The sequence below is a fragment of the Macaca thibetana genome, chromosome 4, assembly GCF_024542745.1.
Source record: "Macaca thibetana thibetana isolate TM-01 chromosome 4, ASM2454274v1, whole genome shotgun sequence".
Classification (NCBI taxonomy): domain Eukaryota; kingdom Metazoa; phylum Chordata; class Mammalia; order Primates; family Cercopithecidae; genus Macaca; species Macaca thibetana.
This window is the reverse complement of record NC_065581.1, coordinates 62,304,322-62,784,176: the sequence shown is the minus strand read 5'-3', so window position 1 is coordinate 62,784,176 and position 479,855 is coordinate 62,304,322. Positions and strand designations below refer to the sequence as shown.

Sequence of the window (479,855 nt, the reverse complement as noted above, 5' to 3'; positions counted from 1 at the left end):
AAGGCTAGGACAGAGAATAAGAGAGAAAAACAAAAACAACAACAAAAAAGGGATGTAGTACAGGGAGGTTGGGATGGGGAAGGAATTTGGTATTCTCTTTAGGCATTGGGAGTCTACTTTTCCCACTCTGAGTCAGAACCAGAGTTCTCCCATAACTCTCTAACTCCATCTATGGCCAGTTCTGAAGCATTACGTTCAGGCTATGGATATTTGAGGGGAAAAATTGGTAAATTCACTGGCATTTGGGTCTTTTACCCATTTTATCTGCTACTGTTTGCTTGAGTCAGTCCTCAAACAGCAGCGACAGGCTTTCTATAGCTACATTCACTGGGAAATAGTAGAGTGGAATGTCATTATTCCATCTTCCCTGGAATCAGAGCTGGTCTATTGTTATCTTGACAACAGTGTCTCTATCTTGAGCGTGTATTTCCCACAAATAATTAAATTTCATTTTTTTTTTTTTTGTTTGGAAATCCTAGGAACTTATAGCATCTTCAAAAATATTGAAAGTAAGTTTTTCTCTATAATTACAATTTTTATAGTTTGTAATAAATTGCTCAAAATATACTACTGTTTTATAGTTTATTTTATATATAGTGATCAAACATCAGTAAGATTTTTCTAGTGTAGTTTACTTTTGATACATCTTGTAATTTTATAAGATTGGTGCTATTTATTTACTTATTCATTTTTATTTATTTTTTGTTGGAAGGTCAATTTGGTCTTTTTTTATTTAAATATTCCTAATGATTTCCACTTAATAACACTACGTATATCTGGATTCTCAATGCTATAAAAGTGTACATTTGTCTATTCATAAAAATTTTTTTGTCTGTTTAGATATGTGTTAAAGTCAGAGCTCTCCTGTTTTTTTTTTTTTTTTTTTTTTTTTTTTCCTCCTCCCCTTGTTATTTATATTTTTCTTATCTATTTTCTGGATATTTTTTTCATACCACTTAAAATCATATTAGCCAATCCCCTTTTAAAAAGAATAAACTCAGGCTGGGCGCAGTGGCTCATGTCTGTAATCCCAGCACTGTGGGAGGCCAAAGCCGGCAGATCACAAGGTCAGGAGATTGAGATCATCCTGTGAATGGTGAAACCCCGTCTCTACTAAAAATACAAAAAATCAGCTGGGCATCGTGGCGGGCGCCTGTAGTCCCAGCTACTCAGGAGTCTGAGGTGGGAGAATGGAGTGAACCTGGGAGGCAGAGCTTGCAGTGAGCCGAGATCGCACCACTGCACTCCAGCCTGGGCAACACAGTGAGACTCCATCTCAAAAAAAATAATAATAAAATAAAATTAAAATTAAAAAGAATAAACTCATTGGGATTATAATTTGAATTGCACTAAATTTTACATTAAGGTATGAGGACTACCATTATTGTAGAATTAAATCTTTCCATAGAGAAGCAAATTCTAATTTATGGTAGATTAATTTTTTTGGTTGTTACTGTTTTGGTTTGTTAACTTGCAAAGGGATTTATCTCTTGGACTTAAAATAGCTATCTGTTATTTTGATAATATACATGGGTTTATATTCAAATTTCATCATTTATATTGTTGATGTTCTTCATTATGAGAATATTTTTATTATGTCATTTTATCTCCTTGAGAATTTTTGTTGTTGTTGTTGTTGTTGTTTTAAGGCCAGGTTCTGAATGTCTTTGGAAGTAAGTTGGGATGAAAATAGAACAGAGAGTTAATTTTTAGACTTGATTTAGTGGTGCCCTTGGAAGTCAACTTTATTAAGGTACTGTTAGATTTCTTCTCAGAATTTTTGGTGAACAAAATCTACTCTGCTCACTAGTAACCCCAAGAAGATCCATAAAAGATCAGTGGTTTGTTTTACGGGCGCTGCCTCATAAATGTGGGAGAATATCAACTGATGGTGTCTCTTCCCCTCAGCTAATAAGGGTAGTCACTTAATAGGTATAACCTAGGCTTATTTTTTTAGCCAAATTTACTTAAATAGAAAAATGTATACAGTATGAAAGCATATTTATTTCAACTTAGCTGGATTTTCCAGAACACCCTCCAGACTTCATCATGCATATAATAGAGCATAGTTTTAGTATGTTTGATACTCTTAACTTAAAGCGACTATAGCATCATCATCCATTCAGTTGCACTGGACAAAATTTTAATCTAAGTGTCATCTTCAATTTCAGTATTTTCCACATATTCCACATACTGTCTGCCAGTATATTTTTGAGCCTTGCTTCTCTGATATCTCTGAAAGTTGACATCTTCCATTGACTTTGTTAAATCTGGGCCCAGTGCTTGAACATCTCTTATATGGATTCCTGTATGATCTTCCAGTATAGGGAGTCTCTTCACCAACAATACAAGTATTGAAACCACACATTTCCAGTGATGCTTTCAGTTATCAACCGTTTTGCTGCAGTAGCTTTTTTTTTTTTTAACCTTGCTTATTATTAATGTAGTAAGTGATTTTAAGTTGCACATTATTTCTCCTATCTGCGGGCAATCTTTTATAATTTATCTTCTCCAGTGCATCTTTCATTCAATGGTTTTCTCTATATTATGATAGAAGCAGAATATGTACTTTAAATTCAAGGAAAAAAAGTATTTCACACAATAAATGTGTTTTAATGCTTGCTTTGTAAATTTCTAACAATTTTTATACATTATTTTTGTGTTCACAGACAACGTATTTTTTTTTTCTTGATAATGTTTAAACCACTTTTACCATAGCAAGAAAAAAAAGGATATTTATCTAATTGTTTGTGGATTTAGGTCTTTTTCTATTTAAGTAAGAATTTTTCAAATTCTTAAGAATTTTTCAAATTTCTAACATTTTAGGGTTGTTTGGTGACATTGCATGAAACACTGGACTGGGAGTTGCATGACCTTAGGTGTTTCTCAAAAATGTTGGTTCTCTTCATTGTCAAGATGCTTAATTTTGGAATGTCTTATTTATTTTTATTTTCATGGCTTGATACAGCCATTCACATCTTAAAACACAGTGTCTAAGTTCTGATTTATCATTAATGATACCAGATAAATGTTAATATTTTAAACTTGTGATTTTCAGCTTTTGGGGGTTGGTGTTCATCATATTAGACTATTCTTACTTTATAATGTAGTTATACTCTGAGAAATATCAGTGATTCTATCTTTTTTTATACTTTTGTTCTTATTACTCTTCATTTTATTCCATAGTTTGTTCATGTTGGTTTGAGTTTTTTTGTTTCACTTGTTGATTTTATAAGGACACATTTTACTAAACCCAGACAATATTCTTAAATCAACATAATTGGATATTTTCAACATAACAGTATACTGAAATTAACAGTCTGAGCTCCACAAAGGAGTCTGGTAGCCACTGGCAACCTTGCTTGTTATAGGACCTACTATTCTTCCTCAGGATAACTTGTACACAAGGTATCATGAACATACAAATATCAATCTGAATATTACACACTTTAATGAAAATGAGTCCATGTTTTCTTATGTTTAGATAAATGTGCATATAAATGGAAGTTATATTTTCTTCCTGTACATGCACAACAAATTCATTTTTTTTCTGTATTGAGTATACATCACCCTAATTTGTGGACTGATAGCTAGGAGATATTATTTACAGTTAAATATGATTTCTAGTTTTTTCACATTGTGTTTTTTTCTTTTATTCTAGATGATTTAATTCCTACGGTATTTGATCGCTGTTTTAATTAACTCATTATTACTGTGCTACATAGGGTAACCAAAATCACAACCAGAGACTCTAGGCATACAAAACTTGCACACATTGCTGATCACTGAGCTATCCTCATGTACTCCATCATTTCTCTCTGGGGAAAATATGACATATGTCATTTCTTCTGCATTGAACTGTCTCTCAACAAGCTCACTTCCATGCACCCCCACCTCCTCTTCCTGAGAGGTCTTCCAGAATGTTTGATGACTTATTGTTACTACTACATTTATCCTGCATCGTCAATAAGCAAGTCCTAGGAAGGGAATACAGATTAATTCACTAAGTGATACATTGATACATTCTCAGTGTTATTGCCTATTACTCAAATGTTAATGCAATGGTTATGGCAATCTCAATATAAAATAAAATATCTCTGACTTAATAATAGTAGGCCATTAAATCACATAAATGTTTGAGGGCTCTCTGGGGAATGTTAAAATTGAGCAGTCAAAACCAGCTGAGGGAGAAAACAACCCAACAACAATCTGAATATCTTTTGCTTTTCTTTCTTTTAAATTACCTTTTTTATAGAGTAAATTGCAGGGAAAATTATAAGCAATCTAAAATCATAAATGTATGGTCTTTAATGTATTATACAGGTTTTATAAAAGCCTTTTTTTTTCAAAATAAGCAAAATAAAGAGACTCTCAAACTATTTAATTGTAAAGTCTAAAGATAACCTTGATCAAATTTTATTCTGATATTATTTTTAAATATTTTCTTTCTAATATAGAACAATATTAGTGACTGAACACCCGATTTTAAAGAAAGAATTGTATATAGGCTATGGACAAAAATAATTTGGAGTGATTCTATACAAAATGAGACAGCAAACACAAAGAAATGTAATGTATTCTAATCTTTCTATTTTCTTCTGTGGTTTACAGATTTGCCAAGGTGTCTGATAATTAGGTTAGAATGCGTAGTGAGATCATTAAAAGAGAATCTGTTTTCTCCCCTATTTAGTTTATTCTGTCTTCAAATAATTATGAGTGCTTGTCATGTACTAGGCAATGTTCTCTGTACTGGAGGTGTAACAGAAGATAAAACAATTCCTGTTAAGGTTTCACTCTGCTAGAGCAACAAATAGTAGGCAAAACAATGAATATTTATATATTAGGAATAAAAAGATGTTATTGAGAAAATACAGCAGGGTAAAAGAGATTAGGTATAGGAATGGGTCCTATCTGATATAAACTTATCAAAGGAAACTTCTCAAATAAGTTGACATTGAGAAGCGATCTGAAGGAAGTGAGATATTGAGAAAATTGATATCTGGAAGGAAGGACACATAAATAGTCCCTGAGTCAAGTGAGCATATGTTGTATTCATGAACCTGACAGGGGCTATATGGTTGGACCTGAGTGAGCAAGAGAAAGTGATAAGAAAGATGATTAGATTGTGAATATTTTCTCCCACTCCATGGGTTGGCTAAACTATGAGGATGCAAAGGCATAAGAATGATACAATGCTCTTGGGTGACTCAGGGTAAAGGGTGGGAGGTGGGTGAGGCATAAAAGACTACAAACTGAGTTCAGTGTATACTGCTCAGGTGATGGGTGCACCAAATCTCGGGAATTACCACTAAAGAACTTATGTCACCAAATACTACCTGTTCCCCCAAAACCTATGGGAATTAAAAATAAATAAATAAAAAAAAGATTAGAGGTGGGGGGAACATCTGTAGACCTCTGTAAACCATTGTAAGTACTTCATCCTTTGCTATGAAATGGAAAGCTATTAGGTATGCTTTGATTTGCAGTTTCAAAGACAATGTCTATCTCCAGTAAAATAACAAAATGGCCATAACTAGGTTCTAACATAAACTGAAGTATGTATCTCCCAAGTTTTCTGAAGTCTGAGGAAGTAAAAACAAAACTGTTATTTAAATGCAGCCATCTTTAAAGTATTATCTGGTAATTACTGGATTGGAAACAGAAGTAGAAAATGACCCTTTATATTCAGTTCACCATCACAGAAGGAAAAAGGAGACCAAAACAGAAGATAAAACATTCTGAGGCCTTTGCTTAGTTAATAAAAGTTAACAGAGGGAGGAAGGGCAGTTGCACAAACTCCTTATGTCCAAATTTTTTCATCAGTGAAGTAGAAATACTACTACTGACTGATGGTAATAAGTGATAATAATTGTTGCTGTGGTTTTTATTAGTAGTAATGTAAATGTTATGTTTATTGTGTTAATAAAGATCAGGTTTTTAAGCCTATGTTCTAAGAGCTAGATGTCAAACTGTCATATATAAGTTAACATAATGAACAGACCCACTAGAGTCTTCTATAAATAATCTGTTCTTTACTCTCAATGAAGCAAAATGTATTCTCAATAGCACTCTCAATTATTTGTAAAGTTCATGGAAGCCACCTACACCATGCCTTCACTGAGGTTTGGTAGAGGAACTTGAAAGTAGAATTTTAAGGACAAAGTACATGTTTAAATATGAGACAGTGTCCAAAAATGTTAATATTAACTATGATTAGATAGATTTTAATACCTGTAGAAATTAGACACTGTGAATAAAAAAATTTAGAGTTGATTTATCTAAACAATAAACCTGATATTCAGTGCTGATGGAAGTAAAACTCTTACACAATTCTTTATGCACTATAAAGGCATGAAAAGACCTGCTCTACAGCATGCCTATTAATTGTTTTAATGTCATAATAGAAAATATTTTCATTGACCCTAATGAAGTGATCTTGATTCATCAACAGACTCTGATGATAAATATCAGATTTCAGCTCTTATATTAACGATCATAAGCTGAGTTAATAAACTTATGCGCTTTATTCATTAATACATTGGCCCAGTAAACAGGAAATTTGGTAGTTTGATAGTAAAATTTGGAGTTAAGTCTACTGATAATTAAAAAATGTATATTTTAATATTCAATAAAATTGATGTTTAAAAATTGGTGCTATTTTAATTGCTTTTATCTTTTAAAAATATGTTTAAAAATTACAGATGTGGCCATAAAAAATAACTTGAATTCAGGTTAGCAAGCACATGGATTGTGTATATCTGATTTTTAAATGTTCCAACTTTTAAATACTACATAGAATCTCATTGGTAAGTACCTCATCATTCTAAGAACTTGGTTATAAGAACGTAAGAAAGTGAGAAGGTAATCATTCCTAATGCATTTGTTAGTATAGATATTTCTCTTTTGAAACATGGAAAGTCCATGATACAGCTTATTAATTTGTCCCTGCCTTCAGTTTACTCAGGCCTTAGTTACAACATTAATGAATCTGCGTTGAAATACATACTTTAAAACAAAGTCACCCTATGAACTATTTATGTTGTTTGCTTCATCACCTTATATTGTTCTTCCATGAGACCTGGCATTGAGAGAACAATACCAGAAATAGAAGAGATCTTTTCCATTCTCTTCATTTCTGAGTTTATTCTAGGCTTTTCATTTAGCCTTATGTTTGTTACTTTAGAAATGTATTTGAAAATATGCTTGTCACAAGGACACAGTGAATGAAAAAGCAAAAACTGAACTAATAGTGTTTTAAAGATGACCTGAAAGTGGATTATCTGCTTAGCCATTCTTTGTTGTTTTAAAAGTTTTTGATTGAAGAATGTATGAAAGAGAGAGAATAGCGCAAGAGCGATCACGCACACATGTGTATGTGCATTTCCAATCTGAATACCAGAAGACTGCAGTAAAATATACCATGTTTCAGATGCATTTAGAAAAGGCAATATGAGCAAATGGGAGAATATATTAAAGGTAGGAAAAAGACAGGAGAAAAATATTACTACTGGGGGCTCTTTTCCCAGTGACCACCGAGCTTCTGTTAGGCACATTGAATCCCTGTGGATATACTTGTAATGATAGATAGAAAATTAAACTGAAATCTAAACCAAAATAAAGTTCTCTTAATTTGATTTTGTCCTCTGGCATACCATAAGACATGAATAATTAAATAATGTTACAAATTAACAGCCTTGCCTTGTGTTATTCAACAAACTCATATTAGCATTCTGTCTTCTTGATGTATGTATACTTGTCCCGATACATTTTCATATTCATAATACAGGCTGAAAGGTCTATACTCTCTGTATGTCAGTTTCATCATCTGCAAACTGAGAATGATACTAGTAATTACAATATAAGGTGAATATAGGAATCAGTGCAATAATCTATTCATAGTGCTTAGTACACACCCTGACACATGGTAAACACACTATGTGATAATTATTTCTATGACATAGTACCATTTAGGAACAACCAAAATAAGATTGAATGAGAAATCATTTTGTATATTTTTCACATTGCTGTTTTGCATTTGATTGCCCTTCCCATCTACTGTACTGGGGAGAAATATTAGGAATATAAGGAAAATAGAAAGACAACAATGTTGGTGGGGCAGGTTCCAGTTATGTCAAGGTCAGTATTCCCCAAAGTATATTTTTCAGAAATTAAAAATAAACTAGATTATACTGTTAAATAGATGCTATATTATTTAGCTCTTTGAGAGATCATCTCCCCATGGCCAAAAATAGAGCCCTCAGTGTCACCAAGATGATAACACCAAACAAGCACCAGAAACAATAAAAAAACGTCATGTTTATCCAAGATTTTTTAAATAAAACCAGCTATAAATATCTAAACATCCTACTGCTACCTCAATTTTTTTTTTTTTTTTTTTTTTTTTTTAGTTTTTTAAGGAGAAGGTGCAATTAGATTAAACTGAACACTAGCAAAATGTAATTTAGAAGAAAAACAATAGATTTCGTTATCTTGAAAACCTAGTTCAGGGAAACAGACGTGAGAAAGAACATCAATGTGTAAAGGTCTTGATGTGAGAATAATAAGCTGAGGTGGCAGCCTTTTTTTTAAAGTCGGAGCCATTGTATGATCTTTGTGTTACGGGACTTAATGTAACTTAATAATTATGAATGAAATACAGTTTTAATTTGCCTGAATCCTGAATTGCAATTATCCATCTTAGTGCTATTTTTCGAAGCATAGATAAATAGAAACTGATTACGTATTTGGAAAACTAGGTAATCTGTAGAGAAAATCAGTGTACTTGATGTATCCCTCCTATCGCATATTCCCTTCTCAAACTGAACAGAATCAGAGAATTCCATTCGCTAGTTGCATTTTCTTTATTTACATATTGATCGTGAGCATGTTCTGAGCTGCTATTATAGGTTTAAGTCCACATTTTAGCAACACCATGTGTAATGTGCTGAGATGATTCTAAATATCTGATAAACTTGTATTGAATTGCTAGTACTGTTCAAAATGATAGCAAAATAATCTAATAGTTAAAACATCTAATAATATGAGCAGCAGTATAATTTTCACCATTTTTATGTCATATTTGTTTCAAATATTTAATTTTATGTTAAAATAGTGGAAGTATAATATACTAAATAATACTAAATAATATAATATACTAAAGTATAATAAGCCAAATCTTTCAAATTAGACATTTGTGGGTCTAAAGGTCATAAATGCAGAAATAAAAATAGACATTTCTGGATGGTATTTCGGTATAACTTTGGTAAAAGATGCCACAGTGGAAAGAAGTTTGGATAATTAAGGTGGAAATTAGGGTATAATTATTTTAGAACAACATGATTCTTTTGAATAAGAGACTAATAGGAACAAATACATTAGTTAGGGTGACATTTCTAGTAGGTTTTAAAGAATAGTTTATGTTCTAATTTAATTTGTAGGTAAAGTGAAGTTTAGTTATCCCTAGCCAATCTTCATGGTCAAAATGCATCAACAATTAAACTTTATTAGGGAAAAGAAGATAAAATAATTTGCGTTGAGAGACTAAAAGAAATATTGTACCAATGACCTCTTCTCCTATTAAATATTATTCACAAAAAAGAAAGTTGTGCAATCTGTTCATGTTTCCTTAAAAAGACAAAAACAAGCCTAATTGGAAATTCTCCAAGCCCGTTAGGGAGAGGCCTCAGCCCTCTTATATTTCAACTCTAACCATTGCCATTTATCAGAGTGAGTGTTCAATAGGCCCAGCTCAGATGAAGGGATGGAGACAAGAGGACTATGGCAATGATAAAGGGTGAACTTATCTTTATTGGTTCAAAAACTATTTTATTTGGAATACAACTAGCAAAATGGAAAAAAAAAAAATACAAACTTTAAAAACAAATTACTTTGAAACAGATTCGTAGTCACCTAGGCTGGAGTTCAGTGGCACAATCATAGCTCACAGAAGACTTGAACTCCTGGACTCAAGTGATGCCTCAGCCTACAGAATACCTAGGATTACAGGCCCGTGCCACCATACATGGCTATTATTTTTTCTTATTTTTCTGTAGAAATGGGGATCTCACTATGTTGACTGGGCTAGAAAAGATTTCCAAAATAGTGGAAAGAGTTGCTCAACATGTCCTCTCACCAGAGGAACATAAATTTAACTGCTGAAAGTTATTTATAAAAGAAGTCTTTGATGTTGTCTTAAATGGCATACAACAAAGGGAGAAACACTTATTAGAATCTTATGTTAATCACAGACAGAATCTGTGGGATTTGAGTCTTGATTGTTTCCTTAATTCCTCCCCCATTCCCACCCAACAAAGTGTCACAAAAGCTCAGAAGCTCTAAAGCAAGGAAGTTCCTTCACGCCAATTCCTATTTTAGGACTACAGTTTCATTCTGAGAGGGTCAGGCCTCCAGTAACTCTGATCTCTGCTGCTGTGATGGTTGACAGTCTAGTGTAGCCATATCTTGTATATGTACTGGAAAACCAAAATCTTAATGGCTAACTTTATTGCGACATTTGTTTTTTTGTGATGATCTGAAATAGAATCCACAATATCTTTGAGGTATACCTGTAAAACCAAAAGCACAAATGACAAGATAAACATGCAAAGAAATAAATGAATGAATAAATGAATATACATGAAAATATGCCTGACAAAATTAAGTATATTTTTGTTGCAAATCATATTGTTATATACAATGTAAGAAAACATTTGTTAATCATATATCTGATAAGGTACATTTAGCCAGAACTTATAAAGAACATTTAAAATTCAATAACAATACAGAAATAAACACATTAAAATATGAGCAAAGCATTTAAGTAGTTACCTCTTCAAAGAAGATATCAGTGTTCTGTAAGCACATGAGAATATGAAAATATACTTGACATCATTAGTCATTTAAAAAAATACAAGTCCAAACTTCAAAATGCTACCATTTTAAAACCACTAGATCAAATATAATGAAAATATAGACAATTTTCCATTAAGATGTAGATAAATGGGAACCCTAATATGTTGCTGGTGAAAATGTAAAATCGTCCAGCAATTTTGGAAACTATTTTGGCAAGACCTCACAATGTTAAATATAAATTTATTGTATGACCCATCAATTCCAATTCTTACATGTTCTGAAGAAAACAAACTACGTATCTACAGAAAAAGTGTCCACAAATGTTACAGTGGGATTAATAAAAATTTAAAAATGTAATAATCCAAATGTCTATCAACTGATGAATGGATAAATGAAATGTTAAACCTGTACAATTAAAGATCAGATGGCGATACAAAGGAATGACAAACTGATGCATGCCACTAAATGGACTAACCTTAAAAAATTATGCTAAAAATCAAGACAGTCACAAAGATAACATATTGACCATTATCATTTATAAGAAATGTACAGAGAAGGAAAATGTATAGATACAAAAAGTATATTATTGATCACCTAGAGCTGAGATGGGGAGATGGAAACTGAATGCTAATAGATTATTTTCCCGGTTTAAAAAAAATTATTCTAAAATTACATTTGTGATGATTTTTGCACAAATCTCTAAATATACTAAAAACACTGAATTGCATACTTTGAATGGTAAAGTGTATATCTCAATATAACTTTAAAAAATACATAGAAATTTTACACATAAGGCTATTTTTAATAGTGTAATGAAGTCATTATACAAGTAATCAACTTAAATGTTTATTTAAAAACTTATCTGTAGGAATTTTGCTGGAATTTGCACAATATTTTCTCATTCACTATATTTTTCTAATTTTTAATTGACAAATATAAATTGTGTATATTTATCATGTAATACATTGTTTTGAAATACACACATGCACACATTATGAAATAGTTAAATTGACTCTTTAATAAAAAGTGTTAGGGAAGCAGAAGGAGTTAATATTCTGCCTAAGACAATCCCTAAAGTACAAGCTAACACTCAATTTACTCTTTCTCTGTCCAAGCAAGATTAGCTAATCACATATAGAACTTTAAGAAATACCCTCTAAATGGGTAGGAAAAAATCAATCAAGTGTGAAACCATAAATATGATATATAGGAAGGGAAGAGTTATTTTTGGGACTCCTTTAACTAATGAGCAAAGTACTATATATCGTGGATAGAGACTCGTGATATCAATTCTATCAGAGCTGAAATTGTAGATACAAATTATTATAATTACAAAATGAAATTTTTGTAAAAATTATACCAGAGGGAGAAGAAAATTAAGTGGGTCTTGGTTAAAAAAATAATGTGGGTGTTGGAGTGGATTATGAGTTTGGGTATACATCCATCTCTGAAATATTCATAAACTTCTGTTACTGACTCTCTAGTGCAGAATAGAAACAGAGTAAAAGCCTATACTTAACACAGGGGCACAATGGAAAATGTTGCTATGCGTGTAACTGTAATTCGATCATATATGTAACACACTAGAAAAGAGAAAACTAGCAAGGAGGACTTCCATGAAAACGTCATTTAAAATCAAGTTTTATCAGTATATCTATTTCATGATTTTACTTTTAACATTTTTTAAATCTTTTTTATCTTTATTTTTATTATACTTTATAAAAATGTGCACATGTGCACAACATGCAGGTTAGTTACATATGTATACATGTGCCATGTTGGTGTGCTGCACCCATTAATTCGTCATTTACATTAGGTATATCTCCTAATGCTATCCCTACCCCCTTCCCCCACCCCACAATAGGCCCAGGTGTGTGATGTTCCCCTTCCTGTCTCCAAGTGATCTCATTGTTCAGTTCCCACCTATGAGTGAGAACATGTGGTATTTGGTTTTCTGTTCTTGCGATAGTTTGCTGAGAATGATGGTTTCCTGCTTCATCCATGTCCCTATAAAGGACGCAAACTCATCCTTTTTTATAGCTGCATAGTACTCCATGGTGTATATATGCCACATTTTCTTAATCCAGTCTGTCACTGATGGACATTTGGATTGATTCCAAGTCTTTGCTATTGTGAATAGTGCGGCAATAAACGTACTTGTGCATATGTCTTTATAGCAGTATGATTTATAATCCTTTGGGTATATACCCAGTAATGGGATGGCTGGGTCAAATGGAATTTCTAGTTCTAGATCCTTGAGGAATCCCCACACTGTCTTCCACAATTGTTGAACTAGTTTACAGTCCCACCAACAGTGTAAAAGTGTTCCTATTTCTCCACATCCTCTCCTGCACCTGTTGTTTCCTGACTTTTTAATGATCGCCATTCTAACTGATGTGAGATGGTATCTCATTGTGGTTTTGATTTGCATTTCTCTGATGGCAAGTGATGATGAGCATTTATTCATGTGTCTGTTGGCTGCATAAATGCTTTCTTTTGAGAAGTGTCTGTTCATATCCTTTGCCCACTTTTTGATGGGGTTGCTTGTTTTTTTCTTGTAAATTTGTTTGAGTTCTTTGTAGATTTTGGATATTAGCCCTTTGTCAGATGAGTAGATTGCAAAAGTTTTCTGCCATTCTGTAGGTTGTCTGTTCACTCTGATGGTAATTTCTTCTGCTGTGCAGGAGCTCTTTAGTTTAATTAGTTCCCATTTGTCAATTTCAGCTTTTGTTGCCATTGCTTTTTGTGTTTTAAACATGAAGTCCTTGCTCATGCCTATGTCCTGAATGGTGTTGCCTAGGTTTTCTTCTAGGGTTTTTATGGTTTTAGGTCTAACATTTAAGTGTCTAATCCATCTTGAATTATTTTTTTTTTTAATAATGAGTAAGGAAGGGATCCAGTTTCAGCTTTTTACTTATGGCTAGCCAATTTTCCCAGCACCATTTATTAAATAGGGAATCCTTTCCCCATTTCTTGTTTTTGTCAGGTTTGTCAAAGATCAGATGGTTGTAGATGTGTGGTATTATTTCTGAGGACTCTGTTCTGTTCCATTGGTGTATATCTCTGTTTTGATACCAGTACCAAACATGGTGTTTTGGTTACTGTAGCCTTGTAGTAGAGTTTGAAGTCAGGTATCATGATGCCTCCAGCTTTGTTCTTTTGGCTTAGGATTGTCTCGCAATATGGGCTCTTTTTTGGTTCCATATGAACTTTAAAGTAGTTTTTTACAATTCTGTGAAGAAAGTCATTGGTAGCCTAATGGGGATGGCATTGAATGGACAGTATGGCCATTTTCACGATATTGATTCTTCCTATCCATGAGCATGGAATGTTGTTCCATTTGTTTGTGTCCTCTTTTATTTCACTGAGCAGTGGTTTGTAGGTCTCCTTGAAGAGGTCCTTCACATCCTTGTAAGTTGGATTCCTAGGTATTTTATTCTCTTTGAAGCAATTGTGAATGGGAGTTCACTCATGATCTGACTGTCTGTTACTGGTGTATAAGAATGCTTGTGATTTTTGCACATTGATTTTGTATCCTGAGACTTTGCTGAAGTTGCTTATCAGCTTCAGGAGATTTTGGGCTGAGATTATGGGGTTTTCTAAATATACAATCATGTCATTTGCAAAAGGGACAATTTGATTTCTTCTTGTCCTTATTGAATACCTTTTATTTCTTTCTCCTGCCTGATTTCCCTGGTCAGAACTTCCAACACTCTGTTGAATAGGAGTGGTGAGACAGGGCATCCCTGTCTTTGGCCAGTTTTCAAAGGGAATGCTTCCAGTTTTTGCCCATTCAGTATGATATTGGCTGTGGGTTTGTCATAAATATCTCTTATTATTTTGAGATATGTTCCATCAATACCAAATTTATTGAGAGTTTTTAGCATGAAGGGTTGTTGAATTTTGTCAAAGGCTTTTTCTGCATCTATTGAGATAATTTTATGGTTTTTGTCTTTGGTTCTGTTTATATGCTGGATTATGTTTATTGATTTGCCTGTGTTGAACCAGGCTTACATCCCAGGGATGAAGCTCACTTGATCGTGGTGGATATGCTTTTTGATATGCTGCTGGATTTGGTTTGTCAGTATTTTACTGAGGATTTTTGCATCGATGTTCAACAGGGTATTGGTCTAAAATTCTCTTTTTTTGTTGTGTCTCTGCCAGGCTTCAGTATCAGGATGATGTTGGCCTCATAAAATGAGTTAGAGAGGATTCCCTCTTTTTCTATTGTTTGGAATAGTTTCAGAAGGAATGGTAACAGCTCCTCCTTATACCTCTGGTAGAATTTGGCTGTGAATCCGTTTGGTCCTGGACTTTTTTTGGTTGGTAGGCTATTAATTATTGCCTCAATTTCAGAGCCTGTTATTGGTCTATTCAGGGATTCAACTTCTTCCTGGTTTAGTGTTGGAAGAGTGTATGTGTCCAGGAATTTATCCATTTCTTCTAGGTTTTCTAGTTTATTTTTGTACAGGTGTTTGTAGTATTCTCTGATGGTAATTTGTATTTCTGTAGGGTCGGTGGTGATATGCCTTTTATCATTTTTTATTGTGTGTATTTGATTCTTCTCTCTTTTCTTTATTAGTCTTGCTAGTGGTCTATCAATTTTGTTGATCTTTTCAAAAAACCAACTCCTGGATTCATTGATTTTTTGAGGTTTTTTTTTGTCTCTGTCTCCTTGAAATTAAAAAATATCAAAATATATATGCTACAAATACATGGATTTTTAAAATCAGGTATGTTTTCCTCACAGGTGTTTAATTAATCTTAGTTTCTTAACAGATTTCTTTTTCTGCCTATAGTACAATGTAAAACATTCATCAGTGTACTAATTTGAGGTTTAAAAAGTTACCCATTAGAATTACATATTTGGTATTAGTATTTTGTATTACACAGCTGAGGTAAATATAGCCATGCATTTAATATTATTTGTCCTTTCACAAATAAATATGTATATCTTAATTTCAAAAACCATTTTCTTTAATATCAACTCTTGCTGCACCCAGCTTCTAAACCCACAAAATTGTGAAGATTTTCAAATTTGTTCTTTTAATGAGGTTCTGTTACATTTCTGCTTCTACCTACTTGTTTATCTGGAGTCTATTTGTGAAACAGAAGTTAATAACTTTTATTTGTGAAACAGAAGTTAATAACTTTTCTATTATTTGTGTGTGTCAGAGACAGGGAGAGATAGAACTAAAAGAGTACAAAAGCACTTTTAAAAAGTAATGATCCACCATAATATTATTGCTATTATTACTAATATGATAATTAGTAGGTGAAAAAAATATTGAAGGCAAAAAATTTAAAATAATATTTAAAAACTTAGAGTGGGCATTAGCCAATTGAATAGAATAAAAATATGAAAATTTATATTATGTTTTTAGCTACATTTATACTTTCAGATAATTTTTATATATTAAACTAGCCTTTAGTTAACAAAAATATCCAGATTATAATTTGTACCAAGATATTTTTGTAAACCTTATTGTTCACATGATGTGAAGTGTGATTCTTGTCTATAATTTGTTGATTCATTTATGTCAAAATAATATATAGAAATGCTTTATTAATTTAAAAATTATAGTGATTGTTATTTTTATGCTGTCATTTCAAATGATTAGAAGGTAATGAGTGTCACCCTGTGAAGTCAGGATATGTCTTGTATTGGCCTTTGTCCATGAGTTTTTCATTCTGCAGACTAATTTTTATACATTTTTTTAAAACTAGAAATGTAATGGAGATTAAGGGCAATGGGAGATTACTTGACAAAATATTTTAGCCAAGTTCAATTTTAGTAAGCCGATGGTATTCTCAGCTCTTATTTTTTGAACTATAATGAGAAGAATATGGCAGCTGTTTGTCATCCTATCATTCTTCCAATAACTTGTTAATCTTATTAACATGATCATTGTAATTTTATATTCATTTAATCATGTAACTGACTTCTCATTATAGCATTTGTTCATCTCAGTTATGTTACCACAATTTGGGTGTTTTATTTATTGGTATTTCTAATACTTTAAAATGAAATTTTGTGGAAAAGTACATAAAAATATTTGGCTATTCCTACCTGTTGGCATTGAATAAGATTTAAAACCAGCAATATATGGAAATGTTTTGCTCTGAATTTTAATTTTCTTTTGAGAGGAGTTCAAGGATGTGACCATAAATTATGATTATCATATTAGTAATAATAGCAATAATAACATTATGGTGTATCATTACTTTTTAAAAGTGCTTTTGTACTCTTTTAGTTCTATCTCTCCCTGTCTCTGACACACACAAATAATAGAAAAGTTATTAACTTCTGTTTCACAAATAGAACGTTATGATTAAAGAGGTCTAATAATTTGGGTATGATCGCAAAATTACTAACTATCAGACCTAGGGTTCAAACCCAGCACTTCAGATATCAAAATGCATTAACTTTTCAGTATAATCATGAAGATGCTTTGGATTATTTCTTCTGACAAGTGATAGAGTGAAATAGTAATTGAAAATGGATAAAAAGTGATTCTAGTATTATTGATTCATGTATTGGTGTGCCTATCTTGAATATTACATATTTATATCATATAATATTTTTTATTTTAAAAGGATTATACACCTTGTCTGGCAATTACCTTTACATAATAGTATTTGAGAGTAAAAAATGTAGCAGGAATTAATAGAAAATGAATAAAAGTATAGCAAACTACTTTTGTGTAATATAGTATTCCCACTGTTAATCTTGAAAGTTCTGAGGTTTTAAACTATTAACTTACATACATCAAACTTTGGTAAAAAAGAAAAATGTTTCCGTCTATATAAATATAACTAAAGCCATTAACTATGATCAAATCTTGGTAATTGAAAGAGAGCTGTACTTCATGATTTTACATGACCATTTTGTGATCATTTGAAACACAATTCAGTAGTTTTTACTGTCAATTTTTACCATTTTTCTTTTGCCAAAATGGTCCATGATGCACTGTAATCAGTTAAATGCTCATTATTTTACCAAATACACTGGATGATATCAGTTTCTTGCATACCCATACATCATTCCATCTATAATTAGTTCAAAAAATGAAGAATTTATATAACAGTATTTCAATATTAGCAATGGGTCCTAAACAGCAGATCCTGCTTATGAACCCATTTAAATCTCATAATGAACTTAGATGGACATACCATTATTATCAGTATCACAAATGAGGAACAGACACCAAAAGCATAACTGTTTGCCCATGCAATTATACAAATGTGGTTTATAGCCCTACCATAATCCTTGATTGATTGATTGATTGAGACAGGGTCTTACTCTGTCACCCAGGCTGGAGTATTTCTTTATTTTCAGTTTTTTCCTACTGTGACTTCTTTAATCCCCTTTTGCCTAAATGGCACAAACACCTCTCCTTTTAGATATCTGAGATCAGTGTGAAAGGTCTACTGGAAATCTGCATTCAATTATAATGATATAAACCTATACTATTCAAGTCTCTAGAGAATATTCTAAAATGTAGTGATATTTTAAAAACATTCCTTATACTTTGGAGTTCAAGTAGTGTCCTAAGTGTTCATGATGATAGACTTTATAAGAGGCCACTGACTTATATGCTTGAATAGTATCTGGGTATATGCAAAAAGAGTTAAAGTGAGCAAAGCGCAGAGCTAATTTTTATATAAATCTAGTTGGCTTTCATTTTTTCGCATAAAGGAATATGCTTATTCCTGGAAAATGTACATGTATTACCCAGGTTTATCCAGTTCTCTATTATGTCCTTATATTTTAGATTTTCATTTTGTATTTAATATATATGTAAAAATGTGTTAATATGTTCAAGTGAGAGAAAGAGAGGAGCATAAACACAATTGGATCTTCAGCACATCTACCACCTTATACCCAACTTAATCATTTTCAATATATTCATTTTAATTTACGTTTTTGAATACTCAAGCAGAAAACCACATTCATTGTATTGGCCAAAGAAAAGATAAAGAAAGATTTAATCTACAAATGCTTAGCTTACATCAGGCAAAGATAAAAAATTGTCCCAAGTTGCTGTGACAAAAGTTTCACAGTAGTTAGCTTTGAGGAAAACAGTAAAATATTTGATTTGTAGTCATAGTACATGAAAGTTTCCACCTATTAAAAGTAAAAGAAAGTGTACCACTGAAGTCAGTACCATAAAGGTGTTACAAACATATATTTGGTAGCCACAAACCATCATCTGCCAAAATAATACTGTTATTTATTTATTTATTTTTATTTGAGACAGAATCTCACTCTGTTGCCCAAGGTGGAGTACAGTGGTGTGATCTCGGTGCACCGCGACCTCCGCTTCCCAGGTTCAGGCAATTCTTCTGCCTCAGCCTCCTGAGTAGCTAGGACAACAAGCGTGCGCCACCATGCCCGGCTAATTAGAAATGGGATTTCACCATATTGGGCAGGCTGGTCTCAAACTCCTGAACGCGTGATCCACCTGTCTTGGCCTCCAAAAGTTCTGGAATTACAGGCATGAGCCACCTTGCTAGGCCCATTTCATAGGTTTTATATTTGCTTTGTAATTTTAGGTTATGGTGTAATTGAGTATGTAAGTCTAAGAAATGTATGCCCAAAGTTTTGTACATTTTAAGTAACATAATATAAATTCTGGTAATATTAGGATCCTCAAGATTTTTTTTCCCCTTTAAAGAATAATTAATCATATGTAAGAAATGCTAATATAACCAAACTAACAAATTAATGCTACTACTACTAACACTATTTATTACAAATTACTACTATATATATTTTACTTTGTTACATAAGAGGTGCACATTATTCAAAAATCAAGGAAAATTTTCCTAAATAATCTAAAATGTAAATTAGCAGAATCACATATGTAAGCCTAATACATATATGCCCCAATTTTTGTACATTTTAAGTAACATAATAGAAATTCTGGCAATATTAGGATGCTCAAGATTTTTTTCCCTTTAAAGAGTCATTAATCGTATGTAAGTAATGCTGATATAATTCAAACTAACAAGTTAATGCTACTAATAATAATGATAATATTTATTACAAAGTACTACTATATATATATTTTGCTTCGTTACTTAAGAGGTGCACACATAATTCAAAAATCAAGGAAAATTGTGCTAAATAATCTGTAATGTAAATTACCAGAATTACATAATTTTGCCATCTTAGAATATTGAAGCTCAAACTCTGAAGATTAGCGACTTGTCCAAAGTGACAAAAATTGTAATAAAGAGCTGGAATTAGAATCTACATCTCCTAATTCATGCTTCAGTTTCCTACTGTAGCTGTCAGCTTGTACCTCTTGGCATTATGAACTATATAAAGGAGAAATATGATATGTGAAATAACTATAGCATAAAAATTGCCCAACCCTCATACCAACTACTTTTGTTACAGCTTTTTTCCTTATGGTATCTTATTATGCAGTTTAGCCACATATTTTCATTGCACATTTATACATCCCACTCTTCACAGTATCATACATATTCCATTTATTTCAATTTACTTCCAGTAGATTAAATGTGGCTCAGTCACAGTACGATTAAGGATGACAACCTCTCTGCATATTTAAGAGAAACTTGAACAATGTAAATCAGTTTTACTATTTTCCATGTTAAAGAATGAAATCTTGACATCCTCTGTAATAGTACAACTACAAAATTCTCCACCAATATTTTAAGGCAGAACATCGAGCTTAGGCTCATATACTGAATATTTTCTTGCAATGCTAGCTGATGCATCTTGGTTTCTGTGACAATTTAATGCTGCAAAGATAAAAGTTTAATGAACCTTAAAATATTCTTCACCCACCCCTAATATGGCTTTAGGCATACTGAACTACTTTAGTTATTTTAACACTTCATGCCCCAAATTCCTCTGTGACTTTATTCTATATTCTTACTTGCAGGAATTTTTACCTAACCTACTCCCAATTTACTAGTAAATTCCTGCAGAAATTTTAAGACATCAAATTTCACTAGCTGTGTAGTATCTTTAAATCCTGGAAATTTAATTAATGGGATTGTTTCTTTTTGGCATCAACCTATCTCACAAAGGCATCTCCGTATTATACAAACGTTTTGTACATATTTATCCCGCTAATTGACAATATAAATAGTATAATTTGTGGTTTTTTTATATCTGTTACACTGGATTATAAATACTTTGAATTCTTTGTGTCTTATTCTTCTTGGCATTTCCAGTATCAACTGTAGTGATTGGTAAAAAGGAGATGTTAAATAAAAATAGCACAAATCAATCTGATTCAAATTGGAAATGTGTTTTAATGCTCTAGAAATGATGGTGATCTTCAATTAGAGCTCCAAAGGCTACATCACTTCTCATATATAGAAACTAATGATATCTACATAGACCTCACTGGTAGAGAGGAAGTTTCTCCCGAGGGATAGCAAGCAGAGAAATCTGAGACTTTGATTGCCTGTGGCCCAGGTCCCTTGTAATGTAGGAGTTCCTTGAGAGAAAGAGCAAACCAAAAAGACCAGGAAATAATACCACCACCTCCATCCACTGCTTACTCTTAGTTTAAGAGTTTAAAAAAAAAAAAAAAAATTCCCTCCACCCAGCTCTGATGCTATGGCAGGAGGTTCTGCCCACAGGAGAGGCTGGCCACAGGTCAAAGAGCTCTGCAGATTTGTCTGAGATGACTGGGTTTACTTGTTACAGAAAGCATAGAATTCCATGCCTAAGGACCCTATTAAAAATAATGAAGATCTTGGTGGGCAGTAACTAAGAAGAGACTAGTAGACCCATAATATACACAAAACAGCAGAGCAGCCAGAAATTTGATAGAATCAGGAAGAGAGATAGCCCAGGATGTCCCTGTGGAGATCACAGTCAACTCAGGGCTTCTGGAAGGCTGTGTGCATGTGCTGGGTTGCCCTCAATCGGGAGCAATCCAAGCAGGACAAGGCATGGAAATGAAGTCATTCTCCAAGCTATATGCAGACCCATTAACACAGGGCAGAAACAAACACAAGGAGCTTAAACACAGCTTCTAGCAAAAGAGTGACTGAACAGCAAATTATCCTGACATGGAGTTGACTTCTAGAGAAGTTAAATGTAAAGATAAAATAACACTTATCCTCAGCTTTCTGGAAGACTGTACATGCCCAACGAAGGCTACACCCTCTAAAGTGCAATAAGAGACGGAACCTCCATGCTGGTAGTCCTTGGTTGAATGTGAGACAAACAGACATAAACTCCCTAAATAATGCTTGCAGCCTCCAAGCCACACACACATATCTAACAGTAAAAGGGTAAAACTCCAATTGGCTAAGGAGAGCTTATGCAAAATGTTTCAACAGTAAATAGCTATATTCTTCCTGGGACAACCTCTAGATATTAGACTCAAAGATTAAAAATAAGAGAAAAATGTGATCAGGGAAAACACTGCAAGGAAAATATACTTCACAGTGTTAATTCAGGCAAATCACTATGCAAACAAATGACCAAGTGAACAGCAGCAATAATAACCACTGCCAGATGGAGGGGTGGGTAATGTATTCAGAGGTGCGACAACATATTACCGAAAATATCCAGCTTGCAACAGAAATATATGACACATGCAAAGAAATAAGAAAATATGACCCACACACAGTGAAAAAGCAAACAAGAAAAACTGTCTTTGATGGGGCCTACATGGTAGATTTAGCCAACAAAGACTTCAAAGCAGCTATCAGAAACATGCTCAAAGAATTAAGGGATACTACGATTAAATAAAGGAAGGCATGATGACAATTTCATATCAAATGGAGAATATCAATAAGATACAGATATAAGAAATACAAAGGAAATTATATAATGAACTGAAATGAAAAATTCACAGGAGCAGATTAATAGTACTGACATGTGTGGCAATATTGGTGTATCTTGAAAACATGCTAAGTGAAAAAACAAGTCATAGTATCTGTAATATTCCATTTATATGAAAAGTCTAGGCAGTTTATTAGTAGATTAGTGATTACCTAGGATCTTGAGGGTTATTATGGGTCAAATTATCACTCACCACCCAAATTCATATGTTGAAGTTCTAACTTGCAGTACCTTAGAATATGACCTAATTTGGAAATAGTATAACGTATTCTATATGGGAATGAAAACAGGCATTAGGTAAAAAATGAAGCTAAATAAAGTATGGACTTCAGTTAATGAATCACTATTTTCATTAATTGTGACAAATGCCGGATCTTAAGCTGTTAAGAGGAGAAACTGCGTGTGGTATATATGGGAACTCGGTGCAATCTTTGCAGCTTTTCAGCAAATTTAAAACTACTCAAAAGTTTAAGAATGAGACTGGGGCATACAAAAAGATTTTATCCTGAATATTATAGAGCATGTTAAGAAATTTGGACTTTAAGAATTTTGGAAAATAATTGAAAGATTAATTATAAAAAATTAATCACTTTTGAGGAGTCCATTAATACAGTAGAGCCCAGTGGTTTTAGGCAATATTTGTTCCCTAAAAATACCACATGCTTGATTTGATGGGAAATCAAGTAATACTTTTTTCTTTTCTGTAGTCATGTAGTGAGGAGTTATATTTTATTTTTGGACATTATATCTGCATCCACAGTTCTGGTAGCTCAAACTACACAATGGTGCACAAATATACACAGAGACATAAACATAGACTTATGCAACTTGGACTGATTAGGAATATGTCTCTTGGATCTTCAGAAAAGAGAAGGCTCAAGAAACTGTATATAATATAATATATCATATCTTCTACAGACCTTTTTTACCTACATAGTGTATTTTAAAGATAAATATAGAACATTTTTAAAAGAAATATAAACACCTAAATATGGTCTTGCACACAATAGTGACATTACCTACATTGGCATAGAGATTGCATTCACTAATTGCTATGTGAGTTTTCCAGCTTAATCTCAGGAGAAGCCTTTATACTTTTTCAACCACAAGACTTCGGAACTATTCATATCACTACTTGCTTTCTCCTGATTTAAGAGTGCCTTTTGTTTTTCAATCATACGACTGCGTAGTTGCAGATTCCTTGGTAACTAAGGATTTAAGGAATTATAAATATATCCCATGACTGGAGTCTTTCAAAGGAGATGATATATTTTCACTAAGAAGATATCTATCAATGTTTCATTATTAAATTTAATTATTAAGCAACACTTCAGAAGAAAAACTTGTCTGTACATATAACTTTCTCAAAGCTTGATAGCAAATTTATCCTTTGCTGTTCATCCATTTATATATTTATGGTAAAGACAAAAAAAAATGAAATCTGTGATACAGACTTTATTGGGTTTGAGCCATCATGAAGATTTTCTCTGCCAACAGAAGAATGTATTTCATAATTAGATAAAGAGTCACTCCCCAATCCTCTCTTTTAATAAAAGATCACAGAGAGGGAATTTGAGTGACATAGAACAGTTTTAGAATTTAACTGTTTTAATGATTGGATTTCATTTAAATAAATACATGCATACATTCATACACAATTGTAAGTGTGATTTTTATATATTTTTTCTGATGTAAGAAATAAGCCAAAAATAATCATATGTGGGATATTATAGTTTAAAAAGCAATAGAAATTCATATATATATATATCTGAAAAGATATATATATATACTTTTAAGTTTGGGGTACAAGTGCAGGTTTGTTACATAGGTAAAATTGTATCATGGAGGTTTGTTGTACAGATTATCACTGAGTTATTAAGCCTAGTATGAAATATTTATTCACTTTTTGTTTTTCTTATTGCCAGTAAAGATAAAAAATCACTTAATCTGTACAATTAATTAAAAGTATGCTGTGTAACACAATGAAATACTTTTTTCCCAAAACAGTGATAGGTTTGACATGCATATTACTGTAAATTTTAAAATTTCTACTCATATAAATGAGGGATATTTCAGACAAATTTCAGGCCTTACTCTCTGAAAAAATATATGACTCAAAGAAGAATAATTGTCAATGTTGTAACTCAGGAGTATGTGAAAACTGAGGGGCGGCTCTCCACATGTAAGATGGGCCGATTGCTCAAATACAGACCGTCTAGAAAAAAAAGACATGAAAATAAATTTCTCATTGTTGATAATTTCATTTAACCAAAATAGTAAATTTTTCTCTCTGAAAACAGTTTTAAGGGAGGAGGATTAGCAAGTCATATTAAAGTTAAAAAGAGGTATTAAAATGTATGGCATTGTATAAAAATCTTTTTTTCAGGGAAACTAATTGTATTATACATGAATAATTGCATTATACATGAGTAATTGTGTTAACACATTGACCCCATTAGATGGTTACTAAACCTGGACCGATCATTCTGGATGCTCTGCTATTCACCAATTATTTTTATGTTTTTCTTTATTAGATTTTAAAATCTGTCCAGTTATGGAACAAAAACACAATATAATATAGGAGAAAATCATATGAAAGTTAAAAAAAAAACGGCAAGAAATGTGACTCCTGTTAAGGATTTGATCACTTAATTTATCTTTAGGTTACTTCTATTGTGTTATTAGAAGAAGAGTTGTTTAAACTGCAAGCTGTCTGTGATGCATTCTACCCTTTATTACTCAAGTGGTTATTGTACAAATATTCACTTTTCATAGTTAATTGACCCATATACTTTCTAACAGTCTGTCAGCCTTTCCTTTCTTTTTCATTTCCCCTTATTAAATTAAATGGTTGATTATTTTAGGAACACTCCCCTAAGACCCGTGGATGATTTATATATGTGTCACAGATCTCTGACAAGACCCATGTGCACTTTATTCTACTCCTTCAACTGGGCAATTACACAAAACTGTATTACCTCAAAATAAAGTAGAATTATCTTGCAGTAAATTCATGTTCTCAAATCTAAGTTGAACACAGCAAACTGCCCAGATATTACACTTGAGACTTCTCAGTTTCACTCATTGTCACTTCTTCAACATTAGGTTTTTTCACTTTTCTTCATCCTCCTCTGATTTCTGCAACTTGCCACCCAGCTCCAATCTTACAAATAGTATAAAATCACTATCCATGAATTTCTCCCTCTTCTTTCAATCTAAATCCACACCCATCTGCACTCTTGTCTTCTCTTACATTAGAGAACCTTCTTTCTGTCTAATTTCCCAAAGGGCTCCAGATTCTGCAACTTTTATGTTTTTCTGTAACTTTGTTTATTAATAGTACATGTTATTTTCTATACAATTGACTTTTCTCCACCAATTTGGTCCTAAGAGCTTAAATCATGCTCAATTCTCTACTGTTACATAAGGCAACAACAACATCCTTGCTATGCTATCTCCCTATAAATCTCTTGCTCAAAGAAAAAGTTGTTTTCTAAAAGTTACTGCCTAAAACCTGTTTCCTTTTTTCTTTTTGTTTAGCCCCAACACTAGTAGTTCAAATGGTCCATATCTTGCTAAATACACTGGACATTTTCTAACCTTAATCTTATAAAACATTTCAACAGTATCTAATGAAGTATTCTTTTCTTTTTAAAAATCAATTATCTTTCTTTGGTTTCAGTGAAACTGTGTTGTCTTGGTCTTTCTTCTACCAGTTTCTTTGCTCAATTTTGTCTGCTCTCAAGAATCTTCCTTCCTAATGATTACTTTTAGGTCTATAATCCATTTCGTCTTAATTTTTGTATAGCTTGCAAGGTATGGATCAAGACTGGCTCTTTCTTTTTTTAATACAGGAATCTGATTCTCCCAGCATCATTTGATAAAATGCTCTTTCCCACTGAATTGCCTTTACACAAATGTGCCTTTCTGTCTTACCAATGCCACCACTCTTGTGATTACTACAGCATCATAACAAGTATTGAAGTCAGAGAGTGTTAGAACTCCAATTGTATTACCATTTTTTTTTTTTTGCATTTTCACATGATTTGTAAAACCATCTTGTCCATTTCTATAAAATGCCTGCTAGAATTTTCACTGGGACTATACTTAATCTATAAATCAATTTGCGGAGGATTAATATGTGAAAGTATTCATTCAAATGGTAGGGTTTTCAGCATGATTAAAAGCTGTTTGAAAGGACCAAAATGTTACAGAAAAGCCAATAGTGTAAAAGAGGAAAAGTATTATTAATGATCCATGAACACAATCTATTTGTTGGATATTCTTTAATTTATCTCAACAATCTTTTGAAGTTTTAAATGTATAGGTCTTGCATATTTTTGTCAGATTTACCCAAATTATATATTTTGTTACTGAAATACTATAACCATGTGAAACATAAGTAATAGTTTTAATATTTTTAGTAGATTTAATAGGATTTTCCACATAGACAATTATGTCATTAGTCAATACTTTTATTTTTTTCCTTTTCAGTCTGAGTGCCTTTTCTTTATTTTCCTTGTCTTATTTCACCATTTAAAAACCTTCAGTACAATGTTGCATGGAAATGGAGAAAGTGGATATCCTTGTTTCCATACAAAGCTGTGCTAGCTATAGACTTTTTATAGGTGCAACTATTTTTGAAAAATGTGTTAAAATATATGTAATTTCAAACTTAACATTTTAACCCATTTTAAAACATATAATTCAGTAGTATTAAATATATTCCCATTGTCACGTAACCATTATCCTTATTCCTTACCAGAACTTTTTAGTTATCCCAAACTGAAACTCTCTACCCACTAAACAATAATTACCTATTTCCTCCTTCCCACAGCCTCTGTTAACCACTTTTCTACTTTCTGTCTCTATGAATTTCAATTTATACATCATATAAGTGGAATCAAACAATATTTGTCCTTTTTTGTCTGGCTTATTTCAATTAGCATAATCTTGTCTGAGTTCATTTATGCTGTATCATGTATCAGAATTTCATTCATTTTTAAGATTGAATAATATTCCATTTTATGGATATACCACATTTTGTTTATTCATTAATATATGAATATTTGAGATATTTCAACTTTTGGCTATTAATAATGCTCCAATAACGCTGGTGTTAAGATATCTGTTTGAGTTCCTACTTTCAATTCTTTTATTTATACCTAGAAGTAGTATTGCTTGATCATATGTCAATATGATCATACCTCAATTTTATGTCTAATAGTCTGAGGAACTGCCATATCATTTTCTACAATAGCTTTATCATTTTATACTTTCACAAGCAGTGCAGATAATTATAATTATTTCATCTTCTTATATGTGTATTTTTAAAATAATAGCCCTCATAATGGGTATGAAGTGGTGTCTTCTGTTTTATCACCACACAAAGAAAACTCATACCCAATAAACTGTCACTTCTCAGCCCCCTGTAATCATTAAACTTCTTTCCATCTCTATGAATTTGCCTATTCTGGACATGTCATTTATTCTGGAATATTTCATAAAATATGTCATATTCACATTCAAAATTACTTCATGTTGCAACATTGTCAGTACTTCTTTCCCCTGCCCCCCCGCCTCAGCCTCCCAAGTAGGTGGGATTACGGACATGCCCCACCACGCCTGGCTAATTTTGTATTTTTAGTAGAGAAGGGGTTATCCATGTTGGTCAGGCTGGTCTCTCATTCCCAACCTCAGGCGATCCTCCCGCATAGGCCTCCCAAAGTGCTGGGATTACAGGGATGAGCCACCGTGCTCAGCCACTTCCTTTGCTTTATAGCTGAATGATATTCCATTGTTTGCTGTACCACATTTTGTCTATTTATCAACTGATGGATATTTGGATGACTGCATTTCTACCTTTTGACTACTGTGAAGAGCACCACTAAATTTGTATAAAAGTATTGATTTGAACAACTACTCTTAATTCTTTTGAGTTTATACTGAGGAATAAAATTCCTGGGTCATACGGTAATTCTACTTTTAACTATTTAGGAACTGCCATTCTTTTCCACAGGGGTTGCACTATTTCATATTTCTATAAACAGTATATGAAGGTTGTAATGTTTTCACATCCTCAATGATACTTGTTTTTTCCCAGGTTTTTATTATTATTGTTGTTCTGCTCAGGGTGAAGTGGATCTCACTGTGGCTTTGATCTATATTTCCCCATTGACTAATGATATTGGGTATATTTTTATGTATTTGTTTAATATTTTCTTTAGATAAATGTCTATTCACATCCTTTGTTCATTTTTAAATTGGTTGCTTGTCTTTTTGTTGTTGAGTTATGAGAGTCCATTACATAGTTACATTATGAATACAGGATGTATATTCATTTATTTAGTTTTTTAAATTTGTTTTCAGTAATATTCTGTAGTTTAGAGTATAAGAGTCTTTCACCTTCTTGGCTAGTGTATTCATTGATTAAGTTTATTTCTAAATATTTTAATCTTTTATATGTTCTTGCAATTGAATTGAGATTTTAATTTTTTAAAATTTGTTTATGGCTGGTATATAGGTACACAATTGATTTTAGTGTGTTGATATGTATTCTACAACCATGTTGGGTTTGCATATTACGCTAATAGATTTTTTTTTTTTTTTACTATTCTTAAGAATTTTCTAAATACAGCATCATGATGTCTTTAAATATAAATAGATTTAATTTTTATTTCTAATAGGGATATATTTTATTTATTTTTCTTGCATAACTTTCTGTCTTAAACTTCCAGTGCAGTGGTAAAAACAGATTTCTTTGTCTAGTTCCTATTATTAAGGGTAAAACTTTCCAGCTTTTGCTATTGAATATAATATAGCCGTGGGTTTTCACAAACGCACTGTATCATGTTAAGCTCCCTTCTATTCATAGTTTCTTGAGTGTTGTTATTATATAAGTGCATTGGAGTTTTCCAAATGTTATTTTTCTTCATCAACGAATCACGTAGTTTTTTGGTCTCATTCAATTAAAGTTACATGGATTGGTTTGCTTTTCCTTTTTTTGAGATGGAGTTTTTTGTTCTTGTTGCCCAGGCTGGAGTACAATGGCACAATCTTGGCGCACTGCAAGCCTCCCAGGTTCAAGTGATTCTCCTGTCTCAGCCTCCCAAGTAGCTAGGATTACAGATGTCCGCCGCCACACCTAGCAAATTTTTGTATTTTTAGCAGAGATGGGATTTCACCACGTTGGCGAGGCTGGTCTCCAACTTTTGACCTTCATAATCTGCCAGCCTCGACCTCCCAAAGTGCTGGGATTACAGGTGTGAGCCACTGCATCCAGCCTACAAGGATTGGTTTTCTGTGTTAAAACTCCTTGCATTTCTATGATACATCCCCCTTGGTGAGGGTATATAATGTTTTTACCATTTTTAATATGCTGCTTTTATATTTGCTATAGTTTATATAATATAGATTCAAATCTTTTCAATACATTATAATTAGTTTTTAGTTTTATTGTAAAAGTTTTTAAACTTAGTTTTGTTGATTATTATATTTCAATTCTCTATTTTTTTTTTTTTTTTTTTTTGAGGCGGAGTCTCGCTCTGTTGCCCAGGCTGGAGTGCAGTGGCGCGATCTCGGCTCACTGCAAGCTCCGCCTCCCGGGTTCCCGCCATTCTCCTGCCTCAGCCTCCCGAGTAGCTGGGACTACAGGCGCCGCCACCACGCCCGGCTAATTTTTTTGTATTTTTAGTGGAGACGGGGTTTCATTGTGTTAGCCAGGATGGTCTGGATCTCCTGACCTCGTGATCCGCCCGTCTCGGCCTCCCAAAGTGCTGGGATTACAGGCTTGAGCCACCGTGCCGGGCCTATATTTCAATTCTCTATTTCATTTATACTTTTCAATATATGTATAATATATTTGCAACTATATCCATAAGATATATTGGTCTATAGTTCTCGTTCCTTTTGTTTAAATTTGGTATTAAGGGTAACACTGTTCTCATAGAATGAGCTAGAAAGTACTCTTACATCTTCTATTTGAGAAAGACTGATATTATCTGAAAATTCCAAAACTTTCTTTAAACGTCTGTAGAATTTGCCAGTGCAGCCTTCTGGTCTTGAGTTTTATATTTGAGGAGGTTTTGACTATGAATTCAATCGCTTTGCCTATGATAAGTCCAGACAGATTTTGTATTTCCTCCTGACTCATTTTTGGTAGTTTGTGTTTTTTTCAAGAATTTGTTTAGTTTGTTTTGGTTATATAAATTATTGGTATAGAACTGTCTAAGTATTCCTTAGTATTCTCTTATAAATCTTTATATCCTTTTATTCCTGTTAAAATAGCAGTAATGTCCCCATCTGCAATTTCATTTCTAATTTTAGTGATTTGAGTATTCTTTCTTGGTGTTTTTGTTTTTTTAATCAGTCTAGCTAAAGGTTTGACAATTCAAAGAACGAAATTTTAGTTTTTTTGATTCTCTCTATTGTATTTCAATTCTAGATTTAATTTGTCTCCACTCTAGTCTTTATTGTTTTCTACCTTTCAGTTTCATGTTTAGTTTGTTCTTTCTCTGATTCCTTAAGATATAACATTAGGTTGTTGATTTGAAAACTTTCGTATTTTTTAATGTAGGTACTTATTGATATAAATTTATCTCCAAGCACTCCTTTACTGCAGTCTGTAAGTTTTGGCATACTGTGTATCTTTTTCATTTGTCTCAACATATTTTTTTTTTCATTTAGAATTTACCTTGTGATTGCTTCTTTGACTCATTGGTGTTTAAGAGTGTGTCATTTAATTTCCACATATTTATGAACTCTCCACTTTTTTGTTACTTATATTTATTGCGATCCATAAAGATAGTTTGTATGACTTCAATTTTTTTTTTAACATATTAAGACTGCTGTGGCCTAATACATGGTTTGGCATAGAGGATGTTCCATGTAAACTTAATAAGAATGTGTATTTTGTTGTTGGTATTTTGCTGTTATTGGATGGACTATCCTGTGCATGTCTGTTAGGTCTTGTTTGTAGTGTTAAGTCACCTTGCGAAGCAACTTCATTGAGCATTGGTTACCAACTTTTCTGAGTCTGATGAGACAGGACACTCAGGTACAAGTTACCTAAAGTGAGTATATTACTTACAGATATGCAGCAAGGGAGAACAGAGCCTAGTATACACTGAAAGCTAGCATTCCAAGACAGGAAAGCTGCCCAGGGTGGCTATAGTCTTATCTGTGGAGGCTCACCTGGTACGACAGTGGGGGGATCCTGTAAAGCAGCCTGCCAATTCCTTCCCCAGTCTCTTCTTTCCCAGGCTTTTTCATCTGTCTGCTACTTGCCCTGGGTGGTATCCATTGTCCTGGACTACTGTGGTAGTGTATTTTCCTATGGATGCTTTTGCCAAGTGTGATATAAGGAGCTGTTCTTGGCCTGAGAATATTTCTAGGCAGTTGAAACAAATGCAGACTTCATATCCAATCCCTCAGCAACCCACCAAACATGTCAACACACATCATATGTCTTTGAAAACAGTCATTTGTGCCCTCTCTGACACAAGCTAGCCACTCTAGGAATGTAGACCACTTATCTCCACAAATAGCACCCAGCTCGAGACTGGGAGATGATAGAAGGTAAGTTAAAATGTCATCAGTTCTCTTGCTAATATTTGGCAGTGTTTTTTTTTTTGTTCATTTGTTTGTTTGTTTTTTTTGAGATGGAGTTTCCCTCTGTCGCCCAGGCTGGAGTGCAGTGGGGCGATCTCGACTCACTGCAACCTCTGCCTCCCAGATTCAAGCAATTCTCCTGCCTCAGCCTCCCAAGTAGCTGGGATTACAGGCACCCACCACCACGCCCGGCTAATTTTTGTGTTTAATAGAGACGGAGTTTTGCCATGTTGGGCAGGCTGGTTAGCAGTTTCTTTTATCATTATACATTCCCCTATTTATTATGAGTTTTTGATTAGCAGTCCAGAGCTTTGAGAACAGTTGATTCTGACAGGTTTTGTTAACTTTATCATTGCTTTTGTAGAGGGACTGAGTTTTGAAATTCTTACCATCATTGTTGATGTCATCCCCGGGGCTATACTCTTAATCACTTCTGTTCAGCTGTTCTGTTGTGAGGTACTATGTACCCTGACTCTTACCTCTTCTTCACCCTTATTTCATGTATTTTCTCTTATGTTTTGTTATCCAGACAAACTGACCATTTTTAGTTCTTCAAGCTGGCGACACCACATTTCTTCTTACTGTGATTTTTCTCTTGACAAATTCACTTTTCTCTGCTATCCTATGTATCTAATTAGTTCCTATTTTTCTCTGCAACTCAATTATTATTGATTCCTGAGCAAAGATGGCTGTGACTTCCCAGAGTAGGCCAATTAGGCATATTATATTTCTTAGCACTATATATGCATCCTTATAAAACGTTCAGGGTTATATGTCCATTTGATTCTTGTTTTAATTTGGTTGAATGAGGCCAACTTCTGTGTTCTTTTGTATTAATCCATTCTCTTGCTGCCAATAAAGACATACCCGAGACTGAGTAATTTATAAAGGAAAGAGGTTTAATGGACTCACAGTTCCACATGCTGGGAGGCCTCACAATCATGGCAGAAGATGAAGGAAAAGCAAAGGACGTCTTACATGATGTCAGGCAAGAGAGCATGTGCAGGGGACTCCCCTGTATAAAACCATCAGTTCTCATGAGAATTATTCACTATTACAAGAACAGCACAGGAAAAAACCCACCCTCATGATTCAGTTACCTTTCACTGGGTCCCTCCCAAGACACATGGGGATTATTACATTTCAAGGTGAGATTTGGGTCAGGACATAACCAAATCATATCATTCTGCCTCTGGCCCCTCCAAAATCTCATGCCCTCACATTTCAAAATCAATTATGTCTTCCAACAGTCCCCCAAAGTCTTAACTCATTCTAGCCTTAACTCAAAAGTCCAAGTCCAAAGTCTCATCTGAGACAAGGCAAGTCTCTTCTACCTATGATCCTGAAAAATCAAAAGCAAGTTAGTTATTTCCTAGATATAATAGGGGTACAGACATTAGGTAAATATACCCATTTCAAATGGGAGAAATTTGCTAAAAGGAAGGGCTACAAGCTTCATGCAGTCTGAAATCCAGCAGTGAAGCCAAAACTTAAAGCTTCATAATGATCTCCTTTGACTCCATGTCTTCCATCCAGGTCATGCTGACGCAAGAGGTGGGCTCCTATGGCCTCGGGCAGCTCTGCCTCTGTGTCTTTGCAGGGTATATTCCCCCTTCAAGCTGCTTTCATAGGCTGGCATTTTGTGTCTTGTCTTTTCCAGGTGCATGGTGCAAGCTGTCAGTGGATCTACCATTCTGCAGTCTGAAAGACGGTGGCCCTCTTCTCACAGCCCCACTAGGCAGTGCCCCAGTGGGGACTCTGTGTGGGGGCTCCAACCCCACATTTCTCTTTCATGCTGACCTAGCAGAGGTTCTCCATGAGGGTCCTGTCCCTGGAGCAATCTTCTGCCCAGATATCCGGGTGTTTCCATATGTCCTTTGAAATCTATGCAGAGATTCCCAAATCTCAATTCATGACTTTTGTGCACCTGCAGGCCAAAAACCACGTAGAAACCACTAAGGCTTGCAGCTTGCACCCTCTGAAGCAATGGCCTGAGCTCTATGTTGCCCCCTTTTAGCCACACCTGGGATATAGGGCACCAAGTCCCAAGACTGCACAAAGCAGCATGGACCTGGGCCTGGAACACAAAACTATTTTATCCTCCTAGGCCTCTGGACCTGTGATGGGAGGGGCTGTTGTGAAGACCTCTGACATGCCCTAAAGACATTTTCCCCAATGTCTTGGTGATTAACATTTGGCTCCTCATTACTTATGCAAATTTCTGCAATTCAACTTGAGTTTCTCCTCACAAATGGGTTATTCTTTTTCATTTCATCATTGGGCTGCAAATTTTCTGAACTTTTATGCTCTGCTTCCCTTTTAAACATAAGTTCCAATTCCAAACCATATCTTTGTGAATACATAAAACTGAATTAGTTTTCAGTACCCAAGTCACTTCTTGAACACTTTGCTGCTTAGAAGTTTCTTCTGCCAGATGCCCTAAATCGTCTCTCTCAAGTTCAAAGTTCTACAAATCTCTAGGGTAGGGTTAAAATGCCACCAATGTCTTTGCTAAAATATAGCAAGAATCACCTTTATTCTAGTTTCCAACAGATTCCTCATCTCCATTTCATACCACCTCAACCTGTACTTTATTGTCCATATCACTATCAGCATTTTGGTCTAAACCATTCCACAAGTCTCTGAGAAGTTCTAAACCTTCTCACATCTTTCTGTCTTCTTCTGAACCCTCCAAACTGTTCCAACCTCTGCATGTTACCCAGTTCCAAAGTCACTTCCATATTTTTGGGTATCTTTACAGCAGCACTCCACTCTACTGGTGCCAATTTACTCTGTTAGTTCATTCTCATCCTACTAATAAAGACATACTCAAGACTGAGTAATTTATAAAGAAAAGAAGTTTAATGGACTCAGTTCTGCATGCTGGGGAGGCCTCAAAATCATGGTGCAAGACAAAGGAAGAGCAAAGGGATGTCTTACATGGTGGCAGGTAGGAGAGCATGTGCAAGGAATTTTTCTTTTTAAACTATCAGATCTCATAAGACTTACTCACTTTCATGAGAACAGCATGGGAAAAACATGCCCCCATGTTTCAATTACCACCCACAGGGTCCCTTCCATGACACGTGGGGATTATTACAATTCAAGGTGAGATTTGGATGGGGACAGAGAGTCAAGCCATATTATCATTTATCATCACAATATTACCTCAGTACCTAGCAGAGTGTCTAGTACATGGTAGGTACATGGTAAAAATGTACCTAATGAAGAGTGAATTGTTTTTTCCACTATTGCTTTTTATTGGATTTGGTGATGCTTTTAAAAACAAGATCACAGTCATTAAAAAATGCAAGTAGTCTTTTTGACATAACCAATAAGGATAAAAATGCAAAAATCTGAGCCTGTAAAAAGTTTAAAAAAAAAGTTTTGCAGAGAGATTTTCCCACAGCTATAGGATTATATAACATCAATATGGAGGCTTATAGATGAGAGGAAGAAAGATAAAGATATTGATATGGTTTGGCTTTATGCCCCCCCCACCACCAATTCTCATCTTGAATTGTAGCTCCCATAATTCCCAAGTGTTGTGGGAGGACCCAGTATAAGATAATTGAATCATGGGGGCAGTTTTCCCCATACTGTTCTCGTGGTAGTGAATAAACCTTATGAGATCTGGTGGTTTAAAAGGGGTTTCCCCTTTCCCTTGATTCTCATTCTTTCTTGCCGGCCACCGTGTAAGATGTGCCTTTTGCCTTCCGCCATGATTGTGAGAATTCTCCGGTCATATGGAACTGCAAGTCCATTAAACCTCTTTTTATTTATAAATTACCTAGTCTTGCATGTCTTTATCAGCAGGAGGAGAGCAGACTAATACAATTATTGTCTTTGACATCTGTGCTATTTCATTTCACTGGAATTCAGAAACAGAATTCCAGTGAAAATGATTTGTCTGGTGCTTCACAAATGAAGGAAAAAAAAGATGGTAAATCTCATGGAATATTTCTTAATACTTGAAAGCTGCATTTCTTAGTCTGAAAAAAAAATTCTCTGAACTCAGTAGAAGAAAATGTTCTCTTTTTTTTTTTTTTTTTTTCAGCTGCTGATACTCCAGCATCTTTCCAAACAGACTTGGCAAACACTACTGTATTTTACTCACCAAGATAATTTAGGTTGTGCACTATTCTGTATGGTTTTACCAATCACCAATATCCTCTATTTTTCCTCTACTGAAAATCAACATTCCAATTTATTTGGAACCATCGTTTTAATCTTTGTCAAATCTGACAGCATGAACCATATTTTCTGTATTGGTGAATCTCTACCATCCAAATATATGTATGTGTGTTTATATGTCTAAACATCTCCAGAAATGATTACAGTTTTATTGTTTCTTGATTTAAATGCCATATAAACCTACTTGAAGATTATGAGTCCTCTAAAATATTTTATGTTCTTCAAATCATGCAAAATTTGCAAGATATATCTTCTATGTAAATTAAGGCTCACTGAGATCATAGTAAAGAAATAACAACTTCTCTGTCTTCATTTTTCTCCACCTCTCATTAGTATTCTGACAGTTGTCTTACTTTACTTTTTGGGAAAAAAGTTATTTTGATTTCTATCACTGTTCACTTGCTTTGTTTTATTTTGAGTCCTTGGTATTTTGCAAGATTTTTCTGCCATAAAGAAAAAAAGATGGATTGCCGTACTCCTTATTCCTCTTTAATTTTTTTCTTCACTCTAGGCTAGATGATTTTATTTAGGATTCACTGATTATGTGACATATACTTAACAATATTTCTCGTGAGGCACTGCTCTAAAACAACAACCCCTGAAGTTCGGTGATTTAGAACTGTAACCATTTATTTGTCTTTCTCACAAATCTTGAGTGGCTGGAGTAATGCTTTAGGCCTGGGACTGGGTTGAAGTCTGATTCATTTGTTTTTCATTTCAAGATTAACAGGTACCCAGAGTATGCTCTTCTCATGGCAGAGGGGCAAATCACAAAAAGAATGAGTGAAAATATTTGATGTCTAATAAAACCTAAGCTTACAACTGGTACATTGTCACTTCTACTCATGTTTTGTTTTGTTTTGCTAAAGCAGCTCACATATCCAAACCCAAAATCATATGTTCGAAAAATATATTCTTACCTGTATTACAAAAGCAGGGAGGTAAAGAAGAATCGGGAGCATCAAATATGCTCCATACCATCTGAATGCCAATAACTAAATTTTTTTTCTGTAATTGATTTATTTAAAAGTCAGTCTTAAATATCTCATTTAATATCCCTATCAGGGTATGTTTAAGAGATGAATTAAATATAATGAGGCAGAAATAAAACACTTTATGCTTTGTAACTATCCCCCATACTGTCTAATGTTCATTTATCTTCTTTTAGTATTTTTAATTTGCTTAATTACTTAAGGAAAATATTAAGATGCTTATTTAATTCCTTTCTCTTACTCAACTCCCACAGACATACCCTCCAGATCTAGTTTATTCTGTTTAAAAATATAAACTGAACCTATTCATTATCTAATTCAGCTGTAACATCCTCTGTAAAGGTTACCAAGATCTCTCAATGCAGACAATGTAAAACCTTTCATAGTTAGTCTCAGTGCTTCTTTTGCTTCTAGTCTTCAATCTCCACACAGCAAGTCAGAGTATTTTCAGTGTATATTTAAATCAGATAATATTTCTAACCTACTGACATGTCAGTGTCCTTAGCATGACATCTAAACTTCTGACCACATCCCAGAAAACTCTATATTTTCTGTATTTGGCCTATTTTTCCAGCTTCTGCTTTATTTTTACACCCATCTTTGACACCCCTAGCTCCATGCTCATAAAGATTGTTTGCATTTCTTATTCTTTCAGACTAAAAGACTTTTCACATGGCTCTTTTCACTGCATTCCTGCTTATCTATTTATATGTCAACAGAACTATTATCTCCTCAAAAGTGCCTTCTGTGACTGCCCTAATTAAAAGAGCTCCCTTCTTTTGCTTCAGCCCATCACATCATCTGGTTTCAGGTTTATTTTGATCATCCCTAAAAATGAGCAATTAGCAGAGTGTTTGACAAATATTTATTGGCATTTTTTAGAATGGTTGGTAATCTTTACAGTAAATTTCTCATTGTGATATTTAATAACTTATTATAAGTGATCATATAATTTCTAATGTATAACTCACTTATCTTTGAAAAAAGCATTGCTATACGTAATACTTCATCTTCGTGGAATGAAATGACCATAGACATTAAATTTAGATAATTGTCTAAAATTGATACAGCCTTAAATTTATTCAGGTTAAAACAATCAAGAAATTAAGTGACTTGGTTTCAAATGATACATCGATTTTGGATTCCAGCTGACAACCCTGTAAAATTCATTTACTTCTCAAGAGCACAACATATTGTTAAAAATAACCACCAAATCATTTTGTATTCTTCTATCTCCTGATCAGATACACTATTAAAATATTTTGATTGCCTCATTCACCTGGTCTTGCTTAATGGACCGTAAGTATTAAGCAGTATTGCTGAGGCTCATTTCTTCAATAAATTCTAGATTGAGTAGTTGATTAATTGATTAGTATGATCTAGCAATTCTCCTTTAAATGTAGGCTTATTCAAACTAGGTTTTTACTAATTTTGTGATGTTTTGCATGTTAATGGAATTAGAAAATAATTGATTTTTACTTGCCAAATATGTCATAGGAATAAGTTACTCAACATATATCCTCAAAAATAAAATTTGATGTATGCAATATATACATATTATATTATAAAATATTTGCAAGCCAAGTAAATTATAACAGTTTTAAGATTATATGTTTTTATTATTTATATATCACGTGCTATTGATTACTGATCACATCATTTACACATTTTTATATTCTATTTATAATAAACTTCATAAAGGGTTTTCCCAGAAATTACTGCTAATATGTTAAACATTCTGTATTATTTTTAAACTCAATATATTCTAATATAAAAATGTGCCTTAACCACAATAGCAAATTAGTGCTTCTAACACCACAATGTTTCAAAATTCACAAAAATATTATTTACTTTTACTTTATATTTCTGGTAAATTAAATATATTTGTGTGCATTAATGCTATAAAGTAGTAATACAATTTGTATTATTTTACAGTATGGATTATAAATTTATTCATATTTCGTGATACAATGCATATATTCACACTATAAATAACTTATGTGTGTATGGGTATTCATACATTATGAACATTAGTCATGTAGATGTGTACAGAACCCACACTTCACTCATGTAGACACTTTTTACTCATTTAAGACAAACCTCAAAAAGAAATTACATATATAGAGTATAAATATATAAACATAAACTAAAAGATGAATTTACTTATATAATCTTTGGTTTTGTCCTTAATTTAAGAACGCTGAACATTTGCCTCCTTTATTTATAATTTATATGAAAAATTAGAACATTTTATATGTAAGTATATCTTTGTGTACCATGCTGACAAAAGTACACTGATCGTGAAGACTTAAATTGAAATTACAGGTTTGGTTCTAGACCACTGCAATAGAATATTTTTGTTCCCTAGTGCATATAAAGTTATGTTTAAAGTAAACTATATTCTGTTAAGTCCACAGTAATATTATGTCTGCAAAACCAGTATGTATAGCTTAACTGAAAAATTCTTCATTGTTAAAATATGCTAACAATCATCTGAACCTTCAGTAAGTCATAGTCTTTTAGCTTGTGGAGGGTCTTGTCTCAATGTTGGTGGCTGCTGGCTGTCAGGATGGTGGTTGTTGAACACTGAAGAGGCTGTGCCGATTTTTTAACATGACATAACAATGAAATTTACCACATTGGTGCACAATTCCTTTTACACAAGATTTCTCTGTTGCATGTATTGCTGTTTGACAACATTTTACCCACAATGGAACTTCTTTCAAAATTTAAGGCAATTCCCTTTAAGCCTGCCATGGTTTTATGAACTAAGTTTCTGTAAGATTTTAAATAATTTGTTGTTATTTCAACAATGTTCATGGCATCTTCACAAGAAGTACATTCCATCTCAATAAACCATTTTATTTGCTCATTCATAAGCAACTCCTTATCTATACAAGTTTTATGAGATTGCAGCAGTTCAATCACATCTTTAGGCCCTACTTCTAATTCTAGTTCTCTTGTTGTTTCTACCATATTTGTAGTTCCTTCTTCCACCGAAGTCTGAACACCTTAAAATCATTCATAATGACTGAAATTAACCTCCTGTTAATATTGATAATTTGACCTCCTCCCATGAATCACACATTCTTAATGGCATCTAGAATGGTGAATCCTTTCCAGAATTTTTCAATATGCCAAGATCCATAAGCAGAATCACTATCTATGGTATCTATAGCCTTATAAAATGTATTTCTTAATAATATTGAAAGTTAAAATTACTCCTTTTTCCATGGGCAGCAGAATGTTAGCAGGGATGAAAACAATATTAATCTTGCACCTCTTCATCAGAGCTCTTGGGTAACCAGGTACGTTGTATATTAACAGTAATATTTTGAAAGGAATCTTTTTTTCTCACCAGTAGTTTAAAATGTTGAGTAAACCATCCTGTAACCAGATGTGCTGTCATCCAGGACTTGTTTCATTTATAGTGGAAAGGCAAAGTAGAAATAGCCTATTTTCTTCAAGACCCCCAGAATCTTCAGAATGGTATTCTGAATTGGCTTCAAATTGTCTTCAATGAAGTCTTCAGCTGCATTAGCCCCTAACAAGAGTCAGTCTGTGATTTGAAGCTTTGAATTTAGTCTATGATGTCTCCTGTATAGCTGTGAAAATCCTTGATTATGTCTTTTGTCAATATAAGGCTTTTTTGTCTACGTTGAACATTTGTTGTTTAGTGTAGTCACCTTCATCAGTGATCTCAGGTAGTTTTCCTGGATAACTTGTCACAACTTCAACTCAGCACTTGAGACTTCACCTTGCACTTTTCTATTAATGGGGATGGGTTCCTTCCTTAAGCCTTAAGATCCAACTTCTGCTACCTTCGAACTTTTCTTCTATAACTTCCTCACCTCTCTCAACCTTCCCTGAATTGAAGACACTTAGGGCCTTGCACTGGATTAGGCTTTTTAATAAGGGAATGTTGTGACTGTTTCTTTCTCAGTATCAATAATAAGGGTGCTTCACTCTCTTATCATTCCTTGTATCACTGAAGTAACACTTTTAATTTCTTTCAACAAATTTTTCTTTAAATTCATAACTTGGCTGCTTGGTACAAGAGGCCTAGCTTTTTCAGCCTGTATCAGCTTTCAATATGCCTTCCTCACCACGCTTAATTATTTCTAGCTTTCGATTTAACCTGAGAGGTGCACTACTCTTCCTTTCACTTGAACACGTAAAGGCCACGTAGGATTATTAATTAGCCTAATTTTACTATTATTGTGTCTTATGGAATAGGCTTGAGGAGAGGGAGAGAAACAGATGAATGGCTGGTTGGTGGAACAGTAATAACATATGCAACATTTAGCACTTAAGTTATCTGACTTATGTGGGTGTAGTTTGTGCAATTTGAGACAATACCATTAGTAATATAAAAGATCACTGAACACAGAGCATCATAACAGATATAATAATAATGAAAAAGTTTGAAATATTGTGAGAATTGCCAACCTGTGACACCGAGACATGAAGTGAGCATATGCTGTTGGAAAAGTCAATGCATGCTCAATGCAGGGTTTCCACATACCTTCAATTTGTTCAAAAACTCAGCATCTGCAAAGCACAATTAAGCAAAGAATAATAAAACAAGGGATGTCTGTATTGTAAAAACAAGGGAACGTTTGTTTCAAAATTTTACTGCAAATACCTAAAAACAACTTTGGAGGTCACTGCTGTGCATTCAGCTAAAAGCCTCCAGCAGAATTGCAGCAGGTGTGCACACAGATGACAGTTCATGGGTTCTATCAGAGCTGCTTTTACAGGGACAGCATCCTCTCCATCTCAAAATGCTGTTTTAAATAATTTCACATATTTCACTTTATCTGCATCACATGCAAATATATGCTAATTTTGTTTAAAAGAAGTGTGTTTCTGACTATAAAATAGCATGCCCCGCTATAATTCCTCTATATCAAAGAAAAAACAATAAAGAAAAACAGTTGGATAATCCTGCCTCTTAAATATAACATCAATTTTATATATTAAAATTATATAAAATATAAGCCCAATTTTATTTGTTCAAAATTGAAAGCATGTAAATTCATTACACATATTTTATGTATTATCGTGAGAATATTTTCTAGTGTGATAAATTTGTTTTCTAAATTACAGGTTTATATGCTTTATAATTTTTATGAATATAACTTATTTGAGTAGTACAATATTAATGATTTTTTTAACACGTCCTCTTAAGATAACTCTTCTTATACATAAATTTTCAAGAGCATCTCTCCTTTTCTAAAAATAATTTTTAGGACAGCACTGTGCAGTAGATCTTTCTGTGGTAATCAATGTGTTCTATATCTGTATTATATAATTCAGTAGCCACTGGCAACTCTGGCTATTAAGCCCTTGAAATGTGACTACTCACACTGACAAATTTATTTTTAAATTGTATTTAATTTAAATAAAAATTATGTTTAAATAGTCACACATAACTAGTGGCTAACATATGAGAAAGTTCATTGAATATATTAAGAAAACAGTGGGCCAAAAAATATCAAGCTTTCTTTAGCTGTAATTAAAATATTAGATTCAGCTATATAGATCCCAGATATACTCTATTTTCTTCTTAAAGTGTTATTTGATTACTTCCTTTTTCAATTCTTAATTTCTTCCTGGAAAAGAAGAAATGCTATGTTGTGTTAGACCACCATATTCTTTCTTTTCCAGTTATCAGTTGTTATCTCTCATCATTTTGTTTGTATTCTTGTATAGTACTCAAATTGTCAACAGACTTGATAAAATTCCCATCTCTATCCATTTTAATGGCATTATTACAAAACTTTATTTCTAACCTTTCTCTTGTGTCTTTCTGTTTCACACTATTTGGTGAGGTTTAAATTTTTTTAATCTGGCATACGTTTCTGAATCTCTATGGCTACGCGTTTTGTTTTCCTTGCTTCACAGTAAACACAGTGTTGTTTTCCATAATCACAGTGGTGTTCAATTTTATACTTATTTGTCCATAATTTAGATGCTAAGATCTATTATGCCTTTACCTCACCCAGAAGATTTCATATATGGATGAAATTTTAACCTACTCGGAGTTTTCCCTGAGTGATATTTGAGCCTATTCTCATATGGATGCGAAAGTGAATTAATAGTCCTCTCAGTCTAGTTTTGGCAAGCCAAGCATTTACCTATTGTTTCTATACTCTGTTGAGAAGGCTCTATCTCTTTCTAGGGTCTGAATGTCTTATACCTTGGAGTACACACACAAAAATAATAATCCTAAGTTTGGATAGCTATAGGGGCTTTTTTTCTGCCCCTCCTACAGACACTCCTTTCTCTCTACTCTGTTTACCAGAACACAACTCACAAGGAGAAGTCATACTCTACCTGTCTGCTCCTCTGATTTCTGGAAATTTCTCTCTCTAAATGGGTATGGGTAGATGCAAAAATATTTGGTTGAAAATCAGAGTTAGAAAGTCAGTGCTTTGGATGACTATAAATATCTTATACCTCAAAGTTAGAGAAGAGTCAGAGAATATATATAAAGCATTCGTCTTCTTTTTTATGCATAAAGTAAGACCTACATCTCTAACATTCCTGTTCCATCAAAATTTTTTCTAAGAGTATGCTAATAGATGGTTTGCATGTCATGTCTGTGATAGAAAGCTAGTCTTCTATATTTTGCTCTGATAGCAGTTTTGGTTGGGATTCTACAAACTGCATTTTTCAGATTCTTTTACCAGATGACTTCCTGTTAGAATATGAAAATAAAGGTATCAGCAGCACAAACACAAGCCCTTTCCTAGGAGATATGAATATTCAATTTGTGGAACTTCTCTGAACTTCAAGGTTCCTGTAACTCCAGTACTTCTCTTATTCTCCCACCCATAAGAGTAATAGGTTTTCTTGAAGTTATTACATTTGGTTACCTCAGGATTTAATATCTCTAATATTTGTGTAAACACTTCCCTATTTTACATTTCCTCTTAAAATTATCTAGGAATAGTTAGACACTGACTAGTATATTTATCTCTCACTTTTCAGTAACCGTGTTTGTTTTCTTCGTGTGTATGTGTATGTATATGTGTGTGTGTGTGTGTGTATGACTTTATAGGTAAATTAAAACATTGGGAAAAGCTGCGTGGAGGGACTTGCTAGGCAAGAGGCCACTATAATCAAGAATTATAAAATATTTCTTTTAAAACTTTGTCTAAAACTTAACACTGAGAATTTAAAACCTCATTAAATATATTATAAAATTATCTACGTTCTTCATGCTACAAGTGATTTTCTATTTTTTGCAACTGTCAGTTACATTTAAATTTTCACCCACTATTATCTTTTTATTCATGCTTCCTTTCATGTGGTTTTCCTCTATAATATACTATGATTTATTTTCTCTTTGCCATGTACTTACAAAGCTGCCTCCCCTTCCAAGCTTTCCACAACTGAGATCACACCAATTGATTTAATGTGAGGCTGCTTTCCTGTGAGCATAGTAACTGCAGTCTTTATTTTATATTGTTTGAAAATTATCCTCTTTATCTTAAATGAAATTATTAAATGGCATCATTAGTCAAAATTAATTTTACCAGATATTATGCCTACATATGTAAGTGGGAAGATAATTCTGCCATGATTCAGACTTTCCTCTATTCTCTCATTATTTAAACTCCCTAAAGAGAAAGAGACAAATAGGATTCCAATGGGAAAATTCCCATGTAATCAACTCCAACAAACACTGTTCCACAAAGGCCAAGATTGAAACAGTGTACCTGTGAAACTCATGAGGCTTAGCATATTATGAATTCACATATAATTTGTCAATTCTAAAGCACTTTAAAATTTTAGAGTTCAATCCTATGCCTGTGTTTATGTCTTCATGTTTTGGACATTGTTTGGTAACATATATCACTGTTTTCCTTTTCAGCTGTCATTAATTTGATCCATTTCACTATTAATTTAATATTCCAGTGCCTATAACAGTGCCTGACACATAATAAATATTAAATACTATTTTTGGATCAACAAATGCATAAAACATTTAATTGGGCCAGAAAATCAACCTGAGGGTTCAAGGATATGAAAATAAACATTCCCTGTTGTGTTTATATTACTCTATATTAAGTGGGGATCATTAAGTGGGGGTAAAAATTGTATTAATAAATCTTGATTTGTGGAGCAAGTAATTGTTTCATTCTCACGTATTTTTTTTTTCTTTTAATATAGCAGAAAGGTTGGAATATTTTCAAGTACTATGATTAGTTCAGTTTACTGAGAGTCAAATAATAAATATACATAGGAAGTAAAAATTAAAAAAAAAAAACTTCCTCACATGCTGGGCTTTGCTGCTATTATACTTTACTACCTGATTTATTCCTCACAACCATTTTGTGAAAAATATCAAGATTATTTTTTATTATTTTGCATATTAAAAAGCAATCTTACCTTAAAGTGCTTCAGGAAACAAAAATAGGGCTTACTTTCAAAAGCCCTGATGCCATTCAGTAAAGCGCTGGAATAACACCAAATTAGTTGTAGATTATTATCGTGTTTGCAAATATTTTCAACCAGTTGGGCTTATGTTTTATGTTTCAGTCTTATTTTTGAGGTATTATGAGTAATACATCTTACAATATTATTTACAATATTATTTTATTCAGGGTGCACATGTGCAGGTTTGTGACTTAAATGTATTGCATAAGGGTGAGGTTTTGGGCTTTTAGTATATTCATCATCCAATACTGAACATTACCCAGTAGGTAATTTTTTAACCATAGATTCCCTCCAACCCTATCCACTTTGGGCATCACTAGTGTCTATTATTTCCATCTTTATGTCCATATGTTCCCATTGTTTAGCTCCCACTTGTAAGTGAGAAGATGTGGTACTGATTTTTCTGTTTGTAAATTCTTTCATTTAGGATAATGGCCTCCAGCTCTATCCATGTTGCAGCAAAGGAAATGACTTCATTCCTTTTATGACTGAGTGGTATTCATGGTTTAGATATATAACATTTTCTTTATCCAATCAACCATTGATGGACACATAGCTTGATCCATGACTTTGCTCTGGTGAACAGCACTGCAGTAAACAGACAAGTGCAGGTGTCTTTTTAAGATAATGATTTCTTTTCCTTTGTGTAGATGCATGAAGTAATATCGCTGGGTCGAATGATGGTTGTAGTTTTAGTTATCTGATACATCTTCATACTGTTTTCCATAGAAGTTATATTAATTTACATTCCCTCAACTGTTTATAAGTGTTCCCTTCTCTCCACATCCTTGTCAAAATCTGTTGTTTATGGACATTTTAATAATATGCATCTGACTGGCTTAAGATTTCTCAATTTGATTTAATTTGCATTTCTCTGATGATTAGTGATGTTGAGCATTTTTCATATGTTTGTTAGCTACTTGTATGTCTTCTTTTGAGACACGTCTTTTCATTTCCTTTGCCCACTTTTTAATGGAATTGTTTGGCATAATTTGCAAATACTTTCTCCTATTCTGTAGGTGGTCTGTATACTTTGTTGATTATTTATTTTGTTATGTAGAAGCTTTTCAGTTTAATTCCCAGTTATCTATTTTTGTTTTATGTTTCATTTGCTTTTAGGGTAGTATTCATAAAGTCTTTGCTTAGGCCAAGGACTTCTATAGTTTCAGGCCTTACATTCAGATCTTTAATACATCTTGAGTTAATTTGTGTATACTGTTGGTGATAGGAGTCCAATTTCATTGTTATGAATAGACTAGCAAATTTTTCCATCACCATTTTTTAAACAGGGAGTCCTTTCCCTATTGTTTATTTGTGTTGACTTTGTCAAAGATCAGTTGACTGTAGGTATGTGGCTTTAGTTTTGGGTTCTCTATACTTTTCCACTGATCTATGTGTTTATTTTAATATTAGTACTTGATCTTTTGGTTAGTATACCCTTGTAGTATGTGTTGAGGTCAGGTAATGTGATGTCTCTGGCATTGTTCTTTTGGTTTAGGGTTGATTTTGCTATTTAGGCTTTTGTTTAGTTTCATAGGAACTTTACAATTGCTTTCTCTAATTTGGTGAAGAATGACATTGCTACTTGATAGGAATTGCATTCAATCTGTAGACTACTTTGGGCACTGTGGTACTTTTCACAATGTCAATTCTTCCAATCCCTGAACATGGGATGTCTTTTTACTTGTGTCATCTACAATTTTTTTCATCAGTGTCTTTTAGTTCTTCTTGTAGAGATCTTCCGTTTAATTATTTAAGTGTATTCCTAGGTATTTTTTGTGTGTGCATGTGGCTGTTTTAAATATGATTGAGTTTTTTATATGGTTCTCAGCTTGAATGTCATTAGTGTATGGAAATGCTACCAACTTTTGTACATTGATTTTGAATCTTGAAACTTTACTGCCTTTATGTATCAACTCTAATAGCATTTTGGAGTTGTTAGGGGGTTCTAGGTATAAAACCATGTCATCAGTGAATAGAGATAATTTGACTTCCGCTTCTCTAATTTGGTTGCCTTTTATTTTCCTTGCCTGATTTCTCTAGCTAGGACTTCAACTACTATGTTGAATAGTATTTTTAAGAGAGAACATCCTTTTCTTGGTCCAGTTCTTAGAAGGAATGCTTGCAACTTTTCCCCATTGAGCAGAATGTTACCTGTGGGTTTGTCATATATGGCTCTTACTATTTTGAGGTATTTTCCTTCAATTGCTAGTTTGTTGAAGGTTTTTCTCTTGAAGAAATGTTGGATTTTATCAAATACTTTTTCTGCATCTATTAAGACAGTCATACGATTTGTGTTTTTAATTTGGTGATGTGGTGGATCACATTCATTAATTTGTGAATATTGAATTGTCCTTGTGTCCCTAGAATAAAACCCACTTGACTATGATGAATCATTTTTTTGATGTCAGATGCAGTTTGCTTGTATTTTGTTAAGGATTTTTTATATCCATGTTTGTCGGAGATAATGGTCTGTAATTATTTTTGATGGTGTGTCATTGCATGATTTTAGAATTACAGTGATACTTGTTTCAGAGAATGAGTTAGGGAGGAATCCCTTCCTAAATTTTTGGAATAGTTGCAGTAAGATTGGTAGCAGCTCTTGTTTGTGCATCTGGTAAAATTAGCTCTGAATCTGTTGGTGCTGGGCTTATTTTTATAATTTTTTTATTGATTCAATTTTATTACTCATTATTGGTCTGTTCAGGATTTGTTTTTCTGCTTGATTCAATTTTCGGAAGTTGTATGTTTCCAGGAATTACCTACATCCTTTAAGTTTTCTAGTTTGTGCACATAGAGATGATGTTCACAGTAATCTTTGATGATCTTTTCTATTTCTGTAGCATGTATCAGATGTGATATCATCTTTATTGTTTATGATTGTGCTTATTTGAGTCTACTCTCTTTTTATGGTTAAACTATCTAGCAGTCTATTGATTTGTTTATCCTTTCAAAGAACCAACTTTTCATTTTGTTGATCCTTTGTGTCATTTTTAAGTCTCAAAATCATTTAATTCTGTTCTGATATCCGTTATTTCTTTTCTTCTGTGAGCTTTGATTTTGTTTCTTCTTGCTTTTCTAGTTTCTGGAGAAACTTGCTTTTCCAGTTCCTTGAGATGTGACAATAGGGTGTTATTTTTTTTTTTTAATTTATTTATTATTATTATACTTTAAGTTGTAGGGACAATAGGGTGTTAAAATTGAGATTTTTCTCTTTTTGATGTAGGGACTTAACACAGTTAGCTTTAGTGTTATCACAGGTTTTGCTGTATCACAGAGGTTTTGGTAAGTTATGCTTCTATTTTTCTTTGTTTCAAAACTTTTGAATTTCTTCCTTAATTTATTGTTTACCTGAAATTCAGGAGCAAATTGTTTAGTTTATGTGTACTTATGTGGTTTTGAGAGTTCCTCTTGGTAATAATTTTTAATTTTATTCTGCTGTAATCTGAGGAAATACTTGATGTGATTTTGATTTTTTGAATTTATTGAGATGCTTTATTACCAAGCATATGGTCAAATGTTCCATGTGCAGATAAGAAAAACGTATTCCCTCTGGTTGTTGAGTGGAATGTTCTGTAAATGTCTATTAGGACCACATAGTTTAGAGTATAGTTTAAGTCAGAGTTTATTTGTTTACTTCCTACTTTGATTAGCTGTCTAGTGTTGTCAGTGAGGTGTTGAAGTTCCCAATTAATATTGTATTGCTATTAATCTCTTTTATTAGGTTAAGTAGAAATTGTTTTATAAACCTGGGTGCTCTGGTATTGGATGCATATATATATGCATGCATATTTTATATATATATATATAAAATATTCTTGTTGTACTGAAACCTTTATCATTATATAATGCCATTCTTTGTTAGTGTTTTTAACTGTTGTTTCTTTAAAGTCTGTTTAATATAAGAATGGCTAGTCATTCAGACGTTTGTTTTCCATTTGTTTGCTGTATCTTTTACAGCCCCTTTACTTTGAGTATATATGTGTCTAGCCATTAGACTCCCTATAGGTTCTCTTATAGGCAGCAGGCAGTTGGAGATAAATACTACAAATAGAAAAAAAGCTTATAGACTAGTGATATAAATAAATCAAATATTTTTGTGCAGCTGTACAATGTGCTCGTGTTTTAAGCTGACATTACAAAAGAGTCCAAAAATTGTAAAAAGTTTATAAAGTAAAAATGTTGCGGTTAGCTAAGATGAATTTATTACAGAAGAAAGAAAAAAAAATAGTGTAGCCTAAATACAGTGTTTATAAAACCAATAATGTTCCTTCACATTCACTCAGCACTCATTCAGTGGCCTACCCAGAGCAACTTCCCATCTTGCAAGCTCCATTTATGTTAGGTCCCCTATACAGGTATAGCAGTTTTTAATTTTCTATACTGCATTTTTACTGTATGTCTTTTTGTTTAGGTATGTTTAGATACACAAACACTTACCTACAGTTTTCAGTAGAGTAACATACAGACTATACCATCTCAGTTTGTATGAGTACACTCTATAATGTTTGCACAGTGATGAAATCACTGAAGGATGTGCTTTTTAGAACATATCCCGCTTGTTAAGTGACAGATGACTCTAATTAAATCTAATGTCATCAGTGTGCCTGATAAGGTCCAACATGATCTTACCTGTACCTCTCCAGTTCACATAATATTGAACTTCCTCTTCAAAACCACTGACCACCTTTCTGCTCTCATATAAGTGATATTTCACATGCTCTTCCTCTTTCCAGAATTCCCTTTTTTAATGGGCTCTCCATGGCCATCCCTTTTTAGTTACTCTGGTCTCAGATTGAATATAGGTCTTTATTAGATCCTTAATCAAGCAAAAAAAGTAATACCTTCCATCTTTCGTCTCATCATACCAATCTGTTTTATGTCCACCCTGGTATTTATCACTAACCTGTATATCCTTTCTACATGTTTATTTTAGCTCCCTTATTATATGCCCCTACACCAGAAAGTAAACACCATGAAAAGAGAGTCTATTTTGTTCACTACCATACTGTATTCTGCCTTTTATGTACCTCAAACAGTTCCTATAACTGCATCTACTGTTGTTGCTCTCCACAAAGCTACAGAATTACCTTTGGAAAAGCCTTGTTTAAAATGCAATTTACATGGAATTAAATTTAAAGTCCTTCCAAAAAGTGTTCTACAGAGTCTGATGATGTTATCTTTCTTTGACTAACACACTGCTGGCACTCCATTGCAGCCACCTTGCTGATTCCAACTTGGTGAGGCTGCTGGCCTCTGCTATTCTCCAGCACACCAGTAAATTCCGTACCACTCCCTCTTAATGGAAAGCACTTGCAATGATTACTCCCTTGTTTCTTTTGAGTGCTCCCTCCAATGTAACATTGATACATAACTTGTAATGAGTCTATTCAAACGACAATAGTACCACCATCACCAAAAGTCCTTCATTCACCATGCTCTTACCGCTTTAGTTTGCTTTATAGTACTTCTCAGCACATCAAATATATTTATGTGTTTGTTTTTTCTCTCTCCACACTAGAATTTAAGTCTCATAAAGGCAGTGAATTTGTATGTTTTCTTCACTTTTGTATTCCCAAGGGCTTAATAATGCTTGGTACAAGATAGGTGCTCAAGAATGTTGATTGAATGATTGCCCTATGCAGGTGATTGAATGAATGAAAATTGAGAGTTCGATGAAGATTTCTTGAGTAAATAAGTAAATCAAACAATCCCAAAGGGGGGAGGCATATTTAATTGCATGTGTAAGAAAATTTATATTTTCTTAATATGATATTATAAATAATATGTGGTAACTGGAAGAACATATAAAAACCATGGAAATGGTAAAGGTTATTTGAGCTTGAGTACATGAAAAGTATAATGTATTTCTTAAGTGAATCCTATTAAAGAGTAAAGTTCAATTAGTCACATTTCAGATAATTTCACTTGCTTAGAAACCATCTCTAGATCTAGTAGCACTCATTTGGGAAATAATAGCTTTATGGGTGAACGAAATTATGGTAAACTGACAAAACTAGCAAAAAATATAAATGAGATAACTTGTTTTATTGTCTTGCAGATAATATGTTTAGCAAATTACATATCCAATTATCTTTCAAAACAGGTTGTGTCAAGGCATTCATTATCCACTGAAGGTTGAAATAATGTCCTTTCCATTTCATGCTAGGTGGATGACTAACTGGTTGATATTCCTTGGGTCTAGGTCTCTGAGATTGGCAATTTTTATTCCAGAAGTCAGTGTTTGGAGACATTCCTGTTGCATGATTTATTTTTTTAGAGTCATTTTAGACACAGAGACAGAATGCTGTTCTGTATGAAGCAGCATTTTCCACTAATATTCTTCAAAATTTATCTCTATGCCAGCATGGACATAAATAACAGAGGCTTTTGCATAGTTTAGTGATACATGGAGGTGATGTGTTCATGGTGTGCTCACAAGTAAAATGAAAAATTGCTTGGTTGCTCTCAGCCAAGTGCTAGGGAAGATAGCAATGTACGTACTCAGCTCTCTTCAATGCATCTAGTAAGAATAATGTTCTGATGTTTGACTACGTCAAAATTTCTCAGTCTACTTTCCATTTAACACATTCAGCAGACATGGCTATAGCATCACTGATGAGTTCTTTTTAAAGAAGGCAAAAGGAAGTATGCAATATGACAATGAAATTGTATGTTCACTTGATTGTTTTTAAGTTAAAACAGTATTTAACCTTATCAAGAGAGATTCACAAGCAGCTACAAAAATAAAACCACAATGTTAAGAATAATGAAAAATCCAGGCTGATGTTTTGTGAATAGACATGCATCATTCTTATATAAAATATATTGATATGCCATATCCAGAAGAATAACTTACAAGTTGATTATGGAATTGTAAAAAATCTCTACTAATACATCATGCCAATAGGTCAAATAAGCAAAAGGATATGCAATAATTTATAAAGGTATCTATGTAACAAACCTGCACGTTATGCACATGTACCCTACAACTTAAAGTATAATAATAATAAATAAATTTAAAAAATAAATAAATAAAAAAATAAAATAAAAAAAAATAAAGGTATCTAAAAGTCAAGAAATTTTAAAATCCATTTCAATTATTTTAGAGCAGAAGTACAAATCCTTAATATAAGACAAAAAGGTACAGGTCAAACTTATAGCGAACATAAAGTCATACTTAACACAATATCACATTGAAATGTGAATGATTAGAGGCATTTCCTATACAATTAGAAGTTTTAAAAATTGTTTCACTATCATATCAACTAACATGCAGTCTTTGTAATAAAATTAAACGAGCAGGAAAAAAAAAGAAACCCATAGACTATATTCCTATTCTCTTCTTTGAGAATATAAACCAACTAGGTTTAATATAGTGTTCTACTGGTAATCCAGGTCTAAAAAAAATACAACAACAACAAAAAACTGGCATTCTCCCTGATATTTTAAACTGTACCCACAACCCAAACTATTTTAGGAGGTTGGACGTGGGTCACTTGTTCTTCTCAATTCTCTGGGTCTGGATCTTTTCTCTAGTGTCAGGAGGACCCTTTCTGCTTGCTTCACTGTTCTCAAGGAATTCTGCCTCCTCACCCTTGGGGTAACAGGCCCCTCAATGGAAAAAGCCCTTATCACAAAGTGAGAAACTTGTTTAAATGAACATGATTTCTGCTTGAGGTCCTGACACAACTTTGCTGTTGTGCGAAGGAACATAAAGCCCGCTTCCAGCATAAATGGAGGAAAACACAAGGGGTGGAAAGGCTAGGCAAAAACGCATGTTAGTGTCTGAAATTTATTATATCACATTTTATACATGTTATAAATAATACATTAGTATTTGAATTTTTAAAACTTAAATTTAACATAAAATGAATGTGACTATGAATATTCTGTAGTTTCTTTTAGGTAGATAGTTATAAGTTGATTTCATAGACCGTTTTTCTAATTCATGAGCCACTTGAAATATCAAACTGTAGCAATGAAATACAATAGAAAAAGGAAGTAACTTCTTTCTTGTTTGTTTGTTTTTGTTTTTCTTTAAATCTCCTATTGAACAGAAAAAGTTGCTTTGATAAATGAGCTATACTTCAGAGATTTTCAACTTAAAGAATACATTTCAACATATTAAAACCTCACTGCAACAGAAATTTATTTTGATTTAGGCAGTAGCCCTAAGCAATCTATAATGCAAAGTTCATAGGCAAAAAAATAAAAATCCTTTCTCATCAGATGAAGAATTTTGGTAAATTCAAAGAAAGTGCATTTGAATTATTCATAAGGAAAGACAATTTTTTTTTTCTAAATCAACCTTTAATTGAAAACCTTGGTTTACCGGGAAGTTAAACTATGTTGTTATTGCCAGCATTTCAATTGGATCCACTTACTGGTGTACTGAGACACTGATCCTATTGGTCCTCGGGAGGTTTGGTTGGCAAGTTTGCACTCAGTCTCTGAGCATCTCCCAAATTTTACCTCAGAGAGGCAATTGTTGTTGTTTTCTTTACTATTATTTCTTTTGTATTATATTGTTTACTTAACTCTTCCCAACTAGTAAATATACTAGATAGAGGCAGAGATTTTTGTTCCTTACTAAGCTCTAAATTTCTAAAACAGTGCCTGATGTAGGCACTCAGTAAATATTTGTTGAACAATAAATGAATGGATGAGAATTTGGAGAAACTCTCACCCAGCTTCTATATAGAACTAGTTCTTATTTCTAAGATTACATCAAACTTCCAGTAAAAAAAAAAAAAAAATTGCATCATCACATATACTCGATGATTCCATTTGTCTTTCTTTGGCCCTGTACTATTGCTCTATCTTTTTGAAAAGACACATCAATGTCTGTCCCTTATATAGGTATGTGGGTGAAAACTAGCCAAGTTTTCTCATAAGTAATTTTGAGGGTTACAAAAGAAGAGGCATTACAGTAAACTGGTGATAAATGTGGACTCTAGCAGTAGACTTTCTAGGTACAGATGCTGAATAGATTAATTACTAGCACTGTGAACCTGAGCATTTACTTAAAATTTATGTACTTTAGTTTACTCGTCTGCAAAATAGAATAAAAATATAACTACCTCATTGAATTGTTGTAATAATTAAATTAACCTGTTAAGGATTTAGAATATTCTACTCCCGCCGGGCACGGTGGCTCACGCCTGTAATCCCAGCACCTTGGGAGGCCGAGGCGGGCGGATCACTAGGTCAGGAAATTGAGACCATCCTGGCTAACACAGCGAAACCCCGTCTCTACTAAAAATACAAAAAATTAGCCGGGCGTGGTGGCAGGCGCCTGTATTCCCAGCTACTCGGGAGGCTGAGGCAGAGAATAGCGTGAACCCAGGAGGCGGAGCTTGCAGTGAGCCAAGATTGCACCACTGCACTCGGAAAAAAAAAAAAAGAATATTCTACTCCCTACCCCCATGAGATCAATTCCTTAGCTCCCACAGATGACTGAGAACATAAATGTTTGTCTTTCTAAACTTCACTAATTTCACTTAATGACCTCCAGTTCTAGCCATGTTGCTGCAAATGAAAGGATATTCATCTAATATTGAATAGCATAGTGGGGTGACTATAGTTAACGACAATGCATTTTACATATTAAAATAGCTTGAAGAGCGGAGTTAACATGTTCCCAGCCCATAGAAGTGATACATAAGGTGATGGACATCCTAAGTACCTTCACTCAATCATTAACACTTCCTAAACATATGACAAAATATTTTATGTACCCCAAATATATATAAATATTATGGATCAATAAGCCAAAAATCACTCTTATGAGAACAAATTCATTATTGCAAGAACCCAGTCTATCTTGAGACTTTTAATGACCTAGTAATCTCATAAAGGCCCTATCTCTTAACACTAATATAATGGCAATTAATTTCCCCATTAGTTTTGGTGGGGAAAACTACATTCAGACCATAGCAGACTGTTAGATATTTATTAAGGACTCTAAAAATAGTAAGAGCTTGTATTTCTAAAATTCACATTTGCATCAAATTCAGTATCTTTACATCTTCTTAGAAAGGTATGTTTAGTACAGTATGAAATTAGACTTTTTTGTAAAAATTATGGTCCTTTATTAATATTTTTATCTTTGTTTTGCAGAAGTTACAATTTTTCTTGAAAAATATATAAAATTTGATGCATAAATTTTTTTATGTGAAGTTGTATAGAAAGGCAAATTTTAAAAGAATATCACACATTATACACACACGCACACACACCCTTCTGACACACACAAAGAATGGAAAAAGCTATAGGGAAAGAAATAGTTGTTAAGATGCCTAATCCTAGGAAATGTTATCCATATTTTTTCTAATTGAGTGTTTTTTTTTATGATAAAAAATTGTGATTAAAAATTCTTTGTGTGTAAAAATCAAAAGCCTAATCTTTAAAAACAGTTTAATCATACTGTGCTTCTTACACCAAAGGACCTGGATTGTATTTTTCATGGCTAATTAAATATATTTAATCGTTTATTTTTCTTTCTTAAATTGGCCATTTCAACTTAACCAAATGGCCACTGAGTAGATATCAAAAGCAATAGATATTTTGGAGGTGTTTAAAATTTGGAAAAAAAAAAAAAAAAAAAAAGAAAAAAAAGTACAAATGAATACAATGTATTACCATTAACCACTGAAAATAGGACAAATTATTTCTAGTTAGCAGTTGTAAATGACACAAGGCAGCACGATGATCACCTGTTTTCAAAGGGTCAGACCCTTTCTTTGTAGCTCTGCATCCCCAGATACATATGTGCTGTATTGAAGCATAAGTTAGCATATCAATCTACAGTGTCATTTGCCAAGAGATATCTCCTTGTTCAGGGTACTGGCACTGGTTGGACAGAGTGATGTACAAGCTGATTTTCTTTTGGCAAGTCTCAGTTATCTCTCTCCCAATGCTGTGATGCATGTGTAATTTTTATTGTGGTTTAGTTGATTGCCTTGAAATTGTTTTTCATCTCATGTAAATTTGCAAATGTCTATGTGTGATTGGTGTTCACAGTTGAAAGAATATAAATTGTTCCTATTTTACACAGGTGATATAAGAGCATATTTTTCTAAGTTCTTTCGGAAAAAAGGCAATCAAGGGCTGAAAATCAAATAATAGTAATTTATCTGTTGTAGGAGTGGCTGTTACTGTGGTCTAAAATACGCATTCCATTTTTTGTTCTTTTGCCACAACAAAACCAATATTCATTAGGTCAAATGATATTTAACATATTCACTATTCTTATCACATTTTACAATTTTCTTTAGCAGGTAGGTGTTATTTTGTCAAACCTAAACATATAAATTTAACAGACACTCACATAATCATTCTAATTCAGAGAAGGTAAGGCTGACTTTGTAAGAAGCTAAAATTACAGATCATTTTAAAGAAATATTTTCAGTCCAGAGAAAAATATTTAACATACTGCATTATCTTGGAATGTAGACAAGATTGTAGAAGCTTCTAGTTTACCTAACTAACCTATAGCATTTCACATTCATGAAGAATTTTACTAAGGCAGGAATAGATTTAACTCAATTTTCCCAGGCCATTCTTCTCAATGCAAATGTTTCAGAATTAGCATAGAAACATTCATGTTCCACTTTTGCAGTCCCTCATTCGCATCCTACAGAGTACATAGGAAAGTTTCTAGAACTTTTGTGTTAGTAATAACCTGTACCTATATGTTATCATGCACGTGTTACCCTGATTAATAGTCATTTCCAGTGTTTACTTGTTGGGTTAAGATGTGATACATGCAGATTATGTAATATTTTTAGAAAATATACATTATATTCAAATATGTTTTGGAACACTTTGGATTAAAAGAGGGAAACAGATTTGAAAGCTTTAACAAACACACTAGTGCTTTAATGCATATACATAAACAATTTATACTGAGCCTATACATATTTTGAATTTTAGGTAATCAGCATGCCCATATTCTTATCAACATGAATTTATTACAAATATAAAATGAGGGACATCTGAAGGTATACATGTTTAGATAGCAAATGGTTATAAAGGCCGGAGACAATTTATTGATCAGACACAGTAGGTATGGCACTTAGGCATCGTGAAAATTTTATAGGTCTATGATATTTTTAAATTTTAATCTATTTTAGAAACCAAAGAAAAAATAAGTATAACAATGAATAATGATTAATGTAAAATAGTGAACACAGCCTGGATAATATTACATATATTTCACATATAAATATGTATATAAATATAATATATAAATATTTTATAGGAAATATACATATTTATATATGAAAATACTTTATATAACATATAAACATATCAATATAAACATATATTTACATAAAATATAAATATATTTATATGTTTTATGTTTTATACACAGAGATAGAGCACAAGGGTCCCAAAAAAGTTATTATGCTGCCCTGATAAACACATGCAGACCTTATGATAAAGGCCGCTCTTGTAGGTTCATTCCCATTCTTGTGCTTGTATATTATGGTTCCATCACTCATGTACACTGCATACAAATGATCATACTAAACTTATTTCTCATTTTTCTCTATATTATTAATAGTACTTTAAAGGAAGTTCTTGAAAACACTAAGGAATATCATCTGTGGCCCTTGTAATCAACCACAGAATGATCCACCTGCTGTCTCTGGCCAGAGGAGCCTGAACAGAGGAAGCACAGACTTTTGTTTCTTTCTACATTGGTCTGCAACATGTTTTGACTTCGTTCTTTTGCTCTTGTATTTGTCCGTTTGTTTTCCTGTTTTGTTTTATTCAATGGTAAATATTCACTTTCCTCTGAAGAGGCTTGCAAAATGATCACATATGCTTTTCTGCACTAGGATTGTTCAGGTATGATGATGCTACTCGACACTTAGGGAGTCATTTCAATTTTAGAACTCTTTATAAACATTAATAACAACTAACCAACTGTGATCCAAGAAGGTGCATAACCAGGGATAAGTTGGTACTCCATCATTTCTAGTATATGCTCCTGTCATTGTAAACCTTCTTTAACATAAAAGAAAAGAACCAATCACTGACACATAATTAATAAATTTTATTTGTGCTGATTTTGCTTTATTTTATTCTCTTCTGTGCTTTAATGGGGCAATATTTTATACTAACATTAAACTGCTCCTGCAAGAAAGCACTCAGTAGCATTGATCTTGAGAACCTTATTAATATGTTCCATAGAGTAACACATGTGCTGTGGCTGCTCTTATTTCTTTTATAGAGTACAGGAGCATATGACATATAAGCATGAATTAACCACCTGAAAACCTCATGAACTAATCTTTCCAAAATAATTAACAGCATACTGGTGTGATTTACAGTGGGCAAGCTGATAGTGAATAAGGAATAGTTTAATCATATAGATATTTATATAGACTGGTACATTAACACTCCAATTTATAATACATATATTATTGCAAATTACTATCATTATAAATATGTAATAATTATACTTTAAAGAATTTTCACATTACCTTTTTGCCTCTTTCATTTTTTATTTTATTTTTGTTATTTTAGCTTAAGTTATTGGGTACATGTGCAAAACATGCAGGTTTGTTACATATGTATACATGCGCCATGTTGCTGCACCCATTAACTCGTCATTTACATTAGGTACATCTCCTAATGCTATCCCTACCCATTCCTCCCACCCCATGACAGGCCCCGGTGTGTGATATTCCCCTTCCTGTGTCCAGATGTTCTCATTGTTCAATTCCCACCTATGAGTGAGAACATGTGGTGTTTTTTTTTTTTTTGGTTCTTGTGATACTTTGTTAGGAATGACGGTTTCCAGTTTCATCCATGTGCCTACAAAGGACATGAACTCATCCTTTTTTATGGCTGCATAGTATTCCATGGTGTATATGTGCCACATTTTCTTAATCCAGTCTATCACTGATGGACATTTGGGTTGGTTCCAAGTCTTTGCTATTGTGAATAGTGCCGTAATAAACATACATGTGCATGTGTTTTTACAGGAGCATGATTTATAATCCTTTGGGTATATACCCAGTAATGAGATGGCTGAGTCAAATGAGATTTCTAGTGCTAGATAATCGAGTAGTCGCCAAACTGTCTTCCACAATGCTTGAACCAGTTTACAGTCCCACCAACAGTATAAAAGTGTTCCTATTTCTCCACATCCTCTCCAGCACCTGTTGTTTCCTGACTTTTTAATGACAGCTATTCTGACTGGTGTGAGATGGTATCTCATTGTGGTTTTGATTTACATTTCTCTGATGGCCAGTGATGATGAGCATTTTTTCATGTGTCTGTTGGCTGTATGCATGTCTTCTTTTGAGAAGTGTCTGTTCATATCCTTTGCCCACTTTTTGATGGAGTTGTTGTTATGTTGTTTTTTCTTGTAAATCTGAGTTCTTTGTAGGTTCTGGATATTAGCCCTTTCTCAGATAAGTAGATTGCAAAAATTTTCTCCTATTGTGTAGGTTGCCTGTTCACTCTGATGGTAGTTTCTTTTGCTGTGCAGAAGCTCTTCAGTTTAATTAGATCCCATTTGTCAATTTTGGCTTTTGTTGCCATTGCTTTTGCTGTTTTAGACATGAAGTCCTTGCCCATGACTATGTCCTCAATGGTGTTGCCCAGGTTTTCTTCTAGGGTTTTTATGTTCTTAGGTCTAACATTTAAGTCTCTAATCCATCTTGAATTAATTTTTGTATAAGGTGTAAGGAAGGGATCCAGTTTCAGCTTTCTACATATGGCTAACCAGTTTTCCCAGCACTATTTATTAATGCGGAATCCTTTCCCCATTTCTTGTTTTTGTCAGGTTTGTCAAAGATCAGATGGTTGTAGATGTGTGGTGTTCTTTCTGAGGCTTCCATTCTGTTCCATTGGTCTATATCTCTGTTTTGGTACCAGTACCATGCTGTTTGGTTACTGTAGCCTTGTAATATAGTTTGAAGTCAGGTGGCATGATGCTTCCAGCTTTGTTCTTTTGGCTTAGGATTGACTTGGCAATACAGGCTCTTTTTTGGTTCCGTATGAAATTTAAAGTAGTTTTTTTTTGTTTGTTTGTTTGTTTCCAATTCTGTGAAGAAACTCATTGGAAGCTTGATGGGGATGGCATTGAATATATAAATTACCTTGGGCAGTATGGCCATTTTCACGATATTGGTTCTTCCTATCCATGAGCATGCAATATTCTTCCATTTGTTTGTGTCCACTTATTTCATTGAGCAATGGTTTGTAGTTCTCCTTGAAGAGATCCTTCACATCCCTTGTAAGTTGTATTCCTAGGTATTTTATTCTCTTTGAAGCAATTGTGAAAGGGAGTTCACTCATAATTTGGCTCTCTGTTTGTCTGTTATTGGTGTATAAGAATGCTAATGACTTTTGCACATTGATTTTGTATCCTGAAACTTTGCTGAAGTTGCTTATCAGCTTCAGGAGATTTTGGGGTGAGATGATGGGGTTTTCTAAATATACAATCATGTCATCTGCAAACAGGGACAATTTGATTTCCTCTTTTCCTAATTGAATACTATTTATTTATTTCTCCTGCCTGATTTCCTGGCCAGAACTTCCAACACTACGTTGAATATGAGTGGTTTAACACCCCACTGTCAACATTAGACAGATTAACGAGACAGAAAGTTGAAAAGAATATCTAGGAATTGAACTCAACTCTGCACCAAGCAGACCTAATAGACATCTACAGAACTCTCCACCCCAAATCAACAGACTATGCATTCTTCTCAGTACCACATCACACTTATTCCAAAATTGACCACATAGTTGGAAGTAAAGCACTCCTCAGCAAATGTACAAGAACAGAAATTATAACAAACTGTCTCTCAGACGACAGTGCAATCAAACTAGAACTCAGGATTAAGAAACTCAATCAAAACCGCTCCACTACATGGAAACTGAACAACCTGTTCCTGAGTGACTACTGGGTACATAAAGAAATGAAGGCTGAAATAAAGATGTTCTTTGAAACCAAAGGGAACAAAGACACAACATACCAGAATCTCTGGGACACACTTCAAGCAGTGTGTAGAGGGAAATTTATAGCACTAAATGCCCACAAGGGAAAACAGGAAAGGTCTAAAATTGACACCCTAACATCACAATTAAAAGAACTAGGGAAGCAAGAGCAAACACATTCAAAAGCTAGCAGAAGGCAAGAAATAACTAAGAGCAGAACTGAAGGAGATAGAGACACAAATAACCCATCAAAAAATCAATCCAGGAGCTGGTTTTGTGAAAGATCGACAAAATGGATAGACCACTAGCAAGACTAATAAAGAAGAAAAGAGAGGAAAATCAAGTAGACATAATAAAAAAATGATAAAGGGGATATCATTACCGATCCCACAGGAATAAAAACTACCATCAGGGAATACTATGAACACCTCTACGCAAATAAACTAGAAAATCTAGAAGAAATGGATAAATTCCTGGACACATATACCCTCCCAAGATTAAACCAGGAAGAAGGTGAATCCCTGAATAGACCAATAACAGTCTATTAAATTGAGGCAATATTTAATAGCCTACCAACTAAAAAAAGTCCAAGACCAATGGATTCACAGCCGAATTCTACCAGAGGTACAAGGAGGAGCTGGTACCATGCCTTCTGAAACTATTCCAAACAATAGAAAAAGAGGGACTCCTCCCTAACTGATTTTATGAGGCCAGCATCATCCTGATACCAAAGCCTGGCGGTGAAATAACAAAAAAGGAGAATTTTAGACCAATATCCCTGATGAACATCGATGCAAAAATCCTCAATAAAATACTGGAAAACGAATTCAGCAGCACATCAAAAAGCTTATCCACCATGATCAAGTGGGCTTCATCCCTGGGATGCAAGGCTGGTTCAATATATGTAAATCAATAAATGTAATCCAGCATATAAACAGAACCAAAGACAAAAACCACATGATTATCTCAATAGATGCAGAAAAGGCCTTTGACAAAATTCAACAGCCTTTCATGCTAAAAGGGCTGTTAAATTTTGGTATTGATGGGATGTATCTCAAAATCATAAGAGCTATTTATGGCAAACCCACAGCCAATATCATACTGACTGGGCAGAAACTGGAAGCATTCCCTTGAAAACTGGCACAAGACAGGGATGGCCTTTTTGCCTCTTTCTTAAGCACATGTTATATTGCTTACAACTTTTCGAGGGATATGCATTATAAAAAAAATTTTAAAACTGTAACTACATAATTAAGATAGAGGCATTCATAGAAGCTATGCTAATTTTATGTGGTAACCTTTACAAATTACACAATTTTGTGGCTTAAAACAGCACAGATTCCTTGTTTTACAGTTCTGCAGCTCAGAAAATTAAAATAGGTCTCACTGGGCTAGTCATGATACTGGCAAGGCTGCATTCTCTCTGAAGCCCCTAAGAAACAATTTGTTTTCTTGCCTCTTCCATCGTCTAGAAGCTGTCCCCATTCCTTGGCTCCTGGCCCTCTTCCTTCATCTTTTTTTTTTTGCCAGCGATAAAGGATCAGGTTTTCACATTGCATCACTCTTACTTCTTCCCTGCCTTCCTCTTCCACTTTTAAAGACCCTTGTGATTACATTGGGACCTGCCAGATAATTCAGAATAATATCTGTCTTTTAAAGTCAGCTGATTAGAACATTAATTCCATCTGTAACCTTAATTCTCCTTTGCTGTGCACATTCATGCACATTCACAAGTTCTGAGGATTAAGATATAAATATCTTTGAAGGTGATTATCCTGGCTACCACTGAGACGTATTGTAAAATATTTTCCCTGGATAAATTTAATGCTACCCTGAATCTCAATTAAGCATGTATTTTGAATAGAAGATTTCCTTGCATTTTGTTTATAACACAAACCTGTTTTTAAGGATATAAGACTACTTTCAGCCGGGTGTGGTGGCTCAAGCCTGTAATCCCAGCACTTTGGGAAGCCGAGAGGGGCGGATCATGAGGTCAGGAGATCTAGACCATCCTGGCTAACAAGGTGAAACCCCGTCTCTACTAAAAAAATACAAAAAAAAAAAAAAAACAAAAAACAAAAAACAAAACTAGCCGGGAGAGGTGGCGGGCGCCTGTAGTCCCAGCTACTCGTGAGGCTGAGGCAGGAGAATGGTGTAAACTCAGGAGGCGGAACTTGCAGTGAGCCGAGATCGCGCCACTGCACTCCAGCCTGGGAGACAGAGCGAGACTCCGTCTCAAAAAAAACAAACAAACAAACAAACAAAAAAAGGATATAAGACTACTTTTAACGCTAATATTTCAAGCATTGTATTCATAAGTATTTTATATTTCCATTAAATTTTACAGTTTATATATTGACAGTCTCATTATTAACATTTTTTCCTAGTCAAGAACATTATCTTCCAACTGAACTGAGAACAGAAGAAAGAAATTTATAGAGCTAGGTTAATATGAATTGAGGAACCTGTAAAATATTTGATATACCTTACATTGTGTTTCTAATAAGATCAATATGAGTATATACACTTTATTCACTTTTCACTATGATTTCTTTTCAGAATAGCAAAAGCATTTATTTTAAAAAGAGCCTTGAAAGCAAATTTGAATATAATTTTACATGAAAGTTCAATGTAATAGTCATCAGTTACGAAGGAATGCTACTCTAATATCTTAGGAAAAGCCATTATTTTATACAGGGACATTGAAATTGGAAGAAAAAACATAGTTTAATTAGTTGCAAGTTACTTTAATTTCAAGTGAATCTCAAAGGCAAAAATTAATTTGGGAAAAATTAGCACTATTTTTATATGAATATACCAATTCTCATAGATTTTCAGAGTAAAAGGTAGCCATAATTACCAAACTTTTTCTCAAGTTTGAATGAAACTCTTTCTCAATAGACATGTCTCTCAGTTGATAAAGGAGAGTTTGTTTTTTCTTGGAAACTAAATTATTTTTGATACTTATTACTCAGTCCTCACAGTTTGAGCAGTTGCATTTATTTAACTTGCTTAACTGACAACACTGTATAAAATACATAGCAAACACAAAATAATAACTGAATAAGCTCTGATTCTCAAATAGAGAGAACTGAACACTGCATGAAGTAGTTGGAATTATTCATATTCTCACAAGGAATACCTGCCACTCTGGCTGTAATATTATTTTCTTTCCCATTCTATGTCTATAAGATGACATGTTGACATAAGTTTGACTTCCTAAAATCAGTTGAGGCTAGAATATGTTGGAAAAAAAAATGTGTGCTATTTTAATACTTGATGTTAAAAAACTAAGAAGAAATCTAGAAGTTGTTATATTAACTTCTATTCTTTGATATCCCACCCTGAGTAATCTATTTCTGATGGCTTTTTCTCTTGTTTGAAGGTCTTAAAATTTACTCAAAATATAAAACCCGAAAACTAAGAAATCACATAAGTTCTATTTGTAAATTGAATATTGAATAAATGTTGTGTGTGCCTAGAATAAATTTGGTACAATTTAAACTATAAAGAATGTGTTTAAATAACACTTTAAAAGATTAAGTTTCATGTGGCCAGACTGCTTCTGTCTAGACTTGAGTATACAACCCCAAATAGTGCCTGTGTTCCCAGCCTATTGGAATCTGCCCAACCCTTGAGGCAGTAATAGTGAATGCTGTTACTATGGCTGCTAAGACAGTTTCTCATTGCAGCAATATAAAAAAGGGGGTCTACTTGCCTCAGCATATTTTCCGTTTAAACAAAATCTGTTTATTTATGGGAGAAATATATCAAATATTGTCAAGGACAACGGTATGTCAAAATTAAAAGTCTCGTGGTATCAACTAACACTTCCATTTAAATGTCTTCAAAATGCTGTGATGTTATGGTGACTTTTTACACTTGTCACCTTAACCTAAGAGGCAACACTGTTCTGAGGCACAGTCTTTTAAATGAGATAAATGCTTTCCATGAATTGTAATGATTTAAAGTAGATATTTATGTTTTTGAATTTGAAATGATCCATAATTCTTAGTGAATTCTATCACCTCATTTCCAAAGTACTTTTATTTCCACCATTGCATTCTGTATTTCTCACTCATGTGTTATATAACTGAGCAAACATCAATCCCCAAAGGAAGGAACTGTACTAAATAGGCTTATTGACAAATATGTAGTTACCAGTAACCCAGGAGTATTTTAAAACCAATAGACTCCGACACCCTCTATTATCCCACTTATCTCATTACCATTGCACTAGACCTCTACATGCCTATAAAGTAATTTTTGTCCAGATATCCTACATCAAGAGGAAGTATTGACTTGTGATTTTTTCATATGAAATGTAATATTTCCTATATCTTCACTCTCACAAATTGACAAGAGCACAAAACATTTTCTTAAAGAACATTAAATTCTCATTCCCATCTTCAATTTTTGTTAAGGTAAAATTCTCTCAAATAATTTCAGGAAGAAAGGTTATCTAATATATCTCTAATAATCAGTTAAAATGTTAGCTAATAGATAATATCTAAGACAGATGGTCTATTTAATTTCCTATCTACAATATCAGAAAGCAAGTTAGTATTATACCTATGTTTCTAGTTCGGGAATTGTAGGGAACTAATACGTGAAGAGAAGTAATTTGTAAAGTGCTTTGCAATTAAACAACTAACTTCTGACAAGAGTCATGGATGTGGAGATTAAGTATTCATTTTTAAAGACGAGAATGTCAATATTGAGTGTATATCATGGACGTGGTAAAACTAGGACTTGTACTTTAAATTCTTATTTTCTATGTAATGTTTAAATACAATTATATAATAAAACCAAGAACATACTATTAATAGTAGCCAGGTAACAATCAACTAGCCATTACTAAAATCCATTGCTTAAGACAACTGTTTTTCCCTGATGAACTGTGCCCAAAATACAGTGCCATTCTCCTAAGAGAAAACAAAAAAAAACTAATACATAGCCTAAAAGTATAACAGAACCTGGCACTCATGTCATAGTCTTCATGGCTTCTTTGAAATTAAAGTAAGGTAGGTTACATGCTGGAAATAGCCAAGAAAAATTACGGTACTTTATTTATAGTGGTAATTCTACCATTGGTTGCAACATTTTGTGTTTGGAATGAATTGATTAAACTCCACTGATCCATATTTTCAAATCTGTAGAGCAAATGTGATGCAATAGATGCTTTCTAAATGTCTTTCAGCTCAGCTCTCTAAAATTGGATGCTGCTCTGAAATTAAGATTTCAGAGCTGGTGGCAATGGCTGCCGTAGATATTTCTGAATATGTGAGTCTGAGTGTTCTGAGTGTGAAGTCTACTTACATAAATTCAGTCAACACTTTTATTGAAAAAGTTTCAGTTTGGTGTGGGACATGATGTCACGAAGTTGGTGTACTCTACTCTCTAGTCTTCATAAGGCACATAAGAAATATATCAAAATGATTTATAAGTTATCTAGAATCTAAAACATAGAGACTGTTAATATTTTAGTGGATCTATGTGTATCTTTATTCATGATAAAAATGAAATGTTATATCTATATAACATTTGAAATTACAAGCAATTCACATCATGCGTATATATAGTTTGTCCTTCTTTTTTACATACAATATATATGAAAATTTTCCACTTCAAATTTATTTTTATTAATACTAGTACAAAATATTTTATTGTACCTATGCATCTATCCAAAATAAACATTCCATAATTTCTGACATTTAATTTTTCTTTTTTTCTACTTTAAATAGTGTTGTGCCAGACATTAGTGTTTTCACATCTTCATCCAAACGTTTTATCATGTTTTAATAATACATTTCCTAGAAATGGGGGAGAATTTACTGATAAGTCAAAATATATAAACTTATTTGAGGTTTTAAATTTATGAAGCCAAATTGCTTTCCAGGTTTTTAGACTTCCCCCCCACCCCCAAGAGACTCAGTAACAAAACCTTTACCAGCATTAGGTGTTATTTCTCTTAATTGTTTTTAAATTCAGTTTTAAAAATATATGTTATTATTTTATATTTGAATCTGTATTTGGAATTAGAATGCTTATTTTTATGATGCATTAGCCTTTTGTTGATTTTTTTAAATTTAAAATCAGGATTTATATATTTGTTTTCAGGTTTGTGGCTGTTTATTTGTTTGAATCATGCTATGGTTTGAATGTTCATTTTTTCCAAAACTCTTGTCGAAACTTAATTGCCATTTTGATGGTATTGGGAGAAGGGACTTTTAAAAGTTGGCTAGGTCATGAGGTCCTGACTCTCATGAATAGATTAATGATGTTATCATTTTCATGGATGCAAGTTTGACCCCTCTTGCTCTCTCTCCTACTCTTTGCCTTTCTGCCATGTGATGACTTCTGCCATGTTATGACACAGCAAGAAGACTCTAAACAAATGCTGGCCCCTTGATCCTGGAGTTCCCAGCCTCCAGAACTAAGAGCCTACATATTTCTGCTCCTTATAAATTACCTAGTCTGTGGTATTCTGTTATAGCACCGCAAACAGATTAAGACACATAATGATGTTTTATGTGACTTTATCAATTTATTTAAAGTCGTTCATAACATATTCTGAAAGTATTTATAACTAAACCTAAACTAAGGACAAGTCAGTGCAACAGAAGACTATGAATTTACTTTAGTCAAATGATATAATTATGTTCCATGGAATTCCTATTCCATTGAGATATTGATCAGCAGAAGTATTTCTTGAACTGCAGTATAGACACACTGTATTTCAGCTTAAAATGTTTGTTTGGGGAGCAGCATGAGGTAATAGTGCAGTCATTGCTTGAGAAAATTTTATTTCACTCATTGATTATGGAAGAAAATACTAACTACACTTTTTTTCCCCTAATCTTTCCCTAATCCTAATTTCCCTAAATTTTTTTCAGTATCTCCATATATATGACACACTTGCTTCAAGAGAATCAAAAATAGAAAATATAAAATACTAAGTGGGTAGAAAGTATAATAAAATCAGTACATTTATAACAGTTTCAAAGCATTTAAAATTAGAAGAAAAAATATTAAACAAGAAATATGTCATAACTGGATAACACAAACGCAAAATTTGATGAAGTATTTAAGGAAGAAGGATACGAGTGGGGAAAATACTGTATTTCCAAATAAATTTTTTAGTACTATAAGATATGTATTTTCACTTTTATAACATGATCAAAATTCCATATAAAATTTAAAGAAGATCCTTTAGAAACTCAAAATAACTCTGAAATCGTATTTGGATTTATAAATAAGAATATATACTTTAAAAATGTTGGTGAAATTTGTGGTGTCTTACCCTTTGTACGTTTTTTTAAAGGGACTCAGCAAAGCTTAAAAAGTTTAAGTGAGACCTTTTGACAGATGAAAAATGCAACCAATTGAGACATAAGAAACACGTTAAGAATGACAATATATGGCATTATACGAAATCATTTAATAAATGTTCAGGTAATAACTCATTATATGAAAAAATAGTGTCCTTTATTTCTCAACATTTAAAAATTAAATTTTAAAAGTTGAAATTTTAAACATGAATGCAAATAAATAAAGAACAGAATAGAGGCTGGTCGCAGTGCCGTATGCTTGTAATCCGAGCAGTTTTCAAGGCCACGGCAGGAAGATTGCTTGAGCTCAGGAGTTTGAGACGAGCATGGGCAACATGACAAAATCCTGTCTCTACAAAAAAACTCAAAAAATTAGCCAGGCGTGGTGGTGTGTGCCTGTAGTCCCAGCTACTTAAGAGGCTGAGGTGGGAGGATCACTTGAGCCAGAGAGGTCAAGACTGCCCTGAGCCAAGATTGTGCCACTGCACTCCAGCCTGGGTGATAGAGTGAGACCTTGTCTCAAAAAACAAAACAAAACAAAACAAAAAACCCAGAATGATTAATTATCTTGTTTGAGACTTATCCAATTCCTTATGAAGTATAAAAGTAAACAGAACAAACTGATATAATTCACTATATAAAATTATATATCTACTACAAAAAAAGTTAAACAAAATTGAGACTAATGGATTTGTGAGGGTTAACATTTAAATTATTATTGAGTGTGTGTTTTAATAATATTGTATATGTCAAGGAAATACAAAACATGTCAAGGAAATAAGTCATGAAAAGTATGCTAAATGCAGCAACATGGAAATACTAAACATCTAGTATTTGGAGAAATGTTTGCATTATTATGATGTAAAACCATAAAAACCATTAAGAAAAAATACTCTATTTACTAACAATGTGCACAGGATTAAAAAACCAAACTTTTGGCCAGGCGCGGTGGCTCAGGCATGTAATCCCAGCACTTTGGGAGGCCGAGGCGGGTGGATCACGAGGTCAGGAGATCAAGACCATCCTGGCTAACACGGTGAAACCCCGTCTCTACCGAAAATATAAAAAATTAGCCGGGCGTTGTGGTGGGTACCTGTAGTCCCAGCTACTCGGGAGGCTGAGGCTGGAGAATGGCCTGAACCCGGGTTGCGGAGCTTGCAGTGAGCCGAGATGGAGCCACTGCACTCTAGCTTGGGCGAGAGAGCGAGACTCCGTCTCAAAAAAAAAAAAAAAAAAAAAAAAAAAAAAAAAAGACAACAAAAAACAAACAATGATAGCAAAAAAAAAAAAAAAAAAAAAAGAACTTTTAAAAGCTTTAAAATTGGCCTGGAAAAATATAAAGAGTTAAATAAAGTTTCGTTAATAGCCTATTTGTGTTCAAATTTTAAAAATAAGTTTCGTTCTCTTTACTTCAGTCAAAATTAGACAAAGTTGTCATGGTCAACTGTCTGAGGCTGGTGCATGAGTAGTAAAGGAATTTACCTGAGAGAGTAACAAGTTTAGAAAGACAGATTTATTAGAAAAAAGGGAACAGTACATTGCAAAGGAGCAACAGGCAAGACAGCAGAAAGAAGGCTCTCTGCTGTCTGCAAAGAGGCAGGAGCTGGGGGGAAATTTTTTTTTTTTTTTTTTTTTTTTTTTTTTTTTTTTTTGAGACAGAGTCTCGCTCTGTCACCCAGGCTGGAGTGCGGTGGCCGGATCTCAGCTCACTGCAAGCTCCGCCTCCCGGGTTCACGCCATTCTCCTGCCTAAGCCTCCCGAGTAGCTGGAAATTTTATAAGGTCATGCTGTTTAGTCTGAATGCTTGTAGACAGGATGCTTGGGTACATGTGAGCTGGTGAGCTCAGGGCCTGTGACAGGATACTTGGGTGCCAGTGAACTGTTTGCAGTTGACCCCATTTCTTGAAACACTCACTCCCATCTACCCATGTTTCTGTTTCTGCAAGCTAAGACTGTTTGTCAATTTTATTTTAACCCCTTAGTGCTCCACAAAAGTGAAAGGGACTAACAAACTCAAATTTAATTCTGTGAATGATCTGTGGAGAAAAAAAGTCATTCTCATGCATGATGTGTTGTTGCTGGTGCGATGCATTGCTAAAACGTCTCTGGAAGGCAATTTTACAATGAGTAACATCAAGTAACATAGGTACATGTTTTAAACTCACTAATGACTCTTCATGAAAGTGACTCCAAATAATCATATGATTAATAAAAACAGACACTGCTGTATGTGGATTATGTATAAAATTTGCCAATATGAAATAATTTATTGCTCATTTGTCCATTTAGAGAAACTGGTTAAAGCCATCTCTGAATGCAATTCAGACTTAAAATAATTATGTATATGTATGTGAGAGTATATGTACCTATATGCACATACATACATACTGAATTGGAAAGAGAACAAACTTGTTTAAAAAAGACAGATATAAAAGAATATATATAGCATAATAATATAGCTAAACACATGTACACACTACAAACAATCATGAAATATAGTAAAAGACTCAACTGCTATGATAAACACTTACTTAATAATAAAATAGAATTTTTCTTCTGACACATTAGAAAGATAATGACATAATGCCCATTTTATTCCAGAGGGTATATGCCATGCGCTATTTCTCAAATTGCAAATGGATGAATCATTGCAAATTATTTCTAGTGGCCAATTTGATAATTTACATTGAAGTCCTTGAAATGTGATTGCTTTTTGACCTGCTTAAATTACTTCTTGACGTTTTTATTCTAATGAAATCTTGGCAGACAAATTAGTAGTCAGTAAAGATTTTTGAATATAGTCTTGTTTATAAAAAGTTCTGAAAGCACTCAAAATATTAAATCGAAAATTGCAAATTCTCTTAGTTAATTGAAATATACAAATGTAATATTATGTTTATACAGGCATTAAGACACTTTTTAAAGTAAGTAATGATTTGGAAAACACTTAAATTATCATAGCGCCAAGTTAAAAACCAGAATACAAAGGTATATGATAATGATGTGAACTGACATATGAAAAACATATACCTAAAAATTCCATTATTTTAGAATTATGAAGGATTTTAATTTTCTTAAAATTTACATGTTCTAGTTATTTATAATTAGCATGCATTTTATTAAAATTTAATGCAAATAATTTCAAATGATGTTACCTACCATTTGGGTAAGCTTTCAAATTTTACAAAATAATTGCAAAATTATATAATCATTTAATTCTCAAAATCTTTGCATTTGAAATTACTATCTCTAATTTATAGATAAGGAACTGAAATCTGGATTGTTGAAAATACTTCCTCACTTTTCACATAGACTTTAAGTGGTCTTAAATCCTAGGATTTTATGTGGACAATGAATGGAAGTTAATATAGACAAGTAAGGCTTTTAAGTAAAAAGTATATAGAAAGTTGTTATTTCAATATAGTTTACTATTTTAATATTTTTTTGAAATAAAATGTCGTTATATAAAAGTTAAATTATAACAAGTTTTTATTGTGAGTCTTTACTCTTCAATAAATCATCTTGCTATTTCTGTGTCAATTTCTAATTTTCATCTGGGAAGTCAACATACATTTTCTAGCTAGTCATTTTTTTCTTTTCTGAAAAGCATTCCAAGGGACCAGAGTTCCTTCCTGACTTCTACATTGCTCTACAATGTTGGTTTTAAGTATACATTTAGCTATGCATAACAAGGGTAACTGATGAAGAGTAGAATTTTAGTTTCCAGAAACTGAGAGGATCAGGAAATGGCAAGATCTTGGTCAAGGGATAAAAAGTTTTAGTTATGTAAGAGAAATAATTTCTGGAAATCTAATGTACAGCAATGTGAATATAGTTAACAATTCTGCGTTGTGGACTTAGAATGTCCTGAGAAAATAGATCGTAAGTGCTGTCACCACACACACACACACACCCTCTCTCTTTGTGAGGTGAAGAATATGTTAATTATCTTGATTGTGGCAATTATTCCACAATGTATTACATGTATCAAAACATCAAGGCATATATGAAATATATGCAATTTTTATTTGTTAATGATACTACAATAAAGATTTGAGGGAAAAATAAACATCTCATTGGCATTTTGGTAAAAAGCAAAACTAAGCATACCTATGCCTTGTGTGTAAGTTAGTAAGTTCTACAAAGGTTATGGTTCTTGTATATTCATTGAGTCAGTTAAGTTTGTTGATTTTATTAGAATTTTTATCACACAAAACTTTTGACTCAGTGTCATTCACCATTATTGATATTATTTCATCATGATCTATGAACTCAAGTCCACTTGTTAAAATCTTCACCTTCATATATAAACTTACACTTAAGGATCTTATACCTGTTTATTCATATTTGTTCCTCATTTATAAAACCAGGAAATTATTCCTAAAGCATTATGACCTAAAGCACTTATGATTACAAACAATGCTCTTTTCTCATTCTTTATTTTTCTTCATTTTAATTTTTTGAGAGCACCATTTATTCCAGTAAGGTTTTCCCATCTCTTCATTCTCATACCACTCAAACCATATGCTTTGCTCAAATAATCTTTTCTTGTGCTTCTTCTCTGTCTTCATTATTTACCTTGGATATCATGCATAGTTTGTAACTTTAACTATGACTGATATAGTATCTAAAAGTTGTTACTATAGCCTAAGCACATCTTCTATGCTTACCTTACTATTATATTTCCAAATGTCGGAAAACTGTTTCCAGTTGAACATTCTACCAATGCTTCAAACTCAGTAGGTCCAAATTCAATGAATGATATTATCTTACCTTAAAACATCTTTTCCTTTTCTTGCTCTACTATTTTTGTTTGTGATAAAACCATCTTCACAGTTTCTCTAACTGTATTACCCTTTCCAGATATCCCAATGGTACTGTTACAAAAAATGAAAGAGCTCTTTCATTAAAACCTTTTGAATTTCAGTGTGTGACATGTTTGGGCTGGCTTTTGTGAAATGAATGAAACTACATAAGGAGTAACTTTAGAGACAGGTTATTTGTATCTGTATCTATGAACAAAAAATAGTCTTAGTTTAAGAAAAAAGTAGATGTCATATTTTTACATGGGTGAATGTTTGAACTTTTTAACAGCTGCCAAAACTTCTGTTAATATTTAGTTGCAATAGGAGTTAAATGTGGTATGTATTATATTATAATACATACAAGTGTAATTTCTTTTAAAAATTTCCAGTGCTCATCTTTTTATACTTAGTGCTTCACTTAGATGATTTGCAACAATTTATGTATCAGTCAAGCATAGAGAATGTGGAATAAAAAATGCTTGCTAACATGAATATCAGTTATTTTTTCTGGTTTTAAAATTCATTGTCAGATGAAACTTTAGAAGATCGAATTATCTTATAAAATCTTTTAAGATATTTTGTTGTTATTATTCACGAACTTTTTCCAACTAGTGTTGAAATATTGACTGACTTTAAATTATCATAAATCATCAGTGATTGGCTTAAGCAAATGGAGGGGACTCTATTCTGGTAAAGAGTTTTGGAATTTGTAGAATGTTAAAATCTAATGGCAATTTCATTTTTTGAAGGTGGACAGAGAAATTATAAATATTTTTGAAATTTGTATTTAAAAATCATTGCTATAAAGTGATGTGTCTTGTGATTAGTTTAATGGAAAAAATGAGAAATATTTGTGGACAATGATGAGCAATAGAAAGTTCTAGGCCATATTTATAGCCATATAAATGTAATGTGGAGTGTGTTTTATATAAAATTATGTTCCTTTTCACAGCCTTTTTTTCTACATAAGAAAGTGGTCATTATAACCTGTATAAACTGATGTAGATTTACCATCTGTTAGGTTTGTGGGTGAAGTTTGCTTTAAAAATTATCCAAACTGTGTCCCTTTTATAGCATTTTTTTTCTTGTAGCTTTTATTATTTTGTATCATGTGGGTTGGTGTGTCCTATTTCTCATATTATTCCATCTTTATGAAGTCAGCATCCATATGTTATCTTTAAGAAAAAAGCTATATATACATTGTAATTACTCAAGCATACACCTAAGGGTATGTATGAAATTTTAGTAAAAATCTTTTATTCTGTCAATGTAATTGTAGCATATTTATTTAAGATTTAGCCTTACTATGCAACTAAATTTCAAGTAACTCTAATCTATTACTTTAGTTTCAAGGTAATCAATTCCAGAATGTGCTATAACAATTTTCTTCACACAACATAATTACATCTATATATACATATATTGTATCATAGAAGATTAAGCTGTATGTCAGATGATTTGCCAATGTTAAATCTGTTGGCAGCATTCAGTAATGTCTTTTTTAATAAAATAAAAAGAAAAATGATAAGCTTAATAATTTATATTCTAATGGAAATGAAAAATTGTTATATAATCCCATCATTGACTTCTTTTTATGATTGCTTAAAATAGGTTTTCATGTAAAAGTTGTACTTCAAAAGATATATTTTTTAATAAATGTAAAACCAACATTAGATGTCAGGGAAAAATTATTGGTGTTCGATAATACATATTATTTTTTGTAATACTTGGTTTGGCAAGTCCCCATTCTATTTTGATTTATATTTTATTCTTCTGATTTATATTTTAGAGAGGTTAGTAGTTTTACAGTGAAGTAGCAAGAAGTTCTCTCTGTCTCATTCACTCCTGCTAAATATTTTACAGTTCTATAGAACGTGATCTATAAACCATCATCATTTTCAGGAAGCATGTTCCAAAAGAACTACAGACATGAAAAACCACTGAAGTTTAATATTTTTATAGCATAACAAACAGTAAGGCTATCACAGCCCCACAGTAATTTAAGATGGGATGAGGTTATCTATTGCAACTTTTAGGCCAACATGATGGACTCTGCTGCCGGAATCCAGACAAGCTAATTAATCTCTTCTTTATTATCTTCTTGATAAAGCTGTACACTCTAAAGTAGGAAATTTCAATTTAAATTCATATTTCTTGTATAAAGCTCTAAGTTTTTTTTTTCTCCAGGCTTTAGGGCTCACATTGCTTTCTGAAACAGTGCAACACAAATTTGATCCCTTGACCACACTGGGTTCTTTCATGTTCTGATAATACATTGCAAACATACTATGTCTTCTGTGTTTTAAAGACAGAGCTCAAGATATTACTCTCTTCTTATCTAAGATCAACATCAAAATACTCTCAATAAGTATTATTTGACATGATATTAATATAGACCTCTCAAGACCATGTTATCAAAATGTTTTCTAAATTTCCTAAATAAGTTTGCAAGGACCAAAATTGGAAACAGTATTCATATGTGGTCTGATTTGCAGGGTTGACAGCAGAGATTTAGTCTTCTTCGTACTAAAGAGTGAGTCAGTGACAAACCTCAGGGATCCAAATTATTGGTTATCATTTTCTTAAAATGTTGTGACTGTAGTCAATCAATTCAATCACTGTTAACAAAATACAAATCTGTTTTATGTCCTTATAAACTGTTCAGCTATGTCCTCCTTCCTGTTTTCTAGTTGAATAGCTGATTGCCATAGTAGAAATGTAAAACAATGAATTTTTAATATAAATTTGGGACACGTTTTACATTTAAGAAAAACATTAACATCATCTATATTCAACAAATTAAACATATATATGTAAATATATTCTTTGAATTTATATTCCTTCTTCAGGTAGCAGAATGGCCAATATCATAGGCTTTGGGAACCTGCATATGCTACTCGTTAGCATTCTTATTGGTATATGTATGCCCTTCTGTCATAATTTCACTCGAGAAAGAAATTTAGATGATGTTTGCATGGCATATTTTCTGTATCAGATGACTTTCAAGTAGGATTTCCAAGGTACTAATATACTTAAAAGGCTAAGGTTAGACAAAGATTTTCTGTAACTCAATTTATCTTCTATGAAATCATAGACTGATTTATCCTATGATTATTTTAATCAAAAGTATAAAGTTTCATAAAAATAAATTATCAACTCAATTGTGATATTAAGGAATAATTCAATGAGTATTGCAGTTTTCTATAAGAATGAGACTCTGCATTAAATTCAGTTTTCCATTGTTCTTCATCTAAAATTTATGCCAAACAGGTAAATTAACTTTGGAGTTTTGGGAAATTTCCATGATCATTTATTTTCCTAATATGACACTATCACATACTTTCTAAATTAGTAAAATTCTGTTAACTCATAATACTCATGGTATATATAACACTTGGTAAAAAGTTAAAACAACTGTTTTTAATTAAATAAAATACAACAAAAATTATATTGAATAATTTTCTTCTCAGTTCTTAAAAACACTTTCAGTCTGTATACAATTACGGAGTCTCAAGAAACATTAAAAAATACATATTTTTACCTTGATCTGGTAGAATTTATCAGCTTTACATTTCCTGTAGAATGAACAATGCATATAGAAATGAGGTCAAATGATCCTGTGAGCGGTGTTTGCTTGGTACGGTGGGTGGCAGAGTTTTGATTGTTTTTTCTTGGTGTGAACTGTTTTCATCACCAGTTCCATTTTAGCACCAGAAACAACCTCGCACAACTGAAAAATATACTTCAGTGTTGGGCTCTTACCACATATATACAAATATACATCTGGCATTTTTGGTCTTACATTTGAAATACTTTGTTTCTGTTTAACTTCATAAGTATGAATAGCATAGTAGATTTTGTGACATAAAAGTTGAAATGTAAGCATTGAAGTTAAGCAAAGGTTTAGCCTCTGAAGAAGATCCACAATTAATACAAGAATTACTGTCTTGCATGGATATCATGGGGATTATTTAATGTGTTGCCTGTTCACAGTGAATGACTATAGTTTATGTATTTTCCTGGAAAGAGAAATAATATAAATTGTAAGGGTAATTAGAAGTCATGTAAGACCCAATAATTAGGAAATCAGTAATATCTCAACAGTGTTTTCAAGAAACTGATTTTGTTTGGATTGCTAATTCTATACATGCTTTCCTAAAGCTGCCTATAACTATTTCAAATTCAAGTAACAGATATTTAGTGACACTGCCTTGTAACTTACGCAGGCTATGCAGCTTCCATTCAGTTTTTAATTAGAATTATGAGTAAATTATTCAGTGTCTGTTGGAGTTGCCTAGAGGAGAGAAAGTAGTTGAAGGTTTCATAAGTCAAGGGAGAGAGTTGCGACTTAAAATATAAAATTATTGAGAAAAATATGGTGGAAACTGTTATCATTTGGATATTATTATTGTGTCTTACAAATAATTTCTCATTGTTGTTATTGGATACTCAAAGGTTTCTATATAACTTTAAAAATAAGTGAGAAAATTTATGATTATTTTTGTTGTTAATTTTTCATCTTAGATGTCATTGATTTCTATTGCCTTGGTCCTTAGTAGTAATTCAATTATTAATGCATTAGTATTTGGCTGATGTATTAAAATGTAACTGTGCTTCCTCAGTTTTCAGTTTTCCAGTATTTTTATAATATTTAAGTAAGATGAAATAAGCTACTTTTAGTATTTATGCTATTGAAACTATTTTTGGCTTAGACATTTTGGAAACCTTGTACGAATAAGTTTAGTAGTTATTTTCTGACCTTTTAAGTTGACAGATTCCAGTTCATTAAACTGGCCTATTTCCAGAAATTGTAATAATTCTTTGAAATGGAAATCACCCCTTAGAATCATAGGATGTCAACATAGCTAGAGCATTTGGCCATGCTTTCATTTTAATTCCCACTTTAGTATGTCTTTTTGTGGTCCAAGAAAATGGTTTATAGTGTAATATATTTGCCTAAAAAATGTCAGTTTATTTGAAATCAACCTCTTTTTTCTATCTGACAAAAAACTCCATGTACCTTTCATTTCAGGGATGTTCTTTTCATTCTCTCTTTTTCTCTCCTCTGTATGTGTGTGCGTGTGTGTGTATATATGTGTATGTGTGTATGTGTGTTCTAAAACCTGTAAAAATCCAACATCTTCACCATGGGGTTCTTTGGTAATTGACTTATTTAGCTGTTCTCTAAATTGAGTCACTCAGGAAAGTGTCCCTATAATTATTTTGTAGCACCATCATTACCTTATCACAAAAATAGTTCTTGGAGGTGAAAGGAAGTTTCCAATTTTTAGAAGATTGCACTACAATAATCTGTGCTTATTCTCTTCTGTTTTATTGCATACAATTCAAGGCAATACACATTAAAATTTTTGTTTTCAGTGCTAGGGCTTAGTGTGTTTCATTGAATCTCTTCTCAATATGTACAGTCCAAAGGAAGTTGTTCCAACTGTTTAGTGTAACAATTTAGTAAAACATCCTTAAAAGTGTTACATATATTAGAAAGAGCTTAAGTGTACTCAAAATTTGAAAATCATTATAGAATGTAAAATTATTTAGCATAACTTTGGATACTGTAGTTAGGTAGAAGTCAATATATATAGACTTGCTCTCACCCAAAATCAAATTTTGCCTTTAAAAGTTTCCACACATTCTTATGTTTAATTTTTTACATTTAAATAATTGTTTTAACACTTGAAAAAAGTATCATAATTGAAAAAGCATGTGTTGTATTGGCTGATTTATTTGGCTTTATGTGGAAAATGGAATATCCAAGGAAATTACAGGTCATACTGTATTTTCTGATATCTCTTATTAAAATGTAAACATTTAAAAATAGAACATAATACATATATTTATATTTTTATTTTTAAACATTTTAGATAGAGCAACTAAATATTCAAACTATCAGTGCCACAAATTAAATTATCAAATTTGTTTGTGTTATCTTGCACAATTATGTATAGTTTAGGTGTGATTTATGTCGACATTGGGTATTCCCTGTGGTACTAATAAAGTGTACAAACTCAGCTCTTGACCTTTTCCAATCTAATTTCACAAAGAATAACCAACTAGTTAAAAATAATAGAATACATTTTTCTCTACATGAAAACATATTCATTAAGGAAAATAATTGAAAACATATATATGAATTAACCCAAAAACCTTTCTTCTTGGACTCAGTCACATAACAATATAACTACATTAGTACATGAAGTAAATGTTCAGGAACAGGGAATGATTTCTTACAGATCACTTTTCCTTTTTAGAACAATTAAAAATGCTGAACAATTGTTTTGATATGTTTTAAAACACGATAAAGGTAAAATGGCTGTAATTTTCACCAAAGCAATGTAAGAAGATGGATATCCAGAGAGATCAGCCATGCCATGTTCACTTTGGCCAATTTTGAAAAAGTTGCTTGTGAGATTAAAAACTCAATAGCTTTAAAAAACTTGGGAAGAGAGTGGAAATTTTCTATCTGGTACTAAAGTTTAAAGAGGTTACCTAGTAAAATCCCTTCTTGAAAGAAGTTGAAAACCTCAAAGTGGCCACAATTTAAAAGGAAGAATGACTTGAACATAAATATACCCTTACATGGTACTATGACCTGAATATTTGTGTACCCTCTACATCTCCATGTTGAAATCCTAACCCCCAAGATGATGGTATTGGAGGGTGGTTGGAGCCTTTAGGGCAAGATTAGGTCATGAGAGTGTAACCCTCATGAATAGGATTAGTGTCCTTACAAAACAGACCCAAGAGAGATAGCTTGCCTCCTCTGTCATTTGAGGTTACAGGGAAGAGACAGTGAGGAGATAGGAAGGAGGCCTATACCGGACCTTGAGTCTGCTGGTGCATTGATCTTGGAAGTCTCAATTTCCAGAATGAAATAGAAATAAATTTGTATTATTTGTAAGCCACCAGCTTATGCTATTCTGTTATGGCAACCCTGAATAGACTAAGACTCATGAACTACAGGCCCATTTCAATCCATCTTACTTTTTGCAATTAGATTTTGGTGGTACTGGATTGCTACCGAACTTCCTGGCCTGCCGGATGTAAAAATATTTACTTTTTATATAAGAAAAGATAATTTCATTCCCTGCCTCATATTCTTTCCATTAACAACTTAAAAAAAAATGTGATGTCACTAACAGATTGAGAAATAACCATAGATTTAAGGAAAAAGGACAATTTGAACAAAAACCAGTAGAAAAAATAGAGAATAACAGCATCCTTCAAGGGCTCCAAGCATTTGAGGAAGACTTTAAAATAACTATTCTCTCTGTTCAAGAAGAAATGGCAAGATTGACAACCTGTAAAAAAAAACAAGTGAAAATTCTAAAATCGAAACAAAGCAATAAACAAATCACAAACTAAATATAGAAACATAACACCAAAAAAAAAAAAAAAAAAAAAAACCACACACACAACTAAAAAGAAAGATATGGGAATTGATAATTATACCAAATGAACCTCAAGCTACTGAACAGTTGGGAAATATGTAAAATAGATCAAGTTAGAGCATAAAAGAAGAAGGTATAAAATGCAGTCATTTGGAATCCCAAAAGACATGGTGATAAAGAATGGCACAGAAGCAATTTTCAGAGAGATAATTATCAATAATTGCCCCAAACAGATAATCTCAAGTCAGTTTCCAGAAGTTCTATAAGGCAGGAGCAAGGATGAAATTATCTTTATTCCTATCCTTCTATCTTTTAATCCATCTATATATCTTTGTATCTATGTACCTATATACCCCTTTGGGCATTTCACAGCAAAATTGCAGAAAACGAAAGAGAAAGTGATCTTTAATTTTTAAAGTATTTTAGACATAATTCACATACCATAAAATTCACTTTTTAAAAGTGTACAATGTACCTGTTTATAGAAAATTCACAAAGTTGTACAATCATTGCCACTAATTCCAGAAGATAATACTTTCAAGGTTAATTAATGTTGTAAGCTATATCCACAATCCATTCATCTTTTAAAATAATTATTGAATATATTCCCTTGTATGCAGCTACCACATTTGTTTATTCATTCAGCAGTTGATAAGTTTGGGCTATCATCATACATGTACATATTTTTGTGTGGATATATGTTGTCATTTTTCTTAGGATAAAATTTCTATGCTGTATGATACATCTATGTTTAACATTATGAAGAACTGCCAAAGTGTGCTACAAAGTGGCATTACCATTTTACCTTCCCACCAATGGTATATGCGAGGTTCTACTTCTCCACATTTTGCCAACAGTTGTTATCATCTTTTTTTAACTGTAGTCATCCTAGTGGGTGTGAAGGGGTATCTCATTATGGTTTTGTTTGCATTTTCTGTAACAACTAACGATAGTGATCATATATTTTTGCACTTATTGACTACATGTACTATGTATTTCTTTGGAAGAACTGTATCTTCAAATTCTTTGTCCATTTTTAATTGAGACAGTTGCCTTTTTATTGTTATGAGTTCATTCTATATTCTGAATTAGTGGTTCCTTATAAGATATAGTTTGGGAATATTTTCTACCATTCTATCAGTTGTCTTTACACTTTTCTGATGGTGTCCTTTGAAACATAAAATGTGTTAATTTTTTATCATTTATGATTTTGTTATATGTTAAAAAACTATTGCTTAATCCAAGGTCATGAAGATATATTCATAGATTTTCTTCTAAAAGTTTTATAGATTTAGCTCTTATATTTAAGTATTTGGTCCATTTGTAGTATTTTTTTTTTTTTTTTTGTATAATGTGAGATAAAGGTCCAACTTTAGTATTTTGTATGGGAATAAACAAAACAATACAAAAAGGATATTCTATGCTTATTGAATGGTCTTAGCATCCTTGTTAAAAATTACTTGACCATAAATGTGGAGAAATATAATTGGATTTGCAATTTCGTCATGGATTTTTTTTTTTTTTTTTTTTTTTTTTTTTTTTTTTTTTTTTTTTTGAGATGGAATTTTGCTCTGTCACCCAGGCTGGAGTGCAGTGGCGCGACCTCGACTCACTGCAAGCTCCGCCTCCCGAGTTCACGCCATTCTCCTTCCTCAGCCTCCCGAGTAGCACCCGCCACCATGCCCGGCTAATTTTTTTGTTTGTTTGTTTTGTATTTTTAGTAGAGACAGGGTTTTACCTTTTTCTCAATCTCCTGACCCCGTGATCCGTCCGCCTTGGCCTCCCAAATGCTGTGATTGGGATTACAGGAGTGAGCCACCACGCCCGGCCCTGTCATGAATCTTTTATAACTGCATTTATGTTAGTAAATTTTGTCTTTATTAGTGTTTCTTGTAGTAAGTTTTCAAAATACAAAGTGAAAGTCTTCCAAATTTGATTGTCTGTTTCAATATTATTTGGACTATTTTGTGTCTCTTTCATAGCTGCAAAAATTTTCAAATCAGCTTGTTAATGTCTTAGAAAAAACAGCTTGGATTTGAGACTGTAGAAGAATTTGGGGATTTTTGCCACCTTAATAATTAATTTTCCAATTCATGAACACAGGACATCATTCCATTTGTTTAGATTTTCTTTAACTTTTTTCCATGAAGATTGTAGTTTACAGTATATAGCTCTTATATTACTTTTGATTATATCTATTTCATTATTATAAGTATTAGCCTTTATTGTTTTTGAAGATGTTGCTAATGGGACTTAATTTCACTTAGGGATTGTTTATTGCATGTGTACAGAAATATTATTGATTTTCATGTACTGATTATGCATCCTGTGAACCTGCTAAACCCACTCTTGATTCTAAGTTTGTCTGTGAATGTGTGTGTGTCTATTCCTTAGAATTTTCTATATGGAAGATTGTGTCATATGCCATAGAGATAGTTTTAATGTCCCTTTCCAAATAAGTTGTCTTATTTTTATTTTTTTTCCTAATTTCCCTGGAAAAAAATATTCAGTACAATATTGTGGTCTGTTCCTAATTTTGTTGGGAAGAATTTCAGTCTTTCACCATTAAATATAATGTAGCTGAGGATTTTCTTTTGGTAGGTCTTGGAAATAAAATCTCACAAGCAGCCAAATGGTTAAAAAGAGAAAAACAGTGAACTGTTAATGAATAAAAGTAAGAAATGCAACTAATTTTTCATATGAAGAAATGGAATCCATAAGATGATAAAATATTTTTAATATGTCACAGAAGATTTCTGAAAAGTAGGATTCTGTTTTCAGAAAAAAATATTCAAGAATAAATATATAATAAAGACATTTTCTGAATTTATTACAAGTAGACATACTCTAAAAGAAAATTTAAAGTATCTTGTTTGGGCAAACAGATAATTTGAGATGAAAGCTTGAAGATGTGCAAATAAATTTTAAAAAAAATTAAATATATGCAAAGTTAAGGGATAAAAAATAATGTCATGTGAGATTTAAAAAATAGTTAAACATTTACAAAAACATCATTTGTCAAGAGTTAGCTTAATGGAGTTACAGTATTTTGACATACTTGCATGAACTGTGTTAGAAAAAAAAAGTACCAATTAATGTTAGAATTTATTTGCCAAGCATTTTGTTTTGTATATACTAGGATAGCTACTGTTACAGATTTAACCATGTACCCCCAAAGTTATTCAGATCCTTAACCCCATTACCTAAGAATTTGGCCTTATTTGGAAGCACAATCTTCATAGCACTAATAAGTTAAAATGAAATCATTGTGGTGGCCCCTAATCAAAATGACTGGTGTCCTTATAAGAAGGGGAACACAGATATAAGCACACAAGACAGAATATTTTATGAAGATGAAGGCAGAGATTGGGGTGGTACATCTAGAATTCAATGAATGATGAATATTGCCAGCAAATCACCAGAAGCTAGGAGAAACATGAAACAGACTCTTTTTCACAGCACTCTGAAGTAACCAAAATGGCTGGCACCTTGAACTGTGGAACTATGAGGCAATCAATTTCTGTTGCTAAGCCACCCAGTTTGTAATGCTTTGTTATGACAGCCCTAGTGATCTAATATAGATTTTCTAAAACAATATTGAAACAGTGTAAATAGTATATATGTTTAAAGATAATAAAATAGATCTCGATCTATCTACATTCACATAAATGTATAATGATAAGACAGTATTTCATAAATTAGAAGTCAAGAGAGGTGATTTAAAAAAGCACAAAAAATGGAGAGCATATAGTAAAAAAAGGAAAGTGTACAGTAATAAAACTGAAGTGAAAAAATAAATGCAATACAAATATAATTGTAGAATTAAGCAGTCTTCTCTTAGCAATCAGTAGATCAATAGACATGAAAATCATTAAAAATATAGAAGGCCTGAAAAATACAATTAAGTAATTTGACCTAGATTAATTTATATAACATATGCATGATTTCCAAGTGCATGTGAACATTTGCCAAAATATACTCCACACCATAAAACAAAGTTAACATATTTAAATCATTGTAATCTTGCAAATATGCAGTTCATAAATGTATAAATGTACACTTTTTCCCCTGAGAATCTTTTTTAAAACCAACTCAATTATTTCAATGAGTATTGTAATATTTATTTTTCCTCAGTTATCTGCTCATGTATGATTAAGCTAGAGTCAGGAGGGGCTGCTGTCTGAATTATAATAAATATGGGGAAATGGAGAAAACACTGTTATTTTAGTCTCAGGGATGCTTCTGATAAGAACCAGGCAAACTTTTTGTGCATAGTGCCAGCTAATTGATACCTTAAGCTTTGAAGCCATCTGATATCTATCACAGTACTGAAATTTGCCATTGTAGTGTGAAAACAGTCATGGACAATACATAAATAAGCCTGGATGGGTTTCCATGAAAATTTATGGACCATGTCATTTGAACTTTATAGAGCTTTCATGTGTCAGAAATATTATTCTACTTTTCAATTTTTCTTCAATAGTTAAAAAAATGTAAAAATAATTTTTATTCCATGGCCAATATAAAAACAAGAATCGGATGAGCTTTGGTCCATATGCTTTATCCTTGCTCTACATACCTGAAGTAGAATAACTACACTGGCAATCTGTCTTTATCAATAAAAACATGCCTTTTACACTCACTCCTTCAACCACCCACCCCTTCACCATTGACCCAGTACACTGGCCCAGAATGTCCTTCTTTAAGAGTGACAAAGGCATTTCCAATTTTAGAATTGTAAAACAAGAAAATTAAATTTTAACATATTTCACATAAGAAACATATGGACAATTTTAATGCAGTGTTTAATTTCATTCTAGGGTTTTTAATCTTATGAAAAAAATGGTAATTCAGCTCTATTTTAACTCTCTATTTTATAGTTACAACATGTTCTGTTGGATGGAAATTTTCTTAAACCTTGCAAACTATGTTTTTGAAAAAACTAAAGTTTTGTGTCTGTTATGAAAATGAATTTTAAAATACTTAGGAGAGAATAAAAGTAGTTAAAATTACCTAAAAAGTAAATAAACATTTGAAAAAGCTCTAAAATAATGGAGAACTCAAGAGGTACATAAAGAGATTTTGAAAATCAGATTTGAGACATGGCAATGAGAACTTTAGAACCAGAAATTATTTCTGCAGTGACACAGACTCCTGGCCCCTAAATTTTGACAATTTAGTACTGAAGGGATTAGATATCTGATAACATGAATATATTTTGGAAAAAAACAAGAGCATGAAAAATACGTGTTTGGTTGGGAACACACACACACACACACACACACACACACACACACACGAGGAGGCCTTGTTGCAGTGACAAGAGAAGGCACGTGTGATTTTCGCTGTATAGGCCAAGGATGATGGAGAACGTCACAAAATAAAACATTTTCAAGTCCTGGCTTGTCCTCAAAAAGAAATGTTTCATTTTAATTTTTAGTTTTAGGGCACAAAGCACCTAAACACCAATGAGAATAAGAAAAATTATCAGAACTATTTAAGTCATGGACATATAATGTATTTATATAATACTTCTAAAGTAACCATAAAGTGGTAATCAGAGTTAGTGAATTGAAAAATGGAAATTTATAACATTATATTCTTTTTGTTGTATGTAATGTATTAGGTATGTCTAATATCAAAATATCAAAATCTAGACTTACAGTCACAGGCCTAAAGTTGATGACTGTCGTAAATTGAGAATTACCTTCCAAAATAAAATAAAAACTTGAACTGCTCATTGTCAGGGAGTGTTATTGAGAATTTTCCTCTCTATTTCACACATTCTAATTATTTCTTGTATTTCAAGCTCAAGAAAATAACAAGATTTTCTTTCATCTGCATTGAGAATCATTGCTTTCAAAAGCTGACACATGGATTATGTAATTTGTCTCATAGAATCCTGAGAAATGGACAGAACTGGTGTTATCTCCATTTATACGTGGAGAAACTGAGATTAAAGACCAAGTATTGTAGTCGAATACACTTGGTAACTGACTGAAGTAGAATTCAATTTGCCCGACTCCAAAGTCCATGCTCTTTCCATTAAAACACCCTTTCTTCCGTGAATGTGTATTCCTTGCAGTGGTTTGCCTGTTTCAGATGTTTAATAGCTAATCATAACTAAGACCTTATATTTGTAGAATGCTTTGCTATTTAACCAAATTTTCACATAGATTAGTTGAGGTTATGGACCATGTGAGAAGGCAGAGAAACTAAAAATATTTCAATTTATACAGAAACCATCTGGATTTTAGAATGTTTGACCTAATTTTGTTGGCAAGAATACCCAGGCATAAATAAAGGATACTGAGATTTGATCTCTATTCTTTTACTTCCAAGTATTTCAAGTTTTTCTGTGACTACATATTGCTTCACAATCCATATTTTTATTAATTCTTTGTAAATGTGTATAGTTGTATATTTGTAAAATACTTTCACAGAAATTTTTATCAGTGTCAGAACATCTCTTTGAGATAAGTAAGACAGCATTGTGAAGGGGAAACAATTTAGAATTTGGTAATAGAAAGCCTATGAATCAAATGCTTTATCTTTCCTTTAGTTTTTCTTTCTTTGAAATTTCCTAATGTATGTTTATTATATGCTAAGAATTATTCTGAGACTATAAGTGAATCTGTAAACATAACATTGAAGAGTCTATAAATAAAATTGGAGGAAATGAGCAAAGCAAAGATGTATAATTGTGCAGTAGAGTCAGGCTCATGCCCCAAGAGAGAGGCTTCTACATTATCCTATGGGAATATCAAAAAAGAGCCATGGAAAGTAGAGGGGAGATTTAAGGGAAATCTTCCTGAAATGAATGACATTTGAGCTGAATTTTAAAAGATGATGAATAATAGCAATATCACATAGAAAGAAACTTATATGCTGGCAAAGAGAAATAGATCAGGAAACATTCAGACAGTAAAACATCTTTAGACATATTAACAAGTATACTGGGGGATCATAGGAAGTGACCAAAAGTTAAGCAGTAGCCAACTCCTCATTGCTTACTGACGATAAAATGAAAAGACTTATATGATAATCTAAAGAGTATAAACTGTACACCAAAATTTGTGTCAAGACATAAAAATATTTTAAGTAGGTTATACCATGAAAACTTGATGGCTTAGAAAAATCACTTAGAGTGTAGATGAGAAGAGTTAGAAGGTAGGAAGATATAAGGATATAAATAGAGGAATGAGACCAGAAACTGAGGCTTCAGAGGTCAGTAATTAGAACATTGGGATCCAGGAACAGGATAAGTAGTTTTTTTGGAGAAAATATAATAAATATAATTATAGAGACATTTGGTTAGAATTTCTCATATCCATAGGTACATGGAATTTACGTATACAAATCTTGTGCATATCAGAGAATTCCTGGCTAGAATTTTTAATTTGGAACATACAGGTATGTTCCAAAGGACAAAGGTAAATAAAAAAAAAAATTATTCAAATGCCACCTTTAACATGAGATGAACAAAAGGCTGAGCAAAGAGCTTGGAAAATATTGAAATATAAGGATAAACATCAGAGACATCTAAAAAATGTATTGAGAAGAAATGGCCAAGAATTAGGACCATAAAAGTCAATGTGGTGGTTGCCAACAATGCCAGGTAGTCAAACAAAAGATAAGTGCCCCCAACTTTTAAAATTGGAAGGTTATCAGTATATTCATCTATAATTATACAGCTTTATGGCCTTGGGTAAGTTATGTCTCAGATAATTTGGTCAAAACCAATAGAAAATAGCAGTTACATTAAAGCTTTCATGAAGAATTAAAAACAATATGCAAGTTTTCAAACCAGTCACTATTTTAGAGAGGACATTTAAAAATGACTAATACATTTCCTATACCTGTAATCTGGAACTGAGATAAAGAGAGGAAAAGCTATGAATTGAAAGTTACATGACCAGAGAATAACAACCTTGAAACTTCAACCCAGCTCCCCAAATTTTACATCCAGTAGACCATAGTTAGCTTTCATAAATGCTGAGGATAAAAAGCAAACAAACAGCACTGTACTGATTTTTAAAAAATATATAGAAAAACAAGTATGAGAAAAATTTTGGTATAAAAAAAAAAATTGTGGCAGAAATAACAACAGTAGTGGGAAATATTCTAAATGTCCCATTATAACTCATTTCCCATATCCCATCAGTCACCTTGAAGTTAATTTTTTTTTAAACTGCTGAATATTTATTTATTTATTATACTTTAAGTTCTAGGGTACATGTGCACAACGTACAGGTTTGTTACATATGTATACATGTGCCATGTTGGTGTGCTGCACCCGTTAACTCATCATTTACATTAGGTATATCTTCTAATGCTATCCCTCCCCCCTCCCCCTTCCCCACAACAGGGCCTGGTGTGTGATGTTCACCTTCCTGTGTCCAAGTGTTCTCATTGTTCAATTCCCATCTATGAGTGAGAACATGCAGTGTTTGGTTTTCTGTTCTTGTGAAAGTTTGCTGAGAATGATGGTTTCCAGCTGTATCCATGTCCCTACAAAGGGCACAAACTCATCCTTTTTTATGGCTGCATAGTATTCCATGGTGTATATGTGCCACATTTTCTTAGTCCAGTCTGTCACTGATGGACATTTGGGTTGATTCCAAGTCTTTGCTATTGTGAATAGTACCACAATAAACATACGTGTGCATGTGTCTTTATAGCAACATGACTTATAATCGTTTGGGTATATACCCAGTAATGGGATGGCTGGGTCGAATGGTAATTCTAGTTCTAGATCCTTAAGGAATCGCCACACTGTTTTCCACAATGGTTGAACTAGTTTACAATCCCACCAACAGTGTAAAAGTGTTCCTATTTCTCCACATCCTCTCCAGCACCTGTTGTTTCCTGATTTTTTAATGATTGCCATTCTAACTGGTGTGGGATGGTATCTTATTGTGGTTTTAATTTGCATTTCTTTGATGGTGAGTGATGATGAGCATTTTTTCATGTGTCTGTTGGCTGCATGAATGTCTTCTTTTGAGAGTGTCTGTTCATATCCTTTGCCCACTTTTTGATGAGGTTGTTTGTTTTTTTCTTGTAAATTTGATTGAGTTCTTTATAGGTTCTGGATATTAGCCCTTTGTCAGATGAGCAGATTGCAAAAATTTTCTCCCAATCTGTAGGTTGCCTGTTCACTCTGCTGGTAGTTTCTTTCGCTGTGCAGAAGCTCTTTAGTTTAATTAGATCCCATTTGTCAATTTTTGCTTTTGTTGTCGTTTCTTTTGGTGTTTTAGACATGAAGTCCTTGCCCATGCCTATGTCCTGAATGGTATTACCTAGGTTTATCTTCTAGGGTTTTTATGGATTTGAATTCTCTAATCCATCTTGAATTAATTTTCACATAAGGAGTAAGGAAAGGATCCAGTTTCAGCTTTCTACTTATGGCTAGCCAATTTTCCCAGCACCATGTATTAAATAGGGAATCCTTTCCCCATTTCTTGTTTTTGTCAGGTTTGTCAAAGATCAGATGGCTGTAGATGTGTGGTATTATTTCTGAGGGCTCTGTTCTGTTCCATTGGTCTATATCTCTGTTTCAGTACCAGTACCATGCTGTGTTTGTTACTGCAGCCTTGTAGTATAGTTTGATGTCAGGTAGCGTGATGCCTCCAGCTTAGTTCTTTTGGCTTAGGATTTTCTTGGCAATGTGGGCTCTTTTTGGTTCCATATGAACTTTAAAGCAGTTTTTTCCAATTCTGTGAAGAAAGTCATTGGTAGCTTGATGGGGATGGCATTGAATCTATAAATTACCTTGGGCAGTATGGCCATTTTCACAATATTGATTCTTCCTATCCATGAGCATGGTATGTTCTTCCATTTGTTGTGTCCTCTTTTATTTCACTGAGCAGTGGTTTGTAGGTCTCCTTGAAGAGGTCCTTTACATCCCTTATAAGTTGGATTCCTAGGTATTTTATTCTCTTTGAAGCTATTGTGAATGGGAGTTCATTCATCATTTGGCTCTCTGTTTGTCTGTTACTGGTGTATAAGAATGCTTGTGATTTTTGCACATTGATTTTGTATCCTGAGACTTTGCTGAAGTTACTCATCAGCATAAGGAGATTTTGGGCTGAGATGATGAGGTTTTCTAAATATACAATCATGTCATCTGCAAACAGGGACAATTTGACTTCTTCTTTTCCTAACTGAATACCCTTGATTTCTTTCTCTTACCTGATTGCCCTAGTCAGAATTTCCAACACTATGTTGAATAGGAGTGGTGAGACAGGGCATCCCTGTCTTGTGCCAGTTTTCAAAGGGAATGCTTCTATTTTTTGCCCATTCAGTATGATATTGGCTGTGGGTTTGTCATAAATAGCTCTTATTATTTTGATATACGTTCCATCAATACCAAATTTATTGAAAGTTTTTAGCATAATTTTGTCAGAGGTCTTTTCTGCATCTATTGAGATAATCATGTGGTTTTTGTCTTTGGCTCTGTTTATATGCTGGATTACGTTTATTGATTTGCGTATGTTGAACCAGTCTTGCATCCCGGGGATGAAGCCCACTTGATCATGGTGGATAAGCTGATGGGTCTTGACTCTTTATCCAATTTGCCAGTTGTGTCTTTTAATTGGACCATTTAGTCCATTTACATTTAAGGTTAATATTATTGTGTGTGAACTTGACCCTGTCTTTATGACATTATCTGGTTATTTTGCTTGGTAGTTGATGCAGTTTCTACCTAGCATTGATGGACTTTACATTTTGACATGTTTTTGCAATGGCTGGTACCTGTTGTTCCTTTCCATGTGTAGTGCTTCCTTCAGGATCTCTGTAGGGCAGTCCTGATGGTGACAAAATCTCTCAACATTTGCTTTTTCTGTAAAGGATTTTATTTCTCCTTCACTTATGAAACTTAGTTTGGCTGGATATGACATTCTGGTTTGAAAATTCTTTAAGAACATTAAATATCGGCCCCACCTCTCTTCTAGCGTGGAGAGTTTCTGCTGAGACATCTGCTGTTAGTCTGATGGGCTTCCCTTTGTGTGTAACGCGATCTTTCTCTCTGGCTGCCTTTAACATTTTTTCCTTCATTTCAACTTTGGTGGATCTGACAATTATGTGTTTTGGAGTTGCTCTTCTTGAGGACTATCTTTGTGGCGTTCTCTGTATTTCCTGAATTTGAATGTTTGCCTGCCTTACTAGGTTGGGGAAGTTCTCCTGGATGATATCCTGCAGAGTGTTTTCCCACTTGTTTCCATTTTCTCTGACACTTTCAGGCACACCAATCAGACGTAGATTTGGTCTTTTCACATAATCCCATATTTCTTGGAGGCTTTGTTCATTTCTTTTTACTCTTTTTTGTCTGCACTTCTCTTCTCGCTTCATTTCATTCATTTGATCTTCAATCGCTGATACTCTTTCTTCCAGTTGATGGAGTCAATTACTGAAGCTTGTGCACTTGTCATGTAGTTCTCGTGTTGTGGTTTTCATCTCTATTAGTTCTTTTAAGGACTTCTCTACATTGGTTATTCTAGTTAGCCATTCGTCAAGTCATTTTTCAAGGTTTTTAGTTTCTTTGTGCTGGTTACGTAGTTCCTCCTTTAGCTCTGAGAAGTTTGATCAACTGAAGGCTTCTTCTCTCGACTTGTCAAAGTCATTCTCCGTCCAGCTTTCTTCCGTTGCTGGCAATGAGCTGCGTTCCTTTGGAGGGGGAGATGCACTCTGATTTTTTGAATTTCCAGCTTTTCTGCATTGTTTTTTCCCTATCTTTGTGGTTTTATCTGCCTTTGGTCTTTGATGATGGTGACATACTGATGGGGTTTTGGTGTAGGTGTCCTTTCTGCTTGTTAGTTTTCCTTCTAATAGTCAGGACCCTCAACTGTAGGTCTGTTGGAGTTTGCTTGATGTCCACTGCAGACCCTGTTTGCCTGGGTATCAGCAGTGGAGGCTGCAGAAGATAGAATATTGCTGAATAGCGAGTGTTGCTGTCTGATTCTTGCTCTGAAAGCTTCGTCTCAGGGTTGTACCCTGCCATGTGAGGTGTGAGGTGCCGGTCTGCACCTAGTGGGGGATGTCTCCCAGTTAGGCTACTCAGGGGTCAGAGACCCACTTGATCAGGCAGTCTGCCCATTCTCAGATCTCAACCTCCATGTTGGGAGATCCACTGCTCTCTTCAAAGCTGTCAGACAGGGGCATTTACCTCTGCCAAGGTTTCTGCTACCTTTTGTTTAGTTATGCCCTGTCCCCAGAGGAGGAGTCTACAGAGGCAGGCCAGCCTCCTTGAGCTGTGTTGGGCTCCACCCAATTCAAGCTTCCCGGTTGCTTTGTTTACCTACTTAAGTCTTAGGAATGGTGGGCACCCCTTCCTTAGCCTCTCTGCCGCCTTGCAGTTAGATCTCAGACTGCTGTGCTAGCAATGAGGGAGGCTCCGTGGGCATGGGACCTTCTGGGCCAGGTGTGGGATATAATCTTCTGGTGTGCCATTTGCTAAGACCCTTGGTAAAGTGCAGTATTAGGGTTTGAGTTACCCGATTTTCCAGGTGTTGTGTGTCTCAACTTCCTTTGGCTAGGAAAAGGAATTCCCTTCCCCCTTGTACTTCCAGGTGAGGCGATGCCTTGCCCTGCTTCAGCTCTTGCTGGTTGGGCTGCACCCGTGAACCAGCGCCAACTGTCTGACAGGCCCCCGTGAGATGAACCCAGTACCTCAGTTGAAAATGCAGAAATCTGCTGGGTGCTGTGGCTCACGCCTGTAATCCCAGTACTTTGGGAGGCCGAGGCGGGTGGATCACAAGGTCAGGAGATTGAGACCATCCTGGCTAACATGGTGAAACCCTGTATCTACTAAAAAAAAAAAAAAAAAAAAAAAAAAAATACAAAAAATTAGCCAGGCGTGGTGGTGGGCACCTGCAATCCCAGCTTCTCGGGAGGCTGAGGCAGGAGAATGGTGTGAACCCGGGAGGCGGAGCTTGCAGTGAGCCGAGATTGCCGCACTGCACTCCAGCCTGAGCGACAGAGCAAGACTCTGTCTCAAAAAAATAAAAGAAAATGCAGAAGTCACCCGTGTTCTGTGTCACTCATGCTGGGAGCTGGAGGCTGGAGTTGTTCCTATTCATCCATCTTTGGTGTGCCCCCACTGCTCCAAGTTAAAACTTTTGACTGTTTTTTCTCTCATTTCTAATTGTTCATTTCAAAATTATGCAGTAATGACATTTATATTCCTCTCTTCTCTCTCTCCACTTGTTATTTCTAATTGTTTCAAATTTCATTATAGTGGAGTAATGACATTTACACTACTTTTTCTTTCAAAGCTACAAAGTAAGGAAAAGAAACGGAATTCTGTCTTTGACAAAACCAGGATATCTACAATACCAAAACTTAGCATGAGTAAGTAGAGACAGACAGAGAGTTGTTAAGTGACTTAGCAGTGCTGAGAGAGGTTAGAATTAAGAAACTACAGAAGCAGATATTAATGGGAAATATTTTGACTTATCTGGGAAAACTCAGGAAAAGCTTGGTAATTGATAGAGGTTACTGGTGACTGAAAACGAAGAGCTACTTTGAAAGTGTGTTCAAAAAAAATATTAAATTCTGTGGGCCACCTGACTTTGTACAGTCTAAAGGATGTCCCTCCCTGACCCATATAAAAGACAATAGGTACAAAAATTAAGCCAAAATGTCACTGACCTATAAATTCAAACACAAAGGAGATAAAACAGAAGTGTTAGGTAGTATGACATACCTAGAGCACTCTTCTTACATTCATGTTTAGAATGCCCACTGTCAGGTCATTGGATGATAGAACCAGAAGAGGTCTACAGACTTGGCCAGTAGGAGTTCACATGTAATAAGAATATTGGCTATACAAGCTATCTATAATGGATCTCAATAATTAATACATTGTGTCCAGATGTAGAGTTCTTCCAATTGGCTTCTTAATCTGTTATACTTAAATTTGAATCGAGGGACAAAAATTATGTGATGTTTTAGAAGGATTTCCAACATAAAAGATAAATCCCAAAAGCGCAGCATAAGGGAAGCTCAGAATTTTTCCAGGAATATTCTGTGGCACAGTCTTACTATTAAAAATACAAACAAAAATAATAGCAATATTTTTAAAAAAAAAAAAAAAAAGCCTCTCAGTACAATGCTAAAAGTTTGTTGGTTGCATGCTTGGTGGGGACACAGAACGCTTCATAGAACTTCCATTTTTGGAATAGGATGATGACTCATTGTTTCTATTGGAAAAGATTCCACAGTGCAAATTCATAAAGGCAGAAAGTGTTGCATTATCTATGGGGGTTATCTCTTTTGTGCTGAAATAAAATTACAATTTTAAATAGGACTTACCATAATACACTTTTATTTTGGCTGGAATAAAATTTTGAGACACATGTCTTTGAAATTACAATACTTTCATTTAGAGATACTCAGATTATGAATAATTTCCATGTTTTTAAACCCTGTTCTTTTTCTCTGCCACCAAATAAAGCATATTTGAACTAAACTAAGACAAGGTTAGTCAACTAATTTTAAAAAGGAAATTATCTACAAATGTTGAATTTTGTTTCAAAACAAACATATTTGTTTGATAAGGGCCTAAAACACTAGAGAGCCAAGACATGACATCTAAGAATATGACTATGACATAAGAATTACATCTGTTTCACATTCTAAAATAATGTCACTGAGCATTAAGTTTAAAACTCTTTAGCTTTATCATTGATTATGAATTATTTTTTGAGATAAATTGTTAGGCCTATTTTGACACATTCCATAATTGTTCAGTCCAACTAAGGAGGTGTAGTTCAAGCAATAGCTCCTGATCGAACCACAGAATCTTGGATATGCATTCCTTAAAATATTTATTCTTCCAAAATATTTGTTTTTTTTATGCAGTTATCAAATTGGGGATCTACAAATGCATGGATAGTTAGTTTATTGTGACTGGTGATTGTATGTTGTAGACAACTGCTTATTTTAAATACTACGGAATGAGAATATTTGATGTATATTGAGTAATATCTGATTAGAAACTCATCTACCACCCCTATAGGTTATTATTCCATTAAAGCAATTTATAAGGTTGATATGATATTACAAAAGATTTATTTACTTTATGTTCTGCACCATCTACAATAACATAGCATTAATCAATTTCATGCAATAGCCCATTTCTAGATTATGGTTGCCAGAAAAAATAATGCACAATACCTTATACCTGATATAGGCTCAAGAACAGTACCTTTATGATGTAAATATAATGGCACTTGATTTGTATTTTTATGTCGAAGAAAACATGTTAAAGTTATAATTTGGGGGAAAAACTTGTCATAGGAATATAACTTTTTCCTAAATAATTTATAAGTAACTAAAAGGAAATCTTAAAGAAAACTTTCAAATATTTTGCTCAAAATAGATACAGTATTTTAAGAAATTACACGACTATGTAATTTTCGTGCATTTTTCTAATCCAGACTAGCTTAGAGAACTAAATTTTTCTTTTATCTAAAAATTCTACTTTTCTAGTAATTTTTATGCTATTAATTGTAATAGCTTTTCTGATCTCAGGAACAGTAAAACTTATAATAAATGTCTTTTTATGTTTGAATTTTGATTTCTATGACTGAGTAGGCAATAATTAACTACATTGTCAAATAACTTAAGGGAAAATTCAGAGATAAGAATAATGTCAGTGGTAGGTAGGTAAGTCTAGAATTAGAAAATCTGGGAAATAATTAAACTCCATAGATTTGATGAGAGATTCTAAATAAGATCAAAATGTTCAATGGTTAGTAAACATTTCCATAACATGACATAATGTATCATTTATATCAAGACATTGTTTGATCCAAGTTGTTACTTGGATCATTGTAATAGTGGTGTAGGTTACGAAATCACAGAGGCCTATTAGTTGAGTTAACATTTCCCATGATCATTTAAACCCATGATAGAAAATATTCCAATAGAATATGTGCTGATAAAGAAAAAATAAGAAATCAATATTCTAATGGAGATATTCTAAGGAGTCAATGAAGTCAAAAAATTTAAAAGTAAGAGTAACTGACTAAGACAATTGAGAACGGAGTCAAATAAAGATGTAGGAGTTTGTTGGTGGAGGTTGAGCAGTTCTAGAGAAGAATAAGATCATTATTTTTTGTTTTAGAATTGAGTGGCTAAAATAGAATAGATGAAAATGTCACTAGAGTTTAAGGGACTGGGACGCCAGTTTGTCAGAGGGATAATCCAAGTAGCTTTTTACATTATCTTTTATGAGAAACTGAGAAGCAGAAGCAAAGAATGGGAGGCCAGGGATAGAGTGATGAAGATGTTGGTAGATAATATAGAAAGGAATAAAAAGGTGTGTGTGGCTAAGTTTAAGTACCAAAGAGCAATGGTATTTTGGACAATATCAGAGGGAAATGGTCTGGATAATTCTCAATAAAGTACGTGGAATGCCATCCTCATATCACAGTCCTAATGACTGAGGAATGTGGAGAAAATTTCCCTTAAATTGAGAGGGTAACAGTAAGATAATTTGTTCTCAGGAAGAAACAAAATTTAATTGAAACATTCAGCAATGATTATACAGTCAAGTTTGTTAACTGAGGAGTATGCACAATACCCTATACCTGATATAGGCTCAAGAACAATGCCTTTATGACACGTAAATATAATGGCACATGTGGGAAATCTTAGGAGGAAAGGCAACTGAGGGAAGTTGGACTTGGAAAGAGGAAGTCCGGAAAATATGGGAACAAGCGCAATATGAGAGGATATATGATTTATAGTCGTACATCTGGGCCAAAGATCTAGGACTACAAGAATATGGAATATGGTTAAAGGAGCCAAAATTTAGACGGCTGTCAGTCCCGGAAATTGGACTGCATAGGAATTGAATGAGAAGGACTCTGGGTCTTTTTAGGATTTAATTGTTCCTGAAATACACTGTAATTTCAAGGTAGTCTCTGAAGCAGTCTTATTATTACTATTTTTACTATTTCTCCTCTTCTTATGCAGTCAAATTTAATCAGGCACTAGGTCTATTAATTATATCTCTTGACTATTTCTATTATCTCTCCTTCCTCCCTTCACCATTGCTGCTGCCACCACCTTAGCTTGTGTTAATCCTCTTTGAAAAGAAGTTAAAAGTTAAAGCAATTAAGATCTACACACTGGAGCTTGGCTGATTTTTTAAAACACAGATCTTCCTTATTACTCTTCTTTTAAAAATATATAAAGGTCTTCTCACTGTTTATTAAATGCCTTGGCATGTTGTACAAGGATCTTTATAATCTGGAAACTTGCTAGTGTCATTTCCTGCCTTTGGACATATTCAGCCAAAGCTTTAGCAGCGTCAAACTGCTAATATTTCTCCAAACACAATGTAATTAGTTAGTCAATGCTTTGACTTGCTTAATTGTTATCTACACTGCAAGGCTTTTTACATAATAGACTACTTTCTGTTGAATAAATAACCGAGGAAATCATACTGATTGAATGCTGTCACTAAAATTTCCAAGGACAATTTATGTCAAAAGTTTTAAAAGTAAGGAGAGTTAATTAACAAAATATTTATTTTATAGGGTTAATAACCCACAAGACAGTGACTAGAAAGCTAGCCATAAAAGGAATCCATACATTTCAGCAGATGTTTCCAAGACTCATTTAATCTACAAACTCCCCCTTTGGAAAGAAATAATTCAGGAGAAATACTAATCCCTCTGGCATGATCAGTAATGGCCATAGCTTCAGTGTTGTATTTGGTGAAACCTGTTCAATGTCATTTTTTGAAAGCTTTAAAGGAAATAATGGTACCTGTTGGGTGGCAGAGCTCTTGGTGTGGGCATGGCAGCCCTTTCTTTGTCTTCTTTTCATCTAATTCCATTAGAGTTAGTCACCTACATGTCAGGGTAGTAGCTTTGATGAAAGAGTTATGTTAAGGCTTAATCTAGATAAAGTGCAGTCTATACTAACCTGTCAGTGGTAATGCTGATAGAATTACCTGAAATAAACACCACCTTTCTCTGCAAAGACATGCTACCTTTCTGTAATTCTGAAGATTCAAAATGATGTAAAATTCCTGAGTGCATTTGCTTATGTGTAACAATTTAAATACTTGGGAAATGTAGCATGCCTGTGCTCCATTGTCCACATTTCAAGATGTATTATATGAGCTTATTTTAATTTCTAAAGCCATTTGTCAATTAACTTGTGGCATTTTAATTTTTCCTGTTTTGAAATAATAGAACAAACTGATATTGTACTTTTTGGTGATGTGACCCTGTTGAATTCCTTATTAACTATTAATTTTGGTTGAGTGGCTTGTCTAATTTAAATATGAAAATAAATCACCTTTACACTTGCTATTAGTATAATTATATATCCTGACTGAAAATCTGAGACTCATGTCCATTTTTTTTAATATTTTAGTTGGAAAAAATAGTCTGCTCTAGTAATCAAGCAATGAGTATGCTTAATGGAGGAAATTATTAGTACTTAGTCAAGGGACTACTCAAAGATTATCCAAAGTATTAAAAGTTCTCCTGCTTTCTCACTTCCTCTTTGCTCATATAACCTTTACAGTTTAGAAGAGATATATTAATAATTATCCAATAAGAGAGTGTGATCTTTAATATTATTAAACATATAATTATATAGAATCTGTCATAGTAATTATCCAGTAAAGCGGTTTCTTCACAGTTATTCTACTTTAGCATTAATTATAACAAAGCAACCATTTCATTGTATGAAACTATTGAAACACATTTTCTTACATTTTCTGTTTTTCAGTGTATTATCCTTATTTTGTTTCTCCTTTCTTTTCTTCCTTCTACCTTTTCTTTGCCCCTTTCTTTTGGAAGTTTTTTCTACTTTTGTCCATTTTAAGGCAGTTTATTTCTCCTTTCACCTGTACCTACATGAATTTTCTATTTTCTTAAAAAAAAAAAGCTTCAAGAATCTTGAAGGTAATGAATTATTGAATCACATGACCATATAAGTAAAATATATACTTATATGTGGTAGGACTTGGCACTGTGAGGTCCGAAAGACTTGAGCCCTGTTTTCCAAGAGCTTAAAATATTGTAAAGGATTTAAGACATACAAATGAATAGGTGAATCCAAAGGCAATCTACGATGAACACCAGCTGAGTGACATAACATGTAGTTAATATTAATAGAAGAAATATCTTTAGACAATTATTAGCTAGTTGTAAAATAAATGGAGGCACTTTGAATGATATCAGATAATAATGTACCTTTTAATAATGTAAATGTCACTTGTGAAGTGAGGGCCATAATAGTCTTATCTACTTAACAATGATATTTTAAAGCCAGAGAGTACAACAGATGATGCCTAAAGACAAGATTAACAGTCTAAAGAATTTTTACATGAATATATTCTGCTTAAAGAAATCCAGAGATATGCTTTTCTATCTGTTTATTAGATTTTATACAAATATATCACTGATGATCACCCTTGTCACTTGTCAGTATGCAGTTAACAAGAGAATACAGAAGGCTGATTAGAAATCATAATGATACTATTGATAAAGAACATGGCAGTGCTGAGCATAACATTTATAAGAAAAGGAATTTTCTCTAGAATAAAGAAGAAAATTAGCCTTCGTGTAGATATGGTGAAAAATAAGTACCCAGCTAAAATATTTAGCAAAACACATCATATAATATTTGAAGATAGGCATAATATTTGTTATCTATTACTGCACAAAAATATTACCATGCACTTAGTGGTTAAAACACACACACACACACTCACAGAGAAACACACACATATTTGTGATCTCTGAATTTCTGTGGGTAAGAAGTCCAGTACAAATCAATTGAGTCCTTTGTTTAGGCTCTTACTTGCATAAAAATATGGACTGGATCTGTGAGATCCTTTGAGGTGAAAGCTCCCGAATGCTGGCAATTGAATGTGGCCACCCTCAGTTCCTGCTGCATGGCCTTCCCATATGGTGGCCTATAATATGGGAGCTTGCATTTTCAATGCCAGCAGAGAAGAGATTAATCTAGCAAGATGGATGTTACAATGTTATGTAGCATAATAATGTACAGACAATCAGATATTCTCATTAGTTAAAAGCCAGTAACAGGTCCTGTCAACATTCAAGGTAGAGATTACACAAGGACATGTACACGGGAGGCAAGTCACAGTTTTTGACTTTTTTTTTTTTTTTTTTTGATCTAATACAAGTGTAGCCATCTGTGCTCTCATGTATTATTGGCATGAAATTAATTAACAATATGAACTCATATTGTTAATTGCTAGAGCAGCATCAGGGCATATGTTACATAAAATCCAAAGTTATGAAAATATTTATATTTTAATAAATAATATTTAATTTTTTTAAAATTTTTACATTGTTTTGTCTATGATTCATGTGTTTACTTCATGGCTGAACTATTAAAGTGGAACTAAAGTACTCAAAATGACCTAAATATGCTCTTTACTATACTAGCTGCCTTAGTTTGCTAGGGTTGCCATAAAAAAATACTACAAACTGAATTACTTAAATAGCAAAGATTTATTTTCTCACAGTTCTGGAGGCTGGTAGTCTGAGATCAAAGATGGCAGGTTTATTTTTTTCTGAAGTCTCTGCTTGAATTGCAGATGGTCACCCTTTTTCTGGCTCTTTACATGGTTGCCCTTCTGTGCATGTGCCCTGGTCTGTATTTGTAGACATTTCCTCTTCTTATAAAGACCAATTGGATTAGGGCCAACTGTCGTGGTCTCACTTTAATGTAATCACGTCTTTAAAGTCCTATTTCCAAATAAAGTCACATTTTGAGGTACTAAGGGTTAGAGCCTCAACCTTGGGAATTTTAGGGTGAGGGATAAAATTCCTCTCATAACACTACGTGTGTAAAGTATGGAGAGAAATGAAACAGTTCCTGCCTAGAAGAACATAGGCCAGCATCCTTATCTAACAATAGAATGCAAACCCAATTGTATTTCTTAGCAACACAATCCTTTTCTTTGTCCTAGACCTTGGAGAGCTCTATGACAATGATGGTGACATGAGGCAATGAGTGCAACCACAAAGAGCAGCATTAAGAAGTATTATGCTGGTTCATGGCCTTTTGCAAGTAATTTGCTATTAGTAATAAAAGTATCTTATATAATTTAATTATTAAGTAATTTGCACTAACATTAATCTATTTAATAAAAACATATTTTACAAATGTCTTTTAGGTTAAAGGTTAAAATCAAAACAAAATTATAGAATATCAATAAAATAGTGGGAGGAAAATTCTAAATATCTGAACCAATATAAGTTAAATATCAAATTTAACACTGGAAATATTTTCCTGAAAAATTAGACTTTCTATAATCTAATTATTAAGAGACTATGTCCAAATATTTTCAATAAGAAAAATATAATGTATTACATGTTGACTCAAAATACATAGTTAATCTCCTAAAATGTAAAGAAAATACAATTAAATGCATATATATGTGTTTGTGTATTTAAAACAGAATAGCACGTTTGAATGAAGCATGCTATAGAACATTACTATCTAATCAAACTATTACTATTTGTGGTAGACTGAGGGCTTATACTTATTCTTCTAGTTACTAGAAGGAATGCTGTTAGACAGCTTTCTTCATCCAATTTTCTTCAAGAATCACCTAGTCAGAGCAATATCTCATTTATTTCCTGAGGCAGCCTGAATCCAATGAGTCACTTAGTTCCCCAAATCTTGACAATCTTAAATAGTCATTCTAGCTTCAAAGCTTCCTACAGGTTGAGTTAAAAACTTTCTTGGTATTATACCAGAACTGAAATTGTCCCTCTGCCCCATTATCTCTCCTTCCGTTTCCTCTACAGATGAAGATCCTAAGAGCACTCTCTAATAACCTTCTGCATGTTAATCTTTATCTCAAAGTTTTCAATACAATTACACAGTCATTACTTTTTCTGATGCTTGGAGCATTTTTCAAAATGTCTGCATGTGATTTTGATGTTCTACAAATGTTTTCCATACATTTTTTTAGTATCAAATTGAGTAAATAGGTCATAAACTTATTTTATATAATCATTGTCAAAAATGTCATACTAAAAAATACATAATATTCTATGTTTTTCCATAATGAATCAGCAACAGATTCTATCAAATATTGTGAACTCAAGAAACATTTTGAAGATTAGGTGTGAATACTGCCAAAGTTTCACTTAGGACAAAGTTCAGAGCCCTGATCATATGGTTCATTAAATAGGAAAAAATGAAAATAGCATTTAGCTAAACAAAGAGGAACACCAAAATACCCAAGGAAGCAAATAGATAGAATTGGTAATAATAAATAAGTATTAAAAATTACTAAACGATAAATTTGAGAGATAAAAATAAAAAAAATAAAATTTATATAAAGAATATGAGGAAAAATAATCCACTAGTAACCTATTAGAAGATATATAGAAGAAAGAACAAAATAGTAATATTAAAAATGATAAAAAGTCTACAAATCAGTATACGGCAGATGAAGAACAAAGGAAACATAAGAAATAGGTTCTCCTATAATGACAGACTATTTGAAAATGAGTAATATAAGTGAAGGAAAATAAATCTTGAATAAGGAAAGACATAATAGAAAATAAATACACTGGTATTCTGGCATTAACATAACAAAACCACATAACCTACATGTAGGGGAGTGATTTATTTTAAAATATCCATCTTATTAGTGTGGATGTAATTGGGCATAGATATCTTGGTAGAAGATAAATTGTCTTCATATAAAGGATGAGAAATATGTGCTTTTATACAAAATTGAAAAGAGTATTAAAACTCCTAAATTAACAACCAGAAAATCTACACCTTGGTAAATCTTCCTGAAATAAGGAAAAGAAAAAAGAAGGAAAAAAAAGTAAAACAAAGAGTAAATATAAAATAATATAAAAAGAAATAATATCAGATATAAGTGTTCACACTATTTCCCCCGATAATGACAGGTGATATGGCTTGGCTGTACTCCCACCCAAATCTTATCTTGAATTGTAGTTCCCATAATCCCTATGTGTCATGGGAAGGAACTGGTGGGAAGTGATTGGATCATGGTGGTGGTTCTCCCATGCTGTTCTCGTGATAGTGAGTGAGTTCTTCTGAGATCTGATGGTTTTGTAAACATCTGGCATTTCCCTTTCTGGCACTTCTCTGTCCTGCCACCTTGGGAAGAAGGACATTTTGCTTTCACTTCTTCCATGATTGTAAGTTTCCTGAGGCCTCCCCAGCCATGTGTAACTGTGAGTCAATTAAATATCTTTTCTTTATAAATTAACCAGTCTCAGGTATTTCTTCATAGCAGTGTGAGCATGAACTAATGCAATAAATAGGTACTGAGGTAATGGGACACTGCTGTAGAAATACCCAAAAATGTGGAAGCAGCTTTGTAACCAGTAGAGTTTGGAAGAGTTTGGAGGGCTCAGAAGAAAACAGAAACATGTGGAAACGTTTGGAACTTCCTAGAGACATGTTGAATAGTTTTGAACAAAATGCTAATAGTGATTTGGACAATGAAGTCCAGCCTGAGGTGGTCTCAGATGGAGTTCAGGAACTTCTTAGGAACTGGAGCAAAGGTGACTCTTGCTATGCCTTAGCAAAGCATTTTGGTGGCATTTTGCCTGTGCTCTAAAGATCTGTGGAACTTTGAACTTAGAAAGACATGATGTAGGATATCTGGTGGAATAAATTTCCAAGTGGCAAAATGCTCAGGAGGAAGCAGAGCATAACAATTTAGAAAATTTGCAGCCTGATGATGCAATCAAAAAGAAAAACCCATTTTCTGGGGACAAATTCAAGCCTACTAAAGAAATTTGCATATGTAAAATAGAACAGAATGTTAATCACCAAGATAATGGGGAAAATGTCTCCAGGGTTTGTAAGAGACCTTTACAGCAGTCCTTCCCATTACATGCCTGGAGGCCTAAGTGGGAAAAATGGTTTCCTGGGCCGGGCCCAGGGCTTCCCTGCTCTGTGCAGCCTCAGAACATGGTTCCCTGCATCCTAGCTGCTTCAGCTCCAACCATGGCTAAAAGGGGCCAAGGTACAGCTCAGGCCATTGCTTCAGAGGGTGCAATCCCCAAGCTTTGTGACTTGCATATGGTGTTGAGTCTGTGGGTATCCAGAAGTCAAGTGAGGTTTGGGAACCTCTGCCTAGGTTTCAGAGGGTGTATGGAATGCCTCAATGTCCAGGCAGAAGTTTGCTGCAGGGGTGGAGACCTCATGGAGAAACTGCTAGGACAGTGCAGAAGGGAAATGTGGGTTCAGAGCCCCCACCCAGAGTCCATACTAAGGCACTGCCTACTGGAGCTGTGAGAAGAGGGCCACTGTCCTCCAGCCCCCCAAACAGTAGATACACCAAAGGCTTACACCATGTACGCAGAAAAACTGCAGACACTCAATGCCAACTCATGAAAGCAGGCAGGAGGGGCAGGGTATCCTGCAAAGTCACAGAGGTAGAGCTTCCCAAGGCTGTGGGAACCCTTCTTCTGTATCGGTATGCACTGGATGAGAGACATGGAGTCAAAGGAGATCATTTTGGAACTTTAAGGTTTAATGTCTGTTCTATTGGATTTCAGAATTGCATGGGGCTTGTAGCCCCTTTGTTTTGGCTAGTTTCTCCCATTTGGAATAGGTATGTTTACACAATGCCTGTACCCCCATTGTACCAAGGAATTAACTAACTTGCATTTGTTTTTACAGGCTCATAGGTAGAAGGATCTTGCCATGTCTCAGATAAGACTTTGGACTTGGATTTTTGAGTTCATGCTAGAATGAGTTAAGCCTTTGAGGACTGTTGAGAATGCGTGTTTTTATTTTGAAATGTGAGAATGTGAGATTTGGGATGGGCTAGAGGTGGAATGATATGGTTTGGCTATGCACTCACCCAAATCTCATCTTGAATTTTGGTTCCTGTAATCACCATGTGTCATGGGAGGAACCTGGTGGGAAGTGATTGGATCATAGGGGTAGTTTTCTCCGTGATGTTCTCATGATAGTGAGTGAGTTCTCAGGAGATCCGATATTTTTATAAGCATATACCATTTCCCCGCTGACACTTCTCTGTCCTGCCACCTTGTAAAGAAGGCCATTTTTGTTTCCCCTTCTACCATGATTGTAAGATTCCTGAGGCATCCCCAGCCATGTGGAACTGTGAGTCAATTAAACTACTTTTCTTTATAAATTACCCAGTCTTGGGTATGTCTTCATAGCAGCATGAGAACAGACTAATGTAACAGGTAATCATGTATTTTGTTTAGAAGCAAAACCTATCTATGTTCTATTTAGAATGGACAAATTTATTAAAGTGTAAGAAAAGTTTAGAATAATGGGCCAAGAAAGAGTGACAACATTAATATCAAGATGTGATTAGATTTAGAATTCAAGGGCCTAAATAGATGACATGAGACATTATGTAACCATAAGAAAAATGTAAGGGAAATATATAATAATAATTAACTTGTATCTTGCAAATAACTGCCTGAAAGAAATACTAAAGTTTTAGAAATGCAAAGCTAAGTTGATAAGCAATATTTTCATGGAAAATTCTAATATCACTCTTATAAACTAAATATTCTGGTGAAATGATAAATATAAAAAATATGTTCCATTATTTATTTTATGTTAATATTTATACAGAGATGACATATGTGCATGCTTAATCATATATCCCTCAAATGGAGAACATATATTTTGTGTTTGGAGAGTATTTGCAAATATTTGTCATGTGCTTGGCTACAAAGTAAATATTTATCGATTAAAATAATTAGATATGTTCATATCACCATCTTTAGTCATATCTAATAAAAGTAGAAATTAATAATCAATTTTTACCAAAAATATAAATGCAGTTAAAAAGCCAAAAAAATACTGTTAGATAATTTTTAGAGCAAAGAATAAATACATATTAAAAGTACAAATATATAGGAAGCAACAAAAAGTAGAATGCACTATTCCAAAGTTTACAGGACACAATGAAAATGATTCACATGAAATAACGTAGTGTTAAATGATGTCACCATTGTAGAACGCAGAAAAAAGACACCTGTATCCTTATTTTGAAAAAGGTTTTGAATCATTCATATTAGGGAATTAACAAAAATTAAACTGACAAATGGAACTCTTCAAATGGTAAAATGAATAAATATTTTCAGAAACTGTTTCCTTTAGACTTACTCTTGAGACAAATCTCTTGGTTATCTGATTAAGAAAAAAGGAAGAAAACGTAAAATTTGACAGGTCTAAGAAGATATAAATAGTCTGATAGAAACAGAAGGACACTGCCTGAAGCAAATTTGATTTCCTAAAAGAAACCAACAGTTTTCTGACAAAACAACCAAATATATGCAAAAAGAAAACACTAAGATATTAATTAAAGAGATGTCAATTATAATTTCATAGCAAGGAACAGTTGAAGAAAGCAAGGATTATTTGAAGAAAATGTATTTAAAGCATTTAGCATCATCCCTGGTGTATAAAAAAATTAGTTTTTTTTTTTTTTTTTTAAATTTTTGGGGAAGAACAGGAAACCATGAGGAGAATATTTCCATGATTTATTCATATCCTGCTCTCACTTATTTCACATGTTTTCTTTTGAAATGCCCTAGGAATTATTAGGAATCATTTCTAAGCGTAAGAGAATTAGTATTCAATGGACCATTATTATTTTTCTTGTTGCAATTGTTTACATCAGTTATTTTCTTTCCTAATGAGATGATTTTGAACTTTGACCTTGGGGGAAAATGTTTTCTTACAAATAATAATCTAAACATTGCTCAGAGACCTTTATCTTTAAATAAATTTCACAAAGTATTTTTTTCAAATGGTACTTTATGTTATATGCTTAACTCAACAAAATAGTGCTATATTTACTTTAAATATACTCTTAAAAATAAGGAAACTACCATAAAAGTCAAAACTTTCTTCCTGTTGATACCTGAAATAAATTCTGAATCCAGAGAAAAGTTGAATTTAAAGTATAATTCTAGGATATAAAGATATAGAAATATAAAGAGTAAATGTAAATTAAATTCTACTTAATGGAATAGAGTATCTAAAAACTAAAATCATTTTTTAAACCTAGTCATATTAGAATTCACTAACATATTCCTATATGGAATGGATGTATTCCAGTTGTGTTGATTATAAATCACGAATATTCTTCTGAAATACATTATAAAATCAGAGGTCTTTTCCTGCAGAGAAAAACTCCTATTACATAAATTTGAAAATTTTGACAAGAAAGAGAAAGCAATGATGAATATTTTAGGATCAAGCTGTGTATTACTGAATAAATACACAGCTGAATAAATACACACAGTGGGGCAAAGACTCCTGGGAGTTGTCAAATTTGTCAGATTTTAATTTCTAGCAATTTGATGACATTGCCATTATGTATTGATTATGAAATCTCTCCTTAAGCATCATCCAATCCCTGAATTGTCACATTGTCACTTACATTAATTAGGCATTTCTCCTCCACATTCTGTTTTTTTTTTTTTTTTCTTTTTTTTTTTTTTTTCTTACATAGTCTGACAGACCTGGACTAAAATACAATAATACATCTTTAATTGTAACCATCTATCACTTAATGTCTTTTAGACACAAATATCTAAAGGGTACAGGGCTTCAATAAACTTCACTATCTGTAAAGTTTTAATGTATAGTTCCACTAGTAAGTTTACATAAACTATGAGGGAAAATACCTACATATAATAATTCTCATACAACAGTGGCATAAAGAAAAAATAGCAACCAAATATATGTTAAAAAAATTGGATAATATATTCTTTCTTCAATTTTGTGTTTTTAAAATATTAATATCTAAAACAAATTGGAAGCAGTAATGGACTAGATATTAAGTGAATAAAATCTGTGAATAATTTTCCATTGGGATGTTATTTTTGTTTTCCATCTAATAAAAAAAAGGAGGTAGTTCTTAGTTACTAAGGTGAAGAATGGTGTGTGTGTGCTTTAAAAGGTGAGTATCTGGGCTCTGTGGCTCATGCCTGTAATCCCAGCACTTTGGGAGCCCAAGATGGGTGGATCACCTGAGGTCAGGAGTTCAAGACGAGTCTGGCCAACGTGGTGAAACCCTGTCTCTACTAAAACAACAAAAAATGAGAGCGGTGAGGTGGGGCATGCCTATAATCCCAGCTACTTGGGAGGCTGAGGCAGGAGAATTGCTTGAATCTGGGAGGCAGAGGTTGCAGTGAGCCAAGATAGTACCACTGCACTCCATCCAGCCTGGGAGACAGAGACTCCATCTCAAAAAAACCAAAAAACAAAAAACAAAATAGTAAAATAAATCTGTTCTTCTGTGATTATGAGTAGACATGTTGAATGAATCACTTTTTTAAAAATTTTTAGCCTAATATAGAACATATACTGTCCAATTTTAAATCAATGAATTATGATCATGGAGACAGAAAAAAGTAAGAGTTTTTTCTTTAAAGTTTGCTTTGCACTTTATATTAAGTTTTTAAGCGCAAACATTTCCTGTGAATGCTGTGAAATCGTTTGGATCAATAACCAGATATTAGATATTGCTAATTGATTACTAGTTTAACCAAACTCATTTTCTCTGTTTAAATATTTTCCATTCAAAGGTAATATAACCATATTCTTCAGGTTTCTAAGTTGAATAAATAGTCTAAAGAAATATTGCTCAATTGCTTATTGAATTCACAATAAGAATATCTTTTAACATAGTTTCTTTTTCAGTACTGTTTACTTGAGACTAAGAAATTACATAGCAGAGATCACAAAGTGGCGTATCTCAGATCAGAAGCTAGAATAGAATTGTAATATATGTGATGTAGATATTTAGCCAAGATGTGAAGTTTGAGCTGATATGACAAAAAAACTGAAATATGTCTCCTCTCTTAAAAATCTGAAGCTCTGAAATGCTCAGGTTATATTCCTCCATGACAAAATTTAGCAGACATTGAGAGGAATGTGATTTCCCTTAGATAAGGCACAACTTGCTACATATTCAGAAGTTATTTGTGTCAACCATTTCAATAATTTGTATTAACTGGGCAATATGGACATTTTCATTTGTGAATTTCATTTAACCAAACACTGAGGAACTCACTGTTGTACAATAATAGGGAAAAAAAAGGAAGAAAAGAATTTTCTACTTAATTGTTGGTAGTTGTGAATTACATGCTGATCCTTTAATGACTGCTTGCTATAGGCAGATTCTGTGCCAGATGATAGCGATGAGAATAAAAATAAATGAGCCATATTCTCTGGCCTAGAGGAGTAACAGAGACTTACATAAAAAGGAAATACTGTGGCAGATGAATCCGCAAGATGCAGTTGCAGTATAGATGAAATATATCTAATGGAGCCGACAAGTGAGAGACAATGTTGGGGGAAGCTATGTCTTGGAGGATAACAAAACCTTAAGTTGAGAAAATGACAGAATCCTTAAATCACATCTCAATCTGACATTTTCATCATTTTATCTTGTTTTAATTCCCTGGTGCTAAATGTTTTATATACAAATTACAACAATGTGTTTTAATTTCACAAAATAATATTTTTGTTATCTAAATTGAATACATTTGATTATTTTTTCAACTTGAATATTATGGGTTATAATAAATCCATATACTTACAGATATTACAGGAGGCTTTTTCTGGCCTCTTTACATTTTAGTGCCCTTTATATCCCACTGATGACCACTGTTTTGAAGTTCTTTTCCACCACAAATTAGATTTGTTTGGTATAGAATTTTATATAAAATCAGTAATATACTATACTCTGTGGTACAAAAAAAAAAAAAAAAAACTTTCAGTCTGTATAATGTTTTTAAGGAATATCCATGTTGTTTTATGTCTTAATAAGTCATAAATTTTTCTTCCCACATAGTATTCCATTGCATGAGTATATCAGCATATGATTCATTGTCGGGTTAGTGGACACTGGTACTGTTTTGGTCTGTTATTATCAAGTTTATCGTGAGAATTTATGTATAAGTCTTTTTCGTAAACATACATTTTCCCCCTCCTGGATAAATATGTAGAAATGGAATTTCTGGACAGGTGTATGTTTAATGTTGGAAGAATGTGTCACGTATATTTCAAAGGTGGTTACTGACATTGATTCTGCTAATTTCTGTTATCTGAAAATGTCTTTATTTGCTGCATTCATAAAAGATATTTTGGGCAGTTTCAGAACTCAGAATCAACATGCTTCATTTTAAAAGTGTTTTGACACTTAAAATAATCCACTATCTTCTAGACTCCATAGTTTTAGATGAGAAACCAGGAAAGAATACCATAAAGCTTGGCAACATTCTGAAATATACTGAATATTACTGAATATCTCAGGCTTGGCCTCCATTTTGTAGGGCCTTCAACTATGTCTGAGCTCCCTATAACTAATGTCCTTTATTATTATTATTATTTTTTAATTTGGAATTACTATAGAGGAACGGGAAGTTGCAAAGATATTACAGAGTGATTCCATGTAGCCCTTAACCAGTTTTCCCCAGTAGTTACATCCGCTGTAGTACTATTACAAATCAAGAAATTAGTATTGGAACTCGGTGTATGTGTGTGTGTGCGTGCGTGCGTGCGTGCGTGCGTGTGTGTGTTTTGTATTTCTATTCCATTTATTATGTCTCCTATAACCACCACCTGAGTCAAGCACAGAACTACTTCTTCACAACAAAGATCTACTGATGTATTTTATCAGTTTGAGTGAAGTATTGAAACTTTAACTTCTTTTTAAGTCTCTTGATTTCCCCTGATTATAATATAATTGTCTTAACCATTTCCTTTTTTACATTAGGAATCCCCTTAGATAAGTTTAAGCTTTTGCTTCAAACTAAAGATAAATAAAATGTACTAGATGTTTTAAAAAAAAGTTATTGTGTATATTTGAGGGGTACAATATGTTATAAAATACATATATACTATAAAATAATTACTATATTGAACAAATTAACTTACCTATCATCTTAGATGGTAGTAGCAAATATGTACAATGAGCAAATTGAAAGATTCAATATACAACATGAGGACTGTAGTTAATGATAGTGTACTGGACTTACACATGTTTGCTCTGCATATTGCACTGTTGAGGTTCCAAGTTTAGCTTTTTTTTTTTTTTTTTTTTTTTAAATCATTTCTTCCTGTTTACCAAACTTCTTCAAAATTTTGTTTAAAATAGATCTGCTTATAACAGATTCTCATTGTTTTTCTTCACCTAAAGATGTCTTCATTTCTGAAAAATAGGATTGCTGACCATAGGATTTGGGGTAAAGAAAATGTTTAACACTTGAAAATTTGTTGCCACTTCATTATTGCCCCCAGAACTTCTGATGAGAAATATGCTGTCAATTAAATTGTTTTACTCATATAGGTAACATGTTTGTATTCACCCCTTTCTAGATAGACAGACAGACAGACTGACTGACTGACTTCAGTTTGACTAGATGTATGTTTGGATTTATTTGGAATTACCCACTTAGGGTACACTCAGATTCATGAATCTGTAGGTATTTATATCTTTTGCCAAATTTAGAAATTTTCTGCCGCTATTTCTTTAAATACTGTTTTAACTTCCCCCTCAAGTTTCTCCTTTCCTCTGGGACTCTGATGACATTAAAGTTACATCTTATAAACTGTCATTATAGTCCCACAGGTTCCTGAAGTTCAGTTCGCGATTTTTTTTTTCAGTTTATTTTCTTTCTATTTTTCATTTTGGCATATTTTATTTTTCTATTTTCAAGTTTACCAATTATTTCCTCTGTCTTTTCCATTCTCCTGTTAACTTGAAAATAGAAAAATAAATTTTACTTATATTTTTTATTTCTAAAATTGCATTTTATTTTTCTTAATATCTTATATCTCTTTGCTGAGACATTCTAATTTTTTTATTTTTTCAAACACATTTATAATTGCTCATTGAAGGATTTTTATAATGACAGCTTTAAAATTCTTTTCAGATCATTACAACATCTGTCACATTTTGGTATTGTCATTTATTAATTGCTTTCATGGTGATATTTACTTGGAAAACATAAGTTTTCTATCCTGGACATTTTAGGTATAGTATTATGAGATTCTGGATATTTTTAAAAATCACCTTCTTATCTGGCATCCTCTAATACTGCTGGTGGGGGGAAATGAGTCCTGAGTCAGTAGCTCCAGGTAGGGTTCAAGGTCCAGATTCCCTAAATGGCATCTTTTGACATACCTTGTCACTTGTTTTAAGTTATTTGAGAAATCTCCAGAATGCTTTCCACAGTAGACAAACTAGTTTACATTCCCACTAGCAGTGAAAGTGGGATATTGGGCTCTTCACTGGGCCTTTCCTGACACCGCTCTGGCTAAAAGTGGAAGGAGTGCATCATTTCCATTGGGCATGGGTAGAAGTATGGTTACCCACTCAACATTTGATGATGAGGGTGGGAGCAAGTCTGTGTTGTTTTAAATTTTTATTTTAAATTGCATGCTGTGGAGGTTTGGTGTACAAATTATTTTTTCACCCAGGTAATAAACATACTACCCAATGAGTAGGTTTTTGATTGTTACCCTTCTCCCTCCCTTCACCCTCAAGTAGGCTCCTGGTGTCTATTGTTCCCTTCTTTGTGTCTGTATGTACTCACTGTTTAGATTCCACTTACAAGCAATAACAGGTGGTATTTGGTTTTCTGTTCCTGCGTTAGTTTGCTTAGGATAATGGCCTCCAGCTCCATCCATGCTGTTTCAAAGGACATGATCTCATTCTTTTTATGGCTGCATAGTGTTCTGTGGTGTATATGTACCAAATTTTCTTTGTCTATTCTACCATTGATGGGCATTTAGGTTGATTCCTTGCCTTTACTATTGTGAATAGGGCTGCAATTAACATAGGTGTGCATGAGTCTTTATGGTAAAAATAATTTATATTCCATTGGGTATATACTCAGTAATGGGATTGCTGGGTTAAATGGTAATTCTGTTTTAAGTTCTTTGAGAAATCTCCAGAATGCTTTCCACAATGGCTGAACTAGTTTACATTCCCACTAACAGTGCGTAAGCGTTCACTTTTCTCCACAACTTCATCAGAGTCTTCTTTGACTTTTTAGTAACTATTCTGACTGGTGTGAAATGGCATCTCATTGTGGTTTTGATTTGCACTTCTCTAATGATTAGTGATGTAGAACATTTTTCATATGCTTATTGGCCTCATGAATGTAATTTTTCATGATGTTTGGCTAGAGTAGGTCAGTTATTTTAATGTTTTCTGTCTTGCTACATTTCTCTTGTTTGGTTAGAGCAGGCATTTGGGGGTGCTATTTTTATCTGAACTCTTGTTAGCAGTTCAAGGTAAAATATTTTTCTAAGCACTTATGATCTGGCATATATAAAATATAAAGAAAACCCAGTGTGCTCACCAATATATTATTTCTCGGATCCTGGGATTACTAGCTAGTCTTGATTCTTCCCTCCAACTTTCAATTTTCTGTTTGTTTTACAAATAATGTCTAGGGTTGTTAGCCATAATTAGCAGAAATAATAGGAAGAAATGCATTTATTCCATTTCAGCCTGGAACCAAATACACCCTCTTAATATATTTTAATAATTTTTATTTTTACTACTGTGTTCCAAATATCTCTGATAGTAGATTGGACAATACATTTTAAAGTAATACTGGGCTTCCAAAAAAAAGTAAGAAGCAGATACGTGATGATTGTGATACTCATTTTATAGTTACATTCTATATTATAATTTAACTGTTGCTAATTTGAAGTTATATTTTAATAGTTCAATTTGCATTTCTGTGATTGCTAATGATATTATTTTCTCTAATTTAAGTAATTAATTTTTTCCTCAATAGGACTCAAATCCTCTCATTGAAAAAGTCTCTTTCATTGAAATCTTTCATTGATATCAGTACTCTCCTAGGCCTCATGTGATATTTAAAAACCATCCTTCTCAGTCTTTTTCAGTGGTTCATCTTTTTGTACAAAACATTACATTTAAAGATTTCTTAATTCTTTCGTCTTTTTTAATTCATGCATTATAATCTCTAGCAATCTCTTTTCTGCCCAAGGTTTGATATTACTACCAATAAATAATAAACACAGAATTTTATCTCACTGAAGCTCATACCTTAGTATGTAATGTTTCCTTATATTTTTCAAGTAAATATCATAAATATAGTTGAGACTCAACATATTTATAACCAGACATGTGGTTTAGTTTTGTAAACTTGTTCCTCTTAGATATCTCTCGTATTCCTTCCTCTCTCTCAATACACAAATGCAACCCATTCCAGTACTAATCCTGTATGTTTTAACCTCTTAAATATTTATTGATTCTACCTACTTCTCTGCCCTTCTTTCCATCTCCTTATATCCAGCAGCCATTATCACTTACATGAGCTGATTTAGTCACTTCCTGCTTGCCCCAGACCTCTCCTTCCCTCAGATACTTCTTTTTGTACACTAAAGTCAAATTTTTCCAAAATACAAATCTGATCTTCTCCCTGATTCTCTATTCCATCTCTAGCTTAAAAGTCTCCAGTGCTTTTCTATTGCCTTAATATCAAGTGATCAGTCTTTATCATGGCCTGCAGTCTGGGTACAGTCTTACCTCTCAATCTCACCTCAAATGGTCTCGCTTTTTCACGATGCCAAACTCCTGAGGGCCTTTTAACATTTGGCTGTTTCTGATTGAAATGGTCTCTCCACACTGCTTATTCTCTGATCCTGCTAATTGCTTTATAATGCTGTGTCATAACTAAATCTTTAGTTCCTCAGAAAAACTAGAGTGAATTTCTCTATTATGGGGCTTCCTGAAACCATATATCTATCCTTTTTTATTTTTGTCAGTTTTATTTATTTATACATTGGGGTGATTATTTGCTGGATGTTTGCTTTCTTATCTGGACTCTTCTATAAGTTTAGAGGTCCGAAGACATTTGATTGTGTTAATCTGTGTATCTTGAATATCTACACAATGTGTTATATTAATTTAGTACTCAATATAAAAGTTTGTTGAGTTAAAAAAGAAATAAATTGGCTGGGTGTCGTGGCTCACACCTGTAATCCCAGCACTTTGGAAGGCCTAGGTGGGCACGTTGCTTGAGCCCAGGACTTTGAGACCATCCTGGCCAATGTGACAAAACTTCATCTCTACAAAAAATATAAAAATTTGCCGGGCGTGATGGTGGGCACATGTTGTCCCACCTTCTTGGGAGACTGAGGTGGGAGGATCTCCTGAGCCACAGAGGCAGAGGTTGCCGTAAGCTGAGATCATGCCACTGCACTCCAGCCTGGGTGACAGCGTGAGATCCTGTCTCAAAAAAGGAAAAAAAATTTTAATTGTGTGATTTTTTTTTTTTTTTTGTCTGATAACATACTGTTTTGATAATATATGTGCGGGTGCATAGGATTTTTAATTTTCATTATTTATGTGAGAAATTTAGTTGTAATTTGTTTTTAATGTTTGTTATGTTAGTAAATAGTCTATCACCTAAGATCTGACATATGTATTATAAATATTATTACATATTGAAATATCACATATCTGAAGTGTTTTCAGGGTAGACCTTGCTAGTTTTCTCAGAGTAGCTCAGATACTCCTATTAGAAATAATTCTAACTATAAAAAAGTGATTGTAATATGATTTGTACCATAATAATGACCTACTTCAATTATAAAATATAATTACAATTTACTTATTCCTGCTTGAAAATTTGTTATTTTCAAGAAAGTTTATTCAGATTTAATAATACTTTACTATTAATTTACATTGCCTAATACTTTTATATGTATCCAATTTACACATACCCCTCTATGGCTTACTTATTTTATTCATGAAGAATATGCTATTGATCAAAATTTTCTGGTAACATAGGTACAAATTCTTCAATGTACTTTATGGAATACATTTGGCTTATAATTCAAGGAGAAGGCCACATTGACAGGATTTTTTTGTCTTTATCATTTAATTCTGATATTAATGAATGAATGATTTAGAATCATATACATATTTATTTCTGCAATGAAAGTTAATATTTACATTAAATTTACATGTAAAATATTCAAATATAGATTTACTATATACCATACTTTACAGAATTTTTAAAAGAAGTTCATGAAGCTTCTCTTGGCCCACTATTTCCAAATAGTTAAATCCAGTTTTAGAGTAACTGAGAAATATAGGACAATTTGCACTTGTGAAGCAGCATTCCAGTAAGCATCACAGAGAGCTATGTATAATCAAATAAAATCACAGTGAATGGTCACTACTAACATTCCAGATGAAACATATCAAACAAAATCACAAATAACAGTTAGTGCCAAAATACCAAATTGAACAGATGGAATCTGATTTTAGATTTTAAAAAAATGAATGAGATTTACTGTTTCACAGTTAAATGATATTTAACAGACTTGGAAGTGTTCAGCAGAAAACTTTCATGCTAAACCATCTATAAGTAATTTTTTTAACCTATATTTGTATCTATTTTAAATCCACTGAAACTATATTCTTTATAAACTATTAACTTGAAATACAGTCAAGTCCTATATTCATAATCATCAGAAATAATACAACATTTAAACTGCAGGTCTTCTATCTCAATTACAACCAAGTTTTTGTATATTAAATAAGAGATAGAATGAAAAAAAAAATTCAGTGACATTCGTTTTTTTTTTTCCAATAAAAAGTAACACAACTTCATAAAATGAGTTTGTCTTTGGAAAAGTTAACTTTTTGTTTGAGGATAACATAGGGAATGTATCTGACTAAATGTTCTAAGAATTAAAAAGGTGATGTGATTTATTTTACTCTTCCAACCGTTGCAAACAAAATAACCTAAAGCATCTCACCCATACTTGAAATAGATTTTCTCTATTATTTCCCTAGGAATCAAATCAATTTTCCAAAATAAGACATCGATAGACATTATGAGTCTAAATTACTGAAGTGTGTCATCACTCACCATTCAACTTCTATAACCACTGCTAGAGTTCCAACCAAAATCATCTCTATCTGAAAAATATATATATATATATATATATATATATATATGTTAGTTTCCAAACTTAAAAATCTCCTATCACTTACTCATATATATATGATCACAGACTTTCTCAACAACTTCCTATTTTTTCTAGGTCTGGACAATTGCAAGAGTATCCCAAGATCTTGTCCATTATTCTTTTATAACCCCTGATCCAAAATATTTTGATATGTATGGGGTACTCTGGCCCCACAATGTAATTTGCCATTCCTAAAATGCATCATAATTTTTTTAAAATTATTTTTTATTATTATACTTTAAGTTCTAGGGTACATGTGCATAATGTGCAGGTTTGTTACATATGTATACTTGTGCCATGTTGCTGTGCTGCACCCATCAAATCGTCAGCACCCATCAACTCGTCATTTACATCAGGTATAACTCCCAATGCAATCCCTCCCCCCTCCCCCGCCCCATGATCCGGTGTGTGATGCTCCCCTTCCCAAGTCCAAGTGATTCATTGTTCAGTTCCCACCTATGAGTGAGAACATGCGGTGTTTGGTTTTCTGTTCTTGTAATAGTTTGCTAAGAATGATGGTTTCCAGCTGCATCCATGTCCCTCCAAAGGACACAAATCATTGCAGAGTATTCCATGGTGTATATGTGCCACATTTTCTTAATCCAGTCTGTCACTGATGGACATTTGGGTTGATTCCAAGTCTTTGCTTAGTGCCGCAATAAACATACGTGTGCATGTGTCTTTATAGCAGCATGATTTATAATCCTTTGGGTATATACCCAGTAATGGGATGGCTGGGTCATATGGTACATCTAGTTCTAGATCCTTGAGGAATCGCCATACTGTTTTCCATAATGGTTGAACTAGTTTACAATCCCACCAACAGTGTAAAAGTGTTCCTATTTCCCACATCCTCTCCAGCACGTGTTGTTTCCTGACTTTTGAATGATTGCCATTCTAACTGGTGTGAGATAGTATCTCATTGTGGTTTTGATTTGCATTTCTCTGATGGCCAGTGACGATGAGCATTTTTTCATGTGTCTGTTGGCCTTCTTTTGAGAAATGTCTGCTCATATCCTTTGCCCACTTTTTGATGGGGTTGTTTGTTTTTTTCTTGTAAATTTGTTTGAGTTCTTTGTGTTCTGGATATTAGCCCTTTGTCAGATGAGTAGATTGCAAAAATTTTCTCCCATTCTGTAGGTTGCCTGTTCACTCTGATGGTATGCTATTTGTCAATTTTGGCTTTTTTTAATGATAAATTGATCTTAGGTCTAACCTCTCTTTTTTTTTATTTTAGATTCAGGGGCACACATACAGGTTTGTTATATAGGTAAACTCACGCCATAGAGGTTTGTTTTACAGATTGTCACCCAGATGGGGGGGAATCTATAAATTACCTTGGGCAGTATGGCCATGAGCCGAGTACCCAATAGTTACTTTTTCTAATCCTCTCCCTGTCCCATCCCCTACCCTCAAGGAGACTCTAGTGTCTGTTGTTTCCGTCTTCCTCTTTGTGGCCACGAGTTCTCATCATTTAGCTTCCCGTTATAAGTGAGAACATGTGGTATTTGGTTTTCTGTTCCTGCACTAGTTTGCTAAGAATGATGACCTCCAGCTGCATCCATGGCCCAACAAAGGACATGATCTCATTCTTCTTCTATGGCTGTCTGGTATTTTATGGTATATATTTACCGCATTTTCTTTATTCAATCTGTCATTAATGGGCATGTAGGTTGATTCTATGTCCTTGCTATTATGAATAGAGCTGCAATTCATATTTGCATGCATGTCTCTTTATGGTAGTCTGATTTGTGTTCCTTTGAAATTGCTGGGTCAAATGATAATTCTGTTTCTAGCTGTTTGAGAAATCACCACACTGCTTTCCACAATGGTTAAACTAATTTACACTTCCACCAACAGTGTATAAGTATTTCCTTTTCTCCACAATTTTTGCCAACACCTGTTGTTTTTTGACTTTTTAATAATAGCCATCCTAACTTGTGTAATATGGTGTCTCATTGTGGTTTTGATTGGCATTTCTCTAATGATCAGTTAAATATTAAGATTCTTTTATATGCTTGTTGGCTGCATGTATGCCTTCTTTTGAAAAGTGTGTTCAAACTTTTCCAACCCTTTTAGTGGGATGTTTATTTTTCTTGTAAATTTGTTTAAGTTCTTTATAGATGCTAGATATTAGACCTTTGTCATTTGCAGTTTGCAAATATTTTCTCCCATTCTGTAGGTTGTCTGTTTACCCTGTTGATAGTTTCTTTTCCTGTGCAAAAGCTCTTATGTTTAATTAGATCCCATTTGTGTCTTTTTGCTTTTGTCGCAATTGCTTTTGGGTCTTCATCATGAAAAATTTGCCTGTTTCTGTGTCCAGAATGTTATTGCCTGGGTTGTCTTCCAGGACTTTTAGTTTTAGGTTTTACATTTAAGTCTTTAATCCATCATGTGTTGATTTGTGTATGTGGTGTAAGGAAGGAATCCAGTTTTAATCTTTTGCATATAGCTAGCCAGTTATCCCAGCACAATTATTGAATAGGGAGTCCTTTTCACACTGCTTGTCAGCTTTGTAGACCATCAGGTGATTGTAGGTGTGCAGCCTTATTTCTGATGCGCTCCCTGCTCTTTTCCATTGGACTATATGTCTGTTTCTGTAAGAGTACTATAATATTTTGTTTACTGTTACCCTGTAGTATAGTTTGAAACTGGGTAAAATGATACCTCCAGCTTTGTTTTCTTTGTTGTTGGTTGCTTGCTTGGTTGGTGTTTTTTGTTGTTGTTTGGTTTTTTGTTTGTTTTTGTTTTTGCTTAAGATTGCCTTGGGTACATGGTCACTTTTTTTGTTGTTTCATATGAATTGTAAAATAGTTTTCTTTAGATCTGTGAAGAATGTCATTGGTAATTTTATACAAATAGCATGGAATCTGTAAATTGCTTGAAGCAGGATGGCCATTTTAATGATATTGATTCTTCCTACCGATAAGAATGAAATGTTTTCTCATTTGTTTCCTCTCTGGTTTCTTTAAGCAGTGTTTTGTAATTCTCATTGTAAACATCTTTCACTTCCCTGAGTAGCTGTATTCCTAGGTATTTTATTCTTTTTGATGCAAAAAGAATAGATTGCATTCATGATTTGGCTCTCAGCTTGGCTGTTCTTGGTGTATAAAAATGCTAGTGATTTTTATACATTGGTTTTGTATCCTAAAACTTCGCTGAGGTTGTTTATTAAGCTGATGGAGCTTTGGGGATGAGACTATGGGGTTATCTAGATATAGAATTATGTTGACTGCTAACAATGAGAGTTTGAATTTCATTCTTTCTATTTGAATGCTTCTCTTGTCTGGTTAAGCTGGTTAGGACTTCCAATACTATGTTGTTAATAGAAGCGATGAGAGATGGCATCCTTGTCTCATGCCAGTTTTCAAGGGGAATGCGTACAGCTTTTCTCCATTTAGTAAGATGCTGGCTGTGGGTTTGTCATAGATGACTCATTACTTTGAAATATGTTCCTTCAATACCTAGTTTGTTGAGAGTTTTTAACATGAAGAGATTTTGAATTTTATTGAAAGCCTTTTCTGCATCTATTGAGATAATCACATGGGGTTTGCCTTTTTTTCTGTGTATTATTAATCACATTTATTAATTTATATGTGGTGAACCAACTTTGCATCCTAGAGATGAAGCCTACTTGATTATGGTGGATTATCTTTTTGATATGCTGCTGGATTTCATTTGCAAGTATTTTGTTGAGGGGTTTTGCATCAGTGTTCATCAAGGATATTGTCCTAAAGTTTTTTGTTGTTGTTGTGCCTCTGCCATGGTTTTGGTATCAGAATGATGCTGACCTCATAGAATGAGTTAGGAAGCAGTCCCTCCTCCTCAATATTTTGAATAGTTTCAGTAGGAATCAGCTCTTTCTTATACATATGGTAGAATTTGGCTGTAAATCCATCTGGCACTGGATTTTTTTTGGTTGATAGGGTAATTATTACTGATTCAATTTCAGAGCTCATTATTGATCTGTTCAGGGAATCAACTTCTTCCTAGTTCAGTCTTGGGGTACTGTGTGTGTCCAGGAATCTATCCACCTATTCTAAGTTTTCCAGTTTGTGTGCATAGAGGTGTTCATAGTAGTCTCTGAGGGTTATTTTTATTTTTGTGGAGTCAATGGTAACATCTCCTTTTTCATTTAAGTGTATTTATTTGGTTCTTCTCTCTTTTCTTCTTTATTAGTCTACTAGCAGCTTCTCTATCATATTAACTTTTTCAAAAAACCAACTCCTGGATTTGTCTATCTTTTGAGTGTTTTTTTATGACTCCATTTCCTTCAGTTCAGTTCTGATTTTGGTTATTTCTTGTATTTTGTTTGCTTTGGGGTTGGTTTGCTCTTGCTTCTCTAATTCTTTCAGTTGCGATGTTAGATAGTTACTTTGAGATCTAACATTTTGATATTGGCACTTAGTGCTATAAATTTCCCTCACTACCTCTTAGCTGGGTAACAGAGATTCTGATAGGTTATATCTTTGTTCTCATTAGTTTCAAAGAACTTTGTGATTTCTGCCTTAATTTCATTATTTATTCAAAAGTCATTCAGTAGTATGTTGTTTAATTTTCATGTGATTGCATAGTCTTGAGTGATTTTTTTAAAATGAAAGTTTCATTTTTTATTGTGCTGTGGTCTGAGATTGTATTTGGTATGATTTCAGTCCTTTTGCATTTGCTGATGATTGCTTTATATCTGATTATGTGGTCAATTTTAGAGCATGTGCCATGTGGCAATGAGAAGAATGTATATTCTGCTGTTTCTGGCTTTCCCCCTTACTTACTTTATAGTTTTATTGACTTATCTAAGCTCAAGGGAAATTACTACTTCATTCTCAAAACTAACTTCTCCTCATCACACACACAAAAAGGTAACTAAAAGAGGGGATTAATATGTTAATTAGCTTGATCGTATTAATCATTTGCTGGATATATGTATGCCAAAACATCATGTTGTACTCCAAATATATATATATATATATATATATAAAGTTTATATGTATATATTATTTATAAAAAGGAAATAAATTTCCCTTTTATCATTTATGTCCCAAATAGTTTATTTCTGTCAATGTATTTCTTCTTTTTCATTCAGTTAGTTAATTGCATTTTTACCACTTACAATAAACAGGTTTTTTAACCATATTCTAAAACTATTTTTAAAAACAATTATTTTTTTTAGTCTTTATGAACATATATATATATATATATATATATATTTTTTTTTAACTTTAGTTTCAGGATATATGTACCATTTGTTCCATAGGTAAGCTTGTGTCATAGGGGTTTGTTGTACAGACTATTTCATCGCCTAGGTATTAAACTTAGTATCAAATAGTCATTTTCCTGATCTCTCTTCTCCCAACCTCTCCCCTCTGATAGGCCCCAGTGTGTGTTGTTCCTCTCCGTATGTCCATCTGTTCTCATTATTTAGCTTCCACTTATAAGTGACAGTATGCAGTATTTGGCTTTCTGTTCATGTGTTACTTTGCTAAGGATAATGGCCTCCAGTGACATCCAAGTCCCTACAAAGGACATGATCTTTTTTTCTTTTTTATGACTGCATAGTATTCCCTGGTGTGATTTTTCTTAATTACAGTCAGTTGTCTTACAACTTCAAAAACTACTTTCCCATTGTCATAAAATATTTCAAATATGTATGAGAAGGGCAAGCTAATGTTTATTGCTAATTTTATTTCATGAATGTAACTTTTTTAAAATGTTTATTTTAGAATCAGAGGGTACATGTGCAGATTTGTTATGTAAGTATATTGCATAATGCTAAGGTTTGGAGTTTGAATGAGTCTGTCAGCAAGGTACTGAGCATAGTACTCAAGATGTAGTTTTTCAGCCCTTGCCCTCCTCCCTTTCCCTCCTCTACTAGGCTCTAGTGTCTATTTTTCGTATTTTTATCTCTATGTATACTTAATGTTTAACTCCTACTTATAAGTGAGAACATGTGGTATTTGATTTTCTCTTTCTTCATTACTTCATTTAGTATAATGGCTTCCAGCTGCATCCATGTTGCTGCAAATGACATGATTTTGTTCTTTTTATGGCTATATAAGATTCTATGATGTATGCACCACATTTTATTTATCCAATCCACTGTTGATATACCCTGGATTAATTTCATGGCTTTAATACTTGTGAATAACACTACAAAGAACATAACAGGTGCATGTGTCTTTTTGGCAGGATGATTTATTTTCCTTTGAGTATATATCCAGTATTGGGACAGTTGGGTCAAATGTTAATTCAATTCTTAGTTCCTTGAGGAATCTTCAAACTGCCCCTCCTGTGACTAATTTACATTCCCACCAACAGCGTAAAAGTGTTTTCTTTCCTCTGCAGCCTCAGAGGTACCTGTTATTTCATCACTTTGTGATTATAGCTATTCTGACTGGTGTGAGATGGTATTGCATTGTGTTTTGATACGCATTTCTCTGATGATTAACGATGACATTTTTTTGTGTTTGTTGGCTACTAGCCTGTCTAGTTTTAAGAAATGTCTGCTCATGTCCTTTGCCCATTTTTAATGGGGTTATTGATTTTTGCCTTTTGTTTCTTTCAAATTTCTTATAGATTCTGGATATTAGACCTTCATTAAATGCATAGCTTGCAAATATTTTCTCCCATTCTGTAGGTTGTCTGTTTATCTATTGAGAGTTTATCTTGCTGTATAGGACCACCTTAGTTTAACTACGTTTCACTTGTCAATTTTTGTTGTTGCAGTTGCTTCTAAGGATGTAGCCATAAATACTTTACCAAGAACAGTATTGAGAAAGATATTTCCTAGGTTTCCTTCTAGGATATTTCTAGTTTGAGGTCTTACATTTAAGTATTTAATCCATCTTGAATCCATATTTGTTATGGTGATAGGTAGGGGGTCCAACTTCACTCTTCTGCATACGGATAGCCAGTTATCTCAGCACCCACTATTTATTGAGTAGGAAGTCTTCTCCTCATTGATTATTTTTGTGAAATTTGTCAAAGATGAAGTGGTTGTAGGTGTGTGACTTAATCTGGTTTCTTTATTCTGTTCCATTGGTCTATGTGTCTATTGTTGTGCCAGTTCCATGCTGTTTTAATTACTGCAGCCTTGTAGCATAGTCTGAGGTTGGCTAATGTGAAATTTCCAGCATTGTTCTTTTTGCTTAGGATTGCTTGGGCTATTCAGGCTCTTTTTTGTTCCATATGAATTTTAGAATAGTTTCTTCTAATTCGGTGAAAAGTAAAGTTGTTAGTATAGCAGAAGTAATGCTGAATCTGTACATTGCTTTGGGCAGTTCAGCCATATTAATAATATTGATTATTTTGATCCATGAGCATGGGATGTTTTTCCACTTATTTGTGTAATCTCTCAGGATTATTTTGTAGTTCTCCTTGAAGAGCTCTTTCTCCTCCTTGGTTAGCTGTATTCCTGCTTATATTATTATTTTTAGCTAATGTAAATAGAATTGCATTCTTGATTTGACTCAGCTTAAACTTTATTTGTATATAGAAATGCTACAGATTTTTGTACATTGATTTTGGACTGTGAAACTTTACTGAAGTTGTTTATCAGTTCTAGGAGTTTTTTTGCAGAGTCTTTAGGGTTATCTAGGTGTAAAATCATATTGTCAGTGACGAACGATAGTTCGAGCTCTTTTCTTATTGTGATGCCTTTCATTAACTTCACTTGCCTGATCTAGCTAGGACTCTCAATACTATGTTGAATAGGAGTAGTGACAATGGTTATCCTTGGTTTTGCTTCTCAATCTCTCCCTTATCCTTTCTGTTAATAATTTATTTTAGATTACTCTGTAAATAAAATTTTGAATATTTTTCTTCTTCCTACCTTGATCAGATATGGTAAAGATTAAGCTGCTATAAAAATTAGACCCCGAAATGTAATGATTTGGGTGAGATAAACATTTATTCATCTCTTAATAGTTTGATCATGGGAAGTTCTTACTGGAAGGCCAGATTTACTTACCAAAAAGTCATTCAGAAAGACAATTGCTTACATTTTGGAATCTTTCGTCATGTAAGTTGTTTGTATGATTAAAACTAGATGTCTGATATGTCTGTGTTTTTGCTTATAGGAAGATAAAATAGAGAAACTACTACACAATTTATTTTTAGCCAATGAGAGGAAAGTTGAACACACATTTTTTTCTGTACATATTTAATTTATGAGGTCTTAGCCCATCATCCTGGCTTTTCATTTGGGAGATGGTATGCCTAAGAAAATGAGGAAATGGATACTGACGGAACCACTGTTATTCTCTCACACACCTCATTAAAAGTCTGCGTAAACATGTGTTCAATGCTTGCCTGAAAATGTTTCATTTTATATATTTACACATGATATAATTCAGCCTTATTATTAGATATATAGGCTTCCTGTTTCAGGACAATAACACAGCTACAGTAAATTCTTTTGCCATTAATATGTTTCTGTACTTTTTGTTAATTCATCAGCATAATTTTTCTCAAGGTGAAACTATTTTATTAAAATGTTCAAACACTATTGGATTCTCTACACATTGTAACTTTTCAATCTGAGAAAGTCATGTTAGTTTATATCATGTGTATTTATGTTTCTACAGAAATTTCACATGATTAGACTGCACTTATTTGTTAAAACACAACTTCTTTCAGTATATAGTTGGGAGATAATTCTCCATCAGTCTCAGGTTTCTGAATATCTTATAAGCAGAAACACTTAACTTCTTTTCCTGACTACATTATCAAGGATTCTTGTACAGTAAACAGCCTTGGAAAACAGAAATACTGTCCCACAAAAGCTTAAGTTTGCCTGTAGCCTTAAAGTACAGGGATGGTGTGTCCTTTCAGAGCAAGAGAGCAAAGGATAGACATGTATACAGTGCAGTATAGTAAAGAGAATGTGTCTCTCGAAGTCAAATGGCAGACAGTTTTAATGCTCATTATAGGTGATTTCATTCTCTATTCTCAGAGTTCCTCTGTTATACTACAATTACTAGTTCTTATTTTATAAGAAATGTACATAATTTCATTTTTTGAATTTTGCTTCTTTGAACATCTAATTTTCTCTAGCTGCTTCTTGCCCTTTTTATAGGATGTTGTGAACATATAAAATGCATTATTATGTAATAAAGTTATAATATTATTATATGTGTCAATATAAAAATAGATATGCAGAGAATATACATTTATAAAACATGATATTTTGGAATTCTGAATGAAGAATATATTCTCATTGCTTTTCTAAGGTCATTTGCTGAACTAGACCATCTATTTATTTTTTACGACTCTCTGGCCCTCACTGCGTGAAAATAGAGTAAATTTAATGTGTTGATAAAACTTTTACCTTGCTAATTCTGAGGGATTTAAAAACATGGTGCCTAATTTATAAATAATTATACAATACATGCTATTAATCGTGGTGTTATATAATTACCACCACCAGTGTATATTTTCAGATAGAAAACACAAAAATCATTTAGTGTTCTTCAGTTTATAATTATGGTTAGATTAAAACCATTGTAAATGTTTACTGTGTTGATAAGCTTCTGTTTTCTGTAGTTTGTTTATTGTATTTTGGGGGCTACATTTAAAATTTAACAATTGCTTTGCAGGCTAGTTCTTTCTTTGCTGAAAATACATAAATGTCAGAAAATGTTATGTTGATTAAAGGTGGATGTTGTGTAAAGTCTTAATTTTATTTTTATATGTAGATAAATATATGCATTATTTCTAGGAATTCAAATACTCTTCCCTACTAGGTGTAAGGGAAATTACAGTGTAAAATTCATAAAAATCTATTGGTTTATTTAGTTTCTTTTTTTAGTATTTTTCTTCTAACTGAAGGACTTAAGTAGTACAACTATGTTGATTAGAATTATCACATTTTGACACACCACAAAACCTAGTTATATTTTGATGATTCTAGAGTTAAGATTGCTGATATAAAGAAGAATTTTGAGACAGTTTTCATTGTCACACACTTCCCCTGGCACAGTGTTCCTTTTTCTATCAATTGCCAAGACCAGGTGCATTGCTAATAGCCTCCGATCAGGGTTCTCCAGAGTGATGGATCACAATTCACAGTCTTAACACAATCCAAAAGAGCCTCAGGACAACAGCTTTCAGCAGGGTGCCACCTGTTAGCTGAGAGGTGTGAGTTGAGAGAATCCAATCCAGCTCCTAGCAGGGGCTTTCTGAGCACCATCCCCCAGGCTTTTCGGAATGCCAGGACTTTTTCATCAGTTGACATGCTGGGCTGCATGAGTTGGAGAGAAAACTTGGCACAATAAGTGGCAGCTTCCTGCTCTAAAATATTTTGAGGCTCCAGAATACATTCATTACTAACTAGTATTCCTACACTTAGCTGACTGCATAAGAATGCTGAAGGTGTGCTTCTTTAAAAATCATTATTTGTGGGCCCTACACCAAACTTATCTGTGGGGTAGGCTCAAAAATCTGAGCTTTAATAATGCCTTTTGCCTCTTGTGTTGCAGATGTGGTCAGGCAGGTACTTGCCTATTAACTGGCAGTTAAAAACTACACGCAACAAAGAATTAGATGTGATGGAAAATTCAAGCAGCCTGTTTAGGAGCAATCTCTAAATCAAGCTGGAAAGCAGAAATTTGTCAAATTTAGAGTTAGCCTTGGCATAAGAAATCATGATGACATTTCGATTTATTATTGTTGCTAATATTTCTCTTGATTTGTTTTACTTGATTTGTTCTGAGATAGAAGTAACATTGAGCACATTCCTGTGCTAAAGTCTTATTGCCATTGAAGATACAAAGGTTTAAGCCATAAAGAGGAGTAGGAGAATAATGCACAAGGTAAAGCAAGAATTTAAATGAAAGATTTAATAAGTTTATCCAACAAACAGGTATAAAAGGTAAAATGTTCATGCCCCAAGTCTGTAAAAACAACAAACAAACAAACAAACAAAAACGTGACTTGTTGGTGTCTCACTAGAGTGTCCAATTCACAAACTTGCAGAAGGTCTAGAAATCTATGCTTTATACTCTTACCAGGTACTTCTTATGCATACATGATTTGTAAAATCATTGTATACAACCAGCAAATGCAGGCTAGATTCCTACTCACAATTTGGTTCAGATGTAGAGACTGCTAAAACCACACATACACCAAGAAGGCACAAAAAGTTTTATTACTCACCTAATGGGGCTTTTCTGAGGAGAGGAAGTCAGGCCTCCTAAATTGGCCCAAAAGCAAGGAGAGGAGATTGTCTTTGAATCCTTATTGTTAGGAGGTGGGGCCAGAATGGGAAGGGGCTTACATGGTTTGAGCTTCTTACCTGTGCCAAAGTAGGAAGCACACAGACTTTCTTATCCACGTTTTCTAGATATGGGGGAGTAGGAGAGCAAGGAGGAGTGAGATGTAGAAGCTGTAAGCCATCAAACATCAAAAATTTCAGTCAGATTCTTTATTACAATAGCATTAGTCTATAATAAATGCAATTCAAAATAGAAATAATAGACATATATTATCGAAAGAACATCGGTAACATTGAAATAGATCCGCATAATTAATGAGCTTAAAAATTTCTGTCATGAATACCTTCATCATAATACCCATTATTGTTCTAGGCAACATATACAAAATTCTAAACAACTACAGATGTGCATCGTGGGACAAAGGAATTAATGAGGAAGTGACAACATTAAGTTACTTGAGATGGGGGGTTAGCAACTGGTTTCATTGAGACTATATAGATGAATTGTTTACACTGAACAATCCTAATGACATTGACTTTGCTTCATGTTTGTAAAAAAAATGTACATTATTTTATCTCAAATAACTGAAAGGGAAAAGGAAGTTGAATTAAGCCACCAACAGTGTGTTTAACAGTGACACTTTTGGAACATTTTCCATTATTTTAAAGTCTAGATTAATGTGTTGCAGGAAATACTATGGCCTTTCTGCCCCTTAGGCTTTGCCACAACTTAGACAAATGACCCTTCCTAGTTGTTCAAAGTGTTAAAGTTTTCCTGCTACTAGCAGTGAAGAAGGATGGATTCACTGAGATTTTAACAGATTGACAACATCTTATCTTAGTGCTGCACACATGCTTCAAGAAGGCAGAAAAGGCAATTTGCCCTCCACTGTGACTATTTATTTGCTTTTTAATTGGCTTGGACTAGTTTTGTACAAGAAACCATTAAATCATAGTTGAATACAAAAGAGGTGTGTGATGGGGGAGAGCATCTGTGTTGGTAATTTCTAAGTAAATAAATTACACCTATTCAAACACTTCACAGAGCATTTACATGAACAATTAAGTTCTCGGTCAGTGCTAGTTTCTGGAGATGTACAAGATTTGTGTAATTCTGATTAACAAGCATGTTCCTAAATGAAAATAACTCTTAGCATTTAGGTATTAATGTAACTGTCACTATAAGTTAATGCAGATTGATATAGTGAAGAGAAGTAATGCATATATTGTTCATTAGACATGGAGATGTTTAAGTTGTAATAGAATTACAAAACCTCAAATAAAAACTCCATTTTTTATTCCAGTGAATTATATTTTATAATTTGTGAATTATGTATAAAAATTAAGCATGCACATTATCTTTTGATACAAATTTCTGAAGACTTGAGTTCAAATCACATTCTCACTTCAGTATACCATTGACATTTAATGCAATAAATTTATTCATCTGGAAATAATGATTGAAATTTTATCAATGTGACATAAAGTGAACATCAAGCTCAATGATAAATTCTTATTTATATCCAGGTGTAGGTGGTCTACAAAGTCCCTTTTACTTCCAATTTTTTTTTTACATTTATTTATTTTTGTGACAGTGTCTCACTTTGTAACTGAGGCTGGAGTGCAGTGGTACAATCTAGGCTGACTGCAGCCTCGACTCCTAGGCTCAAGGTATCCACCTACCTCAGCCTCCCAAGTAGCTGGGACCACAGGGGCATGCCACCATGCCCTGCCAATTTTTGTCTGTTTTGTAGAGATGAGATTTTGCCATATTGCCCAGACTGATCTTGAACTCTTGAGCTCAAGGGATCTGCTTACTTTGGCCTCCCAAAGTACTGGGATTACAGGTGTGAGTCACTGCACCTGGCTTGCTTTTAATGTTAATTTAACATTATGAACATCCTTGTGATAAAGTGAATGTTTTCACCATTTCGGAATTTAGGTAAATTCTCGGCCAAAGATGATAAACTTTTCTCTTTGCCAGACTAAAATGGCGTGTGTGTGTTGGGGGGGGGTGGGGGGGGGGTGGGGGGTGGGGGTGGGGGGTGCTTATAAGTCAGCTGATGAAAGATTAAGAAAGCCAAGAAATAGCCACCAATTGAAAGTTTTTCATCAAAGCTGTTTTCACTTTTGAAAAGACGTAACATTAAATAATAAATATATATTATCTACTCTGGTTTGTCAACCTTCTGCTCTTGTATTGTTTCCTTCCTCAACTGCAATTATTTCATGGGTTTGAGCAGTGAATTCCTATCACAAACTGTCTTAGAAGGTCAAGCTGTGTTCAAAGGACTTTTTATTTCTTTGCTTTCCCCGTGAAAGGGGAAGTTCCCTTATATGTTTTGTCTATATACTCAACTTAATTCAATTAATTATATTTAGTTACAACTTTTTCTCATTTATGGAAACATGAGGTGACTTCCTCTATTTTCATATAGGTATATCAACAGCAGCAAAAAACAAATTTAACACAAAGTAAAACATAATTGTATTACAGAATACGTTATGCTTTCATTCTTTCTCTTTTGTAATTTATTTTTAAATATCTCTTTAGAAAAATAATAGCTCAAGCTTTGCATTAGGATACAACATTAGGGTGAATTAATTTTTTTAATGTTTGTACATTCATTTTTGTCCCCTGTGGAAGAAAGGATGTTTACCTAGCAATTAGTCAAGAAATCTCTTTGGAATTTAAAATCACAGTTGCTCAAGTTTCCTTTTATTTATATGAGCTCTATATTTAAGTTAAATAGACATGGCATAGCTGCAAGTACTCATAAACATCATTTTTATCTGTATTTATTTTTTTAGAAATCACAACTAATTGTGTCTTCATATTAATATATGCTCATAATGTATGTTCAAATATTACTCAATAAATGGATAGATGCATATCTATCCCAGGCACTGAACTCAACACATTATTGCATTATTTCTCACATCATCATTGTTAAATTTTCAAAGAGGTTATTCTCATTTTATTTCTAAAATTGATATTTAAAGATTTTAGATGATTTACTCAGATCTAAGAGTAAAAAGTAAAAAGAGTTTTAGTTTGTGGAAACTTGACTCAAAGGTTATTTATATTTTTTCTCACTTTTTATAACTTTAATAAATGTTTATATAATCCACATTTTATAATTTCAAACTATGGAATCAAAAGACAATTCAGTGGTGTGTTAAAACTGAAACTAACATAATTTCCTATCTCTTTGATAAACATCAATGGGACCACACTTTTTTTTTCCTATGATAAACAGTACGAATTTCAAAAAATAAGATACCTGTTTCGCTGAGATAAGACTGCAAATTAACTAATATAAGTTACTTTTCAAGACTATCAAATTTTCTCATTGACACTCTGTTCATAACTTTCACCTCTTATGTGTACCAATCCAGTGCATAAGCCCAATTAGGTCCCTGTCTTTGAAGACCTGTTTGAATTATAAACATTATTGTTAGGGAAAAAAAAAAAAAAAGTGGGGTGATATATATGAACGGTTTCTTCTGGTGTGGCAAATACCCTTGTTGTATTGTGAAAGCCAAGTTATTCTGGATTAAGTTTGAAAACCTGCTTTTTTAGTATATTCATTTCTGGGCATATGTTACTCTGTACTTTATTTAACATTTTACTTGTTTAAAACAATTTTTTTGGGATTCTGATATTTTAATATCTGTCCCAATTCAAGATTCAACATGAGACATCTTCCATTATACCTCATATGAAAGCTTATTTTACAAATTTTTTAAAAGACGTAGGTGGCTATTTTCTCTTAAGAATGTTTATAGTAGGTTCAGTCATTTTAAATATATGTCATTTTAAATATATTAGGCATAAAGCATTTATGACTTTTTTTCCAAATTTGGTTTTAGTGTTCTTCCTATTATTTTTTTTTTTTAGGTTGAAAACAAAAAATAAATTAGCTATATGAAACAAACAGGAAGAATGAGTAAAGAAATGAGTAAAGGTTAGACTAAGCAGAAAACAAAAATAACCTAAGTAAATTGTGTTCTGCTTTAAATTTTACCTAGGGGCTTTGAGATACTATAGCCCAACCTGAATTGCTATAAATTTCCAAATCACCATGGCAATTTATTATACGTGTATCACTGTAGAGTAGTAGAACGCAGAAGAAAATGTTCGAAGAAACATGCAAGTCATTGTAGATTAGGCCATTCACTGCTAAAGTAAACATACTCCAGAGCTGATCATTCTCCAATATACATGTTCTCTAATCACTCACTCCCCACAAAATATTCTGAATTATTTTTTAACTTCTACCTTAACATCATGTCCTGATAGCATTGACATGGTTTTTCACAAATTTCCAATAAGACGCTCATGAAAATACAAAAAGTGATTAGCACAGCACATGAAAATTTAGTAATAATTAGTCTAGTACCAGAAATAGGATTTGATGGAATAAGGCTAGAAACTTAGATAAACGGCTGCCTAATTCCATCGTAATGAAAATAGAGACACAAACGTTCCCCATTCGTTCTCTTCCTTTGTCTCCTTTTTCAGCTATGCAAGTTTCAAAGCCATCTCTAAACTGAGAAGACTGTTCCCTTACTTGGTGTGTACACTTTTGGGTCAGTCCATATCAATGTGCACAAGTGTGTTGGCCACTGACAAGATTCACATGAAACAAATTGCTCAGTGGTTAGTGGGCTGACTGCTCATGCAGATACCAGAAAGAATTCTCATCTGCCTCTGCTCCCTGCCAAGAATGACAAGAAGGAAAGTGAATCTATGAGGGGCCCTTCTGAGAAAGTAGTAGAGTCAAAATGCTCAGGGACTTAATGATTTCAAGAAATGATGGCAATGAACGTATAGCATCAGGAAAACTGTAAGAACATATGGGACATAGGATGGTGCAGCAAAATAGAAGATGAAAACCAGGTATTTAAAATAGACATATCAAATGTAGTCTTGTTTCTTGTTCATAAAGTACAAGTATTAAGGTGAAGTAGAGGGAAACGTCATTGAATGTAAGATGATTAACATACAAAATGTTCAGGTTGAGATTATTTCATCTATATAGATGTTTATGTCATTGGGATTGATAAAAGAAGATGGGGAAGAAACAAAGTCTGTGCACCAGAGGCTAAAATTGAGCAAAAGAATGGGGGAGTGAAGAGGCGATTCACAGAAAGAGAAGATGATATTGGCCTGTGCTTTTTAGGTGTGTTCCATGGACCAGCAGCACAGGAGTCCCTCTGAGATTTTAGAAGTGCAGAATCTTGTTTATTCCAGTCTTACTGAATCATAGTCTGCACTGCATTTTAATAGAAACTCCACATGGTTTGCGTTAAACTGTGGGACACTGGTATGGAAAGACAATATATACCTTAAAGGAACCAAAGTTTTTCTCTTTTTTTTCCTTATTTAAAGAAAAAGAGTAATGTCTGGAAGCATTGATAATGAGCCATGAGGACAGCTACTCGGTCCCTTGTCTCTGCTATATGTGATGTGTAAGAGAAGAGCCTTAATTTAAGAAGGCTGCGGAGGAAGCTTGTTTTCTGAAGAAAACTATTTAAAAAAAAGGTGTTGTTTTAAAGTGTGTTTTCTGATTTAAACCAGTCTTCATATGGGGAAAAGGTAGATTTTCATTTGTTTGTTTCCTTGCTTGTTTTTTGTGAATGCTGTTTTTTTTAGTTTGGTTGTTGGTGGTGGGGGGGTGTTTTGTTTTGTTTTGTTTGCTTTTTGAGCCAGGATCTTGTTCTGTCACCCAGGCTGGAGTGCAGTGTCCCAATTATGGCTCAGCCTCTGCCTTCCAGGCTCAAGTGATTCTCCCTCCTCAGCTTCCCAAGTAGCTGGAACTACAGATGTGTACCACCATGCCTAGCTATTTTTGTTCGTTTTTAATATTGAAGAGTGATTCAATATTATGTAAATTGAGAACAACTGATTTAGGGATTTAAAAAAAAAAAAAAAAGATAAAAAGGCTAACAAATGTAAAACATGAGATTCTTTTTACCAGAGTGTGGAGGACCCTAAAAGTGCTGGGGAATACTAGATTGAGTAGAATGTATATCTGGGTGAATGATGACCATCAATGCTTGAACATCTGATAATAACTCAAGTTTACCTATATTTGAATCATAATATGATTGGTTTTGTTGGTTTCTGAAACCCTGCAGTCACCAGTTCTATTGCTGTTTCTCTTTGTGTTACGGTTTAGAGATGGTAGCTCCTTGTGCCTTGGTATAAGATGATGACTTTTACTGGAAGTAACTTACACATGTTTAGTTTTGAACTTTTCCAAATTTCTCTAAGATAATGGTATTCCCAAGCATGCTGCCCACTTCCTAAGTCTATAGTAGAGTTCACTGGCAGAGACTCAAGTCTTAGAGCAGCAATTTCTTAACTAGAGGATTTAAGTTTATAAAAATAATACATAAACTAGTTCTTATAGAATTAATAATTGAAAAGAGGAAAACTTAGCTATTGATATTTTACCTGATTTATTTGGTATGTTTTCTTCCCTCATTCCATTTCCATTATTCCTGCTTTTGCTTTAACATAGAGCTTTATTTTTACAATAGACTGTTACTTAAAATATTTAACATTTAAACATTTTATATATTAACAAACATTCTGTTAACTTGATTCTCAATGACATTTTCAATGACAACTTGATTAGGCGTATAATTATCAGTTACTTCTTTTTTTTCTTAACCTATGAAACTTGATTATTTGTAATTTTTGTTAACATACTCCAAACTGGTCATCCCGCTACAATTTCTGCCTTCTAGTGATCCATTTGTCACAAAGCAACTGTGGTAGTCCCATTAAAATACAGATTTGTTACTCCCCCGCTTAAAACTCTCTTGTCTCTCTCCAACTGTCAGAACAAAACACAAACTACTAAATTTAGCATATCCAGTCTATACATAAGTGGTTACTGAACCCTGTGTAGATGACACAATTCACTGCAATTGTAGGTACAGAGACAGAGCTATAGGGCATGGAGAGGTGGGATATCTAGCCGGCTTGAAGAGCTGCAAACACATGTGATGCCAAAGGGCTCAGCCTTCCTGCAGAGGTCAAAACAGCCAGTATCATAATTCATGGCAAGCCAAACACAGGTGTTTCTTTTCTCATTAAAAAGACCTATCTAAACACACATATTTAACAAGAGATGTATTTAACTTTACAAAATGCACCAGAATATTTTAAATGTATTTGGACTAGTAATTCATAATTTGGATGTATTTTCTAAATGAAGTCTAACTAGGTCCTCATAATGTGACTACCAGCATCTGTCACAAAAAGGCCCAGCCCACATCTCCTACATCATTTCATACAATTCTTCTCAGGCTCAGAACACTTCAGGTGCACTAGAATACATTCTGCACCTCAAATGCTGCCAACATGATCTCACCTCAAAGACTGAAACCTCAAAACACTGAATTATTCATACGATTTGAATTTCAGTTAACTTTCTTCTCCTAGAGAGACCTTCCCAGCCTTCTGAATCACCAACAACCACAATCCTTCCCCATTCTTCCTCATACTATCAGTTTTCTTTCTTTCTTGTAGTTATTGTCTGTAAGTATCTGGTTCAAGTTTTGCTTTCCTTTTTATTTCATTGTTTTGCCTCCTTCTACCTCTAGATGTAATAATTCACATTCTACAGCCTCCTCAAAATATTTTTCATGCAATAAAAACAAATCTGGTATTGCTATTCATAGCTCTATGACTAGGACATCTATCAGTGCCTAGGGCATTAATAACATATTTAACTCTTTTTTATGTCGGATTCTTCCTCAGAAATTCTTTCAGTTGTCCCTTCTTTTTTGTTGTCTGCTTTTCCTATTTCTTGACTAACCTATACATGCAGTTCTTCCTATAAACATAAACAAAGTATATTATGTTTTTGTTGTTGAACTCTCTAATATTAAATGGATGGTATTTTGGTCCTCAAATCAGCTAGTCTAATTCCTCTTACTGCTTTTTATTTCCTGCTGTGGTTCATGTGAGGAGGGACTTATTCTTGAAAATGTATGTTCAATTGACTGTTGGACAGATATTTTGGGTAATGTGAAGCGGTCTGTAAATTACTCTCTTTATGTAATTAGAGAGTGAAAGGGCACAGCTCAGCGTTTACTGATCACAATGTCTTTCAATGCTTTACTTTTCTCCAGTGCCCTTAATGTCTATGACAGTAAATTCTACCATCTACCCATGTTTGCCCTATACCTGTTTTAATTATGGAAATGATAGTACATAAATAGCTTTAGAAGGCGCTATGTCTAATTTGGGATCGTGTTGGAAAGAGTTCCAGCTAGAAAGAAAGCAGTTTTCATTAATTCATTTGGTTCATTTGGTTGGTTCATTTGGTTCACTTGGGTTAGGCTAAATAATGATATGGTAAAAACCTGTGACCTCAAAAGCTTAAGGCAGCCTTTGGGCTGGAGAAGAAAGCACAGGAGAGTTGCATTCTGGCAATTAAATGTTTCCTGAAAGTGATTTATATCACCTACTCACATTTGACTGGCCCGTGCAAATCTAATGGCTACAACTTACTTCAAGGCAACAGAAAAGCGCCACTGTTCCATGTGCCTGGGAAGAGAGGAATACTAGACATTGATAAGGGCTTGAAATGCTCACAGAATCCCCTAAACCACTGAGGAAGGGAGTAACTGATAGGGTGGCAGGAAATATTCTCCTTTTTGATAGACTCAAGTTTCATAATCACAAACAGATTTTCAAAAGTAAGTATCATTTTGTGTAACAACTTAAGTCACCAACCTATTCTGCTTAATGTAGATATGAAATATATTGTCTTGGAAGCAAATGCAACATCTCTCTGTTTTTGTTTTTTTTTTTGTTTTGTTTTGTTTTCACAGAATTGTTATTTTAAACCAGCTGCATTTCCATTCCTGGCTAATTTTCTTTCCTATCTCTTCAAGGACTCAGGTGCAGAGATGACCTTTGTCAGGAAAGAGGAGCCATAGCCAGTTCCTTGTCACCTTCAATAGCCAGCATCTTGCTCCAGAAGCCAGTCATTGCTCTTGGGCTAGGGAGTGCCTCATTCTGTACAGGCTACCCACAGAGATAGGTTCTCTCTCTCAGTGATCCACTTATAGCACTTGTATCTCCTTTTTCCATCCTTCTAGCCATAAGGCACCTTAAAGGACTAAAATAACTCACTCTCTATGAATCATGCATCCATGCCTCACTTTCCAGAGTGCTATGGGGAAAATGTGTTAATTAGAGGTGAAGAATGTTGACTACTTGTGTTTATTGTAGTTGGGTAAAAGAGGAGTGTGCTACAGTTGGTAATAGAGTCATACTGATCTTATGAATGTTTGGCATATTATAGACCACTAAGCTTAGTTGCCATTCTACTTTAAACAACTCATAAGTGTTTCTGTGTTTTTATGAGTATTTAAATTTGAATGTAGGGAGAGGGTAAATTACTCCAGGTATGTTTTCCAAAATGTTTTTTTTTTTTTTTTTTTTTTTTTTTGAGACGGAGTCTCGCTCTGCCGTTCAGGCTGGAGTGCAGTGGCCGGATCTCAGCTCACTGCAAGCTCCGCCTCCCGGGTTGACGCCATTCTCCTGCCTCAGCCTCCCGAGTAGCTGGGACTACAGGCGCCCGCCACCTCGCCCGGCTAGTTTTTTGTATTTTTTAGTAGAGATGGGGTTTCACCGTGTTAGTCAGGATGGTCTCGATCTCCTGACCTCGTGATCCGCCCGTCTCGGCCTCCCAAAGTGCTGGGATTACAGGCTTGAGCCACCGCGCCCGGCCCCAAAATGTTACTATTTGGTATTGTCTAGTCTCTAATTTGTTTTAGATGTCAAGTCAGCATTTAAATATTCAGGAGGACAAAAACAGATAGATAGATAGATAGATAGATAGACAGACAGACAGACAGACAGACAGAAAGACAGACATAGTTATTTCATTGAGAGAAGTTACACCACAGTGTTATGAAGTAAAATGTTGGAAGTCAGAAACATGTGGGGTGAAGTCCTAGATCCGCCACTTAGTTATATGATATCTTACAAGTAACCTAAGCTCTGTACATCTTAATTTTACCCTCTGAGGAAATTTAATGAACAAGTATATGTCTTTTATCAGAGAGGCATTAATTAAACTGGAGGATAGCCTCCAGTGGATAATAGTGGTATTTCTGCCACAGTCTGTTTTAAGTTTAATGGATATACCTATAAAACCCTGAACATGGGTTCAGATATACAAACATGCTCAATGAACTATTTCTAATTAATATTAGTATGTATCTTAAGGCATGACTTAGCTATGAATGTACCTAATGAAAAGATAAGATGTAATATATACATTTTAATTTTCTCACTTTGACATAATGTGAGGCATTTTTAAAAAAAAAATTTTTAAAGCATGTTTTAAAGCATGTTTTTAAAGGCATTTTTAAAAAGCATTAAAGGTCTATTAGCTAGTCTGATCTGAGTCACAGAATATAGTAGAATTTAAAGCAAGAATAAAAGATAATTTCAGGAAGTTGGGACATGAACAAAAGCATAGAGAAAAGAATGCAGTTTGCTATTGCTAAAATAACTGCAAAACAGTGAGTGATGAAGATGAACATGGATAGGCACATATATCTTAGGTCATTGAAAACATTAATGGTCATAGAAAGGTATATTATAATACTTTGTATAAAACGTTTTGTTTTTGTATTTTACAGAAATTCATTTTATAAGTTTTAAAATAAGTGTTTTACAGCCACATTTCATGATATTTTGGTCAGCCTGATAGCTGTGCAAAGTATGTATTTGTGGAAGATTTCAGGCAAAGATACAAAACGATAGCCAAATAAAGAATTTCAGGTAATGGATACTGAAAATTCAAGTTGATGTAGTAGGCCAAGAAATAGAAACAGCTTGAGGATTATTTATTATGTAAAATTGGCTCTACCTATTGACTGAAAAGGGTAAAAGATAATGTGAACTTTAGTGGTGCCAAGAAAAGTTTATAAGGTAATGGGAATCACTAGAGGAATGAGTAGCAAATTATGAGAAAAGCTGATGAATAATGTAAGCGAAATAGAGGAAGTATAATTTTGGTAAAATATAAAGTACATAGGAGTATTCAGAACTAGAGATGTGAATTTGGGAGCCATCATTGTGCAGTTGGTTGTTAACCTGTAATAGTGGATGAAATCACTTGAAGAAATAACTCTGGAGTGCAGAGAACTGCGATCAAAGAGGGATAAAACACTTCAAAGCAGAGAAATAGCATACCACAAAGAAAATAAAGAATGGTATCCAAGAAAGACAGTGTTATCTTCTTTATTAATATTAGTATCTATGGAAGAAAATAGAATAGATTTTTTCCACTTCTGGAGATACTTACGAAATCCCAGACAGGACAGAAAATACTACTATATTTTTTAAGTAACCACCCTGAAATATCACTTTAGAGATGGAGAAATTAAAAAAAAAAAAAATTGGAAAGATTACCCAAATTTCAAGAATAAGAATGCCAGGATTTCAGTTCAAGTCCTTCTGGAATTAAAGATTATGCTGCTGCTGCCTTTTTTTTTTTTTTTCAAATTTAGTTATAAGTTTTAATAAGAAAAAATAGAATATTCTATAAAAATGTAAGGCAAGGAAATATAGTTTGTTTTATTTCATAAGTCATATATATTTGGAAATTATTTGTATTTTTATTCATGTATTTAGAATACTTTAACATTTTTTATGTAATGGAGAGAAAATTAAATACAATGAGTACCTTTGTTGATACCAGTGAAGCTATCATTTGTTGGATATTTCTAGGTTTCTGATGTTTTACTTACATTAAATGTATTAATTGGTAATTCTTATATTTGTTTCTCATATGTTTTGTTATCCCCATTTGGTGGATGGAGATATTACAAATAAGGTCAGTTCTATGTAACAAAGCAAATATTTTCATGCTGATTTCTTAGTGCCATTGTTTAATCTGGAAAGCAAGCGTACTTTGTAGAGCTGCCATTTGACAGTGCCTCTGTAATCACACCTACAAAGAGGAATCTGGCTTCAGAAAAGGCTGATTTTAATATTTCTCCTGTCTTTCTCTTTGTTTAACTTATTCTGTCTTAACAATCATGCAGTGTGGGTGCTACTCACCTCCAGCTACTTGGAGGAACAAGTTAGTCATAGGAAAAAGTGAAACAAAACCAGTAAATTGCTTTGTTTTCTCAATAATTCACAGTAGGGACAACAGCTAAAAGTTGTCACGTTTGTTTCTTTCATTCAATAATATAAGAATTTGAATAAGAAGTAAAGAAGAATATGGAATGAAGAAAGTTAAGCAGTCATTCCAAGTAAATATATTCTTGTTCAAAAATTAAAATTCTGCATTGAATACAGCTAGAAGATACTGCCATTTGAAGTACCATGGCTTATAATTTTACAGGTAGTCTTAAGGATCTATACTACCTGGTTTTAAATTTTGCCTCAAAATTGGTCAAAAGTACTATTATGTGACTCAACTCTGTATTTTCTCAGTAATAAATGTATACTTTTTTTTTTATCTCAATACACTCTATAAAATTGAAAGGGAAATGTATAGACATACTCATCAGATAGATTGTCAATTTCTCATTGTATTCTTTCACAGAGAGAGTCTTGCCTTTTCCTAAATTTCAGTAGCAGTAAAGCAATACATTTAGATTTAACTGAGATTAGTATTTTTCTCTTTGATTCTGCAAATATTATTTTGCAAGCAGTATTACTATTCTGATCGCTAGAGAGATGGGTCATTTTCAAAAGATATATAACGCTTAGTGCCTCATCTTTCTGCTTATGTGCAAAAGTAAGAGGAGGTTTGCAACAGCTAAATTGACATTTTTAAATTTTATAATGTGAGAGTTGTATTATGTGGGCAATTTTCCTGGCATTTTATATTAATATTGCATGCTATCACAATTCATTTTCACCAATTTAGAAGGTGTAGAAACATGCTGAACACTTCAGTAAAATGGTATAATGATTATATTTGCATACCATAATAGTAGAAGCAAATAGTAAAAATATACAGCACCAGTACTTTATGAAGGGCAACTTTAATACAAATGACTACTTAGTAAAGTATTTTATTATCTTCAACTGGTAGAGAAATAGCTGCTTCATTGAGCTTGCTTTTGTGTCATAGTATAAAATTCATAAAGTAATATCCACTGAAGTTAGTAGAGGTTTGAGTAAATGACCATAAATACTGTTTTCTATTTTAACCAGAAACTGCACTGCTACATTATTAAGGAAATCTCTTCTTCTAAATTGTGTTCATTTAATTGAATTACTGGGCATTAACTTGATGTAAGCATACAGGAATTCACAGTGTAATGTAAGCTATTTATTGAATCACATTTATTTTACTATGTAGATCTTTTTTCTATTCAGAAGTTTTAAAATACAGAGGGAGCAGAGAAATTTGATTTTGTTTTTGTTTTTATTTTTAACATTCTCATATTTTTAATAGAGGTTGATGTTTAATACAAATTTAGGCCATGGTCGCAGGTTGAAAATTAGATGAAAGGTCCATCTATTGTACGTACTTTCTTTAGGCATGAGATTTGAGAAAGTATAAAGATAGGTCATGTATACATCAAATCAGGTGTTGTTTTTCTTCTTAGGCAGCTTTGAAAATCTATCATAAAGATTATTTAAAAGATTATATTTGACTTTTTGTGATTAGGTTGCCATTTTGCATACTTGGGAATGTTCATGATCATTAGTATCCAGTATTGAGTAAAACATATAATAAAATGCCAAGAATAACACAATTTTTGACTGCAGAGAAACCATGCTATGGTGGAAAGCAAGTTAATATGATCATCAAAAAACCTGCTCTGGGCCTGCATTTGACAAGTTGTTAAAATGCAGAGTCTTGGTTATTTCATATCTCAAGTGGAGGTTAAAAGATCTCACATTGATATTGTAGCAAATAAGCTCCAAGTTGAAAGTGAGTAAGGTTTTCTGGGAGATGAAATTATAATGAAATTAGATGAAAATTATGGCAATGGGATAGTTTATGGAAGCAAAGTAAGCGTGGGTACCTTTTTGGTGGGGGGAAATAGAGTCTGGCTTTGTCACCCAGACTGGAGTGCAGTGGCTCAATCTTGAATCACTGTAACCTCCACCTCCTGGGTTCAAATGATTCTCTTGCCTCAGCCTCCTGAGTGGCTGGGATTACAAGCATGTGCCACCACTCCTGGCTATTTTTGTACTTTTAGTAGAGATGGGGTTTCATCATGTTGGCCAGGCTGGTCTTGAACTCCTGATCTCAGGTGGTCTGCCTGCCTTGGCCTCACAGTCAGGAAGGGTTACAGTCCTGAGTCACCTCACCCATGTGGGTGCCATTTTGGCAGGCAGTCCAAAATAAAGGTGTGTAACAGGTGCCAATTATGGACAATTTTGTGACAAAATAATTGGTGATTCAAGAAAAGAAAGAAAATAAATTAATAAACGTACTTTGTATTAATAAAAATATATATATTGTCTATATTGCTAGGAAGTTTTCTCAATAAATTTGGGAGTTGGGGCTAGGGTTGCAACAAAACAAAACAAACGGGTTAAGAAACACTTAAAGAATTAAGGCAAGAGAGAGACAAGGGAGAAATAATAATGGTGAAATTACCAAAACTAAAAAAAATAATAAAGTAGGTTATTATTCTGTTGTCTACATATTCTTCCTAAATGATATAAGAAATAATAATTTACAATATATATGCCAAACTCAACAATGGCTAAATAAAACTTGTTTCTCCATCTTGAAAATGTCTTCCTTTTTTCTAATGTAATTACTAAAATTAAAATCTTGGAGTCTTATTTAATTAATATTTCCTATGCACGTATTTCCTATTAGCTGCCAAGTCAATTTCATCTGCCATATTTTCTTAATGCAATATAAAGTTTCAATACCTATTATCATTGAGGCAGTTCATATCCTTATAATAACTCTTCAGAAGCATTAGTCTGCTTTATATACAATTTTCCCAAATTTGTTCTCTATGCTATAACCATAGTTATCATTACTATCTAATACATACATTTTATCATGGCATTATTTAGTTAAATCTTCAGTGACTTTTTATACTGCACAGTTGAGGATGGAGGACAAGTTTTATCAGCTTAGTATCATGCATCTTGACACAACTCTACATCCATTCCATGTACCTTATATGTCAAACACATAGAAAAACATTTATTTTGAAAAGAAAACACACATTTTTAAAATATGTACGTTAATATGAATGTTTGCATTTTTGGCTTAAAAAATAGCTACAGAGAGAAATAGGGATAACACATGGAAAAAATTATTATCTCTATTTACTCTTATTTCTGTCTGGAAAGCTCTATGCCACCGGTATTATTTGGAAAACATCTTGTCATTTTTCAAAAATGAATTCAAATGTTCTTGTACTCTATAAAGTTTTACCTTCCACCTTAAAACAGAGGTAAACATTTCCTTTACCTTCCTTGCTCTTTCAGTACTGTGTAATAACAATTCTAAAAGCATTTTATAATTTATTTGCTTATACATTTGTTTTCAAAACTTCTTTCAAAGAACACAATTCAGGGTTGGGATCTTCTTTGTTCATTCTTTTGTTTTGGAATTTAACAATTACTGGAACATAGTTCTGGGTCATTAAATGATGGTTAATGAATGAACAATGTAAATAGAATGAAAAGAGAACAGAATTTTGCAATTACTGTTAGAAGTAAAAGACAGTAGAAAAACTGTTTTTCTAGGAAAATTGTCTTGTGAGGCTCTTCTTCACAAAACATGATATAAAGGGTTTCAGGAAGTTTTGTGTAATAGAGATGCTGTGAATTCTTAAAAATTAGGAAAAATGCCAAGAACATAGTTTTAGAAGTTTCGTTTCTTGTAAACCAAGTTGCTTGAGAGCTTCAGATGAGAAGAAAGCCTAGTCTTAATTTGGATATTTCATTTAAACAAAAAGGGAATACCATTTTTGATTCCAGTTTTCACAGTAAGAGTTGAGTGAACAAATCCCCTGAAGAAAATTATAAAACATGTATATAATACAATGAGCAACTATCTGAAGGTACTGAAGGGTGAATAGAAGTAGGCAGGTTCTATAGCAGAGATTTTGCTTACCTGTAAAAGGGTAGGTAGGCAGAGTAAATTACTGTCACTGTGGGTTTTAGACTACATCTAAGGACAGTACAAGCAGTGCTCACAGTTGTGACAGGGACACACATGGAAAAAGACAGTGTTTTTTATGTAAAGAGTTTTAAAAGTGAAGTAAGGAAACCAGGATTTGTTAAAAACAATGGGGAAATTTTTAAAAGGGAAAGAGCCACAGAGGGGTCTCAAAACTTTACCTTCCCAGATGTTCAACTAATACCTTAACCACACATATGCACAAAAGACTCAAGACAACTCTTGTAATGACAAATGTGTGAAATTATATAGGAGCTACCACCCAAGTAAAAAAAGGTTTGCAGTTCAATCCCACCAAAAAAAAAAAAAAAAACCAAAAAACAAAAAAATCTGCTATAGCAAGAGAAACAACTTAGAGAAAAATGATGAAATTTAGAATCTCTAAAATTTAACATTTATAATAGCTATAATATAATGCCAAAATTACTAAACATGCAAAAATCCAAGAACCCATAGCAAACATTCAAGAGAAAGGAAAATCAGTAGTTTCGATCCTAAAATAAAGATGTGTTAGAACTAACAGAAAAAAATTCTAAAAGTGGCTATTATAACTATCATCAAAGAAAAAAATAAAAATAGTATGTAAAGATGATCTTACATGTATGTTTTACAAAATAGACAAAATAGATTTTTAATATAAAAAGTTCTCAGCAGAGTAATAGGAAATCGCTACGTGAGAAGGAGAAGTTCTGTATAAAAAAATACAGTTTCTGAAATTTGAAAAGAAAAAAATCACTGGGTGGACTTAAGAGCTTAATGCACATGCCAGAGTAGAAAGAAAGTGAATTTTCAAGTGTACCAACAGAGTTTACCCAAGGTGAAGAACAGAAACAATAAATATTGAAAAAAAAATGCACTGATCTCAGGCAATTATTAGATGTTATTCAAATGTCCAACATATATATATAATTTTAGTAACAGAAAGGGAGTGGAGAAATTATAGGACAGAAAAAATTATCTATAAACATATCATACACTGGACTTTCCCAAATTTAATGAAACAAATTTTCAGACAGAAGTTAGTCAAACATGAAGTAGTCTATACACAAAGGAATCCATGCTGAGAAACATAAATTATTAAGAAGCTCAAAGGATATGAACAGACATTTCTCAAAAGAAGACATTCATACAGCCAACAGACACATGAAAAAAATGCTCATCATCACTGGCCATCGGAGAAATGCAAATCAAAACCACAATGAGATACCATCTCACACCAGTTAGAATGGCGATCATTAAAAAGTCAGGAAACAACAGGTGCTGGAGAGGATGTGGAGAAATAGGAACACTTTTACACTGTTGGTGGGATTGTAAACTAGTTCAACCATTATGGAAAACAGTATGGCGATTCCTCAAGGATCTAGAACTAGATGTACCATATGACCCAGCCATCCCATTACTGGGTATATACCCAAAGGATTATAAATTATGCTGCTATAAAGACACATGCACATGTATGTTTATTGCGGCACTATTTACAATAGCAAAGACTTGGAATCAACCCAAATGTCCATCAGTGACAGATTGGATTAAGAAAATGTGGCACATGTACACCATGGAATACTATGCAGCCATCAAAAAGGATGAGTTTGTGTCCTTTGTAGGGACATGGATGCAGCTGGAAACCATCATTCTTAGCAAACTATCACAAGAACAGAAAACCAAACACCGCATGTTCTCACTCATAGGTGGGAACTGAACAATGAGATCACTTGGACTCAGGAAGGGGAACATCACACACCGGGGCCTATCATGGGGAGGGGGGAGGGGGGAGGGATTGCATTGGGAGTTATACCTGATGTAAATGACGAGTTGATGGGTGCAGCACACCAACATGGCACAAGTATACATATGTAACAAACCTGCACGTTATGCACATGTACCCTACAACTTAAAGTATAATAATAATAAATAAATTTAAAAAAAAGAAAACTGCAAAAGACAATTGCCATATTACATACATGGTAATAAGAATGCAATTAAGAGTTGACTTTTACACTGGAAACCTTGAAAGACAGAAGAAAATAAACACATATTTAAAGTGCATCACAGCCTGAGCAACATGGCAATACCCATATCCACTAAAAATATAAAAAACTAGCTGATGTGGTGGCACAAGGCTTTAGTCCCAGCTACTAAAGAGGCTGAGTTGGGAAACTCGCCTGAACCCAAGAGGTCAAGGCTGCATTGAGCCAAGATCAAGCACTTGATCAAGCACTCCAGCCTGAGAAAGTGGAGTGATACTCTGTCTCAAAAAAAAAGTGCATATTTTTTTTAAAGTCAACCTCAAATTCTACGCAGAATAAATACCTTTCCGTAACCAAGAACTGATAGAGATATTTTAAACTAAGCTAAAGGCATTTATCTCTAATGGACTTGCATTAAAAGAAAGTCAAAAAGAAGTTCTTCAAGCTAAAGGGAAATTGTCCTAGGTCAACACTCATATGTATATTCAGTAAAGAAAGACTAGCATTATAAATGCTAACTAGTAAATGCAAAATATTATTTTCCCTTGTTCTTATTTTATCTAAATTTCTTTAAAAACATGATTGTATAAAACAATATAACATTAGAGTATCACACGGAGTATTTTCACTGCCCTAAAAAAAAAAAAAAATCTGTCCTCTGCCTATTCACCCCTTCCACAACCCCGATCCCTTGACAACTACTGATCTTTTTACTGTCTCCATAGTTTTGCCTTTTCTAGAATGCCATATATTTGGTTTCTGTATTTTTTTAACTTTTAGGTTCAGAAGTACATGTGCAGGTTCATCACATAGGTAAACTTGTGTCACAGGGGTTATACAGATTATTTCATCATCCAGGTACACTTTATTATATATTTGTTCAAACTTATAGAATATACAACACTAAGGGTGAACCTTAAAGTAAACTATGGAATTTGGGTGATTATAATTTGTCAGTTGCAATGACTGTACCACTCTGGTGGAGGATACTGATAATCAGGAGACACTAGGCATGTGTGGGACTAGGTGATAAATGGGAAATATCTTTACTTTTCTCTCATTTTACTGTGAGCCTAAAACTGCTCTAAAAAATAGTCTTAAAAATTTGAAAATATAATATGTAATGATTATATTCTCAGAGAGTGTATAGATAGTACAACTATATAAAACAGAGGGTGAATAAGGAGAGCATATGCATATGTTTTTATTAATCATATTGATATTTGTAACATTTGTATTGTTATTCTGAGACTATTGTGTATGTAACAAGAAATAAAACAACTGAGCATTTCTGGAAAAAAAAAACAATATAACATTATCTTACAGGATTTATAATGAAGGTATGTGTGATACATTTAAGAATTATAACAAAGAATGAGAGATATAGTTGGAAGATTTTAATGTTTTCATATATATTCTCATGAAATATTGCATTAACTATAATTTAACTATAAAAAATCAAGGATGTAAATTGTAATTTACATCCAACCAACCAAGGGCAACCAAGTAGTATATAAAAAATAAAGTGACTGACTTAAACCAACCATGTGAATAATTGCATTAGACATTAACAAATGAGACAGCCTGATTAAAAGGCAGAAATTGTCAGAATATTGAAAACCAAACCAAATCAACCAAACAATAAAAAATACACCCACTGTACTGTGGGAAAAATAAATCTTTCCTGGATTTCAATTTTGTAGTTGTTCTGTAAAACCACAGCCTCTGGAGCTATGGAATCTAATATATTATAATACATTATAATATAGTATGAAGTTATAGAGTGTAGCTCTCACCTTTTCCAAGAACATTTTCTTACACCAAAAAAGTTAGATCTGCAGCCATTTGTTTCCCTAAGGGAACCAATTTTTCAGATTTAAAAAAGATAATACAAGTTTCTTTTATGTTCCCAAGAGCCAATCAATTATATTGTAGGATGTTATATAACAATAACATTAACATCAAAGGTAGACAAATAGTCCTGTGGAAAAGTTGAAGAATTTTCTTCCCAGGTTTTTACATTAAAAAAAAAAAAAAGTGCAACCCAGACCCTTGAAGGTTTGAAGCTAAAGACAAGTCTTTATCTGAGTCCCAAGGAGTATTTTTATGACAAAGGTAAAAATTAAGGATTCTTCCCATTGCTTCTCCAAAAAGACTCTCTTAAAGGAATGGGGGAAAGTGAATAGTCTCTGCCATTTATAAGCACTGAAAACACTTTTTTTTTTTTTCCTCCTATATCCCTTACCTATTGAGTGAAAGCTGGTATTCTCTAAGATATTTCTACATGTGACTCTCACCACATCGCTCTATGGTGATGCTGACTGGGAGGAGCCAAGGTGAGAACCAGCACTGAACTGTTACCATAGTTGTTCATTAAATAATATTAAGTTCTTTTTCCCCAACCCAACCATGTAGTGGCCATCTGTCCATAAATATCTGTGTATGATGTGTAACATTTCAAACCCTTCACAGTTTATAACAACGTATTTATTTATATTCTTAGAATTAAATAGTTTCTACAAAAATGTATTTGAAATGTAAAGACATATATAGGTCTATTTGAAAGACTGAAAGTAAATAGAAGGAGAAAAATATACCATGAAAACGGGAACATAAAATGTCTGAAGTGGCTATATTAATATTTTAAAAAGACAATTTCAAAAGAAATGTGTTACCAGAGATATGACACTTCATGATTATAGCAGGATCAATGCATCAGGAAAACATAACAGATAAACAAGAGTATCGGTTTCAAATGTTAGCTTTAATACTCACCTAGGTATGCCTTTTGTAGGCTGATGTAACATTGTTGAACATCAGTTTTCTAATGTGTAAAATAGTGATAACAGTAGAACAAAGTTACTTTGAGAGGCAAATATAATTATGTATTTAAGACATCTATTTTCTTTTAAGAACATTATGTGGAAAAGGAAGTAAAATAACCTCAGTGGTAATGTCACATTACATGAAATTAAAATAGCCTCTCCAAGTTACAAGTAAAGAAGAAAATAAAAAGGGTCACAGGAAGAAATTTTAAAAATAGATGTACTGTATCTATTAAAAGGAAGTTATATTTTAACAAAAGGAAATAAAACAGAAGTATATGTCTAGAGGTAGTACTACCTTCAAGCCTAAGATTTTTTGCAGTCTTTTAATATTCTCATCTATCCATACTGCATAAGAATATTTTTTGTGTCTAATTTTTCTCCAATGAAAGGTCAATTCCAGAATTCACTAAGTGGCCCCATTTTTCATGATTTTTCAGATCATAATGGTATTATCATGTTGCTGTATGGTCTGTAAGAACTAGCCTGCTAACACCTTTGTTGGTATTACTAACTTCACTTTCTTTCTCCATGGTCATCTATGAATCAACTTTTTAATCTTTTTTGTTTACTTAGCTACTAGAGGAAACTGCTTTTTCCTTAAATATGAGCAAGGATTTATGCTCTTCAATTAATCTCTCCAAAGATATAATTTTCCTGCTCTAGCAATAGCATGTAAATTAACCTCCAGTTATAGGTTCATGGTGTCTCCTCAAAGAGTAATCACATACTCATGACTTTTTCTCTGAATCTCTGCAGATTTAGGAAATTCAGAAACACAGACGTCATTCATGGAATGGGGATTCAAATCTCACCCCACCTCTCTTGCCCTTTATGTACTGCACTGCGGTGGTTTCACAGACAGGATTAGGGCAAAATTCAAATTAATAAAATGTATACAAATGTGACTATTTCCAACAAATAAATAGAAATGTGAAAATGTATAGTCATTTAAATGTTCCATCAAACACATGGTCAAAGAAATAATTATATAAAAATTAAATGAAAGAAAACCATAAAGCATGTTTATGTTTCCTTTAGGAAAGGAAACAAGGTTTTTCAGAAAGAGAAAAATAGTTTGTGTGTACGTGTGTATATAATGATATAACCACTACACTATGATTATGGATTCTGTTTTATATAATTAAAAATTTCATTTAATTATGCCTCAATATAATTTTGAAGTTACTGAAATGCAACATTATAAGAATGTGGTCAGTAGAGTGAAGAAAATGTTTCAGTAGAGGCAAAGCTGATTTCTAGCATATAGATGGTTATTAAAATTGTTTGATTTTGTAATGTTTAGTAATTATTGTCTTTCATAAAATTCATACAAACCTGCATATTCATATATATCCTGTATGTGATTATTCAAAAGTTTTTTTTTTTCCAAAACATTAGTTAAAAGGAAACATTTTATATCAACATTTGTGGTATACATGTTTTTTAACCATGGTAAAACATGTATACCACACAGGTTGTGTGGAAAGCCTAGTGGAAAGACTGAATTTTGTTTGCCTGCAGAAATATTTTCATGATTTCTTATCCTTTTTGGAACATTTCAGTCTTAAATGTGGCACTGAAAGCTAAATATTTGTGTTTTCAGAAAATTTATTTTTTGAATATACATATTTGCAATGATAACATATCATTCTGAAATTCTTAAAGGAAAATATAAAGAAAATATAACCTTGATAGGCTACATGATTAGGGTTTCATGCTGATAAACACATAATTTTTATAAGATTTTGTATTCGGGCCGGGCGCGGTGGCTCAAGCCTGTAATCCCAGCACTTTGGGAGGCCGAGATGGGCGGATCACGAGGTCAGGAGATCGAGACCATCCTGGCTAACACGGTGAAACCCCGTCTCTACTAAAAAATACAAAAAACTAGCCGGGCGCGGTGGCGGGCGCCTGTAGTCCCAGCTACTCAGGAGGCTGAGGCAGGAGAATGGCGTGAACCCGGGAGGCGGAGCTTGCAGTGAGCTGAGATCCGGCCACTGCACTCCAGCCTGGGCGGCAGAGCGAGACTCCGTCTCAAAAAAAAAAAAAAAAAAAAAAGATTTTGTATTCGATGCAAACTTTGAAGAGAGGTCACAATATTACACAAGATGAGATCATGATATGCCTTTTAGGAGAGAAAGAAAGAAAAGAGACATGAAGTGAGTTGATAAGAAGTGAACTGAAACTGGGCATTTAAGAAACTTGTAAGTAAACATGAAGATACTAGTTTAATAAAATGGTTACTTCCAATTTTTTTCCATTATAATAAAAATTCTTACATTTTAAAAACTTTTCAACATATGCGTTTAGGATAAGTAAGAGAGACCTGAAGCAGCAAAAAAAAAAAAAAAAAAAAAAAAAAAAAAAAAAAAAAAAGCATGTACTCAAATTTTGGGCTTAATACTATGAGGTTTGCAATAAAGTTATTTAGAAATGGTATGTGAAAGATATAAATTAAAATGTGTCCATAATTCTTATTTTATTAAATATAGTAAAGAAGAAACAACAGAGGACGCATTACAAGACATTTTGTAAAATAATCTGTTTCTCCCACAAAGCATGAATTCATATGTAACATTCAGAAAAGAATCGTTAACTATTTTTGCTTTAGAAAAACATTGTAAGTGATGATAGTATGATCACTTCCAGTGTTTAACACTTAAACATCTTGTTAACATAAACTTCTTTGAAAATTATCTACTTCACAAATAAAGTGCTGTATTTATAATGTTCTATAATGCAACCTTGTTTTTAATTCTTAGGTATCACAACAGTTTGAGAAACACTGAACTTAGAGTCATGAACAACAAAATAAAAAAAAAAAAAAAAAAGATACTTAAAATTTCTGGACATTCAAACATTTTTGATAACTAGTTAAATCCCTAGCATGACTGGGAGTTTGTTAGGCCTGAAGAATTACCACCTGACTGGATTTCTATGTTAGTATTTCATTTTCATAATCTCATTATAAACTAATAATGCTATAACATAGTAGCATAGTAGGAACAAGCTAGGTTATTAAGTGAACAGGAAATTCAATGGACTTATAATGCATTTTTACTGCATAACATCATCTAAATACTTACCGGAAAAAAGATCTAATGGGATAAGATGAGTAGCCTAAAAAAACAGTGAACTATAAGGGTGACCTTTGTATTTGTTAAAAATTACTAATACGATGTTATTTGTGTGAGGAGATAGTAGTTTATTTAAATTGATATGTCACAATACAAAATAAATCAACAGCATGGGTCCCATCAGGATGTTAGGAAAAAATGGGAAGGCTTGGCGTTGAGTATTAGAGTCTGGTGATCAGATAGTGATTTTTGAATGACAAGGTCAGTGAAAGAACACTCTCAGGTCCAGAGAAAGGAAAGAGGAATACAAAACTCTTTTGGATGTTAGGTAAAATCAGTGGTTCTCAGCCCTGGCTATACATTAGAAATATGGTGCTTTAATAAGTACTATGTCTTCTCACCAGATAATTTATTTCAATGGTTACATCATGAGACTTATGCATGTATTTATTTTAACACCTCTGATCGTTCTAATATGACACCACAGCTGAAAAAAACTCATAGGTTAATGATTCTCGACCTTTAATGCATACCAGAATTATCCAATGGACTTGTTAAGACATACAGTGCTTTACCCTCTCCCCAGTTACTGATTCAGTCAGCCTAGGATGAGGCTAGAGATTTTGCTTTTCTAATAAGTTTCCAGGTGATGGTGCTACTGCCAACCTCAAAGACCACACTCTGAGAACTACTGCCATATGTTAAAACAAGAAAAACAAAATAGTTCCTTGGTAATTTAGGTGACCAGTGTTTAAACCACATACTTTTATACATGTCATGTCACATCTGCAATTGTATAAATTTAAAGAAAACTAATTTATGAATGTTGTCACCTTTAAATAATTATATCCTAATAAAACAACTAAGACCAATGGAATTAGTAGCATTTGTGAAATTATATCTTTGTAATACAAAACTGGGCTTTAATTGTCATAATCTTATTAAAGGAAAATAGATGTTTTTCCTGAAAAGATGTCATGATATGCCAGCAATCGGAGTTTTAAAATTCAGCATTTTAACTTAATTTTTATCTGTTTGAAATTATCAAGCCTGAACTGAAATTCATTCCTGTTAAACTTGCCCCAAAAATTTAGTTTTAAAGTTTCAGAAATACTTTGTATGTCATTATATTTTATACATAAATTAGGACCTTGAAGTATATTTAATTAAAGGAAATTAAATATCCACATAAATATTTGCTTATCGTTTATAGCTACACAAAAAAGCAGAAAAAGTCATGATATTCTTCAGCTTCTTTGGTTTGAAAAAATGAAATGAATACTGGGTTTGTCTGTTTTTTGTACTACATTAAAATTGCTAATTGATTTTAGAATATTGTCACTTAAAAATTAGCATTGAATAAATATAGTGCAAAATACTGTATTAAAAATGAGTAATATGCTTTAGGAGATACAAATTAATATTAATGAAAGTCATTTTGCTTTTAAATTGTTGAAATTCAAGCTACACATATTTTCTCAAAGTCATTAAAGGTATAGAATAGAAATAAAAAATCTCCAAAAATCTTACAGTCCAATTTGCTTAATTCTAATTGTACTGCTATGTTTCAAAGATAGTTTTTTCTGTGCGTCACAATGTAATTTACACTTATAAACACAATAAAACATAATTGATTTTTTTTGACTTCTGAAAGAAAACATGTTTCATTTCAGTGGGAAAATAGCAGGTATGTGAATAATGATGTGGTATAGTCCTAGATACAACAGTTGATTATCTGGTAAATTGTTTCAAGTTCGTAAGATTTTCACAGCACAATGTGTCTGGGAGGCTGGAGGATTTATGTTAGTACATGATTTTGGATAGCGAACACTAATGCTAATAGGTAACCTACAGTATTGTCTGGGGAATGTCAGCACCAGGCTGTAAATGAAAAGCTGACCATAAATGCCAAGTGGGTAACTAGGGACTGCAGTATAGCAAAAAATAAGGTCATTACCCAATCTGATACTTATACCAATAGCAAGGTCAAGATGAACTGTGACTCCAAGTCAGAAAGCAGACAAGGTACTCTGCAATTTGATCCAGGACAGTGTAATTTAGAGATCAATCATCAACTCACAAACCAGGAAGTACAGAAAGGTCAAACAGAATACAATGAATAAATGTTGTTTTTTATCTGGGTAGTTTATTGCTTCAGATTTGGCTGTTTCTTTCTTAATATTGTATGTAAACAAAATTCATGTTTTTAAGTGGAATAATGAAAATGAAAACAAACAATATATATTATAGCCTGTTGATAAATTTAGAATGAAAAACTGAATAAATAAGAAGGACCACTTTGTTTTTCAATAGTTTTTCTAAAAGTTAATTTGCTCTTTCATCTATTTGCCTAGCATTTACTTACAAGGTACCAACTATATTATCAGGCACAAGTGGTTTGTAATTTGTAGTGGCTCATCAACTAATTTAAAAAATTCAAATGTTTTCAATATTATGTTACCTTGTTCCTCAACCTTCAAACTAAGGCTTACTTGAACAGTTTTCAAACTCTTAAGAAATTCAGCTATTAAGTTCTCAAGTAAACAAATGCGTGCCACTTCCCCAAAATTATTCCTTTTGGCATGTAATTTTAATTATAGACTTCTCAGGTACAAAATTTCATTTATTCTTACCATTCCAATGATTCTTGAATCCCAACTCCTGCATTTCTGACTAATATTTATTACTCAAGTGTGAGTATTTTGAGAGAGGAATAATTCAGTACTTCCCTAAGGTATCTCATTTCATCTTTGGATATTGGAGTGAATATCTGTTGTCGTATTAATTTCATCTTTTTATTCCACCTTTCTAATCAAATTCCTTGAGTAATTAAAAACAAGACCAACGAATACTTCCTCTTGTCAGCTTTCACGTGTCTTTATTTATTTATTTATTTTTGAGACGGAGTCTCGCTCTGTTGCCCAGGCTGGAGTGCTGTGCGTGTTCTCAACTCACTGCAAGCTCCACCTCCCAGGTTGACGCTATTCTCCTGCCTCGGCCTCCCAAATAGCTGGGACTGCAGGCGCCCGCCACCACGTCCGGCTAATTTTTTGTATTTTTGACAATTTTTTGTATTTTGACGGGGTTTGACCGTGTTAGCCAGGATGGTCTTGATCCCCTGAACTTGTGAACTGCCCACCTCGACCTCCCAAAGTGCTGGGATAACAGGCGTGTAAATAGTTCTTAATTGGTTACAATTAAATCTAAAGTATCTTCTCTATATCGACTGGGAGAAGGCATATCAATAATATTCAATCTAGTTTTTATGTAAAACAGAATTCCAACAGATAATTGGATAATCACACATCATTGTCACTACATCTTACTTTGTCAGTCTTTTCATCTTTGCCATGAAGCGTTGATCAATTTGTTCCAGTTTTGTTCTTGAAACCTATGTCATCTCTTGTCTTTTGCCTTTGGTAAAACAAGTTATTGAAAATTACCTAACCATCTGATTTGCAGCAGTCCAGAGATATGTTGGTATACAATATTTTTATGTTTTCTAATAAAGACCCATTTCGGTTAATTTAATGGAAAGTGTACTCTATTTCATGCCCATCCCACATATTTAAACATACTTCAAAATACTTATATTCTCACATTTAATTTGAGTATTTCCCATTACCCTGGAAATTCCATCAATTAGCTGAATCTATTGTTTTGAGTCAAAATTATTTATTATTCAGTGTTAATCTCCATTTTGTTTAACCCCAATACTGTGCCATTTCATCTACTTTTTTAGGTATTTAATATTTCTTTAGTAAAGTTTATCTTAATGTACTACCTCTTTCTTTTTAATTATTCTTCTATTTGAAACAGCAATACAATATGTGCCAGATATTAGATAATATGATTTCCTTACTCCCTGCTATTTATCAAAGTAAAGAATGAATCTTAATATATAATCTTGATGACATTTTTATTTTATTCATAAATGTAGATGTCAAAATACTGTTGCCACTAGAACACCTTTTAAGATTACACTCTCTTTATTATTTTCATAGGCATTTGATCTATTCAAAGCATTTATTGTATATTCATAAAGCCCTAAGACCTATGTCACATACAATTTATAAATATAGATTATTATAAGGTGTTTGAATTTGGTGAATGCACATTTTTCTCTCACATCTACCTACAGATATATGTGTGTGTGTGTATATATATTCTTTACTGGTATTGTATTTTATTTGAAATACATAATCTTTATTTCTTATTTGATCTATGCAATATTTAGATTAAACATTTACTTTGTAATTGGTTTAGCTGGATGGTGTTTCTGCAAATACCAAGACATAAATATGAACTCTGCTATTCTTTGCATATATGAAAAAATTGTTATTGTTTTTAAACTTTGTAATTTCCTTACAGATTTCAATTTTAGCTTCCTTTTGTTTATAGGAATTTTGCCTTTAGCACTTCCTCCAGTTAGAACTGAATAGAAGTAGAAATGTTTCATCACTCTTCAGCTTAAGGAGTTAAATGATATTGAAGAAATTTAAACAAAATTTATTTGTAATGTTGTAAACACCATTTAGTGGCTCTTCTACCAGAGTATAATTACTACATAAGAAAAAGCTGTTCAGAATCCTAAAAATGTATTTGACTTCTTGGGAGTTATATTTATAAGTTGTCAAAACTGGCATTTAGCTTCCATTTATAGTATCTCTTCTGGTCCAAAAGATAAGCCAATTTACTGCTGGTACATATTGTCATTTATCCTCTACAACCAGAAAACATTCTGGCAGTGAGAGCTTTACTAGACGAAATGGGAGTTTAGTTTCAGCTTGACTAGTTCAAAGCGTACTCAAGTACTTTAAATCTTCATTTATAAGTCATTCTTTCTCATATTAAGAGAAACAGAATCTCAGCTGGATTCATCTCAAGCACAGAATTTGCTTCTAAAACCCTGAAGCTACAGGAGTGACATCTCCAAAGTTACAAATATCTGTGCGCTAACCCTTTTACTCAAAGAAAATGCATTTACTGATTCCAATATATTCTTTTTATTTCTCTAAACAGGGGCAATTCTATCCAGTTATATATCCTGATTACTGCAATGGAAAAGAAAAGCTTTCTTATATTGTGCCTCTTCCTTAGAATCTCTTTTTCATTTCCTTTTATCTGCATTTTACAAAAGAGTGTTACCTCCCAGATAAGTGTCCCTACATATTGGTAGGACATTTTGAGATATGAGCATCCTATTTAAAAGTGGAAATTAAAAACAAAAGCAAAAATATGTGCTTGTGTTAGTTAACATCACACAGAAACAATATAATGTTTTACAGGAAAAAATTGTTAAGCATGAGCACGATGTAGTACAGCAGATTTCTAGAAATTATTCACCGTGTATAACAGAAATTTTTACCCATTGAACAACAACTCCCTATTTTCCCTTCTCCCCAGTATCTGATAATCACTATTCTACTTTGTTTTTTAAATTTTAGGTACTTCCTATTAGTAGAATCACACAACATGGGTCTTTTGTGGCTGACTTGTTTTGCTTAGCATAATGTCCTTCAAGTTTATCCATGTTGTTGCATATAGCAAGACTTCTTCTTCAAGACTGAATAATCGTACGTATGTACCACACTTGGTTTCACCATTCACCATCCTTTTATCATCAATAGACATTAGGTGGTTTCCCTATCTTGCCTATTGTGAATAATACTGAAATGAACTTGAGAGCACAGCTGTTTCATCGAGATTCTGATTTCAATTATTTTGGATGGATACACAGAAGTGAGATTTCTGGATCATATAGTAGCACTGTTTTTACTATTTTGAGAGTAGTTTCCATACTGTTTTCCATAGTGACTACATTATTTCACATATCCACCAACAGTATATGAAGATTCCAATTTCACTACATCCTCACCAACACTTGTTATCTTGTGTTTTTGATCATAGACATCCTAACAGCTGTTGACTAATTACTCATAGTGGTTTTGATTTTCATTTCCCTGATGATTCGGGATGTTGAGCATTTTTTCAAATACCTGTTGGCCATCAGTATTTCTTCTGTGGAGAAGTGTTTATTCAGATTCTCTGCAAATTTGTAAATCAGATTATTTGGGATTTTGTTTGTTTTTGAATTGTAGGAATACCTTATATATTTTGTATACTGTTAACCCTTTATCAGATATATGCTTTGCAAATATTATTTTTCTATTCCATTGTCTTTTCAAGATGTTGATCATTTCCTTTTCTATGTAGAAGCTTTTTACTTTAATGTAGTCATAATTCTTCATATTTGCTATCATTTTGGCTGTTCTTTTGGCATCATATCAAGAAATTGTTGATAGGGCCAATGTCAAGGAGCTTTTTCTGAAAATTTTTTTCTAAGAGTTTTAAAGTTTCAAGAACTTACAATGAAGTTTTTCGCCCAATTTGAATTGATTTTGGTGTAGGGTGTAAAATAAGGGTCCAATTTCATTATTTTGCATGTAAATATCCAGTTTTCTCAATAGCATTTGTTGAAGAAACTATTCATTCCTCATTGTGTAGTCTTGGCATACTTGTTACAGTTCAATTGACCAAATATGCATGAGTTTATTTCTGGGCTGTCTATTCTGTTTGATTGCTCTATATGTCTATTTTTATGCTAACACAATACTAGCAAAAATTATTTTAATTGTCATAGCTTTGTAACATCTGAATTCTGAAAGTGTGATATCTCCAGCTTATTCTTTTTCAACATTGTTTCATCTATGAGTGTTCTTTTGTAGTATCATATAAATTTTACAATTTTTTTTTCTATTTCTGTAAAAACTGACAGTGGAATTTTGACAGGGATTGCACTGAGTCTGTAGATCACTCTGTGTATTGTGGACACTTTTACAATATTGATTCTTCTAAACCATGAAATCAAGATGTCTTTCCATGTATTTATGTCTTTTAAAATGTATTTCTTCGTATTTTTGTACTTGTAGTGTACAAGTCTTTAACCTCCATGGTTATATTTATTCCTAAGAATTTTATTAGTTTAATGTTATTATAAATTATGTCTTTAATTTCATTATTAGTTTGTTTATATATAAAAACACAATTGATTTTTAAGTATGTATGTAATTTATCAATTAAAAAACTACATTTTTGAAAACCATGATTTTCGTATGTTGATTATGTATACCGAAATTTTATTGAATTTGTTTATCATTTCTAACAGATTTTTGTGGAGTCTTTAGGGTTTTCTACTTATGAGACCTTGTCATCTCCAAACAGATATATGTTTAATTCTTCTTTTCTGATTTGGATGGCATTTATTTTATTTTCTTGTCTAATTGTTCTGGCTGGAACATTTAGTACTATGTTGAATGGAGTGGAGAGTGAGATTCTCACCCTGTTTCTGATCATAGAGGAAAAGTTTTAAGTTTTTTGCCCTTGAATATTACGTTAGCCGTGAGTTTTTCATACATGGTCTTTATCATATTGACTTAAATTTCGTGTATGCATAGTTTTTGAGAAATTTCACCAGGAGAGCATGCTGAATTTAGTCAAACGCTTTTCCTGCATCTAATGAAACGATCATGTGATGTTTATCCTTCATTCTGTTAGCAAAAAGAATTAATATTAATTATTCTTTGTCTGGTAGAGTTCACCAGTGAAGCTATGTGGTACTGGACTCTTCTTCATTGGAAGGATAAAAATATACTTTATTGATAAGTAAAATTTGTATATATTCATTGTGCCCAACATGATGCTTTAATGTAGTTATATATATTGGTAGAATGGCTAAATGAAGTTATTTAAGATACAGGTTACCTCATGTACTTAACTTTTTTTTTTTCCTGGTGACAACATTTAAAATCTCCTAGCAACTTTCAACATTTAAATTCTCTTAGCAACTTTCAATCATATGATATATTGTTATTAACTGTAGTCACCATGTTGTATAATAGATGTCTTGAACTTATTCTTCTTGTCTAACTGAAATTTTGTGTCCTTTGATTAATATCTTCCCAGTCCCTCAGTACCACGGCCTCTGGTTACCACCCTTTTACTGTTTACTTCTGTAGGTTTTGCTTTTTAGGAAATTTTTGATTACTAATTGAACCTTTTTCTTTGTTATTGGCCTAATCAGACCATCTCTTTTTTCATGATAAGTCTTAGTAGGTTGTGTGTTTCTAAGAATTTATACATTTATTTTAGGTAATCCAATCTTTTCGTGCAGAATTGCCAATAGTAGTCTCATATAATTATTTGTATTTCTGTAGCATCAGTTGTAATATCTCCCTTTTTTTTTTTTTTTTTTTTTTGAGCATTCTGCCTTCTCAAGTCATGTACCTAGAACTTTGCCAGTTTTATCTTTTCAGAAAACCAACTCTTTAGTTTGTTGACATTTTTTCTTGTTTGTCTAGGCTATTTATGTTCACATCTTAGTTATTTATTTCCTTCTGCTAATTTTTGTGCTTAGTTTGTTATTCCTTTTCCAGCTTCTTGAGATATAGAGTTAATTGTTTAAGAGCTTTCTTCTTTTATAGTATAGACATTTATAACTATAAACTTCCCTCAATATTGCTTTTGCTGCACACCTTAAGTTTTTCTGTTGGTTTTATTTTTTTAAGAAAAAAATCTATTTTGAGATAGTTTCTAGTTTCCATTTTGATTTCTTTTTTGACCATTGTATATTCAAGATTATATTAATTATGAAATTTTTAAACATTTTTCAGTTTGTCTTGTTATTAATTTCTAGTTTCATTTTTTGTGGTTGGAAATAATACTTGGTAAGACTTCAAGCTTCTTAAATTTATTAAGACTTGTATTGTGGCCTCAATTGTGATCTGTTCCAAAGATTATTCTGTGCATGTTTAAAAACATGCTTATTCTGCTGCTGTTGTATGGAATGTTTCATATATGTCTGTTAGGTCCCATTGGTCTACAGTATTGTTTTAGTCCTCAGTTTCCTTTTTTTTCTTTTTCTTCGTTCAGATATCCTATTCATTATTTAAGTGGAGTATTAAAGTCTCCTGCTATTATTTTTTCTATCTATTTCTCCCTTCATATAAGTCATGTTTGCTTTATGTATCTACTTAGGTGCTCTGATGTTGGGTGTCTATATATTTGTAATTGTTTTATCTTCCTGATGAATTGACCAGTTATCATTATATAATCTTCTTTCTCTCCTGTGAAAGTTATTACTTATGATGTTCAATATGTTTTCAAATATGTATACATTGTGAACTAACTAAATAAAACTTATCAACATATTTTTGTAACAGTTTGTTACTTAAGTATATTTTGTCTCATACAAGTATAGCTATCCTGCTCTCTATGGTTTGCTGTTTGCATGGGATGTCTTTCTCCATCTCTTGACTTTTAGCCTATGTTAGTCCTTAAAGCTAAGGTGAGTTTCTTATAGACAGCCATAGAGTTAGATCTTTGTTTTTAAGAATCTATTCAGGCACTCTGTGTATTTTAATTGTGAAGTTTAATTCATTTATATTCAAAATAATTATTATAAGGGAGGACTTTTAATTAAAATTAAAAAGATTATATTCTATCTATTTTATAGTTATTTTGTCCCTATTTCCTTCCCTTGCCATCCTCTTTTATGGAATTATATTTGTTTTGTAGTGATATACTCTGATATATTTTATTTGTGTATATTTATAGATATATTTTTTTATGGTTACCATGAGTCATGCATGTCTTATAGCCGTCAATTTTAAGCTGATGGCAACTTCAATTGAAACATTATAAAATTTCTACACTTTTACCTCCACACATATATTTTATCTTATTGATTTCAGAGTTTCCCTATTTTATATTGTGTATACATTAACATATTTTTGTGGTTATGCTTAGTACTTTTGTCTTTTAACTTTAATGTTAGAATTATCTACTATCATTATGGTATTACAGTATTATCTACATATTTACATTTACTCATTATATTTTATACTTTGCTGTTTAGTATTATTTCATTCTTTCAGAATTCCTTTTAGCATTTTTAATTTTTTTTATTTTTTATTGTACTTTAAGTTCTAGGGTACATGTGCACAATGTTCAGGTTTGTTACATATGTATATATGTGCTATGTTGGTGTGCTGCACCCATTAACTCTTCATTTACATTAGGTATATCTCCTAATGCTGCTCCTCCCCCCTTCCCCCTCCCCACAATAGGACCCGGTGTGTGATGATCCCCTTCCTGTGTCCAAGTGATCTCATTGTTCAATTCCCACCTATGAGTGAGAACATGAGGTATTTGGTTTTCTGTTCTTGTGATAGTTTGCTGAGAATGATGGTTTCCAGCTGCATCCATGTCCTTACAAAGGACACAAACTCATCCTTTTTTATGGCAGCATGGTATTCCATGGTGTGTATGTGCCACATTTTCTAAATCCAGTCTGTCACTAATGGACATTTGGGTTGATTCCAGTCTTTGCTATTGTGAATAGTGCAGCAATAAACATACGTGTGCATGTGTCTTTATAGCAGCATGACTTATAATCCTTTGGGTATATACCCAGTGATGGGATGGCTGGGTCGAATGGTATTTCTAGTTCTAGATCCATGAGGAATCGCCACACTGTTTTCCACAATGGTTGAACTTGTTTACAGTCCCACCAACAGTGTAAAAGTGTTCCTATACTCCACATCCTCTCCAGTACCTGTTGTTTCCTGATTTTTTAATGATTGCTATTCTAACTGGTGTGAGCTGGTATCTCATTGTGGTTTTGATTTGCATTTCTCTGATGGCCAGTGATGATGAGCATTTTTTCATGAGTCTGTTGGCTGTATGAATGTCTTCTTTTGAGAACTGTCTGTTCATATCCTTTGCCCACTTTTTGATGGGGTTGTTTGTTTTTTTCTTGTAAATTTGATTGAATTCTTTATAGATTCTGGATATTAGCCCTTTGTCAGATGAGTAGATTGCAAAAATTTTCTCCCATTCTGTAGGTGGCCTGTTCACTCTGATGTTAGTTTCTTTTGCTGTGCAGAAGCTCTTTAGTTTAATTAGATCCCATTTGTCAGTTTTGGCTTTTGTTGTCATTGCTTTTGGTGTTTTAGACATGAAGTCCTTGCCCATGCCTATGTCCTGAATGGTATTACCTGGGTTTTCTTCTAGGGTTTTTATGGTTTTAGGTCTAACATTTAAGTCTCTAATCCATCTTGAATTAATTTTCGTATAAGGTGTAAGGAAAGGATGCAGTTTCAGCTTTCTACTTATGACTAGCCAGTTTTCCCAGCACCATTTATTAAATAGGGAATCCTTTCCCCATTTCTTGTTTGTGTCAGGTTTGTCAAAGATCAGATGGCTGCAGATGTGTGGTATTATTTCTTAGGGCTCTGTTCTGTTCCATTGGCCTATATCTCTGTTTTGGTACCAGTACCGTGCTGTTTTGGTTACTGAACTCCCATTCACAATAACTTCAAAGAGAATAAAATACCTAGGAATCCAACTTACAAGGGATGTAAAGGACCTCTTCAAGGAGAACTACAAACCACTGCTCAGTTAAATAAAAGAGGACGCAAACAAATGGAAGAATATACCATGCTCATGGATAGGAAAAATCAATATTGTGAAAATGGGCCATACTGCCCAAGGTAATTTATAGATTCAATACCATCCCCATTAAACTACCAATGACTTTCTTCACAGAATTGGAAAAAAAAAAAAACTGCTTTAAAGTTCATATGGAACCAAAAAAGACTCCGCATTGCCAAGACAATCCTAAGCCAAAAGAACAAAGCTGAAGGCATCATGCTACCTGACTCCTTTTAGCATTTCTTATAAGGCAGGGCTACTATTGATGACCTCTCTCAGGGTTTGTCTGGGAAAGTGTTTTATTGCTCCTTCATTTATGAAGAACAGGTTTACTGGGGATAATATTCATGGTAGACTTTTTTTTTTCTTTCAGCACTTTCAGTATGTCATTCTACTCCTTTTTTGCTTGCAAGGTTTCTACTGAGAAACCAACTGATAGTTTAATGAGGGTCCCTTGTATGCGATAAATCACTTTTCTCTTACTAATTTTAAAATTATCTTTGGTGTTGACTTCTGATAATTTGATTATAATGCATCAGTGTATTGGGAGTTTGTAAATCTGAATGTTGTTTGCTTCCAAAACTTTGGGAAGTTGTTTGTTATTATTTCTTTAGATAAACTTTCTGTCTTTTTTTATTCCCCTTCTTTGACTCCTATAGTGTGTATATTGGTTCACTCAATGGTTTCTCAAAATAACCTTAGGCTTTCTTCACTCTTTTTCATTCTTTTTGTGACTTGTGACTACACAATTGCAAATGACCTGTGTTCAATCTTACTGCTCAGTAAGTAGTCAATTCAGTCAGAAAGATAATTAGATATGTGCTTGGATGTAAAACACAAAATGTGTAGGATAAAGATGACCGTATGATATCATGGCAACTAAAAAATCTATGCCTGGCTGCATTTCAAAAGTTTATTATTTTTGAAGTATTTGATATTAGATAATTAGATATCAAATATCTAATTGAAGAGCTAAACAATTATCAGAAGATAAGATTCAATGAAATTAGTGAAATGAAAACATTGGCAGTAAGATGATTGTTATATCATTAAAATAGTGTGTTGCATGACTTTTTGCATTTGCAATTGCATAGTCATGTATTTCTATGATAATTCATGTTATAGCATATTTGATTTTCATATGCTGGTAAATATATGAGCAGTTATTACTTTATGTCACGAAAATCATAATGTTAGGAATGCCTGAGAAATAAAGCAAGACAGTTCTAACTTTCTGAGAATTTAATTGTTAGGCCACTTCCACAACTTTTCTCTCTTTTAATAGTATGAATCTTTGCAACTTTGTTAAGTACTAAAAATTTTACATGAATTCAAGACTGACTGGATTGAATATAGTTTTATTCATTTTCATTCTTGAGTTTGTTTCATGAAAGAACCAAAAATTATTTTTTATTTTTCTGGTAATTGTATTTTTATATTCTAATGTGCATCTTCTTACACAGATTGGATCAAATAATTCACAAAAATATAAATTTAAAGCCATAATAAATACTATTTTCAATATTAAAAGTTATATTAACCTATTTGTCAGGTTGCAACCCAAACTGGGATCTGAGGGAAGTCGGTAGATGTGGAGGGTAGCTGAAAAACATTCAAGGGACCGTAGGCAGGTGGGATGTGGATTTATTTTTCTCTCTCTCTCCTACAGAGTCAGCAGTATAGTTGTATTTTTCACAGACAACAGTGGCTCAAAGCCAGGGATGAGCTCACACAAACAGGTTAGAACCAAATGGCTACATAAATGTAATTATGTGGTACATGGGGTTGTGCACCTCTGCTCCAAACCCACTGTGTCATGTACTGGATGTCGGCCTAGGCCTACTCCAGACAGAAGCACAGCCATTCTCCTTACACTAATCAAAATTATGAAGCATATAAGTACAATAAAAACTGAGTCAAAGTACGTGAAGGTGAACCTTAGCATTTTAACAAGCTATAAAATTGATTCCATGATTACTATATTCAGCTCATTTGTTGTCAGATTATTTTTTAATCATAACAAAATACATGTTTGAATTATCTAACTTCTTTTTCATTAAGTATTTATTTATTTATCTATTTATTTATTTATTGAGATGTAGTCTCGCTCTTTCACCCAGGCTGGAGTGCGATGGAGTGATCTGGGCTCACTGCAAATTCTGCCCTGCAAATTCAAATGATTCTGCTACCTCAGTCTCCTGAGTAGCTGAGATTACAGGTGCCTACCACCATGCCCAGTTAATTTTTGTATTATTATTATTATTATTTTATTTTATTTTTATTATTTTTTTTTTTAGTGGAGATGGGGTTTCACCATTTTGGCCAGACTGGTCTCAAACTCCTGACCTCAGGCGATCCACCCACCTCGGCCTCCCAAAGTGCTAGGATTACAGGCCTGAGCCACTGCGCCTGGCCAGTTTTTAAAATTTATAATACAAACTGAGAATTAAATTTCTCCTAATCCGGAATATGAACAAATATAATATTAACAATTAGTGTTTATTTCTTATACCCTAAAAAATACATGTCTAATCATGTACAATTAATTTTGAAGAAAAAGGTACAGAATATTGTACATGAAATACTAACTTCATGAAGGTTTGTTAATAATAATTAAATACACATTACTGAATATTTACAGTGTACTAGGCCCTATTAGAACATTGCATTCTCAGACCTTATAACAGGTTAGTATTACTACCCCTAATTTATAGACCAGAAAATGACACTGTACGGATGTAAAATTAATTGCTCAAGATTTAATAGTAAATATAATAAATGGATCTTTGGGATGGCAGCTTTGTGTTGTGGATCCATGTACTATAATTTCTTTCAAATGTTTTGGGATTTATGACACACTGGTAGAGACTGCATTAGCCACTCCCACAACTTATCCTTTAACTTCTCTTCTGTTTCCATTCAGTTCGTATGTTTTTATTTAATGTTTCCTGTATGCGAGGTACTCTACTTTGCAATGTAGAGAATATAAAGTCAAATCTAGTATATTTCCAATCCAGAAAGACCTTACTGTATTTTTGGTGAGTGTATTAGTCCATTTTCACTGTGCTGTAAAGATGTACCCAAGAGTGGATAATTTATAAAGAAAAAGTTTTAATTGATTCACAGTTCTGCATGGCAGGTGAGGCCTCAGGAAACATACAATTATGGTGGAAGGTGAATGGGAAGCAAGGCACCTTCCTCACAAGTTAGCAGAAATAAGTGTAAGAAGGTGAAATGCCAGATGCTCATAAAACCATCATATCTCATGAGACTCACTCATTATCATGAGAACAGCATGGGGTAAACTGCTCCCATGATCCAATTACTTTTACCTGGTCCTGCCCTTGACACCTGGGGATTATGGGTATTACAATTCAAGATGAGATCTTGGGTGGGGACACAGAGACAAACCATAAGCCCCTGCCCACTCCCAAATATCATGTCCTCAAAACAGAATAATGCCCTTATGCCCTTCCAACAGTCTCCCACAGTGAGTGTGTGTATGTGTGTGTGTGTGTATGTGTGTATATGTGTGTGTGTGTATATATATATATTTTTTTTTCTTTGTTGCCCAGGCTAGAGTGCAGTGGGGTGATCTCAGCTAACTGCAACCTCTGCATCCTAGATTCAAGCAATTCTCCTGGCTCAGCCTCCCCAGTAGCTGGGATTGCAGGTTCATGCCACCATGCCTGGTTAATTTTTGCATTTTTTTAGTAGAGATGGGGTTTTGTTGTGTTGGCCAGTCTGATCTCGAACTCCTAACCTCAAGTGATTCGCCCCTGAAAGTCTTAGCTCATTCCAGCATTAACTGAAAAGTCCAAGACCAAAATCTCATTTGAGACAAGGCAAATCCCTTCCACTTATGAGCATGTAATATCAAAAGCAAGTTAGTTGCTTCCTAGATACAATGGGGGTACCAGCATTGGGTAAATATATCCATTCCAAATGGGAGAAATTGGCCAAAACAAAGGGGCTCCAGGCCTCATGCAAGTTCAAAATCGAATAGGACATTCATTAAACCTTTAAGTTCCAAAATGATCTCCTTCGATCCTTTGTCTTACATCTAGGTCATGCTGATGCAAGAGGTGGGCTCCCACAGCTTTGGGCAGCTCTGCCTCTGTGGCTTTTCAGGTACAGTACTCCCTCCTGGATGCTTTCATAGGCTGATGTTGAGTGTTTGTAGCTTTTTCAAGTGCAAGGTGCCAGTTGTAGGTGGATCTACCATTCTGGGGTCTGGAGGATAATTGCCCTGTTCTCACAGGTTCACTAGGCAGTGCCACAGTGGAGACTCTGTGTGGGGGCTCCATCCCCACATTTCCCTTCTGCACTGCCTTAGCAGAAGTTCTCCCTGAGGACTCTGGCCCTACAGCACACTTCTGCCTGGACATCCAGGCATTCCATACATCCTCTGATATCTAGGTAGTGGTTCCCAAACCTCGGTTCTTAACTTCTGTGCACCCACAGGCTCAATAGCATGTGGAAAATGCCCAGGCTTATGGCCTGCACCCTCTGAAGCAATGTCACAAGCTATACTTTGGCCCTTTGTAGCCATAGCTGGAGCTGAAGCAGCTGGGACTCAGGGCACCATGTCAGGAGGCTACAGAAAGAAGGGGGGCTCTGGGCCTGGCCCATGAAACCATTTTTTCCTCCTATGATGATATCTAGATGGGAAGGGCTGCCATGAAGGTCTCTGACACACCCTGGAGATGTTACCCCATTGTCTTGGTGATTATCATTGGGTTCCTCATTACTTATGCAAATTTCTATAGCAAGCTTGAATTTCTCCCCAGAAAATATTTTGTTTTGTTTTCTTTTCTTTTCTACTTCATGGTCAGGCTGCAAAATTTCCAAACCTTTATGTCCTGCTTCCTCTTGAATGCTTTGCTGCTTAGAAATGTCTTCTACCAGGTAACCTAGATTATCTCTCTCAAGTTTAAACTTCTACACGTCTCTAGGGCAGGGGCAAAACATCACCAGTATCTTTGCTAAAGCATAGCATGAGTGACCTTTAATCTATTTTCCAGTAAGTTCTTCATCTCCATCTGAGACCACTTACAGATGGACTTGTGCATATCACTATCAGCACTTTAGTCAAAACCATTCAACAAGTTTCTAGAAAGTTCCAAACTTTCCCACATCTTCCTGTCTTCTTCTGAGCCCTCCAAACTGTTCTAACCTCTTCCTATTACTCAGTTCCAAAGTTGCTTCCACATTTCTGGGTATCTTTATAGCAGTACCCTACTCTCTGTAGTACCAATTTACTGTATTAGTCCATTCTCACACTGCTATGAAGAAATACTTGAGACTGGGTAATTTACAAAGGAAAGAAATTTAATTGACTCACAGTTCCAGATTGGTAGCAGTCCTCGGGAAACTTACTATCATGGCAGAAGAAAAAAGAGAAGCAGACACCTTCTTCACAGGGCAGTAGCATGGAGTGAGTGCAAACAGGGAAAATGCCTGACTTATAAAACCATCAGATCTCACAAGAGCCCCTTATAATCATGAGAACAGCATGGGAAAAACTGCCCTGATTATTCAGTTACCTCCACCTGGTCCAACCCTTGACACATGTGGATTATAAGGATTACAATTCAAAGTGAGATCTGTGTGGGGACACAGAGCTAGACCATATCATTGAGCTTAGACATGTGTATGGAATGATACAATTGTGAAGAATGTGATCAGAAAATCACAGATGGAAGCTTATGAGAGGTCATTTATTATTCAAGCAAATATGCATATTCCTTTTGGTGCCTAGTACTCACTTAATGGGCATGAGGGGTTTAGTTTGTATTCTGGCCTACAGTTCAGATCTCTCTAGTTCAAGAATACACCAGTCATTCACTCAACCTCTAGGAGTGTTGATATCTGATATCATTCAGTTGAGTCTTCCAATTACCATGAGGTGGGAGAAAGAAGAAGAGTGAAAAGAGTGGAAGAAGGGGCCAGTTACGTAAGATGCACAGCTGTGTAGTGTCATAAAACCAATGTGTGGATATAATTCAACAAGTAAGGAATTGTTGACAATTTTGAATGCTGCACACAGGAAAACTAAGATAAGATATTCAAATACCCATTGGATTTGGCAGTAAGAGGGCACCAGTGTCCTAAAAAAATAGTCATTTTAGTGGAATAATGGAAAATAAACCAAACCAAAGGTGATTAGGTTTTCAAGATGATCTGCAATGATGAAAGGGGAGAAATATGATACCAGTTAAAGTGAAATATTGGATCTAACTCTGATTGAATGTTGTCATAAAAACAAGAGGTTTGCGATGTCTGGTGCCTCATTAACTTTCCAGTACTTCTTGGTTTTACTCTTCGCCTATGTCATGACTTTCGGCTTCACTCATCACTCGTAATTTCTTATTTATCATTTTCTTCTGTTCACCAATTGAGATATCAAATGACCTAGATTCCTAGACTAAAAATCTTTCTTTTTTTTTTTCTAAGATTTGATTCCAGTATTCTCAGAATTCTAACAGTTCAATCAGGGAGAACCCCCATATGCTTTCCCGTAGGAATATAGCCTGAGATTTAGACAGCAGGATGAGTTGTTTCGCTGTCTCAGCAACACATCTTCTTTCTTATTCCTCCACAATGATGCCCATGCTACTACACACTTCCTGCACATCCTATTCTGTTTCAGCATGCTGTATGCTATATTTTTTTCCTACTAAAACACTAACTTTATTTCAAGAATTACTTGTAAGCTTTTATAACACTCACTGAGATAATGAGACGTTTATCTACGTTCAATGTCATGAAATGCTGACAAAATTAAATGTGTATTTAAATTGTAGATGATTGTTGGGAAGTAAAAACCTGATATATTTCCAGGGGTATGAAGAATTTGATTCCAACTATGGTTCCTTGTCTCTGACACTTAGATTAGGAGGGGCATACCATAGGATACACAACAGTGAAGAAGATGTTTTGACAAAATAAGTTCTAGGGCAGATATTATTTTTATTTTAAAAAGTAAAATAAAATTTCACTACTGGTTTTACTTTCTTGGACTAGCATTTACTGTTTCGGAAGAAAGCTCATATTTAAATTGGCAATTTGAGTGACAGATATTTAACAATCTAAAGATTAACTGGACTGTAAGTATAGCTTTTCTCTAATGTATTCTACTGATTTTCTACTGTTTATCATAGTTGGGGAAAATGCAGTTTCATAATCTATATTCTTATATGTATAGTTCATGGTAAATTAATGGCAATTGTCATTAACAATAGTCTGGCTTTACAGTGAGAAAGAATGTTTTCAGCAGTTAACCAGGACTCAGTGTGCTGTCTTAGAGAACCTTTTGAGTGATTCTAAGGGAAAAGACAAGCATCAAATAGTGTTATTACTTCTTCTGCCGACATGATAATTTGAATGTCATTTGGGTTCAGCCCTGAATTAATCATGAGATACTGACTGACTCTTGTCAAAGATAAACCAAGTTTCAGAAATAAAAATAATTTTGAGCATATTTTATTTAAAAAATATACAGTCTAATATGTCTTTTATAAGAGATTTCTGATACATAGGAACATTTATATTTGAAAAATATACATGTCAACCTATGGCTTAGAGTAATATAAAAATTTGGCAAACTAATTATAAAATTATCAGCTTCAGATTAATATTAGGAAGACCAAATATAGTATATATTATATAAATACTAAAAAGTATATTATGAAAGTGATTTTAATTAAAACTCTAATAGAAAGCATACTTAGAGACCAGTCTCAACAAAGGAATAGTTTTTTGGTTTAATGTTGACTCTCATTGACGAATTTCAATGTTCAGACAGAAAGAAAATGAGTAAGATTGAAGTATTCTTAACTGGAGGAAATAAAGATAATGATTAGCAAAACATAGTTGAATACGTAACGGTTATCAAAACAAAATAATATTTGAGATATCAGTTATGCACTGTATTTAATCTGCTACAGACAAATCATTGAATAAAAGTAGTCAATTTAGGAAACAAAAAAATTATACAGTATTACATAGACTTTTGCTAACAATTCTAAACATATCACAACTTTTACATAGGCATGTAAAGAGCCATATTTTTGGATGCTACCTATAGATTTTTATATTATCAATTTAATTTTAGGGGATATAAATTCTAGGTTGTGTAGCAAATTGAGAGAAAAATAAACGTTTTAAAATTTGATTAATTCACTGATTTATTTACCTTTATGAAGTAGTAAATCATAGAATGCTGATGCATTGGTTCTACTGAAGGACTTCTTTTGAAGGACAGCCCCACCCTACCCTTTTAAAGGTTCATGAGTCTAATACTGAGAAAATGAATAAATGAATGCAATTATGTTTCCTGCTTCAGTGGAGCTGTCAAGTGGTGTCACCAACCTTGTTTTTTTTCTCAGGAGGGAAACTACTCTAAACAATGTGAATTTTTTAAAGATGGACTGTATATAAAAATTGGCAGAAGTTATTAATATTCTCCACTAGTAGCCTTGAAAGATAGTATAGTATTTCTCCTATCAATATGCTGCTTCTGAAATCCCATCTGCATTCATCTTTTATCTATTTATCTGTTTATTTCTATAAATTGCCTCAAAGCGAATAAATTATAGTCTATTACATGCATTTACTTAAATTACTAAATGTTTGTGTAATTAGTTGTTTAATATGTTACCTAAGATTTCATATATCAGAGTGAAAAAATCATATATTTTAAAATTATGGTATGATTAAAATAATACATCAAAACAGGTTGATAGCAATATAACAATGGAGGAATAGCTGCAAGAACTCAGAAACTGTTTATTATGTATATCCCTCATTATCAAAGTAAACGTTTATGCACAGAATGTAGGAAAAATGCAATGTAGAAGCAAGTTTCTGTCCATTTTCAATGCAATAACCTTTGCCAGTACCTTAATACTTAATTTCACTTGCGGACATATTCTGAGATTCTGTACTTGAAGTAGAATATCTTATGATTTTTGCTAAAACAATGGCCCGAGATATCTGTAACTAAAATTACTGTTTTAACATATTTTTTCCTTTGTAATACTTATCTCATTGTCATGGAATAAATTGACCAATTTGGTTTTGTGCCTATTACAAAGAAGTAATAAACAATAATATAAGTATTCATGGTTTTGTATTTTTAATATAAAAATGAACATGACTCATAAGTAATTGGTTTATTTATGTGAACCATATCCATAACCTCCAGCATTAGAGAGTTTGAGATATAAGACGAAAATGAGTATGACAATCAGGTGAATGGTAATCTCAGAAAGAGTGATTTTATTATTAACTATGCTTGACAAGGTTAGATCATTTATATAAGGAAAATAAATCTTGACATTTATATGGATAATTTTGTGGCTTACTTGTCAACCTTCCTGTGAGACATGGGTCTGATTAAATTGTGATTGAGAATGAGAACTGTAATACATTATTAATGAACTCAGGGTAATTGTAAAGTTTTATGACTTAGAGATCAGTGGAAATTGGTTCCATGGTCAGTTTGAGAAATGATTGAGAATACACCTTGTGCCGACAGTGCTGATAGCTCGGCATCAGTCATGGTATTCCCATAGCCATGGCCTGTGACAGCCCTAATGATAGTCATTTTGTAGCATGACCATGCATTAGAATATATTTAGAAGAGCACAAAATGTCAAATTGAAGTAAAGGATTTTCAGCAGTTCTTGGTACAAGAAGTCTTATTTTCCTGGATGTTCTTAAAATTGTGACCCATGTTTAGTAATCTCAAGATGAATAGAAAAATGTAGATTAAAAATCAATGAATCTCATTTTTTTTAATAACTAGTACTTTGGGCAATAAAGTCATATTGCCAATCAAAAAGAAAACAATGTTAAAGTTCGTGCTGTCAAAATTCTCTTTAATTAAAATTCATATCAATGAATTTATATTTCTCAGTTTTTTTTTAGTGAACATAGTGTAGGATAAAATAAAATCTGTGGAATGATTTATTTAAATACGTAATATTGTGAAGTTTCAGTTTCAAATGATAGTATTTTATATAATAGAGCAAAATATGTGTTGTAAATTTACAATATAATATCAGATAATGGCTATTACAAGAATTAGACTAACAGAACAAGTAAGGGCGTGAGTTTGGAAACAGAGGCTTGGAAGATTCCAGGCTCCAGCGTGTCCCTGTTTTGTTGCCTTAGGTTAGCTATGGGTCCCGACTAAGCTTGCTTTTGTCACCTTGGAAGTAGAAATTATAGTGATCTACTGAGATATAGAAAATGGTCATTTCAGTATCTGACACATAATGATCACATATATTATTTTCATTTCAATAATATACTCGCTTTAAAAAATGTATTCACCATTTAAAATAGTCATGATGAAGCAAATTTGAAATTACTACATTATGCCTTGCTATTAAAATAAACGTATTTGAAGATTATAACTGCGAGGCCTGCTTTAAGAAATGTCTGTGGTTTGAGTAAGAGCATTTCTACCTGCTGAGACTACAATGGGAATTATTTTTGTTTGTCTTTTGCTCTCCCCGATGAGATGTATTTTTAAACATAGATAAAGATACCAGGTTGTTCATCAAATTCAAATAACATAAGAGGGACTAAGACATCAGTGTATGTAAAAAGATGCAAAATTTAGTGCTTATGAAATATTAGAAAATATCATTGTTTTGAAATAGCACATTGTGTTTTTAGCCAATTTATTAAAACGTTACGAACTTTCATTTTCTTTTCTTTTTAATTTTAATTAACAAACAGCTGGAAAAAAAAAACCTCATTTTGGTAAAAAATATATCTTGAGATTCCTTGAGACTAACAAACCCAAACCAATCAATTCAAAATTGCCTGTGATGGAGAGGCAATGTAGTGTCTGAGCTGCCCATAATGAGCCACAGTGTATTGAGACAATGCCAAATGATATCTAGAATCAGCAGATAAGTCTTAGATTCATTCTTTAGCCATGAAACAGAAGTTGTGAAAGTTGTATATTTTCAGGAAATTTATAGGAGTTATCTGATAAAAATAGAATTGAGTAGGAAACCAAAATTGATGATATAGGCATTGGCTTAAAAAAGTTATATTAAATGTGACTTTAGCCAAACTCCTGTAAGGCCAGGGAAACAAGTATGTTATTGTTATTACCTTTCTTTTTATCTTTCTGGATCATTCACACTGTATTCTCAGTTGGCCAGTGTTTCCTGATGGCAACAATACTACTCTGACAACAACTTGTAACTCTGGGCGTGTACTGTCAAGGGCTCCTTCCCTCATCCTGTTCTGAATGACAAGTGTAGTGATGTTTTCTCAGCTCTCTTGTAGGGAACATGGATCTTATAGTGGTCACGGGGAACAGAGTTTACAGACAGAGTTCACCACCTGAAAATTTTCGCATTCTTCTTCTTCTTTGACTCTTCACTGCCTCCAATTCAAAAATCTTTTCCCTCTTTGCCATTCTTGGTTAATTAATGATAGTAATAAAAATGCACCTTTATACCTGTACAAAAGAAAAATCTAAGATATTTTTCTCTCTGTTTATTATCCCACTTCTGCCTTTCAAGCCCCATCAAAATTTCTGGTTGTTGAGAAACAATGAGGGAGGTTACATCATCAGAATTTCTGATTTTTGGGAAACAATAAGGGAGGTGGGGTAAGTGGGTTGCAGATGTGTATGAAGACAGAGAAAAATATATATAAATTAGATTATATTGTCCTAAAATATATTCTTAGTAATATATTTAAATTCAATGCAGATTTTGATTTTTTTCTCAATGCTGTTCAATAAGAACATTACATGAGCCACATATGCAATTCTAATTTCTTAAAGAGCTATATTAAAAATAATTTAATGTGAATAATGTTTATTTAACTTAATATATAATATATCATTATTAAAACAATATTTAAATAATTATGCTTTTTTTCTAACTTAGTCTTTGAAATCTGACATGTATTTTGTATTTATAAGGCATCTTAATTTGGATGCTAACTTTTCATGGGAATTAATCTGTAATTACATTTCATAAAACTGAAGGTTGAAATAGAGATTTATATCAAGTTGTCAAATATATTTAAAAGTTTTTGAACATCTAAAATGAATTAGTTTTTTTTTTTAAATTTATTATTATTATACTTTAAGTTGTAGGGTACATGTGCATAACGTGCAGGTTTGTTACATATGTATACTTGTGCCATGTTGGTGTGCTGCACCCATCAACTCGTCATTTACATCAGGTATAACTCCCAGTGCAATCCCTCCCCCCTCCCCCCTCCCCATGATAGGCCCCGGTGTGTGATGTTCCCCTTCCTGAGTCCAAGTGATCTCATTGTTCAGTTCCCACCTATGAGTGAGAACATGCGGTGTTTGGTTTTCTGTTCTTGTGATAGTTTGCTAAGAATGATGGTTTCCAGCTGCATCCATGTCCCTACAAAGGACACAAACTCATCGTTTTTGATGGCTGCATAGTATTCCATGGTGTATATGTGCCACATTTTCTTAATCCAGTCTGTCACTGATGGACATTTGGGTTGATTCCAAGTCTTTGCTATTGTGAATAGTGCTGCAATAAACATACGTGTGCATGTGTCTTTATAGCAGCATAATTTATAATCCTTTGGGTATATCCCCAGTAATGGGATGGCTGGGTCATATGGTACATCTAGTTCTAGATCCTTGAGGAATCGCCATACTGTTTTCCATAATGGTTGAACTAGTTTACAATCCCACCAACAGTGCAAAAGTGTTCCTATTTCTCCACATCCTCTCCAGCACCTGTTGTTTCCTGACTTTTTAATGATGGCCATTCTAACTGGTGTGAGATGGTATCTCATTGTGGTTTTGATCTGCATTTCTCTGATGGCCAGTGATGATGAGCATTTTTTTCATGTGTCTGTTGGCTGTATGAATGTCTTCTTTTGAGAAATGTCTGTTCATATCCTTTGCCCACTTTTTGATGGGGTTGTTTGTTTTTTTTTCTTGTAAATTTGTTTGAGTTCTTTGTAGGTTTCTGGATATTAGCCCTTTGTCAGATGAATAGATTGCAAAAATTTTCTCCCATTCTGTAGGTTGCCTGTTCACTCTGATGGTAGTTTCTTTTGCTGTGCAGAAGCTCTTTAGTTTAATGAGATCCCATTTGTCAATTTTGGCTTTTGCTGCCGTTGCTTTTGGTGTTTTAGACATGAAGTCTTTGCCCATGCCTATGTCCTGAATGGTACTACCTAGGTTTTCCTCTAGGATTTTTATGGTATTAGGTCTAACATTTAAGTCTCTAATCCATCTTGAATTAATTTTCGTATAAGGAGTAAGGAAAGGGTCCAGTTTCAACTTTCTACTTATGGCTAGCCAATTTTCCCAGCACCATTTATTAAATAGGGAATCCTTTCCCCATTTCTTGTTTCTCTCAGGTTTGTCAAAGATCAGATGGCTGTAGATGTGTGGTATTATTTCTGAGGACTCTGTTCTGTTCCATTGGTCTATCTCTGTTTTGGTACTAGTACCATGCTGTTTTGGTTACTGTAGCCTTGTAGTATAGTTTGAAGTCAGGTAGTGTGATGCCTCCAGCTTTGTTCTTTTGACTTAGGATTGTCTTGGAGATGTGGGCTCTTTTTTGGTTCCATATGAACTTTAAAGCAGTTTTTTCCAATTCTGTGAAGAAAGTCATTGGTAGCTTGATGGGGATGGCATTGAATCTATAAATTACCTTGGGCAGTATGGCCATTTTCACGATATTGATTCTTCCTATCCATGAGCATGGTATGTTCTTCCATTTGTTTGTGTCCTCTTTTATTTCACTGAGCAGTGGTTTGTAGTTCTCCTTGAAGAGGTCCTTTACATCCCTTGTAAGTTGGATTCCTAGGTATTTTATTCTCTTTGAAGCACTTGTGAATGGAAGTTCGTTCATGATTTGGCTCTGTGTTTGTCTGTTACTGGTGTATAAGAATGCTTGTGATTTTTGCACATTAATTTTGTATCCTGAGACTTTGCTGAAGTTGCTTATCAGCTTAAGGAAATTTTGGGCTGAGACAATGGGGTTTTCTAAATATACAATCATGTCATCTGCAAACAGGGACAATTTGATTTCTTCTTTTCCTAACTGAATACCCTTGATTTCTTTCTCTTGCCTAATTGCCCTAGCCAGAACTTCCAACACTATGTTGAATAGGAGTGGTGAGAGAGGGCATCCCTGTCTTGTGCCAGTTTTCAAAGGGAATTTTTCCAGTTTTTGCCCATTCAGTATGATATTGGCTGTGGGTTTGTCATAAATAGCTCTTATTATTTTGAGGTACGTTCCATCAATACCAAATTCATTGAGCGTTTTTAGCATGAAGGGCTGTTGAATTTTGTCAAAAGCCTTTTCTGCATCTATTGAGATAATCATGTGGTTCTTGTCTTTGGTTCTGTTTATATGCTGGATTATGTTTATTGATTTGCGAATGTTGAACCAGCCTTGCATCCCAGGGATGAAGCCCACTTGATCATGGTGGATAAGCTTTTTGATGTGTTGCTGAATCCGGTTTGCCAGTATTTTATTGAGGATTTTTGCATCGATGTTCATCAGGGATATTGGTCTAAAATTCTCTTATTTTGTTGTGTCTCTGCCAGGCTTTGGTATCAGGATGATGTTGGCCTCATAAAATGAGTTAGGGAGGATTCCCTCTTTTTCTTTTGATTGGAATAGTTTCAGAAGGAATGGTACCAACTCCTCATTGTACTTCTGGTAGAATTCAGCTGTGAATCCATCTGGTCCTGGACTTTTTTTGGTTGGTAGGCTATTAATTATTGCCTCAATTTCAGAGCCTGCTATTGGTCTATTCAGGGATTCAACTTCTTCCTGGTTTAGTCTTGGAAGAGTGTAAGTGTCCAGGAAATTATCCATTTCTTCTAGATTTTCCAGTTTATTTGCGTAGAGGTGTTTATAGTATTCTCTGATGGTAGTTTGTATATCTGTGGGGTCGGTGGTGATATCCCCTTTATAATTTTTAATTGCATCGATTTGATTCTTCTCTCTTTTCTTCTTTATTAGTCTTGCTAGTGGTCTGTCAATTTTGTTGATCTTTTCAAAAAACCAACTCCTGGATTCATTGATTTTTTGGAGAGTTTTTTGTGTCTCTATCTCCTTCAGTTCTGCTCTGATCTTAGTTATTTCTAGCCTTCTGCTAGCTTTCGAATGTGTTTGCTCTTGCTTCTCTAGTTCTTTTAATTGCGATGTTAGAGTGTCAATTTTAGATCTTTCCTGCTTTCTCTTGTGGGCATTTAGTGCTATAAATTTCCCTCTACACACTGCTTTAAATATGTCCCAGAGATTCTGGTATGTTGTATCTTTGTTCTCATTGGTTTCAAAGAACATCTTTATTTCTGCCTTCATTTCGTTATGTACCCAGTAGTCATTCAGGAGCAGGTTGTTCAGTTTCCATGTAGTTGAGCGGTTTTGATTGAGTTTCTTAGTCCTGAGTTCTAGTTTGATTGCACTGTGGTCTGAGAGACAGTTTGTTATAATTTCTGTTCTTGTACATTTGCTGAGGAGTGCTTTACTTCCAATTACGTGGTCGATTTTGGAGTAAGTACGATGTGGTGCTGAGAAGAATGTATATTCTGTTGATTTGGGGTGGAGAGTTCTATAGATGTCTATTAGGTCTGCTTGCTGCAGAGATGAGTTCAATTCCTGGATATCCTTGTTAACTTTCTGTCTCGTTGATCTGTCTAATGTTGACAGTGGAGTGTTGAAGTCTCCCATTATTATTGTATGGGAGTGTAAGTCTCTTTGTAAGTCTCTAAGGACTTGCTTGATGAATCTGGGTGCTCCTGTATTGGGTGCATATATATTTAGGATAGTTAGCTCTTCCTGTTGAATTGATCCCTTTACCATTATGTAATGGCCTTCTTTGTCTCTTTTGATCTTTGATGGTTTAAAGTCTGTTTTATCAGAGACTAGTATTGCAACCCCCGCTTTTTTTTGTTCTCCATTTGCTTGGTAAATCTTCCTCCATCCCTTTATTTTGAGCCTATGTATGTCTCTGCGTGTGAGATGGGTCTCCTGAATACAGCAGACTGATGGGTCTTGACTCTTTATCCAGTTTGCCAGTCTGTGTCTTTTAATTGGAGCATTTAGTCCATTTACATTTAAGGTTAAGATTGTTATGTGTGAACTTGATCCTGCCATTATGATATTAACTGGTTATTTTGCTCGTTAGTTGATGCAGTTTCTTCCTAGCCTCGATGGTCTTTACATTTTGGCATGTTTTTGCAATGGCTGGTACCGGTTGTTCCTTTCCATGTTTAGTGCTTCCTTCAGGAGCTCTTGTAAGGCAGGCCTAGTGGTGACAAAATCTCTAAGCATTTGCTTATCTGTAAAGGATTTTATTTCCCGTACACTTATGAAACTTAGTTTGGCTGGATATGAAATTCTGGGTTGAAAATTCTTTTCTTTAAGAATGTTGAATATTGGCCCCCACTCTCTTCTGGCTTGGAGAGTTTCTGCCGAGAGATCTGCTGTTAGTCTGATGGGCTTCCCTTTGTGGGTAACCTGACCTTTCTCTCTGGCTGCCCTTAAGATTTTTTCCTTCATTTCAACTTTGGTGAATCTGACAATTATGTGTCTTGGAGTTGCTCTTCTCGAGGAGTATCTTTGTGGCATTCTCTGTATTTCCTGGATTTGAATGTTGGCCTGCCCTACTAGGTTGGGGAAGTTCTCCTGGATGATATCCTGAAGAGTGTTTTCCAACTTGGTTCCATTTTCCCCCTCACTTTCAGGCACCCCAATCAGATGTAGATTTGGTCTTTTTACATAATCCCATACTTCTTGCAGGCTTTGTTCATTTCTTTTTCTTCTTTTTTCTTTTGGTTTCTCTTCTCGCTTCATTTCATTCATTTGATCCTCAATCACAGATACTCTTTCTTCCAGTTGATCGAGTCGGTTACTGAAGCTTGTGCATTTGTCAGGTATTTCTCGTGTCATGGTTTTCATCTCTTTCATTTCGTTTATGACCTTCTCTGCATTAATTACTCTAGCCATCAATTCTTCCACTTTTTTTTCAAGATTTTTAGTTTCTTTGCACTGGGTACATAATTCCTCCTTTAGCTCTGAGAAATTTGATGGACTGAAGCCTTCTTCTCTCATCTCGTCAAAGTCATTCTCCGTCCAGCTTTGATCCGTTGCTGGCGATGAGCTGCACTCCTTTGCTGGGGGAGATGCGCTCTTATTTTTTGAATTTCCAGCTTTTCTGCCCTGCTTTTTCCCCATCTTTGTGGTTTTATCTGCCTCTGGTCTTTGATGATGGTGATGTACTGATGTGGTTTTGGTGTAGGTGTCCTTCCTGTTTGATAGTTTTCCTTCTAACAGTCAGGACCCTCAGCTGTAGGTCTGTTGGAGATTGCTTGAGGTCCACTCCAGACCCTGTTTGCCTGGGTATCAGCAGCAGAGGCAGCAGAAGATAGAATATTTCTGAACAGCGAGTGTACCTGTCTGATTCTTGCTTTGGAAGCTTCCTCTCAGGGGTGTACTCCACCCTGTGAGGTGTGGAGTGTCAGACTGCCCCTAGTGGGGGATGTCTCCCAGTTAGGCTACTCGGGGGTCAGGGACCCACTTGAGCAGGGAGTCTGTCCCTTCTCAGATCTCAACCTCCGTGTTGGGAGATCCACTGCTCTCTTCAAAGCTGTCAGACAGAGTTGTTTGTGTCTGCAGAGGTTTCAGCTGCCTTTGTTATTATTTACTGTGCCCTGTCCCCAGAGGTGGAGTCTACAGAGACAGGCAGGTTTCCTTGAGCTGCTGTGAGCTCCACCCAGTTCGAGCTTCCCAGCAGCTTTGTTTACCTACTTAAGCCTCAGCAATGGCGGGCGCCCCTCCCCCAGCCTCGCTGCTGCCTTGCGGGTAGATTACAGACTGCTGTGCTAGCAACGAGGGAGGCTCCGTGGGTGTGGGACCCTCCCGGCCAGGTGTGGGATATGATCTCCTGGTGTGCCTGTTTGCTTAAAGCGCAGTATTGGGGTGGGAGTTACCCGATTTTCCAGGTGTTGTGTGTCTCAGTTCCCCTGGCTAGGAAAAGGGACTCCCTTCCCCCTTGCGCTTCCCAGGTGAGGCAATGCCTCGCCCTGCTTCAGCTCTCGCTGGTCGGGCTGCAGCAGCTGATCAGCACCGATCGTCCAGCACTCCCCAGTGAGATGAACCCAGTACCTCAGTTGAAAATGCAGAAATCACCGGTCTTCTGTGTCGCTCGCGCTGGGAGTTGGAGACTGGAGCTGTTCCTATTCGGCCATCTTGCTCCGCCCCCCAACCCCCTGCTCCGCCCCCCAACCCCCATTTAGTTTTTAAATTTAAATTAATTTAAATTAAAAATTCAGTTCCTCTTGCACCAACCACATTTCAGGTGTTCAACCATGTGTCTACTGACTAGCATATTGAAAACTGCATCTCTCAATATTTCTATTAAATAAAATGCACTTTTTATAAGAAACCAGACTTCTTGATATCGAGATCAATTGCATGCACAATACTCTGTCAGCTTTAATAATCAAAATTAATGTTTGTAGTGGGCTATTCTTGCATTGCTATAAAGAAATACATGAGACCGAGCAATTTATAAAGAGAAGAGGTTTAATTGTCTTACAGTTCTGCAGGCTGAACAGAAGACACAGCGCCTGCATCTGTTTGGCCTCTGGGGAGGACTCATGAAGCTTTCGCTCATGGCAGAGCAAAGGAGCTTGCATGTCACATGGCAAAAGGAGGAACAAGAGGGAATGGGAGGGGAGGTTCCACACATGAAAACAACCAGATCTCATGAATACTTACTCACTATTTCAAGGACAGCACCAAGCCATGAGGGATCTGCCTGCATGACTAAAACACCTCCCACCAGGCCCCACCTCCAACATTGGGGATTACAATTCAACATGAATTTGGGCAGGGACAAATAACCAAACTATTTTAATGTTGTTCATCCTTAGTTTTTACTGGCCGTGGAAAATGTACCTAAATTTGATTCCTCTGTTATTTTTTATCTATACCAATTACCTTGCTTTGCATGCATTATTGCAGCCTACATGATTATTGCTTTGGAGTTTTTACCCAGTCTCCATTTCGAACTTATTCACATACATATGAATACCTTCAGTGGCTTAGGTTAATTTAAGTATCAGATATTAGTCACACTCCTCTGACCTCTACTTTTCTTTAAAGGCATAATTTAAAAAGCATTTTTCTTCTTGGCAATCTTGCTTTGTTACTGCCTTTCCTATTTGCTATTGTGTTCTAAAACTTCTTCAATTGACAACTGAACTGCAGGGAATAGATTAAGAAAAATAGCTTAACAAATAAATCCTTATTTAATTTCTACTGTTATATTTCTGATCATACTAACTGTCTCAAATTTGAAACTTGTTTACCATAAATAATGAAATAACAGTTGACATAAAATTCTAAACCTGACTGCAAACATCAAGTTCATGCTGGCAAATAAATATGTGAGACTGCTAGAATACAATAGACTATTTAGATTCCACAAATTAAATTAAGGAGTCATCTTACAATAACACACCACACAAAACAACCACTGGGCTGCACAAAATAGAAAAGAGGAAATCAATTATGGTTCAATGATGCTACTTTCCCAATCAGTTAGAAATGAAAAGTGTGTTGTTTACAGGAATTCTGAAGGCATAATTTTCTGACAGCTTTTCATCTGTGAATATTAAGCACTGCTTGTTTAATTATGAGGGAAAGTACAACAACTGAAATCATCTGAGGAAGAAGCACATTTATTTTTTCTAAAACCATTAAAATTATCTCAAAGTAATTTTAAATTATTTTGAAGTTGTTCACTTATAAATATATGTTGACACATTTTTAACTTTGATAGACATCTTACATTTAAGATCAAATAAATGAAATTAATTGCCATGATTGCTTGACTTTTGGTAAAATGTGTTTATAAGAAATTCTGTTGTCTATGTGACATTAATCTAGAAATGAAACAATATCATCAAAAGGAAGGCTTTTGCCTATGTTCAACAATATTCTTCCATAAAACAACCTAAACAGTAATTTTGAGTTTAATTAATTTGGGAAATACGTTGAAAGTTAAGAAGTTGTAATTCCGTTTAAGATTTTCAGTAAATACTTATTTTATATACTAAATTAACAATGCATTTATTTGTGTTTATATTAGCTGCTATTAAATTTTCTCTTAATACTATGCAATTTAATTACAGACCTAGAACATTTTCTTCGGTGCCTAGTGGGCTTAACTTATTGAATCATAGTGTAAATGCAACCAATACATCGATTTAAATATTTTGTTTACTGTTTGTCTCTCTTTAATGGTGATAGACTAAGACGTTCATTCAAGCAGCTATCTTGTAAATGCATACTTTGAGTAAAAATGTGTACCTCATGTGAAAATGACATTCTGTAGAGGCCACAACCACACATAGATGATTGTAATAATTATAGATTACCCATAGGTTTGTTCACACTTAATCTTAGGGCTAATAGATCCTGTCAAGGAGTAGTATATCAGGTACCCCAGAGTTTTGTATGAGACTGTACTGCTTCCATGCTTGATGCTTTGTATGTGTAGACATGACTACAGGTAACACATATTCCCACTAATCGTTGGATTTTCACCCCATTGTTGACTTCAGTTTAGTATGTACTATACTACTGTTATTCCTTCTAAGTCCCCTGTTTTCCTATTTCCTAATTCTCAGTTCAGTTTTCTGTCTAGTTTGAGCTGAGCTTCAAAGAGCAGTCTGAATATTTTGGAGGTGATACTCAGATGAGGAAACTTATTTCTGTTCAGTATCAATGAATACATGCTATTCAGATTTAATAAACGGCCCTGCCTCTCTTTATACTTCTCTTTCTGCTTCCCAGATCCCTGATAGAAGTACTCAGCATGCCTCTTAGCCAGATTACCATGAGAGGAGGAGAGAGAATGTATATGTATGTGTGTCTATACATATGTATGTATATATATTTATATATGTTGTTTATCGATGTACTCTGAGGATAATTTCTGCAAATTTTGGATTTAGACAAAACTAAAATAGAGTCATAATTTTGTTGCTTTCTAGATGTGTAAACTTGAAAAAATAAGTTTAACTCTCTAAATCCCAGGATTTCCATTTCTAAAACTGTGATGATGGTAGCTATTCACAAACTTGTTTTAAAGTACCAAGAGAGAATATACATCAAACAATTGGATGCCTCATACCCTATAAAGATCTGTCAAATTATTTACCAATTTAGTGGACATATGTAATTTTGTCTCTGATTGTTTATTTTGTCATGTCATTGTCAATATGTATGAGATATTTTATAATTTGATATTTCAAAAGATAACAGATATATAATACAAACTTGGATGACTTCAATATTTTTTCCTAATTTTAAGTCTTCTAAAAACAAAGTTCTTAAAATACCACAATAAAAGAGTGATACAATGTATTTTCCAATTTATTTCAAATTTTTATAGACATTTTTTTCTCTGGAGTGCTTAATTTGTATAAGTAGCATTTATGATCTATCATCTTTACCTTTAAAACTGTCCAACAAAAATAAATTGTGGTGTTACAAACCTCTTACCATTAAATTATGTAGTTGTCATTTGGACTGTATAGTAACTTTCTGTTTTTTTCAAATGCAACTTGATTTACTGTTTTAATGTTTGATTTTCTTTTCTGTCAGATAAAAACTGCAGTAGACATTGATGAATGTACTTCCAAGACCTGTAAAAATTGAGGTGTGAGATTTTAATGTAGTTGCCTGCCAGGAAATAATCAGATATTTATATATTTTAGACCTATGAAATGAATTTTCATTTCAAATGAAACTTTTCAACTCACTAGAGGTTAGAATTGACATGTTAACAATTCTCCAAGAGTGGCTATAATTCTCCTTAGAAATATTAGGCTGTGAGAAACTTAAATATTACCTTACCATGCATTTTTATGAATATTTACCATAGATGTAGGAACTAGCATTCTCTATAGGTGGAATCATAAGAGCTTTTTGAACTAAAAGACTGATACAATAATATTTAAGAAATTCATAGTAACATGGAATTGTATAACATTCTGGGTTTATCTAAAACTTCAACCTGAATTTCCTCAGGTTATTAATGTTTCTGGCTTTTCCTTTAACAAGTTTCCAGTAATTCTAAAACTATATAGAAAAACACATAAATTAGCAACTATATTGTTATGATTTTTTTAAAAAAATTAGTTATATATAAGTTAAATGAATTTATGTTTATATAGTATTTCCATCCTCTAGAAAATATTTACTGCTTTCAAAATGTGAAGAAATTTCACATGAAGCTGTTGGCAATGCTAAAACCATTTAGTATGCATATATGCATGTAGGCAGTGTTTTGTGAAATGATCAACTCACTGAATTGTAGAAGTGGGTAGATTATTATGCCTTTGGTTTTCAATAAATGTACCCAAACTCTTGGTGTGGGATACAAACACAGTCTAAGAGCTTCAAAAATTTCAAAATAGTGACTAAGAACTCATGTTCTCAATGTACAAATCCTCCTACAAATATAGGGAAGATAACAAGTAGATTGGGTGAGAACTCACAACATGATATGAAAATTATATATATTTTATTAAGTAGTGATTTTCCGTATTATACACAATGACTACTTGTATTACAGCATGTGACTTTTAATACCATTTCATTTGTTCCTCTGTTAAAAATTACCGAAACTCTTAGACAATGTGCCTGAGTTTTTGGAGTAATCTTGTGTGAACGTTTCTTGTTTTTGCATGCACTGAGGTCCCACGCATCATCTTTGGTGAAGCACATGCCAGTTTAGCTGGTCATATTTCTCCCTTACAACGGAGGCCTATCTTTACCTGTATCAGCAGTCAATTATGTTCCTAGATACTTCTCATTTAAAACTTTTCTTCAGAATGTTACTTGGCCCCACAAAGCAGCCTCTCTCTTGGCTGTTCATTTCTCTGCTATGATCTGATGCTCTATGTTTGCCATTGGTCTTACCGCTTTGCAACTATTTTGCACTCACTTTCTCACTGCTATAGAGGGAATAATATCGTAAATTCTGCTTCCAGAAGGGAAGTGTAAGTTCCTCTTTGAAATGTAACTTGCAAATGGATTTAACAATACTGCTTTTGTAAAATTATTAAGCTCTCCCTCGGCAGTAGCCACTCAGAGACATTCATAGTTGATAATGTTTTGCCACATGGTCTCTACAAGGTCTCACCAAGACCTTGAGTAGAAACAGGCAAGATTATGCCCTGAAGGGCAGGGCTGCACGGAATTAATTCAGGACAATAATTTGAGAGATGCAGTGCAGGTGAGAAAACAATGCTGTACCTGCTATGACCCTGAGATTTCTGTGTTGGCTGAACATTTGGAGCAGAGGAAAGGAATAATTACAGAGTTCAGGACCAGTACTTACCATAGAGTCGACATATTGTCGTCTCAAAAGGAATTACCTGTTTTTCATTTTTGTTTATTTTTAGAGTTAGAAAACAATTCCAACGTTTTATTTTCATATTTTACTCTGAAAATACAAACACACAAAATAAATACTATCTTAGTAAGTTATTATAAGATGAACAAAGTAATGTACCCTTAGAACTACCACCTCGAGAAAGAAGTTGAATTTCACCACTAAACATCTTCTAAGTGCCCAGTGGCAACGTGACCATCTCCCTTCCTGCAAAACTAACCACTCTCCTGATTTTCACAGAATAACTTTCTTGCTTTTATAATTCAAGTGTTCATTTCTAGGTAGCAGTGTTTAGTTGTGCCCATTTTTAAAACATACGTTTAAGTATATGGCAAAGATCAATTTCTTTGTTACTTCATTCCAGAGCTACCAATTCAAATTCAGCATTATATAATCTTAACGTCTTCTGCATAATATTTGTATATTCTTTCTTCCATAATAAAATTCTAGTCTCAATAAAATAAGGGACAACAAAATCAGAATATCTAATTTTTTTCATATATAAAAAATTAAAAAGTATATATAAAAATAATATTGATGTAACATTTTAAATTTTGTTCATATACTCTCCTCATTTTCCTCTAATTTTTATTATATATCTATATTCTGAGGCTACAGGCATTATATGCAATGCACTTTCCTTTTTATATTTTATCTTGTTTTGGTTCTATTAGTAGATATATGTATAGTGCATACTGCCTATACTCATATTGAGCTCTGCATATGAGATCAATATTTAAATCATATATTTAAACAACCAAAATAAACATATTTTAGTTGTTTAAAGCTTATTATCTACGAGATACTTCAGAGAGGGCTAATGGAAATAATTATTGCATTCCTGGGTGTTCATGATCATAGATTTGTGCCCTTTGTACTTGAAAGTCAGTTTTACTCTGTAAAATCTTTGACTCACATTTTCTCTTTTTTTCATAAATAGCTTAAATATTCTTAAGTATTAAATATTTCATTTATTTCTGGCATATATTGCTGTTGAAAAGTCTGATGTTAATCTAATTTTCTTTTCATTATAAATCAATTGCTGCTTTTTATTTACTACATGCCCAAAGGGTATTATTTTTTCATTGAAATGCAGTTATTTTATTCAAATATATCTGAGTGTTGATTGTCTATATTTTCCTTAATCTTTCCATGTACTTTGAAACCTTTTTCTTTTTCAGGAAAGTTTTCTTTAATTATAATAATGTTTAATTACACAATGTCATATAATGTTGGTTCATAAAAAACATTAATTATATAATGCTTGCTCGTTTTCTTTCTTTTGCTTCTTTTCCAGGAAGTCTTTTAATTCAAATATTGAATCTTCTTTACATAGTTTCAATATTTGACCATTTCTCTCAAATCATTTTTATCTCTTTCTTAATTTACTTTTTACTTATTTTTTTTCAACTAATTATCTTAAGTAATTATTGTATGCATCCTTTGTCATATTCTTTTTGGTTTAATATTCATTTCTGAAAGTTTTCATTTTCTGATACTTTTTTGAATTTGATGACCTCATTACTGAGTATTCAATTTGATATTTTGTATTTTCATAGCTTAGGTTATTTTCTCAAAATGTTTTAGCTCATTTGGAAATAGTAATACATTGCAGATTTGATCTAACTTTGACAATGTTTTTGTTATTTGCTTTTATTATTTAGAAACTTTCATTTACTTTAAGAATATTGTTCCATTTCTTTTAAGTAACTTTGTATTGGAGTTGATTTTGATAATTTCTTTTGCTTATTTTCATATAGTATTTAGTCCTTATGGATGTTTAGAAAGAGACATAATTCAGGGTAGCTTTCCTCAATTCACAGTGATCCGTCTCTCTCTTTTCGTTTTTTTTTTTTTTTTTTTTTTTTTTTTTTTGCTTATTGTTCTGGTATATATCCACTTGCTAAGATATCTTAGGTCTCTGTTTCCTTCTCCTACTATTGTCTAGTCTTCTCTGTCTTTAATGTGTATTTTCTCTATCCTACTCAATTTCTATTAAATTTCTAACAATTTCTCCCCAACATGGAGCCCTGTTTGGGAAGACAGCTGAGGCAGCTCAATTTTGTGAGTTTATAGGGATGTACTGTTCTGAAGATATTTTTTGTTCATCTCTTTTATTCCCACATGATATGAGTAGATAAAATCCTTTGAAACTTACTATTTGTCTTAGTCTATTTTGTACTATAACAATACTTAAGACTGGGTAATTTATAAAGAGAAATTTATTATCTTACAGTCTGGAGGGTGGAAAGTCAAGATCAAGACACTAGTAGGCTCAGTCTCTCTCAAGGTAGTGCTTTTTTTTTTTTTTTTTTTTTTTTTTTTTTTCCTGCATTGTCTGGAGAAGAGGAATGCCCTGTCCTCACATAGCAGAAGATGGAAGAGCAAAAAGGGATGCAGTTCCTCATCAAGCACTTTGATAATGGCATTAATCTATGTAGTACAGTGAAGACCTCATAAACTAAACATCTCTCAAACTGTTACACCTCCAAACACTGTTGCATTGGTGATTAAGTTTCCAACACACGAATTTTGGAGAGGCCACATTCAATAATGCTGCTGTTCTCAAGTTGATTTACTGTGCTTTCTAGGGAATACTTCATATCTATTTTGGAATTATCTTATCTTCAGGCCTATACTATGCCATATTATTTCCCTTGGTTGTCAATTGAACAGATGTATGTGACACATAGTTCTTGGTTTTTGTGAATAGTTTTAGAGTTGCTGTTGTTGGTATATATGTGAGTATGTATTTATGGGGATACCATGTCACTTAATATTGTTGTGCATGCCATTCATGGATTTTCAATTTTATTATCTACTTGATCTGCCTGTTACTAGATGGCCATTCAGAGAAATCTAAAAACTATTTCAACACTACCATTATTTTTTCCAGAATTCCATTTCTAATATGGAATAGTCCCATTCTTATTGTTTAGATATATGTCAATGTATTTTTAACTTTCAGTGCGTATTCCAAACAAATTTTCTGATATTGAATAGGCTGAAAGTTAAAAACCCTAATGGGTAGTTTATATACTAATAACTTTCTTGCTCTCTAGAGTGGATTTAAATTATTTGTATTTTTAAAATAAATATTTTGTTTTTTTCTAAATTCTACATTTTTCTACAATTTTTTAAGCTGGTGATAACTACTTCATCCATTTAGCCATAATCCAGTCTAAATACATTCCTTTTGTTTGGCTTTAATAAAGACAAATTTATAATTAAAAACTAAAACAACATGCCCGGCAATGATAAATGAAGGGCCATTTTTTAATGTACACCTTAAAGAAGAGAGCTCTTTAAGATAGTACATGTCATTTTAACTGTAAACTGTGAAATAAAAAAGTGATAAATATATGCATAGGTGATTTCTAAATAATGTAAAATGCAATTTAATATTATGCATTTTATCCTTAGTTTATTATTATATTATGTTTTTAGTAAATATTATTGGGTTATGAATAGTGTCGGGCATAGAGTATTAAATGGTAAATAGTAGGGAAAAGGGTTCTGTTTACAATCGAGTGGGAGATACAGCCCAGTAAAACTAAACATAGATATGAGTCGTGTCATGAGATGCAAATAAATAACAGGGAGTATTGAAGACACAAAGGAGAAGGACCTAATCCAGACTTGCCCCCACAGAAAAAGATTTCTCGAAATAAGTCTCATCTAGAACGGGATATAGTCAGTAACAGGAATTGGCCAGGATGCTAGTAACCTCTTTATCACCAAGAAAACAGCATTACAAACCCCTAGCCATGATATGACCTACAATGAACCTGCAAACAAAATAAAAAATTTAAAAAAAACTCTAGATGTAAGAATGAGAAAAATATTGTAGAAGATTGAGAGAAGGGTGTTATGAGTGGAAAGCAACAGTGAGTGCATGTGAGTGACTGCTAAGTGTGGATGCAAAGAAAAGTGACAAGACATAAGGTAGAGGCCTAACAAGGGTGAAGACTGTCCACAACCTTGCAAAACATGCTGAGATATTTGGGCTTTTACCTTAAGAGGATTGGAGACATATGTGAGGGTTTTACACTGCCAAATGTCATGCTCATATTTGTGTTTCAGGAGAGAGAAGTTTTGCTGCTGGATGAAGAATGAATTAGCACATAGATAAGACCCAAAGCAGGAAAGCCACTTAGGACGCTGTTTTTGTAATGAAAGGGAGATTTAATGACAATCAGGATTAGATAGTTGCAGTGGTGAAGGAAGAGTGGATGTATTACGTAGTATTTAGGAATTGTTTTAACCTCATATTTTTACTGAAGTAAATGGAGAGAAAATTATAGGATATATGTATCACTTGAGTTAATTAGTGAAAATGAGGTTCTGAAAAGAAATGTCAGTTTTCTGACAGGAGCATCTATATAGACTTGGTGTTATTTACTGAGAAACAGGATTAGAAATCAAACGTTTGGGAGCAAGATAATGTTTTATATTGGAAAATGAAAAATCTGACTATGGGATTCCCAAATTATCTTTCAATAGCTGTTCAGATATTTCAGTTGAAGGAGAGATTTTGAAGCATGGAAGACAAGTTTGAGTTAAGGATATAAACTTGGAGTCAATAATCTAAAAAATAAAACCAGTGTAATGTATGAGTTTACTCAGGGATGTATACAAATTGAGAAGAGAAAGCCCATGACCAAAGCTGAAGCATGTCAATAATTAAAATACGAGTAGAAAACCACAGTAGCTACATCAGGAGACACACAAAGCAAGGATAAAAAACAGAAGTATAGCTGAGAGGAGTGCACTTAAGAGAGATCAACAATAAACAATGCCACCTCAAGATTATGTAAGATGGGGACCAAAAGATCACAGTTTGGATTCACCTTTAATGATGTCCTATAACAATGGCAAAAAGCAATTTCTGTAGCAGGAAAGGCAAAAGTCACTTGTTCTGTGACTGAAATTGAGATGACTTAAGGAAATGGAGAAAATGAGTATAAGTTAAATCTTTAAAGAAAGTTGGCATCAAAGGAAGGAAGAGAGAAAAAATGAGGATGAGGTAAGATGAAAGTTTTCTGTTTTATTTTAAGGTAGAAAAGGCTAGAATAATTTTAAATGCTGATCAAAGAAGAAAGTAAAAGCAGAAGTTTGAAGATGCAAGAGATGAGGAAGGAGATACTGAATCCCCCAAAACTTCAAACTTGAGTAACAGCCACATGTGTAGGAGTGATATCACATTTATTTTCGGAAAGAAAAAGAGAATTCCAAAATTGTAGGAGAAAATGTGTGTAAACATGAAGATTACGAGTCCTAAATTTAATGGAGTGCTTCTCTTCTGCCTTCTATTGTCTCTGTGAGGAAAAAAAAAATTAAATCATCTCTTGAAAGGATGATGTATTTTAGCAAGATTAGATATTAGAGGAGTGCAGAGAAATTTAAAAGTGTACTAAGGTATCTAAGAAGGGTTTATAAATAGCCTAAGAATTTAACAGATACTGCAGAGCATGACTTATGAGCAGAGTTGAGCATAAGCAAACAAATATTACATTAATTCAAAGAAATGCTTGCCAACACATTTTTTTTTTTTAATATAAGAATACAAGTAAAAATTGGTAACATTTTCTGACATCTGTTTCTTACATGGCTTCTTGAAGCCAGAGGTAGCTGGCCTACAATACCTAGAAACTGGTATTGACCAGTTTCTATGTCCTGGGCTAGGGCTAAGGGAATTAATATCTAGTCCCACTGGGAACTCATGTGTTGGTACATTGACACACAGGTGAGAAGCTATGACTACCCTCTGCTTTCCTGATAGCACTAAAACAATTCAAAGAAGTGAAAATATTTGCAAAAGAGTGGCCTCATGGAATAGAAGAAAAAATAGTACAAAGGCCTGGAGGTCAAAGTAAAAGTGTAATGGTAATGGGAGAAATTGAGAATGGGCAACAAGGATAGGTGATGGAGGTCACACTTGATTAACTGAATAATAATATGTCAGCAGAATGTTTGTATTCATTATTTGAGAGAACAGTGAGGGCAATATCCTTGGATTAGCCATGGGAGTGTGTGACTGATGTGAAATGGATTTCCATACCATTCGACTCCATTGGAAAGTAGAAGGTGGAGAAAATGAGAAATGCACTTATTTCATGGGTGTTCTAAATGCATGTTGGCATTAGTCAAGATGACAGAAATAGGTTTGAAAAATCTCTGTCAGGCAATAAAATGTTCAGTATAAGAAGAAAAGTTTCTAAGAGGAGAAATGCAATGAGGGTATAGAAGATAATGTCAAAAATTGTCATTAGTCTTTGCAATACAGTGATTTTTATATGAATAGGAATTAATGTCCAGGAAATAACAGTGTAACCTGAGGATATTAACCCTGCCTTCACACTATTAACCTGCTAGCATGTGATAGAATTAATATCTACCTCTTTAAGAAGCATGTCCCTTACTGAAACTGTAATTAAATTATTAGTTGACTCTATACTCGTTATACAACATGTAAATAACAGAAGATATTAAAATTTTTAAAAACAGGAAACAATATTTTTTAAAAAACATGGCAAATTTGGTACAAGTGTCTTCTCATTGCCATGATACTTTTGCATTATCCTGTCCATGGGTAAACAACTTTATGCAATGGGAGATATTACCTGCAAATATTAGGGAAGCCCAAATTCTTCTATTCTTTAGGTGTCTCTTTACTCTTCCTAGTAGTTAATTATGTTTTCTTGTTAATAATTGTGTATATTAAATTTTTCTTGTTCAAATTACTAACATAATTCCTGTCTCCTATCTGTACTCCAACTGATACACCCATTGATTTCTGGCTTTGACAATATTTTATACGTTCTAAAGCACACTTACTGTATTTCTTCACATCTTATTTCTAAAGCCAGAGAGCCAATAATTAATGGTGTGTTTGTCTATTTTGTGATGAATTGAGCAATCTGTGACATCTCAGATTTAATTATTATTTTTTTATCCTTTACTGTTTGTGTTAGACTCCAATCTTCAGGGACTAAGGCAGAATAATCATTTAATTATGTCCAGCTATTCAGAAAGAATATCCTGTTCTTGGTTGTAGACCTATGTATTTTAAGCTTGATTTTAAAAATGACCCGCTGTGGGACTTTGGGTTAGTTTGGAAATGGACATTTCCAATGAAATTCTCCACACACATGTCTCTTTGTCCCTTTGGGGATATAATTAACTTCCTCTCTTTCTCATTCTCTACTTCCCTTCCTTTCTTTAGTTTGATCCAACAGACACAGATTATTAAGATTAGTCTAATGGAAGTAGATATCTTAATTCTTGAAAGTATATTGCCATTTTCCTCCTAATAAGGCCATTTTCCTAAGCTGATTAAAAGTAGAATTAGTAAATAGACCATGACCTTTCTCTCCTCTGTCTTTTCAGGAATAATAATTCTTTATGCTAAATATTACATATCACATTTAAATGACCAGTCTCATTTGATATTGTTAAGCAGATATTTTATAGCCCATCTCCCAATTATATGCACAGTATATCATTAATATCTTCACAATGCAATATGTAACTATTTGTGAATTAATTACTTTCACTGCAGTGAGATTAGTGCATGATTAGCAAATGTCTACTAAGAAAGGAACTGATTTGAAAGCAGAAAATCTAACCAATTTAGATAGCTTCCCTGATGAATTCAAGCTTGAATCAATTTGTATTCAGTCTTTTGAATGTGTTGTAATTTTGACTAAAAACTGAGACAAGATTATTTCTATAAATCTAATATCTTCTTTCTGAAGCACTCTGTGATATAAAGTCTACTGTACCATGAAATAGGTCTGTTGTACTTTTTCTTTCAACTCTGATAGCATGCCTAATAAACTCCTTCATTATACAAAAATGTATTCATTTATGAGACTGAGCATTATAGGAAAATGGGTTTCCATATTGTTATTTCATCTCATAGACTATTAGGAAATCTGCAAGTGTATAATTGCCAAGAGTAATCTTGTTATTACCAATTGTACATGACCTAGAAATAGGTTCAAAATTGTTAAAGATACAATCAAAGATAATTTTTACATAACTCGCAGCTTTAAGAAATTTACATAATTTCACTGGCTTCATCTTATCAATTCCAGTAACAATATACATGTTTGGACAGTGGCAAGTGGTAATATTTAATAAATTGAGAATATTTTATTAACCATTTACTAATATGAGGAATCTCTGTGGGATCCAGAATGAAAAGGCTTGGCCAAGCTCCTATTCTGTGGCTTTGAAAATGCCATGCCCATCAACAAGCAATAATGTCGCTAGCCTCTTTATTTTTATAGTTGTCATTGAACTAATTAAACAGATGTCTGAACAAAAATTAAGATAATCAATATGCTTATTTTGCAGTAGTGCCATTCAGTTGTAGATATCTGTAAATAATGTAGAGACCCAATGAAATTTACACTCATTGAATAGGTTCTAATAACAATGACCATAGGAAAAAAATAAGGTAGTAAGTGTAGGGATTGAAAACAAATACAGGTGACATATTCTTCTGTGTATTGTCAAACATATTAGTTTACAACACCAATTGCCAGTTATAAAAGGTTCCTAGGCATGTGTGGCAATAGTGTAAAGAAGAATTACTTTACACTATTAATGTGTAATATAGTATATTATACTATATATACTATATATATATATACTGTGTACTATATAATATGCTATATGATATACTATATATAGTATATTAGTATATAGCAAAATATATTAGTATATAGCTGTATTAGTATATGGCAAAGCATTATTATATAGTTTAGTGTAAAGTATTAGTGCATAGCTTTGTGTAAAATTCTTCCATCCAACAAAGTATTACATTTATTAATAATAAAGTACAGGAGGATATAGATTAGTGTAAAATCCAAATGAGTATATCCAGTCCATAGAGCAGAGTACTTAGACTATTGGCTACTACCAGTACCAGTGAGGAAGGCAAGAGACAGTGATTTACTATTCTGCCAACTTTGAGAGATTAACTGTACTGTAAGCTAACAACTTTGAGCCAGTGGCTATTTCTCACCATTTAGATAACTGTTTGTGCCTTTTTTGGGAAGGAAAAAAAATGGAGTAACAGAAGGTCAAGAGTTTTAAGGCAAAATTACTCTGAATGAAAACTAAGCACGAAAGAGAAAAGACATTTCCTTTAACTTTAGATTTCTATCTCATTTAATGGCATCATTGGTGAAAGTATTGAATTTCTCCCAAATTACTTGGATCAGACACCTTTTGGCCATTATTTTGACCTGGGTTGTAAGTGAAAGAGCTACTGCTCTGACTTGATTTGAAATTATGGGACATTCCCCCCACCCTATTTTTCTGACCGTACTCTATGCTTCAGTTCCCCCACTGTAATAGTACTTAGCGCCAAACTTTTTCCTTTCTACTCAAGAAGAAATCTCATATAACATGCTATACGGTGAGATGTTTTGTTTAGAATACATGTAGTTTATAATATATTCCACAAACCAAAATATATATAAAAAGGAATTTGATGGTGATCAAATTCAGTAGGATACACAATAGCTTCCACCTCTACATTAATAATAACCAGATTTAATAATGACATTAATATTTAAGATTGAAAGACATTTACATATAATTTCAGAAAATTGTAAAATATGTAAATTAAGTTCTTATAATTCTATTATTTCTTTTTTTTATATATTAACAGATGGTTGCATTTCTATGTAATTTTTGTTTACTAATAACAGACTCTGACTTCCAAGAATACATTAATTCATTTAAAATATTTAATGTGGTCCAACTTTGTACTGCAAACTATTTTGTTAATAGTGAAACCGTTAAGGATGGAAGAGAAGGTACTTACTATTGTGTGCTAATTTTCTAGTGAGAGGAAAACCAAGCAAAAATAAGAAATGTACACACCCATACACGTATACACGTATGTCTATGTGTGTAGTAAGTTTTATAAAGCAAAGTAAAAGACAGTGATGTGAGAGGAGTGATTGGATAGTAAAGATAATCCTCTTTAAGCAGTTTCCATTTACACCAAAAACTGGATAAGAATGAGTTATCCTCCAGAGAAGACTTTCCAGTGATAGAAGTCTGTTAGGGCAAGACCCTCAGGTAAAAATGTGTTTCATGAGATAATCTAAAGAAGTTCAGTGGAAAATAAGTGAGCAAGAAAGGATTATTATGTGTTCTAAACTCAAAGGTTTTCAGGGCCTTATCATATAAGGTAAGGAGTTTGGAGTACTGCCATTAACTTTTTTACTGGATTTGTATTTCTTAATTATATTACATTTTTAAAAATTACTCTGGATGTATTGCAGACTGCGTTAGAGTAAGAGGGAAAGCAGAAAAACAGTTGAACAACTCTTGTTCTCATTGGGGATGGGAATAATTATAACAGACTAAGATATTGGTAATAGAGATGGAGGTAAATAGATAGGTTTGGGACATTTTTAGGCATAAAGTTGCCAAGATTTACTAATAATTCAGCGAGGGTGAGGAACAATAAAGAATAACTCTTGGGTTTTGTAATTTATCCTGGTTAACAAGGAAGACGGAAGGTAGACCTGCTTAGAGTGTTTTGTTTGCCCATGTTGGACTTGAGATGCCTTGTATATATCCAAGTGGTGTTAACAACTGATATTTAATTAGGCATTGAAGTCAGGAGTTCCCGGGGCTGGAGAAATTTTGATTTGGGAGTGTGTCATGTAGAGGTCATGATATGGTTGATGTTTATGTAAATTAATTGATGGTTTCAATTACATGAATAGGTAGAAAAATATAATTTCAAATGAAAGAATGAATAAACAAAAATAAGGATGACATCCAACGGACAGGAGAAAACAGGAAGCAAATTCAGGATTTAGGACAAACCACAAAAAAGAAAGAGTAAGAAGAAATAGAAAACCCAGAGTAAAGAAAGCATAGAATGTTTGAGATACTATGCATGAAACACAACTCTAAGTATCTGGATTGCTCTTTGGTCAATGGATGATTCCTACATGATGGTTCCTATGAGGAGAAAACGATCACAGTGTGATTTAGCCCAGATGGTGCAAGCAATTGAAGAATATGATGGAAGTAAATGTCATTAAGTAACAGATTAAAATCCAGTTAAACAATTAAAAGGGAAACTAATTTAAATGTGTGTGTTTGTGTGTGTGTGTGTGTGTGTGTGTGTGTGAGGCAGAATTGAAACATAGACCTAGAAATATATGAGGAAGAAAAAATATGCTTATTTGGAAATTAACACATGAAACTTATTTTAAAATAAAGTGTCTAATATGTCAATGTATGTTCATCAATTGTCACAAATGTCTCCAGTCTGGTGGAGGATGTTGATAATGGGAGAGACTACATATGTGTGGAGTGAGTATGTGGGAAATCTCTGTACCCTCTGCTTAATATTGCTGTGAACCTAAAACTGCTCTAAAAATTAAAGTATTTTAAAATAATAAGACATAGAATGCTTTATTTGTCTACCTAGAAACTTTTGAAAAGGATACATGAATGCTATTTTATTGAATGTGTTCAAACTACTTATGCTTAATAATTTATTTGTCAAACAAGTGGAAATTTTACTACAGCTCACTGAATCAAATTGAAATCTCATTTAAGTTCAGTCTACATTTTGGCAATAAAAGCTCTAAAATTATATACATGTACACCTTAAATGTGGCCTATTGTTGCCAAATCATGTGGAACACACTCTGAAATTGAAAAGAGTCAGTCACAAAATCTGTTTCTGGCAATCTTTATGACATTTATTATGTCATTTGGAATTTTATTATTTTGTTAATGATTTGTCTTAAACAGGGTTGAAAATTATTACCTGTCCTTTACAGATACAATATCATTGCCATTTTTCTGCATTTAGTCTGTCAATTTTTCATTCATTTAACAAATGTTTTTTGAACACTAATATCAGACAGTAGCTATTCTAAGAGCTATGGATACTAGAATATATTTTCATAAGCATACATTTTAAAGAAATTACATATATATGTATGTATATACATACTGTGTATGTATATTTATATATGCAACTGACCACAGAAGAAGTTGTAAACACTAGAAAAGTGTTGTGCTAATCTGTACCCAGAAAGAATAGGCCGAGGGTACCTGAGATGATCCAGGTTTTAAAAGGAAACCAGGTATTCCCAGGCAAAATCTCAGGCATTTAAAAATTCATTGTGGTTACTTGGGTAAGACGGTGAACAAGAAATGGGGAAGGATAAGAGAGAGAAACCAAGAAGGAAGGCTAGGTACAGACCGTGATGTTACCGTAGACTATGCTGTGAGTTTTTTACATTATCCTCTAAGTTCGTATTTCTCTTGCTAGAGCACTATACATTAGGGGATGAATTTAAAGCTTCATGAAAGTCACAACAGTGATTGTAGCATCATCTTGGACAATCAAATTTCCCTATGGGTGTATACGTATTGTGTTATAGAATGTGTTATATATTAATGAGGACAAACTATGGTGTAAAATTCAATATTTGCATGAATTTTAAAATTAAATGTCAAATTAAAAAAAAAAAGCCTTCCTTGTATCTTGTTGAACCCTATTGATGTCTAAGATCATAAATTCTCTATCCTCATTAATTAGGACTGCTTTAATAGATTAGCTTGGGAAATATGGATGAGGGGTGGAAAGAAATTGAAGGCTGAAATTGTTAGGCATTTCATCAGATTTGTCTTTTAGAAATATAAACTCGTAGCGGTGTGACATTCAGGTTCATAAGGGGAAGCTGGGATCAGAAGACACAGAGACATATTTAAAAATAGTAACCTAGAGAGAGACAGGGTGATTGATTCCACTGTGTGCAGAAATGTGACCCATGTTTCTCAGACTTCACCAGAAATTTAGAATAGTGTCACATTAATCATATAAATTAATATTTCATTATTTCTTTCCACCTTCCACTCTTCGGGAATTTGAGGACTGTAGGAATCTTCACAAAGTGTATTTGTCACAAGACAAATAGGTTTCCCTCAGTGGGACTAGACTTTAGACAGGTTTCTTCCTGAGCTGCTTTTCTTCTTACTTCTTTACAGGATCCAAATGATCTAACCACAGAAGTCCCTCCCTTCATTTTCTTAGAGAATTTACTTCATAACCCAATAATTATAAATTATTTCTTTGCCTCTTTGGGGTGTAAATATCTTTAAAAGCCTCTTGTTCATTTAAGAACCCAAGACTATCTTTCTCAAGGACCTGGGAGCTATCCCTTTGAAGTGTAATCATCGAGGAAGATAGCATCTGTATCTCCCAGTCTCTGTAGGGGGATAATACTACATCCTAACTTGAAGATTGTAAAACAAATCTAATTTTCTTTTTGTTAAGGCTAAATAGCAAATGCATGTGACCTATGAGCTCTCTCACTCCAGCTCTTAAAAACTCTCTCACCCATTGTTACAATGGAGTCAAGCTCAGACTGACTTTTGGCTTCTCTCCTTCACTGCAATAGCCTTGAATAAAATCTTTCTTGGTTGTTTAACTTTCTTTCTGGCTAAACTTTTGCTTTAACAATAGGGTTCTCAATTTCCACAAAATTAAATTATCTCATCTTGAATATTTGTTTAAACTCAATTGTTTACTGCAGTATGAAGTTTTAATTTTATAGTAAATGTAGCACTGTAGCTCTCCTAGTATTTTGTTAGGCAGTATAATCTATTTTTTCCAGGCAATATTTATTAAAATTTAAACTTCAAAAGACCCCACAACACCTTGTAGGGAGAATCTGAGTCTACCTATTCCTCAAATATCACATGATCCATTTCTAAATGTGAAAAAGAAAAAGGTATACAGAATTTTTTTTCCTGTTTAAATTTTGGTGTGCATAAGAAACAGATTATATTGATGGACACCTTAATAAATAACTCTATAGGCCAGGTGCAGTGGCACATGCCTGTAATCCCAGCACCTTGGGAGGCCAAGGCAGGCGGATCACGAGGTCAGGAGATCGAGACCATCCTGGCTAACACGGTGAAATCCTGTTTCTACTAAAGATACAAAATCAATTATCTTAGCGTGGTGGTAGGTGCCTGTAGTCCCAGCTACTTGGGAGGCTGAGGCAGGAGAATGGCGTGAACCTGGGAGGCGAAGCTTGCAGTGAGCTGAGATTGAGCCACTGCACTCCAGCCTGGGTAACAGAGCGAGATTCCATCTCAATAAATAAATAAATAGCTCTATTTTGAAATTCATCTTGTGTTACCTGCAAGGATGTTCAGAAAAGTTACCCATATCATCTATAAGAAGATCCTCTAATGACATTTCCTTCTGCCCATAATGTCAAGAGCAATTGTTCTTCCTCCTGAGTCAATAATGTGTTGTTACATAATGAACACCGAAAATTATATAACTGGCCAGGTTTTCTTCTGTAATGCCTGCTAAAAATATTGAGGCCACAATATTGGCCCAACTAAAGTCATAGGTTTTTAAGGTATGGCATTTTTAGCCTATTTATTTATTTATTTATTTATTTATTTATTTATTTATTTATTTTTAGTTCATTTTACAAACCCCCTACGTTTTTTGTTTTTGTTTTTTTTTTTTCTTTTAGTCTCTAGCTTCGACTTCGACATAAAGTTCTTGTGTTCTACTTCATCTGTTTTCAAATTGTCTTCAGGACAAGGCCTAGCCTGCATACACAGATGGGAGGGTAGATAGCTGAATAGATAGCCAGTTGGTTTGGTGTAATCAAAGGAAGTCTCCAGAATTGGTTTGCTCTGGAACTCTTTTCTCAGCTCTTTGAGGTGATGCTTGGTAAAACTCCTTCAGTTAGATTTGATCGGCCCAAGAGCCTTAGCAGGAGACATCATAACAGGTTGCATGTTGACAGCAAGATAAAGCCAGAACAGGAGATGAGGGGAAAGTTACATGCCACTTTTTACCAAAAGAATTATTCTATGTATATGAATAACCAGATATATATGAAATGATTCTATGGAGTGAGAGATCCTATTAAAATGAAGTATAAACAACAAGACATCCAACAGCTGATTGCTTAGAAAGTCGATCATGTACCAGATTAGATACATAGCAAGTTGTATAACTTCTATTCATTTAAATCACATACCTTTAAATGAAGATAATAGCACCCCCTCATAAAATTATGGGAATTAGAGAAGTGAGCAGATGTAAAGTTACAATAAACATAGTGTAATTGTGACTCAGCTGATTTGACACAGAAATACATAAACAATACACTAAAACAGGCAAGTTTAGAGGAACAAAGTTTTTCTCTGAAAATCCTCGGTATCTAAAATAATAGCAAAAGAGATGCACAGGAACAATACAATATTTTTCATAGTTTAAGAAACAATGTTTTTTTCATAAGATGGAAATCACGCCCTGTTCTGGCATGTAAGCTACTGTATTCATAACTGAGTTGCATAGAAATGCCACCCTTCAGGTTCTCCAATAGTTAGGTGATGTGTGTGTGTGTGTGTGTATAATTTGTTAGATATTGATAGGAATATTTCACAATCATCAGCTTTTGAATTTTCTTAAGGGAGCTTATTTTTCTACATTTATTTCTCTTGTTAAATCAATATTTTTGCTGCCATATGATTCATTATTTTCATAGACTATCAGTATTATGGAAAAAAACCCTTTTTCAAGTAGAGGAACTGAAAACAAATTAACCCAAAAATCTAGTGAAATGAATTTGTTAGAATTGAATATAAAACCTGTTTGGTATAACTGAATAGTTTCATGAAATGTTATAAGAATCAAATATAGTAAATAAATCACAGCTTTACATACAGCATGATTTTAAAAAAACTGATTTTTTAAAATGAGACTTAAATGTAACTTTAACTTCTTTGTGTTTTTTATTATAAAATTGAAAATCAGAAATCCTAGTTTACTTAATGATACTCAGAGAACTAGTCATGTTCATGAACTTCAAACTAACCTATGTATATTCGTCCATTTAAATTCAAGTGTTTCATGACAAGTGAAATATTTCCATGAGAAATTATTGAAACCATTGCAATATTTTAAAAAGTTAGAAAAAACATGTTATGTATTGCACATGGTAAATAAAAATCAAGGGAATTTCCAATAAAAAGCAATGGATTCCCAGATGAATTCATTTTGGATTTAAGTCTGCTAAAAGAGACAAAGTTTAAATACTGCCTTATTTTATTTTTTCTGTATTCCTTTGACTTGCTCATACATCTATTTTTTAAATTTGAGATATAATTACATATTTTATTCATTGGATTTCTATTATGAAAGATAAATCTTTTGTTCACTAATTACACAATCTACTTCTCCAACTTTCTGTCAGTAGTTTTTTTTTTTTTTTTTTTTTTCCCCCCCTTTTTTGACATAGTCTCATTCTATTGCCAAGGCTGGAGTGCAGTTGCGGGATCTTGGCTCACTGCAACTTCCACCTCCAGTGTTTAAGCAATTTTCTTGTCTCAGCCTCCTGAGTAGCTGGGATTATAGGTACCCATCACCATTCCTGGCTATGTTGGGGTTTCACTCCTGGCTATGTTGGGGCTGGTCTCGAACTCCTGACCTCAAGTGATCTGCTGCCTAAGTCTCCCAAAGTCCTGGGATAACAGGCATAAGCCACCATGCCCAGCCTCTATTATTAATTTTAATTCTTTTAATTATTTTTGTAAAATTATTTTCATTCTTATGTTGGCTACATGAACTTAAATAATACATTAAGATTACATGTTTTAATTGAATCCAATCTATCTGGACTTTTATTAAAATTAAGAGAATTGGTGCCCTTACTGTTCTATCTACCTCTTTCCCTATTAACTTTTTCTACCTAATAAATTATATCACCTATATTTTGTGTTTACATTGCCATTATTTGGCTATGTTACACTCAAATATATTAAGTATAATGAAGACTTCTGTGCTGTTTAAATGTTGAGTTTAAAAATTGAAATCAGTAATAAATGTGTACAATATTATGTATATATTAATATTTGCTGCCAAAGTGAAACTAGAATATATTATTTGTAATACAAGTCCATTTGAAGGACAACATTTCTTAGCTTTGAGACAAAATAATTTCTTTTATTATACCCTGAATAGATTGTTCAAATCAAGTCTTAATTTAGTGTGGTTTGTATTTGGACCAGGGCCGCCTTTAAATATTTTAAAACTTTCTCATTGAATTCTTGATTAATTATTAATTAGTAAGGATCTAATTTTAATCTTTAATTAAATTGTTTATTAATGTAGCTCTAAATTAACAAACATACTACAGTTTCATACTCATTTTGTATGTGTGATGGATCCATCCACAAAACCTTTCTTGAAAAGAGAATTTTTTTCAGTGTTCCCTGATTTTAGTTTCTAAGTTGGACAATCAGTGTCTCAGCTATTATACAATACCTCATCACCGAATTCCTCAATTAAATGAATAATTTCTATTCTACTTCTCTTTTATTTATCTCCCTGATCTTTCTGGTATATATCGTAAAGTAACTTCTTAAGAATATTTGAGAAATTTTGTTATTATTACTTTTATTACTCTGTGTGATTTTTTGTTTTTCTCTAAAAGTATTTAAATTTTTATTCCTATCTTCTATTAATATGGTAATGAAACTAGGTTTAAGTCTTTTTCTTAACCACATGTTAACATCCTATCTAACAACTCATGTCCCATATAAGCTGTGGTAAGATTATCATTTACTTGATAAGTTTCTTTTACCCATTTCTTCCAGTTCCTTTGAATGATGGACCTCTTGACGTGTTCTTGTACATGATTTCATTTCTCTCACGAATTTTCTTTTGGTGTGATTTTGCAATACATTATTGGAAGTTTTTCTCACTCCTTTATTCTTATAATGGATTTTATTTCCACAACTTTACTGCTAATGCTTATGTGCCTTTTTATTCTTTGAAGATTTCCCTTTACCTATAATATCATTCTTGTTTTGTAGATGTGATATTTGTCTATATTTCTTTCAGGAAAATTATTATAATTTTTGAAACTTCTTTATTGCCCATTGAATTTCACTAAGAATTAAAAAGGGTACTTGATCTGTTTCTAGGACTCAATCATGAAGATCACTCTATTTCTGATGCAACCTTAGCTTTGTTTATGTTTCTCCTCTTAATCTCTATCATCTTCCATCAAACTGAAATTTGTGACATATCCAGTTGCTCTAGATGCCCTCTCTCTACCAATCTTTTTGCTCTTAAATATTAAGTCTTTTTAAAATTACTTACTCATTCTTTACAGGATTTTTCAGAGAGCGGAAAGATAAATATTTAGGAAACAAAATAGTAAACTACTATGTAATGAATATGTATAAAACTAATATACATGTGTACACATGTATATGGATTGAAAAATTTCAGTGAAAATATTTTGAAGTTTGTTGTAAAATATATAACACCCAAGCATATAAAATATATATTTATAAATACATAAAAATTTATATTTTGGATTTCCATTCAGGTATTGGTATATGTAGAAAATACACAACATATTTTTAATTATTCTAGGATTTAGTAGTTTTATTATCTTTAATAGAATAGAAAAACAACAACTCTTTCCAAAAAATTAACTGATTACATTGATACGTAGCAATCATTATTTATCTGAATGACGTTTGTTTGCATGGCATAAACATGTTCTTAATGTAATTGTTTCATTTGCCTCATTTCCCTTAAATAAGACTTATGCCCTTTTACTGTGCTAAAATATCTTAAAGTAAGTTACAGATATGATTCCTTATAAAGAAGATAAAGAAAAACATGACAATGAAACACAAAAATGATAAATTCATTTGCATATAAATAATCTTCCTCTGCAAATAAAATTTGCTGGTACATGTTCTAATTAATAATAGACATTCATCTCTAAATTTTCAGACAGGGAACAAATAATGTAAAATTAATCCTAAATTTTTAACCTGAAGAGTTATCAGTAAATTATTATCAAATATATGAATTATAATACACTGAAAATAATATCATTTTAATTGGAGAAAAATTTAGTTTTATGAGATGTTCAACTTGAGGTAAGCAGATGACAAGTTTTAAAATGACACTAGGATTTGAGTAAAAAGTCAGGATCTGAGCTATGGATGTAGAGTTCTTTCTTACATCAGTACGAGAAACCCTGAATGCAAAAGGAGAAAAATTGGATAAATAGTTAAAGCTTGGTAAAATCGAAGATGATATTTGCACAAAAACAGAACAATGTATTAATTTACAAGTGGGAACCTAAATTATGATTATAATCTGTTCTGATTAATGCAAAATGGTTAATAATTTGTCAATAAAGTGAACTTTTCTGGGATTGTTTCCCATTCCGGTTGCTGACAGTAGGTTATAGATATCACATGTAATTTCCATGGAATGATCTTCAAATTTATTGATTCTTTCTTCTGGAATTTTATATCTGCTACTGAGCTCAGTTAGAAAACTTTTCAGCCGGGAGCAGTAGCTCATGCCTGTAATCCCAGCACTTTGAGAGGCCGAGGCAGGCCGATCAACTGAGGTCGGGAGTTCAAGAGCAGCCTGGCCAACATGGTGAAACCCCATTTCTACTAAAACTACAAAAATTAGCTGGGCATGGTGGTGGGCACCTGTAGTTCCAGCTATTTGAGAGGCTGAGGTAGAAGAATCACTTGAACCCGGTAGGCAGAGGTTGCAGTGAGCCAAGATCCTGCCACTGCACTCCAGCCTGGGTGACAGAGCAAGGCTCCATCTGGAAAAAAAAACAACCACCTTTTATTTCACCTATCTTGATTTTCTAGTATGAAATTTCCTTTTTATTATCTATTAAATAATAAATACTTTAAAGTTTCTTTACTTTTTATTGTGATTTCATATTTGTTGTGACATCATCATATTTTAATTAAATCTTTAGTTATAGTTTCCTTTAATTCCTTTAACATATTCGTAATTGCTGATTTCAAATTTTGTCTGCTAAAAATAACATTGGGGCCTACTCCAATCACAAGGCAAAGCATTTGCCAGACTGGTTAAAAAAAGCAAGATCTAACTGTGTGCTTATATTTGAAGACTCAAATAGGTTAAAAGTAACGTGATCTTTAAACAATATACCATGTGACCAGTAAACATAAGAGAGTTGTGGGGAGTGGAGGGGGGGAGCTTATTAATACCAGACAAAATCAATGTTAAGTATTTTTTAGCAACAAAGAGTAAAAATTTCATGATGATCAAAGAATCAATTAGTCAGAAAGCTATAACAATAATAAATGTATACATATCTATCAGCAAAACACAAAAATACATGAAGCAAAACCCATCAATATTCAAAGGAGACATACAGAATTTAGCAATTATAGTTGGAGATTTCAATAACTTTATTACAATCATTAATATAACAACTGGATGAAAAATCAGTGAGTATATGGAAGAGTTGTACATAAGCCAACTTGCCTAACTGGCAGTTACAGAAAACTCAGTAGCCAAATATGTATTCCTTCTAACTGTACACAGAGCATTCTCCATGTGGACAAAATGTTGTATGTAAAACAAAACTGCAACTGAATTAATTATAAATCAATACCTGAAAGATGTGGGAAATATGCCAATACTTAAAAAACACACTTATAAATAACCCATTGGTCACAGAAGGTATCACAAGACATATTAGAAATTTTTTTTTGTGCCGGGCGCGGTGGCTCACGCCTGTAATCCCAGCACTTTGGGAGGCCAAGGCGAGCGGATCACGAGGTCAGGAGATCGAGACCATCCTGGCTAACACGGTGAAACCCCGTTTCCACTAAAAATACAAAAAAACTAGCCGGGCGAGGTGGCGGGCACCTGTAGTCCCAGCTTCTCGGGAGCCTGAGGCAGGAGAATGGCGTAAACCCGGGAGGCGGAGCTTGCAGTGAGCCGGGATCACGCCACTGGTCTCCAGCGTGGGCGACAGAGCGAGCTTCCATCTCAAAAAAAAAAAAAAAAAAAAAAAAAAAAAAAGAAAAGAAAAGAAAATTTATTTTGTGAGATAATTGTGAATATATCAAAATGTATATTGAGTTAAAGAGGTGCTTAGATAGAAATGTTTAGCTTTTGATGCTTAAATATGAAATAAATACCTGTTTAATAATCTATGTTTATAACTTAAGAAGCTCAAAAAATAAAATCAATTTATATCAAAAGTTAAAAGGGAAACTAAGACCAGGTTCAGAAATCAATAAAATAGAAAACAAAAAATAGTAGTTGGATCTTTGAAAACAACAACAAACTTAGCTAGAATAAGAGAAGAGAGCAAGAGGGCAAGCATTATCAAAAACAGGAATCAAAAAGGAAACATCTCACAACACTACAGAAATGTTAATAATGTCATAAGAAAATATTATAATCAACTTTATACCAACAAATTAGATTGCTTAGAAGGAATATAAAAATTCTTTCTAAGACACAAGTTACAGAAACTTAAGAACAGATAGAAAAACAACAAACACAACTAGAAAAGAGACTGAATTACAATAAATACGAACCAGAAAGGCAAGGACTCAGATGGTTAGGCTGGTGCGTGTGATCAAGTATATAAAGAGAAAATAATATCAACCATAAACAAACTCTGCAGAAAAAGAGAAATAACTCTTTCCAAGTAATTCTATGAGACCAATTTTACCTAGAAAGCAAAGCCAGGCAAAGAAATCCCAAGAAAACATAAAAATATTTCTGACTTCAGAAGTTGGTGGCTATAACCCTCTCTGTTACTGAAAATAGAAGAAAATAAATATAGGTTAACAAAAATGATGTAACTTTAAAATATATATTCAATATATGTGAAAACTCTTTATAAAAAATTTACCTGATTGCTTCACCTCTAAAATTAAAATATGTAATAACAGTGGCAAAAATAAATTGTAATATATACCAGTAATAGAGTTATTCATTGTGGTTGCTCAAAATGCACTCAGGCAGATTTAATTAGAAAAGGATTTAATTTACAGATTATTAAAAGATTATTACCTGTAGAACCTGTAGAAGTCTCTAGAATTAGATTTGGAAAACTGACATAAAAGGGCCCAGGGCAGCACACGGGGACACAGCAAATATGATATGACACTATCAGTGGGGGAGCAATGCCACCAACACTAGATAACACTATTGCAGAGCAGTCACTGAGACCCTTGAAAATTGGTTATGATGTCCCTGGCATTCCCACCTGTAGGGAAAAGAGCTATTTTCCATCTCTGCTTCTTTGTATCACCAGCATCCTTTCAAATTCCACAGTAGGTCCGTCAGATAAACCAGCTTTTGCCTGCATACCCACAGGTAGGGGTACCTGAGCGTGGGAAAGAAAATAATTTGTACTTTTACCTCTCATATTGAGAGGTGGTCTCTAACTTTCATCAAAAAGTCACTAAGTAGATAATTCTCTACATTTAAAAGGAAGTTCAGATGATGAGTAACACAAATAAATAAAAGCTACATTCTACTACATGTTCTTTCCTTAAGCAGTTTTGCTGAAAATGTATCATTGTGTTTTTCTAAAAGAATATCTAAAATAACTTGTGAATATGTGAATTAATTTTGTTCACATTTATTTGACGAAACAGGAGCTGAGAGGTTTTTTGTTCACGAATAGTAGATAATACCCAAATGTGTATAATACTCAGCTTTTGAATGAAAAGATATCAAAGAAAGTAAATTTGGTTAACACTACACAGTATTAAATAGAATGCTTCAATTTTATGGAAATAATAGAAATTTGAATTTTCTTTGGTTACGTGAGGTGAGAGTGAGCCACAGTTTTTGCAGCCAGAACAAAAATAAAATAAACCAAACAAAAATAAAAATAAAGAATAAATGCCTACTTCATAGCATTAGGCAATGCATTGACTTTTTGCAGCCAAGTTGAATATCTTACATATACTATATCTTACATATACTTACATAAGCAATCTTGGACTTAGTTGTATGTTGCATCAGTGACATATTTATAATGAATCCTTTGTTTTAAGTGAGAACTGTGAGATTCAGGTGGATGAATTCCTAAGTGATCACTTAAATTGTGGTATTTGTGTTGTACACAAATTGTAGTACTTGTGTTGACCTTCATGGTGCCTTTAGCTGACGGCGTCAAAATGGATTTCAAGTAAAGCAGGCTTGCTGATCAAAACTATGATAACTGAATGTTAACTTGAGATCGAAGTTATTCTTTAGTTTTAGAAAGTACAATTTGTCTCATGCGTATGCATATTAATTATTTTTCAGTGGAATAATACATAATTTATGCTTGGATTCTAACTACATTTTTATATTGTCACAAAGATTGAAATATTTAGTATACAATGCATGTTTTTACTTTTGTAAAGGCTTATATATTGTGTCATCATTTTTTTCAAAAAGTTGACTAGTTAAAAAAAACAAATGAATATATTTAAGATTTCAAAAGTATTCATTGACTCACATAATTCTTTTAATATTCACTTTTTTTAGCTTAACTTGATGTTCTTGTGTCAGCTTTTCACTAAATATTTCATTTTGTCAGTGATAATAGTGATGTTTTCTACTTAGTCTAGTATGTTGATTCCTATTAAATTTGATGTATGTTTTCTTCTTTCTAAATTCATGTTACTGTTATAGAGTTTTTTTAAAGAAGGAATGTTTTCATTCATATAACTTGCTAATAATTTGCATGGTGTCAATGTCAATTTTCTATTATTGTTATAAATTAGTAAGAAAATTAGCTGTCATAAGTCATAAAAATCAATTCAGTATCAGTTGAGGCTATGATTTTCAACTCTTGGGAAATTTACAGGCAATCTAAGTAAATGAAAAATATGAATTGGACAACAGTTTAAAGAAAATGCTAAGACTATATAATTAAGGGATATTTATTTATTTATTTTTCCATGTAGGCTTACATTCTAAACTTACTAGAAAAAAATGTAATTCATCACCCTGGAACCCTAATATTTACAAAGCTCATGAGTAGATTCAAATGCATCTACCCATTACCCATGGCTTTCTTGGGTAAATAGCATTCAATAACTGCGCCTCGTAAAGATTTAGGGCCGGGCGCAGTGGCCCATGCCTATAATCCCAGCACTTTGGGAGGCCAAGTCGGGTGGATCTCCTGAAGTCAGGGGTCTGAGACCAGCCTGACCAATACAGTGAAACTCTGTCTCTACAAAAAATACAAAAATTAGTTGGGCATGGTGGTGTTTGCCTATAATTCCAGTTATTTAGGAGGCTGAGACAGGATAATTTCTTGAACCTGGGAGGCAGAGGTTGCAGTGAGCTGAGATAGTGCCACTGCACTACAGCCTGGGCAACAGAGTGAGATTCCGTCTCCCCTGCCAAAAAAAAAAAAAAAAAAAAAAAGAAAAGAAAAAAAAAATCAGCCCTCGGGGACATACATCAGGATGTTATTGTTTCATCAATATTTTCTTTTCGTTCCTTTTTTATTTCCTTTTGCCTAACATTGGATCTGCACTCCAATGACTTGAAATATCTACACCATCTCTAGACTCCTCCGCAAAAGAAAATTAGTTCACTTCTTAAGAGACTTTGCATGCCTACAAACTCAGAATAGTTTAGTGTGTATTTAGTAATTCTAAGAGAAGTTACTGCAGTTTGTAGCAAGGTGAAATAAATGGGTTCTGATAGTAATATATGTGACATTCTTATCTAATAAATTTAGTTTCAGATAAGTGAATGAAAGGCTTGTACAAATTTAAAAATTACTTGATACATGCCTACCTTGTTAACACTTAACGTATTTTTTTTTACTATTTTCCAAAGGTACAAGATGTGAAATAGATCTAGATGAGTGTGCCTTACATCCCTGCAAAAGTGGAGCCACCTGCATTGACCAACCTGGTAATTACTTCTGCCATTGTGGGCCTCCATTTAAAGGTAATGAACACCGAGGGAGAAGGAAGAGCAAACATAATTAACTTTAAAAATCACTTCTGTCTCTTGTCTGAACTCATTTCGTCTTCCGACAACATTATTAGTCCTTCATTTTCTTAAAGTCAGCTTCTAAAGTGGTCAACCAATTATTCCTTAGGCAGAAACTACAGTGAAATTAGTTTTATTTGCATACACACTAAAATAGTTGAGTTTCTTATTTTTCTATTTGAAAGGTCACCAATGAAACCAAAAGATACAATTTAAAAAGTAAGGAATATATTACCAGCCTATCATGTTATATTTGAAATATTCTTCCATATTATTTAATTTCTCATGAAATTGTCAGGTTTTCTTTTTTTCTTTCTAAACTAATCATCTGTTTAATTTTTCAGTGTTCAGCTTTGATGATAATTCTTTAGCTTCAGTTCAGGAATTGTATTTTTTCTCAATACACTAAACAAATCCTTGCTTTGCCTTATAAATATGTTCATATATTATTGCAACTAGTATATAGAAACTAATTAATTGAGTACTTCCTTGAACTTTGGTATCTCTTTCTAAGCTAAGAAATTTGAAAGTGTTCAACTAAGTAAAATTAATTTAGATATTTTAATGTTATACCTATTTACCTTGGAAAGTATCTTATAATTACTTATGAAAAGTATAAGATTATATGCCCCACTTCAAATATTTTGCATCTATTTAAACACACTAAGTTATAGCTTTCTTACTATTAAATGAAAGTAAGAATATACCTAGCTCATTTAGTTGAATGTGATTTAAATGAGAAATGTTATATAAATACCACAATGTCTGCCAGAAATTAAAAATAATTGTTTACTTATACTTTCCAATAATGTTCTAAGATATATGTAATATTTATATAATGGACAATATTTTATCATGTTTGGGTAGGTGGGATATCAATACATACTTATTTAATCATGCATCTTTAAACATTCGCAGGCAATGGCCTAAATAATCTCAGTAAAAATATTAGGTTTCATTTTTTATTTTTTGAGGGAGGATCTCACTTGGTCACCCAGGATGGGGTGCAGTGGTGCTATCATAGCTCACTGCAACCTCTGCATCCAGGGCTTAAGTGATCCTCCCCTCAGCTCCCGAGTTGAGAGGACTACAGGTGCATGCCATCATATTAGGGTAGTTTTTGTATTTTTGTAGAGATGGGGTTTCACCATGTTGCCCAGGCTGGTAGACGTCATTTTAAAAATAACAGTTTTTCTAATGCCCAGATTTTTGTTTCTCATACGTTCTTCAATTAAACAAAAATCAAATCTCCTTAGAGATCTGGCTAATTTTAGGATTAAGGCATGGAATATAGCTTGAATAATATTGTAATGCTAAAAAATATGAAAGTAATTAAACACAAAAGTATGAGATTAAGTCAATGGAAGGAGCCCCCAATGATCAAAGTTAGAATGATTTGAGCACCAAAATAAAGGAGTATTGATCGGTACCCAAAATATAAATATGTAAGAGTCCACATTGATGGAAATATATGATTGATTAAATAAATGAGAAATAATAGACACATCTTTTTGTACTATAGTACCAAATAACTTATTTGGTACTTGAACGTAAGGAGGTGGAACAAAACTCCCCATCTGTTAAATTTGGACAGCAGATAGTGACTGGCTTTCAAAGAGTATGGCACGTAAACAGGGGGTCGTGGAGGGAAGAGCAGCTTTACAATGGAGAAATCTGACAATTGCTACCTCAGCCACGTGATCAAGGTTAACATCAACATTCGCAGTCATGTTAATAACCTAAATTTTTGATATGAAGTGATCAGAATGACACTTTTTGACTCTTAACTTCCTTTCAAAAGTGCATTTTCCAAGTCCAGTCATCAAAAAATTACCAGACAAATCCCAATTGACAGACATTCTAAAAAATAACTTGACTAGAATTTCTCAAATCTGTTAAGGTCATCAAAAGCAAGAAAAGTCTGAGAAACTTTAAAAACTAAGAAGAAGCCTAAGGAAATATTACTTCTAAAAGTAATATGGTATCCTGGAAGAGATCTTGGAACAGAAAAAAAAGACATTAGCTTAAAACTAAGGGAATAAAAATAAAGTACAGATGTTAGTTAATAACATCAATATTGGTTCATTTGTTCTGACAAATGTACCATAGTAGCATACGATATTAATACAGGGGAAAGTTGTTATAGAGTATACAGAACCTCTCTGTACTACCCTTGCAACTATTCTGTAAATCTAAAGCTAGTCTAAAATAAAAGTTTAATTAAAAAATAAACAATTGCAAATAATTTCTGATTCAAAATATTTTACATTAGGCTGGACATAGTGGCTCATACCTGTAGCCCCCTCACATTGAGAGGTTGAGGCAAAAGGATTGCTTAAAGCCAGAAGTTCTAGACCAGTCTGGCGAAAAAGCAAATCCCTGTCTCTAAAAAATAAAAAGGAACGGGCGTGGTGTGGCTCACGCCTGTAATCCCAGCGCTTTGGGAGGCGGAGGTGGGCAGATCACCAGGTCAGGAGATCGAGATCATCCTGACTAACACAGTGAAACCCCATCTCTACTAAAAATACAAAAAAAAAAAAAAAGAAAAAAAAAAAATTAGCCGGGCAAGGTGGCGGGCGCCTGTAGTCCCAGCTACTCTCGGGAGGGTGAGGCAGGAGAATAGCGAGAACCCGGGAGGCGGAGCTTGCAGTGAGCCAAGATAGCGCCACTGCACTCCAGCCTGGGTGACAACGAGACTCCGTCTCAAAAATAAATAAATACATAAACAAACAAATGAAAAATAAATAAATAATAAAATATTAAAAAAAAAAAAAAAAAGGAAAAATGAGCCAGTTGTGGTGGCATGCTTGTGGTCCCAGCTACTCAGGAGGCTGAAGCAGGAGGATTGGTTGAGCCCATAAGTTTGAGGCTTCTGTGAACTATTATTGTGCCGCTGTACCCCAGCCTGGGCGACAAAGTGAGACCCCATCTATAAAATAAACAAATAAAAAACAGTAACAAAAGAAAACCTAAAACCAAAACCAAAATATTTTCCATTAAAACAAAACAGAATTTGTAAAGCATGAATAGAAATGTTAGGTAATCATGATTATTTTAACCTTCATATACCAAATACTAAATATTTTAATCTATGAATTATAATGAAAAGGATTCTTCAGTTAATGGTAGTGCCTTAGCTTTATGTGGTACATTAACATGTTCAATGGAACTGTACATAAATAAAACAAAAAAGCAAAAACACGGTTAAACTATTTTAAAATGCATGTGCTTAATAATGTATAATATTTTTCTAGTAATCACATCACATAAATTTATAATGTAGCTACCCTATCCTAGAGATAAATATATTCTAATTCAGTTTATATTCTTATACATCTTTCAGCTGGAAACATGCCTTGTATATCAGAAGCTGGATACGTGTTTATCTTTTTCTTTTGCTCCTAGGCATAGGCTTAATTATCTTGTATTTAGATGAGACAATGTGAATGAATTCTAACCAACAGAAAATCAATAGTAGTTTTTATCTTGCAATGTGGTTCATAAAAATATCTTGCAGTTTTTAACTTTTTCATTTCTTCTACATTCTTGATGGAAGGGAGTTGCCTGAAAAACTAGAGAAAAGCCAGAAGATGGAAGATCCCTAATTCTTACATAAAAAGATATTCATGGACCAGGAATACCCCTATTATACTGAGAGATAAGAAAACAAATTAATTTATGAGTTATTATTGTGCTAAACCACTAAGGTTAAGGTACTTGGTTCTTTACAGCAACCAGCATTGTTAAGAATTACTCTTTGAATGCTAGTAGCAAAGACTTTCCTTGAATACCTCACTAGAATTGATTTTTATATTGTTATAAATAAATAAAATTTTTGAAAAAAGTGTATAATCCATTTATGAATTCAATTTCTATGCAAAAAGCACAAATAATTTCCTTTTGTAAAACTTAGTACCTCTTTGTTTTCTGTTTAAATTTGCTGTGAGCCTGTTGGTGATTTCATAGTCTTTTTCCCAAAGAAAGAAAAATAATGCACATAAACAATGTACCTCCAGGATGACACATTAAAATCACAAGATTAAGTTGGTAAATTTTTAGTTGATTCAGTAATTTGATAAGTATACTTGTTTGGAATTCAATAGATACAGGTTAGCAAAATATGTCCTGTGGGAGAATATCCAGGCCTTTACCTGTTTTGTGCCTCTCAGAAACACCACTATACTCATTAATTTATGTATGGTGGATTCCTGCTTCAGCCGTAGATACAGAGTATATGTTCTCTTTGCTTGTAAATCCTAAATTATTTACTATCTGGTCCTCTATAGAAAACATTTGCTGACCGCTGGTATAGAAAATGCTCAAACAATAACCTATTTTTTAAGCTAATTGTGGCGTTTGTTGATAGAGTCCGAGTTTTATCTATTAGATGTTTATTTGCACAAACATATGTTTTGATAAAATGACGTCTATCATCTTCTTTTTTATATAAGAAATAGGTGACTCTGCCCCATTGTAGTAGGTTAAATTCATAACTGTTTTCATTTTGAGTAAAATTTGTAGCATAATAATATATAATTTTATGAGTTTATGCATTTATGAATTTGAAAATATAAAGAATATATACAGTTACTGTTTAGCAAATACATGAAATTGTAAGATATGGTGCCTTGCGTGTTTTTCTGAGAATTTACCCTAGTTCGAACATTTTTCATTGATAGAAGTTATGTTTTATTACTAGTTATAACTTTTTAAAGCACATACTGGAAAAAGGAATTTGTCTGAAAAGGGAATTGTGCTTATATAGTCCATTTATGGGAACAATAGAGAATAATTAGAAAAATCTTGGTGTAATTACTTCTGTAGAGCTGAATAATGCAGTGTTTTTATGCATGTTAGTTTCTAGTACTAAAATTACAGATCCTCCAAAAATAGCATAGCTTTCATACAAAATGTTATTAATGCTATATATGTTTTTTGATATCTGTGGAATCTTTTTTCTTCTGTTTTTAAAAGACAAATAAATATGGAAAATAAATCCCTTAATACAATTCTTTTTCCACTAAGTGTTCATCCACTGGCGTAAGTGGTTAGCTTTGATTGAATCTGGCTCCCTTTCAAATTCTAGTCTTAGAAACTGAACTTAGCAAATGAATTTCAAATATATATTTCTTTTTGAAGGAAAGGGTATTTTCATTTTGTTTTCTGTTTACTATGGATGAATTTTTTTCTTCAGAAATGAATAAAAATTTTAATATGTAAAAATGAATTTTTACTTTCCCTGATAAAATTATTATAATATACCTGAACAAAACCTCATACTTTTCATGTAACAAAGCAGGATACAGACTGCGTACATATTATCCATGTTTGGATACCACAATTTTCTATCTTAATTAAAATAAGACGATACAAGGAAGTCATTTCCAATAAGCACTGTTGTCATTAACCTGTCTATTGTCATGGCCAATGATTGCTTTCTGAGGCACTCTTTGTTAAAGCCCTGTATGCCCAATACTTCCAAAAATGAATTGTGATATAAATTTGTCTTGATATACAAAATGTATTAAGTAGAGGATTTTTTGTTTTGTGTGTAATGTAAATGAGATTAAATAATGCCTCAAAGTATAAATTGTTTTTCTACATAAGAAAAGTAATTATTAAGCACATACATAAATGCACACACACAAACACACACACAGACACACACACACACATACACCTGGGATTAAGCACACTTACTCATCTTTCCCCCAGAACTAAATGGAGTTGAGTATGTGAAAAATGCTAGTTATAACTATTTCCTTAAAAAATATTATAATCAGTGCCAACCAATAAGGCAGCCCTTACTCAATCAACAATTTTAAATTCTAAAACTAATGTTCAAGAAACATAAGAAACATAATGAAAGTAAAGAGAAGAGACTCCATCTCAAAAAAAAAAAAAAAAAGAGAGAAGATAACTGCCTACCATGTAAATGTTGTTCCTGACAAAATTGAGGCAGTGTCTTATTTACCAATGAAGTATTTAAAGAAACAAAGTATATTTGGAATAGGACTGCTTTCTTAGTGGGTAGAAAAGACCACAATACTCAAATTGTCTATTATTAATATTGCCTATTAATATATCAGGGATACTGTAATCTATATGAATTTAATGCTAGTACCTACAGAAAGGTATGATTAAACTCTCTGATTCTATGACTTTATCTTTTTTTAGATTCCACATATAAGTGGGATCATGCAGTATTTGTCTCTTTGTGCCTGACTTAACGTTATGTACTCCAGGTTCATCCAAGAGGAGGTATTGGGAAAAGGATACAAAATTTCAGTTAGATAGGAGAAATAAATTCAAGATGCCCTGTACAACATGATGATTATAGTTAAAAACAATGTATTATATACTTAAAAATCATTTACAGATTAGATTTTGTGTTCTCACCACCTCAAAATGTGTGTGAGGTAATACATGTGTTAATTAACTTAATGTATACATGCATCAAAACATCATACTGGGTGCTGACGAGTTGATGGGTGTAGCACACCAACATGGCACAAGTATACATATGTAACAAACCTGCACGTTATGCACATGTACCCTAGAACTTAAAGTATAATAATAATAAAAAATAAAGCAAAACATCATACCGAATGCTACATATATACATATTTAATTTGTCAATTTAACAATAAAGTATGATTCACAATTCAAATTTTAAAATGTGAATTTACTGGCATCAAACTAAATTGTTCATGACTTTATAATTCATAAAATGAAACTTGTACATACTGAATTTCATTAAATGAAGGTGTTCTGGGGGAAAATAATGTTGCATATATCACTGTTAAAACAATCGTCCTTGTATTTCTGTCATGTATTGGTGCTGAGAAATAAGTTGTTACTCTTCTAAAATACAAAAGTTTTCAATAGCTAATACAAAAAAATAAGGCTTTGTCATAAATTATTGCTTGATTCTCAAGAAAGTAAGTACTTAATAAGAATGTCATTCTGATAAAGCTACATATAGACAAGTAAAATGAAAATGTTTGAGCAAATGTCTTATCTGCTAGAGCTTTAAAGATACATGTCTCTAAATGTGTAGTAATTAATATAAAAAGCTGAAATGGTAATTAGCCTTTAAACATGTTTGCAAAAGAAAGTAAAGAAGAACAAAACTCAGCAAAATAAAAATGCTTAAGTGTGTTGGAAGCCAGAATAATAATGCTATTTTCTGGATAGGACACTCTGTTATGGGAACTTGTAATTAGAAAGCAGATTTAAGTATATATTTTTAAGTGCTTGTGAAGTGAAAAAGACTGGAGTGCAGATAATGGAGCAATTAGTTTTTCAGCCTTCACAGGCGATATTCAGTCATTCTTGTGTCAAGCTACAATGGGGAACTAAAGATGCTGTAATTAAATGCTCCATTCTACTCAATGTACAACTATACTAAAGGTTCTTGGAGTATAAAATATTTTGGCTGGGCTACCCAAACAACCATCTCTAATGTTCTGGAAATGTATTAAAGTCAAGTCCAGATCAATTTAGAATATTAACCAAAAGTCAATTAAATTTCTCTAATGAAAATGACAATATGCGTATTATTTTGGAGGAGTGGTCAAATAAATTGAATGAACTGTAAAATGCTGAGTCCATAATAAGATATTAATCCAATAGAAAAAAAGATTCATTAAATAGTTGAAATTAATGTTGTCTTACATTTGTTCTGTCTAGCAATTAAACAGTAAATATGGAGCAAATATTGGTTTTTATTAGCAGCATTGTGTTCTTCTTCCTGGTGATTAAATCATTACCTTTAGTTCAATGTAAGTGCGACCATGCTAAGGTTATTTTGACAGCAAGCATATAGGGAATCTGAGTGAAAGATGTGAATATTTCTATCTGCCATTTAAAACAAATTTTTTTTATTATTATTATTTTTTTTAAAAAAATTTATTTATTATTATTATACTTTAAGTTGGGAGTTATACCTGATGTAAATGACGAGTTGATGGGTGCAGCACACCAACATGGCACAAGTATACATATGTAACAAACCTGCACGTTATGCACATGTACCCTACAACAATTTTTTTTTTGCTTCTTTTATTCCTTTCTCTTATTTTTATTTTAGATTCAAAGCTCTTTAATATGTTGGCCAAGCGTGTATTTAATTCTATTTTAATTTTATTTCCTGTGAATGGACCAGACCTATTTATTCCTTCTTCCTTTATAACCTATTGGCTGCTCCATTTGGGTGGCTAATTATATTTGACTATATTTTCTGTAAAATAAGCATATCAAGTAAAAAAAATACTGTAATTGACCATAACTATAAACATATTATATAGTTTTATCAACAGGTTAATGTGCAGCCCATCCCAGCTGAGTTACCTATTATGTGCAACAATAGGATGGCAGGTCTGGCAAACTTAGAGAAATGCTTATCTATACTGTACATTTTATACTAATAATTTTCATTTGCATTACCAAAAGGAGAAAATATACTCCTGACACTCTGACAATGAGACAAAATTATAATTAAATTAAAAATCACAGAGAAGGATTGTTTGCAATGAATTCATAATACTCTGAAAGTTTTGAAAAATAGGAAAGTAATAACAATGCTATTGTTTTCTAAATGTGTACCTTTCTTAATTTCCAGCACAATACTCACCCTTAAACTGTGATACTATTCAGCATTCTGTCCTCAACTTTTAAACTTTTTCACTATATATGCTTTTCAGATTGTTCAAATCTATTCAAATGTGTCAACCACCTATTTCCCAACATGTGAAAAATGGTATTTTCCCTTTAAATAGAAAGAAGTATATGTTGATAAATTCTAAACTGCCATGCATATCCTAGTATTACACATGTTCCTGGAATAAATTTAAAATAAAATAGGGAGCAGAGACAACAGAAATTGTGGGAATTCAAAGACCTCAAAGACATTCAGTTTGGCTAAAATTACTTTGAGAGCATGAAGCTGGAGTTTTAAACAGAATTCAAACCAGAACTGTCACCCAAGGAATATTAGGGTCAATGGGAAGTTATTAATCTGGGGAAAAATTAATCAAATATAAATTTGGGGAGATTATTCTAAATTATAAAGGAGAATTTGATTTTTTTCTTCTTTTGAATGAATTTTCTTTTGTGTATTTGAGATTTACAACATGATTTATGGGATACATATAGATAGTAAAATGGTTACTATAGTGAAGCAGATTAACACATCTATCATCTCACATGGTTACTTTTCTTTTTGTGACAAGTTACCTAAAATCTACTTATGGCACACTGGAAAGAGAGAAAAAATTAAGTGCTTGCAGTAATCAAGCTGTGGTCTATTGCAGTGGCATGGAAACGGGGCTTGAGTTAGGTAGTTGGATAATTTCAGGAGATATTTAGCTTACAGACAAAATAAGTTAGAATGTTGTGGTATTGAGATGTGTAAAGTAAGAAAAAAAAAAGAAAACTATGTTCAGTTTCCTAGGTCAGATAAATGGATTATTGCTTTAGGGCAACAGGAGTGGAAGAAGCACATTTAATGAAGAGGGAGATCGGCAGAGCTTCAAGCATACTGAATCTGTCAGATTGTAAATTATTAAAATCAAGGTTTCCTTCAAATAATCCTAGTATGTGCTTCTGAAGCATAGGAGAAAGTTCTGGAAGGACTATAGTTTTATAAAGCATCAGTCAAAAATAAGTATATATGGAATGGTCAAGTTTTTTCATAGGACTGTTTACTAAGAAATACTAAAATGGAAAGGCTGGATGGGGAAAGGGACACATAATGAGAAGCCAAAGGTGAACACAAAAGATGGGAGAGCTCCAGTTAGGAAGAAGTAGTAAGAAAGTCCTAAATAAGGTTGGACAGTAGTGTGATTTGGTGTGAAAATGATCTATAAAACTATTACTAAAGTGGCCTTGGTAAACTTCACAAGAAGAGTTTCAATGGAGTTTAGTCATTGACAATGATATATGTGGAACTGTACAGATGAAATGAAAAAGTGGCGATAGTAACACTAGATTCCTTCTTGAAAATATTTGGTAGAAAAGTGGTAAGGAGAAAAGAGGCTAAATAGGGGAAATATGAGACAAAAGCAAGATTTGTTCATCAAAATGTTACGGGCTTAAGGGACGTATGGCTATCTTCCATTGAGTAGCCCTTTCAGATCTACTCAGTGTCCAAGAAGCTACACTACATGACCTGTATTTTTCCCGCTTTCTTTTGAATTTGGCAAATGGGAGCCCCAATATGAAATAAGAGGAAGGGAAGAGACAGATGCAAATACGTTTATTACCTCATTTTCCTCTGTGTTTTACCCTCCACTGATCAACTCATCTTCCCTATGGCAGTGGTCTCCACACAGCTCCTCTGCCTTAGGTTCTATCACCAGCTACCTCCACTCAGCTCCTGAGTGGCAGAAAAGACCTCATTCTATTTCTAGTGGTTTCCACATGCCCTGCCACACTTTGTAAGTAGTCCCTTATTAAATTCCCCACACATTTCTGAGTTCGATTGCATCATCTCTTGCCTTCTAGGATCCAATCACACTTAGTAATCCTAATGTATGCATAGGAAGATATTAGAACAGAAGTAGAGACTGAATCTTCAGGATGTAAAGAAGATAATTAACACAGAGGGCAGTGGAATGTGGTATGATGGTAAACTACAAATCTGATGATAACATTAAATTTAAATGTCATCTTAAATATAAATGGCCATAGATTTAAATGTGAAACATGATCATAAATATTTTAGAACAAAACGTAAGAGAAAATATTTGGGATTTAGAGCTATTCAAAGAATTCTTAGACTTGAAACATAAAACAGGATCCAGAAATGAAAAAAAATAATAAATTGGACTTTGTCAAGATCGAGAGGGATGAATGAATCTGTTGTTATTTGATAATAAAGTAACCAAATACAAAGTATAGATGGAAATATAGGTAAGACTAGAGATTTTACTGGTAGAAATTTGAGGGAGTTTTTTGATGGAAGTCATGTTTTCTGAAATTTAGGGGTATGGTTATATTCTGTGAGTGACCAGAAAAATAACAATTTATAATTCAAGGAGAGTATATTAGTCTATTCTCAAAATGCTATAAAGAATTAGCAGAGACTGGGTAGTTTATTAAAAAAGAGGATTAATTGACTCACAGTTCTGCAGGCTGTACAGGAGGGATGGCTGCAGAAGCCTCAGAAAACTTAAAATCATGGCAGAAGGTGAAGGGGAAGCAAGCACAACATCATATTTCATGGCAAGAGGATAGAGAGAGTGGGGCAGGGGCGAAGGTGCCACCCACTTTTAAATGATCAGATCTCCTATTAACTCAAAATGAGAGCTCACTTATCACAAAGGGGATGGCCCAAGCCATTTATAGGGCATGTGCCACCATAATATAAACATATTATTTTTTATATAATAATATATTGATATATTATTACATATATTAATGTATATATTACATATATTAATGCATATATATTACATATATTAATGTATATGTAATATTACATATATTGCATATATTAATGTAATTATATTATTATTACATATATTAATGTATATGTAATAATATATTACATCAGGTTCCTCCCCAACTTTGAGAATTCAACATGAGTTTTGGGTGGGGACACAGAGCCAAACCGTATCAGAGAGTATAAAACATTTCACATTTAAATGAATGTACATTTTCCTGTATGCTGGCGATGGTATCTATCTCACTTGAAAATGATTCTCCTAAGCACATTTTGCTTTAGGAGTTGCTACTTTGGCTAGAGTTAATATCTACCCTAAACCAGATCAAATATTATTTTAGGGATCTTGAACGAAGAATTTGGGAAAATGTTGCTCAGACTTTATTTGACATTGACCATATGAAACATGAATTTACAATTACTGGCAAAAGGAAGTCCTCAAGTTGGAAGAAAAAAAAAGTTCATAGAAGTTTAGGATCATAACAATAATAAGGAAAGCTATAAAAAGACAGACAAACAGATATGGCAAAGTTATAGTCCTTAATGTACCTGAGCCGAATGCACTTCTACTCTCATAATTTGCTACTTGAGCTAATAAATTTCACTGTACCAGTGTTGATTCTACTAAGGTTCTGTCTCTTTTCCCTTAAAGAGTCTTCCATTATAAAAATGTAAGCACTATTGAAGTCCAGTTCACACATTTCTTGACATCAGTCTTCAAACTTGTGTGGTTTTCCTCTATCGTTGCTCAGTAGCCTAAGAGGAGTCACATAGAATTAAAAAGTTAGAGTAGTACAGCATTGAGGAAATAAAGAGAAAATAATAGGTTCTTTGTGTCAGTGAATAACAAGGGGAATGTAATCCCGCCTATTGAGTCTGAAGTTTTATTGATATAGGAAAAACTGTTGCTTAAGAGGGACAAAAGAAATATGATGCAATCATAATGAAACAGGTTTTAATGAAGCAATAAGGTAAAATTATATTCAACATATAATATAAGAAAGGTTGTTAATAACAAAAGGGTGAGTTTGTTTGTGGTGCTATAACAAATCTACCAACTACATCCCTAGCTGTTTAACCCTAATTGTTAAATTCTAAACACATCTACATCTACCGGCTACATCCCCAGCTCTTCTATAGCTGTTCTTGAGCCAAACCCTCTAAGTCAATTAAACCTCTTAGCAAATATTTCAGAGTTCGTATCTTAAATTCCATAAACTAAGTGGCTTATAAACAACAGAAACATATTTGTCATGGTTCTGGAGGCTGCAAAGTCGAGTATCAAGGCACCAACAGTTTTGGTGTCTGGTACCAGCTCACTTCCTCATAGGTGGTCATCTTCTCACTGTAACCTCACATGGCAGAAGGGATGAAGGATCTCTTCTATAAGGACTGTAGTGTCTTTTATAAGGACTCAAATTTCTTACACAACTCAGAAATTATTCATGAGGTTTTTGTTCTCAGAATGTCATCATACCCCGAAGACTCCATCTCCTAAACCTTCACATTGGAAATCAGGTTTCAACATAAAAATCTGGGGCTGTGGATGGTCACAAGCATTCAGACTACAGCAGGATACAATGGCAAAGTTTTGGAAGACTATCACAGTGGGATGTTGATTCAAGTGAGAAGCGCCGAGTTAAATGGAAATAAATGATTTAGAAAACATTGCACTATTAAAAACATATTTTGTGAAAGATAAGAGTATTCAGAAGATATTGTGGACTTAAGAGAGCACACACACAAAAAGGCAAACAGTAATCATGGAGGCTTCTGGCAATGGTGGAATAGCATATAGAAAAACCATTCTTCAGATGACAATTGTAAACTCTAAACAAATAATGAAAACAACTGTTTTAAGCCACTAAAGAGTTACCAGAAGCAGGCAGAAATTAAAGAGGAGTCAAGCTTTGAAAGAAAGAAGCTCTGCTGGGTAAAATGTGTCTTTCTATTGCTTTTCACCTGAGGATTACCTTCAGTCTGATATGTATGGGCAGTGAAAAGAATAGGAGAAAGCTGCAATGTTAAGTGTATGAAGAGTCACAGGACAATTTAAGGCTCCCAGAATGGCAGAAAAGTGAAGGGACTGGGGAATTCAAGAAAGAAGGACACCATGTAAGGAAGAGTACCAAAATACAAATTGCACAAATCCTTTGTTAATGCCTGAATGACACAAATGTAGGGAATCTCAATTTTCCCCAGTGAAAGCAACCACTGAAAGTATGAGGAGCTGAGTGGTTGTGGCTGCTTCCAAACACACTGAGGTGGGATATAGCATTTGAGTTCAGATGTGATAACATCTTTCTATAATAAATAACATATTGCTTAAAGGAAGAAAACAGAATCCAGAGACAATGCAACATATCAGTACGATGTCAAGAATATAATTAACTATTACTAGAGAGACTTCATCCTCAGAATATTTTCACTGTAGTAAAATTACCAGAAGAAAACATAGGCGAAAATCTCCACAAAATTGGATTGGGCAAGGATATTTTGTATGTGACTCCAAAAGCACAGGCAACAAAGGCAAAATTAGACAAATGGGATAGAATCAAGAAATCTTCTGCATGGCAAAGCAAACAACAAAATTAAGACAACCCACAAAAAGGAAAACAATATTTTCAAACCATACATATGATAAGGAATTAATATCCAAAATATATAAGGAACAGAAACAACTCTATAACAAAAAACACACAACCTGGTTGAAAAATGGGCAAAGGATCTGAACAGATGTTTCTCAAAAGCAGACATAAAAATGGCAAGCAGATACATTTAAAAATGCTCAGTATCACTAAGCATGAGGGAAATACAAATATTATAAAAACCACAATGAAATACCACTTTACTCCTCTTAGCACGGCTTTTATTATTATTAAAATGTGAAAAACAATAAGTGTTTTTGAGGATGCAGTAAAAAGGGAACTTACACATTGTGGGAATGTAAGTTACTAAAATCATTATGAAAAATGGTATGGAGATTCCTTGAAAAACTAAAACTAGAACTAGCATATGATCAAGTAATTCCATTTTTGGGTACGTGTGCAAAGGATATGAAATCTGTATGTTGAAGGAATATTTGCATGCCCACATCATTGCAGCATTATTCACAATGGTCAAGAGATGGAAACAACCTAGGCATCTGTCAATGGAAGAATGGATAAATAAAATGTCATATATATGCATAATGAAATATTAGTTAAAAAGAAAGAACTTTTGTGACAACATTGATTAACCTATAGGGAGAACATTATGTTAAATAAAATAATCCAGGTACTGAAAGAAAAGTACCAAAAGTACCACTTACATATGAAATCTAAAAATGTTAAACTCATAGTAGCAGAGAGCAGAATAATGCTTACCAGAGACTGAAGGAGGGGTGCAGGAGGGAATTAGGAATTGTTGATAAAAGGATACAAAGCTTCAAAAAGAGGCATAAGATTTGAAATCTATTGCATAGCAGTGTAACTACAGTCAATGATAAAGTACTTTAGATTGCCATTAACATAATCTATTTAGAGTTCATTTTGTACTATTACACATAGATATAAAAATATTATACCATTGTAGTTCCATTTACTTCATTTGCTGTAGTATTGTCATATTTATTATACTTATGTTATTTATAAGTGCCACAATTTGCCGTTATAAAATTTGCTTTAAACAATTACTACATGTGTATATTTCAAAATAAGAGCAAATTTCAAATTTCTCCCCATAAAAAAAGATAAGTAATGAAGTAATAGATATATTAGCTCAATTTAATGACTGAACTTTGTATACATATATCAAAACATCACATTGTATCCCATAATGTACACACTTATAATTTAACAATTAAAACTCACAGTAATTTTAAACTGTAGAATACAATCAAAAGATATCTAAATTTTCAGGCCATCCCCATTCTATAGGAGAATCAGAAATTGAATTTTCACAGGACTCTCAAGAAATTTAATACACATTCAAGCTTACATAGTTATAATTGAGGCCAGTGATTCTCAAAAGAAATAAATTAAAATGTCAGCCAAATGTGTAGTTTTAAAATAGCTCATAAATATATATAAAATAATTTTAATAGCATACATATTAAGATAAATAAAATCTTAAAGAAGTTCTTCAGCATAAAAGGAAGTAGCACCAAATGGAAACTTATAGAAAGACATGAAGTCTTTGAAAATGAAAAATATGTAGGAACAAACACTAGAATATACAAAATTTGTATTTCTTTATTTTTTTTAAATACATGTAACTGTTTAAGACAAATTTTGTAATGCTGAATTGTGGATTTATAAATAACAAGTATAACAAACATGATAATATTATAGCAGATGGGGTAAATTGAACCATACTGGTGTAAAATTCTTATATTTGTGTATAGTTGTGCAAATTATCTCTAAATGGATTAAGGAAATGGCATTCTAAAGAGCAATAAGTACAAAATAATGCATAGGATTTATACCTGATGTAAATGACGAGTTGATGGGTGCAGCACAGCAACATGGCACAAGTATACATATGTAACAAACGTGCACGTTATGCACATGTACCCTAGAACTTAAAGTATAATTAAAAAAAAAAGAAAAAAAAATGTAAAAAGGGATGACTATACCAATGAAATAATAAAAATATTTAATCAAAAAACAGAAAATGAAAGCAAGAAAATTACAACAAAAAACAATAGGGCAAATAAAAAAAAAGCAAATGATGGACATAAATTCAATGATCAAAATAATTCCATTGAATGTCAATGAACTAGATAGAAATCCAACCAAGGTATAGATTGTTCATCTGGATAAAAAAGGCCCAACTTGATTAAATCTACAAGAAATGCATGTAAAATATAAAGACATAGATGAGTTGTAAGAAAGACAGATATACTATTCAAAAAGAACTCATAAAAATGTGATGATCTATATTCATATTAGAACAAATAGATTCCAGACCAGAAGTAAAAATGATTATCATAATACTAAAAGGGTCAGTTGATCAGTAACTCCAGTCAACAAAATGTGGGGCAGCAGAACTATCCATACAATATGAAGATTCACGAGAAATAATAACAGGTTTTTATTTGTTAAGTCTCTAAGTAAGTCAGTTGTTTGTTACAGACAGAGACAATTGAAACAAGTTGGTACCTAGAAGTGAGATGCTACCATAAATAAAACACTTTTGTGGCATTGAGACTGTTTTGGAAAGAGGTTGAATACAGAAAATGTTAATGATGTCTGGAAGATCAGTGAGGAAATTTGTACTGGAGCTGGAGAAATGGAAACCGTGTTATATATTGACCAAATAATGGGACCACTGTTGCTTGTGCCAATGTGAAAGATAGAAAATATACGGCATGACCTTATTAACTAGGCTGAGATTTCAGGACAAAACGTGGAAGTTACCAAATAGCTTCATCTACTGGCCTATGATAAAACAGGAAATAAGAGATGAGTTAACGATGGGATTGTTTTTAACCAAAATTTAGAAAAAATATTTTTAACATAGGAGTACTGTGTTGAAAAATAAACAAGATTCTTATTTTCAGACTTCCAGCTGGTAAAAAGTTTTCAAAATAGACTCAGAGCTATTATAGAATCCAGGACATTACCAGTAAAAGTAGGGTTCAGGTCAAGATCAAGGGTACATGGTTTTTAAACCCTTTGTTAAGACAAGAATCATCTAAGGCAGAGGAATGTAGACCCCTCATGTAGATAAAAATATTTTTAAATCCTAAGGATATATCTTAACTCTTACCTCGTGGTAGAGAGGAGATAATTCTGAGAGATTTGTGTGTCTGACAGGAAGCTGGCTAAGAAAATTATTCACCTGCAACATGGGCCACTACTTATGGCTTGCAGAGGAAGGGTCACAGAAGTAGAATGGACCAGTCTCTGCTATATACCTTTCTTCTTCTCTCCTTTTTTTAGAACGTTTGTCTATTGTAGTATGTCTGTCTCTGCTTAACTTTACATATTGAGAATATGGATGAGCAGATAATTCGTCCTAACTTTGTAAGTCTCTGAATCAAGAAAAACTGTACCCAAAAGTGAAAACAGAGAAGCTGTAGTAAATAGCCTCATTGGCAATCTACATCTGGACTTAATTTAAATAAAGCTATTCTAGATTTTAAGTGAATTCCAATGTGATAAGACATTTATGGGTAGAAAAGACTATAATTTTCTTATTGGGCATCTTAGTTATAGTGGTCAGAAATTGAGCTGTGGTACATAATATCTAAAAATGACCACTTATCATCCCGCTTGATCAGCTGGGATTGGTCAAACACTCTTCTGTCCATGTAGTTTTCTGTATGGCTAGCTTAGGCTTCCTTACAACATGGCAACCTGGGGGTAATCACATTTTTTTAGAGCATTGGTTCTAAGCTAGAAATGACTTTGCCTTTCCAGGAGACATTTGGTAAAGTGTAGAGACATTTTTGGTTGTCAGGACTGGAGGAATAAAAGAGGCACCAAGTGAGTACACTATGTGCTAAATTTTTCCTCCAAAAATTCACATTTTAAAGTTCTAACCCTCAGGTCATATCATATATCATCAATGTAATATTATTTGTAAATAAAGTCATCTCAAATATATGTAATTAGTTAAGGTGAACTCATACTTGAGTAGGATAGGTTTCTAACCTAGTATGACTGATGTGCTTATCAAAAAGGAAAATTTAGGCACAGACACAAAGGGAGACCTCCATATGAAGATGAAAGCAGAGATTGGGGTGATGCTTCTACAAGTCACAGAATGACAGACATTGTCATCAAAGCACTGGAAAACATGGGAGGAACATGGAAGAGATTATCTCTCATAGTTCTTAGAAGGAATCAACTTTACCAAGACCCTAATCTTGGACATCTAACTTTTAGAGCTGTTAAACAATAAATTTTTGTTGTTTTCACCACTGATTTTGTTGCATAGCCTCGCAAATACAAGGTAGAGGTCAGGGATTCTTTATACATCTTACAATGAATAACAAAGTCTCATATAACTAAAAATTATCTGATAAAAGTGTCATTAATGGTGAAGTTCAGAACCTGGTAAGAAGCAACTATTTCAAGAGGAAAGAATCAGAAAGTGCAAGTCTCTTAAGATCCATCATCCAAAATTGGCAAAGTAACACTTCTGCAAGATTCTATCATGCAAACATTTCAGAGTCCATCAGATTCAAAAATGGGGTAATATTTATTTATTTGCTTGTTTGTCTGTTTATCCATTTACTTTTTACTACACTCTGCTATCTAGTAATGATCATTTATATTCCACTTACATGCAAAATACACCCTTTTTAACTAAGATACCAAAAGTCTTCCTCCATCATAGCATAAGACTTAGGTTGAGATTATAAATTAAACTTCCTAAAATATATTTTTATAAAAACTGCAGAAGCATAAAATATTTATGGTTAATATTTTTAAAAAGGAAAATGTGCAGAAAAATACAAAACATTGTAAAGAGAAATTAAATATATCTATAAGAATGCAAAAATGTAATCGCATCACATACTGGAAGAATAAATATGGTTAAGATAATTCATAGATTCAATGTAATCTGTCTTCTAATGCAAGTAGTGTTTTTAAAAAATTGACATGTGTTTTAAGATATAGAAATGTATAAATGTATAGTGGCCAGTAAATATATTAAATACAAGAAAAAGTTGAGAAATTGTACCATCTAATTTTACAACTTAAAATGGGTTTTATTTGAAAAATAAAAAGACACTTTGATCAATGAAAGTGAAAAATTTCAGAAACAGAACCACATTTATACAATTAATTTATTTTCAACAAAGTATCCAAAGCAATTCAATAAGAAAATAAAAGTCTTTTTAAAAATGATGGTGGAAATGGTATTCTTATGGAAAAAATGATATTGACTTCTACCTCACATCATACACAAGACACTAATTTTAGATGATCATCAGTCTCTATGTAAAATCTAAAACTATGAAGATTTTAGAAGAAAATGTAAAAGAAGTTCTTTGTTATCAAGTAGTAGGAATTTTTTTATTAGAACATGTAAAATGAGCAATAATCATTAAAAATGGTAATTTAGACTAACCAAATTTAAAAATTTGCTCACAAATGATACTATTTAGAAAATGAATAAGTGTAAGAGAAAATATTTACAAACACATACCCAGGACTTAAAGCAGAATATATCCAGAAAGCACTTATAATTCACTAATATAAAACAAAACACTAAAAATGAAGTGCAAATAACTGGAGACAACATTTTCATTGAAAGATAAGTAACAAATTCTTATTATGATTAATCATCCGAGAAATGCAAAACTAACCGAAAGTGAATACTCCTCCAGAGTCTAAAATTAATAAAAAAAATATTGAAAATGTGAAGTAACTCAAAGTCTCATACACTGTTGATAGGGAATCAAATAAAAATTTTAAAAAATTGAAAAACATTTTGCAGATTATATTTAAAATTAAACATACACCTATCCTAAGAATAACAATTTATATAAACAAGTGAAACGAAAGTATTGTTCTATAAACAGTCATTTACAAGAATGTTTATAGCAGTTTTATTTATTGTAACTGAGATTTGGAAACAAACAAATGTCTGTCAACCTGAAAATAAATAAGGATCTAGTGATATGTATGTACAATGTATAATGGACTATTACTCAGTGAAGGAAGGATCAAACTACTGATGTAAGACTATCTCAAACATTATGCTGAACAAAAGATAAAAGAAAAGGGACCTTTTGTAAGATTTCACTTTTTATTTCAAAAATAAGTAAAAATATTTAAAAAATTGTTACCCCAAGGAACAATGTTGATTGGGAAGTGGATAGAAGTAATTTTTTGTTTGTGAAAATGTATTTTATCTTTAAAAAATGTGAGTTTTAAAGGTATATGCATTTTTTAAACCCATCTAATCTACATATGTTTAGGATTATGCACTTATGTGTATATTTTAGCTATGAACAGGATGATACATTTTTTTTTGACTAGTTTTGTTCTCTACAGTGGTTTTGGTTAGCAATTCTAAACCTATTAGTCATGCATTCTTGAGCAAATTTGTAGATATTGTTGAAATTAATGGAAACTAGGTTTCTCACTGTTGGAGAAAGAATTACTAATATGGAGAGGAGAAGTAAAAGGCACCCTGAGGTATTGTTTATAAATTGGTGATATGAGTATAAACTCATGTTTTGTAATATACAGGCATATAAATATAAATATATGCAAATGCATGTATTTACCTATGATACTGGAATATTCCTAACACTTTGAATGATTGGATAAGATTGCATAGAATTGACTCTTGAACAGTGTGGGAGCTAAGGGTACTAAAACTGCACAGTCAAAAATTTATGTATACATTTGACTCCTTAAATCTTAACAGCTAATAAACTCTTAACTGGGAGTCTTACCCATAACATTAACAGTTGATTAATACATATGTGTATTTTGTATGTTATAGGTATATATATCATATTGTTGCAATGAATGAAGTAACCTAGGGTAAAGAAAAAGAAAAGACTAAGAAAATCATAAGAAAGAGAAAATATATTTACTTTTTATTAAGTGAAAATAAATTATCATATATGTCTTATTTCTTTTCATTTTTTACTTTAGGTTCAGAAGTTACATGTGCAGGTACATAATATGGGAAAATTGTGTGTCATGGAGGTTTGGTGTGCAGATAGATTGTTTCATCACTGAGGCAATAAGCTTAGTACCTGATAGGTAGTTTTTTGTTCCTTGCCCTCCTCCCACCCTTGACCTTCAAGTAGATCCTGGTATCTATGTCGTCTTATTTGCATCTGTGTGTACTCAATGCTGAGCTCCCCGTTAGAAGTAAGAATGTGCAATATTTGGTTTCCTGTTCTTGCATTAATTAAATTAGGATAATGGCCTCCAGCTCCCTCCGTATTGCTACAAAGAATATGATCTCATTCAGTTTTATGTCAGCTTCATATTCCATGGTGTATTTGTACCGCATTTTCTCTATTTACCCCATCATTGATAGGCATTTAGGTAGATTCCATGACTTTGCTATTAGGAATAGTGCTGCAATGAACATACATATGCATGCATCTTTATGGTAGAACAATTTATATTCCTTTGGGTATATACCCAGTACTGGGGTTGCTGGGTCAAATGATAATTCTGTTTTAAGTTCTTTGAGAAGTGTCCAAACTGCTTTCAACCATGGCAGGACTAACTTATATTCCCACCAGCAGTGTATAATTATTCCCTTTTCCCCAAAACCTCACCAGCATCTGTTTTTTTTTTTTTTTTTTTTTTTTTTTAACTTTTAATGATAGCCATTCTGAGTGGTATGAGATGGTATCTCATTGTGGTTTTCATTTGCATTTATCTAATGAATAGTGAAGTTGAATATGTTTTATAGATTTGGTCATGTGTACGTTGTCTTTTGACAAATGTTCATGTCCTTTGCCCATTTTTATGTATTTATTTATTTATTTTTTTTGCTTACTAATGTGTTTAAGTTCCTTATAGATTCTGGATATTAGACATTTGTCAGATGCATAGTTTGCAAGTATTTACTTCCATTTTTTAGGGTATCTGTTTATTTGGTTGGAAGTTTCCTCTTTAATTAAGTGCTATTTGTCAGTTTTGGGTTTGTTACAATTGCTTTTGGTATCATAATGAAAATATTTTATTTTCCAGGGCCTATACTCAGAATGGTATTTCCAAGTTTTTTTCTAGGATCATTATAGTTATATATATGTGTGTGTGTGTGTGTGTGTGTGTGTGTGTTTAGAATGGTTATGTCTTCTTGTTGAATTGACCCACTTGTCAATGTATAATGCCCTTCTTTTATCTTTGTTGGTTTAAAATCTGTTTTGTCTGAAATTAGAATAGCAACCTCTGCCCTTTTTTGTTTTCCATTTGCCTTATAGAATTTTCTTCATCTCTTTAGTTTGAGGTTATGGGTGACATTGCATGCAGTATGGGTCTCTTAAAGGCAGCATACAGTTCGGTCTTATTTCTTTATCCACCTTGCCATTCTTTGCCTTTTGACTAAGATATTTACCTATTTACACTCAAGGTTAACATTGATATGTGGATTTGATCCTGTCATTTTGTTGTTAGTTGTTATGCAGACTTGATTGACACTATAAAGCAGCCCCTGAAGGACTACTACCAGGTCCATGGCTTTCTTTTTCTCTGGCTCCCTCAACGTTAAGCACCTGCTGTGTTGGAGGAATCAAGGTGTGCCTTGTCCACTGGCAACAATACCGCAATGGAATTTGTCAGCCAATGTGCTACACTGGAACGGTGGCAGTGGGATCTCAGCTTGTGCATGCATGCCAGCAGCAATAGTGGTACAGTGGAGTACATGCATGTGGACAGGGTGCTCAGGGGATGCCATGAGTTCTGCCTACACAGGTGCCAGAAAATCAATGAGGGTGCTACAGGTGAGTGTGTGCCAGCATAGTGGTGGGGGAAGGCTGCAGTGTGGGGAGGCCGTGGGTAGGTGGGTGCATGCTGGTGGTAGTCTGTCTGCAGAAGCTCTCTCATGGTTAGGCAGGATCTGTCAACAAAGGACCTATGGTGATGGCCACCGGGAAGCACCTGGTTGGGCATCTGATGCTGTGCTGAAAACAGCATCAGCCAAGCAGGGACCCTGGGAGTGGCTGGCAGAGAAGGGAAAGCTCAGATCACACTGGTTCCATATTATTGGCAAGATCACCCTGCTTCATCCATGTCTGACAGTCATCAAAGGCTACAGACACTTAGGGGAGTGTGGCCAGACTTGGAGGATGTACATCCCTAGCTGTTCTCCAGCTGTTCTTGAGCCAAACCCTCTAGACTCCACACAGGCTGGAGGTCTGACCTCTCTAAACAGCTCTTCTTGTCAGCTCAAATGTCCATGGTGGCCACGGGGTGTCCTGAAGCTAGCATTCTGGTGTTCCATAGTGAGAGTGAGCTATCCTCGCCTATTTATCTCACTCCTTCCCTGGGACCCACTGGCACCAGGAATGAGTCCTGGTACTCAGCAGGCCAATGCAGAGATTGCAGGTTGCGCCCTCTTCAGCTCAGGGTATTCATCTTCTTTCCATCCACTCTGAGTGGCTTTCTTCCAAAGATCTTCATATAATGTGCCAGTCTTCTTAACAGTCTGGTTTCTTGCTGGGAGATGCTCTTTCTGTCTGCATTTAGTAGGCCATCTTGGCTCCTTCTCCTCTTGTGAAGTTCTTCATCGTCATCATCTTCAAGTTGAATAGGCTTAGGAGAAGGAGAAGAGGAGAAGTTGGTCTTGCTGTCTTAGGGGTGGCAGAGGCAGAAGAGGTCAAGGAAGTAGAAGGGGAGGCAGGAGAGGCAGGCACACTCCATGTAAATTTTATTGAAAAACTTTGCATATAAATAAACCCATGTTGTTCAAGGGTCAATGGTTTATCAGTATGAATCTGATATGTGTGTATATGTGTGCATGTGTATTTTATATAATTCTTACAAAGTATGTTTCTGCATATAAATGTATGTATATCAGTATATATACATAAATATATACATATGTGTATGGACATATGCATACATACTCACACATGCACATATTTCCTATTTCTCTTTATAAGAGAATACTCTGATCACCTATATCTTGATTTCTTAATATCATTCTCTACTTAATGGAACCATAACTTTTTACAGAAAAGATAAATTTCAAGCCTAGAGCAAGGAAGTTAAAAGAGAAGGCTTAAATATCTTTTTTGTGTTATAAAGAAGTACTCAAAGAAAAATGAGAATAAATCAAAAGGACACAGGGGACAGCTCTACAGGTTTTCCACTGGCTAAGTATGAAGAAATTTCAGCAATAAAATAAATAATAAAGTTAATGGATTATAATTCAGTGAATAATATAATTGATGATTCAATTCTTATATAAATGTATAATAAATTGAAAAATAGACAAATACTTAGGGAAGTATAAAGGCAAAACTCTTCCTTATAGCGGAAAATCAACATATACATGAAAGTAAGGTGGAATTGGAAAATTATCAATGATCGCTAAACTAGTGGGTGAAAGATTCTTTAACAAAAATAAGTGTTTATAGTTCTTAAATGACAAAATTATTCATTAAGTCCAAGGGGATAAGTTACATGATTTTGTTAATGGAATAACATGACAAATATTAGAACAACCTAACTAAAAATGTCCACTGATATGCACTGAGGATACCATATCACTTCTGTTGTACTTCTTTCAAAGTTATATAAAACCTGAATTTGAATCAAAAGATGACATCAGATAAACCAAAATTGAAGGACACTTTTCAAAATTAGTAGACTATTATGGGCAAACTATACTAAAAATCTACTCTCAGCATCTTTTATGTGTGCATTATTATTAACTATAGTCAATAGTGTTGATTTTTGTAATTGTACTGATGATGTAAGAAATAACATTGTTCTTAGAAAACACATACTGCAGTAATTAAGGATAAAGGTTCATAATATTTCAAACTTCCTCTAAAATGGCTCACAAAAAGAATCGTATGTGATATAGATAATATACTCTATATTATTCTAGAAATGCATATAATATAGATAAGTGAACACAGAGATAAAATATTAAGGCAAATATAGCAAAATATCTCAGAGCATTTTGGGATTCTGAATAAAGTATTGGAGTTTCTTGCACTATTTTAATTTGTTTGTAAGCTTTCAGCTATATAAAAATAAAAAGTTAACAGAAATTGATCTTAATCCTCCATGATGAGCACTGCATACCTGTTAGTAAGATAAAAATTAAATAAATACAAAGCAAATAACAATAGTAAATGCTTGTGATGCAGAATAACTCAAAGTGTGCTCATTGATGATGGGAATGCAGGATAGTAAAGCAGACTTTGGAAAGAAATCTGGCATAATAATTTAGTGTGAATTAAGTATTCACTTACCATACAATTCAGCAGTCAAGTATTTACTCAAGTGAAATAAAGATTTTGTTAACCTAAAAACTTATATGCAAATGTTTATAGGGTACATTTATATATATTCATATTCAGCTTTATACATATTCACCAATAAATGCAAACAAACAACATGACTTACAACAGATGAACAGATAACTTCTGATACATAAATACAATGATACACTATTTGGCACTAAAAAGGAACAAAGTGATTACTACAATACTGATAAGTCTTAAGTGCATTTTCTTGTGTGAAAGAAGCCATATACAAAAGGTACCTGTTGCATGATTCCACTTATACAGTATTCAGGAAAATGCAGAGATAAATATCAGAACGTAAAGCAGATCAGTGGTTGACAGAAAGTTGAGATTGGGATTGTTTTTAATGAGGCATTCAAGAGAATGTTCTGTGATGGGACATACATTTGTCAAAATCAATAGAACTCTACCCTGAAGAATAACTTATTGTACACGAATTAAAAATATCAGCCAGGATGTTGGAGGGTTCAATAACAAAAAGCAGACTGTCACAAATAAATCCGACTTCATTAGAAGTCAGAATTATTAGAAAAGTTTATTAGGACTAGTTCATTAGAAAATGACGTTAGAGAAGTTAAGACATCACTAAATGATGTGGAAAGAAAAGGAACCGATCTAAATAACATTAGAAACAGAGTTTTGATTGACTACAGTAAGGTAAAAGCTAAAATAACTGTACAAAAACATTGTACTCTTTTGGGTAAATTTGTTTCTTACAGAGGTACAGATGTGCAACTCTGAAACTACATATAAAAGTAGAGTTCAGTATGTAAATAAATTATAAATAATGGCAGCCAAGCTTCTCACTGTGAGAAAAACACATTACAAATAGGCAAGAGAAAAAGGGTAGAACAAACCATGTGGTGACTATTTGACTGTTTAGAATCAGCGATATCTAAATCGGTGTGGTTTTTTTTTGTTGTTGTTGTTTGTTTGTTTGTTTGTTTTCTCTGGAGACGGAGTCTCACTCTGTCACCCAGGCTGGAGTGCAGTGGCGAGATCTCAGCTCACTGTAACCTCTGCCTCCCGGATTCAAGCGATTCTCCTGCCTCAGCCTCCCGGGTAATTGGGATTACAGGGGCATGCCACCATGCCCAGCTCATTTTTTGTATATTTAGTAGAGATGTGGTTTCACTGTGTTAGCCAGGAAGGTCTAGATCTCCTGACTTCATGATCTGCTTGCCTCAGCCTCCCAAAGTGCTGGGATTACAGGAGTGAGCCACTATGCCCAGCCAATATCTGAATCTTTACTTGTTTTTTGACAGTATTTCCCAAAATGCTAGGTAGACTTTGGACTGTGCTCTCCTAATGGATCTTCTAATACGGGGAGGCAACACAGGCCCATATAACATCCCCTGCCTTATTTGTAGCCCATTCATCTGTGCATAAATGCCTTACTACATGTTTGTCTTATGGTCATACCCCTGGTCTTTTTTCATGAGTCCCTTTGGCCTGGAATGCATTTCCTTCCTATTAGTTTTATGCTTCTATTAAGAAAGTTTAGAATTCAACAATTAACAACTCTAATTGTTAAATTCTAAGCACTCTTCATTTAGTTATTTGTTTTCTGGAGAATACCTGCAGTGCAGTTCCAGGCTACAGTATTTAGAGCACCTGAATTAATTATGTTTTCCTAATAATGACCCTGTTTCATTTATTAAACTAACAGTGGATAGAGTTAATAAAAACTGTGTCTTATTAGAAAGCCTATGTAAATATTTCATAAATAAGTGACTGAAGAAGTCTTTTTAAATCTGTAAGAGAGGGACTGAAGAATTATTAGAAGAGCATAGAAAAGTAACAACTGATGAAGAATGAGAGACACTGACACAGAATTGAATAAAAAAATACATATGGCAATTTAGAGTAGTTTCAGACAGTTTAACTATTAGGAATTTTGTATTTATGGACTGAGTTTTAAAATAAGCCCTGTATATGAGTGACTCACTATATTAATCTTGAGAAAGTTGTGTAGAAGTTTCTCTGCCCTGGGGAATCTTTTATAATCGTCGTCCTTTGTATCCCAATGTACCCTTTATAGAACATCATTAAAACACATATTTCACTCACTGACAGACATCTGTTCTGTTATCTAAAATTCAAGATTCATAAAGCAAGAAATTGTTTTTCTTAATATTATTTATTTTTTTGAGATGATGTCTCACACTTTTGCCCAGGCTGGAGTGCAGTGGGGCGATCTCAGCTCACTGCCACCTCTCCCTCCTGGGTCCAAGCAATTATCTCGCCTCAGCCTCCTGCGTAGCTGGGATGAATGCATAGATCTACCAGAGTACCAGTCTTACACCATGTTTCTTTACTGTGTATTTACTGAATAACATAATTATTTTCAATCTTTTTCCTACTTGAATAACATATATTCTCTAAATGCATAAACGCAAATTAAATATAATAGAAAAATGGAGTTAAACATTTAGCATATCTCAAAGGATTCAGATTTATACATTCACTAAAATCCATTGGTTTAAAATCAATTCATTTTCGTTATTGCAGAGATTTTAGTAGACATGATATGTGCTTTTTTCTGTGTTGTTTTAAGTGGGGTGATATGCAATTGCTCCATTTTTGACATTCAATGGTTTAAGTGTTTAATGTAAAGGATTTGAGGGAAGTCAGAACTCTTAAAATCTGCTTTAGCTAAGTACGGTTTATCAACTTTACATTTTTGTGGGCAATGCATATTGATTTTCAATTGTATGATAGGTACAAATATACTCTGTAAAGTCTATTGAATAATCTATAAAATATTCAGAAGAACAGTTTTTCTGGAAATTTAAATGTGAATTAGCATTTCTGAAAATATAGTAATGTTTTTCATACATAAGAAGAGTTTCATTATATGAGAATAAGGTAGAGGTATTCATCTGCTTCTACTTGATTCAATTTTAGGTTTTTACCTAAATTCACTACCCTTAATCACCCTAGTTGAGGATTTATGCCATGAAATTGCTGAAACTAATCATTTGACTGATGGTAGTCCTCAGTGAAAGCGTAGAGGTATAGCTGACCTTTTTCAAGGTTATTTAAAAAAATCATTTTGAAACACTTTCAAACAATACCAAATGTTAGTTTCTAGAACATAATATTTGGGTTTTTTTTAAAGCTACATGAATATATTGCTTGCAAAGAATCTGAAGAATTAAACAATGTAATCTTATTTATCAAAACCTATTATTTCCAACTTTTTGGAAACTCAGTGATTGAATAAAAAGCAAAAATGGAATTTATTTTTTAATACATGAAAATGCCTACAATATCTTTGAGTTAAAAATACAATTTTGAAGAAGTAAAGCACATTCATGAAGCATGAATTTACAATTTTGAAGAAGTAAAGCATATTCAGGAAGCATGAATTTTGAAAAACTGAAGCACATGGGCATTCTGAAGAACACTCAGCCCTGTAATAAGGTTGAATTCACAGACTCAGGGCCTGGACAGAAGCCTGGCTCCCCACAGACATCGCCCTGCATCTCCATTTCCTCAGGGAAGAATGGGGATGACAATAATACCTACTAAGGTTCTCTGTGAGGATACAATGACTTGGCTATAGAAATCACTTAAAATAGTACCTGAGGTGTTTTAAGTTGTAAGGTCTTGCCATTTTCATGAATATTATCTAAATCATGTCATTGCTATGAATACTACTTAAATCACATGGGCCTCCTTAGTGAATAAATCTCCCTAAACATATGAACACCAGCTATATTTTCGTTGCATTGCTATATTTATTTGCAATGATAGAATTTTACAGAAGCTACAGATTTACATGAACTACTATTTTCTCAAGTTAAAGTTAGTTTTGTAAAATGTGATGACAAAACAAGACCACCTAGAAGACTTGAGGTTTGCTCTTGCTTTATAAAAGAGGGCTATGGCATGTAATGGGAGACTCCTCCCATCTTAACTGGTGTATTCTATTTTCCAAACTTTTAACCTCACCAACCATTGTTTACTTGAAATCATTTAATTTATTTGTGTGCTAGGTATGATGTTTAACCTATAATTTGAATTAAATGTCTTCTCTCAGAAGAAAACTTTTTGAAAATGTTAACCCTGTCAGTGGAATGAAGATGTTAGAGTAGCCAGATAGCTAGTCATGAACAGGAGGGGGATCCCTGGAGAAAAAGGGAGGTCTGGAAAATCTGTCACCCCAGAGATCACCCAAGACATGCATGCTAGAGAAGGCGGGAAACACCTAGGCAGAAAAATACACTCCTTAAAGACATTCAGTAATTGTTCACTCTGTAGTCAACCTATCAGAATGTAGCTAGATGCATGATGATAAGGAGGGAAAAGGGGAAAAGAGAAATTCCTGAGATAGGCAGGCACAGTAAGTATAGATTTAACTGCTATGCAACCTTTCTGGGGTGGCAGTAATGAGCAATGCAGCCATTAGGTAAAATTCATATCCAACATGGAGCCCACATGTTAAGGGAGGGTCCCACAAACCCAGCAGGAACTAAGTGGGGAAAATGAGGGGACATAGGCAGGAGTGGGTAAACTAGACAAAGAGGGTGGGGACTTAAGAGAGAGGCAAGAACTTAAAAAAAAAAAAAATCTCACATTATAAAAACCAAACACAGACCTCTCGGGCTACTGCTAGCTCGCTCTTTCAGCAGCCTGTTCTGCCTCATCTTTCAGAATCTACTGTCTTTCTAAATAAAGTCTTTGCTCTCTATTTTCCTTCAATAAATTCTGTTTTGACTAAATTAGTTACTTGGCTGAAATCTTCCTCCCGACTAAGAACCAACAATTTCCTGTCTTCCTAGCAGCAAAGACATGGCCATAGGAAAACAAATAGGCAAGGATCTAGGTGAACTCCTAGAATGGGTTCTCTGATAAATACTTACTGTTCTACTCATGAAGCAAAAGATTTTCTATTGTTTTAAACTGATCCCTACCCACCACCAATACAGTGCAACTTATTATAGTGGTGGGAAGTGGAGAAGGTTGTGCCCCAATTTTCTTGCCTCTCATTAAATTGAAAGTCAGCACATTGAAGTTTGTATACTGACACCAGGATGTATAGTGTGAAAAATGTAAATTTGTAGACAAGCAACCTCTTTTTATATTTGATCTCAACATACAATTGGAAGTCCTATTACTATTGACAACATAAAATTTATCTTGACTGTTAATGGTAACGTGGTCATTATTATATAGTCATTAATATATGGCCAATTAATATGATTGACATAAAATGGTTGATTCTTTCCAGGTAAATAACTTCTTTTGTGCTAATAGTCTGTGCTTTGGAGGAAGTTTCTTCCTGTCTATGATTTTGTTTTTCACAATGTTATCTGGGTTTGGAGGTGGTTTAGGTAATATGATGGCTTGGAGAAGTTTCATTTTTGTTTTGTAACTGAGTTTTCCCTGGCTTACATCAAGATTCCTCATAGTACTTGATCGGTTTGCCTGTTTCTGCCATGGCAGTATCCTCTGCTGTGAGACCAAGTGTGATGTAAGCTGCAACCTATTCTCCTTACTTGGTAACTGTAAGATGGTTTTTTCATTCCCTCAAACTCACCTCACTCCTCTACTCTGCTATTATCATTTTAGCTTTCACTGATGCTGAATTTACCCTTCAAGTCTCCTTGGTTGTCAAGCTTGGGACTTCAACCCTTCAGATCTCTGACAGAGTATCATTCCGTTATTTCCTGAAGAAAATCACCCTAGAAAACTTGTCTGTTAGCCTACTCACTCCAAAAAATTAGGAATTGCCTTTTTGCTAAGGAGAAACTGAGAAGAGTAGGGAAATAGCTTAGTCAGTGGTGTATGCATGGGCAAGTTACATCAACGTCTGTCCCTGTTTGACTACCCTATTGCCATTGCTACCTTATTGTTGTCCTGCACTACAGGTGCGTACTTTCCTGTAAGACTGCTCTTGTGATTTCATGATGCAAGCAAACCTGAGTCTCTTCTGTCATTGAAAGACTGAGAAATTTCTGCGTCCACTTGTGCTGCTTCAACTGGTTTCAAAACTGAAGGTTGTATAAAAGAGAGGCTGTTAAACAATTCTAGTCCTTTTTCTTACTGCAAATTATGGGAACTATGAATTATTTCCTCTTCTCCCGTTTTTCTTATTTTGGATTAACATATTTCAATGGCAGGAAATTCACTATTATCGCCACTTCAACAACAGCAAAAACACAAAACAAACACTGTAATAAAAATACTTCCAACAATTTTTCTCCCTTGAAGCCTAACTTTTGAAATTAAAGATCTCTTTGTATTTAGAGTATTATATCTGTTCCAGTGATACAGAAAAATAATCATATGGAAATTCAATTGAATTTTTTTATTGCATATGGTATCTAAACTTCTCCAGACACAAGCAATAAATAAGGTAACTGAGACCAAGCAAGATTTAACTGTGACCTCAGTTAATATAATTAAAAAGATAATATTACTCTACTATCACTCCTGTAATCCCAGCACTTTGGGAGGCCGAGGCGGGCAGATCACAAGGTCAGGAGTTCGAGAACATGGTGAAACCCCGTCTCTACTAAAAATACAAAAAAATTAGCCGGGCATGGTGGCAGGCGCCTGTAGTCCCAGATACTCAGAAGGCTGAGGCAGGAGAATGGAGTGAACCCAGGAGGCGGAGCTTGCAGTGAGCCGAGATCACACCACTGAACTCCAGCCTGGGGGACAGAGCGAGACTACGTCTCAAAAAAAAAAAAAAAAAACCCAACTATATGTTAATAGCTTTATTGAATTATAATTCACTATTCAGTTGAGATATAATTCATAAAATTTACTGCAAGTAAACAATTCAATTGATTCTAGCATATTCACAAACTTGTGCAACCATCATCATCATCATAATCTAATGAGAACATTTCACCACCACCAAAATAAAAGCTATATCCATTAGCAGTCCTCTCTTCCTACTAATCTACTTTCTTTCTTTATAGATTTTCTCGTTCTGGACATGTAATATAAATGGAATCATACAATATGTAGTCTTTTGTGAACGACTTCTTTCACATAGTAAAATTACTGAATATATAGGATGAATGTCTGTTATTTTGTTCTATACATATTTTTTCCCCATTATCTTCCATTATTCTTTCCGTATAAAAATACTTTTTTATTTTTAGTGTACAATATTAACTTTTTTGTTATGTATTTGCCCATATTGGCTTTAGCTATGTTGCTAGTGGTTTTTCTGGGGTTACAATTAAGCATCTTAAGATAAGTTTTTCAAGTTAATGTTACCAATTTCAATAGTACATAAAACCTTTGATACAACATATCTCTATATTCTCTCCCTCCCTTCATTGTACTGTCATACAAGTGATGTCTTTATGCATTATAAATTTAATAATGAAGTTTATAAATACTTATGTAGATGCCTTTTAAATTAAATAGAAAAAGAGAATTGTATTACATATATTTGTATTTATGTTTAAAAATATATAAATATATATGTTTAATTTAGTTTTATATATGTACTTCTTTAAAAATTTACCTGTATATTACCTTTATCAGTGCTCTTTATTTCCTTTTATGGATTCAAGTGACTGTCTAATGACAGTTTATTTCAACCAGAAGATTCCCTTTAGTGTTCCTTGTAGGGCTGATGTGCTGGCAATAAATTTTCTCAGTTTTTGCTTATTTGGGAAGAGCTACAGAAAGAATAGAAGTAGCCATAACAGCTTAGCCAAGATGTGATCATTAGTACTCCTCTTCCTGCTTAAAATCCACCTAACACCACCACTGCTACACCAGCTGTTAATGTTACTATCAAAATAAGCATGCCTTCCAAAGCTTTCTTCTTATCCAATTAGATGAACTGGCATAATATGCCTCTTTTGGTAAGCCAGAGAGCAAATGGAGGAAACAGCTAGTCTGCTGGGGTTCTGTAGCAAGATGTAGGTAGTGGGATAAATAAGGTTAAAAATGATCTTTCAGCTAAGAATAGACTTAGGAGAAAAAAGAAACCCTCCATCAGAAAATCTGGATGCTAACAGATAGATGCTAGGCAGCTAAAACACACCATTATAGAAATGGAAGAAATACATGTTAAATGATTACTGATATGGTTTGACTGTGTTCCCACCCATATTTCATCTTGAATTATAGTTCTCATAATTCCCATATGTTGTGGGAGGGTCCCGGTGGAGGTAATTGAATCATGGGTATGATTACCCCCATGCTGCTGTTCTTGTAATAGTCAGTGAGTGAGTTCTCACAAGATGTGATGATTTAATAAAGGGCTTCCTGTCTTTTGCCAGCAGTTCTTCTTACTGCCACTACGTAAAGAAGGATGTGTTTGCTTTTCCTTTTGCCATGACTAACTTTCCTGAGGCCTCCCCAACCATGCTGATTAGTGAGTCACTTAAAACTCTTTCCATTTTAAATTACCCAGTCTCAGTTATGTCTTTATTAGCATCATGAGAATGTACTAGTACAGTAAATTGCTACTGAGTAATGAAGTGCTGCTGTAAAGGTACCCAAAAATGTGGAACCAAGTTTGGAACTGGCTAACAGGCAGAGGCTGGAAGAGTTTGGATGGCTCAGGAGAAGACAGGAAAATGTGGGAACATTTGGAACTTCCTTCTCTGGAGGAATCAGAAGAGAGGAAGATGTGGGAAAGTTTGGAATTTCCAAGAGACTTGTTGAATGGCTTTGACCAAAATGCTGATAGTGATATGGACAATAAAGTTGAGGCTGAGGTGGTCTCAAACAGAGATGAGGAACTTGTTGGGAACTAGAGCAAAGGTGACACTTGTTATGCTTTAGCAAAGAGACTGGTGGCATTTTGCCCTTTCCCTTGAGAACTGAGGAAGTTTGAACGTGAGAGAGATGATTTAGGGTATTTAGCAGAAGAAATTTCTAAGCAGCAAAGCATCCAAAAGGAAGCAGAGCATAAAAGTTTGGAAAATTTGCAGCAACCTGATGATGTATCAGCAAATAAAAACCAATTTTCTGGGGATAAATTCAAACCAGCAGCAGAAATTTGCAAAAGTAATGAGGAGCAGAATGTTAATCACCAAGACAATGGGGAAAGTGTCTCCAGGACATGTCAGAGGCCTTCATGGCAGCCCCTCCCAGCATAGGCTTGGAGGTCTAAAAGGGAAAAATGGTTTGCTGGAATGGGTCCCAAACCCCACTGCTGTGTGCAGCCTTGGGACTTGGTGCCCTGCCTCCCAGCTGCTCCAGCCATAGCTTAAAAAGGCAAATGTACAGTTCAGGCTCTAGCTTCAGAGAGTGCAAGTCCCAAGCCTTGGCAGCTTCCATGTGGTGTTGGTCCTGCAGCTGCTCAGAAGATAAGAATTGAGGTTTGGAAACCACCATCTAGATTTCAGAGGATGTATGGAAACATCTGGATGTCCAGGCAGAGGTGTGCTGCATGGGTGGAGCCCTCACAGAGAAACTCTGCTAGGGTAGTGCAGAAGGGAAATGTGGGGTTGGAGCCCCTACTCAGAATCCCCACTGGAGCATTGCCTAGTAGAGCTGTGAGAAGAGAGCCACAGTTCTCCAGACCCAAGAATGGTAAATCCACTGACAGCTTGCACTATGCACCTGGAAAAGTAGCAGTCACCCAACGCTAGCCTGTGAAAGCAGCTAGCCTGCAAAACCATAGGGACAGAGTTACCCAAGGTCGTGGGATGTGATCTGGATGTGAGACATGGAGTAAAGGAGATCATTTTGGAACTTGAAGGTTTAATGACTGACCTATTGGATTTCAGACTTCCATGGGACCTGTGCCCTCTATGTTTTGGCTAATTTCTGCCATTTGAGATGGGTGCATTAACTGAATGCCTATATTCACATTGTATCTAGGAAGTAACTAACTTGCTTTTGATTTTACAGGCTCATAGGTAGAAGGGACTTGCCTTGTCTCAGATGAGACTTTGGACTTTGAGTTAGTGCTGGAATGAGTTAAGATGTTGGGGGATGATTGTAAGGGCATGATTGTGTTTTAAATTGTGAGGATATGAGATTTGGGAGGGGCAGGGGTAGAATGATATGGTTTGGCTGTCTCTCCACCCAAATCTCATCTTGAATTGTAGTTCCCATAATCCCCATGTGTTGTGGGTGGGTCCTGGTGTGAGGTAATTGCATCATGGGGCTGGTTACTCTCTTGCTGTTCTCATAATAGTGACTGAGTTCTCACAAGAGCTGATGATTTTATAAGGGACTTTTCTCCATTTTGCTTGACACTTCTCCTCGCTGCATGTGAAGAAGGACATGTTTGTTTCCCCTTCTGCCATGATGGTACATTTCCTGAGGCCTCCCCAGCCACGTTGAACTGTGAATCAATCCTCTTTCCTTTACAAATTGCCCAGTCTCAAGGATGTCTTTATTAGCAGCATGAGAATGGATTAATACAATTACTAAGAGTTGGGTGCCTATCTGGAGTTAGAAATTCTGATTTTGAAATAATTCCTGTTGTCTTACCAGAAATAATCAGCAAGATAGGCAAATGGACAGAGATAATGAAAAAGTAATAATGTGTTAAATTAATATACTGCTTAGCAGGTACTTTTTGAAATGCTTAACATATCTTATCTCATTTATTTTGTACTAAAAACCTATGAGTTGTGTGATGTTATTATCTCTATGTTAGGTATCCGAAATCAGAGGCATAGAAAAGTCATATGCCTAAGATCATGTATCTACTTAAAGATCAAACCAGGATTTGGATTCAAGCTCTTTTTAATGTTGTGTCCACATTGTTAGCCACATATTGCCTTGTGTGGATGGCTGAATTTTTATAAAATAGACATGACAGAAAAATAACAGTACAAGGATTTCGGAACTGGCAGTGAGAGTGGTTTAATAGATACAATGTTCAATTAAATATTTTTAGAAACATAACAGAAAAAATGTAAAAAAAGAATAAGAATGTTTAGTCTTTGCTTATGTGGGAGTACCTAGATTCACAAACATTTTAATATAAAGAAATATTTTTCCTATTAGACTGAAATTATTATCAATGGGTTTATCTTAATCCAAACTATGTGTTACCCAAAAACAAAACTAAGTGTTGAAATCATCTGATTGATAAAAAATATGACACCCAGTCTTTCTTCTTATTCTACATTTATGCCACTTATTCTGTTCCCCATTTTGTGTTCATTGAGATAATCTTATAAGCTGTATTCTTATTTCTAGAATCCAAAATGATATCATACAATAAGTTTCATTTTTTGTAACTATGATTTTTAAAATATCATTTAAGCTAAGATTGCAAAAATCACAATTTAACTGTATTTAAACAACAACAATAAAATTCAGAACTACTAAACAATTAGCAAACATACGCACACAGGGTATACATACAGGCTTTACTAAAGGTAACCTTAGAGGAAGTATGAGACAGTTTTAGTAGAGAACCATTAGAAGAACATGGTCTTTTAAAAAAGCTTCTAAACAAACAAACAAACCAAAAAACAAAAGCCAACAGAGAAACCTCTTATGCTTCCTTCACTTCAAAATACATTGTTAGGGATTGAGTTGTTCCTACCAAAATTATGTTGTTGCCCTAATCACTTAGTACCTTATTGCAATAATGTGACCTTATTTGGAAATAGGATCATTTCAGATGTAATTTGTTAAATTAAAGTGAGGATATACTGGAGTAGGTGGGCCCTTAATCCAATATAACTGCTGTGCTTAACAAAAGGGAAAATTTAGACACAGAAAAATATTGCGAGAGACCTCAATGTGAAGATGAGGGTAGAGATCAGGGTGATGCTTCTACAGCTATGGGATGCCAAAGATTGCCAGAAAAACACAGGAAGCTAGAGAAGAGAAATGGAACACATTTCTCTTGCAGCCCTCAGAAAGAACCAATCCTGCCAAGACCTTGATCATAGACTTCTAGACACCAGAATTGTCAAACACTAACTGTCTGTTGTTTAAGCCACCCAGTTTGTGGTACTTTGATAGGGTTGCCCTAGCATACCAATACATACGTATATTATACATCTATGGGAATATACTGCATTTTTTTATTGGTCACAGAAAAATAGACATAAATGCTCTCTTATTTCTAGTCCAGAGTAGAAGTATCTTTATGGACATTCTCCTGTCAAAGACCACCAGAAATTCACCTGTCATTAGACAAACTTGAGTTTATTGGCTCCATACTATGAAGAAACAGCACACCATGAGGAATTTGGGAGCACTTTGTTGAGAGGATTTCAACAGAGGCTTGAGATTCAAGCTCGGATTTAGTGACTCTGGAGATGGTTCCAGGAAGTTTGGCCTCTACTCTACACTGAGAGTTACAAAGGAGAGTATTTTGAAAATTGTTATCTAAAAGGTGGAAGAAACAGATCCAGCTAAACCTTTAATTGGAAAAAAAAAAAAAAAAAAAAAAAAAAAAAAAAACTATAGAAGAGATAGGAGAAATGAATCTAAGCTAATAGTAGTTTAGACAGCTTTATTGTTTTTGTTTGTGCTCAGAAATGAGTGTGGAGTGATATTATTTGTATTATGTTCCTTCATGAGCACAGGTCTTGTCTGATTTTGGTGTTCCATAAAATTGTTTATGCTCAGAAGAAAAGCACCAGCGTCATATTATGTAGCCAGTCCAGCTTAGCTGATACTGGTGGGGCTGCTTCATTGACTCTCAGTTTAATTACTCACAAAATATTTTACTGACATGAAGAAAATCAATTCATTTGCTATTTAATCAGGTCAAGAAAGAACATACATGAACATCGGTATTAATGTTTTATTTATTCATACTTGAAGGTATGCTTTTTAAAACAAAAATTATTTAAAAGAGTAAATCATAAAATTAAAATGAAAATAATTGACTTCATATGTTTGCATTCAACCTGGAAAGGGGATTTGCTTTCTCACAGTAAAATAAATAAATAAAAATAAATAATATATTCCAATTTATGACAATATTTGTAAAATGCATCTGTAACATTTGCCATTAGCATTTTATTTCTAAAGGTTATGTGGAAACTGGGGTTATTTCCATTGCTTTCTGTCTCTCTAATCATTGCAAGATTTGAGAAGAAATTTGTCCAACTTAAATAGGAGCTAGGAAGCTGGGAGGGAATGGGACAGGGAGAGTGAAAAATTATGTCTCCCCATAAAATTCATCACTCAGACTTCCTTGGTTTACATAAAATTTCTAGATGATAGATAACAGCAACCATCTCTGGTCTTTTACAATGCACAGAATATCTACCACTTAAAGTCCCTTAAAGATATACAATGTCCATTACCACTTAATGTCCCTTAAAGATATACAGTATTAGCTAGATCTTCGTCTAGTAAAAAGGACTGTCTTCTCTTAAAACTTTAGTATATGAATAATGAGTTTTATGAAAATACAAAGAGAATTAGGACTCATATTTAATACGTTGAGGTATGCTCCATAAAGAACTGTTTACCTGCTATATGTCCTTTGATATTACTGCAGAAACAGAATTTATACTGTCCAGTCTAATCCTTTCATGTTTTTATTGCTGATTATAGAAGTTGGATGACTTGGTTCTACTTTACTTAACTTTAATAGTGGATGTCACTAAGCCTTCTGTCATTTACACGTCATATATGATGTCTCTTGTGTGGAAAGATTGTCTCTACCCTATTATTTACTCACTTTTAAACTACTGTGTTTCTCTAAATATCTGAATTTTTGTTATCACTTTAAACATTTTAAACAGCAGATTTTAAGTTTGTCTAAATCATGAGAAACTAAAATTCAAGCTACTAGACTCACATGAAGACATGCTTGGCATTTTCACATTTTTGTAAACATCTATATCAACTTACAGCTCTTAAAACAGCAGTATTCTTTAAGAAGTTTAACATATGAATATATGAAGTTTATCATAATGAACTTGATATCGAAAGTCATCCATCCAGTGGAAAGTCCATCCATCCATCCAATGGAAAAAGGAGATATATGGAGATATATCTATCTATCTATCTATATATGGAGATATATATATATATCTATATATGGAGATATATATATCTATATATGGAGATAGATATATATATATATATATACTTTTTTTTTTTTAAGTGGAAAGGGGGTTTCACCATGTTATCCAAGCAGGTCTTTGAGCTCCTGACCTCAGGTAATCTGCCCAACTCGGCCTCCCAAAGTGCTGGGATTACAGGTGCGAGCCATGGTGCCTGGCTTTTTTTCTTTTTTCTTTTCTATTTTTTTCTTTTTCTTTTTCTTTTTTTTTTTTTTTTTTTTTTTTTTTTTTTTTTTTTTTTTTGATGTGGAGTCTCGCTCTATTGCCAGCCTGGATTGCAGTGGCACAATCTCAGCTCACTGAAACCTCTGCCTCTGGGGTTCAAGCAATTCTCCTGCTTCAGCCTCCTGAGTAGCTGGGACTACAGGGTTGCACCACCATGCCCAGCCAATTTTTTTTTTTTTTTTTTTTTTTTTTTTAAAGTAGAGGTGGGTTTTCACCATGTTGGCCAGGATGGTCTCGATCTCTTGACCTCATGATCCATCCACCTCGGCCTCCCAAAGTGCTGGGATTACAGGCATGAGCGACCGTACCCAGTGGTACAATTTAGTGGGAACCTCAGCATTTTTGATTTTCTGAGTTGATGACATCATTGTAAAAATCTAATAAAAAACAGGTTCTTAATTGTTCCTACCAAATATGTACGCAAAAAAATGTGCTTTAGCTTCTTAACATTAATTTGAGAGAATATAGTTTTCAGCAAATAAAACTTCAAGGAAATAAAGAAGCATTATATATATTTTTAAATACAACTAAGAAATACAATACAACGTGATTCTCTGTAAGGAGACCAACCATACTTTATAGCATTTTTAGGAAGGCTTTCAACAGTTCCTCAGTGTGCACCAGGTTTAAGTTCTATAGATCACAAAGCCTTTTAGGATCTTATCCCAGCCTATGGAGATGTTATTTCAAATTAGTGAACTTCATTTAACACATCCCAATTTTCATCACAAATTAGCATGATAACTAACACATTACATATTAACACAAGCATCTTTGAAATTGGGATGAGTTTTTCACAATAATGATGTCTTAAAACACTTTATCGGAATTTAACTGTCAATTTTTGCTCTCTGTATTAGTTTCCTATAATGGCTGTAACTAATTTTCACAATCTTAAAACTGCACAACTTTATTATTTTATATATTTGGAGGCCCAAGTCTAAAATGCGGTAGGTGTTGCAGGGTTGTGTTGCTTCTGAAGACTTCTATTTTCTTGCCTTTACTAGATTCTAGAGGCTGCCTATATTCCTGGGCTCGTGACCCCTTCCTTGCATCAATCCAAACTCCAGCTTTCATCTTCATGTCTCCCCTTCCTCCTTTAAACATCTTGCCTCTGTCTTATAAAGGCCCTTGGAAGACCCAGTTAGGGCCCACCCAGATAAAATAGGATAAGCTAACCACATCAAAATCCTCAACTTAATCACATCTGCAAAATCTTATCGGCCACATAAGATAGCACTCACAGGTTTCCAGAATTAGGAGCTGGATATCTTCAATGGGGAGGTAGTGAAGGGAGTGGGAGGGCATCAGTTTTTCTACGACCCTTAATGGCACATAAAATAAACTCCCTTAAAGTCGGTAGCATATTATAATTCCTTAAATGTGGTAATGCATCTCCTTATTCCCTGCATTTTGTGTTCCACTCATATTGATTTGTTTTCAGTCTCCTGAACTTTCTCACCTTCTGGCCCTCATCCTTCTAGAACGCTCTCCCCATCCCCTTCTGTATCCCACATGTCTAACCTCGATAATGTCTGATGATTCCTTATGGCTCACTCCAAATATCACCTGTTCAGTAGGCTTTCCAATAGCACTGAAGATATCTTAGTTGCCCTTATATTTGACTGTGTTACTTTTGCCCTTATATTTGACTGTGTTACTTTTCTGTGCTGAATAACAACTAATCACAAACTTATATATTTAATACAAGTCACATTTTTTATTTTACAATTTCTGCAAGTCAGAAATCTGAATGGCTTAACTGAGTTCTCTACTCATGGTCTCACAAGACTGAAATCAAAAGGTTGACCAGGACTGTGAGCTAATCTAAGGCTCATGTTTCTCTTTCAAGCTCACTGGCTGTTGGTAAAATTTAGTTCCTTGTGATTTTAGAACTCTGATCTTTCTTCCTTACTGGCTGTTTAGAGTGTTCTCGGCTGCTGCAAAGCACATGCCATTCCCTGTCTCATAGAGCTTTATAAAATACAGCTTTCATTTGCTTCTTTGAGGCAAGTAGGATAATGCCTCTGACTTCTTTTAAAGTCTTACCTGATTTAGTCAGGCGCACTCAAGATAATGTCTCTTTTGATGGACTCCCTTATGATTCTGGGACTTAATTATATCCACAGTCTTTTCTTTTCTTCCATAATTATTATTTACTTCCGTAAATAATTACGGAGTGACATTCAATTATATTCACATATCTTACCCATGTTGATTTATTTATTTAAGAGAGAGAGTCTCACTTTGTTTCCCAGGCTGAAGTGCAGTGGCTCAATCACAGCTTGCTGCAGCCTTGACCTCCCAAACCCAAGTGATCCTTCCATCTTAGCCTCCCAAGTAGTAACTGGGACTATAGGTGTACATCACCACCTCTTCACACCTCTAGGGGCCTCACTATATTGCCACGGCTAGTCTCAAACTTCTGGCCTCAAACAATCCTCCCATCTCGGCCTCCCAAAGTGCTGGGAATACAGTTGTGAGCCACTGCACCCAGCCTCACCCACATTTAAAGCGAGGGAATTATGTAGGGTATGTACACTAGTGGTGGAGATCTTGGAAACCATATTGGAATTCTACTTACAGAATGACTCTTTAGCACAGGAAATTGACCATGTTTACCACTTACTGCATTTCTTTACTTGCCTATTTGAACCTATCATTGTTCTTTTAAACATCTGCCCCCCTCCTCCCACATCTATCACAGTGCTTGCCACGGAGTAAGGGCTCATTACATATTAGTATAATGAAATAATATACAAATCAACATGATATGGGGGTACAGTGAATTCATGTGTGTTCTGTAAAAGAAAATATCATGAGTATTTTCTCATATACATTGTTGTTCAGCTACATAATGTTTATAATGTACAAAATTATTTACAAAGCAACAGCTAAATTAACTTCCCACTAGCAAAGCAAAACACCTAGTGTCACAATTAAATATTTAGCAGTAGGTAATTAGAAAGAAAGAGTATGCATGGGAACTTTTCATTAAAGACAATTCATTTTTTCTGCATGAGTAGAAGATGTTTATTCAATGCAATTTCCCTTACTTCACAAAAAACTTTGATTATGATAAAATAATGTCGAGAAATGTATTACTTGCAATACATTTCAATCTCATAATAGTTTCAGAAAAAGATCTTATTTCTATTTGAATTCTCCATACTGCTAAGCATTGTTCCTGCAAAAAGTAGCCACTTAATAGTTTTTTTTTTATTTTTTTTATTGAAGGACATTTTTATTTTTATGTTCTTGGGAAGTAGTTTTTTATTTTCACTGTTTTTTTGTTTGTTTGTTTGTTTGTTTTTGCTGTACTTGGAAATTGAAGTACTGAGTATCTCCATTTTGGTACAGTTTTATTGCTCTTATTTTATGGACACTAATGATATCAATTTGGTGCCTTTACACATTGTTGATATCCTCACAGCTTCTAGGCAGGCCCTCTTACAATTTTTCTTGTGATCAGAATTGGGAGAGTCACAGGGACACTGGGATATTATAATTTTTCAAACTACTATGGTACTTCTCAACTTTGAAAACTTAATCCCTTATCCTAAGTCTTTGTGTTATACCCTTTTCCCTGCACTTGTGAAGTTACTGAGAAAACCCAAGCAGTTCAAGGACTTAATCATGACTGTATATTTTCTGCTTTAAAGTATTCAGTCAGGCCTTTTTAGAACCTATGTTTGTACCTATACACTATACATTTTAGTGAATAAGTGACATTATTTTTAAATACTTTCCAAATAGCTAACATCTAATTATTTTTACTATGCCTTGAAAACTGACACTCAAGTAATAATTTTGCTTTGTTGAAAAAGTTTGTGCTGCTTATACTGAGCTTTTTGTCTGATATGGTTTCTCTTGAATCAAACCATCCTATTTCTTAAATACTTGTGTACATTTCACACATTGGCAATCACTTTATGCAATTAGATTTTCTGAGTAAAATATTTTAAAAATTCAGGACTGAAGTGTTTCTGTTAAGATTAGATGCTTATTATAATGTTCTTTTTTCAGTTATTTGTTTTGAGAATAGCAAGAAATCCATCAAACAAAGCTTACAGTGGTAGCAACCTCCAGGGTACCAGAAATAAAACATAGGGAGCATCAAATTGTTAATAATCTACTTTCTTAATTGCAATGTCTTCAGAGAACATTGTTGAACAAGAAGTGGGAAGTATGAAGAAACAAAATATAATTTTTTAAAATGCTGTCACTTATCATTGCTGCCTGCTGGTACTTTGTTAGATGAAGCATAGAAATCATAAATAACATTTATTTCTTAAATTGTAATGTAGAGGGAAAGAGAGAGAGTCACAAGCATAATATGGAAGAGAATAGAGAATAAATTGGATGCATTTATGCTGAAATATGCCAGGTGAATGACAGCAGTTGCAAGAATTGGTTCATTCAATAAGCACTGGCATTTTGATTCTTTCCTTTCCAAGTCATCACTGTGAATTTGGGCCTTGCAAAGCTAGTAATCCTTGTGAGAATGGAGCTGTGCGTAAAGAGAAAATGGATTTGGAAATGTTTCCCCTTGAGTTCCAGTGCCAGTGTGCCAGCTTTGCAGGTCCATGCTGTGAGATCATTGTCAATGAGCGCAGTTCCAGCCCTTGCCTGCGTGGATATTGCTATGATAGTGAGTTCCTTCAGCGGCTGCAATTGTAGTAGAGCAGACCAATGTAGAATCTAACATAGTAATGGGAGAGTTTAGGATTTAACCAGGATTATTTACTGACTTTAGCCTGGCTTGAACATCAAAGTCAATGTCAGTTATCTTCACTAAGTACCCCCAATTTCTGACAAATCCATTCATATTTTTGTGAGTGCAGCAAACGAGGAAATCTGATGAAATGTGACTTTTTCTTTCTTGTGTGAGAATTAGCCTTTGAAAATTTGTTTGAAATGGTAGAATTTTTAAAAATATTCACTTTTAGGCATGAGAAAGCATTGTTTACAATATTCAAAGTAATATTAGTTTAGCCTATTCTATACATATACACCCCACACACTCACATTTCTTCCTACTGAAATTTATATTCCTAAGAAATATAAATTTATAGAGGAAAAAGAAGACAGGAAGAAAAGAAGGAAAGAGGGAAAAGTAAGATGGAAACATGGATTTTTCTGTGGAAGAATATGCCTAAAATGGGTAATTTTGTTTAGACGCAGGAAAATGAAATGACATTATACACAGAATGTGGCTGAGGCATGAAGAGGAGAAACAGAAATAAACAAAGGTCTAGAAGGGTGTTGCAAAAAAGTATCTTATTTGTTTTTATCTCACCTTCTTTAAAACATATTTCTACATGATCCCTCAGTATATGAGTAAATAGTTACAATTAAAACCTCATTTCAATAGAAAGTTATGTTATTGTCTTTTTATGTAGAAATAGTAGGATTTAACTCAAATTTTAAATTTGTTTCTTAAAACAAGTGCTCTGCAAATAAAAGCCAATATCAAGGCAACTGAATTTTGTAAATTGGGTGAAGCCATCCAGATATAAAACAACAGGTAGTGGTGGGGTCCTAGCAAACTGAAATATCTATATAGATACTAATATCATGTTAATTTTCTAACATTGTGCCAGCTAAGCAAAACAGTTCTGTGGACTATATGCCATCTGTTTGCTGCTCTTGCTATAAATCACCAAGCTATTATTTCTGTTCCAGACTTTGTCACTTCAAAGATTGTATTTTAAGATTTCTGAAATTCTCAAATTACCTTGAAATAAGTCAGCATTGTATCATTTCTGAGCTCAAACCCACAGGTATCTGGTGAGGAATGATACTTTAAAAAGATTCATGTCTTTTTAACTATCGCATGGCTGAGAGAGAAGTTAGAGATTTTTTGTTTTTGAAATACGTAGGCAGCCCTACTATAATGACTACATATAGGCAATTTAAATTTAAGTTGTTCACATTGATTAACAATGTATTATATTTAACTTTTAGAAGTTCTTTGTAAATATTTTAATGTATATTTTTCCAAGATAAGAAAATGCAATTTATAATGTGTTACTTATAATGCAATACTGCCTATTAAAATTTTGATACCACAATATATTATGGGAAATGTAAAATTTGAATACCTAATATATTAATGTATTTCATCATATAATCATTCATAATATATTTTGGACCCGATCTAAGGATATTTAGGTACCAGAGAACCAAAATATTTATTAAAATTTATATCACACATGTAGAATGTTATCAGAACGAAACTAAGACACTAGATTCTTCATACTTTCTCTAAAATAAAATAGTATGGGAAGCCAAACTTTCTGAATTCTAGTTAATAGTGATACAGATAGGAGACAGGGAAAGTTCCCTGGCAAATGTCATATCCTCAAGCCTGGATAACCATGGCCATACATGAGAACAGGCATTCCTGTTTTTCCACCCAAAAAGTTGCCTTTTGCCTGCCATGCTCCCTATCCTGTACCCATATACATGCTGAACCCCAGACTCCAGAGTTAACCGGAAGATGAGGAGATAAGACAAGCAGACGAACGGACTATGCAGCAGAGAAAGAAAGAAGAGGAGGAACATCTGAATACAAAGAGGAGTTCAGGAGTGGTCAGAGAGGAGTTTGGCCACTGTATGGCCCAACTCCAGGGGAAGATTATCTTCCCACTCCATCCCCCACTTGCACTTCCCCATCCATCCTGCTGAGAGCCACCTCCACCACTCAAGACCTCTCATTCATCCTTCACACCCATGTGTGGCCCGAATCTTCCTGGATGCTGGGCAAGAGCTCGGGATACAGAAAACTGTCACACTGACCCTCTGCCCTTGTGAAAAGACAGAAGGTCCATTGAGCTGGTTAACCCTTAAAGCCATCTGCGGACAGCAAGGCTAAGAGAACATTGTAACACTGGGGTTTCAGGCACCCATCCTTAGACACTACCACAGGTCCAGAGCCCAAAGCACTCGCCCTGGACTCTACACCTGCCTATCTGCGTGGTCTCCCTCCCGCAAGGGGTTTTAGCAGCTGCACAACTGAACAGGCCAGCCATACCCCTGTTGCATGTCCTGCAAGAGGGATCAGGGAACTCTACCGTGTCAATAGTACTTATTGCAGGACTATATATGAGCAATATATATATGTGTGTTTGTGTGTGTGTGAGTCTGTAAATCTCAAACACCATTATACAGTTGTTCACTATTTTGTTGCTACAGGTTTTTTTTTTTTTTTTTTTTTTTTTTGAGATGGAGTCTTGCTCTGTCTCCCAGACTGGAGTGCAGTGGCACGATCTAGACTCACTGTAACCTCTGTCTCTCATGTTCAAGCAATTCTCCTGCCTCAGCCTCCCGAGTAGCTGGGACTAGAGGCATGTGCCACAAGCCCGACTAATTTTTTTTTTATTTTTAGTAGAGATGGGGTTTCACTGTGTTGGTCAGGCTGGTCTTGAACTCCTGACCTCAAATGATCCTCCCGCCTTGACCTCCCGAAGTGTTGGGATTACAGGTGTGAGCCGACATGCCCGGCCTACTGTTACAGTTTTAAAATACCTCTGTATATTCCACCAAAAAGTTTTGTCACATTTCAAACTTTCGTTCAATACAACCAGTATATATGATGTCTGGTACATAGTTAAGTATAAAATGAATAATACATCCAGATTCACAGAAGGCCTATTTTAAGAAAATTTGGCCTCAAAATAGTAGCATGAAATATTTATAAACACAGACTAATACCATTGCAGTTGAAATAGGAAATGTTCCTTTGTCCCCCTTGCAGGGTGTGTGACAGGGGGAGTGGCTTGCTTCTTCAGTGCCCCATTCCTCTAGGAGAGTATATAGATGGGCAGGATGTGGGGCTCTGACTCTACATCCTGAGGATGTGGGGTGGATATGTAGGGGTGGATGTGTAGGGGTGAATGTTTCCTGAAGCCCCAGTGGGCGTGTGTTAAAGGGTGCTCATTTAGTTTTGCTCTTTTAGTTTTGCCATCTATAGGCGGCTTGTGATAACCAGCTCAATTAGACCCTCTACCTTGTCACAAGGACAGAGGGCTTTCTGTATACTAGGTTCTTGCCTTGGTGTACCATAAGAATCAGATCACACCTGGGCTTGTAGAATGAGTGCAAGGTTTTATTGAGTGTAAGTAAATCTCAGACAATGGGAGCTAGAAGGGAGATGGTTTTCCAAGGGAAAACCTCAGACTGCTCGGCGGCCTGGGCTTTCCTCTGACTGCCCTGGCAGAACTCCATGTCCTTCTGGGACTCGGTGGCCTGCCAGCATGCCGGTGCTTGTCGGGGCATTCCTCTTAATGTCCAGCCACCTGTGTGTTCCTCCGCTGATGGTACACCTCTCAATGTCCAGTTGTACTGTGTCTTCTTCCCCTGATGTGTTCCTCACTATATCCAGACACATGTGTCTCTGCCTGCTAGGGTCTCTGGGGTTTTTATAGGCACAGGATGGGGGTAGGGGGGGCCAGGGTGGTCTTGGGAAATGAAACATTCTGGCATGAAGGCAGGAGTATCAGTCCTCACCTAGGTCCATGGGGGTAAAGCCGTAGCCAGGGACCATGCCCTCCTCTACCCAGCACTTCTCTTCCCCCTTCTGTATCATTTAAAAGGACCACACTCCTCTCATCCCAGCACTTCCACATCACAGTGACTAGATTCTCTGTTAAAAACAACAACAACAATGGAGAGCAAGACTATGTGTGTAACATGTCTTTCCTATGAAATGGTTATTGGCTATCACATAGCCCCATAGTTAACAAATTACATGTGAGAAAAATGCTCTACTTTTTGTTACTTTGTTTTAAATATTTAAATTGTTTCTATCTTCTTTGCAGTATCCAATTTCCCTTTGGTATCCAATTTAGTTCTCTAGGTTCTCTTCTGGCACTTAGTCCATTGAGTGATTTTTATTCCAGAACAAAGTATTAGAAACACGTTCCTTGTCTGTATTAATCTATGTTAGAAACACATTTATTGACAATAAAAGCATGCTTTTATCTTTTTAACAGTCTGTTTCCAGATACTTTGTTTGTTCAAAGTTACCTTTTGTTGTCTTTTGCCTTTAATGTAATTTATAATTTGTCTTCATAGAACATGTAACATCAAGGCTGAAAGTTAATTTGACTCGTTGTTTGTTACTTGTCAGAACACATCAGTATCCAAACTTAAATAATAACCATAAGTGTAATTTTAAATATTGTTATGATTGATGACACTCCACAATGTCTTAATTATATATTGTATAATATGTGGTTTTAATTTGTTAAAATACAAAATACCATGTGTAACACAGAAAGAAGCACAGACTGACATCATTTTATCACATTAATTCATTTACAAATACATCTGTTTATTTATTAATAATTTGTAGTCAATGACAGGTTAAAAACTAGGTACTAGATAAAAAAAAAGAAAGTACAACAGAAGTAAAATCCTGTCTAAGGAGCTGCCTATTCTTGTGTATTTCACTAGTCTCTTGTGGATGTCTATGACATATGCTGTACAAAACATGGCTGCAGAAATCTAGAAGCTAGATAAATTTCTTACGGTGCATTAAAAATTTTGTTGCCACTGAAGACCTAAGCAATTAATGAGAGTAATAGCAAGTACATTCACAGAGGCGTAATGGCAGTATAGATTTCATGGTAAATCTCAGGGATAATGAAGAACTTAGGGACTGACTGTAAGTAGTTATAAATTGGTGCCTGCTCCAACTGCAATTCATACTGTCACTACTTCCTTGAGAGGCTTCAGACACCATTCTTTTTCATCATTAATGGTAAAATGAAGAACAAATTTTGATCATTATTTTAAAAAGATTTTGATGAAACGTGAAAGCTCTTTTTAACTAAGACTTAAGTAAGTAGCTCATTATCAACTTCGAGATCACAATGCACTTTACATAGAACTTTAACAACTGAACAGTTAAGGTCTTGTTTATTAAACCTAAAACAACTTGGGAAGATTAAATGATACAAGAGTAACCTATTTATCATATATATTGAATACTGCCAAAAACAAGAGAGAGCAAATAAAATTGCATATTTTCATTGTTGCTTTGCAAACTGTTACCAAATGTCCATTGTAATTGTTCTTATTTCAACTAATTGAAGTTTCATTTATTTATTTATTTATTTTTATTAAGTTAAATAGAACTGAGTAAGATGGTTATTTAGAAAATACTATAGAGGACTATGTAATAGATTAAATATGATAATTCACACTTTATTTGGTTAAAAGCAAAATATATAAGTGATTATAGAATTTTAGACTAATTATCTTTACCTGTACTGAGGTTAAAGGAATGTTAAGAGTTTTCTCTTTTCTGTTGTTTCCAGTGGTTGATGGCTTTTCCTGCTTATGCAATCCAGGCTATGTTGGAACAAGATGTGAACAGAACATTGATAACTGCATCCTGAATGCCTTTGAGCACAATTCTACCTACAAAGATCTGCATCTCGTTAGTATCCACTGGTCTTTTATATACCTAAATATGGACTAATATAATTTAACCCCTACCTACAAATAGAGTGAGCTTTTGCCTGTGTGTTAGGTTAGTATATATATTACATATGCTTACTTCTCAAGATTAGAAAACAGAAACTCAGGCAATATACATATATATTTTTTAATGTAGTAAAACATGTTCTATTCTCCACTCTATACAGTTTGGCTTAACTGTTATATAACAAATAGTTCACTTATTGTATTCACAACTTGTGGCAATATTGAATTTGTATAAAATGTCAGAAATTATTCTGAAAGGCACTGTGTGAGTCTTACAGCTGCCTATTTTTATCTAACTCATGGTATTACATTCACACATATATTTCATTATCATTATCTTAAATTTCACTCTGACCTCCATCTCATATAACATATTTCTAGTTTCCTTCACTCATCGGTTGGTGCTGTCCCTTCAGTACATATTCATTTGTCACTGCCTTTGTCACAAGCATGTTCCATTCTGCCTTAAACGATCTGTGACACGGTTGGCAATTGATTTGGGATCCCCTCCAGCTCCTCATTTCTCAGAAAGCCTGACATAAAAAATATCTACTCAAGGTGGACTCACTCATTGACTGGCTTCAGAAAATTAAGAGCATACAACACAATGCTGTTTGTGCTACAATACTAATCCAGGCTTATAGTTTATTACTTAACAACAGAACTGATATTTGCAAGAGGACTATACTTGTTGAAGTTAGAAAACAAAGCTTTGAAAGTAAACCTTTGAAAAGTCAAAATATGGTTTCAGTCAACACCTATTTTGACTATCAGTGAACTGACATTGTTTTTTTTATAATAAAAGGAACATTTGTGGCAAACTGATTTTTCCCACAAGGACTGCAGATACCTAAAGGAATAACTGTAACTCACATTTAGGTATCCATGAACAGAAACAGAGTTGCTCCAGAGGTTGTCTAGCCACTTTTCAGGTATTTGTGGCTGTCTGGATGCTTGGTCTTGGTCCATGTCACATGCTTTATGTAAGGCAGTCATGTTAATCACATCCCATTCTTGCGGATTCCTTTAGAAATGGACATGCGACACTATGTTGGTCTCTGAGGTCTAAGGCAGTCATGTTAATCACATCCCACTCTTGGGGATTCCTTTAGAAATGGACATGTGATACTATGCTGGTCTCTGAGGCAAGGGAGGCACTCTTTCTGAGGAAAGATTTCCTCACCTGCTCTTAGAATGTAAATAAGAAGTACACATGACCTCTCCTATACCTTCTAACATCTAGATTTATGTAGTTACTGTTACCATTTTGAGGTCCTAAAGCAAGATGGGGGGTATAGTCAATTAGACTATCACTATTAACCATTTAAATAATAATATAATAAACTATTAGTCTCTTATTAGTGAGTACCCTGAAAACAGCAGATCTTAGAGATAGAACAAATCTGGTCTGTGATCAACTGTTGAATTCTTGACTGAACTTCTCAGGTTGCCTGCCCAACCTCTGGACCTAATATATTTGATCCTTATGGCCTCTTATTTAATATTGCTTAAATCAGAGTTCCTTTTACTTGCAGGTAAATTGTCTAATGTACACATCCATAATGTAATTAAGCTCTTTTTTTAGGCTGTGATTTTGGCAGTAACTTCAGCAATAATATGAGTTTATTACAGAAGAAAGAACCCCATATCTGTAATCATAAGAGTTCACTTCTAGACCTGACACTGCCACAAATATTCTGTGGGACACTAAGCTAGTCATTTGACAAGTCAAGGAGTACCAGTATAGATGCTGCCTTATACCAAATAACAGAACTTCCAAGTATATTATTGTCTCATTTATCTATTTTATGAATTGCCACTAAAAAGCTATTCCAACTAACTTTAGTATCAGCTTAAAATCTTGACTCCTATTTCCAGAAATTATGATAATAAGAATATGGGGTAGGGGGGAAGCAGAAAGAAACAGGTTGAAGAAGAGATAAAGTTCTCATCTTATTAACTGGTTTAAATATATTTTAACATAAGGAAACTGTTGAAATTATCTAACTCCTAACTGTAAGTCATATATCAACTTCAAGAACAGAAATGTCATCGTACTGGTGATATCCTTCCAAGAAAAGGTGTTATGGAGACCACAGATTGCTTAAAATATTAAAGTTCAAAGCATTTCATAACTTTCAGATATTGTGTCTGGGGCCTAAAGACTACCCTCAGGTTTGATAATGTACAAGAAGAACTGAGAAAAACTGCTTTACTTCTTGCTAGGGCTTATTACAATAAAAGTTACAGATTAAAATTAGCAAAGGGAAAGACACATAAGATAAAGTCTAAGAGAAAGCAGGTACAATCTTCCAGGTGTTATTCTCCCATTGGAGTTACATGAAAGTACTTGAAATATTTTCACAGAATATAGGGCAACCTATAGAAAGTGTAACCAACCAAGGAAGCTCACATAAGCCTTGTTGTCTATGGTTTTCCTTGTAGGTCAGTCATGATGACATGAAGCACCTGCGTAACTGACCTTAGCTAATCAGTCTCCAGCTCCTGCAGGCGCCAAGCTGATGCAGCATGGCCCAAAGCCCCAGGCATATAAAAAAAGGGCTGCCAGCATAAATCACATCTAATTAGCATAAACTATTTGGCACAGCTCAAGGTCTCAGGTATCAAAGACGTTATTATCCGTCAGGATATTCCAAATTCAGAGGTTATCTCCCAGGAACCAGTAAAGGGCCGGTCCCTTCAATGGAATATATATAGGCTTGAGCCCTCAATTTTGAGTTAACACTTTCTTGCACAAATTTCTTGTTAAATATTACCTTTTTGTGTATGAATAAATAGTATATTATTGGAAAACAATGCATGCTATAATAATAAAACAAAAATAGTACAAAGATATTAAGTCATATAAAAAGAGCCAAAACTCATATTTTTAAGACAAAGCCTGGAATGGACATCATACATAATTTTTTGAGTTTCATATTTACTTGCTTTTAGTAACTCATTGGTAAAAGAAAATCCATAAAATGCTGAAGCATTTGAATTGGAAGATAAAATTAGAAGGGCACAGAGTTGGATTTTTCTGCAGAATATTTAATAATCTTAAAAAACAGGAAGATGATCTATTTAATCTATAAAACATTCGCATTTGCCTAAAGAGTCACTGACCTGATTGTTGTATGAGCCAGACCGTCCAGATCAACCCAGGCAATCCCACTGACATGTGGCTTGCATCTTCTTTGAACCTGGCACGTGTATAGCTTCAAATTAACATTTTTATATTCTTTTGATTTTCTTTTGATTACATTGCAGCATCATGATGTTGAATTTAGATGAAAAGCAGAAAATAAGAAGACTTCAAATCCACAGTAGGAAATGATTTGTAACAATGAGCCAGTTTTCTTCTTTTCCTTTCTTTATGGTTCAGTAAATCTAAGAAAACAATAGGAGGAAAAAAAATAATCTTTTGAATGTCTAGCATATAATATAATACAAATGTTAAGAATGTGTATAGTAAGACCTATTCCCTAGTGCAACTTTCTTAGGTATATTTGAGAATAACTATTTCTTTGTGGTTATTTAAATATGTATGATCAAATTAATCTAGTATTTCCCCCTCTCATTTTAGTTTTGTTTTCCTCTGTATCTTACATGAATAATGAATGCTTAATTTTAATAACAGCAGAGGAAGCAAAAATAGTGCAGTAGAACTAATGTGGAACGAACAACTCTGCAATATATAAATATACATACATATATATAAATATCACACACACACACATACATGTATACTACAGGTTTAACTTTCCCCCCAAACATTCAGATGCAAAGACAAACTGAATTTATATGTGTTCTAAAAAAAAAAATAAAACTACCTTTACCTTCATCCACCATATGGTTGAAAATCCGTGTCAGTTATTTGAGAGTTGCTCATTTCCTTCCCTTGGGATTCGAGTAAACCCTGGGGGTAGATCAATCCAGAATTAACGGGGAACAGCCATTGCTATACAGTTCATCTTGGCTCCTACTAAAATGCCTATATGGTATCTCCATTCTCCTTTCAAAAATATATTAATCTGTGAAATGGTTTCAATCCTTGCCTACCAAATGTGGCTCCCAGGACCTTCTCTATACCCTTGCCTTCAAGGGCATGATGCTTAGCTAATCGGTGGTCAGGTTCCAGTTGTGTCATCAGTATACCAAGTTGGAGCCACAAAAACCTCTAGGTTCTGTTCTCTCTCCAGAAATACAAACTCCCCATCAGTGCGGAATCAATCCAACTGTACTCTGTCCAAATACTAAAGCCTTCATTTCTTTCATACCCTCCTTCTCCATAAAGATTTGCTTAATCACATTTGTTGGAAATTAACACAGAAAATCTGACTCATATCAGAGCTTCAAAGTTACGGAATTCTCAAAACACAAAGAGCCATCTAAATATGCCTAGAGAAAGGAAAAATTCAATTTTCGTAGCAAAAAAAAAAAGAGAGAGAACAGCACATTTAGTTCTAATTAATTTATTAGATTAGACATTTTAATTTATCAGTTTCTTCCATAAAATGTAGTAGCTGGACTCAGTTGTTCCAAAACAGGGAGTTGCTTTTGAAAAGACACATGCTTAAAATTCTGATTCAGATGGTGGGTCCAGGCATCTATATAATTTATAATGCCTTGTGATTTTGATATGTACTTCTATTTGAAAATCTTTGAACTAGTTATCTAGATAGCACTTTCTAGCTCTAAATTTCTGTGATATTCTGAGTAAAGCACAAAGATTTCTATTTCATGTGCACTGATAATTCACAATTTATTTATCTCCTTAAAAAAGAAATAATGGATGATCTGAAAAATCTGGAAAATGGTAAAACTGATTTATCCTCTCTGTTTTTAGCAGCATATTTCATGGCATCTTTCTTTCACAAGTACTATTTTCTTGTGGATTCCTCCATCTGTTTTAATGTTTTTGTCTTTAATACAAAAGGAATAAAATCTATTTTTTCTATTCCAATCCTTTTGTAAGGGAGATAATAATATATGGTTTTCTACTCACTATTGTAATAACTTAGTGAAGTGTTAGTCTCCCTATGTATTGGCATTTACTAATCAGAAAATCCATACATGAAATTATACCTTCTCTTAGAGGCTGGATATAATGTTTCAAATCAGTATGAGAGTATTAAAAATATTTGATGACTGATTAATTATAATGATATCCAAAAGGTTCACTTAAGTCTGTTGATTACATCTCTTGTTGCAGCATCATCAGTAGTTATTATGCAGCCAAAACTTGAACTAAACCTTGATGTATTAGCTAACTTCCAAATCTATTGTTAAAAGAGGCACTACAGTGACTAGGTAACAGAAAATCAAGCTTTTTGGTCATGCCCATTGTAAATAGCCTGCTATGTTTATATAGAATAAAATCTGCCTACAATTTATTACTCAGATCTCTACTTTTTATTATACTGATCTTCCCTTTAAGAATTTATTGAGCATAATTTAATGTTACATTTATAACTATAGTTAACTATGATAGGGGTCAGCTTTCTATCATTTCTACAATAAACTCGATTATGGAATTATTTTCCCTGTATGATATAAGACTAAAATAGAAGTTAAGTTCACTCATCTAATGACCTGTATAATTATCTTAATATGTTCTCCCTCAATTGTCAGTTTTAATCATAGTTACTATGCCTATCTGAAGCAACCTCATTTCTTCTCTTTTAAACTACTGTTTTGAACCTATGATGGCTCTGAAACTGATGATTAAATTTATCAGGATTACATGCAAAATAAAAGCAAACAGAACCTGAGAAAAAGACTTGTTGATTCACCTGAGTAAACAAGTATGTGAGCTTTAATGCTTTGGACTTCAGAAATCTCTGGAAGCTGAAACATATTTTCCCTTCTTCCTTATTCCAAGATTCATTACAGAGAGAGAGGTTTACAGATGGCTGAATTTTGAGGTTTAAGAAATCCATGAAGCAGTATTGAATTTTATAAATAATATGTGAGGACATAACAGATCACTGAGAGGAATTTTCCATTTTCAGATTTTCTAACAAAAGTCAGCACTTTCCAGAAATTATCTAGCTTAAAAATGATTTAGAACTGATTGAATACTATTTCCATTTCCAATATTAGCCAAAGTGCATAAAGAAATGTATTTATTTTGAAAGAATTATGAGACAAATTAAGCTTATTTCAAAACAAATACTGCACTTTACCATTATTACTTGTGATATTTGCATAACTATAAATGGGACTCATCTCTGAACTTCAAAATTTATTTCTGAGAAATCAATCAATAGTTACATTCTACAGTAATTCCACTTTTTTTCCTGGAAAACCTTTATATGCCATTTATATAGATACCATTTTTAATCAGTTGACCATATAAAAATTGGTTCTAAAAACTGCTATGTTGTGTACATTGTGTTCATATCATATATTTAAGGGCATCATAGAGCCATAAAATCACACTTTCTTTCAGAACAGATTGATTTTAGCAATTTATTAACTTAATAGCTTTTAAAAGGTAGTAGATCCTTTATTTCGATCAGTAAATAACTCCATTGTGTTCTAAGTCTGTTTATTTCTAACCACCTCATTTGTCTGCATGAATTTTATTAAAAGTAAAAAATAGGACATTTAAGATTTGGCAGTTGATAGATACATGTGTAAACAAGCATATGTGCAAGTATGCATGTACATTTGTGTGTACCTACACAAAAAAGAGAATATGTGTATCTCTCTTCTTTAGTGTTCTGCCAACCATCCTATGATAAATAGAGTATAACACTTTTCTAAAATCAAGTTCTTGAGCTGAAACCAGTTATTTCCTACAATAAACCCGCCTTGGTTATAGTGTGTGTGTGAGTGTGTGTGTGTGTGTGTGTGTATGAAATACATATTCTATATTATATTTTTATATTTATAAGAAAAGAAATAAAATATAATTTATATATAAGAAATATGTAATCTATAAAATGTCATGTATAAAAATATATTTATACATTGCATACTTCTTAAGTATAAACTATATATGATATAGTATAACATAATATAAAATTTTATATTACATGTTTCTCATATATATTATAATATTATATATATATAGTATATATATTACAGCAAGCCAGTAAAGAGCCTCTTTCTGTAAATTGATGAAGAACATTGATTTGAACTGATAGAGAATGATCTATGGCATCATCTTGACTACAGTAGGGTTAAATTTTGTAGTGTGCTCTTTAAAACCAAAAGTCTGCTTATAGAAGTGAAGAGGGCCTTTGGGATAGATAACTTTGGCCTCACTAGCTGTGTTACCTTGAACAAGTCATTTAACCTTTCTAAGCCTCAGTCAGTTTTAATAACAACATATTAATAGGTACTCTGTGGAATTGTTACACAAATTAAATGTAAAATGCTTCATGTATTTTACTTTATGTTAAATCTATAACATAATTTCTGTCCCATACAAGGCATTAATAGATACATACCATGTTTGATGATGATTATAATGATTTTAACCATGGTACAGATAGTGTTTGTCTGAGTTGAGCTTAAGCTCTTACATTGATTTGCCAAGCCAGGGTATTTTACTCAAGGGTATGGAAGTGAGCTATAATTCAGTCACTTCTGTGTTAAAAATAATTTCTTTACTGATCATGGGTTTCTATGTTAATGTATTTTCATATCAAATAATAGTATATAAGCTTATATTTTTACATAAAAACTTTGAAGAAGGTACAAAATAAAATACCTATTATGAAGACTGCTTACTCTTAATATTTTGCCAGGATTTAATTATTTATTGTAACCACTAATGTCAATTCTCTGAAGATGAGGTTATGCTTTATAATATTTAAAAAAATTATATCCTCAAGGCTGAGTTATGACAATGCCTGAAACACTGCAGATTGCTGAGAGAGAGAGAGAGGAGAGAGAGAGAGAGAGAGAAAGGAAAGAGGGAGAGAAGGAGGGAAGGAGGAAGGGAAAAAGAAAGGAAGGAAAGAAGAATTGAATGGTCAGTTGTTTACCTATATCTCTTTAACTTTTTTGGGATTTTCTCATAGAGTAAGAAACTCGCAGGTCTATGCCCAGATTCCAGAGATTTCCCAGATGCTGATGGCATTTGTTTGACATGATATCAGATGCTGAGGCTCTTGGGCCACCTTTTAAGGCTTGCTGTGAGATTGCTACATTTCTGCTGAAATGCTCTGCATCTGATAGACACAAAGCAAAACACCTCAGCTTGATCTGTCTCTCTCTTCAGGTATCAAGCCTTTAATCTGGCTAAGCCCACGTAAATCTTATCAGTGGCACAGGCTTTTAGGTCAGTTTCCCTGGTTTAAGTCGCTGGTCTTTTTTTGCCCTCTCAGAGCAAGAAAATCTCTCTTCCTGTAGCTGCTGTGCTTAAAAGACTAAGACCAAAACTTTGCCCTACATTCTTTAAAAAAGCCTGAAACAAAAACTCGAAAGAGACCAATGGGATTGCTGTGGATATAAATGTGGATGACTATATTAAATATCATGTTAAACATAATATATTTAATACAATAAGTATATTAAATATAACACTATATTAAACACAAGTGTATTAAATATGAAAATGAATTTACACATACATGTGGGTTTAGAGTGTTATTACCAATTCTATGATTTTTAAAATCATTATTAATATATACAATCAAGGACTAGTTTGTTTTTCAGAACATATAAATCCCACTTTGTTCTGAGGTGTGTCTTTCCACGATGTCTTTTATAGTTCACTCGTATATCATAGAAGATACATTTCACAGAGAAAAATGTAATGTTCATAGAAGTGAAGCAAGTTTCACAAAGAGACACGACGGGAATGTACAGCACAGGTCATGCCTCCCCCAACATTCCCTTTCTGTCTTACATATGCTGTACCTCTGAAAGGATCAGACCTTGAGTTCAGCTGCCCACAGGACTCACAAAACTAGGAAGGACGAGGATTCCAAGAGCAAATCAGTATTTCAGAGTCTCTACAATACCCCAGAATCACCTGTGCCAGTTATAAACTGCATGCATATTTGGGATTCCCCCTTTGGGGGTTCTGATTTAGTGAATAGAAGGTGAGGTTGAGACTCTGTGTTTTAATATCCTCCGCAGAGAATTCAGTTGCAGAGCCATAGTGCATAAGTATTGGACTGTGCACAGCCACAGTGATTTATGTTTCTAAGCATTTTATACTCAGCATTCTGCATCCAGCCAATGCTCATCTGCATGGAAGCTTGCACTGAGAGGTGTAGCAAGAACCTGATGATTCAGGAAATGGTCTACTAAGAGCCACACAGATTGAAATACAAGTAAAACTACTTGTGGCCAAAATAACTAGAGTTGAAGGGAATTTAGAACTAGAATTCTAAATATATTGACAATAAAACATAACAAAATCCCAAACTTTTGAAATTTTTTTCTAAGAATATAGACCTCTGGTCACTTCTCCCAAATAGTATCAATACTGCACTTTCGCATCAGAAAGGTGATGTTCTAATGGAAAGAGAGAGTACTCTTTTCTTAAGGTTTGCCAATTCAATTAGCCTAATCAACAGATTTCTGTCATTTGCCACCAAAGTTTTTCTTTAGGCTTCAATATAATAAAATTGAATAGACAAATCAACAACTACACTAGAATTTTTGGTCTGAGTTTATATATGTATCTCCTGAGACAAACTAAACACATTTCTAAAATACATCAATTTTAACTAAAACTAAAATTTAAAATTAATACTATAAAATGGTGAAGAAATATAATGTGCAAAACATTTTGAATTTACTGTGTATTTGTCTAACTGTAATTTGGCCCTTACAATTGTTTCTAAAAGGAGACAATTGGATGAATGAAAGATGTAATACACTCAAACAAAAAGTAAAAACAAACCATAGTAAGTGTTATTATAATTTTTGTGTAGATATCTGGGAAACATTGCAGGTAACACCATGAAGTATTAGTAAAAAATACAATTCATAGGACTGTCTTTACAGTATACATCTTAAAGGATCTTCCAATAATTCAAGGCAGTCAAGTTAAAATTGTGAAATAAAGTGAATTTATTGTGTACTGCCTTTTCATTCACCTTGCTGTGAATGATATTTATACAATAGAGATAGGAATTTGTGTCATTTACATATGTGTATATTTTATTTGCTACATTAGATGAAAATTATAGAAAAAATATAGATGTAGCAAAGGAAATGAAACAAGATTTCCTTGAATAATAAGCCTGTCACCTTCTGATAAATGTTTTTCTTTTTTTCTCTACATTCTTTTTAAATCATTATTCTTTTCTTATAATGAAAATAAAGGTATACTTTAATTCCTTTGTGGATGGGAACATAGGCTTGCAAAACCCTTTATTTGCTTGAATATTGAGAAATAGAATAAACAGGTTTAAAAAAGTTATCCGATGTAGAGTCTTCCATATGATAATGATAAATCAAAACTTGTTCTCAGTAAAAATTGAGATATGAGTATGGAGTGCGCTGTAATAGAACATAGCTGGATTCTGGAAAACGTGGTAAGTAGAAGCAACTGAGGAGAGGAGACTGCTGGACAGTTGTGGCAGAACAGGCATATATCTAAAGAGCTGGGTCCGACTTCCGCAGTTAGTTTTTATACAAATCTTCTGAACCCTCTTTTAAACATATGTATTCTACACTTGCTCTGGAATATAAATTTAGTCTAAGAATGCCAGATTCAGCAAACAAAAATACAGATATCCAAATATTGCATGGGGCATACTTGTAGTAAAATAATCCATTTTTATCTGAAACTCGTATTAATTGTGTCCAATAGTTTGTCTAATAACCCTAATTAAATCAGACTTTATTTTAAAGATATTTATTTTTCAATCACTGTATGACTGTTATGATATTCTTATCTTTTTGTAAAAAAGGTTTTTTAAATTTTTAGACCTCACTTACAGTTTGACTTAATTTCAATAAAAGAAGATAAAATTGTTCTAAGCGAATTCTTCTAGAGCAGCTTAGAATATGGAGTTGAGCAAAATATCATAGAGGAGGAAGAATAAAATAAAGAAGGCATTACTCCCTCATTGTCTAGACTGACAATTTAGCTAAACAAATAATGACATTGCCTGAGGTACTTCCTGATAGGCTTAATTAGTCAGATTCTCAAATAATTTGCTACTTCTCATTATTCATTCAACTGACAAATTCTCTTTTTGTTACTTGAGTTCAAAAAGAAGAAATTACAGCCCTAAGCAAAGTCATAACATTTGTATTGGTTAAGACCTTTCACAGGCTTGTGGAAATATTTTGACAAAGATGGCCTTCAGTGGCATCTGCTTTTGTTTTCAGGGATGACATGTGATTGCATTGGTTCAATTGCTACAACCAGGACCTATTCATATAAGGCTTGTCCTACATCTGCATATTTATAAAATAGGAGCTAATTATTAAATATTTACAAAAGATTATACCAGAAAATTAATATATATTATGTCAAGAAAATTAATATACCCCAATAGGTATTCATTGCCTTATTTTCAGCAAGTGTTTTAGATTGTCTGAATGTTAAAAAGAGGTTTATTTGGCCGGGTGCGGTGGCTCAAGCCTGTAATCCCAGCACTTTGGGAGGCCGAGACGGGCGGATCACGAGGTCAGGAGATCGAGACCATCCTGGCTAACACAGTGAAACCCCGTCTCTACTAAAAATACAAAAACTTAGCCGGGCGAGGTGGCAGGCCCCTGTAGTCCCAGCTACTCGGGAGGCTGAGGCAGGAGAATGGCGTGAACCCGGGAGGCGGAGCTTGCAGTGAGCTGAGATCCGGCCAATGCACTCCAGCCTGGGTGACAGAGCGAGACTCCATCTCAAAAAAAAAAAAAAAAAAAAAAAAAAAAAAAGAGGTTTATTTGTACTTTGTTAAAGGGAGGCAGAATCTCAAAAATCCTTGAAAGTCAATAATTTCCAGAAGCTAAGCAAGAAACTTTTATTTCTGTTACAAGAAACTGATTTTGCTACAATAAGACTACTGGAGGGATGGATGAGAATAAAACCTGTATCGTATCAGAGAAAGAAGTTCACTAAGAAGATATGTCCCTGGCTGCACTGTAAGGCAGAGGGAGATCAGTTGTCTTTATTGGGTAGGACATATTACAAACCCATCATAAATAAATTTACAATTTAAAATAGTCTCTTCTATCAATAATGTATAGCTAGCTAATTCTTTCATATTTTCAAATGATGTCATTGTCTTGTTTTGCTTGTACACCAAAATTGATTACAGAGCATTGAACTTCCTTTTTAAATTCTGTACATAATTATTTAATAACATTTACAAATCTGAATGAAAAATTAATACATGTTCTTTTGTAGACAGTTTAGAAAGATACAGAAAAATACGATTTTTTAAAAAGTCATTTCAAATCTTATTACCAAGACAGTCATTATCAATATATCCTTCTTCACAAAAATGTTGCAGAAAATATTATCATATATCTTTTAGTTTTCAGTTGATAGTTTGGTAACCTGTCACTCCTTTAGAAGAAAAGCCATCCATCCAGTGGGAGAGTCAGTCTATAAGGGGTCATCTCTGCTTCCACATGATTGGAAGGAAGATGTCAAGGGTAGTTTATCTGGAGGCCCAGAGACTATATCTGACCTCAGAAGTCCAGCTTGCGTTTCATTAGTTGGTCTACAATGTTTTAAGTTTGAATCATTTTTCAAAATTCAATAATGGACAAATTTCATTACATAAAAATCAGGATTTTCATTTTCTTTTGAATAATCAGATCTCCTAATTCCAGACGGGATTCTAATACAAACAGGATTCCTGGGGTTGAGTAGTCTCTACCTACTTTAGACAGCGCTCTACTTTGCTGCTTCCTCAGTTTACTAAATACAGATGCTCTACGCCAGGTGTTTAAGAGCTTGGTGTTTAAATGCTACAAAGTCATGAAAACTGGTGCCAAAGACTGGTCTTCCTTAGACTCATGGTTTTATGACTTTTCTGTTAAGGAATAGAGTACAAGAGATTATCTCATTATGTTTAAAACAGGGAGAAATAACCAAAAAATTGAGTCTTAAAACTTAGCAAAAAAATAAATTACCAAGAAAATGTTCATCACCTGTTGGAAAATCAGCATATCTACTTCACAGTAACCTCATTAACACACACTAGTACAACAGAAGTAAAAAGTAGGAAGAATCCTTAAATGGGCTTTATAATAGTATCCAAATATCTTTAAATAATGATTTAAATTATAATAGTTTTTAAAAATATTATGTTGGAAGCATCATTGTTTTTCAGTAGAAACATCAAAGTATAAGTTGTGTGTGTGTGGTGGGGGGGATACTGGTTGTATAGACTCAAATGAGTGAAGCTGTATATATTTATTATCTATCTATTTATCCTGACACAAATAGCTCATAGGCTTTCTCATTTCTTACATTCACCCTGAAATATGAGTAGATTAATTGACATAATGTGGTTATCTATCTTTTTAATGTTTTCACTAGATAAGAAGTGCACTCTACTGAGACAAATTCAGTTAATTAAATCACTCTTACTTCATATTGTACCTTATTCTGTTTAGGAAGTGTAGCAATCCTGTTGACATTTTGCCCATAGATGACATCTTTCAAAGCTAATTCCTATTCAGTGGTACTCTGTAAGTAAATCAAAAGATGAAATGTAGTATGAATATCTTCCTAAAATAGAGAATATCAATGTGAAAGAAAAATAAAACTGACATGAAATTCATAATGTTGTAAAATAAGAACCATTTAATCCATGGTATCTATTTATTTAATAGATTTATGCTTGACATCTATTTCTCAGGCATTGACAAGCATCATAAGGATTTTATTTTCAAAGATTTCTTGTATAGATTTAAATGTTGCTACTGGACAGCTGAAGGGTAAAGATTCTGTACAAATCATATACAAAAATATTATTTTAGAACCATATTTTGTGTTTCACTCAGAAGGTGCCACTTTATTAAGGTTAAGCATAAATACAATTCAACAATATCAGTTTTTGTTTAAATTATAAACTACATCTTTAAATTTTCAGGTATCTATCAACTCTAAAAAAGGATATAACTACTTTAATTATTAAATTATAATAACATTAAGTGTTTTAAAAGCACTCAAAATCATTTTCAAAGTCATATATATCTATATCGATTGAATCTGTCACTATTAGGAGTCAATTGCAATTGATTCTATGTCCCTATTTAGTCAGACTTCTGCCAACAGTTTTCAAACTTCTTTGATTTTGATCTGCTTTCAATACAATGTTTTGTTCATATATTTCCAAAATATGTATAATTTATAATAATGTGCATGACTGACTCTACTAATAGAAATTATTAAATTAAAAACATACACATAAAATGTAGAATAAAAAGCAACTCAGTAAATAAATGATTTTTAATGTTGCATTGTTTATTAGTAATCTAAAGCATTGGCATATTTAACTTATTATAATTGATTCACGAATATGCTGTAAGTAAATATGCTTTGTCTTCCCTTTTTTTACTTGAATTAATTCTACTACAGTAATTTGAAACTTTGTTTCTAACTTCAATTTGTTTAAATATTTGATTTAAAGGGCTGACCAACATGAAAAAGATACCATGCAGAGATACATAATTAAAAGGGGGAATAGTGTAACATCGATTGTGCTTACTGAATCATTATATTTACATTTGCCACACCCACTAATTAAGCCAATCCTGTAGAGAGAAAGGAAAAATATTAATGCTGGCATGGTTCTCTTTTGATTTCCTTTCTTTTGCTGCAAGTACTGTTGTGGCCTGGTTTTATTGAAATCTAGAGTTGCCTAGTTTAAAAAGGGGACCCTTCCAACAGTGAGGTACTTTCATATGACTGGTTTTTGATTCTTTGGAGACACAGCCACTGGTAACATCTAGCAGTAGTTCTAAGCTTGACCAAACTCTGTATTCCATATTGTCACTTACTACCCCTTCTCCCTCCATTGCGTATCCAATCATTCCTTTCAAACCCAAAGCCAAGGAGCAAACCTCTTGAGAGAAACCCTTCAAAAATGGTCTGCATTTTCTTTTCTTTTCGGATTCCCCTACTAGTGAGGCAGTAAGATAAAATGGTTTAAAATAAAGCAGTTAAGACATTGGATCTGAAACCAGACTACTGTATGAAAATTATGGCTCAACCATGTACAGGCTCTATAATTTTGAGGAAATTACATCATCTTTCTCTGCTTCAGTTACCTGATCAATATAATAAAATATGTGTATAGTAAGAGAAATTATGATTTTTGCAAGGTGATTTGAAGAAGGTAAAAGTTAAGAAGGGCATGTTTGATCTTGCAAGAAATCGAAATGGAGGTGAAAGGTGCCTAGAGTGAAAAAATATGAACAAAAGTATATTTGTTCAGAAAGAAGGTATAGAGGCAGCTGATGGAAGACCTGGTAGGCTATCATAAAAACTTTGATTTTGACTCAGAAAAAAAGGGAAGTCAGTGAAGGACTTTAAAGAGAAGTATGACAAAATTTGACTTAAGTTTTAGGTTTTCTTGGATTTCTCTATTATCCTGCATTCTAATTTAGTAGGTTTACATGTTTTTTTTTTTGTTTTTTTTTTTTTTTTTCCTCATGTCAGTTCTTGAAAGCCAGATATGTTTATTATTTATCTCTGAATCTAAAGCCCAGTATATTGCCTGGATTAAAATCAATGCTCAATAGTTGTGTGATAAAGGAATGAATTGCTCATCCACAGTGACTTTATAATCTAAGGCAAATTCTATAATTATTGATTTATTCATCAAACATTTTCTAAGTGAATTTTACCATCGAATTACAGAAACTCAAATCTGGGCCTCAGTTTTGTTACTTTGTTTTGTTTTTACAATAAGAGCAGTACCTACCTTTAAAGTCTTATTCTCTTTTAAGATATCTAGTTTTAAATTAAGGGTATTGTTAAGCCTCAAGTGTTTTTTGTCTTAACTCACTCAAATGGACCATTTCCAAAGTATTTTTAAGTTATATAGAAGATGACAAACCACATCCCAACTGTTAAAGTCTTAGGCCTGGTGAGAAATCATTAGTTATAAAACTAGAATGTATCCTCTCATTTAGTTTGACATTGCTAATGATTTTAAACATATTCTTCCTTTGATATTCTTATATTGTCTCATGCATAAAACCTAACAAAGCATATACAACATATAAACCTACATCATTCTTCAATATGAAGAAGATAGGAACACAAAGTATATGTATTAATGCAGCTACATTAAAACAATGATATTAGCTAATATCAGACATGCCATAATATAAATTCAGCTGATAATTATAGAAATATGCATTTAATAATTCATGTTCCATTAATGTACAATAAACATACAGCACTTAAAAATATATTTATTGTGGCATTCTGGAGAATTATCTTCAGGCTATGGACTAATTTAAAATATCATCAGGCCGGGCGCGGTGGCTCAAGCCTGTAATCCCAGCACTTTGGGAGGCCGAGACGGGCGGATCACGAGGTCAGGAGATGGAGACCATCCTGGGTAACACAGTGAAACCCCGTCTCTACTAAAAATACAAAAACTTAGCCGGGCGAGGTGGCAGGCGCCTGTAGTCCCAGCTACTCGGGAGGCTGAGGCAGGAGAATGGCGTGAACCCGGGAGGCGGAGCTTGCAGTGAGCTGAGATCCGGCCACTGCACTCCAGCCTGGGTGACGGAGCGAGACTCCGTCTCAAAAAAAAAAAAAAAAAAAAAAAAAAAATCATCAATCTTATCACATATTTGGGTCCATTTCATAAAACCAGCCATATATTCTGTTCATGACCTAGATTTAACTTGATTCCTCTGAAATTTTTCTGTGCTATTTTAATGCCTTAAGGGGCGAAGTAGGATTTAAACTGAGATCATTTCTTCATAATCATTGTACATTATTGTGGCATGTTGAAATAACAATAAAATTTGCTTTGCCATTTTTTGTAGAGAAGGAAAGAAAAATCTTGCAGTACATTTTTTATTATTGCTCAATTCAGAGTAGAAAGTCTTACTGTATTTCTTTCATTTTCTTTCTTTCATTTTCTTTCTTTCATTTTCTTAAAAAAAAAAAAAGCAATAGAAGACTAAAAGGATGTCACTTATTCTACAGAAAGGAGTTTCTATTATACACCATCACATGGGACAAAGAGTTTTGTAGTGCCTCCAAGGATTGTGCATCGTTTACTGTTGTGACATCCCAGAATAATGTTGACTATATTATTTCCTTCATCATCTACTGAAAATAATTTGGCCAACTCACAATAACTTAGTGAGAATTTAAAAAAATATTAATCATGTTGGCTGATTAATGTATACAATAGTATATCTTTTAAAATATCCTTTATTTTTCAGGAGACTACATTACTTAAACAATTCTCTTGCGTAACTAAGAGTCCTTTAATTTTAATAGGAGACTATATCACTTAAACAATTCTCTTGCATAACTAACAATCCTTTATCTTATATATATACACACATATATAAATTATATGTATATATACACATATATAAAATATATTACATATTTTATATATGTGTATATATACGCAAGAACTGTTTTGCTTGACTTTTTAAATCTTGATTCTCATGTGTTATTTATTTTCCTTTATTCCCCTTATCATTTCTTATTCCATTACAGCTATAAATTGATCTACCTGTCAACAACTGATCTTTGCTCTCTCTCCTCATTCTTCACTACAATCAGACGCTTCCAGGGTACAAGTCCTGCTCTAGCTCAAAAGAGACAAAGAAAGTAGTGCAAAGTGTAATTCCCAGTCAGAATTATGCTATTAAATGTAATCAGGAAAGCCATTATGATTCCTCTTTGGGCAGTTAGCTCTGCTTAGGTGAGTTCTGTCAAGTTTCTCATAACCTTGAGATTTATGCAATTAACTAATAATATAATTAATTAGCTGGTACACTAACATAGTTTCGCTTCTGTGTAGGAAAAATTTATTTTCATCTTTTTTAAGTTCACATTGGTTACTTCATAAAATTGTTAAAATACAGGCATACCTCAAAGATATTGTGGCTTTGGTTCCAGTCTACTGCAATAAAGTGAATAGCAATAAAGTGAGTCATACAATTTTTGGTTTCCTAATGTATCAATTGACTCTTCCTTTCACAAAAGATTTTTCTGTAGCATTGCTGTTTAATAGCATTTCATCCACAATAAAACTTGTTTTAAGTTGAAGTAAATATTCTGAAATCCTGCTACTGTTTTAAAACTGTTTATGTAATATTCTAAATCCTTTTTTGTCATTTCAACAATGTTCATAACATCTTCACCAGAAGTAGATTCCATTTCAAGAAACCACTTTCTTTGCTCATCCATAAGAAACAGTTCCTCATTCACTGAAGTTTGATCACAGTATGGCAGCAATTCAGTCACATATCCAAGCTCCACTTCTAATTCTAGTTCTCATTATTTCCACCACATCAGCAGTTCCATCCTCCACTGAAGTATTGAATCCCTCAAAGTCATCCATGAACATTGGAATAAACTTCTTCCAAACTCCCAAAATTAATGTAGATATTTTGACCTTCGTCCATAAATCCTGAAAATTCTTAATGGCATCTATAATTTTCATTATTTTCAAGAAGTGAGAAAATGTGCAACTTTTCCTTTCACTTGAACGCTTAGAGACCATTGTAGGGTTATTTATTGGCCTCATTTTAATATTGCTGTGTCTCAGGAGACGGGGAAGCTTTAGTAGAGGGAGAGAACTAGAGAACAGCCAGTTGGTGGAGTAGTCAGATGCACACAACATTTATTGTTTAAGTTTGCCATCTCATATGGGTGTGATTAATAGTGCCCCAAAGTAACTTCAATAATAACATAAAAAATTACTGATCACTTATCAACATAACATATATAATAATGAAAACATTTGAAATATTGCGAGAATTAACAAAATGTATCACAGAGAAATGAAGTGTGCACATAATGTTAGAAAAAATGGCAGTGATAAGGCTGGGTGCAGTGGTTCATTCCTGTAATCCCAATAATTTGAGTGGTGGAGGTGGGCGGATCATTTGAGATCTGGAGTTCAAGACCAGCCTAGCCAACATGGCAAAATCCCATCTTTATTAAAAATACAAAAATTAGTCAAGCCTAGTGGTGTATGCCTGTAATCCCAGATACTACTAGGGAGGCTGAGGCAGGAGAATCCCATGAACCCAGAATGTGGAGATTGCAGTGAGCTAATATCATGTCAGTGCACTCTAGACTCTGTCTCAAAAACAATAATAAAAAATAATAGTACTGATAATTATATTTGATACAGGATTCCCACAAACCTTTCCTTTGTAAAAAAAAAAAAAAAAACTCAATATTTGTGAATTGCAATAAAGTAAGTTATGCCTATAAATTAGTGACAGAAACAGTTCTCTTTTTTCTTGAATGGAGATGAATTTCATGATGTATAATAAATGCTAGATGATAAAAATGGCTGATATGTTTTAAATGTTTATATCCCCTTAAAAATTCATACATTAAAATCCTACCCCTAAAACAATGGTATTAGTAGGTGGAGCATTAGGAAGGTGGTTAGATCATGGAGGCAGAACACTTATGAATGAGATTAGTGCTTTTATAAAAGAGGGAGTCCTCTCTTTCCTACTTCCATGTAAAGTTACGGTAGAAGGTTTATAACACATGTACACCATGGAATACTACGCAGCAATAAAAAAGGATGAGTTCATGTCCTTTCTAGGGACATAGATGAAGCTGAAAACCATCATTCTGAGCAAACTATCGCAAGGACAGAAAACCAAGCACCACATGTTCTCACTCATAGGTGGGAACTGAACAATGAGAACACTTGGACACAGGGTGGGGAACATCACACACGGGGGCCTATTGTAGGGTGGGAGGAGTGGGGAGGGATGGCATTAAGAGAAATACCTATCGTAAAGGACGAGTTAATGGGTGCAGCACAGCAACATAGCACATGTATACATATGTAACAAACCTGCACATTGTGCACATGTACCCTAGAACTTAAAGTATAATAAAAAAGAAAAAAAGAGAGAGATAAAAGAAAAGAAAAAAAAAAGAAGAAGAAGAAGAAGGTTGGCCACCTATGATTTAGGAAGTAGGCCTCAACAGATACTGAATTTGTCAGCAAACTTGATCTTGGACTTCCCAATTGCCAGAATTATAAGAAGTAAATTTCTGTTGTTTAGAAACCACTTAGTTCATGTTTTTTGTTTGTTTGTTTGTTTGTTTTAATAGCAGTCTGAATAAACCAAACATCACTCTGAATTATAAAATACGCCAATATGTAAAATTATAAGGCATAGCACTTTGAATATTTCTTATTTTATATTCATCACATAGTTATTAATGAATTCTTGAAAGAAATTTTAGCAAAAAAGAGGCTGTTCAATATATTTGAACAACCTAAGTCAAAAAAGAGGCCGCTCAATATATTCGAACAATGTAAAGTTTGATAGCTTCTTTTACTGTCACTTGCTTTTCAGTAATAATTGTATTCTTAGTGCATTTCCTTTACATTTAAAAATGCATATGTATCATAATACATTCATTTAATAAAGTTAGGAAAATATTTTTAGTTGAACTAGTTTATTTTAAAATGTTACTTGAAATTACTGCAGCTCTTTCTCTATAGATATTACTGAAAAGATAGTATAAAATGTTTTATCAAATTAGCTTTTTTTTGTAAAAAAAAAAAGCTCTAATCACATAAAATAGGCCTCCAGTTATTAGTATAATATTTAGTTTTATTTAAATAAGCATTTCCTTTAACATATATTTTCAATAATGTAATAAAAATGTTTATTTTCAAAATAAGTATTACCAAATGATAATGTTTGCTTACCAAATCAAAAGAAAATTTATGAATCATAAATATCAAAAGAAGGGATTTTTAGGAGGTTCAGCTTTTCCAGCAAAAGTACTTACAGAATTTTATTAAAGGCCCCTGTGATTCTATTAACCCTTTATTTATATGGAATATCTACTTTAGCTAAACAATATTTGAAACAAATGTTCACTTGTTAATAATGAGTCTACAGGGTTTTATTTAATTATTTAATTTTGTGAAGACAGCTATTCATGTGAATATGACACGTATTGGAGAGACTGGAACTACAATACAAAAACTGTTTTTAAAAAATTAAGGGGAAAAATATCCTAACAGATGTCTGCATCTCACTTATACTATCCAAATAACCAGAGCCCTTTCCTCTTGGGGAATTATTTTTAAGTTACAGCATAGAGAGAAGGAGTTTTTGCTCTGAGTCTTGAATTATACATTATTTATATTTATAGTAATGTATTTTTTAACAAGGAAAGCTGATTTTTTGCACATAAACTAATACAGGTGGGTGTTGTCAAAATCAAAATTATCATTGTTATGTCTTATTCAATAAATGGTGCAGTTTCTAATCCATATCAGAAATACTCAGATATCTGGATGAGCAGCTAAATGATATTAAAAATGTGTGCAACTCCTGACCTAATCAATCTCAAATGCCATTTTCAGATAAATAAAAAGATTTTGAATCTTGGTATATTTTACTAAATATGTGAGAAAAGAAATGATTGATTATGACTTTTATTCTCTGGGGACCTCTGGTTTCCATTAAATTTAACCATGAGACTGCTGTCATTTTTTACTTTTATATAAAATGAACTAATAAGACTCAGAATAAGTTTTACTATTTTAAATTTATGCACACACCAAAAAGTCCACTCAATGTAATATTCTTACCCATAAAACTGTCATTACTCTTGTATGTTATCAATGTCATTCAATTCGAGTAATAATTATTTAAGCACATAAATGTGAAAAGTCCTTGTTCTTTGTGCTGTGCAGTATACACAGACTATCAAGATGCTAGTCTAAATAAGCTAATAAATTATGGAAGACTTAAGAGAGAAGTATCTACACAAATAATACCACTGAGAGTATAATATAATAAGTATCCTATAAGGACATGAAGATAGAGACAGTTCTGCAACTTGGAGTGGAAGGTGTAGTTTAAGTTCCCCAAATATTTGACATTTGTAGAAAAACACTGTATTTGGAAATTTTGGAGTAGAGTCATTCTAAGGACAAATATTAAAAGGCTTAATTATCCTTCTTGATGGGGTTAAAATGCAGATTCCTAGAGGCCATCACTAGATAGTCCGATTCAGTAATTATGAGCTGGAACTCAAGAATTCATCATTTTTAACAAGCACCTCAGGTGATTCAGATCAAGCGGCCAAAAATGACCTTTTGAATCATAAGAAGTACCTTGGATTTTATATGAGGAAGCTTTTATTTTCCCTTATTTTATTGTAAGTTAACCCAATAGTCTTCAAATAAGTTATATCCCCTTTCATACTTTATTTTGGTTAACTTAGCCAGTATCTGTTTCTTTTGCTTAGTGCTTTATGTTGTACGTACAATTTTTGAATAGATGTCTCTGGTTGTTCCTTAAGGCAATTTATAAATATATAAACAAATGCTTTTAAGAACTTACTTTGATAATGTGCTTATAATCTGTGAATTCTTAGAAGCTCATATATGTAATTTAATGATGGAATAAAATGTGAAATGCTTTTTTTTTTTTTTTTTTGTGAGACACAGTCTTGCTCAGTCGCCCAGCCTGGAGTGCAGTGGCGCGATCTCGGCTCACTGCAAGCTCTGCCTCCCGGGTTCCTGCCATTCTCCTGCCACAGCCTCCCAAGTAGCTGGGACTACAGGCGCCCGCCGCCACGCCCGGCTAACTTTTTGCATTTTTAGTAGAGACGGGGTTTCACCGTGTTAGCCAGGGTTGTCTCGATCTCCTGACCTCGTGATCCGCCCGCCTCGGCCTCCCAAAGTGCTGGGATTGCAGGCATGAGCCACCGCGCCCAGCTGTGAAATGCTTTTTCATGCTATTGTTTATATTATTTTTCTCAATGAATATTTTCTAAATTTATTTAAGTTGTTTAAAACTTCCTTTGGTTTTGAGGGAAAAAAGGAATTATCTTTCTATATATTTTGTCTCATATTTTAATTTGACTTATCTATGTTTATCTAAAACAAAAAGGAATTTCACCATTTTGACTTGGAAATTCTAGTAAAGCCCATTTTAAAAATGAGAAATAATACCTGCTTTACGAAAAATGCAGGTCATATTTCCAAATAATATTTTTTCATTATTTGGTTTCTGCAATTATACTGCAGTTTATAGTTTGAGTCTTCAAGACTTAGGAAAGACTTAGCACTATCTTCAGTTAGTAAATGCTTCATGAATCACTGACGTTATGTGCTCTCAGTTTGTTTTTCTAGATTAGTTTACGCACTCATTCAAAAATCATAATATTTCACAATGCTATGCTCTGAAATGAATATAGAATGGTAAACATACACAATCCCTCCCTTCATGACTCTTATAGAGAAAAGTAAACTGTCTTCACCACAAAGTGTGATAAAAAAAAAATCACATAACTCACCAAGGTAAATTATGCACTCTTGTTAGATGTATGTTATAGCACTACCTTTACTTCATGGCACAGACTATGATGATTTTATATATACATACTTAAGGAAGACATCCCTCTGTCTTATGACATAAGAGTTATGATGTGATATAGCTTATTGATTATTTGCCCGGTGGCTAGTATCTAGAACATAGAAGGGTAGTCAGTATCTGTTAAGTGAATGAACAAGATGTCTTACCTATAGATTTGTTTTCTGAAAGGCTGAGATACTTCTAGGTATATTATTTTGTCAAAGAATATTGGGCAATTTTACTTAATTATGCTCCTATAAAAATAACAGTATTTATAGTCCTTTAGGTATATATGGCTATAAATTGTATAGTACAAAGTAACACTGAAGTCAGATCCATATTTATTATAAATTATACTTTAAATTATACCTGATATAGTGGAGATATTGAAAAATTAAAATGCCTAAAGATTTGTCTACCTGTGATTCTTCTCAATCAATTATTAATTTAATTTGGATTCATATACATTAGAGGTGAATTTGAAAAGTAGGCTTGAAGTAAGACCTATAATGCCTAGTGTTAATATTTATTGGTAGTTAACATGTTAAATTGCATTTGAACAATGTGGATGTTGGGGGTACCAACCCCTGAAATAGTCAAGATTATGTAAAACTTTTGACTCCTCAAACAATTACTAATAGCCAACTGCTGACTGGAAGCCTTACCGATAATGTAGTCTACTAACACATATTTTCTGTACTATATGCATTACTCTACTCTTACAATAAAGTAAATTAGAGAAAATAATGTTATAAGAAAATCCTAAGGAAGAGAAAATATACCTGCTATTCGTTAAAGGGAATTGACTTTTTTCTTTTTTTTCTTTTTTTTTTTTGAGACGGAGTCTGGCTCTCTCGCCCAGACTGCAGTGCAATGACCGAATCTCGGCTCTGCCTCCCGGGTTCACGCCATTCTCCTGCCTCAGCCTCCAGAGTAGCTGGGACTACAGGCGCCCGCCACCTCGCCCGGCTAGTTTTTTGTATTTTTTGGTAGAGATGGGGTTTCACCGTGTTAGCCAGGATGGTCTTGATCTCCTGACCTCGTGATCCGCCCATCTCGACCTCCCAAAGTGCTGAGATTACAGGCTTGAGCCACCGCGCCCGGCCAGAATTGAGTAATCTTTAAGGTCCTTATTGTCTTCACATTGAGTAGAGTGAGGAAGAGGAGGAAGAGGACGGATTGGTTTTGCTGTCTCAGGAGTGGCAGAGGTGGAAGAGGTGGAAGGAGAGGCAGGAGAGACAAACACAGTGTAATTTCATGAAAATACACCATAACTTTGTCATAAATGTTTGCTTTTTCATTTCTATAGGAATGTTTCTATGTAGTATCAATCCTTCTGCCATTTGCTTTAGTTTCAGTGATAGTATTATAGAAGAGTCTATGTCCTAAAATAAATCAAAACCAACCTTGAACAATCAGAACTCTTCTGCCAGATTGTCTAACGTCAAAATATTTTCTGGCAATGCTTTTTCTATGTCTTCTTCCACGTCTTCTTTCTCATCTTCTGGCACTGCTTCATAAGAATTAATCTTCATCAAGCAGTCTTCTGTTAATTTTTTTGTTGTGGTGTCTGTTAGCTCTTGAATTTCTCCAAGATACATTGCTAGAAACTTTATCCCCTGACCACGTTGTTTATTTTTATTTTTTGTTTTGTTTTGTTTTTTTCCATATCCACAATCTCTTTCATGATTTCCTGGCTTCATCATAAATCTGTGAAGTTTTGTACAACATTTGGATACAGTTTTCTTCAGCGGAAATTTACCGTATTATGCTTAATGGCTTTCATTACTTTTCTGTAACAACAAAGGCATCTCCAATGGTATCATTCTTCCATAATTTCATGATGTTCTATCAGGGTTCTCTTCCACAGCACTGGCAATCCTTTCTAGAGAGTACTGCGTGTAATGAACCTTAAATATTCTTATGACCCCCGATGTAGAAGCTGAATTATACGCATTGTGCTTAGGGACAAATAGAGCACTTTGACACCTTCAGTGCTGAACTCAAGGGGTTCTCAGTGGCTAGGGGTGTGTCCACTATCAAAAGAATTTTTAAAAGTTGTCCCTTACTTGCTAAGTACTTCCTGATCTCAGGGACAAAGCATCGATGGAACCAAGTCAGAAAAAGGGTTCTCATTGTCCAGGCCTCCTTGTTTTACAACCAAAAAATTGCAAGCTGTTTATTTTTTTCCCTTCAAACTTAGTGTGTAGCAGCTTTATAGATAAGAGCAGCCCTGATCATAAACCCAATTAGTTTTGTATAAAACAGGAGAGTTAGCCTCTCTCTATCACCTTAAATCCTGATGCTCACTTTTCATCCATGCTAATGAATGTCCTTTGTGGCTTTTTTTTTTTTTTTTTTTTTCCCCTAGAACAAGACACTTTCATCTGCATTTGTTCAGGCAAATATCATTTCTTCCTCAGTGATTTTCTTATTGGCATCTGGGAACTTTGCTGCTGCCTCTTGGGCAGCAGAAGCTGCTTCTTTTGTTATCTTGAAATTTATTAAGCCAAAACTCTTCCTAAAATTATCAAGCTATCCTTTGCTGGCATTAAATTTTCCATCTTGAAATCCTTCACCTTCATTTTGCTGTAAGTTATCATATAATGATTTTGCTTTTTCTTGCATTATATCAGAGTCTATAGTTATGCCTTCTTTAGAACAATCCTGAACCTACATAAAAGCTGCATTTTAAATATGAGATTTAAAATAATATATTTCACAAAAAGAAGTGCAGTTTTCACATCTGCTGATGTAGCTGCAGTGATGGCGTCACAAATTTTCTTTTCTTTATCACAGTGGTTCTTAGTCTGAATGCATTTGTCTCAAAATGGCAGCAAGTGCAGACCTCAGTCTATGGTAGATATCAAGCAATTTAACTCTTTCTTATAATGTCATGACTCTGCTCCTTGGGAGCACTTCCAGCATCACTAGGTGCACTTCATATGGGTTCCATGGTGTTATTCAAAGTTTACGGTATTGTACTAACCAGAAAGAAAAATCTATAAGAACTTTGAAAAATCACTTTTTACTGGGATGCACAATTTGCTGGAGAGATAACGACTCACTCAGAGATGATTAGCATCACATGATGTTTTAAGTGGATACTCATAACACTTGGGATCACTGCAATAGCTACAGAAGGTGGTTATAAAATTATTACGGTGGCCGTGGGCACAGTGGCTCACACCTGTAATTCTAGCACTTTGGGAGGCCAAGGTGGGCAGATTACCTGATGTCAGGGGTTCAAGACCAGTCTTGCCAACATGGCGAAACACCGTCTCTACTAAAAATACAAAAATTAGCCAGGCATAGGAGCACATGCCTATAATCTCAGATACTTGGGAGGCTGAGGCAGGAGAATCACTTGAACCCAGGAGGAGGATGTTGCAGTGAGCTGAGATCACGCCACTGCACTCCAGCCTGGGTAACAGAGTGAGACTCCATCTCAAAAAAAAATAATAATAATAAATAAATAAATAAATAAATAAATAAAATTACAGTAGTACAGTATGGTTAATTTTATGCACTTATAATGAATACTGCATATTTATGTATGTTTACATTTGTCTCAGCTATGAATGACACATGTATTTTCTGCGTTTGCTTAGATTTTGATAAAATTTAACCTTTTACAATGGATTTGTGTATATTTTATGGGGTAGTGAATAATACGATAGACTAGTATCTACATATATTTTATGCATTAATGACATTTCTAACTTTTTCACAACTTTTTTTGTTCATATTTCTAGGCTTGGCAGTTCTTATGTGAGATTTTTACATTGTCACAAATCTACCTGAAATTTTCCAACAATATTTATTGGAAAAAATCTGCTTATAAATGTATATGTGCATTTCAAACCTGTGTTGTTCGTGGAACAACTGTATTACATTATTATTATAGAAATAGCTACTGTATTAAAGCCACAGATTTTATATTCATTGTTATGACAATCTATAGTAATTTTACATAGTATGAGATTAGAAAGTTTAGATAACATCTGGGGTCACAAACTGAGGAGTACCAAAGTGAAATTCTACTAGGCCTTTGATACTTCACAGTTGGTAAAATTCTTTAGACCTTTTACTGCCTCTGTATGAGTGGAGATAGGCCAGTAACCTCTGTGTGAAGGAAGACTTTGCTTGGAAGCCTTATCATATCATCTTAACATCACTAGCTATGTGGGATTAAATCCTAGGGGAAGCAGTTGCATGTTATTATCTTGGAATGTAGATATATCTGCACCATCTTCAAACAAAAGAAGTGTGTTCTATAGTCCTAGTGGCTTCCAGGGAATTTGGGCTCTACTGTCATTGGAAGTAAGTCCTGGACCAGGTCCTCATTTTTTACAGATCTGTGGCTGCCAAGATGAGAGTCTAAATGCTTTGAAAGTGACCTCCTAAAATGGTGATTATTCACCCTTAATCTTTGTCTTTTTCAATGCCTCAACGATACCTAGCAAGAGCCATCTGATTACATTACTGTGATTCCCACTCCCACTGTTCTCTCAAATGCTTGTGATACTGCATTTGCGAAGACATTCTCTAGTATCCTGCTCCAGTCCCCAGATAGGAGAGAGTTTTAACAGTTGCACTACTACAGCATCCTATGGGCCATTCACACTCCACCTGCAACCACTGACAGAGATTTTTTTTTTTCAGACAGTTTAGTTTCAAACCATCATTTTACATTGTATGTCTTAGGCTATGCCAGTCTCCAATGCTTTTAGGGGAGATTCCCCAGGAAAAGTTTTAGGAAATTAGTTTTTTTTTTTTTCATGGAAGGAGTTGATTGTGAAATACTCTGAAAACAATGTCTGTGAGAGAGTGAAGGAAAAAGAAATAGACAATTTGAACAGCAATATGGTTATAACAGAGATCTTGGGCAATCCCACAGAAAGTGCTTGAGCTGGGGTACCTCATTAGAGATGTCTTGAATTTAGGGAAAAGAGCTTGGTCTTTGTACCTTCATATAAAGCAATGATTGGATGTGGTCTGGGGGTTCGAGGAAGAGAAAAGCATCTTTCAAGTAAGGACAAGTCCTAGAGAAAGACTCAGCTGGGAGTTTTCAGCTGCCAACAATCTGGGAAGCTAGGGCTAAGAGAGCCTTAGCTATGAAGACAGATCCACAGCAACCACAACAGCAGCCAATGGGGCTACTGACTTTAAAGAAAATAAAGATGGAGTAGGCAATCCAGCTTTTGACAAGCAGAATTTGGGAAGCCAAATTGGGTGTCCTAGGTAATGTGATGGTTTTATTTTCTGAAAAAAAAAATAATAATACTGCTTCGAGCATCTATATAAAGCAATCAGACCCTCTCTCAGGTAACAGTTCAAAAGGAGAAAGAGATCGATTGGAGAAAAGTATTTTGAGTGAATATGCAAAGGTTTTAGATCAGAAAAAATGCAAAGATTTTAAAATTTAATTTGTAAATGAAGAAACTCATACAAATATATTTTGAAAGAATAACACATTTGATCAGCAAAATTATTTTTTAAACAAGTTTTGAAAATATAAAATTGCCATACTTTTCAAGGCAGTGGAGAATTTATAGAACAACTGCATCACTGAGTAATTTTCAAATTCCCATAAAGAAAATCTTGGGTCAAGTGTTAACAGATGTGTTTTATATACATCCTTACTGTTTCTGTAAGGAATAAGAAATAAATACCCATATTTATTTAAAAAATCAAAGTTAATTTCATATTTAATCAAAGATTATTTCTTGAGAGGACTTGAATGTTATATATGGTCATAATCTTGAAGAGATTGTACAAATTTGTCTTTTAGGTTGTATAGTGGGCACTAGTTCATTTCACTTGCCTCTGAAGGCCTCATTCATTTAACTAATCACATTTGTCCAAAGTCTTCTTTCTGCCAAGTTCTAGGCTTTGGGGATACAAAGATGAACTGGGCATAGTACTTTTCACATGCCCAAATTCATGTTGAGGAGATAGAGTCATTACTTAAAAAAAATAACACCATACAACAAATATTATAAAAGAAATAAGAATGAATTGTGAAAACCCAAAAGATGGAGCAGTCATTTTTATACATTGCAGAAGGAAGAAAAATCATTATTAAATTTAGCACCTGCCTTCCTGAATGATAAATGGGAGCTTTCCAAGCAAAATGCTGGAGTTAATTTTATGGTACAGATTTATAAACTAGTGTTAATTCTCCGTGTAGTTGGAGCATATGCTGTACTGAATGGAATGATGTGGGTTATAGAACGACAATGAAGGCTGGGCACCGTGGCTCATGCCTGTAATCCCAGTACTTTGGGAGGCCAAGGCAGGTGGATCACCTAAGGTCGGGACTTTGAGATCAGCCTGACCAACATGGTGAAACCCCATCTCTACCAAAAATACAAAAATTAGCCAAGTGTGGGGCTCTAATTCCTGTTACTAGGGAGGCTGAAACAGGAGAATCACTTGAACCCAGGAGGTGGAGGTTGCAGTGAGCCAAGATCAGGCCACTGCACTCCAGCATGGGGGACGGAGTGAGACTCTGTCTTAAAAAAAAAAAATGGAGTTTTGATCTCAGACTGCAGTGGACAGCTTATTCCAAAGTGTAAGTTTAGATTTTGTCCCATGAATGTAGAAATAAGCAGAGTCTTTCTAAGGAACTGAGTAGCATAGCTGTATTTAATTTCTAGAAAACTAATTCCGGCTGCTGTGAAGTAGGACTGAGTATGGTTAGAGACATGCAGATTACATAGAAAATGGATGCCATAATTGAGGCTAAAGATAATATCCCAGTAATAAGGTGGTGGTAGTTGATTGGAAAGGAATTTCAAAGAAAAAATAATTTCATGTAATTAGTGGAATATAATTTAATAATGCAATGGAATTTAATTCGAACACCATGACTGTTTGATGTGCTAACTGTAGGACTACCTTTGTGTATAGAATGCCATAGAGTAGCCAGATGATCAAAGGTAGACTTAATGGACACTAAAGAGATGAAGTTTCAATTCTTGGAACCTGTAGAAGTGGTGAGAGTTACCTTATATGGTAATAGGAATTTTGCAGGTGCAATTAAATTAAGGATATTGAGGACATTATCTTGGATTATCCATGTGGGTCCTAAATGTAATCACAAGTATCTTTATCAGAGGGAGGCAGAAAGAGATTTGAAGAGAGAAGAAAAAGGCAATATGAGGATTGAAACAACCATGTTACACTGTTGTCTTTACAGATGAAGGAAAAGATGCGCATAAACCAAGGGTGATAAGAAGGCAGTTCTAGAAACTAGAAAAGGCAATAGAACAGATTTAAAGCCCCTTGAGGGTGACCATATCTTTTATCAGCAGAGTGACCACATAACCTGTTTTCATCCTCACATAAAGAGAAGCAGATATTTGGCTTTACACCGTACATCTCTCTTGTCAACAGTTATTAATCCTAAGCCATGGCAATTTTAATAGAATATAACATATTTCAATCCTTAAATTAAAGCATCAAGACTGCCTAATAATCAACAAGCTTAAACATTTAGCAAGTTAAACAATAAACCCCACACCAGTTTCTGGCTAGATTTTGACAAAACATACAAACAAACCAATTTAGGCCCTCTTTTCTCATAGCTAAAAATAATCTATCCATTAAAATATAGGACAAATGAATCTTTTTTATCATATTTTGATACTTATCTAAGTAAATAATAAAGCAACAACTCAGAAAAATATATGTTTAGCAAGAAATAATTCACTCATAAGAAATCATCTTTTCTTTTCTCCAACTCAAAGGCATGGAGTAACTTTCAGTTGATCAAATTAAATTAAATTCCCTGTACCGTTTATACCCATTTCTCAACCCAGTAAAATAAACAAACATTTTGAATAGACTTCAGAATACACAGGCAAACACACACTCTCTCTCTCTCACACACACACACACACACACACACACACATAATTTTCTGTAGCTATTAGGCAACCAAACACTTCTTAAAGTCACTGCCTTTTAAAAAAGACAGAACTTTCAGTAACAAATTTCAAGCCGTAAACTGCTTCACAATCTATATAACCCTAATATATAAAATACATTCTGTTTTCAGTAATAGTTTGTAGGTAGCTGTATCTTCATATATGTATCCAAAATATATCTGCACATAAAATATAAAAAAGCAAGCAAGCAAGGAGCATATAAAACCAATTGAATTATCAATATACTTTGTAATAAATCTGATAACCTCTATAAAGTAAATGAAAAAAATTAGGGATGATGCTATATAAAAAGTATAAAACTCATGGGGGTACTCATGAGTTAGAAAATTTGCCTTTTTGTTTTTTTCTTTTATTTTGTCATTTTGTTTTCCTCATTTATAACCAAGAACCAAAAGTCTGAATGATCTTCATTTATATGATTCTTCAATTAGTGACAAGTTAATCAGCACATTTACAAATATATCAATGCATTTCTTTTCCTATATGTAAAAAATAAAATGTATATATATATTTACATTGTAATAACATATATAATATATTGGACAAAAAGGCCTATAAACAATAGCTCTTTTATTATCTTTTTATGATCATTTAGGGTCAATACTGTGATCTTCCTACATGAACATAATAGTAATTTTCAGATAAACAGTCAAGCAGGAATATTTTATCAATTTTGTTAACTAAAGTATTTCAAACACCTAGGATGCAGATCACTTAATACATATTTAGCAAATATTTATGATATCCAAAAAAGACTACATGAATTTTCTATGCTTCAATTTTGAAGTTTTGCTTATTAATATTATGAAGATATAACTTAATAGCATTTATTTATTGCCCTTGGGCATAAGGGTAAATTGTTTTATATAAAATTCATTTCTTTCTTTTTTTTTTTTTTTTTTTTGAGATGGATTCTCACTCTGTCATCCAGGCAGGAGTGCAATGGTGTGATCTCGGCACACTGTAACCTCCACCTCCCAGGTTCAAGTGATTCTTGTGCCTTAGCCTCCTAAGTAGCTGGGATTACAGGTGTGTGCCACCACACCTGGCTAATTTTTGTGATTTTAGTAGAGACAGGGATTTCCCCATGTTGGCCAGGCTGTTCTTGAACTCCTGACCTCAAGTGATCTGCCTGCCTTGGCCTCCCAATGTGCTGGGATTACAGGCGCAAGCAACAGCGCCCAACCTATATAGAATTCATTTCTATGAACTCAATTGTTATTAATGTTATTAATAGAAACTTTCCATACTTTTGCTTTTTAGGCAAAAAGACATATTTTATGTTCTTTTGCGTCCACTAAAGAGCAAAGAATGTAGCTCATACTTTGATGAATTGCTTGCTGGTGCCACTACTGTGATAGGAAATTTCCCAAATATTCACCTTAAAAAAACATAAAATATTTTATCAACAAATAAATATTGACTAAAATTAGAATATATGAATTATGTCAGTGGACAGGAAAGAAAAGTGAATATAATTTAACTTAGGACTTTTTAAATTGGCACAGTATATTAATAACATAAAGCTCAAAAATATCTAATAATTAAATAAAATCATTTATCAAAGTTGAAAGATTTTCCTTTAAGGAATAAGGAATGCTGAATATCCACTTAATCATAAATAATATGGTTTGAAAACTGTTGAAGGGAAAGAAGTTAGAGAGATGGTAAAAAAGTGCTTATTTCCAAATTAAAGAGAAAATAAAAATTCCTTCATCATTTACATGAATACATATTGAGAGCCTTATATTAAAATCTCACTAAAATTTGGGTTACTTTTATTTTATTTTAAACCCAAATGATATAGATCTTATTTTCAAATAGTTTGAAAAGTATGTGTTTATTAAAAATATGTTATGCTGGTGATAATCATAAAAGATAAAATTTGTTGAGAAGTTATAGATGTAAGGTTTTATAAACTCCAGTTGATAACCATTGCTTTCTAGTCTCTAACTGGAAATAATAACCCCTATTGCTTAAAAGTAGGTAGTGTATTCATGTGTGTTTTACCTAATAAAGTACAACATAATAATATTGTAATTCTATATTATATATTATAACTTAAAAGAGATAGTTTATTTTCTAAAGAAATATTTTGCTGTTGGTCAGCATTTTATGTATGTGCTGTATGTTGTTAATTATTCAGTGAACTTTTGGTATACAAAAGACTCCTATTTCACTCATCTGAAAAAATGAATAGAAATGTACTTAAGGATTTGGAAATTGACTAAAATCTGTTTGAACTTATATAATATTATTATTTTCCACTTGGTGTGTGTCAATCACTATGAATAGTTAGAAATAGTGTGAGTTGCTTCCTTCCTCACTAATTTAGCACTCAGTTATCAAAAACAAGCCATAGGCCAAATTATGCTATCATGCACACATTTATTGCATCAATGAGATCTCTTTTCTCTATCTTTTGGTGGTTTCAGAAATGTTTTGTATAAAAGTTTCACATTAGATCACAATTGACAATATTCCAGTCATTGGATTATCTTAACATCTTTCAGAGTCAAAAGAATGGGAAATCTCTGAACAAAGGGCGAGGTAAAGGATAATTAAATTATCACACCTAGGGTGCATTCCTATGGCTAATGACTATAGGACTCACTACATCCTGGTCAAGAAGGAACTAAGAATGGCTGTAAAATATTTTCTAAGTCTATATATCTTTAATAATAATTTCACTAATAAAATCCAATTTGTAAATTAATATTTTGCTATTTGCAAAAGTATTGGGTGTTAGTCAGAGATAAAGATAGCTGAAGTATTTGCAGTAACTATCTTTAGAATGTGGGCTTTCTAATCAGAACAGTAGCTTCCTATACCTAGAGAAAGATTTTCTGCTAAACAAAGATAAACCATTGTCTGTAGAGTGGTACTCAGAATAATACATGTACACACACATTCGTACGCATACCTTTTACCATAAAAGTTCAAAATACTTTAAACTACATACAAAATATTATTCAAATAGTCCTGAGTACAGTAATACAGAAGTAAGGAGATGTGATAACAGGACTAAGGGCACACATTTTTCAGTCTCATTGAGCTAATCAAAATTATAGAAATTTGTGTTATTGATACAAATGTTTATACCACTTAAATCATTTTTTAATTAAAATATACTTACTTTTCAGTAATCTATTGAGAATTTGATGCACTTGTTCTATATTTCTCTCTTTTCCTCTCTCTTTTTTTTCAGGGTTGTGGGGGAGGAGACCTGGTCTTGTTCTGTTGCCCAGGCTGGATTGCAATGGTGTGTTCACAGCTCATTGCTGCCTTAAACTCCTGGGCTCAAGCATCCCTCAAGCCTTAGCCCCTCAGCCTCCTGAGTATCTGGGACTACAGGCACATAACATCATGACAAACTTTTTTTTTTTTTTTTTTTTTTTTTGTAGAGACAAGGGGTCTTCCTATGTTACCCAGGCTGGTCTCAGACTGCTGGACTCAAGTGATCCTCCCGCCTTGGCCTCCCAAAGGGCTATGGTTTCAGGCATGAGCCACCATGCCCCACCTACTTGTTCTATTTTTGTAACACAATTTAGAGTAAAGAAATAGTACACTTTATCTATCTAATACTGTTAGATAAAGAGATAGAGTGATAAAGAGATAAATAGATAAATTAGATAAACACAGTTTATTTTATTTTTATTTAACACAAATAAAGAAGTAAAGTTTAAAATAAACCTCTGTTTATCAGACTACTGTACTACTAGTGGTGTAGTTTTTGGGAACCCCCTTATGATGGTGTTTATGCTGAAAAGTGAAGAGAGAGAACTAATAGTTTGAAAGCAAGGGTGCTGACTGAGAAACACTGAGAAGAGAAGAATAGCAGCTAGAATAGAAATGCAGGGTTAGGAGTGATAAAGCTGAAGAAGTAGTGACAAAAAACAGAATATCATAATTTGAGGTTTTGGAGATACAAAATGTCTTAGGGGAAACATGAGGAAGTTATGGTTATGATTTTGGTGACTTCACTAGTGGTGAAGAATGAAAACTCTGAGAATTTTAAAATACTAATGGATCAATTAATTATGAGAGATAAATTATAATTAATTTTTAGTATATGAGTATGAAAAAGCTCTTCAGAAATTATCTCCCCAAAATTTCCTATTATTTTTCCAGTTTTATAAGTAAAAAGATAGGCTAAGTAAACTATCTAATACCATAAGGGCTCAAAACGGAAACTGAATTGCAACGCAAGTGCACTGAGCATTGTGAAGGTGTATTAGTAGGATTGTGAGTTGGGAGAGAATTAATGTTGTAATAGAATGAATAGAATACATGAAAATGCCTTATAGATTCCCTCTGGACTTACTCCATTGTACTGATGAAGCATGCATTTTTTGCAAAATATTATTCTTAGCTTATAAATGACTGTGAGGTGAACAACATAGCTGTTGAGTATTTTAAAGAGGAGGAGGAATTATATACACAGTTATGCATGTATATACAAATATACAATTTATGTGTATATAAATTGTGTGTGTGTGTGTATATATATATATGTATGATATATTAGAAAGGATAACTGATCACTTCATTCCTGTTCACTACAGTTAGATGATCACAATAGGATTTCATTTACTTACATTAAAATGTATTTGAATAATTAATAGTTTACAACAACAGATACATATGACACCATTGACCAAAAGCAAAATGTTCCTTTGGGAAACATGTCTTTAAAGGGCTACATTCCATGTAAAAGTCAATTAGTTCAACCACTGTGGAAGACAATGTGGTAATTCCTCAACAATGTAATGACAGAACCACTATTCAACCCTGCAATCCCATTCCTAGGTATATGCCCAAATAAATATAGATTGTTCTTTTATAAAGACACATGCACACATATATTCACTGTGGTACCATTCACAATAGCAAAGACAAGGAATCAACCTAAATGACTATCTATGATAGACTGGATAAAGAAAATATGGTACACATACACTATGGTTTATGCAGCCATAGTAAAGAAAGAAATCATTCTTTGCAGGAACATGGATGGAGCTGGAGGTCATTATCTTCAGCAAACTAACCCAGGCACAGAAAACCAAATACCACGTGTTTTCATGTGTCAATCAGAGCTAAATGATGAGAACACGTGGTCACATAGAGGGGAACAACCCACATTTGGGCCTATCAGAGGATGCAGGGTGGGAGTAGCGAGTAGGGAGAGGATCAGGAAAAATAACTAATGGATACTAGGCTTAGTACCTGATGATGGAATATTCTGTACAAGAAACCACCATAATACAAGTTTACCTCTGTAACAAACCTGAATATATACTCCTGAACTTAAAATAAAAATTAAAAAAAAAAAAGATAATACCAGATGTAAGATGGCATGGATTTAGTTTGTGATGTCAAGGATTTGGGGAACAGAATCAGAATTGTAGATATAAGTTGAATCACAATTGGCTCTTCTAAAAGTAGAAAAAAAATGAAAAGGAAAACATAAATAATTTGGAATATATATTGGAAAAAAGAAAGTTATATAAAACTCTATTCAGTTACCTGACTACTGAAACATTGTTTGGGTTCTACATTGTTAAAAAATTGTTGACAACAATTTAAAAAGGTAAAAGGAAAAATCCATTCAAAATCATTTTTGTCTTAACATTTGAAGATACTTGCCTAAAATTATCCCTTATTTTACAAGAAAATGATTATATGACAGATGATTATGATGTAACCACGGATTCCATATTCTACATAATCACAGATTACTTTTATTGTTCATATTAATATTCACATTGAGAAGATATTAGTAATTTCTTCTCATTATAAATATTTGTTAACAGGATTAAGAAAATGTCTGGAAAATTATTTGTAAACTTCAAATCACAAATCAAACTTAGCCTTAGAGACTCCACTTTTTTCTGCACCTAAAAGTTAACGTTGATTTTATTAAATTGAAAGGCATTAAGACTAATAGCGCTTATGTGCTTGGTGAATAAAACATCAATCATTGTGACTGAACAATATAAATTTCTCTCTGCACGTTTTTAAACACATATTTGCCCATGAACTGTGGTACGTGATTGGCAACAAAGACAAACTTTAACAGTGGTTCTTCTGAAAAAAAAAAAAAATAAACAGAAACAAAAACAAAACCTGAGTTGTGAGCTACTTAACTGTGTTCGCACTGAGTTGTGAACTACTTAACTCTGTTGGCAGCTGAAACTTTACAACATAATTTTGTTACTCAGGGATTAACCAATCGCTAGGAACACCTTAGACATCAGATGAGGATACTTGGCACAATAGAGAGATTGTTCTTGTTAATACCTGGCTCTGAAACCATCCACTACGCTTCCCAGGCTCTGGTAACAGTCCTTCTACTCTCCATGTCCATGAATTCAATTGTTTTGTTTTATAGGTCTCACAACTAAGTGAGAACATGCAATATTTGATTTGTCTTTCTGTGCCTGGCTTATTTCACTTCATAATAATCTCCAGTTCCATCCACATTGTTGCAAATGACAGGATCTCATTCTTCTAGATGGTTCAAAATCTCTCCATTGTGTATATTTACTGCATTTTAAAAAATCCATTCATCTTTTGATAGACACTTGGGTTGCTTACAAATCTTGGCTATTGTGAACAGTGCTGCAACACACATGGGAGTGAAGATATCTCTTTGATATATTGATTTTCATTTGGGGGATATACACCCATCAGTGGGATTGCTGGATCATTTGATAGCTCTATTTTTAGTTTTTTGAGGAACCTCAAATTGTTTTCCATAGCGATTGTACTAATTTACATTCACACCAACAGTATAAGTGGATTCTCTTTTCTCCACATCTTCACCAGCATTTGGTGTTGCATCTTTTGGATATATTAACTGGAGTCAGATGATTTCTCATTGTAGTTTTGACGTGAATTTCTCTGATAATCAATAATGTTAAGCATCTTTTCATATGCCTGTTTGCCATTTGTGTGTCTTCTTTTGATAAATGTCTATTGAATTTTTTGCCCATTTATTGATCAGATTATTAGAGTTTTTTTCCTATAAAATTGTTTGAGGTCCTTATATATTCTGGTTATTAGTCCCTTGTCAGATAGGTAATTTACAAATATTTTCCTCTTATTCTGTGGATTGTCTCTTTACTTTGATTGTTTCTCTTGCTGTGCAGAAGCTTTTTAACTTGATGTGATGCCATTTGTCCATTTTTGCTTTGGTTGCCTGTGCTTGTGGGTATTGCTCAAGAAATACTTTGACCAATGTCCTGGAGATTTTCCCCAGTTTTCTGTGGTAGTTACATAGTCTGAGGTCTTAGATTTAATTACCTAATCCATTTTGATTTGACTTTTGTACATGATGAAAGATAGGCATCCAGTTTCATTCTTCTGTGTATGGATGTCCAGTTTTCCCAGCATCATTTATTGAAGAAACTTTCTTTTCTCCAGTGTATGTTCTTGGCACCTTTATCAAAAATGAGTTCACTGTAAGTGTGTGGATTTGTTTTTGGGTTCTCTAATCTGTTGCAAAGGTCTGTATCTGTTTTTATGCCAGCAACATGCTATTTGGTTACTGTAGCTCCATAGTATAATTTGAAGTCAAGTAACGTAATTATTTCTGTTTCATTCTTTTTGCTTAGGATAGCTTTGGCTATCTTGGGTCTTTTGTGGTTCCATATAAATTTTGGAATTTTCTTTTCTATTTCTGTAAAGGACGTCATTGATATTTTGATAGGGATTACACTGAATGTGTAGACTGCTTTGCATAGTGTTGCAGTTTCCCTATTTCTTAATTCAATGAGGTCTGAGTTCTTGTCTCAGGACAAAGAAGAATAAGGCATGTGGACACCAGAGAGTGACTAAGACAGAGTAGAATTTATTAAGCAACAGAAAAATTATTAGCAGCGAGAAAGGACCCAAACTGATTTCCCAGAAATGGGTCTGAGTGCTGGGGAATTTGTGTGTGTGTGTGTGTGGGGGGGGGGGGAACAAGAAAGTCTTCTGTAGGTTCAGTTTTAATGGGAGGAGTAAAGTACCCCCCCCCCACGGGGGGGTGTTACATCTATGCATATCTGGAGTAGACCATAGTGACTCCATCTTAGTTATTACCCGAGAATGCCTAAGCAAAACCCATGGGATAGGGGACCAAAACGGCAATGCTAATGATATTACAATAAGCTCTGGGTCATATTCAGGACATTTAGTTGATTTATTGTGCTTGCGCCTAAGTTAGGACAGTCCCTTCTGAGCAAACATCCTGATATAAGAGGAAGTTCTTAACCATATTTTTACCTGCTAGCTACACCACAGGGGTGGTGGCAGTATGTTTCCATGTGCACTGCCTCTCTCCCAAGACTCCTCCTCTCTATATGCCTAACCAACCTCTTACTACGTCCTCTCGCAATAGCATGGACTTTTTAACAAATTGATTCTTCCAATCCATGAACATGGAATTTTATTTTTCTTTCAGTTTTTGATGTCCTCTTCATTTTCTTTCATCAGTGTCTTATATTTTCATTATTGTGATCTTTCCTTTCTCTGGTTAATTCCTAGGTATTTAATTTCATTTTTGACTACTGTAAATAGAAGTTTTTGTTTGTTTGTTTGTTTGTTTGTTTTGTGCCGAGTCTCAGTCTGTCACATAGACTGGACTGGAGTGCAATGACGTGATCACTGCTCACTGCTGCCTCTGCCTCTCAGGTTCAAGTGTTTCCCCTGCCTCGGCCTTCTGAGTAGCTGGGACTACAGGTGCCTGCCACCACGCCCAGCTAACTTTTTGTTTTGTATTGTATTTTTAGTAGAGAAATGGTTTCACCATGTTGGCCAGGCTAGTCTTAAACTCCTGACCTCAGGTGATCTGCCTGCCTCAGCCTCCCAAAGTTCTGGGATTACAGGTGGGAGCCACCATGCCCAGCTCATGTTTTTGATTTATTTTGCAGATTGTTCACTTTTGGCATATAGAAATACTACTGATTTTTGTATGTACTGATATTTGGTTCTTATGAAGGTGTTTTCAGTATATATAGTTGCTAATTTGGTGTCCTTGCCAGGGGTGAGGGAACAATTGGAGAAACTTTCTATTCCAACATCTTGCTCTTCCTCAGTTGCTAATTTTCTTTGAGGTCACAATACTGGAAATGAGTTTTGTACTTGTGGTTCAAAACTTACAAGTGATTTTTATTCCATGGTGTGCTTGCATTATTATTGTCATTTGGCTTTCAGAGCAAAAAAATGTAATACTCCCCAAAACTATCTGTTGCAGAATTGCATTTATCTACTGGCATCTTTATGTGATAATCTCATACAAGATTATATTTTCTGAATTCTTACTATTTGTGTACTAGGGAAAAAGCTTTGGGTATTAGACTTTATCTCTAATTGTCAAATTGAGTCAATATGGAAGGTAATATTCAAAACATAAGAAATATGTTTGAGCAGTGCACATCAATGACAGATGAGTTATTTTTTGCTATGGTTTATTACTGTTAGTCTAAACTTCTTTATTCTAGTTTTAAATTCTGCTTTTTTTAAACCAACATCAAAAGTAAAGGAACCCTTTAAAAAGGATCACAAATGGTTTATGAAGGTAGGGCATGCCATAAGAGAACTAAATTATAAGTAAAGATTACTAATAAAAACTATAGATTGAAAATAGCATAGTAGACAAACAGCTGAAATTATTTTGATAGTAGATTTACTAGATATAGGAAATAAAACTAGTAGAAATTTATATTTAATGTTTGTTTTCTCATTTGGAATATTAGGCACTAAAATGCTTATTTGCTTTTTTTTGTTACTAATGAAAAGTATAATCACATGGAAACAATGACTAAGTTTCTTAGAGATTTATGTTTTATTTAGAAAATGGTTTCAAAATCCAGTATAGCTTGATTTATACTCTATATTATCTTCATCTACCATGTGGCTTTTCATATTCTTCATGTATTTGTATTACATTTTCCCAAGTAAAAGAAATTGTGTTTTTCTACAACAGTTTTGCCTTGAAAATATCACACATTGTAACGTGTATTTTCTTTGTCTTACTTCAAAATATGTTCAATCAAATTCAGCATTTATAAAATTTTATAGAAATTGTTTCTAAGTATTCCAGTAACTTTCTGTCAGAATAATACATATTATTTTACTTTAGATTTAAAGCACCAAGATAAATCATTTTCTCTTGCTGAAAGAAATCATATTAAGATAGTTCTGTTTGTTTTTATAAATAAAGATTGGCGTTTTTATGAATAATCCTGAGTATCAGAATTCAGTATTTGGAAACCTTTGTGTCTATAGCCAACTCTATAAGTATTTATGAATTAAACTGAAAACTTAAAATAACATTTAAATAAAACAGATAATAAGTCAATAGGGAGAGCCCTTTATTTTTACAAGGATTAAATTCATTACAAATTTTACCTCAAAAGTTTTTTATTAAAGCAAAGAAAAAATATTTGTCCTTTTTTCAAGAATTACATAAATAATGACCAGAACGAGACTATAATTTGAAATTTCTATTTTTTTTTTTCAGTATATATCTACATTTTCTGGAATCTAATAGAAAGTTTCACAAAGCACACATTTTAGTAACAAATTGTGGCTATGACTGAATAAAATACAATAATTCTAATGTATAAAAACTTTTCAAAATGGAACCAATCCAAGTTTTCTTTCAATGGGGATTTTAATTCTTCATTTATAGAACTGCTTTTGGTTGATTGTAATGAAATAATTATTTAAATGAATTCTTTTAAAAAAGTCTTTCTTCTTGTTAGGAAAATAAGATTATTAAATATCTAGAAATCAAATAAAATATTTTCCATGACTATATTAGTACCAATGAATATCATTATAGATGTTCCAAGTTCTAGCACCTATTCAGTCAAACATTAGACACTATTCTAAATGTTATTATGATGATAATTGTTGAACAGAGTAAAGAAAGTTTCTGCCCTCTTACAATTTATACTTTAGAAACTGCAGAAATACACAGTAATATAACTAAGATTTTTTTAAATACAATAAGCACTAAGCAGAATACAGCTTATATGTACATAAGTAACTAATGTGCTTTAAATGTATCATAAAATCTAAAACAGTAAATGTGAGAAGGTATACTGAAGGAAATTATCAAAGCTTCAGGTACTGTGTAGCACTTGTTTTGACATTTAGAGATGGGTAAAACTGGGAAAGTATTGTCAGGGATTGGTGGAAGCAGACAAAGTCATTCCAGGTGGAAGAAATTAAAGGAAACAAAAATCATAGAGACTGAGAAGTAGTTTAGCTTACCTGGATAAGTCACAGTACATCAGAACATTTTAGTTAAAATTTATGGTTGTCTTACTATGTTAGATATTATATTATGTCCCATACTAAGTGTTATAATTTGTACACCCTCATTGGGCAGGTAGCATTATTTCTGATGTGCCTTGAAATTAAGTACCATGCTTAAAATTATATGTCATAATTCTTAGAGCCTGAATTTAAATCCAGGTTATCTGTCAACAAACTCCCACAATCTTAAACACTTTAGTAAGTTCTCAGGTTTTGTTTTTGTAAAAAGTGAATTTGTTCTGCTTTCATAATTGAAGTGTGTTTTTACTGGGTATAGAAGTTTAAGTTGGCAGTAATTTTCTTTCACTACATTATGATGTTGGCCCATTGAGTTACTGCTTCTGATACTGGGGAGTAAGGTGTGATCTTTGTGTCCCTTTGAGGATAAAATGTCTTTGTTCATTGGCTGCCTGTATGATTTACTCCTTGTCTTTCATTTTCAGAAATTTTAATCTAGACAAAGTTTTATTTTTATGTATCCAGCAGAGGTCTTGAGAACTTTCTAAATCTGTGGTTATTATCTTTTTGTCATCTTTTGAAAATTCTCAGTCAGGGATTTTTCAAATATTGGTTTTGCCCAATTTCTCTACCTTCTTTTTTGATACTCCAATTAAACAAGTAATGGCTATTTTCATTAGTTCCCATATTTCTTTTGTTTTCTTTTATGACTGTTATATCCTTTATATAAATATTTCAATCTGTATATTTTTTATTAGCAAGTTTATTACTTCTCTCTAATATGTCTATTATTAAAATAATATATTGTTATTAAATTTCAGGTAATAATTTTCAAACTCAGAGTTCTTGTCTCTTTTATAGATTTCAGTTTTCTAGTGGAATTCCCTATTTGTCTTCTATATTTTTATATGTATTCATGATAGGTATTTTTAAATGTCTATCCAATAATCACAATATCTCAATCGTATATTTCTACTGTCAATTTGTCTCTTGACATTTGGTAATCAGCATTTAAGAAACTTTTTTAATTAATGGCAGACATTTTGTTTCAAACATTGAAAAGCTCCATCTAATGTTAACAACTCCCAAAGAGTATTTTAATTTTTTTTTTTTTTTTTTTCTGGCAGACAGAATAGGAATACACGATCACATTTTAGGCAAGTGTGGTTTTCAGGCAGTTTAAGCTGTTTTTGTTGTTGTTGTTGTTGTTGCTGCTGCTGTTGTTTTTGTTTTGTTTTGTTTTCCTGGTTTGTTCTTCAAGATATGTCCCTCTGTTGTGTTCATTGAAAGCTAGAAGTGTTTAACAAGACTATTAGATATTGCAGGCCCTAAACCCCAACTTTTATCTGCCTTGCACTACTAGACTGCTAATGCTTTACTTTTATGTAATTTCATACTACAAATGCAAGGTTGAAAGGGAAAAAGTGCCTCTGTAGAATAGGGCTGATCAAATTTTGGGCTCACTCTCTGTTCTTCTCTTCATGAACCTATCTCCTTGACCACACTGAATGCTAGTATTTTCTTTTCATTCAAAGAAGCTGCTGAAAACTCCTGCTACTTCTTTCTGCTTATCTAGATGCAACTACTTACCTGGCAGCAAATGGACAAATGTCCTGGTTTGAAAATCAGAGTCCACTGTAGTCTTAACTTAGCTTGCTTTTTGCCTCTCTAGATTTAGAAGATCTAGTCAACTTCAGTTGTTCTTGTAACAATTCAACAATTACTATATATATATATATATATATATATATATATATATATATATATATATATATATATAAAATTCAGTTTCTACACTTGTTTTTGGTTAACTGATGTTTGGTAGGTTTTTTTTTTTTTTTTTTTTAATTTATCATTTTGTAGATAGTTGTTGTTAATATAAGTACATTCCCATTTTGTTTTCATTTGCTAAAAGAAATTTTTAGCATGTGTATTGAATTTTATAAAATAATTTTCAGCTCTGAAATGATAAAAGCATTTTTCCTTCTCTGAAATATTTTCTTGCGTTGAGGCATATTTCCACTTCTGGAATATTTCCGGCTCAAATTATATAATGTATTTTAAATACATTACTGTTTTTGACTATCTAAACTTATGTTTTTTTGAAGAAAAATTGACTTTTTGATCCTAAAAATATTGGCTGAATTTCTATTTGTTGTTATATGCTTGCCAGAATTTGGTAGCAAGGTTTTGATAGTCTCAAAAAATAATTTGAGTAGTTTTTCCTGTTTTTCTATTCTCCTCACCTATGTGGCATAAGAGAGGAAATAAAGACTTAGGAGTAATTTTGTTTGAGTCTATGTTAGCAAATCTCCCTCCTTTGGTATATTTTTAAATGTTTACTGGTTTAGTACGATCTTCTATTTCATCTTGAATACATTTTCCTCATTTATATTTTCTTATATTTATCCACTTCATATAAGTCTGTGTTCGTAAATTACATATTGCTGGATTCTCTTGTTCTTCCTCCTTCTTTGTTTTTCCTATTCTGGTTATCTCTTATTATATGGTTTAAATGTTTATAAAAATAAGTAATGTATAGATGAATAGGTTTGAGCCAATGGTGGTACTTCTGTCAATTATTCCTTGATGTTGTTAAATCTAGACTGTTTTGCCTAGAGGCAATGGCTGCTACTAATTAATGATAATTATTTGTTGCTAGGCTTAAGAATATTATAGTTATTACTACCTTCAAGGCTTAACTACATTTATGAAGTAGAAATTGTTAGTACTTTACATATGAAGGCACCTGAGGCTTAGAGGACTTGAGTAGGCTACTTGGAAAAATTAAGTAGGTTAGTAGATATCAAAGACAAAATTATAAGATGATCCTCGAGATTCCCATCTCCTGGTGTACATGCCCTATAAAATCTCTCCTTGGGTGTGAGTGAAACCTGTAAATATGATATTTCTTCCATGATTATATTATATGTAGAAAGAGACTTTACAGTGTAATTAACACCCCCTATAAGTGACTTTTATATAATCAAACATGTGGTTGTCCTAGATGGGCTGCCCTAATTAGATGGGCCTTTAACAAAACAAGAAGTAGCAACAGAGATTCTCCTGTTCTTAAAAAAACAAACTGGCATGCTGTGAGAGGAGGAGGCCATGTGTCAAGGACCTGCGAATACCTTCTAAATGCTGAGAGTAGTCCTTACCTGGTAGCTAGCAAGAAAAGGAGACCTAAGTCCTAGAGGCAGAATGAAGTGAATTCTGCTGCAATCATTGAACTTGGAAGAGAACTGCATTTCCTAGATGAGGTCACATCCCAGTCAATATCTTGATTTCAGCATGGTGAGACCAAAAGCAAAGGATTTAGGTAACTGACACTTTCACACTGACTTATTGAAACTGTGAGACAGTACATTTATGTTGTTTTAAGACACTAAATTTGTAGTAACTTTTTAGGCAGTGAGAGAAAACTAATACACTAGATGTCTAGAGATTTAATAAGCATCAGAGATATTGTTCAAAAATTATCTTTCTAATTTCAAAAGTCATGTTCACAATTATGCTATCCATCTTATTTTAGTACGTATGTTACTGATAACAAAAATTTAAAATATCTGGCTGTTGACCTGAAAAAGTGAATTACTATATAGTTTATGCAATTATAACCATCAAATTTGAGAGCTTTGTCTTTAGATTTTTCTCACTGACTGAAGAGTTCAATATGCTAGACCTGTGTTTTTATCATCTTCTGTCCTTCCTGTCTCATGCCTATTTTCAAATTATATAAACTGTTTTATCTAAGTTTGGTGGGAAGAGTAAGGCCTACTTTGTAGTGAGAAGTAAAAAAATGATACGATTCTAATTTAATAAATCATGCAAACCTTTACTCCTTTTGGTAAATACATTTTAATAATACTTTCCTCTTCCATCAAAATTGGCTCAAAATGTGCTTCTAAAAATAGTGCTTTACTTTAATATGTGGCTACTGTATTGACCAGTGGAAATTTAAATAACAGTTATTTTAAATTACTGGAATCAATTATTCAATGTTGAATGAGAAACTGCTTTGCAGCAAGAATGTCTAAATTCAGGAAAATGCTTCTGAATCAAGTGAGATACTGATGAATAAAAATCCTCAAACTCTGGGTTATTTTTAGTTGCTGTGCACTTTTGTTCTCCTCATCATTTACATTTTTTAATTTTAATTTTTAAATTCTATTTTCTTCATTTTATGTTTTCTTTTTGTAAATAGTTCATCAAATCTGGAATTCAATGCTATAGTACCTGATACTTTAATGATAATGATACCTCTGAAATTGATAATTTTCTACTAATTACGTTATTAAAAATACCAATAGTTATTAACCTTTAAGAAATATATGAATTTACGGAAAAATTTGATTGACTTTTTGACTCACTAAATTTGTTTCAAAATATTATTGAGGCATCAAAATAAAAACCAGTAGTGTGCTTATGCTTTTGTCTTTACAGAAATAGTTTATACCCCTTAATATGAGAAATTTCAGAACATAACGAATGGGCATTTTCCAAAGATTTTATGCATATGCCATTTATGCTACTGAGTGGGATGATTTTCTCCCATTCACCACAGCTGATGTTGTCTTGCCTATTGTGGAATTGCTTTCATTTTACATAGCACATTCATAAAACAAAATATAATCATTATATTTAATTTTTATGTAAGTCCTCTTTTAATGTTTACAAAAAAAAGAAAAAAATAAGCCAAATGCAACCAATGAAAACTGTAAATGTTACCATACTCACGGAGGAAGTTAATAATGTAGGGAGCACGATACGTGAAAAAAAATGCTGCTAAAATCCAGCAAAACTTGAATACTCTTAAAGAATATTCCGAGTGGAGAATTAGTATATGTGTCAGAAATAAAGCACAACGTTGATAAGGTAGCTCTCATTCTTGTGCTTTTAAGCTAGTTATTAATAACTAGCATGGAAAACCAATTGGCCCTGTTCAACCAAAGCACAGTACTGAGTAGAACTTCTTATACATTTAAACTATTGTAACTTAAATGCACATACATGGGACATGAATTTATTTTTCTTCATGGTTACCATGTTTCACTGTTATGTTTGTTAAAAAAAAAAAAAAAAAATGGTTGTCCAAATGTAGGAAACTGATACAGGATCATTTTGAATTTTGTTTTGGGTACTAACTTCAGCCTTTACATTATTGGTCATATCATGTTTGTCCTTTTCTGTTTATTTAATCAACATTAATTAAACATAGGGTGCTAGATCTGCACAGGATGTTGAGATGTATTAAACTAAGACGTGTTTTGTAATCTTAGGGCTCCTACTCATCACATTGTGCTTATGAGTATATAGACTTCTTAACTCTATCAACAAATGGAGAAACTGGGCTGGCATTATCTAAGACAACTCTGTTCAGTAGAAATTAAATCAGATCTCTCTTTGTGTTTTAACTTTTCTAGTAGCCACTACAAAAAAGTTAAGGAAATAAATGAAATTAATTGAAATCATACGTTTCATTTAACTCTTTATATCAAAATTATTTCCATTTCAACCAAATGCAAATAATAAAAAAAAATAGTGAGATACTTGGCATTCCTTTTTAATACTAAATTTTCAACATTCAATGTGTATTTTATGATTTATAGCACATCTCAATTGGTACTAGCCATGTTACAATGTTTTGTAGCCACATGTGGCTACTGTATTGAAAAGTACAGATTTAAATAAGTTAACGCTGATTTTACCATTTTTATAATGCTATATCTAGATTCTCTACAGAAAAAAGCCCCAAATCTAATTTTTGACAAGAGCTCTATTCTTCAAAAATATTTTTTTCACATAGAAAGTATTTTTACAGAGCAATTTAAAGTGTTTCTTTTGTTTGTTTGTTTGCCCAATACTAGGAAAGCAAAATTTTACCTCTAGTATTTTGAATTACATCTTCATAGGGCAATTCTCTGTTTAAGAAAACACTATGAAAAGTTTTACTATTTTGATTGGCCAAAAGTTCTGTTAATTTATTTTAAATATTTATCTGTAACAATAAATCTGTCAAAAGTTTCCTTATTTATAGTTATATTTTTAACTTGTGAGCTAGTTGCTGAGTTATTTAGTTATTTAGTTATACTTCATCATCTACCATCATATTACTAACATGCTATTTTTCTTTTAAAACATTTAACAAAGATAATAATTGTACATTGTGAGCATAATGCATAAATCTTTAAAACCTTCTGCAGAATCTATTGAATTACTAGAAAACTTTATTTAATTAGATACTAAAGAATACTGTTCACACAGTTTTAAAAATGGGGTAAAAGTCATTTGGGGGGAGTATTGGCATTCTATAAAACTAAAAAAATTATAAATTGAAGATATATCAAAATAGCCAGGAGTAATATCTGTATTATAGGCTTAATAGTAAGAAATAGCCTAAAAATATATAATTTCATATTCCCTTAGAGCTACCAGTGTGTGTGCCTATCTGGTTGGGAAGGAAATTTTTGTGAGCAAGAATCCAATGAGTGTAAAATGAATCCTTGCAAGAACAATTCCACCTGTACTGACCTTTACAAAAGCTATCGGTGAGTACGTTTTTAGTTTTCTTCATGAAATTACTTGGAGTGCTCAGTGTCCTTCGGATACATCCAGACATTATTTTCACTTTAGATACATTTAATTAAAATAATCACCCATAGATGAAGAGCCATTCACTAACAAGATAGTATCGCAATCATTTGAAATTTGAAAATACTGAAGGCCAGATGTCAACAAAGTATAAATAAATTTTAACTTGAAAATGCAAGTTTCTGATATGGTAAATGATAAAAATGCATTTACTTCTTCAAAACATGTTTTTGCCATCTTAACATTGTTTTGAACCTTTCCATGCAGTATGAGAACTACCACACTATGCCAAGAAAGGAGTGAGTCCACCAAATTAAAACTTCCATTTTCTTACTTAGAGATTATTGTGAGTTTGGATTATTTTAGTAAAATTTTTAATATATTTTATAATATAAACTATCCACATATTCCATAATTCAATTGTATTAATTAGTTTTTAGATGATAATTCTGAAGAAACTCTAAATAGAAATTCTGAGTAGGTGTTTATGTCTATGTCCACCTTCTAATGGAGTTGGTTTTTGCTTGTTAAATAAGTTCCTTATAGATTCAGCGTATCACACATTTGTTGGATGCATAGATTGTGACTATTTTTCCCATTCTGTCAGTTGTCTGTTTACCCTGTTGATAATTGTTGATAATTTGCTATGCAGAAGCTCTTTGGTTTAATCTCACTTGTCAATTTTTGGTTTTGTTGCAATTGCTTTTGTGGACTCACTCATAAATTATTTATCAAGGCTGATGTCCAGATGGTGTTTTCTAGATTTTCTTCTAGGATTCTTATAGTTATAGGTCTTATATTTATATATTTAAACCGTCCTGGGTTACTTTTTTGTATGTAGCAAAAGGTAAGGGTCCAGTTTCAGTCCTCTGCATATGGATAGCCAACTATCCCAGCACCATTTATTGAATAAGGGGAACTTCCCTCATCGCTTATTTTTGCTGATTTGTCAAATATTAGATAGCTGCCTGTATGTTGCTTTATTTCTGGGTTTGCTATTCTGTTCCACTGATCTATGTGTCCATTATTGTTGTTTTACCAGTGCCTTGCTGCCCTGCTGTTTTTGGTTACTGTAGACTTACAGCATAGTTTGAAGTCAGATAACATGATGCCTCTGTCTCTTTTTTTGTTTCCTCTCTAACATTGCTTTGGTTATTCAACCTCTTTTTTCATTCTACACACATTTTAATATATTTTTTCTCTAATTCTGTGAAAAATGACATTCATAGGTTGATAGGTTGAATCTGTGCATTGCTTTGGGCATTATGGCCATTTTAATGATATGAATTCTTCCAAGCCATGAACACGGGATATTTTTTCATTTGTTTGTGTCATTACTCATTACTTTTAGCAGTGTTTTGTAGTTCTCTTTGTACAGATCTTTCACATCCGTGGTTAGATGTATTCTTTGTTTTTCGTTCGTTTGTTTGGTTGGTTGGTTGGTTTTCGTGTGTGTGCTATTGTAAATGGGATTGTATATTGTAAATGGATTCTTGATTTGGCTCTTAGCCTGAATGTTATTGGTGCATAGAAATGTTACTGATTGGTACACAATAATTTTGTATCCTGAAACTTTACCAATTTTTTTTTTATCAGTTCCAGGAGCATTTTGGTGGAGTCCTCAGCATCTTCTAGGTGTTGAATCATATCATCAGTAAAGAGAGATAGTTTGACTTCTTTTATTCATTTTTGGATACCTTTTAGTTATTTCTCTTGCCTGATAGCTCTGGCTCGGACTTCTGGTACTGTGTTGAATAGGAGTTGTGAGTCTGGGCTTGTTTCAGTCCTCCAGGGTAATGCTTATAGACTTTGCCCATTCAGTATGATGTTGGCTGTGGGTTTACCATAGATGATTCTTATTATTTTGAGATATGTTTCTTAGATGCCTAGTCTATTTAGGATTTTAACATGATGTATTTTGTAGCAGAATTTTCCACTTCTATTGGGATCATCATGTGTTTTTTGTTTTTAATTCTGTTTATGGGGTGAATCACATTTATTGATTTGTGTATGTTGAAGCAATTGCATCCCAGGAATGAAGCTTAGTTGGAGAATTAACTTTTTGATGTGCTGCCATATTTGGTTTCCTAGTATTTTGTTGAGGAGTTTTACATCTAGGGTCATAAGGTGTTTTTGTGTTGTATCTTTGTCAGGTTTTGGTATCTGGATAATACTGGCTTCATAGAGTGAGTTAGGGATGAGTTCCTTCTACTTGATTGTTTTATTTTTTTATTTTGGAATAGTTACAGTAGAATGGGTACCAACTTTTCTTTTTACATCTGGTGAAATTTGGCATGAATCCATCTGGTCTTGAGCTTATTTTGTTGGTAGGTTGTTTTTATTAAATTACTCATTCAATTTCAAAACTTGGTATTTTCAGGATTTCAATGTTTTTCTCATTCAGTCTTGGGAGGTTGTGTGTTACCAGGTATTTATCATTTCCTTTAGATTTTCTAGTTTATGTGTATGCAAGTGTTTGTTTCTCAGAATCATTCTACATCTGTGGGATCGGTTTTAATGTCACCTTTGTGATCTCTCATTGTACTTATTTGGATTTTCTGTCATTTTTTACTTTGTTAGTGTAGACAGTGGTTTATCAATCTTGTTTATGCTTTCAAAAAAACAACTTTTGGTTAAATTTATTCTTTCCCTGGATTTTGGGGTCTTAATTTTGTTCAGTTCTGCTCTGATTTTAGTTATTTTCTTTTGCTTCGTTTGGAATTAGTTTGCTCTTATGTTTCTGGTTTTCCAAGTATGATATTAGATCATTAGTTTGAGATCTTTCTGACATTTTGAGATTTAACAAGTGCCCCATAAACATATGAAAAAAAAAATGTTCAACATCACTAATCAGAGAAATCCAAATCAAAACCACAAGGAGATAACATCTCACACAAACCAGCATTGCTATTATTAAAAAATTAAAAAAACCAACAGATGCTGGTAAGGCATTAGAGAAAAGAGAAAGTTTAAACATTGTTGTTGGGAATACAAATTAGTTCAGCTACTGTGGAGAGCAATAAAAAAGAAATTCTGAGTAGCTATTGCTATTATTCCAAAAGCTTAATAATCAAATATATATTTATAATTTTTTTTGAGGCAGAGTCTCACTCTGTTTCCCAGGCTGGAGTGCAGTGGCATGATCTTGGCTCACTGCAACCTCCATCTCCTGGGTTCAAGTTAATCTCCTGCCTCAGCTTCCTGAGTAGCTGGGATTACAAGTGCCTGCCACCATGCCTAGCTAATTTTTGTATATTTGTAGTAGAGATAGGGTTTCACCATGTTAGCCAGGCTAATCAACTTTCTATCTTAGGATTTTTCTGTTCTGGACATTTCATATAAATGGAATCATGCAATATATGTTGTTTGTGACTGGTTTGTTTTGCTTAGCATGATGTTTTCAAGATTTATGTCATAGCAGGTATAAGGACTTTGTTTCTTTTTTATGGCCAGATAACATTACAATTACTTATATTAGCCATGACAGATGATTGTTTTGTTACTCTTTTGGTTTGGGTGATGTTCCTTGTTTTGTCTCTAATTAATATGATTAATTAACATTACATCATAAAGTTACAGCAAATTTATTTTTCAGCTGATAAACATGTTGATTATTACAACTTTTTTGTCTGTTATGAATAATGCTGCTATAAACATGTATAATATATGTCCAGACATACATTTTCAATTCTTTTGCATATAAAACTAGGAGTAGAATTGCTGGATCATAGAGTAACTCTATGCTTAACTTTTAGAGGAACTCCCAAACTCTTTTCCAAAGTGAATGTACTATTTTTGCAGTACCACCAGCAGTGTATGAGAGTGTCAACTTCTCCACATCTTGCCAATATTTGTTGATGTTTGTCTTTTTAACCCTTCTAGTGGGTGTGAGGTGGTATTTCAATGCATCTCCCTAAGGACTAATAATACTGCTCATCTTAACATGTGCTTTCTGACCTCGTGTATTTCTTTTTGGGAGAATATCTCCTCATATCATCTGCCTATTTGGGAATGGAGTTATGTACCTTTTATTTTAGTTGTAAGACGTTTTCTGTATTTTGGATACAATCCCCTTATCAAATATGATTTGAAAATATTTTCTTCCATTATGTGAGTTGTCTTTTTCTTCATGGTGTCCTTTGAGGCACAAACAATTTTAATATTGAGGACAACCAATTGACTCATTTTCTTTTGTCACTTTTGCTTTTCATATCATAGCTAAGAAATTGTTGTCTAACTCAAGATTATAATAATTTTATTCCTTAATTTCTTCTATAAACTTTATATTTTTAGGTCTTATATTGAGATATAATCCATTTTGAGTTAGTTAATTTATATGTGTGGGGTGTGAGATAAGGGTCCAGCCTCATTCTTCTACACATGAATATCCAGGTGTCTCAGGATAATTTCTTAAAAATACTATTTTTTCATATTAAATTATCTTAGTACTTTTATTTAAAACCAATAGACAAACACGTAACGATATCTAGACACTATATTCTATTTATCTTTATTCTAATACCACACCCTCTTATTGTAGCCTTTAGTAGGTTTGAAGTCAGGAAGTATGAATCCAACTTATTTTTTTGTTTTAACATTGTTTTGCTAAACTGGGCTCCTTGTACTTCCATATGAATTTTAGTATCAGCTTGTTACTTTCTGAAGAAAATGGCAACCATAACTTTAATAGGGATTTTGTTGAATCTTCTTTAATTTCTTTCAATAATATTTTATGGTTTTCAATGTATACTTGTACTTCTTAGAATCTGTTCTTAAGAATTTGAATCTTTTTATGTTATTAGAAATGGAATTGTCTTAACGCCATTTTCAGATTGTTCTTTGCTAGTATATAGAAACACCACTGATTTTTGTGTATTGATCATGTATTTTTCAACATTAGTAAACTTATTTATTAGTTATAATAATTTTTGGTCGATTCCTTAGGATTTTTAATATCTGATAATGGAGATAATTTTGCTCCTACTTTTCCAATATTGATACTTTTTTCCGTTTTCTGTTTAATTATCCCAACAACTTCCAGTACAATGTTGAATAGAAATGACAGACTAACTATCCTTGTCTTTTTCCTGAACTTAAAAGAAAATCAAGCCGTCTTTCATCAAAAAGTATGATGTTAGCTGTAGATTTTTCATAGGACACTTTACCAGATTTTGTACATTCCCTTCTGTTTCTGGTTTGTTGAGTGTTTTGTTTTTTATAAAAAAAAAAGTGTAGAATGTTTTCAAATGCTATCAATGAAGCTATTTATATGTGTAATTTGTGTTATATTAATTTGGTATATTGCATTCAGTGATTTTCTAATTTAAAACCAACCTTGTAGTACTAATATATATCCCAATTGGTCATAATGTATATTTCTTTGGATATGTTGCTTAATTCCATTTGCTAGTACTTGATAAAGGAATTTGGGGTCTGTATTCATAAGGCATTTTGATCTGTATTTTAAATTTTTTGTCATATCTTTGACTGGATTTAGTATCTGGGTAATATTAGCCACATAGAACATGTTAATAATTTTCCCCTTCTCTTTTGGAACAGTTGCAGAAGGATTGGTGTTTGTTATTCTGTAAACATTTGGTAAAATTTACTGGTAGAGCAACCTACTCATGCTTACTTTGTGGAACACATTTTTATTACTAAATCACTCTCTTTGCTTATCGTAAGTTTATTGATATGCTGTACTTTTTTTGGGGTTACTTTCAGTGGTTTTGCCTTTCTTTAAAGTTATCGATTTCATTTAGGTTTTATAATTGGTTAGCATGTAATTGTTTAGTATTCTCTTTGAATCCTTTTTTATTTTTGGAAGATTGTAGTATTTTCTTCTCTTTCATTGCTGATTCTCGTAATGTGAGTCTTCTCTATTTTTTCTTGATCAATATAGTTAATAGTTTTTCAATTTCTGAAAGTGCCAATTTTAGAATTCATTGTTTTATTCTATTGCTTTTTTATTCTCTGCTTTATTAATTTATGCTTTAATTTTCATTATGTCCTCCTTCCTCTTGCTATGAATTTAGTTTTCACTCTTGAATACAAAGTGTGTCTATTACAAATAGCATATAGTTGAACAATTTTTTCGTTAAACACATTCTGCCATTTGTCTTTTGATTGGAATGTTTACTCAATTTACATTTATTTTAATTACTGATAAGGTAGAGTTTACTTCTACTATTTCGCCATTTGTTTTCTATATGTCTTTTTCTGTTTTGCTCCTGCATTCCTCCATTATTGCCTTACTTTGTGTAAAATAGATATTTTTCTGATATACCACTTTAATACCCTTGTTACATTTATTGTATTTTTTTTAAATTAATGGTTGCCCTATAGATTGCAAGTAACCTCTTAAGATAAAGCAATTACATAGCATTAATAGTGACTTAATTTTAATAATGTGCAAAAATATTGTTCCACCATTGCCCCCCTTTTTTCTACTCCCTTATTTTATTATTGTGATACAAATTATATCTTATACATTATAAGCCCATCAACAAACTGTTATAATTATGGCTTTATGATCCATCTTTTAAATCATATAGAAAGAGAAAAGAGTTATGAACAAAGCATACTTATACTGGTTTTAATATTTACTAATATAGTTACCATTACTGGATCTCATTATTTTTATGTGTAAATAATTAAGATTGTATAGTTTATTTTCATTTTAGCTTAAAGGACTATCATTACTATTCTTTATATGTTGGTCTGCTAGTTATGAATTCTCCCAGTTCTTATTTGTCTGAAAATGTCTTAATTTCTGCTTTTATTGAGAAGGTAGCATTGTGGGATATAGAATTCATGGTTGATAGTCTTTTTTTCTTTTAGCACTTCAAATATATCATCCTGCTGCTGTCTCGTCTACATGGTGGCTTCTGATGGGAAATCAATTGTTGTTCTTATGAGGATCCTTGTATGTAATAAATCACATTTTTCTCTATGCTATCACTATTATCTCTTTGTGTTTGACAGTTTGACTATCATGATTAACTTTCGATTTCTTTGAATTTTTTCTACTTTGAGTTTGATGAGATTCATGGATGTGTAGATCAAAATTTTTTTTCATAAAATTCAGAGAGTTTTGGCCATTATTTTTTCAAAGGATTTATCCCTTTTCCTTTTGGAACTCTCATATATGAGTAGATCTCTGAGGATCTACGCATTTATTTTTTTCTGATGATCCTCTGAAACAATTATCTTAATAAACTTATCTTTATGTTCACTGCTTCTTTCTTCTGCCAAATTAAGTCTCTTGTTGTGCTCAATTAGTAATTATTTTATTTTTTCCAATAACTTTTTTAAAAAATATACTTTAAGTTCTGGGATACATGTGCAGAATGTGCAGGTTTTTTACATAGGTCTACACGTGCCATACACATGCCATGGTGGTTTACTGCATCCATCAATCCGTCATCTACATTAGGTATTTCTCCTAATGTTATCCCTCCCCTAGGCCCCCCACCTCCCAACAGGCCCTGGTGTGTGATGTTGCCCTCCCTGTGTGCTCATTGTTCAACTCCCACTTAGGAGTAAGAACATACAGTATTTGGCTTTCTGTTCCTGTGTTGGTTTGCTGAGAATGATGGTTTCCTTGTTCATCCATGTCCCTGCAAAAGGCATAAACTCATTCCTTTTTTAAGGCTGCAGAGTATTTCATGCTGTATGTGTGCCACATTTTCCTTATCCAGTATATCACTGATGGGCATTTGGATTGGTTCCAAGTCTTTGCTTTGTGAACAGTGCTGCAATAAACATACATATGCATGTGTCTTTATAGTAGAAAGTTTTATAATCCTTCAGGTATATACCCAGTAATGGGATTGATGGCTCAAATGGTATTTCTAGTTCTAGATATTTGAGGAATTGCCACACTGTCTTCCATAGTGGTGGAACTAGTTTACACTCCCACCAACAGTGTAAAAGCATTCCTATTTCTCCACATCCTCTTCAGCATCTGTTGTTTCCTGACTTTTTAATGATCGCCATTCTAACTGGTGTGAAATTGTATCTTATTGTGGTTTTGATTTGCATTTCTCTAATGACCGGTAATGATGAGCTTTTTCCCATGTTTGTTGGCCACATAAATGCCTCCTTTTGAGAAGTGTCTGTTCATATCCTTCACCGCTTTTGATGAAGTTGTTTATTTTTTCCTTATACATTTGTTTTTCAGTTTTTATAATTTTCAACTTTAAAAAAAATTAATAATTTATTCCTTTATTTTTATTATTGATTTGGTAAGACATCAATCTCCTACTTTCCTTAATTGATTATATATAGTTTCTATTTCTTTGCACAAGTTTACTATAGCTGACTTCTATTTGTCAAGTAAATCCAGTATTCAGGTGACCTCAAAGGCAGTTTCTATTTACTGGTTTTATTTCTGTGCATGGCCCATACGTTTATTTGTTTGTATGACTTATAATATTTTCTGGCAACTTGACATGTTAAATAGTATAACTTGGTACATCTGGAAGTCAAATCCTGCTCTTTCCTAGTAGTTACTGTTTTTGATTTGTTGTTTCTACTATTTGTCTAGTGTTTCACTGGGATTGTTCTTTGCCATGTGTGGCCCTTGAAGTCTCTGCTTGATTAACTTAGTGTTCAGCTAAAATGAATAATTTGACAGAGATTTTTCTTAAATTTTTGGAACAAAAACATCTTCTAACCTTTCCTGAAGGACTCTGTGTGTATGCTGAGACATGTCTTCAGTGCTCAGCCAGGCAGTTTACAACTGTACTTTATTCTTTACTTTCTGCTTGTATAGAGCCTCAAGGTTAGTCAGAGATTAGAGATTAGGGCTGTTTATATATTTCTTAGGACTGTGTATACACTTGCATGCTGTGATATTTTCTGGTTTTCCAGGGTTTTTTCTAGCTTTCAAAGACTTCTAGGTACATCTAATTCCTGAGTTATTAAATCTTTAATTATATTGGTCAACCTAGAGTTGCCCTCAACTCAAATTATTGTCTCAAACACTGATATGAAGCAATTGCCACTGATTATTTTTAACAAGTTCTCTAGATATATGCTTTTATATAAGAGTGAATTTTTAGTCAGGTCAAATAAAGTCAGTCCCTGAGAATGGAGTTTTCCAGAGTGCTGTCAAACCAATGAAATAGTGACATTCCTTGGGAAGAGTCTTTTGAATCAGATTCATACTTTTACTGTCCCCTCCACTGGCTATTAGGTTGCTGGTTTCTCAGCTACCCTAATTGCAATGATGTTGGATTTCAAGTCCATTAAAGAGCTGGGGAGAGAGGGATGGTTGTTTACAACCACAAAGCTAATTAGGCTTATGAGACTCAATCATTTTTCTTGAATAAACATGGAGATTGTTTCAAGCCTTTAGTTCATTTGCATAGTTCTGAAACAGCTTATTTCAACTATATTTATCAATGCACAGGTTTCTTTTATGGAAGTGTATTTTTGACTAGTTCTTCTTCTGCTATTACAGAAACGATTCTATCATGTTATATTTTATATTTATATTATTGGGGAGAGGGAGAATAAATATGGGTTCTACAATCACAGTGTCTTCAGTGTCTGCATATTAAGTTTGATTCTGTCTCTAAAGGTTGATGTGAATTGGGATAAGTAAGTTTACATTACATTTGCAAGCTTCCAGTTTCCTTAGCTAGAAAGTAGAATCAACAATAGTAATGTCTCACAGAATTATGGTGATAAATAATATTCTGTCCATAAGGTTTTAGTTAACTTTTTGATATATAGTTCACTCTAAATGTCATAGTTTTTGTTATTTAAAACATTTATCTTGTTTTCAAAAATATATGCATAGATAAGATTAGCGTGGCATTTTATAAATGATGAAACTTTTTAATCATATAGATATCAACTAATTCAATTTTATATATCTATATGTACAACAAATAACACTAAAAAGAGATTACTTAATCATCCCTTTATAATTTTGAAAAATTTTATTTTATTAAGGATTAAGGTTCTCTGTAGCTTTCCCACAAATTTCCGCTGATCAAAAATTTAAGGAGTCTCAGTGAAGGATATATGAATATCCTATTTAATTTTGTGAAGAGTTATTCTAATGAAATATTATAAAAATTATAAAGAAGAGTCTTAAATTTTATGCCATTTGAAGAAAATTATATACCACAATGAACACTTAAAATTACGTATTTTAATACATCAAATTAGAATTGCATTTCATGGAACATATGCTTATATTCCTTGAGAAAAAAAATAGATAAATGAATGTTTGATGAAATATCAAATCTATTTAGGTGATTTGTGTGTCCTAAGTTACTGAACTACTTACATGTGCTCGTGTCTCTAAACAACTGGAGTTAACATAGTTTAGTGTTTACACAGTTTCAAGACATTAAAAAGCAAATTGGGCTAGGGATGTAATTTGAATGCTGACTGCAACCTGCCTTCTGCTATTCCTGGCACGGTTTAAAATTTAACTGCCTTCTTTATTTCTGATTTTTCTTCCCCCAAAGCAGAGTCAACAGCTTTAGCTACAGATGGGGCTCTGTATGGCCGTTATTGGACCCAGATGCCACACTCTGGAGCATGTTTTGCCAACAGCATCTGGCTCTTTGCTGCCTGTGCAGTTGGCATTTGTGTTGATGCTTTGGCCTGCTTTTCTTATGGACACTACAAAGCTGACTTTCAGACAACATGAAGGTTTGCTCCCAGTTCACTGTAAGAATTTTCTTTCTTAGTTTATATTTTAGAAGTATTTAAATAGATGCCTTAGATCATGAAGCACTATGTATTAAAATTTTCATGTCCCTTATAAAAATATGTTTAAAATTTGTAATAGGTATAATAACTGAAAAAGTCTGACATTTATTAAGTAAAAACTTATGTTGATTTATGTGTATCTTAACACATCAAATTAAAAACTATGAAAACTTTGGTGTGTTGTGTGTTACCAGAGATTTTATTTTGCTTTTTTTTTTTTTTTACCTTATTTATGCATAGAAGTCTTAAGTGCTAATATAAAAGCAAAGCCATGACAAAATTTTAGTTCAGGCAACAACAATCTATGGTACAGTGTCTATCTTTAAGAGTTAAAAGATTTTTCCTTCACAAAAACCAGAGGTTTGAACAAAATATGTGTGGGTAGGTAGATCACTCATCCCCTTATAGTACAGCTACACTGTGGTTTACAGAGATAAAAGACACAGGGAATTTTTAATATTTTACAATCATAATCTATTACTTGGGGAATTAATTATATATGCCTCTTTATATATGTATGCAAGTATATTTGTAGAATAAATTACTGTAAGGGTAACTGCTGGATCAAAGTGGTCTACATTCAATATTTGAGTAGTTTTTATTAAATTATCTTTTGGACAGATTCAATAAATTCACATAAGTAATTAAAGCAATTATCTATAGCAGACACTTACAGTTTGTATCATTTTGTTCATGAGTAAATCTCTTAGATTTTATTTTATATATGAAAGAATTAAAACTTAGATATTTTCAGTAACTTATGCAGAAATCACAGTGTTAAAAAGTGATAACTCTAAATACCAGAACAAGACAGGCATGATTCCACATCCATAGTTTAAGATTATCATCATCTGATGCTGCTTATAGTATATAATCATACATATGTTGCCAGTGGCAACATATGTATGTATGATATGTATATCACTCAGTTTGCAAGGTTTAACAAATTTGTGAAGACTAAATAATTATTATTTTCTCACTGGAAAAGTTGGAACCTCATGTAGTTCAAATTTTATCAAAAAGGAGTAACTCAGGAGTTAAGTGTAATTTTTTTGACAGATACATACATCCTACAACCAATTATAACTGTACAAATAGGCCTTAGAAATCACTGATTAAGTAAAATTGCTTTTTGATAACAGTAGCACAAAGGAAGAAAAGGGGAAATCACAGTATCTTGTTGTAAGACTATTACGTTATACATGAAGTGGCATATTATTTGAAGACAGGCAGTGATAAACAGAAAAAGTATTAAAGACCTTATTTTGAATGAATAGATGATCTCTCTTATTTCACTGAAACTGAGTTGAAAGAATAGAGGAAGAGACAGTTTTATCAGGTATCATAGTAATTGTAAAAACTCCCCTTATACCTTCTGTGTTACTTTGTCAGGACAATCTTTGGCATTCCTTGGCTTCTGAAGAATCACCCTCATTTTACCCTTCGAGGTTTGTAGTTTTCTTCCTGTGTGAGTGCCTATCTCTGTATCAAAATTTCCCCCCTTTTTAAAAGACAGTAGTCCTATTGAATTAGTTTCCACCCTAATGAATTCACTTTCATTTGAATATCACTGTACAGACTCTATTTTCAAAAGAGGCCACATTTTGAGATCCTGGCAATTAGGAGTTCAAGGTCTTCTGGGGAGCTACAATTCAACCCTAACACCTTCTGATGTCTTCTGAGTGCAGTTATGAAAACATAGGGTTAGTGAAGCCCAGAAGTTTATAATTTAGCATAGCCATACATAAACTCTTTAAATTTTATTCACAGAACTGTATAGAAACATATTCAAAGATAATTTTAATTATTTAGAAGTGTAGTTAGAAAAAAATCATTTAATATTAGCTTATCTAATTATTTCATGTAGAACCACAATACCAAGTTCAGATTAAAAGTGTTGCCTTATTATTTGTCAATTAAAAATAAACTAAAATTTTAAAAAATGGACTTTTAAAAAAGTACCATATCTAAGAATAGATTTTGCTTGTTTTCTTCTTTTTTAACATTTGTTTTTAAAGATGATGAATTGTTTTAATGAAAAGTACTAGAAACTGTAAAATTTAAGAAACATGTAAAAACATAATACTAGGAAACAAAACCAGAATGATGCAGACATATTCAGAAATTGCTAATTAGAAATGAATTGAAAGCCATTAGTTATTGTTTGTTTCAGATTCAGTGTTGCATGGGAGGGCAATGACCATGACTGTAACAAAAACAAAATGTGACATTTAGGATTATGGTATTTGTGAGTAAAATTATTTTTATTGAACTGTGGAAGAAAGGTAATACACATTTGGAAACAAAGGAAAAATGTACATGAGAATATTATTTACTGCAAAATCTATATTTTCTTTTTTTGAAAAGTAATCAAAATTTGATATTAAGTTCTTGAATAAAACATGATCTAATTAAGGTCCTGCATTTTTCTTATGTTTTGAAGTAGACTTTTTCTCTTACTCTTTCTTTTTATGGGGAAGGAAGGGGCAATGTTTTAAGAGAAATAGACTTTTCATAAGGTGTTCAATAGGTTTTGGACATTTTTTATTGTGATTATGCATAATAAAATGCCAAGATTTTGCATATACAATTTAAGGAGTTTTGGTCATTGCACTTACTTGTGTAACTACCACTGAACCCAAAATATAGAACTTATCCATCACCCTAGAAAGTTTCCTTGTGCCCATTCACAGTTCATTTCCACCCTCTTACACCCTGCTATTTGTTGGGCTTTTGAAAAATTTCCTTCTGTAGTAATTTCTGATAAACTATCCTCAAAACATCAATACATTTTTTTTCAACATGAGAAATATTTAAATGTAAATTAAATTATTTAGTTATTAGGTTTATCTTAATAAAGGAGTTTCATAGAAACTTTTAATTTGACTTTTATTATAACTATAGCCAGACGATATACTGATATTATTTATGTTTCTTATAGGAGGATATAAAAATTATATAGATCAGTTGCTTTTCCAATGACATGTTATTAGCAGAAGAAATAAAGAATTTAGGACTTCTTACACCAGAGCCCTTAAGATTTTACATTATTTTTTATTGTCACTTACGATTCCTTGCCAAATCAGTGATGAAGGGGTTGTTCATATGCTGTTCAATGCTGAGAGTTTTTCTTATGCTGGGGAGTTTTGGCAAAAATTTAATGGTGAAAAGTTTTATTTCTGTATTTATTATTCTAAATTGTTTCAATCTATAGAATTGATCATGTAAGTAATCAATAACTTTTCTTAGTGTATTTCTAGGTAAGTAAGATTTTGTATTGCTAGTTTGATTTAGGGATATTTCTTTTCTTGTAGAGAGCTTTCTTCCCAGATCAATGTTGTTTTGGTAAATAATCCATGGGCATTTCCAATGCATACCCTGAGAACTATCAGCTTTCAAAATGATAAGCCAACTGACAAACACAAAGAGCTCACATAAAAATAAGAAATCCATTTTATGTGTTTCTCAGATCTGTGTCTAGAGCACATTATTCAAGCTAATAACCCCCCCTTTTTTTTTTCACACTAAGCATGTTACATTTTGCCTTCAGTTTTCATGGAGAATCAGTTTAAAAGATGTGTGTTTGAACATTTCTATACCTCTTGCAAAGCCATACATCAAGTCATGGTCCATTATATTTCCCAATGTCCTATACTAAAAGATTCAGCCATAAAATTCTTCCTTGACTTCAGAATGAGAAAATATAACTCCACTTTCTTTTGTAAAAAAAAAAAAAAAAGACGTATATCGCCTATATAATCTTTATATTTGCTCTTACTTTTCACAGTAAATCACAATTAACATGTCTTGGTAAAGGAATTCTTTACAAATACTTACATTTTAGGGTCTATCTCTTTTTCAAAGTTTTTAAACACTTTTCTTTCACCAGATGGCTAATTGGAGGCTTTGTTAGTATACCTCACCAACTTAGAAATAGCAAAACTGTGTGTAAGGATTCACACTGTGAACTTCTGTGCAAAAAGGAACACGGGAGATCAACATTAGAGTGAAAGAAAACTTTGGGTACTTACAAAAAAAAAAAAAAAATGCAGGTAACAACCCATGTGGCAGACACCAGCAGAAAATTGTGAGTGAATCCCCAGTGCATGAGGTGGAGAGTGATTGCCTCCATGATGCACAGTCTCACTGGGAAGCTGCGCAATCCAGGCTATAATGGAGATCCTTGTCCCAACCAAGCTCTGGATCTAACTTGGGGAGCAATAGGGAGACTATGAGTAGGAACAGCTCTAGAAATTATCCTGCATGCACTCCTAGAACTGGGTGTCAACAGAATGAGGCCATTCTGTATCCTAGCTCATAGAGAGCTATGTGGAAACCTGCCAGCCAGCACAAGTGGCAGTTCCTGGTTTGGAGAGTCTCAGGCCAGAGATTTAAGATCTTGAGCAGGAGAGAAGCCCCTGGGGCCAGAATTGAGAGGCATATGTGGTATGTACTCCAGCCACAGGCACAGTACTTGGGTGCTCCCTCTTCACAAGACCTGAGTGGGTGTGGTTTTGACCCCAGAAGAAAGTTTTGTGGCCTGGGATAGGTCAGTCTGAAGGCAAACTGGGGGTGCTTTGGCTAACTGTTCTAACTTTCTGCCAAAGTCAGACTATCAGAGGGAGCCCTGCTAGGTCGGGAGTATGAGAGCACAGCAGGTCCCTCTACCACTTACTAGCCTGTAGAGCCTGAGCTGTTTCTCATTCCCCATCCTGGGTCTTAGGCCCAGCAATGATTATTCTGCTCCTCACTGGGAAGTTTTTCCAGGAGCCTGAGAACTGACTCTGACCCCTACTGGGGCTGGTGCTTGCACCCATCATTAGGGGCCCTCATGTAGCCTCACTTGGCCCAGTTCCAAGCTGTGTTGTCTCTGCCCTCAGAGGCAAAGTGGGGGACTAGGACCAGTGAATGTTCTACAACCCAACCCACCACCTGGGAACCTGAGAACTTCATCTAGATTACACCTTTGGGTATAGATGAGAGATCATCTAGACCAGGTGAGACCATCTTATAGGTGAGAGCTAGTGACCATGCCATCTGGCTCTCACCTGTAAGCACCACTTTCTGGCCTTAAGATCTATCTTCATAGCCCATTTCAATATCTGCTGACACAAGTACACAGCATTTGGGAAGGATACAAGCTTCATATGACCTCTGCTACCACTATTATTCACACCACCCTTGCTCATTAGGAGGCCTTGAGCCTGCTGACACACCAGGCACATGACTACCACAATGAGCATTTGAGAAAGCCACCATATGAAGATTATGTATAACCAAAGAAATCATACAGAGTCTATTCCACTGATATAGTTTGGTTGTGTCCCCATCCAAATCTCAACTTAAATTGCATCTCAGAGAATTCCCACATATTATGGGAGGGACCCAGGGGGGAGGTAATTGAATCATGAGGTCTGGTCTTTCCTGCACTATTCTTGTGATAGTGATTAACTCTCATGAGTTCCAATGGGTTTACCAGGGATTTTGCTTTTGCTTCTTCCTCATTTTTCTCTTGCCACTACCATGTAAGAAGTTCCTTTCACCTCCCACCATGATTCTTAGGTCTCCCCAGCCATGTGGAACTATAAATCCAATTAAACTTCTTTTTCTTCCCAGTGTCCGGTATGTCTTTATCAGCAGCATGAAAATGAACTAATACAGTAAATGGTACCAGTAGAATGGGGTGCTTCTGAAAAGATATACAAAAATGTGGAAGTGACTTTTGAACTGGGTAACAGACAGAGGTTGGAACAGTTTGGAGGGCTCAGAAAAAGACAGGAAAATGTGGGAGCATTTGAACTTCCTAGAGTTTTGTTGAATGGTTTTGCCCCAAATGCTGATAGCGATAGGGACAAAAAGGTCCAGGCTGCGGTGGTCTCAGATGGAGATAAGGAACTTGTTGGAAACTGGAGAAAAGGTGACTCTTGTTATGTTTTAGCAAAGAGACTGGTGGCATTTTGCCCCTGCCCTAGAGATTTGTGGATCTTTGAACTTGAGAAAGATGATTTAGTGTATCTGACAGAAGAAATTTCTAAGCAGCAAAGCATGTAAGAGATGACTTGGGTACTGTTAAAGGCATTCAGTTTTATAAGGGAAGCAGAGCATAAAAGTTTGGAAAATTTGCAGCCTGACTATGCAATGGAAAAGAAAAACCCTTTTTCTCGGGAGAAATTCAAGCTGGCTGCAGGAATTTGCATAAGTAGCAAGAAGCCTAATGTTAATGTGGAAGACCATGGGGAAAATGTCTCCAGGCCATGCCAGAGACCTTCACAGCATCCCCTCCCATCACAGCCCTGGAGTCTCAGGAGCAAAAAATGATTTTGTGGGCTGGGCCCAGGGTCACCATACTGTGTGCAGCCTAGGGACTTGGTGCCCTGTGTTCCAGACGCTCCATCCATAGCTGAAAGTGACCAAAGTACAGGTCGGGTTGTGGTTTCAGAGGGTGGAAGCCCTAAACCTTGGCAGCTTCCACATGGTGGTGAGCCTCTGGGGGCACAGAAGTCAAGAACTGAGGTTTGGGAACCTCTGCCTAGATTTCAGAAGATTTATGGAAACGCCTGGATGCCAAGGCAAAGTTTGCTGAAGGGGCGGGGTCCTCACAGAGAACCTCTGCTAAGGCAGTGTGGAAGGGAAATATGGGGTCAGAGCCCCCACACAGAGTCCCTACTGGGACACTACCTAGTGGAACTGTGAGAAGAAGGCCACTATCCTCCAGACCCCAGAATGACAGGTCCACTGACAGCTTGCAACACGTGCCTGGAAAAGTCACAGACACTCAACGCCAGCCTGTGAAAGCAGCCAGGAAAGGGGCTATACCCTGCAAAGACACAGGGACAGAACTTCCCAACACCATGAGAACCTACCTCTTGCATCAGCGTGACCTGGATGTGAGACATGGATTCAAAGGAGATCATTTTGGAGCTTTAAAATTTGATTGCCTCGCTGGATTTTGAACTTGCATGGGCCTTGTGTCCCCTTTGTTTTGGTCAATTTTTCCCATTTGGAACAGCTGTACTTGCCCAATACCTGTACCCCCACTGTATCTAGGAAGTAATTAGATTGCTTTTGATTTTACAGACTCATAGGTGGAAGGGACTTGCCTTGTCTCAGATGAGACTTTGGACTGTGGACTTTTGAGTTAATGCTGAAATAAGACTTTGAGGGACTGTTAGGAACGCATGACTGGTTTTGAAATGTGAGGACATGAGATTTGGAAAGGCCATAGGTGAAATGATATGGTTTGGCTGTGTCTCCAACCAAATCTCAACTTGAATTGTACATCCCAGAATTCCTACATGTTATGGAAGGTACCCAGGGGGAGGTAATTGAATTTTAGAGGCAGGTCTCTCCTGTGCTATGATTACGTCTCATGGGATCTGATGGGTTTATCAGGGATTTTTGCTTCTGCTTCTTCCTCATTTTTCTCTTGCCACTGCCATGTAAGACGTACCTTTCACCTCCCATCATGATTCTGAGGCTTCCTCAGCCATGTGGAACTGTAAGTCCAATTAAACCTCTTTTTATTTTTCCCAGTGTCTAGTATGTCTTTATCAGCAGCATGAAAACAGACTAATACAGCCACTAAACATACCCAGAAGCAAAGCCAAATGATTTTACTCAACATACATCATAGGCATGTCCTCAAGAAAAGTCAAGTCTCACTCCAACCAAAGTAAATTCAAGAATAAGAAGAATTTCTCCAGATGAGACAAAAATCAGCATAGTAATACTGGATCCTGAATTCTAAACAAAATGAAATGTTGGGATGCCAGATAAAGAATTCAAAGCAGGTCTCTTACTCAAGCCAGAGCTTGGGGTCCATCTCCACTGCTCTATGTCCTCTGCTCCAGGAGACCCAGATGACTGTCATAGTCTCTGTTGCCTTGTGACCAGCAGGTACTGGGATATCCGTAGCTAAGATGCCAGGACACCCTAGAAGCTAGGGGATGAGTTAGAAAATACATTTAAAGGGGTGTTGGGTCAAGATGGCAGACTAGAAGCAGTACATGTGCACTGCTTTCATGGAGAGGAAACAAGAGTCAGTTAATACTGGCATTTAATTTATCCTCTATTTTTTTCTGGAATTCTGCCATTGGAACTCCTCTCATTTTATTAACTGATTTATATCCTGAGTCTTTCATATCTCCTTAAATATTTTGGTGTAGAGTAATATTTATACTAGCTTTTTATTTATCTTAAAATTATTTGGCTATAATTTTAGTATGTTTGGTAAAATAATTCTTATATAAGATGTCTGGCTGTTTCCATACTCATTCTTACATTTACATTTGCACACAAACACAACAGTCTATTTTGTACTAATTCCTTTTTAAGTTTTTCTTATCTTTAAAATTAGTTCTTCAAAACCTTAATATTTGCAGGAACACGTGTGAGTTAAGACAGTGTCCTTGTCGATGAGAAACAAGCAGAAGCTTCCGTGGCTCAGAGGAAAGCAATGTATGCTACTGGTTTTTCACTTGCTTGTGTGTGAACACACGTATGCATATGCATGTGTATGTATGTGAGAGACGTGGGGGAGAAGGAGAATGGATATATTTTTTGTCACCCCAGTGAATAATGGTAGCAACAGGACTGCTGATTTTCCTTCATGAGCCTTCAAGGTTGCATGTCTCTGAAATTCCAAATTCTGCCAGTGTCTTTTCTTCTGCCCCAAACACTCTTTGATGGAAAGTTGGCCCAGCCTTTATTCCGAGCGAGGTTTTTTTTTGTTTTGTTTTTAATTTTTGTTCTTTTTTAAATTTTTTTTTTTTTTTTTTTTTTTTTTTTTTTTTTTTGAGACGGAGTCTCGCTCTGTCGCCCAGGCTGGAGTGCAGTGGCCGGATCTCAGCTCACTGCAAGCTCCGCCTCCTGGGTTTACGCCATTCTCCTGCCTCAGCCTCCCAAGTAGCTGGGACTACAGGCGCCCGCCACTTCACCCGGCTAATTTTTTGTATTTTTAGTAGAGACGGGGTTTCACCGTGTTAGCCAGCATGGTCTCGATCTCCTGACCTCGTGATCCGCCCATCTCAGCCTCCCAAAGTGCTGGGATTACAGGCTTGAGCCACCGCGCCCGGCCTAAATTTTTTTTCTTTTTAATCATCAGTTTCCTACTCCGAGAACTATTTTTGTGCCATGTCTGCTGGCTTACTCCAGCAGCAGGCACCTACCTGCCCTTCATATCTGCTCTTACCTTGGTCCTTTTACAATATTTGTCATCTCATTTTCTTTTGTGCTTTGACTTGGGATTATTGATGACTGTTTTACTGAGTACGAAGTTTTATTTTCTGTTTTTAATTTTCTTTGTCACATTGAGTTAGATTCAGAGAGACACAGGCACCACTGATGATTTTACTTCATACTTTACAAAGATAAATCTCTTCTACTTTGAATTTATTCTTTCCCTTCCATGAGTCTGAAATTCTGGCTTAGCAATTTTTTTAAAGACTTTTTGAATATCACTTGGACTCTGGATTGACTAAGTGCCAGGAAGAGTCTCATCAAGGAGCAGGATCATAGATATAAAACTTTCCACATATCCCCTGGGAGACAGCTGACCCTTTAGTGACATTTTTTAATATAATTATTTTGCTTCTCTTTCTTTCTTTCCATTTCTCTCTTATCTCTTCTATCCTTATTTATTTCTGTAGTTCTATCTGTTTTATTAAAAAAATAAGTACAAGACAATTTGAATGTTATTTAAATTTTTAAGGGAGGTCATGTTCTATAATTTGAAATTTTAAAAAATTGATTCATAATAATTTCTGTATGTGGAAAGATATGTTAGTGTTCATTTTCAATAGGTTTGTTTTTGCATATTTTTACATTGGCTAACTGAATTTATCTTACATTTCAGAATTAATGGTGTTGTATGCATATAGTCTAGAACTAAGTATATGTGATTAGTAATTAGAATATATATATTTAATACATGTTACCTCTAAGGAGTATGAAACAGATATAGCATTTATTATAATGCCAGTCCTAATAAAAAAAAAAACAAAGATTACTTTGCTTCCTCTTTGCTTATAATATTTCCGTATGTATAAAAATCCACTGGCTTTTCTAGCTCAGTTGATTTTCTTCTGAGACCAAGTGTAATGCTTATTAAACTGGGAGTTTAAAATGTTTCTCGATATGAAACACCTGACATGCTGCAGATTTATGAATTATTTTGTAAAATGTTTATAAATTTTTTTAAGTTCTATATCTTAGTACTTTGCTTGTGTAACACTCTGTATCCTGCTTTTGTATTTAAAATTCTGCCTCCTACTCAAATTGTACCTGAAAGAATAAAAATATATGTGTAGGTATATAGGATTTTTATATATTTTAAGCTGTATTGGAAAGATTATATATGCATTTTCAAGTATAATTTGAATACAATTTGAATATAATGTGGGTATAGGTATGGATATTATACTTGCATATACACACGCAGACATATGCTTATGTAAATTTTTAAGCATTGAAAAAAGTGCAACTGTGAATTCATCTGAATATATAAAACATTATATTTAAAAGCAGACTTATTTGACTTGCCACAAAGATCCTTTTTGGGAAAAAACAGGAGCCAGAAGTAATACTTACTTGCTCAGAAACTGATTCATCATCCATTTTCTGCTTACACACACATACAATCAAGGAAAAACAAAATAAAATAGAAGAAATGAAAGATGGTAACTTAAATTAGGTTTATGTTCAAAGTTAAATCACATAATTGTTCATGTTACTCATGTTTATAACACTAGTCATTTTTTTGACTCAACAGGTAAACTTACAGAATAGTAGCTTCAACTATCTTATCATGTAGTCAGCCTTTTTGAGCAAGTGTTTTCTTTCAGCTTTATTCAAGATGTTGTTGAAAGATTCATTTTTCAACATAAATGTCTTAGGACTTGTTGTAGGCCTACAAAAAAATCTAAATTGTGCTCATCTGTCTGAGCAGTAAAATACCCCATTCTCATGGTTTCTGTATTATGACCACAATGACCAAAAAAAAAAAAAAAGGAACTAATCTCACTATATTGCATCTCACTATGTGGCATATGTTTGGCTTTGTTGTTCCAGTTCCAGATTCAAGTGTATTTAACTCTGGGTTTTCTTCAAAATACAGCATGAGTTCCATCAGATTTATCTGAGATTTTAAACATGAATATACTGAAGGCTTGACCCAATGCGTTCTCTACCTCTGTTTGTCTGGCATTTTAGCTTTCTTCTATGAAATGAGGAATATTCTGAATCTTGCAAAAGCCTTGAATTGTTTCTTTTTGGAAACACTGACCTACAAAGCAACTTGAATTAAATAACTCTGAAAAAGACTATTGATCAGTTGTCTTCTTACATGGCAGAAGAGATTAAATCATATAGAATATTGGAAACAGATAATTTGAAAGAATTATATAAAGGAGTTATCCAAACAGTTCACTTACATCAAAATTTATGTTGTATAAAAAATATAGATTATAGTTCTTCCAACTGAAATGATTGGCTTGTAATTATGTGTATAAATGGATAAATTATATGTCTGAATTTATATTTTTTGACAAAATACACGAAATGAGGCTTGATCACCTTAATAGAAGAAATCATTTTTCTATTAATATTAAAACAGAAATTATTGAATTCATTTAGAATTCATAAACTTCCCTTCACCCTAAAACAAACAAACAAACAAAAAACATAGAAAAGAAAGATTTGCCCAGCCTGGCCAACATGGTGAAATCACGTCTCTACTAAAAATACAAAAATTAGCCGGTCGCGATGGCAGGCACCTATAATCCCAGCTACTCAAGAGGCTGAGGCAGGAGAATCGCTTGAACCCGGGTGGCAGAAGTTGCAGTGAGCCAAGATCGTGCCACTGCACTCCAGGCTGGGCAACAGAGTGAGACTCCATCTCAAAAAAGAAAAAAAAAAAGAAAAAAAGAAATATACAGAAAGAAAGGTTTGCTTACTATCTCAGACCACATGCTTACACAAATTTGCCTAGTAAAATTCTTTCCTGCCTGTTTCTTCTCAAATAATCTACATATGTATCTAAGATTCTATAAAAATACTGCAGAATACCACAATGAAGAGGATTCTATATGTTTCATAAATTAATTGTATATTTCAGTAGAGAAGGCCAATTTTAAACTTACTATTCCTAGTAATGTTTGTTAGAATGGTCCTTGAATTTTTATTGCATGCCTTCATTTTTCCAGAGCGCCGTATTTCAATTTTTAATACATGTAGGATAGCATCTGAAATAATGGAATTTATTTGATTTAAGTTGTTACATATTAAGCATCAGTAGCATCTTATTTTCTTCTATTTCTGTCATTGTCATCTGTCTCTTACCTGATGGCATCATGATCTTTCCAATAGTGAATGTGAAGCCCGCTGAGTCCTCCTCACTCTTCGCTCTGCCTCATCTGCTTACTAACCATTATCCAAATCTTCTCTCGCCTGCTTCAGAAATATATCTCAAATCTGATGTACTTTATTACTCCCTTTGTGTAGTACTCATAATCTCTTAGTAATGAAACAATAACTTCCTAAATGATCTTCATGCTACCAAGCTGACCCTATGTTAATCCATGTTCTACTGGATAACAATCAATGTTATACCCATGCTTAGAAACAAACAACCTTAAATATCTTCAAGGGTAAAGTCAAAATTCCTTAATTTCACTTTTCTTGTTGTTGCAGTAGTCTTCACAATCCTTAGCAACTTTGCCTTGCTATTACTGTTTTTAGGCTACCTCCTCACTTTCATTTTACCCATATCAATCTTCTCATATGTTTTTACACACTAACACTTTTAGACTGTTATTCAAAGTGGTCCTTAATCATGTATTCTATTTTCAATGTTTACAAATAAAATAAATATTTTTAAAAATGTATTTTCTGTCTAAATGAGCTTAGTGATTTTCCACATTTATTTCCAAGAAGATTGAAGAGGTTAAGAGTATAGTAATGTTCATGTTGTAATTCAGTATGAATGTAATTTTGTTGATGGTATATACACTTAAGGGTATAAATAGGTTAACAGACAATAAAATAATGAATGAAGTATTTAATTCGGTAGCTCATTTTTTAAAAATTTCCTTTTCTATGCCCCCAATTTATAGGACACTAAAAAGCTGACAATACTATTTTATTGTTCACAGACATTATTTCTTTTTTACCTGGCAGTTTTGGTTGAAATTTTGTGTTTCATATACATAATGGTTGCCGGAAACAATGAACTAATCATTATTATTATTATTATTATTATTATACTTTAAGTTCTAGGGTACATGTGCATAACGTGCAGGTTTGTTACATATGTACACTTGTGCCATGGTGGTGTGCTGCACCCATCAACTCGTCAGCACCCATCAACTCGTTATTTACATCCGGTATAACTCCCAATGCAATCCCTCCCCCCTCCCCCCTCCCCATGATAGGCCCCGGTGTGTGATGTTCCCCTTCCCGAGTCCAAGTGGTCTCATTGTTCAGTTCCCACCTATGAGTGAGAACATGCGGTGTTTGGTTTTCTGTTCTTGTGATAGTTTGCTGAGAATGATGGTTTCCAGCTGCATCCATGTCCCTACAAAGGACACAAACTCATCCTTCTTTATGGCTGCATAGTATTCCATGGTGTATATGTGCCACATTTTCTTAATCCAGTCTGTCACTGATGGACATTTGGGTTTATACCAAGTCTTTGCTATTGTGAATAGTGCCGCAATAAACATACGTGTGCATGTGTCTTTATAGCAGCATGATTTATAATCCTTTGGGTATATACCCAGTAATGGGATGGCTGGGTCATATGGTACATCTAGTTCTAGATCCTTGAGGAATCGCCATACTGTTTTCCATAATGGTTGAACTAGTTTACAATCCCACCAACAGTGCAAAAGTGTTCCTATTTCTCCACATCGTCTCCAGCACCTGTTGTTTCCTGACTTTTTAATAATTGCCATTCTAACTGGTGTGAGATGGTATCTCATTGTGGTTTTGATTTGCATTTCTCTGATGGCCAGTGATGATGAGCATTTTTTCGTGAGTCTGTTGGCTGTATGAATGCCTTCTTTTGAGAACTGTCTGTTCATATCCTTTGCCCACTTTTTGATGGGTTGTTTGTTTTTTTCTTGTAAATTTGTTTGAGTTCTTTGTAGTTTCTGGATATTAGCCCTTTGTCATATGAGTAGATTGCAAAAATTTTCTCCCATTCTGTAGGTTGCCTGTTCACTCTGATGGTAGTTTCTTTTGCTGTGCAGAAGCTCTTCAGTTTAATTAGATCCCATTTGTCAATTTTGGCTTCTGTTGCCATTGCTTTTGGTGTTTTAGACATGAAGTCCTTGCGCATGCCTATGTCCTGAATGGTATTACCTAGGTTTTCTTCTAGGGTTTTTATGGTATTAGGTCTAACATTTAAGTCTCTAATCCATGTTGAATTAATTTTCGTATAAGGAGTAAGGAAAGGATCTACTTTCAGCTTTCTACTTATGGCTAGCCAATTTCTCCAGCACCATTTATTAAATAGGGAATCCTTTCCCCATTTCTTGTTTCTCTCAGGTTTGTCAAAGATCAGATGGCTGTAGATGTGTGGTATTATTTCTGAGGACTCTGTTCTGTTCCATTAGTCTATATCTCTGTTGTGGTACCAGTACCATGCTGTTTTGGTTACTGTACCCTTGTAGTATAGTTTGAAGTCAGGTAGCGTGATGCTTCCAGCTTTGTTCTTTTGACTTAGGATTGTCTTGGCAATGCGGGCTCTTTTTTGGTTCCATATGAACTTTAAAGCAGTTTTTTCCAATTCTGTGAAGAAACTCATTGGTAGCTTGCTGGGGATGAAACTGAATCTAAAATTACCTTGGGCAGTATGGCCATTTTCACGATATTGATTCTTCCTATCCATGAGCATAGTATGTTCTTCCATTTGTTTGTGTCCTCTTTTATTTCACTGAGCAGTGGTTTGTAGTTCTCCTTGAAGAGAACCTTTACATCCCTTGTAAGCTGGATTCCTAGGTATTTTATTCTCTTTGAAGCAATTGTGAATGGAAGTTCATTCCTGATTTGGCTCTCTGTTTGTCTGTTACTGGTGTATAAGAATGCTTGTGATTTTTTCACATTAATTTTGTATCCTGAGACTTTGCTGAAGTTTCTTATCAGCTTAAGGAGATTTTGGACTGAGACAATGGGGTTTTCTAAATATACAATCATGTCATCTGCAAACAGGGACAACTTGATTTCTTCTTTTCCTAACTGAATACCCTTGATTTCTTTCTCTTGCCTGATTGCCCTAGCCAGAACTTCCAACACTATGTTGAATAGGAGTGGTGAGAGAGGGCATCCCTGTCTTGTGCCAGTTTTCAAAGGGAATTTTTCCAGTTTTTGCCCATTCAGTATGATATTGGCTGTGGGTTTGCCATAAATAGCTCTTATTATTTTGAGATACGTTCCATCAATACAGAATTTATTGAGCGTTTTTAGCATGAAAGGCTGTTGAATTTTGTCAAAGGCCTTTTCTGCATCTATTGAGATAATCAGGTGTTTTTTGTCTTTGGTTCTGTTTATATGCTGGATTACGTTTATTGATTTATGTATGTTGAACCAGCCTTGCATCCCAGGGATGAAGCCCACTTGATCATGGTGGATAAGCTTTTTGATGTGCTACTGGATTCAGTTTGCCAGTATTTTACTGAGGATTTTTGCATCGATGTTCATCAGGGATATTGGTCTAAAATTCTCTTTTTTTATTGTGTCTCTGGCAGGCTTTGGTATCAGGATGATGTTGGCCTCATAAAATGTGTTAGGGAGGATTCCCTCTTTTTCTATTGATTGGAACAGTTTCAGAAGGAACAGTGCCAGCTCCTCCTTGTACCTCTGGTAGAATTCAGCTGTGAATCCATCTGGTCCTGGACTTTTTTTTGTTGGTAGGCTATTAATTATTGCCTCAATTTCAGAGCCTGTTGTTGGTCTATTCAGGGATTCAACTTCTTCCTGGTTTAGTCTTGGGAGGGTGTATGTGTCCAGGAATTTATCCATTTCTTCTAGGTTTTCTAGTTTATTTGTGTAGAGTTGTTTATAGTATTCTCAATGGTAATTTGTATTTCTGTGGGGTTGGTGGTGATATCCCCTTTATCATTTTTTGGAGGGTTTTTTGTGTCTCTATCTCCTTCAGTTCTGCTCTGATCTTCGTTATTTCTTGCCTTCTGCTAGCTTTCGAATGTGTTTGCTCTTGCTTCTCTAGCTCTTTTAATAGTGATGTTAGAGTGTCCATTTTAGATCTTTCCAGCTTTCTCTTGTGGGCATTTAGTGCTATAAATTTCCCTCTACACACTGCTTTAAATGTGTCCCAGAGATTCTGGTATGTTGTATCTTTGTTCTCATCGGTTTCAAAGAACATCTTTATTTCTGCCTTCATTTCGTTTTGTACCCAGTAGTCATTCAGAAGCAGGTTATTCAGTTTCCATGTAGTTGAGCGGGTTTGATTGAATTTCTTAGTCCTGAGTTCTAGTTTGATTGCACTGTGGTCTGAGAGACAGTTTGTTATAATTTCTGTTCTTGTACATTTGCTGAGGAGTGCTTTACTTCCAATTATGTGGTCAATTTTGGAATAAGTGTGATGTGGTGCTGAGAAGAATGTGTATTCTATTGATTTTGGGTGGAGAGTTCTATAGATGTCTATTAGGTCTGCTTGCTGCAGAGATGAGTTCAATTCCTGGATATCCTTGTTAACTTTCTGTCTCGTTGATCTGTCTAATGCTGACAGTGGAGTGTTGAAGTCTCACATTATTATTGTATCGGAGTCTAAGTCTCTTTGTATAACTTAGTCTCTTTGTCTCTAAGGACTTGCTTTATGAATCTGAGTGCTCCAGTATTGGGTACATATATATTTAGGATAGTTAGCTCTTCCTGTTGAATTGATCTCTTTACCATTATGTAATGGCCTTCTTTGTCTCTTTTGATCTTTGATGGTTTAAAGTCTGTTTTATCAGAGACTAGTTTTGCAACCCCTGCTTTTTTTGTTCTCTATTTTCTTGGTAGATCTTCCTCCATCCCTTTATTTTGAGCCTATGTATGTCTTTGCATGTGAGATGGGTCTCCTGAATACAGCAAACTGATGGGTCTTGACTCTTTATGCAGTTTGCCAGTTTGTGTCTTTTAATTGGAGCATTTAGTCCATTTACATTTAAGATTAATATTGTTATGTGTGAACTTGATCCTGCCATTATGATATTAACTGCTTATTTTGCTCGTTAGTTGATGCAGTTTCTTCCTAGCCTCGATGGTCTTTACATTTTGGCATGTTTTTGCAATGACTGGTACTGGTTGTTCTTTTCCATATTTAGTGCTTCCTTCAGGGTCTCTTGTAAGACAGGCCTAGTGATGACAAAATCTCTAAGCATTTGCTTATCTGTAAAGGATTGTATTTCTCCTTCAATTATGAAACTTAGTTTGACTGGATATGAAATTCTGGGTTTAAAATTCTTTTCTTTAAGAATGTTGAATATTGGCCCCCACTCTCTTCTGGGTTGTAGAGTTTATGCCGAGAGATCTGCATTAGTCTGATGGGCTTCCCTTTGTGGGTAACCTGACCTTTCTCTCTGGCTGCCCTTAAGATTTTTCCTCCATTTCAACTTTGGTTAATCTGGCAATTATGTGTCTTGGAGTTGTTCTTCTCGAAGAGTATCTTTGTGGCATTCTCTGTGTTTCCTGAATTTGAATGTTGGCCTGTCTTGCTAGGTGGGGAAGTTCTCCTGGATGATATCCTGAAGAGTGTTTTCCAACTTGGTTCCATTTTCCCCCTCACTTTCAGGCACCCCAATCAGACGTAGATTTGGTCTTTTTACATAATCCCATACTTCTTGCAGGCTTTGTTCATTTCTTTTTCTTCTTTTTTCTTTAGATTTCTCTTCTCGCTTCATTTCATTCATTTGATCCTCAATCGCTGATACTCTTTCTTCCAGTTCATCGAGTTGGTTACTGAAGCTTGTGCATTTGTCCCGTATTTCTCTTGTCATGGTTTTCATCTCTGTCAGTTCGTTTATGGCCTTCTCTGCATTAATTATTCTAGTTAACAATTCTTCCACTCTTTTTTCAAGATTTTTAGTTTCTTTGTGCTGGGTATGTAATTTCTCCTTTAGCTCTGAGAAGTTTGATGGACTGAGCCTTCTTCTCTCATCTCGTCAAGTCATTCTCCATCCAGCTTTGATCCATTGCTGGCAATGAGCTGCATTCCTTTGTAGGGGGAGATGTGCTCTTATTTTTTGAATTTCCAGCTTTTCTGCCCTGCTTTTTCCCCATCTTTGTGGTTTTATCTGCCTCTGATCTTTGATGATGGTGACATACTGATGGGGTTTTGGTGTGGGTGTCCTTCCTGTTTGTTAGTTTTCCTTCTAACAGTCAGGACCCTCAGCTGTAGGTCTCTTGGAGATTGCTTGAGGTCCACTCCAGACCCTGTTTGCCTGGGTGTCAGCAGCAGAGGCTGCAGAAGATAGAATATTGCTGAACAGCAAGTGTACCTGTCTGATTCTTGCTTTGGAAGCTTCCTCTCAGGGGTGTACTCCACCATGTGAGGTGTGGAGTGTCGGTCTGCCCCTAGTGGGGGATGTCTCCCAGTTAGGCTACTCGGGGGTCAGGGACCCACTTGAGCAGGCAGTCTGTCCGTTCTCAGATCTCAACCTCTGTGTTGGGATTTCAACTGCTCTTTTCAAAGCTGTCAGACAGAGTCCTTTGCGTCTGCAGAGGTTTCTGCTGCTTTTTGTTGTTGTTGTTGTTGTTATTGTTGTTTAGCTGTGCCCTGTCCCGAGAAGTGGAGTCTACAGAGACAAGCAGGCCTCCTTGAGCTGCTGTAACCTCCACCCAGTTCGGGCTTCCCAACAGCTTTGTTTACCTACTTAAGCCTCAGCAATGGTGGTTGCCCCTCCCCCAGCCTTGCTGCTGCCTTGCTGTTAGATCGCAGACTGCTGTGCTAGCAATGAGGGAGGCTCCATGGGCATGGGACCCCCCCGGCCAGGTGTGGGATATAATCTCCTAGTCTGCCCATTTGCTAAGACCCTTGATAAAGCGCAGTATTGGGGTGGGAGTTACCCGATTTTCCAGGTGTTGTGCATCTCAGTTCCCCTGGCTGGGAAAAGGGATTCCCTTCCCCCTTGTGCTTCCCAGGTGAGGTGATGCCTCGCCCTGCTTCAGCTCTCACTGGTCGGGCTGCAGCAGCTGACTAGCACCAATTGTCCGGCACTCCCTAGTGAGATGAACCCAGTACCTCAGTTGAAAATGCAGAAATCACCTGTCTTCTGTGTCGCTTGCGCTGGGAGCTGGAGACTGGAGCTGTTCCTATTCGGCCATCTTGCTCTGCCCCCCCTGAACTAATTTTTTAAATTAACATATAAAAAGGTGTATGTTTATTTTGTGTAACATAATGTTTTGATATATGCATACATTTTGAAATAGGTAAATCAAGCTAGTTAACATATGCATTACTTCGCATAGTTTTCTTTTTCATGAAGAAAGCACTTAAAATTTACTCTCAACAATTTTTAAGTGCACAATTTCATGTTATTAATGATAGCCATGATCATATGCAGTTGATCTCTTGAACTTTTTCCTTCCGTCTAACTTTATCCTGTGACCAGAATCTCCCCTAATCTCCTCCACTTCCCAGTATCTGATAAACAACATTTTACTGTTTGCTTCTATAAGAAGTGAACTAATTTTTGTAAGAAAATATTATTTTAAACTGCATATACTATTAGGTTTGTATTAATAAATTTATAGCCAAAGAAGCGTATATGCTTTAATATACAAAATATATTCAAACAAAGATACATATTGCTGAATGATACTTTATCACAAATAAATATTTATGGTAAGGTAAACATAGAATGCTTAGCAATTAGAAATTGACATTTATTAAGATATTTGAAGCTAGTGATTTTTTTTTTTTTTTTTTTTTTTGAGACTGAGTCTCAGTCTCACCTGGGCTGTAGTGCAATGGCGAGATCTCGGCTCACTGAAGGCTCAGCCACCCGGGTTCAAGAGATTCTGCTTCAGACTCCCGAGTAGCTGGGACTACAGGTGTGTGCTGCCACACCTGGGTAATTTTTGTATTTTTAGTAGAGACGGGGTTTCACCATATTGGCCAGGATGATCTTGGTTTCCTGACCTCGTGATCTACCTGCCTCAGACTCCCAAAGTGCGGGGATTGCAGGCGTGAGCCAACGCACATTAATGAGTAGAATTTCTTCCACTTTTTAACAATGATAACTATTTTATTTTCTATTGTCAGCTTTGGTACTTTAAATCAACATTTAAGATTTGAAAAGTTGTCCTTAAAGGTATTCAATGTATTTTACACCAATGAATTTAGATTTTCTCATGCTAGGAAAAAGATCAAATTAGAATATATTAACCTATCTTGGGTGCAGCACAGCAACATGGCACAAGTATACATATGTAACAAACCTGCACGTTATGCACATGTACCCTAGAACTTAAAGTATAATAATAAAAAATAAATAAATGAAAAATGCATTTTCCTATTAAAGCTTTAAAACAACAACAAAAAAAAAAAGAGAGAGAGAGAAAGAAGGACAAGAATTACGTGTTTAAAAAAAAAAAAAAGAATACATTAACCTATCTTTAGGCACACACTTACTTGTTTTCAAGTGTTTACTACCAGAAATTGTACACTCAAAAAGTCATAGAGTATGTGCTTTGCATTTTTTTTATTCCATAAACGCTCTGCTTCTAGCTGTGAGTTTGAAAATATCTGCCAGGTTCCACTAAATGCTGAAATTATTTCGTGGTGCAAACTTAGAATCTGATTGAAGCCTTCACATAAAATATGTTTTCCCATCTATTAAAGACTAGCTTCTCTGACATGTGCAGAAGCAGATTCAACTTTGTAAACCTGTAGGAATGATAGTTAGTCACTAGTAGTTACTTTGTTCCTTGGAACTTTATTTTTCTACAAAACATCCATGTTATCCCCGTAGGACTCAGCCTTGGCATCATCAGTCCTCTTGACATACAGCCACATTCTTTCCTGAGGATTTCATCCTTGTAATGACACCACGTGAGGTCTTAGGCCACCTGTTATGTGAGAAGATAAAACAAACCTTCAGCACATACGCCAAATAGGCAAGAATTGTCGGTTTTTCTTAGGAAACTCTTTTAAATTAACCAAGTTGAAATTATGTACTCAGAATACAATAAAGAGAAAAACATAAATACTTATGCAATACCCTCAGGACCTGTGATCATGATGCGGTAGTGACTACGATTTTAGAAAGTATTAATTCTTTGGCTTTTCTCCTTTTAAAATTGTCATAATATATTAACTGAGTCCTGTTATGTGACTGAATAGTGATATTTACAGTGATGTTATTTAAAGTAAAATAAATGCACTGAAGTTTATTTCTTAAGATGGTTAATACCCAATTTTAACATTATTTCACAAAATGTTTAAAGGAATGATACTAGATTTAAAGCATGTATTTAAAAAAAGAAAACAAAAAACAGGAACTTGAGAGGAGGAGATCTGGATTCTAAGTTCCATTTGCTTAACCTCATGACTTTGGATACATCACTGTTATCCTTTGAACTTCCACCTATCTCATCGGTAAAATGAGAATAAGAATGTCTCTTCTACATATTGCAAAGCTTTATTGAAAGTATCAAATTGCATAGTATATTTGACAATTTTAAAATGTGATGTGATGATCAAAAATTAAAAAGAAGTGCTACAAAGTTAAAGAAGTATTTATCGTTGAGATACACTTTGTATTTAGGCTCATAGGTCAGAAAACATATTCTTAAAACTTCTGTGACAGCATCTAGTAAACAGTGTAGGTGGCCAGGCAATGCAGATTCCAGGCACTATATACACTTTTTATTCATCATCTCATTTAATCTTTAAAACAATTCTCTTAGAGTACCAATTTCATTAAACTCTCCGATCTTCAACTTCCTAAGTGAAAGAGTGCAGATAGGTTGATCTGATTCCAACATTGAGGACCTTGTATCAGTCAATTCTTATAGTATTGTCAACATTTATTATATTGACATGATAATGTGGAGATTCAGATCATTTTTACAAATTCAGGAACCAGAAGCTTAATGGTGGAGGCAAACCGTGAATATGGTTTTAACACAAGATAGTATATATGATGAGTTCCTAAAGTGTGTGGCAAGCAAATTTTAGAGCAAAGTGAAATAATTTATAGGATTAGAAATATGTGAGAGTATAGTTTTTTTTTGTTTTGTTTTTGTTTGTTTTTGTTTGTTTGTTTTGTTTTTAGATGCTCAATTTCAGTAATGGGACATGGGAGATAAAGATAAAAAATAGCACCTTAGAAACTTTTATAAGTGAAAGTATGCCCTGAAAATTATATCAGAACAACAAACTGAATGAGGACTCTCCAGGTAAACTAGAATGGAAAGTCACAAAAATAATTAGAGCATTTTGATTTTGAGAAGAAAAAAAAATACTAAGTAAATAACTTACCCTTAAGTATATATTTTTTTTATATTATAAAGGTATGAATTGTTTCAGTCATAAATTTTGCCTTGTGCAAGCATACTTCACAAAGAAATGTGCAATTAGCATGATAGCAATTACTTTCTGCCCACAACCAATTAAACAAAATTTAGACAGCTGTGAAATCAATTGGCTTACAGTACATTGGATTTAAACTTATTGAACTAGTAAAGACTTCATTATTCAATTATGTCTAATACCATTTTGCCAATTATTCATTTTAGTTTTTATTTCAATGGTAACTATATCTATTTAGAACTCAATTTCAGATGTTGTTGCAAGTCATTTATTCAATTGTTTCCTCCAATATATTGGTATCCTATGTATTTATAATTACAAAAGGGCCTTGATACATCTGGGGCTTTGAAACTGCAAATTAGGTGGCTCTTTTCTTTCTTCCTTCCTTCTTTCCTTCCTCCTTGCTCCCCTCCATTTAGTAAGATATTTTGTATCATAAAGTAGGTTACATGATCTCAGCACTATGACTTTTTTTAGTTATCTTAAAAATCTAATCTATCAGTAAATATACTTTTTTGAAAATAATTGTTCTACTATTTCCTGTGCTTGTTTCATGATTCATAACTTGCATAATAGTAAAGTTGCTCAAGATTTGGAACTCTACCTTGCCCACAAATTGACACAAGTTCTCTCCTTGAACACACCTACAGTTTGTGATTGACTTCCATTTACCCAGCTGATGGACTAGCCTTCTCTCTGTTTGGATTTACTCTCTATCTGCAGTCTTCACTAGAACCTTTCCATTTCCCTCAAATGGACACTGTTTGTGTAAACACCTTTCCCCCTCCTGCCTGCTAGGATTTTTCTCTTCAGAGGAGGACTAGCCTAGTTTCAAGGATGATGACTGGCCAAAGTGGTATTTGAAGATAATGACAGATACTGAATGGAGGACTAGACTGAGCTAGAAGCCTGTGATATACAGATAACTTTCAAATGCTTTATTTTTCATTTGTTTGCTTTCCCTTCAATTATCCCAAATTATTCAAATATTAATACAAATTTAGTTCAGCCCACGGAAAGCATTATGGAGATTTCTCAAAGAACTAAAAATAGAGCTATCATTTGACCCAAAAATTCCACTACTGAGCATCCACCCAAATAAAAAGAAGTCATTCTACCAAAAAGACAACTTCACTCATATGTTTATCATAGTGCTATACACAAGAGCAAAATCATGGAACCAACCTAGCTGTCTATCAATGGTGGACTGGATAAAGACAATGAGATACATATACATTGTGGAATCCTACAAAACCATAAAAAGAATTAAATCATTTCATTTGCAGCAATATGGTTGCAGCTAGAGGCTATTATCCTCAGTGAATTAATACAGAAACAGAAAATATAATACCATATTTTCTCACTTGCAAATGGAAGGTAAACAGTGGGTACACATGGATATAAAGATGGAAACAATAGAGGCTGAGAACTCCAAAAGTGAGCAGGGAAGGAGAAAGGTAAGGGTTGAAAATCTACCTATTGGGTTCTGTGTTCACTATGTGGGCAATGGGTTCAACAAAAGCCCAAACTACAGCATTATGCAATATATCTGTGTTACAAACCTGCCCATGTAAGCCCTGAATCTAAAATTTTTGAAAAGAAATTTTTAAACATGCATTTCAAATGATTCAACAAATACAAAGCCAAAAACAGATGCTTAACATAAAGTAACACCTGTTATATACTCTGGTGATGGCAAGAATTTCACATATTGCTAAGGACACTGAATTAAATAGCACTTAAGGCTTATAAATAGTGATCTCATCTGTAAAACTTATTTCATAAATAAGTTTTCATAAAACTTATTTCATAAATAATTCATAGGAAAATTTTGCTCAATTGGTAATTTAGCTCAATAATTGTTCTCTGACGTGTCTCAGAGGCCTATGTTAGAAATTTGCTAATGCTTTTAAAATCTTATTTCAGCCAATGTGGTAAGTTTTATGGTAATATATATTATATTGTCACAGGAAATTAGGCAAAAATATTTTAAAGCTATGTATTATGTATTAGTCCTGTTATAAATTTAAAAGCACCACATACTATTAGTTCAAGGGAGTAATTAAAAATACAAAAAATAAACTTGAAAAACGAGTTCACACTTCTTAAAATTTTAATATTTTATTTCAGGTGTGAGTGTACGTCTGGATGGACTGGGCAGAACTGTAGTGAAGAAATAAATGAATGTGACTCTGATCCATGCATGAATGGAGGTCTTTGTCATGAATCTACCATCCCTGGACAATTTGTATGTCTGTGTCCACCTCTTTATACTGGACAGTTTTGCCACCAACGCTATAACCCTTGTGACCTACTTAATAACCCTTGCAGAAACAACTCAACATGCTTAGCTTTGGTAGATGGAAATCAGCATTGTATTTGTAGAGAAGGTAAGAGCTGATATGGATTTTAATGGTTTTAAATAATTACTTAATTAATTTGTGTATTTATTGTGCCTATGGGTTGATGGCCTCTTCAAATGGGTTAGAAAAACCCTATGCACATTGTGGGTAGAGGAGTATCTAACTTCAAATCCTGTTATAAAAATATAATAGAGAAATACACCAAAGGAGTTAATGTAAGAATTCACTATTGGGAAAAGGGAAAAGAATAAAGCTTTATAGCTTTTTGGCCTTTTTTTTTTTTTCTTTCAGAAGCTGTCTCTCCTTTAATAACAGTTTCTCTTGTCTGAACAATCCTGTTCATGCAGTGTTCATGACAATAGCAGTTAGTTAGAGATGGGCATAGGTATAATTGAAAGTAATGAAATGTCTTAGTTTACATTTTATTCTGGAGCTATCAAAATATTACTTCTTTCTACTTAGACTGTTTAGTTATAATCACATAACTTTGGTGGCTGCTTAGTCTCATAAGAGAAATCCTATGCAAGAAAGAATGAACAGTTCAAATAATACTGTTGGAGCTCCTGGATCCAACCATATCTGAAGCCAGGATATTTCTGGCTATCTGGGTCATATCAGCCAATAACTCTGCTTATATCATTAAACTTTCTTGATTGGGGTTTCTTCATGTGCAAGTGAAGAAAGTCTCATTGATGCACAGTGGTTTAGGTACATGTTCACTGTTCATGTGTTGATGGTTACTCACAAGCAATTATGATTTTCAATGGAAATGCTTCTGCTCCAAAACACATGGCCAGTTTTCAGAATAACTAGATGTGTCATAAGCATAATATAAAAAACACATTGTGTTTGGAGGTCCACAACTGCAAGTTATTTTCTAATATTCACCTGTGGTTTCATGTTTTCCTCCCTCTCACTGGCCCTTAAGGGAGTCTCTTAATGATAAGGATATTACTTATTTACTCTTCTGTTCAAAAAAGCCAGCTTAGATGACTTTAGTTAAATAGATATCTAATTCAAAGCTATTTCCATTTGTTTTTGCAAATCCTCTAAAATTTTCTTAAGATATTAATCTTTTTAAAGGATTTTGAGGCAAGTCCTTGAACCTGTATACATGACAGAAACTTCTGGGTGTTCTGAAAGATTAAAACTAAAAGCTAGAAAACCATCAATAATTGATTTTGCAAGCCGGGCGCGGTGGCTCAAGCCTGTAATCCCAGCACTTTGGGAGGCCGAGACGGGCGGATCACGAGGTCAGGAGATCGAGACCATGCTGGCTAACACGGTGAAACCCCGTCTCTACTAAAAAATACAAAAAATTAGCAGGGCGAGGTGGCGGGCGCCTGTAGTCCCAGCTACTTGGGAGGCTGAGGCAGGAGAATGGCGTGAACCCGGGAGGCGGAGCTTGCAGTGAGCCGAGATCGCACCACTGCACTCCAGCCTGGGGCACAGAGCAAGACTCCGTCTCAAAAAAAAAAAAAATAATAATAATAATAATAATAATTGATTTTGCAAAAATGGCATGGGTTTTACAGACCATGTGAAAGAATGTTTGCAAGAATGAGACAGGTGAAACAAGATAGAGAAGAAAAAATACAAGGGAAGCATTTGATGCCCAAATTTAGTAATTATGAAAAACATAATTCCAACAAGTAAATAGTTTTCCTTTTAGCAAACTTTGAGAGTGAAACTTGTTGAAAATTATTCAATATCAGTGAGGTGAATTTATTTAGTAGAACAATTCTACTAAACATTCTACTACATAGAATTTTTTTTACTTAATAACATTATTATTTCTGAGAATGTAAGTAGCTAAGTAAAATAGAAAAAAAATATCAGAACATAAATATTAGATAGATATTTATTGAGAAGGCCATAGTATATTTATTCACTTTAGGTAAACCTCCTTTGTTTCTATCAGATATAATTTTCTACAAAGTGGGCATTGTTTTCAAACCTTAGTATTTTAAAAATTCATTTGCTATTTATAAGTGCATTTAATAAATTTATAAAATATAGTGATATTTCTTTCCTGCTATGGGGTCAGGGAAAGAAAGTTTAGAAACATTATAAAACCTTCTAGTCATATATTGAACTAGTAATGATATCTGCTGTCCCCTTGAACATTAACAAAGATGTCATGGGTAGAATTTAGATTTCACTATTATTAAATAAAGGAAATCTTATTTCCCCTTAGTATTTTATTATTGTACTTAAGTCAAATCAGAGCTTTGGCTAGAGTGGCAGGTGGACACAGTGAATTATTTGTTTATTCCTTTGTGATTGCGATTCAGTACAAAGAGATACTTGAAGTGCACATCATTTTTTTTTTAACGAATTTACAACTATGTTTTTCTAAACCTAATTGTGGAGTATGTTTCTGTAAATCAGATCTGACTACTGTAATAATGTGTCTTTAGCAGTTTTAAGTTCTGTAGCAGATCAAAAATTAAAGGTTGTAACATTGCTTTTAAAAACTACTTCAGAAAATTCAAAAGAAGTTGACTGCAACATTTTAGAAGCTTTGACTGAGTTACTTTAACAGCTTTATTTAAGATAGGTTCTATGTCAAAGCCAGCATATTGTTTTTAAAAGAAAATATTTTATCAAATTTAATTCTCACAAGTATCAACATTTAGAACTACAAAGAATTCCAATACTTAACATCTACAGATATGATTTGGAAGCTCCACTGGATCTCTTTGTAAGTTGTTGGTGTTTGTCAATTGACTAAAATAGGACATCAGAGTAGAAATTTAAGACTTTAGGCTAAGGATTCAGCATATGTATTTCTGAATTTGTTTTCACAGTTTTTAGCCAGTCTATAGGGTCTCTCACTAGATAAATGTGAGTATAGATAAAATTTCAGCCAGAGTAACAATGCGACTATATGTTAGACAACTATATTAGAAATGACATTCAAATTCACTCTGAAGGACCAGCAAGTAGAATAACTGATACTTTTGGGTTTATGTCAAACTGTTTGCTTAGCAGGTAAACTATTTTGGTTAATGTGATTGAAATGTATAGTAAAAATGATCTAATCCTCTTTGCAAAGTAAGCTACTTAAAAAATTATCAGTATAGTTAAGCACCGGAACTATTGTGATCCTGCTTTGTGAGATAAAGGGCAATGCTTCTGTCTTCTGACTAGAATTGAGGTGATTATTTGGGTCTCTATGAATAGTGAACATTTTCTACAAGTAAATGAGGGGGCAAAAGAGCATGTGACACTAATAATTCAATATGTTTATTTTATATAAAATCTTACTCGTTTGGCACAATGTAAGAAAAAACATTGCTTTAATAAATAGAAAAACAACACATAGAAAGGCACATTTTATAAGATTTCTATAAACAAATGGGTTTTATTTTTGACACCTCAATAGTGTTAGCTTTGATTATTTAGCATGTAATGAATTTACACACCTAGAAATTTATTGTAACCAACTTTTTCTGCCTTTATAAACTGTACTCTGTACACAAATACATGTCTGTCTTATAACTGCATGTTGGTAGTGTTCCAGAAATTTTAAAAATATTATTAACTGATTCAACAAACATATTGATTTCCTATGATGTGTCAAGTCTTGAGATAGGTTCTGGAAAAATTAAACATGGTGAAGATATGCCCTCAAGGAATTTAAAGTTTAAAGGAGAGACACACCAGTTAATTAATTATTAAAGTACAATGCTGTAAAAGCTTTTGATAGTGACAGGAGGCAGCCAAATGCCTAGACAGATAAGGATAGGTACTTGGTGAAACATCACCTCCAAGCCAATGACAGTTTAAAGCCTGAAAGCCAAGCTATAAGTTAAATCCTCAGACCAGATTGAGAACTTGTCTCCCTGTTTGGCAGTGCTTTCCTCTGATTGATCCCCACCCTTCACCTATTTTACATACACCTACCCTTTCCTAATTGGTTTTCCACACTTTTGTACCCACCTTCGAGTCTTGTCTTCATTTTAACTTTTGCATACTCACAAACCAATCAGCGCACACTCCCCATCCTGTGTCTATAAAAACCCCAGACTCAGTCAGTAGAAGACGAGATGGCCTGACTTTGGGGAAGAGACAGCCTGCCTTCAGGTTGTACAGGAAGACAACCTGTCCTACTTATACCCTCTCAAGCTCCCCTCTCCTCTGAGACCTGTTTTCATCACTCAATAAAATTATCCACCTTCATCACCCTTCAGTCATCTGCATGACCTCATTCTTCTTGGACACCAGACAAGAGCTTGGGACCCTCTGAGTATGGGTACCCAGAAAGGCTGTCCAGCCAGCCCTTTGCCCTCCCTCGCAGAGGGCAGCCAACCATATGACGAGGCAAGGGGCCAGCTGAGCTGCTAACACACTGCTGTCCGTGAATGGTGGAACTAAAGGAGCACTGTAATGTCCCCTCTGGGGCTTCAATGTCACATACACACTCAACTGGGTGCCACCGTGTTCCCCACAAGGCAACACACCTGGTCTGGCTGGGGGCGCTGTGTGGAGCTTTCTCCTGTTTCGGCATGTGGAGTGGCCAGAGAGGTCCTGCACTCACCGGCTCACATGCTCCCTCCCCCAAAGGCTTGAGCATAGTGGACTGAGTAGATGGGGCACCCCTCCCACAAGTCTGGCAAATGGGCTGAGAAAAATCCTGCATCACTTCCACATTTATGCCAGAAATATGTACAAGGGATGACAAGTTGTGGATACATAACATTGCTTTCTCATTTCTATTGACAACTTTTAGTTATGTTCTGCATGATTTATAAGAAGGTCTCCAGCATATGAAGCCTCAGTTGCCCACAACAATTATGTGCTCATTAAACCACTCCCTTCCCTGCTTTATCTTCCACTCCCTTGCAATAATTCCTGGGATCTGGGATGACCTCTCAAATAAACTTCTTGTGAGAAAATCATTGTCTCAGACTTTTTTTGTTTGTTTGTTTTTTTGTTTTAAGAACTCAAGCTAAGACACACAGTAAATTCCATCCTCTGGTAACTATGGTTTACCTAAGTCTGGGCATGCATGTGACTGGAATATTGGCGTTCAGACCCTTTCTTTGGAATTGATGCTGAGAGAAGAGGCCTTCTCTTTCTGCCAGATGTTTTCAATTGGTACAGTCAACGACCATGTTCTCTTCATGTGGAGATGATCTGCATATAGTAGGATAGAAGTGTTTGGGAAAGAAGGAATCCTGGAGGAACTTACAGTTCTTACTTCAATTTTGTGAACTGCCTGATACCCCTCTCAGCCGGGTTACCAATAAATCTCACTTCTTAACTAAGTTCATGTTTTTGTTTATATTGTTTATGGCCAGTAGAGTAATGGCTACGACATAGCGTGAAGGCAAAGAGTTAATTTGAGTGGGAAAGGTTGAATAAACTGGTTTCAATTTCAAGCTGGTAGAAATAAAATATAAATTTTATCACTTGAGCGCCAGGCACAACAATTCACACTTGTAATCCCAGCACTTTGGGAGACTAAGGCAGGAGGATTACTTGAGGCCAAGAGCTCCAGACCAGCTTGGTCAACATATCTATCTCTACAAATTATTTTTTAAAAACTTGCAGTGCATGGTGGTTCATGTCTGCAGTCCTAACTGCTCAGAACTGTAAAGCAGAAGGGATCATTAGAGCCCAGGAGTTTAAGGTTACAGTGAGAACTTCATCTTGGGCAACAGAGCAGGACTTTGTCTCTAATAAAGTAATAACAATAATAATAAAACCAACAAAACCACATGAAGATTAAGAAGATAAAGAGGACTTCAGATGAAATGCATGAGAATGTGTGTGTTTGTAGCATACAGTAGAATTATTATGTTAGCATGTGTGTGTCTAGCCTAGAAATATGTCAAGAGTTAAATAATTTCTTCTAATGGTCTTTTTATGAATGGTTTTTTTTTGTTTCTTCTTGAATTACTCTATTTCTCAGTTTATAGGCAAAAAATTACCCTATCAAATGCTTCTTAATTTAATCTAAAGAGCTTAGTTTCTAAAACAGCCACTTTGTATGTCTTCAAGGTGAAAGAAGCAGACGTTTCTTTAAATGACAGGATTAAAATGTGGCAAAGATACCTTGCAAGGAGCTGTAGTGAAAGCAGAATCAGATCATTTACATGTGCTATTGATTTACAATTGTGATCCTAAGCTTGATGGAATTGTAGTATCAGGGGAGACAAGTAGTTGCATTTAAATGTGTCTATTACTCCAGTATATATACTATCATTATGTTAATTCTACATTACCTAAGGTATACAAGTACAAATACCAAATAAATGTGTCATTTGACAAAATAGTTTGTATAAATTAGAAATTACTCCTGTTGACAATTAAAAACAGGTACCCATGTTGTAGCACATACCTATTAAGGTTAATAGCTGTAGAAATTTGAATTTAGAAAATTCCTTAAAGAAAATACATACATAATTAAACAAAACATGTTAAATATTTATTACATTCTAAAATATTAGCTTTTCTTTTTTTAAGTTCACTTTAAAAATAGGTGTTAAAAAATCTTATTAGGGACTATTGGAAATATTAGTTCTATATATTCATATTTCATAGTTTTTAAAGTTAAATTTGAAGAATTACTTATATTGGTTAATTATTTTAGAAAATGTTAATATTTGAATACAAATATTTTTCAATAAAATAATATTTTTTAAAAATCTGACTTGCTAAGAGAAACTTCTGAAGCATTTTTTTGTTTTCTTTTTATCAAGTTTTTAAATCCAGAGAAATTAGATTATTTAATTAAGAATAAATAGAAATAAGACATTTAATACTTTTGAAAGAAAAACATTTTTAAGTGAGCTTTTATTTTAAAATATATTATTTTTAACTACCTTGTTTGAATTCATGCTATGATATACACTAGTTTTTTCCCTATTTACATTCATTTCAAATTACTCCAATTAATACCAGTTCTGAAGTGGAGATTGTTAAAATATAGTCCTGAACAATAAAATGTTATGTAAAATGGGTTTTTTAATGAAAATTTCATTATTGTACTCTGTTCCAAACATTACCTTCTAGAGCACAAACTGCAAAAAGGCTGAATTTGTTAGAAAGGAAAAATATTAATTAATTTTAAAAATTAATACCTATAATCCAGATTGATTTAGATCTTACATTTCTGCAGTAGGCTTTAAAATTTAATTTTGTATATTTTCGAAGAATAAGTGCAGAAGTATAAAAATATCATTTACTAACCATTCATGTGTATTTGTTATCAAACACAGATGAGACAGTGTAAGAAAAGGATCAAGGCAGTATCCATTTGAGAATGCTTCACTTTTAATGCATGTGAAGATCCTCACTGCAGTTAACAAAGTAGGGTCAACCGAATAGTTCTGAGTAGGAATAAAGAACAAGGGGACAACATAAAATTAGTAATACTAAACTTTCTTTTTGGATAGTTTCTTACCTGTAACTTCATATATTCAAAACAAGAACCTTTCATAGAAATGAATTGTAACTTCTAACACCAAGGATTATAGAATATGTAGTTTGGGATTAAGTATACAGTCATGTATTGCTTAAAAAAGGGGATATATCCTGAGAAATGTATCACTAGGCAATTTTGTTGTGTGAACACCATAGAGTGTCCTGACACAAACCTAGATGAGATACCCTACGCATTTACAGGTCCATTATAATCTTTAAAGATCCTTGTCGCTAAAAATGTGGTCTGTCATTGACCAAAATGTTGTTATGCAGCACGTGACTGTATGCACACTTCACTCTTAAAATCCCTAAAACATAAGCTCTCTCAGCAAAGCTTTGCTTTATTTTGAATGCAATCCACATATACTTTATTTTTTCTCCCAGTGTCTACTGCATTTCGGCAATCTCATTTCCTCAACCCATTGACATATGTTGCCAGTTGGTAACAAAACTCCATCTCAGAAATGTCAAACTTAATGAATACGACAAAATCACGGGAAACAAGGTTATCCTGTGAGCTACCCAAGGTCCTGGGCCTTGAGTGTTCTAATTCATCAGCACAGCTGAAATCATGGAGGCTCACTCACACTTCTTTATAGCCAGTCAGTGCCCCTGAGTTCCACTGCCTCAAAAGAACATTTCTAAGAATCACTTTAGTGTCAAAATGCCCTGCCTCCCAGAGAAAACTAACCAGGCTTAAAGTAGGAATGGTGAAATGCACTCAACTTTTTAAATTTTTTTTTTTTTTTTTTTTTTTTTTTTTTGAGACGGAGTCTCGCTCTGTCGCCCAGGCTGGAGTGCAGTGGCGCAATCTCGGCTCACTGCAAGCTCCGCCTCCCGGGTTCACGCCATTCTCTGGCCTCAGCCTCCCGAGTAACTGGGACTACAGGCGCCCGCCACTGCACCCGGCTAATTTTTTCTATTTTTAGTAGAGACGGGGTTTCACCATGGTCTCGATCTCCTGACCTTGTGATCCGCCCGCCTCGGCCTTCCAAAGTGCTGGGATTACAGGCGTGAGCCACCGCGCCCGGCCAACTTTTTAAATTTTTAACTTGTGAAAAATCTAACCTCAATCAAATACTTAAAGAATTAAACATCTTGCATGTTGGAACAATTACAACTTGCTCACCTAAAGTGAGGAGAGCCGTATTAACTTGGAAGTAATTCATTTTAACTTTGTTTCTAATGCTGAGGATACAACATCTAGTGTATGAACGAACTACAAAAGTGTAACTTCAGAGATTCATTTGTAGGCTCTGAGAATTGAGTAAGAAAAATACAGCATATTAAAAATATTGTTTGTCATGAAGACTACCTGGGCTGCTAGCCACATAAGTACTGTAGCTTACTTAACAATTAGTGTTTCATAATGTGTGATCATTCCATCTTTTAAATGTTTACCTATCATTGTTATTATGTTTTAAATAAATTTCTTTTAGCTATCATGTAGTTTCTTCTGTTATTTAGTCTGCCTCTACCTTCAAATTGGAGATTTTAAAAATCATATTTAATATAATTTTTGATATGTGTGGCTATAAATACACCATCTAGCTATTTGTTTTTTATTTGTTATATCTGTACTTTGTTTAATTTTCTTTTTTGTTTTCTTTTGGATTATGTAACTTTTAGTTTTCCATATTATATCCTACCAAAGAGGCAGCCAGATTTCATAAGGTGTAACACCAAGCTCCCTGTTAAATTGCAACGGGAGGCAAGTTTGGAGTTTGATCCAATGGTAGACACCACAGAGAATGGCATTGACTGTGGCATGGTATGATATGAAAAGATGAAGTAGGTCAGAAATTCCATGTTCTATCATGGGAATCTGAGTGACGAAATACCGAGGGAATTTTTTATTGAACAGTTGGTGCTGAAGCTGAAATATCATAATATAGACAGAGACCAAGAAAACTGTGCTATATCATTTGCATGGCAACATTACAAGTGATTTGAAACTGAACATGTTGAGATATTTGTGATAGAAAGAGAAGAAAAAGTGATATGAGAAGGATAAAGGACAGGTACTATGAAAGGAAGACAGCCATTCCTGGATAGCTAGACTATGCTTCCCTTTAAATGCTTCTTAGTTCCAATTCCAGTCTATGTGTATGCCAACAATGAATACAGTTTCCTTAAAATAACTTGAATGACACTTTGTTCCTCAAACTAAATTAGCCTGATTGCATATTGACATTTAGAATATTGTATGATGTGGCTGAACTTATTTAGTGCTTAGTAATGTCACCGAAAAAGCAAAATAAAGGGAAATCTTGTTTCTTACATGTTTGAATTAGTACAGAAACAATATGAACAAGAAAAATAGTTTTAAGCATATACTTTATTATACTTAGTCAATATATAACCATAGAATTGTTTAACTGTTTATTATAAATATTAATATATTTCATCGTATTGTAAAAAGTGATTACATGCAGGTTTTTTTCTGACACAAATGAGTTGAAATAATTACAACTGCCTCTTTTATCAGCCTGTATAATTTTCTTTCACATTTTTTAAAAAATATAACTGGTGTGTGTTTAAATGGATGACTGATTATGTAGCTATGAATCAAAATAATTTGTTTTCTTTGAATCACTTGCATCTAAAAGGCAATTAAATAATTTGCCTCATCTGCTAACTGCCTTGAATAAATTTGATCATTGAAGCTCAATTTTACTTTAAGATTGGTCATCACATTAATTGATTTGCTTTCCGGATCATTTCAGTTCTTCTTGTTCAAACATTTAAATACTTTAAAACAACAGCAACATTAGCAACATCTCTACCTTCTCAGAGGATTTAGTAGAGTATTCCTCCCTAGAATCTTTCATTCAAACTGATTAATCTAGAAACTGGTATGTTTTTATGCACACATTATGTGAAATGGAGTTTTATGAGAAGCTTGAGATTATTTTCTTTTTTTTTTTAACCTCCATTATGAATGTATTCTTTAGACTACCACTGATTCTGATTTTTTTACTCTATAACAAGGATTGCTCATCCATACTCATCTCATACTCTTTGCAGAATTTGAAGGTAAACACTGTGAAATTGATGTGAAAGAGTGCCTCTTCCTTTCCTGCCAGGATTATGGTGACTGTGAAGATATGGTCAACAATTTCAGGTACAGAAAACTAAAAAGTATCTAGATACATGTTTATGTGTCTAGATGTATATATAGGTATAGAACTTTAATTGGTGAATTAAGCAACATTTATACTTATTAAAAACTTGCCACACTACAATTAGTTGAAGCATTGATTTTATACATCTATACTAATGGAGTTACTAAATTTTTTGTTTAAAAGGTGTATTTGCAGACCTGGGTTTTCTGGATCTCTGTGTGAAATTGAAATTAATGAATGTTCCTCTGAACCTTGCAAAAATAATGGGACATGTGTGGATCTGACAAACAGGTGAGAAGCTACTTTTTATTAAATTAATTATTTGACATGTGTAATTCAGCAAATAATAAAGTGAGCACACATGTGCCCATTATATAACTAAGGCAGCAGATCACTACTGATACGTTTGTGCTTGTACCAGTACATCCTCATTTCTCCCATCCAATCACTTATGTCAAAAATCTCAAATTTTTATTTACCACTCTTGCTGTTAGTTTATAGTACTATTTGTATGTGTGCCTGAACAAAATGCTCTTTAGTTTCCATGTTAATAGAAGCAAAACAATATTGTGTATAGTCTCTGGAAATTGTTGTTGAACATATTTTGTCGTTCCTGTTGATGCATGAATCTGTTGCTCATTTTTAACTTTTATAGAATATTTCATATTAAATATATGCCAAAATTTATTTTTCTACTGATTATAGATATTTGGACTATTTGCTTCTTTTGTCTTACCTACAATGATATTAAAGTTTTCAAATATTTCTCTAAATACACAAGTACTAGTATATCCGAGGATACATACATAGAATTGTTGAACCATTGGGTAAACATGGTCACATTTGCTAAATCACATCTATATATTTTTTTCATTTCTTTTGAAAAATACAATTTTTGTACTCTTAGCAGGGAATAAATGTTTTTATTGGCATTTTCAGAATGTTCCATCTTAAGCTTTATGTAAAGTTATATCTTATTGTAGTCTCCCTGCATTCTTATAATAATATGAAGTTTAACAATTTTATGTACATTTTGAGATGTTTAATTTGGCCTTTCTAGAAATGCCTAATTATGGCATCTGCCTATATATGTATTTATTTACTTTAAGTTCTGGGATACACGGGCAGAATGTGCAGGTTTGTTACATAGGTATACATGTGCCATGGTGGTTTGCTGTAACCAACAACCCGTCAACTACATTAGGTATTTCTCCTAATGCTATCCCCTTGCCCCTCAACAGGACCCAGTGTGTGCTGTTCCCCTCCCTGTGTCCATATGTTCTCATTGTGCAACTCCCACTTATAAGTGAGAACATACAGTACTTGGTTTTCTGTTCTTGTGTTAGTTTGCTGAGAATGATGGTTTCCAGCTTCATCCATGTCCCTGCAAAGGACATTAACTCATTCTTTTTTTTATAGCTGCATAATATTTCATGGTGTATATGTGCCACATTTCCTTTTTTATCCAGTATAACATTGATGGGCATTTCGGTTCATTCCAAGTCTTTGCTATTGTGAATAGTGCTGCAATAAACATACATGTTCATGTGTCTGTGTAGTAGAATGATTTTTAATCCTTTGGGTATATACCCAGTAATTGATTGCTGGCTCAAATGGTATTTTTAGTTCTAAATCCTTGAGGAATCACCACACTGTCTTCCACAATGGTTGAACTAATTTACACTCCGACCAACAGTGTAAAAGCATTCCTATTTCTCCACATTTTCTCCAGCATCTCTCCAGCATCTGTTGTTTCCTGACTTTTTAATGATCACCATTCTAACTTGCATGAGATGGCATATCATTGTGGTTTTGATTTGCATTTCTCTAATGACTAGTGATGATGAGCTTTTTTTCATGTTTGTTGGCTGCATAAATGTCTTCTTTTGAAAAGTGTCTGTTTATATCCTTCACCCACTTTTTGATGGGATTTTTTTTTCTTGTAAATTTGTTTAAGTTTCTTGTAGATTATGGATATTGGCCATTTCTCAGATGGATACATTGCAAAATTTTCTCCCATTCTGCAGGTTGTCTGTTCACTCTGATGATTTATATATATATTTATTTATTTATCTATTTATTATTATTTTATTTTATTTTATTTTTTTCTGTGCAGAAATTCTTTAGTTTAATTAGATCCCATTTGTCAATTTTGACTTTTGTTGCCATTGCTTTTGTTGTTTTAGTCATGAAGTCTTTGCCCATGCCTATGTCCTGAGTGGTATTGCCTAGGTTTTCTTCTAGAGTTTTTATGATTTTAGGTCTTACAATTTAATCTTTAATCCATCTTGGGTTAATTTTTGTATAAGGTGTAAGGAAGGTGTCCATTTTCAGAGTTCTGCATATGGCTAGCCAGTTTTCCCAGCACCATTTATTACATAGGGAATCCTTTCCCCATGGCTTGTTTTTGTCAGGTTTGTCAAAGATCAGATGGTTGTAGATGTGTGACATTATTTCTGAGGCTTCTGTTCTGTTCCATTGATCTATATATCTGTTTTGGTACCAGTATCATGCTGTTTCGGTTACTGTAGCCTTGTAGTATAGTTTGAAGTCAGGTAGCATGTTGCCTCCAGCTTTTGCTTAGGATTGTCTGGGGTATACGGGCTCTTTTTTGGTTCCATATGAAATTTAAAGTATTTTTTTTTTTGTTTTTTGTTTTGTTTTTTTTGTTTTGTTTTGTTTTCCAATAATGGAAGAAAGTCAATGGTAGCTTGATTGGAATAGCATTGAATCTATAAATTACTCTGGGCAGTATGGCCATTTTCACCATATTGATTCTTCCTATCCATGAGCATGGAATTTTTTTTTTTTCATTTTTCTGTGTTTCCTTTCTTATTTCCTTGAGCAGAAGTTTGTAGTTCCCCTTGAAGAGGTTCTTCACATCACTTGTAAGTTGTATTCCTAGGTATTTTATTCTCTTTGTAGCAATTATGAATGAGAGTTTATTCATGATTTGGTTCTCTGTCTATTAATGTTTGTCTATTAATGTCTATTATAATAGCAATGTTTGTGATTTTTGCACGTTGATTTAGTATCCTGAGATTTTGCTAAAGTTGCTCATCAGCTTAAGGAGTTTTTGGGCTGAGACAATGGGGTTTTCTAAATATACAATCATGTCGTTTGCAAACAGAGATAACTTGGCTTTCTCTCTTCCTATTTGAATACCCTTTATTTCTTTCTCTTGCCTGATTTTGTTATTTACCCATTAGTCATTCAGGAGCAGGTTGTTCAGTTTCCATGTAGTTGTGCCGTTTTGAGTAAGTTTCTTAATCCTGAGTTCTAATTTGTTGCACTGTGGTCTGAGAGACTGTTTGTTATGATTTTTGTTCTTTTGCATTTGCTGAGGAGTGTTTTACTTCCAATTATGTGGTCAATTTTAGAATAAGTGCTACTGGTGCTGAGAAGAGTATATTTTCTGTTGATCTGGGGTTGAGAGTTCTGTAGATATCTATTAGGTCCACTTGGTCTAGAGCTGAGTTCAAGTCTTGAATGTCCTTGTTAATTTTCTGTCTCGTTGATCTGTCTAATATTGACAGTTAGGTGTTAAAGTCTCCCACTATCACTGTGTGGGAGTCTCTTTGTAAGTCTGTAAGTACTTGCTTTATGAATCTGGGTGCTCCTGTATTGGGTGCATATATATTTAGTATAGGTAGCTCTTGTTGTTACATTGATCCCTTTACCATTATGTAATGCCATCCTTTGTCTTTTTGATTTTTGTTGGTTAATGTCTGTTTTATCAGAGACTATGATTGCAACACCTGATTTTTGTTTTCTTTCCATTTGTTGGTAAATATTCAACCATCCCTTTATTTTGAGCTTATATGTATCTTTGCATATGAGATGCATCTCCTGAATACAGCAGCACACTGATGGTTCTTGACTCTTTATACAATTTGCCTGTCTGTGCTTTTCAATTGGGACATTTAGCCCATTTACATATAAGGTTAATTTTGTTATGTGTGATTTTGATCCTGTTATTATGATGTTAGCTGGTTATTTTGCCCATTAGTTAAGCAGTTTCTTCATAGTGTCAATGGTCTTTACATTTTGGGTTGTTTTTGCAGAGGCTGGTACCCTTTTTTCCTTTCCATATTTAGTGCTTCCTTCAGGAGCTCTTGTAAGGCAGGCCTGGTGGTGACAGAATCCCCCAGCATTTTCTTGACTGTAATGGATTTTATTTCTCCTTCACTTATGAACCTTAGTTTGGCTGGATATGAAATTTTGGGTTGAAAATTCTTTTCTTTAAGAATGTTAAATATTGGCCCCCACTCTCTTCTGGCTTGTAGGTTTTCTGCAGAGAGATCCACTGTTAGTCTGATGGGCTTCCCTTTGTGGATAACCTGACCTTTCCCTCTGGCTGCCCTTAAGATTTTTTCTTTCACTTCAGCCTTGGAGAACCTGATGATTATTTGTCTTGGGGTTGCTTTTCTCGAGGAGTATCTTTGTGGTGTTCTCTGTATTTCCTGAATTTGAATGTTGGCCTGTCTTGCTAGGTGGGGAAGTTCTCCTGGATAATATCCTGAAGCATGTTTTCCAATTTAGTTCAATTCTCCCTGTCACTTTCAGGTACACCAATCAAACATAGGTTTAGTCCTTTCACATAATCCCATATTTCTTGTAGGCTTTGTTTGTTCCTTTTCATTCTTTATTCTACAATCTTGTCTTCTTACTTTATTTCATTAAGTTGATTTTCAGTCTCTGATATCCTTTCTTCCACTTGATCTATTCAGCTATTGATACTTGTGTATGCTTCACAAAGTTCTCGTGCTGTGTTTTGCAGCTTCATCAGGTCATTTATGTTCTTCTCTAAACTGGTTATTCCTCTAACATTTTATCAAGGTTCTTAGCTTCCTTGCATTGGGTTAGAACACGCTTTTTTAGCTCGGAGGAGTTTGTTATTACCCACCTTCTAAAGCCTACTTCTGTCAATTCGTCAAACTCATTCTCCATCCAGTTTTGTTCCGTTACTGGTGAGGAATTGTCATCCTTTGGAGGAGAAGAGGCATTTTGGTTTTTAAAATTTTCAGCCTTTTTGTGCTGGTTTTTCCACATCTTTGTGGATTTATTTACCTTTGGTCTTTGCTGTTGGTGACCTTTTGAGAGAGTTTCTGCATGGCCATCTTTTCTGTTGATGTTGATGCTATTGCTTTCTGTCTGTTAGATTTCCTTGTAACAGTCAGGACCCTCTTCTGCAGGTCTGCTGGAGTTTGCTGGAGGTCCACTCCAGACCTTGTTTGCCTGGGTATCACCAGTGGAGGCTGCAGAAAAGCAAATATTGCTTTCTGCCCATTCCTCTGGAACTTCATCCCAGAGGAGTACCCGCCAGATGCCAACCAGAGCTCTCCTGTATAAGGTGTCTGTCAACCCCTGTTGGGCCCTGGACCTACTTGAGGCAGTCTGTTCTTTAGGAGAGCTTGAGCACTGTGCTGGGTGATGCGCTGCTCTTTTCAGAGCTGGCAAGCAGGAACGTTTAAGTCTGCTAAAGCTGCTCCAGCAACCGTCCCTTCCCTCAGGTGCTCTGTCCCAGGGATATGGGACTTTTATTCATAAGCCCCTGACTGGGGCTACTGCCTTTCTTTCAGAGATGCCCTGCCCAGAGAAGAGTTTTCTAGAGAGGCAGTCTGGCTACAGTGGCTTTGAAGTGCTATGGTGGGCTCCCCTCAGTCCAAACTTCCTGATGGGCTTTGTTCACACTGTGAGGGGAAAACTCCCTACTCAAGCCTCAGTAATGGCCCCTCCCCCAACTAAGCTCCAGCATCCCAGGTGGACTTCAGACTGCTGTGGTGGCAGTGCAAATTTCAAGCCAGTGGATCTTAGGTTGCTGGGCTCTGTAGGGGTGGGATCTGCTGAGGAAGACCACTTGACTCCCTGACTTCAGTCCCCTTTCCGTGGGAATGAAGGGCTCTGTCTTGCTGGCATTTCAGGTGCCACTGGGATACGGAAAAAAGAAAAAAAGAAAAAAAAAACCTCCTGCAGTTAGCTTGGTGTCTGCCCAAATGGCCACCCAGTTTTTTCCTTGAAACCCAGGGTCCTTGTGGTGTAGGCACCTGAGGGAACCTCCTGGTCTGTGGGTTTCAGTGACCGTGAGAAAAGCATAGTGTTTGCACCAGATAGCACTGCCCCTCACAGCAAGGTCCCTCCAGGCTTCCCTTGGTTAGGGGAGGGAGGCCCCTGACCCCTTGCACTTCCCAGGTGAGACAATACCCCACCCTGCTTCTGCTTGCCTTCTGTGGTCTGCACCCACTATCTAACCAGTCCCAAGGAGATGAACTGGGTACCTCAATTGGAAATGCAGAAATCATCTGCCTTCTGCATTTGTCTCTCTGGGAGACGCAGACCTGAGCAATTCCTATTCCGCCATCTTGCTGAGTCAGCATCTGCTCTTTAATGTTTTTTCTTCTTATTGCTTTGTAAGAATCCTTATATATGATTTTTTAAATGTCTTTCTTAGTTGTATTTATTGAATATAAGTTCTTATTGAAAGAGACACTTCACCTTTATAAGTTATATGTACTAAAACTTAATTTTAATGTATTTGAATTAATCTATTACTTAGTATATGGTTTGCAAGTTTCATCTTATTTAACTTTTCTTTACACTAGGATGAAAGGATTTTTTCCCTATATTTCCTTTTAAAATAATTAAAATGTTCTTTATATGTAGATGCATCAGGCATATTGTATGTATGAGTATGGGTATAAAGTATTCTTATCTCATTCTTTACACACTTAAAAAACAAACATAGATTCTTAAGTTTATTTTTTTATATAAATAAGTTCATCATTTACTCACTGATCTGTAGTGCCTTCTTGGTTGCAGATCATGTTTCCACATATGGATATGTCTATTTCTCTATTTCTGTCCTGTTGCTTTAGTTCAGTTACTCATCCATGTGCTAGTGTCATGAATCTTAATTACTTACCTTTGAAATATCTCAATACTAGTAGGGCTACTTAATCTTCAGGCAGCTTTAGATATTGCGGCAATTTCTTCTGTTAGAATCAACTTGTATTCTTTTTTTTTTTTTATTAGTATTATACTTTAAGTTCTAGGGTACATGTGCATAACGTGCAGGTTTGTTACACATGTATACTTGTGCCATGTTGGTGTGCTGCACCCATCAACTCGTCAGCACCCATCAACTCGTCATTAACATCAGGTATAAGTCCCAATGCAATCCCCGGTGTGTGATGTTCCCCTTCCCGAGTCCAAGTAATCTCATTGTTCAGTTCCTACCTATGAGTGAGAACATGCAGTGTTTGGTTTTTCTTGGGATGATTTGCTGAGAATGATGTTTTCCAGCTGCATCCATGTCCCTACAAAGGACATGAACTCATCCTTTTCTATGGCTGCATAGTACTCCATGGTGTATATGTGCCACATTTTCTTAATCCAGTCTGTCACTGATGGACATTTGGGTTGATTCCAAGTCTTTGGTATTGTGAATAGTGCTGCAATGAACATACGTGTGCATGTGTCTTTATAGCAGCATGATTTATAATCCTTTGGGTATATACCCAGTAATGGGATGGCTGGGTCATATGGTACTTCTAGTTCTAGATCCTTAAGGAATCGTCATACTGTTTTCCATAATGGTTGAACTAGTTTACAATCCCACCAACAGTGTAAAAGTGTTCCTGTTTCTCCACATCCTCTCCTGTTGTTTCCTGACTTTTGAATGATTGCCATTCTAACTGGTGTGAGATGGTATCTCATTGTGGTTTTGATTTGAATTTCTCTGACGGCCAGAGATGACGAGCATTTTTTCATGTGTCTGTTGGCTGTACGCATGTCTTCTTTTGAGAAATATCTGTTCATATCCCTTGCCCACTTTTTGATGGGGTTGTTTTTTTCTTGTAAATTTGTTTGAGTTATTTGTAGGTTCTGGATATTAACCCTTTGTCAGATGAGTAGATTGCAAAAATTTTCTCCCATTCTGTAGGTTACTTGTTCACTCTGATGGTAGTTTCTTTTACTGTGCAGAAGCTCTTTAGTTTAATTAGATCCCATTTGTCAATTTTGGCTTTTGTTGCCATTGCTTTTGGTGTTTTAGACATGAAGTCCTTGCCCATGCCTATGTCCTGAATGGTATTACCTAGGTTTTCCTCTAGGGTTTTTATGGTATTAGGTCTAACATTTAAGTCTCTAATCCATCTTGAATTAATTTTCCTATAAGGAGTAAGGAAAGGATCTACTTTCAGCTTTCTACTTATGACTAGCCAATTTTCCCAGTACCATTTATTAAATGGGGAATCTTTTCCCTATTTCTTGTTTTTCTCAGGTTTGTCAAAGATCAGATGGCTATAGATGTCTGATATTATTTCTGAGGATTCTGTTCTGTTACATTAGTCTATATCTTTGTTTTGGTACCAGTACCATGCTGTTTTGGTTATACGTTCAAACAAGCAATTTTGATTGGAATTTCATTGAATGTGTAGGGCAATTTAAGAAAAATGGTTTTCTATTTATTTAGGTCTTTTGAAATATCTTTAAAAAGGCATTCTGACAAATTCAAGTGGAGCTGCACTAATTAGAATACAAAATAACTAATTTTCTCTGCCATAGTTGGACTCAGGTACCAGGAGCTCTGTTTATCTATCTTCATAGAGATCCAAACTTTAGAATTGGTGAAATTTGCATCAGATCCTGTTTAAATTTCCAACAATATTCTATCATTCCTCTCATTTTCTGTGCCCTATCTAGCTTTCTCATTGTCCAATCTGGTGAGATAAGTAGAGATGTTTGGAAACACCACCCCTACAACTTTCATTCCTTTCAAGGGGACAGCAATCACTACAAGTACCATAGGAATACAAAATTGCCATCAGTTTAAAATCTCCATGGGTCTATAGGGGCAGGACAAGATCTTCCAATTGGATTTTTCTCCATAATAGCTCTTACTGTAATGTAGAAATTGTGTTGTTACTAAATATATCAACTACACTGTATATTCAAGAACTATGGGTAAAAAACAAAATCAAAGAGAAGATGTGTTTGTGGCCTCATCTGAACTGACCTCAATAATTTGTTTCTACTAGTGGATTAGTAGCATTGTAAAGTTAAGTATACTTTCAGAACCAGTATTCAGCAACTCCTAAAAGGTCTGAATATCTTTCTTTCACCAGAGAACAGTCCTACTGGTAAATAGCCTCAGATACCTCTGAGGAAGACTTCAAAAAGATACATAAAATACCTATTACTCTATTAAAGATTCCTCTTAAGAGAGTAAACCCTGATTTTCAGTTGAGTAACTGAGTCTGTGACATAGCTTAGGTCTTGGAATTGTGAAAGAGGCAGAGAATCCCTACAAAGCCAAATTGAATTATGTCTCTGTCCTCCAAAACTAGACATTTCATTGTATATACATGAGGCAGCACCATAACTAGACTGTTTATATATTTCATTTCTAAAACCCCATCATCAATTAGCCTCTGCCATAGATATCTGTGAATCAGTCCACTGATGTCCACTCTGTTTCTCTGATTTATATGCTTATTTGCTCATTTTGCATTTGATTGTCAAGCATATCCAATAGTCTATGCATTGTTAGATCTATTTTAATTAATATCATGAAACCCAATTCCATGGCAACATTCAGCACTGTCAGCAAGGATATATGAACAAGGTGATTCCTTTCGAATATCTTGACATTGGTAAACATTAGAAAACAAAACAAATACAATGCAACATAATCATAAGCATCTATACATTACTTACTGTGAATAAATTATAGAAAAGTATATCACTTAAATATTTATTAAAATGTATGATTGAAAAAATAAGTCTCAGAATAATATGATATGTAATTCATATTTAGTGAAGTATTAAAACATATTTTAAAAAATACATAGCATCTTAAGAGTAGTAATTTTCTCCCGGTAGAGAGGAATGGAGGATAATTAATTGAATGGATGCATAGGAGTTTCATACATTTATACATGTGTGCATACATATTTATCACAGATCTCATAGATATATATACATATATACATATATATATACATATATATATCATATATGTGACAGATCAACTACGTTTTGTGTGTTTTCCTTAAAAAATTTTCAGCAACATGAATCAATACTAAGATGAGTTAAATATGGGTGATGGGCATACAGGTGTTAAGTATTCTATTCTTAGAAAATTACCTGGTATAAATTAGTATAATAAAAGCCATTTTCAATGAATTAAAATCTTTCAAAGATTAAAAATCAATTAGCAGCTGAAAATGAGGTAGTCACATTTGATTTTCTTATCTCTTCTTAAAGAAAGTAATTTTTATTTTTTTGAAAAACTTAATCTATTGATTAAGTACTCATTAAAAATATTTCAAGTAATCTACCAACTAATTTAAAACAAATAATTTTATAGTTAGTTCAAAGTAAATTAAACTGTTGCCACATAAACAAAAACATATTAAAAACGAGAGTTACTACATATATGCCTCATAGTTAGATTCATGTTTTTAATCTATTCTATTCTCTCTTGTGGTTATTGAAACTGTGGCCTGCAACAATTAAGACTTACCTATAGTAGCATGATTTAAAGGTGAGTTTGCTGAGATATAATGACACATGAATGACAGCCCCAATTAATATACAAATCCATTGCAAAAATGAACACTGGAATTTACATTTTTCTGACACTTCATAGCATATGTTATCCAATACAACTAATGTCTTTTCAAGTCATTGCTACTAGTTCACTTAGGTCACTCACAATAGTATCTATCTACTGAAAATTTACAACTAAATAGAATTTGCAAGAACAATTACAGTAACAGTGGCTAGTCCATTTAAAGAAAACATAGAAGAAAATGTTGCAAAAGCCTGGCTGATGTGATTATCATAGCCAGATAATTATCAACAAGCATATTGTGACCATTCAGTTTGTGATGTTCACAAGTTGAGTAATTCTTCGCTGTTACAAATTTAAAAGTGATTAGTTAATATGCATTTCACCAAAAGACAAAAATCTGTTTACTCTTCTGTAATTGTTTGCCTAGAAACAGTCATCAATCCTAATGATGTTTATTCTACTAGAGAATTTACTATAACATCACTCTTTCAAATCAGATTCACACCCACATGCAATTATAATAAAAACATATAAAGACATGTTGTGAGTATGATAAATAATGTAGACATATATTTATATACAACGCAATAAAGACATGTTGCAAATATAAAATAGATTATTCATGTTCTAAGTAAAAATTGTAATTAATTATAAAGAAGTGTGGTTCATGAATGCAGTTATAATATCACAAGAAAAAAGTAGAAATGCTTTAAAATGTAAAATAAATTCTTTCAAAATTAGAATTGCTTTAACATAGGCTAAAAAGTCCTTATCAGAAAGTTTCACATGTGACACTTTATAATTTCATTTTCTTCTTTAGAATGTAAGCTTTTTTTTAAAATTAATTTATTATTATTATACTTTAAGTTGTAGGGTACATGTGCATAACGTGCAGGTTTGTTACATATGTATACTTGTGCCATGTTGGTGTGCTGCACCCATCAACTCGTCATTTACATCAGGTATAACTCCCAATGCAATCCCTCCCCCCTCCCCATGATAGGCCCCGGTGTGTGATGTTCCCCTTCCTGAGTCCAAGTGATCTCATTGTTCAGTTCCCACCTATGAATGTAAGCTTTTAAAAAATATCTACTCAAACAAGTATGATTTACTCTTATTACAATTACATTTTAGAATCAAAACTCTTATTAAACATTCTGTTCTATATTTGGATTTTGTAATACTATTCAATCTATTTAATGATTACATTTTAAAATAACTTCAGAAGCATACAAATAGCACATCTACTTATTAATTCCTCTCATCTGGAATAAGAGCAAAAGTATACAAGAATAATGCAAATTAAATGTAATCGTGGCTAATTTGGGGGCTACAAATTTGTGTGATTATCTTGCATTTTTCCATCTTTTTTCAGTTTGACAATATCATTTTATGCAAATTATAGTTACTCTTCCTTATCTCTAATATGTTGAATTTTCTTGAGAAGTCACTGTTTAAATGTATCTTAGTGATTGAAAAAGTATCTTGAACACCTATTTGAAAAAGTTTAGGCCAATGCCAAATTAAACGTATGAATTATAATTTTAATACTTTGACAATATATTTGTTCGATTCTAGTAAAACTTTTGAAGTGAAAGCTTTTTATTTAAATGAGAAATGTTTATTTCAACAAAAATACATATTTCATGGTCTTAATTGTTCTCTCAAGATAGAAGACATTATTATATATGTATATTTTAAAAGCTATTAAAATTGAGTTTATCAAAGGAAAATATACTTTAGGGACATTTAACATAAAATGCAATACTTACCGTACATTTGACTGGATCCCTTAGGACATTAATAAAAATCAGGTTTACTTTTAATTTTTCTCTAGCCTTATTAGAGGCGGTTCACATCAAGGGACCCTCAGCAGGTAATAGTGAAAGGAAAATTATACCAAAGCTGAAGTAATTGCACACTATAGTCAGAGGCCATTAGGGGGAAAAATTTGGTAAGGATGTTTTCAGACATACCCTATACACTTTTATTTATTTATTTTTTTTAACGTTTTGAAGGGCCAATGTTAAGTGCATAGTGAAAACGTCCCAGGTACTCCAGCATTGTGCTTGCCCTTCCTATTAGAGACAGGGAACAGGAAGAGAGCAGGGTGGGGCAGGTGGAGGGAGGCAAGGAGAAAGAGAAAATGCGAACATTTACATTTTTCTGGGAAAGCAGAGACAAGGATTAAAGGTAGATGCTCTGTTCTAGAGTCAAATGTTATTTTCACACAAATTTGCCCTCATATTGTTTAGCGTGGTGGAAAGTAAGAAACATAAGTTGAATATTTTCTGTAAACTGTTTCACCGGGGCTGCTGTTAATAGTGGGTCGATGATTTTTCTCTTTGATCTCTACAAAATTTTAAATGCCATTCAGAAAACTTCCAAATGGACTCTGGAATCCCAGGGCCTTTTCGCATCATTATTAACAAAGCAGGGACCCCCAACATTCCAGTTGAACAGGCATCTGTGGGTTAACAGAGTCTTGAAATTTAATAATGCTTGGAATTTATTTTATGTAAAAGTAAAGCATATTTTTGCTATGTTGAAAAGTTCAGATTTCAGGAGTAGTTTAGAAAATGAGAAAAAATAATAGTCTTGGAATGAGAGCAAAAAGGAAAGAAAGGTTATTGAAATAGAAGCGAAGCATTCTTTGAAGAAAGGATCATTATCATTCTTATTATTAAAAATAATTCTTCACATAGTTATCTGTATGCCAAAAACTTTAGAAAAATAAACTTCTGTAAGTCTTGAGATAGTACATGTATGTTTATTTACTGTGTGACATCACTTTCAAAATCAGAAGTGTAAGGTATGTATTTGAGATTCATAAAATAAGTTACACGATAAATGTTAAAGAACAAACAAAAAAGCAGAACTTTTTCAGAAGTTCATTTTAAATTAGGGTAAATATATTTGAAGGATGGCGATGGAAGCAAAAAATGCATATAACATTTAGTAAAAACTATCAAAGGGTTCAAAAGGCACAATTCAGAAGGAAATCATAATTGAAAAAACAAGAATTCGGGGTAGGTGTCAAAATCTGAATCTCTTGGTGTATCTTCAAGATAACTATACAGACAAAAAAAATTAACATCGGCAAAACCTACATCTTCATCATGACAAAAAGACATTTCACAAAAATTGCCCATTAACTTATGGAACAAGTAAGTAACTACATTTAAGATAATGAAAATAATATTTCTTGTTATTTAAAAAAGTAATTTCAGATAAAGAAATAGACCGGATTAAAATGAACCCTGTTGTGTTAAATTATGATTGGAGTGTTTGGTATGAGCTCATGCATTCCTATGTATGTGTTTAAAACACACACAAACACAAACATGCACAAAGATACAGAAATAGACTATGTATGTATACACAAACACAGTTATATACATACAACTATATGTGTACATACATATGCCAATGTATCCATACATGTAGCTATATTTATACATATAGTGATGGACGTATCAATAATTTAATTTCTAAGTAATATCCTTCACTTAAAGAAACCAGGGCTCCTGAAAAAAATGCCTGATGCCAAATCTAGGACAGAGAATGCATTAAGGTAAACCTGGAACATCTTGTGCTAGAAAGTGGGAATGATCAAAGAATGAGGATATGTGGAAAGAAAAGAGAAGCCAGCTTGAAGAGCTTCCCTTAGCTAAATCTCTGACAAATTAAACATTAAAATAAATAGTAATTATTACATATTTTTTCCATTGAGAAAATAAAAATCCATGAGTCCATATTGATACAAAATCATTGAAAAAATGAATGAATAAATGAAGATACTCTTTCTAAAAGTAGAATGTAAACTAGTAAAAGAAGCACAAAGGTGATGGGTGCTGACGAGTTGATGGGTGCTGACGAGTTGATGGGTGCAGCACACCAACATGGCACAAGTATACATATATGACAAACCTGCACGTTATGCACGTGTACCCTAGAACTTAAAGTATAATAATAATAATAATATAATAATAATAATAATAATAATAATTTTAAAAAAAGAAAAGCACCATTTGGCAAAAAGTATGGAGAAAATTTACTCAGACAAGAATCATTAATGAAGAGCATCTCTGGTTTTTTAGTGTCCAGATTTCCAGATTTTAGGGTACTTGGGTACTGATTGATCATGATACTACTAAAGAATCATTTGTATTAATAGAAAACAAAATTTGGGTGGCAAAAGACAAGATATGTTATGATTTTCTGATTTTCAAAATGAGAGAGAGGGAAAATTCTATAGAGTAAATGAGTAAACTACTATTTAGAAAAAATTGAGACAATCGGTGGTGATTATCATAAAACACTGAAAAAGCAAGATATCTCAAAATAATTCTCTAGTATTCAATATTTCAAAATATAAATTAGATTTTGAAACTTCTACAAATATAATAGAACTGTTAGAAGTACATGAAAGAAATACATAAATTGAAAGTCATTATTTCTTTTTATAGCAATATAACATTTTTAAATTTGCCAATATGAAAAAAAAATCATTTCTTGAGATACTTTTCACTACTATTTTTGAGAATTCTGTGTCCAATTCCTATCTATTCTGTGATTCCTTGGAATCATCATTAATTCAGTGAGAACACAAAGTAGCAGTCAAAGACAGTATTATTAACAAATCTATTGATTTTAGTAAGGCATTTGGTAGGTTCATTACATTACCTCTCACTAGATGGGGAGATATTCGCAAAATAAATAAGATGGAGAAAAGCAGTTTGACTATTTGAACAAAAATTCAAGAAGTTAGTAATTGGATTAGTGTTACTCTAAAAAGGTGATTATAGTAATTTCCCTAGTCACATGAAGAACTCTTGGGAAATACTCTCTTCTTTCACCCAGTATCCCATTGCACATGACATTTTAATGCCTTCTGTCCAACTGGTACAAAGATTCCTTACTCTTTCTTTTTCTATTAATTTTATTTTTAATTTACACATAATTATAACATTTATGTGTTGTGCTATTTTGATACATTAATACATTGTATCATTATACTACATAATATATTGTATTACAGCAGATTTGTTCATTCATTTGTAATGAACAAATCAGGATAATTAGCATAGAGATCACCTCAAACATTCATGATTTCTTTGTGGTGAAAACATTCAAAATTTTCTACTCTAGCTATTTTGAATATACAATACCTTACTGTTTACTACAGTCACTATACTATGCGATAGGACACCAAATTTATTCTTCCTTTCTAAGGGTAACTTTGCACCCATCAATCAACCTTTCCTATCCCCTCTTCCCTGCTGTCTGGCTTATTTTACTTAAGAGATGAATGAATAAAAAATGCGTAGTATACGTAAACAATGAACTACTCTTCAGCCATATAAAGGAATGAATTCCTGTTATTTGTAACAACATACATGAACCCGGAGGACATTATTGTAAATGAAATATATCTGGCACAGAAAGACAAATACTGCATGTTTTCACTCATATACAGAATTTTAAAACCCTGATCCCACTCCTTTATTAATACTGAGTAAGACCTTTTCTGTCACCTCTTCTCTAGCAGTTAGCCGTGCTTTCATGAGACCTGTCTCAATTGATATGTATCTACTGTAATGTTTTCACATCTGTATTCCTGTTCTGTTCCTGAGACTTTCAAAAGCAGGCTCAAGTTTAATTTACACTTGAATATGGGTACATGACTAATGCCTAATGCCTGGTGCTCAATTAATTAATGTCGGTTGAAGAAGTACAAGAAGGAGCCTGGAGGATGTTAGACTTCTGTGGTTATAAAATGATGAAAGAAGTTAATTAAGAAGAGTTTCCTCAAAAAATCTAAATAAAAATCTAGCTCAAAAACATTTTATGGAAAGTTTCTAGAGCTTCTTTATCTAGACTTCTAAAAGGAAAAAGTATGAAGAGATATTTTTGCTAAGTATAGAGTTTTGATCAGTTTAATATATCCTTTGGAAATTATTTCTATATTTTGATACTAGTATTCATCAGGTTACAGTAATTATTTACCCAACACATTGGTTTTCAAAATTTCACACATCAAGAACATTTGAGCAGAACAAAATTTTGCAAGGGGAATTGCTATATTTTTTCAAAGAAAACATGAAATATATATATTATTTATTTCAATTAAGTCAAATGTCTTACATTTAAAATACAAATATGAATCATATATAATAAATGATTATCATTGTTACATGGATATTTCTAATTTTTCCACTTTTTTCCAGATTTTTTTGTAATTGTGAACCTGGGTACCATGGGCCCTTCTGTGAACTTGAAGTAAATAAATGTAAAATCTCACCTTGTCTAGATGAAGAAAATTGTGTCTACAGGACTGATCGATACAACTGCCTCTGTGCCCCTGGTTATACAGGTAAATCCATATCTGCCCCTGTGTAACAACATATTGCTGTCTGCAAGCAAAAGGAAACCTCATATTTATACTCCAAAACCTGAAATAACCTGCCAGATGCAAACAGGGTAAAAATGTCAAGAGATACTTTGTCTCTTATAAAAGAAATTAATAAGAAGTAAAATTATGTGTTTTATTTTCAATTTATTAATTCCTAAGATTAGATTTTAAGTTATCTTACATTTTTATCTTTTACAGTAAATTTAATTTAGTATGTTTGCGTGGCTATAATATAGGAAAAAGTATTTCTGTATGGATAATCTGAGAGAAATAACATTATTATATCTGTTACACAACTGTCATTTCTAAAATACATTTAGCATTAAAAACATTTATATAAAAAAGACAGCCATTGTAAATTCAAAGGTAAAGCAAAAGAAGATTGGAATTAGCCGTCAACATCAATTATTTCACGATATAAATTTTATCCAGACATAAAGGCAAAAGTCATCAAGGAGCTCATAGAAGGTAGAGGCATTAGCCCTCTAAATTTCTGGTGAGAAATTGCATTTACAAAATACAAAAAGCTATATTGTTTTAGTTTTGGCATACTAGTATTAATGATGTGGGACTAACAATAATACAGTTTTTGTGTTATTTTGTTTCATATTTATTTTCTTCACACGATTCCCACAGATACTATGATAATGTATTTAAATCTCAAATCTCAGTTTATTAACATCTGATTTGTGCAGCATTAAAATCATATGGATTTCTATCCTAAGGGATGAGTAGTTAAATACATCTAATATTAGGTTCTCTGCCAGTGGGAATAAAATAATACTAGACAAATGGAAATTATATTGGCAAGCAAAAATGGTAAGGAACTAGAAGTATTTCCAGAGAATAAGTTATCAAAAGGTGAGAGAAAGTTACATGACCTTAAAAAGAACTATGCAGGTGTCTTTTCTGAGAAATCTTGATGCCTTCAGAGGTTATCTTGGTTACAAATCTTATATACACAAAAACTATCAGATTAAGTTAATACTTCCTAAAAAATATCATTTTCTGCAAAGTTCATTACATATAATAAATAAGACACATTAAATTTCAGCTATAAAACAATGTGCTTTCACATTGCCTATTATCTCCAAAATTATTGAGCTATCACTGTAGAACCATATATATCCACTTAGCAGTACCATTCACCTTGCTGTTGTTACTGCTGCTAGAAGTGCTAAAATAAAAAAATAACACACTGAGCTCAACATGACTAAGAAACACATTTTGTAAAAATATTTGTTATAATACCTTGCTCTGATATTTTAAATATATCTTAACATTTGAAAGATTAACATGTTCTTTATTTTTCTTGTAATAACCTCTCTCATTTCAAAATATGGTACTTAGCATTGTTTTAAAATGATATTATCTAAGATGTTACCATTTAAGATGTTTTAATATATCTTTGCATATTGGTACAGCTACAAGTAAAAGAAAACTCAATTAATTATTGTCCTTAATAGATAGGGTTCATTTTTTCTTACATAATAAGAATTCTGTAGGTAGACAGCTACTGGTTGTTGGTCCAGCGACTTGATAGTACCAGAATGGGGTAATGGTTTTCTTAGTTTACAATTCATGATTATAGGCTCGCGTATTCAGAATTGCTGCTGCAATGACTTAAGTCATTATTTCTACACTTGAGTCAAAGGAAAAGAGTGGTGCTAACTGCATTGAGTCTTTATATAAGGAGAACCTTTTTTGAATAACAATTAAAACCTGCTAATATGTCATTGAGCAAAACTGACTCACATGTTCATTTTTAGGTTCAGTGGAAGGTAAGAAATTAAAAGTGTACCACTTTCAGAATTTACAGTTGAATATAGAAAAAATATTATGAAATATGTGTTACAGTTTGGTTTCAAACCAAGAAAGATATATGACTGGACATTCAAAAATAAGTTTTCCCCCTCAAGAAAGTTACATGTATTTGTTTTTCTGTACATGCTCTTTTGACATTCAAATTGACCTTCTCTGTCATGCATGGACAGATAAAGCTTTTCCTTATTCTCAGACACTTAATAGCATTTATTTTTCTTAGCCTTCTCTGGAAATCTTTTTTTTTTTTTTTTTTTTTCCCAAGGCTCCTGAAGCATTACTGTTTTGTGAGATGTTTAAATCTATTCATTGTTAGGTTGTTCCATTTCAAGAGAGTCATGACACTGCAAGGTTTTACTTGAAGAATCTTAAACTTTGAAACACAAGGATGTTACACTTTTGTATATTTTTCAAGATCATACATCTGGTAGTGACAGAGCCAGAACCAAAATATACATCCCTCTCTATTCCAGTTTTATTTCTACTCTAGCTTTGTTCCATCAGAAAAAAAACACAATTTGAATAAAATGGTATTAGTGATATAGAAGAAAGATAAAATAATGTTAAATACAATATTAAATAGGTTAAAATTTGGTAACCAAATATATTATTCAGAAAAAATTAGCTTTGCCTACACCTATGAATATACTTAACCAAGTTATTAAGGATATAAATTTTTCAAGACTCTGACCAGGAAAGTTTATGATTCTTAATTATCTAAATCAGAGCATTCTTTAAAGAACACATTAAATGATATGTACACAAGCTATCAATGATTAACTCAATACTTCTTTATTTTATTCTTTGTATTCTATTAGCTGTTGAGATTTTGTGATGATCAAGGCTGACATGGTTCTTATTCTTATGGAGACTTGTGGTATCTAGAATTGGGAAAAGATAATAAACATTTACAAAGTTGACTATTTAAAGCCATTCTATAATTAATTTATCTAGAGTATTCTTAATTAAACACTATCACAAATATAGTCCAAATTTACACATGTAGTGAGTTGACTGAATTTAATGAACAGGAAGTACACAAGTGATGGCATATAATCAAAGGCTTATGTTTTCTTTTGCAAAATATATAAATCAGTTTATCAGTAGATTTGCAGTATTGTCTAACTGTCTTTCCTAAAGAATATTGGCTTATGAATTTGAGTTTTAATTATTAGTGATTTAAATTTAGGAAAGATGAATATAAACAATAAATTTACATTGCTTTCTAAAATAGTCATTCACTCATTTAGCAAGAAGTTGCCTCTTAACTAGACACAGTTATATATTATTAATCTGTAGATAAAAGTTTACGAACTTGTGCTTAAGGACTTTAAATATGATTCCATGTAGTCATGTCTACATCTGTGTTTATATCTATAATAATATTTATATATCTGCGAGAAAAGTATAAATATTTTTAAAATGCCTAAGTCCTATCTTAGAAATAATAACTTTGATAATAATGTCATGTAGAAAACATATACAATTCAATAGTTCAGAATAATAAAATATAATTATGTTTGCTTCTAAGTGATGCATGTTTTTTCTTGGATATGTTTCGTATACACATGCAAACATATGACTATATTCAGTTATAATATTTTCTGCTTGAGATAAATAAGCTTTTTTCTGAATATATTTTTTGCCAAATGTCCAATCTACATAAGAAGTAAAACAATCTGCTTTGAGTATATGGATAAAGAAGCATAGTTTGGTAAAATATGGACAATTGACCAATTGTACATTTTTGGTTACTGTAAAGATATTATTATCATATTGTTTCTGCTGCCTAAAATATTCCATTTATCCTATTGCAAGTACTGACCCTCATACCATAACTCAGATGCAACTTTCTATAGGAATCTTTTCTTAGACTCTTGGCTTCTGTTATTTTCTTCTATATCACCCATTTTATCCACTGAACTTATTATAGTTTTGTGAAATTCTGATTTAGTTATCAGTTCATCTGAGGAGACTCCCCAACTCTACTTGCTCACCATTTTATCTCTTCTCTCCATCAAAGTTTAGTCTACTCTGGTACAATTTGTCACCTGAGTTCCTAGTTTAACAAGATGTATTAAAATAGAATAAAAAGATAATTAAGTGAATGGGAAATAAAAGATGTAAAAACAATTTCTAATTTCTAATTACATATTATGCATCTGTAATAATTTAAACACAAAGGGTTTAGTGTTTATTTTTTGTTTGATTGATAACTATAAGTCTATAGACATAAACATTTTGGGAAATATTTGGTATTTGATTATATTTAGCTTTAGATTAATAGTAATAACTTCTCTTTGTCAAGGACAGCAACATTATTAACATAGCATTTACCATTTCCTTTTTCTGTTAGTGTAGGCAGGAGCTACATTAAACAGGCAACTGAATTGTGCTCAACCACTTTTCCCTTATGTGACAAGATTTAAAATTCACTTTCACAACTCAAATGTGCAAAAATATGTTATTTCTGTCATAATGAATTCCATATAATGTATGGGTCTAATTTCATCTAACAGAAGAAAATGTCAATGTGCCAAGTCAACATGTGACTTTTTCAAGACAAAATTCAGTTATATCAGTTTTGAAGTTGAATATCTTTTTTATTCAGAGATCCGTCACTCTTTTGCTCTGTTTAATCTGGACACAATGGAGAAAGACATTATCCCTGGTATTTGGGTACTGTGTACTGGTATAGACTCTTGACTTCCATGGTCTCTTCCATGGGCTTTGCTCACTATGTCCAAGCTGTCTCATCCTCATTTCAAATCCAAAACCTCATTATAAAATTGCCTTTATCACTTAGAACTCTCAAATCCATTTCTCTTTTATCAAAAGCTGGATCTTACACATTGAATTTGCACTTTGAAAAATGATGTTTATTTCATTGAATTACAAACATTAATAGTACTTTTAATTAACTTATTTTATAGACTGTCTTTGGCTTTTCTTAAAACAATGTTTATTTAAGTAAGCCCTTATATCAGCTTAAATGCCAAGAGGAACAATTACAAAGAAGGAATAAAACTCACAGGGTTTACTATTGAAGATTTATATTCTAGATTTACTATCCAGATGCAAATGTTAATAGCCAGTATCTTACTTTATTGAGTTATAACCACTAATGAATGCAGAATACAATTGCATTTTCTATTTGCTAATGTCACAAATGTGCATGTGCCTCTTATGTCCCAAGCCTTGTTGAAAGCCCTCAGTAAAGTCTGGTGAACATAACAGAGAAGGTCCGCTACCCTAAAGGAGCTTATGTTCCGGTAAAGAGAGATATTGAACAAAATCCAACTAAATATGTAAGGTAATCGGTGATAGTTATAAAGGATATGAACAAAATGTATAACTGAATATATTCATTCAGATTGCTAACAAAGAAACACTGAAATATCAAAATACAATGGCTAAGAAGTTGAATTTTCCCACAGATGACATTCCAGATGTTTAGACTTGGCACAGTGAATCTGTTATACAACATCATTCAGACCTTAGTCTCCTGCCACTACAATCAATACCTTGTCCTCATGTGTATGACTTTCAGTTAACTCTGTTTCAGGCTTCTCATATTGAAAGAAATGAGCTTTGTTTTTAATTTCAAAAAAATATGATAAGGGTACAAAAACCCAGCTCACATACAGTTGTTAGGGGGTAGTTTTTGCACCTGGATTAATGCAGTAACATGAGACATAAGGTGAACTTGCTATGCAGTAATCAGAATGGACAAAGTGTCTCAATAGATTCAGTAAATTCTCAATTGATTCAGGCATCAATTCAGGCCAGGTGTGTCAGAGACTGGCAATACTGCCTCCTAGAAGGGTTGGAGAATTTAACTCTCAAAATTCTGACAGAAAGCTATGACCATAAAAAATAATTTATTCACATTTACCTCTCTCTAATATATATACTGTACTGGCCTTATTTTATATATTATATGTGTATATAAATATATAAAATATATTTTATATATTATATGTGTATATAATATATAAAATATATTTTATATATTATATGTGTATATAATATATAAAATAAGGCCAGTATAATATATATACTAGAGTGTGTGTATACATATATATGTGTGTATATATATAAAATCTCTTATATGTATAAAATATACACAGAAACCTACAAATAAATATATATAAATATGTCTATATAGATATATATGAGATATAATAGCCTAATTGCTATATATGACATTAACTTTCCATGGGAAAAATTATAGAAAGAAATTAAAAACAAATGATTATGGGGACCAGGATGAAGGTAAGGAGTTGGGGAAGTGAATTTCAATGGAACATTAAGGGGAATCTATGGAAAAAGTTGGTTAGGTTTGGGTTCAAGATGCCTATAATATATTGGTTCGAACACACATAAACAAATGTGTATAGAGAGGGAGAGGTAGGTAGATACAGAGAGAGATCAAGAACCAAAATTACACTTAATTACATGTAAAGATAAAATAGTTCCTTACTAACTGATACTTATTTTTTTTAATGTAATAGAATAATTAGAAAAAGAGAGTAAAGCAAAAAAGAAGCTTTGATATGTCTATGGGACAAGAGAATCTTCATAGCATGTATATATGATTATATAAAAAAAGCATCATCATGTCATGAATTAAATAGGAGAAGCACCTCAAAATTTTAGCTATAGTTAGCAGTCTTACAGTCTGAGGTATTAAGAAAAAAACACACGATGTACAAAGACTAATCTGGTTTTAAAGGACTTACAGATTCACTGATTCCTCAAAATGCTTTGCTTTTTCTGCGTATGTGTAATGAGGGCCCTGTGCTTAGCAATGACTATACTTAACAGTTACAGAATCAGGTAAATAACTCTATAATGGCACTAGGAAGAAAGAGGTGTTATACCAGTGACAACTCTGGAAAAGGTATGATTTGCCTGTATAAAGCAGGAGTGAGGAGGTGGGAGAATAATACTCCAATATAGAAAACACAGAAGACTTGCTTCCAGAAGCAACTTCTTTCAACACTCTTAACTATTTCTGCTATTTACCTCTATATTCCTAAATGGCATGACTATGCTACTCTTTCTTGAACTTTTCTATTCTGTGTTTCACATATCTAATTGTTTCTACGGATAATTAAAACTTGGCTTGCTTATCACCATCCCCCTAACCACATATGCTTTCTTACTCCTTCCTCCTCACAGTTATATAAAAAATGTTACTAGTCAGAAGTCATTGTTAATGCTATTGTAACCATATCAATATTCCTCTCTAATTTTATTTTTATTTTTGCTCATTTGAGGAAAGATTTACTTACATCTTCTTTTCCAGTGCCTCTATTGCGTTGCTAATATTTAACTTTCATTTCAGTTCCCTAAAACTGTCTATCTTACCTAATATTTTTAGTAGATTCTGCAATGTTCATGAACAAAATATCTTGTATTTTATCTAAAATAATATTTATAAAGCTTTTTGTATGTTTTTCTCCCCTGCCTTGCCTCAGTGTTTCAAAATTTCTTTTTTTCTGTGTGTAAGTGCTATTTTCTTGTTTATGTATCTGTTTATTTAGAAGTATCCTTTTAATATGAGAAAATCCTTGAATATCAGTTAATATCTAAGAGAGAACCACCAAAATGCTAATTGAAAAATCTGAATGAATGGGAATGCCGGACTGGTGATTTTGATACTATTTGTGAGTGAGCATCAAAGCCAGCTATTGTATTTTAAAAATCTGAAATGTCATTATTGGTCGGTCTTTTCCCCTTCATAGAAAATGATAGGTGGAGATGGAGGTGAGGACATACACAGTGAGAAAATAGATTTGACAAGATTTGGTGAGCCAGAACCCAAGGACCAGTTAGATAGTTCTGTTCAAAAAAGCCAACACATTGCTAAAAGGTCTACACATAAAAGTCAACTTATTTATTTTAATGTGTTCTAAATTATTACTTCAAACCCTTAGTGAAAGTCTATAATGCAAAAAGAATGTGTTAGTGGAACTTTAGAGAGTAAAATATCAGTGCAGTTTCTAGCACAGGACAAAATAAAACACCGGGAGGATAGAAGTTGCAGCAGGAAAGAAGCACAGAGCAATGACCAAGAGGCTGGTATGACATTAGCTGAAGAGATGAGTAGGAAACACACACGTCTTCCAAGAATTGTTGATTAATGCTATTTTCAGACTGCCCATTTTGACTCTTGTAAAAAAAAAAAAAAAAAAAAAAAACAATCCTTATTTCCCATGCTCCCAGCCTACATTATAGGACTCATTATTAAAATCACTCTTACTTGTCAGAAAAAAAAAAAAAAAATGCATGTGTTTAAAGAAACACACACACACACACAAACACGGAGAGAGAGCGGAGAGAGAGAGAGAGAGAGGGAGAGAAGGAGGAAGGGAGGGAGGGAGGGAGAGAGAGAGAGAGAGAATATTCTTACCTTGATTTCTTGACCACAAATCTCAGGAAAGCCCTTGGTGCTGCCAAGTCCTGCAGTCCTGCTTCTGAATCAATTGAATTTCCGAGTATCCTAGCCTACTATTCCAGTATATTTTTACACCATTATCAATCCTTTCTCTATTAAAATTTCAACTGTCTTTGTTTCTTATATCCCTGAGAAAATAAAAGCCACCAGAAGAAAACTTATTTATCTTCACACTAACAACTACCAAACCACATGCATCTGCATTCATAGACTACATTTTCTGTTTTTCCACATTCCTGTCTATGGTCAACCCTACTATCCTACTGCTGTATGGATTCTCTCCATTATTATTATCATTTTTTCTTTTTTCTGAGGGAGTCTCGCTCTTGTCCCCTAGGCTGGAGTGCAGTGATGCAATCTCAGCTCACTGCAACCTCCGCCTCAAGCGATTCTCCTGCCTCAGCCTCCCAAGTGGCTGGGATTACAGGTGCTCACCCCCACACCCAGCTAATTTTTGTATTTTTAGTAAAGATGGAGTTTCACCACGTTGGCAAGGCTGGTCTCAAACTCCTGACCTCAAGTCATCTGCCCACCTCGGCGTATCAAAGTGCTGGGATTACAGGCATGAGCCACCGTACCTGGCCTCATTTATTGTTAAGAAATGTTTATCCTGCATTTATTTTCTTCAGCATAAATTATTCTCTCCATACTATATCACTTACTATCAGCATATGAATAAATATTTACCTCTTTCTCATTTCATTTTTGAATCTTTCCTTTTTACAATGTGTAAAAAGTGTTAAACTACTACTCTATTTGTTATAAAAAGAAAGAATTATGAAACCTGCTGTCTATATTGAATATCCATTTCCTTATTCCCCATTCTCTTTCAATCCCACTTCCAATCATGTTTTAATCCCAAGATTAAAATGATATTCTTCTTGTTGCAGGTCACTAATTATTCTCCATTTCCAAATTCAAAGGCAAATTTTCTTTCCACAGTGTAGTCATATTATCAGTAGCATTTTACCTATTTTGATTATGTAAAATACCTTGTAAACTTGCACTCCATGTTTCCACAATTATCAATTTCATCATTGTTTTCTCTTAATATTAGTGGATCCCATAATTGTTTAGATCTTCATTATTTCTATTTTTAGATATATTCACTGACTGAGGTGCCCAAAGCCCAGGTATGGAGCATACTGTGCACTTTTTAAAGTATGGAAATCCTTACTGTCAGTATCTGAGACATTACCGTTTGAAAAACAGATTTTCACTAATTAGGTAGAAAGGGAAGGAAAGAGAATTCGATACAATGAAATTCTACCTCTTTTGGTTATGTGAGTCTGCAATTACTTCACCTATGGAAACTAGAGAATGAATCTATAAATCTTAACAACCATATAAAATGCAATGTGCTGCCTATAAAGGAGAAAATATCTTTACTTTTGAGACTGAAGTATTCTAGTCTGTAAATGACTATTGATGGCATCTCCAAAAGTCAATGATTTTTATCTGTAACAAAGTGCCTTCCTGCACTGTCATTATTCAACTGAAATATGCTGTGGATTCATACAAACTGGTCAAATTTAAAGAAATCTTAAAGACATTTAAAAATCAAAGTTTTGAAGTACTACCAGGTCATTTAATTGTGGCTTTTAATGGAAGAAATAAATAGAAATATAATCCATTAGAAAGCAAAGAGCTTTGGAGACATTTGCAATTTGAAATCTTGGTCCTAATATTTCTAATGCAAAAAGAAAAAAAATGCTTCCCATGTATTTTTTCATTTGTAAAATGTATGTATTTATTTATTTTTAATTGACACATAGTAATTGTATATTTTATGAGGCACAATATGACGTTTTCATCTATGTATACATTGTTGAAAGATTCGGTCAAGCTAATTAACATATCCATCACCTCAACAACGGATTTCTTTTGTAATGAGAATGTTAAAAATCTATTTTTAGGCAATTTTAATATATGCAATACATTATTATTAACTGTGAAATTCATACAATGCAATAAGTCACAAAAACATATTCCTCTATTCTAATTAAAAATTTGTACCCTTTGATCAATATCACCCCTCTCTCCGCCTTGCTCCTTCTTCCAGCCTCTGGCAACTGCCTTTTAACTCCATTTCTATGGAATCAACTTTTTAGATTTCACATAAAAGTGTCTCCCATGTTTGAAAGGATTCTTTCCTCTGATGTGGTAGTGGAAAATTAATCTCACTGCTTGATATGATTTTGCTGTGTCCCCTCCCAAATTTCTCCTCGAATTCCCATATGTTGTGGGAGGGACCCGGTGGAAGGGAATGGAATCATGGGGATGGGTCTTTCCCATGCAGTTCTCATGATAGTGAATAAGTCTCATGAGATCTGAGGGTTTTAAAAATGGGAGTTTCCCTGCACAAGCTCTTTGCTTGCTTCCATCCATGTGAGATGTGCCTTTCACCTTCTGCCACAATTGTAATGCCTCCCCAGCCATGTGGAACAGTAAGTCCTATAAACCTCTTCCCTTTCTAAATTGCCCACTCAGATGTGTCTTTGTCAGCAGTGTAAAAACAGACTAATACAATGCTCTATCTTAGTTCCTCATTATTTTCCTTCTAGATCTTACCTTGTTTTAGTCTCTTTAGCATTTTATCTCTTAAGTCTTTTCCATAACAGTTCCTGCTGTTATCTGGCTGAAACAAATTTAATCATGTGAGCATATTGATCAAGTCATACTTTTCTAAGTGTGATTGCACTCCTGAAGTTACTGTTATCCTTCCTGGTCCATTTATGGAGCGCCTACAATGTGCCAACTTGTCCAGCTACTGAGGGAAGTGCACAGAACACATTAGACTTTCTGACTCCATGCTGTTTATGTTCCTTTGAGACTCTAAGATTATCTATCTTTCTTGTGTTTACTCTCACTATCATAATTTTGATGGTGCTGGAACTCTAGATTTCAATTGAGGCTTTAAAGTGGGTGAGGATTAAGGAAAGGTGAGATATTGATTTGTATTTTCTCATCTCTAAGCACAGGGGAGTCAACTACTACTCCCTGGAAGCAGAGGAACTATAAGAGATGGTCTCCTCCTTCTGCACCTTGACTTCCACTTCCATGTCTTGTGGTCAGAAACTTTGGGCTGGATCCTATGTCCTGAACAAGAAATCGCCAGTCAGCCAGATCTTCTATCATCAGAAGATAAGGGTTTTGACTTATTGCACCACTGGTTTTCAACATTTAATTAATTATTAGGCACCTTGCTAAATGTGGCCCACAGGCTGAATACAGTCTGGAACTGTTTTGTTTGGCAAGATAATTTATAAAGATGAGATAATATTTATAAGTTAGATCATTTCATGATACCCTTAATTTTTGCTTCTTATTACAATGTAGAAGACCTGTAGACATTGGGCATACATTTCACTTTGGTAACAACAGGCTGGCTATGAGGAGCCATTGCCTCTTTCAGATGGGACATATACTGTCTCTTTCATGTGAGTTATCAACTGTAGCTATTTAGGCTGTTTACCTGGCCACTATATACATTTGAATTTGCTACCACCATAACTTCAGAGGACAGTAAAAACAAGATTCTCCATCTTTAATAGATCCACTCCCTTCATTTGCTACTTTAGTCCAGAGTTATCTATCTATTTCAGGATAAAGACTTTTACAATCACTTCTCAGCCTTCTGCTCTTTCTATTGGCAAATGAATGGTTGCCTTCTCTTTCATATTCTTTGTTGTCAGTCCTTGGTTGGCTTATCCTTTAGAGCTATAACAGAAAGACCCTGTTAACCTTTAAACAGCTGAGATTTAATTTTCTGAGGAAAATGACTATTTACAAAAATACTCTGGTGAAAACCTACCTTCTCTCAAGAGGAGTAAAACAAATCAAAGCTGCATCTGCAAAATTTGTACAGAGCTCGGGAAGAGCTGACTAGCATTTTAGTAATTGTGTTTTTAGCATTGTGTTTAGTATTGTGTTGACCTTTGAGAAAATTTTGACTCCAAGAGAGCGGACATAGTTACCTACCTTTATTTATCAGCTCAGAACATTTATTTTACTCTGTTGTCCTCTCTAAGAGCAAGAGATGACTTTTTTTCCTCTCCAAAGTATTGTATTTCATTTAGGAAGTTATATAAATATAGCTTTAATTTCAGGCCTAAAAGAAAACATGTGTTACCTCTAGAGACATTTAACTCCAATACCACAATTGGTATTACCACAATGCCCTCCTAATCTTTTCCAAAGGGAAATTAAGTAGATCTATAGGTCCTTTCCACTCTGTGACCAAAACAAGTTTTTTTTGTTTTGTTTTGTTTTGTTTTTTGAGAAGCAACTGTGAGAAAATCTAGCAGAAAAATAGTTTAATGATGTCTTGTTCCTTAAAACATCCTTTAGAGTCTTAATGGGAACGCTGAATATTATGCAATGGCATGTTATACAAATAATATTATGTAAAACACATTTATTAAATGTCTATATGATTGTATAATAACAATAATTATAATTCACACAACAGCAGAAAAATCTTAGAAACTTCATTTTGAGTGAAATAAGCCAGCTTCTTGGATGTTCATATTTTTGACTTTACTCAGTCAAATGTAAGACATTTTAAGCCATTATTTCTTCAAGTATTTTCTGTGTTTCTTCCTCTTCATCTTCTTCTGAGACTCCCACAGTGTGTATGTTGGTCCACTTGATGGTATCCGACAAGTCCCTTAGGCTTTGGTCACTTTTCTTCAAACTTTATTTATTTTCTGAATTGATAATTTCTATTGTCTTATCTTTACATTCACTATTTTTTTTCCTTTGATCTGCTCAAATATACCTTTAAGTCCCTCCAGTGAATTTTATATTTCTGTTATCGTAGTTTACAGCTCCAGAATTTCTCTTAGTTCCTATTTAGGCTATTTCTTTATCGATATTTCCATTTTGTTCATATATTTTCTTTACATTCTCCACATCCTCTATTACTTCATGAGCATCTCTAAGACAATTATTTTAAAATTGTTTTCTGGTAGATCTGCCACCAGGTATTATTTAGGAAGGTCCTGTTGATTTTCTTTTTTTTTTTCTTTTTTGTTTTTTTCCGTTTCAATGGTCCATCTTTTCCTGTTTCCTTCTTTCGCTGTGCCTTGTGATGTTTGTTGACAAGTGGATATTTGAATCTTATAATGTGGTAAATCTGCAAATCAGATTCTCCCACTTCCCAGCTTTTTCTGTTCTATTTTGGTTTGTTTTGTTTGGTTTTGTTTTTTGGGGGGTAGAAGGTAGGGACATTATTGTTTTTGTTTATTATTAGCTTTTTAATTGTTGTAAGCTAACTCTTTGTCAAAGATCAGCCTAAGTTGTAAACTTCTTCTCATGTAATTTCTAAGCCTGTGACTTTTGGTTGAGTATTTACAATCACTTTCTAATATGCACATTTTCAACTGTTATGAATAGCATTGCTATGAGTATTTATGTGTAAGATTTGGGGTGTATGCATGCTTTCAATTCTCTTTGGTGTATATCTAAGAGTGGAATTTCAGTGTTCTATGGTCCTACTCATCTTGTGTAAAGAAACCATTATCCATTCAATGATCCAAGAAAACAACATGGAAACTATGATTGATTGTTTTCTCACTCTCACTCTCCTATTCCGTGCCTGATCCTGTCAGTTCCATCTTAAGAACCATCTTAAATGTCTTTTTCTTTCTTCACTGTTATCACTGAAGTTGAAATAATAGCCATCTCTTTTTTTGTATGACTGCACTGATATTCTCAATCAGCCTCCTTACTTCTAGTCTTACCTTTCTCCAATAAATTCTTTACAGACTTGTCTTACAGAAAAAAAGAAAAATAAAGCACATCTTATAACTCCCCACTTAAAATAATTTAATGGCTTCTCATTTTTGTTAGAATAAAATCAAAACTTAACCTAATACTCAAGATCCTTTACAATCTGCTTTATCTCTGGCTTGCCTCTCAACATTGTATCAAAACATTATCTATTTTATCATGCAACTTAAGGAGCTGTGGCTTATTTATCAAACACACTACCCTATTTTCCTTTGGAGATTTTGTTAATCATGTTTCTTCTACAGAAATATCCTTTCCTCAGATCTGCACATGGCCATTTCCTTCTATTCAGATCTCAACTAAGATTTTTTTTTTTTTTTCTTTTCAGAGGGAACTCTTTACGATGAAATAACCCCAAATTACTTTACTATGCCATCTTTTTTTATTTTCTTCTCATTCATTACCTTAATTTGTAATTATCTTATTTATTATTTTGATTGTTAGTTGTCTTCCCTTGAGAACAAGTTTCCATGAGGACAGGGATTTTCCCTATATCCCCTGGTCCAGATATAAAAGAGATGCTGAAAACATGTTTGTTGAAAACAAACAAGAAGTAGATGAGACTGAGGAACTTGTATTTTTAGTAAATTCACAGTAAATAGAAACAACTGAACATGGATTATAATAGTCTGAACAAATGTTCATGTTTATGGAACACGATAGTTATTTCTGTTACGCTCACAAGACAGAGTCACTCCCTGGATGTATCTGAGTGATAAGTAGATAAGAGAATCCTATCATATAAAATACAAAATGAAATTTAAGATATGATAAAACGATAACTGAGAAGTCACAACTGAGATCTAAGAAAACTCAATTTCTAGCATATTACCTAATTAATAGATTACATCTTAAAGGATTAAAAGGATCTTATTCAATTAAGTATATTTACTCTGAAGTCTTTAGAGAGTGAAATATTATTTACTGGGGAAAATCAAAAGGGAAAGAACACTGAGCTTAAAAAGTTTCATGCTAGTCCATTTGCAGTAATCATGTAAAGAATGATAGAAAAATTCCAAAGGGATTACTCAGATTGTAATTCTTTATAACATGATGGCCTGTTTGTATAATTTAATCAATACCTTCAGAAAAATATGTTCCTGTAATGAAATGATACAATGCTAATTTTCCTAGAAAATAGTATTCTCGCCCATCTTTGAACTTTTCTGAATATCTTCCTTCCATAAGGAGACAGGATTATGGATTATTCCTGGATTATTCCTGGAATACTTTGGATTATTATGTATAAACAATCCTACCCACTTAGTTGATACAGCAATAATTTTATCAAGTAACCAATACAAAAATTTATTAATTCTAAGAATAATACCTAAATATTTTGCATAATATTCTAGCCACATAAGTCATAGATTAGGGTTTAATTCATAGTTAATTGAATATGATGGAGTTACATAAGACTACATAATCATTGGAAACATTGGCTATGTATTTAGGTGTAAGGAGGCAGTAACAGGAAATTTACATTTAGTGGCATGTGGCATTTTACATGCTTTCTCCATTAATATTTTGTAACATGCATTTATGTTTTAATAAGTTAGAACAAATTGTCACTATGAAAATAAGAAAAAAAAATTCAATTCTACATGAGTACAGAAATCTTTGTGCTTATTCACAAATGTATTTTGAGGATTAAAAACCACACTTGTCACATTTGAAGGGTTCAATAAGTATTTTAAAACAAACAAACAAATACTAGCATCGGATTTGTTTCAAAAATATAAAAATATAATTTAAATAAGATTAAAATGATGATATGTAAATGAATTAATAAAGACAATGTTTTCAAGATTTTGAAATATGCCATCTTTTCTTTATATATTTTATGAGTATTGGAACAATCTATAGTATTAAAGCTTTTTCTATATTATATACAAGGGTTTTAATTATCCACAGGGTTTTTATTTAAGAAAGAAAATCAAAATTGATGATGCTTTTAGTGAAGCTTGTCTAATGTCAATTGTCTAATGAAAGTTCATTTTATAACAAGTGTTAATTGAAGATAAAAGACCAGGAAATGTACACAAGTAATTACAATTCACTTAATCTGAAGGCTTGTTTTGAAAAGTAGAATTTAATTTTGTATGGCTTTCTAACATAGACTTGGAATTTTCTGGAAGTTCAAGCAAAGGAAGTTTTCATCAATATTACAGAAAATTCAGAGATAAAAACAGCTCAGTTTAGTAAATGAATATTGGACCACATACTATAATAATACAATTAACATCTAGAAAACAACACCTGCCATCAAAGATAAACAGGCTAAGAAGACAAGCATCTATGGAGAACTCAGATTTCACTGACAATGGAACATTGATAATGGTTTTTGAAGACAGGGACAGATTTTTGCTCTGTGTGTCATAGGATCACCTGCCTGATAGGTTAGTCAAGAAAAGCAATAGGAAAAAGATAGAATGTTTGTGAATTCCTACTGTGGACCATATTTGAAGGCACTTGTCATTTGATATCTCAACATTCGGATTTAAGCATATTGCCACCTTACACTTGAGGAGACAGGACAAATTTAAATAAGTTGTATTAGGTGAAAAAGATGGTAAATGATATGAGACTGAAATTCAGGATTGGCATTTTCTGAAACAATTCATCTGTAGAAAACCAAAATAAAAACAAACAAATGTACAAATTCTCTATAAACTTTTAATTATAACATTGTAGGAAATCAGTCATCTAAAGCTGGAAATAAAATAAGATACATGGTGCCTTTGATATTTTTATGCCTCAAATTAAATATCTGGATTTAATTAACATTTATTGAATGATAACTATATTCTAAATTTATTTATGCATATTGAGTTCTCCTTTCTAAAGTATTTTCTTTTAAAAGTTCTTCTGTATTCCATACCCAGAAAATAAATTTTACCTTCTTATCAGGCATATGTATATATTTTTGGAATATGAAGGTGATAGATCAATTGTGTAACTTGTAATTAATGATGAACTGAGTCTGTTGTCAGTTTTTATTGTAAAACCATTTATTTCTCCTGTTTCATCACTCTTCATGATAATCATCTGCACTTTTTTTTTTCAAATTGGAAAATTAACATTCTCAGGACAGTGGAGTCACTTTAAAGTGTTTTATAGCATAACTTGTCACTGAAAAAAAATACAGGTTTCATCTTTAACGATATATTTGGATAAAAATGTATTTTGTTAATATAAAGTAGAACTACAAATATTGTCTAACAACTTAATTCAATGGTAGAAATCTAATAGCAGAAAAAGATAAGTAAAAAATAAAAAACACAGTTTGAGAATAATAAAAATGATATCTAACTAGAGGCATTTTGAGCATATTTAATATTCCTTCAATACAGGCAGAAAAATTCTCTTGCTTTAAATATTTTAAAGACTGTTGAATAAATAATAAACCATAGGAAAACGTGACCTATATTGGCACATTTAAAGAAAAAAAACCTGAGAAGCTATTCATTTTTGTATCTCTACTTTATAAAATGAAAACCAAATAATTTTGGTGATTGAAACAGATCTCAAGGTCTAAGAAAGACATTCAAATTTGTTGTTGCCTATAGGATGCAATTAATCAACTATAGTAGGACTGTATTAAATATTTCACTAAAATAGAAAGAGGCAATTTTCTTTAAAGTGAAAGAAATCCCGTATCAGTAAATTCCAAATAATAATGATAAAGATTTGATTAACTTTTATTATCTCCCCAGACAGATTGCATGCATTTTCATGAACATTCAAAGAATGGATTATAAGGTTTAAGCAGATTACTAAATGTAATATGGTAATAAAAATAAGATTATGAGAATCAAAAAATAAACAATAAGTAGTTTCAGGTAATAAATCATAATCTTTTACTTAACACTTTCAATTTAAAGAATCTCCAAATTGTCTGTAATTAATTTTTAAAACTTTCTCAATTCTGTTCCATTTCAGTAAAAGCTTCCATACCTACCAAGCCATAAATCTTAGAGTCATATGTGATTCTGATCTCTACTTCATTCCCACATCCAATCCATCACAAAGTTCTATTAGTTTACACAACAAAATAATCTTACTTAGCTTACTTCTTCCCTTTATTGCGGCTACGTCAGTCTGGGGTATCATTATCATTCATTGAGTCTTAAAATCTAGATTCCCAACAGATATCTGTGCTTCTATATTCTTATCTTCCCTTTTCCAGATAGCAGAAAAAAATGAACATAATTTTAAATATACATTTAATAAATAACTTTACCCCTATAAACCCTTCAGTGATTTTCCTGCTGTGCTTAAAATAAAAGTTAATTTTAACATGGCCAAAAAGACATATATGACTGGGACACTGACAACTTTTTAAATATATGCATTCCAATGCACATCTATGTTAAACTTTATCTTGTTTGTTTCCTTTAACATATCTAAAAATCACTCCTTCTTAGAAAACACTTCATTTTTTCTCCTCTATGCCTGGGGTGCATTTCTAACGGCATTCACATGGTTGGCTTCTTTTGATCCCAGCTCATATATTGCCCTCTTAAAAATCACTTCCTATAGTCTTATCCTCTTTATAAACTGATTTAATATCTATTATACAATCTCTTTTAGTTTCTTAACAGTACTTACCATAATCTGAAATTTCTTAGAGTGTGTGTGTGTGTGTGTGTATATATATATATATATATTTTTTTTTAATTTCCACATCTTGGTATTTGAGTTACTTGAAAGTAGAAAGACATTTTTGTTCACAGCCCAGAAATATCCCTAGATAATTGGCTTTTGAATAAATATATAAATTTTTATAAAGTAACCAGTATTCTAAGACAGAAAAGTTAGGTCTATAGAGAATCTTGATATCTTCAAATAACATTATTAACCTTTATTTTATTTTATTTTATTTTTTGAAGATGGGGTTTCCCTCTTGTTGCTCAGAGCTGGAGTGCAAAGGCGCCATCTAGGCTCACTGCAACCTCTGCCTCTCGGGTACAAGCAATTCGCTTCAGCCTCCTGATTCGCTGGGATTACATGTGCCCACCACTGTGCCTAGCTAATTTTTGTATTTTTAGTAGAGACGGGGTTTCACCATGTTGGCCAGGCTGGTCTTGAACTCTTGACCTCAGGTGATCCAACTGCCTCAGACTCCCAAAGTGCTGGGATTACAGATGTGAGCCACTGTGCCTGGCCCATTATTAACCTTTCTAAGTCAACTTAAAGTTCTCAATCTCAGACGAGTCCATTAGAAGTTATAGCACTTCTGGGTTGGTTGCGGTGGCTCACGCCTGTAATCCCAGCACTTTGAGAGGCTGAGGCGGGTGGATCACGGGGTCAGGAGACCAAGACCATTCTGGCTAATATGGTGAATCCCCATCTCTACTAAATATACAAAAATTAGCTGGGCATGGTGTCATGTGCCTGTAATCCCAGCTACTCGGGAGGCTGAGGCAGGAGAATTGCTTGAACCAGGGAGTTGGAGGCTGCAGTGATCCGAGATTGCGCCACTACACCCCAGACTGGTGACAGAGCAAGATTCTGTCAAAAAAAAAAAAAAAAAAAAAAAAAGCAAAGAAGAAGTTATAGCACCTCTGTATTTCTCAAAATTATATTTGCTTTCTCAAAAGCACATGTACCAACTTAGTTCTGATTTGGCCTATGAAACTCTCTTTTAATATAAATCTAAAAATATAATTTAGCCAGTACCAAGGGGGACAGTGGATGAGGTCACAAAAACATATCCTTCCATTTAGCAAAATCCCGTTTAATAGATGTATGTATGGCCTATGATTGGTAACCAGACTTTTGGATCCGATTGATAATCAGTCATTGGACTTACTCTTCTGCTGTGTACAAATAAAACCTGGATAAAATATATTTTTAAAAGGCTTTTCAATGGACCTACAAACTGCAGGGCTATGATGTATAACACAAGAGAAACACATGAGATGATTGTCACATTGAAACAAATTTGCTTTCTAGAGCTAGTTTCCAAAATGTAGCATAGGGAATTAGAATCCATATAGATAATAGAAATCAGAGTGCAGGTTTCATTTGGAAATTTTGGAAAGTTGGACTTACTGGGAAGGCCTTAGAAATGAGGCAGCTTCGCAGGAAAAAAAATAATTATAATTTAAAATATGCATGAGCCCTAGATTTTTGGTTGAATGCAAACCTGCACATTCACAGACAACGTTCTATGAGGGTTTTCAGAAAATTACTGGAAGACTAAGGGATAAATGGCAGATTTAGAGTCCATAGAGTACTGAAAGATGAATATCTGACTAACCAGAGTTGAAAGATGATCATGACTTAAAAATAAAGCTACAATGGCTATATAATGAGAGCTATTCTAAGTGTACCCAAAGGAGGCTTGATAAGCAACAAGTCAGGCTACTAGCAAATTAACAGCCTACCAGCTCAAACTGAACAATTTTTAAAGGAATAAAAAATGCAAACCTTCAATACTGTGATATCTTTACTATTCAGCACAAAATTTTTAAAAAGTATGTGAAGAAAAAAAAAGTGTGATCTATATCTGGGAGCAGCAAAACAGATAATAGAAACAGATCCAGAGAATAAAGACATTTGAGCTGCCATGTGCGACTTAAAACAGATATTGCAAAAATGTTTAAAAATGTAAAGAATCTAGTGGGAATAATGAACAAATAGGTAAAAGTCTCAGCAGAGAAAGGGAAGGAACTCAGAAGAATTTCTTGATAATGAAAATATAATATGCTTTCTAAAAATAAAATGGATAAAAGAAACAGGACAATGCATGGCAAAGAAGAAAATATGAGGGAATTTGAATATTCAAATTTTGAATTAAAGCAGAGAGAGAAGAAAAAATTAAATATATGTATAGACCCAGTAACCTAAGGGACAATATTACATGAGCTAATAAAAGAATAATGGAATTAACATTTGAGAGGATTAAAAGATTAGAGCAGAAGAAGTATTTTAAAAACTGTTGGCCAATCCTTTTTCTAAATTTGCTGAAAACAATATATCCAGAAATCCAAAAATCCAACACAACTTTAAATGGAATAAATACAGACAATACATCACGAAGTCTCATGGAAATCAATGATAAGGAGACTATCTTAAAAGTAGCCAAAGTGTATTTGAATATATACATATAAACAATAAGAATTAATTTTGATTTATCAGAAACAATGTAAATTAGCAAAAAATTGAATAATATGTTTATCTTAGTTATTGTTATTATTTTAATATTACTATTATTATTACTTTTGAGGCAGAATCTTGCTCTGTTGCCCAGGCTGGAGTGCAGTGGCACAATCTCAGCTCACTGCAATCTCTGCCTCACAGGTTCAAGCGATTCTCCTGCCTTAACCTCACAAGTAGCTGAGTCTACGGTTGTGTGCCAACACACCCGGCTATTTTTTGTATTTTCACTACAGATGGAGTTTTACCATGTTGGCCAGGCTGGTCTCAAACTCCTGGCCTCAAGTGATCTGTCAACCTCAGCCTCCCAAAGTGCTGGGATTACAGGCGTGAGCCACTGCACCCTGCTGAATAATATATTATAAATACTAAAAGAAAAAATATAAAATTTTATATTTAGTGAAAACATTCTTTGAGAATAAATATAAAACAGTTTTTAATAAAGAACTAAGAGAAAAGAGTTTACCAATCTAATGATTCAGACATGTCAATCAGAATCCCTGTTATTTTAGTTTTATTTTGTCAACCAGTGTGTTGATATAATAAAAAACTGGTTCTCCAGCAGGCGGAGATTGCAGTGAGCTGAGGCCTTGCCATTGAACTCCAGCCTGGGCAACAAGTGCAAAACTCCATCTTGAAAACAAACAAACAAAAAACCCACTGCTTTTGGCAGTTTTAATATTATCCCGGAATTATTTAAGAAATACAAATGTCAAGACCCATACCCAGATCATTTACTTAAGAACTCTAAGGTCAAAACATGGGTGTCACAATATTTAAAATCTTCTAGGTATTTCTAATTGCTTATAGAGTACTGATAATAGCAGAGAAATACATTAAAAATAAATAAATAAACTTCCTAGACTTAGGCACACAGGACTTTCCTAAGATTCAGGTTAGAACAATTAAAAAAAACTATCCCACAACAGAAACATAGCATAAAGTAAAAACCTGCAACAATATGCACTGGAGGAGGAAAAAGAATGTACAAAAATACTCTGTCATTAATGAAAACATAGAGGAACTGCCAAAAGGTGATGATTGAGCAGTGACAACGAGAAAATTCTCCAGCCCACTAGACCTCAAACAAGGCTGAAGTTAATAGAAGCCCAGTGCAAGACCAATTTAAATCCTCTGGCACAACAGCAAAGGTCTAGATCAGCTCCTAAGTAGATTGACTCAACTGCCCATACTAACAGTTTGATTAAAAAAAAGAAAAAATTCAAGTTCAGTTATGAAGAATATTCACCTCAGTCTGTGTCATTCCATGTGAATGTCTGGCATTCAATAAAAATTGAAGTTGCCCAAAAAAAATAATTTTAAAAACCTCAACCATTGCGCAGAGGAAGAATAATCCACAGAACAAGACTGAATGATTACTCCATATGTTGGAACTATTTAATAGGAAATTAAGAATAACTGTAGTTAATATATTAGAAGATCTTGGGGAAATGAAAGATAACTTAAGTGAAAAGATAGACAGTTATAGCAGAAATGTAGAAATAAGAAAGAGTCAAATGGAAAATTTAGAAATATTAAGCAATATCAAAAATTGGTTTCTGCTCTTACATGTAAAAAGCTAAGGTCATCACTCCCATATTCATTGAAACAACAACAACAAAATGAAAAACTGGGAAACAACTGAAGTCCACCAGATAATTGAGGTGACAAGACAAACCTTCATACACAAAACTAGAGAAACCAATGAATACAGAGAATTGCAGCTGAACAGAAGCAGAATCCATTACAGAAAACCATAGATAAACTCTTAAAAAGACCCAGAGAGGGAAATGAAAGACCACCTCACCTATAGAAAAACAAGAATAGCCTTTGCACCTGGCTTCACATGCGAAATCATACAAGTAGAAAAAGAGTGAGATATTTAAAGTGTTGAAAGAAAAATATCACCAACCTAGAAGTTACTGTCTAGCAAAATTACCTTTCAAAACTTAAAGAGAAATACTTTCTTTCTTTAAACAATAAAGCAGAGAATTTGTCACCAGTAAACTATTTTGCAAACAATGTTGATAAATTATTCAGAGAGAAGCAAAAATGATATTGGTCAGAAATTGAAATCTACGTAAAGAAAGAAACATGATCAGACACCGAAATCTATGTAAAGAAAGAAGCATTAGAGGAGTAAGTGAAGGTAAAACAAATTATCTTCTTAAAACTGTTCAAACTCTTAAAATTGTTAATAATAGCAAAGATGTATTATGTACATTATGGATAAGTGAAATGAATGACAGCTATGTAATAAGTGATGAGAGGGAGGAATTGGGAATGTTATATTATAAAGTTCAGAAAATCCCTTTGAAAAAGTTTATTTAAAAGTGGACTTGTGATAGGAGTTAGGACCAGGTGGAAGCCCCGCCCTTTTCTAGGGCTGTCCAGCCATGACTGTTAGCCCAGGTATCACTGTGCTCTTGGGGACTGGGAGCAGTCAGGAGCCACACCTTCCCTGGTGCACCTGCAGCTGCCCAAACCATGGCTGTGGACTTGGGCATCTCTGCACTCTTGGGGCCAGCAAGCCCCCCTGACCTCACTGGCTCAGAGGTGCCTGCTACTGCCGCCTGACCTCTTCCTGTTCCTTGTGTCCTCTCCAGTGAGCAGAGTTGAGTTGAGGCCAAGCATACGTGCTGTTGTAACCCAGCTGTGTGTGTGCATGCTCAGGGGAGCACTGGCATGCCAGTCCCCTGCTACCTCAGCCCCTCTGGACTTTGGGCACCAATGAGCATGGGAAGGAACCTGAGGAAGGGGCTAAGGGCAGTTCCACACTGGCCTGCAGGAACCTATGGACATGAACAGCCTGGACACCATGAATAGTGGCAGAAGGCAGACAAGTTCCTGGGTGGAAAGGGGCAGGTACCCAGTGAAGCCCCACCTTCAAGCCAGGAAGGCCTGAAGCCTGGGGTCTGGGCTGTCAGTACTGTAGAGTGGAGCAGGAACTTACAGTGTTTTTTCTGGGCCTGCCTATAGCCACCCATGGTCCAATCAGCACACACTTCCTCTCCTCTGAAGCAGGCAGAAACCCAGAACTCAACCAGGCTCCAGGACATGACGGGACAACCTACCTGCTAAAAGGAGCTATCCACTGTTGGTCTCTTCTGAGCTGTTCTGTTGCTCAACAAATCTCTTCTTCAGCTTGCTCATCCTCCACTGGTCTATATACCTCATTCTTCCTCGGCATGGGACAAGAACTTGGGACCCACTGAATGGCAGAGCTGAAAGAGCTGTAACACAAACAGGGCTGAAACACACCCCTTGCTCACCATGTTTCAGGGAACAAGAAAGAGAAAACAGCTGTGGCACTTCAGGGAGCCCGGACCTAGGAGCTCCCCAAGCTAGGGCTGCAATACCCTCTTTAGGGATCTGCAGGTCCTGGTGTCTCCAACTTCCAGGTGCCACTGCATTCCCTAGTACCAGTCACAGAAGCTGCTTGCAGTACTTCTGGCCCAGTCACAGCCACACAGAGAGCCGACACCTGTACTGGTGCCTGGAGCTGCCAGCCCTGCTACAGCCAGTGCACCTGGCTGTGTGCAGTGGCCTGACCCCACACTCGCTTGCTGACAAACCCCTTGCCACTCTTCTCACCCTTGGCAGGCATGGGATCTAGGCCATTAGCATGAGCCGAGCACGACCTGCCATGTCAAGTGGGTCCATTGGCCCCGAGCAAGACTTGGGCAAAGGCACCACTGGTCACAAAGATTTCCAGCTGACAAAGTGACAGCCCAAGGATTCCATAGCACTTGGATTATTGTAAATACATATTGTAAGCTCTAGAGCAATCAATATTTTTCAAAAAGAAAGAATAGTATACACAAAGAGAGATCAAAAGGAGTTATATAAGATGCACCACTAGATCCAGAAGAGGCAGAAAAAAGGGAGATTTTTTTTTTTTTAAATAAGAAAAAAGGAAAAACTTCCACAAATAGAGAACTGTTACAAATTTGGCAGTTATTATTTCAATGAGTGAGATTAATGTTTTCAAAAGTGAATGATAGAAGAGATAGAAAAAGATATAACATGCTAAGACTAATCAAAAGAAAGCTGAAATTTTTATAGGGCTTGCATTGAATCTGTAGACAGCTTTGAGTCACATGAATGTTTTCACAATATTCATTATTTCGATAAATAACATTTGGATTAATTTGTTTTCATGCTGCTAAAGACACACTCAAGACTGGGCAAATTACAAAAGAAACAGTTTTAACAGACTTGCAGTTCTACAAGATTGTGGCTGGAGAGGCCTCACAATCTCCGTGGAAAGTGAAAGTCATATCTCACATGGTGGCAAACAAGAGAAGAGAGGTTATGCAGGGAAACTCTCTTCTTTAAAACCATCATATCTTGTGATACTTATTCAGTATAATGAGAACAACACAGGAAAGACCTGTCCCCATGATTCAAGTACTTCCCATCAGGTCCCTCCCACAACATGTAGGAATTCAAGATGAGATTTGAATAGGCACTCAGCCAAACCATATCAACATGGGATATATTTCCATTTCTTTTTGTTTTATTCAATTCCTTCATGAGTGTAAATTTTCAGTATACAGGTCGTTTAACTCCTTGGTTAAATTTACATGTAGGAATAATTTTATTGTTGCTACTGTAAATGGAATTTATGCTATAAAAAAGAATATTTAAATATTCTTATAAATATAAATCTATAAAATTAAATATAAATATATTAATATATTTAATAAAGATATAATATATTTGATATAAATATTTTTAAATATTCTTTTGGATAGTTAATTATTAGCATATAGTAATGTTATTGATTTTTTATGTTGAAATTATATCCTGTAAATTTGCTAAGTGCATTTATCAGTTTATTATTATTATTATTATACTTTAAGTTCTAGGATACATGTGCACAACGTGCAGGTTTGTTACATATGTATACATGTGCCATGTTGGTGTGCAACACTCATTAACTCGTAGTTTACATTAGGTATATCTCCTAATGCTGTCCCTCCCCCTTCACCCCACCCCATTACAGGCCTCTGTGTGTGATGTTCCCCTTCCTGTATCCAAGCGTTGTCATTGTTCAGTTCCCACCTATGAGTGAGAACATGTGGTGTTTGGTTTTCTGTTCTTGCAATTGTTTGCTGAGAATGATGGTTTCCAGCTTCATTCATATCCCTACAAAGAACATGAACTCATCCTTTTTCATGACTGCATAGTATTCCATGGTGTATATGTGCCACATTTTCTTAATCCAGTCTGTCATTGATGGACATATGGGTTGGTTCCAAGTCTTTGCTACTGTGAGTAGTGCCACAATAAACATGTGTGCATGTGTCTTTATAGCAGCATGATTTATAATTCTTTGGGTATACACCCAGTAATGGGATGGCTGGGTCAAATTGTATTTCAAGTTCTAGATCCCTGAGGAATCGCTACACTGTCTTCTACAATGGTGGAACTAGTTTACAGTGCCACCAACAGTGTAAAAGTGTTCCTATTTCTCCACATCCTCACCAGCACCTGTTGTTTCCTGACTTTTTAATGATCACCATTCTAACTGGTGTGAGATGGTATCTCATTGTGGTTTTGATTTGCATTTCTCTGATGGCCAGTGATGATAAGCATTTTTTCATGTGTCTGTTGGCTGCATAAATGTCTTCTTTTGAGAAGTGTCTGTTCATATCCTTTGCCCACATTTTGATGGGGTTGTTTGTTTCTTTCTTGTAAATTTGTTTGAGTTCTTTGTAGGTTCTGGATATTAACCCTTTGTCAGATGAGTAGATTGCAAATTTGTTTTCCCATTCTGTATGTTGCCTGTTCACTCTGATGGTAGTTTCTTTTGCTGTGCAGAAGCTCTTTAGTTTAATTCAATGCCATTTGTCAATTTTGGCTTTTGTTACCATTGCTTTTGGTGTTTTAGACATTAAGTCTGTGCCCATGCCTATGTCCTGAATGGTATTGCCTAGGTTTTCTTATAGGGCTTTTATGGTTTTAGGTCTAACATTTAAGTATATAATCCATCTTGAATTAACTTTTGTATAAGTTGTAAGGAAGGAATCCAGTTTCTGTTTTCTACATATGGCTAGCCAGTTTTCCCAGCACCATTTGTTAAATAGGGAATCCGTTCCCCATTTCTTGTTTTTGTTAGGTTTGTCAAAGATCAGATGGTTGTAGATGTGTAGTATTATTTCTGAGGGCTCTGTTCTGATACATTGGTCTGCATCTCTGTTTTGGTGCCATTAACACACTGTTTTGGTTACTGTAGCCTTGCAGTATAGTTTGAAGTCAGGTAGTGTGATGCCTCCAGGTTTGTTCTTTTGGCTTAGGATTGTCTTGGCAATGTGGGCTCTTTTTTGGTTCCATATGAACTTTAAACTAGTTTTTTTTTTTTTTTCCAATTCTGTGAAGAAAGTCATTGGTAGCTTAATGGGATGGCATTGAATCTATAAATTACCCTGGGCAGTATGGCCATTTTCACGATATTGATTCTTCCTATCCATGAGCATGGAATGTTCTTCCATTTGTTTGTGTCCTCTTTTATTTCATTGAGCAGTGGTTTTTAATTCTCCTTGAAGAGGTCCTTCACATCTCTTGTAAGTTGGATTCCTAGGTATTTTATTCTATTTGAAGCAATTGTGAATGGGAGTTCACTAACGATCTGGCTCTCTGTTTGTCTGTTATTGGTGTATAAGAATGCTTGTGATTTTTTCACATTGATTTTGTATCCTCAGACTTTGCTGAAGTTCCTTATCAGCTTAAGGAGATTTTGGGCTGAGACGATGAGGTGTTCTAAATATACAGTCATGTCATCTGCAAACAGTGACAATTTGACTTCCTCTTTTCCTGATTGAATGCCGTTTATTTCTTTCTCCTGCCTGCTTGCCCTGGCCAGAACTTCCAACACTACGTTGAATCGGAGTGGTGAGATAGGGCATCCCTGTCTTGTGCCAGTTCAAAGGGAATGCTTCCAGTTTTTGCCCATTCAGTATGATATTGACTGTGGGTTTTTCCTAAATAACTATTTTGAGATACGTTCCATCAGTACCAAATTTATGGAGAGTTTTTAGCATGAAGGGTTGAATTTTGTTAAAGGCCTTTTCTGCATCTATTGAGATAATCATGTGATTTTTGTCTTTGGTTCTGTTTATATGCTGGATTGCGTTTATTGGTTTGCGTGTGTTGAACCAGGCTTGCATCCCAGGGATGAAGCCCACTTGATCATGGTGGGTAAGCTATTTGATGTGCTGCTGGATTAGTTTTGCCAGTATTTTATTGAGGATTTTTGCATCAATGTTCATCAGGGATATTGGTCTAAAATTCTCTCTTTTTTTGTTGTATCTCTGCCAGCCTTTGGTATCAGGATGATGTTGGCCTCATAGAATGAGTTAGGGAGGATTCCCTCTTTTTCTATTGATTGGAATAGTTTCAGAAGGAATGGTACCAGCTCCTCCTTGTACCTCCGGTAGAATTCAGCTGTGAATCCGTCTAGTCCTGGACTTTTTTGGTTAGTAGGCCATTAACTATTGCCTCAATTTCAGAGCCTGCTATTGGTCTATTCAGGGATTCAACTTCTTCCTGGTGTAGTCTTGGGATAGTGTAAATGTCCAGGATTTCATCCATTTCTTCTAGGTTTTCTAGTTTATTTGTGTAGAGGTGTTTGTAGTATTCTCTGATGGTAGTGTGTATTTCTGTGGGATCGTTGGTGATATCTCCTTTATCATTTTTTATTGTCTGTTTGATTCTTCTCTCTTTTCTTCTTTGTTAGTCTGGCTAGTGGTCTATCAATTTTGATGATCTTTTCAAAAAACCACCTCCTGGATTCATTGATTTTTTGAAGGGATTTTTTTGTGTCTCTATCTCCTTCAATTTTGTTCTGATCTTAGTCATTTCTAGCCTTCTGCTAGCTTTTAAATGTGTTCGCTCTTGCTTCTCTAGTTCTTCTAATTGTGATGTGAGCATGTAAATTTCTGATCTTTCCTGCTTTCCCCTGTGGGCATTTAGTGCTGTAAATTTGCCTCTACCCACTGCTTTAAATGTGTCCCAGAGATTCTGGTATGTTGTGTCTTTGTTCTCATTGGTTTCAAAGAATATCTTTATTTCTGCCTTCATTTCATTATGTGCCCAGTAGTCATTCAGGAGCAGCTTGTTCAGTTTCCATGTAGTTGAGTGGTTTTGAGTGAGTTTCTTAATCCTGAATCCTAGTTTGATTGCACTGTTGTCTGAGAGACAGTTTGTTATAATTTCTGTTCTTTAACATTTGCTGAGGAGTGCTTTACTTCCAACTATGTGGTCAATTTGGAATAAGTGTGATGTGTTTCTGAGAAGAATGTATATTCTGTTGATTCAGGGTGGAGAGTTCTGTAGATGTCTATTAGGTCCACTAGGTGCATAGCTGAATTCAATTCCTGGATATCCTTGTTAACTTTCTGTTTCGTTGATCTGTCTAATGTTGACAGTGGGGTGTTAAAGTCTCCCATTATCATCGTGTGGGAGTCTAAGTCTCTTTGTAGGTCTCTAAGGACTTGTGTTATGAATCTGGGTGCTCCTGTATTGGGTGCATATATATTTAGGATAGTTAGCTCTTCTTGTTGAATTGATCCCTTCACCATTATGTAATGGCTTTCTTTGTCTCTTTTGATCTTTGTTGGTTTAAAGTCTGTTTTATCAGATACTAGGATTGCAACCCCTGCCTTTTTTTGTTTTCCATTTGCTTGGTAGATCTTCCTCCATCCCTTTATTTTGAGCCTATGTGTGTCTTTGCACGTGAGATGGGTATCATGAATACAGCACACTGATGGTTCTTAACTCTTTATCCAATTTGCCAGTCTGTGTCTTTTAATTGCAGCATTTATCCCATTTACATTTAAGGTTAATATTGTTATGTGTGAATTTGATCCTGTCGTTATGATGTTAGCTGGTTATTTTGCTCATTAGTTGATGCAGTTTCTTCCTAGCATCAATGGTCTTTACATTTTGGCATGTTTTTGCCATGGCTGATACTGGTTGTTCCTTTCCATGTTTAGTGCTTCCTTCAGGAGCTCTTGTAGGGCAGGCCTGGTGGTGACAGAATCTCTCAGCATTTGCTTGTCTATAAAGGATTTTATTTCTCCTTCACTTATGAAACTTAGTTTGGCTGGATATGAAATTCTGGGTTGAAATTATTTTCTTTAAGAATGTTGAATATTGGCCCCTACCTCTTCTGGCTTGGAAAGTTTGTGCCGAGAGATCTGCTGTTAGTCTGATGGGCTTCCCTTTATGGTTATCCTGATCTTTCTCTCTAGCTGCCCTTAACATATTTTCCTTCATTTCAACTTTGGTCAATCTGACAATTATGTGTCTTGGAGTTTCTCTTCTCGAGGAGTATCTTTGTGGCATTCTCTGTATTTCCTGAATTTGAATGCTGGCCTGCCTTGCTAGGTTGGGCAAGTTCTCCTGGATAATATCCTGCAGAGTGTTTTCCAACTTGGTTCCATTCTCCCGATCACTTTCAGGTACACCAGGCAGACGTAGATTTGGTGTTTTCACCTATTCCCATATTTCTTGGAGGCTTTGTTTGTTTCTTTTTACTCTTTTTTCTTTAATTTTATCTTCTCACTTCCTTTCATTCATTTGATCTTCTATCACTGATATTCTTTCTTCCAGTTGATCAAATCAGTTACTGAAGCTTGTGCATTTGCCATGTAGTTCTCATGCCATGGTTTTCAGCTCTATCAGTTCATTTAAGGACTTCTCTACATTGGTTATTCTAGTTAGCCATCCATCTAATCTTTTTTCAAGGTTTTTACCTTCTTTGCGATGGATTCAAACTTCCTTCTTTAGCTTGGGGAAGTTTAATCATTTGAAGCCTTCTTCTCGCAAATCGTCAAAGTCATTCTCTGTCCACCTTTGTTCCATTGCTGGCAAGGAGCTGCATTCCTTTGGAGGGGGAGAGACCCTCTGATTTTTAGAATTTTAAGCTTTTCTGCTCTGTTTTTTCCCCATCTTTGTGGTTTTATCTACCTTTGGTCTTTGATGATGATGGCATACAGATGGGGTTTTGGTGTGGATGTCCTTTCTTTTTGTTAGTTTTCCTTCTAACAGTCAGGACCCTCAGTGCAGGTCTGTTGGAGTTTGCTGGAAGTCCAGTCCAGACCCTGTTTGCCTGGGTATCAGCAGCGGAGGCTGCAGAAGAGTGAATATTGCTGAACAGCAAATGTTGCTGCCTGATCGTTCCCCTGGAAGCGTCATCTCAGAGGGGTACCCAGCCGTGTGAGGTGTCAGTCTGCCCCTACTGGGGGGTGCCTCCTGGTTAGGCTACTTGGGGGTAAGGGGCCCACTTGAGGAGGCAGTCTGTCTGTTCTCAGATCTCAACCTCCGTACTGGGAGAACTACTACTCTCTTCAAAGCTGTCAGACAAGGACATTTAAATCTGCAGAGGTTTCTGCTGCGTTTTGTTTGACTATGCCCTGTCCCCAGAGGTGGAGTCTACACAGCCAAGCAGGCCTCCTTGAGCTTCAGTGGGCTCCACCCAGTTCGAGATTCCTGCCTGCTTTGTTTACCTACTCAAGCCTCAGCAAAGGTGGGCACCCCTCCCCCAGCCTCACTGCTGCCTTGTAGTTAGATCTCAGACTGCTGTGCTAGCAATGAGGGAGGCCCCGTGGGCATGGGACTCTCTGAACCAGGCGCGGGATATAATCTCCTGGTGTGTCTTTGCTAAGACCCTTGCAAAATTGCAGTATTAGGGTAGGAGTGACCCGATTTTCCAGATGCTATGTGTCACGGTTTCCCTTGGCTAGGAAAGGAAATTCTCTTACCTCTTGCCCTTCCTGGGTGAGGCGACGCCTCACCCTGCTTTGGCTCTTGTTCTGTGGGCTGCATCCACTGTCCTGCACTCACTGTCTGACACACCCCAGTGAGATCAATCAGGTAGCTCACTTGGTAATGCAGAAATCACCTGTCTTCTGTGTCGCTCATGCCAGGAGCTGTAATCTGGAGCTGTTCCTATCTGGTCTTCTTGGAACTGACCCCATTTATCAGTTCTAATAATTTTTTGGTGGAATCTCTAGCATTTTCTATATATGAGATTATCAGGTCAGCAAATAGAGACAGTTCAATTCTTCATTTTCTATTAGAATACCTTTCATTGCTTTCTTTTACCTAATTGCTCTGGCTATGTCTTCCAGTACTATGTTAAAAAGAAGTGGTGAGGATGGATATGCTTGTCCTTGATCTTAGAGAAAAAGTTTTCAACATTTTGTCATTGAGAATTATGTTAGCTATATGTTTGTTATATTTCACCTTAACTGTGTTGAGGCATATTCCCTTTATGCTTAATATTTTGCAAGTTTTATTTTTATCACTATGGGAAGTTGGATTTTAACATGAGCTTTTCTTGAATCTATTGAGATGATTTCATATAATTTTATTCTTAATTTTATTTAATTTGTATCCTGCATTTACTGTTTGTGTACATTGAATCATACTTGAAACAACACAAATACCACTTAGTCATGGTGTTTTTCCTGAAAATAGAAAAACAATCTTAAATTTGGATGGAACTACAAAATACCCCGAATAGGAAAAACAATCCTGAGTGACAATAACAAAACTGACACCATTACGTTTTCTTATTACAAAGCACATTATAAAGTAATTATAATAAAAATGGCATGGTACTGACATAAAAAGAGAGACACAACAACCAATGGAACAGGATAGAAAACCCAAAAATAAGCCCTCATATTTATGCTTAATCGATTTTTTACAGAGGTGCCAAGATTACAATAGATAAAGAATAGTCTCTCCAATCAGTGATGCTGGAAAAACTGGCTATCCAAACACACATGAATAAAATTGGATCCTTATCTTATACCACATACAAAAATTAAAATGAATTTTGAAAATTAATATAAAACCTGAAACTATAAACCTACTGAAAGAAAACAAAGCTGACAATCACCGTTACATTGGTTTGGCCAATAGTTTTTTAAATATAATTCTGAAAGCACAGATAACAAAAGCAAACATAAACAAATTAGATAGCTTCAAACTAAAAAATTCTGCATATCAAAGGAACTAATTAATAAAGTGAAGAGGCAACCCAAAGAATGGGAGAAAATATTTGCAAATCATACATCTGATAAGGGGTTAATATCCAAAATATTTAAGAAATTGAAACAACTCAAAGACAAGAAAGCAACCTAATTTAAAAATGTGAAATAAAGTCAGAAGGTTTTCAAAAGAAGACATGCAAATGGTCAATAGGTATACGAAAAAATGCTCAACATCACTAATAACTAGGAAAATACAAATTAAAACCACAATTAATTTTCTCTCATTAGAATGGCTTTTATTTAAAACAAGAAAAGAAAGAGAACAAATGTTGGCATGGACATGGAGAAAAAAGGGAACTCATGTAAATTGCTAGTGGGAATGTAAATTAGTAAATCCGTGTGGAAAATGGTATGGAGGTTCCTCCAAAAACTAAAAATAGAAATGCCATATGATCCAGCGTATCTGCTTCTGAATATATATACAAAAGAATGGAAATCAATATGTTAAAAGTATATCTGCATCTCCATTTTCATTACAGCATTATTCATGATAGACAAAATATGAACTCAACCTAAGTCTTCATGAATGAATTTCATCAATGGATAAAGAACATGTGTTATACATATGCAATGAAATACTATTCAACCTTTTATAAAAGAAAATTCTGTCATTTGCTATAAAATGGATGAAACTGGAGAACATTATGCTAAATGAAATAGGCCAGGCACAGAAAGACAAATGCCACATTATTTCATTTGCATATGGAATCTAAAGTGTTGAACTCATAGTGGTTACCAGAGGTTGGGCAAAAGGAGGGAGGGATTTAAAAAATTGTAAGATTCAGTGAAAATAGTACCTATAGGGAAATTTATGTCATTCAGTGCATGTATTAGATAAAATAATCTAAAATCAATAATCTAAGCCTACTTGCTATACTTTTTTATGGTATTGCTGGAAGTATAGACAAATCAATGGAACAGACTAGAGAACCAAGAAATAGACCCATACAAATATGATCAACTGATCATTTATAAAGAGCAAAGGCAACTCAATAAAAGAACAGTCTTTTAAGCAAATTGTGCTGGAATAACTAGACATCCACAAGGAAAAATAAATCTAGATACAAACTTTACACATTTTCTAAAGAGTAACTCATAAAGCATTATAGATCTAAATGTAAAACACAAAACTATAAAACTTCCAGAAATTAACATAGGTGAATATTAATCTTAGTGTGTATTAACCTAAGTTACCTTGGGTTGGCATGAAGTTTTTAAATACAACATCTAAAGCTCGATCCACGAAAGAAGAAAGAAAAACATAAGTTGGAAACTTATAAGTTCAAAGCTTCTATTGTTTGAGACTGTGAAGGAATAAAAAGACAAGCACAAAATGAGAGAAAATGTTTGTAAAACATGCATATGTTAAGAAACTTATATACAAATAACTCTTAAATGAACAATAAGAAAAAAATGTCCTTTAAAAAATGGGCAGGCCAGGCACCATGACTCACACCTGTAATCCCAGCACTTTGGGAGGTCAAGGCAGGTAGATTGCTTGAGTCCAGGAGTTCAAGACCAGCCTGGTCAACATGACAAAACCCCGTCTTCTAAAAATGCAAAAAATTAGCCAGGCATGATGGCATGCACCTGTAGTCCCAGCTTCTTGGGAGGCTGAGATGGGAAGATCACCTGAGCCTGGGAAGTTGAGCCTGCAGTGAGCTGAGACTGTGCCACTGAACTCCATCCTCAGTGATCAGAGAGAGACCCTTTCTAGGAAAAAGAAAAAATGATGATACCAAATGCTAGTGAAAATGTGAAGCCACAGGAACTCTCATTTATTTCTGGTGGAGATACAAAATAGCATGACCACTTTGGAAGACAGTTTGGCACTTTCTTACGGAGCTATACATAATTTTACCATATAGTCCAACAATTAAGTTCTCTAGTATTTACTCAAATGAGTTGGAAATGTATATCACATACAAATGTGTATATAATTGTTCATAGCAGGTTTATTCATAATTGTTGAAAGCTGGAAGCCCCAAGACATCTTGTAATACGTGCATGGATGAAACAGTATATCAGTAAAATGGAAATTTACTCAATGATTTAAAAATTAAACTATCAAACCATGAAAATAACTGGAACAACATTAAATGCATATTGCTAAGTGAAGAAGGCCAATCTGGAAAGATGACATACTGTATGATTCTAACTTTATGTCAATATGAAAAAGGACAAATTATAAATAATGTAAAAGGATCAGGATTAAATGTGTGAGGGGAGGAAAGAGGTGAAGCACACGGGATTTTGAGAGTAGTGAAACTATTCTTTATGATACTAGAATGGTGGATACATGACATCATGCAATTGTGAAAATCCATAGAACTATATAACCCATAGAGTGAACCCTAATATAATCTATGAATATTAGTTAATAATGTGTCAATATTGGTTCATCATTGTGACTAATGTAGCACACTAATATTAGCCATTTATAATAGGAGAAAATGTGTATGGGGGAAATGTTTTCTGTAAACCCCCAAACTGTTCTAAAACTAATACAAAACCGTTGTAAAAATAGTATACTCAATACAAAATGACAGTATCAGAGATGGAAAATTATTTTGGAATAAAAGTGAAAAATAAGAAAAAACTAGAGAAAAAGAAAACTGAACACTGAAGAGCCATGAAAAGATATAAAATAGTCAGTCATAAATATGAATGGAGTTCCAGAGCAAAAATAGAGAGAAAACAAGGAAGAAGAAATTTTGAAAAGATAAAGGCCAAGATCTCCAAAAACAGCAAAAAACATACATCAATCCACAAAGCTCAGAGAACCTCAAGCACGATGAGTACAACACACACACACATACATAAAGACACAGACACAGACACACAAACACGGTGGGGGTTGGGAGAGAGAGAGAGTGCTAAATGCAAATAGTAAAACTGATGCAAACCATAGATAATCTTGAAGGCAGACAGAAAGTATGAAAATATAATAAAAAATATAATAAAAACAGCTGACTTTTGTCAGAAACTATGCAAACCAGAAGATAATAGTGACACCTTTTAAAGTAATGATATTTAAAAAACTGTCAACACAAAAGTCTAAATGAAAATACCTTTTAAAGGAAAAATAGGCCAAAAGGATTCATTATCTTCAGACTATCACTTCACAACATATTAATTGTTTTCCTCCAGAAACAGTATGATACCCAACAGAAACCTGTATCTTAAAAAGAAACAGGGTATCAGGTATAAAAAGAAAATGAAGGTGAGTAAAAGAGAAATACATTTTCTAAGTTATGTGAAAGAGATTATGGGAAGCTTTCTGTAATTCTCTTATTACTCAGATACTCCAATCTTTTCTGCATTATAGATTAACTCACCAGAATTTTTATTTTTCCCATTGCCAACTTAATCATTTTAAGCAAAATGGGATTTCATATCCCAAAATGGAAGTATTAAGAAGTCCAAAAATAGAACACGACTGTTATGTAGCCTTCCAATATCTACTATAAGAATGAATTATCACATTTGCTAAAACAAAAACACTTAAATTTTAAGAGCTTAAATTTATACTAGCAGATAAAGAGTTTTGAAAATGTGATTCTTAATAGTGTAAAGTATGTAGAAACACATTTTCCATAGAGTTTGCAATTAGTAAACTCTCATATTTGTTTCTCTTGTTAAAATTCCTATATGTTTCTTTAAGTATATTTTCTATAAAATTTTGATTTTACATTACTGATTTTTCAAATGATATTTTATGAAAATTAAACTGGAACCAGTGAGTGAAAAAGTTTTTTAGGTATCTGTAAAATATAAAATTATATTATTAAAACTTACGTTGCCAGTATTGCTTGGACTTGGAGTATACATTAACACTCAACTAAATGAATGATCCATTTAATTCTCAAATAAAGTCTAGAAAATTTTGCCAAGTTTCATCTAACCCATACTTGAAAACTTCTAACAATATGACACAGCCACCTGATATATGAAATTGTTTCTCAATATTAAATATTGGATTCACTGGAACACAAGGCATAACATCCACAACTAGTCTCAGACATCAGCAATAACAGTAGAAACATTACCTTAAATTTCCAGAATTTTAATAGATAAACCATGGAAACTTAATTGGTATAAGTTTGTTTTATTTGAAAATTTAAAATGTATTCATAAACAATCATTCTCTATTCAAAGTTCCATCTTACTTCATGGGGGTTCTATTCTAGCACAAGTGAGGCATTTCATCAATTCATTTAAAAATTTTAGGCATTTAATATAGTAATAACAAAAAATTTATCTTTCAAAGGAGTCAATAATTTTTAAATTTTAAGATACGCTTTCTACTTTTTATTAACAAAAGCTTTACCAATACCAAGCTGCTTTACCTCTCCAATGAGGTAAGTTTGAACCCTTAGCATTTTTCTTGCTTAATTGTCCTCTCTTTTCAAAAGACCCAAATTAATCCTGGTAGTAATTATTAAAGTTTGTACTTGCAAAATAATCTCAATTGGTTGAGGCAAATTTGAACAAAAAAGTATAACAAAAGCTTCTGATAGTCAGCTGTGAAGTTTGGAAACCTGGTATTCTGCATGGAAAAAGAAAGCCCTGGACACAAAATTATCTAATGGCACATAGACTTTCCACCTTCCCTTTTGTTTAGCATACTGCAAATATTTGATATTTATGTCAAATAAACGACACAGTTACACAATGTACTGTCATTAGTACACACGTCACATAAGATAAGGACTTTACAAGAGTATACTTCTTTTTCTTCTCTCCCATTTTTGTGCTATCATTGTCATAAGTTTTATTTCTACGTAAGTTTTAAAACTTATAATACATTGTTATTTATATGAAAGGATCTTTAGAAGAGACATCTATATTTATTCAACTGAACTCTACACATTGATCATACAATACCTTGGGTCTTTCTAATTTCGTAGTGTGAAGAAAAGGCAAGAAAAAAAAAAACTTCTCATTTATCACTATAGGTCTGCCTTATCTTTTCCTGTATTTTCTGGGTTAGTGTCCTAAGGCTGTTGTAACAATGTACCAGAAACTGGGCAATTTAAAACAATGGAAATGTGTTTTCTTACCATTCTGGTAGGTACAAGTGTAAAAACAAGGTTTCAGAAGGACCATGCTCCCTCTGAAGGGTCTAGAGAAGACTCTGTTCCATGACTCTCTCCTCGCTTCTGGTGGGTGCCAGCAAACCTTGGTGTTCCTTGGTTTGCACATGTTACTTTAATTGTTGCTTCCATGTACACTTGCCATTTCTCTCTGTATCTGTGTATCCATGTCTTCACCCATCTTCTTATAAAGACATCAGTCAATGGACTTATGAGTGATCTTATTTCAGTATAACCTCATCTTAACTTTATTACATCTATAAACATTCAATTTTCAAATAAGTTTACATTCACAGGTTTATGGTAGACATGTGTATTAGTCATATGTATGTAAAAGAGAGTTTATTAAGTAGTATTAACTCACAAGATCACAAGGTCCCACAATAGGCCATCTGCAAGCTGAGGAGCAAGGAAGCCAGTCCGAGTCCCAAAGCTGAAGAATCCGGAGTCTGATGTTTGAGGGCAGGAAACATCCAGCATCTGAGAAAGATGTAGGTTGGGAGGCTAAGACAGTCTAGCTTTTTTACATTTTTCTGCCCGCTGTATTTCCTGGCCAAACTGGCAGCTGATTAGATGGTGCCCTCCCAGATTAAGAGTGGTCTGCCTTTCCCAGCACACTGACTCAAATGTTAACCTCCTCTGCTAACACCCTCATAGACACACCCAGGATCAATAGCTTACATCCTTCAATCAATCAAGTTGACTCTCAGTACTAACAATCACAGCATGAAACTGTGAAAATGAACAATCACAGGTTCTTGATGGACAAGTTTTGGAGGATACTATTCGACCCACTACTGTCTACCTTGTGGCTACCCAAAAATCAGGATCTTTCCACAAGCAATATAAATGTACTTTACCCCAACAATCCACAAATCTTTTTTTAAACTTTTATTTTATGTTCAGGGGTAAATTTGCAGGTTTGTTACACCTGTAAACTTGTTCATGGGGGTTTCTTGTACAGATCACCCCGGTATTAAGCCTAGTAGTCATTAGTTGTTTTTCCTGATCCTCTCCCTTCTCCCACCTTCCACCCTCTGGAAAGCCACAGTGTGTATCGTTCCCCTGTATGTGTCCATGTGTTCTCATCATTTAGCTCCCACTTACAAATAAAAACGTGCAAAATTGGTTTTCTGTTTCTGTGTTAGGTTTCTAAGGTTAATGACCTCCACTTCTATCCATGTCCCAGAAAAGGACATGATCTCATTCTCTTTTTATGGCTGCCTAGTATTCCACGGTGTATACGTACTCTGTTTTCTTTATCCAGTTTATTATTCATGGACATTTAGGCTGAAGTTTAATCCATTTTAACACCAACTGTAAGCCTACAATTTATCTAAATAACATCAAATCAATAAGTCCAAAGTATTACCTAAGTCATCGAAATCAGGTATGAATGAAGCTCTGGCAAAATTTCTCTCCATGTGTGAACCTTTGATGTTAGAACATAAGTTATTTTCTTCTGACATTTTATGGTGGGATAGGCATGAATGTCCTTATTTAAAAAAAAAAAAAAAAAGAAAGAAAGAAACATGAACAAAGGAGCCACTGGCCTTCAACAAGTCCAAATGTCATCAAGGAAAACTCTATTGCCTCAAGTCATAGGAAGTAATTCTTTCTGGCTTGATGTTCAGAACTCTGAACTCTCTTTGGTGACTTCTGAGTCAGAGACTCCACGTTCTCCACGAATGGTGGCAGCTCCATTTCATCTATGTGCAGTCGCTTCCATGTTATTTTCTCAAGTTTCTGCTCCACTCTAAATGCCAGACCTTGTTAAACAGACTAATTGACATCTCCTTTTAAATACTGCCAAACCCCCACAATGTACACAAGTTTTAACTGCTGGGTTTTAAACTTAAAACAATTAATGATACACAAATTATCAACATAGGCCAAGTAGGTATCTTAAAGAAATCCCTAATATCCATTGATTCTTCCCTACTATATTACATTTACGATAAAGTTATGTTGGTTGTCATCTAGCTATTTCAAAATAAATCATGTCTATCTCTATCATCACAAAACTAGTCTAATATTCTATCTGATTAGTCTTCTTAATTACTTTTGAACTAATTTGCCTTCATCTGCATAGTAAATAGAATAATTGCCTTCTCACAATTAATGTCTATTATGTTACCTTCATGCTTAAAAAACTTTAGCGGCTTTCAATACTGTCTTCTCTCTCTCTCTCTCTCTTTCTGCATCCTCCCCCTCTCTCTCTCATCTACCTGTAACAAGTTCTGCCTACTTTTCCTATCTAATACTATACACTTTTCTAATAATTTCCAGTCTTCTAGCTGTTTTTATTTTCTCCTGCTGTCTTATTTCTCTTTCTAATATCCCTATGCTTATTTCTGAAAGGCTCATTCTTTCCCCATTCACCTAATTAATTTCTACAATATCTCATTTCAAGTTACTTCTTCTAAGGAGGACCCTCTGAGATTACGGGGGGCGTGTATTTTGGTTCACTGATCCCGAGAACTGAGTGCCTTACATTAAATGGAGTTTCTACAAGTGCTGGACCAATGCCACAGAGTGAATAAACATGGATGAGAGATTACATATTATCTGCTTGACTTCAAAGTCTAGGGGAAATTATAAGGAGATAGATTTAGAGTTAATATAGAAAGAATGTTCTAACATATACTCTTGTTTATAAATAAAATATGCATCCATGAGGGTCAAATGTTTATCAGAACAATTAGTAATTTCACTGTTTATGATGTGGCAAGTGATTCTAAACATTAACTCTTCTACTACTGCCAACAACTGTTCATGGAAGATATAATTAATCTCAGTTTTTTCAGATAAAAAAATTGGCTCCTGTAATAAGCAAAATTGTAGGAATGACTTCCCATAAATATTGCCTTTGTGTAGTCTTCTCCCTGTGAGTGTGAGCGAAACCTACTAATGTGATGAGATATAACTCCCATGATTACATTAAATTGTTATATAAAAAAGAGGCTCCTCTGGCTGGGTCTAATCTAATCACATACCTTTTTTTTTAGCAAAAAATTTTGTCCAGATGGTAAACATAGGGGGAAGTCTTTGTTTGATGGTATTAAAGATGGGGAGCAGTACATGAGAAGGCATACAGGTTGCCTCTAGCAACAAAGAGTAACCTGTGATTAACACCCAGCAAGGAAATATGCATGTTCAATCTACATGTAAGGAACTGTATTCTACCCACCACTTGAATGAGCTCATAACAAATTCCTCCCCAGAGCCTCCAGACAAGATCTGTCTGGTCAACAATTAATTTTAGTCTGGTAAGACACTTAGGAGAAAAACAGTCAAGCCCACTTATATTTCTAATATATAAAACTGTGAGCTAATAAACTGATGGTGTTTTAGCTGTTAAATCTGCTTAAATATGCAGAAATAGAAATCTACTGAAGGATAAGTGACTCCCCAAATATTTTTCATCTAAAATGTGACAACAGAAAGACTAAAGCCCAAGACATTTCTAGCTTCAAATATCAATTTTTTTTCCACTCCATTACCTCTGACTATAATTCTAATAAAATCTACTTTTATTTATTTTAGTAGAATTGTGTTATATAACCAACTGGATATTTCTAAGAATCTCAGAGATTTTAAAAATTATATTAATTAAAAAATTAAAAATGTAGAAACATAAAGTAAACATGAACATTCTGTAAAGCGGGCTAGTATTGTATTGGCTACATGAATACTGAAGCATTTTCTCTTTAACATGTTTTTAAATGTATTGTGACCCACGCTTGATATCAAAATGCATTCAAATGGTATATATATTGCACTAGCTGTGAATAACCATTGTATTTTGATGGTAAACGAGAATAGAATAGTGTGGAGGGATTATTCAGGGATTATTTTAAAAGCTTCACTACCTTTATGCTCATCAATATGATGTACAGTTCTGCCAGCAGAAAAATATTAGGATATTCAAACTGCATAATTCAAGTTGTTCAACGATTTCATATGAGACTGATACAGAAATTTCTCATCTGATAAATAACGTTGAATAAATTGCCTAGGCACAGTCTGTGAGTTTTCATCTTCCTTTGGAACACTGAATATTGGTTATTGCCATAGGAAGAATTTAACACTAGATGGAGTCATATTCTGATCCATGGTGACAATCTCTAAATTTATCATTCTTTCCTACACTTGTTCTGTGTACTATTATTACTCAGACCATGCTATTTACACCAGCTGCATTCTCTTGTTCAGTACAACTAAGACATTTATCCTTTAGCTCATCCACCTGATCTGCTATACTGCCCCTCCCATTATCATTGGAAACAAACTATATGTCATAATTTTGTCTCCGGTGTCAGTTGATTGTTTGAAAACATCACCCTGTCATTATCAATCTCTCTATTCAATGCCCTAGCAATGCAGTTAACAGAAAACTTCCCCAGAAGTCCTCTTGCTTTTCCCTAGCTTTACTATCAAAGCAGTTTTAACTCATATGCATTTTTCAAATTTCTGCGTGATTGTTGTTTACCTACTCTGCATTTCAAGAGGAACTACTGAAATATATATAAACATTTGGTTTTTAAATGATTAAAGCATAATCTTGTTATTAAAAATTATAAAAGAAGATTATTCTTAAAGACTGAAAAAATAAAAGACAAAATTTGGAGGAAAGAGGGAAAGTTACATGAACCATTCACTCAATTATCTATTGAAAGCTGTCATAATCAAAATCATTTTTTTCCACATATGTTAAAGAGAAGGCGATCAGCATTTGTTCAGGAACTAGGGCAGTAGACAGAGGATTCTAATGATCTCAGAATCTTAAAAATAAATAAGTAGATCCAATGTGTTAGCTATGAAAACATATTTATAGATAAACTATACAACTGTATTAGAAAAATATTCAAAAACAGAAAGGCATACATATTCAGATTCAAAGGAAAATACATTCTCACAATTGGAGAAGGTAGGAAAGAAGCACCCATGATATTTCAAGCGTGACTTTTCCAATCAACATTGTTAGATATGATTAGGGTTCCACTCTCCAAATTGTTCACAGTGAGGGTAGGAAGGTAAACAAGAATCAAAGAGCCTTGTCTGTGATAAAGATTTATTTTTCCCTTGGGAAAAGGGAAAATAATTGGAATTTATTAGGCAAAAAAAAAAGTATGTTTTTTGTTTGTTTGTTTGTTTGTTTTAGGAAATGAATAGATGTGGTAGGGGTTAATGTAAATCCAAAAAGGATATTGTTGACCTGATGAGTCTTTTTAAAACACTGTTGGGTTGTAGTGAAATGGTGAGCTCAGGCAGTTGCCAGGGAAATGGAGATGGACTTACAAGACATATTTTAGGAAAATTGGATATAGCATGTAAGAATTCATAGATTACTCAGACTTTTCTAAACTGTGCTGCTGAAAAGATAAAGACGAGAATATGAGATATAAAACAATTAATATTAACTACTTAAGTGAATATTTGCTTGCCATTATAGTCATTTAAGTATAGTAACTATATTTACTAAGATTGTTGTAAATAAATTCATTTTTGATTGGCATTAACATTTAATCTGTATTTGACAGGGTTCTTCCGAGAAACAGAACCAATAGGATACACACACACACACACAAATATATATATATATATATATACACACACACATATACATATATTTATACAGAGAGAGAGACATGGGAATTTTGTATTGCAAGGAATTATCTCATGCAATTACAGAGGATGAGAAGCCTAGACGAGGATGAGAAGCCTAGACCAGGACAGCCAATGGCATAAGTTGCAATCCAAGTCCAAGTCTCAAGGCAGGAGAAAATCAATGTTCCAGCTTTCAGACAGGCAGGTAGAATTATCTTTGCCTTTTTGTTTGGTTCAGGCCTTCAATATATTGGATGATGTGCATTAACATTGGGGAGGATAATATGCTTTACTCAGTTTATGGATTTGGAAGTTAATCTCACCCGGAAACACCTTCACATACACACCCAGAAATAGTTGTTAACCAGACATTTAAACACCCTGAAGTCCAGTCAAGTGAACACATGCAATGATTAATTATGTGGCCTTATTTAACTTTTTGAGTAAACTAATAAAAAACAATAATTTATTTCATAATAGTTGCATATATATACTTAACTACTTCCCCTAAATTCACTGCATTACCACATCAAGCAATTCTTAATACAATGTATTTACCTTAATATTAAAATCAATGAGATTTTATATTGGGAAAATTCTTCTCACTGAAATGTTAATTAACAATTGCTTTGAAAATATATAACAGATAGCTGAAAGTAAAGCTAAGAAATGCCTTTGCATGTCTTTTGAGAATAATATTATATTGTCTATCCTATATCAACTATGATTTCAAATAACAGCCCCAATAAAACTAAATTTTTTCTTCTAATCCTTGAAATAATTTAGACCCCATTTGTTTTTCTCCACCCCTCTTGCTAAACTCAAATTTTATAACCAAAAGCTACTAAAGTACAACCTCGATCTGGCTGCCTCTTATTTCTATTCTGTAACTAATAGAGCCTCAGTTTCCCATTACTCCTGATAACATGAACAGTATTCAATTCTAGGAATAACCTCAACTATGATTGACCTTCACCAATCTGTTATCTCCCTGCAGAATACACATTTTAAAGCTGTTCTTTCACATTGTAATGTTTTAATGAAAGGCTTGACATAATTACTTTGTTTTATGTTTTCCTTCCACAAAACCCATTATTGGTAGGACAAGTTTTGACTTATTTTTCCAGTATTAATCAGAAATAAGAAATGTGGATTCTACCTTACTTTGGATAAACAGAGAACTATTGAAAGTCTCTGAGCAAGGAAGTTGATTTACAGGAACTGCCTCTGTAAGATGATTGATTTGAAAAATTTGGAAACATATGTTAAGTTGAAGAAAACAAAAGAAGAGTTTCTTAGATTATTTTAAATATAAATGAAGGCCTGGTCTGGACCTATGCCAGTGAAAACAGAAAGGAAAAAAGTTAGCTAAAGCAGTAGACTTATAAAAGTAGTAGAAATTGAACTTACCTCTACAGTTTTAAGCCTGGATAATTTACATAGGGAGGAAAGTTTAGAAAAGGAAGAGGGAAGTTTACTTTTTGAGTCAGGAGAATTAGATGTTGCTTAGAAGGAGTGATGGAGAAAAACTTAATTTTAAACTTAAAAGTAGTAAAAGAATATGGAATATCAAGTAAGTCATCAAAAAGAAGATCTGACGAGTAGAAGAAAGAAATGACTTCAAATGAATTTTCGTGAGTTACCTGTATAGACAGGATGTGGAGTCAAGAAATTCCTGAAGAAGTTAGGAGTGAACAGAGTGAAACAGGGAGAGAAAAAAGGCCTAGGAGTAGGCTAAAATGACAACAAGAAACAGATTTTTTTGTTGCTGGAAGAAGCTTGAATAAAATCAATTGTATTTCAACAAATGTAATGTGCTATAAATGATAGGATTCACCATTATTTTATGCACCATGGAGGATGAAGAAAGATTCTGAGACCAAGATGTGTATATTAGAATCAAGGAAACTTAGCATGTTTAGGAAACACAAAGGGGAGAAGCCAATAATGGATTCTAATTATATATTTTTTTTAATTTTTAATTTTTTTTTAATTTTTTTTGAGATAAGAGCTTTCTCTGTCACTCAGGAAGGAGTGTAGTGGTATTATGTTGGCTCATTACAATCTCTGCCTCCCAGGCTCAAACGATCCTCCCACCTCAGCTTCCTGAGTAGCTGGAACCACAAGTGCATACCACCATAATCATTTAATTTTTAATTTTTTGTGTAGGGACCAGGTCTTACTATATTGCCCAGGCTGGTCTCCAACTCATGGGCTCAGGCAATCCTCCAGCCTCTGCCTTGCAAAGTGCTGGGGTTATAGTTGTGAGCCACGACACATCTAAAATCTACTTTACCTTAGATAAACAGAGAACTATTGAAAGACTCTGTGCAAGGAAGTAGATTTACAGGAACTGCCTCTGTAAGATGATTGATTTATTTGATTAGGTGTTTTATAAAGAACAATTTACAATGCTGAGTTGCATAGGGTATGTGTCCGTGTGTAATAACTAGTGAGTAGATGGCTATAATATCAGTCATCTAAAAATTAATTGAGATGGAAGAGGCTGAAACTTTGATCTGAACATCACCCCCAAAACAATGGTTTTTGAAATTACCATGAAATAACGTTGGGAGAAGGAAATATATTTGAATGCATTGTTTTCCAAAGTGAAAATAATGTTAAATGATTACGTTAGTATAAAAGTCCAAAGTTAGAACAGGAACTCTACTCATCTATTTCCACTGTTAATTTGAGTTTGTCCAAACAAAATAAATATCAGCTTCCCCTGAAGAGGGTTTCAAAAAGCTTGGTATCATCAGGAGAAAACCAAGAAGCCTTATACTTCATTTAGAACCAGTAGTTGAAAGAAGGGTCTACAAAAATTTAAATATTGAAGAAAGATGGTACCCGTGGATAAAAGACAGATTTAGTTGCTCAGAAAATCTTTAAAATATAATATCACCAGGAAAATGTTTCTGGCAGCAATATCTCATGATTGGTATATTTGGAAAATATTTTGAGAAATAATTCATTATTGGGTATCAAGCACTGAATCTATGCTTCTACTAAAAAAAAAAAAACAGCATAAAACTCTAAATTACATGGTTTTAGTCTCACTCATTTATCATAGTGCTGGGTGAGAAAGGCTATTTAGAGAAAAAAGAAATTTAAGAAACAAAGATGATACATACAAAATTACTTTATACTAATCTAGAATATTCACTTAATATGGAGAGACCAATTAACACCAGTGTATTAGTCCGTTTTCATGCTGCTGATAAAGACATACCAGAGACTGGGAAGAAAAAGAGGTTTAATTGGACTTACAGTTCCACATGGTTGGGAAGGCCTCAGAATCATTGTGGGAGGTGAAAGGTACCTCTTACATGGCAACAGCAAGAGAAAATGAGAAAGATGCAAAAGCAGAAACCCCTGAGAAAACCATCAAATCTTGTGAGATTTATTCACTGCCACAAGAATAGTATGGCAGAAACCATCCCCATGATCCAATGATCTCCCACTGGTCCCTCCCACAACACATGGGAATTATGGGAATACAATTCAAGATGATATTTGGGTGGGGACACACAGCCAAATCATATCATTCCACCCCAGGCCCTTGTCCTCACATTTCAAAATCAATCATGCCTTCCCAACGGTCTCCCAAAGTCTTAACTCATTTCAGCATTAACTCATAGTCCATAGTCCAAAGTCTATCTGAAACAAGGCAAGTCCCTTCTGCCTATGAGTCTGTAAAATCCAAAGGAAACTAGTTACTTCCTAGATACAATGGGGTTACAGGCATTGGGTAAAGACAGCTGTTCCAAATGGGATAAACTGACCAAAACAAAGGAGTTACAAGACCCATGCAAGTCCAAAATCCAATGGGGCAGTAAAATTCTAAAACTCCAAAGTGATCTCCTTTGACTCCATGTCTCACATCCAGGTCATGCAGATGCAAGAGATACGTTCCCTTCGTCTTGGGCAGCTCTGCCCCTGTGGCTTTGCAGGGTATAGCCCACCTCCTGGCTGCTTTCACAGGCTGGCGTTGAGTGTCTGAGGCTTTTCCAGGTGCACTGTGCAAGCTGTCAGTGGATCCAACATTCTGGGGTCTGGAGGACAGTGGCCCTCTTCTGACAGCTCTACTAGGTGGTGTCCCTGTAGGGACTCTGTGTGGGGGCTCCCACACCACATTTCCCTTCCACACTACCTTAGCAGAGGTTCTCAATGAGGGCCCCATCACTGCAACAAGCTTTTCCCTGGGCATCCAGGCATTTCCATACATCTGCTGGACCAGATGGAACAAATGACACCAAGTCCCTAGGTTTCACACAGCATGGGGATCCTGGGCCCAGCCCATGAAACCATTTTTTCCTTCTAGGATTCTGGGCCTGTGATGAGAGGGGTGGCCATGAGACCTATGACATGCCCTGGAGATAATTTCTCCATTGTCTTGGGAACTAACATTCTGCTCCTTGTTACTTATGCAAATTTTTTGCAGCCAGCTTGAATTTCTCCTCAAAAAATGGGGTTTTCTCTCTGCATCAGCACGCTGCAAATTTTCTGAACTTTTATGCTCTCTTTCCCTTTTAAAACAGAGTGCTTTTAAGAGCACCCAAGTCACTGCTTGAATGTTTCACTGCTTAGAAATTGCTTCCATCAGATACCCTTAATCACCTCTCTCAAGTTCAAAGTTCCACAAATATCTAGGGCAGGGGCAAAATACCACCAGTCTCTTTGCTAAAATGTAACAAGAGTCACCTTTGCTCCAGTTGCCAACAAGTTCCTCATCTCCATCTGAGACCACCTCAGCCTGGACCTTAACGTTCATATCGCTATCACCATTTTTGTCAAAGCCAATCAGCAAGTCTCTAGAAGGTTCCAAACTTTCCCACACTTTTCTGTCTTCTTCTGAGCTCTCCAAATTGTTCCAACCTCTGCCTGAAAGCCAGTTCCAAAGTCGCTTCCACATTTTTGGGTATCTTTTCAGCAGTGCCCCACTCTACTGGTACCTCCCACAACACGTGGGAATTAATGGGAGTACAATTCAAGATGAGATTTGGGTGGGGACTCACAGACAAACCATATCAACCAGTATTATCAGCAGTAACCTTATTGGAAAATTGGTTTAGCAGAAAAAAACATATAATGGCATGCCAGATCAATGTCTTTTAGTTTTCTGTCATGTTGCTGGCCGAAACCATGAAAAGTTGTTCCAGACTTTATGTAAATTATGTGCTCCTCACAAATTTGTTTATCTTCATGAAGTTTAGTTCAGTGTTAATTGTAAAACCAATACTGTTAGCATTAATGCCCTGTGTGTTAGTTTTACTGATAGACAGTAATAGATAGAGCAAACACGGATGATATTTGGTACCAAACATCATTAAAATCTCACTTAAGGTGAGTTTTCAGTAGGTTTTCTAATAGATGAAGCCATCTATTCCTGGAATTTATTAAGAAATTGGGCTTATTGACATTTCCATCACTTGCTTGATTTCCAGGGTTTTAATAAAGGCTGTGGAATTAGGATAATTGGGTCTGAGAAGTTAATCTTGTTCTTTTGTTAAAGGTGTTTGACAGTGATGTGTTCGCAAATGATTAACAATCATTTATTGAAGGCAAATTAAAACCCCTGATTCATAGTTTTCTTTCTCACGTCCAAGGAGCACATATTTTAACTATAGCTGATATTAAACTACCAATGTGATAGTACCAATAGTCTCCCAAAACCTTTTAATATTTTACAGTTGGCCCTTGAGAGTTGGTGTTAACTGGACCCAGCACATCACTTCCAGTTGATGTATCAAAACAATATAATTTAGTAGAAAAAGTTCTGGATTTGGAATTGGGAAATCTAGATACTTACCTTATCTTTACACCAGTCTTTTAAAATTTGTTGGCCAAGAACTATTCTATTTCCTTTAGCCTTCCCAGTATCAACCACATTTCCTGGTACCGGAGATACTCACAAGAAGATGGTAGAAAGATAACACAGATCTAATCTTGTTATTTTACATTTGGCATGAAAAATATTTCATGGTAATTTCACTTGCATATTAATAAAGTAATACAGTAATAGAGTTAAATATTCTTTTAAATTTACCTCCACATATTTATTGTAATTACATTTATTTGCATATTTAGGAAGGTAAATTTAATAAGTGGTTTATAGATGTTTTGAACATTAACACATGATTAAATGTTGTTCTGCCCTTCATGGTGTTGATCTATGGACTGATTCTTTTCTCTTTCTATAGGTCTACATCATGCATTCTCAAGAGTTTCTTGGACCTTATTATTTTTATGTACTAGACACAGGTACATAAAACATATATATTTGGCTATAAAATTTGATGATGAGAAGTGATTAGAAAAAAATATTTAAAAAGGCTATGTACAGGAGCAATAAGAAAAAATAAAGGTTGAAGAACAGTGGTCTTGATCAATGCTGCCTAATACAACTTTCTGTTATGATGGGTATATTCTGCTGCGTGCTGTGTAGTTCTTTGTCTATTGAGCAGTTCAAATGGCTAGTCTGACTAAATAACTGAATTTTAAATTCAATTTACTTTTAATTAAATTTAAGTATCTATGTGTGTGCTGAACAATTGTAGTATTGGACAGCACAGTTCTAAATTATAGTGATAAAGATCATATTTAATGGGGTAAGGTCAATTATAAAACAAATCATTTAAGCAATCAGTTAACACTTGTTACCATCTACATTCTTTTTTTCTTATAGTAAAATATTTGATACCAGTGGCTTTATGATTCTATACCCTATGGATTTACCTTTAATTCTCAAAGAACAATGAGGGTTCTGTGTTATCCACAACAAACTAATCATAAATTTAAGGGCTATCCATTAGTTTGCAAGTCCTGTGCCATCTTTCCCTTGGAAATTGAAAACGTGGATATGAAGGAATCTAAAATGTTCTCCTCCCATCACTTGGCCTGTTAGCGGGAATCAACCCATTAATTCAAATGTAAAGAAGAAGAAATTCTCAAATCCTATCTTTTATTGTTAATTTTCATATAATCCTCTGTTAGAATTGCAGAACACTCAGAAATCATAGACCACAAGTTACATTTTTATTATTTCACTTTTTATGGGTAAATTTTATTGCACATGTTCCAAGTTGGGACACCAATTATCTTTACTTATCCCATTCCTAGATAATAATAACAGTGTGTGACCATTTTAAACATCATGACAATTAGTCTTATAGCAATAATATGTAAAGTAGATATTATGACTGCTTTACGGATTTGTTGTAGTGAAATTAAGGTCACATGAACTAATAAGTAGCAAAAGCCGAGTTCTTAATCAGGTTTACTTGACTCCATATTTGAGCTCATAACCACAACTATATAGCATTACACATCACGTGAGTAAATTAAAGTGCCCTACTTAGAATGATCTTCCAGGTACACATATGTCTATATGCATATGCTATAGTCTGAATGTCCCCCAAAATTCATGTGTTAAAACTTAATCTCCATTGTGATTTGGGGAAAAGTGATTAAATCATGAGGGCTCTGCCCTCATGAATGAATTAGTGCCTTATGAAAGGGCTGGAAGGTAGGCCCTTTCTATTTGCCTTTCCATCCCTTCCATTATGTGAGAACACAGGGTTCTTCCCCTCTCTAGGATGCAGCAACAAGGCATCATCTTGAAAACAGAGAGCAGCATTTACCAGGCACCAAACCTGTCAACACCTTGATCTTGGGCTTTATAGCCTCCAGAATTGGGAGAAATAAATTTACTTTATGTAAAAATCAACTAGGCTCAAGTATATCGTTATAGCAGTACAAACAGACTAAGACATTATATATTAGGAGAAAAAAAGGGAAAACTTGCTTCATAGTCTAAGCTTTTAAACATATTAAATACAACTCTATATGTTAAAAACTATTTTGAACCAGTGTCTTACTGCCAGCAACTTTTTAATGATAAGTTTATTTTCCCTGTAAATTTGTACTGTAAAAGAACACTGCTATACAGAAGTAAAATGTATTAGAGTCACAGTACACAAAATCTGAAAGACCATGTAATGAAATTTGGGGTATTTTTGTTATAGTAAATTTTTAATAAAAATTATTATGTATCTGGTTGGATCTATAAAAATTACCTGTGGAATTGATAATTATCTAATGACTAATGAAATTTATGTATCCAATCTAGCTTTTCAAAATGAAGTAATGGATTTTCATTGTATTTATAGCGAACTGCTCAAGCAAAAATTAATTCAATATGAATGCATTGGATCAATGCAGCAGAAATAAGGGCAGATCTCAAAAGTATAGCAAAATGTTTTTAATTACAAGATATTAATCATCAAGAATAATGACAGAATTTGTGTTATGAATAGAATATATAATTGGTAAGAGTTGAGAAGTAGGTAAAATTAAGCCTGCACCTTAAATTCTATATGTCACATATTTTTCTAAACTGTTTCTTAATATTGAACTCTCAGTACAGATTACAATTTACCATGGAGCTGCAGCTCCGCCTAGTTGCTTAGGGTTCATTTTAAAATGCAAAAAAATGTATCATAGGTATTGAGTCAACACTAACCAAGTCAAGCATTAAACAAAAATGTTGTAAGTGGAGCATAAGGAAACAAAGTGAATGAATTTCAGTTCTACAAATCCCCAGGAAGTTTATTTTTAATTAATCCACAGGAAAATTATGGAAAGATAACATCTACCAATTCTGATAGCATTTATTTAATAAAATAAAATCACATAAGCAGTAATTTGATATACATTATCAAATAACAGCTCTGTGTGTGTGTGTGTGTGTGTGTGTGTGTGTGTGTGTGTGTGTGTAGAGAAACAGAAAGAGAGGAAGACTCACTATATTATAGCCATATTGTTACATATAATTTAGTCTAACAAAACATTTAATTTCCAAATGAAAATATTTAATGACAGAAATTTCAATCAGATCGGCAAGCCTGCAAATGCTGTGTATACTGTTTTACTCTCATTTAACCAGCATCCTTAGGCAAAATAATATATAGAGAACCAGATACCACTTGAAATGCTAGCCTTATAAACTTCTGGCCCTGGGTCTTCAGACACTAGGAATTAATGTAAAAAGCATTGCACATCAGCATTAAGTTTGGCAAACTATATCTTATTTTCTTGATCTGATAAGTCAGTTCTCAATCTTTGGGCTCATCAATTTAATTTTATTTCAATAAGAAATCGGATAAGATAGGGGAACCTATTATATCATCAGCTTCAGCTTACTCAGAATTTCTTTTGACTGGAACCATTTCAGAAGAGTTAAAAACACCATGTCTTTATGTTTTCTCCTCTTTTTCAACAATTGATTTAACAGTGATGTGGGAATCACTTAACTCACGGTGTCAAAAAGACAGGATCCAAACTGTCATATTCTGAGAAAGCCACAAAAAGGTATTCTCAGATTTATGGTCTCAGAGGACACATTAGCTCAGAGGCTTTCTTTCCTGCAAAATAAAACCCATGAAATATGTTAAAAACACTACCAGCCTAAACAAGAAACGGAATACTTCAGTTTGAATGTTATAGTAAAAAAAAAACCCTGCTAGGTTAAGTCTTAGTGCAGTTATTGATACAAGTAAATAGATTACTAAATAAAAAAGATCACTAGTATTATGGGTAAAAATTTAATTATTTCCATATTTCTGAAATAGTACAAGGTAAAGTAATATTTTTGGAAAATGACATGAGTTGCAGACAAAAATTTAAGTGATATATGGATGGATAAAATGAAACAACAGTGCTTCATATAAAGTTCTGTATTTGATTTTTATGTTTCTAAAAATATAATTTAAATTATATCAATATTCAGTCATTTCTTGTGAATTTAAGTAAAGTATAAGATAATTCTGTGTGACAGAATTGACAATTAGCTATTTGAATTTTAAGCTATAGAATTATTTATTCATTCAGAAATTACAGTGTTTTGTACATGTGTTTGGCACAAAAATAAAGTCCTTGCCTTCAAGGAGTGCCCACATTAGTGAAAGAATTGAACAGAAAAAATAAAAATGAGAGAGCAAAAGGGAGAAAGAGAAAGAATGTGGAGGAGAGGGGAGTGAAAGAGATAAATTGTTTTAAAAAATTAAAGAAATTCTGTCAGATGCAGGGCCAGACATAATAAATCCCAAACATGCATAAATGTCTTTAAATTGCTCTCTAAAAGTCAAAGTCTATTGGAACAGATTAAGAGCCAAATCCCAAACTATGCTATATTTATGAAACACATATAAAACTAAATGGCACAGGAACACTAAAAATAAAAGACTAAGCAATAATACATTAATATATTTGAACAAAAGAAGCAGAAATAGTAACATTACTGTAAGAATCAGTGTGATTCTTTTAAAATAAATTGGTTATATATAAAGGACACAAAAATATTCATTGTTTTTTTCTTTTTAAAAAGTTCATATAAATTTAGGGGATATAAGTGCAGTTCTATTATTGCGTATATTGCATAGTGGTGAAGTCTTACTTTTAGTGTAGTCATCATTTGAATAGTGTATATTGTTCTCATTGCATAATTTCTTATCCCTCACTCTCCTCCTTCAATGTCTATATATATATATATATATATATATATATATATATATATATATGACAATTTGATTTACTCTTTTTTCATTTTGATACTTTTAATTTCTTTCTCTTATCAAATTGCTCTGACTAGAACTGTCAGTACTATTTTGAATAGGAGTGGTGAAAGTGGACATCGTCATCTTGTTTCAGTTCTTAGGGGAAAGGATTTCAATTTTCCCCCCTTTCATATGTTGTTAATTATGGCTTTGTCATATATGGCCTTTATTTTGCTGAATTGTGTTTCTTCTATGCCTAGCTTATTGAAGATTTTTATTATGAAGAGATGTCAAATATCATTAAGTGCTTTTTAAGCATCTAGAGTCTAACACATTAAAATATAATTTTCTCATTAAAAACAATACATGTGCAAGATAGAAAAATGGAAATTGCAGAAAAACATAAAAAGTAACGATTACAAAATACCTACCACAAAAAGTGAACAATAACAATTGTATAGTGCTGTAACATGTTAAAGATGGATTTATTATTAGTTTTATGCAGTTCATAGGATTTGATCGCATGAATTCTTATTTAGTAACAGTGTATTCTGGAAATCCCCCATGCCATTCATTAAATTTCCACAGCAGTTTTATATTAATGGTCAAACTTTTCATCATGAGGATATACTATAATTAATGAGTCTCTAGTTTATACATTTATATATTTTCCAATTTCTCACTTTTTTTCAAACCACTGAAATAATCATCTTTCTAAGCACATTTCTAAAGTGAAATTTCAAAGAAATCTGTGAAATTTTTGTTATGTTTGTCTTTTATCATATTTAAAGAGATTATTTACAGCATTTCCCTAAATTTCTCTCTAAATTATGACATTTTCTACATTTTGACAAGTTTTTACAAATTGTAGACTAATCAAGATTGTAAGCATGTGCTCATTTGACTGCATGGTCATCACTACTGGATATTGCTATTTTTAATAGAAAATTTTTATGATTTTATATTAAAATATTGTCAAAATTAGGTCTGTTAGGTCCAGGAGGTACTGCATTCATTAAAGTATACATGTTATCGCCAGAGTTGGTTGAATCTGCTGGACTAGGCATGATGGGTGTTCCTGGTTGCCCTCCACCTCCTGGAGGACCTACATAATTCCCAGGAGATGCTGAGGAGTATGGTATTGAATTGGCATTTGTTGGGTTTGGCCAAGGTCTACCACCACCTGGACCCATGTTCATTCCAGGAATTCCAGGGCCACCTAAAGCATTCAGTGGGGGTCTCATTGCACCTCTATAGTTCTGTGGTCCTAAGGGCACCATTCCTCTTGGAGGAGTCATTCTCTGCATTGGCCCACCCATATTTGGATGTCCTTGTTGTCGAGTTGGATCCATTCCACTGGGGAGTAATGGCTGACTTCCTGGGACACCTCCAAGCGCCTGATTAGGTATCCTCAATGGGGGCCTTGGACCTCCAGGGTACCGAGGTGGCATAAAAGGCTGAAAGAACCCTGGTGGTACAGGACCTACTGGCATGCCATCTCCTGGGGGAATGTTTCCTAGCACTGGACTGGGAGCTGCTGCAGCACTATAATCATGGAAGGCTTTTGCTTCACTTGAGTGTTCACATGTTTCACGTCTCTCTGGAGCTGCACAGTAGAGATCCCAAAATACACACCACCAAGAATGTAAGAATCCTGGTGGTTCCCCCAATGTGATGTTTTTTTCCCATCTTATCTCTGATAAAAATGTTTGAGCTGATTTCTGAGCTCCTACATGGAGCAGATATTCATATACGTAGAGTGCTAACTTCTCCCGGGCCTGGCTGTCGGACGGGACGGCGCTGCTGTTACTCTTACCTTTGCCGTACATGCTTGTGCCAAGAGCAGCTCCCACTGTCACGCACCTGTCAACCCAGTCAGATGGTCCCATGGGTGGATTAGGAGGAATGGAGTCACATCACATGAATGGCTCTTTAGGCTCAGGAGATATGGACAGTATTTCCAAGAATTCTCCCAATAATATGAGCCTGAGTAATCAACCGGGCACTCCAAGGGATGATGGCGAAATGGGGGGAAATTTCTTAAATCCTTTTCAGAGTGAGAGTTACTCCCCTAGCATGACAATGAGCGTGTGATCCATTACCAAGTCTCCTCATGAAAACCACAGTGAGTCAGCCCTTCACAGAACTACTACGGAAGAAAATTATTCATCACAGTGTACGGTTAAACAAAGCAATCTCAGTCACACCAAACCAACCTTTTTATTTCCTGCTCTCTCCCCTCTTTTGTGAAGAAAGCGGGTCCAAACGTGATTCAAACAACTGTATGGAGTGGCATATTAGAATTGCCCTAAACTGAACTGCAAATAATTATGTGTGTATGTATATGTGTGGGAAAGAGAATGTACTGTATATGTGTATGTTATACAGACATGTACACATACATACACTGACCCACAGGACATTGTAAAATATTATCACATGACATCTTAAGTAGAAACAAGTAGGGACTTTTATTCCATCCTTTTTTTCACGTTTACATTTTAATTATTACAAGTTGCTCCTGCCCCCTCCCTGAACTATTTTTTGCTGTGTATATCACTGCTTTATATAAGTTATTTTTTAAGGTGAACTCAGATGTTATGGTTTTGTAAATGTCTGCAATCATGGAGAGGAATAAAATCGCTTATTTGAGAGCTTTCATTAAAAAAAATTGCAAAAAATTATGCTTCACTGTTTTAATATGCATGTTACTGTCTGCTAGTGAGGTAAACACTAGTGAGCTAAAATACTCATTTGACATGAAAATTTTGCATGGAAGAAATATTTCCCTGCATAAATTGTCTATAGAGATTACCCCCAAAACTATATATATGTGTATGTATAAAGATCTTCATTAGTTATTTATATTGGTGAAATGTTGAAACAAATGACCATTATTTTGATAATAGTTAAATAGATTATTGTATATATTCTTCATGGAAGAATACATTGCCATATATTTATAGTGTGTGTATATATATAAAATAAATCATAACAGTTATGATACATATTCCTCATAGAAGAATGTATATATTTTGCAGTAATTGAAATGGTATGACTGAAGACCATTTCACCAAATGAAAAAAAAAAATAATGACATGTTATAATTGTTTAAGTAATTATTTTTTACATTGAGAAGGTGCCAATGTATGTATGTATGGAGGCATATGGAAAAAATTAAAACATAAAATATTACGATTATGAGATTTGTGAGGTTATTTTTGTTTGCTTTTATTTACTCAACTGAAAACATTTTAATATGTTTTTACAATAAAAATGGAGGAAGTGGAGGCATTTGACCATTAGCCCAAAAGAAGTAGAGATGTCTTTTTATACGTCACTTATTTTTATTGCTACTATCATCATCCTAATTTAGGCCTTACCGATTCACAGCTGAACTGATAATACTTCCACATTACTTCACTCATTGTCTCTAGCCTTGGCACATAGTTTTCAATGTTGTTTCATTCTATTTGTATAGAATAAAATTTAAATTTGTTATAATATATACACAATTGATTCAAATGTTTAGCAGTGAATATTCTCATAATTGACTCTCTGTGTTGAAACCCAGATCTATTAACCCAGTTAACAATACCTTGATCTTCAAGAGGTTGTATATTATCCTTTGGCTATCTTTGTTATGTAAAATAAGGACACAAGTGGTATCTAAGTCTGGTGCCATGCTTTTATCACCAGTGCTTATCTAGTACATAAGATTCAGTGAGTGTTGATAATAAAATAATTTTATTGTCATCTTGTAATTAAAATCTTGCCCCAAGTTTTTTTTTTTCTCAGCCACATTATGCTAATTAGTGACTGTATTATTCCATAACATTGTGAGGAATTGTCTGCTACACACACATATGCAGACACACACCACATACTTTCTCCTATAATTTCAACAGCTCCCTCAACAACAGCCTCTATTGCCTTTCCCCATCCTTATTATGCACATGTTTCTAGTTCTCTAATACTCTGCTCAACCCCAAATTAATACTTAGGAAAGTACTTATCCAGTGGTGTGATGGAGAAAGCTAATAGTGCTCATGAGAGCTGAATATTAATTTTTTATAAACTTTGTGAGTTTGTAGACATAGTTTCGGGACATTGAAATAAAAAAAGGTGGGAGTACTGCATCAAGGAATTAAACTATGTTATAAATAGGCGCTTGCTTCCTGATTTTTTTTCTTCCAGGAGCCAGTTAAACATTTACTAGTATGAAACTATAACTTTACATCTTTAAACTTCTTTGATTTCTGCATAACACACATTGGGCCACTCATTTTAAATCAGAAGATATTACTTCAAAACTTATTTTCACTATTATTTGATATTGGACTGTCTCTCAGTAGTACAACCGTCAGTTTGTCTTATCTATTTCCTGTGGTTAACATCAACTTAAGAGGTTGGTTTATGCATAAATCAAATTAGCAACTAAGAATTGTGTTTTTTAATCAAAACGCACAATATAGAAAGTCCTGTAATTATCACTTAACATTTTATTTCAACTGGTCTTTAAAATTAAGCATTATAGAAATTTATTATTTTTAAAATGACACTCTAGAAACAATACTCTTTTATCAAACTATGAATTAGGTGCAGCTTATAAGCCATTGTCTATACCTTTGAATAAATAAAATGTTATGCTATTGATTTAAGGATTAAAGCAAGCATCTCCAATAAGATGTTTTCTTAATTTTGGAAAATTAAATCTCAAATTAACTAGGTCACTGGATACTTTTAATCATGGATTTTTACTTTTCTGACAAAATTAAAGTGTGCCTCCTACCTAAGTAAATTATGGAATTAGCCATATGGAGAACAGTTGAAATTATATTAATTTCAAAATTTTCCATTTTTCATGCAGCTCTGTGTTAAAAATAATAGCGACTAGAAATGAATTTGCTATGAAGTTAATATGTTTAAAGTGTAACCTCTTTACATAGAAGGGATTGTTCTAACATATTGTGCCTTATTTTATATTTGTAATCATGAGTGTTTTTTAAATTAAAGAATACCTCCAAAATCGTATAAGTTTCAGATCGCTTTTTGGTTCTGATAAAGACCATTTATTTTCCACTCTGAGTGTTCTGGCTCACAGCTTGGTCTCAGTGACTGCTAGGTCTGCTTTGTTTTCCCAAAGGGTTTTTCTTGAATGTGTTCGATTGACTCATTGAACCTAAATCAATCTTTATGTCAGAATGTGTCTGTGCCTAACCTGGAGGGGATAAACAAAATCCTTAAATTTCATCAAGGCCCTGGTTTGGAACCCATTCAAATGAAGAATTAAAATTAGAGTTTTTCGTTGATCTCCGGTTACTTGGTAGAGTTGTCAGAAATAAGAGAAACATACATTGTAAAATGTCTCAAATTTTGTTCAAAGCCCCAGGATTCTGTAAAAGTGATTCCATTTGTCATCTTCTAATCACATAATTTTAGGCCATTCAATGTTACATTTTTTTGATTATAAAAGAAAGATTTCAGTGCTTTTGATGTATTTTCCTTAGGTAGAAGTATAATTTTAACAAATAATGGCAATTAAAGATTATTTCATTTCTAATTGTTATAAAATACAAAAAAATGCAAGCTACTTTGATTCAAAAAATTTAAACATGAGCTCACTGATATGAGAAACATTTTTATTGTTATATTTATCTTCAGAGGTAATAATAAAATTATGTAATGATTGTTTTGACCTATGTATAACCTCATGTTTCTATGCCTCACTTGATGGCTCATACAGTCTGGATAGTTGCAGAAGAAATGTTGGGGCTGCTAAGAAGGGTGAGCAACAGCAACACCCAATGGTTAGTTACAGAACATTTCAATATTTTTACACTAGTCATGCCGGTACATCCCACTGATTATTAGCTTTCTTTATGTCGAGCAAAATTGTCCTAAAATTCACATTTTAAGCATAATTAAAATGTTTTCCTAGCTACACACAGGTTACCTAAAACCAAATATTTTCATGAAATCATTATTCATTTAAAGAATCGTTTTGATGGCAAGCTGATTTTTAATCCTATTCAGTGTAGTCCTACTGAAATACTTTACCATGTAAAGATTGTGATGTACATATAACTGAAATGGTATTGTGGTATTCAAGTACAACAAATAAGGTATGCATACTCAGAAATAGAGTTATATGCATCAATGTTTATATGTAATAAGCCATAAAATTAATCCTAATGATCTCAATTCTCATTCTTATGAGTTGGAATGGGGAATGTGGCAGGGTCTACTGTTGGAGCTCAATGATGCACATAAGAATATTTGAGGCACTGATTTAGACAAGCTTAGAGCAATTGTCTCTAAATAGTGTCCTTTGAAATACTTTGATTGCAGTAACTTTGTGTAGACACATTTAATCCTCACATTAGCCCTATGAGATAGAAATCATTATAGCATATATGGTTAATAAGACTTCATTTGTAGCTTTGTGAGATACAATGGATATCCAAAAACGCTACACACATTTAATATATGCATCTCGACTAATTTTGACATATGTATATATCCATGATACTATCACCAAAATCAAGATAATAAACATATTCATCACCTTCTAAAATTTTCTAGTATTCTTTGTGTGTGTGTGTGTGTGTGTGTGTGTGTGTGTGTGTGTGTGTTTGTGGTAAGAACATTTAACATGCAACCTATCCTAATATTCTAAAGTAAACAATAATATATTGGTAACTATAGGTACTATAGTTAATAACTTATCTGTAGAAATTATTCATCTTGCATAAATGAAATGCTATGCCCATTGAACAACTACCCATTTTCTCCCACTCCCACCCTCTAGAAACCACCATTCTATTCTGTGTCTATACGTTTGATGACTAGATACCTCATACAGATAGAATCATGCAGTGTTTATTTTAATCATAACAGAACCTAGGAACTAAACAGCACTTTAAATAATGAGCTATTTTCTGCATTATATTAGCAAGGGTTAGAATCATTTGTTTGAAGTAAAATTTCCTGATTGTATTAATATTTATGTTAGTTGATAAATTATAGCCATGTACATGCATATGAATATGTGAAGTTCATAAGTTTTGACAATATTTTAACATGTTAATCAGAGTTAATACACAGGGTCCTCAAGTAATAAGTAATTATCTATTCATTAGAACAGAAGTCATCTATAAACTGTTATTTCTATTGTCTAATAGCTTGCATTTTTAATCAATTCTCATATGCCTGTTTGTACTTAGATATATTCTGTATATCTTCACCTTGAACAACTTCTCACTTTCCAAAGCTCTCAACATAGTTGCCTAATTAAACACGTGCCTTATTTCACATAGCTTTCTTGACTCATTCAGAGTGATCTGAAAACAATGAGTAACTAATATGAATCAGAATATTGTTTTTGCTTGTCTTAGGAATTTTGTGAAGGATATTTTGAATGTCTTCTTTAAAAGTTTTTTATAATGACATAGTAATTGTTTTTATGACTTTTACAATAAACTGTGAAGTCCTGTAACATCTGGCCACATTCCTGTGGTAACGAAGTCTAGGAGAGAAGACTTCATTTAATTGTGAATTGCTCCCGTTCTTTTCATAAAAGATGTAGGAAAGTATAAGGATAAATAAGATTTAAATGAACATCATTATCATCATCATTTTTATCATCAAATATTTATTGATACTTGTCCTTTGCCAAACCTTTAAGGACTACTGTAATGAATTTTAAAAGCCTCTATCCAAACCCGGGATATTTACAGACAGGAAAATAAAGCGTGAATAAAAGTTCCTTGGAGAGCCTTTGCAAACAGATATAATATTCTAATAAATTCTTTCCAAACAATGGGAATATTAGCAAATGATGGTTAATCAAATGCCAAATCTGTGCTGGTTTAATCCAGTACTTGATATGTACTGCCAATATTTTTATTAATGATATACATTTTCCTAGTAACTACTTCATACACTTTCAATATTTTTTTCTTTAAGTTTTTTGACAGAAAATATTTTAAAAATGTTCCTATGGAAAAGGAACTTTTTCATAGGTTAGGCTTCCTAAGAAAGAGACTGAACTTTACAGGTAGGTGAGTTATCGGTGACTACTTTCAACAGTAATGCCTGTGAGGGGAAAGGGAAGTAGGACTGGGAAAGGAAGATGGTGAGCTAAGTTGTAGTTACAACAGAAGCCTCAGTTGATCCCTCCAGGAATTATGAAATGGGGATGGCCCCTTATTGATCCATACTGAGTCGCCTTCACTTATTGCACAGCAGAGGGGAGGCCTAAACTTGGGCAAGGCAGACCCCTTTGGCCCTGCGATATTCAATTCCTGGGGAAAATTTTCACCTGAACTTGGTAGGAGGTTCTGTTGCTGCTGTTCTGAATGGGGACGTGGAATGCTCATTACTTTATCTACTTTAGTCAACGCTTTGTGCTGCTCAGATCTGCCTGCTTTCTAAAATAAGTACACTTAATCTGAAAACAGATACACAAAATTCTAATTTGCCTCTTCCTAGGTAAATGGACAAGATCACTTTCAGGGATTACTGGGAAGAACTCCAATTTCTTTCACCAAAGTTGGTCTTGGTACTAAGCTTCTGATACTTCTCTTTCTCCTCTCCTGTGCAAATTATGTTACCCTCATCTTTGGATAGAAAATATGCTGGCCTACTGGATTACCTGGTGAATTAATCTAGAAACTCATGCCTGAGAGTTGATCTCCTAGTAAGGCTGTGACTTTTTTGTTTGTTCATGAATGACAATGAAGACTGCTCAGTAGATCACCTTACTGCCACATATTTTTATCCTTGTCCCTACTTTATAACAGCATCCTACTTCCCCCCTCTGCATTATCAGCAGCACCTACCCCTGTATCTTAATCCATTTGAGCTTCTATCACAAAATCCCGTAGACTGGGTAACTTATAAGTAACAGAAATTTATTTCATATAGGTCTAGAGGCTGAGAAGTCCAAGATCAAGGTGGCAACAGATTTGGTGTCCAGTGAAGGTCATTTTCTGGTACATAGATTGTGCCTTCTAGCCATGTCCTCACATGGTGGAAGTTTCCCCAGGCCTATTTTATAAGGGCACTAATTCCATTGATGAGGCCTGTGCCCTTATGACCTAATCACTTTAGGGATTAGAATTTCAACATGTGAATTTGGAGGGATCACAAACATTTCAGTCCCTATCATAATAAGAAACTTTTTTCCTTGACTGAAAGTTTCTTAGCACAAAGAGCTTACAACAGCCATACATTTCAAAAAGGAATTCTAGTGGTATTCTCTAGCACAAGGATCTCTCTCCTGGTAATCAGTGCCTCTAGATTACTAGAGCCTATGTTTTCAGGAACGCAAAGCACAAATTTCCCAATTGTTCACAAAGAAGGATGTCACATGATCCACTTACTTTTACCCCCCAGTTCCCAATTCCATATATTATACCTATTGGGAATAAAGCATCATATAAAGATTATTGATGTAGAGTGCATACTGCATTCTATAAGATGGTATTCCATCCCCAAAATCTCTCATCTCCAAACTGACATCTCAGTTACACCTAGTAGGTTTTGGTTGGTGTGCTACATCATAAAACCAACAGATCCATCGTTATCTGATTGCTACCATGTTTTGCTGTAAAGTAGCTTCCTTGGTCCAATGAGATGTTATGAGAGCTCTCATATTGATGGAACAACATTACATAAGCCCTTGAGTAGTAATGCTGGCCAAACACCTATTGGCAGAGAAACAAGAAAGGCTGACCATTAAGTGTGTAGTGGCTGTGGTCTCTGTTCCTGGAATATTGGATATCTGAGGGAAGCAGTAGCTAACTAAGTCTTGGGATATAGGAGCCCATGTATTGGGTCCATGTACAGGCCTCCATATTTGCCACTCAAGCTACTCTGTTCATGCCTGTTGTACCACTATTGTGGTGGCTGATGCCAGAGAAGGACAGATGTTGAGTTCTGGCTGAGTTCTTTCTGTATGGTTATTTAATGCCTCTTCTTCATTAACATGCATTGCAGAGACCTTCACACTTCATACCCACTCCTATTAGTCCAATATATGCCTCTTTCTCAAATTTCCCTGACCCAGATAGTGTCATATTTTACCTTCCAGGCCAGCCATGTCATTTGCCACTACCTAAAACTCCATACATATTCTTATCTTAGGCTATTTCTACCCAAAGATTATGACCACGTCACATGACTGAAGATCTGCCCATCAGAAGGATTTCCCTTTTGCTTTATCTTCTTGGGCAACCTCTTAATAAGGCTTTAAGGAAGCAGCAGTCCGTTTCCAGTTTATACCCATATACCAAGTCAACCCATCTATGAACCAAGCTCAGACTTGTTATTTTTCCTTCAGATGGCCACCAGGGAGGGCCCATACAAAAATAGTATGAACTTAGGATGAGCTTCTTTTGTGACAGAAGTACGTAACTTAAGAGTGCAACTATCTGTGATCTCTGGCATACTCATACGCAATTCCTGATGTTCTACCTACTGTAGATTGCTACTGGTCTTGCCAAATGCATTGGAAGTCCTGTACTTATGGATACTTGATGTCTCATGGTCAGATGTTTCATCTTAACCACTTACCCAGACTTATGCCAGAAACAATTTCTCAATTTCAGGATAATTATCTGCTATATATGTCTTAGTTTTGGTCCAGAGTCTCGGTCTATGATTCTTCCTCTGGCACTACTATAAATAGTATGCATCATATTTTCCACTACATATATCTTTAATACCATAGACTAGGCTTCTAAGATATGTGGGCCAAACAGCAAAATAGCTTGTACACTGTCTGAAACTGCTACAGAGTTCCATTAATTTAGTAAAATTCATGTCCATTATCTCTTTAAATATTTATCCTATTATACTATCTCTCCCTTTTACTTTAGGGATTCCAGTTGCAAGTCAGTTAGAACCTTCAATATTATTCTACATCTCTTAGAAGCTCTTTTCTGTTTTCTTAATCTTTTCACCTCCAATGGTTTCCTTTGGCTTAATTTATACTTCCTTATCTTCAAGTTCATTAGTTCTTTCCTATGTCCAGTCCACTGATAAGCTCATTAAATTAATTCTTCATCTTGTAACTATTATTTTCCCAGCATTTAAATTTGAATATTTTTATAGTTTTCATCTCTTTTGATATTCCTTATTGATTCAGTTATCTGTCCACCTTTTATGATATATTTTTAACATATCAGTCATGTTTTAAATAGATATTTTAAATTCCTTCTCTGATCATTTTAATCTCTCTGTCAGCTTTATTCTTATTCCATCCACTTTTTGTTGTTTCTGGATTTTTTTGTACATCTCATAATTTTTGATTGATATACCTTTAAACACTAAGGTTGCATGTTTGCTTAGATTATTTCTCATAGAATAGCATTTGCTGGACTGCCTATCTGGAAATCTTTTATATGACAGTTAAAATTGTTTGTTTTTAATTTAAATATTGTTCAAAGTAAGAAACCTTTACAAAACTTCATTTTGCTTTTGGAGCTCTTATGATATTTTTAAATTTTGTAATTCAAAATGTTTAGAAATATGAATTTGAATTTTTAAAGTCATTGATTCTTAAGTCCCTAAATTATGCAATTATCATATGCCTGCATTAACTTGATTATGTCCTTTGTAAATATCATGCCATTATGTAAATTTTAGTCATTTTCAAAATATTATCACAATTTGGATATATTCAGTAGTAGTTAAGCAGACTATTTTGATCATTTACTACATGAAAAGTTTTGTATTTGGCATTTTCATGAAATAAAAGTAAATAGGTATGATCCCTGTGCTCAAATAACTAGTAATAAAGTTTTGAAGATAAGACAATAATTCAAATAAATAAACTCCAAGGAGACTCTGATAAATGATATTAGCTGATATGCATTGGGAGACATCGAAAGGAATATTAAAATTAACTAGAATTTTGTAGGACCCAAACAAAAAAACAGATTGCAAACAGAGATGTGGAAATGACATTTCGGGCAGAACTATCAGGAGCTAACATGGATATGAGAAAATATAGAGAATGTTTAACTTTAAGCCAGTTTGGTAAAAAAGCAGCGGTCCTTAGCTATGATTTACCATCATCTAGAGAGATTTTTAAAAATATAGCTTTTCAGTCCTGTTTCTCAGCGATTCAGATTTTGTATTTTGTATTTTTAAAAACTCCACAGTTGATTGTATTATTCAATCAGGTTTATAAACCAGGAGATGAGAGTAGTTGATAATATCAGTCAGAGCAGCAACAAGAAAGGAAAGATTGGAACAGAGAATTTGGTTTTAGGCGAGGGAGACTATATTTATTTCTGGGGGTGATGGAGAGTTCATAAAGTATGTTTCAAGGTTCTCATATGTGAAATGAAAAAAAATAAGAATCAGGAAAGTGATTTTGAAAAACTTGTCTGAACATGTAACACTGACCAATGGGAAGAAGTTGGGTAAAGAGGGAATGAAGAGAAAGTAAGAAAAACAAAAACACAGTCTGAAAAAAGACAGCTGATTGACAGATATATATATCTCTGTGTGTGTGTGTGTGTGTGTGTGTGTGTATAATCATATATATATAGGAATATATATAATTTCTATTATAATATTGCTGATGCATGAAAATATTTTGCTGATCAAACCTGTCAGTTTATGAACTTAAATGGCTTGATTCTAAAAGGATTGTGTAATTTCCAATGTGAAAATATTCACTCTGGAGGCAGATGTTGAGGCGGACTAGTAAAGAGGATTTTCACAAAAGTGGGATCATAGAAAAAACCTCAAATATCACAGGTAACCTTCCACTCTGCTTAAAAAAGGAATTGCCTGCGTTATGAATGAATCAAAAACTTTAGAACCACAAACTGAAAATTATTTCAAACATAAACTATTGTTGTAGCTCCAAAGCAGGCAGGCGGGTAGGTGGAAAGAACAATATGTTAGACATAACAAAATAAAAAAAAAAGAAAAAAATGTATCATGGCTCTTCTTTTGTCAAATGAAGTCCATGATGAAATCATTAGATTTTGTGAAAATCATCTGCTATGCTGTGATGGAGGTGGCAGTGATGAATGCCAGGTCAAGGGAATTATGCAAGGAGTCTAGAACTGTGACTAACACATACATATGCATTAGATAAATTAATGACCAGTAAGAAATACCTGGCATATAAGGCAATGTAGGCAAAAAACTGAGACTGACACTTCAGCCAAGGCTTTGATCATGTCTAATTAATACTATTTTTTTTTAGATGTGCTATGTCAAAGCATTGTTATCCTATGAAGATAAACAATTTTGTTGTAATAATAAAGTAGCATATGTATTGTTTTATATATATGCATACTTATGAACATCTCTCTACTATGCTACAGTAGAGATATTTTTATTCATAGTTTACAGATAAATAACTTAGAGTTTGGATAGGTTGGTAATTATTTGTGGGAGATCATTGTGAACCAAAGTCCAAGACCCTCCACAACTGTGTGTCTTTTTTTACACATGAACATGTCTTTGTTGGAAGGTGGGAAAAAGCAGGGGTCCCATTAAATATTTCCCGTTGGCTGCACAGACACTCTTTTCGTTATGCGCCTCAGAGGCATCACCATCACCTCATTGGATTCTGACTCTCACTTTTGCAAGGACTAACAGTTTCCCCAGATTCTCAAGAACTGCTTTGTTCATGGTTGAGAAGAGGCTGGGATTTCTGAGAAAACAACAGAAATCTGTAAAACAAAATACAAAAACATGCACATATAAACCCAAACACACATATACGACAAGGATTTATTTTTTAACAAATATTTGAATGTATGCGGTTTGAATGAGACAGACAAAATCTATGCCTTTATGAAGCTAAGCTTATCATGGAGAAAGACAGACAAAATGAAAAATAATATGAATAAATCTTATGGAATGCTAGAAGGAGATTATTTGTTATAGGAGGAAAACATAAAGCAGGATAATGGCAATTGTGGATTAAGACGAGAATGCAATTTTGTATCGTGTGGTTGAATAGTCCTCATTGAGATAGTGACATTTGAGTAAAAACCTGAAGAAGATGTAGACTGTGAAATATTTGGAAGAGATTTCTTGGGAAGGGAATAAACGTACAAAGGTCTTATAAGAATAGCATGCCCAAAACTTTTGAGAAAACATAAGGAGGTCAATGTAAGTAAAGTAGACTAGTCAAGGGTGAGGTTAAAATAAGATGTAGTTAGAAAGGTAAAGGGGACTTTGATATGTATGATTCTGAAGGACTATAATGTTAAAAATGAGAATGGTTTATAGAGACCAAAATGTTCACATTGGCTAGTTATTCCATTCTTATCCTCTTTGGAGGCTACTTAGAAAGTCAAATTATAACCACAATTTTAATTAATGAATAAAACATTAGGAAAAAAAGATCCTAATATAATCTTGATGATGCTATCTCTAGCTAAATTGAGACATGTTTGCCTTTTATGGAGAGAACATTTCAACAGAGTGGAGTGTCTTTTGTCAAATCTCCTCATCTCCCAACATTGCTGGATGCATCCTGTCCCAAACTCTTTTAACACTTTCTGTCTCTGCCCCCACACTTTTGTTATAAATTGACCATCTATCTTTTTTTAACTGAAAATTTCAGCACTGACTCTGCCAACACTCTACATAGCGATACAGAGACTTTTCACTTATCTTCCTAATTGGTATGGTGGTGTCTTTGGAACTGCCCAAATCACTAATTAAATATAATGAGGTTGTGATATTTTAATCAAGAACCTGAAAGTAATAAAATGTTAAACATGTATCAGACCTTGGCTAGGTTGTTTTTGGTGCATGCCTATACTCTATCAACCCAATAAACCTATGATGTACCAATTTACAAGTGGGAAACTTGATTGATTATGCTTGTACTAAATTTCATTGTTACAAATATCTGCCCTTTCCTGGGGGAGAAACATTCTTTCCCATTCCATTTCTGTTGGACTTAGTCGTATAACTTGATTTGTAGGTGAAAGACTTAAGAGTCACTTACATTTTATGTCATATGACCAAGCCCAACATGAAAGAGAAGTGTCTTTTTTCCTCTTAAACACAGATGTCAATATCCCAGATAGAGTATGATTCATTAACATTGGTCTCAGAGTGAAGATAATGTAAAGAGGATCGGTAACTCACTCTAATAATGGAGAGTGAGTGGGAAATAAAACTGTGTCATGAACCTCTGAAATTAGCATACCTGGCACATAGTAAGAGCCCCACATGTCAGCTATTTTCATTGTCTTCTTCATCATAAGAAGCTTATTACTTATCTTTTTTTACAACTAGGTATTATGTACTGGCTACAAGAACCATGTTTTCCAATTGGTATCTACGGCATTACTCAGCATAGCAACTTATGCACATATCAGAGTAGCTGCAGCGTAGGTAATTTAAAGTAATGATCAGAAGCACAAGTCAGAGGAAACATGATTTAAATTCTTGTTTGCTGTTATGGCCTGTGTGGCCTGGAAGTTTTACTTACACTCTGAATACTCACCAGTGAGTTAAGGTTAATGAGATCTGCTTATCGGTTTGATAAGCATTAGCTAAGATAATGTGCAGGAAGCCTTAAGGGCAGGGCACACCAATAAGTGCTCAATCAATGCTAGTTTTTATTAGTAGATGCTTGCTAGTAATGGATATAATGGGCAAATAAATTATTCTAACAATTCTACAATGGTTCTGTGCTCTTTCCAGATATTTCAAACATACGAAACACAATCTTGCTTTCTATTAAGCTCTGCTTATGTTATTATCTAGATGTTTTCTATCTGTAAATTATTGCCTGCTTAACAACGTTTTTGGGTTAACAGGAAGTTTTTTTTTTGGTTTGGTACCTCTAGTTGAGCATAGAAGTGGTTCCTGGTAGGTGCTTAAAAATATTCGCTACTTGGCCTTTGAAAATCCCAAGTATGTAGCCAAACTTAGATTTCATTTAGAAATCTCAGAGAGCCCATTAATGGATTCACTAAAGCCAAATTTAGAAAACTTCAAACTCATTCTTAATTCTTATAGGTAATAAATGTTTGACTCTCAAACACCATTACAAAAAAAAATTATGAATTAGTATTCACAGTGACAACTTGATATAATTCATTACTTCACTAATATTCTCAACAAACATTACAATAAAAACAATCTCCTCAGTATATTAAGCTTGTGCTTTGTTTTTGTCATTCACATTAAATTATTAATCTGGATGTTCACAGACCTAAATATATTCAACCTTGGAAAATGTTTTATTTTGCTACCGAATATCAAGTTATCATTATAGAGAGAGGTCTTTGTTTCTTGGAGATGTTTACCATAATGAACAAACTTTTGAGTTTTGTATTTAAATGGTTTCATGTTTTGCCTTGTCTGTTCCCACATAGGTATCAATTGTGAAATAAATCTTGATGAATGCCTATCAGAGCCCTGTCTTCATGATGGAGTTTGTATTGACGGCATCAACCATTATACCTGTGACTGCAAGAGTGGGTTTTTTGGAACACACTGTGAAACAAATGCAAATGATTGCCTTTCAAATCCTTGTCTACATGGAAGGTAGCTATTTTTATTTTTTTTATTATTAGCTTTATGAAAATATATTTAACTCACAATATTTAAGGCTTATTGTCAAGGGAAAGTTGATAAAGATAATTTTAATTATGCTGTTTCATAAAACAAGAGCTAAGTACGTTTAATATGACAGATGCTGCCAGTTTTAGCTAATGCAATGTACTGATACATTATCTCTGCCCTTCTTTTATTTCTGTTCATTAGCATAAAGTAATTTTCTATAAATGTGGATTAATTAGACTTTAATATACTTAAAGGTAACTGCTCATGCTAATAGAACTAGCAGGTAAGATGATGAGACATTCTATTATTTGCTCTATGGAGAGATAATACCACACACTTAGTATTTAAAATGTTCCTAAATAAACTGGTTCTTTCATCCCTATGTGTATGAAAAGTATTTTATGACTCTATGAATCTGTGTAATAACTCCTCTGATCATGGATAAAATATTGGTTAATACACATCTAGAGTGAAGGTATTTCTAGGAGATGCAGGTGGCAAAGAAGAATATATCACAGATGCACCATGCTGCTTGCTTCTGCGTTACTTTTCTTTTCTAATTCTGCCACCTACTTTGTAAGCAGGGAAGGGAGAAAGAAGGTTGGCAGCTCATTGCAATGCAGCCTGGCCATAGCTAACTTCAGTTTCTCACATAAGCCCTAGACATACTTTTTATCTTTTAAAACTGTTCATTCTTTTCATTGCCATGGGGAAAATGGCAAAAATGAAAATTGATCCATTTTTTCAGTCCAGTCACCTTCAAGGATAAGAAACCCAGGAATAAACTCTGCTTTGTATTGCTCATGGGAGTGCTTTTTTTCACCTGAACTAGGAAAGAAAAGTTTAAATGGTGAAACTCCCTTGAAGTTATGCTTTAACATCTACTTATTTGAAAATTTAATTCTAATTATGTGTTTCAGGTGCACAGAACCTATTAATGAATATCCATGTTCATGTGATGCAGATGGGACTAGCATACAATGTAAGATCAAAATTAATGTAAGTCTTATAATTTTATTAAAGCTATATGACAAAAATTTTAATTTAAAAGAAAAATCAAATTGCTTGCTGTAGATTTCGAAGTCATTTCTCCCACAGTTGATGATTTTACTGTTCTCTCATCTTTCCTCTGTGTTATTCTTTGGCTGCTCCAAACAAAACTACAAATCATGGCTTTTTTTTTTTTTTTCCACCTTTTCCTTCTTTGTCTTTTGTTGTTACAAAATTCCACAATTCCCTTCCCTCCTGCCGACTGCCCCACCAAACTAAATCGTTGAAGTATCCATTATCAACAGTTGCTCAGATGGCTTAAATTTTACCATCTGCCTCGTCCTCTCTGGTCTTAGGAGACAGAGGTATCTGTGGATATGTAGGAATGACATAGGATTCAATTAATGTAGATATCACAAGGTATCTGTGGATATGTAGGAATGACATAGGATTCAATTAATGTAGATATCACAACAAATACTGGATGTATATATCAAGAAGTGGGCAACACCTTTAATATTCTCAGGATATGTCTTTCAATCTTCAGGAGTCTCATGTGGTGTGATTGACATATGGTATTTTATATGGGATGCATCATTTGTTGAGAAATGTTGGTTGACTGAAGATTGTGACCGTTCTTGGTAGATGAGAATCTTGTGAGCCTTTTGGAATCCTTGGGAGTTCTTCCAAATCATTTTTGATTGACAATAACATAGTAAAGGGAGGATGCATACAAACTAAAAGCTTTTGTCATTGTGAAACCATGGATATTTTATTATATTCTTTGTGTCTCTCTCCCTAGTCAGTAAAGCATAGCTATACTAGTTCTGACATCACAGGATCATGTGTGAGAATGCTCATGAAACACAGTAGCTATTCAGTAAGTGGCCCTTTCAGAGACGGGTGATGGAGTAGTTAAATGAGAACCAGGATTGAAACTCTGTATTGCTACTTACCTACTGTGTGTTCTCAAATTACATTTATTTTGAAATTATGTTTTGACTATTCAATAAAAGTAATCACAGTAACTACCTCAGGTTATTGCAAGAATTAAATGAGATAATGCATGTAAAACAATTAGCACATTTTCTGACACAGTTTTAAAAAGCATAATTATCTGTTGATATTGTGTTTATTTTGTTCTGGATTGTGAAAGCCATTCTTGATGCGGAAAAGGAAATGTAATAAATAAATTCCCTGGTAGAGAATGAATGAACCATACATCCTGTTTGCATTACCACAAATATTGCCTGAAGTAATCTCTAACACCATATTTCTTGATAGTACAAATATCATATTCTTTGTTTTGAATTAAAATATCAGTAAATAGACATTTTTGACATATATATGTATGTATGCATATACATACATACATACACAGACAATATTATGAGAGCAATTGTTAAAATTCTACCTAAATGCTTCTAGATTTTTTCCTAATATTGTTATTTTAGCATAAGAGCAAACTCATTATACTCAGTGATATTTTTGTCTTAGAAGTATATGTTAGGAGTCATTCCATTAAAATGCAAAGAGTCTTGATTCATTCTTTTTAATAGCTATAAAGTATTCCAAATAAACATTGAAGACCATGTTTACCTGATGAGAGTACGAGCACACCAGCTTACCTATATCCTATTAAATGAAATCACTTTTTACAAAGTGTTGACTAACTTCATGAGGAAAATGCAGTTTGTCATTATTTTAATTTACATTTTCCTAGGTTACTATCAAGATTGAACACCTTTCTATACTATTATTTGTCATTTGCAGTTCTTTGTGCCTTGCCTACTTATAGCCCTTTTTCTTTTTGCTTACTTGCCCTTTACTTTTTGATTTGTATATATTAGTTTAAATTATAGATAAAATCTACTAGGTTCTGAAAAAATGCAAATCTTTTACAGAGTCTGGACACCCTTACTTTATACAGCTTATGAATTGTGAGATTTTCATATTTGTCTTTACTTTTCCTTCCTAAATGGGCTTTGTCACTCTCCAAAGAAATCCTTCACACTGTAATACCTTAAATATATTTTTATATTCTCATTAACTACAATTATAGAATTCATGATACTTTTAGTGCTTTAACTCATAGTGAATACATTATGATTGATAAAAACTAGAAATCTAACTTAATGGTTTCTTTTAAGCATAATGATTTTTTCCAAGAAATTTTATCAAAGGGTCTCTTAATTCTTTCTTGATTTGGGATGCTTCACTTTTCATATAGTAGATTTCTATATATGGGTTAGTTTTTGGACTATTCTGTTTCTTGACTTTTTATCTCATTTGTACTAGTACCATCTAGAATAATTATTATAGCTTAATAATTTTTTAAAAATCTTGTCATGTTTCACCAATGCATTAAGTGTACTCTACATGTAATTTTGCTCACTCTGTAAATCTTAGATATTGAATGTCTATAAGAAATTGAGATATAATAATCATTAGATATACTTCCTACCTCACCAGCTCCACATGGAAAATGATCTACATCTCTTTCTCTCTAGTGCTGTATCTCTCTATCTTACTTACTAGCTGACCTATTTCTTTTAACTTTCTCTGTGGTACAATGCTTAGATAACACACTCTGAAGGAGATTCATGAACTGTTTTTCAAGGCTAAAGACGCAAGAGAAATGGAGAAAGATAGGCAGTACTAACTGAAAAGTGCACTCGAGTCAATATAGGGCAAGGTGTTATATGTGAAGTTCCTTAGGAGTGGAAAAAATATAGTTTATGTTAGGGCTGGATGGGCAACAACACAAGCAAAATTGCTGTGATGGTTAATATTGAGTGTCAACTTCATTGGACAGAAGGATGCAAAGTATTATTCCTGAGTGTGTCTGTGAGAGTGTTGCCAAAGGAGATTAATATTTGAGTCAGTAAACTTGGAAAGATAGACCCACCCTCAATTTGAGTGGGCACAATCTAATCAGCTGCCAGCTAGGCTAGAATAAAGCAGGCAGAAGAATGTGGAAGAACTAGACTGGCTGAGTCTTCCAGCCTCCGTTTTTCTCCCATGCTGGATGCTTCCTGCCCTCAAACATTTGACTTCGAGTTCTTCAGCTTTTGAACCCTTGGACTTCCACCAATGGTTTGTCAGGGGCTTTCGGGCCTTCAGCCACAGATGGAAGGCTGCTCTATCAGCTTCCCTACTTTTGAGGTTTTGGGACTCGGACTGGCTTCGTTGCTCCTCACCTTGCAGACGGCCTATTGTGGGACTTCACCTTGTGATAGTGTGAGTCAGTACTCCTTAATAAACTCCCTTTCATATATATATCTATCCTATTCATCCTGTTTCTCTAGAGAAACCTGAAACACTTTGTTTTGTTTTTTGTCCAAGTGACAATTAGAGGGAAGCTTTAAAAATTAGAATTAATGCTGGAGAAAAGCAAATGCATGCCTGGGGAGAGAACATATGCTATGACTAGTGAAAAAAAAATGTAATTTAAGTTCTGGATGTGCACACACAAACAGAAAAGAAAAGTGAGAAAGGCAGCATAGAAAGCAGATATTTTTCTTTCAAGTTTGATAAGACTTAGGAGGATGGCATGTATCCTCATGCACCGTGTGTATGTACATGGAAGCAGTATTATTTTTAAGATATCAAATAATAAATATATATGTTATGAACTAAAATGGAAAAAAAAACTAACTGCAGAATTAAAAAAAATCATGACTTTCTTAGATGAAGTAGAAATAAAAGAATGTGTGCTTTAACGCCTAGTGAATATATTGTTATGAGCAGACTTAATATAAAGTAAGGACTCATGTAAGTTCTCTAAATAAAAAGGAAAGAATTAAAGAACTGTGTATAAATAGCAAAGACATGGAATCGACATAGGTGACCATCAGTGGTGGATTGGGTAAAGAAAATATGGTACATATACACCATGGAAAACTACAGAGTGATAAAAAATAATCATGTCCTTCACAGCAACATGGATGCAGCTGGAGTCCATAAAACTAACGTAATTAATGCAGGAACAGAAAAAGAAAATACCCTATGTTCTCACTTATAAGTGGGAGCTAAACATTGGAATAATAGACACTGTGGACTAGAAGAAGGTAGAGGAAAGGAGAGGACAATGGTTCAAAAAAATGACCTATTGTATACTATGCTCACTACCTAAGTGCAATACACCCGTGTAACAAGACTGCACATGCGTCCCCTGCATGTAAAAAACTAAGTACCCACACATGAGTGCATGTATTTGTGTTTCTCTGAGTGTGAACTGTAATTTATGAGCTTTTAATTTAATATAATTTACATTTTGTCTGCCATGTATATCATGTATGTTTTTCTATTTTTTGTTATTCTTTCACTAGTATATAGTGGATTCTGGCATTCAGAAAATTATTTTCATGTATCCAAAATTACTTTATTACAGAACTCTAAAGGTTCTGTGATTTTTGACAGGTTTAAAAGGGACTTATTTAACAAGTTTTTCTCATTCTTTTTATTTGAAATTAAATGATTGAACCATCAGAATGTTTTCCAGGAGAGGGTTTGAGTTTTGAGTTTGAGTCCATCCCCCTCAACAAATGGTCAGCTTTTTCCTACAAATTATTTTAGAGAATATCACTATCCTTTAATTAGAAACAAATCCTTAAAATAGACAAGATCTTGCAAAATGGGAACATTTATTACACACACACAGAGTACCTTGCTTTTTCACTTAATCAACCACAGATTATTCTTATATATATAAAATATATATTATATCATATTTTATATATATTCTATACTACCATATATTCTACTTTCTTCTTATTAATATTCTATTGTGTGGAAGTACCATATTTAATCAGTACCCTTTTTTGGATATTTAAGACGGTTTATTGCTCTTAAAATTCTTTCTGTGTTTTAGGTGCCGAAGTTTGAGTTCATTCTATGCTATTTCATAGCAGAAAATAATCAGCACTAATTTTAGGACCCCCTCTTGCTCATTCGTTTGTGTGTGCCCTACCATACTTGTGTGTTTATTAGAAATATTTTCTTATGTATTTGTTCTGGTAAAATGTGAATATTACTTCTTGGTATATGCATCCTTTGTTTAAATAAATGCCACTATGCTCTCTAGGTATTTGTCCTCTAGCTATTCCACTATTTGCCCTCGTCCCTAAATCTTGAATCCCTAAGTTAGGGAAAGCCTGTGAATACTCAGCAAAAGTGAGCCCAAACCTGGATCAGAAGAGTAAAACAAGTGGGGGTAAGAGAAGTTGCATTTCCTTTTCCAGCCTCTTTTGACTACCAGCAGCAAGCACATGTCACTTACAATGCTACAGATTCCGTAGTTACATCTGATTGAAGTGTTCTCAGTCTTTTGGATTGCCCAACCCTGTAGCTTGCAAAGTAAAAACCCACAGAATTAATGAGATTTTGAATATACACATTTAAAAACACTTGACTACACTAGCAGTTCTTATTCAGAACTGGCCAAAGTTCACGGAATTCTGTGAAGGTTAATCCCCCCTTTGCAGGGGGAATGGCAGGGACTTAGTAGGTACCTTGTTCTGTTCCCACTCTTCAAATTGTACTTCTCTCTCTATCTGTTTCCCTTTCTCCAAGATCTTAATTGAGGAAAGCGTTCCACTACTCAAAACACTAATGCTAAAAGATAAAACGTGATGCCATGAGAGAAGTGTTATGCTAAAGATGACACTGGGTAACTTCCTTTTCTAGGAAGTTCAGAGATCACAGGACAACCCTGTGGATCTAAACCACATCCCTCAGAAAGAACACAACTATCTGAGCCAGTGAGGTAACTGTCACATTTACTAGCCCAGTTAGTACTTTGCCCTGTCTAAGAATTTCACAATGAATATATCACTGCCCTGTTCCTTTCATGCTCCTGTACATTTCCTGGAATAATATTTTCAGTACAAGTTGAATGAATATATCACTGGGGTCAAGCTCAGTTGTCTAGATTGCCCTGGTCTGCAGGATTCCTCCCGGCTTCCATCTCTTTCTCTAAATACTCAACCTTTTATATATTTTATTTTCTGAAATTACTTTAGTGAACTCTTTGGGAAAGCACTTTATTATATTAAATAGAATATAGCAAAGCAATAGAAATGATGATGAACAAAGGGAAAGGCATCCTTTTAAATTTTTAAACCAGGAAAGATCAAGAACTTTAAATGACAATTTGATTTCTTCTAAAAAGAAATTGCCTTTGTATTTCCCATTAAGCTTTCTAATTAATTTAGTAAAAGATTCTTGAAACCCTGGAGACAGAACTTTTGGCAGTCTAAAAACGATCCCTGTCTTCCCGTGGTAGATACAGTTCAATTAGTTTATGTAATGTTTTCTAATAAGTCATTCCATACATATCTGGAAATAGAGCTAAGGGAGAAACATGTTTCCATGACACTCCCTGTGGAATTCTGCATTTCTATTCCATAAATAAAACTGCAATACCTACAGGATAGTCTACTATGTGCCCTTGGTTTTTCTTAACAAGTTCAAATTTTCAGCAAAAGTGGAACAAATATCATAGCATTTGTTTACAAAAACATACTTAGTTCTATCACTTGTGGGGGGTGGGGGTGTACCAGATTACTATCTAAGTTCCAGGCATGACTGGAATATTATACTGAAGTGCCCAATTCATTTCTAATTGAGGATGACACTAATTAATCTCTCGGATTATTTTTAACATCATCTAATTTTCCAGTGGATAAATGATATTAATGCAATGGCTTCCATAATAGTCTTGTCAGTATGAGTTTCTGTTGTTAACACTTTTTAAACGTCACTAAATATTTGTAAGCATAGGTGTTAATTAATGAATAATAATTCTAGAAAATTATCACTTTTCAAGGTAAAATGCTGAGGAAGTATTTTATGTTTGCATACGCAATTATCCTTGAGAATGTAAGAACTCAAGACCTAGAGTGCAAAATGATTCAAGTTGGTTTAGGTTCATTAAGATATCTTTAGATAACTCATTGAAAATAATCAGTTTTACTAATGATGTCATAACTTTCCATAAATTATTTCTCAGAATTATGGGTGCAAATCTTTTCAGTTTACATTATGAAAAATAATGTCATACCATGTTTGTGGTACTATGACATGTGTTTTCTACAATGTAAGTGTGTATATATATATGTGTGTGTGTGTGTGTGTGTGTGTGTGTGTGTGTGTGTGTGTATATATATATACACCCTAAACTGTAAACTTAAAAGCATATGGTATGATATGGTAGAAGCTAAATATACAGAGAAACATATTTCTTGTTCAAATTAAGTGCCAAAACATTGAAATAGAGGCTGACTGAGCCCTTGGCCTTCAGAGTGGAGAAGAAAGAAAGATAATATTTACTGATCACATATGATGTTTAAGACACAGTGCCATTATTTTATTTAAGTCTCATAGCACACCATATGAGGTGGGTGATATTATCGCCATTTTGCACATCAATGTAGTTACGATAAATAAAATACCATTTGTTGAATAAATAAGTAAAGCTATGAGAAATTCTAAAATATTTTTAAGCATAAAAAGTAATAGGTATTATCCAGATTCTTCTAACTCTACAAGACATTTACACTTCTGCAGCTATAGGTGTCAGTAACGCTGGACATACATTTGGACAAATGCATGGGAAAAAGTAGGTAATTAAAAGATTATGATTGGATTCAAACTTCAGCTGTTACAGGAGTTTTAGGTATTTTACATGGACATAAATCTATTGTGAAGTGTTTGTTCTAAGTATGTGATCAAGCCCAGAAATCCTTTGAAATTTCATGGAAGTACTATTAATCATTACCCTAGGAGAGCAGAGTTGAACTGGGGCTGTTTTGGGAAAACTCAGAGGTATGATAGACACTAAGGGCTAGTGAATTCTGTTATTATCTGCAGAGGAAATTTGCTTTAGCACCATTATTGGGGGCAGGGGCAGTTCTCTGACATGATACATGTTTTTATAAAGATTAATAATGATTTTTTTCTTGGTAAATCAGCAATAGAATATTTGACAGAGACTTTCTGGTAATAAAAGTTAAAAAAAAAACACTATTATAAACATATATTTCAATTAACAGAGGAAGGAAATGTCAAACAAACTTGCACATCAGTTTTTTAGATTATGTTTAAATAAAAATATAATTTTATTAAAATGGTCAGCCTTATATTAATAATCAAATTTGATTCTCTATTTCTTAATCTAGGACTGCACATACATGCCTTGTATGAATGAAGGCTTCTGTCAGAAGTCAGCACATGGATTTACTTGCATTTGCCCACGTGGATACACTGGTGCATATTGTGAAAAAAGCATTGATAATTGTGCTGAGCCTGAACTTAATTCAGTCATCTGTCTTAATGGAGGGATTTGTGTTGATGGCCCTGGACACACTTTTGACTGCAGGTCAGTATTTATTTACCCACAAGTAAGTAAATATATATTTAGGAGAGCTTATAAACATCCCACTAGTAATTCACTCTGCAATGTAAATACTAAGGTTTCAAGTAAGATTTTATCTCATATATATATCTATATATGCACAACTTAGAAAATAACAGTTACAAAATGGCATTGCTTATATTTTCCAAATATCGTATATTCATATCACGCCCATGTTTTGCTTTCCCAGTTAAATCATCCCTCATTTTATAATTGTTTTTATCTCTTCTCCTTTCTCAAAGTGGGTTTTTATCCTTTTTCTCTAATATTTTATACCAAATGAATGATTTGTTAATATTTCACATTTATAGCATAATTCCTAGCCAGAGATTCATTTCTGTTACTACTATGCCTATCTCTTGAGATCTTAATAAGTTATAAAAATTTTATTTGAGTTATAAAAGCGAATTATTCTATCACTATATTTTTAAACCACTTTTTAAAGGTGTAGTTTTTAACTTTTTAGGAGATGAATATTTTTCCCTTTGTTATTTCTGATTATATAATATATCCAATTGATTGGTCATTTGAGAATTTAGTCACTATCTGTTCAACTTGTAAAATAATAACTGAACCCAGGTATTAAAAACTATACACACGTACTTTACCTCCTTTCAGTCTCATTTGTGCCAGGAGATGTTAAGTTAAAATTTTTGAACTGTATTTCTGTCATATATCTTAAATTACTGACAGGTTTGCCATGTATATCTTGATATATAGTTATTTACTAGTAAAGTATACTTATCATTTCAATATTTTATTATTTCTTTTTAAGACACTAATATATTCTGTCTTCTATACAGTACTGTCACTTCCCTATTTTCTTTGTTCAATATCTAAGGAGTGTTTTGCCTATTTTTATATTTTGATATCTACTGTATCGTTTTATTTGGTATATATCTCTAGTAAGACACACATAGATGCTAATTTCATATAAGTTCAAGAATATTAACTTACATTTAGCATAGGCAAACAATGTTTATTTATTATTATGACATAGATATTAGTTATTACACATTGCCTAACATGCCATTTTTGTTTGTTATACACATGCGCCAGACATGTGTGTGTACCTATGTGTGTATTTTAAATCCTTCTTTCTCATATCTTGTGTTTTGAACATGCTTTCTGTTTATTGTACTTTCATAGTTTGATAAAATATAGTGAACATGTTTTTTATACAAATGGAAATTATATAAAACAAAATTATTAAAATGACCACTGCAAGGATTATCAGGGTTATAACCTAATAATTGCCTGGACTAAATCATTAATCATAAATTGAACATGTGTTTCTGATGGATACAGTGTTAAAAATCAGAATTCAATTCATGGAAATACATTTTGTTCATTAAAAAAATTGATTATCAAAATAAGTAAACATAAACCTAAAATGTGTATTTTTACAATCTGTTAGTATTTGTTAAATCAAGCACTGTAAGAGCTCTTAGTCCATTTAGTGTTGCTATAACAGAATAACAGAGACTAGACTAGAGGTTTATTTGGCTTATGTTTCAAGTGGCTGAAAAGCCCAAGAGCATGGCATAGGCATCTGTTTGGCTTCTGGTGAGGGTTTCATGCTGCACCATAGGATGGCAGAGATGTGAATGTGGAAGCTGGAATGAAAAAAGGACAAAACAGGAGAGGCAACCTTGCTTTCTGATACCCACTCTAACCAGAACAAATCCCTTCTTGAGAGAATGAATCCAGTCTCATGAGAAACACTTTAATCTATTTTAAAGGTCTATTCACTGTGTAAGGCACCACCTCCCAACATTGCTGCACTAGGAATTAAGGTTCCAACATGAGTTTTGGTGTGGACATCTAAACCATAGCAAGCTCCTTTATAAATATTCCTTTTAGGGAAAAGTTATTTATGGGCTAGCTAGGTTCATTTTTTTTTACAGCAGGAAGCCAGTGGAATTCAGATTGAAGATGCTCGCTTCTTTTCTTGGCATATTTCCCAGGAACAAGCATGGGCATTCATTACTGCTATAAAGTTATTCAAATTGTATTTAAATATGAGTCATCTGTCTCCAAAATTATCATTGCTGATTCAATGTGTTTAAAATCCCCTGAAGATCTGTCAATGGTAATGCCTTGGGAGGTGCAGTTTCTATTGGGACTCCATGCTACAGTTGGTGCCAAGTCAACACAGTCCTTAGATAGTTTACTTACCAAAGAAAACTCATATTCTAGGAGGTAGTGCTTTTCAAGTTAAATTATCAGATTTGTTCATGGGTTAAGGGTTAATCTATAATATGTTTATGTAAAATCATAACAAAATTATTATTTGATATTTAGAAAAGGAAACTGAACTTATTGTTCTGAGTCCTATTTTGTGTTCTCTAAATTTAATTAAAAAGAATCATGTCACTGTTAAAAACCTGGTAAAATATTTTGTTGTTATTATCTTTATACTATTTTTGCTTCAGTGTTTATGCCAATCATAGTAAAAGTTAATGTCTTCATTCTTGTTGCTGGTTTGTTAATGAGTTTGCTAAAGTTTGTTGACTTTAATTGGGAAAATTACTCAACTTTATAACTTTGCACCTTAAGGATATTTATCCTGAGGTCTTACTTGCGAGGAAAACTATTTTATTAAAATATTTCAGCCTTTAATGACCTGCAGAATATTCCATAGGCTTATTCTTATAATTATTTTAGAATTTGTTTCCAATTGAAGTTTAACACTGAATGACATTAAACAAACAAAAAAGATAAAGACTGCACTACCCTTTTAAATTGCCTGTAATTTGTTTAATTCCCAACCTAAAATATTTTGCCGTGTTGTAAGATTCACATATTAATTTTAACTTGGTGAAATGTAAATTTCTTAGATCTTATCTTTGACTGAGGATGATACAGTAAATGCTGTCAGTTTGCTTTCATCTCCATCATTACAAAAATGAAACCAAGGAATGGTCTATTTTCCTGAATGCTGTATGTTATAAATTCAGTTGATTCACTTCTTTCACAAAAGTTAACATGACTTTTATTTAATTAAAAACCATATAGAAACTATTTATTCCAATGACTGACATATAGAGAACTTATAATTTAATTCCCTTCTGTTTTTATTTCTGGAGTTTTAAGTGTTTATTCAAAATATGTGTTTTCATATGTTTCTCTTATTTATTTTTTCAAGTCGGGAGAATTTTTTTTTAATTATTATTCTATTTGTCTTATGCAGATTGATACTGATTCACTCTTTCTGCATTCTACTTTGGGTGGCAATATTGCTTACATATTGTATATCACACGTTACAAAAGTTTCTTTGATGAAATTTTTTTTTCCTTTTTTAAAATTTTCAACTTTTATTATAGACTAAAGGACACATACACAGGTATGTTACAGGGGTAAATTACTTGATGCTGAGACTTGGGATCCAAAAATCCCATCACCTAGGCCGTAAGCCTATGTCCCCTTTTCTCCCTTCTGCATTTAGTGATCCTCATTGTCTGTTGTTCCCATCTTTATGATCATGTGTATTCAATGTTTAGCTCCCACTTACATGGAGAACGTATGGTGTTTGGTTTTCTGTTCTTGTGTTAGGTCATTTAGGATCATGGCTTCCAGCTCCACTCATGTTTCTGCAAAGGGCATAATTTCATTATGTTTTGTGGCTGCATAGTACTCTATGGTGTATATGTATCACATTTTCTTTTTTCGATCCGCTGTTGATGGGCACCTAGGTTGATTCTATATCCTTGTTATTGTGAATAACACAACTTAAAACTCTGTCCTTCGTGTATTTCACTTTTTTCAGTCTTTATATTTTTGTTCCTTCTCACATTTTTATTTACTTCTCAAACTTTTATCCAGTTTTTCTGAAATTTTCTTATTTTAGACTCTTTTATTTTTTAATGCACCTTAGTTTTTCATTATTTCCATTCATTGTAAATGTAACACCCACTTAAAAAGCCACATTATTATCTTCTGTTTACAAAGTAGTTTATTCCAAGAGTTCGATTTTTTTCAAAGTTCATATAGCTGAACTCATCATTTTATTGTTACAGAATTACGTTGACTCAGAGTGTCGGTTTCTACCATTTTGTATCCCTGCTTTATTGATCTTCATGGTCATTACCCAGATATATCAGAAGACCACTTTCATATCCTAACTCTATTTGCCAGATTCTTATTTATTGAATTATTTCTGTGTCTCCTAGACTATTTTAAATGATAAGACTGAACCATTAAGTGTCTGGGCAGAGGCAAGCATTAATAATACACAGGAACACCCATGAAAGCCTATTTTTACTACATGTGTTGTGGTTGCCAGAGTCTAAGGATCAAATTACTGCACAAATATGAGTCTAATAATCTTCCTCTATTGTTAAATTTTGAGTATTGGACCTCTCCAGGTCAGAGGTGTATCAGATTTACACTTTGTTCATTGCTGATTTCTCTCATGAAAACATTTTGTTATTTTAAATTATTTTAGAACTAAGAAAATGGTACATAATTAAGATAGCTAGTATTCATTTAAAAAAAAATCTTCCTAATGCAGTAACTAAATTTTGAAAGATAGGTAGATTTTTTGTTTTTTGGCAAGGATACATTTGTTATGGTAGTTAGCACAGATATACATACAGAAGAGTTTTATTTTGATGCAGAAAGAAAAAAAATTACCAAGAAACCCAGATTAGATATAATTTTTTACACTTTGAGTTCAATGGTGTTGTCTAATGTTCTCAGGCACATGTAGAGCCACTGAACCTGTTAGGAATTTATATTCTGTGCAACAGATTTGTAAATTTATAAGTTGATTTATATGGAGTCCTTTCAAAGCAAAATAAACCTCATGTTGTCTCAGTTAAATTATGTATTTGATATATACAAATATAAAGCTAGGTATAAACCCATTATATTTATTGTTGTTATATAACTATAAAAAAGTTTTAAAGTTCCATGAAAGCTATAAGCCTAATTGAATTGTTACCATTAAATGCTAATTTAATGTGATACACTCTGGTGTTGCTACCTTATGACATTATCTACGTCAGTGTCCCCTTGCTTCAGTGTGCCAGTTGAAAATATAATTCTTCCAAAGCATGTTTCATACTGTAAATCCCTAGTGTGCTATATAATGATCATAGGTAGATTCTTTAAACAGGAAGGGAAGGGAAGAGAAGGGAAGGGAAGGGAAGAAGGGAAGGGAAGAAGGGAAGCAAAGAAGGGAAGGAAGGAAAGGAAGGGAAGAAGAGAAGGGAAGGGAGGAAGGAAGGAGGGAGGAAGGAAAGAAGTAAAGAAAGGAGGAGGGAGGGAGGGAGGGAGGGAGGAAGGAAGGGAAGGAAGGACTTAAGCCTGACTGTTTGGAAAGTGACTCTGGATAGTAAAATGAATGAACCACTGACATATAGTTAGTCTCCTTATTACTGTGGACAAATAGATAGGCAGTATTGCTTTGCATACTGAAATAAAATAAAAGCTAACTGTTTCAAGCAAAATAAGCTAGTATTTCTTTTAGATAAACAGTTACTTAGATGTTAGGTGTGCAGTAACATATCATTCTATAACCATATTTCAGGTGATTTATAGAGAAGTGAATGGACATTTTAAACACCTATTTTTAGTAATATATGTTTTAGACAATCCAAACATTTAAGTGATTGACTTTATATTACTTAAGGAAGAAATGCCAATCTAATAATATGCACATCTGAAGTAGAGAAAAGTTACATGACAAATAATAGATAAGATTTTCAAAGTCTTTGCCGTTCCCAAACTGTATTTAATTTAAAATAATTGAAAATATTTTTGTGCAGAAAATATAATACCTGATGATTTCATTTCTAGTTGTAAACTCAATTGAGTTTTAGGGCTGAGGGAGATTATAGAGATTACCTTTAGTGTCCTAGTTATTACATAGGTGACAAGGCAAAGGCCTAAAGAGGTTTGTACTCTGTCAATCATCAAAACTGAAGTCAGAATCAGTGGGAAAGTCAATACCAGAATTCAATGCATTGCTTATTTATTTTTATTATAGTATATTTTATTTGAAATATGAAATACAAGAGAAAAAAATATATGGTAAAAAGAGAAGAAATATTTATAGTCAGATATCATGACTATTCTCCTTGCAGTTAAACATCTATATTGCATTTTATTTCCTGGTGCAAAGTTTAAAGACATTAATGACTTTGTTCAGTGTAATAATGGCTGCTTTCAAAAATCCGTAAGTATTATTAACCATGTGTAACACTTTAATAGCATTTTAATGCATGTAAGTTTTATTAAACTATAAAAACTATGTTGAAATTACACTAAAATTCAAATTAAGCTCACACAGCAGAGGACTACAGAAATAAGCAAAAACATTATATATAACTTTTTTCAATCTGTAGATCACACAGAATTTAGGAAATAATTTATAAAACAAAGCACTGAGCCACAAAGATAGTTGGTTTGTTTTTAATATGTTAAACCCCGTTCCAGGCATTTTGTTTTTTTTCCATAGTGCTCTCTGCCTTTGCCTTACAGAGTCCTCATCCATCCCCACAACTTTCCCACCATCCAGCTCCAAATTTCCCTTTAATCTTATATGATTTTTTCCCAGATTTGATTCTCCTTGGTCATTATCTCCATATTTTTTAAGTGTTTCATGTTCTTGTCCTTATTATTTACTTAAGTTTTATTACTCTTTCTACCTTGAAATGAGCATAATTAATTCACAGTAATTATATATTAAAAGATTAGTAAGCTTTAATGTTTGATTCCTCACAGTTTCAAGTTTCTTTTTAAAAAGATGGCAGGAAAATTAGTAAAAGAGAATTATTTTTAATTATATATTCTTAGGGACAACAATATCCTATGATATTGTTAAACAAACTATTTGAGAGAAGTAATCCATACTGGTATCATACTGAGGAAGGACAGATGCTATTTTTTTATATGCTTTGATAAAAAACTCCAAAATAAAGGCTAAGAGAAGTTAGGTAACTTATCATGGTTACAGGGTAGAGATATTGATTGTACACTAATCCATTTTCAACTCTCATTAATCAACTTAGCATGAAGTTAATTAGTTTTACAACTTGAAAAAAGATGTTGGTATTTTAACAGCCGTAGTTTAGGTGACATTTTATTAAATAGAGATTATGTTTTCAAAAATAAAAGATGGAACATGTAATACTCTAAATTTATGACTAAATTATTACTTCACAACATGGAGAGATTCAAATTTAAAACATCAACCTATTTTAATTTTTTAATATAAAGTATTCTTATTAGTAATTATGTTGTAATTTTAAAATTATATTTTATCCATCAAATTAGTAGGCCTTTTCCTATATTTACATGTAAGATTTTTTTATAATTTCATTTCATAATAATGAAATCTTTTTCTGATGACCTCCTAAACTATCACATATAATATAATTATATGTGATAATTACTTATAATTACTTACTGAATATTTTTCTTTGTTCATGTTTTAAATAAAATTACTAGAATTTCAAATTTCCTTAGGATTTTTTAAATTATGTATTTTTGTACTTTAGTTCTCCAAATCAGAATTTTTGCAATATTTATCAGATTTTTCAAATATTATTAACAAATTGAATCAATCTAAAATATAATTTTACTAAATACATATTATTATAAAATAATAAATTAGAATTGCATTAAAATTTGTATATTTCCAGCTTTTGCATAACCTTTGGAAATGATTTTGAATATAATACCTTATACACCTTTCCTGTTTAGTCCTGTTATGATTTCTACTTTTCTTAGTCATTCCATAGATAAATAAATAAAAATATATTTTGAGTAGTGAGAATTTATTATGGTTTGCCTTTCAAAATACCTGGCAATAATTTATGATCAAATTGTTACTCTTGAAAGGTAAATCTAGATTATTTTCTAGATAAAATAAATGTCAACTGCACTAACTGTGATGGTAAACCACAGTTAGTGATCACATGTTCAATCAAAAATTTAAACGAGTAACAGAAAAAGCCTGTGCATTCAATATAATAGATTTTATTCTATAAAACACAAACAGTGTTTGCTCAACAGCATCAAGTTCAATTTTAAACATACATCTGTTTATTCCATTTGGGGATACAATTAAGATCACTTTATTACCATAAGTAGAAAATAAAATGAGACTACTCATTTAATTCACCAAGTGAATTTACATTAAAGAGTATTTGATTTCCACATAAAATTATACTGAAAATTGGCAACTGCTGTATTTTTTTAGGCAACTAACTGATTTCAAAATAAGATTAAAAAGTTAATATCATGGTTCATCTAATTATTTTATAACTTAATTCAGCAAATATTTCTTGGAAAACTACTATGTACAAAAAAATCATTACAGCTGGAATTTGAAAATTGAGAAATCATAGCTGTACCCGTATTTCCTTCAGAAGTTCTTATAAATAGATTTTAGCAGAAGAAAATATGTATGTGATATATTTTAATAGGATGGTTATGTCCATTCAAAATTACAAATTAGTTTTAGTCTCCAATCATAAATATGTGAATTTTTTGTGTATATTAAAATATATTTGTGATTGCTTCACAAATACACAGATATATTCAAATTCCTTTCCTTTGATGAAGTAGAAATAAGTTTCTATTGTTTAAAACACCTTTATCAAACATAGGTTGCTTTACTATATCGTCAGATTCCAAGAGCCAAAGAGGAGCATATATGATCCATAGGATCAAACATGACTAATTACAATTCTGTATTTCTTGAAATCAAAAGGAAAAATGAAGGAAAATAAACAATTTAACCATATTAAAGAGAGTTGTGATACTAATAATTATGGTTTTATGATAGTTTGTTTGGCATAATTACCAGACAGTTAATGAGTTTGGTGGTTTTCTGCGGCAAGATAGAGAAATATTAAAAAATGTTTCACCATTTAAATTTTGGTAAGAATAAAAGTGAATTGTTATATGTCACATTTCTTTTAATTTACTAAATAGATTGTGAAAATAAGTAAATATTGATGTCCAGTTCTACTATCTTTACTATTAATTGCTATACCACTTTACTAATTCCTATCAAAGTTAATCTTTAATAATACTAAACAAGTTATACCAAGTATACTGAATTTTCTAGAGAAAGAGTTCAAATTATTTTAACTGATAAATATCAAATGGCTGTCTCAATGCAAAATGTGATGCCTTTAATCAATAACAAGTTTACTGTAATAAATTACATACCTCCAGATAATTTTAATTGTAGGTATGGCCCATCTGGACCAGCCACGGCAAAGACACTAGCTGCAGTAGGTGAGGCACAGCCAGGGTTACCCTCCACAGAACAGGCAGAAACCACGCCCCTTTCCAAGTTTATTGGGTGGGAGCCCTGCCCTCCCCGGCGCAGCTGCAGCCACCCAGCCGTGGCTGTGAACCCAGGCATCCCTGTGCTCTGGGGGCCCTGGGAAACCTACCCCATGGCCCCACAGTGTTGGAAGTATCTGCTCTTGCTGCCTGGACTCTCCCCACTCCTGGCACCTGCTCCAATTTTGGAGCAAGACTGAGGCCAAGCCTAGGTGCTGTCAGGACCGGCCAGGTGTGCCCATGCTTCGGGTTATGCTGACATGCCAGCCCTCTGCCACTTTGGCCCCCTCCAGACTTTGGGTGCTGACAAGCACAAGAGGGAGGCCAAGGGGATGCTGAGGGTGGCTCCCTGTGGACCCGCAGATGCCCCTCCACAAGAACAGCCTGAGTGCCTTGGACAACATGATTGATGGTAGCGGAAGGCAGACAGGCTTCTGGGCAGAAAGGGGTGGGTCCCCATTGATGCCCCACCTTCAAGCCAGGGAAGGCCTGAAGCATGGGGCCAGACTGTCAGTTCTGGTTGGAGTCTACTGCGGGATTTAGAACTCATGGTGCTTTTTCCAGACGCAACCGCGGCCAATCAGCACACACTTCCTCCCTTCTGAAGTCTATAAACCACCCCTGCCACACACCTTCAGTCCCCCTACTCAGCCAGACTCAGAGACACATCTGGACGACCAGCTGTGGAAAGGAGCTACCCAATTTGAGTCTCCTTGACTTGTAGGGACAACCTGCCTATGAAAAGGAGCTACCCACTCCAGATTTCCTCTCTGCAGAGAGCTGGAAAGGAGCTACCCGTTCTGGGTCTCCTGGGATAACCTGCCTGCAGAAAGGAACTACCCACTTCGGGTCTCCTAAGAGCTGTTCTACTGCTCAATGAAGCTCCTCTCCAAGCTTCTGAGGACTACGTGACATCTCCAAGCTTCTGGGAACCACTGCATTCCCCTCGTACATATGTGGGTGCCTGCAGTGGGAACTAGGTGCAGTACATCTGGTCCAGCTGTAGCCTTGCATGGAGCTGGCATCTGTGCCAGCGCCTGGAGCTGCCCACTCCACCACAGCAGCTGGTGTCTTCACAACAGCCACTCCAGAGGGCTTGCAGCTACCATCAGTTTAGCCAAATAATTGTGGCAAATCAGTTTAATCTCAGCTGATGTTCACTAAGAGATAAATAGATGATAAATGATAGATGATTAGACACATAGATAGATGATACATAAAATCTCTTTACATGAATCAAACTGGCAAATAACTGATTTTAACCAGGGAACTTACTGGTAACCTTCATCTTTAGATAGTTTAATTAATAGAGAATAAACAGAGAAGGGATGATGCTAAAAATAACTTACCTGCATATTTTAATTTTGCACTAACACTTTAGATAAATTAGTAGTGTGAAAAGATGAAATATGAATGAAGAAGTATCAATTTAAAAGAATTTTATGAATTAGGATAATATAAAATTAAGTTTATTTTGTTTTTTGTTTTGGTGGCAGCCATTTACAATATTTATAGGTCTGCTTCATTTGATAAGAGAAGGTTACCAGGAAAGAGCAAGGGTACTGGAACGGAAAGAATTACACATTCAAAAACCTTGTTTAGTTACTGTTTAGGAAGCTTAGAAATTTGTTATAACTCGGCCGGACGCGGTGGCTCACTCCTGTAATCCTAGCACTTTGGGAGGCTGAGGCAGGCGGATCACGAGTTCAGGAGTTCGAGACCATCCTGGCTAACACGGTGAAACTCCATCTCTACTAAAAATTAAAAAAAAAAAAAAAAGCCTGGAGTGATGGCGGGCACCTGTAGTCCCAGCTACTCAGGAGGCTAAGGCAGGAGAATGGCGTGAACCCGGGAGGCTGAGCGTGCAGTGAGCCGAGATCGCGCCACTGCACTCCAGCCTGAGCAACAGAGCGAAACTCTGTCTCAAAAAACAATAATAAATAAATAATAAAATAAAAAATTAAAAAAGAAATTTGTTATAATTCTCGTAACAAATTAGTCTCATTTATTAAATAGCATGGTCTACACTAATTTTGCACCAACACTTTAGATAAATTAGTAGTGTGAAATCAGAATGTTAATCCAGTGTTCATCAGAATGTGGCAGGGAACATCATGAGGCAGGCAAAGATAAATTGGCAAAGATAAACTTGTTTAGAGAATCTCTCCTCAGCAACTAGTTGAGACAGGTGTGGTACATTTCTTTCTGTCCTTTCCACTTCCTTATTTCTCCTCATGAAGCCTGGCTTGCCAATCTATGTCATAGGTGATTATGAAATAATTCGAATAAAATTATCGTATGATTTTGTCTCTTCTTTGTACTCTTTTTTCTTTGATATAATTCTGACACACCTAATAGCTTTTTCATTTTAAATAAAAGAATTTTAATAAAATACATTTAAAAAGATTGGAAAAACACATAATGGCTAAATATCTGTAAAATGTTCAATTAATCAACAAGGTAGAAATTTACAGTCAGTTATCATCAACCCAGAGTATATAACAATTTCAGCAGCTTTTTCTTCTTTTAAAAAGTGGATACAAAAACATGTTAAATTATACATAAGTAACTTTGGATGTGAAATATTCCACACCATTTTTTTTTTTTATACTTTAAGTTCTAGGGTACATGTGCACAACGTGCAGGTTTGTTACATATGTACACATGTGCTATGTTGCTGTGCTGCACCCATTAACTCTTCATTTACATTAGGTATATCTCCTAATGCTATCCCTCCCCCATCCCCTCTCCCCACTGTAGGCCCCAGTGTGTGATGTTCCCCTTCCTGTGTCCAAGTGATCTCATTGTTCAATTCCCACCTATGAGTGAGAACATGCAGTGTTTGGTTTTCTGTTCTTGCGATAGTTTGCTGAGAACAATGGTTTCCAGCTACATCCATGTCCCTACAAAGGACACGAACTCATCCTTTTTTATGGCTGCATAGTATTCCATGGTGTATATGTGCCACATTTTCTTAATCCAATCTGTCACTGATGGACATTTAGGTTGCTTTCAAGTCTTTTTTTTTTTTTTTTTTTTTTTTTTTTTTTTTTTTTTTTTTTTTTTTTTTTGAGACGGAGTCTTGCTCTGCCGCCCAGGCTGGAGTGCAGTGGCCGGATCTCAGCTCACTGCAAGCTCCACCTCCCGGGTTCACGCCATTCTCCTGCCTCAGCCTCCCGAGTAGCTGGGACTACAGGTGCCCGCCACCTCGCCCGGCTAGTTTTTTGTATTTTTTTTTAGTAGAGACGGGGTTTCACCATGTCAGCCAGGATGGTCTCGATCTCCTGACCTCGTGATCCGCCCGTCTCGGCCTCCCAAAGTGCTGGGATTACAGGACTGAGCCACCACGCCCGGCCGCTTCCAAGTCTTTGCTATTGTGAATAGTGCCACAATACACATACGTGTGCATGTGTCTTTATAGCAGCATGATTTATAATCCTTTGGGTATATACCAAGTAATGGGATGACTGGGTCAAATGGTATTTCTAGTTCTATATCCTTGAGGAATCACCACACTGTCTTCCACAATGGTTGAACTAGTTTACACTCCCACCAACAGTGTAAAAGTGTTCCTGTTTCTCCACATCCTCTCCAGCACCTGTTGTTTCCTGATTTTTAATGATTGCCATTCTAACTGGTGTGAGATGCTATCTCATTGTGGTTTTGATTTGCATTTCTCTATAATCTGTATAGTATATTATTTGAATGAATTGATAAAAAACTTTTTTTCTGTGTATATAATTTAGCAATTCTTTTTAGAATGGTGTGGTTTTTAGTCTGTATTTGAGTTATCAGTGGTGAGAAAAATATAAACACTTCTTTTTTCTTCAGAAGTAGATCTTTGTTAAATTATTTTTAGTGCTTAATGCTTGCCCTATATATATATTAAAAAAAAAAAAACATTTGACTTCTGCAAATATGCATGTGCTATTTTTCAATATTTTAAACTTATGACTGGCCCTAAAATGATGATTTTTTAAAAACATTCAGATGTTTTCTGGAAGTGATGCCGTTTTGAAAGTAAGGATGTATTTCTCAGAACTATAAAGTTATAAAAATTGAAGTAGAATTAGTTAAAAGAAACAATGAGATAAATTTCTCATTATTTAGAAAAACAGTTCATTCAGATGAGAGGGGGGTAAAGAAATACTAATTTTGAACACTGATTCTTTATTGTGCTTAATGTGTGTTTCTATTATGGCAGATTAATCTGACATGTGCAATTGTAAAAAAAATGTTCAAAATTCAGATCCTTTTGTTCATTGTTTTCAAAAATGTAACCCATGCTTGCAGCTAGATTTTTAAATTTTAGCTACACTGAATAAGTCCTATTCACATTGAAAACAAAAAGCTTTCTATCGATATGATTATTTATTTTTATTATTTAAGTAAAAAAGTAAAAAAGCTAATGTCAGTGTATGGAATTATATGGTATTTTACTTTTCTGCTGTTAATGTTTTAATTTATAGGAAAGCCTACTTATACAATTGTGTTAATGCAAAAACAGGACAGGAATCTAAAGAGTTAAATGAGGGGCAAGACTAAACTTTAAAAAAAAAAAAAAAAAAAAAACCTTCCCCTAGAAAAAAATAGATTAAACTCTCTGGTTATACTTTCCTTATGTAGGTGTGGAGATATTTGAATATGTGGAAAAAAAAAACTGCATATGTTTTCTTTTGGCTCTCATAACATTTTTGGTTTGCTTCAATGGTTTAAAAGAAATTTTCAGAAAGTTCTAACTCTTCCACAGTAAAAGCCAGTGTCAGAATTTGATCTCTGCCTACCTGATTGAAGAGAATTAAACTTTAATGCCACATTCTGTAGTCTAGGTTGATAGTACTTTTTCATCAAAGACATTGGGCAGTAAGGAAAGAAAAAAAAAATTCTCATGCTTCTTATTGTCAGTGGAATTACTGTATCTCCACAGGTCAGGGCATGTGTACATTTGCAGCATACTTTAGTTCTTTAGCAATACCTTTTGTAGACCAATTTATATAGCTGAAAACTTCTTGCTTTCCAATTTTAAAAGCAGGATTTTGATTTCTCTTTATCCATAAAAGTTTTCCAAGCTTCTTGCAAAATTTTTCAGTTCAGCAGAACTATAAACCTGATAGTGATATTTTGGAAGATAAAAAGGATTATATTTTGAGTTTTTTTAACTTGAAAGATCAATGTATTTGTGTATTTGTGTGTGAGCATGTATATTATAGAGAGACAAAGAAAGACAGTCAGAGAATATTATTAGTATTTCCCATTTCTGTAGAAATAGAAAGATATTCACTTTGCTTACTCTCAAAAAACTGCAGATTAAATTGTCCAATTATACTTTATTTATGTAGGTATTCAGATACTTAAATATGTGAAAAATTTTAAAACTACAAATGTTTTCTTTTGGCTCCTGTAACATTTTTTATTTGAGATAGAGAGATACACACATAGATATAAATATGTTAAGTATATATGTACTTATATATGCTATAGATACATATAATATATATCATATATTCAGAATTGCACAGGTATATATTGCATCATATATGGTCTACTCTACATAGATCAATTTTTTTAATTAACTATTTACTTAATGGATATTTGTTAGATGCTTTCAAACTGACATATGCTAAAGGCATATGAATACATTAGATAACATTTCTTAAATGAATAAGCTTACAATATTTTAGTGTGTAAACAAATGTAATAGAGTATGTAAGAGCGACACACTACAAATACATCAAGTTTCAGTGAAAAAATAAAGATTAAACCTACTCTATTTTGAGAGATTGTATAAGGCTTCAACAGGAGGTATGCTTTGACCTCAATCTCAAAGGATGAACTCATCACATTGATATATTTGGTATCAAAGCATAAGAAAAAAAAAATGGAAGTAAAGAAAGATGAGATTTAATGGATTACAAGCAATCATCATTTAAATTTAAAAAAAATAGTAGAGGTAAAATAAAATAGGATTTGCAGGGTAGGATGGAGCCAGACCTTACAGAAACTTGTAAAAGATGCTTATTGAACTGATGAAATTGATTCTATAAACAATGAGAGAGGGTTCTTTTGAAGTCTGTAACTTTCAAAGTTTGTAAGTAAAGGAGTTAAATGGTCCAATTTGTATTTTAGAAAAATAATTTTTGGGAGACATTTATCTGTTTAAAGAGACAAAGTACCAAGTACTGCAATGATCAAGGTGAGGGGAATGTGAGTCCAGCAAAAGCAGTATAATGGGAGAAGACAGGGTAGGATCCAGGGAAAATTTGGAAGGCAAAAATACAATATTCTGCTATTGATTAAATGTGGGAGTAGAATGAAAAGTCTATGATTACTACTTTAATTAGGCTGGGGTAATTATGTGGATTCAAATGCAAAAATATCCTGAGCATTTATGCAATGATCATCATCTCCTGTCCAAGTGGGAAAAGAGTTATGGAAGGAAGGAGACTGAGGCTCTCTTCCACTTGGGCTGGAGATGAGGAGTTCAACTCACCAGGAGTTATTAACTCACTGGTTTTAAGCTAACGATGCAAAAAAAAAAAAAAAAAAAAAAAAAAAAAAAAAAAAAAAAAAAAACAGAGAAACAGGCAGAATGAATCTTCAAACCAAGTCTGTAGACCTAGGAACACAGTCAATTTTAGAATTAATATCCACAGAACTACATGGATAACATGGCATCCGTCACATATGCTTTCTTTCTTTTTATTTTTATTCAGATTAATCATATTTCAAGAATTAAAAGCTTAATGTAACTTAAAACATATGGGAAGGACTCTGTAGATCCATAAATAGCTTATTTTTAAACATATTTTTTGGTATCTCCTAAGCTTCTTATATCCCTATGGATTAAAATTATTCACCAAGCCATTAATTATGTTTTAATATCTTTATGAAAAAGAAGATAAGCAACCTTGAAAATCTTGAGGGAGATATGAGTAAAATTAATAGTGTAATTGATGAATTAAAGACTTTTGTATCATTCCAAGTCAAACACTGTGCAGGCATATGTAGGTGTGAGATAATTTCTCTCTGATTCCTTTAGAAAAACGTGATCTACTTCTGAATTTTTTACTTAATATTTATTTGTTACTTTATATCAATACGAATATAAAGAATATAATGAAGAAAATAATGGTTTTCATATATGTATATATACCTTGGTTTATCCATAAAATGTATATAATATATGAGATATTAAATAGCATCCTTTATTTAGTGTTTCTTTTGAAAACCTAATAATTGGAGCAAGCAGGTGTTTCATGGGTATTGAGGAAGCTCTTCTTTTTTTTTTTTAAGTTTGAATGCCATCTGGCTTGCTGGCAACATGAATAGACAGTTTGCATTTGTGGATTTAAAGATCTCACGGGTATATTGCTTATTTAAAATTTTCATGGAGGATTAGGAGATTCAAGCACTTTTATCCAGGCACTGTGCTTTTAACCTGCTTTAAATGTCTTATCAAAAGTATTTACGGGAAATAAAAACATATTTTTATAGTCACCTTTATTTCATAAGTATAATCCTAAACTCAGTAAAAAATGGAGATAAGCTTTATTTGGCAATTGGTCAATAAGGTGAGCTATAATATATGAAGTGTTAAATATACCCTTTTTATCATTTATTTTAAAACATAATAATAGTATTCTTTGGGGAGACATCAATACTGGGAAAACTAAGGATTTCTCTGAAAATTCACCCATTTAATTTCAAACCTATAAGTATATGAAAATGTATTTAGATAATAAACTGTTCAGGCATAAAGTGTCTGTGAACAATAATCTCACATCTTTGACTTGAGAACCTTCCCTGAATGTCAGTTTTTTTTTCTTTGTCAATCCCTTCTGTGCCTTTAATGTTTAATTCTTCTGCCTTACCTCTTAAAGAGTACAGGTATTCTTATTATTATACTTATTCTTCTTTCTTTCCTCACATCTGATCCCATTACTTATTTTTTTGGCCAATTGTTTGCTGCCAAACTCTGCATAGCATATGTCCCAACATTTGGTATTTTGAAGGTAGAACTGGCTGATATTGATTAACCTGATTAGAATTTGATAGGCAGGAGCTGAAATCCATCAGATTTTTCTCCTTGTTTGAAATTCCGCAATATATTGGAGAAATGGATGTGTTTGTGACTACTATGGGAAGCACTCACTAAGAAAATATAACTAATGTAAGTTTTCCTTCACTGCAACCCAGTGAAAAATAATCTACATTGCTTAATTTCTCTAAATTTTCCCTAAGCCCCAAATTACAAGAATGGTGTAAAATTGAACTTCAGTAATATGTTTTGGTATCCCTCACATATCTTTATGTCACACAAAAATACCAAGGTTTAAATGGTGTCTAGGATATGCAAAAGAGCAACTCTTTATTTTAATAGAAATTTTCATATTCAACTCCACATCATTAATTTGAGGAAAGTCAGCTCTGCTCTTTCTGGTTCAGTGTAAAGTACTTGGCCAAATACGGAAGTTCGGATACCTCAGAATACAGCCTCTGTGTGTATCGGTCTGATATTTCTCCCTGTGGTTCTGCTATTTCTCCAGCAGAATTGGAGGAATTAGAAGCCGGTATCCATTATTTTCAGAGCCTTAAACTCAACTATATGTCAAATAACTTGGGATTCATGCTAAAAATTTTTTAAGTGGTTGATTGCCCTACTAAATCTCTAACTCTTGTCTCCTACTCCCGCAGGACTGTCTTATATCATCTCCCCTTAATGGGTTATTAAAACACACTGCTAGTCTTTTCTTCCTGGAAGTAGTAGTAGAAGAAAAGCAATTGGTCAGATGTTTCTCTCCTCACTATTTATTCTACAACCCCTTTCATCAGTAAACCTATAAGTCTCTTAAAGTATGGCCCATCCCAGTAGCTACATATAAATTTGGGGCACTAAAGGATTCCAGAGATAGTTTACTTCCATGTTAAAAGCATAATCTTCTATTGTGGGACAAGTATCAATAAATAATTATGTGAGTTGGATATAGGTTGGATTTTCAGAAGCATTGTCTTCTTTATTTCAGTACTGCTTCAACATCCAGATGTATGCTTTTTTATTTTGTTTCATGCATAAACAGTTTTTAATCAACTTAGTTTCAGCATAGGTTAGTGCTACACTCCAAATCAGTAGTTACTTCTCAGTGTAGACTCATCCATGTATGAAAGTCCTGCAACTGGGTCAACACTCTTGTCTCAAAAGCATCTCACTCCATTTCTGTAGATTGCTATCATTCTACAATGCATAAACTCTCAGTAAAGCCTCTGCACACATCTGGATGAGGTCCTCACATATAGCAGATCTGAGCATGTATGTGTTTGTAAAAAGTACGACTCTTTATTTTTCTCCAAATCAAATTGAATCTAATCTAAAATTCTGTCACAGCTCACTAGGGGATACTAAATTCCAGCCATTGAGTTTACCTGCCCACTGTAGTTCATTAAAAGTGTCAAAAATTGTATTAAATCAAGAACAATCAGGAAACAATATTCTGGTCATTCCAGGTATTTCACCTATGTTTACACGGTCCCTTGAGCATGAAACGTCACAAAGTTTGATGCCAATCCTGGATGCAGAGATTAATCATGAAGAAGTTGAAGACTTTGGTCCTCAGAATTCAATTCCATGAAGTACCCAATAGCAGTCCTCAAAATTTCATACTGCATGAAAATGTAGCATGATATGTGGAAACATAAAACAATCCTACTAAAAACAATTATAGATATCTTCTCCAACCAAGAATGGTGTTCCTTCTCTCACACTCGGGATATCTACTTCCTCTCTATCTTCAACCACTCCTTTCATCTTGCTTTTCTTCAATGATATTTGCTTGCTTTATCTACTTCGAGGAAACACAAATATCATGTATAATTTCAAAATAAAAGGCAATGCCTACTTTTTTTTTAATTTTTATTTTTTGTCGAGACGGAGTTTCGCTCTTGTTACCCATGCTGGAATGCAGTGACATGATCTCGGCTCACTGCAACCTCCACCTCCTGGGTTCAAGCAATTCTCCAGCCTCAGCCTTATGACTAACTGGGATTATAGGCATCTGCCACCATGCCCAGCTAATTTTTGAATTTTGGGTAGAGACAGGGTTTCACCATGTTGGACAGGCTGGTCTCAAACTCCTGACCTCAGGTGATTTACCTGCCTCGGCCTTCCAAAGTGCTGGAATTAAAGGTGTGAGCCAGTGCACCCAGTTGGAAATGTCTATTTCTATCCCTGTAGTATAAATGTCCAAGATACAGAAAAGAACAAATGCTTAGCACTGGGCAGTGTGCATGTGTGTGGGTGTTTGGTGGGGTATAATAGAAGTCTGTATCTCAATTATGTATCCTGTGATTTTTTTTTTCAGAAAATCATAGTAATGGGAATTGGTTATTTAAATTGTTCCATTTCAAGGAATAAAAAACAATGGCCACATATGGCAGGATTTTCTCCTTTTTAAAAGCTGATTATGTATGTATATGCCACATTTTTAAATTCATTTGTTGATGAACACTGTCTTAGTCCATTCTCATACTACTATAAAGACATACCAGAGATTGGGGAATTTATAAAGACAAGAAGTTTAATTGTCTCTGGTCAGGCCTCTGCTTCTGGGGAGGCCACAGGAAACTGACAGTCATGGCAGAAGGCAAAGGAGAAGGAAGCACATATTCACATGGTGGGAAGGAGAGAGAGAGAGAGAAGGGGTAGGTGCTCCACATTTTCAAACAACCAGATACTGTGAAAACTCTATCACAATGACAACAAGGGAGACGTCTGCTCCCATGATTCAGTCACCTCCCACCAGGCCCCTCCTCCAACATTGGGAGTTACAATTCAATATGAGATTTTAGTGAGGACATAGAGCCAAACCATATCAGACATTTAGATTGTTTCCACAGCTTGGCTATTATGAATAATGCTGCAATGCACATGAAGGTAAAAAATTCTCTTTGAGATCCTAATTTCAATTCCTTTGTTTAAATACCCTGAAGTGGGATGGCTGCCATATGTTGCAAGATGGATGAACTTTTGAGGATATTATGCTAAGTGAAATAAGCAAATCACAGAACAACAAATATTTTATGATTTCACTTATATGAGGTATCCAAAATCGTCAAACTTGTAGAAACGGAGAGTAGAATGGTTGATTAACCAGGGCCTGGGGCAAGAAAAAAATGAGGAGCTGCTGTTCAATGGGAATAAAGTTTTCGTCATGCAAAATAAATATGTTCTAGAGATCTGGAAACATTGTGCTTAGAGTTAAAAATATTGTGTGCTTTAAAATACCGGGCTGTATGCTTAAAAATTTGCTAAGAGAGTATAGCTCATGCTAAATATTCTTACCACAAAACAAACAGAAAAAAATAGATGGAAAAGTAATTGTTCATAAAGACATTTGTAAACATTTTTTTTTTAAATTTCAACTTATGTAATAAAACAGATGAAGAAGAGGAAATGTATTATAGTGTTTGGACATCAACTGTGAGCAATGATATTCACTGGAATATTTATTCCTGAAACTCAAGCCGTTGAATTTGAAACTGTTAATAAGAACAGGTAGCTACAACACTTAATGTATTTTTGATCAGGTCTAGCAAGTGATCTAGTTACATCTGCAACAGCAAATTTACAACTGTGTATTAAAGCCACATTTAGGTAAAATTATCGAATATGCATTTGAGCATTTATTCATCTACTAACAGAACTCAATGTTTTTACATTCCCTACTATTACTTAAGATCCTCGACATTAGGGCATTCCTAAGGACTGCACAGTACTCTTCCTCTCAGATCATACTTAATTTTTTAAATTTTGTGATACTTTAGCTATCAAATTCTTAAATTTTTGATTTTCAACTATTTTATAGCATATAATTTACCCAAAACATGTAGTAGAATATAGCTAAAATTAGCTACAATTGGAATTTATTCTTTTATATCAATAAATAAAAAGGTTAAGCCATTTACATACTTATTGAAAATATCCAGTAAAGAATCATCTCTTTTTGGACTCTTCATATTCCATCTGTTCTTATAACTAGTACTAGGAGGTGGCTTTCTTTCTAAAGTCATAGAGTGACAAGTAGCAATGCAAATGTAGGAAGAGATTCTGACTCATTAATTAGCTAAATGACTTTCATACATCAATTTTGAAATATGCATAAAAAATTATGCTTCCATATAATTATGAATTTCTATATATGTTGGATATTTGGAAATACTCTTCTAATAAATCAGCCATAACAAAGTCATAATTACTAAAGGTCTTCCCTTAATGTTACATCTTACACACACACACACACACACACACACACACACACACACATCGAGATTGTTTTTGATATTGTCCGAGACGGAAAGGAGTCCTCCTTTGGAAACTCATTCTTACCTTGACATTGTACAATATAATAGCTTACTATGGCAAATAAATAAACAACTTTTGGACAAGGGTACATGCTGCTTTTGCTGCATTGAAAACAGATTTATCTACCTAAAATATTTGAATTTCCCTGTGCTTTGTAGTTTTAGGTATTAATCATATCTTTGTTATGTTTTCTCAATATTTCCATGGCAATTGATCTCATAGTAGAACTCCAAATTAATGTTAATCTTAAAAATTAACTCTTCACAGTTTGGTACTGTTTAACTTTAGGTAGAAACTAACTGTCACAGCATGTACAATTTTGGTACTATTTTTAAAATGCAGACCCATGATCATAAACTTGGTGTCTAAAACTTCTCCACAGTAACAATCTAAGGTTTATATTTTAATATTTATACATGTCTTAAAAAGTATTTCCTATTTGGGTTGTAACTATATGATCTAATGCTGATCCAGAACATTTTGAGTTACAGACACATTTCTTCTTACCATCATATTGCTGCCTAGTGGTGTTACTTTCATCATTAGAAGTTAATAGGAAATAATTTGGGCAAGGTTAATATGTATATCTAAAAGTGGAGCCAAGTTATATCCACCTGACATCATGCCATAATGGATGAATAAAGGCTTAACAGTAATTTGAATACCCAAAAGTGTGAGAAAATTGAGTCATTATAAGGAAAAAATGCAGTACAGACAGGATGAGCTCAACAGAACCTGCACTAGGATGATGAATATCATAGTAATGTTGTGAGTGATGGTTTTTCATTCAGAAAACAATGCTATGGACCACATAATAGTACTATTATTTTAAACTTCGTTACTTTTGTAGTTCTATGAATACTATATTAAAATTTTGTTCCAGTCATATGGTTCCATAAAAACTAGACATATGTAGGATTAACGCCATGTTTTATGTATATTCTTATTTAAATGACATTCTAGAAATAATTCAATACAATATTGTGGGGCATAGCATAATTTTTCCTTTAATATGTGTCTAAAGCTTAGGAAACATTGAATTAGGTATTTAAAGCAATTCGTATTTATTAGTTTACATTTTTTACACACGTTTAAAACATTTTTAACTGCAAAACAATAAAAAAATAGTTGTAGTTGCTGTCAACAATTAATTCATCACTGATTCAATGTTGCATGCTGCCTTTCTCTTAAGTTTTCTCTTTGGTTACACATTTCTGTCCAAATAGCTACTAAAATGTAGATACAATTTTAAATACTCATGAAAATGTTGCTTTTATAGTAGATGTCTATTCTGTCATAAAGTTGCCTTTTAGATATTTTGAGTTTACTTTTCCCAATTAAGGAGAAGTTAAACAACTTTATGGTACCTTGTGCTTGACGCCCTTTCTGTGTGAATAAAATAGTGCAAAAATGGAAAATTTTAGGTCTTAATGAACAAACAACTAATGTATGTGTATGTGTGTGTGCAC

The 479,855-nt window shown here is 33.8% G+C and overlaps 2 protein-coding genes and 1 long non-coding RNA gene across 3 annotated transcripts; 1 reads left to right on the top strand and 2 right to left on the bottom strand.

Moving 5' to 3' along the window:
• The first annotated feature begins 213,411 nt into the window (after positions 1-213,411).
• LOC126953401 (protein eyes shut homolog) lies at positions 213,412-466,911 on the top strand. The gene is made up of 11 exons (XM_050788855.1): positions 213,412-213,523; positions 263,507-263,628; positions 312,836-312,957; positions 348,399-348,658; positions 359,093-359,189; positions 359,374-359,481; positions 375,997-376,142; positions 447,129-447,300; positions 448,239-448,317; positions 456,489-456,770; positions 466,756-466,911. Exons 3-11 carry the CDS (start codon positions 312,905-312,907, stop codon positions 466,909-466,911), a joined length of 1,353 nt encoding a protein of 450 aa, XP_050644812.1. The 5' UTR covers positions 213,412-213,523; positions 263,507-263,628; positions 312,836-312,904.
• LOC126953251 (uncharacterized) lies at positions 264,444-268,004 on the bottom strand. The gene is made up of 3 exons (XR_007725161.1): positions 267,515-268,004; positions 266,802-267,065; positions 264,444-264,699 (listed from the first exon to the last, which is right to left on the bottom strand). It is a non-coding gene; the product is annotated as an uncharacterized LOC126953251 (long non-coding RNA).
• LOC126952229 (single-stranded DNA-binding protein 2-like) lies at positions 431,712-432,627 on the bottom strand. Its single transcript, XM_050786644.1, has one exon. The coding sequence runs from the start codon at positions 432,579-432,581 to the stop codon at positions 431,712-431,714; it is 870 nt and encodes a 289-aa protein (XP_050642601.1). The 5' UTR covers positions 432,582-432,627.
• Positions 466,912-479,855: the final 12,944 nt, after the last annotated feature.

Coding starts and splice junctions, on each gene's coding strand:
- LOC126953401 (XM_050788855.1), top strand. CDS start 312,905: ATGAATCCTTGCAAGAACAATTCCACCTGTACTGACCTTTACAAAAGC. Junction 312,958..348,398: donor GACCTTTACAAAAGCTATCG/GTGAGTACGTTT, acceptor ATTTTATTTCAG/GTGTGAGTGTACGTCTGGAT. Junction 376,143..447,128: donor CTGTGCCCCTGGTTATACAG/GTAAATCCATAT, acceptor GTTCCCACATAG/GTATCAATTGTGAAATAAAT.
- LOC126952229 (XM_050786644.1), bottom strand. CDS start 432,581: ATGTACGGCAAAGGTAAGAGTAACAGCAGCGCCGTCCCGTCCGACAGC.